The sequence below is a fragment of the Idiotropiscis lumnitzeri genome, chromosome 13 (genome assembly GCF_059441095.1).
Source record: "Idiotropiscis lumnitzeri isolate Australia: NSW breed Sydney's pygmy pipehorse chromosome 13, RoL_Ilum_1.0, whole genome shotgun sequence".
NCBI classification, from domain to species: domain Eukaryota; kingdom Metazoa; phylum Chordata; class Actinopteri; order Syngnathiformes; family Syngnathidae; genus Idiotropiscis; species Idiotropiscis lumnitzeri.
Window position 1 is genome coordinate 17,593,322 of NC_142403.1, and position 420,992 is coordinate 18,014,313.

Genomic DNA, 420,992 nt, shown 5'->3' on the forward strand with positions numbered 1-420,992 from the left:
ATCAAAGTGGTGCCAAGTGGGGTTGGCTCACTCGACAACAGTCTATTAGCCTCCGATCACCCCCACCTCGAACTTCTCGAACCCCCTTTGCACTAGAAATCCCACTCCGGAAGGGATGGTGGGGTGCTCTTCACATGCACACATGAATTGTTTGACTGCTACACACTTATGGTGTGTGAGAACTGCTAATTGAATTATGCTCTGGGCCCCAGATCAGCCATAAAATGTGTGAACACAATGTTACACTGAACTGTGGAAAAATTTCCGGGTAGCTTACGTCCATTCCGGGAATCACTGAGGGACGACAACTTGAAGGCATCTTTATTTGACGGACGGTGCGCCAACAGCATGACGAGGGCTGGCAGAAAGCCCGTCAAAATGAGCAGAGCAGGATGTAAAAACAAGTCATAAAGCATTACAGCGACAAAAATAATACCTTGAAATCGGTGATATTTCTACGTTAACACCACGTGCAGCACTTGCAAATGTAATAATTTGTTTCACTTGCGTTGGTGGGCGACTTCAACCAAGTATTTGGGGATTGCCCAAAGGTCTTGGATTTCTGGAGATGTGTACAAAAAGAAAAAAAACAGATCCGGGTATGGTGCAACATTGAAGAAGTTAAACTACAGCGCCAAACAATGAACACTAAAGTTGTTTAAACAGTCATTTGTGACCATCCAGCAGAAAACAAAACACTTTCAATTTTAAGGAATTGAGATGTATCGATTTTCTAAAAGGGCCATTATAAAATGCTTTCCAATGATGTACAAAAAAAAATCGGGTATTGGTGGCAATGTCAATTTAAACATGAAAATGGACAAAAGCGCTATTAAAGTTGGCAGGGTTCGACATTAACGGTGGCCTGGTGGCACACTTTGCAAGTCGGGCAACCTGACATTCATTAATAATGCGCCATTAATATTTTTATTTATTTATTTAGGCCCTGACAATATTAACATTTTAGCAAAGTCTGTTGCCTGTTGCCTCCTGTAGTGCGTGTGACACAAGGTATCTTACTGCTGATTGGCTGCTACCCACTGCACAAGGAAGCAATCAAATGTTGCTGTGGCAGGCCAATCTGCTTCTGCAGGCAGGGCCACCAGCACAGCAGAGAGAGAGAGAGAAGTGTGCGGCAGCGAGCCAAAATAAACCAGCTTTTAATTTATCAACCTTGAAAGTAAAAAAAAAAAAAAAAAGTCTGACGCAGATAATCGACAAAATGCCAAATATCGCCCCCAATAATCGGCCCGGCCGATAATTGGTCTATCACTCTATCAGGTAGATGCTGATTTCAATCGACTGTAAACTGAAATGGATGTGATTGTATGCATTTCAGCTGTGTAGAATTCAAGATTTTTTTTTAAATTGTGCTATTTACAACCCTAAACATTCAGCATGGGGCTGGGATTAGCTAATGCGAGGTCAGAGCAGGGTTGGGTGGGGCTAAGAGGCGTGACGAGTGGAGCACTTGGAGCCTCCTGGTGTTAAGGAGGTGCTCCCAGAGGTCCAAAACAATGGCGCTAGTCAACAACAGGAGTAGACCTGCCTCGCCTGTCGCGTTCTCCCGCTCTCCTCTCAGCGCCTCTTCGCCGCAGCACAAAGGATTGCTGGGGCAATAGTAAGGTAGACGGGCGTCAGAACATTTTAATCATGGTGGAGAAAGGAGAAGAGGGTGGTGTGGTCGGGCAGCCTCGAGGAAAAGAAAGCCCCCAAAACATCTTGTACAATACACACAAGTAGAAGCAAATATGTACACACACACACGCACACACACGCACGACGGGGGCAGCATCATTGTCGAGGGCTTTTTACCTGAATGATTGCCCTCAATTAGATCTGTGCTCAGAGTGGTTGAGAACACATCAGATATCCGGAGAGTAGAGGGCCGCGGGTCAAAGCAGGCAAAAAGAAATAAGGGAGGTGAGCTACTCCTTGCCACTTTCAAGGGGGGGTGCATAAGAGAGGAGAGAAATCACTCCAGAGGTAATGATATTAATGAGCTCATGGATACAAAATTGGCAGAAAATGGATACAAAAACTGGCATGTGAATGAATTCATTCCAGGCTCACAGTCGTCATCATTCCACATTGGACAGGCAATGTTTTAACGGTCTGGATATATGAATAGTCTTTCCCCGTTGATTTTCTTTTTGGAAATTAATTGATATTATTTAATGAAAAAAAAAGTCACTTTTTACACCATTTGGGGCCGAGGAACTAATAACAAGGCCATAACCTTGTCTAATAGGAATGGTGTGGTCTGCTGCCATCTTGTGGCATCAATAGGCAATTATAAAATGTTTTGGGGGGTTGTCAATTACTCGTAGAGTTGTGCTATCGTTGGCAAGAGCGCTCAAGTTAAACGACTCAGGATTTGAAAATGCCTGAGCCATAAAAACGCAATAGAGGGATGCTATTATATTGTGTTTTTTTTTTGTTTTTTTTTTACGGCATCGCTAGAATACAAACAAACAAAAATTTACATTTAAAACATGAAATACCATCAAATGGAATAAAGCTCGCAATTAAGCATACAGCGTGTTTTTCATTAATTAAGTTACCTTCATTTAATTGAAGTACAGTATTTTTTTTTAATCCAGATCAGTTGTATTTAACTTAACTTAACGAACAAAATACAATACAATCCATTTGTAGTTCATTAAGAATTTTGTTTTTAAACATTTAAGTACATTTTTATTTATACATAAAATTTGAATCTGATATTTAAGTCCACTTGTTGCAAACTTAGGAATAGCGTTTACGTGCATCATGTCGCAATTGCGCGCAACAACAAAACAGTCATGCCTTTTCGGATAAAACCACTGCCTCGTTTTTGATCACTTCCAACTACTGCGCTACATTAGTGTTGGTAATCAAGAGAGTCACGTATTTTTTGAGGCAAAAAGTTGCAAAACCACTTGAGAAAAGGAGCCATTATCCCAGTTTGAGGCCATCAACTTGAAATTGTTGTTTACTTATTGCATGTAAATGTTTGAGGTTCACGGAGCAGAATGATATATGCGCATCAGTTCTCCCTCACTGGAATGTTTACACTCACTCGCTCGCTCAAGGGGTAAAACCAACAAAAATATGTCGCCGAGCCAACAATGAAGCTCAGATTTATAGTTTCATGGGGTTTATTCAAGTCAAAAATGTTGACTTCAGCAGTGACATTTAAAAAAAAACGAAAAAAAAAAAACGGATGTAAACATGAAAATAAAAACGGTCAAAATAGGGTGACATTGTACTTCAAAGTGGAAAAGAATATAAATAATACGTGGGAATACGCTGGTTACACATTTGGAAAATAAACTGCAACATTTTTGCTCGCCTTGTTGCGGAAATCATTCGGTTTGGTGGCGTCACGATTGGTGGAGGTTCAAAGTCAGAAATTGTAAAGTGACAGTTTGCTGCTGTAGCGGATGAGTTGCTAATGGAAGGCTTGTGTGTTGCGTTCGCTCGCTGCGGTCAAACCCCGCCCGTTATCGCACGCACACATATGGACAGCCATTCAAACCGCTGCCCAGTAAAAGCCAGTGTTGACTCGGTTTTGTTTATAATCAAAGCAAGCCCTAACTCGAGACGTAATCCCACCCCCTCCTCTCTCTGCATACACCTAAACACAAACACAGACACGTCGAAAGATACACACACACAGCGTGTACAGTACGCCACACTCAGGGCTACAATTACCCCTCAATTAAAGATAATAACATGACCACTTCCTGACCAATCACCTACAGTCTTACAATGACTCACACACTGTCTAATCTCGCTCTTACACAGACAAACACACACACACGGGGGCGGGGGGGTCAGACAGTTTATAAAGATAGTGGAGGACGTAAAAAAAAAAAGAAAAAATGACTGGTTATTTTCCCCTGACCGCTTTTGCTTTGTGATTTTCGAGGCAGGTGGAGCAAAACTTGCTCTCTTTTTATGGGAGTAAATGTTAGCTTTCTGTGGTTTCCTGTATATACCAACCGCCGTCAAGGCGCGCACACACACACTAGTGTACAATACGTACGCATTTTCTGGCACAACAGAAATAACTTTGTCTCTCCCGCTCATGGATGAGTGAGCAAGAGCAAGTTTCCTGCAGCCGTGACATGCGCTTTCCTCCGTCGGCCTTCCCTCGCCGTCACGGGATTTTCTCCCAGCCGTTGGACATCAGGGCGGCTATAGTTAGCAAAGCCCTACCTCAAATGACAGTGTGGAGGCTCTTAGCTCAAGTAGAGGGCTTATTATTTAATAACTGGACTTATTCCCGCTGCAATCATTTCCGAGTAAAGTCATAGCCCATCTGGGAAAGCTGGCAAAGCACAACCGGCATTTAGAGATGAAATTGTTTTGATATATGTATTTCATGGAACAACGGACAAGGTTTACTCCAGTGCAGAGGTTTATATTAGAGGTTATGTCTTTTAAATGCAAATGTTACTTGTGTTACAACGATAATGGAATATTTGCCCTTTTTCATTTCTGTGTTTCTTTATTATCAATAACGCAGCACGTTTGGGGCGGAATTTAACTTCACTTTCTTTCTTCAGTGTCCCGATTGCACAAATAGATAGGGATTGTTCCCAAGAATAAAAAGCAAAGCAGTGAATTTGTGAATAGAGAACAGCAAGAATGTGTTACTGTAATTTAAAAGGTTCGCATCAGAGTGCTTGAAAGTACAAAACACTGACAAAGGTCCAGAACCTTCTTTGTCACAATTTGGTCAAATTCATATTTAGTCAGTCCGCCCGACTTCAATAAGAAGTATTCTGTTCTATAAGTAGTATATAATTGTTAAATGAGAGTATAAGTGCCAGAGTACTATTTAATAATATGTAATAAGCACATAAGGATGACCCTTTTTTTTTTTTTTTTTTTAACCCAAGTAATCCGGGTCATGGCACCACAAACTTTCATGATTGAGATATCGTAACGGCAACTATAGAAGACTGTATTTTCTCATTTGAATCAGCTAACGCACAGGTGTCAAACTCAAAACCCGGGGGCCAGATCTGGCCCACGACCTCATTTTATGTGGCCCGCGAGGGGCAAATCGAGTGCGTCAACTTGCTGTTTCTAGCACATTTTCTTCACTTTTAACAACATTGAGATATGAGATGATTTTATGGATGCATTAACAGTGGTACTGGTTGCACAAGAGTCACAAACAGCATAAAATTATTTCATCCAGCATTCTATTTGTCATGCTATGTTCAGCAATGACCTCTTCTGATATACTAAATTGAACTTGTGTTTGTATGGCAACTAAAAATGCAGTCCAAGCATAAATACCTTCCTAGCTATAGTGAGCCTATAAAGCGACATTTTCTTTTTTCCTTTTTGCGATCACTCCCAAATTCATGAAAACGGACCAGAAAACTCTGGTCAAATAACTGAAATACTTCCTCGTTAATGCTGGAAAAAAATAATCCACTGAATAACCTCTCGTGCAGTTTAGTCCGTCCGCAAAAAAAAAAAAAACATTATCAGATTGACACTATCACACTGGCTCTCCAGCAGAGACGCTTACACACATAATCACAGCCTGTCATTCCCCCAGCGTGGGGAACAGGTGCAGGAGGAGAAGGAGAATACTTCAGGCTTACTGTCTCCTTGGGCTTAGGGCCTTTTCCTGGCTCGGAGAGCTCTGCACTGAAACCGAGTGGGGACGCCAACGCCAGTAAATCACTCTGAACATGTAAATGCCACCAAACCGCATTCCGCTCAAGAGCAGGAGGCCAAATGGCAACAAAGTTCCTTTCTCTTTCTTTTTCTGTTGTTTTAAGACAAGACCCCCCCCGCCCCCCGCTCCTTCCAGCCCAACACATGCGATCTTGCGCCTGTTTTTGTTTCCCTCTTCCTCCATCTTTCTCTCACTCTCAAGCGGCTAATAGCATAATTTGAGGAAGAATGTTCTTGGGAGTTTCCTGCGAATTTGACCGTTTGTCACCCAAGTGACCTCTCTGCTCCGATCTTTTTCCCTTCCATGACACTAAAACGGCGCTGCTTTGGAGCAATGGCCGTCTGGGGAGGAGGTAGGTAAATGGGAACCAGGGCTGGACCGTGCGTGTGTGTGCGTAGGTCTGTAACAAACAGCAGAAGTGGCAAAATCTATATTAAAGCAGAAGTACGGATATTTGAGTAGAAAAACAACTCTGGCAATTGTCGAAGCACTAATAAAAAAAATAAAAAAAAGTACAGACTCTTAAATGTACAAAAGTTAAAGTACTCATGAATTGTGACTGCCAATTCTACACAATAACCATTTATACAATAAAATACAATTTTATTTATATAGCCCATTTCACAACAGCTGGTGCGCTTTCCATTTGCCGTCATATAAATTATCAGGTAATTAGAAGACAAATTAAAACATAAACACATTTGCAATAGAGACCAGAAGAACAGCGACAGTCTCATGTTGAGTCAAAAGGTAAAGAATAAAAATGTGTCTTCAAAGGGGTTTTAAAAATGGACAGAGAGGGGGCGGGGTTTGCCTAACATTTGATGGGAGCTCATTCCATAGGGACGGACCGGCAACAGAAAAGGCATGATTTTATTTTTGATAATAAATTTAAAAAAAATGAAATAAAAAATATGGGTGGTAGTGAAAGCACTGAAAAGTAATGTTACAAGCGATTAAGGCGACCAAAACGTCTTGAATTCAAAAGCTTTGCCAATGTTGTGAACTGATTAACAATAAATGCTAAGTTAAATCGTAATAATAAAAAAATAAACAAATAAATAAATAATGCACTGTTTTTGGTGAAATTGAATGCAGATTTTTGGGCTTTTTTTTTTTTTAGCAGGCCCAAAACAACACATTTGAAACGCAAAAACCAAACTATTCCCTCAAACAAGACAATGGATCATGAATATCTGTTGCAAGACTGCCGTTCACGTTCCTGCACGTCGTTGCTATCCCTCTTTTTTTATTTGTTTTTGTCTCGACCGCAGCGGACTCTCTCTTTTTACGTCTTTTTGACACGGCGTTGCCATCTGCTGATGTCGAGCAAAGTAAGAGGCTGTTTTGACAAGGAAAGGACAAGAAAGTAAAACACTAATAAGTAAAAAAAAAAAAAAAAAAAAACTACAACACAAGGAATTTGTCCTTTTTGACTTCCCACCGATGATACACAAAAGATATATTCCATGCGTTGGGTGTGTCTTACTACTTTTACACGGACGTGTCTGACACATTTTATCACGCATATAAATACACAAGCCGAAATGCAGGCTGGCACTTGTGTGCTGTGGAAACTGCGCCACTCAGTAGGGTGCTGAGGTAGGGCCCCAGTACTTACTCTCTGACACGGAGCTAAGTGAAGAGTGGAAAAGGGTAGAGTGGGTGGAGGAGCTGCTGCTTGGAGATGTGTGAAAATTTTGCATCACCACCACACTCATGATCAAGACTGACATTTTATTTCATTTGAGGCCAAGTTGGGGTTTTTTTGTAGTAGCATCAAGCGGGCGAAGTGCATTCAAAAAGCACACATATACATACAACCCGTCCCCAAATTAGATGATGCAACTTTTGCGGGATGGAGAAATAGATATGGGAATATGAGAGCCATTATTTACAAAAGGAGATTTGGAGAGATTAAGAGGTAGCTTTCAAACAGATGTTTTTTGTAACTTTTGATTGACTCTGTACAGAATTATTATTAGCAGCCAAGCTCAGGTTTATCCGGCAAAATCCTCTGCGGGACAGGTATTTGGCAAACCTCCTTCCTCTATTTCACTCTGCATACAGAGTCAGGCTATAGCTGACTCGGGCAGGATACATTGAGTTGTTCTTCTTTTCTTTTACAGAGTAGCCTGGACACCGATGCTTGAACCGAATACAGTGCAGAGGTCATGGGATCGATTTCGGCTCAGGCCTTACCGCGTGGCGTTTGCATGTTCTCCCCGAGCCTGTGTGGGTTTTCTCCGGGTACTCCGGTTTCCTCGGAAAACGTGCACGGCGGGTCGATTGGACGCTCTAAATTGCCCCAAGGTGTGAGTGTGAGTGCGGATGGTTGCTCGTCTATGTGGGCCCTGTGATTGGTTGGCAACCACTTCAGGGTGTACCCCGCCTACAGTCCGTAGATAGCTGGGAGAGGCTCCAGCACCCCCCCAGTATGTGAGGAGAGACGGAACAGATAATGAATGGATTGATGGATGAAACAGCAACAGCCAATAAATTTTTTTAATCCCCATCTGGGGTTTGCTTTAAACAAACTGTTTTTTTTTTTTAAATAAGCAGAGAATCAACATCCACAGCATTCAAGTATAAAAAAATACAAAAAAACATTTAAAATTATATTATATATAGCTCGTCTAGTCACTCTGAAAGCAGTCTTCTCATGTTAGGTTCTACAGGTGAACAAAATATTTGGGGTGGGGAAGCACATACCTCGGGTCAAAACGACAAATCACTACTTTTAATGGTACAAAGGGAAAAATCGATTATCATTTCTCTTTTCTTGCTGTACAAAAGGCGATAAAAAAATTGATATATTCCATTCTTGGTTCTTTTCTTTTTTTAAGTAGTCCTTCGATGGATCAAAAAAAGTTGCTTAGTTGACAAAAATAACTCAGATTTTTATGTTCGCAGCTATGTTAATATAAGCAGTGCACGTCAGTAGAGATACTAGGGTAAGCCCTAAAAATGTCAGACAAGGATCCCCCCCCCCCTGAGAATTTTAGAGTTTCAAAGCACCCAATCAGATTGTTCTAATATCAACCCTTTTCTGCTCTCAGCCATGACGTACCACACTAAATATAGCTCTCAATTCGTTCAGGCAACTGTACGCGGCCCACCCGAGTTGCCCTACACTGGGCCTTCACCCATCCACATATACGCCTCCTATACTATTTAACCCAAAACACCTCCACGCACACACACACACACACACACACACACACACACCCACATCAAAGGCCATCAATCTCCCGTAGTACAGGGGGAAAGGCAAATATTTAGAGAAGGCCTGAGCCCCCATAAATCTGTAGTAGGAAAAGAGAGCGAACATGATACCCATCGTACACCTCCAAACACCACCCCCCACCCCCCCTCCCCCGCCAACGCCCCATCCCACCCCACCCCACCTTTTCACCGTCATCGCAGTCCCTCAGCAGTCTTATGTCTTGACAGCTAAAGGAAGGCCTGGGAGGCCACAGGAACCAGAGAGGAAGAGAAAATGAGGTCTGTGGCAACACGGCTGAGGAAAAAGGACGGGCCAATGTGGATAGTGAGAAAAAGAGAGCAAGCCCACCCGCCCACATTGAGCGCAGAGCGACGCACTGGGTCAGTCAAACAAAAACACACTCTCCTACACTAATAGAGAGCTCACACACGCAGCACCGGCACAGTGGTGGGACTCTTTCGTATGCTCGGCTTCTGATTTACTGCAACTCTTGGTTCCACTCCAATGAGACATGGAATATTAGCCAGTATTTATGTCCTTTTTCAGTTGACAACAATATGGCTTTCAGTAGAGAAAGGAACGCTGCATTGACAGGTCAGGGCTGCGAGGTCACCGGGAGAGTAAATTCAGGGCAGATGGATTCCCACTTAGAGCAAGAGCGCCTTGAAAAAAATAAATGACAATTCTCAGAAGAGAATGAATGGAGTTAGTAGTGATCAGAGGCAATGAGGACCAAAAATAAATAAATAAATAAATAAATAATCATCTGACAATTTAAAAAAATTTAAATAAAATAAAATAATTGGTTTGATGCATCTGTGGAATGTTTTTTTTTACACAACTAACGGATTTTGGTTGACTTTGTATTCTAGGAGTCAAGATGTGTGAAAAATACGGGGTGAGGGCCACATATGGTCCTCTCCACTCATTTATCTGAAAACTCACCGTTATTTCCTGAAATAAGTTTGTTAAAGATCATTTCATTCCATTACCTCATGAAATGAACAAAAGTAAACATTTGCATTTAGGTTTTTTTTTCATATTTCATTTAATTACTTAGTTATGAAACTAATCATATTTAAAAATGGCAATTAATAATTCCTCAAATCACATACATTGCCTTTTTTTTATTTTTACCTCAACAAATGCACTGGTCCATCTGCCCATTGAGGAAAAAAAATTTGGCCCTTGAACACCAGATTTACAACACCTGAGTTATACCATCAAGTTGAGCTTGTACCGGGTTACCATAAATATAAATGCATTTCAACATTTTTTATTATAAAATCCAAAATGGCTGCCATCATCATCTGCAAACGAGCATTAAAGCCTGCAAGACCACACTCACAGACACATTAGACGCCAAAACCTCTCCCCTTCAGTCAGCTGTCAATGCAGTACAAGGGATTTAAACAGCTTTGCAAGGATGGAGATGCCCCCACCGGCGAAGCAGGAGTCCCGAGAGGGGGCGCGAAGGGCATTGATCCCTGTGCAGAGAGCGTGTCGGGCTCCCCTGACAGACTTGTTGATTGACTTTTCAGCCCCGCTGGGAGCCAGCACATGCAGATAGAGACACAGAAATGCCTCAACACCGCCGGGCTTTGCCAAAGTAATGCATGCACGGGCGATCGAGTGAGCCGACACATGAGGACATGCATACATTGGCGCTAGAAGTCTTGCGGGCGCACATACAAACAAAGGTGGATAGATATGCAGGCCCACTAACACTTTTACGGCCGTCACCAACAATGCTGCCGTTATTCATGAGTGTGAGCTGCATTATCATGGAACAGAACCGGCCTTTGTCCTGCCCTTTGTTGGCTTTGCTATCTACCCGTGTCTCAGTCAAATGTCATGTGTCTGCGGACCCTGCACGTATTTTGAGCTACAGTGTCAATAAGAAGACATAGCGCTCCGTCTTTATGCTCAAGGTATACACACAATTTCCTCAGCTATTGTCTTTTGTCCCATCACTGGTGGTTATTAAAAAAAAAATTAAAAAAAAAAATGTGTTTCGAGCTTTTACAGAATTGTGACCTTTCCACAGAGGCCCATCATAAAACATGACGAGATAAGATCAAGAATAACGGTATGGTGCATTTCTTGGTTTTAAGTGCACGGATTGGTTCACATTGTGTACAGTGAGGGGGGGGGAACTGAAATAAATAAATAAATAAAAAGAAAGACAAAGTAAAAAAAAAAAAACTAAATAAAAATTAAATAAAATAGAGATGACAAGAATTGACCTATTTTTTTTTTTTTTTTTTTTTTTTTATAACGGGACGGATCATGTGTAGGCGATCGGCCTTTTCAACGACTAAAATTGTTGACGCAAAATACATTTCTTGCATCATTTCTTGAAACAGATGATTTAAGATTTTGTTTAATTATTATTTTTAGATGAATAAAAGTGTTGAGCTTCAACAGGCATCTTTAGGGATTTTTCGCAATATTATGCATCTTCCTTGTCGAGCACGAGTGGAACAGCCTACTGCCAAACTATCCATGTAGCCATATATTGCCACCCAAAAAATAAAAACTTATTGATGCATTAAATATGTTCACTGTGCAACAAATCCCCCTCCCTTGCATTTGACAATTTCCATTTTTACAGCTCGTTTTGTGAAAACTATGGCGAGCTTTCACATGCCACATAAAAATATGTCCAGGTTCGCCGTTCGACACCTGTCACACCAGTCGAAGCGTGCGTGACTTTTCTAATCGCGTAGACGCAGAAAGCTAAATTCTTTGTTACGTAAACTGAGGCCTTTTGAAACCTGGTCTCGGTTTTAAATGCACGATCGCCGTCGTTGCTCCCCCCCCCCCAACCCCTCCCCAAACACATAGCGCATGTGCCTGGGGGAGGAGAAGGATCGGGGATGTGCTGGGAATGGGCACCTAATTGCTTCTTACTGATCCAAATAGCACATCAGAGGCAATGGCACTTGAGAGGACCTCCGAAGAGGTCCGCCGGTTCGGGCCCGTTCATTACCCCGCTGACCCCCCAGCTCGACCCCTCATGCGCACAGATATTACCCACACACCTCCGCCCCTTCACCTACCCCAGCACATTGTCTCGGGGGTTTAATTGGAGCGATGTTCCCCATTGTGAGCACGCTCAATGGCAGTGGAGGACTCCATTGTGGGGCTGAATGAGGGCAGGAGTGTTCATTAGGTGAGTCGCTGAATAAGGCCCTCTGGAGGTACGCTACAGAGAGACGAAGCCGGCCAGGGACAGCAGAGGTGAGTGAAACTGCGTGCTCTTCTCCTCTCTTTGCTTCCCTGCTCCTCTTATGTGGTCTTCCTTCCTCAACAGCCTGACGCTTGGCCCTGAAAGGCAGCTGCATTTTTTCTGGGTGTGGAGGGGGGGGCGGCCTTTGTATGAGGCAGAAGGATGAATCATAGCGGAGAAGAGAGAGGTGGATCAAAGACGGCCATCAGTAAAAGCGAGGACGACCTCCTCTGATGGAGGGAGAAAGGAGAACTGATGAGCCTTGCTTGGCCTGAGAGAAATTTCATCATGGTCGCAACAGCGAGCCGGGGCAAAGTACTTAATAATACACTACTGGCAAAGTGAAAGGTCATTGATGCTTGTTGGGTTTTTTTTTTTGTTTTTTTTTGTGCCCGTTCCCACCTGCACAGAGGCAGTTTGGCCCAAGTTTTTTTCTCTAAATAAAATGCTCTTTTGATCCAATAGCTCTCAATGAAAAATGGAAGTGTTGCAAAGTCAAAATACAGGCAATGTTTTAATGACAGTTGAATCAAAAGATTTAGTTCAAATCACAAATTGTCTGAACTTTAAAGTGATTTTGTGGTTAAAGATCACCAGGATTAGCATCAACATGCTCCAACGTTCACCCGGACAATTTCATGTTTTTTTTTTTTTTGTTTTGCACCAAAGTCCGAGTCCCAGTCATTTGTTTTTAAGTGTGGGCCGATACAGCGTTTCGATTGGATACCTCGGCAAGGCAATTTTTTTCTTTTAAATTAGCATTCTTTTTATTTTTTAATACGAATCAGGATATCTAAACAGGATACATTTTTATACGGCGGTAATTCAGCTGTGGCCTAAATGCAACAAACAAAATATATCATTTTTGACCTATGAGATGAAGAAAATTTAAAAAAAAATACTAAAAAAATATCCACCTTTTCAGTTCGGTAACAATCAGCTAAAAATCCCGCAACTAGGCCCGATTTTCGATCACGTGATCGGCTCGGGAAAAACATGTTGAAACATTCAGCGCTCACATAGAAAAAGGAAAGCATTGTGTTTGTGACCCTATTAACAATGTCTACATTTTATTTCTGATTAATTTAATATCTTCACTAAAATAATAATAATAATTAAATTTAAACAATAAAAAATTTAAATAAAAATGTTAATGACGTTTTGAATCGTGGTGTACGCATTTATTTATTTTTTTTTCGACATTAAACTGCTTTTAACCCCAGTAAGGCTATGCATTATTTTTTTTTTTTGCAATTTACCATTCCATGTTTAAATGTGATAATCAGGAGAACTTTGCATCCAACATTCCTGACCTTTTCTGTAAATGCATATTAAATGACCTAACAGTTATGGCCTAGAGTGCCACCTGTTGCTTTGCCGTGTACTCCACAGTCTGCAAACGTGCTTTTATACATAGAGACATTTTTTTTCTTTTTTTTTAAATAAAGAACACTAGCCTGGGATTTTTTTTTCCTCCCTTTTATGAAAGCTGAGCGGAAAACCTTTTTAAGTGTAATGTGAAATCCAACGCCAACATTGACTGTGATTGTGACTTTCCGCCTCCCAGGCTGCGGAGCTTAAACATTTAAGCTGCCATAGAGCTGACAGCTCTTGGCAGACCACCATCAGCCAGCGCTCAGTCCCCTGCCAGTGGCGGAGTCTGAGTGCTCTATTGTGAGTCCGGCGCGCATGCAGCGGGCCGACGTTTGTGTGACAGATTCGACTTCACACTGACCAGAGCCCTTTCACTCATTGCCTGCACCGCCGCCAATGTCGTCATCTCCTTTGCCACACAAACATACGCATGCATGGAACGTCTCTTCTCTTTGATTCTTCCGTAGCCGCTACCTTCCGCTGTTTACATTTCTGTTGGTCAGCGGGAAAAAAAAAAACAAAAAACAATAGTAGACATTACATTCGCTCCACACACACACGGTCTAGCTCACGTTTAATGCTAATCTGACATCATCAGGCGGTGTGTCGGGTTACACAGGCTGATGTGTACACACAGAGCCAAGTTCTGGAACGGTGTTATTGCTGCCACACACAAACACATATTACAGTTTCTTAACAAGGGAGCGTTCAGGTTTCTGTCTTTTAAACTCCACTCCGCAGCTCTCTGACTTCAAACAGACTTGCTTTCCTCTCCTCTACCTCTGGCACTATTTATTTTTCTGTCTGAAAAGCTTGCATCAAGGCCAGCATGCATGGACAGTGTAGCGTCTCCTTCCAGTCTGCGTTATCCGCTCAAGGAAATTCATGGAAAAGAAATTCATGCATGCTGTTAAGTGTGCGCGAAAATTCATTTACAGGTCGGTACTGACAGATATTTCCCACCCACATGAGGTCATTCGGAGGTGTTTGGGTGACGAACACATTTGCGATGTTCGGTCAAGTGAGCAATGGCTAACTTAATCCATTTTGAGAGGGCCTGTGGAAGCGGGTCTCCATTCCGAGTCCCCAGTGACGGTCTCTTGTCCCTTCCTGTTTAGCCTGGGCGTCTGCCGCACATAAACACTCCGGGGCCTCCTTAACTCCATGTGGACATAAAGGGGTGGAGGGCAAGAGTCATGGTTTCAATCCGGGCGATAGGCCGAAATATTAGTCTTGTAGTACTCAAGACGGGTCTAGGTCTCGAGAGCACGTTTTGAAGGTCATTGACGAGACTCCCAAAAGCCTGACTCTTGGTCTCGGGTAGTGACGTTTTGAGCACAACTTATGCTCTAGAACACTGATATCTCGCTGTCAGATTTCCTAAAAGCGATGATTGCCAAGTAACAAGAAGGCTGCAATTTCAGTGTCGATAATACTACCCGCTACTCCTGGAGCAACCGTTGTAAACGAAAATTATCGTCAAGTTATACTTGTTCAAAATCAGGGAGCGTTCGTGTGAACAAACTGTACTTTCTTGATGCCAATTACTACTCTCCTAAAAAAAATAAAAAATAATGAAAATATATCGAAAATTACTACTTTCCTATGAACCAGGGCTTTTGTCACTATAATATGACATCTTAAAGCTCTACAGAAAGCAGAAAAACTGAACCATGAGTTTCTCAAATAGCCAAGAATAGGTTCCACACACACAAAAAAAAAAAAAATCTGCTCAAAATGGATTGTCAGAGTATCACAATGGACACAACATTATCAAAATGAAAGACATTTGTCTCATGTTGACATAATGCAGCACTGTTGCAAGTCAAAATTAATATTTCAAAAAAACAATAAAACAATTGGGATCTGTACCGAGCATGCTGGTTTTGCGTGAATGTATTATTTTGCGTCAAACGGACAAAGCCTGCATGTTCAACAGAAGAACAGGAAGAGCAACGTTCCCGTTCCCTGATGTGTGTTCTGATCACAGGGACGGATCTGGTCAGACGTAATGTATTCAAGAGCAGCAAGCCAATGTCGCCGCACCCAGCTCGCTTTCATCTCAGACATGGACGGGAAGCATTATGACACCATATGCAAGAGCCACAAGAAGGACCACACGCAGAAGCTCGAACCATTCTTCAGCGTGAACATCTACTTATGGTCTGACAATGATAAGATGTTGTGGCAGACAGCTGTCTGTCCTCGGTGCGATTACAATAAAAAAAAAAAAAAATCCCACGACGGCCATGTGTGTGACTGTAACAAGGACAGTTGTTTGGGGACCATATTGTTTTCGTTGGTGCTTGCGGCAAAGTGCCCGGCCACAAAGAAATCCGCCCCAGACACCGGTGTTTTGTGAACATGTGACATGATCTCACATGACGAGCTGCACGCAGTCAACTATGATGCAAGCTTTCATGCCTGAGCTCGACATACAGCATGAGGCGGAGATAACTTGGCAACTTTTATCCTATTGTAGCACTGTGAGAACGTTCCACAGGCGAGTGCGTGTAATTTTCAAGTTTGTTTGCTTTGCTTTGTGTACCATAAAAGCTTGGGGACGGCCCATTGGCACCGCCCCTGTTGAGATGCCGATTGTGTGACTACGGCGAGATGAAGGAGAGTAAGGTCTGGGGAGCAAATGTTTCCCCACGCTACCTCACCACAGAGGGGGCACACATTTAAGGCAGCCAGGGGAAGCCCGATGTGTGAACAACTCGCTGTGGTCGGAATGGATTAACTGGGGAGGAAAGAGCCGATGGTCTGCATGCCTAAATATTTCCCAAGCAGTCCCAGTCCAGAAGCGCAACTTCAGACAACTGCCCTATGGGAAGGAAGAAAGAGTAAAAAATAAATAAGTAAATAAAAACAGAGAGGAAGACGAAATGCTAAACTCATCCCCCCCCGCCCCCGGTGGTGAATACGCTGCCTGAAGGAGTGCCATCTGTGGTTGAGGATTGAAAGGGAGAACACAGAGCGGAGCGGCCGAGCTGGGGTCCACAAGGTGGGAGTCCAGCTGGGTCCCATTAGAACTGGACCACATGTGCCTATGAGGGGGGTGGCGGACAGAGAGGGGGCAACAGAGAGCAGAGAGGGCAGCGGGGAGGAAGTGCTGAGAGCGATTGGCCTAGACCCTGTGAAGCTTTATTAGTCTTGTCGTCTGCTTTCCTCAACGAAGCCGCACCGAAACCCCCGCCGCCCTGCCTCGCTCCCCTCCACCAACCCTCGGGCACCGCCGCGGCACAACAGTATAAAACTATTAGGGGGAGGGAGAAGGGGCAAGACCACCCACCCACACACACACACACACACACACACACACATAATAGCTACCAGGAGAAGGCCCCAGCAGGAGAGCTACAGCTGGAAAGTGAGAGTAGCGCACATGTGCGAGCAAAGTCTTTCAATCATGTCACAAACATCTGTCTCACGTCTTTGTTGTGATGAGTTCATATTTGGACACTGTGGGACAAACTCGTTAATTGTGACATTTGCATATGTGTAATTACATAGTCGTAATCACCATCTGGAGGTGTCTACCCGCACCGGTTGGTGGAGAGTGCCGGCATACCTGACATGCCTGCAGGCTCATCTGCCAACCTTCCATCGCTGCCCCCCTCTAGTCCAAAGGGGATGCGTGAGAAAAATCAAGGCTGGAATCGGAGCCCTTCCTGAAAAGCTGACCAGGAGAGTGAGGCGAGGTGGCGGCTTCGCTCAGGCTGCGTGTGTGATCATTTGACGAGGTGGGAGACGGATAACGACCCTTGTGATGATGCTGCGCTGGTGCAAGTCAACATTAGCATGCTAAGTTCAAACAGCCTGAGTGTCAAAGTCGTGGGGGGGTGGGGGTGTAGGGTTCACGGAAAACTGAGTCTGGATTCAGACTACAAGTGCCACGTGCCAATATCAGATTTTTTGTTTTTTTTCATTTGAAGACTTGCACTTCCATTTCATAACCTTTGCGTTGACATTTACTAACCAGCTGAAACTGGATTTATCTGAGAAAGTTCAAGAGGCAATGTTTTTCCCTCTCCCAAGTGGCTCAGTTTGAAAATGCTTCATGACATAAGTAGCAGGGAGGAAAAGAAATGCATGGAATCGGAGTGTCTTAGATGCAAAACAGGCTTCGTCCATATGTGGATTAAAAAAGAAATATCAATGGGATATCTGCCAATGAAACTGTAGTTTGAGACGTAAGTCATCAAACATCGTCTTTGTGATTTGGAAAGGCATTTGAGGTCCCTCAAGCGAGCAAGTCCGTCTGGAGTTTGCCGAAAGTCACCTGAAGGAGTTTCAAACCATGAGAAAGAAAGTCTATGGTCTGATGAGACAAAGATTGAACTCGCTGGCCTGTTTGGAGCTAACCTGACACCGCTCATTACGTAACCAATAGCATCACCTAGACTGAAGTGTTGTGGCGGCAGCATGCTGTGGGGATTTTTTTTTCCAGAAGTAGGAACTGGATGGAGGGAAAGATGAATGCAGCAATGTGGAAGGAGTGGCTTCAGAACAACGTTGCCAATGTCCTCGAGTGACCCAACCAGAGCCCTGACTTGAACATCTCCGAAGAGAACTGAAAATGGCGGCGCACCGGTTCGGGTCGATGCACAGTGGCAGTGCCCCATCCAGCTTGAGAGGTGCCACAAAGAGGAATTGGCGCAACTGCCCAAAGAGAGGTGTGCCAAGCCTGTGGCATGAAAGCCGAAATGACTCGAGGACGTAATTACTGCCAGAGGCGCATCAGCAACATATTGCGCAAATACTGTGAATGGGATTTTTTAATTTGTAATAAATTTACAATAACTCCTTCAAAAACTTTTTCACATTGTCATTACGGGGTGTTGAATGGAGAATTTTTTTTTTTTGCTCACAGGTGAAAGCAAAACCGCCAAATGACGACTTGTATCTCGATAAAATCTCACGTCTGGTCATTCTGAATTGGTGGGACTATTTAATAGGAATGCTGACGAGGTGGGAAAAGAGTGGTCAGAACATAAAAGAAGTAAAAACATGTTTTTGTTTTTACACACACACAAAAAAAAAGAAAAAAAAGGCAGTCTCTTAAAGTGCAGCAGAAAATAAAAAGCAATAAAACAATCCCTCCCTTCTGAATATAGCCTGTCGTGTTTGAAGGTTTAAGAGTTTTCATTTCCAATTACTGATTAAACTGCAATTTCCACTCCAAAGTCAAAATTTACTAAGGCAATTGCTGTGACAAGGTAAGTTTATAGCGTCTAATATGTAACTTTTTTTTTTTTACCTGTGTGTGTGTGTGCGTGCGTATAGGCACGTAATTGCCGTTGTGACAGCACTCACCCGTGGTTCTCACCTCCTTCCACGCAGGGCAAGATCCCACAGTCAAAGTTACGAGCTTTAATACTTCAGCCATTCAATCATTTAGCTTTTTATTTTTTTTTCCCTCTTGCTGCTTGTCTCCGGACCTCTCCCGCTCGTAAAGAAAATAATATTTGTCTTTCCAACTGCACTGTGGACCACAAAGTCCTCATGTTTTATTTGAGTCCGGGCAGTAAAAGTGTGTTCTCTTCCACCATAAGCTGTTGTTCTTCGCTAAAACTTTGCAAGGGCGTAGTATGTCTGTCAAACCACTAGAGGAAAGTGCAAAAATCCAAAGTGGAGGTCATGGCCAAGTGTGATTTTGAAGAGAGGATATTTTATATACGGCATGTCATATATTTAAAAGCCCGGGCAAATGCTTATAGGAGGAAAGATTTTCTTGATCTCTCAAATTGTACGAGACGCTAAATGGCATTTCTGGATGCTCAGAACGAAAACATGCAGTTAATTCAACAAGGGACCGAGCCCTGCTGTGAATAAACCGCGAGTAATTGACACCATCCCTAAAAATGTTTATAATAGCATATACTAATAGTTTCAACCGGAACTATACCACAAACTATGATCCCAAAAACAATTTCTTATCATTTCAAACCTATCTTACATTATTTTTAAAATAAATAAGTTACAGGTGATCCAAGTTTTTTTTTTTCCCAGATTCATGCCGTGAAGACTCTCCATAACAACCCAGGCTAAACTTGACTCCTCCTCAACGTACAAAGCAAGTCTCTCAGTTGCTATGTACAACACTTTCTAGGCACCAATGTACTACTTTCCTATTGACATGCCGCTAAGAAGTCAATTTGGATGAGACAGCATCTCCCAGACGTCAACGTATTACTTCAACGGCCAATCAAAGAATAGAAAAATACCTACAATATGCCGCTCCGTAATTCCTTCACGTACCAAATCAGTGACTAAATAAATATTCCACAAAAAGAAGACTAAGAAGCTGGCCTCAGAGTATTTCAGCATGAAACAGACTAATTTGTCATAAGTAGGTGCTACGCTGCCTCATTAGCTAATCAAACCAGAGAATCTGACACAAGGAGCAACGACTCATTAGGCAGGAGAGGAGATAAGTGGCGGAGAAGAGGATTCTTGGGAATTATCAACAGTGATGTCTTTCCCTTCATAAACTTGAGATTAACGAACACTCAGGAAAATTAATTCTTTTTTTAATGTGCACAAACTCGCTAAAAAGGTCAAAAAGGTGTGATTTACAAACCACATCAGCATTCATATTTTATCAAGATTTTTAAAAGAAAGCTGTTGATCCTCTTTGTCATTTATTCAATTTTGACTAAACCAGATCGACTAATCTGCCAATTTAATCGGGTGATATTAGTCATTTTATAAAAATCGGCAAAAATATGACTTTTTTTTTTCTGGCCTGCAGATTATATTTTACGCATTAACACATTTAATCACTCCACCTGTACTTAAAAAGGCTGATTTTTTAGCAGTTTCTGTCTCTGCTGCAAAGTGAAATAAAACAGGCAAATGTTCCACTTCTCGTTGGCATTGTTGTCGTAAGCACGAAGGAACCCCAAAAAAAAAAAAAATTTAATACAGTAACATGCTTTCATTAATCGACAGATTGTTCGGTTATCGCAATTTTATTGTAAAACATATTGCAAAAATAAAGATCAGAAGGGTCGGGTCCTAATTAAAAAAATTAAATAATAGAAATAAAAGAAAATAACAGAAACGTCACCGAAAATAATCGAGAGGCACTGCATTAATTTAAAAATTGACCTGTCGAAGCATGCAGGGACATCTAAATCGAGCATGTCAGGGGTCATCACTGTTATGGGTATAATATTTAAAAAAGGGACAGTGCCCATTGGCGGCATGTTTCATCTACATGTGACAGCCATACAACTGTGTTTAGATTATTAAAATTGTCATTTGTGACAAGGAAAGGTGAAGTACATCAACAGGGAGCTAATTTGTATTGTGACTAAAGTAAATGTTATGCTGGATGATTTTACTGTGGTTGCAAGTTTCATGATCCAAAATATAAAAGACTCAAGAGCCCTTATTTTCATTAAACATTAACTTGTGTTTTTAATGTAGCTTTTCTACATTTATTGTTCCCGTTCCACGCCTGACAACTTAAAGGTAGACGGACGGCTTCAACATGTGCACACACACAAACAAGCACACACCAAGTGTTATATTTCACACCTTATCAGTTCGTGATACAGTGAAGGACAACAATCTGCAGCTACTGCACAGTGCCATGCCAAGTCTTATCTATTTACAGTGCAAGTTAACGTCACCCCCCCCAACCCCAACCCCATCATTTTTGCCTCCAGCATCACCTCCCCAATTGCAGAAATAAAATAAAAAAACGTGCAGGTGGGCTGAGCTGAGTGGAGCGTCGTTAACAGAACGGCGCCCACTACAGTGTGTCTTGAGCACTGTAAAGTGCATTCAATCTGAGTTGAGAGTTTCATCTGGCAACGACCGTCCGACATTATCTGGCATTACGATGTGTTCAAAGCACAGACTTGTGGCTGTCATAGCCATGTGTCAACCAGTCTGACTCAGAGGGACAACAAGCATGTGTGGGCAGGCTAGAGGAGCATCTTGTGTGTGTGCGTGTGTGTGTGTGTGTGTGGAGTCAGTTTTCCCTTTCCAGTAACACTACTATCTAATGTTCATCTGTCAGTAATATAATACTGTCAACATAATCAACACCAAGGATCTTCACGTAGTTGCCAAAGAGTTTAAATGATGACAAAATATAGGCCCACCCCAGTAGTTACACAATATTTGCTGTCAGAGCAAAAACGGACAAGCGAAGCTGGGAGACACCCAAAAAAAAGAAGACAGAAAGATGGCACTCAGTTGAGGGCAAGGCTCAGTAAAGCTGACCACCCTCCAGTCCTGTAGATGGCAGTAATTATCACTCAACTGTATTTATATGGCACTTAATCAGATTAAAATTACTGATACAATTTTTTGAAATTTTCCCTTAGGAAAAAGAAGAGGACGCGGCATATGCGCCAAATGCTGGTTTAAAGATTTAAAACAGGATTTTGATAAATAAGGCATTTGTGAAATATGAATTAAGCATCAAAATCAACCATTTTTTTAATCCTTCTCTTTTTGCCACTTGGTGTCAACGGAAAGTGACAAAAATTTATTTTTTTTTAGATGTCATTTCATATTTTTTTAAAAGAAATGTGAAATAAGTAAAGTTTAGAATATCTTTATTTTCCATACAAAGAAGAAACATAATTAGACTAAATAAAATAAAAATAAAAAAAATAAAAAATGTAAAAAGACTACCATTTTTTTTTTATTTGCTGGGAGGGAATTAAAAAGAAGTATTTAAGTCAAAACTATTTTTCGGAAAACCTTCATTAGAAAACATTACTGTAAAAAATGCAGTTCCAATAAAATAATTGCAAAACCGATTTCGATCCTCAGGCAGTGTTGTCGTCAGCTGCTGAATGTAAATGTAGATCGCAATCGTACTTATTTACTTCTTAAATTATGTAATCAGTAAAGTAAATACAAGTTCATTTTTATATCTATGTGCGTATATATATATATATATATATATATATATATAGATCAACAAAAATTGCACACCCTATACTGTACAGCCACTCCATTATCATAATAACATTGATTTGAGATGTGCATCACCACCACCTATAGAACTTAAGTGGAACAGTGGCATGCACAGAAGTAGAACCCTGAACATGGTGTGTAGAGTGCACTTCAACCGGGCGATTAACTTGTGCAGTGTGAGGTTGAATTTAAAAACAACACTTGTGAAAGCCAACGGCGTACGCCCGGGCCTAAGAGGAAAATGAAAGTCAGAAAGTCACAAGTGGTAAATCGCATAAGCATTCAGTGTCGGGGTTAGGTAAAACATCCCACTTTCTGAGATTGTGCATTGTGCTCGGGGGGGACCGCGAGCTGGCACGGGGCCTGCGCCCATCTCACAGACTTGAACACATATGGAAGCTGTGAACATGACAAGGATGCTTGGTTAGAAACAGCATGTGGGATCAATTGTGTCACTCCCGGCCCATCCGAAAAGAATGTTCTTGCCTCGCATGGCTTGATCATGTCCTGAGTGATCTGCCTGGATCAATATCGAACGCGCAACGCTTCAGCTTTTGAGTCCGTGGGTTTGACAGTTCAACCCCCCTCGAGAGCGACAATACAAGGAGGGAGTATGAGAAAAGATCAAAGACGGGTGCCAACATGGACAGCATCAAAAACCAAAAGGGGGGGCGCGGAGCTCTTAAAAAAAAAATGTTTTGGAGACTAACACACGAGCAAGAACATGTGCGCGTGGTTAACAGCTTGGGAAGTCGACACGAGTGTAGTCGCTTGGTAAGAGGCAATGCGCTTTGTGGCTGCAAGTGTTTGGATTTGGCAGCATCTGATGACAGAAGGCCGTTCTTGACTGGGGCTGCTAAGCTGCACGTGCTGATGTTGCAGTTTCAATAAAAAAAAAATAAAAATAAAAAATACATTTACATGGGGAGATTAAAAAAAAAATAAAAAATAGAAAACAAAAACGGACTCGTTAGTCTCGTTTGTCAGTCTTAAAATAAAGAATTAAAGATTTAATGAATATTAAAGAGTTTATCTTCCACTTCGATTAGTGCTGCTAACGAACTAATTCATAATCACTGAACTTATTCAGACTCTAACGAAATAAATATACTTGTGATTAAAAAAAAAAAAATAAATACATAAAGCAGGCCGACCAAAATGTAGCAAATTTTTCTTCCAAAGATTGCAGCTTGTGCGATTTGAAAATTGCCTTCGACTAAATCGCAATGCCTTAATTAGCTGCGCAGCCTTAATTCTTGCTGATATGAATAAAGGTCCACAGCAGTGAACGAGTGAACGTGAAAATGCTGAATCAGTTATCTGTGGATTTCATAGAACCAAAAAAAAAAAAAAAAAAAACGGACGTAAATATTGGCAAATAATCAAATCCAAAATGTGATCCATTCCTCAGTATTCCATGCCAAGACAACCAAATTACAATAACAACTTCCAATTTATAGTTGGAAGTTGTTATTATAATTTGGTTCACACTCTCTAAAGTACGAAGCGATTGCATTTATGTCATCATCCAACATCCTAGAACCGCCTCTTCGATGTTTGTCTTACAAAGAGGCAGCGTGGATTTGGACACTTCAACTTTCATTGCCTGATGCCCTTTTTTTTTTTTTTTTTTTTTTTTTTTTTTATTAGGCCTGGGTATTTTATGAGCAAAAGGAATGAATTACGTTGGCTAAACGCCGCGTGTTGTTTTAGGACCCGTGCGGGTTCTCGATTAGAGTAGTCATTTCGGTCTACACCTCATTCTGCAGCCCATAAAGAGCGAAACCTCAGAGAATGTGCATGAGTAAGCGAAGCGTGGAATAACAATGACACAAGAATAGAAGCCGCAGTCTGAGGGTGAGAAAAGTGATTGAAAAACAAGAATAGAAAGGAAAGGGGGGAGGAGGAGAGGGAGGGGGCCTGGGGGGGGTGGGGGGTAAAGCATCAAACGGCGGTGAGAAGGAAATATGAGAGGCATTTGATTATTCCCATGGCTGGATACTTAGCATAAAGAACGCCTTTCTCTTTCTGACTTGCAAGCACATACAGCCATTAACACACACATAAACACACACGCACGCAGTCGCCATCATGTTGACCACCCAGCCAGTGCCCCCTGCCCCCCCCCCCCCCCACCCCACCTCTCACCTTGCTCAGGGGCGCTGGAGCTGAGAAAAACTACACCATTCACTTCCTATGCCTCCCCTCCCCTCGTGTGGCTCTCACTCGGTCTCTCTGTGCTCCCATTCATGTTGTAACAACTCAAAGGAAGGCGGACTTTGACCCAACACGGTTAAAAGTTGCCAATCTACTTGGATCATCGGTTGCGCGGCGGAGGGCTCGGCAAATTCAGAGCGACTCTCCCGGGGATGACGCTTGTCTAGTGTTCACCAACTTTCAGGACAAAGTTTGCACCGTAAAGGATGAGCTGATGTTGAATTAACTACTAGGTTGTATTAAAAACGCTTTCAACACCCCGTGACGCACGATTTGGCGGTCGACCAACATGCAATAGTTTGGTTTCATCTTTTTTTTTTTTTTTGTGACATTGAACAGACAAGTTATTCGATTCGCTCATGATGGAATTGGTTAACAGCCTAAGTGTGAGTCAAACACTGTGCAAAAAAAAAAACAAAAAAAAAAAAACAGCTTGATTTTTAAATTGGAACAACTTTAAATTGTAAATTGTTGACAATTATGGCAACCTTGTTGGTTAGCACAACAAAAGCAAGTTCTTTGCTCCCAAAGAATTGGCGGGGTTGTTTTTATTTATAGCTTTAAGTCGGGAGATAATAAAAGGGACAAATCCTTCTGTAAAGTGTTATTTCTTTGTTGTGAAATGCAGGAAAGAAATTTTTCCCAACAGCAAAACTTTAATTATTTTGTTGAACTGCCCAAATAAAAAGTTTATAGAAGTTTGTTGCTTTGAAATTTGGAGTTTACTCAGCTTTTTTTTTTTAACAGTGTGGGATGGCACATAAAGGTTATATTGCTGTAAAGTGCTAACCAAAAGCAGTCATTGTCAAACGCGCCAGAAACAAACACTCGATGGCGCACATCAAACGACAACCACACACTGCGTTGTGACTGACGGGAAATATTAAAACTGCCATGATTCATAAGTGCCGACAAGAAAGTTAAGCTGCGACACTGTTGTGCAAGTCAGATCACAAGACGATGCGACTGGGGGGGGGGGGTGACACCTGCGACATCGATCAACATGATTTCAGACAAAGTCTGCCTTGGCGGTTTTTTTTTGGCAAGACTTAAGCCACACCCACCCAACCAAGAGGATCCGACATTTAATCATAAAATACTTACAGGATGGCAGTGGTGGGCCGTGCATTTGACACCAGGGCCTTCAGTGAAGTCCTACTTAGTCCGACTTGAATCAATCCCCACTCATAATAGCATCATTTATGACACCAAGGCTGGACAAATAAGATACAGAAACACACACAGTACTAAGTGAGTGTTGGACGACCTCGCTTCTCTCGAAAGGTCCGTCTTGAAAATGACCTCGCAGGCAATCCACACTTTTCCCTCCTTTGGCCATTGTGGTTTAAAAAAGGAAAATATATTTTAGATTTTCGAACAGTCGCCAGTTACGACTTTCAGGTGTGTTGATTCCGCATAGCGCTGCCCCCTCACGAGTGAGTATCCAATCACAAAACGCGTTCATCAACTTCAGCGCAAGGCCAGCGAGAAGGCTTTACTGTCATCAACTCGTGATCTGATTGGCTATCGCAACTGTCTATCCAATCTGAAAACCCTTTGATTTTGACAGAACAGATGCCCGCATCTGAATTCCTCGTAAACTACTGATGTGAAATCTGCCTGGCAACACGAGATAGCGGAATTCTGATTGGATAAAAACCCTCACCTAAAAATAAAACACAAATATATATAATAGGACATCAATGTGAAGAACATGATCATTTTTTCTGGATTAATTTAGTCATTTAGGCCACCAGAGAAGGCCTTGAGGGCCGCCCACCACAGCGGGAAGGTGACAATACTTTAAATGCAGTCCACACAAACTGACCAGCAATTTCCCTGAACCTCAGTCACCAAGAAAGCATTTGCAACGTGCAGCGCCCTCGAGGAGCCAGCGTGCAACGGCGGTATGTGAAAATGTACTTAATAGCGCACGCTTGTCTTGAGACTTGAGCTCAATTGATGCTAATTGCTGATAATGCAGTTGATGTAAAGCAAATAAACAAGCTGTTGAAGCGAGACAATCCGTCAGAGGCTGGCAGGCAAACAGACACACGGACCCACACACAAAGAGACAGTGATAAACATGAAGCGAGTCAAGGCACTCATTTAGAGCCACATGTGGGAGCAGTAGCAGAGAAACCAAACTGAGGTTAGAGGTCACGCAAGATTTGGGTTTCCTGCTTCTCCACCCCAGAAGACCTCAAGCAGACCGTCTTTTTATATACACACTCATTCAAGCTCGGGACTCATCTGTTCTCCATCCACACACCTGCTCGGCCTCCTCTTTGTTTTGACGTCACGCTGCAAAATGTGACAAACTTAACTTAGAAGACATATTTTGCTATTTTTCCACAAACTAAAGGCATCTTCAATGGAATGCTTAGATTTATGTACCCCAAAGATTTAAAATATGATACTTGTCACTCTAAATAGTTTGATTTTTTTTTTTTTTTTTTTTTTACCCGATCCATCCAAGAAAAAAATAGGAATTCATGGCAGTTATTTGCAGATTCACACGATACTCCCTATTCCCCGCAAATAACAGGGGCACAGTGTATAATGTTACAATATTGCATTCATTACATGAACAGCTAAAAATAGATCATATTCATTGATTAAAAAAAAAATAAATAAATCATCACAATCATGTATCAAAACTGTGCATATGAAGATACAAATCGAATCTTAAACGGGAAGTCAACCCCCAAAAAATGTTCTATCCGGCTTGACTAATCTAAACCTGGCATTCTGATTCATAATGCGTTTTCGGAATATGAGTTCAGCAGCAAAATCCAGCCGTTTTTAGCCATCTCAGGGGGGCGGCCATTTTGTCACTTCTGTCGACTGCAAATGACATGACAGTTGCTTAAAAAGCTCGATGTGAGAGTTGTAGAATTTTTAAAAATGGCATATTATGTTTGTTTGTTTCCAGGTAAATTTCCCCAAAGAACCGCAAATGGCTCAAATAATAAAAAGTAAAATTTCCATCATGTGTCCCAGGAGTCACTTTTCTGTACTACAAGCATGTTCCATTTAAGTTCAAGCGGAAGAGAAGAAAATACATAAACTGGTTGCAGTAATAGATGCACCCTGTCATCTTTATGTTGTAGCACAGCTCGACAGAAAAAAAAAAAAAAATCCTTCCCTCCATGCATATGTACATCTGTGCATTTATTTCATCCCGTTGTTTTCATGACCTTCGCCTTGATCCACATGTGTTTTGCGTGTCCCGCTCCCGCTGCCACGCTCTTTATAAACACATCAGTTGGGCTGACAGTGCACAGCGGGAGTTAGGCTGAACCGAGAGACGGCCAGGGACAGAAGTCTCATAAAAAAAAAAAAACTTTTTTTTTTTTAAAATCACTTAATTTATTTCCCTCCAAATTGGAAAAATGCACGCTCACACCTGACTAAATCATCACGCGTCAAACTGGAGACGGCCCCCCACCGCACACGGACGAAACTCGATCCCACTTGTGCTGTGCGCAACCAAGCCATCGCTGGCAGTGAGAACATGTCACACACGGCGAACGCGTTTCTTAATGGATCGGACAGATGTGCCGTCGCCTCCAAATCCCTGTACCCATGTCTCCCTCCCATACCCACGCCGCAAGTCCGTCCACATTTCCAGTTCCATTTTTCAACCACTCAACCCCATTTATTATGGCTTGCGCATTTGCTTCTTCATCCAACCTTATCCTCCCCTTTCGGGGTTCTTGTTCTTTAAACATCTTCACTTTAGTTTGACTTCCATTCAGTATCAATTATAAGTTTAGAATTTAAACTTCTCATGCTTCTTATGTATAGTTGTTACTGTGTGTTATTTTTATTTTTGAGTAAGAATGCCACTGCAGATGGGTAAAAGTGATAGCAAAGAGGAGAATTATGATGATCATGATAAAGCTGAACAGCCTGACTGATTAATCAACGGGCGATAAATCGGGGCGGACTGTAGCACATTCTTGCTGACCAAGGTTATTATAGGTGATGAAAATTAATGAAATAAACTAAAATTATGGGGAAAAAATACTTTCGTTACAATACAATATAAATGCTTTTGACAAAAAAATAAAACTGAAACTATATTATGTTTAGAAAACAGTGAAAATGTCTTTAGTTTTCATCTTTATCAATTAATCAGCATCATCTGTAGCTAAAGAAGAAAAAAAAAATTGTCATTTATTTGATTTTACTACAATGCAAAAAAAAAAAAAAAAAAAAAACTAAATCTAATACTAAAACAAATTGAAACTGAACAGAAGCATTTTCGGAAAAATAAAAACTATCAGCCAGAAGTTATATTTTAGGTATTTTTGTGCAAAACTCAATACGAATTACGACAAAGTTTTTGTGTTCTCCTCCTTCTGAAATTGGCTTCATTTCACCTGATACCAAACAAGCTTTGAAAAAAATTTCCCAGCATCAAATTCCACATAAATAAGAGATGCATATTATTGTCATTACTGACAATGTAAAATATGTTTCGTCTTTGAAAAAAATGTCCTGTAAATGTACAGAATCATGATCCCTAGTAAATCAACATTTCTAATGTTCAACAATTTTTTTTTCCTTTAGTATCGGCAGCCTCGATATGAGTAACCGACACCTTAAAATAAGGCCCGTATCGGCCTGATAACTGGCATCAGTACGCGCCCATCCCTACTAAAAAGATTATCCTACGCATGTCCAATTCTTAGTGCTTAATTTTTCTTTTTTTTTTCTTTTGGATAAATAGACACCAGACGGGTTGAGAAAACGTGGCTACGTTGGCAACTCTGACTGCGCTTTTGTAAACTTGCTCGTCTCGGTTCACAACCATGTTAAGTCATGCTTTGAAGCTGCGTAGCATATTTAGGGAAAAAAAAAAAAAAGAGAAATAAAATTAGCCTTTCAGTTCGCAATAACTTATGTTAAACATCAGGTTGCTACAGGAAAAAGACAAAAACAGATCAACACCCACTTTACCCCAACAGGTGTTTTCATTTACTTTGATTAGACCCCCCCCCCCTCTCATCTTGTTCCCGGCAGCCACCCATCCCCACCCCGTGGGCTCCCACGGACGACGAGGCTGTGGTGCAAGACCTGCATCTAATTTGAATGCGTTTCGGGAGTAAAAATAATGAGCTGCAAATTGCCTTTATTTAGAGTTCACGCCAAATGTCAGGCGTAATTGGCTCTCGTGTCATGATTTCCACATCCAGGTGACAGTTGATTTGTTTCAACTTTGCCCTGTGTTCTTTCAGGAAATGCACAAATCTCGTGCGAACCAAAGAGGTGTCATTAAAAGCATTAGCATTCTTTTGAAAAACTGAAGTTTGGCGCGACGAACATGACTTTTTCACACATTGCCCAGGTGAATGGGACTGACTGATTGATTGATTGATTGACAGCCGCCAGGTTGCTACTACAGTAGCAACATTACAGTTTAGACGATAATTGACATTGACAGCACTTTTTTTTGTTTATTCCACATTACTATTGCTGTCTTTTTGGATCTTTTAACTGACTAACATGAGACAAAAACTAATAATGATGAAAAACACACAGGTCTTGAAACATTTATGTATGTTCTACTTATAGGCCTTAAGTGTTTCAAAGCGGATGCATTATGGATGTCAGTGAAAGGGGTTACGGGGGTCTTTCCAAATGCAATCTATTTTTCTTCATAATGTGTCAGCGGTCTAAGCGCAGACTCTGAAAGGGGCCTGTAATTACTCTTGCCAAGACAAAAACACGCGTTTCCTCTTGATGTTCATACGGTGCATGGATGAGTGCAATTGGAGAAAGAGTAGATGTTTAAAAAAAAAAAAGTCGCCACACAATTATTGAAACGCCATTTCGATGAAATAAAAACAAGATTAATAACTTCAAATATTTTTCCAGCATTGTGATCCTCAAGATTACTAAAATGCTAATGAAAATAAAAAGCTCAAATACAGCAAGCAAAGCTCCACGGTAGTTTCAACGTATTCCGCTGAACATGGTGGATTCAATACGTTTCAATGTAAAGCAAATAGTGTCATAATGTCGGTGTAAGCGCGATGATAAATTGCGCTGTCGTTAGCACGCACATCTGTGCATTATTGGACAATTATGTGACAATGGGGGAGGATGTTTCACGTCGAGTCGCTTACCTCGTTCCTCGCTGCCAGTCTCGCTGCCAGGAATATTTTAAGACTAGCGCCGATGGGAATAGCAGAAGATCGCGGGGTTAACCACTAGTCTCATCCGCAACCAGCCTTTTTCTATGGTCTTGGACCCACGTAGACATTTGAGGACTGATCCTTTGATGGCAGGACATTTCACCGCTCCAGAGAGTCGTCGGGCAACGGCAGCAGATGCGTGAGACAAGTCCTCCGAAAATTAACACACTGGAAGACGAAATGGCAAAAACATTAGCCGATTTAACACTGTCATAGAGTAAAAGGAATAGGGATAGACCGTATCGGGGCCGATATTTGACATATTGCCGATTATCTGCCTTTTTTAAATTTTTTAATCTCTCTCCTTCTCTCACGCTCTCTCTGCTGCGCTCGTGGCCCTGCCTGCAGAAGCAGATTGTCCCGCCCACAGCACTATCTGATTGGATCCTTGTATCAGCCAATCAGCAGTAAGCTGCCTGTTTGCTTTTTCACCTCAAGTGATAGGCACTGCAGACTTTGCCGACTTTTGAATAAATGTCACTCTACTCCAACTCACAATTAATAGAAAACTATTTGCTGTAGTAAACTTTAAAGAGAAGTTTGTTTTCATTGAACTACAAGAAATGCAGCTGAGCCTGGGAGCTCCGTGCACTTTTTGTTAGACTTTTAAAACTAAGTTGTCGATTTCCTAACTTCTAAAAAAGCTTTATGTTGTAAATCACGGAAGTTTAATAAATATCTGCTTGAAGGCATTTAAACAAAGTCAAATTTTTTAGTATTTATTTTTCAAAATTTGGACTCCATTTGAACCCTTTGTTTTTTCAACAAATTAATATAGGCTTCAAATATCGGTGATCGGCCTCCATGACTTGTAATAATCGCTATCAGCCCTGACAAAAGCAGATCGGTCTATCACTAAAAAAGAACAAAGTAAAAGAAATAGTCTTAACTTGAATGACAAAAGGTTGAACGGTAAAAGGAAAGAAAAACAAGAAAACAAGTTGCCTTATCGCAGCTTATGTTTCTCTAGTTGTTGAAATTGCATTAGTAAAAAGTGCAAAAATAATTCAGACTGAATCAACTTGAGCAAGTCCCCCCACCCCCCCCCCCCCCCCCCCCCATGCAAACAAACTAAAACCTAGTCGAGAAAGTTGCGGCCCTCCTCGCACATTACATAACAGAGGAAGCCATCAGTCAGTGTTGCCATGCGGAACGCCATTCAACACATTTCGCTGCCCTCTCAGAGTCGCCGCTTGCATTCAAAGAAGGCGACGGCACCATGAGCCTGACGTGTTTGTGCAAGGCTAAATCAGTTGGAGAGGCGTGGCAATAACGGTGTGGGGTGTATTGGGGCTGCTCCCACCAGTCATTCATGGAGGCAAATGATCCGCCGTGAACAAACAACAAGCAAGCCACCCGTCCGTCTGCACAAACAAGCAAACAAACAGACGACGCACAAACGAGGCGTCGAGCACGGCGACGGCAGACTTCGGCAAGATCAATCACATCCGAGCGCTCGGGTCGGGCATTTTCTGACAAGGTTATGTCGGTTTATGCATCTATAATAAGTGGCTGAGTGCTTTTAAGAGCTGTTTGTGACATTCATCTATCCATCGCGTGAACACATGTAGTTTGGAGTGTCTTTTTGTTTTTCTTATGTGTGGTTGCTATTGTGAGCAAGTGTGTGTGTGTGTGTGTGTGTGTGTGTGTGTGGGATGTAACCCAAGCCGAAGCGGCAAAACACAGCAGCCTGTTCAAAGGCCTGTTTGTATTATTACAGCTTGTCCAGCTGCTCAGGACAGACAAACAAGACTTAGTGCTGCGGGCTGCAAAACAGACCTCCCACTCTATTGTCGAAGCCCCTGCCCAGCCCAGTCGGGCATTTTGGCGCTACAGAACATTATTTTCAAGTTGATTGATGGCAATGTACTTTTTTTTTTTTTTTTTGGTAAAGCTTTGTTTAAAAAGAAAAAAAAAAATCATCTATTTTAGAAAATGGGTTCAGCAATGTTTGTATAGGAATGCTCCATCGACCCGGTTCGCTCCCTTCCAGTTTGAAAAGTGCTTATACATTTTTTCAGCGCACAGTAATGAGTAACACGACCTCCTGTCAAAATAGTGAGTCTCCATTCCACATTTGCTTTTTGAATCCCACATACTTCCCGGAGCAATGATCCCGAAAACAAAATATTGCTTTATATACACAGTGATCTCGTCGGAGAGTCGATGGAAATTAATGCCTGTATTTTTAGCGCAGACGTTTTTGCCGACAATATTTCTTTCAGAGTGCACTCGGCTGGCCTCCGAGCGGCTCCCTCCTCTGGAGTGCGGCCAAATGGATCCGATCGAGGTGATTAAGATCAGGGTAAGGCAACACTCTCGCTCCCTCACACCTCCGTCTCGGTGCCCCCCTTTTTTTATCCTTTTCACCTCAATTTGTGCCACTCTTCCTCACTTTCCACCCACTCGCGCGCCATTCGTCGTCCATCCTCCTCCTCGTCTCCTCCATCCCCTCCTTCACCCTTTCTGACTCAGGGTCCCTGTGTGCCTGTATGTAACATCAGTAAAGCTGTCAGGCAGCGAGGCCAAGGTAAACAGCCCAGCGCTAGGTTCAGGGGTGATGGGGGGGAGGGGGGGGGCTAAGACGTTTTTCCTCGGGAACCAAGGGACCCCCCGGGGGCTTCTGGCTGGGGCCAGAGAGGAGGAGGGAAGATGATCTCTTCAGCTGCCCCCCCCCCTTCCCCCCTCACACGCACACACACACTCGGACGATCTTTTCTTTTTAGTCTCTTTCCTCCCCATCACTCTCCGTGCGTCGTCCTCATCACGCATCTGTGTACACAAAACTCTTGGGTAGCAGCTTCGTCTCACACACACACACGATTTCTGCACACTTTTTATACTTCGACACATACAAGCGCACGCACTAAATGGCATAAGCCACTTTTCCAAAACTTTTTCGGGGGGGGGGGGGACTCAAGCGCTACCTTGACTTACACCAGCTAAGGGTGTTAACAAGAACCGATTTGAACTGAAAATCAGATTTAAAAGACGAGTGCATTAAATCAAACCTTTCCACTTTGAAATAGAGAGTCCTTGAATCATATCACACCTCATGTATCGAGATGCATACTGAATCGTCTTACTAGAGAGATGAAAACCCAAAATACATCAAGTACATACATTTTGAATGAACAATTATGAAAAATAAAAAAAAATTTAAAAAATCTTTTTCACCGACCTCAAAATTGCGATTTAAATTTGTGATTTTTCAGAGTCCCCTTTCTAATGTATTTTTCAAAAATCTTGATTTCAACCAACAATATTTATTATAGATGAAGCATTACTTAATAAGAAAAACAGTTCAACTACTAAAGTTACAGGTATTAACTTACTAAATACTTGGACATGCAGTTTGGCAAGCGTTCACCATGACCACATTTCCATGGTCAAAACATGAGTACATTGAAAAAAAAATGTCATGTTGAATTTACTGATGATTTTATTTTGTACGACCACTAGATGAAATAAAATGGAGTGACTTCAACAAAAAAAAATTCAGCGTATAGACAATACTGTAAACCAGTAAAACCAACTCAAATGTAGATTACAACAGGTAACTGGCAACTGTTTGAAAATCTAAAATACATTTTTTATTTTTTAAACCACAATGGCCGAAGGAGGGACAAGTGAGGATTTAATTGCAGATACACTTGAGAGGCCATTTTCAAGACGGACCATTCAAGAGAAGCGAGGTCATCCAACACTCACTCATATTATTTCTCCAGCCGTGGTGACATATATGATGGTGTTATGAGGGGGATTTATTCAAGTCGGACTTAACTGAATGCCTAGGTGTGAAAAGCAACAGCAACCCATCTATTTTGAAGCGGGCTCATCTCCATGAAGGCCGAGTTGGAGCCTATCCCAGCCGACTTTTAACGAGTGACAGGGCACCCTCTGAACGGGTCGCCAATCCATCGCAGGGCTTCATATGAACAAACAAGCAATCACTCACATTCACACCTTCAGCCTAATGCTTTTGAAATGTGGGAGGAAACAGAGCTGTGTCACATTTCTGCCCTTGATGAGCGCGTAGCTTTCAAGTTTTGATATACGGCACTGCATTCCTTCTTAAGCTTCAATAGCAGTTCAAAATGATGACGCGTCCGATGCAGCGAATCAACGGCTTTTTAGTCGAGGTCTCCCTCAACGGAGTAACTTAACATTATTTTCTTTTTATTACGCAACGGTTAACTTCATTAAAACTGACCTGCACTTATATTACCATTTCCATTTTTTTTTTTTATGGGAAAATGTGATTCTAAACGCATCCCAACCATTTTCAACCTTGGAGGTTCCACTGTAGCGTATAAATTATGACTCCCCAAAAAAAATGTTTTTAAAAATCTGCATAGACAGAGACAGCTATGGAGAAGAGCGTGTGTGAGTTGAGTGGCAACTGAGGACAGAATAGAGGTCGACGGAGGCAAGTGATATCCCTAACCTGGACATGACCCTTCTCATTCCCAGTAAGCTGCTCCCTCTGACGGTGGCAGATGGCCTACGATGACGAGCGAGACAGTCTCGGAGCAAACCAGAGGTAGCAAATCAGACGAAGCAATAAAAGTAGACCAAGTGGGACAAAGGAGACAGAGTAAGGAAAGAAATAGAACATTTTGGAAGCAAAACTATGGTGAGGAAAACAGAAAAAAAAAAAAAAAAAAAGCGTGAAGAGTGATTTAATGGGGGAAAACAAGAGAGGGAAACTTTAGAAAGAGGCTGATCCAGCCAAGAAAAGCATGTAGAATTGAATTAGGGCACAGGGAACACAAGCAAGCAAGCACAAGTAGAGAGGAGCAGAGGTGCGTAGAGAAAGAGGAGGACCATTACCTTTCTTACATTAGCCGTTACATCCCTTGGTGACTGTTGAGGGGTAAAAAGGGAGGAAACATCACAGGGTCGCAGGAAGGATTAAGATAATTGGAGAAGGACGGTGAATGGGGGAGCGGCTGCAATAGGGCCCATCTATAATTGCAAATACGATTACTTTTCGAAAATACGGAGCAAAAAAAAAAACTGATATACAAGCCGCACCAGGTGATAAGCCAGTCTAAAACAGTGCCTTTTAACACGGCAACAACTTTGCTAATTAAAACAGGACAGACCCAAGAAAAAAAAAAAAAAAAAAGAACGAGCGTATTTTCTGAACTATAGAGCGCCCCTACAGGTGAAGGAAAAACTCACAGATAAGAAAGAAAAGTAGTGGCTTATAGTCCGGAAAATATGTTCATTTACTTGGCAAATTATGCTTTTTTAAAAAAAAATTTAAATAAAAAAATAAATCAACAACTGTAGTGGCACGGAATATATCGCATGAACTAGCACTCGTTTGTGTACCCAACCTACTGACCCCAGTAAGATATTTATCAACCATCACTTCGCCATATTAAACTGGAAGTCTTTGCTGGGAAGAGCGTTTAGTGAGCGAGATTTTTCCTCCAAGGCCAGAGTTATTTTATCACTTCATCAGTGACGTTTAGAGTCCTCGAAAGGCCCCAAAAAATGTATACTGTGTTATTTTACCTCACAACGTCGACGTGCAACGACTGCTCTCGTCCTTGTTTTCCATTTGCCCGGCTGCTATCACTCTTCCTGTTCTGCCGCTGCTCCACATCCATCACAAACTGCCACAATGGTCTGTGACGGCGCACTGACAGGTCTGACACATGCCTTGCAACCAGCGGGCTGACAATACACAAGACGACAACACACATATGGACCTCAGTTAATTCACGCTAGAGCCCATCTATTGGACGACAGATATTTCCCTTTGACAAATTAGAATTAGTTCGAACCCACGTTTATCATGGAGGATACATTCCAGACTCAACCCAATAGGTGAATATCCGCAATACCGAAAGAAAATGTCAACCCTTCCATATGCTTTAAACATGTTTAAGCTGTAAACATCTGAACACGCAGGCACAAATTATAAAAAATACTGTCAGTATTTTAGTGTCTGTGTAAAGATTTGTGCCTATAATAGGCGGAGCCTGTTAGCGGTTATGTGAGCAATGACTGAAGGCAGCTTCTGCGCGCACGTGATCATGTTTGTGTTTTACTGTTCTCCCGGCATTCAGTAAATGGTTTAAAACAGCTGTGGCTCTCCGTTTCCCACAGGTGAGGGCATTTACAGTACAGCATATTGTGAAAGCCCTAAAAAAAGACTGTCCAATAAATTACACTGCACCTATTTGGCGTCTTTAAAACTGAAATTCCAATATGGTTTAGAGTTACATGCCGACTTCTTCCATGTGTTACATACTGTAATTATGAAGAGAACATCACACAAAATAACTTGCAGGCTATTGTACTGCTGGCAAAAAAAAAAACACTAAGAATCAGTTTAGATCAGGGGTGGGCAAACTTTTTGATTGGTGGGCCACAATGGGTTCTAAAATTTGACAGAAGGGTGGATAGAGTGTTTTGGTAACCTCACCGCATTGGAGAAAAAAAAACATTTCATTTTAAATAAAAATGAACAAAAGCATTACAACAAAATATATGTCTTTGACACACCACAATATTTAGAAGAAAAAAAAAAACATTAACAAGGTTTATTCATTTAATTATTTTCAAGTTTGGCGGGCCGGATTAAAACGTTTAACGGGCCGCAGGTGGCCCCCGAGCCGCAGTTTGCCCAAGCCCGGTCTAGACAATATTAGTAACGCGAATGCATGCGAGAGTTCCTCATTTCTTGAAGCGGTTTATTCATTTAATTTTTTGTCAAGTTTGGTGGGCCGGATTAAAACGTTTAACGGGCCGCATGTGGTCCCCGGGCCGTAATTTGCCCACATCTGCTCTAACCCGTAGTGTGCTCCCCAGCTGTGATGGTCGAATGGTTAAATATTGCGTTGCTCACAGCCATTTTGTCAAGGCGTGTATCGCCCTCAAACAATTGCGAGTAATCAAATTGTGTATTCTTCTTCAAAATTAACAGATAACTTGTTTCATGATTAATATTACTTTAAAAAGAAAAGTGTGGCGTCGCGTTCATATTCAGCAACACAAAAGTAAGCTAACTCACCAAAGTGACGATCGATGAAAAGGAAGAGGGGGGGAAATGCCGTCCTCCAAGTGCCCCCTTTCGTCTCCTTTTTTTTGTGTGCATGCGTTCGCCTTTGTGGGTTGAATTCGGATTCATTACCTTTTAAATTGAAGCTTTTACATTACGAGTTTCTACAGTTTATTACATGACGCAAAGTTCAGCTCAACACTAATCAAATGGCAGGTGCGTCGCCACCTGTCAATCACCGAAACTGGAGGAACGACTTCCGGTAAGTAAAAAAAATTAAATTCATGTTTTACTAAGCGAAGGCATCAAAAATGAGCCAGTGATGCCATGTAACAATAATAATAATAATAATAATAATAGTAATCATTTTTTTCCATGAACCCATCTCATGGCAGTTTGGGGCTCGCTGTATTGTACTAAAAACAATCTCATGAATGTTTTCGATTAATCGACTTTGACTGGACTTAAATTATGTTATTAACAACAAATAATCTTTTGTTATTCAGCCCATGATTTGTTATTAACTCATAATAGTTTTTAGACAAATGAAGTGAAATCTGACAATTTCCCGTAGCACCACTTCAGTGCCATGGTCGGGAATAACTGATTTAAATGGCTTGTGTATGACGTATTTATGAGTGAGAATTGAGATACAGAACATTTGGCAACTTGGGTCAACGTGGGACTCCAAAACCTTCCTCAGGAGGCCCTCCATGGTTAGATTTGAAATTTATAGCGATGTTTTGCGCCAAACCATCAATCGACCTTAACATTGTCATTTTAAGCCACCCGCACTCATTACATTGATCCACAGTCTGACCTTTTTGGATTTTTTTTTCCTTCTCATTCAAAGTCCATACCGTCATCTAAACTTAATTAGAACTCTCCTTTGATGTTGTTTCTTTGCGAAAATTAGGTCTGTGTTTACCAAAAGAGCCGCTTCAAGAAATGAGGAACTCTCGCATGCATTCGCGTTACTAATATTGCTTAGACCAGGCTTGGGCAAACTGCGGCTCGGGGGCCACCTGCGGCCCGTTAAACGTTTTAATCCGGCCCGCCAAACTTGAAAATAATTAAATGAATAAACCTTGTTAATGTTTTTTTTTTCTTCGAAATATTGTGGTGTGTCAAAGACATATATTTTGTTCGCTTTCATTTAAAATTAAATGTATTTTTTTTTTTTTTTTTGTGAGGTGAGGTGACCAAAACACTCCATCCATCTGCTCCTGGTCCGGCCCCTCTATCAAATTTTAGAACCCATTGTGGCCCACCAATCAAAAAGTTTGCCCACCCCTGGCTTACACGTTGTGTTTCATGGAACCAAAAAAACACTGTCCAACTGTAATATGGCATATTTTGAAAATGAAAATGTGCCGCAAATACATCCCGCCGCAGAAGTCGAGCAAGTGCTTACATGTGTAGGCTCACTTTTAACTCTCTTTTGCTCACACACACTTGATCTACTTAGATCTCCCACATCTAACTGCCACTTAACCTCACTTTCTCTACTCACCCATCTGCTCGCCCCCCCTCCCCCCCCCCCCCCCCCTTCAGCTCTCAATCCATCATCCAGCTGCGCTCTGTGTAATGACTCTATAGTCATGAACAACATTAATCCGCACGCGGCCCAAATGCATACACACTCACGTGTGATCAGATACTCTTTTACCTTTGTTCAGAGTCCAATCTTGGCCTACTTCACCGCTACGTCTGCCACTCCGAGTGTTGTTTCGCTCCTCCGCTCTCCCCTTTTTTTTTTTTTTTTTTTCCACGTGTGACATTTCTCGTCTTGAGTGGTCTTATCATCTTTGGGCTTTTATTTGCCTCAAGCTTTGAACTTGTGTCCTCTTCATATACCACACAGATTCCATGTGAGAAAATAGTCTTGCAGCGACACGCCGTTATGAATAGGTCGTCGTGGAGCGACACATTTTGTCAATATGCTGCTGCAGCAACAAAAAAAAAAAAAAAAAAGGAGAACGTCAAACATGAGCTGACACGAGGAGGTTTATAAATCCTAAAGTTTATGACATACATATTTTCTGCATCTGTGTTACAGGAGAAGGGAGGCAAGGGTGTGTATGTGTCGTAAATAGACGAATGTGCACGCGTGGGACCTCCCTTGAAGATTCGCAAGATGCCTGCTGGAAAACGATAAATCCATCCCGTCAATACTTCGTCGCGTATTTTCAGCCTAATTTTCCTCTGGCCCGGTGACTCGACTTGTAACATGTGTTGCCTCTCCAGTGTTGTTTTTGGCTTCTCGTGGCTCTTGTATGCTGAAGAACCACATTGCGATTATATTGCGTGAAATTGCACAAGTACTTTGCGGCGACGACTTGCATCTAATAAATACGGGGGCATACTTGGAGACAGGCGGCAGGTTATCTTTAGGTCCCCTGAGCTGAGGCAACTGCAGTCAAGTGATATACACGAAAGAGCCGGGGGTCACCAACGTGGCGCTCGCGGGAAACGGGTCGTCCCCAAGGACCGCGTGAGTAGCCCACAGGCCTGTTGTAAAATTTCCTCATCGGTATGAATGAGTGTACCGATATCAAAAATGGGTGTAGGGCCGATACCAATTTTATTTTCAGGTTTCAGGTGGAGGCTCCCAATACAAACCACTGATATTTCAGACAAAAAGAAAAATCTAACATCTAAGCAGTGGCGGGCGGTCAAGGCCTTCAAGGCCTTCTCTGCTGGCCGAGCATGATGAAAAAATCATGATCTTATTCTTCACATTGATATCATTGTATCCTAGTGTTGAATTTTTAAATTAGAGCTTTTATCCAATCGGAATTCAGATAGCTCGTGTCGCCAGGCAGATTTTACTATACTAGTATTATACTCACAATTTGTCCGAGGCCTTCGGATACAATCGCGCGGGCGTCTCTTTTGTGTCTCAAAGGGGGCTTTTACCGTTGATAGACCGTTGCGATAGCCAATCGGATCACGAGTTGACGGCAGTATGATGTCATCCACGTCTTCAAAACGAGTCCCCTTGATGACCTACTTGAGTTGGAGGAAAAGTGGGGGAGAAAAGAAATCCAGAGTGGGTGAGACTGGGCCAAGTTCTTTTCTGCCAGGAACTGTCAGATGCTCAGAGCATTGTGAGCAGACGTGTCATCATGGTGAAGCAGCCTGGAGTTATCCTGCCGGAACGATTGCCTCTTCTCACACACTGAACGATAAAATCAGATCAGGATCTCATTGTTGCGCAAAATTGTCGTTTAGCTTTGAAATGTAACTTTTGTAGCAATCCTGGAACATTTCTGACACACCTTGTCTGTTCTTTGTTAAAACTGAACCGTCATTTCAAATAAGTGTTGCAAAAAATAGCGAAAGTGCCGCGTGACATTAGAAGCTTTTCTTTTTACACCACCTCGGGGGGAATTTGATTTTAGAGGTTATATTGCGAAATGCACTTCTCCGCTTAAATAGATGGCTCCCAAAATGTATTGTGTATTCCTGGCCCGGCATGCGAACCCCCCCAGCAAGGTCTTGGTAAACAACTTGTGCATAATTTTGCCATCAGACTCAGCTGCGTGCACGAACAAAGAAACAAACCCTAAGTGAAAAACACAAACTCCCCGGGGAGGTCATTAAAGTGTCCTATGTGATTAGTGCGCTTCCGTCAAGTTGTTGCTCGGACTTTCCTTTGGGTTGCTGTGCGAGTACCGTACTGCGCATGCCTGTGGCGCTCCAGCCCGGGCCTCAGATCAACGTTGGTGGCGAAGGAGAGGTGTTGGGAGACCCGGGCATAAGGGGGCGGGCGGGCGGTGCTGGTGGGGGAGAGAGAGATGCTCGGCGAGAAGTGGACACGATGCCTAATGGCAGTTCCAGCTGAGAAAACACAAGCGCCCGAGGAACACTAAAACCTGAGGGGTAAAAAATATGCGAGGCCTGGCGATAGGTCAGATTCCCCCACCGTATCTAATTCGATTTTACAAACTGTAAGAAAACACGCTGCTGCTGCTGCTCTCTGAGCACTCGTGCAAATATTTCTTTTTTTTTTTTTTTACAATTTTGTTTTTCTCAATGACTCAAAAACCTTGACGGCCTTTCGCCAATGCACATCTGCTTTTTACTTACCACCAATGCTGAGTGAGGGGGAGATTATTTACTGAAATACAGAAAGGGGGAGGTGTCTATCAGAAAAGTAGTTCCCAGACTTTATTGAGCCAAGGCACATATTATGTACTGATATTTTTTTTCAGCCGTCAACTTGCTTTGGAAGCTTGCTTGCTAACTCATTCAGACAGTTTTGAAATGGTGTAACTCTTAATACCAATTCACAGAACACATTATATAATAACATGATACATTGGCAGATTTTTGCTTTAAAAATTAGCCCCCCAAAAATTTTGCTTTTTTTGGGGGGGGGGCTGATTTTTTTTCCTCTGTTGGAAAGTTAAATCAATACTAAGGGACAAAGAAATGGAAAACTCGTATTGTTGTTAGCATTAACGACAATTAATCGGAAGATTAATCGGTCATCTGCATTTGATTCAGTCAAATTTCTGAATCAACGAGAAAAAAAAAAAAAATTATTATCATGACATTTAGCAGAAGTGGTTAGCGAATTTGTCCTTCGACCCGGTGAAGCAGCATGTGGCTCATTGCCCAATGTTATATTGCGATCAACAATGGTCTTCGATTGTGAAAATGTTCGCCATGCTGCATTCCGTGCATCTGCTCTGTAAAACCGCTTCTCATTCTTGCAAGGATTGGAATTTTCTGGTCTTAAAATATTACCAAAACCGCCACGATTTGTGGCTTCTACGTAGGCTTCAATTTTTCTTTATCGCTCAGTAAATGATCTTTTTGTACCCAATGCTGCTTTTTTTTTAAAGCCTTCTGCTTGACCTCTGCCTCTTTTAATACTAGAGAGTGAGCCTCGTCCTGCCCACTTGTTCATATTCATCCGTAGTGTCACACATACTGCATGAAGGCAGGGAGGTCATTCCTGCAGCGGAGCTTCGTGCGTGCCTGGTGGTCCTCGCAGTCACGTCTGGCAAAGACATTAAAACGGAGAGTCCCATAGACAGCGCTCACTTCTCTAAATAAACATTAGTCTTAAAAAGTTTGGCCCCGCGACCTCGGCGTGATCGCGTTTCACTCTGGATACAGTCCATTTTTTTTTTTTTGGTATCGCGAGGTTTGCCTTTTACACAACACAAACAACACACTTTCACGATGGAAGAAAAAAGATTAGGTGTCAGCTAAAACAAAGATTCGGTTTCACCGGGCTAACAATAACATCGATGTCATTTATTGATGTGTGATTTATTATGACACACTGGATAAACAGACATTGTGATGCGCAGCTAATTAGGTGATAATATATACATATTGCGTAATTGTTATTAATTTGATTTCTAAATTGGTACTTTAATCTCTTAGGTCGCGTCGCGTTGCACCTATTCAGTTCTGTTGTTTTTTTTCTTTTTTTTTAATGTGCAGAAATACGTCTCTTCGATTATTACAGTGTTATTTTTATTTTTGGGGGGGGAGCATCGCAGCTTGGGCCAAATGTCTGCGCACAAGGTCAAAGGGAAAGTGCGGTGAAATATGCGCAGGATTGTCTCTCTCTCACTCTCTGTCTCTCAATCACACACGCACATACACACGCGTGCGCACACCCCCTCACACACAGCAAGTAGCAGTTGCATTTCTCTATATCCAAAGTGATGAGCACTAAATTTGTCAACGATCCGTTTTTAATTCGTTACAAATGACGTGCATGTTGACTAATTATGCTCTTGATAACTTAACTAATAACTTGATATCTTAATAAGGATTAGATTAAATTGAGCTCAGCTTCCCCAAATGAGCCCCTCTAATCATAATATTTTTTTTAAGTAATCCAACAATTGTGATTAATGATATTCCACGTGTTGCGCAACTTTGTTTGGAGTTCACATGTATCTGTTTTGTCATTAATAGCGATTTTTGTCGGGGGCGGGGGGAGGTGTTCCTTAATTATTAGACTATACCATTATATTACAGCAAACAGCAAACAAATATATTACAATAAAATTTAAAAAATAGACAAATACTTTATTTTAAGTCTTCTTAATGCTATATTAGACAAATTCCTGCACCTCAGAATTAATGACCTGCTAATATTGAGCAAGTCGTAGTGTCTTCCTCGTCTATTATTTTTCCTGCAGGTGCTCGCTTCGCTCGGTGTGTCTTCCAAAGTTCATATTATGTTCTGGCACATCGGGGAGTTGACTGTCCTGAGCTTTATTTGCACATTCTAAATTAATTAAGCGCGGGATTCCTTTGTGTGGTGCAAAAACACGCAGGCTGCTACAAAGGGGGGGAGCGGTGAGCGTTGCGAGGTGATGCTGGTGGTTTGGAGAGGCCAGGGGTGCAATTGGCTGATTTATCCAGGCCGGCCTTGGCCCTGCTTCGCCTCCTCGGCCTGGGAGCCGCTCGGACCCGTCCCACATTCCTCCGTGCGGCAGCAGAACAGGGTCCGGTGTGCACTTTTTAAAAATGCATCATGTGTGTTTTAATTCCATTTGTTGGTTGAGCTCAAACCCATGTATTTCCCCCACAAAGTTAAAAATGTGCAGGTGGTACCCACCCTCTAATGCGCAAAAGTGGATTTTTTCCTGTAGCGATAATGATGCTCAGTTTTGGCACACGCGGAGGTATCGATTTAATAATGTGGTTATTATAGTGATTGCGGCTCGCCTCTCTTTCGTAACCAATTAGGGGGAACCAAAATATTCGGAACGGCTTTCAAGTTATTTTAACGGCAGCATTTGAGCGACTGATGATGGTTGCTGTACCTAATAAAGTGGGCTCTGATATATGACCAAATTTTACATTGTATTAAACTTTTATTTAGACCGAAATAGTTCCATTTGTAAAAATAATTAAATAAAATAGAAAAATGAAGCAATGCACACGCATTCTTTGCAGTATCGGCACACACACACGCACACACACACACACGCACACGCACACTGCCCTTGTGTCCTTCAAGTCTAAGGAAGATCTATCGATCATTGGTCCAAGTATTGACAAGGTGGCGAAAGAAATGAGCATAATGATTTTCTGGTAAAGCTCCTTTCTGTCAAATACACGCACTAAAAATATAAAGCATAAAGGTATCAGTAAGCATCCTCATCATGATGAAACTTTGCAAATATTGATAGAACGAATAAAAAACAATGCATTTTCCCACAGCGCATATGGAAGCGGTTAGGCCAATGGAGGTGGAAAAAAAAAAGTAATAAAAGCTCTTTTTGGAGTAATTTGACTGTCACGTCACGCATCACTCAATCCTATTCTTTACGACAACGTCACGCAAAAATGACGAGCGTCGCGATGCTTAAATCGAGACAAGCTCTCGGTGTCACTCCGGTGCGTGTGGGTGGTCTCAGATGTCAAACAAAAGCGGCAGTTGCAGTTGAAATCAAGAGAGAATCAACATGAAAAATTAAAGGGAAGATGGCCCACGGGTGTGGGTGTTGTTTGTTGTGGTGTATTTTTCTTTTTTTTTTTTTTTTTTTTTTTTTTTTTTTAGAAAACAAGAAGAGCATAGGTCTATTTCTGCCCGCCGTAGCCTGTAATCTTGTATCGTGCATGTCTAAATGAGACGCCTTTCGATTGTGTGCTGTCATATATTTCATGCAAGGATTCTAATGGACTGTTGTAACGTCTGCGGGACAGCCAGTCGTCTGATGGAGGCTTTTGCGCAACAATTTTAGGCACATCCGAACACGATTGCAATGCACGGGGGTCTGTTTTTATTGGGATTGAGAAATGTGTTTATCCGAATTCTAAATTGCATCTATGAATTCTAACTTCATAATACTATATTGTAAAAAAAATAAATAATTTCTCTTAATGGGCATAATTTATGTACTGTGCATTTTGTTAATGAATTTTCACCAGTAGAATCTGTTGATTGTATGACATTGCATATTTTTGTGTTTTATTTCAGGTCTTGAGCAGAGAAATTGAACATGAAGGCAATAAAAAGTGTGATGCTGCTATTTAAAAATCGAACAAAATGTTCAGAATAATTCTAATGCATTCTAAAAAAAAATAAAGCTGCTTCAAAACACAGTTCTTTGGCGGTTCATCAGATTTTTTTTAGAAAGGTGGTATTGTTTAAAATAACACGTGACTCCACAGTACCACTGATTTTATGATGCAGGTAGATTTCATTTTAAGACATCATTTGCTGCTCCTTTGGTGCTATAAAATTAAACTGGATAAAGCGTGTGTTACTTTATTTAGCACTACTGCGAGATATATCGTAAAAATATCATCATCGCGATATTGACTCGTGCAATAAGCTTTATATGGAATGGTATGCTTTTATCTGATTTTGACCAACCATATATATATATATATATATATATATATATATATATATATATATATATAAATATATATATATATATATATATATATATATATTAGTGCTGTCAAGCGATGAAAAAAATGTTGACTAATTATTCGCAAAAAAATTGCAATTAATTAATTTTTTTCTAACACTATTTTTTGTGATGCTTTTAATAGGTATTTACGTGAATAGTAGCTTATAATTAATGTAAAATCACCAAATACGAAGTGTATTTTAAATCAAAGAGTCTTTTAATGTCTTTCTTTGAATTTGGATATGATTTAAATCGAATATTCTTTTACAGGAACTTTTGTTAGAAACAATTCTCAAAACTTATACTGTACATTTTTGTAAGCACCACACTTCAGCAGTGTTTGTTTGCAAGGCCCTGCTAAAGATGTACAGCTAATATGGTACAGTGTTTTGGCTTTGCAAGATAAGCAAATTATTTTTTGAAGTAAATAAAACTGAGTTAAGTGAGTGATTTTTAAAAAATATATATATATAATTCGTATATAATGTATTTTTTGTTTGTTTACTCAAGTGTGAGTTATAAATTCTATTTTGGGCTTTTGTAGCCTATGAGAGAAATAAAACAACCGTTCAGCTATTTAAAAAGAAATGACAAAAAATCTTAATTTAAAACATCCTAATGAAAATATCCTGGTCATGACAATAATAGTACGAATGATCATTGTTTTACTTTTATTCGCTTATATTACTAAAAAAAAAAAACGTGTTTTTGTGGTGGTGTAGTTTTTCGGACTAAAGATGAGGAAAAATCTTGTGAAATTGTTATCAGTCAAAACGTGTTTCTTTTTTTTTTTTTTTTCAATTTTTGGGGAGGGGAAGAAGGATGCAACATAAAACGCGTCTCATTGGTCCATTTTGCTCCAGCAGCAGCAAAACTGTTCCTGGACTAAAGAAGCAAGCATACAAGCATGTATTGGTTTTCGTTTCAAAGCCTTTGAAAAGCGCCGATGTTGCGCCACAGGACAGACAAAACGGGGTCATCCCTCCCACGCCTTTCATCCGCAATAATCACGTTGTCAAAACACCCGCAAACGAATTTGTCCCAACATTTGCGCACAAAGCCTCCCATGCTGGCTCCTTCTGTCCACAAACATGCTCCGCTCAAAAAAGACCACTGGGCCTGTTTTGGGGGTCCCCCACTGCTTCTTTTCATCCGTGTTCCGAGACAGCTCCGATGACATGAAAGCGGCCCCTCGCAATCGCGAGGGCCCTTTGAGAACATTGCTTTTCAGGGCTCCCAAATGCATGCGTGTGTGGCTGCACCGGACTGGCCAAAGGGGGACCCCTCACTGTGCGCGCATTGAGTCTCCTCGGGCCGGGGGTCCGCGCTGACAACGTCAACAAACGCTGGATTAGGAGCCCCAATGAAAATGCTGCTACAAATTAGCAACGAAAGCCCCCTTAATTCGCTCCACAAAATCTAAAGAGTTTAGAGGGATATTGTCCATTTTCAATTACAAGCCACCAAGTTTTGCTCAGAGTAGTTTAGGGCCCTTTGGAAAAGAGGTCCTTTTTTTTTTTTTTTTTTTTTTTTAGTAAGAAAGGCAAGAGCGACACACGGGATGAATGCGTCCTCCTCCCTCACCACCGCACCCACTGATGTTTTTGACATATTTAAATGAAATGTGTATGAATGAAAAGCCCCCCCCATCATGATTCATTCATCCTAAAATTACGTTTAACTGCTCTTCCAATGAAAAGATTAGAAGTAGATTTTTTTTCTTTTCAAATCCACAAACATTTATTATTTTTGTCATTACAACCCCAAATAAAATGACCTAATGAACATTTTTTTCTATTGGCAACACATGACATAAAATTGTATGTGAAATACAACTATGAAACAAGTTTGAATGGATGTAATGTGCTTTTTTTTTTACCAACAACAAAATATTTTAAAAAATCACCTTCTACAGGAGATTTGGGGGGTGATGTATTTTTTTGTCCTTTGCTTTTCCAAGTTAAAAACCTGAGTTGTCTGTCTCATGTGTCACCACGCTATTAAAAACACAAAATGTCACGTAAAAAAATGTTAAATCACACTCCTCGGGGTGACACGTTGAACTTAGCGGTGTTATTTCGCTTACAACACAAAATGGAGGCCGGGTGAAGGCCGGTTTTAATGGATCATTGTTTCTTCAAATGCACCTATTTACAAAAGCATAAATAAACCCTCTTATGGAGCCAAAACACAATATTTATCACCCCCCCCCTCACCCCAACACGCCCCCCTCAATAATGTTCAGCCTACCTTCACATAGGACCACACCACATTTGGCTTTATTAATAAAAATATGTTCAGTTCGGGGCAGGGTTTTTTTTTGTGTGTCTTCAGAAAGGGCAAGTGTTCAAGTTTTTGCTGGGGAAAGTCTGCCTGTGTGGGCCGGGCTGCAACAAGTCTTGCGCCAAGCTCAAGTGGTTGGAAGCCGAGGCCAAGGCCGGGCTGAGCATGGCCAGGATGTGCGCCTGCCCGCCCGGCTGCGCGCTGTACGACGACGCGGCGGAGTTGGCCGCGCCGATGATGTTATCGATGGAGAACGACGGCCGACTCGGGGCGCTCGAGTCCGTCTTGACGGGCGCCAGGGTCGGGTAGAAGGGCTTCCTCAGGTCGGGCAAAGGAGGGGGCGCCGCGGGGAAGATGGGCGAGGGCAAGGTGCACGGCGCGTTAGGGAACGGGAAGGAGCCCCCCGCGTGCGGGTGGTGGTGCGGGTGGTACGGGCTGTGGGCGGCGTGGAAGTTCTGCAGCTGAAGTCCGTAGCTGTATCCGTACGGGCTGTATCCGAACCCGGGGAGGAAGCCTCCGGCGTCCCGCAGGATCTCGTTGCCCTGGTTCCTCTTGAAGCGCTTCCGCCTGCGCAAGAAGCTCCCATTGTCGAACATGTCCGCCGAGTCCGGGTCCAGCGTCCAATAGTTGCCCTTGCCGGGGTTGCCGGGCTCCCGTGGGATTTTCACGAAGCAGTCGTTGAGGGAGAGGTTGTGCCGGATGGAGTTCTGCCAGGCGGGGAACTTCTCGCGGTAGTAGGGGAACCTGTTGCTGATGAACTCGCAGATCTCGCTGAGGGTGAGCCTCTTTTTGGGGCTCTGTAGGATGGCCATGGTGATGAGCGCGATGTAGGAGTAAGGGGGTTTCACCAGGGCACTTTTCCTCGCTTTGTCGCCCACCAGGACCGCCCCGGGTTCGGCGCCGAGGCCCATCTGCTCCGGCGGGCAATCGGAGCTGCTCAAGCCCGGCGAGGACGCTCCTTCCTCAGCGTTCTGGGAGTAATTATCATCGGAGTCCAGGTTGAAATCGTGGTGCAGGTATTTCCCGTCCTTTCCGACGGACAGGTCCCCCCCGACCACGTCAATGTCCACATCATCGGACAATGCAGAGCTGTCGGACATATCCGTCCCTAAAGTCATCCTTCTCGTGCACCCCCCACTCCCCTCCTACCGAGATGGTCTCCTCCTTGAGAGCCCACCGATACTCTAGAACCGAACCAGAACTTGACTGCACTCGGGTCGCCGAGCACTCATCTCACGCATGGTTCTGGAACGCAAAAGCGAGAAGTCAAAAAAATAAGTTGGACCTGTAGTCTTTGGTCTCTCCCGGAGCTCTGGGGGTGCGAGTGTAATCCAGCAAGAAACTTCTGCTCGCCTCTCTCTCTCTCTCTCCGACTCGCTTTCTCTCTCTCCTTCCCCCCCTCTCGCTCGCTCTCTTTCCAGGCGTACAAGTCAATCACAGATCGTCGAACTTCCTCCGATCCACTACAGCCCTCCCTTACTACTTCATTCCTAATGTGACTTTTCAAACTCACGCATGTACAATTTAAAAAAAGATTGCGTACATAAGGGCGCACAAAAAAAGCCACACTAGCCTCTTCTGCTTCTTTTATGTATTTATAGGCTCACTCTGGTCACGTGATCGGTGACGCAACACAGGAACTGGGCCTAATTTACATATCATAACTTAACACATATTTTTTGTAAATAAAATTGCATGCAGGGACGAAGAACCGTAATACGAGTGATTTAGCTTTTTCCGTTTCTGACCATGCAGTCCAAATCGATCGCTATAAAATATATTTTTGTTGGTCCCGTTTCGATGATAAATGTCATTGAATCAAATTGTAAGGCATAGAAATAATAACCATTTTAATATTTCAATGTACTATATTTTAGTGTAATCTTTTTTTGTGTAGTATATATTTTTCTTACCAATGATTATTGGAATTATTATTGGTTCTTGATTTGAATTATTTTGCGCAATTAACCGTGTACATTTGCTCAACTATTATTATTATTATTATTATTATTGACGTATTGTTTTTTATTTGTGTATCTTGAATGTAAGGTATTTTTGGCAGTTTTGAGTATTTCTTGTTATTATTTTATACTTGTTTCGTTTTTAATTAGTTTTCATTCATAACATTTTTTATTAAATAATACTGGCCATGCAAGACCGATAAATCATCACCTTATGCCGGGCAGGTATAGTCTTAATAACTGTTATCTGGCTCATGCTCCTTTTTTTTCGTTTCGCAGTGAGTCACAGCTTTTTGTCCCCTCCCCTTTATTTTAGCGCTGAACTGTACCTGTATACCAGAGTAAAATACCAGGCGACGAATTTTGTTGTTCTATGTGCGTGTGTGTGTGAGAGTGTGTGTGCGGGTCCACGTACGGCCCAAGCTTAATTGCATTCCTGACGTGTTATGCTTTCACACCTTCACAGAAATAAGATAATATTTAATAAAAATATTTTTTTAGATATTCAACCGACGGAAAAGTGTAGTTCGTGACTTCTAATTGTGCACATAAATCCATAAAAATAAACAAAGGGTAAAATATGAAGGCAAGTGCAAGGGGTCTCGTGTCAAAGTTTAAGTGAGAGACGCCACCTAGCGGTCAGTATTGGACGTTAGCGAATGACTTCTGACGAAAATATATGGTGGGGGAGAATTATTATTTGATCCCCTGCTGAAATTCTCAAAAACACATAATTTTACATACGAAAAATATGAAATCTGCATTTACAGGGGAATATGTGTAATAACTGATTTGCTTGTTGTTCAAATACTGATTTCTCTCAATAAAATGCACAACATTGGAGAACTTTAATTGTGTTTTTAACGCATTTTCGATTGACATTTTGTCTGCCACCATAATAAACAACCATAAAAACTAAAAAGTTGTTAAGTGAGCCAAATTATTAATTTGATTGAGGACCAATTATTTTCTAGACCACAACATCACCTGCACGTCACACTTGGTGCATGTAATGCAATCAAACCATATAAGTGATTTTAAATAATTACTATGCATTATTTTATCACTTCCCTTGATGCTTGCAGGTCAACATAATTTCTAGGAAACGTTTGTCCTGAATGTACAATCATTTTATATTCAAGTCGTCCATTTATATACAGCTTTTTGTTTGATTTTTTTTTGTGCAACTTCTAACAAATGACAATTATTATTTTTTTGATTATCTGCTTTCATTTGTCTATTTGCATATGCACATTATTCGACTCAATTCCACCATGAGTCCGTGGGTTTTCATTAATCTTGATTTGTGAGGTTAAAGCGCCCTCTGCTGCTCGTCAGGGAATACAGCATAAAATAAAATAAAGTAATGATAACTATGATGGTGATAAACAACAACAACAACAACAACAACAACAACAACAACAATAATAATAATAATAATAATAATAATAATAATAATAATAATAATAATAATAATAATAATAATAATAATAATGAAAGCCCGCAGTCCATCCCCGGCATCTACAGGATGAACCCCAACGAAGAAATGATAGAAGAGCAATGAATTAATACCATTCTGATGGTGTCAATAAACAGTCAGCACTTTTACTGAATTGATCTTGGATGCTTTTGCTGCTGAGTTTATAATCCGATATTATCCCAATAAATGAGAATATGAATTTGTCATCATCTCGTGGAAGATCCTGTTGCAGCAATTAAAGTGGGATACTCTGAGTAGAGTCATAAGAATATTTGGCCAAATTAAAATCAGGAAAAATGTCACTTTTAGCACTGAATGTGAAGTTGCCATTTTAAGAATTCCTGCAACCATTCTAATCTCCCTTTTTTGTTTTCTTTTTTTTTTCCAATAAATGTATTTTCACTTTTAATTGTTAAAAAACAGATTTTAGTATTTGTCCTATGGATTATGAAATTTAATCCAAAATATGCTGCCTTGTGAAATCTATAGTGGTTCTTTTTTGTAAAAGTCATCCAGTCGCTGCAGCAAAAGTCTTCTAAAATTTCAATATAACAATTGTTGACTTTTTTTTTTTACATTTGTAAAGTTTTGAGAGATTTTACATTTTAAACTTTTATGCCTGTGACACGCTGACATAATTGAAGATTTGTCCTGATACAACTATTTGGGGCTAAATTATATTTAATTTTTGGTTTTGTATTTATTATATTCAATATAAATTAAAATTTAAATCTCGGGCCGTTGTTTATTGCAGCAGACAATATAGCTTCTTTATTCTTTGACGTGTTCTTTATGTAGTACACTATTGCACTCACCCCTAAGTCAATAAATATAAGTGATCAAACGAAATTGATCTTTTATACTCCAAATATATGCAAATTGGGTGAACATAACGTAACTGGAGAGCTCATTTAGTTCAAAATGCATTTATTTCAGACTACTGCAATTATAAAACATTTAAAAAATAGAAACGTATATACACAAAAACGTAAAACAAACCATTTTAAAGTTTATAAAACACTGAAATCTCTGAGAAGACGTCATGGAATGTGTCAAAATATGAATGGCTTGGAAAAGGTGGAATGTTTTCACACAAGGCTTGAATCCTTTTGCTGTCAAACTAAATATAAATGCGAATATTTTATTTTTTTTAAAATGTCCTTCAACCGGGTTGTCACATGTATCGTTCCAGTCCCGATGCAAAGTTGGCCTGTCTCATGTAAGAATTGTTGTAAGTGTTCATCGGGCCCGAGAGGCCCAATAGCTGCTCCGTGTGTTCTGCGCACGAGCTCGGCCGCAAAGCCGGCAGCGAGAGCCTGTTTCCCGGGCAGTACACTTGAGAGCTCCCGGGCGAGAAACCGGACTGGGTCATGCCGGTTAGATTGGGAGGCGAGGCCGGGGAGGAGTAAGGATACGCCGGGGTGAGATTGGAGGAGATATTGGAGGAGATGCCCCCGCTGTTTCTGCTCAACATGTTGACGGACTGGTTGACGGTTTGAGTCTGGAAACAGGCCGAAGGGTCCCCCCCGGTGACCGAGCAGCTGGAGATGGAGGTCAGATCGCCCCCGCCGAGCCCCTGCAAAGCTTGCGGGTTGAGTTCCCCGACCGTTTGAGGGCTGATGATGTTGTCGATGCTGAACATGCGCGGCTGCGCTTGGCACACGCCGGCAGACGTTTGGTAGTGATGCAACATGGCCGGGTGCGGCGAGGAGGCCGCGTACCCGGACCCGATCCCCGCGTAGAGGGTGTTCGGGTAGGAAGGCCTTCCCATCGGGGTGGGCGTGAAGGCGCTGGAGTTCTGGATGTAACCCGGGTAGGTGCTCACATCCGTGCGCTTGAAGCGCTTGCGTCTCCTCAGGAAGCTCCCGTTGTCGAACATGTCCTCGGCAGCGGGGTCCAGAGTCCAGTAGTTGCCCTTCCCGGGTCTGCCGGGCTCCCGCGGGATCTTGACGAAACAGTCGTTGAGGGTCAAGTTGTGACGGATGGAGTTCTGCCACTTCTTGGAGTTCTCCCTGTAGAACGGAAAGCGCTCCATGATGAACTTGTAGATGCCCCCCAGGGTGAGTTTCCTCTCGGGGGAGTTGGCGATGGCCATGGCGATGAGAGCGATGTAGCTGTAGGGGGGCTTGCCCCGCTGCACCGGCCTCTTCCTGCGGCGGCTACCGGTGGGCAGGTGCTCCTGATCCGACTGGCCCAGCACGACCCCGTCGTCGGCGTCGGGGCTGGTCCCCCGCGGTTCCGACTTGATCAGGACGCCGTCCTTGGAGCGGCCTTGCAGCATCAAGGGGGGCAGCGGCGAGTCCAGGCTGACGTTGGGGGACAAGACCACCGGGCTGACCTCTGCGGGAGAGTGCTGCGTCTCTGCGGTCATGTTGCACATGCCAGAGTAGTACGAGTAGTTTGCCAGATTCATAGAAGGCAAAGAAGTAAACAGTCTATATTCCAAAATATATATTTTTTTTGGGAAAAGCAGCCCGTTTCGCGTCCTCCTGTGATGGGTGCTTAGTGTCGTTCCAGGTGAGATGCGGAGGCGCTGACAGTTTTATAAGGGTGGGGGGGGGGCAATGACGCAACTGGCTCCCTGATGACGAAGCAGCAGCTGCACCAAAACTTTCTTGTTTTTTTCGTTTTGCGTATTGGTGTCAGTCTTCCAGTCATATATAAAACAAGAATACATAACATTTATTGGTGTTTCACCTGTTTGTAATCCGGTAATCAACCTCCCCGTATAATCTCCATGTATATTAAAAAATATATATAAATAAATACTAAATAAATAAATAAATGCACGTGTTGTTTGAATACAGTATGAACACAAAAATGCCAAATTTTGTGTTAGTGTAAATAACTTTATTTGGTACCCATGAATTTTAAAACCAGAATTTACACAAGAAAGTGCAAAATGCTCTCAGATGTGCTCTGAGATATTAAAATTAAGATCATTGTTAATTTTTTAAAATTATTTTTACGTTTCCAAAGATCCATCGTCCTCCCTTTTTGGCAATACATGCATATCAAATGTTCAATTAGAAAACTTTGAATTATGTTGTAAGCAAAGATTTTTTTTTCCTTCAAAAGAAAATCTTCCAAATCTCTGCAACTGTTCAATATTTCTCATGCAGACATTTCAACACAATCTTGTGGCATTTCCAACCGCGAGATATCAGCTCATCAAATAAAAATGTATTTAAATCGTAATTTTGCTTTAACGGTATACATCATCAATGTTGCATAAAAGACGGAACCAGATGAAAGTTTACATTTGTGCAGCTATGTTCAATTTTCCTCCTGTGTCAGGTCAGTGGACTAAAAAACTAAAACCACACCCACAAAACCTATTTTTAAAGTTAGTTGTTTCCTCTTAAATAAAACAAATCATGTGGAGGAGAAAGTGGAATATATGTCCGTGGAAAATGATGGAATGGAAGTAAAAGTAGCGCTTTGAATTCGGAGTCCTCGCCGCTTTGCTGCTCTCCCAGCATGGCGGCTGTATACTCAGAGCAGAAACAACACTCGCCGAGCTGCTCCGCGCTACTGCAAACCCGACGGACAATACGGCAATTGCTAAATAATAACAAGCCACTGAAAACAAGCAATTGAGCTATCAAAGCTTTTGGGCAAGAAAAGTAAATATCCCTTCATTTCATTTTCATTTTCCGAAAGTGATCGTCAAACAGTGTCCTGGTCGGAGACAAGACGTGTTGTCTTACGGATTTTCGAGTGAAAACACGGTTCTACACGCAACTGATATGCGGACGACTGTTTTTAAATGTGGCGGTGCGAATTGATGACTTAAGTAGAGACGGGGATAACGCTAATTGCGGGCGTCAGAGGAACATCCAGGGCCATCAAAAATGTATTTAAATATTTCATTTCGCGAGAACAATGAAAACGCTTCAGTCTTTATTTTTCTTCTTTTTAAAGAAGCATTTTACGTGTGAAACATTTAGCATTCTGACGTCAATGAATGGATACAATAATAAGAAGCTAGCGCTGTTGAGCTAGCTACCTTGCATGATTGCGTGATTTTCATCTTTGCCATCTTAAGCGTGTCTCTAAAATATTACCGCAATGCTGTTTTAACATTAAGCACATTTCTACCGTCGCTTTGTGTCATGTTCTTTGCGTTTAATCCTCGCTAGGGAAGGACTGACAAACGAGCTAGGTATAAAGCTAGCATAAAAGAGTTAACAGGTTTATTTAGCGTCTTTCGCTTTGATCACCGCTATCCAGCATATCTTGTGATCACAGCCATCTGGCCTTCCACATACAGCAGAATATTTTGAAAAAAAATGAATCCTAAATGTTTTTATTTGTTTGTTTGCTTTACCGTCAACTGGCAACGCTAAGTAGCTAGCTAGTCATTTGCCGGACTATATGCCGCTACTTTTTTTCTAGATTTTGAACCATGTGGCTAATACGACGGTGCGGCTTTTCTGTGGATTTTTCTTTCACCACTAGGGGCGCTCTATAGTTCAGAAAATACGCTCAATAAATCTTTACGTGACATTTCTTAATCATTTCTTTGCATGCCTATTGGCCAACAACCCACACAGCTAACCTTTGGCCAAATTAACGTGTTAAAACATCTGCGAACCGGAGAACTATGTCAATTTACAAATCTGAGTACTGTTTTAGCACTGTTTGAATGTTTTTTTTTGTCTGATTAAATTGCTTGCTGTTGTATAATGGCCTGTAGCTGGATGCGCAAGAGAGAACGAGTGAGTGCAGAGGTGCAGTCGAGGTATAGGGAGGCTCCGGAGTGGGTGCGATGACAGGGGGATTAGCAAGAGGCTTCGGGCCCCGAGGCAGAGGGCCCGTTTCCTGGTCTGAGCCCCTGTTTGTCCTGGCTGACCTGGCAGCTCTGGGGGCAGATCCCGCTTGGATACGGTCCTGCTCCCACGCCTGTCTGAAGCTGTTAGCCACTGGCTGTGAGTCGCTAGCTGGGCTTAGTGTTGTCTGACTGAGCAGCGGTCGTGGCGGGAGGGGGGTCCAGTCTTCTCTGGGGGGGGTTACTTTGTGTTGGCGAGCGAGGATGACGGGAAGCGGGCACCTATAGTGGACCCATGGTGATGATGAATGGCTTTGAAGTTATATTCAGTATATACAGTACGGGATTACTCAACCATATCTGTACATAGGATGGATACACAAAAACTCCCCTATTTGAGTTTGCTGTTGCATGAACTCCCCCCTTCATTTTGCAGCCATTAAGCATTGTTGCCGTGATGTGTTATGCTTTGGATGATGAGCCTTTTCCTTCTTCTGTTGTATTTTCCCATCAGTCTTGATTGGTCGGTCCAAAGAATGTGCTTCTTAAACATTTGAGGCTTTAACTGCAAAAGTCTCATTTGGGATTTCCTGACACCCCCCCCCCCAAAAAAAATCATTTACTGCCATTGACGGCTAAAGACGTCAAAGGTTTTTTTTTTTTTTTTTTTTTTTTTTTTACTCGGCTTTACGACCAAACCAAACACTCCCAGTTAGTGGCGTTAAGCAGCAATTTTAAACAAAGGGCTTTTCTGAGAAAAAAATATATATATTTTGGAGGCATCATGGCATATAATGATTATTTTTTGCTATTTGTGAATGATTTTACAATTTTTTTTGCCCCCATATCATAAAAAAATTCCCGGCAGAACCCATTTCATTTCGAGTATTCTTCCACAATGGACACGAGAGGATGAGAGAGGCCTGAACAAAAGTTGCTGAGTTAACACTTGGAAGCCAGTCATTCGCAAAAGTGGCCCAAGGGGACGCGAACCCGAGAGAAGGGGGGGAGGGGGTGTGCATGAGAAAAAGAGTCTGAATAAAAGAGTGAGAGACAGAGAGGGAGTGACATGGGGAGAAAGACAGGAGAGAGCGCAACCTTTTTCTTGCTCAAGCCCATCAAGTACGGGCCAGGGCTCCTGAAAACGCAGGGATTACCAGGAGAGCGGGGGCCGCGCTCGCCTGGGTCGCTTCACTGCCCGGCTAAAGCGCTGCACACGGTTCTCACACACACGATCATGCTTGCTTGTATGATGCACGTCTGTGATGTGCAAACTTTCACACAGCTGATCGAGAACCAGCGCGTGTAAAAGCATTCAAACTTCGAAGAGAATTTAATTGATGCAACGCTCATCTTTGTTGCTAGGCAGATTTCATGGCGCTCAATTATCGCCCTGCTTTTTTAAAAAATTTTTTATAAGTGATTGAAATTGATCGACAATATCTGGCCGCTGTCAGCCAACGTCTCATTTCTGAGAGTTGACAAGCCTTTAGCGTAGCTAAATGTCCGACATATAAACAGTTGGGGGTTCGTGTGCGCATTCCAATTTGTTTTCCACCTGTGTTTACCGTGAGAGAAGTTCCATCTTCCAACATGAAATTCCCAGTGACTTCCCGACATCCCCGAATCCTCACACTAATATTCAGCCATGTAAAGGATCACACAGCGACATCCATGTTTGACCACTCCCGACATGGTTAAAGTTGACTTGTAGTGCCTGCTTGGACAAACACCTCCAGGTGAACTCCCCTCTGACCCCCGGACAGGCTGCGGAATCGTCCGCGTGGAATGAACATCCGAGCGAGGTCACGTCCGAACGGGATAAGCTGGCCAATTACAATATTAGGAAATGAGCGCCACGTGCAAAGGCTACGGGCCGTCTGACCAAGGCTGTGCTTTTTTTTTTTTTTTTGGGCGGGGGGGCCAATTTAGCCGCCTTTTCAAATACTAGAATGTGCTGTACGGTGATTTGAATTGGACAGTGTAAAATTGTCTTATTTTTAGGGTAAGAAAAAAACAACTAATGAATAAAAAAAATTAAAACGGTTATATATACTGAATAAATAAAATAATAAATAAATAATTAGGATGTGATCTGGAATTATTTATATTGCGTGGCAGCAAGAGTTCAAATAAATGTAATTGGATTTTGCCACAAAGGGCTGAGTGTAGAATTTTGAGGGGATATAAAATAAAATATTAAATAAAAATATTAAATAAATAAATTAAACAATTAGCTAAAACAAAAAAAAAACAGCACAACAATGTAATGAAATTAAAAAAAAAAATAAGAACAAAAAACAATGAAACAAAACCCAATAAAACAAATTCGGGCCCCCCCCCTATAGAATATAAAATACAATAATGCCCTGAATGTTATGAAATGGCTCAGTCCGCAAAAAGTGAAATGACGTCTTGACTTTTTTCTCAATCCACTTTAAATGACAAATTCCGAAAACGCAGAAATGCACGAACACGACAGCATGTATGCGCCTCTGTGAGATGACGAGGTCCGCGTGATGTGGTCACACTGGTTGGTTTTTTTTCCCCCCGCATAAGGCAGGCATTCCCGGAAGGTTATGTGGACCAGACGAGCAGACTGGACAGAGATGAGTAACGACTTTACCGCAATGGGAGGAGGGGCTGGCCATGGGTGTGGACTGTTCAATCAAATTTAGCCACAGGTCACTTTACGAGGAACAATTTGAGAAGATCCGATGTCACTTGATTACGATTATCAAAGGCTCCTTGGAAAGATTTTGTGCTTGGAAGTTGGGCTGGGTATCGATTCAAACTTCCAAAATTGATTTGATTCGATACACAAGGGCCCAATTCGATTAGATTTTTGATTGACGATTCACTTTGATTGCTTCTCGATTCAATCAAGGATTTCAGATAGGAACAATTTGACTTTTGCTTGGAAGGCTTTCTCAGAAGAATTAATGCTTCAATTAATACAAACGGCTTGCTGTAAATTGGTGTATCGGTAAAAATGTTTTATTTTTATTTTTATTTTTATTTTTATTTTTATTTTTATTTTTATTTTTATTTTTATTTTTATTTTTATTTTTATTTTTATTTTTATTTTTATTTTTATTTTTATTTTTATTTTTATTTTTATTTTTAATCATGTACGTTTTATTTAACATGATCTGATCAGACGTTACTGCGTCCGCCATTTTGTTTTGACAGGCGACTTTCGCGTGGTGAAAAGCTCTCGCGAGACACGTGTAGTCATGTAAATTTATGGGGGAAAAGACGTTATTAAAAGTATCGATATACGGTTTTATGAATCAATATCGGAAAATCGATTAAAATCTTTTTAAAAATTTTTAAAACCATTCCTACTTGGAAGGGGTCTCTGCATAGCGCACACACAAAAAGAAATGTTGTGCTGTTTATTCCTAACCCAGGTTGGGTTTATTATTTTGACCCGACAGATTGGGTTCAAGATCAGATTTAGACGAGCTATAGCACTCAAACAGTAAATTCAATGTAATATTCTTCAAAATTCCGATGGATGGCTCATTAGGTAACATCAGCTTTGGATCAAGGTGATTGGAGTTCAAAAGCAAGGCCCATTTGGGTTACTTAATGGACGTCACAGTTTCGGAGCAAAGTGAGGGGGCTTTGGGGGGGGGGGGGAGAGACAAGGACCTTCTTTCATGTCTCCTGATGCTGCTGCCTTTCAGTCCTGCTAAATCTTCAACACCGTCCGTCTCTTCAACCGTTCTCTGTTTTCGCTCTCTGTCTTAAACATCGGAAAAATAAAGGAAACAATCCATCTCTGTTAAGATATTCAAATTCAATCAACCAGGTGTCCCGGAATATCGAATATTTGCCGTCTGTGCTTGTTGTCCGCCTCAAAGCAGAAATGGGCCGTGGTAGCATTGCCTGGTGCTGAGAGACGACTCGGCCTTTACACAAATGGTCAACCTTTAGCATTGAAATTCATTAAGTTGTGAAAGGTCAGGATGAATCCAGTCCCAGAATCCTCTGCTCGTGCGATTCAACATATGTCATCATCATGCATCTGCTATAACGCCACTCTGCGCAATACAGCTGATTTTTTTAAGCAATTATTTCTGATTGGGTTTTTTTTGTTTTACACGTTTTGCACTTTTCAGCTGTTTATTGAATGTTGCGAGAAGAGTGAAACACAAACACAAAAAGCGTTTGAAAAGTTTAAAGCAGAGAATTTTTTTTTTTAACTCATTCACTACCATTGACGGCTAAAGACGTCAAAGATACTTTTTTGTTTTTTTTTACTCGGCTGTTAGTGAATTGAGTTAATATGGTCTCACTTTTATTCCCCACGTCATACGGGGTTCATTATACTTATCTATCACAAGAAATATTAGCAATGAAAAGTCTTACATGGGCTTACATTCCTCACCGCTGGGTGCAATGACACTCATTTTTGTTCATGTCGGTGCCTCCCTCCAAGACCCTCCCATCCCACACCCACTACCATGCCATTGTCTCGTCTCGTGCGTTATCCCACAGCAGCTCAGACAGGCGGGGATCAGAACCCGGTTTGTTCTTTAAGACTTGTGCATACACACATTTCCACAAACGCATACAGTGTGTGAGGCCTGAGAAGTGGCTAAGTCGATATCCACACATGTGAGGGGAGGAATTACATTTACGACTGACTGAGATTAACTCACTGAAAAGAGGGCGTGGAAAAAAACCCGCATGATTCACAAGTTAATGTGAAATAATAATTCATTCAATTTGATGTATGTCACCAAACTCTAGGCTTGAATTTGTGAACACAGCCCATTGCTGCTATCTAGTGGCAACTGTTAACCTGATTATGTCCACGGATGTGAAGGAAAATGAAAATGTGCAATTCATTTGCCAGTAGCCTAAGTATGAAAATATGCTAGTGAGTGATAATGTGAAATCTACTTCAATAATTTACAGGGTGGGCAAAAAGAAGGTACAGACTTTTGAAATTAACTTATTTAAGGAGGGAAGGAAGGACAGAAGAGAGAAAGGAAGGGTTCAATGATGTTATAAAAAAAAAGGAGGAAGGAAACAAGAATGCATGAAAGGAGGGAAGGGAGGAACGATATAGGAAGGAAGGATTCAAGGATGGTGTGATAAAGAAAGGAAGGAAACAAGGTATAAAATATAAAATATGGGAAGTAAGGGAAAATGTGAAGTACGAAAATCGGAAGGTTTCACGAATGTATGAAAGGAATGAAGGAACAAGGAAATATGAAAGGATAGCTATCGAACAGACATAAAAATCATAAACAAATAAAAACTATGCATTGCCTACAAAGGACAACTGCACGAGATGTATAGGAACAGCACGCAAGTATTATTTAACAGCAGTGCAATAGCGGAACCAATGTGATGCTTCTTGTTTCCCATCGCCGTTTAAATCCGAGCGGCAGGGCGGGTTCTTCTGAAACAACAAACATGGCGCCCGAAAAACCAACGCAAGCAACAAGCGGCGTTGAAAATACCTCCACAGATGCAAAAAGGTAATTCATTTATATTTTGCCTTTCTTTTTTTGTCTCAATTGTAACGTTTCCAAGCTGTCTGTATTTCAACGTAATTGGAAACTGTGTGCAATGATCTGATCTCTGTTTTTTTTTAAGTGGGAGTGGCGCTAATAAAACTAACAAGGGTGCAACTGCGAAGAAACGCATTCCCCCTGCTTCTAAAAGTAGGTGTTGTGAAATGTGTTTGAATGTAATTTTATTTTAATTCCTTCCGCTTACTAAACGTGATATAAGTCTTGTGCAAGTTTTAAAATGTTTACATTGTCTTTCTTATTTAGCAAAAGGAGTTGCTATTCAATCTCGAAGCACGCTGGCGGCTGAGAGGACGTCCGTTTCTGAAGTAGGTTATATTCATACGTTGGATTTAAATTCCTTGTTTTTCTCTCCAATTTTTGGGGGGGATTACAAATTAAAATGATGACGTTGTTGAAATTGCTTATCATCACGTTCCTATCCACCCCCCCCTCCCCCGCCACACCCACACACACACACACACACACACAACGCTGAGAAGTGATTCAGTAAATTTGCCACAGAAACCTTCCTCGCCTAAACCCAGCACTTCCAAAGTAAAAGTGGGCACCCCTGTGCGATGCTCCAAGGGTCCATCAGCTTGTGGAACGTGTATGTATTAAACCCATGCATCACTTTTTTTTTTGCAGTGGACCTTCATGCAATTTTGAGTCTACATTGAACCCAATATATAATCTAATAATAAAGTTGCAATTCTCCTTATTTAGCAAGTGGAACCATTGTCCCCTCTCGGTACATGCAAGCTGCTGAGAGGTCATCTCTTTCAAAGGTAATAAAATGGATTTGTATGTTTTTGGTTCAGTTTGTTGTTTAATTATGTGAATGTTTGAAACATAGACATTTTTTTTTTTTAAATTATGATAATAAATTTTATTTAGGTAGAGAAGTCTGCTCGGTGGTTCTAAGTACATCCCCATGAATGTGATTTCTTCCACAGAGTAACTCCCACAAAAATGATTCTGGGCCTTTACAACAGAAGTTCTTGTCGCCTAAACCCAGCCGTGCCAAGTGTGCTCCATCCCGGTGTTCCATGGTCCCGTCAGCTTTTGGAACGTGTACGTAATGAGTACTAACAATTTTTTTTTTTGATGGTCAAGCAAAAATGGAAAGAACACATGATGCTCTGATTTGCGAGCCTGCGTACGATGTCTTACTCAATTGTGCCACTTTCAGCCAAGACGTCACATCCGAATGAGTCTTCAGTCGCTCAAAAGACGGTCCTGCAGTCCACCTTCTCTGACGGACACTGCTTCCGGCCTGATTTTGATATTTCAGCCATTGGAGGTGAACCGAGTCGCCCTTGTCCTCGTTACAAATGCGACTGTCCTTTTTATGGCGTTGTGATCTCTCTCGAAGGTAAAACGGTGCTCAAAAGTGCCGAAGAGGTCGAGAGGAGCCAAATAGGCGACGACAAGGAGTGCATTGAGATGCAAGCGTGGGCTTTGGCTTTTGTCACTGCCAAGGTGAGTGTTTGGCAGGCTGACGGCCATCGAGGTTTTTTTTGTTTTTTTGTTTTGTTTTTGGCACTATTGAGCGGTTGTTTTGACTTTAGATGGCACACAACATGGCAACCAAGCTGAAGCCCGAGGCAGAGGCGAGGCTTCTCCGCATGATGGAGGAAGAGGAGGCGTTGCGCAGCGAGCTGATGGCGAAGAAACAGCAGTACCTCCTCACGGAGAAGCGCCGGCTGGCCAATGAGCTTCTGGATATGCAGGTCAGGGGAAATCCAATCGGAAAAGAGAGAATCTTTTTTTTTTATTTTCACTGTTTAAATGAATAGTTTGCATGTTGCAGAGACAAAAGTGTATTAATCTCGACATAATTGTGCTTTCCTCTCGTTGGAAACAAAACGTTTTGGATATGCAGTACTTTTGTTGTTCAATGGTGAAAAAGATCAATTTGTCTTGCAAATTGCGATGTGAACCCGCTTATTTTGTGCCCCGGATTTATTTTAATAGTAATTATTCGCTCTTTTCATATACAAATATGAGTCATCTTCTGAATGTCTCATCAGATTTCCGATTTGACTCCTGCGTCCGAAGCTGTCAAACCATTCACAGAGTCCTACAAAACTTTGGCCTCGGCTGTCGACACCACCCGACACGTTCTCTCCGTCAAGAACTTCCACATCGCCGGCGACGGGCTGGAATTTCTCGGTGGGTGGCGTATTTCATTTTAATTTAACATTTTTTTTTTTTACGCACATGTGAAAAACTGGCCAGCCGGATGAATGTAAAAGCACATAATGCCCCCCCCCCAGGTAAAGCAGAAGCTTGTTTGAAGGAAAGCGAGGCGCTTCTGGAAGGCTTGACCGAGGGAGATTTCGAGGATAACCGTGTCGCTCTGGCGTGCCTTCAAGATATTAAGAGGGACTCAAAGGACATGTATCAGCAGTTGGCTGGGTGGGTACTCGAGTCAAAGACTCATGAGGTTGTCGCTCATGGAATTTCATTGTATTGTAGTTTTCAATTCCATGCGTACTCACATGGCCTGCTCGCCCACAAATCTAGAGATTTTTGGGTTGGCTTGATTTATTTTATTTTATTTATTATTATTATTATTATTTTAATGACCAAAGAATTGACATGAAAAGTACCATCTCGTATTTAATGAATCAGGGCTATACGAGTTTAACTTTGAATTGAATCGTGGTGACCAAGATGACCACGGCAAAGTATTTGCTCCTTTATTTGCCTCAAATCAAACGTTTCCGACCGGCCAAACAAGCCCCTTTTTCTTGTCATATGCAAGAAAATTTTGGGGGGAAAATTCCTGCGCTTATCTAGTCTCCAGGAATTGAGCTTGCTTGTCATCTTTAGTCATTTTAAATGTCACTAGAGCAGGTGTGGGCAAACTACGGCACGGGGGCCACATGCGGCCCGTTAAAAGTATTAATCTGGCCCGCCAAACTTGAAAAAAATTAAATGAATAAACCTTGTTCATGTTTTATTTTCCAAATACTGTGTTGTGTCAATGTACACGATGAATCACATATCATGTAAATTTGTCCAGACTTCACAAACTTTGTGTCCCCTCCCCAATATTTTAGATTGTGTTCGGAACTGCTGGAGCTGTCATCGCTGCATTCCCGTCGCACCGTGTTGGTCCGGCAGGCTGAGGAGGAGGACAAGCTGGGCTCTGCCAGGGTCCTGGAGCTCTACTGCCCAAAAATGTGACGGCGTGGGAATCCATTTTACATTCGCTTTCCACCACTAGTTTGATGTACATTTTTAAAATAAATCTGAATTAATTAGATTGTTTTATGTGCAGATAGTGGTCATGTTATTTGTCGATGATTTAATCATCATGATGATGACAGAAGTTCACCGGTGAGCTTATTTTAGAGCAGACTACTGGCTACGTACGGCTACGTTCAAATTTTATTTTTATTTTTTTAAACTTTGAAGCTTAAGTACAAGAAAAGGCAAATCATAAAGCATCAAAATGATTTGAAAACAGACCAATATGACTATGCAGCACTTTATTCTTTGTAGCGTTTTTTTGTTGTTGTTTTTTTTTATTTCACCCACTGTTCATGTTTTTAATGGATTGCTTCTTCAACATTCCTAGAAATCGCAATGTTGCGCCACTGGTCTGTGGGCTACTTGTGATCATTGGGGATCTTCTAGCGCCTGCGGGCACTTCTGCTCAAGTCCAGTGATATTCGTCTGTCTATCCCCATTTTTCTATTGTCACTCAATCGTGACCCACTTTTATCAATGTCTAGAATAATAAAGAAAATGTTTTATTTAAATAAAATGCCTCTGAAAATATGTATATTATATCTTACACATACACATTTACAGTACAGTATTTGAGTAAAAAAAAGAATCTAAAACAGTTCAATGAAAAGCAGTGGAGGAATGAGACAGCCAAAATAGGTTATTAAGTGCTCCAGACTTGAACCCCGCACTCTCCTCCTGCTTTTGACAATATCAGTGACAGCCCAGAACAGCAGAAAGAAGAAACAGCTCAAGTCTTGAATCTTCGATGAGCTCCTTTCGCCACTGTTGCACAGCCCAACTGAGAGTAGACAGCATTTGAATGACGTTCGAAGTGATAAGGCAGAATTGTCCGCTAGGTGGCAGCGTGCTCCTTCCAGTAATTGCTGTTTACACCTGTGTTGTACGTAGAAGAAGAATTTGCTACCCAATCGCTAATGAACTGTGGCGGTGCTCCTCGTAACAAGTGAGTTTATACGTTATATATTTTTTTCCAAACCAAAATGCCATTCAGTTGGATTTTCACTTGCTACACGTATGAATGCGATGCACTGCTACATACGATGACGTAGTGAAACTGCAATTTTTGTTGCTTACAAGCTTGATTCGCGCTAGTAATAATGGTTGGTATAACGAAAGCTAGGAAACACGGACGTAATTTATTTAAGAAAAACGAAACGTTAAATGTGGATTAAATGCCGTCTTTAACGCGACATAATGATGAAAACGCGTTTTTTTTTTATTTCATTTTTTATTGCGAAAGTACGGAGCCCCAGACATGTAGCAGCATAAGAAAGAATACTGTAAGAATATGACGCCTATGACGCTGCAGCTTTGTGGAAAAAAATATTTAACGATACAAAACACATTGGTGGTCTAGTGCTTCGCACGTCTGCCTCATATTTCAGTAGTTCTGGAGTGGATTCAAATCTCAGCCCACTCGGGAACTCCCTGTGTGGCGGTTTGCTTGTTGTCACATGCACTTTCCCCTTCCATCTTATCCAAAGTCAACATTCTCCAATTTGGGTTTTAAATTGGATCGGCAAATCAGTTGTTGCTCGATGCAGCTTCTTATATCGTAGGCAGCTGACTAAGGCCAAGCCCTTTCTCAGCAGCATTTAGAAACAGTAATCCATGTCTTCGTTACATCTGTGCTAGATTACTGTAATGCACTTTACTTTGGAGTCAGCCAGTCCTCCCTCAAGCACCTCCAACTGGAGCAAAATGCAATCTTGGCCTCTCTTCACTGGCTCCCAGTGCACTTTAGAGTTCATTTTAAGATGATTCTGTTCATCTTCACGACTTCAAATGGCCTCGCCCCAGCGTACCTCTCCGAGTCCCTTGGTTATAGTGTCTCAAGTGTCGTTCTGTTTCCCCCGAGCAGCTCCAACTCCCTGCAGAACGATGCACGAGGACGAGGGGAGAGAAGGTGGCGTAACCGTGGACGTGGGCAAGCCCGCCACATTGAAGACGTCAGAGCCGTTCCCGTGGGCGTCTGCCAAACCATGTGTCCCGCGAGGGAGCTCCACAAGCGAGAGTCCCAGAATCGCCTGCACCGCTTCGAGATGGTGGCGGGCACGGAGAAAGACCGCAGACCTCGAGTTGACCCCCTGCGTGCCGTCAAGGAGTATTCCAGACCAGCGGCTGGGAAAGACGCGGCGAACTCCACTGACCTCCGCCCCCCTGCTGTGTTGTTGAAAACTGTGTGTTACCTCATTGATGAGGTGGCCGCGTCTCCTCATCTGCATCCTTGGACTGAGGCTAGTAGTTTTTTTTTTTCATTTGTGTATTTCTGTGCTACTTTTCGTGACGTTAAAGCATTTTTTTCGGGGTGAAAAAAATCTAAATCGTTTATTATTTTTAATAAAAATAAAATTGGCGTTTTAAAATCATATCACTAGCTCTATCGGAACACATCCTAAACACTAAACATCAATTTTGCATACATGTTGCAGGTGTATAGCTTTGTTTTCAACCGCCTGCGCAGCGTGAAGCAGGACATGATCATCCAGAGGGCACACGGGCCGGACTGCGTGGCCATTTTAGAGCGGATGGTGCGCTTCCTCATGTACGCCTCATACCGGCTCTGCGACGAACCCCTGCGACTTTTTGACCCCTGCATCAATGACACGCACCTCCGGGAGAACCTGAGCCGGTTGCTGGACTGTTACACGCACGGGACCGGGACGCATCCCAACCAGGAGGAATTCCAGGCTCTCGGTTTACTCTATAACTTGGGTGGGTTGCTAAATGTTTCTGTTGGCGCGTATGTGTGTGAGAAACCCAGAATCATATATTTCTCCTCAAATCACTCAAAGGTTCTCCTGGAGCCATGCAGCACATCATGGAGCTTCCGGCACCACTTCGCCGCGCCCCCGCCGTCACGCTCGCCGTCGCCATTAACCGTTCCTTCCTGGAGCGGAACCCGGTACGTCTGCTCCGCTCCGCCCGCCGCCTGAGCTTCCTGCAGGCCTGCGCTTTGCACCGCCACGTGACGGCGAGCCGGAAGGACCTGCTGCTCGTGTACAGTCACGGCTACAGCAGCCGCAACTGTCGCTTCCCGCTGGACGCGCTGTCCGAGCTCCTCGCCTTGGAGAAGAGTCTGACGAGCACGCTGTGTCAGGCGTGCGGCGTGGAGGTCAACGAGGACGAGGAGGTGGTGTTCTCCAAGGCCTCTTTTGCTGAGCCACAAGGGAAATTGTTCTGCTCTCTTTATCACAACGTCGTGACGGAGAAGCAAAAGGACCTCACGATTGGCGGCATCATTCACGGCTGTTCGACAAAAGACACGAGTTAAATCTGAATCATGATGATGCTTGTTGCCAATCTTGTTGTAAACTTGCGCCACAATAATGAACATATTGTTCAGTTTATACGGATATGGCGTCTTGTGTTGGCGTCCTTTTTTTTTTTTAATGCCAGAGGTATTTATAAAGCAATTTTGTGTTAGAATGCTTGTTTTTAATTTTCAATAAATGTTGTACAAATTAACTGTTCGGGATGTGAGGACTCAATCTAATCTTGGAACGTTGCAACTCAATATCTTTTAAAAAATGCTCGTAGCAGAATCTTGTCTGTCATTTTTGTAAAAAAACAAAACAAAAGGATTTTGTTTTAAAAAAAAAAGACTGTTTGTCGAAAATCACTTTTTTTTCGGAAAAGGTAATTAAAATTTTTTTTTCAAGAGAATTTCAAATCAGTTTAAATTTGTGTTGTAAAAATTAAGCCATAGCCCTGGTATATGTATACTGTATATTAAAATTTAACCAAACTGAGCTGAACTCGTAGTGGCGCTGCACCTCTCGTTGGCCAAAGTGCACATTCCCCTTCTGTCCGCGTGGTGGCAGCATAACACTATCGCGCCGTTCTCTGCTGACCAAGAAGGAAACGACTACTTGACCACATTTTTACCTGCTTTTCTTTATATTATTTATTTATTGAAAAAAATGTCACAGTTTGCCTCGCGCGAGTGGCTGTCGTTCCGTTTGCGCACAACAGAATAAAGCTACACAGTCACAGAAGCACGTGTGGAAAAATGGTGTTGAACACACAAGTCGCAATGGGACGTTTCGACGTTCGCGCGTGCGTGCTCGCTCAAGCGTGTGCTCGTGCAAGTATGTGCGACGTCCTTTGAGTTGCAGGTTTCAGTCAGTCCCGGGCAGTGAAGCAGAGAGGATCTCCTCTGAGCTGCAAGCTAACCCGAGACTTCTCTACTTTATCTCCTCTTTTATTTTTGTTTCAGTTTTTTGTTTTTTTTTACATTGGAGTTGTTCTGCGGTGAAGTGGGGGGGAAAAGCTGCTTGGCAATTTTGTAATGCTGAAGTCCGAGCGAAGGGAACCGAGGCGGCTGAAGAAGCCAAGGAGAAGGCACATGGGACAAGGGCACGACTGATGATCTTTGCAATCGAGCCGTCGAGAGCAATGAAGAGACTGAGGGAGTTCTAAAAAAACACAGTTGATAAATATCCACTGAAGTTTTTTTTTTTCGTCTGTGCATTGGAGGTGGGGGGCACATCAGAAGCCCTCCTTGCGACGAAAATGTTGGGTTTGACAGCTTTGAGCCTCCTTGGGTGGACTTTGTTCATGAGCACAGTGACCGCGACTGCAGTACAAGACAAGGGGTAAGTATCTTATTATCTTCCAAAAAATATATATTCATAATAATAATGCATGTGTTCAAGAGTGGATATAAAAAGCGTGTAGGCTTGTGCGCACTCACTTCTCGCAAGATAAATACTTGCCTGATAGCAAAATATTTCTAGGGATTTATTTATTTAATTCTTCCAAAAAAATGGTTAATGGACCCAAAAATAAAAATAACTCAAGGTAAAGCGTATCATTTCTCATCCAGGTCCAAAGGAGTTGGTGCCAAAGCACCCCTAGGTGCACATGCCTGAACAGTCATGTTTTTGGAATGCACGAGAAAGTGAAATACCTGAAGAAATTGGCGAACTCAGCAGAGTTTCGTACTCGTGCTGCCATAGCAGCCCGGCCGATTAATCGGCTGATAGTAGATCTTAAAAGTTTCAAATAATATCACGTGACAAAATATATTTAGAAGTACTCGACCATCACTACACATTTTAAAAATAGACTTTAATATGTTTTTCATTAATTGCCTGATTTTCGGAATCTGCATTGACCTAAAAATAAATACACGTCATTCGGGCACAAGTTATAATTATTCCAGCACAGTTTGTATTTGATGGAAGGATTTATGCTTGACATTGCAACGTTTTTCCTCGTGATAAAAAAAATATTTACCAGAGTTTGAGCGCAAGTGTTGTCAACTTTGGGACAAACTTGAAATGAAACCGTTTTAGTGAGAAGGTCACGTGACTCCATCGTTAAGCACCTGATCCAGGGGGGCGGGGCGGGGCTCACCCGAGAGTTGCTTTTTTCCCGCCCATGGTAGATCAAAAGAGTCCATTTCTTGTTTTTTTTTTTTTTTCTTTTTTTTTTTTCCTCCTCCCCTCCAGAGGATTTTCTCATGACTCGAACTCTCAAGCTCTCAGGAACTGCACTTGCCTCTGGCTGTAATGCCGCAGCGCTGTAATGCCAACCACCTGATCCTTCTCTCAGGCATGCAACAGGGTGTGCTCACTCCTAATTTCAGTGAGATTCAGTAGGAGGGGGGGAGCCATGCGGCTTATGGGATTTAGGACGAAATTGAAATGTGAAGAACTGCACATGCTACTTACAGCAGGAGTTGTGAAACTTTTTGTCTCCATGGATCCCAAACAAGCATTCCTAGTCACGTTTATTGGACTCGTTGCCTGTCAATCAAATAGGAAGATAATTGAATGAATGCCCTGTAATGAAAAACCTCTTTTTTTTTTTAACCACAGCGCCATCTGCTGGATGGGGTGGTTTTGACCCTAATGCAAAATGGCCACCGGAGCCCCCACTCGATGCCAGATGGCAGTCAAGTCTTTCATCCAGAGACTTTAATTAGTCGTTTATTTTAATGTTCAGTTCTGTTTTTGAGCATCAAAGCTTGGCCTTTGCACTGTGACCCGAGTGACGGGCCCCCTTCCTTCAATTAAATGTCAGAACGAGCGTGTGGAATCTTTGTGGTTACCTTGTTGCAAACAGACTTCAAGGTGGGGGGTTGGGGGGGGGGGGGTGTTGTCTGCTGGTCCAGCCGAAAAAATAATTCCAGAGAAAGAAAAAGTACAGATACTTGTTTAAAAAAAACAATCTTCCCAAGATCTAACTCTGGCCAGGGTGACTTTACCTCTTTCTGTTTATGTCTTTATTACCCTGCATCTTCGTTCTCGGATGTTGAGAAAAGTAACGAGCCTGTTTCTACAAAGCGAGAAGTTGAATGTGCATACGATGCATTTCAGCAGTAAAAGTAAAAAAAAATGTAAATATAAATGAAAGAAATACTCAACATGTATGAAGCTGGAAAATCTAAAAAGAGTTGGCAATAAAAGCAAATGATAATTTGTGCCATATTTGTTAAAACATTTATGACTTTATTGGACTGTAGCACATGATTAATATTTGTTAAAAAAAAAAAAAAGTTTGGACAGCATGTAAATGAGGTGGTGCCCGCTAACAGCGTCCGTTGAAGCCGATCAGGTACGCAACTTTTGCTTGTAAGAAAGCCCATCAACTCCAACGGGTCAGTAGGAAGGGGAAACGTTGACGTCCACTTCCTGTTTGATTTGCAGCAAAGCCGCCATCCTTGCAACTATGCTGCAGCGAGCACGCCGACTCCCCGAGGCCTGAACTCCTCTCGTCTCGAGCAGAGTTATTATTCTCTTTTTTGGCCTTTTGTCATCTAGAGCATTTTGTTGTTCTGCTTGTCACGATACGTTGCTGGCATAAATTGCTGAACAACTAAGATGCATTCGAAGTATGTAAGTAATAATTGCGAAGCTTAGCGGAATTCATCGGTTACTTTCACCGTTCTCTCCTCCCAAGGGGCTACTTGGTGGCCGCTCCTTCTGTGTTCCGAGCAGGCGTGGAGGAGAGCATCAGCGTGACCATCTTCAACGCCAAAGCGGAGACTCGCGTGCAGGTTCAGCTGTCCGTCAAGGGGCAGGTGGTGGCTCACAGCCATGGCGCCGTGCTCGGTGAGAGAGCGTCCTTTTCACCGTCATGGCTTTGCCAAAACATTTATGTTTAGTTAAGATGATATTATTGTAATACAGATGAATTGATTTTTTTTTTTTTTTTTTTTTTAGTAATAGTGTATTAAATCACAATCACACTGTTGTGGGAGAACTATTATTAGTTTTTTTGAAAATGAATAAAAAAAAAAATATATATATATATATATTTAAATTTGCTCTTCATGCTAAGGTCATTGTCGTTGCTTATAAAATGTTCTTTTTGTTCTGTCATGGAAGTGAATGCATTCTTCACTTTCAAATTACGTAATTTATCAGAAAATTAAAGTGGGAGCATACCTTTTATCCTGATTTTATTTTTTTTTTGTATAACAATAATGACACTTGTATGATTGTTGCGTAGCCCTACAAAATATAGAAAGACACACAACCAGAAACTATCCTAATTGACCCTTTTCTCCTTTTTTTATTTTTCTACGTATGTTTTAGACAAAGGCACCATCAAGCTGAAGGTGAGTCCATTGTCGTTGAAATGGTATAAATTGGTTGAGCAATGTGGAAGGAGAAGGTCTGAGGCGATTGAGGAATTTAGAAGACACACAACAGAAACAAAATTGGGATAATAATCGCAATACTAATAATGTTTGTTGTGCAAAACAACAATCTGTCCGTGTCAACTATCACCATAACAAACACTTCAATCCTTCCCCCATTGACCTAATTTGCTTTTGGTAATCCTGTGTTGTGTGTGCGCGCCGCCAGGTTCCCTCGGGGCTGAGAGGCCAAGCCCACCTGAAGCTGTGGGGCAACCGTCACCTCGCGGAGGGGGGCTACATCTTTCACAACTACACCACCGTCACGGTGGAGAGCAAGGGCACAGCTGTTTTCATCCAGACTGACAAGCCCGTCTACAAGCCCAAACACAAAGGTTCTCCTCGGATAGTGCGCCCGCTAATTCATCACATGATCCACACGCAAGTTTTTTTTTTTTTTTCTCAAAGGCCTTTTGAATAGGGATCAATCACTATATGTGTATTAAAAAGATGCGGTCAAGTTGAACTAAACTAAAAGGTATTTGGTAATTATATGCTCCCGCATGAATGTAATGTAGCATATTAAATACTGTAAAAATAAATAAATGAAAAAAATAAATACATTAAAAAAAAATAATAATAATATATATATATATATATATATATATATATATAAATACATAAAATATATATTAAGTATTTATTTTTTTTCATCTATTTATTTTTTGCAGTTTTTTTTTATTCCGCAAAACAAATTAAATCCGCTTGAAAAAGAAGTTTAAAAAAAAAAAATGTAGTGTCCATCTACATAAGAATTCTTTTTATCGAAAAATTTACCCATTTATTGACTGACCCTCGTATTTTAAATATGGACAAAATATGTGCAAAATACATCTTTTGTCTTTATGTATTTTTATTTTTCCAAATACATTTCTCAAAAGATCCACGATCCTGCAAAAGGTTTAAACACTTTTTTTTTTCAAATGCAAAGGGCTCTCTTGCATTAAAAAAAAAAAAAGACCATTCAAGGACAGCACAAAACTGCGGTACAGCCAACCAACTCATTTTGTGCATTTTTTATCCTCCTTTGCACTGTTTGTCCGTTTTTTTTTTTTTTTTTAGTGATTTATTTTGTTATTAAAACAATCAAACATGGCCAGAATTTATAGACTCCATCATAAACACAATGGCAAATTCCTCGCCCAAACAGGGACATAGCGTACACGTTAACTATGTTGTGTTTCCGTGTCTTCAGTGCTCATCAACGTCTACACAGTCACGCCTGACTTGAGGCCAGTTAATGACAAGGTAACGTTCATTTTCATTTGACCTTTACTTGTGTCACCGCAAAAAAAAAAAACAACAAACAAACATGCTTTCACTTGTGTTTACTTGTGCGCGTGACGTTTGTGTTCCCACCGCTAATTGGTGGGGATTAAGCTCCGTGACCTGGGTCTGCCCGGGTGCCGAGGCATGTACAGTACCTATTTACAGAAGCCCAGCCCGGCTCGTTTCTTGTGGAATGTTCGAACCAAATATACTGCACAAGTGTGTTTGTTGATGTTTGGAGCTGCCTGTGAAAAGTGAAACTGTTACAGCGGATGTGGGCAAACCTTTGTGCTCAAGGGTCACGTTTTTTTTTTTTTTTTGTTCATTCTTAGATGGATAAAGTAAAAAAAAAGTGGTGTATGTAGATTAGAATTTTTTAAAATATAATAATCATCATTTTTAGTGTTATTCGTAGTTTGTTTCAATTTTGTTCATCCTCTAATTATTTGTACAATTTTGAAAATATTACTAACAATTTCAATGAAAATTTAGTTTTATTGCAATATTATATTGATCATTTATTTAATAAAATAATAATTTATTTTTCAATGTAGTTTTTTTTTTTTAAATTTAATTAAATTATTTTTTTTACAGTTATTTTGTAAAATAAGCATTTGTTGGACGTGCATGTACATTTGTTACGTTTATTGTTTTATTTAAAAAAAAAAAAAATTTCCAGGCATTTTTAATTTATGCAACCAAAGGTTTGATGTCATATGTAACTTTGTCTTCTCCCTCTCATTACTTTTCTGCAGATGGAGGCATACATTTTGGTGAGTGGAGTCAGGTGGGACCACCCAGGGCTTGGCACCAGTGGGGGGGGGGCAAGGGGTTCCCGCATCCGGTCAAGGGGGGAGCACAGCAGCAGGTTACAGAGCGAGGAAAAACAGGGACGCCCACCTCGATAAGTGTTGAACAGCGCAAATATAAACACGGCGTGAAATCGAAGCTTCGACAAGGAATTAGTGAATAAAATTTCATGCAAGAAATATTGGAATTTTGACTATTCCCTATTTATGATGTTTGTTATTTTTTTAAAAAATGTTTTCAGGATCCAAGGGGATCCAGGATGGTGCAGTGGAAGGGACTCAAATCAATCTGCTGTGGTGAGCCGTACTTTGAAATCGCTTTTTCTCGCCATCATTTTTATTCAGAGGATAAATAAATCTTCATTTTGGGGAATTTTTTTTTCACGTTTAAAAATCATCCAAATTTTGCGTGCTAACATATGGGAAACGTTGATGGGACGAGTTTTTACAGAGTCTACAATATGTACTGTATTTTCTATACTGTGCTATAAAAAGCTTGCAATTTTATTTTGGTGTTCAAATACAATTATCACGTTTAAACAGGTTTATATATATTTTTTAAATCATCATTTTCTCTGGATAATAAAGTAACATGACTGGACTGTTCAATCTGGTGAAAAAGTTCATTTCCGGGAGCCTCTCCTGGCACCTCTTATCTTGGACTAAAAGCAGAATTCTCTCTCGTGCAGGGATTGTCAACATGAGTTTCCCTCTGTCTGACCAACCCGTGTTTGGAGAGTGGTTTATCTTTGTGGATGTGCAGGGCCACATGTACAACAAATCATTTGAAGTGCAGAAATACGGTGAGTACTATGAACTCATTCACTACCAGCCGAGTAAAAAAAAAATTTATCTTTGACGTCATTAGCTGTCAATGGCAGTAAATGAGTTAAAAGAAAAAGAATTAAAAAATGTTATCCATAAAAACAGTCGGATGTTTAAATAGTGTTCTGCTTCTCTCAGTCATCCCCAAGTTTGAGTTAACCGTCGATCCACCCCGCTACATCCGTGATCTGAACACATGTGAGCAAGCCACTGTCCGGGCTAGGTCAGTTGCAGAAATGAAGAATTTCCATAATGTCAACTCATATGTCTACAATATAAAGACGTGTTATTCATAACACCTTTCGTGTATCGACAGGTACACGTTTGGAAAAGCGGTGTCGGGGAAGTTGAGCGTGAACATGACGGTGAACGGCGTGGGATATTATCGTCACGAGATGGGCCATCCTGTGATCAAGAACATGGAGGTCAGTTTTGTTCGTCACATCGACGATTACGATTGGTAAGATGTGGAATTTATGTGAGAGAGAGAGAGAGAGAGAGAGAAAAAAATAAATATGATTTTGATCACCTATTCTGGTCATCATCATCGTTTGCTTTCCCCAGATGAAAGGCTCGGCAAATTTCAGCCTGTGCGTCAAAGACATGATGCCCGTGGACGTAGCCGACCACTTCCGGGGCACCGTCAGCATCTGGGCCTCGCTCACCAGCACGGACGGAAGCCGGCAAACCACCTTTGACGATTCCACCCCGGTCCATAAGCAGCTTATTGATGTTCGCTACTCCAAGGACACGCGCAAACAGTTCAAGCCGGGTCTGCCTTACAAAGGGAAGGTAAGACGCGCGATGACGGAATTTGATGTGCGACGGCGGCCTTTGCTACGTGAATTTACATTGGAAGTCTTTTTTTTTTTTTTTTCCCCCTCTTCACTTGTGTTTAGATTGAGGTGACTTACCCCGACGGGAGCCCTGCTGACGGCGTGCGGGTGCGCGTGAAGGCCGAGTTGTCCCCCAAAGACAATGTCTACACGGCGGAACTGATCTCCGAGGACGGTCAGGCCACCTTTGAGATCCCGTCCATCCCGACCGCGGCCCAGTATGTGTGGCTCGAGGTTTGTGGCCTTTGTTGCTTGAGACATCGCTCAGATACCTTCATTGCCTCCCAGACAGTCGGAATTTTTCAAAAAGACTAAATTCGTCTAACTCGGTGCTTCTCAACAAGGAGAGCGCTACTGCCAACTAGTGGGGCGGATGTGCAATTACACTTCATTGTAGTACGGCGGGAAAAAAAGCATGTTCCCCAGAGTCATACGCGCCCCCCTCAGCATCGCACCACGCCTCCCTCCCCAGGGGGGCCCGCCCCACTATTTGAGAAGACTTAATGTGCTCAACCTATATTTTAAAATTGCCGCCATGTAGACGAAAGTGACGTCCATTGAAGGCAAGACGGTCGGGGACCAATACCTGCCCAGCTACCTGTCCATCAGCAGCTGGTACTCCCCCAGCCGATGTCACATCCAAATCCAGAGCCCTGGCACCCCACTCAAGGTCGGTTCTACTTCCTTCATGTACTGCAGACCACTTACGAATAAATATTCCTCTCATGTTGCTGACCAACATCTTAGCAAATGACTCACTGGTGCATACTTTTGCGTCTCAGGTCGGCCAAGAGGCAGAAGTGGCGCTTAAATCCACGTGTCCCTGTAACTTCACCTTACACTATGAGGTGGCGTCCCGAGGGAACATTATCCTCTCGGGCCAGCAGGCCACCAATGTCACGGCCTCGCACCGAGAAAAACGGGCCACTGTCACCTTCGACAAAAATATTCCCACCACTCACTCGCCTTTGTCTGCCGCAGGTAAATAAAGTATTTCGTCTCGGTGGGGGTATAGTTATGACCTGACAAGACTTCGATCAAACGCGGTTGCCGTGCTCGTTGGGCGCATAATACAAGTTTTGCTTTTTGTGATACTCAGGCCCTTCGTCGCAAACGGAGATGGACAGCTGCATGTCGTATCTGCGCTTCACCGTCACTCCCAGCATGGCGCCGCTCAGCCGTCTGCTCGTCTATTACGTGCGGGAGAATGGCGAGGGCGTCACGGACAGTCTGCAAATCTCCGTCCAGCCCACCTTTGAGAACAAGGTTTGTAGGGACGCGTCTGCTTATTGCTTCCATGCTATGATGGCGAAACAAATTGGTGAATTTCTCCCATAAAATAACTTATTTGATAGAAAGCCAGTTTTAAAATCAGTAGCCAGTAAGTAATTGTTTTTTCAACAATTTTTAATTTTTTTGGGGGGAGAAAGGGGAAAATTGGTAACAAATAAATGGCAATATAATGTTGTTAAAAGGAAAGAAAAAAATTGCTAGAAACAGGAAGTTGACGCACATGATTTGCCCTTTGCGGGCCACATAAAATGAGGTCACGGGCCAGATTTGGCCCCCGGGCCTTGAGTTTGACACCTGTGGTTTAGTGTTTTCACAATACGGTGTCCTTTTAGTCTATTTTTAACTTATTATATTTGTCCTATGTTGTCATAGGTTAAACAAGTATCGATTATATCGTCCCTAATTTCAAGCAGAACGTCCTAAAAATACACCAATTGCTGACGTACACCAGAGGTAAAGTTTCAAACAAGTCCCAAGTTACTGTGCCAAAAGTCAGGCAAGTCACATCAAGTCCCCACAAAATTTTCAGCAAGTGGAGTCAAGTCTTTGCTTGGGTTAAAGCAAATCATCAGTCACGTCACACACTCTTGCTCAGTCTCAACATATCTTTTCACACATTAGCCACTTTGCACTATTTGTACTTTTGTTCGTTAGCTGTACAAACGCATTCAGGATCTTTTTTTTTTTTTTTTTTAGTGGTCCCTGACCAGTCTGCGTTTTGTCTTTTTGTCTTCTCGGTTAAGCGCGTAACTGACAAGACGCTTAGCTAATGTTTGACTTGCTAGCAGTGAGCTAAACTGTGAAGTTAGCGTAGCTAACCTGTCTTTTGTAGGTTTTACGCTGATTTTCAAATGTAAACCACAATTTGAGTTAAAAAAAACACTTGCAGTACTTTATTTGGTATTCAAAAACTATTTTAAATTGATAAATTACCGGAGTCTCTGCGTTACAACCATCTACGAAGAACTCTTGACGCAAGGTGCTAATAGTCTCGGTCGCATTACGCTAGCATTAAAACCACAAGCTAGCAAAATGGGTAAAAATAAAAAAAACAGACCACATACGTCTGCCGAAGCACGTGATTGGCGATTAATGGACTTTTAGCTGTAATCGTCATTGCGCTGTGGTAAAGTCGATGTTTTGGCTAGTTGACTAACAACTCTTAGTGAAAAGAGATACTTTGTGAAAGGGGACTCAACGCAAACAATTTCTTTACAAGAATATGTTCTATGGCGGCCTACTTAGTCGAAACACAGAATTTGGATTAATTTCGTTTGTGGAATTTGAGTTAAGTGGTAAGATCCTCCTGTTTTTAGCAACGTATGAGGGCGGCCATTTTGTCACTTCTATCGGCGGAAATTGACATCACAGTTGCTCACTGCTCAGTTGACGACCAATCGTGGCTCAGAACAATTCAGAAAACAGATGAGCTGTGATTGGTCATTACGCTAATATTAAAAACCACAAGCTAGCAAAAAAAAAAAAAAAAATCTTTGTAGGTCATGTATGTGTGTTGCGGGCAAATTTGCGCACCAGCTCAGCGCTCGCTGCAAACCCAGTAAACAAACAGCTGTGCTGGCCGGTGTTAGCTGCTAAGTTCCTGCCTGCATTAGGTGGAGTTAACTCCCTGAAGTATTTACAGCTCCCTGGTATGCCATTACAACACTCGGCCTGTGTGCTCGCGGCGGGAAGGAGGGCGGGTGAGATGTTGCAAAGGCATGACAAGACAGAGGCCGTGCTGGGCCGCAGGCGGATGAGGGGAGAGGATGACAGGTTGCGCCATAGTGAAAGGAAGCCAGCGGAACTCATTAACTAATTTGTGGCTGTGCGCCGAGAAAAAGTGGTTGTTGGTGCGGAGGGCGTGGGGTGGGGGGGGGGGTTTGAGGTTGTAATTTTAATTTGACAAATTACGACGCCCCCCATCGCATATTCGCAGTTCATTACTCACAAATTCAACGTTTCCCATTTCTTTTCTTTGCCCTCAGGTGGCGACAATGCTCTTTGAATTGAGGCAAAAAAAAATATCTAATCGTCATAACAGTTTTATCATGTAAAGCACAGCTCTCAAACTCAAGGCCCGGGGGCCAGGTCTGGCCCGCAACTTCATTTTCTGTGGCCCGCAAAGGGTAAATTATATGCGTCAACTTCCTGTTTTTTTTTTTCCACTTTTAAGAACATAGAGATATTAGATATTACCATTTGTTGCCAATCCTCCCCTTTTAAAATAAATGGAAGAATTGTTGAATAATTACTGAGAGGCTTTCTCGCAATTAATGTGTATGTGATAACGTGATTTATTTATTTTTTTTGCAGACCAAAAAACACTTTACAAAGAATTTTTTCTGTGCCTTTTAGGAGGCTGTAGCAGGTTAATTTCCATTCGTGACAGTGAGGATAATTTGAATCGAGTGTTTTGAGTTACAAGCATGGTCACAGAATGAATTAAACTCTTATCACGAGGCGCCACTGTACTTTTCTCTGTGGTCTGCGTTGCAGGTGTCCGTCTCTCTGTCCACCAATGAGTCCATGCCAGGTGACCTGGTGAGCTTGCACGTCCATGCAGAGAGGGGCTCGTGTGTTTGCGTGGCCACTGTGGACAAAAGCCTTTACTTGTTGAAGCCAGATTTCCAACTCAGTCCGGACAAGGTTGGTCTATATCCAATCAGAATTTAGCTCGCTCGTGTTGCCGGGCAGATTTCACAATTCCAGTAGGACGCACTATTCTTTCCGAGGCCTTCAGATAAAATTGTATGGGAATCCGTTCAGTTAAAGTCAAGGGGCTTTCTGATTGGATAGACAGCTGCGATAGCCAATCAGATGACGAGTTGATGGCCTTCTCGCTGGCCTTACGCTGAAGGTGGCAAACGCGTTTTGTGATTGGATACTCACTCGTGAGGGGGCAGTGCTATGAGGAATCAACACACCTGAAAGTCGTAACTGGCGACCGTTCGAAAATCTAAAATATATTTTTGCTTTTGTAAACCACATTGGCCGAAGGAAGGAAAAGTGTGGACAAGACGGACCTTTCAAGAAGAAGCGAGGTCCTCCAACACTTGCTCAGTAGTGCGCCGTTTCCAATGCTGACTTGTTCCTCAGGTGTTCAAAGAGCTGTCCGACTTCGATGTGTCGGACGCGTTCGGCGTTCAGAAAGACGACGGACACTTTTGGTGGCCCGGGCTGTCGTCGAAGAGACGCCGACGCTCCTCGGTTTTCCCGTGGCACTGGGACATCACCAAGGACGCGCGCTTTGCTTTCACAGTGAGAACGAACACTTTGAACTGTTACGAGAACTTCTGCTGTGCCGCGGGAAATGACGTTACATTTATCTACTAGTTACTCACCATGAGATTTTTCGAATGCAAAAATGAGTGCGGATTTTTTTTATTGCTCTGTATCTGTGTGTATGTTGCGCCCAGGAAACGGGGCTGGTCGTGATGACTGACATGGTGAGTTTGAACCACCGGCAGAGCGGCGGGATGTACACCGACGAGGCCATCCCGGCTTTTCAGCCGCACAGCGCCACCCTGGTTGCCGCCATGCACTCTCGTTCCGCCGTCAGGTACGTGGCAACGGGAGGATGTTTTTGCCTCGGATGGTTTTTTTTTTAATTCGGCGATGAGGACCCAAGCGATGTGTCCATTTTGTCATTGGGTTGACATACAAGGCAGGAGTATGCGCTCCAATATTAAAAAATATATTCTAAATATTTTATTGCTAAAATGTAAAAAAAAAAAAAAAAAAGGAATATATCCTCAAAAATGTTGGGTGGTTTTTATGTCCCACTCACTGGGTAGCTGTGGGTTACTTTTACGTACCCCACGATATTCGATACCAATTTTTTTTTTCAGACCGATACCAGTTGATTTAACGTAATGACAAAAAAATATCAACAAATATGTTTTTTTTTTGTGACAAAGGTGATTCGACAATATGCTAATCTGCCACAGTATAGCGCCATCTATTGCCGAGGAGGACTGTCTTTTTTAATTTTTTTTTATTGCTGGCTGTTATCAGCAATTTCCCTGAGTACCCAATCCCTTAAAATAAAGCCGATATCGTCCCGACAGCGATTGCTGGCATTGCAAATCAGCTATCCCTACTACAACGTTGTAATAAATTTTTTAAAAATTTGCCTGACATATGATCTTTCTTCCTCTTCTACTTGTTACCAAAACGTTGGCAATAAAATTTGCATTCATTTAACCACAGTTCCACCGATAACCCGCTAACCCGTTTCTGGGTAGATTTAATTCATAATTGGATCAGAATCTTGTCCCAACGTGCTAGGTTAAATCATCAACCCAATGTGCTGGGCTTAAATAACCCAACAATGGCTCGTTGCCTTTTTCCCCAATTTTGGTGACTTTTGACGGCGCAGTTTTAAGAGAGTGGAATATTAATAAACTGCGATCCAAACTACATTAATGTGATCACTTTTCCGCAACAGATTTTTCGTAATAACCGTCGCCTTGCACAGTAGATATAAACAGAATGACGATTTTCAAGTTCCGCATCTTTAAGATTGTGTGGCGGAAAATGTATCAATGTTTTTCTTTGACTGAGCCCTCTTTTCCCTTTTTTATTTTATTTATTTATTTTTTTAATTTTATTCATTTTTTTTCCTCTTTCTTTAAAAAAAAAATTTTATTTGATTAATTTTTTTATTGGGGTATGCCGAGCCTCCCGTTAGCCGCAAAGCAAAACAATTACTTCACGACTTTAATAACAAACATGTCGTTCTTCAATCAGCGCTCGGGAAACGGACGAGCGGAGACAAACAAAGGAATTAGATGTGATTGCTGCTCCGCATTGCGTGCCGACATTCCTTAATGCTACTCGTTGCGGTTGATGAACATTAAACACATGACGTGACTTAGTCGAATGTCAGCGTGCAAATCCCGAGTAAATCATCGGCCCTTTTATGGTGTTGTTTTATTGTGAGCAGCTGAAGCCTTTTTACTGACGTCGGCTTGTGTTTGGCTCGCAGACCAGAGAAGCGGAGGCGAACATTCTTCCCGGAGACGTGGGTGTGGCACTGCCTCAACGTCAGGTATGTAAATGCGATCAAGATTGAGCGGAGGACGACGGAACGGAGGAAAGTGCATGTGATGATCGAAATCTCGCTTTTGGCGCATGATGGGAGTCCACTTCCAGAAGTTGTTCCCGTATGCGTGTGAATGTGCCTCTTTTAAACTGGCGGAGCGGACTGTCACTCTCTCAACAACTCCTTCTATTCATTTACGGCCAACATAAATGAGCTGCCCCCGTTGATTTCCATGTGCCTGATTCCTTTGGAAGAGTCTGCAGCGCTGCGTCCTTTCCCAAACACACAAAAAAAAAGTTCCGATTTGCCCTTTAAAGTCTATTAAAGCAGACTTTGATCAAGCAAAGCGGTAAACATGTTTTGAACTATGATCCTCTTAGCATCCGCCAAAAGTTTTTTAAATTATTGCTGAGCAATCGTGTTCCCTCGCTAAATTGCAAATTTTTTTGGGGGGGGAGGGGAGGGGGGGACACAGTTTATAGTCATGTATTAATTACACTGTCAGAAAACGGGTACATTTTTGTCCATGGTTCAAATTTTGTGGTTTGTCCAATTCACAATTGAACCGAGAGAGCATAGGTGTCAAACTGTGGCTCGCGGGCCAAATTTGGCCCGCAGTGTAATTATATTTGGCCCGCGAGGCTCTACCAAATAACGACTATACCATTTTACATTCTATGTCATAGCAGTTTGATTGAAACCGCATCTGTTCGCGGAAAAGCCGATATGGACACAAGTGTTTGACTGAGGTTTTTCCGTGCCTCCGACAGCGCCGAGACGGGCGAAGCGGAGCTGCGGCTGGAGGTGCCCGACTCCATCACCACGTGGGTGACGGACGCCATCGGCCTGTCCAAAGACAAGGGGCTGGGCTTAGCCCAAAGAGCGGAGCTGCGTACCTTCAAGCCCTTCTTTGTGGACTTCACGTTGCCTTACAGCTTGATCCGAGGGGAGCAAACCAAAGTTCCCCTGACCGTCTACAACTATCTTCCGACGTGTGCTGAGGTATGATGACAATTGACGCTCGGAATCCAAAGGTTGTGTGCTCGCGTTTATTCAACACTATTTTATTTTTATTTTTGGCGTTTCACATTCCAGAATAGAATTGCTAAGAACCCGTAACATGATTTGAAGACATTGTCATCATCTTTGAACACGGGTGTCAAACTCAAATACACAGTGCGCCGAAAATTAAAACTTGAATAAATACTGATTTTTTTTTTTTTTTTTCTTTTTATAGACAGTATGACTGCGACTAAAAATTCTTTTAATAATCGAGTCATCTGTCGATTGTATAGTTAATGAACCTGATTTTTAAAAAACGTGTTTATAATTACCACCCGTATATTTAAAAATGCTTCAAATTGACAAACATGAATGAACTAAGATTCATTTCCCGGTTTGGTTCCAAACATGTCAATAAATTGGGCAAAAATCGAGATGATTATTTGCCAAAGCAAATATTTAATTTTGGTTCCACACAGAGATAATCAGCCTGCTTTCACGGATGAAATAAAACCAAAATAGGAGAATATTTACGGTTAATAAACTGAAAATCTGAAGATTTGGTCCATTTGAAATGATATACGGGACGATTACCGTTATCACTCAAGAAAAATATTTTCGATTCGCTGTCTTGAAAGTGAGACTTGAATATCGAATGTTTTGAATCGGCGAAGGAATGTGTGAGCCGATTTAAAAAAAAAATAAAATAAAAAAATAAAGAAATAAATAAATAAAAAATTCGCTACCTGTCCTAAATGAACGGAAGAATTTGAAGTTGGAATGATTTGGCACAGCGAGATGATCTTGCCAGCCAGCTGGAGTGGCGCTAAAGTGTGAAAACAACTTTTGAGGAGCCGTCATAAGCTAGCAAGTTGGCCTCAGATGGGTCCATCCTGCACTCCGGAGAGATGACATCACCATCTTTGCACATGTGCCTGATTTCGTGTTCAATGAAGATGCAAACGGCTTTATTGCATTCCTTTGATATCTGTCACGCGATTTCTATATTTTCTGCACTTTTATTTATGACTTCTGGAGTGTGGATAAAGGGAATTCCTCGATCAGCGCCGGACAATGAGCGGCATTTAATCCTCCAGGGCGCTTGAGAAACATGAGTCAGTCGGCATGAAGAATTCAAAAGAGATCTTTAGAAAAGAAAATATTGTCCCTGGCGAGAAAGATGGTTTACTTTTTATTCTTTTTGTGTTTAAACAGGTTCACATTAAAGTGTCAGTTCCAAAAGGCATCAAGTTTATTGGCCATCCTGGCAAGCACCACCTGACCCGGAAGAAATGCGTGGCTCCTGGGGAGGCCACGCCAACCACCATCGTGTTGGCGTTCAGTGAACTGGGTCCGGCAAACATCACAGGTACCCACGGAGCATGCCATCTTATCACCAGTCACTCTCTGCCGAGACTATAAATAATAGCGTTTTCATTGATGAGAGCGCCACTGCCAATTAGTGGAGTGGATGTGCAATTACAATTTATTTATAGGTTCACACGCACCCCCCCTCAGGTTCGCAACGCCCCCCTTGGGAGGCTCACCCCACTATTTGAGAGGCACTGCATTAGGGAGAAATACTGCAATGTGTGAAGATGTCGCGTTCCTAAATTTATAACATGGCCCTGGACTCTATTAGGGAAGTGTTTCTTCTCTGGTGGTCCGTGATTTACTGAATCTGCATTTCCCAGCTTAAATTCCAGGAACTTTTAGTTCTTGGTACTCACTACTGTAGTTGTTAATTGGCGTGTCACCTGGGCTTTGGCCTCCTCAGCATGAGGCCTCGCGAATAGCCGTGCCCTTGTCGGCTGCGCGCGATCTGCTCGCCCACCTCGAGGTACAAACATTCCCCTCCCGAGCGCATGTGAGAACAAAGCAGGCCAGCAGTGGGGGAGCCGCCACAGCTGTGCTGTGACACTCAGTGGCATGTTGATGAGTTTGCAGGTCACCGGCGGTCAATGGGCCCCCCATGGCCCCACTCCGACTCCCCTGGCCCCCTTGTGTTTCCCTCTCACTTCACACACACAAAGAGACTCCACTGGCACAGGTCCACTTTCCAACGCGAGAGTCCTTGTACAGGCATGTTTGGCTTGTGTAAGGCAATGGAAGTTGTACATGATGTCCACAAACAATGCTTCGACTCACGGCTCACTTATTTGTTTTTATCGCTTCGGGATTTATAATGTTGACTTATGAATGATAAGCGTCGAGTGTCAATGTATACTTTGGCGGAATCGCATGCTTAACTTTATCTTCCCCAAGGGTTTGTTTTTTCTTTGTTCATTCTGGTTACCTAGAAGTGTGGCTTTTTCGGCCATGGTGTAATCATTTTCTTAGAAAACAATACATAATATTTCTTGAGCAAAAAAAAAAAAAACAACAACAACAATCACTTTCAGTGTTATGTCTTATATGAAGGATCCTGAATAAGAGGCATGTTAAAGCTATGTGCTGCCTAATAATCAGACATTCATGTCAAAATAATCACTCTCAAATCTTATTTGGCATAACAATCACACCCCCCGCGTAGTCAAACAAATTACTCCGAGCCATGTAGGGTATAACCGTACTATGCACGTATAGACAAAGAAATCACTCTCAAAAGTATTTGTGCATAACAATCACACCCCCGTGTCGTCAAACAAATTACTCCGGCCCGTGTGAAGTATGACAGTAGAATGCACGTATAAACAAAGAAATCGTACTCAAAAGTGTTTGTGGCATAACAATCACACCCTTCCACATGTGGCCTTATGAATGAATAACAGGTTAATGCACAGAACAGTTACCAATAAGTAGCATTGTGAGCACCACGGTTGGATCACCACAAATAATAAAGCATTATAAATTGAAGCGTTATGAATAACAAATTAGAGTGTCGTAAATAATAAAATGAATCAGATTTCTCATTGAAGGATGCAGGAAAATGTCCGTACCAATCGGATTAGATTTTTCAACTTTGATTCTAGGGATCGTCATTCTAGTGAACACTGAGAGCCGGCAAAATAAACGTAACAAAGTGACCTTAGATGATCATTGAAAAACAGCAGCGATGCGTTGACATTCTGTTTCCTCCGTTTGCGTTGACAGCCCGAGCCATCGCCTACAGTGAAACCAGCTGCTGTTCAGACTCGCTACAGTCGAGCAAAACAGGAAACGAGGTGGAGGAAAGAAGGTCGCCCACCGGCCTGGACTTTGTGCGTAGGACTGTCCTTGTGGAAGTAAGTGAGCGTCAATCCTTCATGATGTCATCTATTATACTGAATTGTTATTCTCTTGCCTCTCGTTACAGCCAGAAGGCTTGCCGAGAGAATATACCTATAGTGTCTTCTTCTGTCCCAATGGTATGTGCAACCTTGTTTTTGTTAGTACGAAAATTTCAATGTCACTTTCCCCACTTACTTGTTAGCTGTGATACGTTGAAAAGAACTTTTATAAAGATCCTTGGCTATTGAGCCACATGTTGTTTCATCCAGATTAGGCTCTTCCAAAGGAATGCTGATATGTTGTACTTTACACGTCGAAGTCCCCGAGAATGTTTTTTTTTTTTTTTTTTTTTATCACCAGAGAGAATTCACATTTCAACTCCCAACAAGTATGAGTATCAGTATGTGAAAAAGCCGGTCAAAATGAGCCAGTTCCAGGTGGCCGTGAAGACGCACAACGACGCGCATTTTGCGCTCTCGCCCACGTCGCACGACAGCGCCGAGATGATTGAGATCGTCCTGGGGGGCCGGCAGAACACTCGTTCCTGGATCTCTTTGGGTAAGATGGGCGAGCCGCTCATCAGCGTCCCCACGCCGGACATCCTTTCCTGGGATGAGTTCCGTAGCTTCTGGATCGTCTGGAAGGGAGCTGTGGTGCAGGTAGATGACCTCTTATGCTTATTAATATGAGGCTGAAGTTTTGAGATGTGTAGTAGATTTATGCGTCATAACAATCACAGACTCCAACATATGGCATAACAATCACACAGTCGTGTCGTCTAAATAATCACTCACAAAGCTATTGTATGTGTATAATTACAATCAATATTTTGCCATCCAAGCAAACTCTGTCAATGCTGTGTGGAATAACAATCACACCCTCATGTGATTTGTGGCATAACAATCACATGCTTGTGTAGTCAAATCAGTCGCTTGCAAATCTGTGTGACAAAATCACATGCTTGTGTACTCAACAGTCACTTTCACAGCTATAAGGGGCGGGCATAACAATAACTTACTTGTCATGTCAAAACAATCATTCTCAAAGCTATGTGTGTCATTAAGGATAAGTGAGGTACATCAAAGATATATGTGGCCTAATTATCACACGTTTGTGTACTCGAGTCCATCAAGAGCGGCATAACAATCTCACACGATGTGGATCTAAGAGTCTCGAGGCTGGAGCTCAATGTTGTACTGGAGCTCAGACATTGATACTCTTGTTTAAAGCTTAATATGGACCCTCCTCTGGCATGATGGGAATAAATATGCTCGAGTGTGGCCAAATAAGCCGACGCTCCTCTCGTCAAAACAAACACCCTCAAGGCTTATGAGTGACATAACAATCACACACTCATATAGGCAAAACATTCCCTTTCAAAGCTGTGTCATCTTTACGTTATCTGGGATATACTCAAGTAATAAACGCATGCTCCTGTTGTCAAAACAATCACTCTCAAAGGTATGTGTGGCATAACAATCGCATGTGAGTCTCGAGACTGGAGCTGTAATTTTGACATTGAGATTCTTGAGTAAGACCGCATCGCATTTACTAGCGGGCCTTCTCGCAAGTTCACGCTTTACGGGTCGCGGTTGGTTTCTCGCCTGCCAGCCATTTGCGTTTTAGGTTAGTTGTGTAATTCTTGTGATATCATTTTCCTTTAGCTTTTCTTCTTTGCTTTGGTTAGGTGGGCCATGGTTTACATCCATCCAATGCGTCTGTAATCCTTGAGTGGTCCGGCTCAAGTCCTTTACAGGTTGGTCTTTTTATAACCTTGTCAGTACAGTGAATCCACGTTTATTTTTGCGGCATACATTTCAGACTAACCGGCCATGAGTGAAAATTGGCAATCTAGGGAAATCTTATTTTTTTTGGACTGGTTTTATCGCTCCCGCATGCTTAACTCATTAACTACCATTGACGGCTAAAGACGTCAAAGATCCATTTATTTTACTCGGCGGGTAGTGAATGTTAATCGTAAAACTATTTTTGGTTTGAGACGTAAAGAAATGAAACTGGACAAATTTTGTTGAAAATGAAAGTAGAAAATGACGGCCGTAGTTTCATTTCATACGTTTCTTTATAAATTTCTCTATTGTGGAATTCACTTAAAGCGGTGGTAGTTTGGATATTAAACGCTGCGATGAACTTCAAGGTTACTGTGTTAGCTTGGCCGTAGACGTTCCGGAAATGATGACCCTTAGAACAACTGCTTTATCACACATCTTAAAAGCTTTGTTGGGGCCCTTCTCTGCCTCTTCCTGCTGTGAATGATGCTGCATCACTACCTTTGTATTTTTTTCAAAGAAATATAATCCACAAATAAATTTTTGAAATTTCCATTCAGGTTCGACATATAGGCTTCTCCACAGGATGGGGTTCGGTTGGGGAGTTTAAAATCTGGAGGAAAGAGGACTCTGATGAGAATCACAACGAGGCTTTCACTTTGGGCGTCCCGCATAACATGGTGCCGGGTTCTGAGCGAGCATCCGCGTTTATGATCGGTACGTGTCCGCAATTTGGAAATCGTATCCAAGCCCTTGTGAATGACTGCCGTCGTCTTCACTTTTTTTTTTTTTTAAAGGCGACGTGATGGGGCCCACACTGAACAACCTGGATAAGCTGTTGCGACTGCCGTTCGGCTGCGGCGAGCAGAACATGATCCACTTTGCGCCCAACGTCTTTGTGCTCAAGTACCTGCAGAAGACTCGGCAACTCAGCCTTGAGGTGGAGAATGAGGCCACCGATTACCTCTTGCAAGGTGCGAAATGGCTGCTAAAGTGCTTGTTAGCGCTCTAAAAATATTCTGTTGCATTTTCTAAGGCAGTGGTTCTCAAACTGGGGTTCCCGGACTATAGTATGGAGTAAAAAGTACAACTTTAGGCCAATTAAAAGATCGCTTCTGATATATATAACATTAATGTTGCTGCATGATTCCTTTATCATTTTTTTTTTATTATTATTTTTTTTTACAGCAGTCTGAGAATAACATGCATGTTTTTTTTAGGGTGAAAGTAACTTTTTTTTTCAGTATAAAAGGCAGAATAAAAAATAAAAATGGTACTTTTGAAATTAACATTGACTTTTTATTGGCAAAATGTGACTTTAATCTCATCAAATGAACACTTTTGGTGCTGACAAAGTACACTTTAGTTCTTGCAAAGATTTCAACTTGTCTTTCTTAAGATAAATCTTACCGGATTTTTGTCATTTTACGAATATTTCTCTCAATTATTTTTTCTTATTTTCTTTGGAATAGGCAACTTTTTAAATGCAATTCCATTTCGGATTTACCCATAGTCCTTGGACAGGACAAAATTCTCCTCTGGAGGTTGACCCAAAAAGTCTGAGATTCCTCCTCCATTTTGTGTCCCTTTTATTGTGCCTTTTCTGAGTTTTCTTGTCTGTTTCTGTTATGCAAGTTGGCCACCATCGTTATAATTTTGGTAAATGAGTGATTTCATAATCACAATATCTTGACATGTATGTTGCGGTGCGATGCTGAGGCGGGGGCGTGTTTTTTCCTGCCGTACTTCAATAAAGTGTAATTGCACCTCCACTCCACTCCACTAGTTGGCAGTAGCGCTCTCCTTTCCGATTGTGCACAGCGAGTATTACCTCCATGGTGTAGGTTTGTTTTGCAAAAAAAAAAATGTATTTATTATTTTTAGTTGTGGCGAAGAGTGGGTGATGGGGGGGGGGGGCATGAATTGTTTTTATTTTGCTAGGGGAGGGGCGTAACAGAAAATAATTGAGAAGCACTGGCTTAGTGCAAGTGCACTGCTTTTGCATAAGAATGATAAAAATAAAATAATTAAAAAAAAAAAAAGATTGTAGAGCAAATAAACCCATTTAGGCTTAAATGTTCCTTACTAATGATGCCACCTGCTCTTTCATTGCGACTGGCTTCATACCTTCGAGGCCTTCCACAAGTGAGACATTAAAACTCAGGAAATGGGAGCGTCGCTTCTCAGAACGTGCCTCTCAACAACTCAAATCCCCTTCGATGCCCCGTTGCGCAAAAGTAGCGGAAGAACTCGAGGAGTAACGTTGACTTTGGATAATGGCTTTTGTCCGCCGAACTGAGGGGAACTCTGACCCGGTTGGCGGAGAATACTCTGGATTGTGGACTGGAACTGGAGCAACCCCTGATTGCTCTTTCCTCCCAACTCATCTCCATTTTTGTATTTTTCTAACACTCTTAGCCGTACAGGTTGAAAACAAATAAGTCTATTCTAGCAAAGTGAGACGTTGAACTATTTTTGAAATTAGGGATGAAACGTAAAAAGTCATTAAAACAGAAATTGAGTTGCATGACTTAAGACATTCCACAGCAGCAGTTGGCGGCTGGAAAACAACTTGATGTGAAACGAATTTCGGAAACAATCCTCTTTTTTTTTTTTTTTTCTTCATTCTTATCCAGGTTATCAGAGACAACTGACCTACAAACGTCAGGATGGCTCCTACAGTGCTTTCGGCGAGAGGGATTCCTCAGGAAGCATGTGGTGAGTCCTTGTCGGCGACGTTGACACAGTTCTTGGCGTTCAATCTGTGCTTCGGTGTCGCTGCATTCTTCAACTCTAACTGGGATTCAGCAGCATCTCTGCGCACACACACACACACACACACACGCGCACACGCGCACAACACCGGCGATCTGTTTCTCCCATTGTCATGTTTATACTCAGTCAGGCAGACAGAGCCGCCTCATCAGTTGGTGGGCGATCAAGGCCTGCAAGGCCTTCTCTGCTGGCCTAACATAATCAAGAAATATTTTAAACATTGGTGTCATATTATATCCTAGTGTTGAATTATTATGTGAGCGTTTTTAGCCAATCAGAATTCAGCTAGCTCGCGTTGCCAGGCAGATTTCATAATACCAGTAGCACGCACTATTCGTCCGAGGCCATCAGATAAAATCGTGCAGGCGTCTGTTCTGTGTCTTAAGGGTGCTTTTAGCGTTGATAGACAGTTGCGATAGCCAATCAGATCACGAGTTGATGATGGTGATGAACGCGTCTTGTGATTGGATACTCACTCGTGACGGGGCAGCGCTAAGCGGAATCAAGTCGTAACTGGCGACCGTTCAAAAATCTAAAATATATTCTTGCTTTTTTTTAAACCACAATGGCCGAAGGAGGGGAAAGTGTGGATTTAATTGCAGATACGCTTGCGAGGCCATTTTCAAGACGGACTTTTCAAGAGAAGCTCGGTCGTCCAACACTCACTCACTTTTGTGTATCTTTCTCTATTATTATTTTTCCAGCTCTGGTGTCATAAATGAGGGGGGGATTTCATTCAAGTAGGACTTCACTGAAGGCCAACGTGTGAAAAACACGGCCCGCCACTGCGTCTCATAATATTTAGAAGAATGACATCACTGTTCTCCGTGGGGGGTCTGCGGTGCTGACTGTCGGGGGAGCATACGTCCGGTTGATTTACGAGCCGAGGTGGGCATCGTGATATATAACCGAGCCGGCATCGTAAAACGGCGAGCTGCATAAACACGCCCGAATTGGAAAACAAAGTGCGTAGTTGGTGACTGAAGGTAGGCAAGTCAAGATTTATTTGCACTCGAGTGAGATCTTAGACTTATACGTGGTCTGGCGACGCTTCACCAAATGCCATTTTCCTGGCTGCGAGCGCGGATGAGTGACTCACCGTCAGGGAAAAGCTTGACCTCTTCCCCTCGTGACTGACGGGATGTAACTGGCGCTCCCATCGCTCCAGTGTGGCAACCTTCACCGTCCGTGCCTTATGAATCCATCAACGTGAGGCTTGTCGTTATCCGGCCGCAGACGTGCATTTTACGAGTGCTAACCTTTTCCAGGTGGCAAGAAAAATACTCCATGGTGGAACTTTGACCGTCTAAGCATCGATGGCCGTACCCTTGCAGTCCCCTTTTTCGTGGCAAATCCTTGAAGTGATGGACCTAAAAATTCTGACGCCTTTGTCTTGAAGGCCGGTCGATTCATCATAAAGTCGCCGGTTCAAAAATACCGTGCTGTCGTTTTTTTTTTGTTTTTTTTTACGCTTCAGAATGCGCCACATTTTTTAAATGGGTGACAGGTCAGGACTGCAGGCAGGACCCGCATTCTTGTAACACGAGCACAATGAGGTGTGACTTTGTCTTTCTGGGGCGTCCATGAAAATGTAGCTGCTATGATGACAGAATCGTTTTATCCAAAATCTGTGTACACTTTTCGGCGTTCACAGATGTGTAAGTTAGCCTCATGCCCTAACAGCTTTTAAACTTTGCGTCCATTTCCGTCCGGGTAGTTCTTTTCCTCTTTGGTCCGCATGAGATGAAGTCCACGATGTTCAACAACAATTTCAAATGTGGACTCGTCAGACCACAGAATACTACGGTTATAGCGCTAAACTGCATTTCCTGAAATTGGTTTTCTGAAGTGTTCCTGAGCCCATGTGGTGACATCCTTTCCACATTGAAGTCGGTTTTTTGGTGCGGTGCCGCCTGAGGGATGTTTTCCCATTTACTTACATGTAGTGATCTGATGACATTATGAACCGCAGATGATGAAATCCCTAAATTGCAAATTGTACGTTGGGGAACATTGCCCTTAAACTGACAGTCTCATGTTGAGTCGAAAGCTAAAGAATAAAAATGTGTCTTCAAATGAGATTTAAAAATAGACAGGGGGGGGGGGCTTGCCTAACATTTAATGGGAAGCTCATTCCATAGGGAAGGACCGTTTTGAAGATGACCAGAAGTATCTTAAAGCGAACTCTAAAGTGCACTGGGAGCCGGGCTTGGATCTGCATAGCAATGGAAGGAAATTCCATATTTTCGTAGACTGGAACGTCGGGGCAGCAAGTAGAACGCAAACAGCAAGGGCCCTAAAACAGAACCCTGTGGAACACCATACCTTAAAGGATCAAAGCAGGACTTCGAGCGACCTAGCCGACTCAATTAGGATCCAAACCACTAATGTCCACCTGGTGCTGTAAACCAGCCCGAAAAATTCTGTGGCCCCCCGTCAAACGCTGCAGTTAGATCCAAGACAAGACACACATCGTCTCCAGTGTCGTTTGCCAGGAGAATATCATTCAAAACTCGTAGCAGGGCTTCTTGAAATCTGACTGGAAAACCTCCATGACATTTTGTTCATCCAAGAAACCTTTTCCTAGAAATAAAAAGCAATCTGGAAATGGGTCTAAAATTCAAAATGCCCAATCATGGCGCCCCTCTATCTCCCAATTAGCCAGTTCACCTGTGGGATGTTCCAAAAAGGTGTCTTTTTTTGCCACCGGTCTCATTTTTTTTGGGGGGACCGTGTTGCAGCCTATAAAATATTCGGGCAGTCGTTAAATGGAGCCAAGAGCCTCTCAAATCGACAGCCTCTCCTTTATTTCTCACTCTTCCCTCTCTTTGCGATTATGAAATTGCAATGACGTTCGAGGTGGTCCTCATCTTCCTTGACTCACACCATGTTATTTGTGGTTCACGAATAAAATGATCCAAAAGTACATGTGGCGCCTTCGCGGTGGCTTGCTCAGTATGTGTCCAGTAAGCGCAGAGCTCGGGGGTTCGGCTAATAAAAAGCACAATGATCCATAAAGAAGTTGTTGAAAAATCTGCATGGCTGGAGAACATCTCCGAATATTTGAAGACTCGTCGGATGAGACGCACAGTTGGCCATAACAAGACGCAAAAGTTGTTTTGCCCTGAGGTAGCTCCTGGAAATGTGTAAATACGACTTTGTTTGCGAAGATAGGAAACATCGCTTTCTCGTGTTTTGGCTATGAAGCAGCTCTCATAGTTTGCTTTGTTTTCTGGCTTTCCACATCCAAATTCCCGCTTCGGGCCGTTCGTAGCCAGTTGCGCACTTCAAAGCGTGAATATGACGGCTTTTTGAAGACCATACATGGGTGTTGTCTGAGATCAAAAATCCAGATTGGCAGAGCCTAGAGCGGGAATGTTATCGTGCGGACCTTGGGAATGCTTATCCTTAATCCCAGTCTAAGGAGGTCGACTACCTCGGCTTGATTCGGAATAACAGAAAGGATTTCTGTTTCGGATAACAGCGTTGTGACTGTTCAACTTTAAGATTGAAGGGGCCTCGTGTTACGTCAACATTTGAATGTAAATTTGGTTATGTGTACCGTATTTTCTGGACTATAAGGCGCACCCGTATATAAGCCGCAGCAAAAAAAAATCCCGATTATTATACTCAACGATTACACGATTAGCATAATCGTAAAAAAAAATATTGTATAAAGTATTATTATTTATGTAACATTTTTAAAATGGTACTCATTTTACAATTTGCCAGTTCACCTGTGGGATGTTCCAAACAGGTGTTTTGATGAGCATCCCAAATCGTTCCACTTTCAGATCGAGACGTCCACGAATCGTTTCATACCCCGTGAATCGAGGCAAATATCAAATCGTCTTTTCTTAGAAAGGTGCACGCGTTGAAGAGATGTTATCTGCATGTTCTCAGCTCCTGTTTTCATTTCAGAGTCGTCAGGTTGAGCAGAATGATGGTCCGGTATGGAAGTGGACCTTCATTTGATTTTCTAACAGAATTTCGTACCATCCAATTATTCAGTTTAGGGGGTTTGTTTTCAAATATTGACCATTTAAAAAAAATTCCACATCTGAAAATATTCTCTACAAAAAAAAATTGTAACTCAAACTTTTTTTTATTTTATTTTTTTTTACACTGAAAGATGGTCCAGGTCATTCGTAGACGTGTCAAATAGTAGACGTGTAAAAGTTACTTGGACAAACCTCCACACTTGGCCGGAAAAATATTTGCCTTCAAGCTCTTGAAGTTTGACAGCTGAACATTTTTGCGGAATTTGCCAGCATTTTTTTTCTGTCTGTTGTTTTGTTTAAAGATCTTTGATAGCTCTCCCCCCTTCTCCGACCCCTGTTCCTCCCTTGTCCCATCTGCGCTTTCTCCAGGTTGACAGCATTCGTGCTCAAGTCCTTCGCCCAGTCGCGGGGTTTCATCTTTATTGACCCCGAGGAGCTACGAGCGGCCAAGTCGTGGCTCATCACGCACCAGCGACATGACGGCTCCTTCCCGGCCATGGGGCGGATTCTGAACAAAGACCTGCAGGTAGATAGATGACTGCGGTGAAGGTTCACAGAGTTCAGTGAGTTCTTGCTATTACAAAACACGAAGAAACAGGAAAGGTGCATTTTATTTTTTTAAAAGAAAAAACCCATGTGCTGATTTTTCATTACGTTGTCAGCTATAACCCTGAAAATCTTTAAATCCGGTTCGCTACGTGCTATTAGCGACACTTAGCTAACATCCATGGCACAGTTACCCGTGCTTCTACGGTATCCACATTGGCACACTTTTTAGCCCGCTCTAGTCTACGACAAGTCTGTTTATCGATGACGAGAGAAGTGCAAGCCGGAAAGACGTGAGCAGTCTGTTGATGGCGCCGCAGTGCCTGTAATTGCGGCTAATTCTGGAACTAGCAGACTTAGAAAGGTGCTGTCCAAAGAGGTGTGTTAAATCATGGTTCGCCTGACATTCATTTTTAAAAATAAATACATGATTTAAACTGCAAATTCGGCGATGAACAACAAGTTACTCAAATGTTTTTTCGCCATGGTCATGCAATAATTCTTTCACATACCACTAGAGGGAGCCAGAGTACAGCTACTGGTACTTCACGACACTTAAAGAATGCTCTAGAAAACTTGATGGATGGATGAACAACCAAAAAGTCTTTATAAAGTGGAATTAAATGGAGGAACTGAATATTTTGTGCAGGGTGGCATCCACGGGAAGATCTCTCTGACGGCTTATGTGGTGGCAGCGCTTTTGGAGACGGGGATGACAACAGACGTAAGCACAGTGGGGGGGGGGCGGGGGGTGAAATAAACATCAATTATTATATTTTGTATATTTAATGTTGTGAATGCCCATTTCAGTGCTCGCTGCTTCCTTTGAATTTGAATGCATTTTCTTGTGTATTAATTTTTTTTGGGGGGGGGGGGGGCGGAGGGCAATGCGGAAACACTGATCTTGATTTTTTTTTTTCTTTTTTTTTTTGCATCTCTGACCAGAATATTGCTGTTGAGCCATCGCATAGTTGTAGCTCAAAGATGACTTTTATTTGTCCAGAAACTAGTTGACAGTGTCACAACAGCGCCCCTACTGGTGGCAGCCAAGTAATGCATTCCATTTTACCATAATTACTTTAAGACACAACGATCCATTCCACACAATCGAAAGAAATCCTAACAATTAATTACCCGATTGTTTTGCCCGTCATTCCACTTGCACTCAAGTATTCCCTCAGTCGCGTTCGTTCCATTCGTTTGGAGTGTGAAACCCTTCTAAAGGTCTTTTACAAGCCTTGTAAAAACAAAAACACTTTTCCTGTTTGGTACATCGGATGTAGTGCTGATTTTACAGGTTTGATTTAATTTCATGGAGTCATCAAGGGCAGCAAAAGGTGCCGTCCCGCCAGCTGCTGGAGCACACTGCAGAGTGGCTGATAGCTGGAGGGAAGGATGTGCTGGCAGGCAGCCCACTCCCATTTTGTTTTGCCTCGAGTCAGCGCGGCAAATCTGATAACGTTTTTCACCCCGTCAAAACATCCACGGATAATGCGCCGAGACGTTGAGGTCTCGTGAAGGACAATTTACATTCCTCCCGAATCGATTCTGCTTTTTTGCCCGCGCTCTTTAGTACTTGCCTTGGGTTGTCTTTTGACTATTTCCTTCAATTGCGCTCGCTACCACTTTGACATTACAAGCAACCTAAAGTTAACGTCAAAAGTCGACACGCTCCTGTGCAAACTCCCATTTATAATGAGCTTGAACATGATTGGTTAGTACTGAGCACAGCCACTTCCCTTTTTATAAGGGTGTGCACACTTGTGCAATTGCAACACACTTTTCTTTCCACCACCCTCAGAAAGGTTAAAAAAATATATATTGAGTTGTGCAAACTTGAGCTCACATTAACGATGTTTTTTCATATTTGGGGTGTGTAAACTTTTTTTTTTTTGTCTTTTTTTACAATTTTTATCTCAACTATGTGCAAAAAAGGTCGCCTTTCAAATTGTTTGGTCATCACCTCACAAGGCTGCTGAAACCGCCTAATGCTAATTAAATTAGTGTTCTCGAATATAGTAATAGCAAAAATCTGAATATAGTGTTTTGATGAGTAAAATAAATGTCCCGAAGAATGTTTAAGTGAAGCTTTGCTAAGCAATCACTCAGTGAAGTGGATGTTTGCAAAAAAAAAAAAAAAAAAATCACAGCAATGTGGGATGTGTTCCACCATAATTCTTAAAACATTTTTTTTCTCTCCTTAAAACTTTTTTGTTCTCTCCAGTTGAACATTGTTGAACACATTTGGCCCGACTTTGGATTCATCCATCTTGACCTCCTCCTTGATCTTTTACAAGCGATAAAAAAAATGCAAGAAATTTAAATAAAATTCAAAAATCCTTCACATCAAAGCCAAAGATCCAGCGCCTTCCAATTTCACTTTATGAAAAGACAAATTCTGCACTTCCAGAGAGCTGCTCTGGGGGCTTGCAACTCTGAGATTAGAGGGAAGGTCACAACTGCCAAAGATGAAAGCCAGCATTCAACGTGTTGCTGGAGGGGGGAAAAAAAAGTTTATTCAATAGCCGCACCCAAACTGAAGATTTGAGTGCGCGTGGGACATTTATGTTAAAATATATATATATAAAAAAAGCCAAGTGTGGAGAGTCTGGGTCAACAAAATGCATGGGTCAATAAATGGAGCAATCAATCATTCCCAGCAACCTCCACCAAACGGCTACATTCTCTCCTTTATTGTCAGACATTCTTCGCTTTCCCTCAACTTGTTTGGAGCCAAGACAGCATATTTTACATTAGAACTCTCTCACAGCACTGGAGAAAAAAAATTCTAAAAGTAATACCAAAACAAAAAAATAAAATGACATTTTCTCCCCAGAAGCATTCTAAAAATGGATTGAAATTAACTGAATTGGGGAAAAAAAAAACAAAAGCCAAAAAAAATAAAAAAATAACGATAATGATTAAAATTAGAGATTAGCATATATGCTGTCAGTGCAGAAATCACTTTTATCAGAACCACTTTTATTTTGTCGTCATCTGCCCAAACAAATACGTTCTGCTCGTCTCACACGTCTTGTGTCTTCCAGGAGGAGAAGGTGGCTGTGGCCAAAGCCAAGGACTTCCTTGAGACCAACACCTACTCTGCCGACGACCCTTACACCACTGCCCTGTGCGCATACGCCTTGGCTCTACTCCGCAGCCCCTTCGCCCCCCTCGCCCTGCGTCGCCTCAACCACATGGCCATTATGCAAGGCACTGTCACGGTCTTCACTTTTGCAAACATCTCATCCAATCTGCGTTCGGAAAAAAAAAAACCCAATCAGAAATTTTAATGGCATTCCTGTCACCGTACATGTGCGCAGATGGACTCAGCCACTGGAGCCTGACAGGAAGCACGATGACGGACGAAGACACTTTCATGGGCTTCAGCGACGGCCTCTCCCAGTCAGGTAGACCAACCGGTCCGCTTCCTGCTCGCCGCACACACACGGGCCTTACTAAATACAGAGCGTCTGTTCCCAGTGGTGTCGGCGGAGGTGGAGATGACAGCCTACGGTCTTCTCACCTACACCCTCCTCGGGGACGTGGCGTCAGCCCTGCCCGTGGTCAAATGGCTCTCCCAGCAGCGCAATGCCCTTGGTGGCTTCTCCTCGACACAGGTAGACTTGGAACCTACAGTTGACTGTTATCGTGTAATAACAGTATAATAACAGTATAATAACAGTAACTTGATTTTTGTTCCAATGCCGTAAGGAATGGATATTTGAATACAAACAGTGTTGCAACACATGTAGACAGACGATATAACAATATTCTTTATCCTTTACGAAGAGCAACTCATACTGCAACTTACTAAAATGTATCCTCGTATATCTGAATGTCTGTGTTATACTGCCACCTGCTGGCTAAGCTGCACCTACCATGGACTTAACCTTGGATCTCAAGGCACCACTGAATAGTTTAAACTCAAGCTGATGACTCTGCATCTCCGTCAAGAAGGTCTTTAATCGCTCTCTTCACCCGTGTGCCAGGACACGTGCGTGGCTCTGCAAGCGCTGTCCGAGTACGCCATCCTGTCCTACGTGGCGGGCGTCAACCTCACCATCTCTCTGGCCTCCACCAACCTGGACTTCCAGGAGACCTTTGAACTCAACAAGGATAACAAGAAACTCCTTCAGAGGGCCAAGGTAAGCGTTCAATTCCGAGACACGGCTTTTAAATATTCCCATGTGTCATTCGCGGTAACTGGAACCTTGCACAATTCAAATAAACAAGATCACTTGAAATAATTCACCAAAAAATACATTTGGAAAGAAAAAAATGGCATATCGTCACAGTCGGGCTAAAACCTTGTATGTCCAAATATGGTCAATTTCCTATTTTATCACATATTGATACTTTGTTACTTTTACACATTTAAAGTGTTAAAAATGTAATAAATTAATGCTGTCTTAGAAGTCATGTAAAACCACCTCTTTCCTCACTCTGTGGGAACGGTGCAGCATTATGTCGCCTCAAGAATGACGTCTGGAATTTTTTACCATTTTTTTTTTTCAGGGAATATCGGATGAAAATCGTTAGGTTAATGACTTTGATGTAAGCCAGTTTTGTTCAAAGGAATTGCTGTGATGCTTCCGCCTGTTATTATACCTATCACCTGCTCTAAGACCTTTGAGTAGGCGTTAGGTGTTTTTTTTTTTTTCCCCCGTAGCATGTAAATTATATTAGTGTGAAGCTGCGTTATTCATTCACCTTGCAATAAAAATCAACATGATGACTCAAATTCATCCTTAGGGTAGTTGCAGTGTTAGTGTCAACTCCACATTCTTGATGAGAAATGATTCCCATCTCCCCTATTGACTTTTTTTCCACACTCTCTTTTTTTTTTTCCTCAGATTCCCAGCATTCCTACAGGTCTTTTTGTCAGCGCCAAAGGAGAAGGCTGCTGTCTCATGCAGGTTCGCCAACACAGTGCGACTCTCACAAACGCACACACTCGTTGCACTTACCGCGCACGCTTACCTCATCGGCTCGCGGCGAAGAATTTGCTGGCAGCCGACAGCTTGTTGTTGCTCCTTTGAACGCGCAAATGAATCATCCAATTGGAGTAATCTGGTAGAGTTTAGGAAATTGCTCTTTTTATGTCCCGCGCTCCCCAGGACAGGATGCTGATTACTTCCTGGCTCGACACGGGACAAACAAAAAGCTCTTTTATGCGCACGAGTAGTCTTTTTTTTTTTTTTTTTTCCCGCCAGTCCTCTTATCACTTGACTTTAAGTGGTTGTTTTGTCTCTTAAAGGGATGTCAAACATGTTTATTCTGGGGAAATGTTGTTGTGAACGTAGAGCCTAAAATGTCTTGCGACTTTTTTTTTCCCCACCCCCCCAATCATTCATTCCTCAGGCGTCTCTAGTTTCTGTTTTCCACTGCCGTAAACAACACCACACAGCTTTGGGCAGCCGCACCTGGCTTCTAATGACATGCACACAACAGCCCGGGAATCAAATCAATGGCTTTGAGTGTGAGAGAGAGAGAGAGTGAGAGTGAGTGAGAGAGCGAGAGAGCGAGAGAGAGAGAGAGAGCGAGAGAGTGAAAGCGAGAGTGAGAGAGAGTGTGAGAGAGAGAGTGAGAGTGGGGGGAGGGAGTGTGAGAGAGAGAGAGAGAGAGTGAGAGTGGGGGTAGGGAGAGAGAACCTGTGGGTATAAAGCAAAGTGTGGAGAGTCTGTGTCAACAAATGGATCTATGAATGGAGCAATCAAAATTGTGAACTGAAAATCCGGAATCCATATTCTGCCCAGATTGACGTTTCCTACAACGTACCCGACCCCGTATCCAAGCCGGCTTTCCAACTCAAGGTGGACCTCAAGGAACCCTTCCCGGGCCGCCATCCCCAGCCACCTCTTCCGTCTACAGCCTCGCGTCACCCCGCCTCGCGAGCCCGCAGCCGTGCCGACAATCGCTCGGAGCTGAACCGCAAACGCCGGGCGCCCATCGACGACGACGACCCGGCGGCTCACCAGGACAAATTGGACTTCCACGTCTCCTTAGAAGTCTGCGCCAGGTGGGAACCTCGCTGCAAGTCTCGGACGCATGCGCGTCCTTTCCGAAACCTAAATGACCTCACCTGTGTCGGCAGGTGGCTTCACTCGGGCTCCTCTAACATGGCCGTCATCGAGGTCCCCATGATCTCCGGTTTCCGAGCAGATGTTGAAAGTCTTGAGCGGGTGCGTAAAATCACACATACGTGTATGCACATCATTTTTCTTCCCACATGGACTTTAATTTTTGTGTACACTGCACAAAATATTAAATTAGGTGGGGCCAATCGCGACATGCAAATTAGGCTTGTAACTTGAATTATTTTTCCTCAAATCATGTTGGATGCTGTTGGATAATTTAATCCAGTGTTAATTTCGGTTGAGCTGGAGCTGTCCAGTCCGCTGTGGTGCTGACTTCTCCTGTCCATGATAGTGCGGTGGAATCATCCAGGATGCTAAATGTGGAGATTTCAAAATAGTGCCCCCTACAGGCAATTATGTAAATGTATCAGTTCCCGGAACAAACGCTTTTCTCTACAAAGCCTTTATTGAAGACAATTGCGAGTCCGGTTGTTGAGGCCTTCTTCTTTGCGTCTTCGTCAACAGCTGCTGATGGACAAGCGTGTTGGTTTGAAGAGGTACGAGCTCAACGGCAGGAAAGTGTTGTTCTACTTCGACGAGGTGGGTTTCCGTCCATTGAAGAGACACACGAGATTAATAAAATATTGTATTTTTAGAGCACGTTGAAAGCGATAAGAGCACCAGTATGGCAACTTTACATTGTTAATTCTTACTATATATGCAGATTATATCCAGAATTAATACCATACCTACACAAATGAATATGAACAGCAGCAATTAAGTATGGCGCTAAAAAGAAAAAATTGTTTGCGTGCTGGAACGGATTAATTGAATTTCCATTCATTTCAATGAGAACCATTACCTCAGTTTCTGAACATTCCAGGTGACGAACAGTTTCAGACAACCAATTAAGTTTGTAACTTGTGGTTCCACTGATTGCAGTTGTGGACAAAAGCAGCAAGAAAAAAAAATACTGTACAACATGCACAATGTGTCCCAATACTTTGGTCCCAGTGTCATAACGTTACGTGTGTGTGTGTGTGTGTGTGTGTTTGTCACCTGCGTCTCAGATTCCCAGCCAGTGCATGACATGTGTGGCCTTCCAGGCTGTCAGGGAATTCATTGTAGGCAAGACGGCGCCTGTTCCGGTCAAGATCTACGACTACTACGAACCAGGTGTGCCTCAGATGCATTTTACAAGTCACCCTGATTTATGAAAAAAAAAGAAAAGTTTTTTTTTTTTTTTTTTTTTTTAGTTTTTCCAGTTTACACTCAAGAAGTTTACACAAAAAAAGTTTGTTTAGCATTTTGTTCCCTTTCCGATACCCGCCTTATTTTTAGGGATTGATCGGGTAATCGTTGAGGCTGCCGATACCAGCGACCGATACTTTGGCAAAGAATATCTGACATCGAGTACGGCGTCCCCAGCACTAGTTGCTGCTCTACTACTTAGTTTGACATGTCAGCAAATTATCTGCATCCGAAATAAAGTTTTTATTCACAATATTTTGCCATCATGTTAATAAAATACTGTATATAAAAAGTACGAGATGTATTGGTGCTCTGTATCATTTTTAGATTTTTGACAGACTGCTCCAGCCTTAGCGAACATTTGTCGCCCGTGATTAAAACAGTATGACGCGCTTGATTTCCAGCCTTCGAGGCCACCCGCTTCTACAACGTCAGCGAGAGCAGCCCGCTCGCTCGCGAGCTGTGCGACGGTCCCACTTGCAACGAGGTGGAGAGTTCGTCCAATCACTGGACAGGTGAGACCTCCGGCGCTCACGTGATGCGCACCCCATTCAGACGGCCGTCCGTCTAATAATGAGATGTCTGCAGGTTTCGTGCAGGCCAAGCCGTGCAACAACGTGTTTGGCTGCCTGGAGGAGGAGCAGTTCGAACGCTGCACGTGTTACCGGGACTGCGGCTACGACGGGGAGCCCGTCTGCGGGTCCGACGGACAGCTTTATCAGAACCCGTGTCAGATGGAGGCGTTTTCCTGCCGAAACGGAACACGCATCAAGCAGGTCCCCATGTCCCAGTGTCCTCACAGTAAGATGCATGTCAGACTCTCTTCATTTATTCACGGTTAAAGGGCGTGTTTGTAGTTTTAAAACTGTTCGACACTTTACTCATCCCTGATTGACACCTCGTGATTTCTTAAAAATTTAATTGGAGAAATAAGTTTGTTTTATTTAGGCAGTGTTTCTCAAATAGTGGGACGCGCTCACCTGGAGGGGGGTGAGATTGGGGGGGGCGTGTGTAACCCTGGAGAACATGCTTTTTTTTCCCGCCGTGCTACAATAAAGTGTAATGGCACCTCCACCCCACTAGTTGGCAGTGGCGCTCTCCTTGCTCATTGTGTGCTTAGTTTTTTTTTTTGTTTTTTTTTTGGTCTTTTGTTCCGCTAGCAAAATTGTTATTAGCTCATTAACAGCCCAGGGATAACGAATGTACTTTTTGACTTCTATACCCGTCAATGGCAGTGAATGAGTTAAGAAGGCTTTTTTGTATTATTTTTGAAAAGCTCAACATGAGAATGGCGTTTGTGATGTTGTTGTGCGTTGATGTGGTGGACTCTCCCATTTGCGCTAAATTTATTGGTGGACACAAAGACTTTGACAAAGCCGGGCACGTGACCCTTTTTTTTTTTGCCGGTGAGTTCCGTATTCATAAAAATTGTCGGCCGCTGTATCGGAGGGCTCTGTGCAAATGACAGACTGCTTTTGTCCGAGCCTTTGAAATCCTTGTCACATTCCTTTTCCGACGCACAGCCCAACAACAAAAGGAGCCTTCACGAGTGCGGAAAACGAGACTTTGAAGAGGAAGAAACAAGTTCAGTCACCACAAACATGAAACAATTGTGGTTTTTTTTTGTTTGGGTGTTTGTTTGTGTACGCTCAAGCGCGGTAAGGGTCATTAGCCCATTTTGCGGAGGAGACGGATACAATAAGATCCACTTATGATCATGCCGCCCACTTCTAAGCCGGGCTATTTTTGGAACAATTTGAATGCAGGCCTCCATCATCAGGACTGAGTGGACTTCATTGTTTTGCCAAAACGTGTTGCTCGGTGGGGTGGATGAAAAGCTTCTGGTTAGCATTTACTGCACGACGCATCAATGAAATTCTGTTGTGGTGACGACCGGCAAGGAAAAGATATGCTTTTAACCTTTTTTTTAAGTGTGTGTGTGTGTGGGTGTGTGTTTGTTTGTGTGTCAAGTGGAGACCAAGGTAGAAGACAAGCAGCCAATAGCGAGTCAAGAGACCGAGCAACCCTCAGTGCCTTTACACACAGGTAATCTTAGCCAACACACACTCTACTGTACATTTTATGTGTGTGTGTGTGTGTGTACATTTGTGTATTTTATATATTTTTATATATATATATATATATATATATATATATATATATATAGAGAGAGAAAAGAGACGGATGATGCCATTCATGTTGATATCGAGATTGTGTGCATGCATTCTCTAAATTCCTCTGTCGTCACGTCATGTCCACAATCTGATGAAGGCGACGATGGACAAACTGGATGATTAGGTTTGCGTCTGCTGTAGCTTCCAGAGCATTCCTGGCGAGCTGCTTTTGTGTTACTTTGTGTTACTTTTGGCAGTCAAAAAATACCTTTCATCGGATGTGTGAAACTACAGATGGTAAAGTGAATATTTGCATTGTGTAACACATACCGGGGTGTGTGTGTGTGTGTGTGTGTGTGTGTAACGTGAAGCAACATGTGGAGACTTGTTGGCTCATTTCTCGGTGGAAATGCATCACTTCTATATACTTCTCACGTTACCCTTAAAATAAGAAAGCTTACAAATAATTTTCTCTTAAAAAAAAAAAATACACAAGTGCAAGGAAGCTGGAGTGTATGTTGCAGCATTTTATAATTCCCCAAATTAATCAAATTCAAATCGACATTGTAGTGTCATAGACTGCACTTTTCAAATCGCAAATGTCACAATTTTTTTAGATAAATATTTGACCATCTGTTCAGGTGAGGAGGAACAAGGTTCCATGGCCGACGTGTCCTACTACTCTTACGATTACGACGCGGATTCCGAACCTTTCCTGGCCGATGGCGAGGCGCAGGACCCCAATTTCGACATCCCCCGAGCTGACCCGGACGCGGCGCAGAAGATCCTGCTGCCCGCTGACACCCAAATCCCCACAGCGAACACAAGCAACAGTCCTGAACGATGGTACAGAGCTCTCTGTACTCACGAGTGAACATTTTTTCCGGTGCTTATTGCGTTAAGGCACATATTTTACATGAGAAAAATAGAATTGCGTGCCACCAAACAAAAATGTCACCAAAAATTTCCCAAGACCTGCAGGGTTTCCAAAAATAAATGTCAGTCTTGAGTCAATCAATGCACAGTTAAATTGTAACTTCTGCCCTCTAGTGGAAGAGAATGTAATTGTTCTGCAACTGAATGATTTTAGTTGGATAATTTCCTGCGCCGGACGGGACTTCTGATGTTTTCACGGAAGTGTTTGTGAATAAGTGCCTAATTCTGTCTCGGATGCATTTATCCTCATTGTCTTTGTCTTCTTGTCCTTCGCAGAAATGCCGGAGTGAAGCCATACCCACGTCCACTTTGTACATTATTTGTGAATATGCCAGCGAATGGAAAGTGAAGAGAGAAGCCCCGGAGGAAGCAACATGAGCTCGTGTGTGTGCGTGTGCGCGCGCGTGTGTGTGTGTGCGTGTATATAAAGTATGCGTGTGTTCGCTCTCGTCTTCCTTGTATCACCATAGCATTTTTGTTATTCGCTGTACTGCCTTTATAATCACTAGAACGACAAAAAAATAATAATCAAGTATTTATGTTTCTTTTTTTGTAATTACAGCCGATTTTAAGCGATTGTGTTTTATTTTTATATGTGGTATTTATTTGTAGCTAGCTGTCATATATCTTTTTTTTTTTTTTTTTGCCATTGTCCGGTCATTCACGTCGTTCCTGTCCTGTCACTTCAATCGTCGTTTTTTTTTTTAAATAATTTATAGCCATTATTATGGAAAATTTTAATTTGACTAGCGTGTATACAAATTGTCTCCAGAGTGCCAATTCCACCCATCAAGTGTGAATTTTTAAAATTTTGTTGGATTGTGATTTACATAGTACCGCCCCCCCCCCCCCCCCCTCCCCATGACTGGGTTTCTCCACCCATCAATTAGAGGCTGGCCTGGACTTGGAAATTTGCCATTTTCAAGTGACGATATGCCTACACAGCGGTGCTAATTTGCCAAAGTGTTGTTAGATGCCCAGGGATTATTTTTAAATCACAGCGTTCATCATCTGAAAAATTGAATTGTCGAAGTAAAAATATAATTCATGCTTTATTTATCTTTCGGGACACTCGCTGTTTTTCGCTTTCCAGTCTGTGCTTGTCGCCACTCACCACCTCGCAACCCCTTAGCTCCGCCCCTGGCTGTTAAAAATCTCCTTGGGGTAGTTTGAGAGATGCATCTGGAATCTGTATTGAATTGTGGAAAAACATAATATGTCCTCTTTAATACATTCATTGAAATGTTTGCTGGAAGAAAAGTCATGCTTGACAATCGGTCATCCCGAACGTTCTAAAGTCAATCGTAAACTCACGTAATTTTTTTTTTTTTTTACTTTTAAATTACTACGATTGAAAAAAAAAATGATCAGAGAAATTATGCGCCCAAAAATAAACATTGGACTGAGTTTGGGACACCCGTGCTTTACAGATAAAGTAAATAAACTGGAATGCAGAAGAAGCAAAGCAGAGATTCAAATTCTGTATCTTTAAGGACATGGGTGGACTGATAGGCACCACGAGTCCCTGGTGGACTTGAACCCACTCACGCTGTTTCTTTGGTTTTTTTTTTTTCTTTTTCCTCTCGATGGACTCACACCGGGACACTCAGAGATTACTTCCCTTCCGTTCCACCTGCTTTGAGATTTGATTGTACAGTTCATAAGCTATTTTGTTTGTTACATTTTCATTCATGACCAATGAAACGAATCGAGAAGAACGAATTTCTTTTTTTTTTTTTCTCCAATTGCTGTAAATGTTCCAAATTGGATGACACATAACCTGTATTACATATCAAATATTGAGATTTTTAAATAAAATAATGTTTAAAAGAATGTAAAAAAAAAACATGCAAGTGTAAGTACTGATGTCATTTTCCCTCATAGATTTTATAGCTTACCAGTTTTTCTTTCATGTGGCAGATTTTTCATCCATGTCCGGAAAAGCCTACTAGAACAGCTGAACTTTATTATTGGAGTTAGTTAGTCTCTCTCTCTCGCTCTCTCTGCACCCAACCGTACATTTGAACAAGGGTGTGTAGACTTTTTAAATCCACTGTAATTCATATTTTTTCAACTCATCGAATCCCAATTATATGTTGTAACTTGTTAAGCAAGTTATTTGCAGCTGTACATTACAGTGCTTGTCCCACGGAATGAGGTCAAAGTTCAACATGTCTTTCATTAGCAGAGGGTTGCTGGTTGGATTTCCAGCTGCGTGTGCGAGCACTTCTACGATAAGATCAATGGGACCCGCTCCCGGTCGGCAGGTGTCGGCTGCGACTTTTCCAGGTGTGCCGCACTCGGGTTGACCCCAGCGTCCGTCTTCAATCCTGTGATTAGGTGATCTCGCGCTGTCACTCATTATTTGCCTTCACACAAGGCTGTAAAATTGACTTTGCAAAGGCTTGCCAGGACTTGTTCCTCCACTTTTTTTTTTTTTTTTTGTGCTCACGTAGGTGTTAAATGAGCTCATGCTGCTCCCTGCAGTAAAGTCCTGACCGGACGCTGTTTGTACGAAGCACCAAAATTCACTTAACCGTTACAAATACTCATGGGGCATTAATAAAATGTGACAGTATGCTAACTGTTAGCATTGAACACAATCTATTTTAATTTTAAACAAAACTATTAAATATTTGCTTCAGAAGAAATAGGTACCATGTTAACGTTTTTCTGTTTTGAGTGTTCCTAGTAAGTCACAATGCCCCATTACTGAAGAGCTATTTTTACAATAGACCCGTGGGCCACTCATTTTCACTTGGGGCTAACTAGTATCAATGGGCACTTTTTTTCCCCTGGAGGACACATTACATTAACAGAGGAAAAAGGCATCCATCCGTGTTTGTGGGGTCTCTTTCATCTTCCTCCCCCCGTCCTCCTCCATGTTCAACTCTTTCTGCCCTCTAAGCCTAATATTTTAGATATATGTATTTATTGACATATAAACTATTATGGTTTCGGTTTTTTTTTTATTTCTATTCAAGCCTGTCTGGTGTTTGATCGTGGGGCATTGACTATATATGGAAATGATTTGTTCTTCCTGTACAGTAGGTGGCGGTATAGACCAATGAGCTGTAATCTGCATCCATGAAGCGCAAAGAAGAAGAAAAAAGGAGCAATATTTATAAACGTAGTTGGAGTGCACTACTTTGATCGGATTTTATTCCCCTGTGGCTACAATGCAGAGCTGGATTCTGCTCAAAGTGAGTCATTTTAAATTTTAAATTCAAACTTTTAGTCGTTTTAGGAATCAAACAGTTGCAGGCAGCCACCAGTGTGAGACTTTTGAGGAGCTAATTGACAAAATACCTGATGGATGCTCTGACCAAATAACAATTACAGGTTGGTTCGGCAAAATTTAGTGAGTGTGTTAGCGGTCATTAAAACATTGAGTTTATAAAACCACGGTGTTCCTTCAAACCTTGAAATGACACATGCCAAGTTACAACCTCTCCAAGAGACACACAACAAATGTAGTGATTGGGAAGCCTGACAGGTCTCAGGCACACCGATTTTCTTAGATGGAAAAGAGAAACATAAGAAGTGGTAGAAAATAAATAAATAAATAGAGTCCCAAAGGAAAACTACAGTCCCACAAAGGAGGTGCACAGTATGTCTTTGGCATAACAATATTCCCCAAACTCTAATAAATTATTTTTTTTAAATCAGGCTGACTTGAATTTCAGTCCCTGAACCTCTTGGTGGGCATTAATTAGCCACATGTGTGGTCATTTTTTCGAGGCGAACTGTTCACATGTGGTGAAGACTCTCTGTCATATCCACAACCCAGACTAATTTTGGCTGCTTTCCTAATTTACAAAGGTTGCCTCTCAGTTGTGGAGCTTTGGCGGCATCTTGTGGCAGCATAGGGTATTTCAGAAAAAACTTGAAAAACGGGATAAAATTGGATAGGTTGTCCATGCAAAAAATGTTGCTAATAGTTAATCTGTGCAGTAAATAAATATGTTGGCGATTACTGTATAGAAAGGGTTGTCAATCCTGTTCTTCGACATCCGCTGTCCTGCCTGTTTTTTTTTTTTATCTTTCCCAGCTGCAACGTGCCCGATTCAAATGATCAGATAATCAGCAAGGTCTGCAGAAGCTGAATAACGATCCTGATCATTTGAGTCTGGTGTGTTGTAGTAAATAGGACAGCAAACCTTGAGGAACAGGATTGAAGACCCCTGCTGAACACAAGGGTTATAAAAATTCTACAATCCCATTGATATTTTTGCGATTAAAAAATCAGTAATTCTAAAACCTTTTATTCCATTTTGACGTATAAACTGTAAAACCCTTTTTTTTTTTTAAAAAGGTGATTGAAAGGTTTGTTTTAAAAAACATGTTTTTATGATAGTATATGATCAATAAATATACAATTACTCCATCATTTAGTAAATAATTGAAATCTAGTTGCAGAAGTGTGCACACCCATTTACGCAGCTGTGTTCAGATTGACCAAAATATTTTCCGTCACGTTAGGGTCAGGCGTTGAGCTCTTTTAACTCTCGTATTGAGTGTGTGTACGCTTGTGTTACCACGTTATTTTACACTTTAGGTCACATTAATGGTGAGAAAAAAGGTTAACTATTGATACTTGATTCCACCTTTTAATCGACTTATATTCTGCCATAGAGGAGGGGGAAAAAAACGTTTTTGTTTGGGTGACTCCATGCCAACAAATTAGTCATGTGTTTTGAACAGGACCAACTGTAAAAACTGAAATCTGTTAAAGTGCATCCCTCACCAGCTGGACTTGAAGTGACGCTTGAACTGTATCCTCGTCGCTATGGTCCAGACCAAACAGTCCCCTAACAACCCCTCTGAAGTCAAAAAGTAAACCACAAATGATGAGGCCTGTTTTCATTCACATTTTAATTTGTTCAACAAAAGCTTCCAAACATTTGGGGTTGGTGAAAAAGTAAAGTGAAGAGAAAATATTTACAATCTGGAATACAGTGAAAGTACACCTAACAGAAAGCATAAAAACAACTTAAAAAGTACCACTAAGTGGCATATAAACCATCAGTTAAAAAAAAAAAAAAGAAAAAGAGAAAAGTGCGCTCAAAATATACAACCTAAGCGTTGTTTGTGTAACACTTCAATGTGACGGAATTTGAAAGAGGACAATTGAACCGGCGTTTGTTCCCCTTGTATAAATACGATGGAATGAAAGTGTACATAAAACTACAGACGGAGAGAAAAGACAGAAAGAAGTGACAGCTAGGCTATGCAACACATCAGTGCTTGGAGAGCGGTCTTCTGAACAGCAGGATGTGAGGCTCTGTGGAGGAAAAAACAAACTAATTAAAAAAACATTTGTGATTGGAGTCCTTGAAATAATCAACCGTGACAACGCTTTTTTTTTTGTCCAATCAGATTTCAGCCTCTGTGTTGCCATGTCAATCTAATCTGCTAAGGCGCTTCTAAAATCACTCGGGCTGGCTGATGTAACATCACCCACCGTACGTTAGCAATTCTGACTTTGTCAATACTACGGCATTGTGTCCTATGATTGGTTGAGCAAAGAAATTGTTTCCTGTAATGTCTTATTTTTGCGGCTCCGATCATGACGTCGTTCATCAATCAGCAAATTACGACATTACAACTGATGACCAATTATGCATGAAATGCAAAATATCTGCCAAACTTATCAAGCCGATCACAACTGTGTAAAGTGGAGATATTGTCACATTAAACGGGAAAGGTTAAAGTAATCAAGCCACAGATTTCTAAATGACTTGTGTTTACACCACACTTGTTTGGTAGAATTTTGTGACGTCATCGTGAATGCTTAAAAGACAGCAAGTGAGTGTGTTTAGTAATTTCTTTTATTGCTTTTTTTTTTTTAATTCATTTGGGGTTCATTTTCCTTTTATTGTATTTTTCCCCAACCATTAAGACCCCAACATTTTAAGAAAAACCAATGAGATCTTTATTGCAATACAGATTGTTTGTGTTTGATGAAGAGGACCCTGAAAAAAAATTATCACATTAAAATCACAATTGTAATATTGTGGATTTTTTTTTTTCCAGGATTTTGCAAAACTGTTCAGCCCTAGCCTGTATAACGTGAAAAAAATATGACTATTCTAATTCAAAAGCTACTTTCATTCCAAATCCTTTCATTTGTTTGTTCTCTAATTTAGTTTTCGTGATATGACCTTTATTTTTCCGTCAGCAAACAAAATGGTTTAAACGGGCAGCGACATTTCACAAAACCAAACATCGGCAAAAAAAATTTTCCCCAGTATAATCAGTTAATGTGTTTAATAATCCCGGTCAGTACTGGGAGAGGCAGAGTTGCATATATCCCAGCCACTAGAGGGCGAAAATAGTTACATAACAAAATGCATTCCTAAGCTTACAGCCAATGTCCCACTTTTCATAAACACTGCCTCCGTTTTAAACACTCCCCATCCCATTAGATTTCTTTATTTCCTTCAAATTCATCTTAAGACTTTGAGGTATTCACTTCTTATTGGTGAACCAACTGAATGCAAAGCTTTATCTGGACTTCAATTTTAAGATATTGATGACAAACTGCCCGTCTTGTGAGTTAAGGTCTTGAAATAACAAAATGGTGGGCGTGTGCTGTTGTGGGTGACTTGCCAGGTTTGTGGATCATGTAATGGATCCATCCTTGGCTCTGCTGCACGCCGAGGGTCCGCCACTCATCTTCGGACATGAGGTGCGAGGCGGGCACCAGTTTGGACAGCTGCTTCGGTAACACCACATGCCTAACGGAACACAAAAAAATAAAAAATAAAAAAATCGGGATTTTGTTTTTCCCTCAAACGCACCACATCACGTTTAGGCAAATCTGGGAGTTAGCTCACATTCGAATAACGATATCGAAATATAAAGTTATTTGAATGTCAGTTGATGTAAACTCGTTCTTGTAGAACGAGCAAAGATTACACAATTTGTAAACGTTTTACAAAGGAACAATTCACAAAGAACGCTTTATAGAAGTTAGCTTAGCTTCCCGTTTACCTGTACTCGAAGGCGTCGTCGTTGTATTTGTCAGAGTAGTAAATTTCCTTCTTCGACATTTTTCTCAACAGGCAAGGCAAAATGAAGAGCAAATATAAAGTTGCTTTAGTCGATAAACAACTTAGTCACGTCGTCCGTTCACCAAACAGTGACTTTGAAAAGGTCCCAACGTTGAACTGCTGCCGACTGCACAGTTGAAGTGGTGAGCTCAAAATATATATGGGGTTCAAAAAGTAACGCTCGCGTCCGCGCCTTCGTACGATTGGTCGAGGCGGCCTTGATGCGGAAAACGTAAACAGCTGACAGCCAATCGGAATCGTTAACATTCGATGACGTTTCTCTTTCTTCTTTGGTGTGGGAGCATGGCGGTTGGAATCCGTTCACTTTACTTAACGACACCTACCGGATACTTTAAAACAAATCGAACACAAACACTAGGAAAATGTTGATGTGATTGCTCTTTTATGAACGTTCAATAATGTTTTGGATTTATATTCGCCGTCAATTCATATTTTTATTCTACAAATATTGACTGTAATTGTGATTTAAGTGTCACGATAGATTAAGATGTCCTTTATTAGTCCCACAATGGGGAAATTTGAGATTATACGCTTTATCTATAATAAGACAAGGTTTTTTTTTTTGTACATTTCATACACAAGGTTATGAAGGACCGAAAGTGTCCAAATAAAATAAATACAGCATTTAATGTATAATAAATCTGTCATGAATTAATTGTTTAATTAAATATGGAATTAAATAATTCAGATCACCAAATAAATGCACCATTAAATAAGTATCCGTAATTAAATTTAATTTATTAATTAAATATATAATTAAATGAATCAATGTGTCATTTAATTAAATTAGCAATGATTATATGTAAAAAAAATACATCTATATTTCTGTATTTAATTTATTATTTCACAGTCCCGTGTCGCAGTGTTTCATGAATTTATTTTATCTGTCAAATTCACGCATCAGAGTTTGGTGGCTTTTTATGTAGAACTTGCACATTCTCCCCAAGTTTGTGCGAGTTTTCAACATAATCGAAAATGTCTAGTTAGGTGCATGGTGTCTGCTTTGTGTTATCTTCACTGTGCATGACCATTTCCTTAGAGTGGTCTGCGGCATGCACATCATTTCCTGTCTGCCTTAACTTACTGTACATTCCATCCTTGCGTGGGTGCCTTTTACTTCCCACTTTTCTAAACTTGTACGTATGTGTACGTCACTTATACACTTGCACTTGTGTGAATGCAAACAAGCGTATCAGGTTACCGACGCAGCAGTGGCCTTTTAAAGATTAATGCTTGTTTTCTTCTATATCACTTGTCCAAGCCTCTCAGTTACGGCGGACATCAAATCTGCAAAATGGTGCGGGTCTGTGGAGGGCACTTCAGTGAAGTCCTACTTAGTCCGACTTGACTCAATCCCCCTCATATTACCATCATTATGATACCACGGCTGGGGAAATAATATACAGAAAGACTTACACACTACTGAGTGTTGGACGACCTCGCTTCTCTTGAAAGGTCTGTCTTGAAAATGGCCTTGCAAGTGTATCTGCAATTAAATCAGCACTGCCCCTTCGCGAGTGAGTATCCAATCACAAGATGCGTTCATCAACTTCATCTTAAGGCCAGCGAGAAGGCCTTACTGTCATCAACTCGTGATCTGATTGGCTATCGCAACTGTCTATCAACTGTATGAGCCCCAACACACACACAGATGAGACGCCCGCACGATTGTAGCTGAAGGCCTCGGACGAACAGTGCCTGCTACTGATATTGTGAAATCTGCCTGGAAACACGAGCTAGTTGAATTCTGATTGGATAAAAACTCTAACCTAAAAATTCAACACTAGGATATAATATAGCATCAATGTGAAGAATATGATCATTATTTTTTGATTATGTTAGACCAGCAGAAAATGCCTTCAAGGCCTTGACCGCCTACCACTGCCAAATAGGTGCATACAGACGAGCCGTATTAGGCAGGGCTGTAACTGCATCCTTAAAAAAAAAAAAAAAAAAATCATGTTTCATTACTGACCTTGGTTCAAAGTTCGCAATTTGAGACACATTGAGTACAGTAAAGTGAACACAATGCAAAACTACATAAATGAATAAATAAAAGTATCCATACAGCAAATGCAATTTTTGTATCGCAAGCATCAAACAGGGCCACGATTGACCCCTTTGGTTTGACTTTGACCCCCATGTCATACAGTCACCTCTCCCTTTTGGAATGTGTCGCATCCATTCACTGCAGGGGGCTGAGAGATAAACCCCGGGCGGTCTCCGTGGCGACTGCACGCAAGGCCGCTGACTGATTATTACATGAGTGGAAAGTGAAAGGCGGGAGGGAGCGGTTTGCATCGTGAAGCGGGGGGGACAGATAGCGTTACAACGGCAGGTAGGGGATGGAAGGAGGGGCTACTCACCTGTGAAAGCCGATGAGCAAGGGGGTCTTCTTCAATGCTGACCTTTTGGAACGTATTGGTGACGAGCAGTATTTCAAAGAGAGCAATGGAGAAACAGTATCCGGCTATTGCAGGCAGAGAGAAAGGTGAGTTCAACAAGTATCCGTGTTATTGATCAGTTAAAAGGATTGTAATAAGCAGTATTCACTCAAAGAAGGCTTCACTAGAAGGCTGGAGATTTTTTGTCTTTTCTGAAAAAATGAACCTATGCAATTAAATGTGGTAATTGGATCTATAAATTGAATGACTGAAATAATTTACATTTCTTTAAATACACCTCCACTGTCAAATAATGGTATGCTTCTATTTGCTCCACTGTGTCTACTTAGGACCCGGCCCAGGGCGATACGGGCTACCGCCTACAATCGGCTTTATTGGCCACGACTTCACTAAACAAACAAGCCCCGCATTCTCCTTCCACGGCAAGATGAGTGACAATAGTAAGCCGCCACTTTAAATGACACATAATACAAGTTGGCATACAGCGTCCAATGAAATCTCATACAAAATGTTGAAAAGTGCAACAAAAATAATAATTTTGTATTGTTACATGGCAACCTCCAAATTACATCTATTGTATGACTGCATTTGTGGTTTTACAATTTATTTTTTGTGTTTATTCCACACTGTAGTTTACATAGTGAACTGAATTGCAGGCTTAAACCACTAGAGGGCGCCTAAACCTTGAGCTGCAACACATCCATGAAGATCAATTGATTCTTTTTCACGCTGTGTCGTGTATCTTTTTTTTGTTCAGTGTATTGTGTTGACTGCAGTCCGGGACCTCGGTATCACATCGATGCGAAGGTGACTCGCTTAGGGAGAGACGGCACGCCTGCATACTCCATGTTGGGCAGAACTAAAGTACAAAGTGTGTGATGAGCTTTTAACACTCGAGCTTGATCTTTTTTCTGTAGTCCGTTTTTGAGCCCGCGTTTATCTTAATTTAAAATGATGCAATCGTTGACATTGAGATGTAAATTTTGGTGTTGTTTGTATCACTCCAACTTACACTTTTTAGTATTTGCCCGCCAATTTTCAAAGCATGCAGCAACTTTTCACAGCTTTCACTGTTTTCTGCTTAAAAAGTGCCAAAATGAAAATCCTGCTTATATTTTGATAAATTCATTGACTGCCATTGACGGCTAAAGACGTCAAAAATCCATTTTTTTTTTTACTTGGCTGGTAGTGAATGCGTTATTTACCCAGCCCCATTTGACAATTTCCCCCCCCCACGCCCCCTCCCCACACCCCCCACACACACACCTATAGAGGCGCGCTTCCACACTCCTGGACCAGGCACCTACAACCCAGAAAAAGTCCCACCGTGCAATCTCCAGCGTCGGCCCCCGTCCTACACCATGGGCTGCCGCACACACTATCGCACCATGGATGCCGTGCCCGCTCCCAACAAGTACACTCTCCCTCCACTTATGGGCTCTCACGTTCCAAACAAACCGGCCAGTGCCAGCTACACAATGTCGGCTTGTTTCAGCCAAGGTGGGCCGTCCGTGGATCTCGCCAAGACGCCGGGGCCTTGCAGATACAACAGTACACACCCCAGCGTTTATCTCCCCAAGCCGCCTGCTTTTTCCATGTTGAGGCGACACGGAGTTCCCAGAGAATGCATGGAGACACCTGGACCTGGATCTTATAATCCAGAAAGAGTGACGGTGCACAAAAACCGGGCCCCAGCCTTCTCCATGGGGATTAGGCATTCGGAGTTTGTCACGCCGCTGATCGTCGCTATTTCCGATTGAATATTAGCCACACTATAGCCACAGTTGCACAATGTAATGACAACCAGTTGTTTTTTGTACGTTCATGATTTGTTCTTATGTGGTAACATTAGCGTGTTCTTTTAATTCAAAGCTGATGTTGGATAAAAAGTTACCTGGTTGTGACCGCCCAACGTGAATTTCCACAGAGCTTTTCACAAAAAGGTACGGTTTAATTTCAATGATGTCATATCGACTTGTTTTATTGACTGTTGAATTGCGATGATGATGTTCCTGTTTAACAACACTAATTCGAGAAAAATGATGTAAATGAATACAAATGCAGTCGAAACTTGCGGCTGTGGTATCACTGGAACGCTTAATGAGATTACTTAAAGTTTTATGACTTAACGTCTCCCTTCGTTCTGTACACCAGCATGTTCAGTTCATGCTCGAGGTACACCGTTGCAAAAAGGCAAAATCATACAAATTAGGGATACAAATCGATCAAGAAAAAATGAAAAGAGGCTTTGTGGTAATTAAACTCTGTTTAATTGTCATGTAAATATTTGATTCCATAAGTTGTACTGTGCGTGAGTGAGTGAATATTTTTTTCAGTTTGTCAGTGTTAGTTTGTGTGTGTGCGGGCGCGAGTGAATGTGTAAGTGGGTGAAAGAATTTTTGTATGAGTGCATTAATGTGTGATTGAGTGAGTGAGTGAGTGAATGATTTTCTCAGTGTTAGTGCGTGCGTGTGTGTGTGCGAGTGCGAGTGAATATGTAAATGGATGAAAGAATTTATGAATGAGCGAGTGCATGAATGTTTGCGTGTGAATGAATGTGTGACTGAGTGAGTGAGTGATTTTCTCAGTGTGTCAGTGTTTGTGTGTGTGTGTGTGCGAGTGAATGTGCAAGTCGGAGAAAGATTTTGTGCATGAGTGAGTGCATGAATGTCTGTGTGTGAATGAATGTGTGAGTGAGTGAAAGGATTGTGTGTGTGTGCATGTGTGAGTAATTGTATATCTGAAAGAGTTATTGTGTGTGAGGGTGTTGGGGTGTGTTTGTGTGTGTCTGTCTGTTTAACTGAGTGCGTGTGCGCGTGTGTGAGAGAGTGAGAGAAACAGAATGAGTGAGTGAGTGAGTGAATGAAGAAGAAGTGTGAGTGTGCGTGAGTGTGTGTGTAGGTGAGCGGGGGTGTGTTACCGTGTGTGTGTATGAGAGTAAGCAACTGTGTGAATAGAGCTTGTGTGTGTGTGTGTGTGTGTGTGACAAAGAGATGTGATTAGCTAATGCTGTCAAAGAGCATGGGCAGGGCAGGGCGAAACGAGCCAATGACATCATCGGCAGAAAGAGCGAGGGAGGGAGAGCACCCGTCGCAATCCAAGCGAGCCGGCCCCAAGGCAGTGTGAGGAAGGCGGACTGCTGCTCATACACACACAGAAGCGAGGAGCGGCATGACAACGGCGCCGCGTGTGCGCCGAACGGGATCACTCCCACCGATTTGGATATAAGACTCCGCCTGGAACATTCTCCTGTCTCCCCCCCCCCAACCCCTCTTCCCTCCCCTTCCCCTCACCTCCCCCCCTCCCACCCCATCCACATCAGCTTCTTCAGGTGGATCCTCCGGGCATGCTCCTTAAACCAAAGTATGACCGCTTTCGCAACGAGTCTGTGACTTCCTCCTCCGATGACCTGATGCAGAGCTTAGCCATGAGCGGCAAAGTCGTGGCCACCCCGGTGGTCCCGTCCTCAGCCCCCGGCCTCCCCCTGCCTCCCCTGGACTCCGGCGCCAGGTCCGCTGCAGCCGCGGCTCTGGCCGACTCGCCCTGCCTGGATGGCGAGCAGGACGGCACCACCACCTTCTGCATGCTCATCCCCAAGATGCCGCAGTGGAAGTTCTCCAACTCCTTGCTCAGCCGAAGCCCGTCCAACTCCAGCTCCAGCTCCAGCAAGGACTCAAGCAAAGCCGCCCACCAAGGGTCCCCTTCCTCGTCGTCCTCTTCGTCGTCATCGCACAGGCACAGCGGAGCGCCCTTGGCCAGTGGCCCCGTGGCCAGTCTGGCTGCCGTGCTCAATTCCTGTGACCCGGTGTGTGTCACACCGTGTTCTCTGCAGGCCATTCGCGGACAGAGAGTAGCAGCGCAGTCCGGACACGGCTTTGGGGAGGTCACGGCGAGCCCCGGGGGGGCCGGCGGCGGAACCTCCAGATCGGGATTGAGTCGCCGGACGAGGGTGGAAGGCATGTGGCCGAGCGTGGACGATTTCAGTCAGAAGGGCAGCTTCATCCACAAACCTTCCCAAGGATGGCTGCACCCGGACAAGAAGATTGCGGGACCAGGAGCTTCTTACATCGTCAGGGTGAGTCCAGACTCAGAATTTCTGTCTGCTCCAAAATTAATTTCATCCGTCCAGCTGTTTCCTATAGATCTTGTCGTGCGGGTAGCCGGTCTGACTGCATTAATATGTTTTCATCTCTTATGTTCTGGTCGGAACCCGAGATGCAGCCGTTTGATGTTGTTCACTCACATCAATCCTATTTTCATAAATTACCTCAGTTTTGTTTTCTTTTTGTTAAAAGCAATGTCGGCGCGTCCAGTTATTTGTTTTCGACAGTGACAGTTGAAGAATTTGACCCAAGGCTAGCACGTACAGGCTGAACAAAAGAGGTCCGATGACTGACCCTTGAGGGACCACACGTCATGACCATTTGATCAGATTGAAAACTTTCAATGGTCACAAAATAACATTCCTCCAAGTATGACCTGAACCATTTTAGGATTGTTTCAATTAGTCCGACCAAATTTGCCAACTCGTATTTCATAACCAACTTTATCAAATGCCATCCAAATGTCCATCCATACCAAAATAAAACAAGAGCATATAATTGTCCATCATCATAAACGCAAGACTCGGAAAAAAAAAAGGATTGAGAAATAAGAATGGAAAAAAAAAACAAAAAAAACAAATCCCGTCTCCCATTTTATTATGCCGACCATGTGGCTGTACTCGGCAACACATTCTTCATCCCGATTGATGACTTGGCGCCCAAGCGCCTCCCAGCATGTGTTGAGCACGGTTGCCACTAGCAACAACATGGTCACCACCCCTTACAAACGTTCACTTTCATCGTCTCACTTTTGACCTTGTGGGAGTGCTGCTTCGGGATTGTTGACATTCATGTGCGGAAAACAGGATCTTTTAAAAGGGCATCTCCAGCAGAGCATTTGAAGCTTCTTTGATGAACTCAAACTGCTTAGCTAAATGCATGTGACCCTGGGGAACATGCCCCCCCCCTGCCGTCCGACAATAAAGTGTAATTGCACATCCACTCCACTAGTTGGCAGTGGCGCTCTCCTTGCCCATTGTGCGCTGCGAGTATTAACTCTACGGTGTAGGTTGGTTTTGCAACGAAAATGCTAAGATTTTTTTTTTTGTTGCGGCGGAAAGTAGGTGGTGGTGGGGGGGGGGGGGCAGAAATTGTTTTCTTCTTGCTAGGGGGGGTGCGTAACTTAAAATAATTGAGAAGCACTGATCTCGTGGAAGAGTTTCAAATTGTTCTGCCTGTCATTCTATTTTGGACTAAATACATAATTGGACCATGATGGGTGATTTCCCGTGCCACATCTGATGATCTGACTGAGATGGCCAATGGCTGCCTGCCCCACAACAACCAACTCACCTCTGACCACCCCGCTCTGTTGCTTTCCTCCCCCCTCGTGACTCCCGACGAGACCGGTTGGGGGTGGGGGCTCCTGACCAGTCACCATTCATCCCTATATTCAATTACATTTAATCACAGTCACTGGCGTCATGTGATGGTCCCGAATGGAGTTTGAAGCACGGAGGGGACGGCGATTCGTGGAGGTGGAGGGGGCGGGCTTCCATCTGTGATCAGTCCCTCTATTTGATGGACCCAGTCTCGCTCTTTGCAGTGCAATGCGGCGGTCTCAGCAGCTCTCGTTTCGGGAGCGATCATGTAGCGATAAATGTATAAAAAAGCACACCGTCACCAAGAAAACTAGATTGGCAATCAGCGGAGTGCCCAGGCTCAACCATCCTGAAAATGCTCACTCACGCGCAATCTGATTGAACATATTTCACTCCAATCTTGTTGCTGGGTAAGGTTTTTCTAAATGCCACATTGTGGAATGGCAGGTTATTGCCCCACCCTGATGCAAGCGGACAGTAACAACAAAAAGTGAGATTTTGTTTTTTCGCACAATTTTTTTGGGAAATGTTATAATCCAATTTGTTAACACCAACTGAGTACTGAAAATGAAAATAATGTATATTTATATATATATATATATATATATATATATATATATATATATATATATATATATATATATATATATATATATATAGCTATTAGCTATTAATCAGATTTTTTGGTTTGTTTTTATCCAAGAAGAAAAGTAATAAGAAAAAAATATTTAAGTATTTGGGGTTGATAATTTTTTCGTGAGAAGGTCATACTACTTAGAGATGATTTCTTTTCTAGATTAAAAAATATTTTCAAGAAATTAAGAAAAAAGTAATTCTCAAGCAAAAGTCATATCACCTGATTTCTTTTTTCCACACTTTTTTTTCAATCGAAAAAAACAAAATTCCAAGAACAAAATTATTCGCCGCGATACAAAGGCTTTGGAAGCCACAAAACACATCTTGATCCATGTTCGATTACCACTTATTTTGTTTGACTTTATTCCAAAACAACATGGGTTTAGTCTCACAACTTTAAGTAAAAATTTTTTTAAACTTTTTTTTTTTTCCCTTTCATCAGCCAACAATTGTCCTGTTAAAAAAAAATCACAAACCATTGAACTGATATCGCTTTGTGTTTTATGACACAAAAGTATACCATCCACCATCGGCTAACATTATCGTACAACATTTCCATTTCAAACTGACCAAGACGCTCCTGTGGTTTTGAAAGAAACCCCCACACGAGAACATTTTAAAAGACGGCAGGCGTGACGTTTGAAAGAGTATGACGGTGTTATTGAATTTCCCAGGAATACTTCTTGGAAAGTCACAGTCCCTGCAGTCAAAGAGAGAGATAGTAGAGCTGATAGGCCGGCTACAAGACGGGATGAGTCGTATCAGCAGATGTGTGCGCGTCTATTTGCGTGCATATGTGAGTGTAACAATGGCGGCATTCAGTGAAGAAGTGAGGGGGGGGGGGGGCGGGGGGGAGTCAATTTGTCTGATGGAAGACATCCCCCATCTTCAAATTTAATTATGAGGCTCATTAAGCAGTCCGTCAAAGGTCTCGCTGTTTTCCCTCTCTTGGATTAAGACAATAACGCAAAGGATCAGAACTGCTGCGTATGTTTTACTGTACACGAGTCCGCGTGAGATGATAACGTTGCTGTTTTTGTCTTGTAATGAAATACGTTGGACCCTCGATTCATGGACTCAATTATGTTTTCGGCAGAATTTTGTGATGTTGTGAAGTTTTGAAGGAGGAAATTTACAACTTTGTATGAAGGAGATAAAATCTTTCATATTAATTAATGGTTTATTTGCCTTCAGTTTAGCGTAATCCATAATAGCAAAACATTTACGTGTCATAAATCTGATCTTGTTGAATGAAAGATTAATTTATTGCTTGTTTGTTAAAAAAACTGGACGGAAAGAGAAATTAAATATATATTAAATCGTGATATTGAGAATGAATCATTATCGCGATTAGATTATTTTTTTGATAATCGTTCAGTCCTGGTGCTGTGTGTTAAAATGTGTCTTTTGAAATATGAATATTGGACTTTGGGATATTTGCTATACATGTGGAGATATTTATATATAAAAAAAACAAAAACATTTTGTTAAATTTCCTCGAAAATGATTATTTACACTTTCTGTTGAAATTGCGATAAAAGCAAATTTTTTGGAAGGCCCTGTTCCAACATTATCTTGGCGAAATAGCCTTAAATTAAAATCTCAGATTCCCACTCCCCCCCACACACACACATTTAGTTTCATCCTTCAGTTATGAGAAAATAAAAAAAACAAAAACAAAATGAGGAATATTTTTCCACTTTTGCGATTTGCCTTCAGTCTCCATGTATATTTTTTTTTATCTATTGTAGACATTTTTTTCTTGACAGATATTCTTGGAAAAATTGACCTTTTACCAAAACATGTATGCAAACACCATCCTTAATAAACTAAATTTACAACAATTAAAAAAAAAAAAAGAACGGTCAAACTGCATTGCTTTTGCTGGCCCAAATATATGCAACTCGGAAGCAAACAATATATCTTGGATGAAAAGCTTTTGCAATTTATATATGGTTCTAAATGGGAATTAAAACCAAAAGTCCAACTTTTTAAGTCGGCAACACTGATTACTTAATAAGATATATTATTTGTTTAGTCAAATTGTATCCAGTGGTTGGGTAATTACCGCTTTCTTGCACCGTTCTGCACATCGCTATCTTAAATAAGAGGCATCCTGACACGCTCTGACACAAACAAGACAATCCTCCCAGCAGAGACGAGAGACGCTAGCATTTGTCCGCGCCTGGGAGCTTTTAGTGCTTCTAATCCAGTCAAGGTGCCATTAGCACCTCGGCCTGTCGTCCATTAGGATGCTACTCGGTTGGCCCGAGTACGCTCGGAAGCTCTATTCGTGGAGTTAAGATCATGCCGGGTTGGAAATAGACTCTGGGATGACGCAATGTTTTTCTTTAAATGACGGCGAACCTCCCTTTACCCTCTCTCCCTTTTTAAAATTGTGCAACGATGTTTCTGACTAGCGCGATTGTACTCGCACGTGATGACTTTTTTGTTGATTTGTTTGTGTGTGCAGTACATGGGCTGCATCGAAGTGCTGAAGTCAATGCGTTCCCTGGACTTCAATACGCGCACTCAGGTGACAAGGTGAGATGCTCACAAACACAATCACTAGATAGTTGGACGTCAAGATGTGGAACATGAGCTATTAGCAACCGTGATGCTACCAAAACTAAATCGGGATCGGCACGTGGGAGATTTCAGGATTTTTGCGTACTCATGCTCGAATTTCAGATAATCCGTCGAGAGCTTTTTAGCGTTTGGGAAGAAACGGAATGTTTCAAATCCCAAGTCAGGTCACAGGATGAACAACGGCACAAGACGCTGTTGTGTTTTTTGTGCCCCGCCACACAAATGATGTTATTGTCGTAGCAGCAGGCTTCAGTCTCTCAGGAGACGCTTTCGCCCCCCACCCCCTTTTCCACCTCCCTCACTTTGTCCCACCCTCATCTCTCTCGCTCAATTGATTGGTCGTAATGTGAGCCTGCTTGGCTGGAGTGAAGCGGTGGACTGTGGTGGTGGTGGTGGGGGGGGGGGCAGCCTGGGTGGATAGCAGTGATGGAGTGATAGAGGGGGGGGGGATCTATTATTGATGATGTTCACTAATGACTGTGGAAAGCTGCAGCGGTGCCCCGTTGAACCTGCCGGATAATGTTGGAGGGTGGAACTTATCCGAGGGGGGGGGGAGGGGAGGGGGCGCTGGACCAAACAAGAAAACGTAACAATAAATGGACAGAAAGATTTTGAAGCTTTACATTAACGCTTACAACCAACACTAAACCCCAAAGCCAATCACAAAATTAAATCATGATCACTAACTCCAAGTCCAACCTATCACCTCTCTACGAACATTAATCCTGATTATTAATCAAAACACAAACCCCATCAATCACAACAATACACCCTAATGCCAATCGCCATTTTTAATTGCGAATGAGGACCAGCTCGGAGGTTGTGAGGTCTGTCTCGGTTATATGTTCCACGTGACCGAGAAGGCATTGTTTATCATACCATCCACAGTCAGGGTTTTATGAAATAAAACGCAAATACGGATCAGGTGGCGCCACGTAGCTCCGCCCCTGATCGCGATTACTAACCCTTAACTCAACTCCAAACTTATCACCTAACTACAAACCTTAATCCTGACTATCATTACGCACCCCCAAACTACAATAATCAATTTAGTGTTGCTTTGTCCTAGTTGCTCGCCTGCTGTCACATGACTCGGTTCCACCAATCCAACGAAAGCACTAGTATCTTCTCAGGCAACCAGAACAGTTCAGTCGATTCAATGCCCTGAGAAAGACGTGAACGAGATGAATGTGAATATTCAGAGACCACGGCTAGGGATATTTGACTCCATTTCACCAATCAAGCCGAGCCAGGAAGTCACATGACCGCCGTCACCGCCGCCGCCACACACAGAAGCAACATTTGAAGTTGACTCATTTACGCTTATGGCTCATTTACTGACAAATGTGCCCACATTTCAGTCAAACTTGAAAAACATACGAGAGGCGATCTCAGTCTGCGTTTGCAAACCAGCAAGTCAACGATAGCGCGTGAATGCAAATTTTAGTTTGCCTGAATCCATCATTTCAATTCAAATTTCTTGGCCATAGAAAGAGTTGTGCATTTTTTCAAAAGGAAACAAAGCAGTCTGAAATTTCCGTACGGGCGCACAGCCCTGACGATAAAGTTGTAGGCTAGCAAAACTCACGTTTTTTAATTTTTTTTTTGGATTACCGAAACAAATGTCAGCATTGCGAATAAATGTGGCCGACTCCACCTGTCCAAATTCAATATATATATATATCTTTTTTATGAGATAATCATCTTTCCCTGGTGAGCCGAGCCAACAGAATTGATATCAAATTCACTTCAACTTCATTCTCATAACAGCAAAAAGCAGTGTCCCGCAAGGCTAGAAGTGAAAAATAGACCCTTTAAATCAACGTTCGTATTCGAGTTGAGGGCAGCAGATTTTCCGGCCCTCAAATGCAATGTCAGTGTCAAGAAAGTAGCTCATTGTCCGGAACGATGACATCCGACATTGCCGTCTTTGTCGGCGGTGTGAAACAGCAACACCCGGTATCCTCATTGCGGACAAAAACAACAACAGCGGTTGTCCACGCCAGCGTGAATCATTCCGAATAGCGTTGTTGTGTACGGGGGGGGACCTTTACTCAAGACAAAGCCCGGGTCTGCTGCTGCTTTTTAAATATTTACGAGCCACTCGATAGGGGCCGCCGGCTTCTTGACTGCTATCCCTGGCGTCCCATGACAGCGAGTCGATGAGCGCCTGCTTCCCTCCCACCGCCTGACACAGACACAAGCGTCCATTTTCTCGTCATTCCTGGGAGGCTCTGTGATAGTTTTCCCTGGAAACGTGGAAAATGCTAAGCGATTCACGCTTGATATTTTGGATCATTTGGCTGTTTAACAAGGTTGTGAAAAATTGGAGATAAAAAGGCTTTGTTTAGTACCTGATGGAATCAGATGTGTTTAATCGTGATTTGGGGCCTCAGATTAATATTTTGTGATCGCTGGTCACTTCATTAGGTAGACTGGCGCAATCTAATGCTATAATTCATCCAGAATTTATAGAATTCTTTTTTTTTTTACATTTGTCGTTAATGTCATTTAAAGAAAAAACTGCATTTAATTGGTAAAATTATTTTAGTTGAATCTATTTGTATTCAAAAATATAAAATTTTAATTTTAAAATTACATTTTTTTAAAGTAAATTTGTTAAATTTTAATAACAATTTCAAGTTGTGTTTTTTTTTTTAAATAAAATATATACATTTAAAAAAAAATCTATTATTCGTAATTTATAATAAAAAAGATTTAAAGTAGAGTTTAAAATACATTCTTTAATTTTTCGTTTTTGGAAAAATACTTTAACAAAAAAAAAAGGCAAATGCATTGTCTTTATAAAAACAAATTCAAGTCGATCAAAATAAATCCTAACTAAAAAGTATTTTGGCTTTTTATCATTATTATTATTTCATAATTTAACATTTTTATTTGCTCACAAAAAATAATTATTAATTTTTTCAATAACATTTAAATACTTTAGTTTTTTTACATCAATATTGACATAGATTCTGTTCCTCTCTTCAAAATGTACTTCTCTTAGAACAAAACACTTTATTTTTAAATTAATATATTAATATATTTTGTGATGCCATATGAATGCACAGATGTACCTAATAAAATGGCCCATGGGCATCAATCTCCATCCGAACTGAGAGCGATTGCAAATGGATCGCATGGGCAGAATAACTTGACCTCTGACCTTTGGTCATTCCACTCATTAGGGAGGCCATCAACAGACTCTGTGATGCTGTGCCAGGTGGAAAAGGCGCATGGAGAAAGAAGGTCAGCAATGAATTCCTCCTCTTCCTCGATTCTAATGATCCTATTTTGCATTTTGGATGCGAGAGTCACGTTGGTGGCACGTGACCTCTTTTAGCTAGAGTGTCAACTCATTGTCTTTGTATAGGCAGTGAACAAAGCTCTTCAGTCCATCATGGGAAAGAGCAACCTGCGTTTTGCCGGCATGAGCATCGCTGTCAATATTTCCATAGACGGACTGGGACTACTCATTCCTACCACACGACAGGTATGTGTCATCTATTCAGCGATTCCTAACCGCCACAAAATTGGCTCATTTCACCAAGAAACATCTCATTTATCCACGCCAAATTGTGTATCTTTGTTCATCTGTAAATATGTCATTTTAAATTCCTATTGCATTTTGTGCAGTGCATCTTAATTTTTTTTTTTGTTAGGACTCCGCTTTATTAAAATTAAAACAAAAAAAAAAAAAAAAGAAGTCAAAACTTTATTAGCATTCTTTATACTTCCTGGGTGCTCTGAAAATGAGAACACCGCTGCCACCTACTGTAGTGGATGTGCAATTACACTTTATTCTCGTACAGCAAAATAAATAATAATAATAAAAAGGCATTTTGTCTGGAAGAGCTCCTTGGAATTATTTCTACCTTATAAGAGTCACCTGTGCCCCAAAGGTTTGAAAACTCCTGCTTCAGATAATAATATGACCACCATAATTCCCCCCCCCCAAAAAAAAAAAAAAATGATTTTTACTGATTGTCTTCCAGATGTTAGCACACCACCCCATGCAGTCCATCTCGTTCGCTTCTGGCGGAGACACAGTGAGTCAAAAATTTGCAATGTCCTCCAACCACCTTTAGCATCGCTCGCTAATGCCTTTCTGTATTATTTTTACAGGACATGCCCGATTATGTTGCGTACGTGGCCAAAGACCCGGTCAATCAGAGAGGTAGCGTGTCCCAGTAGAAAATCCACAAGTAGCTCGAGTTTGTGGCTTCTAAACTCACAGCGGACCGATGGCTTGTGTCGTCCCCTCTCTGCCAGCGTGTCATATTCTGGAGTGCTCGGACGGTTTGGCCCAGAGTGTCATCAGTACCATCGGCCAAGCCTTCGAGTTGCAGTTCAAACAGTATCTGCACAGTCCACCCAAGAATCTGACGGCTTTGGACAGGTAATTGCGCAACATGGCTTACACGCAAAATGATTTTTAACAGCTCAATGTGGAGCACAAAAATGTAAAAACGTGCTCTTAGCTCTTATTACTCATACGGAGTGCACAGTACTGCACCTACATATCGCATCATACATGCAGTGCTTATAAAAAGTCTACACACCCCTGTTCTATTACCGCCGCTTTGTCATATAAATGACCAAATACATAATTTCAGAACTTTTCTCGCCATCGACGTGATCTATAACCTGCTCAACTTCATTGAAAAATAAATTAAAAAATAAACAAATTAAAAAAAAAAAAAAAAAAGGTCGTTGTCCAAGTGTGCACACCTGCTTTTCTGACTTTGTTTTGGCTTTCAAGCAGAAGCTCAAATGGTTTGTGTGGTGATAAAGACTTTGGACTGTCCAAGTGTCAGTGTCTTTGAGACAAGGTTAGCTAATGCTACATGACGAAGCGAGCCGATTGTGTTCAAATGGACTTACCAGCCAGTACTTGCTAGAAATTCCTGCAACGCCTTCAGTGTAGCTGTTTGCTTCTTGGCTGTCTTTTCCTCAATTTTGGTGGGTCCAGTCCTGGTTAATGTCACTGCTGTGCCGTATCATCTCTGCTTGATGATGATATCTTCACTTTGTTACATAGTATATTTAATGCCTTAGGAATTCTTTTCTACGCTTCTGACTGAAAAATGATGCTGTGGATGCTCTCTGCCCACCATTTTTTTGTGCTCGTGACTACAACAATTTCAGGAAAAGCCTTCAACGCCACGGGCCACTTTGGACCGGGTCGCACAGTTGGAAAAAAAAAAAAAAAACTTGCAGTACTTCCCGTTTATTACATGTTAGTAATAAAAATGTAATAAACGTTTAGTAAAAAAAAACAAAAAAAAACAGACCACGTAGCAAACCAACCCATGAGAAGAGGAAAAGAAAAAACTCACTAAGTTGAAAAAAAAAAATCTGCCAAACAAACAGCTGTCCGACAAGTGCAAACTTCTGGGACGTCCATCTACAGAATAATAAATTCAAGTAGTGGAAAATTAATTGATCACATTATTGATAGGAAGCAACAATAAAAGGGCACAAAAATAGAAATTGCTAATACGAGGGAGAAACATTCTCATTCTCGTTAGAACACACACGCACACACACGCGAGTCCTGTCTGCAGTCCTTCCATCCAGCATCAATGGCGATCCATATAAATGTTCCGCAGATTAAATAGATGATCTTCAGATGTGAGGATGACATTTGCTCAGCTTAATCCAATCGAACACCAACATCGGCGTTATTGTTGGCACTGTTGCTCCAATCTTATTACGCAGAGGCATGGAACAAGATCTAGATCACTTGCGAACTGCGTTACCAGAAAAAAAAAGTCAAGTTTATTTTAATAGAGAAATATTAATTCATTGTCATTTGCAATGTAGTGTTGTCGTATTGACAATGAATTTTCTTGTGATTAACTAACCAACAGTTTAATGAACACAAACATTGCGTAGAACATAAATGGACTTACTATTTCATAATATACAATAAAAATAAGTTGCCTATTATTTAATGAGATAAAATAAATGGAAAATAAAAAAATAATACAGCTCATTTTTTTCTGTCATGCAGTTGCTAAGAATTGATAAACCAGTTCTTTAACAAAATAAACAGATACATGTAAATTATATGCACATTGTTTATTTATTTTTTATATTAGGGTGTAGAATAAAAATGTATAGATTTTTAAAATAGATTATAAAAATCTGGAGCAGGCCAAACATTGCCCAAAGAGAAAAGCTAAATAAATTTTAAATGGAAACGAGAGTTCAAATTGGAACGAGTGCTATTATAATGTTGCATATCCAATTGGTTTTGTTCTGCGCGTGGATTCTAATTAATGCAACATTTGTTTCCTCAGGTCCTTCAGGACAGAAGAGCCAGTGTGGGGGGAGGACGACGATTTCTCCGAGCATGACTACTACAATAGCATCCCGGGCAAGGAGCCTCCTGTCGGTGGGGTGGTGGACTCCAGACTGAGGCCCAGTAAATCCCAGCTCACTCACATCCACACACAGCCACAAAGCCGGGCAACACAACAGGTAATTAACTCATTCACCACCAGCCGAGTGGAAAAAAAAAGGGATATTTGACGTCTTAAGCCGTCAATGGCAGTAAATGGAAATTGATAGCAGACATTGCAAATTGGGAAACAGTCAGCACATGTCTTCATTCGAGCCAATTAATTATTATTATTATTATTATTTTATTTTAATTTTTTTTTACAAACCCCAACAATTCTTCAAACAGTGCTGATAAATATTTCTTATATGTTCCCTACGGGGGAGAACATTTGAAAATGCCCAATAGTCAATTATCTGGCCTGGCCCCAAGCATATTTCAGGGAGGGGGGGGGGGGGCATTGCCCCTGTGGCCCCCTCTAGTTCTCTAGTCCAGTAAATGGACAATTTCCCAATGATCTGTAATGGCTTTTTAAAGTGCTCTGACCCAGTGGTTAGAATTCACTGATCTTAAAGTAACCAAAACATAAGATAACAAAATACCTCTCAGTATAATTCTATTCAAGTGAGGCCCACTGCAGTTCCAACAACAAACCGACTCCCTTCACTCCGAGCCTATGATGTTGCCGCACCTTAATTGCCCAAAGACAAACATGCTAACATGCTGTGGCTTGGGTTTCAAATAGAGTGCCTCCAAACTACATTATGTGCGGCGGCGGGATGAGAGGGATGTTCATGCATTATTAAGGATGGTTTGGTTGTTTTGTTTTTTTTCCTCCAAGTTTGACTGTAAGCGTGTATGTGTGTTTAGATGGGCTCCCCAGCCAAAAGGGAGCAAGCAGCTCACCATGCAAGCCAGCTCTGCTATGAACTTCAGTGGGACGTAGACGCAAGCAGTGGCTCAGGTGCGACACTCAGTGGCCACTTGAGGAACATCACTCAATAACGACGATGGGCTCATTTGTATATTGCATTTATAGTATTTTAACTCGAAAACCATTCAGTGTGGATTCATTTTAATGGACTAGTTGAATTCCTGGACAAACATTTTGCATCGTTCAAATCCTAATTTTACCTTCTCCTAACTATGAAAAAGCATAATTAAATTGATTTATTTTTGTACGTTAGATGGTTACTTGTGTGCCGATGGCCAGCCACCTGGCAATAAAGACTACGAGGAGCACCAGTATGTGAACACGCAAAGTTTGGAAAACTTGGATTCTCTGGCTCATGGCCCAGATGGGCCGAGAGGGGCCAGGGGACCCGACAGCCCCAAGAAGGACCTCTTTGACATGAGTAAGTTGTCACTAATTATTCATTAAACCACTTGTCTATTTTTTGGTGTTTTTTATAATGATCTCAAGCCTTGGTCTTGGCTAATATGAAAGGTAATTGGTATCAAGGATGTAAGTGATGCTCCAAATTGCACATATTGTGCGGGGTGGGACTCGTACATGGTCTGTATTTTACTCATTTGGCTAGCTTGCGCATTTAATATGAGCGTCATGCAACAGAAACAATTAGCATCTTGATATGCGTCAATATTTCAGCCTTGAATAACAAATAAACCAGCAGCGCTACAATTTTTTTTCTTTTATCCGTGCGGCCCGTCGTGGCCCGGTCCAAAGTGGCCTGCGGACCAGTACCGGGCCCCGGTCCTGTGGTTGGGGACCATTATCTTACTGGATAAGCCCGAGTTATTTCTCATTCCCGTTCCTTTACAGGGCCTTTTGAGGACGCCCTAAAACTGCACGAGGCCAGCGGCGCTACTACGACCGAAAGCGGAGGCGTGCAGCTACTGGAGGACCAGTGGCCCAGCCCCCCGCGGCGTCGGGCCCCCGTGGCGCCAAATGAGGAGCAGCTTCGGCGGGAGACCTGGTACCACAGCCGCAAGAGCCGGCGGGATGCCGAGAAGCTGCTGGTCCGAGACGGAGACTTCCTTGTGAGGGAAAGCACCACCAACCAGGGTCAGTATGTTTTGACGGGCATGCACTGCGGCCTGCCAAAACATCTGCTACTGGTGGATCCTGAGGGAGTGGTGAGTGGAATTATTTTCTGTTACGCCCCCCCCTCCTCAGCAAGTAGAAAACAATTCGCGACCCCCCCCACCACCACCCACTCCCCGCCGCAATTATAAATAATAGCATTTTCGCTGCAAAACAAACCTATTCTGTAGAGTTAATACTTGCTGTGCACAATGGACAAGGAGAGCGCCACTGCCAACTAGTGGAGTGGAGGTGCAATTACATGGAAAAAAAGCATGTTCCCCAAGGTCACATGCGCCCCCCTCAGCATCGCACCACACCCCCCCCAGGGGGGGCCCCGCCCCTCTATTTGAGAAGCACTGTTCTAATTTAACAACACTCGTACTTGAGTTTAATTTTTGCCTTCTCTTCACCTGCAATTCATCTTTTTTGGTGCTTTGCTCACATCAAGGTGCGGACGAAAGACATGTTATTTGAGAGCATCAGCCATCTTATCGCGTACCACCTGAAGAACGAGCTACCTATTGTGGCGGCCGAGAGCGAGCTCCACCTCAAGCAGGTGGTCAGGAGGAAACAATGAGCCATCTGGCCACCTCCTCGCAATGGGACGGTAAGCGTGGAACAAAAAGAGATAATAATGAGCGAGTCAGACGGTCGCTCGTGAATATATCTAGGAAAGCCTTTTATCGAGTTGACATGAAATTTAATTTTGTATAATTAAGCCATCATTAAATTAAAATTTTTTGTATTAAAATAACATGAACTTAATATATTTTTATTTCTCCCATATACATTTTTTTGTCCAACATTAATTTAGTTTTTATTTTTATTCAACAAACCTTAACTCAATATTTTTGTATTGTTACATTCAACTTGATATACTGCATTAACAAATAATTTTTTTTCTTGACATTAAGATTATTGTTATCATTATTATTATTATTATTATTGTTATTATTATTATTATTATTATATAATTTAACCAACTTTCAATATAATATTTTTCTTCAGGATTATAGTACCTAAATTTTTTGTGTTCAAATAACACAAAATTAATATTTTTTACTTGAGTGAGAGCTCCCTCTACAAGCTTTTAATGAATATCAAACTAATCCCATCTTTCTGTTTCTTTTTCTGTTTTAGTGTAAGCCACATAGTGACTGACAAACGACGAAGAATTAAAAAGGAGAATGAGACATTTGAATGAATAAGGCCTTTTTGGATATTCCTATCGTCAAACTGCCCTAGTCCGAAAGTCCCCCTCTGGCATACAGCCAAAAAGCTTAAAAAAAAAAAAAAAGGACCTCCAGGATTTCCACTTCTGTTACATAGTCACCGCCCCTGCTATGCAATGACTTACCTCACTCGTTAGTTGCACATATGGATGCAAACCTAAATCACATGACATTCCATCACTCTTACGTGACTCTGATGGAGGAACCAAACAACAACAACAACAAAAGACTCCAAGACCTGTTTGTAAGTGTCCCTGCTAACCAAAAGCACCAAACCTGCAACGATGGACAGTCACATTATACAATATATCTCAATGAGTCATGCTTCGTGTGTGTGTGTGTGTGTGTGTGTGTTTTGTCATATATGGCTGCACGTCCGCAGGATCTGCTTAGATTGTGTCGGTGTACCTAATGAAATGACCGGTGAGCACATTAAGAACCCAACCCACCCGTCGCCTTCCCACAGCTGGTCCAACTTCAGTGCCTTAATAAACACGCAGGGCGGGCATTTGGTGTACAAAATGTGCGACTGTTTTCTGCAATGCCAATGAATGACTGTACAAATATCAGGATGATTCTGCTTGTGTACATGTAAAAGGAATGTAAGCTGCTCATTTTAGGGACATAATAATAATAATAATAATGTCTTAAAGATGTTTTGTTTGTTTGTGCCCCCGTTGCTAACACCCAAACATGGATTACGTTCTATGTTTTCTTTGTCCCTGGCTCAGGAAAACATGTTTTTGTTGAATATCTGTAAATGGCAGTTTTGCGTTGCCTCCTAAGTCGAGGTTTTAATATCGCTTTCCGCTGCGCCGAGCTGCAGTTTCATTGAATGCACTGCCTTCGACAGCCTTATCGCAACTCTGTTTCCTTTCTTTCTCAGGAATTTCTTGTCGATGCTTCATTTTCATCATTCACATATAGCAGTTATAAACATGTTTTAGTCGGGAACTCAGCCTTGGTCCTTATTCAATGATATTAGTTGGTGGCATTTCTTTACTACTCTTTATTATTTTGTGTTTTTTTTGGCAGTCTGTATGCCCTGTGGCACCACAGTGCCTCTTACAGGTCAGTCTTGGTACTACAATGGTTTGGGCAAGTATAATTTAATAACAACAATTTTTTCCTTGTCATATTAGGGCTCTCACGTTTAAAAAATGCAAAGATGTTACAAGTCAGTATGTGGCTACACTGCAAGTGTCCAAACATCCCAATCTTGGGTGGACAGTTGAATGTACAAACTGCATATGTGTATCACGCTTTATTCAGCTCAAAGTAAAATTACAGTAAGACCAGCTGTTTTGTGAATACGATGACATGACAGTCAACCTTTTGCAGAAAAACAAAACAGAAAGTTGAACCAGAGAACAGTAAGTGGGAAGGAGATAACGGATGAAAAAAAAAACTGCGACCTCCGAAGGCCGCATTTTCTGGTCTCGTGACGTCACGTCCGGTGCGAGCCCTCCCGCACGTGTTTTCCAAATTCTAGAAAAACGCTAAGGTTGGTTCAAGTTCGAATCCTTCAAAAGTATTTATCGTGTATCATATAGCCTCGGGGGACAGTGGCAAATTTGTACAGGCTTGATGTGAATTTGGAGACCACGTGAGTTTGGGTCGCTTGGAATGTGACGTCATGAGGCCGAAAAATGCGGCCTCTGTAGGACGCAGCTTGTGAACTTCAGCCGTAGAAAGACCGGAGGACCACATGGTGCGGTTAAATGTCAAGATAACAAAATATCAAGGTAGGCAACGTGTTTCTAACTGAATACTAGCACCCCATGTAGCTGAGCGAACATACAGCATTTACTTGCTTGTCTAAAGTTGTACCTGCTTGGTGGAAAGTCACTCAACAATAAAAAGCTTAAAACTGACACGCATTTATCAAAAAAAAAAAAACTCGATCATCACGCTTCAAAGAGATGACAAGTGCGACAGTGAACAGGAACGTCAGTAGATGGCTTTTGATGTATTTATTTGATATCAAAACAGAAAATATAATATAAAAAAAAAATAGGTCAACCCTGTACTTGTTGCATCTTCTAAAAATTCCAATCACACTGGCTTATACTGCAAGGCACAGCACACTTATTTCATGAGGAGCTTTTACATCTTGTGAGATGGAGCAAATACTCTAATTGCCCTTAGTAGTAACGAAATTACTTTAGTCCAAATAAACATGTCATGCATATAACTAGTGCTGTCAAATGCTTACATTTTCTTATGCTGTCAAATGCTTACATTTTAAAAACTAATTAAATTAAAAATTGCGCTTAGTTGCGATTAAACACATTTTTAATGATTGTAACGGGTATTTACTTGAATAATAGTATTTGAATTTGTCTTTGCAAGATATGCAAATTCTTTTTTTTTTCATTGACCCTGTTGGCTCATCCTGAGGATCTGCAGGAGAAGACGTTGCACCTCGTCGTCCATACGACCCTGATGGACACGCACACAAAAATAAGTATTTGTATGTTAATTAAAATCAAATTAGTCTTTCGGTGGCATTCAAGTGGCACTCTGATTCAAAACAACAATCTGGAGTGTACACCACCCAGCTACATTTTTTTGTAAGATTCCAACTTAATTCACACAATTGAATAATAATAATAATGTAGTATATTTACGTTAATTAATATAATAATAATAATAATTAAATTATTCTTGTAAATCCAGTTTTTTATAATTCTCTAGTTCACATAAAATTACAATTTAGTTCTTAAAATATTATGGCCTGGTATTGTAAAAATCTGACTTTTTTCTTTGTATTATTATAACTTTATTCCGATACTTAAAATATAGTATCATGACTTTCTACTTTCATAAAGTTCCATTTTTTTTCTTTTAATTTGACATTTTTTCTTGTAAAATTGCAACTTTACTTTTCTTACTTTATTTGCAAATTGATATGACTTTTACAAAGAATGCACATAGACTAACTTACCTCCTAAAGGCATTTTTTTAAAAAGTCAGTTCTTTTACGTCAGTGTGCGTGATGTGTATGTGCGATTCTGTGCCGCTCAATTCTGACCTGCACGGCTGCCAGTAAATGCGAACGATACACCGCCACCACCTGTTTGTGCTTCCGCGCCCAATCCTTGAAGTTTCCAAATGAAAATCAAAAACAATTATGATACAAATACAACTACAAAGATAATGTATGTCTTTTCGTGAAACTCTGATTTACTCCAAACCTGGAGCTGTTGGCTGAGTATGGCAATCCTGTTCTGCAGTGCCATTTGCTGTCCTGGGTTCCCATGATGCGCATGGGAACCAGACGACATGATGCCAAGAGGGGGCGACAGAGATCCAAGCGCCTCCTTTAGCCGGAACACCTCCTTCGAAAGCTCTGTTATCTGCATCAAAAACAGTTCTTGAAGGTTTTAATGAGATCGATGTTGAAGTGTAAAGTGTCTCGTAAGTTGTTGAGCAAATGAAAGCCACGAAAAAAAAAAAAATCCCAGAAAATTTGAATTATTCCAAATTTCCAACACTTCATGTCTCACCTTGCGGTCCTTCTCCTTGACCAGGCCTTGAGACTCCTGGATGTTCGTGTGGAGTTCCTGGATGTGACTGGACTTGGCTTGCAGGTCTCGAAGCTGCTGCTGCGCAGCGGCCAACTGAGTCTCCGCAACCTGTCGCTCGCTTTTGTTAAAGAGAGCCTCCCGCTGCACTTGGAACACCTGCACAGGTAGGCGACACCCAGTGCGTTATTAGTGGAAGATAGCTTGGCACCTCGCATTCAAGCAGCGGTGATATGAATTACTTCCGGAACTGCGGGTAGCGCTGCGCTTTTTTAAATTTTTGTTTGTAACTCATTTACTGCCATTGACGGCTAAAGGCGTCAAAGATTCTTTTTTTTTTTTTTACTCGGCTAGTAGTTAAATAGTTAATCAGTATGCCAGTGTGACCTGCTTCTTGAGCATGGGGCAAAAAAAAAAAAAAAAAAGACGCAGCTTTGATGATTTCAAAATCGCGTTGTCTGAGATTGCGATTTTGGTCCCTAACGATAAATCGTTCAGCCCGACTTGGACCCAAATTTTTTTGAAGCCTTCCAGACCATTGGGTCCAGACCTATTGAGTGTTTCAAGAACCAGACCCAAACAAAGTAAAGCAGTGTTCCGTTTCAATCCTCCTCACCTCGAGAACAAACACCTGAGATCTCCTCAACCAAATGCAACCTGAAAACGTTCACAACTGCTCTTCGTTTGTAAAGCACAAGTACATTGTGGAAGCTTCAGCCATTGGGAGTGAAAGTGCGCAGTATCAGTTTCAGTGCACATATGTCGTGCTCTACTTAATATCCTAAACTAATACTCTAACTTGAGAGCATCGATATACATCGGCACAGAGAGGCGGATGAATAATGCAAAGGTAGGAAAGCGATGAAGGTGGAACATGACTCGCATTCCGGACTGCTTTGTGCGGGTTTACAAGAAACAGAGCACGCACCTCCGTGCAGGTCTTCTCATGTTTGCGCGTGAGGTCGTTGAGGCGGGCCGCCATGGCGTTGATCTCGGCCTGCATGGACAGGCGCAAGGCCTCGTGGTCCTCCTTGGAGATAAGACCCTGCTGGGCGGCTTTTTCGGATTTCAGTTGCCTTAGCTCCATGTCCTTGTCACTCAGAGCCTCTTGAGCTGCAGCGGCAGTGCTCTCGCTGGCCTGCAGGGAGCGCTGGAGCTCTGCCTAACAGGGAAGAATGTGATGACTTGGGGGTTAAGCGGAACTCAAAGCAGTTTTGGTGAGACTTTGGGATTGTATAGCAAGAAACTTGAATGTTGATACTGAGAATGTATTAGTGATAGACAGATTATCGGCCGGGCTCATTATTGGGGCCGATAGTTGGCATTTTGCCGACAATCGGCATATGCTTTATTTTTAGCTTTCAAGGCGGATAAATTAAAAGCTGGTTTATTTTTGGCTCGCTGCAGCACCTCTCTCTCTCGCTCTCTCTCTCTGCTGTGCTCGTGGCCCTGCCTGCAGAAGCAGATTGACATTCTGATTGGTTCTTTGTGCAGTGGGTAGCAGCCGATCAGCAGTAAGCTGCCTGTTTGCTTTTTCACCTCGAGTCGCATGCAATAAAACAGACTTTGCTGAAATTTGAATACATTTCAGTCTACTACAACTCACAAATAATCGAAAACTATTTGCAGTAGTAAACAGAAATGCAGCTGAGCCTGGGAACTCCGTGCACTTCTTGTTCAACTTTCAAGACTAAGTTGTCTATTTTCTAAGCTTTAAGATGGCTTTAACGTGTTGTAAATCACTAAAGTTCTTTAATCAACATGTTCTTAAAGGAATTTAAAGTCAAGTTTTAGAGTTTTGATTTTTCAAAATTTTGACAGCATTTTAACCCTTTTGTCAAACAAATGACTATCGGCTCCAAATATCGGTTATTGGCCTCCACGACCACCAATAAATGGTATCAGCCCAGAGAAAAGTACATCGGTCCATCGCTAGAATGTATCTATAATTATTTTATTTATTTATTTATTTATTTTTGTCCATCCATTTTTTTAGGAGTGCTTCATTAGGATCACAGGTGCGGTGGAGTCTATCCCAGCTGACTCGGCCACCAACCTTGACTTTCTCATGCTCCTCCTTCGGCACAGCCTCTTTCATGGCTTCTAGTTTGGCCTTCAGTCTGGCCGCCTCCTCTTCCGCCTCGGTCCGCAGTGTTTTTTCCTGCTGAAGCTCCTGTAGCGTTTGGGCCAGCTGCTCGGACACGGCGGACAGCGCTTCTTTGTGCTTGGACAGAGGCACAACATCCTTCAGGTGCAGGGCGTCGTTGGCACGGCTCTCTCGCTCGGCACATAAGCAGTCGAGAGCCTGGGCAGCTTCCTGTCGAGCCACCTCCAGCTCTTCGCGGACGGCGGCCAGAGTACGTCTGGAGCGTTCTGATTGGACAGACGCATGCGGTCAGTCACTGAAATGGCATTTGCGGAAATCGGTTCTAGCTTTAGCGTCTAATTGAAAAGGTCGCTATGGATTTAAAATAAGACGCTAAGATTTTTTTTCTTTTCATGTTGCCGATTATCGGCATCGGCCAGATAAATTAAAACCTGATTTTTTTCGCTTGCTGCAGCAACACTTCTCATTCTCACTCTGCTGTGCTGGTGGCCCTGCCTGCAGAAGCAGATTGACCGGCCCACAGCACCATCTGATTGATTTCTTTGTAGCAGCCAATCTGCTTGTTTTCATTGAACTAGAAAACATGCAGCTGAGCCTGGGAGCTCCGTGAACTTTTTGTTCGACTTTTAAAACTAAGTTATTTTCTAAGCTCTAAAAAGGCTTTAACATCAAACCTCTAAAGTTGTGTCATAAACATGTGGTTAAAAACATTTAAACTAAGTCAAGTTTTGGAGTTTTTAGTTTTCACAATTTTGACACCATTTTATCCCTTTTTTTTTTTTTTTCAATGAATATCGGCTTCAAATATCGGTTATCGGCCTCATTGACTTCTAATAATCGGTAGCGGCCCCCGGAAAAAGCATATCAGTCTTAGCTCGTCATTTTTTTAAAAATAGATGCTGGAAAAGATGTTGAATATAGCAAGCAAATCATAAGTTATATGTCGTATATCCAAACCATTTTTTTACGTTCTGACAAATATGCACAAATTAATCGATTAAATCTATCCATCGCCCAGCTTTAGTTTTAATTTTATTTCGATAACTACGTGTCTGACCTGATGTGACCGAGAGCTCCGAGCTCTCAGAGTGCTCTTCTTCCTCGTCCTCGTCCTCGCCATTTGTCGGAGGCCTGATTCTCTCCAACTGCAGGAGGGCATCATTGAGCCTCCTCGCAACCTCTGCTCGCTCCCTGGCCAGCTGTTCACACTGGAGGCCAAGGGTGACCTGCACCTCCTCCAGATGTGAACGGGGCACACATTTCTTCAGCTCACCCTCGAGATCCCTCACACGTTCCTGAAGACGACGAACCTGATCTCCATTCGGTCCTGCGCCTCCCGTCGTGCTCCCTGCCTGTACCGTGCTCGCCTCCACTTTTTCGCGATGTTTCACAGTTTCTGTTTGCCCTCCCGCGCTTGCGTCGGTCCAGTCGCCGTCGCTCGCAGGCATTTTCTGGACCAGAGCGGTTTGGAGTTGCCGGACACGATCTGTCAGCTGTTTGATTCTGTCAGCGTCCTCGGAGGTCTGAGCGAGCGCTTTGACGCGACTCTGCGCAAGCTCCTCCTCCAACTCGCCTACTCTTGCCCTCAGCTGCTGGGCCTGAGATTGCGGAACCTCGCTGGCACCTGCTGCCGCTTCGCCGCACTCCACGAAGAACACCCCAAGACGTATTTGTTCCTTTAGCTGCTCCAGCTCGGACTTGGAGGAAGCGAGCTGGACCTGCAGACTGTGCAGCTTGTCCTTCAGAGCCTCGGGGTTCTCTGAAAATCCCGCCTGAGATTTCTCATCACCACTGTGGACCAATACAAAGACCGTTGATCAGAAACGCTCCTCAAATCACATTTTTGGAATAAAATCATGTTCACTTCGAATGTATGACCTCATCTCGTCTCACGTGTGAGGTTGAGGATGAAAAAAAAATACATGCCACGATTGGTTCCACGCTTGACGAATCTTACCATTCCGCCACCTCACCGGACTCCCCATTGGCCATTTGGGCCTGAGCGAGGCGCTCCTGCAGGGCTTCAAACTCCTTCCTAACGGTCTCGTACTGTGCTACGGGGACAAAGTCCGCACCGGGGCTTTGCATGTCCGTGTCGTCCTTCTCGAACATCTCAAGCATCTGCAAAGAGGAAAAGGCAGAATAGCGAGCTAAGTGCAGTCTGAGAATTTACTTTTTCACATAAAGCAGTGCTTCTCAATTATTTTCTTTTACCCTGCCCCCCCCCCTAGCAAGAAGAAAACAATTCATGTCTCCTCTCTGCAAGTTGTTCAAGGGTGTGTACCTGAACTTTGAGAACAAGCTCGGCATTTTCTGACGAAAGCTCTTCTATTTTTTGGTGTAATTCTTCCGCAGTTGCGCGTTCCGCGGGCGAGTGGGACGGGCTGGCTGATTCTGCATCCGAGGAGGCCTCGTCACGAGCAGGTGAGACTCTGGAACGCTTAGACAGCAACTTCTCTGGAAGGCAGGTTCAAGAGAAAAAAAAGCAGTGAACCTCTGCTATTCGTAATTTGTGAAAAACGTGCTCTCCATAATGTATTAACTCATTCACTACCAGCCGAGTAAAAAAAAAAAAAAAAAATGGATATTTGACGTCTTAAGCCGTCAATGGCAGTTAATGAGTTAATAGATTGAATGGTTTAATTTTGAATAAATGTAATGTAGTGTATAAGTAAAAATATTATAATTTATAATAATAATAATAATATACATGTACTACATGCAAATGCATCCAAGACGCTCCGTAATTTCCACTAACAACCCAGGCTAAACTTGGCTCCTCCAATTAACCTAAAATGTTCGTCTCTCAGTTGAAATGCAGCACTTCAGCGTACTTCCTTGACACTAATTAATTACTTTCCTATTAAATATATTGACGTCATCGTGTGGCATCTTCAAACAGGGGAACAGTGCAAAAAAAATCATTCCTCCACTTTAAACACATCCACCTTGCCCATGCCACTTCGTAGCTTGGGAATTACAAAATGACACACCAGGGAAGTCAAACATTTCCTCCATATCTTCAGAGTCGCTTGCCCCGGCGCCATTGACTCCCTTCCGCTCCTCGATCAACTTGTCCCGCTCGGCCTCCGCTTCTTGTAGGCGCCGTTTTAGTTGGGACAGCTATTGTAGACGACACATCGTTTAGCTAATATGCAATTCAAACGATGTAAAGTATGCGTTAGGATCGCCGTACCTCCTCCAAGGCAGAAATCGCACTCTGTTGCTGCTGCTCCAACGCTTTTATCTTCTGGAGGAGACGACCTCGCTCAAGACGTAGTCGGCGAATCTCCTCAAACACCTCCTCGTCTTCCACCTTACGACAAAATAAAAGAGTTGATGTCAATTGTTTATGCTACCGTATATGGAAATTTAAATGAGTTCAGAAGAGTAACCTGGTGTGATTCTGGAGGCTGAGGAGAAGGCGACTGGGCAGGAGGCTCGGGGGACTGAGAGGTGGGAGCGGGACTACGTGGATGAGGGGTGGGGGGCAAACCCTGGACGATCATGATGGATGACGTGACACATATGCAAAGCTGAATGATTTTTTTTTTCTGCAAATATTTTTCTTTACATTTAGAATTTTTTTTTTTTTTTTTTTAGTTTTTAATTTTTTTAATCCCATCCCTCCATTTCTCATATTTTTTTCTGTTTTCTGATTGGAGGTTTAACCAAAATATAATTATTAAAAGGTAGAAAGTCTAGCAATTAACTGTTTTTGTGCTGAGGCTTCAAACATAAAATAAAAATAAAATATTTGCTTTAGCACCACCTCGTGGCAATTATTGGCAATTACAAGTCTTTTCAAGCTTTCACACAGTACAGTACTTTTCTGTGGCAATTTTGTTTAGTGGCGTGCCTGTTTTTTTTTTTTTTTATAATGCAAATAAATGAAAGATTAAAAAACACTGCTCGAGTACCTGGAGAGGAGAGCGTGGCGGGGGAGGTGCTTTCCTTTTGCGAGGGGTACTACCCCCCAGCATCAGTGAATTGTTCTGGGTGGTCTGCATTGGTGGAGTACGAAGGGAGGTTTTATGATTAAAAATGAAAGTAGAGAAGAAAGTCTTTAAACGGCCCACACGGGGATGAAAACACAACGCACAATAACGTCACATTGGAAAACATGCACAGTTTGATGATGGACCACAGAGGAACGATATCCGGTAGTAATGTGGCATTACCTCCTCAGCTGTGCCCTCTGACAATACGTATGCCAAAGGAGAGAGAGAACATTCATACTTACTTTGCGATACATGTACATTTGCGTATGTTAGCACATTTTCTCTTTTCTACTTCAGTCAGGCTTCTAATACCGTACCAGGGGGTGCTCCATTTTGCAACATGTACACGATGCGATGGTTGTCAGGGCTGTAGTCGTCCGCCTTGTTTCCGATTCCGTCGACCAGCTGCGTGTTGGCCCCGCCTCTGAGTAGAACGGCTACCGTTTCGGCGCTGTCGCTCTCGCAGGCCAGCATTAAGGCAGTCCTGGTTCAAGACACAAACACGTGACAGATTACCGATGCAATCAACCCTATGCAAGTGACATTAACTGAGCCAAAACACACATTTGCCATAAAAAAAAAGTCATGTCACACCACCAAAACAAACACGAAATATCGAAATATATAATTTATATATATTTTTTAACATAATTTATATATATATATTTTTTAGAATTTTTATATATTTTTTCCTACATGCATTTTCTGACTGGTGCTACTAACATATCGTCTGAAAAATATGGTAATAATTTTCTGACCAATTAGCTCATTCACTACCAGCCAAATGAAAAAAAAATATTTTTGACGTCTTTAGCCGTCAATGGCAGTCAATGAGTTAAGTGAAATTCTGTAATTTCCTGTGGGTAAAATGATGAACTCTCACGACACACTGACGGAACTACATTGTAAATGACCCATTTGCATATTATAAAATTATAAACATTTCAGGGTCTCAAACGAGGGGAATCCTGATCACAATTGCTAAATGTTTACAACTTTTTTTCAGATGCCAGCGTTATATTGCGCAGAGTTGAGACTGAATGACCATGTTTGCTACCTCCAACATCAAACTCTAAGTTGTTGATCCCTGACAGGTGCCTTAAACTACCACCCTTGAAATCTTATACGTATGCCGCCGACTCTCTTCGTGAATCCTTCCTCTGTTGCAAGCAGCGCAACCCCACTGCTGCGATAATGCTCCCATAGAGGTTTGTGGCTCTCGCCCCTGCTCCATCTGTCCCAAATTCAACAGCTGCTCCAGCCAGACTGACACGCAACTTCCAGCCGGCCTCCTTGGCGAACGCCGCAGCACAGAAGAAGAGTTGTGTACCTCCCCTGGTTGTCCTGAATGTTTGCGTTGGCACCTCGACCCAGCAGGAAGAAGCACAGCTCGGCTCGACTCATCTGCGCTGCCAGAATGAGGGCGGTGGCTCCATCCTGAATAGGGGGTAAAACCGTACATATGCTGCATTCCAGGGAAGTGGGAAGTCGGGGGGGGGGGGGAATGTCCCCCAGGAGATAATTGTGAATTGCAAAACATAATTTACAAGATTCTAAACATGTATTTAGCTTTATTTATTTATTACATTCATTTAGTCATTCAAAATAAAATGACGTAAAACAACGTCATTGGTACTGACTGTATGTATAAACACAAACACATTGGCAAAATGTGTTGAACCAGATCAACAAACAATTTATCGCAAATTATTTGTTGACATTCGCCTCGAACGCTTTGAAGTCAGAGACAATCCGATTTCCCACCGTCCATGAATGCAGCAATATTACTGGAGCATTGCTGCACCTGTTATATCAGTAAATAACTATTGAACCCACCCCATCTTGCACGTCAAGATCAGCTTTAAAGTCCCACAGGATCTCAGCGCAGAATATGCAGCCACTGACCGCTGGAAACAAAAAATGGTAATTAATATTCATATTCTTACACTCTTCAATGATAACGTCCATTTTATGTACTCGTTCCTGTTACTGTACCTGCATGGTGGAGGGCTGTCCTCCCGATGGCGTCTGTGCCATCTACTTCCAAGCTCTCCTGTTATAGACCACAAGTAGCTCCGTTTGATCATTCACTCAAATCCGAATGCATGTTCCCAACTTCATTTACCTGTAGGAGTCTCTTTAAACACTCGCTCTGTCCGTTTTTAGCCGCGAGGTGAAGGCCGCCAGAACCTGGCAACCAAAATCCATAAACAACACCTTGGTGGATAATACGTGTTATTTTAACGCCAAATAACATACCGGCTCCATCTGTGACGTTGAGGTCCGCTCCGTGAGCGATCATCACCTCCAGACAGTCGACATGTCCTCGAGACACACATACATGGAAGCTGCCGGAAGGACACATTTGTTATTTGTACGCATGCACTCATTTCTGTCACAGAATAGATTTTGGATGACGATTGTTACAATTCGATGAATTAAGTAATTGGATAAAAAGTGATTTTGCATTATTCAACAACAAAATATGCATGTGAGGTGCTGACATTACAGCCGCTCATTTGAAAGTCGCCGTTTTCACGTTGCGCACTGTAACATCTGTGACTTTGAATGTATGTGGGTTTAAAAATGCGGCCTGGTGAGTGATGTGGGTGTCAGGAAATGGTGGCTCAGGTTAGCTTAGTCACTGGGTTTCATTTGCCGGTTGTAGTAACTAGTGTATAAATGCGCTTATTACACGTTTCTTTTGCTCAGCAACGTGGCTGAAAGTGCACGAGCGCCCGTGTCTATCCAGCGTGCGATGGTAGGTTATATTCATTAAGCTCTGACAATGTTCTGCTTCTCACAGGTCAGAAATGGAAACGCGATAGACGTCTTGTTTGGAGGAGGAGATAATCCGATTGTCGGCGGAGATGTCGTTATGTGTGTGCTCGGGTGTGTTGGGCAACTGACTACATCACACTATAAGAGAAGTAAGTGCACCTTTGCCAATTTGTTTCCTTGCCATGTGGGTATGGAGGACTGAAAATGTTTACCGTATTTTCCGGACTTCGCCGCTACTTTTTTCGTAGATTTTTAGCCATGCGGCTAATACAACGGTGCGGCTTTTCGCTGGATTTTTCTTTCACCAGTGGGGGGCGCTCTATAGTTCAGAAAATACGATAAATAAATCTCAATTTTTTTTTTTTTTTACTCTTGGGTCTGTTCTGTTTTAATGAGCAAAGTTGTTGCCATTGAAATTGCCCATCCCTGATTTTCAAACACAGGTCATTCTAGTCCTCAATTCATTTTGGTTTCTTTTTTCCGTTAAATGTGACAAGACAGTAGAGTGACCCACTTACGCCGACTTGCCCTCAGCATCCAACTTGGTGGGACAGAGACCCTTTTTAAGGATGAGGGCGGACACTTTGTCAGCTTCGTCTTGCTCCGCAGCCTGGAGGAGTCTCTCGTCACTCTTGCTCCAGTCCTGACTCTTTTGGGATCCAAGCCCGCCCCCCAAAAAATAAAAATAAATAAATAAAATAAGAGGATGAAAATGGATAAACAAGACAATTCAAATCAAAGCTTTCTCTTCTTTTTTTTTTCATCAACATCTGGATATTGCGTGCGTTCTTGGTTTCTGCGTACTTTCAATTGGTACGGAACTTGGGGCCGTGACTGATGATGCTTCACGAGATCACAAGGACGGACAGTAAGAATGGATAAGAACGCAAATTGAGAAATGGCTATAGTCCAGATCTATCTATTCTGCAATACTTCCTTGACACCAATCACTACTTTTATATTAGCCAGGGCTTTGATGTCAACTTGTGTTTTTTTTAGGGCGTTACAGAAAGAAGCAGAAAAATAAGCAAGCTTTCAAGCCAGGGTTGATTTTCGAGACACCAGGGGGTCAGTGTAACTCGTGTGTGTGTGTGAATAATTGAATGCTACCTGAGCTCTATTGGCTATCGAGCTTCTGCTCTCGTAGCAGTTATGAAGCAGCCCCGCTGCCATGCTGCTGTGTTAATACGGAATCCCACTGACCACCATTTCACATTTAAACTCGCTTCACAGGGAATATAAATGTCGAAGATACTGGACATTACAAAATAGACCCAAATAAAAAGTCATAAGCCACTCAGGATTCACAGCAACAAACACTTACCTCATTCTTTTTAAATTTGGCCTTCAGACTCTTCATGTTGCGCCGCACTAGAAATGTTTATTTTATGTCGTAATGTGCTAAAAATAGGAAGGGGGGGGGGAAACCCTGAGCAACCTGTGAAGAATGGAACAGGTGAGTGTCTCACCACGACTAGTCTCTCTCTAATTCAGGTACCACCAGATGCCGAGTGGGACTCTTGCGAAAGCCCCACCCAAATCAACGAATAAACCAATCAGCGCAGCGCAAGTAGCCCGGTTTGGCATTTGATTGGATGTGAGATCGTCAGGTTTACTTCAACCAGCGTGGCAGTTGTAATTTAAATAAATAAATTAATCCATTTTTTTTGTAGTATAGTATATTGTGTGTGTGTGTATGTGTGTGTGTGTATATGTATTTATTTATTTATATTTATATTTATGTATTTATATTTATATAAAATCATCATCACGACTCTGCAATGTGCAACGCCTACCAGAAGGGGTCAGTAAGCGCAAGTAAGTAAGTCATCCCATTGCTGTTCCAAATTCCAACTACGTGCCAAAAGGAGTAAGTATCTGCCATTCATTTAGACAGAAATCCGTATATTGCTAGTTGCAGGGGGAAACAACCCCCACAAGTGTGATGTTGAGAAAAACCATGAAAAAGACAAATTATCCCTACATAATGAGGAGGCTTTTTTCTTGTCTCTGTGTGATTCCATGAAAGTGCTGGCGCCCATGCGACGCTCTTTATTTTTTGCTGAAAAGATTCATTTTTGGTCCCGCTGGTGTCTATGATTATCTCTTTCTGTGTGTGATCACTTTTTTTTTTAATTCAATTTTACTTTTTTTCTTTTCTTTCTCTCCAACATGCTTTTTTTCCGCCATACTGCAACAATGTGTAATTGCACCGCCACTCCACTAGTTAGCAGTGACGTTCTCCTTTCCCATTGTGCGCAGCAAGTATTAACACTACGTTGTAGGTTTGTTTTGCAATGAAAATTATTATTTATAATTGCGGTGGAGAGTGGGCGGTGAGGAGATTTGCGTATTTGTTCACTTCTTGCTAGGGGGGGGGCGTAACAGAAAATAAATGATAAGCACTGGTGTAACCCTCGAAAGAATCCCAAATAACAAACCTGCGTGAAGTTGGCCCCCCATTTGTTGCAAAAATAGGTGGAAATAGTTTGTTTCGTTTGTGCTGCGTTTGTGCCCGTTTGTGCTGTTAAAATTTTCGTTTGTGCTGCTTCGGTTCGAAAGATATTACACTTTGTTTTATTTCGAGTGTGACGTCACCCAGCCCCCCATTTTCATCCGATTGACTTGGGAATGGTGCCATTCGTTTGTGCTACGTTTGTACCCGTTTGTGCTGTTAAAATTTTCGTTTGTGCTGCTTCCGTTCCAGAGATATTACACTTTTTAATTTCGAGTGGTGACGTCACCCAGCCCCCCATTTTCATCCGATTGACTTGGGAATGGTGCCATTCGTTTGTGCTGCGTTTGTGCCCGTTTGTGCTGTTAAAATTTTCGTTTGTGCTGCTCCGGTTCGAAAGATATTACACTTTTTAATTTCGAGTGGTGACGTCACCCAGCCCCCCATTTTCATCCGATTGACTTGGGAATGGTGCCATTCGTTTGTGCTACGTTTGTGCCCGTTTGTGCTGTTAAAATTTTCGTTTGTGCTGCTCCGGTTCGAAAGATATTACACTTTTTAATTTCGAGTGGTGACGTCACCCAGCCCCCCATTTTCATCCGATTGACTTGGGAATGGTGCCATTCGTTTGTGCTACGTTTGTGCCCGTTTGTGCTGTTAAAATTTTCGTTTGTGCTGCTCCGGTTCGAAAGATATTACACTTTTTAATTTCGAGTGGTGACGTCACCCAGCCCCCCATTTTCATCCGATTGACTTGGGAATGGTGCCATTCGTTTGTGCTGCGTTTGTGCCCGTTTGTGCTGTTAAAATTTTCGTTTGTGCTGCTCCGGTTCGAAAGATATTACACGTTTTAATTCACGCGGTGACGTCACAAACAGGAACGCGCCAGCGTCAGTTTGTTTTGTTTTGCTGTCGAGCAAGGAGCTCGGTATCGCGCTACCGCGTTCAGTCAATCACTTGAATCACTCGTATTTGTTATTAATTCCAGGTTATAAACTAGTTCCTGGAATGAACCGATGTTTTGTATGTTTTTGCGCATTTTACATTCTTCATGATCCTGGAAAGCAACTGTTGCCGGACGAACTTCAGGTAAACATGTCAAACTCACTGTTGTAGCTTTTTTGCTAGCATACAGTAATCTTAAAACCTTCCTGTTTTCACTGCTGTAAATTACTTTAAATTCGGTCTTATTTCTTTTAATAGTGTTGTTCTACTGCTCATTCATTTATTTCATCAGTAGTCATTAAAGCTATGTGATTATTTCTTAAAATTATAGTAGACGTGAGGCTGAAACATATCCGTTGAACTTTTTGAAATAAAAACAACTTAAAGACACCCCTCGATGAAGCATTCCCTCATTTGAGAACAACTGAATTAATATAAAAACAGTCCGTGTGTAATTGATGAGAGCCTGCAGAGAAACCTTGGGTGAAACGATAGCTTTATGTGTAAAGAAAACAGCAACAAACAAAACCCCAAACTATTTACATTTCAACAATTAAGCAATCACTGCTTTGTGAAGCTCTTTGTCTTTTCTGATGCTGCTTTCACTCTACTTTCCAGGTCATTGTGCATCTCCCAGTCAAAAGCAGCCCTCCTGCAATATGCCACATAATGTCCTAGAGAATCCTCTTCGAGATGATATGACTGCTCTAAAAGTAAACTGTCAGCATCAGACTTCTGGGAATTTCCAGCAGGGCAACTTCTGTTCAACTCATACCTAGGTCGGTGTCAATCCACTAAGCCTCTCCATTTCTCAACTTCAGTAGTATGAATACTGTAGCAACATCAGACTCATCACAGAGGTCAACATAATTTTTTAATATATTTTTTCCTCAGTATGAGAAGTAGTAGAGGCATCGTCAGGTCTTAAGACATGACCTACATCAGCTTTTTTGTTTTGCAGCAGAAATCCACGTTTCCCTCAATGAAGGCATGATGACGAGCAACGAAACGGTCAACATGAATGAGAAGACTTTCATGCTTGAAAAGCCCTTTTTTAGGTTGTTGAACTCTGCTTCAACAACTGCCAAACTTGCAGTGATGCTGGTACTTCGGAAGAGAGGGACCACTACGCCTGACCAGAGTGGTAAGTAACTTCCCAGTCTGATGATGTGGGGAATAATCTCAGGGAGGAAGTGGGTGTTATCCCTGTCTCCCTCAGCCATGGCAAGTGACCTGATCTCTTCGCATAATTCAGTCACCCACTGTCGAGCATTAGTGTGGATCTGTTGATGCTCCTCAACGGGTTCCTGTGCCTGAACCTCTTCATCGAGCATGCCGATTCATTCTTCTTGTGCTATTTGTGTTGTCAGGTATTTCTTGCACTTTTCTGATGGGAGAGGGGTTCCAGAACTGTCATTACCTTCGGACTCACTCAGTGCCACAATAGTGATGGCACATAGAAGTTCTGTTGAATGTTCCACACATTGTGACTTGAGTAGTTGTGCTAATGATCTCACATAAAAATCTTTGACACGATGTCTTTTATTTTTCAGGCAATCCCACTGGCAGATCATTTTGATGCAGTGTGCAACATCTACCCTGACAAAGCATGGCGGCAGGTTTGCATGCTGACTCCCAAGCAAGACATTAATGTAGCTCTTCAAATCGGGATGTTTTCCTGCTGACAGGTGCAGAAGTCCAGTGAAAGTTACCAAAATTTGTCCTGATTGCCAGCATGTTTTGCAACAAAATATAGTATTAAAATAAGGAAAGGCACCATCATCTTTGTCGACGCCTGTTTCATGAGTTGGTTTTCTTCTTTCTGTTGAACCGCATACAATTAAAAAGCAAAGCCTGATTTTTTTTTTTTTTTCAATTAAAATTACTTCGACAGACATGACCACTAGTGATGAGTCTATAAAGACAGGAATGCGAATAACAATTCAGTTTTATTGATAATGCCTGTTTCAATTTCTAGTGGCATAAGCCAGCAAGTCCCCACAACTTTTCTAACTTTAATTTTTGCTGCAAAAACATCCGCTTTTTGGTTGAACTAGTCTGTCGATTGTGCTGTTTTGGGCCTTAAGAACTTGTATTGTGTTGCTACTGTTTTTCAATAAGAAATTATTTTAGGTCATTTAGAATTCATCCAGCCGCTTGTCCAAATGGACACAATCGTCGACCTTGCGCGTGTAAGGTTGCTGAAATGTGCATCACTGCAGAGAAAGATGTAAGTTTGCGTCACAAATGAGGACATCTATGTATTTATGTACAGTGCACCTCGCAGTGGTAGCATTAAAGACATTGGACTGGACACATTTTTCTGTCACTACTGGAGTCAAACAACTATGTGTACAAGACATTGGTACAGATGTCAGAAAAGCATGGCGTATGTGCTATCACACAGTGGCTGAAAAAAATTGATTCATGCAGGTGCCCCGTCCGTCCCCAATAGAAGCAGTGAGTGCTTTTTCTCTTGCCTCTTGGATCTCTGGCCAAAGCTTTTACCGCTCACCCCGATTTGAAGACCTACATCAATGAGTGCTTTAAGCATGAAAACCTGCCATGTTTTGTCAGGGTAGACGTTGCACACTGCAACAATATGATCTCCCAGTGGGACCGCCTGAAAAATAAAAGACATTGTGTAAAAAGATTTTTTCTGAGATTTAGCACAACTACTTAAGTCACAATGTGTGGAACATGCAAAATAACTTCTATGTGCCATCACTATTGTGGCACTGAGTGAGTCTGAAGGTAATGACAGTTCTGGAACCCCTCTCCCATCAGAAAAGTGCAAGAAATACCTGAAAACACAAATAGCACAGGAAGACTGTATCAGCATGCCAGACACAGAGGTTCAGGCACAGGAACCCGTCGAGGAGCATCAGCAGCAGATCCAGACTAACGCTTGACAGTGGGTGACAGAAATATGTGAGGAGATCAGGTCACTTGCCATGGCTGAGGGAGACAGGGATAACACCCACTTCCTCCCTGAGATTATTCCCCACATCATCAGACTGGGAAGTTACTTACCACTCTGGTCAGGCGTAGTGGTCCCTCTCTTCCGAAGTACCAGCATCACTGCAAGTTTGGCAGCTGTTGAAGCAGAGTTCAACAACCTAAAAAAGGGCTTTTCAAGCATGAAAGTCTTCTCATTCATGTTGACCGTTTCGTTGCTCGTCATCATGCCTTCATTGAGGGAAACGTGGATTTCTGCTGCAAAACAAAAAAGCTGATGTAGGTCATGTCTTAAGACCTGACGATGCCTCTACTACTTCTCATACTGAGGAAAAAATATATTAAAAAATTATGTTGACCTCTGTGATGAGTCTGATGTTGCTACAGTATTCATACTACTGAAGTTGAGAAATGGAGAGGCTTAGTGGATTGACACCGACCTAGGTATGAGTTGAACAGAAGTTGCCCTGCTGGAAATTCCCAGAAGTCTGATGCTGACAGTTTACTTTTAGAGCAGTCATATCATCTCGAAGAGGATTCTCTAGGACATTATGTGGCATATTGCAGGAGGGCTGCTTTTGACTGGGAGATGCACAATGACCTGGAAAGTAGAGTGAAAGCAGCATCAGAAAAGACAAAGAGCTTCACAAAGCAGTGATTGCTTAATTGTTGAAATGTAAATAGTTTGGGGTTTTGTTTGTTGCTGTTTTCTTTACACATAAAGCTATCGTTTCACCCAAGGTTTCTCTGCAGGCTCTCATCAATTACACACGGACTGTTTTTATATTAATTCAGTTGTTCTCAAATGAGGGAATGCTTCATCGAGGGGTGTCTTTAAGTTGTTTTTATTTCAAAAAGTTCAACGGATATGTTTCAGCCTCACGTCTACTATAATTTTAAGAAATAATCACATAGCTTTAATGACTACTGATGAAATAAATGAATGAGCAGTAGAACAACACTATTAAAAGAAATAAGACCGAATTTAAAGTAATTTACAGCAGTGAAAACAGGAAGGTTTTAAGATTACTGTATGCTAGCAAAAAAGCTACAACAGTGAGTTTGACATGTTTACCTGAAGTTCGTCCGGCAACAGTTGCTTTCCAGGATCATGAAGAATGTAAAATGCGCAAAAACATACAAAACATCGGTTCATTCCAGGAACTAGTTTATAACCTGGAATTAATAACAAATACGAGTGATTCAAGTGATTGACTGAACGCGGTAGCGCGATACCGAGCTCCTTGCTCGACAGCAAAACAAAACAAACTGACGCTGGCGCGTTCCTGTTTGTGACGTCACCGCGTGAATTAAAACGTGTAATATCTTTCGAACCGGAGCAGCACAAACGAAAATTTTAACAGCACAAACGGGCACAAACGCAGCACAAACGAATGGCACCATTCCCAAGTCAATCGGATGAAAATGGGGGGCTGGGTGACGTCACCACTCGAAATTAAAAAGTGTAATATCTTTCGAACCGGAGCAGCACAAACGAAAATTTTAACAGCACAAACGGGCACAAACGTAGCACAAACGAATGGCACCATTCCCAAGTCAATCGGATGAAAATGGGGGGCTGGGTGACGTCACACTCGAAATAAAACAAAGTGTAATATCTTTCGAACCGAAGCAGCACAAACGAAAATTTTAACAGCACAAACGGGCACAAACGCAGCACAAACGAAACAAACTATTTCCACCTATTTTTGCAACAAATGGGGGGCCAACTTCACGCAGGTAAATAACAAGAGTCTTCAGATAACCATCCTTGAACCCCCTGTGGTGTCAGATTTTCTTGCTAATAGTCCGTTTCATAACTGGAGCCAGGAAACTCTTGAACACTGAGCAAGCGGAGCAAGATGTGAGGGTCGGATGTTGATGGTTATCTCGTGTGGTGGAGGGTGTGTGTGCATTCAGATTCCACTACAATGACCTCATCCTCTTTCCCGCCTGTTGGAGAAAGCGAGCTCATGACTGTCATGAAGAAAAACGACCTTACGAGAACGGAGTCTTTGCCGAGAGACCTCAGAACTGTTAGTCAGAGTTCTCAAATGGAAATACTCGGAAGAACTCCAGGGGGTGCGCGCGATTTTATATAAAACAAACAAACATGCGAAGATCCTTTGAAAAATAATTATCCAATTAATTAAATCTCTCGTTACCTGTCAATCACTTGAAGTCGCAAACAGACACAAGTGCAAAAGAAGTCTAAGCTCGAGTCGGCTGTATGTTGAAGATTGTTTTATTTGGATTTACGCCTCCAAGTTGCACATCTCTGATCCAAAAGAGAACAATTTGTGTGTGTGTTTTTTTTTTTGTGGACCGATACAAATGAAGTTTAAAAGGTTCTAAAGTTAAATAAATCAGACACTAAAATCATGTTTTAAGTCTTATTAATATTTTTTTTGTACCCAAAAATGCTTTGCACTGGTTAAAAGGGTAGTTGGCTGAAAAAATATTTCACAGGGGCTACATTACTGAAAACAAAACACTGCACTTGGGCACTATATTGCCCCCTCGGTTACACAATCTAATAAAATCTGCCTTTACCCATGCAACAAATGATGTAATAATTTCACTAATGTCCACCTAGTAAGTAGTCAGAGCACTTATAATAAATAAATAAATAAATACACCTAGTTCGACACAAAACACTCCACAATTAAACAATGAAAGTGTTATTATTTGTGAAATTTGATTTAATACCATCCTTTTTCATTTGAACTCATGCATTGTTTTTTTTTACATTGTGCAATGTGGTCAACTCAAACAAACGCATTGTGTGTTGGCAGTTGAAGATAATTCAAATTTGAATCAGCAGCATTTTTTTTTTTTTTTTATGAGGAGTGAAAAAAAAGATCTCTCGTGATGTCATGGGGATAAATAATGCACTTCCACGCAGCGGGATCGTGCGAGCTGATTTCCCTTCTGTTTACTCCACCGCATGTTTACCCCCCCACCACCCTCCCCATACCCTGCGTGATATTTTTAGAGGAAACTCTCCATGTTTGTAGATATTTAAATGAATGAACGCTCCAGTGCGCGTGGAAGGAGAAGGCAGATAATAGGACCAAGTGAAGCGCCTCCCCTTTAAACGCTTTGACTTTCTCTCTCTCTCTCTCTCTCTCTCTCTCTCTCTCTCTCTCTCTCTCTCTCTCTCTCTCTCTCTCTCTCTCTCTCTCTCTCTCTCTCTCTCTCTCTCTCTCTCTCTCTCTCTCTCTCTCTCTCTCTCTTTCTTTCTCTTTCTCTGCGAGCTCCACTCCACGCACTCGCTCCCACTCACTTGGACCTTTGCCGTCGCTCCTCGTAGGATCGCCCCCCCCCCCCTTCTCCTTCCACATTGGATTATTGTTTACGATAAATTTTTTTTTTCCAGTGTTGTGAATCGAAACGCGTGGAGTTTGTTTCGTGGGCGGACACGAGGGAAGACGGAATGAGGCGTGTAAAGTGGCTGAGGGGCTGAACAAACATTAACGCACATTGGCTGGTGAGTCCATGTGCTTTGCTTTGCTTTGGTTTTTTTAAAAAAAAAAATTGTGTCACTGTTAGCGTCGAAATTTGAAACTCAAAAGTGCTTACTTTAACCTTGCCTCCACCTCAAACTAAGACCTGTTGGTTTAACTTTGTAGATCGCAATCCATGCAGCTCGGCTATTTTTTTTTTTTTTAAATGCATTTTAATGCAATTTTTCTATTGCAACATTGATCGCAGCCCTGTGGGCAAAGTTCACCTGTCAGATGTTTTGTTGCCTAAAACAAAAGGAGTGTCTCTGCCCAGCTGCTCGTGTTTCGCCCGGTGTCCTTTTGACAGCATGGAAAAGCCACATTCCTTTTGAAGTCAGCAATATTTCTTTAATTGAGCTAAAATATTTTGGTGGGGATAACATCGTGTTGAGGTTAAAATAAATGTTTTTGTCAGACTTAATATTATTTTTTTTTTTTTTGTATTTTGTAGCGGCTTCGGTAATTCAAATAATTTTCACTAATTAATTGACATGTTGGAAACTTTGGATTTTGACCCGAGGTATGTGCTTCCAAGATTTTCTAATATAAAATTCAGTCATGTTCCAATTCATATTTTCGAAGTCAGCATTTATTTTAATAGAGAAATTATTTATTGATCCTGTGATTGTACTTTTTATTTTTAACCCTTGACTTTTATAGCTCGGCCAAATACATGTCCCTTTTTAATCTTGTAATAAATGCAAACAATAGTGTCACTTTTTATATGAAATATCATTGGAAATTAGTACCACAGCCATCTCCTGTTTTTTATTTTTTATTACACGAGCAATTCCTATCTGATCTGGTCATATTGGCTCAAAACGTGGTGGTGCCATTTAATGTAATATATAATTTAGACTTTACTGTTGATTAATTTAACTAACACCATGTTCTCGCCCGCTGATCTTGTCGGTTACAGATGCCCGAACGTTATCCAGCAATTGTTTGATACTTTACATGTACACAGACCATAAAAGTTATTCAGCCAAACGATGAGGCTCCAATAATGAGGTCAGCTCAAGCGAGACTCTCTTGAATGACATCACTATATTTGGCCCATTTTTAGATATCACGTAGACGAAATTTGAACGTGATCTAATGGAATTGGGACACGCACGCTATTAAGAACCCGTCGCTCTCGATCCCATGCTGAATTGAATTATTATAGTTTCTACCTTGAGGGGCAGAACGAGACTCTATTTCTGACAATGTAAGCTCATAAAAAAAAAAAAAGAAATGTCCTAACCTTTGTGTCTTTGTCTACCCCCGTTCAGTCTTAAGCACCACACTGAGCTTGCAAGCAAAGCCGCGATGGCCAAGTGGCTGAAAGACTACCTGAGTTTTGGCAGCAGGAAGGTCCCCCCGCAACCTCCCACGCCGGACTACACCGAGAGCGAGATTCTAAAAGCCTACCGCCTCCAGAGGGAACTGGACTTTGAAGATCCTTACGAGGATTCGGAAAACAGGCCCAGGGCCGAATCGGGGACGTCGGAGCCCGCCACGCCCGTGTACGGCTCGCCTATGAAGTCCTCCAGCACGGATGTGAAATCTCCCAAACACAGACTCATCAAAGTGGACTCCCAGGACCTGGGCCGCACTAAGATCCTGCTCAGTGCCATCTCTTTAGATGACCCGCAAGAACCGGTAAGCATAAATGGCAATATCTCGTATCTCCATGTTGTTAAAAGTTAAAAAAAAAAAATTTAAAAAAATGTGCACGAAACAGGAAGTTGACGCGCGTGATTTGCCCTTTGCGGGCCACATAAAATGAGGTCGCGGGCCAGATCTGGCCCCCGAGCCGTGAGTTTGACACCCGTGAGGAGATGATGAAAAATTGTGGTAAACTTTCAAGGGTTGCATCAAATGAAAATGGAAGGCCCAATCTGGCCCACGGGGCTCGAACGTGTCACCTGTGCTGCAGGTGATGACGAATGAACCTTGGGGGAGGTTACGAGCGAGCGAGGGGGGAGGAGCCAAGGGCTTGGAAGCGCTCTCCCAATTCACTCTTGTCCCATTTATTCTCAGCGTGACAGTTTTATTGATTGCACTCGGTGGGCAAATGTGTGTCACAAATATGTTTGCATAAATTGGGAGCCGCGTGCGCCCGGCGAGGATCTCGCAGCGTGAGATGAGATAATAATTGATGGCTTGAGCGGCGTGTTGAATTTAAGGTGGTCGTCGGTCCCGTGGGGTTTGAACCGGACATAAATAATTAATCGGGTTTGTTTTTTTTTTGCACGTGTTGGGGGGGACTGTCGGGTCGACTGGGATATGTTGAGGACCTTGGGAGTTGCTTCGATTTTGCAATTCAGCCTATCTAGAGAGTGACTAGCAGTAATAGAGCAGATTTATTTATTTATTTTATTTTTTTCAACATTTTTTTTTTTTTTATGTCGTGACTCGCGATCACTATTATTTTTTCAGTCGGCTACATGTGTATTTTTTTTAACAAACACAAGTAATAAATGAATCTGTATTACAAAAAGAATAGCTTAGCCTTATGCTAACATCAATGCTAATGAAACGCAAATTAATGTGAAAGACAAGTATTTTATTGACCTCCTTCAATGAGTTAACTTCCGAAACACTTTGACTCGCATTCCTTTTAAGCGTTCACGACGACAACTTCACAAAATGACACCGTGCACGTGCTAACACACAAGACATCGTTGTTCTGTGTGGAACCTAGCGCTAGCTAATCGCTGTTTACCTATTTGCCGTTTTTAGTCCCTTTCTGAAACAACTTAGTTGTCATAAAATGGCGCCGAAGCCCTGTAAAATAGGAAAGTAGTACATCGGTGTTGTTGAACTATATACGTGTCATACATCTTGACTGAAACTAGCTTTGTATGTGAAGAAGTTGTTTAGCCTGGGTTGTTAGCGGAGAAAGTTACGAGAGGTGCATTTAAAAATCACGCGTAAAATAATTAATTTTACTAGGACAATCTCAAAGATCATAGTTTGTTGCATATTTAAGGTTTAAATGATGAAAATAGACAATTCGAAACATTCATAGAAAGGTGTCACTCACCCCCCCCCCCTTTTTTTTTTTTCGTACATGTGCAAAAAGTAAACTACCCCAAAGTTTTTTACTGCAAGGTGTCGATTAACGGTGTGAATTCCATTCGGCGGCTTGCTCCCTCATTAATTTCCCCAGGATCTGTGGGAAAATCTGCGCCCTAATTAACACCGCGGATTGGTGTACATTCGATAGACAAACGCAATCAATGCGGAATGTTGCGGAAGATTTTGAACCGGGAGCGCATTCGTATAGCGACTAAATATAACATTTGCCGCCCCGTGTGACGCTCTTAATGTTGTTGTGAGCGAGTGTCACAATATTAGCATAAAAACAACAACCCGGGCATCTACTTTGCATGCGAGCAATTCAGCGGGGATGTGATTGCAGTTCTTTGTCTGGCAGCATTCATTCGCAAAGATTGTTTTTTTGTTTTTTTTTAATACAGTATTTACCCCGTTTAATCAGTCAGGATGTTTTTTTTGTTTTTTTTTGAATGACTATTTCCACAATGCACTGTAATTCAACTTATTGGTTGCTTCATATCCATCCTGCTCATGTAACATTTTATTTATTAACATTTTTATGAGTTTTGTACTAAATTCCCATGAGAGCACATTGGGGAAAAAATCCACTTTCCTAAGCAGTTATTATCAAATTCACTAACAGCCGAGTTAAAAAAAAAAGAAAATGCATCTTTGACGTCTTAAGTCGTCAATGGCAGTTAATGAATTAAGTGTCTCAAAGTCAATTAATCGAATCTATGTTAATGTGTACGGTGGCCTTGTCTTTTTAGGCAGTGCCGTCTGCTCCGCTGGCGGCGGATACCGATTATTCGGACCCTTTTGATGTTCGCTTGGACCATCGACCAGAACCGGAAGGAAAACCGGTTCCCTCAGAAAACAACGGCTACATGGAACCTTATGAGGCCCAGCGAGTCCTAACGGGTGAGTGGCGCAATCACACCAACCACTTAAGGTGTTGTGGAACTCTTTATCGTTTCTATTTGCATGCGTTCAACTGGGAATCGCGCGGACGATTCTGGAGTATGTCCTCCTCACTTTCCGATGAGCGAAGTGCTCTTGTGTCTGAGCGGCTTAATTTCTGAGCGCTGACTCTAGTCGCATTACGGCAAAGAAGTTGCCGTCGGCGCCGGGGGATGACGGATGTTTTACAGGACGCGCATTTTATCCCACGGGATATTAAACTCATCTCCAACCTCTGGCTCATTCAAAATACTCTGCACGGTATTGGTTTTTAATTTTTCATTTTTTTTTTAATTCATGTAACTGTAAGTGACTCCTCTTTACTGAAAAGTTGACGACATGCGCACTGTCTTTTTTTTTTTTTTTTTTTTAAGCCAAACTGATTAATTACTCCCAATCAAGTCAAGAAGCTTTCCTTTTAGGTCCGCTGGGAGAGGCGAATGAGAAGAAGCGCTCTAAAAAATGAATGCGTGACAACTAGTCTAAAAACGACAGCTAAAATGAAGGAGAAAAAAAAACGCAGGACATTGCTTCAAGGTGATTTCCATATGCTCTGTGACTTTAAAAAATTAATTAATTCCATCATATCGACGTCAGTCCAAAACGACTGTTCTAATTCCGATCCTATGTCGCCTGACTGGCCGAAATTCAGACAACGCTGTACATAAATTGTTCCGATCAACTAATGTCGTTTCGGTATAATCATGCTGCTGTAAAATGATGAGAATACGAAAAATATTTTTTTTCTCAAGGCAATGAATGCTGTTGTGCTTTGTGATTTCCTTTCCATCCATGCATCACTGCGCGTCCCTTTGGAGTATTCCACCGCCGACCCCCCCTCCTCCCTCCTCCCTCCTCCCCCTGTGTTTTTTTTTCTTTTTTTTCCCCTCCATCAACTCAATCACACCTACCAATTTCCGTTTGTTTCTCCGCCTGTAACATCTCTGTCTTCCTCTTGCCAGCATCCCTTCCCTGGCCTGTCCCAGTCATTTAGTGTAGAAATGCTCCCGCCCTCCTCCTCGTCCTCCTCGTCTATCTGGCTTCATCTTGATGGCTCTCCTCGGCCCCTAAGGGGAGTCTGGCTGTCTCGGTAATCTGTCTATTAGCAAATGATTGTCTTGCCCGCTCTGTGGTGCGACTTGCATCTTTGGTGGTTGAATCCGCTGATAATTGCGAGTATTTAATGAATGGACTCTTCTTTGCTGACAATGGCGAGAGATGAGAATCGAAACGGTGTTTGAGCGTACGGGCAAGCGTTGTCTGTGAGCTTTTGTCTGCCTTTCGACAGCTTTTGTCAGACAGACTCGAAGACGCATACGATCAGCTCTGGTCTTGTTTGTCTTTTTTGAGTGGTCTCCAGGCTGCGGGGTATTGATACTCCCTTAAAGTATCGATACTTAGTATCGGCGCAAAAAGTATCGCGATACATCGCAGAAACGATATTTTCTGGAAAAAAAAAAAAAATCTTTGTTCTACCTGTCACGACAAGTTACTGGCATAGATAGATGAAGAAAGTGCCGTGACGTAGAGGTTGGGAATCGCGTGGCCGGGTGTCCCAATACTTTTGTTCATCTTAGTGCATTTCAGACTTCAAACGGGGACAGGCAATCCAATTCTTCAGGTTTTCAATCTCAAATTGTTCTTACGTGCGTCGTTATGTCTCGGCCTCCCTCGGTCCTCAGCCTCGCTTCACCTTTCCGTGGATTACCATTTTCTCTCTGCGCTTGTGTTTCCCCGCCATCGCGCTTCCAATGAATTGCCTCATTTTATTCCCTATAAGCTTGTGTTCACCCCCCCCCCCCCCCCCCCCCCCCCCCCTTCATCTTCGCCATCTCCCGGCGGCCTCGCCGACACCTCGGGTTCCCGGCGCAGGTAGAGCAGCTTTCGACGCCGCCGTGCTTCTGTCGCCGTGACTTAACATCAAATGCTGACAGACCGCCCCCCCCCTCTCCTCCCTTCCCCCCTCCCTCATGCGTGCTCAACAATTCCCCCCCCTCGCTCCCCTCCGCCCGCCTCCTCCTCCTCCTCCCTTCTGTTATTGCCTTGCTCCTCTGCTCTCCCTCCATTTTCCTCCTCCTTCACAGCCTCGGGGCCCTTCCCCAAGGCCTCTATTTGGTCGCCATGGTGACGACCAAGCAGCCCGTTGGTAGCGTCTGGGTGTGGTGTGAAGGTTGAAGTTTTCCACCGCCTTTCACCATTAAACGGTTCGGTTTCATCCTCTTAGGTGCATTTTTAATTTTTCTTTTTTTTTTATTTTTGCACAAAAGATGCCGACACTTTCATTTTTTTTCCCTACCACCTGTTCTTAAGAGGGTACATTTTTGAGGTCGTCAGATAAAAAGCGCCATTCGTCGTTCCTTTTCCTGGCTCCTGTTGATGAGATGCAGGAATCTGATTAACTTCTCTCGCTTGCGTCAATAATCCTTTTTTTTATTTTTTTTTTTATCCCAAGGCCATATTTGACTCCAAGAAATATTCCTCTGTAGGGACCTACTGCGAAAGCGATGAGAATTTTTCACGGGGGAACAAGGGCGCCGTTGTGAGCGCCGCTCGATTGCCGTAGGGGGTCTCGCGGATGAGGGGAAGGGCTGTCCCCGTGTGCCGTTATGCGACTCGGCATTGGAGCCCAAAGCTTTGTTAAGCCGCGATATGAGATTCCGAGCCCCGCCGCAAGCTGCGCAAACATAATTCGTGCCGCTCTTTTAATGCTAGTCGTGTCAGCGCTCAACAGGCGCCCTCGGCGCCAAACAATCCCCGTGTTAATATTATTGCGACTGTGATCTTCTTGAGTCGTTTTTGGATCTGCTTTGATAGAGCTGCAGCGAGGCCCGGTAGGAGGACGGTCACGGGGCGGGTTGCAGCTCTACGACACCCCTTATGAAGACGGGCGAGGGCAACGTTCGGGTTTCACGTTTGGAGACGCCCAGGAGGAATGCAAAGAGGGGAGCAGGTTGCCGCAAGACGACGAGAGACCGGCGGACGAGTATGATCAACCGTGGGAATGGAAGAAAGATCACATCTCCAAAGCTTTCGCAGGTATGATTCATGGTATTGAATAGTGCAGGTGTGGGCAAACTACGGCGCGGGGGCCACATGCGGCCCGTTAGACGCTTTAATCTGGCCCGCCAAACTTTTTTTTTTTTTTTTTTCTCCGATGAGGTGAGGTGACCAAAACATTCCATCCATCTGCTCCTGATCCGGCACCTCTGTCAAATTTTAGAACCCATTGTGGCCCGCCAATCAAAAGGTTTGCCCACCCCTGGTATAGAGATAGACCGATATGCTTTTTTTCTGGGCCGATACCGATTATTAGTAGTCATGGAGGCCGATTACTGATATTTGTAGCCGATGTTCATTTGTAGAAATAAGCGGCAAAAATGTACTTACTTACTTCGTCACTTGATGAATACTGGAAGCCGCTTGTGATGACATTTAGCTTGCACCTCCGCTAACGGAATTGGTGGTAGTCCTGCAAAATTTGGTCTCTCTGAGGCAGCACTTCCATCATTAAGTCGTTGCATTCTATTAGTTCACCAGGAGATGGCACTAAATTCTACACACGGTCCCTTTAAGAAAAATGTAGAATTGTGACAATAGAAGGAAATTGGTGAAAATATTTACTCCGGAATGTCCTAAATGAGTTGGAAATTTTGATGCGGAAATTGGTCAATTTAGCATAATATTAATTAGAAACTGCCCGGCGGCGTATTTGCCAGGATGAATGGAACGTAAAAGAGAAATCCAGTGCGTCCATGTAGATCAGTGCTTAGCGCCAGAGGCCAAGCCGGCTTAATTGAGCCGCATCTTTCAAGTCAGCAAGGTCAAGGTGATGGGATAATAAATCAACCGTGCCTCGTCGGCACTCTCCTCCGTTCCCACTACGCGAGCCCACCCCTGAGTGTTTGCGTGTGTGAGAGCCTCCCACCCCTCACTTAATTACATGTTTACATGCGCATGACCGATCCAGCGCTAATTCGATTCAGAGTGCGAGCAGCTGAAGCACCGTTGGTGTTAAAATCACTGTCAGATGGAAAAAAATAGACATAATGACTGAGAGCAAAATATCGGGTTCTCCAATATACGCTTCTTCGGTGTGCCCGAGCTATATCGAAGATGTCCCATTTGTATCGAGGTCGCCGGTGTGATGTCAAATGTTCTATGAAGCGCTTTGTTACAGCTGCAACTCTTCTAAAAGCGCGATAAAAACAAAGATGCATTCAATTGCAAATTGGTCGTGGATCTCCTTCCCTGAACATGCTTGCTCTGCTGCCGTGCTTTGACCTCCTGTCATTGCCACTTAGCATCCTGCGCGCCGCGTGCTGGCATGTTGCCTTTGGTTACACCCCAACGCACGCAAGTCTAAACAAACAAAGCGTATTTCCCATTCTCGCCTTGAATCCATGGCCACAGAGCTATTCGGCATGGACGGCGAACGGCTGGCGGATGGCGACGGAAGAGGAGGGGAATGAGAGGTGTGAAGGGAAAAGGACAGCGAGATATGCACATCCAAGATTAGGTAAGGAGGAGTGTCTTAGAGGCGATAAAGCGCCACGGGGCCGCGTTGAGGTGAGGAGGGAAATCAGGGCCATGGTGACTGCCTCCATCAGTCATCCCAACACATGAGCGCACTCTCTTTTCTCGTACGCGGTGCTGACAGGGACTGTCGCCATTGCCGCCTTTCCCGGCAGATGTGACACATTCCCTCGGATAACCTGCTGCTGGGGGGGTGCGTTTGGGTGTAGGTACAGGTGCGAGGGGTGGGGGGGTCACCGTGGTCTTCCCGGGCCTCGTTAACGCGTTCGCACAAAGCAGTGTACATGCTGTACTCGAGCAGCTGTGATTATCACCACGCATCTAATTGGATGGTGAGAGGATGTGGCGTTCAAGTAATGCGCACGTTGGCACAAATGAGTGCGTTGGTGTTGAGGGCGGTGTGGTGTGGTGTGGTGTGGTGTGGTGTGGTGTGGTGTGGTGTGGGAGGGAGGGAGGGAGGGAGAGGGAGAGAGAGCGAGAGAGAGAGAGAGAGGGAGAGGGAGAGGGAGAGGGAGAGAGAGAGAGAGGGAGGGAGGGAGAGAGAGGGAGAGGGAGAGAGAGAGAGAGAGAGAGAGAGAGAGAGAGAGAGAGAGAGAGAGAGAGGGGGAGAGAGAGGGGGAGATAGAGGGGGAGGGGGAGGGGGAGAGGGAGAGGGAGAGGGAGAGAGTTGTTCAATGGCCACATCTCTTCATCACTTTGGTGTGCGTCTGCCCGACGGGTTCGAACGTGACGTGCCTCGCTGGCTTTTTACCTTCAATCTCTGAAAGCTGCCACTCGTCTCCCTTATCCAGCTCAAATTACAACATTCATTAATTCCTTGCAGCTGCTCGCCACCAATCAGTGAGTTAATGAAAGGCACCATCTCATTTGCCCTCTCATGGCCACACGTAATGAACGGATGAATGTGTTTTTCCTCCATTTTTTTTTTATCCTGTATCACAGCTTTGAGCAGGCTCATCTGTGAGTGTTTGAAGAGTGATGAGGGAGCCCCCTGAATTGGCTGAAAATCACGATTATGTGACGAATGAATAACGTTCTTATAGTATTACGGCACCACGGCGCAGATCACTTGAAATGTCGTGTTTTTCAGAAAATTTTTAGAAGAGTTAGTTCACTTTTGTGGTCAGACGAGTGCTCTTTATTTTGTTCTTCCTGTCTAGCAAATTTCTAGAACCTGCTGATTAAAGCAGATTTCCGTTATGTTGTTGACATAAGATCGACATTCCCACATGGAGGTAACTCTAAATTGGACTCCCATGGGATGCCAGTTTTCCATAACGAACACGTCTCGAGAGAAGATGACTTAAACGTTGCCTTCTGCTTTCTCGACAAGCGCACGCGCATTTCGGTGTAGTATCCGCGATCGAATTCTGTCCACAATAGCTCAGCGAAAAGCTGCAAAAGTAATACGAGCCAAACACACAGAGACAGAAAACATCTGCGGTCTTGCAACATCTACTTGATTTAGGAAGAAGAATCGGGCCCATCAAGGGTAAGGCTTTAAGCCCTGGAGCTCCATCATGTTGCAGTTCGACTACGCAAAAAGTAGTTGCGTGCCAGAGTTCAGAGATGGACTCTCGGGAAGAAACTGTTTTTCAGTCTGTTAGTCTTAGTTTTGATGCACCGGAGGGCAACGGGTTGAAGAGTTGTGAGCTCGGGGGAGTATTGTCTTTGATCTTGTGAGTTCTGCCGGGGCACCGGGTGGTGTTGATGTCCGACAGGGAGGCGAGAGGGCAGCCAATAATCTTCTGCGCTGTTTTGACTGTCCTCTGAAGCTTCACTCTGTCTGCCTCAGTGCAGCTGCCGTACCGGGTAGAGACACAGAAAGTCATTTTTCACGAGCTGCCAAAGTCGGGGTACCGTTCTGCTACCTTGACAGATGGTCCGCAGGTGTGTGCGCACCGATTCGTCTGTGTGTGTAAGCCCTGTCTGGATGTAGGATTTCTTTTCTGAGTGTGTGTGTGTGTGTGTGTGTGTCAGTTGGAGCCTGGCCATGTTTCGTGTGGCGGTGCGCATGGAAACAAACACGCACAGACAAAAGAAAGCAAAACAGCAAATGAGATTTGCAGTGCGCCGCTCGCCGAAGGGCCCCCGGCGGCCATCATCAGAGAAGAGCCTCTTCATCAATTTAGTGGCGCCGCGGAAGGACTTCTCTTTGTCACATTTCCTCGTTCTCCCCCATCACTCGCCGCTTTTACTTCTCTCCGCCCGTGACCTTAGCCCGACATTAATAGAAAGGCATGTCCTTGGTGATTCCTTGGCTGTAAGACGGACGGGTGAGTTGATGGAAGGAAAAGTAGACCACAAGGAAAAAGAGCAAGCGGATCTAGTGATCCATTGCTCTGTGAGGGTTAATTAGCAAAAATTGTCATAAAAATTAAATTATAATCTGGAAAGGCTAGGACAAATTTTTCAATACAGCAGACACACCTCCCATTTTTTTTTTTTTGTTTAGACTCGCCTACGTAAAAATAATAGTTTTAACCACAAATATACCACAAACTATGATCACAAAACACCTAAATATAATTTTATTTGAAATGAACCTTTATTTATGGTATTAGAAAAATTTGTACTATTTTAACATTGTTTTTTCCTTTTTTTTTTATTACGATTTTGCCAATTTGAAATCGCAATAATCGTAATCATATTTCGATTAATTGAATATTTAATATTATACTTAGCGTATGTTTCATTCAGAATTCCCAAATGAATAGGCTTAGTCGCGTCACTCACAGACTTCCCGAGCCACTTCATCCAGCTCTTCCTGGGGTGGGCGGGGCTTCCCTGGCCAGCTGGGAGGCCGAGTCTTTCCACCGCGTCTTGTGTCCTCCTGCCAGCAGGACATGCCCCGAACACCTCCCTGGAGATGCCTCTGGGCGGTATCTTAACCACTTGAACTCCTCTCAGTGTGAAGGAGCAGCGGCTTTCTACGTTTTGTTCTAACTCTGATTGGACGCGGTGAGCTCAAGGCCTTCATTCAAATGGGAATCAATTCGAAACATCCCCGGCCAGAAATTGATTAGCTGTGACCAATGTGCTATAAACTTGTGTGAATGTGCCTTTTTTTTTTCCCTGCGCCGACATAAGGTGTTAATTATCTTGTCTTAAAGGGGAGTGGGGGGGGGGGCTACGTGTGCCCAGCAGAAGGTCTTTATGAGCATGCATGCCAGCCCCTTCCAAAAAAAAAAAAACAGATGTCTTCATTAATGAAGCTGTCTTTGTGCGCCCCCTCCTTTCTTTTGAGCCTGCAAAACACAGCAAGCGTTCTTGAAAAGTTAGCCGTCAATCAACTGAAGCAATATGTTCCATTTGCCCCCCCCCCCCTGCAATTATGAGCAAGTCGAGGTTCCGCTCTTGTGTAGGAGCTGGCCAAATGACAGATTTGCGCCGAGTACATAAATGGAGCTAAATTGCCAGATCGAACGGAGGGGACATTTGAGTCCAATCGACGAGGCTGTTTGCGTCGAAGTGAGCGCGTCGCTTTTGTCTGCAAGTCTTTTGTCTCCTCAACGTCTTAGTGCACACGCTGATTTCCGCGCATGGCGCAGAATCAGGTTCGAGTTGTCAATGGCAGCCAGATGTTGGTGCCTGTCGTCCTTATCGTGACGCTTTGTCAGCATGTTGAAATGTTGTCGGAGCAAGCGGATAAGATGGCGTTTCAGACACAAACCGCATTTAAGCCAGCCCGGGTAAAATGAATGTACTTTTTGACTTCTATGGCCGTCAATGGCAGTGAATGAGTGTGACAGAGTGCACACTAATATTTTTATTTTTTATTCAGTAGAGCAAGTGAAAAAGATTGTGATATAAAATTATGACAGCTTAATTATAATAATTAGTGAGTCCGAATGATATGGATTTGGCAAAATAAAATTGAGATTAATTAAATAATTAATTTAGCAATTAATCGTCCGGAAGTTTATCTGCAGTATGTATGACTGCTTTTTTGGTCCTTTACCGCTTGTAACAATAAAGACAGAACATTTGAGTCTCCTTAAGTCGTTGTTTAAATCGGCAAACTTTTATTTCTTATTTTGAACGTGGTAATCTTTGTCTTATGTTTTTAAAAAATAAATAATTTTATTTCAACATTGAAGCCCTAATAATTAGTGGTCGGTCGATTTTTATCCTTAAAATAACAAATCTTTTTTTTTTTAAATGAATTTAATTCAATTTAAAATAATTTCATTTAATTTAATTAATCCAATTTCAGATATTTATTTATTTCTCGGCCTTTTTTAAGTTCTTTGTCATCTTTTTGAAAAATAGTCAATGGAAGTCACAAACTTACCAAAGCTTATTGTGACGCAAATCAGTTTCGTTCCCGATGTTCGTGCAAGCAGTGCAAGTCAACAAGGACGGGCTTCGAACTACGGAAGCCGCCCAAAAAAAAAAAAAAAAAAAAGTTCTCCTAAAGTCGTCCATTTAAAACAATAATAAATAATACCTCGAAACTGAGCATTATTATAAATTTTTGCTCTTGTATGCCACTTAGCTTGCTCGTCTGGCATACACCGTTGCCGAAGACCCAAATCACTCCAAATTTGAGCATTTTGGTCGACTCACTTCCACGTGGTGCCATTTTGTTGCTCAGTTAAAGCGAGCGGACGGGCGTTCCCGCCGCGTGAGTTGTGCGTGTGAGTCTCATTGAGGGGCGCAAGGCCGCACTTTGGTCCCGGCTATCGGTGGCGGTGCGCCCCGCTCCAGATGGGGCCATTGTACCGCGCCACACATCAATAATTCACCGAGAGCCAGAGAAAGTGGCGGAGTGTGTCTGCCTGCTCAATAATTAACCGGGGAGGGGAGGGAGGCATGTTTGTACAGCCAGGTCCTTCTCGGAACGCCCATGCAAATAGCCTTTGAAGCGGCGGGGAGAAGGAAGCGGCCGGGGGGGGGGGGGGCCTTTAGATTTGTCAGCTCATTAAGACATCTCGTTTCCTTGTATTTGTTCTGTAATCTTTTTAGCCGGAGTATTGCAGAGAACGGGCAAATCCAAATCGCATAATGTGCGTTTGTGTCACACTACAGAGACGACAGATTATTGCCTGCCATGCTAGATAATGAGCTATTTTCAGCTCACTGTGTTGTGTGCACCCCCCCCCCAACACCCCCACCCCCACCCCTCCCACTCCCTCCCGCCCTCCTCTGTAGGTAGGACACTAGAAGAAGCATTTTCACAGCCCTCACACCCTTCAATTACTCTGCCACATGGCACACATGAAGCCTCAATTTTGGCCGATTATCGGGGCCAATTTTTGGCATTTCGACGATTATCGGCATTTATTTATTTATTTTTTTTATTTTTTTTTTTTTTACTTTCAAGGCCGATAAATTAAAAGCTGGTTTATTTTGGCTCGCTGCAGCACACTTCTCGCTCTCTCTGCTGTGCTGGCGGCCTTGCCCGCAGAAGCAGATTGGCCCGCCCACAGCACCATCTAATTGGTTCCTTGTGGAGTGGATGACAGCCAATCAGCACTAAGCTGCCTGTTTGCTTTTTCACCTCGAGTCGCACGCACCACGGGAGAGCTCTCGCAAGCAGAGGAAAGTAAGATAGCAGACTTTGCCGAAATTTGAATAAATGTCAGTCTGCGATTCACAACCGATAGAAAACTTCCTACTTCCTTGAGGGAGCGGTCCGCGTGTTGCTTGCATCGTCTCAGAGTGGCGTTGCGTAGGCCGATGCGTGAGAAGCTGGGGAACATGCTTTTTTTTCCGCTGTACTACAATAAATTGTAATTGCACATCCTCTCCACTAGTTGGCAGTGGCGCTCTCCTTGCCCTTTGTGCGCAGCGAGTATTAACTCAACGCTGTAGGCGACAAAAATGCTTTTATTTATAGTTGGGTGGGTGGTGGTGGGGGGGCGAATTGTTTTCTTCTTGCTTGGGAGGCGTAACAGAAAATAATTGAGAAGCACTGACTTAGCGTGCAGCCTCGGTCATGCTCGTGAAACTGGAAGGAAAGCGGGAATGGTGCGGTGTCCTTTTTGTAGCTTCAACCGTGTCTCCGTGTGTGTTGAGAGGTTGCGAGCGGTGTGAGTTTGATCCCATCGCTTCGATCAACCCGATAAGCTGCTCACGAACGAGCCGACTCAGGATGTTTGCCAGCGTTCTCGTTTGTGGCGTTTTTGTCTTTTGCACTTTGCTCACATGACAAAACGGGGCCGCATCGCACTTCCATTCGCTTCCTCTCATTAAAATCTTGCACTCAATTGGAGTCTCACCACTTTGTCATCGCCGCCTCTTTCACATATCTGCTTTTTTTTTGTTTGTTTAGGCCATCTGTGCTTTTCTCATTCTGTCTCCCTCGTTTCTTTCACCTGATACCACAAAAACCCCCGTCTGCCAACCCCCATCTCGCTTTCTTGGTCTCTTCGAGATGAGAGAGTTGTCAGAGCTGCCCCCGTGGGTCAGGGGGGGCGATTGGGGGCGGGGGGGGGGCCTCGGCTAAAGAGCAAGGTGACCTCGCGCCCTGAACACGACCTACCATCTTTTCCACTTTGGCCCCTCCCCCAAAAACTTAAACAGCTGCAGCCCCCACGACCTCTTTGGCAGCAGCTGCTCTGTTGCTTTTCCACCTGCTAAACATTTCGCCTCAGCTGCGAGCATCCACTGTATTAGCCACACTTGAGTTCACCTCACCTCACTGCCGTTTAGAATTCGCATCTTATCCGACGGTGGGAGTGACAATTTCCTGTTTCTTTTTGACTTGTTGTATGAACGCCACGTAATAGTAGTAGTAAAGTATAAAGGACTTTTTTAGTATTCTTGTAATAGCTGTATAATTAATGTGTATCAGTCATTTTCATTTAATTTGATTAATAATGGTAATTTTTTTGTTTGTTTTTTTGTTTTTTTGGACTTGATAGTTTTTTTTCTTAATTTTTTGGACTTGATCATTTTTTTTCTTAATTTGGCCCTTTTTTTTGTAATTATATTAATTTCTCCCATAGTGAACTCGCCATGCTTTACGTCCTATTTTCAAAAAGTTCATGATCATCTTAAAATTTCGGGACTTTGGTCAAGCGTACGCTCATTTCATGGCAGTCCAACGCAAATGTAATCCGATGAACAAAATTTATTTGTATCACCAGCAATAATTTAAAAAAAAAAAAGCCTAATGACCCATCCATAAAATTAATGGAAAAAAAAAATTCCCGTGGCTTACGTCTTAATCGTTATCGATGAAATTACTTCGACAACAAGTCACTAACAATCCTTCCTTTTTCTGTCTCTGTGCCAACAGTGCAGTTTGACGGGCCCGAATGGGATCGCTCGTCGTCGCCCACCGAGCGCTTGCGTCCCCCGGGGCCCCGCTCCGGCCCTTTGACCGGTGGCGCCGTGAAGTTTCGAATGCCTCAGGAGGGTCTCGCCATGCTGGGGGAGAGGGTGGACCCCACGCAGCCGCTCGAGAAGCAAGTGTACGGATGGCCTCTTTCTGATGCGCACGCTATTTCTTTCACGACGCAGTACTTGACCACATTGCTGTTGACATTTCATTAGATGAAGAGGTTTGCTTGATTTCGTGTTCGTCGTCTTCGTTACCTCCATCTAATAGATGGCAAAGTAGTAAAAAGTTTTATTGTCGTAGCGCTGCTCGCTCGACATTAACTGTCTTCTAAACGTGCCCGTGATGCTTTGCCAGTTGAACGCATACGCGACATACTCGGACATCATCTAAATCACTGGTCTCCAACCAGTGGTCCGCGGCCTGATAACGGTCCGCGGGCCACTTTGGACTGGGTCGCAGCAGGCCGCACAGATGAAAAGAAAAAAAAAATCTTGCGTACTACAATAAAGTGTAATTGCATCTCCACTCCACTAGTTGGCAGTGGCGCTCTCCTTGCCCGTTGTTAGCGAGTATTAACTCTACTGTGTAGGTTTGTTTTGCAACAAAAATGCAATTATTTATAGTTGTAGCGGAGAGTGGGTGGTGGGGGTGCGAATTGTTTTCTTCTTAGTAGGAGGGGGCGTACCAGAAAATAATTGAGTAGCAACGTGATTAGTCCGCAATCACTCTTAATAGCAGCAGAAGAAGTCGAAACCCCGCATGGATCACCTAAGCTAATGCTAACGGCTAGCTGCTAGCGAGGGAGCATTTTGGCAACTTGAGGTGAAACGAATCCTCAAATTAACGATAAAGATTTTTTTTTCTTGTATCTTGTCCTGGGACATTTCAAATTCAGACAAAATATGTCAAGGAAGCTGCCAACATACGCAGCGAACACGCCGCCCCTGCAATGACTAACAAAAATTCAAATAAAGCTTAAAAAAATAATCCCTTGAGTCCATTGATGTCAACGCAGTTGCCTTAGTAGACTTTTACTTTGAAGTTGGCCACCTTGACTTGCCTTTTCAACCACTCGGCTTGCTTTATCGCAATTTTAATTGACAGGACATTGTTGCCATCAACATAACACCATCCCGAAATAGTATTTGCTAATTTAGGACGCTAACAAACCTCTTGTTAATTACACCGTCGTTGTATGACCTGCCACAAGTCTCCGGTGTTAGCGGCTACAACTGGCTAGCAGCTAGCCGTTAGCATTAGCAACAACTGCCAGCACTCCTCACCCCCCCCCCCCCCCCCCCCCAAAAACCGATTGGCGGTCGGTTACAAACTTTGGGGACCACTCATTGAAATGGCAACCTTTTCCACTTGATTCCAGTTTTTAACATTTGAAGGATTTGTGTTGTTAAGCAAATTTCCCTTCCCTTTGTTCCATGAATGAGCATGGGACAAGAAAAAAAATATATGTGTTTCGGCTAAGCAACGCTGGCCCTGCGGAACTCGGGGAGCTGTGAAACATTAGAGTAAAAGCTAATTAAGTCTGAACATTAAAAACACGCATTTACTTTGCTGCTGTAATTTTAGACATCATTGGTGTGATGGATGGGCCGCCTCTTTGCACATAAAGACTTGTTAGACTAATGGAATCCGAGCTCGCGACACCACTTAATCGATGTTACGAGGTTTATTACGTTCGATGGCTTTTTTAAAAAAAATTTAAAATAAACGCGAAATGAATGTCGCTTTAATTATGGTTGTTACAAACAATTGTGTTCCTTAATCTGTGTATGGGCTCAAAAACAAGACGACATTCTCGTGTTATCAGGTGCCAGACACACTTGCGGACTTCACTTACACTCATTGCTTCACCGTAGTCGTCTTTTAAAACAAGGCGGTTTTATTTATAGCGCATTTCATACGCGTGGCAACTTAATGTGCTTTGCACAAAACCTCAAAGCATTTACGGTCAGACAGCTAAAGGCATTCAAAGGGTTTGAAAGTATTTACAATCAGGAAGTGACTTCAGAATCACAATGCCCTTTATTGTCATTGGTGTTCCACAAGGTTCTGTTTTGGGGCCCTTGCTGTTTTCGTTCTGCTTGCTTCCATCTTACGAAAACATGGAATTTCCTTCCATTGCAGGTGACGGTCAGATCTATGTCCCGCTGATTGTCACTTAATGCGCTATTTCAATCAAGTTGTATTGTATTTGCTTGTTCGACTTGACCACAATCGCTTTTGGTGTGTCTCAGGTGGTACCACGGTTCACTGTCTCGGTCCGAAGCGGAGTCACTGCTCACGTTGAGTCAAGAGTGTAGCTACCTGGTGAGGAACAGCCAGACCAACAGATGCGACTACTCGCTGTCTCTGAGGTAAGCACCACACACACACACACACACACACCCACACCTGAACACGCACGGGCTCTTTGTCAACCAGGTGGTCGGCCAGAGCTTGAGCATGCGTTCTTATTTTAGGGTGAAAATGGAACGATTTTAAATGCAATACAATTTTTGAGTGTAGTAAAACATTACTTTAATGAGAATGAAATAACATTATTAATTTAAATAAAACACGAGTAAATTAAAAAAATGCTATGTGTTTCTTCAAACTATAGGTAATGGTTATTTTTTTATTATTTATTTTACATAAAATAAAAGTAACATTTTAAATTTATTATGATTTAATTAGAAGTAATACCATTATCAAATAAATGTTAATGGTTTCAAAATGACCAATGTTACATAAAAACAAAAATAGTCAAATAAAGGCATGCTTTTTAAATTTGTATTTAATCAATTGTCAACAATTTAATTTATCACATTAAAAATGAACAAAATAATTTATTACAATGTTCTGTTTTAACAAACAAAAATATTAATAACATTCAAATTATTTAATAATTTAGGTTAAATAATTGGTCAATTACAATTTAATTGAAGTAATAACAGTAAAAAAATAGATCAATTATTTTGTTGTAACAATTTTATGTAGAGTAAAAAAAAACACTGCATCGTTATGATCGAACAAATTCGAAATGCTCAAATAAAAAAAAAAAAATTGACGTAAAATATTTTACTATCTAAACAAACTCTTTCCCTCACACCTTTTAACCTCCCCCCCCAAAACTAATCTACAAATAACCTCGCTCACCTGTTTGCAAACTCAAACGTGACTCTCGATCGCATAAGTTGGCCTCGACTAATCACGTGCTTCTCATTGCTGCAAAGTGTGTGTGAAGCCACCTGAACATCAATCGACTATACACACGCACGCACGCACGCACCCCTCCATCTGTTTCTGTCTCCACCTTCCGCTCTTCATCCATCACCCAAATTTAAGAAGACCGCCGCACTGCTTCCTCCTCCGCTGCTCATTTGCAGGCTGCTAGAATGCTTATCTGCTCAAATCTCTCCCTTGTAATTACGACCATCATCCATCGCCTTGGCCTCCCATCATGCCGCTGTCCTTGACTCCACCCCCCCCCCCCACCCCTCACTCCACCCTACTGACTCCTCTCTTTGGTCTCAAAGCCCCCCCTTCGCCCCCCTTAAGTGGTAATCAGGCAGGTAGAGCACACTTGAGTGCACACATCATCCTCGCCATAATCACTAATGAATATGAATCACCTTCTGTGGGTCGCACAAGAAGCGAGTCGACTTGCGTGTGTGTTGAGTGTGGGGTGGGGGGCATGGGGGGGGGGTGATGTTGCACATAAACAACTTTGCGGATTCCTCACGCAGTTGTGCACACTTCCTGTCGGTCAAGCCGCAAGGTTGCAACTCTGCTTCCGCGTTTTGCTGGCGTAGAGTCGAGAAGGACTAATGTGAGCGGATATGGAGTCTCGTGACACTGCGGCGCTTTAATTCAATTCAGCCGACGACATGATCGCCTTCAGTTTTGATTTGCTTTGTGAGTGGTTTGAACATGTTATTTATTTATTTTTTAACCTTTAAGTTTAACCTCGTGTGTATGGTTTCATCTCCAACGCAATTGAGCCGAGGCACGTATTTTACATTGCGCAAATATATCGTAAAAAGGTTCAATCTTGAGGCGACACCACGCCGCGCGGCTTCTGGAGTTAGTCGAGATGCGACGCTTTACAACACTTCCTTGAAAGGTCAAGTCACTTAATTGATTTTCAGCGCTTTAAATCGGTTCATTAATTCATCAAAATTCGATTTCGATTACGATTATTGCACTCAACAATGACATTGTCATAATCGTAAAAAAAAAAAATTCTATACAATATATATATTATTATACATAGAAAATATTGTCGAAATCGTATTCATTTTACAATGTCTGGTGCTATAATGTGTAGACTTAAGTTAAAAATTCGGGCGTTCGATTGAAATTTTTTTATTTCAGTGTTACAACTGTTCTATGGCAACCATAATTGAATCTAAACGTTTTATCTTTTTTTTTTTATTTTAAGATAAAACAAATTTGTTGTTTCCATTTAGGTATTTTTTTGTTTGTTTTGTACCCCCCCCCGAAAAATTTGGAATAATCATGATTTCAAATTTTAATCCTGTTTAATATTTTTTTTTTTCATAATTTAGCGGTCCTTGTTCTAATCCTACAACTTGATCAACGTCACTTCGATTGTGTTTAGCCTCCACCAGAGCCAAATTTCCAACCTTGACGCAGACATTCCTCCCAAGAAGCGACACTTTGTGTTGGCGAGAAAATGCGGCATCCGTCTGGCATTTTGAAATGACCTTGAACTAATGAGAAAATCCACAAGTGTACAATTTCACGGAACCGATATCAGAATTTAAGAATTTAACATAGGTCAGTGCTTCGGATGTTGTTTAGGCGAGCGGCGACGGTCTCGCTGACCCCGCCGTCTCCGATGACATGAACAATGTGGTTTATTCTCCGGGAGAGCTGTGAATGGCATGCGCTTGAAAGCGGACGTCGGCCATGACGGCCATGAGCCTGCATATTTCTCACCCTCCTTCACAGTCCAACGCATTTCCCTTTCTCGTGTTGCATCCGCATGTGCTAATCCTCATCCATCATAATATTCCCTTGCTTCCCTAAATCCAGCGAGGCTGCATGACTCCTTTAACCGTGACTCCGCCCCCCCCCCCCCCCCCCCCACGTCGTAATTTGAGCTTGTTGTTTTGGTCCCAGGAGCTGCCAGGGCTTCATGCACATCAAGTTCACGCCGTGCAAAGACGGCAAGTACGTGCTGGGACACAACAGCCCGCCGTTCGACTCCATCCCCGAGCTGGTGCACTTCTACACCACCCACAAGCTCCCCATTCGTGGCGCCGAGCACCTGTCGCTTCTCTTCCCCGTGCTGGTGCAGACGCTCTGACTCTGGAAACATTTTTTACATTTTCTTTTTTTTTTTTTCGGGATGACAAACTTCAAACTCATTCGACCCGGTTATTTTTGGACTGGACCTTTCGCTGCTGTTCTACTTGTGCCAAGTGTTGCGAACATCCGAGGAGATTGATTCGCAGGGAAGGCAATGCCTGAACTCCTCGCCTTCTCTGTTTGACAAAGGTTGGCAGACTTCAGGACATCAGAAATTCTCATTTCTTATTTTTTTTTTTTTTCTTCTCGGCCACACGTCCGTCACGGCTGAAGAAGTTGGTGGAACCTTGGGAGAAGTTGAGGTTCTGTTCGCAGAGGGAGGTTTGCCGAAGATTGAGATTCAATTACTGCTGTGTCACCCCCCCCCCCCCCAAAAAAAAAAAGAAAACACTTCATTAACACTGGTTAAATGTTCCTCTTGTCAGATTTTTCACATTTATACTAGGATCAATAAATGGAACTATAGAGGATGATGGATGCCTTTTTTTTTTTTTTAACAGCGCTTTAATTTATTTATTTATTTTAAACATTATGAGTCATATTTTGTAAAAATAAATCCACGTAGAGTGAACCTTTATCCTTCTATTCACAGGGGATAGGGACCTTACCGTAGATAGCAAAAGAAAAAGAAAAATCGCGGGTAATTGATACATTCCAATTTTTTTTTTTTAAATGGGCTCGGTGAATAGTTTACAGTGACTTTGTTAATTTCTCCTTTGGTGGGTATTTTTAGAGGACCCAGTTGTTCTGAATTTGCTGAAAAAAACAAATATTTTCTGTTTTTGAGTTCTGGTCATGTCTAAGAGAAGAACTGTTTTGCTGCCCTCTTGTGGCCTCAATAGGCTATTACAAACCTTTCAGATTTTCTTCTCAGTTTTTCGCACTTCGGTGGCACAGTGGACGACTGGTTCGCTGTTCTCCCTGTGCCTGCGTGGATTTTCTGCGGGTAGTCCGCCTTCCTCCCACGTTCCATGTGTGACCTGCGATTGGTTCTGGGTGTACCCCGCCTACTGCCTGTAGACAGCTAGGATAGGCTCCACCACGCCCGCAATCCTTATGAGGAGAATCGGTTAAGATAATTGATTTTTGGCAAGTTAGAAAAATAACGCAAATCGATGACTGTGCAGCACCCACTTGCTGCAATGTTCAACCTACTTTAAAAGTAACGTTGGTATTCTCTTAACGAGGGACTTTTCCTTTTCATGCAAAATCCCACTCAAGCCTTGGCTCTTTTTTTTTTTTTTTACACTAATTTTGGCTTTGTCTGAGAGAAGCGTCTGTCACCGCTTTCACCATGTTTGCAGGCTGCAGTCGAATCAGGAAACACTTGAAAGCGTCGGCCCTTTCACACACTCCTTCCCCACCCCACACACACGTTTGATTGCTGATTGGCCGCCTGCCAAGTGATTTAGAAGCTGATTGGTGAGTCGTATTTGTGTAAATTCTTGCCATCTGGATTTTTTTTTTTTTTTTTACTCTAAAAAAAAAAGGCTCGTGTGGCATTGCACCAGTTCTAACGAATAAAAGTGTATTTATTACTATTTTGATTCCTTGTTAAAGATAAATTGCACTGCCTGACAGAAAATATCTCGCTCATTGCACAGGAGACATATTATGAAAAAACTACTTTTTAATAGCTTGTATACACAGATTCGCAGAGATGGAAAATGAAGCTTCAAATTTGCTTCATGAACCAGGTGTTATACTTATTGACTCCTCTAGATGGCGCTGTCGTCTCAAATAAAGTGGTTGAAGAAATGGCAAGTGACCCAATGGTGAACAGAGAGTGCCATCTAGAGGACTAAAAAATAATTTACCAACTGATTCATGAAGCAAATCTGAAGCTTCATTTTCCCCATCACTACAGATTCGGGTCTCTAGACCCTGCCCGCCCATCAAGTGTGAAATTAAACAATCAAGTATAGTTTTTGAGCTGCCTATGTCAGGAGAAGTCTTGGAGCAAGCAGAAAATTGAACCACCGCGAACGTGCGCTATTCTTACGTGATCGCGGCCGAGTCTGCAGCAGATCAGTCAAAATCCACAAATATTGATTCATTTCTTGAGACAGGCGAGTAAAACCCAACCAATGAGTTACTCTTGCTTGTCTTTGTATCACTGTTAACTGACGACTAAATCACGAGGTGAAGACGAGCTGGTTACAATTTTTTTTTCTCTTTTCAAAAAAACCTTCAAAAGACTGGAGAAAAAAAAAGAAGCCGAGTACTTGTGAGGATTGTGTGTTTCAGTCACACATGCATTTGCTCTCCTCCATCCATTAACAGCATGGGGGGGGGGGGCTGATGGTAGTGGTAGGGGGGGGGAGCAACTCTCATTATTTGGGCTCCGCCGCCGAGTGAAAAGCGCTGGGATTGCTTTCATTACTGAGCCAAATGAAATAGCGGAGGCTGATTACCCGCGTGACGGAGAGACGGGGCGAGCTGGATCGTTCTCTGGTGGGGGGGTGTGGGGGTACTGTTAAAAAAAAAAAATCTTAAGTGAGTGTGTGGGGAGAGAGACATTGACATTGAGGATGGCAGGGGGTGCTGCTATGGTCCCAATGTTCTCACAAGGCTCCCTGGGGAAGGATGTGAAATGTAACGACAGTGGCAGCACAGCATGTTGGACTCAAACATATATCCTCCTCACTCCAATCATTTGTTCTTTGCGTTTTTCAGTGCCTTGTCTTGTGAACTTCCATTTCGCTTTACTCATTCACTACCAGCCAAGTAAAAAAAAAAATAAAAAATCTTTGACGTCTTAAGCCGTCAATGGCACTAGATGAGTTAATGCTAACAGGCATATTTTCTTTATCCTCTGCAAAGAACAACTAAGTCCTGCTACATCTTGTGGTTTCTTGGTGCCAAAGCTGTGTCAAAGAGTAGGGGCGTGGTGCCCTGGGGAACCGAACTACAATAAAGTGTAATTGCACATCCACTCCAGTAGTTGGCAGTGGCGCTCTCCTTGCCCATTGTGCGTTGCGAGTATTAACTCTAGATTTTGTTTCGCAACGAAAATGCTCTTATTTATAGTTGCAGCGGAGAGTGGCCGGTGGGGAGTTTTGCGCAAATTGTTTTCTTCTTGCTAGGAGGGGGCGTAACAGAAAATAGTTGAGAAGCACTGAAATAAGGGGAGGAGCTTCTCTCATGCTAATCCATCTTTAGGCAATCATAAACCTTTTAGAGGGAGCGCCAGTTCCTCACAGGTGTCATGTTTGGCAGCAGGGGCTAAAGCTGCCAGTAGCAGGAGATGACTCCGCCCACCGTTCCTCACTTATTCTTGCTCAATAATTGGAAGCGATATGAAAATATCGATGGTGTTGTAGTGATTTGCCCTAAGCAGTCCACATGTGGACTTTTTCATTTTCATATTTTTCCATTGCCAATTAAAAATGCAAAGCGCGAATGATGCACTGTCGCCTTCCAGCTGTTTCTTTCAACTCCTACTTGCTAATTGAACCAAAAGCTCCTTTTTGTCACGTACACCGGCGTCGGTATCACCTTCCTCTCGAAATGACTGCGTTCGCGTGCAGCTGTCGTGACTTTGTTCGTGCGCGTGCGGTGTCAGGTGTGGTGGCGGGTGTCAATCATGAGGCGGAGGTGGCAGCTGTTCATCCATCACAGTTGGCTCGGCAAAATGAATACAGACCATAATATTCAAATGTACCCAAAGCTCGCAAGTGGAAATGACTCCGGTTATCTCAGCGTGTTTAATGAAAAGCAATCTTAGGGTGAAGCTCAGGCGTGTCAAATTTGTTTTCATCACAAGGCCACATTGTAGTTGTGGTTGCCCTGATGGTTTGCTTAGAAAGATGAAACCACATTAATGTAAATAATCGGTGGAGCACAAGGCCAGGAGCAGGCTCAAAGCAAGAACGAGCCTCCCTGTTTGACGTTTGGCCTTCAAAATACGGCAGTCTATACACATTTTTTTTTCTGGTGCTGTTATGGTTTATTTAAGCCTCGATGTCAATATTTGCGACATGCGTGCGTTTCCAATCACACTGTACAGTCTGACTTAAATGAAAATAAAATGCAGCACAAATACAATCCGACAGTTCGGGTGAATTTTACACGACAACACAAACAAGACGCCAATAGTGATTAAATTCATTTTCTGTATCCAACAGTCTTGTTTTGCTTTTTCAGTCGGTGTCTGATTTTAGTGGGTCGCCCGTGGCTTTAATGACGTCACGGAGGAGCGAGTTGGAAATCGACGTGTTTTGATATTGAGAGTGACGAAATTATTTAGGTTACAGAACTGGCAGTTTATCCACGTACTACTGAACATTGTTATCTTCGCGGCGTTTGCGTCGGTCATTTCGCTTACAATCGTTATGTCAAGTCCGTGGCGTACCTGCCTGACGTGCTATGTTAGCATGCTACGCTAAACTCAGTGTTACGTTAGCTTAGCGAGTTGGGGGCGCCGCAGCTTGAATGACGTCACGGAAGAGCGAGTAGGTGAGCGATGTGTTTCGGTATTGAGAGTGACGAAATTATTTAAAGTTACAAAACTGGCAGTTTTTCACGTACTACTGAACATTGTTATCATCGCGGAGTTTGTGTCGGTCCATTCGTTTACAATCGTCATGTGAAGTCCGTGGCGTACCTTCCTGACGTGCTATGTTAGCATGCTATGCTAAACTCAGGGTTACGTTAGTTTAGCGGGTGTTACGGTTTATGTCCATACGAAGGGCTCATATTTCGTTATTCTCGCCACCTTAAGCTTATCACATAACTTGTATCCTAGTTAATGTGCCTCAATGTAGCAAAGTAACTTGTAATATTACTTAGTTACTTTTATAAATCAAGTAGCTGGACAAATCCAATGAGATTGGAGGTGTTAATTAAAGATACTTCTCAAAAACAAACAAATGAATTTCTGTAGTGCACTGTGACATTTACATGCTCAGTAAAAAACATAAAAACACGTACAGTAATTGTTTGTGTGGTATTAATTTGATCAGATCATTTTATTAGCAATTTACGCAGTGGTCGCTCCAAAGGGTGCACATACTTTCCCTTGCCACTGTATTTATATATCCACACGGAGCGTGTTCGGCGCCACAAGTGAGGTCAGGCTAAAAAGCCGTCACGCTCCCCTTCACTCATCCGTCGAATGAGACACGCTAAATCCTGCACTTGTGGCAGGGGGGCCTGGAGGACAAAAGTGTGGAGGTCACATTTGGCGTGCGTGTGCGCGCATGGGTGCCTTGCCGGAAGATTGCAATCAGAAATGGTTTGCAGGGAAAGCAGCTGCAGTTGTGAGGGATTTGGAGGATGTGGAGTTATTTCAAGGAAGAATTTGTCAGAGTTTCACTCCATTGAAAGACATTCAGGTCCCACGCAGCGAGTAGAACGACTCGAGCAATACCGCCACAATGTAGGAACCGTGCAAGGCGAGTGTTAGAATGTGTTGAATAGGATTAGGCAAAAAGTACGTCTGCGTTGCCCACGAGGGCATCATGGTGGAATAGTGGTTAGCTTGTCTGTCTCATAACCGAGGGGGTTTGGGTTTGGATCTGTCTACTTTGCATGTTCGGTATCTTTTCACGTGTTGTTTTATAGTTGTCTGTTGTTGAACAAAATTATTTTCTTGGCGCTTGTTTCAATAACAGTTTTTTCAAAATATGCTTGTTATTAACTGAATATATTAACTTACAACACTCTGGAAAAAAAAGAAAGGAAAAAGACAAATTTTATTTATTTTATTCAATTATTCAATATTTGTTTTGTGATATTTCCAACTCAATTGCAGTCTGTCTTCAATTTCAGGAGATTGAGCGTACTCATGAAAAGAAAAAAAAAATCACTTAACTCACACACACACACGCACACACACGCCCACCCCCACATACACCCCCACATGCATATATGTCTATGTAGCTGCACATTTCCCAACCACAAATCATGCAAATCGTCCACAGAGCCGGGATCATAATGACGGGAGGCGGGCTGATCCCTTTGTCCTCTTGTCGTGTTCACATTAGTCATATGCAAATGCAAATTGCACATTGAGAATGACACAAATCCGCCATGTCTAAACCCTCAAAGAGAACTGGCAACGGTTATTTAGTTAACATGATTCATAAGGTGATTGACCCACTTTTGGAAAAAAAAAAAGGGGGGGGGACATTTGTGAGTCTTTAGTTGTTGCGCCAGAGAAGGACATTGCTGTAGAATTCATTTAAACAGGACATATTTTGCAATGTGATGGAATGATTCGCCTATTTTTTCATTTAGTTTTTATTTATTTATTTTTATATCACTTAAACCATGCATCTGAGCAGGGGTGTGTAGACTTTTTATATCCATGCCAACTTACGAGGAACCCCCAAAGTGACATCCAATTGTATCTGTGACGCTACAACGCAAGATTCCTGTGCAGCAAATCTCCATCCACATGAACATTTCCTCCTTCTCCAAATGGCAAAATCCCGAGCCCTTTCCGGCGGAACACGCGAGCGTTCGTGACGGCAGGCGAACACTCAATGACCTTTTTCCCGAAGAAGGTTGTGCTTTTTGCTTCCCTGCTGTCTTTCCACATCACAATTTAAGGTGCGAAAAAATGTCTAATCTCTGTGAGGTGAGCGTGAAATGCCACTCTGTCGGTTTCTGTCTGCTCTTTGCTTTGCGATGTACTGCCAGTAGTGAACTCTCTGCTATGGAGAGTCAGTCCTTTGAAAAGAAATGATGATAATTGGCTAGAATTTGCGCCACAAAAACACACAACTTCTACATGTAACTCTCGTCTTTGCTAAGCCTTCCAAAGGGGAGACAAATTAGAATTGAATTCAAGTGGGATTCGGAATACCACCTCAATTGCTCTCATCTCAGATCATCAGTACGGCACTAATATTTGTCATTCTACGCAAAAATAATAATTGAATGCAAGTCTTGTCAGTGTACATGTTGCGCCATCCTTTGTTTTCAATCGGTTGCCAAAGGCAGACATTCTCAAATTGGGGTACGTGAGGTTTTAAATAAAACAAAACAACATACAAAAACACTTTAAAAATAATTATTGGATCAATTAAATGTTTCAGGAAAATAGTAGTTCACAAAAACTAATTCTATAGGTAGTAAGTGATTCATTTTCATTATTCTAAAAACCCAGATTCTTCCCCCATACTAGAATTGTTCGACCCAACTTGGCTCTAGTTTTTAAAATCAGAATCCAAGAAAATGCTCTTGGTTCAACTGCTATTCAATTTTAAAAGTGTGATAGGTAAAAAATAAATGCTTGCAATATTTTAACGTAATTAAAATGTAAGACAATTTGCAATTTTGATATTTTAGCAAGAAACATGAAGTCGCGCATGATTTTCCTTCATGGGCCACATAAAATGATGTGGTGACCCGGATCTGGCCCCCGGGCCTTAGGTTTGACACCTGTGGGTTGCATCATTGAAAAAATGATGAGAACCTCTGGCCTAAGGGATTAAACCACTGCGACATAGATGCAAATTAGCGCTCGTATAAAACTAGTAGACTGCGAGGTTAAACTATGTGCTTGTTTTCAATACACAATGTGAAATTCTCTTTGTTTTATTTTTAGTTTAACTTCAATTGAGAATGACAGTAAACATATATTTACTTGAAGGATTGCTCACGATCCGTAAAAATGCTGCTTCAAATAATTGCACTGGATTTTTTCTTTGTGTTTTATAGTGACATTAATACCAGCCTAGATAAAATGAGCGTACTTTTTGGCTACTATACCCGTCAATGGCAGTCAATGAGTTACCACATGAATATCGAAATATATCGGTCAAAGGATCGAAATGGTTTTCTGTTATCACACGCACACACACACACGCGACACATTAAAATCCGACCAACACCAAATAGGATTTTGCTTTTATTGACTATATAATAGAACATGGCTACCACTATGAAATCATTCCCATGATGCAACACTGCCAAGAACTACTAGTGGTTAGTTGACGTGTGAGTGGTTTCTAGATATGCTGATGAGGAAACACAAGCGTTGTCAAAACAGTTGGCAAAGCCTCCCTTAATGACACGCAAACTGAGAAGTGGTGCTCTGACGCCACCTTCAGGACAGATGGAGTTTTTACACCAGTAGTGGGAAAGCTCCAAGAGCAGCGTCCTCATCTCTTCCCCCCCCTCCCAAAAAAAAAAAATGTTCTCCCTTTCTTTAGTCGTTGAACAGCTTACAGTCTAAGTACCATGGCAGTTATTATGCACACAGAGCACAAAATCTACCGCGGGTGAGTGTATCGAGCGACAAATGTTTTCACAGAAAATAAATACTATTCAAGTTGTGGGGGGGGGGGATGTAAGCGTTGCATATCGCACGTGCAAAACAAACAAACCAAAAAGTGCCCAAGTAGATTCTACATAAAAAGAAAAAACAAACTGCCACAACATAAGTTTGAAAGACGACTGATAGGATTTTTTTTTCCAGAAACTGAGCTTTTAAATACAATCATCTTTCGTTTACTTTCCGTTTGTTGTTCATAGTGGCTTTCTGCCAGAAACTGTTTTTAGTTTTTCGCCACATTATTGTTCTAGATTTGGTTGCCATGGATATTAAAAAAAATTCAAATCAGAAGTCATGGAAAATATAGCCAAGCAAATATTTTAATACTACTTTCATGTGAAGTCCGTTATATTGCAAGGAGGCATTTGGTGAAAATAAATCCTTCAAAAAAATTTGAAAAAAATAATGCCACCGTTCAAGAACTCACAATTTTATGTTTTGTTTGTTTTTTTTTTTCATTTTTGTGCGCTTTCTGTAATGCCTTTAAATTCCACTAGAGGGCTCTAAAGTCCTGTCTGAATATGAATTGGTCTCCGGGAAGTGTGTTAAAGTGATGTATCGCCAAGGAGAGGCAAGCGCTACATGGTGGGGAGGAATAAAATCAAATTTTGCCTGGGTTGTTAGTGGTACTTAGGAAAGTCATTGCAAGTCCAAGTATTATTGAATTTAAAAAAAATTATGGTTTAAAAAGGGACTGACTACCACTTGGGTCATTGTGACCTAACTTTTTCGGGTTATTCCTTTTTTTTTTGTAATGAGGGAAGTAACCAAAGAAAGATAAGCATGGCTGGATTCGAATCAACAAAGTGACCATGTGCCCTTGTTTAATCGCGTGGTGGTCGTTCCCTTTTTGACCCATTTATTTTTTTTACTCTTTTAGTGGTGCATATTTTTCCTACCGGCAAGCGAGTGCGTGTTGTAAAATGAGATTAGAATGATTGCGGTCACGTGTTTGATTTAAACAGGTGATGGTTAAAAATGAAACAAAAAATAAAAAAATGTCGTCGCCGTCAGTTGCTTGTGGTTTTTCACTATTTGTGGTAAGGCTTGGCCCTCGCTGGGTTTCATTTTATTTAAATTTTTTTTTTGTGACATTTTAATTTGGTGTATTTGTCCCTTGTAAAATATGTGCCTTAGTAAACACCGCACGTGTGTCTAAAGTTGTAGCTTTCTAGGTGCTTCCTGTCAGAACTTGCTGAGGGCCCCCGCCTTCACCAACACGGCCGACAGCAGCTCGGCGGGTCCAGCCGGGTGAGGCAACGCGGTGGCGACGGGATCCCCGCGCTTCTCGTCCGAGTTGACGCCTCTGTTCAGTGTGGCCTTTCCCACGCCGCCGCCGCCCCCCATGCTGCTCTTGCTGTTCTCCGCCGTGGGCCCCGCCGTGCCCAGGTTGGGGTTACCCGCCGCGGGCATCCCCATGGACTCCACGCCGCTCTGGCAGCAGCAGAGCAGCCGGAAGAAGGCGGCCCTCATCTCCCGGCTGGACAGCGTGTAAATGAGCGGGTTGAGGGCCGAGTTCAGCACAGCCAGAGCGATGAACCAGTCCACCTCGTAAAGAACCGGGCACCCGTCGGGACTGCAGCCGACGTCCAGGAGCAGCAGCATGAAGAGGGGCGCCCAGCACACCACAAACACCCCGAGAACGATCACCACGGTCCTCAGCAAGGCCAGGGAACACTCGGAAGGCCGGCTGCTCACCCTGCGTCCGCTGGACGTCACTAGGCGATAGATCCGGATGTAGAGGATGATGATGGCCACCAGCAGGGCGCTGAAGACGCTGATGCAGAACGCCACGTAGCTTTTAGCGTAAAGCGGCAGCACCGTCGAGCAGGAGCCCAGGTTGTCCAGGCAGTTCCAGCCGAGGCTGGGCAGGGCGCTGAGCAGCACCGACACGAGCCAGCAGGCCGCCAGGAGGCCGAGGAGGCGTCCGCGTCCGGCCGCCTCGCACGGGCGAAGACGCACCATGGTCATGTGGCGCTCGATCCCGATGGCGAGGAGGCTGAAGGTGGACGCGCTGAGGGCCACGAACATGCTCCCCTCCCGGGCCAGCCACTGGGCCGGCGTCAGGAAGTACGTCCGGCTCCCCGAGGTGAAGATGTTGACCACGTAGGCCACGCCGGCCAGCAGGTCGGACAGCGCCAGGTTGCCGATGAGGAAGTACATGCGACTGTGGAAGCGCTTGTTCCTCCACAGCGCCAGCAGAACCGTCAGGTTCTCCAGGACGATGAGCACACAGATGAGCAGCAGCACGGCCGTCTTGCACGCGCCGCCGCCGCGGGCTCGTTCCCACTTGCCCGAGTTGTTGTAGTGGGCCACGATCACCATGTTCATGCCTTCTTCTGGCGCGGTGCCCATGCTGCAGCCGCCAGTTCCCTCGCTCACACGGCAGGGGGCGCCGCAGCACTGAAGTCGGAGGGGACTGGCATCCTACGGCAGCCGCCTCTGGAGAGTCTGGCAATCACACCCAAAGGTACCGTTCAAAATTTCTCTTCTATTTTTTTTCATTTGTTTATTTATTTTTTGTGCGTATTTACATCCACAACAATACACAAAACGTAAAAAATACAGAGTCAATACTGCATTATGGATAAAAATTAAATCTAGATGAATGTAATTAATATGTAATATGATGTCACGGTTTTATGTTTTGTATTTTCTAGTATGAGACGATAACTCTTACAAGTGCTGCAAAAATTCGACTGGCGACGTGGATCTATTTGAACTTTTTGGGTTATGAACAAAACAACCCTTTTTTTTGTACTAAACAACCCCAAAAAATGGAATTGTTTCGTACACAACAACTTGAAAGTTGGGTCAAATTGATCCAAGTAGCAAATCGGTCCAATTTCTGACCCGTTTTGTTTTGTTTTCTTACTTTTCCTCTTGTTATTGTTCTGATAATTTTTTTTAAGATGACTTTTTAAAATCTGTCTTGCACGCGAGATGGGAAATATCCTTTTTGCAGCAATTTTTATTAATGTGCGTTGCTCCTTGTTCAATAAATAAGAAAGTTGGCATACCTGTGCAGCAGAAATACAGTCGTTGGAATATAACATAACCCCAATTAATTTAATAGCTCAAAACATTTTTCAAATGACGAACTGCACTTTTATTTTGTAGAACTAAATGGGAGACACGAACCTAAATCACCAAAAGTGATGAAAGTTGTGCATTCTGGAAAATGTTGTCATGCATGTCTCAGTCTTGTCCAAACTTAAAAAAACATGCAATTCTTTAATGGAACGCCCCAAAAATGTCAAATGTAGCAAAAAGAATGATTGTTGTCGCCGTGAAGAGAAGATGCAAACTTCTTTAAAAAAAAAAAAGAAATACTCACCAGAATTGAATCCGTCATTGCTCCATAAAGCTCTCCCTGTCCTCGTCTAAACATGTCCCTCCGCTTTATAGATTCCGGAAAAAAAGTGCAGTGTAACGTTTGTCCAGTCACAAGTGTGGTGGTAAAAGTTGTGTGAAGTTTTTGGTGGCTGCTCGGTCTTGCTGCTCTCCCAGGCAGCAGCAGCAAACAGTGGAATGCTCTCAGGCTGATGCTGGGCGGTTCTTTAGCTTTCAGCTCCTCCCTCACTCTCAACTTTGTTCATGTCCAGGAATCATGCATGGACATCACTGACTGTATATCCTGTGTCTTTATTGCCGTCAAATAAATAAATGCTTTATGGAATTTGGAAAGGAAATCAAATGCTCTGACAGGCATGTCTGCCCAAAAACTCTCAACTACAATAATAATGTCATAAAAATAGTAATAATACTTATCACTAAACTTTACATAGACATATTTTTTTATGCATATTATTTATTTTTGTATTAATGTTTTAAAAAGAGCAATAATAATACATTAAATACACCAGAAATTAAAGGGGATGTCAAGTGAAAAAAATAGTTGACAATAAAATGTTCTATGCGGCCCCACTCGTCTATGGATTGAAGATCAAGTGGAAATCAAAATACCTTTTTTTGAATAATTAATATACTCCACCTAGGTCAAATATTAATATATATATATATATATATATATATACATATCAAATCAATGTTTTTTATTCTACAGTTTATTTAATGTGAATATACCTACTCTATGTTGATTTTGTGTTAGAATAAATACGATATCAAGTAACATTCAAATTATGCATCGACTTGTGTAATCAAATGTGGTAATAATAATACATAATTATTTAAATGCACTGAAAATAATTCAAGGTATTAGCTAGATAAATGTGATATTATTGCATATCTTGTTTAATATTCATGAAGATACTGTAGCTGAAAAACAGGCCAACAAAAACAAACCAGAACTACTCAAGTGCACCGCCTACTGTAGTAAATGTGCAATTACACTTTGTTCTAAATGGGGGCGGGGTCTGCTTTATAGCAAAGTAAGCATATGTTGCCACTTTGAAATGATCATAATGAACGCCAGCGATATTCATGTTCGCTGTTGAGCGACACTTTCTCAAGCAAACAATTTAAGAATTTAGATTGTGGTTTGAGAAGCGGTATTTCGTTGCTAAGGCAACCGACCTATGAGAAAACAGCCCTGCAGTGTGATGCCGAGGCACGCTATCCCACCGCAAAGTGCAACCACGATAATCAACATGTTGCAGATGGAGACAGATGTGACAAGCCAAAAAATTCCCGCCGAGACCACTATCATAAGAAATTAAAGCCTTTTATTCAGCGAGTTGAAATCGAAAATGTTTGTTTGCCTTTTATGGGGAATCCACGGCTTGTGCGCAAGCCAACAATGTTCTAACCTCATGAATGTTTCTCCGATTTGACGTGTCATCGTTTTTCCTTTCCAAAGTGACTAACGACTGCACTTCGTTTGTCCCTCGAGTGTATGGGATAGGTCAGACCTCTCTCGTTGGACAGGACCAAAATGGACATGAAATGAAAGAAGCATTCCATCTGTCTTGCGTTGTGGGTATTTCAGTTTTTTTTTTTTTTTTTTTTTTTTACGATTGGCAAATTGCTAAATGTGCTAGTTCACTCCGTACAAATTCCTTTATTTGCTTATTTTATTTTTTTAATAATTTATAATAATAATAATAATACATTTTTTCAATTGGAATTTTTTTCCTTTAGTTTAGTTTTTTTTTTTGCCGAGGTTTCTTGGATTCTTTGTGGGAACCAATTCCTGTTTTTAGTGGAAAATGCAAATTGGAGTTTTTTTTTTTGTGGGAGGGGGGTTAAATTTATGGAAGATAAAGATTTTGTTTAGGTTCGATTAATCCAGCGCTACTCAATTATTTTTTGTTACGCCCCCCAGAGCAAGAAGAAAACAATTCGCGCCCCCACCTCACCACCCACTCTCCGCCGCAACTATAAACAATAGCATTTTTATTGCAAAACAAACCGACACCGGCGAGTTAAAACTCAGTGTGCACAACAGGCAAGGAGAGCGCCACTGCCAACTAGTGGAGTGGAGGTGCAATTACACTTTATTGTAGTACGGCGGGGAAAAAAGCATGTTCCCCAGGGTCATACACGCCCCCCTCAGCATCGCGCGGCGCCCCCCAAGGGAGGCCCACCCCACTATTTGAGAAGCACTGAATTATTCTGCTTGAAGAAAATCGGTTGCAGAACTCACTGCACACCGCATGGCTCCATGTGCAGCGAGTTTGACCCAAACTTGCGAACCTAACTTAATTGCAAACCGCAACCTTAATTTGAAAGCCGAACTTGAGACGTGAAACAATCGCTGACTCGAAATTCTAACCACTTCTGTGATGGTGGAAAAAAACAAATGTCGCAACATGATTGGTACATTGTGGGGAAAACATTGATTGTGTTTATGTGTGTGTGTGTGTGAGTCAAGATGCCGTGACGTAGGCAAGGGCTGATGAGTTAGACGTTGGGGAATGTGAAAGGAGCTGGGAACAATGGAGAAAGTCGAAAAGGAAGGCCCTGAAGGAACTTCCAGTGCCGCTTTTCCCAACTGCTGCGCCAAATTCATTTCAACATTTGCACACTTTGAACAGCAACATCTTCTGTGCCGCTAGTTTGTGAATGGACAAAAATGTCGCTTGTTTTATATTGTAGATTTCGAGCCGATATAATCTAAATGTGATTTTGTTTTAGTTTTTTTCCAAAGTCCTCTTTCCGTGTATTTTTTTTTAAATTCTGAATTCCAATAAGGGATATCAGATTTATTGCGCAACATATTTGGACCTCATGGGCTTGCACAAAAGGTCTGTCGGGGGTCTGTGAGTTGATCACTGACACCAGATAATGTATCATACGGGGTGGGGCTTTTCTGGTGGTTTATCAGCGGCTCTTTAAGGGCACCAGGTGACCGCTTGTCTGGAGAAGAGCTTTGCTGCATCTTTCAGATAACCCTTTTTATCTGCACTCGAAATAACGTCATCAAAGCGTGCACTAAACAGAGGAAGGAAGGATGGATGACAGGACGTATGTTTTGTATTTTTCTTCAGTGCAGCCTTGAGGACACTAAAAAACAGTTTCTCCACCTATGACCTGTGCAAAGACCTGCCAGAGGCTACATGAAGTCATTGTGTCAAATCCAAAAGTTAAGCAGAGCTGCAGTGTTGTTGGATGTACACATTAGGGTTAGCTAACAGCATAAATGACATATTAACACGCTATAACACCGTAATTTTGTGACACAACGGCTGGAGAAATAATATACACAAAGGCCTTCATGTCATCAACTCGTGATCTGATTGGCTATCGCAACTGTCTATCAATGGTAAAAGCCCCCTTGAGACACAGAACTGACGCCCGCATGATTTTATCTGATGGCCTCGGACGAATAGTGCGTGCCACTGTTATTATGAAATCTGCCTGGCAACACAAGTTATCTGAATTCTGATTGGATAAAATCCCTAACCTACAAATTCCAAACTAGGATATACTATTACATCATTGTGAAAAATTTGATAATGATTTCTCGATTATGTTAGACCAGCAGAGAAGGCCTTGAAGGCCTTGACCACTCACCACTGGTTGAATGAGCATTAATAGCTAGAACGCTTAGCGTTGGACCTTGGAGGTTCCACTGGATCCGAATGTGCTGTGGCAGAATTGCCCCGTGAAGAATGAAGCACATGAGCACCGATGGGAAAAGAGTTGAGAAGATTTTGTCCCAAATGAGTGAGGTCTTGTTTCTCAGCTTCAGTAATTTAAAGAGGCATTTGCGGGAAGGGGCCAGAGAAGTCATGATGTCGATTGTCATGGTTGGTGGATTTTGTACGGCACGATTTAGGGCTTGGGAAGAAAGAAAAAAAAAAAGTGCATATAAACCTGCCCCGTTATCTTGGACACTTCATCATATCCCAATTGGGTCTCAAGCAATCACTCTGGAACTCAAGTCCACCTCCTCATGACATCATGTATTTTCTTTATGATAGGAAAGTTAAATAGGCCTGAGGAATATGATGGAAATAGATCGGACGAGTAAACAACCATCGCTCGCTTTCTCACAACTGCTTTTGTGACCTCTGGGAACGTTTTTAAAGAGTGATTTTATGTCCCTTTAAGGACTAGTCAGAATAACGAGCCTAAGACTGAAGACAGTTTTAGAAAGTGAGGGCATTTAAGGCCTTGGCGGTGTTACAATATATACGAGAGAGAGAGAGAGCATTTAATAATCGAAATGTCCGATCGTTCCATTTCCCACCATTAGTGAATCATTGCAACCACAGAGGAAAGACATGCACATGTCTTGGAATAAGTCACGTCATCATCGGATCATTCCTTCATGTCATCGCCGATTACGTCACACACATGGTACCATTTATGTCCCGACCGTTTGTAACCGCTTTCTGTTCACTGCAGACTTTTCCTCCCGGTGAAGGAAATGCTGCTCATTTCTGCAATTTTACGTGAAAATAGTTTGCTCCATCCTTCCGCTTTCTGTACCAGTACTCATACTGGGCTGCATATCGACTAAGTGCCACAAATATATTGACCCGAGTGAACCACTACACTGTCAGTGACGTATACAAAACATCTCTCTGTTGCGAGTCATCTTTTTGGGAAGTTTGCATGTGATGCTCGGCTGCGTCACTCCAGACTTGCCCCGGCGGTGTCTCTCAGGGTGCGCATGACAGCCGCACTAGAAAAACTATTTTTTTCCCGTCAATTCCCATTCACTGGAAGATGCAACTAACTAAATTATATTTGCTGTGTTGAATGACTATCAGCAGGATTTTTTTTTTTTTTTTTTTGTGGTTTACATTTAATTTATGCGATTTTTATTTTTTTCTTCTTTCTTTTTTTGCAAATACACGATGTAAGTTGACTGATTGGTACCACACAAAAGCAAACAAAAGCTTCTCGGTGCGGCCAAGATCGCAACCACAAAGTATTTTTGTTGCGATTGACCATACAAGATAGAGCCCGTTAATTCTGTTTCCTGCACACACAGCCACTTCATTCCGGTCTTTGTGCCAAGCTAAGCTAACCAGTGGCTGGCATCATGAAGAGAGCAAACATACACTCAACCAAACATGGACGTGGGAAGTTACCAAGTACTTTGTTGCTTCACATTTTTCAGTGGCGGGCCGTGCATTTCATTTAGTGAAGTCCCATTTTGTCCTACTTGAAATGAATCCCACTCATAATAAGATCATTTATGATAATAAAAGATAATATACAGAAAGACACTTCCACAGTTCTGAGCGAGTGTTGTGGACGACCTAGCTTCATCTTGAAAGGTCCGTTTTGAAAATGGCCTCGCAAGTGTATCTGCAATTAAATTCCCTCCTTCGGCCATTGTGGTTTAAAAAAAGCAAGAATATATTTTAGATTTTCGAACAGTCGCCAGTTACGACTTCCGGGTGTGTCGATTCCGCATAGCGCTGCCCCCTCTCGAGTGAGTATCCAATCACAAAACGCGTTCATTACCTTCAGCGTAAGGCCAGCGGGAAAGCCTTATCGTCATCAACTCGTGATCTGATTGGCTATCGCAACTTTCTATCAACGGTAAAAGCCCCCTTGAGACACAGAACAGACGCCCGCACGATTGTATCTGAAGGCCTCGGACGAATAATTCGGGCTTCTGGTATTATGAAATCTGCCCGGCGACACGAGCTAGCTGAATTCTGATTGGATAAAAACTCTCACTTAAAAATACAACACTAAAATATAATATGACATCAATGTGGAGAATATGAACATGATTTCTTCGCTAGCTTTTGCTAATCTAATCACCTCTCTTCCTAAAATATTCAGATCAGACTGGCTGCGAAAAAAAGATTTTTTTTTCTTTTTTTTTTTATCAGTTTCCTGTTTTCAAATACTTCTACTCAAGTACAAAGTACAAATACTTTTGCCACTTCTTGATCTCTTCACTGTGGTGCAAAATGGCCCAAAATGAGTCTAAACTTGCTTTAAAAACCTTTGAAAACATCTTGTGCTGACCTCCGCAGAATCCGACGCCAGCATGTAACCCGACAAGGGAGTTTGTGGTCAAGAGTAATGTGTGCTTATGAATGAAAATGACTTGCTGAATGTGCACAAGCGGGCTAACAGCGTCCAGCGAACCGCCCCGTAGGATGCACATAAAGAAGTGGCTTGATAGAGATCTGCTGCGTTGTGGTGAGCATTGAACCAGTAACAACAGTAAGACAGGGAGACTATCCCAAAAGCCGCTGGGCTCCACGCACACGCGGGCCCAAATAAAAGCTAAAAACACACACTTCGCATCACATTAGACGCGGACACCTTTGACAGCTCGGCAAAACACGTCCGCTCCATCAGAGGAGGGACGGGATGCATTGCTCATGTTTATTATTTTGGGTGAAATAATAATAAGATGATTAACTCATTTACTACCATTGACGGATAAACACGTCAAAGATCCTTTTTTCTTTTTATACTCAGCTGGATGTATCTCAAATCATCTTTTCCCATTGAAATTAATAGATATGGAATTAAACCGTTCCAGCCACCCAAAAAAATGTTTTCAACAGGGGAATTGTACTGTATGAAAATGCACTGGGATAACGTTTGCTCTCCACATAAAACAATACCATAAAGTTTTATTGATTTGCGCTGCTATGTCGAGACTTCAGTGCAGGATTAGTGCAGCTCATTGAAAGGGAATGAATGGAGCCGCTTTTATTAGCCATGACTTAAATCAGCTGTGACCTCTCCCACTGCGGCGCAGCCTTCATTGTCACTGATCCGTCAGCCTGCAAAATTAACATCAGCTTTTGATTGGCCCAAAGCAACATTAGGTAGGCGTAATTTGTTTATTATCATTGGATGGATGAAAGTACAGTTTGCGCTTTTAACCGACATTGTTCATTGACATTTTTTTTATTGGTCTAGTATGTCCATACAAAGTCGACGAAGATGTTTTAAAGTCTTCTTATGAGGTCCATCTGTGTGACATATGCTGCGGCGGACTCCGCACATCCTCTCACACAAAGGCGTGAGCGAGGGCTGCGTGGCCTCGCTGCGCTGCGGTGCACCCCTGTTTATGAGACCACCACATGATGGTGCGGTCCACGGTCCATTACTAAGATCACCTCCCACCTCGTCCAGCCGTTCCTCCGGCCGCAAGTGTCGTCTTGGCAGCGTGCAGAGGCGAAGGGCCTTGGGCGCCACGTGTTGCCAGTGACGGTCATGAGTGTTTATAGAGCGGGAAGTGAACAAGGGCGAGGGCAAAGGTCATATCGCACGGTGGGAAAACAACACCGCATCAGATTTCAGGTCTCACCAAAGTTTATGCGCCTTCTGTATAAACATTGAGCTATTGTCTTCAATCTGATGTCGCTCTTTTTTGAGAAGAATATTTAAAGCAGACGCAGAGGTGGTAAAGGGACTCACACTTTGGGTTTTAGTAAAAGAACAGGTAAAAAAACTGATATTATTATTATTACTTACTCAACTCAAAAATTGACTTACTAGAAAATAGAAAATTTAAAAAAAATAATACTCTCACGCTATGTATAAGGCAGAGCATCCACATTGAGAAATGTCCCTCTGCCGTTGAAAATATTTACGTATTTGTAGTTATCGGGAGCACCGAAACCAGACTCGGGCCTCGAGTGTATTTTGTGCGCCACTTACACTTTGTACTTAAGTATTACAGTTACCTGTAATACCTGTGTAATAAGCGATTTTTGGGGGGAAAAGTTAAAGTACTGATTTCAATCTTTACAAATGTAAAAGTAAAAAAAAAAAGTATCAGCTCTGTGCTGTACTTAAATACGAAAGTAAAAATTAATTTCTACTGCAATAATATAGAATATCAGGGGTGGCAAAAGTCCTCGACGCTCTATTTACTGCGTGTAGTACAGATAGTACAGTGTTAAAAAATAAAAAGAAAGACTGCTAAAGTAAAAGTACCTATTCAACACACTTTGTACTCGAGTACAGAAGTACAATAGGAAAAAAAAAAATGTACTTCTTGCGTCGTGTTCTCATGAACAGTAAAGTAAAAAAAATTTAAAAAAAATCAATACTCAACTGCAGTACAAACGCCTCAAAAAATGAAGTACAATAACATTTTATTTGTATTTTGTTACTTCGATCAGACCTAACGCATCCTGTACGCACAAACAGCCCCTACCTTGCCCTCGCCTTGGCCCGTGAACATTTTTCCCCGGTGTCTAACCCAAACCGTCTGACAGGAAACTGCGCACATGTCTAAAATCCATTACTTTTAACAGCCACTGCCAGCGCCGAGACACAGAATTACTGCCGCCATATAACCTGAGCAAGAACTGGCAAATGAGTTGGGCATTGTGCACATTTCTGTGTGTGTTTTGGCTTCACTCAACTTGACTTCAATGTCAAGCCGACTCCATCCAGGTTGGCCAGAATGAAAATGCTGTCGATTAGAAAGTTCCAAAACGGCTTACGAGCTTCAGTGACTTCATGTTTTCTCTGCAGCTCCTGCCCAAATGGAATTGTTTAAAATGGAAAGTGTCCAAAAAGATAAAGACCTGCCATCTCAGTGAGCTGAAGACAATCACCCACAAAGGTACGTTCTTCATGGTACAATGTTCATGTTCTTAGTTTTGGCTTTGCCACCATCATTTTGAAAAAAAATCGAAAAGAAAGTGATATTAGCCCTAGTAGCTGCCAAGTCGTGGGTGGAGAAACGTGACGTTATTGTGGCATTACAGTGTATATTAAAGGTCTCCACACCCCTGTTCAAAACCCACAACACCTCCCAAACACATGTGCGAAAATGTGCTGTGGTCTGATGAAAACCAAGGTTGAACTTTTTGGGCCATTATTCCAAAAGGTATGTTTAGTGCAAGCATCACCAAAAGAACACGATACCCACAGCGAAGCGTGGTGGAGGCAGCATCATGCTTTAATTGGGCCTGTTTCTCTCCATCTGGACCTCTGGTAGTGAAATTTATGAAGAGTTCAAAATGTTAGCACAAACCTTCTTGAAGAAAAAAAAAGTCATGAAAAGCCTACTGGAACCTCTGAACTTTATTTGGGGAATTTTAAATGATGTTAGACGTGTGTTGACTCCCATTTAAAATGTGTTTGAATGTGACTGGTTAATTATGATTGTAGCCACATCCCAATTGTGAGAGGGTGTGCACAATTATGCAACCACATTATTTTTTTTTACTTCTCCTCTTGAAAAGATTAACAGAAATATGTTTGAGTTATACATGTTATAGGTGTCATTAATGGTGGAAAAAATATTTATCGTTTGTGAGGGGTGTGTAGACTTTTTATAAAAGGATATAAAAACATACATAGAGGTGTGTAGACTTTTTATAAAGGTATATAAAAAGATGCATAGGGGTGTGTAGACTTTTTATAAAAGGATATCAAAAGATACACAGGGGTGTGTAGACTTTTGATATCCACTGTAGGCGGCTCACAAAAACAAACAAAAAATAATTTCACACGTCAAATCTGTTTCTACAAACATTTAAAAAATCACTTTTCAGCAATAACGCCTTTGCTAAGCTAAACAGCAGCACAAACAAACTCTCAGTTGAATTAAATTGTTTAGACGTACTCCATGGTATAAAAGTTTCCTGGTGGTGGTCTTCAAAATTTACACAAATTTGAGCGTTTAGTATCAAACTTCCCAGTTGTAGAAAAGCCAATCAAGATGTTCACTTAAATCCTCAACGACAGTTTTGGAAGCCGAGCAATGATGTAATGTCACACAGCCGACGTCCGCTTGGGGGTCACATGATAGCGAGAATGGCGGGGGGGGTGGTCGTGACGTTGGAGTCAAACAGACGCGGGCTTGTGCGTCGTATCTATGGCACATGTGTGCGCGCGTGGCCGTTGAAAGGCCCGAGTGTCTGGGGCGTGACCGACTTAATGACACCACTTACTGGCCTGATTCATGCGCAGGTTTCTTGCACCTTTTTTGAAAAACAACACGCGAGGAAATCCGAGCAAACAGAGAATCGGTTGTGTCGCCGAGATCGGAGGCCGACGCTTTTGGGCTTCACGTTTTGGGCCGCTTTGATCTCAAATAAAATTCTGCTTTACAAAATCAACTCCACCAAAAAAAAAAAACAACAAAAAAAAAACTGTACACTTTTAAGCCAACACAGCTGCGTTGGAACTGTGACTTGAAGCCAAAAATGGCAGACGTCGACCAGGAAAGAAGCGGTTAGGCCAGAGAACCACAGGGTAGCGGGTGATACAAGGGTTGGAGGGTGGAGAGGAGGGCAGCGCTGCGTATAACTTTCCACCAGTGTACTTTTATGCAAGTGTCTCACAGGACGTGCCCTCTGCTGTTTCCATGAGTTCTGCTTGTTCTTGTAGGACCAAAGCCAAAATGACTATTAATAAATCAAGAGAACATTACAGAATGTCGCCAGGAATGAAGAAAAAGGACATGAGACTTTATCATTGAAGACAGGCATTTGGAACATTTGTGACCCCGTCTCTTTTTTTTTTTTTTTTTTGTGACACAAATAAACGGATATTATACAATATCTAATATAAAGCTTACTTTTGTTCAAAAGAGGCTTCAAATTATTATATTTGGTGTGTTTAAAACAACCACAAACCACTGTTTAGCTTCATGCTAACAAAAATGCAAAACACCATAGAAAGGCTAACGATTAGCAATGTTGCCGTGTTGCCTAAAGCAACACAAATGGAGGAGCGACACCTGTAGACAAAACGGCAATACTCGCAGACATATAATCGTTATCCTCCGCAAAGACTGCCCAATATTACGGACATTTTTATAGTAAATGTTACCAGCCCAGGTGAAAAGAATGCCCTTTCTGACTTCTCAATCCGTCAACGGCAGTTTCTTGTTTTCCTGCAGCGGCCGTTTGTGCTTTGGCTGACTCTGGAGACACATTGCTATGCTGTGAAACAATCTCCCGTCACCATTCAGATCCTGTGCTCCATGAACCGCGGCCCGGGAATCTGATTATTAAGTGTGGTGACTTCAGCCACTTGATGCAGTACAATACGTGGAAACCCGAGTCTCCCGAGTCCTGTCATGTGGCCTTTGAATCTCGCTGTTGACTTGTTATTGTAGGAAAAAAAACCTCAAGTCTGGCCAGGCCTGCTTCAGTGGTCATCGGAAGCTACCTTGTATGTTTCACTTTTTTGCAATGGGCATATACATTTCCGAGAAGTTGCAATAACATGCCGGTCCAATGAGGAGTCTAGCTTTCGTCACCATGACGACCATGGGCACAGCCTGAGCTTTACCACAAGAGAGGCTTCGCCAGCTGCAGTGATTAGCTCCTCCTTAACATAAAACGATGGTTTCTCCGTCGAGATATATCACTTCGACATACTTCCGTAACACCGATACTACTTTCCTATTTTGGGCGCCATATTGTGGTATTTGAAGGGTACAAAGAGAGGTTGAAACTACGCTAATATTCCTCAAATAAGAAGGATGGGTTCCACAGAGAAAAACAAATGAATTAAAATCCGACTGTGAAGAGGAGGCAGGATTTCATACTCTACACCAGGGGACTTCAATCCTGTTCCTCGAGACCCGCTGTCCTGCCTTTTTTCCATCTCTCCCTGCTGCAAAACACATGTTTGAAATGATCAGATACTTTCATTTCATTTGAATCGGATGTGTTGCAGCATGCAAGAGATGGAAAACAGACAGGACAGCCAACCTCAAGGAACAGGATTGAATTCAACGCATATGATTCAAATGATCAGATTATTTCATTTAATTTGAATCTGGTGTGTTGCAGCATGGAAGAGATGGAAAAACAGACAGGACAGCCAACCTCAAGGAACAGGATTGAAGACCCCTGCACTACACTGTGTGTATGTGGCTTATATCGATTTATTTTCGCCGTCTTCTAGCGGCGGGATCCGAGTGGAAGCCCCACTAAATCCCTGTTAATCTGTCACAGTGGCGGGAGCCACGCTATCTGATGATCAGCTTTGTATTGGTGCGCTGCCCCCGCCGAGACACAAACATCCTGTTTGCAGAGGGAGTGGGCAATGGAGAGAGAGCGGTGGAAATGCTCACTTAATGGCGCAGACTGGAAAGAGCGAGCGGCTGGAATGTCCCAGCAAATAGGCAGTGAAAGTCTTCAAAGGGGCTGGAAAAGTCGATGTACTTTAGGTTTACATTATCTGAATATAGAAGTGACTTTAGTATGCAAACAGAATAATCCAAGCATCATGTAGCTGTCTCACTATTGAATATGAGCCCAACTACACCAGCACAGCAGTGTTTGTAATCCTGTTCCTCATCTGCGAAGTTTGGAACAAGTCATAAAATTGTAGAAATGTCACTACTAACGAGAGAATCTTTGTCCTGATGTGTTGTAGAATTGATGGGATATGTTTGATGATCGACAGCACGGAGAAATGCCCTGTGGTGACTTATATTAATTCGTAAGCGTAGCAGTGTCGCCCCCTTGTGGAAGGAGCATTTTTTTACACTAAAAAAGAAAAAAAAAACATCTTTTGAGTATTAACGTTGTTGTTGGTTTTTGATAAACAACAAAGAAAAAAAGTGTAATTTAACTAGAATTAAATTACACAAGTAAAGGTTAAATCAAATTCATGTTTTAAATAGTAATTAATATTTAAGTAACAAATAAGTAGATTTTTCAAGTATCTCTCTTTTACTTGAGTATCTATTTTTTCTGATGTTTTTTGTTCTTTTCTTTTTAAAAAAAAAAAATCATGGCAATGAATCAATACATCAACTGTTAGCAGATTATTTCTTTTCCACGAGTATCTGTTCTACTTCTTGACCACTCGGTACTTATTCTACAAGAACAGAGTGTGAAGACTTTTGGCACCTCTGGCAGGCGTACGCGAGTGAAGAGAGCAGCTTCTATCTTTATCTGCTTTGGCCTGCCCACTCCCTTCAACATTCGTACAAAAGCGCACGCACACTAAACATTATGTTCAGTTGGAGCATGAGCATTTTTGAATAACTGACAATTTATAAATTTTTTTAACGCTTTCATTAAAAACAGCTAATAAAACTGTCAAATTTAATTAGTACAGCCCAAACACCTACGGTCCACTTTTAATGGGATATTTCATTTCTCATATCATATTTTGCTGCGTTTCAGATACCCAAAATCTAAAATTTCAAAAATTTTGCTGGATAATTTAGAGTTAAATAAAGAAAGCTACATTTTATTTAATTAGCAATGGAATAATATTAAAATCAATTAAATACAAAACCTTTCAGCCTCCATTGAAGAAAGGCAAAATGCTGGTCGTATTGTCACTGAAAATGCCTGACTGGTTGCCATCGCAACAGACATCTTTGGTTTAAAGTTCTAATTAAAAGTTTAGGGAGCCCCGAGGGTCATCAGCATGTGATAAAAAGTAAACGTTAAACAAGTAAATAGCGTCCTATAGTTTTCTAGATTAAATAAAGTTTTCCAAAATGTCAAATTAACTCAAATGTAAAACTTTCCCTTTATTAAAAAAAAAAAAAAATCAAATGTGCATAGAGGTTCAGCAGCACCAATAAATAAATAGTTCCCTGACATTAACACAGTTTTAAATTGATGTCTTAACGCCTGCCATTTTTTAAAAAAAAATTTAGATTGTGGACTGTGAATTAAGCAACAAAATCCACCAGATTGGTCGTTCATTACCTCATCCCTGAACAATTGTCATGTCATGTTCAGTCGGCAGCGTGTGGCAAAATGGCCGCCCCCCTGAGATGGATCAAAATGGGTGGATTTCGCTGCTTAATTCGTATTCCAAAAACGCTAAATTATTCAAAGTACTGTGTTTAGACTTAGTGGGGCTGCAAAGAACATATTAACACAAAAGAGAATTTTTGACCTGACTTCCCCTTTAACAACTTGAAATTATTTTTTTTTACTCTATATAGCCTACTATAGATGAAAACACAGGAATAGTCTGCTCTGGCAAGTGAATTTATTAAATGAAAGTAATTCATCCATTTGTTGTATCATTACAGCCTTACTCATTAGGCACAGATGAGCAGAGCAGTGTGATGTGGCACGAAAAATATGGTTAAAAATGAACAAAACCACAATTTAAGAAATGTGTCATTGAGTTGTGTGTGTACAAAAATTTGGCCACTGGCAGTAAGACCTCATTATTTTTGCGAATACTTTATTGCTCTTATCCTGTTAATGTTTTAATATATTGTACAGTGTTGTTGTGTGTCGAGGCAATTTTGGCAAATATCAACTACCGTATAGTCGATATATACGGTTGGGGTGGGGGAGAGAAGAAGAAATGGTGGTTTAAATATAATTTATAACACGTTTAAAGCTCGTGTGAGGTGTAAAATATTTTTAAAAGTCGCTGATAAAAAGTGAAGTTATGTCGCTACAAGTACACAACTACTTGGGTGAGTAACACGTCGCGTTGCACAGAGCTACACAGCAGACCTACAACATCCGGGCTAGTCGGCTCACGCAGGAACGGAATGGCGGCGGAGGTAAGTGGACGAAAACGAGGCTCGAGTCGCCCCGACGACGGGCTAAAGCAGGGCCAAATACGGCCGCGAGTCACGCACCACGATACGGCGTATGTGTCGGCGGTGAGACCGGCGAACTAACCCCGGAGGGGTGGAGGCGGGGGAAACGTAGCAACGCGGGGGTTAAACATCGGGGAAGTGGAGGTAGGGGGGTGGGAGGAATGGAGAAGCTCCCCGGCGTTTCGAGCCTTTCGCTCGGCGTTAAAGAGCCATTCCTGTCCCTCCTCCTCTCTGAGAGCCATCGAAAGAAACCGAAGCGAAAACAAAAGAAGCGAAGCTAAATAAAACCCACGGCGATGGCTTGAGCGGTTTGGTGAAGTTTGCACACGCGGAAAAAGTTGTCGGCGTTAGTAGTTGTCGTCCCTTGTTTGTTTTTTTTGTTGTGTTTTGGGGGGTTTTTTTTTAGTGGGACATTTCGACTTTTTATTTCCTTCTCGCGCGATCCGCCGAGAAGGAAGAGGCGTTCAGCACCAAGTGGCAGGAAAGCGCCCCTGGTCACACAATCGCAAGTTTGCAACACGAGCAGCACAACTTTGTCGCGACAACGGGCCGTGTTTCGCCAATAACACGAGCTCATGAATGAAGCTTCTTCGACTTGTGTGCGACTTTCCGAAGATGACTTTTGTTTCCTTTTTCCTGTTGCTCTGATGGCCCAAACCTTTGATGTCTGCTCCAAAAAAAAAACATGCTAAAAGGGATGCCACTCCTAAACGAAACACTGGCCATGTCTAATATTGCAAAAATGAAACAAAAGATAAGGCAAGGAGTGTTATCAGCTTGTTTTAATGGAACCGATACTGTGTCTTATTATTTGCAGGCAACCAAATAGGAGGTACACTAAATGCCCCTATAGCGACGTTGTTTTGGGCCGGCATTTTAAATTTAGTCCTAGTCTTTAGGACGAAAATGCTTATTAGTTTTTGTCACATTTAGTCATTCTTATTCGTGATAGTTTTAGTCTAGTTTTAGTCAACGAAAACTCCCCAAAAAGTTTTAATCTAGTTTTTGTGAATTTAGTCGCCGAATAAGTTTGAGTTCAAAATAGGCACACAAGGTTTCCACCTAATGGCAAAGACGTTCTGATCGACGACTAAGGATCGGGGCGGCATGGTGGACGACTGGTTAGCACAATGCTGAGGTTGTAGGTTCGATTCCGGCTCCGGCCTTCCTGTGTGGAATTAGCATGTTCTCCCCGTGCCTGCGTGGGTTTTCTCCGGGTACTCCGGTTTCCTCCCACATTCCAAAAACATGCATGGCAGGCCGATTGAACACTCTTAATTACCCGTAGGTATGAGTGTGAGCGCGGATGGTTGTTCATCTATGTGTGACCTGCGATTGGCTGGCAACCAGTTCAGGGTGACCCCCGATTTCTGCCCGAAGATAGCTGGGTTAGGCCCCAGCACCCCCGCAGTGTGAGGACGAATTGATGGATGGACTAAAGATCATGTTTTACATACAAACAGATAAAAGTGGCGACAGTTGAATCAATGCAAAATAAGCCGAGAACCAAAATGTTTAATTTGGCTACTGTTGTGGATTTATTTCACTTCAAGCAACATAAATAAATACTCTTCCGACTAATGTGTGTGACCACTGTTGTTTCTGCCCACAGGCGGGCCGAGGGCCTGTGGACCTGGCCGCCGAGGTTCCATCCATTTTGAGATTGTGAGATACGGCGATGAAGACGCTGGGCCGGAGAAGAAGTCTTTTTCGGAGTTGAAGGAGAGACTCTCCTCTTCCCCACAAGATGGCAGCACAATCGCAGACTGTACGCCCAAGTCGCTCCTCTTCGGCTAAATGGATCAACATTGAGTTTTTTTTTTTTTTTAGTTCATCTCCGTTTTTTTGTCATAGACTAGCGAGCTGCCTTTGGAGGAGCTGCTGGCTCTGTATGGCTATGCGGTGCCTGATCAAGCCAAGCAGAGCTGTCACGTCACTGCCGCTCTGCCAAACGTGACTCTGGCCAAGGTGAGGGCCAACACAACTAAAAACACGATTGATGATTGTCGATATTGCAGCTCCAATGTTTCCTACCTTCTCCAGAATCAGATCACCGATGACATCTTTGCTGGAGCAGAGGGAGTGGAGTCATCAGCGGACGATCGCACACCCTCCATCACCTCCAGCACCTCAGATTTGCTCCAACACCTACCCCGTAAGTTAAACAAGTACAATATTCTTTCCCTAATGTGGCCGAAGGGGTTCTCCTGTTAGTGGCGGTGCTGGATAAAATTTCCACGATTTTTTGCGGTAACTCCAAACATGTGGATACCAGGCTTATGCTGCAGATTTATTTATTTTTTTATTCCCATCTCAGCTGGAAACAAAGACATATCCGTCTGCTCATCCGACGAAGAGTCCGACAATATCTCCCTTCCCTCCAATGACGAGCACAAGGTCAGTCACCTGAAGATGACGTCACACATTTCCGTCCTCATTCGAGCCTCCTGACGCTGATTTCTTTTGGGACGCTTCGCCAGGAGATCATGGTTGGTTCCATGTACCAGGCAGTCATCCCTCCCCTTAGTCCATATACATACCAGGAACAAGGTAGGATCGTCTTACTTCTGCCATACACTCCACTTCTTCTTCTTTCTACATTTTTTGGCTTCCCCGTCCGTGTCCAGCGTACGACAGTGAGGACCAGTTGTTGTGGAGACCAGGTGCGGTGCCGCTCCTGCAAGTGGAGCACTTTTTGTTGAATGTGCAGAGGCCTCGTGGCCAAGAGGGGGCGGTTTGCAAGCAAACGTGTGGCGACACTGTACGAGACAACGAGCAGGTACTTCTTAGCATACCTCATTTGCTCTTCTATCCGTCGTATAATTTGGGCTGGAGGAGTAAAATGAGAGCTCCAGACTACTTTTTTTTTTTTTTTTTTTTTTTTTTTTTTTTTTTAGAAGCACAATGAGTCCCTAACGTTAAAATGTTCCGGGCACAAGCATAAACTCTCGAGGTGAACAACTATAAATTGACTTGCATGTTAAGTCATTTACTGCCATTGACGGCTAAAGACGTCAAAGATTTTTTTTTTATTTATTTTTTTTTTATTCAGCTGGTAGTGAACAAGTTAATTTTAGTTCATTTTCACTCCCAAAAACAGATCGTCGGTCTTGTTCATTTTTCTTTTTGTGCCACCTTTCTTCTTTTGGCGTTTGTCCTTTTACAAACTTGCTCATTCATGCATTATTGCTTACGTGAGGAGTAGAGGTTTGTGAGCAACAAGAAACATTTTGTAATAATACAAAAAAAAAATCATGTGACCATATACGCCCCCCCCACACACAATTTCTGTTAACAATTGTAATTTGTATATTTTTTTTAGTATTATTTCAATGTTCATGTTGCTCCTATCGATACGCCGCTGTGAAAATGTTGGTTTCTTCGGAAAAATTGAACCCGCTTTCTGAAAAAAGACAAAAATATAAAGACCACTTTAGTTTAAGTTGGCAACACTCTGCCAATGCTTTTTGTAAAATAGCTCCTCTCTTTTTGCAGCTCTGTTGTTACTGTAAGATGTGCACAAAAAGATTTTAAAAAATCGTCCTGACAAGTCAACTTGAATTAATTGAACAAATCTCTCCGTATGCTCAGCATTTTTTTTTTCTTTTGTCGATGCCACCAGGCGTTGTACGAGCTGCTGAAATGCAACTTCAATGCGGAGGAGGCATTGCGACGACTACACTTTAATGTGAAAGTGTTCACTGGTAAAACACATTTTTGTGAATATATTTCCTAAAGCCATGAGACTAGTCAACAGAAAAATGGTGAATATTTTGCTGCTGCTCATTTTCTTTGTTTTAGAAATGCTGTGCGGCTGGAGTGAGGAGGAGTGCAGGAATTTTGAGCTTGGCTATAAAGTTTACGGGAAAAACTTCCACCTCATTCAGGCTAATAAGGTAAGTGCTTCAGAGACGAGAGATATTTATTTCCGATTTGCAAGGCCACTTTTTTTTTTTTAACGTTCAGAGACACAAATATATGAAGTCCATCCACATTGATGCATACTGTCAACATTTGTCTTACATTCATCTTAAAGCTCAGACTGAGAGCAGAAAAACTCATTTGCCCCCCCCCCAAAAAAAAAAAAACTTCTCTGAAGGTAAGGACCCGCTCTGTGGGAGAGTGTGTGCAGTACTACTACATTTGGAAGAAGTCTGAGAGGCACGACTACTTCACTCAACAAGCCACCAGGCTCACCCGCAAGAAGTGCACGTTGCAATCAGGGAACATGTGAGTTAGGACCAAACAAGTCCTCGTTGCACTAAATCCTCACGCAAAGTACCTTCACCTTTATCTGAACTCTGGAACTCAGTTGTGTGACGAGACCAAGCATTCCCACGGACGTGCTAATCTTTGCCTTGTGTGCTACAGGGAAGAGGGAGACCAAGATGAGGATGCTGGCGAGATGGAGGGAAGCAATAATTCAGCCGCTTTACTGTCGCGCAGTACCTCCGCCGTGTCTGGAAAACTGGCACCTCCTTTACCTCGACAGTCGGGCCTGGAACTGGACAAAGAAGGTAAAAAAAATTAAAATTCTTAAACAATTGAGCTTTGGAAATTAGTTTGTTAGTTTGAAAGTAAGTTAAAGTCATCAAAACTATTTATAGAAAATGTAATCATGAATATTTTACTGACTGCGTGGCGCACATATTTTTGGGCAGTGGCATGCTAGCTCCCTCTAGTGGTATGTAAAAGAATCACTGAAATAAATATTGAAATTGTGCTGAATGTTACAGGGAGTGAAGTTGAGTTTTTTTTTCATCCACTATCAGATACAATTTTATGTAAATTATGTAAAATATCTAATTAAATCGTGATTTAAATACAGTTGTTTTTTTTTCCTAATTTGAAGTGTGCATAATGTTGCGGTGGCTTACATTGTTATTGAATATTAATTAACTCATTCACTACCAGCCGAGTAAAAATAAATAAATAAATGGAGTTTTGACGTCTTTAGCCGTCAATGGCAGTAAATGCGTTGAGGATGGGTCCCTTTCAACCATCCCATTTGGTTCTAATTCTTGGTACCTGGAAATCGATACTCAACTGTAACAAGTTTTTCTCTGTCGGTTGCAGTTGTAAATTTTCATTTATTTTACCATAAAAAATCCATTTAACAATTATTTTCAATATATAAATTTTGATAAAGTATTTTTTTAGGTGGTACTGAACCACCGTCGTAATGTATTAAGGTGCACTTGTTTGCTCTAAGCGTCATCGAAAGGACGGGGGTGGGTACTCTTCTATTTTGTTTTTAATCATGGAAAACAGTAATCATATTGAAACGAACTTTAGTCAAAAAATGTCTGAAATAGGGCTGGGCGATAAACCGAAAATTTACCGTTACCGAAATTTATTACAATGACCGAAATCATTTTGCCCATGTCGGTAAATTTGGTGAAAAGCCTTTTCTATCTGCGGCAATGTTCATGCCCCTTTAAGACCGCTACAGCGCCTCTAGTCACGTGACTCCACCGGTCTGAGAAAGAAAACAGACGTCGCTGTCGTAGCTGGCGATTCAAATCCAGAAGCTTTTTCACCACCCACAACACAACCATGCTGTGCTGAAAGTTCACAGTGAGAAGCAAGGTTCGACAAGTGACAACAGCCCATAACGGAGGCGACACCACACGAGAGAACGTCTCAGAGGTGGACGCGATAGCCTAGCACATGGCTAAAAATTTAGCTCCTCTAGTAACAGTGGCGTGCACAGGATTTATTTATTAAAAATTTTTTTTTAATATATTTATTTCTCGTGCATTTATCGTTATCGAGGTAAAATTCCTCAATTTCTCGCGATATTGATTTGAGGTCATATCGCCCAGCCCTAGTCTGAAATTTATTGTATCCACTCACACCGTACATTATGTAAGATTTATGCGTACCATGTCAGATACATTGTGACGCATCACACAGGTTTTGATAGTTTCCTCTTTTTTTTTTTTTTTTTTTGTTACATCATGCATTTGCTGTCTTCCTTTCTGAATTATTTCCCCATTCTTTTTTTGTGAACGTGCGTGTGTGTGTGTGTGCGCGCGCATGCATGCATGTCTCACCCCCTTTTTTTTTTTTGCCGCGCCGCTGCAGAGGAGGAAGGACGCCCTCGGCGCCGACGGACCCCCCGCTTTCTCTTAAAGCCGTGACCTTGGTTGCGGCCTGGCCTACAGAAAGCAGGCTGCAGCCTGCAGGTAAAGAACGAAGAGAGGCTCGTCGACCTTGTCGCTAGAGTTAGAACATGACACCTGCTCAGTCTGTTCTTCCTCCTCTTTATTCTCGCTCAACGTGGCATCAGCTGCGCCTCGGTTCTACGGGGGCATTGCGAGACATTTTAATGGAAAGTGAAAATTGGAACAAGCTGAAAAAAATGTAAATTTGACTAAAAAAAATGTCTCCCTTGAGTGGGACAAGGAAGAAAATTGAATATCCGGATAAAGGTACTGTCATTCTCCTTTTTTTCCCGCCCACTTGACTCACATTTTGTTCTCTCTCCTCCGATGACACTCCCTAGATGCAGAACTGCAGACGTGCGGCGATGGCTGTCCTCAGAACCTGTTTGCCCGCCCCTCCCTCGTCAGATCATGGGGATGGCTTCTCGGGCTGCGGCGCAGGTCCGGTCCAGCTCCAAGACCATCCACGCTCACCGGGTTTCTTCCAGTTCCACATGCGCGATGGTCCTTTTATCGCCGAGGTCTGTGGCGCCGCAGGTGATGTGACTGACTCCCCCCGTCGTCGCCTGGCGGTGGGATTTGCCTCCTCTTCCCCACCTCATGACCTCCTGACCCGATTCTCTCCATTGAACTCCCTCCACAGCCTTCAATGAAAGCACTTGGGAAAATCCAAATGTGTTCGTAGACTGATCAAAGCAAGCAGAACAAACGTAAAAAAATAAAAAAGTACCCTTCCAGAATACTCTCACGGCGCATCTGAAGCCGCGAGGGTGACGCACGCTCAGCGCTGCTTGTTGCTTGTTCACACAAAGATCACTTTATTTCAACACAAACGTCCTCTCTCCGCTCCGTCGTCCACTCGCCGTTTGTCTCCGTTCTGAGTTTGCTTCTGCGTTCCTCCTCTGCCGTTATGTGGACGACAGACACATTTCTAGATTATTTGGTGATTATCGTCAGATTATAGTCCACAACAGTGTTTAGTTTAGTTTTTTTCTGGCTCGTACAGTAGTCACAAAGAAGCAATCAGAGGGCCGCAATGATCGTGGGTGTGATTGGAATTTCTTTTTTTTTTCCTAACCAAACATGCATTCGTTGTTTTATCATCAATTTATGGGCACATTCACTTGAGGATTAGGACACTCTACACCTGGAGAATATATTCCCTAGACTATAATCGGGGTTAAACGAGATTAGCCCCGGTTAAAGGTACTGTATAATTCATGAATTTGACTGGCCCAGTTTATCTAAATTGCCTGAGCTCAGAATATAATCTGCGGCAGACATGAATTCTAGCCTTTATAAAACGCATTTTCCCGGCGTTAAAAAAGACTATCCTAGAACATAGTCTGGATGAACTCAGACTTTCTTGGAGACTACCGGGTGTTAAACTGGACTACCCTTGATTATAGTTGCGTCATATATTTGACTGGTCAAATCGATACCCAGGATTAAACGAAATTGGGTCAGTTTATAACCCAGGACGTAAATGTAACTCGCGTCAAACTGGACTGTCCCGGAACCGACCACCCTCATAACTATCCCAGATTTAAACCAGACTATCCTAGAATTTCGCTGAGGCATAATCTGGACCTTTCAATTGCGATTACCTCAAACCATGATTTTTTTTTTTTCTCCGCCTTTGGTCATTTGCTGATTTCCTGTTATGCTTTACAGAACAATGGACATTGATTTAAGTGATTGTTCTCGTTTTATCTGACCCTCACTTTCATAGTTGATTGTAATCCCATTCCGGATCGAAAGAAGCAAAGAAACGTTTCAAGGAGTGAATGAACGTGACCACCTGTCATCTTCTATCTCTTCTTCTATTTATTTGTTTTTTCTTTGCTAAGTGTTCATGTTTGAGCTCTTCGTGTGGCAGCAGCGTAGTGAGCCAGATGGATGTTTGCGTTTACAAAAAAGGAGGTGACAGACGAGGCCTGATGTGAGCAGGACTGTTGCTTTTACTTTCACTTGTTGTCTCTGGGTGTTTGTTGATAATTATTATATTTTGTAAAAAAGAAAATAAATGATTCAATTACACAATTGTGGGATATATTTTGTTTGTCAACTAGCAAGAAGATGGACATCGATATAATGGAAGACAGTGGTCTTATAGTGCATGAACATTATTAGAAAAAATTTGCCAAAAGCAATTCCAAACTTTTGGCAAGCAGTGAAGAAGACGGTTAAGCGTAAGCAGATAAATGTGTCTATCAAATGGTTTCTTCAAAGAAACTTTTCAAGTGGAGAGAGGCGGTGTGCTTGCGAGTCGGGCAAGCGGTGGTTCCCAAATAAATGCTCAAAGATACTATGAGCTAATTCGTTTCAGCATTGTAACCTCAAAATAACTCCAGCTCCTCTCCATGGACATTGTGTAGCTTGTTGTACTGGAAAATTCCACAAGGGGGCAGAAAGCACTTGAAACGCTTCCTGCTTAAAATCTGTTGCTTCTGAATTTAATATCTTGCTTGCCCAACATAATCATGTTCATCTACTTCATGCATTTCGCTTTAGTTGTGACAGAAACAATACAGCAGCGTCCGCGTGCATTTGTCTTTGTATTTATGTCATCTGGAAAAATATATGTACATGTCAAACGCAGCACAGTACATCTTAACACATACTGAACTTTACAGTACAATTAAAGAACATAAAAATACACAATAAGAACTGTTACATAAGTTTGCTACTCTCCATGTCTGCCCCCCCAAAAAAAAATAAACTATTAAACAATCATCTAAACATGAAATAAACAGCAAATTGTTGAGTGTAATGAAAAATTTATTTCAATTAATTTCTCAGTCAAATCAAACGGGTCTTCTTTTGCGGAGATGACGTCATCAGTTTTTCCCGGGTGAAATGTATTTACAAAATAGCAATCACAATTTAAAAAAAATATTTATCAGCCTGTCCCTTTTGTGAGTAGTTCCTGTTTATTTGTGATTTAATTCTATATTTTTAACTTTAACGTTAGCAGCTCCCTCCTTTCGACTCTTCCTTCTCAAGTAAGACAGGAAATAAGGAAATGGGTGGGGAAAGGGAAAATTAATAATGGAGGCGTAAAGGGGGAGGCGCCGAGTGGAGCTGTGTGGTTCTTCGGTTCTGTGTGGTGTCTTCCCACAGCTGCGTGGACTCGAAAGACGTTTGGATGCTCCTTGTGGACTCTCTCAAATACATTACAGAACGAAAAACAAGACTCCTTTCAATACTTCGCACTTGGTATTTTTACGACTTTTTTCCACACTTTTTGACGTTTGTGTGTGTGCGTGCACGCGCACAGGTGAACGCGAGACTACCCCGGAAGAACCCGTAGTGCAGGTTGGGTTTTTTGTTGCTATGTAGCAAAGCCGAGCATAATGGAGGTGTTTACGGGTACATTTTGAGCTTCTTCCTCAACCCCAATGCGCCAAAAGTGAAGTTGAAAGGACGGCGAAGCAACATGAAGGGTGTGAAGAAGAAGCTGTACGTGCTCATGGACGTACTCTGCGTGCTCGTCGGTGAGTCTGCCTCCCAACTTGTTTTCACGAGGTTTTACTATCCGTCAGTTGTGACAGTTACTGTGAAACGTGTTGAATTCTCATGCACACGCACACATGCACACGCACACGCACAGTGGTCTGGTTTTGACTCTGCAATGGTAATGCTGGCTGGCCATTCTTCTGTATGTGAGCCACTTTTCCCCAAACGATTTCCCCATTCTCCTCCTCAGTGGAGTGGACAGAGCAGGAAGCTGGAATGTTTGTTTATGGAAATGTGATATTCCATTTTTCTTTGCCAAGAATCCAACCAGGAATGTTCCACTTCCAGCGCACAGCACAGCATGACTCTCCCAAAATATCCATTATTGTATTATAGGTGTAACTATGCATGCAGTCGACATATTTCTGCTTCCTAAGAAAACCGTGAGACGTATTTTGTGGGTCCACAAAGTCATTTAGAATAAATTATGTTGTTTTGTTAAAACGAAAAAAAAATGCAATTTTATTTCTAATGCACATTTTGTAACAGTTGCAGCAGTAACAAAGCATTTTACTTTTAATGAAGCAAACTAGCCTGTGGTTCAAATGTACATGCAACTGTTCATTAATACGCAACCTTCCTTTTTAAATGGAAACATAATAATATTTATTATATAATATTTATTGGCCAGACATACAGAACTTTTCACTTTTAGAAATGATCCATGATCCCCGTGATAGATGAATTTACTTTGCAGGGGCAGAGTTTTTTTGGGGAGTGTGGAGGTGGATTTGTGTATTGTGTAAGTGACACAATACATTTAAAATGCATAATGAAGACTAAAAACTGGCATTTAAGTCCTTGTTGTGGAAACCAAATGCTAGTTGCCATCACTACCATTCTTCTACTTGCATACTTCTGGCAGAAGTTCTTCTTTGTCTGAAGATGGAAAAAAGAACGATACCCATGCAATAAGTTTTGGTTTCCCCAACAAGGATTTACAGCGGCAAAAAGTGTCTTCACCCACCGGGATTGTACCGTCGGCGACAGTGGGATTCTGCTTAAGGTCAGCCAACGGCAACGAAAAACTTTGGGTTCCGGTCCGTTTTTTTCGGTGGAGCACTTTGAATAACCGAATGGCAAATTTGTATAACGGTCTGAATGAAGCAGTGCGCTCATGTCATATTTCCAAACACACCCACGATGATGGAATGGGAATTTTAGGAGCTCTAATGTTCATGGTCTTGGTTTTTATAAAACAAATTTCCTTTCCAAAAATAGAATTGACTGATCCGACTTAGAAGGAGAAAAAATGTCAAGAAAACCTGCCAGATAGCGCGGGAACACTGTATGAATATGGGCGAAAACCTCTTCTGTCCAAATTTGGTCGATTTCATATTTTTTCCATTACTCAATTGCAATTGGTCAGCTCCAATGTGGGTGTGTTATTTTTACACATTATTGAGGTGTATGAAAATTGATAGATCTGGAGTGTCCTGCAGACGAACCCCCAGATTTTGGACGAGCGCTATAAAAGACGGATGGAGGCATGTGCCCATTGAAGTGGTTTTAGTTTGGCTTTCATGATGGTTGTTTGTTCCATAAACTGCTGCATCCGGTCATCCTGGTCTCAACTGCACCCCCCCCCCCAACTGTCCGTCCGCCACCGTCTAAGCTTAAGTGAGGTTGACGAGGCCGTGCAATAATGGTTTGACCGTGCGTATAATTAGAATGACCGTCAGCTCTTCTGGCCACAAAATACTTTTCCGGTTTGGTTCGTAGTTTTATATGCACGTGTTCTTTGACGGTAAACTATTTCCATTGTACTTTGTGAGTCATTCTCTCTGAATGTATTTCATGCAAGTGTAAATGCTCCGTTTTGCATTTTGCTTTGTGAAGGGAATTAGAGAGTGGAAAAAAGCCGCACGTCCAATCTGGGAGTGATTCTTTTGTGTCACTCACTGCTAGACCTGCCCTTGTCAAACAGCCTCACCGCTGAATAAACTCGTATTCAGTTTTGTAAATACGATGTTGCCATCTGTTTAACGTTTTACCAATCAACTCTCGTATGTGTTGTGTCTTCTTCCGAAAGTCCCTAAAAATGCGACCAGAATCGGAATGCCTTTTTTTTGTCATTGTACTCGTGTACAACGAGATGAGAGAGCTGCCCTCTCCAGTGCAATATTACAAATAATCTAAATATATCAATGAAATTAATGAAATAGAAAATAAATATGAAATAAAAAAAACACATTATGTTGCCGTTCTTGGGAGCTCTGCTGAAGCACCGGGTGGTGTAGATATCCAACAGGGAGGCAAGAGGGCCGCCAATAATCTTTTGCGCTGTTTCGACTGTCCTCGGGAGCCTCACTCGGTCTGCCTCAGTGCAGCTGCCGTACCCGGTAGAGACACAAAAAGTCAGCAGGCTCTCGATGGACGAATTAGTCAGAGACGAGCTTTGCGTGTTGCGCCGGAGCTAACTTTAGCCTGGGTTGTCGGAGGTTCCCGAGAGTTTTCACCATAAATAACCTGTCATTTATTTTTCAGGCTCATGCAGCTCTCATAACAGATGTCTGTCTGTATGTTGTAAAATAATTAAGGAATGATATTGAATTATTTTGGGATTGAATAGATAAGTGCCCACGGATTGCGTGAGTGGGTGTTGGTTGCAAAAGGCAACATCGGGGTTTACCTCTCCCAGGGCATGATTGTCATGTATTCAACACAGTAGTAGGTGTATCGTTTGTTCATCACGGAGACGCGTCACATACACACCCACATTCCAAATGATTACTCATGGAGTTGTACATCTTTTGTTGTCAGCGCTTTATAAATAATGTATCCCTCTCCAAGCGCGATCAGTCTATGAATTACTTTTACAGATTTGTATTTTTTTTTATTTTCCTCTATTGTTTCGCCCGCCAAATGCCCTTCAGCAATAAAATGCCTCATATTATTCTTATTTTAATGGATGGCGCTGCAGCTTTTCCCGAGTGGCCGGTGGGTTGGGATGAGAGTTCTTCTGCCGTTCTCAGAGAGTCGCCTTGGTGGGAACGGTTTTTCAGCGTCATGGAAAGCCAACCCGTGCTTGTTCCTTTGGGACCCGAGCATCGTCTTTTTTCTCACCGTTAGGTTTCTCAACAGCGCACTCTCGTTCAGGTGGGAAGTACGAAGCCTTTGAGTGGGATTGGCCTGCGATAATCTCGCGTGCAGATATGATGTGGTGGAGTCCATGAAAAGCGAAGCGAATGAGAATTAAGGGATGTCGTTTTGTAGTTGTCGTGATTGCGCAATAATGCTGAGGAAAGACGGCGGTTGGGTCCACGGCGCTTTTATTAGCTGCAGGATGATCTCATTACTCACATTCTTAAAATGTGAAATATATATATTTATTAATTACAAAAAAAATACAACCTTTTGTATGGCGTGCAACGTTTTATCAATCCTGACAAAAGAACGTTTAAATTTTTTAAACAGAGCTGATTAAATATTATCATTAAATGTATGCGGTATTGTGGTGGTCATATTAAGTATGGATGGTGCGCTGTTGAAAAAAAAATTCATTTTCAAAATAGAAAACTGCGGCTTATAGCTTGGTGTGGCTTGGAAATATATATATATTTTTTTTATTTATTTATTTTTTTTCTTACTCCCAAAAAAAAAAAAAAAGAGTTGCTGCGGCTTATATGCTGGAGCGCCGGAAAATACGGTATGTTGAAATGATGCATGTAGAATGAGTGACATAGTATGTGGTATATTTATGATTTAAACAATTAATAAATTATATAAAAAATAATAAATAAATAAAAGCAGGTGTCTTTTTTTTTTTTTTAAACTTTTGATCACCGCTGAGGACTAATTAGCCCCCTCTTATGACAGCGTTGAGCGCTCGGACAAACACACACTTGTCACATGCTCATGGCTTCCACGAGGGCCACACAGCGCGAGTGACCTGAACTCCCTCTGTGGACTTTTATGGTTTGCTTTTAAACCTGTGTGGCCCGCTTCTTTCATTCCATGCGTCCACCCCAAACTTTTCCGAGCAAACCCAGACGACTCATCGACTGGCAGCCGTCGCACGACCTCTCCGCCGACCGCCTCCTCCTCCTCCCGTCGCTAAACATGCGTGAATGATGGCCCAGGCGAAGCAGCGAGGGATTAAAAATAAAAGAATGGGCAGCAGCAGGATTTGGTGTGACTGTTGAAGTTGGGCGTTCCTCCACTCAATTGGAATTCCAGAGGCCAGCAGTTAAGGCTCAGCACATACCTTCCCCCTGAGTCAGGCCGACTCGGGCTCAGACTGTCAGCGAAGAGGGGGCGTCGGGTTTTGTCGCTCCACGTCGCCTTGAAAATGTTTTTTACTGACTGCACGCATGCATGCTGGAATCAACAAGATGGAAGAAGCCCAAATTATGGAAGGGTGTGAGGGTTATGCAACAATGCGGATGACAGCCTTTTGATACTTAAATGAGCTAATTTGATGATTTCTGTTTTTTTAATTAATTAATTAATCTGAATTTGCAGTGTAGTTTAATGACATTTTTGTAAAAATGTTATTCATTTGTATCGCATCTTCACGGACTGCCGTACGGTATAATTGTTTCATGAAACGTGAAAAGCTACTGACTCATGTTCACTAGGATTTGAATTCGATGCGTACCTCACGATTTGATTCCGATTCATTGGCCCACGTTTCGATTCCATTCCGATTAAGAAGATTCGATTCCGTTTCCGATGCATCACTACATTGGCTTACATTTTATAGTAAAACACTGTTGGAGAAACTCCGCGTGGGGGCGGTTGTGATGCAATTTTCGCCCCGCTCGCTAGCATGTATCAGTGGGTTGGTCATTCATGACACGTTTTCAGAATCAAGCCGATAAATTCTCACTTGATGTGTGGACAGGCACTCAAGAGCCCCAAATATTTGTCGACGGAGGTCCTGCCAGCACCTTTGAAAACAATTTTGGTGATGTAATGGGATGTGGTTTTAGATAAGAAGAAGAGATGCATGCGTCTTCGGTTGAGCGTGTTAGCCGCTAGCACCTGCGTCGCTATCAACACAGTTGATCATTGGCAATCTTGTTGAAGAGACGTGGCGTGGTTTGGCGCGACGTTTTATGGTATGCCTGGAATGTTTGCCATGCGAGCAACACAACACGGACGTTGGTCCCAATTGAACTTTATGTTCACTTGTTACGTATAATCTAGTTCTGCTTTTGTAATGGCGATGAGCGGTGTGGCGCTAGGTCATGCTAGGTTGTATACCACATTAGCATCCTAAAAGACTTACAGGGAATATCATTTCCAAATCATTTTTGATTTGATTTTGAAGAGCTATGAGCCATTTGATTGCATTTACTCAATTCTACATCATTTCCTCCGTCTTTAGTCGGACACTTACTGTTGCTTGCGTTGCGTCGCTAGCTGTTAGCAACTGATTAGCAGTGAACTGATTTCTGTTTGAATTCATGTTGACACCTGCCACCATTTAAAGTGTCTCTGCTTAGCCGAGAAGAAAATTCTTTTCGTTGATTTTTTAATTTTTTTATTTTTGTTACTACTCGATCCACATTTTGAGCTGTGCAATTAATCGGAATTCCGTCACTCAACAATTACAAATTGTGGTTTCTTCCTCCAAAGCAAATGTTGACCTATCAATGTCCAAGCCTGCAAATGAATGGCGTGTACGCAAAACCACTCCTGACTAAATGAATCCAAATCATTAAAAGTTGCACAAAGACCATTTGTGGATATTGACACTTTTCGCTGTGCATGTGCGTTTTCTTCGTTTGAAAAGTGATTGGTGTGACATTTTTCATGTGTGTGTGACCGGGAATCTTATTGACAAGGTCAGCGAGACTTTGCCAAACCACCAGAACAATCACTTTGTTATGGGCCTGGCAAATCCCGCATGAACGCTGCATGTGACCTTCTCACTGCAGAGAGAATTGGGAATATAAAGCGTTGATGCAAAGAGTGTTCTCATCTCTCTCTCTCTCGCTCTCTCTCAGTCTCTCTATGTCTCTCTCTCTCTCTGTCTCTCTCTTTCTCTCTCTCTCACTCTATGCCTCTCTCTCTCTGTCTCTCTCTTTCTCTCTCTCTCTCTCTCTCACTCCCCCCCTCTCTCTTTGTCTCTCTCTCTCAGTCTCTCTATGTCTCTCTCTCTCTCACTCCCCCCCTCTCTCTCTCTCTTTCTCTCACTCAGTCTCTCTATGTCTCTCTCTCTCTCGCTCTCTCCCTCTCTCTCTCTCTCGCTACCCCCCCCTCTCTCTCTCTCTCGCTCTCTCTCTCGGGCTCTCTATGTCTCTCTCTCTCTCTCACTCTGTCCCTCTCTCTCTCTCTCTCACTCCCCCCCCTCTCTCTCTATCTCTCTCTCTCTTAGTCTCTCTATGACTCTCTCTCTGTCTGTCTGTCTCTCACTCTCTCTCTCTCACACACGTTGAAAATATATCAAATAAGAATGGAAGCAATGAAAACAACAGCTGCATTTGTGAAAAGTGAAGGAGCATCGACGTCCTCGGTACGGTCACGCAGGTGCAGCAGGTCGGGCGAGTAGCTGTGAGGCGCTTTGACGGGACGTCCAGATGGAAATTGGAATAAACATCCTGGCGGCGACTTGCCACTGCGGTCCCCAAGGTCCGGTGTAATTGCACATGTGCATTCTAAATGGAGTTGCCTCTATATTTACATGAGAGCGACAAGTGTGTGGGAGGATGCTGCAGCCAAGACAATAACAGGCAGGCGGATGGCCGGTGAAGAATGAATGGGATAAAAACAGAGTGGACGATGTCAATGAGAGGGACGAGTCATTTTCGTTTGACTTGTCACAGCCGCCAGAGATTGCGTTACGCTTTTTTATAGTTCTGAAAAAAATTAAATAATTATTACATATGTAATATTCCAACTTGACTCTAATAATGACTTTTTTCTTAAGGTTTTTTAACATCCTTTATTTTTTCGTAATATTACGGCTTTATTCTCGTAATGACTAATTTCCTCAAAGAAAATGTTTTGGAACCGAGCTCCTTTTTCTACTACGTGTCATTAGAAGGTTTATATTAAATAAATAAAACATCTTCATTCAAGTGTTATGAAACAAACAAATAAATCTATATTTAGATAAATATTCTTTCCTAAATTTGCATCTTTATTGAAGTAATATTGCATTTTTCTAAAAAATTATGAAATATAAATTTTCCATGGTATTATTATATTACCATTTTAATTGTGCAGTTGTTCTCCAGTCAGTGCAATTTTTCTATTAAATTGACTTTATTCATATATTGAAAGGCTATTCCAAAAAAAAAAAAAACCCACATACTTTTCTTGTGCAGTATTATTCATATATTTTTTATTTTTTTTAATGCACGCCAAGCATGAAAAGCCAACACAAAATGAGTCCGCCCTGATCCAGGAAGCAAAGCCTTATCCCAACATCCTGTGCCTTCTAACAGACCTCCCATTTCCCGGACATTAACCTGGCCACATTCCCGACGGGCCAGCCCGTAAGATCCAGGTCCAGATCCGGTTCTCCCTTTTCTAGCCGAAATCAAGTCAACCCACGCTGTCAGCAAGATGTCTGCGTTAAGCTCCAATAAGACCAAGGGCTCGCGCTTTAAGTGGTGTCGCTCCGTCTTGCGGGCTTGTCTCGTGGTCTCTCGCAGGCCCGGTTTGTCTACAGATGGGTCTATTTTGGACCCGCTACCGCTCTGTGTCTGTGCGCGCTTTTCAGCAGTCGCTTTGAGTCCACAGTCGGGATGGCACGCTGTATTATTTTGCTCTTTTATGCCAACAAAAGCATTCCGTAGACAGTGGCGTCTTTATTGTTAATGCTACGTCTGCTACAGCAGCCATGTGTGTGGCGTCGTTATATTCGGCACACTCGCATCCGCTGGTGTGATTGATGGGCAACGTTAACATCAAGACTCGTGCATATATTGGAAACGTGCTGAATGGTTGTCGACTGTGTTGAGTGATGCACTCGGAAGATTAATTTATTGCTTGTCTCTTTGTAAAATAAAAAAAAGACCTTGAAAAAAATATTGTATCTTCCGGACTATAAGCCGTTACTTTTTTCCTAGATTTAAATGCTAAAAAAAATCTCGTATTTTTTTTTTTTTTTTTTTTCCTCTTGGGTTTGTTGTGTTTTAATTAGCAAAGTTGTTGCCGGATCTGTTTATTTATTTATTTATTTATTTTTTCTTTTTTTTTTTTTCAACATCCAAAACTTATAGCCTGGTGCGTTTTTTTTGTTGTTTTTTTTAATCCTTTTGCTATGTTGAAGTGGTCTTAGTTTGGGATGTCCACCTGAATTTTGCTGCCACTTGATCACCGTTTTTGGACGTTATAAGCAATGAAAGTACAATGTTTTCCAATGGAGAGTTTGAAATCGGTCACTTTAATGACTCACCGAAAAATAAAGAGAGCGCAGGGGGGGGCGTGGCCATATTCCTCATTAAAAGTAGGCATTTTCAAATCCTTCCTAATTTCTCCAAAATGAATAGATAAAAAAAAATGATAACTAATTGCAGTTTCCTGATCCCAAAAATATTGAAACTGAGCTTGGAAATGGGACACCTTGGCAGGACCGATACTTTAAATCACAGCATAGAGGAAAAAAAAATGCAGCATTTTTCAAAATCATCATCATAAATGTGCAATTTGTCTCTGTCGTCAAGTTCACCATTTTTTATTTTTTTTTTGCAATGCGTTTAACAGAAAACAGATGAAAACAACTTTAAACGCATGAAGTATTTTTAGCTCCCGTCATAATTCACGCCTGAAATGAAAGTGACATTTACAATGCTTTTAGAAAAGCAAATAAACAGCCTTTGCCAACTCTCGCTCTCATTTGTACGTTTTTGAATAAACGATGTGCCGAAACCGTTGTGTTTAAAGGCAAACACTCCACATTAGTGTTGGCTGATGTCATGTTTTGACACAGACAGTCCCCGAGTCAGCAGTCTGGAAATATCTGAAGTCATATTTGGAAGTAGGTGGCGCATGAAATATAGTTGGAGGCAAAAGCAGGCTCCTCTGGTATCATTTTAAGATACAAAATCCCCTTCACTGACTTTACGTCTGACTTGTCTTGTAAGAGTGATGCGTCAAGGTCAAAGTTTGTGCGCTGTCTGCCTTGTTGGCTCCAAAGTTGCCCAGTGACACGATCCTATAAAGGACGAATTGTTTGCTCCCGCCTTTAGCGCAGACAAAGCTTGTGTTTTGCTCTCTTGGGCTTGATAGCGTCTGGGGGACACTCATGCTGCTTGTTGCTGCTGTGTTCCTAATCAAATGTCAGCACTCATCACCTTGGAAACGAGACAAGACACAGACACTGGGTGGCATTGACGGCGTCGATGCGTATAGTGGGTGGGAGGGTTGTTTAGGCAAAGTCCGGGACACACTGAAGACAAAAGGGAATTGTACTACCAGTGAGGAATTCTTGATTTAGATTAGGAAAAAAGAAACATTTGGGAATAAATTTTAGAATATTATGAAAGAAATTGGGTTGTTAGATTATTATTTTCAGGACAAGTCAGTCTGTTTTTTTTTTCTTTATTTTTCTAATACGATTGTGACCCAATTCACTTCCTCCATATCATTTGATGTTATTCAAGAAAGAAAATGACTGAAATGTTTTTTTAAATATTTTTTTAAATATATATTTTAAATATACCATTCCAGTGATTTTTCTCAGTGACTTGTATTTTACAACGAATATTTTTTTCCCCCAAATAAATATTTTTGTGGTATTACAGTTTTTTTGGTAAGATTTTGACTTTATTCTAGTACCAATGGTATAATTATTTTTAAAAGTGACTTCATTATTATTATTCCCCTTTTTCTAAAAAAAAAAAAAAAAATGCCATTCATGATATTACCACTTTTTTTCTCATATTTTTCCCCCCCATTTTAATACTAGGACTTTATAATTATATACAGTTGACCGCCACATGTACTCTGGATTTTTTTTTTTTGCACAAAAGAGAAAACAAAAATGACATCCACTTGTTTGTTAGCTTCAAAGCCTTTGTCGTTTTCAATACGTGGCCTCTGACTTGACCAAATATCCATTTTAAAATGTATTAAATATATCTTTTGGACACTTTCGTGCCATTTCCGTCTGACTAATCATCTCTCGGCCGAGGTCATGTTCCAACGCAAAGCTCTCGATTCTGACTCAAACAGTTGCTATTCTTGTGACTGCAGCGGCCCTGCCCTTCATCATCATGACCATCGTCTTCAAACCTTACCAGAGGGGCGTGTACTGCGACGACGAAAGCATCAAGTACCCGCTCAAAGCGGACACCATCAGCCACAGCATGCTGGCCGCCGTCACCATCTCCTGCACAGTCGTCATTGTACGTTTGAGCTCCAAATAATTTGGCTCTTCCCTTCCAAAAGGCACTCTAACCTCCTTATTTGACTCAGATCTCATCCGGAGAAGCGTATCTGGTGTACAGCAAAAGGATTTACTCCAATTCCGACTTCAACCAGTACGTGGCCGCCCTCTACAAGGTCGTGGGCACCTTCCTGTTCGGCGCCGCCGTCAGCCAGTCGCTGACCGACCTGGCCAAGTTCACCATCGGCCGGCCCCGGCCCAATTTTATGGCCGTGTGCGCGCCCAAAGTGTGCACGGGCTACATGCAGATAATCAACTGCACGGGCAAACCTCAGGACGTCACGGAGTCCAGGTAGGACGATCGCAAGTAGGTAGATGTCATTTATTCACATGGGGAAAAAAAATCTAAGAAAAATGTGGCTCCGAAAACCAGTTTCATTCATTAACGTTGAAATTTGGTGGCATGGTTTTCGTGAGCGGAGCCACAAAAAAAAAAGTTTCAAGTTGCCATGCCGGAAAAGACGGCCCATTCGCTGACTTAAGAATAAATGAATGAATTTACATTTCTTCTGTTCGCAGGTTGTCCTTCTACTCGGGTCACTCATCTTTTGGCATGTACTGCATGCTCTTTCTAGCGGTAAGCAAAATTTACGACACGTGCTTTTTAACCGAGTCACCGGGAAAGGTTATCACAGGGCACTTTGTGATTTATTTATTTTTTTTTTTTAATGTTATTTATTTTTTGATGAGTCAGGAGGTCAAGGCAAGCTGAACAGACGTTTGAGAATGTTAGTTTACTTTTTTTTTTTTTTTTTGCGGGGGGGGTTAATATTAGCATTTCCTTAGAGAATAGTGAGCAAACTCACAAGTCAAGGTGCAACTGTCGGAAGTTCCATCTTAAAATGTACAAGACAACCTGAAAGCAGTAAAGAGTTTGTCTTTGCATTTACTGTGCAGCAATCCAGTGTTCTTTATCAATGGCGAGTCTGGACTTTTTGCATGTGGACGTGCCAAGTTTTGCACCTTCACCTGCAGGCCCTTTCAGCCTGGACAGCTGCCAACTTTGCACGTTTTTTTTTTCTTCTTCCTCCCCCATTATTGCAATAAAAATTGGAAGAAGAAAAAAAAAGTCATGGCCCAGACACAATTATTGCTCTTATTTGTTTAGAGCTCAATGTTGTGTAGTCCTCGTTGATAAAAGAATACAGCAGGTCAGTCAACATGCACACTTTAAATGAATTGTGCAAAAAAATCAATGAAACAATCTGCATCATTTCATATGTAATTAATTTAAATATGTAATAGAACTGAATTAAAATACAAATCCATACAAAGAAGATAACATGCAAGGTACAATACAGTAAAATCTCAACTGAATTTAAATACAAATAAGCTTTAAATGAATTATTCAAAGTAATAAAATAAAAATGACCGTAATAAGGTTTAAAAATGCATTATTAAAGGATTATATATGGAAATACGAATTATAATCAATTACAACATAAGTTCTAAATAAAGAAATAGCATGCATGATGAATAACAAAAATTAAGAAAATAAAAAAATGTATAAATATTCTAATTAAAGTAAGATGTAAAATTCAATAGATTTACGAAATTAAAATATGGTTGAACTACAAATAGAAAATGTAAACTGAAACTGAAATTGTTGAACGATGGATGGATAGATTTAAAATGCAAATAAATGAGGTTATTCAAAATATATAAATAAATAATTCTAAAGGTGTTGTCATGGTGATACGCCAATGTTACATTTGTATTTACATCTCTTATTTATTTATTTTTTTAATTATTATTATTACTAATATACTGTAATAGACATCATTGTAAATGTGAAACACCTGCACGACTTTGCTGCTTTTTCTGGCTGTGAATAACTTTTCCGACATTGTCACTGCCAGTAGACTTTTTGGTTCGGGAGACTAAAAAGCACACGTTGATTTTTTTTTTTTTTTTTTTTTTAGTTTTTTCATTTTTTATTGCGTCCGCAGCTGTACGTTCAGGCCCGGCTGGTGGCCAAGTGGGCGCGACTCCTGCGGCCCACCGTGCAGTTCTTCCTGGTGGCCTTCGCCGTCTACGTGGGCTACACGCGCGTCTCCGATTACAAGCACCACTGGAGCGACGTGCTGGTGGGGCTGCTGCAGGGGGCGCTCGTCGCCGTGCTCAACGTAAGTAAATGAAGACAACTTCATAACGAGCGTGTCATGCGCTAATGCTCGCATTTTGGCACTCTCGCCTGTTTGCAATTTTTAAGTTTTTTATGAAAGGTTTTGGGGAGAGGGGTATGCAGTTTTTGTTGCTGTATTTGTTGCCATGGCAACACTGGATCATCTGCTTTAGTTGTCTATGATGGCAGAACGCCGCAGCTTTCGTTAGCACTAGCATCATGCTAACTTTGCTGTTGTGACAAATCCGATGACCGTTTCCATACCGGAGGGAAGCGAGACTGGGTGGGACTGTCCACATCAGACCGTGTTTAAAAACATTTCTCGCCACAGGAATAGGTTGGCTTCATTTCTGCCCGTCGGTACATTTCATCTTGACGGGAAGTAAGCTGGGAGAGAAGTGTGACTTGATACCCGGACACACGCGCACACGCCCTTGACTGAACCTCAAACATTCTTCTCATTTCTTGCCGTTGGAAATTTTTGTTTGGAATGACCCTCAGCACCATCTTGTGGAAATGATGGAGTGCCTGTGTCTGATGACGACGGTCATAATTTAACCAAAAAATACAATTGATGATAATGAAAAAGAAATTCAGCAAGAAATATGAGTTGCATTGTGAATAAAAGGTCTTGGTTTTATGAGAAGGAATCTGAAATTTTAGGAAACAAAAGTCAAAATGTTACGAGCCACGAAAGTTCAATATTTAGACAAAAATGTTTATTTTACAAATACTCAACTGGACTAACTCATCTAAATTATTTAAAAGAACACACACACACACACACAAGGTTATGTTTGCTAGAATACAGGAAGGTTTGCAAAAAAATGTCCTTTTCTGTCAAGCAAATTTGGAATTTACTGAAAAAAAATATATTGTAATTGTGCATTGAACAAAAAAAGTGTGAATTTAATAAAAATGTTTGATCTTGCTCCCCAAATAGAGAAATTCAAAATTTGGAGAAAAATACATTTGTAATTGCACAAGAAAAAGAATATCATTTTTAATAATACGATTTGTAGTAGTCCAAGAAAAGGCCTTTTTACGTTTGCGCAAAAAAAAAATAGTAGTTAGAAGAAAAGTCCGAATTCTACAAAAATATTTTTCTTTATTTTAGGAGAAAACCAATCAGAATTTAAATGCAGTATAATTTTGCATCGTAAAGTTGAATTATTCTAAGAACTTTTTTTAATTACTTGTATCAGTATAAACTGTATATGTTTATTTTATTATGCTTTTATTCTTCCATTTTTTTCGTTTGGCATAGTCCATATCTCAAAGCAATTACATTTTATATTAAAAGAAAAATATTTATATTTATTTAAAAATGTACTTTTACGAGAAAATCCTATTTTTTTGTATGAGGGGAAAAAGTTGGAACTATGCAAGGTACACATTTTTTTTCTTAAGAATCATAATTGTTAAAAAAAAAAAAAAAAGGCTCGGCATTTAACAGGAATGTGCGTGTGCTCACATACGTAAATGCTTTGGAAATGAGAGGCCACCTTTGACCTTCATGGTGCTGCAGGCAATTAGATTCTCTCGTGGGCCTTGCGCTTTACGACCACCGCTTTCTGTGTGCGCGTGTGTTAACAAACGTCTGTGTCGAAAGTGCGCCAAACATATTTGAGCACATTTTCTCAGCTTGCCCAGCTCACTCATACTCACACTTAATATTTTAAGAAAAAAGAAGGAAGAGAAATTACAAAAAAAAGCCACAAAATAGTGCAAAAAATGTTTTTAGCGTAATATCACGAATTGTCTGAAAAGGAAAAGAAAAAGCTACAATATTTCAACAAAAGTTGCAATGCGCTGCAAGACTACATTTTTAATTTCCAACGAGTTTAAATTTTGTCCGAATAAGTCGCAATGTAATTAAAAGGGAATTTTCCTGACTTCACTTTACTAGAATAGAAAATGCTAAATTAATTAAAATAAAGTCCCAAAATTATATGAAAAAAGTTGTAAAAATTTTACTTTTTTTTTTTTATTCTGTTGAAACAAAATAAATTTTAATATACGGAGGGAACAAAAGTAAAACAATTAAATAATTCAATTTATTGAGTATTTAATAATTGAATAAATACTGGGGGACCCAAAATTATGCGGCAAAATGACAAAACCATTTTTAAAATCTAGAGAGGAAAAAAATACGAATTTAATTCTATAATACGAAAACAAACATTTCTTGAAAATGTATTTGTAATTGTTGCTCGAATAAAGATGCAAAATTTAAGAACATTTTTAAAAAATAAGTTCATATAATTTCATGAAAATGAAATATTTCTGCTCCAAGAAAATTTACAGAATTATACGAATCATGACACAGGATGACAAGATTAACATTTAAAAACGACTGCAAGAAATATTGTCATTATAATTTTTGAAGGTGTCAGATATCGAATGACATTATCATTATTGTTGTGTTGGTGCCGTGTCCAAATGTGTCCCCTCGACTGTGCGTTCCAGGTGCGCTTCGTGTCGGACTTTTTCAAGAAGCGTCCGCCGCGCCGTGCCAAGCCCGAGTGCGCCGACTGCGAGGAGCCAGAGAGAAAGCCCAGCCTTCAGTTTATCGACTCGGAGCACGCCAACCATTACAACTGTCACCCGGTGTGACCCGGCCGCTGCCAACCGCACGGTACAACCCCCCCCCACCCCCACCCCCCTTTCCTCGCCGGCGCCCCCGCTTCACCCGGCAGGCGTGTCGTCCGCTCTCTTGGAGTCAACCACTCACCTCCCATCTGCTTCTCACTACCACTAGACTGAGCGAGAGGGGGGGGGGGGGGGGGGGTCATCCTCTCCGAAACGCCTCCACATCCCCCCCGGAGGCGGCGTCCAAACCCGCACGCCGCTTGTTCGCATTGAAGGCAGAGACTCGGAAATGACGTGCAAACGCAATAGGTGTCGACAAGCTCGTGTTCATTCACTCAGTTCTCATTCTTGTTTTTCGTACCGATGTCGCTTTTGTTGTGCGTCAGTGTGGACGATTACGACTACGCACGACTACGACCTCGTCAGACCCTTCGTGAGGTACACCTGCACAATCCAGTGCGAGATCAATTCTGCCTTGACAGTGACAATAATACAATTGGAGTGTTAGGACCCAAAAAAGTCTAAGCTGGGGCCAATCATTTTTGAGATTTGAAAAGGAATAGCAGACGGACAAAGAGATTGTGTTAGTTTATGCTCCCTCTTACGTGTCGCAGTTAAGAGGCGGGTGAGCGGCAGCACTTTTTGTTATCAGCGTTTTGCTTTGCTTTTTGAGGGGGGAAAAAATGCAATAAGTATTAAGGGTGCAACAAAAAACGATCAAAATGGAATCAAATTTTTCCCAGTGCTTCAATCGTATTGCACACATTGACATCTAAAAAAACTAAAAATAAAAATTCTGAGCTTATGAGAACAAAGTTGAAATGAGGAAAAAAGTTGTGATACTGGACAAGAAAATGTCACAATTTGACACTTGTACATTTGTACATTAATGGGGAATAGAAAATCTGATTTTGTTCGAAAAGTCGAGCTGTAATTTTGCATTTATAAGATGACAGGACAAAAGTAAGAAGATGACTTGAATTTTTTTAAAAACTCAGAAATTTGCAAGACAAATCTTTATACAAGATGAAGTTGCCGTTTTTTAATAAAGTCCGTGTAATTTTAAAACGTACACCCTTCGTATGTATATAGGAATTAAAAACAACGAAATCTCCATTTTGTCAATTGCACCAAAAGACGATTAATCGACTAATCGATCGATTCCACAATTCATGATGATGAGTTGAGCTGATGTGCTGTCTTTCGGTTTATTTAGCACCTTTTTTTTTTGCATTATTACAATTGTAAAGGCAGACTTGTCCATTCATCTCTGGTGGCAGATTGTGTGTGTGTGTGTGCGCGTGTGGGTGTGCGTGTGCGTGTGCGTGTGGGTGTGCGTGTGCGTGTGCGCGTGTGTGTGTGTGTGTGTATTGTATAGTGTGAGTGCAGTTGACGATCTTTTTCTACTCCGTGACTTGTGTGTGTCACGTCAGTGAGGACGAACTGCCGTGTGGATTTGTAAAGCCGTGTGCATATACCACTACCATGTTGCCCAATTTAATAAAATAATAATAATTTTTTTAATGTTAGGATGAGACACATTTTTTTTTTTAAAAATGGAAAACTTTTAATTTATTGTAAATAATGTTCTTTCTATTTTTATAGTGCAATCAATCACCCTGCTTGCCACTTTGAGTCACACATGCTCCATCTTACGAATGCTGCGAAGTGATCTATATATATAAAAAAAAAATTCTTATAGTATATTTTAATTTTTCATGTAGAAAAGGGGTGGGGAAATTAGTGTTCAAGGGGCCACATTTGATTTCGTAAATAGGCCAAAGTCTTTTATTTATTTATATATTTTACGGTGTATCATACTGTATCCACACGACTGTTCAAAGATGTTTGGTGTCACACAAATATACTTTATTTTATTAACAAAGCACTAATGTGTATTTAGAGTAGCATTGAGTTCACGTTTCATTTCGAAATCATTTTTTCATTTTGAAATCAGTGTATATGCCTTTCATTTGTTTCAGCGACCCTAAAAATTGCAACTGTTTTTTTTTTTCATTTATTTTTTAAATTAGGAAAAATAACATTCTGCTTTTTTTAGCTTTCTGCCTTCTGGTCGCCACATTTTGGCCACCAGAGGGAAATATAATGATGACCATCACAACTAGGATGTATTGATTTTGTCGTTTTTTGTTTTGTTTTTTTAGAGTGGATACGATGGCGGAAAAGCACTTTTCTTTCTATTGAAATAAGATTGGTGTGACGAAATGAAGCTCCTCCCCTCAGTTGTTGAGTTCACCAAAGTTGCTTGGCACTATAATGCCACCAGTTGGCACCAAAGCAACACTTTTGGATTCCGCATGGCTTTTACTTGAGTACAAAAACTGACATTTTTTTTGGCCTTTTTTTGGGGGGAGGGGGGGGTATTTGAACACTATCTTTGTCTTGTGTTGTGTCTGTGAGGGGAAAGAAATAGCTGATTTTTGAAGATTTTAAAGCGCTACCATTGGCAGATAAATCAGTCCGGGCATTGTTGTTAATATAGTAAAAATTTAACCGTAAATAGAAAAAGGCGTTTTTTTTTGTTTTTTTTTCAGAATTTATTTTTTTTGCATGCAAAAATAACTACTTTTTTGTTTGTTATATTGTTTATTATTATTAATTTAATTCTTATATACCGATTGTTCAATACAATGAATACAAATTCAATGTTTTTTTTTTTCATTTTACAAATATTTAAAATTATTTATAATAAATCAACTAACCAGATATTTCATACATTTTAATACCAGTTATAAATACATTTTAATACACCATTTTTTTTGTGGAAAATACAGCTAAATTAATGTACCAAATATTACACGACTCTTGATAGTAGAAATCCTCATTGGCTTTAAAGAACAGCTTGTCCCTTTGTGGCCCCTAGGCCGTATTTTGCCCACCCCTTGTTGCAGCGATCTCAGTTTCCAAATGTAAGCCAGAAGTCCCCAGCAGGACAAAATGGCCACCATAGTGAAAGCTCACATCTCAGCCGTGTTTTTGTGAAGCCGGAGAAAGCATGACGGATACGCCGTACGACGACGGGTCGGACGCACACCCGAGATGCGGCCGTTAATGATGTCAAATAGACAAACAAGCACAAACGGCTGCTCCAGATGAAGTTTCGAGCGAGACGCCCGCCCCCGCTCGCGCCCGCGACGTGCAGCTGCAGACAAATGTTGACAATGTTCTCAGCCTTAGATGTTTTATCAGTGTGTGCCTTCAACTAGGTGCTATTTGAGTGTGTGTTGCCATGTAATTAGAAGCTTTATGTTGTTGATGTTTGCGTGTACATTTTGGAATAAACATGGAATCTGCAGTCACGGATGTTTTTCCTATTCTGCAATAGTGAAAAGTAATTTAGCGTAAATACTTTGTCAGTATGCATTTGTAGATTTTCGGGTATCTTTATGGCAGTAGTTCTTACCGTGATAGACCGATAATCGGCAAAATGCCAATTATCGGGGCCGATATTTGGCATTTTGCCGATTATCAGCATCAGCCTTTTTTTAATTTTCGAGGCCAATTAAGGGAGAAAAAAGAAAGAAAAAAGCTGGCTTATTTTTCCTTGCTCCAGCACACTTTTCTCTCTCTCTCTCTCTCTCTCTCTCTCTTTTTCTGCTGTGCTGGTGGTCCCGCCTGCAGAAGCTGATTGGCCATCTGATTGGTTCCTTGTGCAGTGGGTAGCAGCAAATCAGCACTAAGCTGCCTGTTTGCTTTTTCATCTCAAGTCACGCACGCTACGGGAGAGGTCCCACGGGCAGAGGAAGGTAAGGCTACAGACTTTGACGAAAATAAATGTTCGTCTAACTAACTTTTTGTTCGACTTTTAGGACTAAGTTGTCAATTTTATTTGAAGATATATATTTTTTTAAATGCTTTATCGTGTAGTAAATCATTAAACGTGCTTAAAGGCATTTAAACTAAGTCAGGTTTTTATTTATCAAAATTTGGACACTATTTTACCCCTTTTTTTTTTATAAATGAATATTGACTTCAAATATCGATTATCGGCTTCCATCCATCTTTAATCAGAAGTGAGTGTGCATTAAAAAAAAAATTGCAAAGCAAAACTCCACTTTAAGAGACCAGATCTGATTCCTTTCCTCATAAATAGCTACAAAGAAATTGAATGAAGCTTCCTCTCTTCGACTCTGCCCTCCAAATCCTTCCCGAAAATGTCGACATACTTCATAACCAACAAAAGGAGCAGCTTCAATCCAGCGTTTCCCTGCCCTTGGCCTTTCGTGTCGCCGGGTGATTTATGTATTTCCACTAGGGCGCCATTTCCCTTCGCTTCACGTCTTTCCATCTCGCCGTTATGAGCCCTTATAGATGGATGGCAGAGGGAGAGGGGGAAAAAAACGGTGAAGTAAACGAGCCTGGGGTATGTCGCTCTTGGGATTCAAGGTCGGTGCGATGCCAAACATTTTAACGGTCCCCTCGGAAAGAATTGGAACGGCAAAGGTCACTTGCATTTTTTTTTTGTTGTACACTGAAAGATGAATATGATACAAAGTTCTGGAGGTTTCACCCTTAAGGAGGTAAAATGCATGCTCTATTGGGTTCAGGTCTGGGGATTGACTTGGTTTCCCTGCTTGATGAAGTCCTTCGTTGTGTGAGCATTCTGCTTTGGCTATTCGTCTCATTGCATGGTGAAGCTCCTCCCACTTAATTTGCATTTTTTTTTTCTGTATGGAAATGGTTTTATAGACTTCAGAATCCGTTCTGCTGCTATGCTTTATTTTTCTGCAGAAAAGACTGTGTAGCCCTCTTGGCAGACTTTTTTGACTGCCTGGCAACAAATGATGATGTGCGATTGGTTAAATCAGGGGTGGGCAAACTACGGCCCGGGGGCCACATGCGGCCCGTTTAACGTTTTAATCCGGCCCGCCGAACTTGAAAAAAATTAAATGAATAAACCTTGTGAATGTTTTATTTTTTTTGGGGGGGCGTTCTCTTGCGACTCAAAGCACACTTGGAGAATCTCCGCCGTAGCGTTCCGAGCCGACCTGAGAAGTCGCAAAGGCCTGTCGGAAAAAGGAAGATGACTCAGGTTGAGCGAGCGGCGCATTACTCGGCCCTGAGCAACAAACAACTGGGTGTGGGTGCTCGTCCGCCAACTGGAGCGTTCCAAAGAGTCCTTGGATGAATTTTTCAAGCGGTCGACGTCGCTCCTCGGACACTGATTGGAAGTTGGAGCCACTTCAAAGTGTCCAGTGTGCAGCTTTTTGGGATTTCTGCCCGCGAAAAGCATTCATGTGAATAACTGCACTGTTTGAAATTCTTGCACTGTCAGATGTATTTTTAATGATTAGGGAGGGGCGGCTTGTGTACGACTTTTACCCGCACTTTGTCAACACGTCTCCCGCACACACCCAGTAAATGATCGAGTGTCTGCGAAGGAGTTTGACCTCTTCATGTGGCAAGTGTTCAAGATGAGATATAATCAACCTGAAGCCACAAAACAGCACCAAAAAAAGAAAGGAGAGAATAAAGGGAACGGTGCTTTGAAATGGAAACCGGATTTTCTACTTTCCTTTTGGATCGGTGCTTTTGCAGCAACAAAATCAAATCGAAACAAAGTTGATGCCAGCTATAATTTCTGCCTTGACTCCTCCTACTTTCTGTTTGCCTGTCATTAAGGCTCTTTGTTGTAGTTACAGTTTACAGGACCGTCGACATCCATCCATTAATCCATTAATCCATTATCCGGGCTGCTTCTCCTCGCAAAGGTCGTGGGCCTCTCCCAGCCGTCTTCAGGCAGTTAACGGGGTACACCCTGAACTGGTTGCCAGCCAATCACAGGGCACACAAAGACGAACAACCAGACGCTCTCACACTCATTTTGAGTGTTCAGTCACCTGCCATGCATGTTTTTGGAATGTGGGGGGGGGGGGGGAACCGGAGAACCCGGAGAAAACCCACGCAGGCACATGGGAGAACATGCAAACCACACACAGGAAGGCCGGAGCTGGAATTGACCCTTGACCTTTGCACTGTGAGGCGGACATGCTAACCAATCAATCATCATGCTGCCAAAGAGTAGTAAAAAAATAAGATTTTTGTAGTCTGATTAGATTCATCTTGTTTGTCTTCACACATGCACACAAACAGAAGAAAAATCCTATTTAAAATTGTTTTTCAAAGCTAAAGGTTTTTCCTTATTCTTTACTCTTCTGAAAAATGAGCTCAAACAAGAATTTGCATGTCCACCATATCATAAAAGTTAAATATTGTAATACAATAAGCTGATAAAATATTTGCATATTTTGATTACCGCATCAGCTCTTTGTTTGCAAATCACACACGATTAGAGTAATTATGAAGATCTGAGCAAGCAAAACAATGGTGACTAATTGCAGCTCTTTCTCTCTCAAACACACACACGCACACACACACACACACACGCGCTCCAAAAATATGTATAAATGTGTTTGCATTCATTCTGTTCTGCATTAAAATTCTCTGGTCTGCACCGAAGGTGAGAGCCAAGCTTTAATTTGCTTTTACTGCCCCGCTATTTTAGTCCACGCATCCCCTTGAGGTTCTGTGTGTGAGTGTGTGTCTTTTGGGAAGGGAGGGGTGTCATGTGGCTCATTTCCTCATAGCAACACACAAACATACACTTTCATCAATATGCTCCTTATTAAACGAGCGGGGGTAAAAAAAAAAATCATCACCACCATTCAAATGTATGCCTGCTTGGATGGTACTTTAGCGACGTTGTGTGGCGCTTGTGTGCAATTACAGGTTACTGCCGTAAGACTACGGCCCTGTGTTGTAAAATGTCGCAAAACAAACTCGAGCAACGGTAAAACTCTCGTCAACAAAGGCAGTGTTTCTGTAAGTGTGACGTCACAAAGACCAAATCAATTTCCCCCGGACCTTAACAGGTAAACGACCCATAAATCAGCAAACGTTATAGTGTCGACTATTGAACATTAGTGGAGTTATTGTATGACGCTTCCCATTTTGAGTCTCCTTCCTTCCACCCCTTCACAAGCTTTCATATCACCGTTGTCACCTATAACTTCCTTCCATAACTTCTTCCCTATTCCTTTTTGTTCATACAATCATTCCTTCCTCCAATCATCCACCATCCTTCCTTCCCTACTTTCCTTCCTCTCCCTTTTTTCCATTCGGGCCTTCAGCCTACCATCCACTCCTTCACACTTCTTCCTTTCTTGCGTCCTTTGTTTTCATACAATTATTCCATCCTTCCTTCCTAGTATCCTTGTTTCGATATGTTTCGTTCCTCCCTTCCTTCTTTCCAAACATCCTACCTTTCTGTCTTCCTTTCATGTCTTCCTTCCTCCTTCTTTCTTTCCATTCTGTTCATCCATCCGTCTTCCTGATGACATTTTAATATCATTCCCCCTTCTTGAGAACCTTCCCTCCTTCCTTTTTTCCTTCCTTCCTAATTATTTTAAAAAGTGTGACTTTTTCCACACACGGGTGATGCTAAATTGCAAAATATTTGTGTTTTTGCATCGCATGTGGACCCAAACTGGGGCCAACCAATAATAATACCAAAAAAAAAACGGTGTAGAAAAAGCAAACTCGAATGAATTAATTTTCCAAGTTTGTCACTTTCCTTCTGGGTTACTTATATTGTGCTGGGTTGCAGCTTTTTGACACTCAAGGCCAGCCTCCCATTGGAAGACTGCGGCGTGTCACCCCATTGTTCCATTTGATGAAAGAAAACTTTGCGACGATGAGTCTTGTTCTGGAGAAAGCCAAAAAAAAAAAAAAAAGTGTTGTCATTGAAATGAAGTGTCTCTGGAGCGTAGAAAACAACATTAGGGGGCCTCCGCGCAGGAATTCCTGAGGACCCTCATTCACATGGCCGTGGGCGTATATTTGTCTGTTTCATGTGGGCATGTGTGTACGTGTGTGTCACCGGGGGTATTTATTTGTGTTTGTGTGTGTGTGTGTGTGTGCGTGTGTACACGAGCTGCTGCTGATGTGGGTCATTACCCCCTTCTTTTCCCCAAGGGGCCACGCAATGAGAGAAGGGAGGGGGCGGATGCTGCATGATGTGTGCGAATGAGAGTGCGTGTGTATGGTCTTGCATAAAGGTGGGGTTGAGGTTGTGTCCCCGAGGATCTGAGACCAATAAATCACTGCGCCGTCTCTGCTCTGACACCCAGCTTGTCTGATGAGGGACAGCGATGGTGGGGGGAGGGATGGAGGGCGGGGGGACAATGGGGGAGGGTTGGCTTAGTGAGGGGGAATGGGCAGGGTGGGGGGTGTTCTCGCAACAGCGCCGTGGCCTCGTCTTCCTGCCATTCTTGACCCTATCTTAAAGGTACTGGCGAAATGGATCAGCAGCGGCGCAGTAGCTACAAAGCGCGGTGCAGAAACCGCAGCGGCTGTCTGATGTAAGACTCAGCAATATTTTAAAACGGGGCGCTGCAGCCAAGTGGAGACTGTGGGGTGTAGGGCCACAAATAGCACAGCTAAGTTTTTATCTCATCTCAGCAACAATGTGAGCTAATGTTCGCATGTGTGCATTATTTTGGGCATTTCCAGAATCTGCCAATCAGGGAAAATCAGAAACTTTGTTTATATTGAACTTTTCTGCACATTTACATTCAATGTTTTGGAATAATGTTTTGTTTACATCTCTGCCTCATGCCAATTCTTCACACTACTACTACTTGACTAAAGTTCAGATTTGGTTGTTGTTACGGTTGAATGATTAATAAAAAAATTATTTTAATTTTATTCCCCTCAATATTAGGATTGCAATTCAATAAGTGATATTTTTTTCAAAATCTCCTCCCATGATTTATTTTTTTTTTACAAACACAAGCAATAAATTATTCTGTAATTTAAATAAACAATGTCAGATTTATTACATATTACATATACTAGTCTTAGATGTTTAAAATAACGGCAATTGAACCATGAAATACTTTTTTTTTTTCATTTACTGCTACTTGAGTTAACATATTAAGCACTGACTTGCAGTCTTATAAGCAGTGGCGCTAATAAGACTGATGACAACTTCACAAAAACTTCACTGCACAATACTCGACAAAACAATAATGCAAAAAGAATTCCCCAAATCTGTCAAAAAAAATCTCTCTCTCTCTCTCTCTCTCTCTGTCTCTCTCCTTCTCTCTCTCTCTCTCTCTCTTGCTCTCCTTCTCTCTCTCTCTCTCTCTCTTGCTCTCCTTCTCTCTCTCTCTCTCTCGCTCTCTTTCTTTCTCTCTCTCTCTGTGTGTGTGTGCATGGCAACCCACTGGGCATCTGCACCATCGGTAAGCCACCTCTTGGTTCAATCCCACCTTGACACCTCCATGTTGATTGTTCATATCACACAGGATGAAATCATCAGCGGAGGTCGGCGGGAATCCAACTGGCCTCATTTAAAGCCTCCCCTCGTCCTCCCCGCATTCCTGCGCTTCAAGTTGTGATTATGAAGGTATGCAGGCCTCTCATCGTCCTCCTCCTCCTCCTCCTTTCCATTGTTTTGGCCAGCACACTCGGCATACGTCCGCCGCAAAGACCCTCGCGCCTTTTCCATCTTCCAACTAAAACCAAAACTCGGCTTTGCCATTGTTGGCTTTGACTTTGACGTCCCGTCGCTTGTGTGGAGGAGAGAACCTATTTAACCGCTGGAGCCCGGCCAACACACACACACACACACACACACCTTCATCTGACCTGCCAATAGCAATATTCGGTATGTGTCCTTCACTTATCTTTTTCTATTATCTATATTATTTTTGCCCCCACCCAACCCAACCTTCTCACCCACTACCGCCACCATGAGAGCCTTGCAATGCACCCTGCTGCTTACACACCACGTGAAGTCACTTCCCATGCGTCACAGTTCTCCTCTTGGACTTTATTCTAATAAATGTGATGGCGCAATTTGAGATGTTGTGCATTAAAATTCAGCAGGGGAGTTAAAAAAATGGCAATAAAATGTGTCCTCTTCTCCATCTTTTCCTTCTCCAGTCGCCTTGCCTCTCTTCCTCTTCCATTCCCTCAGACACACACACACGCACATTTTTTTTCATCACTGATGTGCACTAACCCCCCCACTGACTCGTCTTTCTCAGCATCCCCCCTGCTGTCCTTCATCCTTTATTCTCTTCCTCCGCCCTCCCCCCTTCGGCCTCCCTCGCTCGCTCACCCCCCCCCCCCCTCTCTCTTTCTCACACACATTGTTGTAGCCACACACAAACACATGCACACGCATCTATATTTTCCAACTCCACCTCTGGCAGGTTGTGATTTCCACTGTCAGAAATTGCTTTTTCAATATCTCTCTCTCTAATTATGAGCCCCGCTAAAGGGGTCTTGCCACCAGAATACCAATTTTCCTTCAATTTATTTCATTCTTGGCTGGAATAATTCTCGTGTTCCAGTCTGCAACAATGAAGACATCACGAGCGCGTGCGTGTGCGTGCATGCGTGTACGTGTGTTCGCTACATTATCACCAGTGGGCCCTTCCAATCCTTCCCTTGAGGTGGTGATTAGCAAAATACAAGGAAGGGGGGAGTGTGGTGGGCGGTGATGATGTTGATAATGATGATGCACATCTTTCAGTCTTTTCTCCACGCCAACGAGGACAAAATATAAAATGTTCAACAAAGCACCGTCAAGCTTGTGGCGAGAAAAGCGGAAAACCGCCGAATCTCAATCCACAAGCAGCCACACCACTAAGCACCGCCCCTACGCCGCCATCAAGGGGTTAAACTCAAACGCACCCCCACCTCCTTCTTTCCCTTTGACTGACGTGCGGCATCCCTGCGATCCAATCAGCGAAGGGCCTGCTTGTACCCCACGTGGGGATCCTCGACGCCGATTGGCTCGTTCCACCAGCTCAGAGGCCGAGCCCCACGTGGAGATTTTCATCAATCACTACTGAGAACAATTCCACGGAGCCTCATCTCCCCCCCTTTTTAAATAAACGTGTTTTTTTAATTACGCCGACTCATCTAAATCGCGTTTATGTAAACACAATTATATAAAAAGCTCAACCTTTTTTGGGTGGTGGTGAAATAGCGGCATTGAACAACACGTGTATTTTCGTCGTAATATTTAAAACTACGGATGCGTGTGAGCGTGGGGGGTGTATTTAAGCCCCCCCCCCTTCCTTGAAGAACTCATATGTTGTGTCCCATTGAGGATAAGAGAGGGGGGAGAGAGAGGGTGAGGGAGTGTAGTGTGAAAGGAGTGCAGGCCAACGAGGGAGACAAAAGAGGCTGCGGCTGCATTCAATGTGCTGCTGTTGTGTTGTGTGGCAGTCTGCGAGCCGCTCCTCCTCCTCTTCGCCAAGAAAGAAAGACAGAGCGAGAAAAAAGAGAGGGAGAGAGAGAGGCCACCCGATATCGCACTAGCTGCCGGACCTATCCTCGAGTTTTGGGAGACTTCAGTGGAGAGGGACCCCCCTGGTGGAAGACTTCGAAGCAGGACCGCTTCCTTGCTCCTCCTGCCCCGGCCCTCACGCGTCGAAAGCGGGGCGGCGGTGTTCCGGGAGAGCCGCGGTTGGCAGAACAAAGGAAAAGCGAGGAATGAGCGAGCTTTGAGAACAACTTCCGTGCCAAATGTTCCACTAAAAAAAAAAAAAAACAAATACAAAAAAAAACTCCTCGTATTCCTCGACGCAGCTTTTCCGCCTCGCCGCGGGACACGAAAGGACAATAACCGGACGGAGGAGCACGTTTGGCGGGCATAATGTTCCCTCAAAACCGAGCACCGGTGAGTAGGAAGTGTCCATGAAACGCTTATCGTCGCGATGCACCATTTCCGGGTACTCGTTTTTTTTTTCTTTCTGTTGAGGTCCCCGATAAAGGTCAGGCTCGTTTGTTATCTGCAGCCCGTGGACGAGTGAAGGCAACTTTCCAGACTTTGGTGCCTCTCGTAGCGCAAAGACGAGTTTTAATTCCGCGCTGTAGTGTGTGTGAAGTGTGGTGGAGGGATGATGGGGATGAAGAGAGCATGTGCTTATCCTTTTGCTCTGATGGCTGAGAGGAAAGGAAGTGAGTCAACTCTGCTTATTGACACATTTGAAAGTACCATTCTTGTGTTTTCTCCACTTGAAATCACATCATTGGAGATGTTTGTCGTGTCCAGAAATCGGAAACATCAAAACAACCTCTTTACAGAGTGTCAAAAAGGAGAGTGGAGTCAACCCTCGCCATATCGTGGTTCAATTTTCGCAGTCTGGCTTGATCGCAGATTTTTAAATTATGCATATCAAAATTCGTATCTGATATTTTTTTGTTTCGTGGGTATTTGCAGTGATCGCTTTTCTGCATTTTACTACACACTCGTAGGCTAGGAGCAAAGATGGCGTACAAACCGGAGAATGTCCAAAGTTTGGGATCAATTCTTTCTTAAAAAAAGTATATCAAGTTAACCGTGTCTGCTTTGAAGCCGAACTAGCTTGCAGAACATGTCCACAAGCTGACACGACGACATAAACATGAAAGCTAATTTAATAGAGTTTACCCCTACTAGTTAGCGCATAACTAATCGCACGTTCAATTGCTTTATTGAACAAACGTTAACAAGACAAAGTAAGCACATTCATACCCTACAACCTCAACATGCAGACTGGCCTACCTCAGCTAACAACATTCTCATTCGCTCCACGTCACTCAGCTAACCAGTACCCACCTTGTAAAAGAAACACGCATTCAAAGTCACAGATACTACAGTGTCGCATGTAACAATGGTAACATGAACACGCATGATACCAGAACCTCACATGCATATTTTGTATAAAGCCTTAAAATACACCAAAAAATATTTGGTTGCTACTTTGCGGATTTCCGTCAAATGGAACGTAATCTGTGCGATAATTGATTGTGTATCATTAAAAAAAAATACTTGAATAAAAGACCACTATGTTTAAACCATGTTAACACTGACTACAAAGCCATAAATGTCGATACAAAGCATGTCGTACTTGCACGGCTTATTGGGTACCAATTGTGGAGCGTCATATCTTATCTTGGACGTCGGATAGATTATAACTGCCTAGCAACGACGGAAAGGCTAGATGATCAGGGATTAAAATCCAAACTGCGAGCATCTAAGCTGCTTTTGTCTTTTCAGTGCGGTCACCGTAACGGCGAAAAGGTTTTTTTTTTAAGGAAAAGCAGACTGGACTGTTATACTTTGCCTGACCTTTGCTTTACAAAAGGCAGTTGTCTTCAAAATTGCCAATCATGTAGCTTCGGCCTGCTTGAATCAAACTGTCGTTTGTTGTCTCTCCCCTCGCTATCTTTTCTCGCTCAGGTGTGGCCGCTGCAATGTAACTCAACCCGACTCGGTGTGTCAGTAAGTTCCAAACGGACTTCTGCGTCGTTCGGTTGAGCGTGTGGTTAGCGACTTTGCATGTTCTCTCCATGTTTGCGTCGGTTTTGTCCTTCCGCTCGTATTCCAAAAACATGCTTATTAGTTTCATCCAAGATGCTGGTTGTTTGTTCGCCCATTTTAGTTTCTAGCTCGCCCAACGTCATCTGCCATCATCTCCAGCTTTGCCTGCGACCTCGTACTGAGGACAAGCGCTGTAGAGAATGAATGGATAGTTCGTTGGTGATGGAGAAATTAGTCTGATGAATTAGGTTTGATCTCAAAAGGAATCAGGATTCCATGACTGCAGATAGTCAACAGATGAAACATCCCGAGACATGACGCGACACGTCAGTTTACTTGCGAAGTTCCCTCTCCTCTGTGAAGGTGAACCGCAGCCTGATTGGTTGTCTGAGCAGGTCTTATCAACAAATGACAGTTTATTTAACCCCCCCCCGTGTTGTGTTCGGTCGCACTTTTTCATGCCACCAACCTATAATAATTGCGACCGATAAGATGAAAGAGCAATGTGTTTGGAGTTTTTATTTATTTATTTTATTTAACAATGATCCAGGCTAGAGTTTTGATCCAATCAGAATTCAGCGAGCTCGTGTTGCCAGGCACATTTCATAATATCAGTAGCACGCGCTATTCGTCCGAGGCCTTCAGATACGATCGTGTGGGCGTCTGTTGTGTGTCTCAGGGTGGCTTTAAAGTTGATAGACGGTTGTGATAGCCAATCAGATGACGGGTTGGTTATAGTAAGGCCTTCTCGCTGGCCTTACGTTGAAGGTGATGAACGTCCGCCACTGGGTTGAAACATTGAAAAAAAAAAAACAGTCCATGGAAACACATCGTCCTTGTAAGGAGTTTGAGAATCCCCGATTTTCACAATTGTACCCCCTAGGAGTAATTAGTAAACTCCTTCCGTTCCATATTTCCATGACTAATCTCAAAGTCAAGTCTCAAGTGTACAAGAACGTTATTTGGATGGCACGACCATCCATCCCATGATGAGCCATTCGATTCTCCCCCGAAAGGGAAATTTTTATTTATTTTTTTCCCCCCTGAGAGATGCACCAGGCTTTTAATTTGTGTCAATCAAGTTAGGTGGAGAGCTTTTGAGCTGACTGAAATGCATAAACGCTGGTCCTCTAGCGGCGTGAAGTATCAATTAAGGACTCGCTCATTTGCCTAACCCTCATCTCCATGCCTCAGCCACGCCACCCCTGACGGTGTTTTGACATTCACGTCCCTCGCTGTGGAAGCCGATTAAACATGCAAATGTAAATTTACTCGCGGTTCTTCCGAGCCATTCAGGTGGAAACCCAAAATATTTTTTCTTATTTATTTTTTTTTCTTCTGAGTCTTTATGGGGCCTTCAAGCGGCCCCTTGCACTTCCTTTTGCTGTGATCTTGTGACCACCAGCAGCTGTGTATGTAGTAAGAGGTCCTGCAGGAAGGCAGGGCAGGAGGTAGACTGCGGCTCTGCGGTTTCCACTGTAAACCCAATCCCTCTCATCCCGCCGCGCCTCGCTGTGTAGCCGCGAGAGGCTCCAAACCACATCTTAACGTACGGGCAGGCATCCCAGGGCGCGAGGCGCAGTCTGCGGCGGCGCTCGCCGGGAAAGCGACGAGCCTGTTTCTTGTTCGGTTCACAAAGCCAGGCGGTAGCTCCGATTCGCACCTCCGAGCGAAAGGGCCCGGTCCGCTTGGCACGCGGCGGAAGGCGAAGCGGCCAGTAAGCTGTCGGTGCCGACCTGGCCCGCCGTGACAAATTTGACCTATATATGTGATAAACAAGCGAATGTGGCTCACGTCATCAAATTTATCGGCATTTGGAAATCTGATTAAAATGTCACGCTGGATTTATGCACAATGCTGAGCGCTGGTTCGTAGCACGTGATTTTTTTCTTCTTCTTTTTTTTAAGCATGTTTTTGTCCTCATGGAAGAATTTAGCTTTTGGTGTTTATATTTCACTCTGATGGATCTTTTTAGTCTAAAAAAAAAAAAGTCTGCTTACATTTATATTTAAGACTAGCTGTGATCAGAATAGACGACGCTAGTGAGGCTAACCGCTACGCTCAACCACAAGCCGTCTTATTTTCGTACTTGCGGAGCTGCGTTGATGTTTGAAGACTGTGCCTCCTTGTCGGCCGGACATTTCAGTGCTCCAAAAAGTCAAGTCGAAAGTCCTCTTTGAATTTGGAACACCAGTTGCCAAAAAAGACGTGATGAGTCACCAACCGACTCGAAGCTGTAAATTTCGATTTAGAGTCGTCGAAATGAAATTTTATTTTAAGTAGTATCGGTGGTTGGTTATCTACGAGTACTCGATACCAATAGCTCATATTTGCTCCGATAAGATGTGGCGTTCAAAGACCTTTTTTTTCATGGCCGTTGTTCCGTCATCGCTAATCTTAGCTAATCTTGTTCTGTTCCAAATGATCATCCCCGCCGTTTTATCATATTCCCAACTGCCCCTTTCCTCCATTTTCTACAGGACAAAGCCCTCGTTTGGAAGGAGGGGGAGGGGGGGGGTCGCTAATGGCCACGTCTGTGAGTACTCGTGTCGTCCGTTTCGTTTCGAGCTTTTGCCCTGCTTCTCCGCAGCTGTCGACGCGCAATAACCAACGTCTGGTTTCTGTGCTTTTAAACACCACGGAAGACTTTTAAAACCCCGTTAGCGGCGAATCGTCCGATTTGGTTACCAAACGAGTCCTCTTGAAATATTGGACGGAGGAAAGCCACTTTCTTCTGCTGTCTTGTTTGTGTTTTATAGCGACGGAGACGTACTTATCTTTGTCCCCATCTTCCCTTTTGAAATTGCTGGCGTTCAAATGGATTTGTGAACGACCTTTCTGCCCAACTCGTGCTTTGCATCACTGGATTATGTTGAAAAGCTCATTTTGTCGCTTCGTTTTGTGCTTTGTTACACACACAAACTGTCACTTGGGTGGAATTTTTTTCCCAGCCGGTTCAGTTGGTAAGCACGGAAATTGAGGATGTACCGTCTGATCACGAGTTATGTGAGAAAGCCACTTGGCTGAACATTTGCGTTCTTGTTGATGTTATTTCATGGAAAGTCGACGACTTATTGGTGGAAATACTCGGAACGCTTTGAAGTTTGTGTGCCAACCGCACCGTCATCCGTTTGTGGCTGCTGGATGGCGGTACTGGTATTGTAAATGATTGCGTCTTGTGGATTCTTTAAACTCTTGTAATTTCACACATTTCTTTCCCCAAGAGCAATAAAAATGACACGTCAAAAATAACCATTAGTACGCGGCAGAAACATGAAGCTGAATTTTGACAGCAATCGCTACAAGCGGTACAAAAATGAAATGTTTTCAATTTAGCGGACGCTCACGCACGAGGGCGAATTCGTAGATACGATACGAGCGGGCTTCATTTTTACGATGGTGCCGATATAAGAGCATAAGAGGTTTGCCATGAGCTCGTTCCCGCGTTAAAGTCGGTGAAAGAATTTCTGCATCCCAGGTGGTCAGCTAGTTGCGAAAGAATACAAAGTTTGGGCGATCGGAAATGTGTTTTTGAAGGATTCTGGAGTTCTGGCAGTCAATTTTATTTAAGGCCCTCAGACAAGTTAACGAAAAAACGTGACTGACGAGCCCGCTAAATGTTTGCTTCAATCACAGGTGACAAACTCAAGGCTCGGGGGCCAGATCCAGCCCACCAAATCAACTCCCGTGATCCTTGCTGAAATCGGTCTCAAAATTTCAAATTGTCACCCGTAATAAATAACGTTGCATTTTTTTTTGTTACTCTTTTTAGTAGTTGAACCAACTATTATCCTTGACTTTTCATATAAAAACTAGTCATTCCAATCAATTTGTTGTGTATGATCTAATACAGTTATAAAAAAACCCTCGAGGGAAACCCTAACTACAGTGGCCCATCATGAAAATATTTGACGCCCGCTGCTTTCAGCCATAAAATAGTTAAATATAATTTCAAACTCTTCTTAAAGCATAAGTCTTGAATGTACAGTAAATGGCTCACAAACACACCAGAAGACTTTCCATAACTTCATTTACAACCCAGGCTAAACTTAGCTCCTCCCTGAAATACAAAAGATCGGATTTTCTTACATACGGCTAAATTTAGCCTGACATTGCCATTAAGATGACCAGTTCTTATTTCCACAGACCCGGATGGCATCTTGTGTACACCAAATTCTAATTGTATATGTTTCTCTCCAAACCGATCCCAGCGAAGCTCAACAAAAGTCGTCGAGGTCACCCATCAGACTGTCGACATAAGCGAGCTTCTTTTCCCGCTTTTGCCGGCATTGTTCTTCCCCACTCCGAAAAGCGCCTCCATTTCCACTTTGTTTTCTCTCCAATATTGAGCCGGTTAGTGGGTTAGTTGCCGCAGCACTAGTGCACGGACTGCCTTGAGGCCGCTTTACTTGAGCTCTTTATCATCGCGGCGGCCCACGTGTGAGCGTGGCCATCGATCGGCAGCTCGCCTCCTTTTTTTTTTTAATTTTAGTTTTTTTTTGTGCGTGCTCAGTCGGTGGTTAGAGGGCGAAGAGAGAGCGCAGGAGAAAATGAAGGAAACGAGGCTGAAGGGATTTCTGGTTTTATACACACGCTGGCGTGGAGGTACGTCTCGGTGGAATTGGCAAACGAGCCGAGGGGAGGTGGCGGGGGTTACCTAATAAAAGAAGGCACCTCCAGCAATTAAGGCGGCTGACAGGCAAACTGTGGCTATCTGTTAATGTGGGCTGACAGCAGGGAAATTTGAATAAGGAGGCTTGCGGGAGAAATGAGGCGGTGGAAGGAGTGGGGGGGGGGCGGTTGAGAATGAAGAGATGTATGGTGCTAATGAAACAGGTGCCTGGCTGCCTGCCCCTCCCCTCTAAGTGTCGGAGTCATTGAGAGATTAGCAGCATGTTTCTCCAGCTCGGAGCCAAGTCGTGTGATGCAGTTGCAACGGGTTTGGCGTTTTGTCTTCTCTGGAGGGAGGGAGGGGGGGCATTTAAAACATCGCAAATGAGGCCGTTGCCGTTCAAGTGAGACATTTAAGAGACGGTTTTCGGACTTGTCGATCCTTCGTTCCAAATGATTGTTGGCTAGAAGTGGGTTTGGATGGAGATGGAGGAGTACAAGTGTGCCTGACGCCGCTCTGCTTGCTATTATTCAAAGAAATTGTCGTACAGTAAATCTAAAGAGAGACCGCTCTGCCAGAAATATGCAATTGACAGCCCTAAAAATGTTTGGAATTGTCTATACGTTATTGTAACTCACATGTCTCTAATTTTAAAGCCTTCTTAAAACATTACCCGGAAAAAAATAAATGGTTTACAGATGATTTGATTTGGGGGCAAAAAAAAAAGTGCACTGTATGTGTACGTTGCACATGAAGGCGAGACTCTCTTTAACAGGCCTGGCTGAACTTCAGTCATCCCCGATATACGATTTCGGTCTTATACCACTTAATAGGTTATTGGCACAAATGACTATTTTCCTATGATGTAGGGCTTTGGCGTCTTCTTGTGGCGTGAAAGAAGGAGCTCCACATGCATACATTTAACTTTAGAAGCGTTATTATGCGCTGTACTTATTGTAATACAAAGTCTGTGGGCTGTTGAATTATAGTATTACCAAAAAAAATTATTAAAAATGTTTTTAAATATTTTTGTTGAATTTTTACGACCAAATACTTACCACGGTGTTTTTCTCATATTGCACACAATTAAAACACCATTTAAAAAAAAAAAAAAAACGAATAAAACTAACTAAATAAAAAAAAATTAACTATAATTAAAATTCCCAAACTATAATAACAGTTCAATTTATTTAATTTTATATTTATTTTTTTATTTTACCTTAGATATATTTTTTATTGTAATCTAATCTTTAATCAATTTAATTGATGTATTTAATTATTTGTTATATTGTGCTGGATCACTCCAATCTTGTTGTACACAATGACAATAAAGGGCATTCTGGTTCAAATTCTGATGTGAAAAAGCAAAAAGGCAGCTTACTGCTGATTGGCTGCTACCTACTGAACAAGGAACCAATCAGATGGTGTTGTGGGCGGGCCGCTCTGCTTCTGCTGGCAGGGCCACAAGCACAGTCAATGTCGATAACGGTAAAATGGCAAATATCGTCCCCGATAATCGGTCTTATCGGACTCCACATTCAAATTTTCTTTCTGCCCTCAGTCTCCTCTTCAATCGAGTGTCTCCTAAGCATGTACGCAGCCACACACTATTGTATAATGTGTTTCGTTGCCGTCAATGCACTGCGGTTTCATTTTCCTGTGGCGCTATCTTGAAGTGGAAAAGCCACCACAACTTAAACGGGGAAGCTGCACATATAGAAAAGCGTTTTCAGAGAATTTGGCAGGTGTTTAGGGTGTTCTATGGGTGAAGGGGTGTAATTAGTGGCCTGACGAACGGGCCGAGTGCCCCGAAAGGAAAGCAGCCGCGCAATTTGTGCACAAGAAGGCTAGATTAAAATCTTTCCGCGGTGCCGCGTGTTGTAGTAAAAGTTCCGAACGCCGAGCCCGCTGCAGAAAAGACAAAAGCGGTCAAGATTGCCAAAGTACTTTTGTGGTTTATGGACAATTTTTGGTCTTTTTTTTTTCCTTTTTTTTTTTTCCCGGGTGTTGAGCATGCATGTCAAAAGGCACATTTGAAAAGTATGTGACGGCTTTGAAGAAAAAGTGTCTGATGCGACGCAAACATCAGATTGCAGCCATCACACCCATGCGATAAACAGCCATGGCTCTATTTTACATCCGTGCGCAAATTGCGTTCCAGCGTGACGGTCGCGATGCGTGATTGCGACTTTTCATTTAGTCGATGCCGAGGCCGCTCATGTGAAGGCAATAAAGCGCACATGTGCTCGTAAATACTTGCGGAAAGCGGCATCTTTTACGCATCCGCTGTCTGAGATGGCGTGTGTGGGCGTGTTGTCTGCTTCCAGCGTGTGTGTGTGTGTGTGTGTGTGTGCGTGCGCGCACATTGTTGGCGAGCAAGGATGTGAGGTCATTGTGGTTTTGTTGCCTGCGGTATGAAGGCAACTCAAATGAAAACAGCGGGCACGGCCACACTGTTGGCAGACTCCACAACAAGTGCTTTCGTTTTAAAGTCTGCTCTTTTGTCTCTGGAGCTCAAGAGTCGTAGCAGCGCATTTCTGTTTCGTCCGTGTTTTCCCAAAATAACTTGTAATGCCACACAATATCGGGTCTTAACCTCAGTCGAGATAGAAAGTTATCTACTAATGTCACTTTTGCTCCATTCCGTGTTGATCGGAGCGGTTTTATTCACTCGTTTCGAAGCGGAATGGTAACTTGGTGGCAATGCGACGCTTCTTCGCCGTCGCGTCAGTACTTGTGAGCGGTGTGGTGGGTACACAAATTAAAAAAAAAATTAACAAAAGCCGGCGGTTGGTTTTAGTCCGACAATTTCTATGAATAAGACCGGAGAGTCGAGGCCGGAACGGTACGCAGATCGCGACCGCAAGGCGGGGGACTGACTGACAAAAAAAAAAGGGTCAAGTGCCCATCTCTGATAAAATCTAAAAATGTAGATTGTTTGTTGAAAGTAATCATCAAAATACAGAATGTGAAATGCTTCACAACAATTTTGCGTAGGTCTGACAAATTATTTTGAAATTTGATTTGAGGATATATGATCAACAAAACGTGTTATATTTTCTACACAGTTGAAGTTAATCGAATTGAATTGGGCCCTTATCAATCGAATCAATTTTGGAAATTTGAATTGGTACCCACCCCCAAATAAAGAAAAATAGAATTGCCTCGCATTAGTCAGATAGCAGAGCCAGCACACCACGACATGCAAACATTAATCTGGTGACACTTGGTAAAAAGTAAAATTGCATTGGACGGGAAACAACACAAAAGTTTTGTCCAAGGCCAGATTGCGGACGCTAAGCATTTTTTTCAAAGCAAGGGGTGAGGAATGAAAATAACTTCATTAAAAAAAATTTTTTTTTTTTTTGGTACACCAAGAATTCTCTTCAACATGTCAAGGACACGCTCACTCTTCTCTCTTAGGAGACAAACATAAGAAGGGAGGAAGGCATCTCTTTCAATGAGAGATGAAGACGACGAGATGGTACACCTTGGCCCTCCATGTTGCCTCCCATGAAAAGGCCGAAGTTTTCTTCTTTTCTTCTCTCGAGGTTAATTGGCCTGTGTGTGTGCGTGCATGCCCGCGCCTGTTTGTGTCAGTTTGCTTCTCGGGAGGGATCTGAGAGTTTGTGCCTTTCTCTTTTGAGAGCTTTCTAGGTCGCCAGTCGTCACCTCTTGTATCTTGCATCTTGTTATCTCTCCTCTGCTCTCATAACCTCCTTCAAACTATTTGGTGCGCATCTTATCCACACTCACGTCGTCGTCGTCATTTTGTAAGATGAGGCTTACTTCCGTCTTACTACCCCACCCTGTAGCAGTGACATATGAAAAAAAAAAACGGCAGATTGTTGTCACATGTACTCGCCAGAAATCTACGCAGCTCCTTCAACGTTGCTGTCGGGCCTCTTGACAGCTTCCCCGACTTATTTTCGTAGCGTCTTTTTGTTGAATTCGGAGGGGCGTCCAGTTCTTGGTAATATCACTGTTGTGCGCCTCCGCCCCTGCACTTGATTAGTTTTCACCAATTCCTTGAAAATTCTGTTCCCTTCTCCTGATTGATACGGATGAGATCTCTCTAAATGAATCCCTTTTCACACTGCACTTAGGAAGGCACAGCATGCCGTCGACGAATCAATTCATGCGCCCTGACTTCAGACGAGCTCATCCACCATTCCATGCTGCCACGCAACTCTCACATTTAGCAAGTGCAGTGCGAAAAGGGCTTAATGCTATGGAAGCTTTCTGCGGAACATGGCATGCGTTATAAAACGTGACAATGTCCAAAAACTTGATTAGACGCGTAAATTTGATATGGGGTTAATCATTTCAGTTCTTCAGATGATGATGATTTTTTTTGGTTTTTTTTAATAGCACAAAAACATGAAGTGAACAGGGGTGTGTAGACTTTCTATATCCACTGCACGTGAGTGTCGTCATTGGCACGCTGTGCCGCTGTCATGTCAACATGCGAGTTTGATTTTTCACAGCTTTCATCCCCCCCCCGCCCCCCTCACCAGCCAAGCTCCGACGTGCTTTTTGGCATCCCGGCTGAGTGATGTTGGCGTTAATTAAAGCTAATGTGTTGCTGATGTGCGCGACGCTCAGATGTGAGAAGAACATTTTTTCAAAGGAGCAGTCGCCGCCGCGCTTTGAGTCGACTCGCTGTCGATATTCTGATGCTATAATGGGACGGAATACCACTTGAGTGTTTCTGGGCTTGATCGTCTGTTGGCCACATCGAGGGCAGATTTGGCAGCGATTCTGACAGAGATGGCTTCGTGTGACTGGACAAACGTGTCTACTGGATGGTTCATATTTCACGAGGACGTTATGTACATTGAACAAATGCCTGGGTGGTGCGGACCTGGCAATGCCGATCAAAAAAGCTGCCGAAAAAGTGAGGGACCTCCAGGATATATCGGAGCGAAAACATGGAAAAAACAAACAAACCGATAAACAAGCCACGCCTGGCTATAAGCCGCCGTTTTCTATGAAAGGTCCATAAACAGATTGTTAAAACAGTGCCTTTAAACACGGCAACAACTGCGTATGAAAACAGAACAGACCCAAGAGGAGAAAAAAAATCGAGATTTAATTAGCGCATTTTCTGAACTATAGAGCGCCCCTAGTGGTGAAAGAAAAATCCACAGAAAAGCCACACTGTTGTATTAGCCGGCGTTTTTTTTGGGGGGGGGTAACTAAAAATATGCTTAATATATAATTTTATAATTGTATTAATATTGCAAAATATTCTTGTATTTTCATGCTATTTCTTTTCGGAAATTTGGGGTTTTGGTTTTTAGACGTATGCATATGACTTTGATATTTTTTTTACCCTCGGCAAGTGTGCCAACTAGGAATCAGAAATCTCTTAATTTGTTGAATGCGAAGTCTTTTTTTAAAAAAATTTTTTATTGATTCTATGCCTAAAGCTATTCCATTTTTTTTTCAGGTGTCTTTTTCGTTTTAAATATTTCAGAGCATTATTAAAATAAAATGTAATCTTTTAAAGATTGACTTGAGGAAAAGCACAATTCAATTCTCATGCATAGAAAATCAAGTCATAATCATTTCAGTGTGAAATGAATTTTCCTCTTTCCTTTTTTTTTTTTTTTTTTTTTGGAGCCTAATATTTTTCGACATAGTATTGTACTTTTAATCAAGTGCTAACATCACCGTACTACTTGACCGCCTCCGAGCTTGAGAACTCTCCGCCCCTGTGGGCCTGTGAGCGCTGTGATGTTGACACAGAGTCAGATAGACAGACAGACGGGTGGGGGGGGGGACCTCACCCGCGCCCCGCTACCCTCGCAGTCCGGCGCTCAGCCTTCTTTTGTCTGCTTGTCCTGCAGCATTACACTTATGCTTGTAGCCTCCTAATTGCTCCGGACCCCGCAGAGAAGGGAGCCAAAAGCACTGGGGTTCCAAAGACTCTTCAGCTCTTTTGGGGTGTCCCCTCCCCACCCACGGGTGATTTCTTTTTTTTTTTCTCCTTTCCCCTTCTTGGACCTGCAATGAAACAATGAGTGCTCATTTGGCTAAGAATCTCCTGCACTCCACGCCCCGCCCTACCCTTTCCCAAGTCTTTGTGACCCATTCACATCTGTCCGCGTTGGCTATGACATTCGGTAACCGACAGCCCGCCACCCGCCGTGCAAGTGCCCCCATCATGCCTCATTGTTGAGCTCGTGTCACATTTCAATACTCTTGTGTGTGTCTTCGTTGTCCTCAGGCACCTCTCCAGCCACCCCCGGGGTCTTCGGCTTCCGTGGTGGCGGCCGCGGCAGCAGCGGCCGCAGCGTCGGGGACCCCCCAGTCGCTGAAGCTGACGTACCCGGAGACTCTGGACCGTATCAAGGAGGAGTTCCAGTTTCTGCAGACCCAGTACCACAGGTGCATGTCACAATATAAGATGATGATAAGAACTTGAATGTTTCCGATGCCATTATCGGTATTCGTCATTGAATGTTAATAATAATTCAGGCAAGGCAAGCCATAACATTTGCAAACACGACAGCTCACGACAGTCAGAAGCCAAGCGGAGAAAACCAAATGAAAAATGTACACTCAAGGGGTGTCTTGACTCCTATTGACGGTTTATTTGCATTTAGCATAACCGATAAATGCGGCGTCACCATGTTTGCTTTGAACTCTGAACTCCGCTAATTGACAGTCTGCATAGCTCAGAGCCCTGACTGAGGGTAAAATGAATGCACTTTTTGGCGTCTATACCCGTCAATACCCGGGAATGAGTTAAAAACACGCCAGCAAAAAAATTGCCCATTCCTCGCCACTGCATCCGACTTTAACTCATTCACTACCAGCCAAGTAAAAAAATGTATCTTTGACGTATTTATCCGTCAACGGTAGTCAATGAGTTGTGTTCGTAACACACAAGCTAATGTGTGTGTTGTTTAGTACATAGTTGGAATACGCAGTCTTTGAGGGATTTGGGCTTAGCTGTGGTGCCCCTCTCCCACCCCTTCCTTTTGGCGCACCTTCACACCCCCCCCCGCCCTCATTCTTATAGTCTTCTCATCCTTGCTTTGATTTCGCTGGCCAGTATCCCATCCCCGCCCTCCTTTTTTCTGTCCCACTTCAAACTTCTTTTGTACACTTTCCCAGCTACAGTCCTCTAACCCCCGTGGCTACGGCCGCTTCCCTCAGAAACCCTGCATGTGCGCGCGTGTGCACATGCGAGTGTGTAGGCGCGTTCTTGTGCAGCTGTCTTTGTGGGTACCATGGTGCAGTGAACTGTGGCGGGAGGATGCTGTGAGGGTGAGGACTCTCTGATATGTCCACAAACGGAATCGGTCTGGAGATCCGTTAGTCGAAGTGATCAATAATTCTGTTTCGCTGAATTGATTAATGATTGATAGGCAAAGACAGAGGCACCATCTGATGAATATTAATAAAACACAGTTATCTCAGTATTTTGGACCCTCTTGAATTTTTTTTTAAATGTAAATTTGACAATTAAAGGGGAAGTCGACTCGAACGTTTCCTTTCAAATATTTTCTCTGCTGCCCCGCTTGTCCAAACACGCTATTCCGATTAATATTGCGTTTGTGGAATATGAGTTAAACCAGCAAAACCCACTTTTTTATCCATATAAGGGGGCAACCATTTTGCTTGGTCCTCGCTTCTTGCCCAGCAACTGGGATAGGGTCCAGATACCCTCTGACCCAAATGAGGACAAACACGGTTGAAAATGGATGGATTGAACCAGAGTCGCGATCTCTGATATTGCGATATTGGGCTCATGATAATGTGCCAACTTTCAGGGTGATACAGGTACGCAAATGTTTTTGGCACATATTCGCACTCTGTTGACAGAGCACTTTGAGTATGTTGGTGCCAAAAGATCTTCTGCAAGATTATTTCTGGCGTAACGGTTGAGGCTCAGGTCAAAATGCATTTTCCTTTTCTCCCAATTCCTCATGAATCTCTTGGATGCACGTACTCACATTTTTTTCATCTCAGTGTTGGTAAACGGCGGGACAATATTTACCCGTAGAAACGAAGGGTAAGCCCAGGTTATCGCCACGTATTTATTTCAAAATATAAAAATCTTTTCCGTGAAATTGTGAAGCACCCGTTGGATGGATGTTGACAAATGAAGGCGCTCATCGCACGTGAGTCACCCCCCCCCCCCCCCCCCCCCCTCGGTGTTGATTGCTCCGCTGGCATCGTTTCACTGCCTCGCTCTTGTGTTAGAAAACAACCGGAGTGGTGCCCTTGTGCCAAACACACCTCGCTAAATATACAAGAATTGAATAGACGAGATTCTGATTGCAGATTCCATCTTAAGGAGGTTGGTGTGCGTTGTGTGATTTCCAGGAAAACTAAGCAATGGAAAAATCTAAACCTCGTCTGACTTGATGCGTACTTGTTGCCAATGAACGTGGCAACAGATTAAGCCATTCAAATTCCTTTCACTGATGGATAGGATGTTTATTCCGGGAGGTTCCTTGGGCTTGCGGATGAACGAACAGCAAAATGCACCCTTTGATCATTTTTAACATCCACGCCTTAATGCAGACGTCTTCAATCCTGTTCCTCGAGGGCCGGTGTCCTGTCTGTTTCCCAACTCTCCCTGCTGCAACACACTTGATTCAAATAATCAGGATCGTTCGCTCGCTCATTTGAATCAGGTGTGTTGCAGTAGGGAGAGTTGGAAAACAGGCGGGAATCGGCCCCCGAGGAACAGGATTCAGAACCCCTGCCTTAACGCAGTGCTTCTCAAGTCGCGTGTGAACCTGGCGAATATTCTTTTTTTTTGTCCGTTATACTACAATTAAGTGTAATTGCACATCCTCTCCAGTAGGTGGCAGTGGCACTCTCCTTGCCCATTGTGTGGAGCGAGTATTAACTCTACGGTGTTGGTTTGTTTTGCAACGAAAATGCTGTTATTTATAGATGGGCTGGTGGGGGATGGGGGGGGTATGAATTCTTTCCTTCTTGGTTGGGGGGGTGCGTAACAGAAAATAAGTGAGCAGCGCTGCCTTCATGTGTGTGTGTATCATTTTGTCAAAGTTTGGATGGTCATGGATGTGGAGCCCTCATTTCACTCGGGAATTCTGTTCCTACGGCAGCGACGTAACCGGAATTCACACGTAAGGCGGAACGTGCCGTTGTCAATCGCTTCCCTTTGTTAACGCCGTCATAAGGACAGAACGAGTACAATAAAAGCAAATAGCTCAGATTCGAGTCCATGAATGAAAACTCTGCAAGTTCACCGTATTGAGTCAGCGAGTGACGCAACTCCGACACGTTGCAATTTGGGTTACATCGGCGCCATCCGAACCAAACTCCCTCGGAAAAAAGAGGAATCCCCGTCGTTGCGTTTCCAGAGCGGCTGTACGCTGTAATCACGTTGAGTTGGTTGGACACACCCATTTAAAATGTGATTAATTGAGATTAATTAATTACAAAGCCAAGTCCCGGTCCCGATTTCCCCGGCCGAGTCGTCCTTTGAAGCGGTAAGCAATTCCTAAAAGACACTTTAGTCAGAGTTGCTGCTTTGCCGATGTCATTCCGACCACAGATCCAGACAAGGCCTCGTGATGGAAGAAAAACACTTGTGGACTTTTTCACTGCCAGTGAATTTGCCTGCGAACACAAAACACACTTGGTGATGATGTATGGGCTTAAAACACACACACACACACACACACACACACACACACACACACGTGCAGGGCTCCCCAATTATCTGCGCACACAAATAGACGCCGCCTGGAAATAGCAGAGCTTACGTGTGTATTTTGGCTGCAGCGACGGTAGCTGGATTCCGATAGATGTTGGATTAGACAGCAGGAAAGAGACGGAGGGGAAGGGATTAGCACTGATGAGCTCCAACTGCGTGTGTGGCGCGTCGGTGCGCAAATGCAAATGTTTGCCGGGTTTCGGCGGCGTGGTAGGTGCGTATGTTGCGATGAGGAAGATTAGTAGGAAACTAAAAGGAGAGAACGGCTAATTAAAGTCTTTGGTGGGTCAGCAGCTCAGATTTTTTTTTTTTTTTTTTTTGGTGGGGGTGTGTGTGTGAGCTCATGTACGTTAACAGGACAGCCTGTAATCAACAGACTGAGGCAAGGGAGCTTTAATGACTTCAATTCTTTCTGCACACGCACGATGTTGGCGCGTGTGTGGTCTGCATAGGCGCTCTTCAGTCACGGCGAACATGCGACCTCTCACGTTTGAAGCCCTTCTACTCTTCTTTGCACACACACACACACACAACCATGCCGTGTGAGCGTGTCATGCGACCTTGACAATTGATGTAAAGCAAAAAAAAAAAAAAAAATGCTAATTGAACTGGGGTCAGGGATGAGATTTGAAGAATTGCTTTGGAAATGTATTTACTCTATTTGGCTCATCAATGCAGCAATATCGACGGTATAAAACGCGACGGGGCGACGCTCGCCTGCTTCGTTGCCGTTACATGTCTGTCAGGCGTCTTTTAAAATCTGAAGTGTTTCGTGCACTGTGCTACGGAGACTTGGTGTCACAGGACTATGACCAAGTCAATGCTTCATTTAGACAAAAGTAGAGATTTTCTGCCATTGGCGAAGATTGCAGTGGTTTCATTTTGACAAAGGTCGTGCCTTGCCGCCATCTTGTGGCAATTATGAACAATTACGCATTTGCGAATTTTCCATTCATCCATTTCCATTTGATGCTCTGACGTGATTTCTTTTTTTTTTTTTTTTTTTTTTTTTTAAACAAAACGGAAGTATGTGCCTTGCCTCAGTTAAAGGTTAGGAAACAACACATGCACTGACCAACACATGCACAAAGTGTAAACATTTGATTTAATTGACTCTCTATGATGACATTGTATTTGCAAGCGGGATTGCTTCATGCTTTGTGGTCTTAGTGTGTGCGTGCGTGCGTACGTGCGTGTGGCCTCGCAATGAGTGTGATGACAGATACAAGTTCACGCGGCCTGCCGCTGTGCGACAAGAGCCATCTTTTGTTTTGCGCGTGTGTGTGCGCGCGCGCGTCGTGCACAACCTTGACAGATGATGAAAGTGTACACAAGCAAGTTGGGTGGGCTCCTGTTCTCCGTGTGTGTGCACGTGAGTGAGCTGTTGGAATTCACCCCCCCCCCCACCCCCCCTCAGAGGATTTCTCAAGGAACGGTTGATCGATACTTAATGAGAATGTAAAGTGAGCAGTCGCGGACCTGGCGGCCGGCAGCCTAAACGGTTCTGCCGTGCGCGGGTGTGATTACGGTGATGTCACGATCAATGGGACTTAGCGGCCACTGATAATCTTTTTAACCGCAAAGATGGTTTACATCCCTTCCTAAAGGTGCCGCCGAAACCATTTAAAAAGCGTTTAAAGCAGTCGCGTCGCCAACGTATCCGTCGAGCTCAACTTCTTTGCGTGGTGATGAAGTGAAATGCGAGGACGCTTATTTGTAGATTCAACATCTTTGCGCCGTTGCCAGGTGACAATTCATAGAGCTCGTTCCGAATGATTTATTGACGAGACTAAACATGAGTTGAAGGGCTAACCATATTTAAGTCATTACACACTTGGGGAACCTCCCCGAGACTCTCCACAGCCGAGGCGCGAGTTTATTTCAAGCTAAACGAGGACTAAAGGATGCAAAAATCACATTTTATGGTTATTTGGCATTGTTTCTAGGATGAATTGTCATAATTGTACGTCAACAAAATGACAAAAGACACAATAGACAACAAGGGCAAAATAAGAGAAGCGGATCAAAGCAGGCGTTGCTTTCTCTCTTTTTTTTTTTTCTTTGGTCGATTGTGTGCGGCGGATTGTTGGGTTTTAATCGTTTTCTTTTTCGAAACAATCACAGGAAAATTGATTGCACCGCTTGGCCGCAACCAGTGAGCGCACCTTAACCGTTCCCCGTCGAAAAAAAAAAAAAAAGGAACGGCGGGAACATGGCAAGTGGTGCTGCATTTAAAACTGCGAGCAAATGCAAATGAAAGTCTGCAAAACAAAAGCGGGCGACTTTAATGACACCTGGGGACATTTCGGAAAGTGCAGCATCTTAATTAGACACTTGAGGTTGCTTCCTTTTTGACCCTCTGCGTGCGTGTGCGCGTGTGTGTGTGCGCCCGTGTCTTCATCCAGTAGGTTTGTGCCCACGCGTGGGTGTGTGTTGCCTAATAAATGCCGTGTTTTCGCTAATGTATACAGCTTTGCACGCTTCTTTGCTTTGAGTGATGTGCGTGCGTGTGTGCGTGCGTGCGCGAGCGTCAGCAACGGAACACAAACGGAGCTGTCTGAAAAACCGACGGGCTGCAGATTTGTCGCGCATTCAGCTGATCACCTTATCTTCTGTCACTGCTAGGGAAAGATTTGAGACGCACACGCACGCACCCCCCCCACACACACACACGCACGTGTTTCCGCCCTTTCATGCTTCTCTCCCTCCCAACATTTCTAAATGGCGCCCAGCTCTAGCCTAATTATGACAGCCCATCAATTCCCACCCCTCTCCTCCAATTTTCTTTCTTTCCCCATCTTTTTTTTCTTTCTTTCTCTTATTGTCTGTCTGTCTTCCAATGCATCCTTTCCTCCAATAATGATGAGCAAGACCGAGCCGTTATTTGTCGCGAACATGCGCTTGGAAGGTATACCTCAACAGACGATATACTGTCCGTGTGATGATTATAAAACTAAATGAAATACTAGTCTCAAATAAATCGTAAATTCGTTTGAACATCTTGAAATACACGGTTCACACATTTCAGGGTGTCTGCAGTTCTTTAATGTCTTAAAGAGGATTTGGGAAAATTAATGCCTTAATTATCTTTAAAAGTTGCGATTAATCCTTTAATCTGTCGGTTTGAAGAAAAAAAAAGTCCCACATTGTTTTGGAAAAGGAATAACTAAAATTGATGTTTAATTATTTTCCTTTTTTTTGAATGACAGCAGGTTTGGCGACTGACAAGCCATCATGGCTGTAAACTGAAGTTTGAATGTAAATAAACAACTGCAGTTTTTGTCAGTTGGCAAGTTATGGACATGGATGAAGGGGTGCTTCAAATCCTTTTGTCCCGTTTAGTCCTCACTCGCTTCACTTGACTTGATTTTATTATTTAATAAGTAATTTACATTAGTTAATGGGACTAAATGCCGTTACCTGTGAGATTCCGTCGCTGAAAAAATGTGTGATAATAATCCCTGCTCAAAGTAATTGACACTTCTGATTTAAAAACCTTCCAAATTACTTACAGACATTCGTTAAACTGTAAATCTCCCATTAACTCTGATTCAATTCAATTAATATCATTTCAACCGCATTTTACTCATTACCCTGAAAGCGAAAATGTCTTATAGATGATTTGATATGGAAAAAGTGGACATCTAGTGTGTGTTTTCATGCACATGTGGCAAAAACATTCAGTGTTATCCCTTGACAACCCAGACTAAACATAGCTACTCCCTGATTTGTTTTTGTTGAGCTGTATCACTTCAACAATACTTCCTTGATGCCAATTTCTACTTTTCTATTAACCAAGCCGTCTTAAGGCAAGACCACAATTAGTCAAATGGCGAGTTTTTCCATAAACGGAAGGATTTGTTCCGCCCCAAAAATAGCAAATCGATGAATTTGCGAATAACAAATGAATATGTTGAGGATCATCCAATTATCGCCAAAATGTCTCTGAAATGTAAGGATGATGATATTGAAGCCAAATAGCCACATCTGAGTGACCATTTTATGGTTTGAACCAGGCCCACCATTTTGGTCAATGTTTCTTGCAGCCACTTTTCAAGTGAGTTTATTTATTCTATTTCATTTTATTTGATTTTTAAAGTATTTTCAACTCATGAGCAGGCGGCTGAAATTTGAAGAGTCCCGAGAATGTCGGCGTCATCCATTCTCCTTTTAGGTGTTATTTTTCTCCATCAAAGCAAGAACCCTATTGATTTTTATAATGTATCAAACGCAAGAGGATGAGGTAGCCGACACCCCCCCCCCCCCCCCCCCCACACACACACACACACACACACACTCACACACTACACGCTTGAGCCGAGAGGCAATTGCCCTGTAATAAAATCTATAAGGTGAAGGGGGTGGCGTCAGAGGGGTTTAATCCTTATCCCCCCCCCCCCCCCCCCCCAACCTTTTGGACGCCACCGCCTCTTCTTTCTTGTGCTGTTTGGCGCCCTCACTTCCCTTGTTCCCTTTTCTCCTCCACGGGCTCGCAATGATAAATGAGTCAATTACGTGCGCGCGTGTGTGCCTGTGTGTGTGCGTGAAAAAGGGAGCTGATGGGGCTGTTATTACCTGTTGCGGCTATGGGGGTAATGTTGCCGTATTAATCATATTCTAATTTTCCTCCGCCACGCTACCCACCCACAAGACACACATCATCAACACGCGTGCACGCGCCCTCACACGCGCGCACACACCAACGACCCACTGTCGCCGCTTCCCCCCATCAATCTATTTGCCGCCTGCAAACAAATCAGCGTAAATGGGGCCCAAAATAAGGCCTCTCTGGGGAAAGAACAGAGATGCAAGTGTGGATGTACGCAACACAGACGTAAAGAATAGTGATAGAGCGATTATCGGCGCGGTTGATTATCGGCGCCGATATTTGGCATTTTGCCGATTATCGGCATTTACTTTTTTTTTTTTTTTTTTTTTTTTTTTTTTTTAACTTTCAAGCCCGATAAATTAAAAGCTGCACACTTCTTGCTATCTCTCTGTCTCTCGGCTGTGCTGGTGGCCTTGCCTGCAGAAGCACATTGGTCCGCCCACAGCACCATCTGATTGGTTCCTTGTGCAGTGGGTAGCAGCCAATCAGCAGTATAAATTGTAAGTCAGTGGCAAAGAAAAACAATCCCGTCAGGACAAATGGGACCAAAAAGAGAGTGACACCTTGTGTGGCTGTCAGGATCGACTCTGCTCTGAGGTGCTAATGGCATGTCATCACATAAGTCTTAACCCCCCCCAACCATCCCCTCAGCGGTTGTTGTTTAATGAAGGGCTGAGAGATCTTTGAAATGTGCGTTTCCTTTTTTCTTTTTTCTTTTTTTTAATTTAGAGTCAAATAGATGTTAACCCGCCCCTTCTGGTTTCCTCTGATTGCAGTTTGAAGCTGGAATGTGAGAAACTGGCCACGGAGAAGACGGAGATCCAGAGACACTACGTGATGGTGAGCCAAGTTGTTTTGGTCTTTTTCATCTGCTAACAGCTGCGAAACACTCACCAGGAACCACACGCAAGACCCCCCCCCACACACACACACGTGATGGGGGCGGGGCTAAGCAGCACTTAGAGATCGTGTTTGTGTGTCTGTGTGTGCGCGACGTGGACTTCTGGGCTTCACAAATTGTTTCTTTATCATGCCGGCGTTTCAAACCTTTCGGAGTGCTGCTCACCAGCAAGTGTTTGCTGAGTGTCATCAAACACACTCCTCCAGATTTGCCTTTGTGCTCACCTAGAATTTTCACTGGGGTGGTTAAATAGTTTCAAGAGACGCCAATTTGTCTCCCAATTAAAGTCGTGATAAACTGTGAGCCAAAGCCTTGCCATTCGCTTAAATACCCACTTCAATTCTTTCCAACACGCTAGTGAAATTGTGAGAAAGTCGCACTTTATCTGCTCAGCACCTTGTGGTATTTTTTTTTGCAACGGGGATACCCGTCCTTTGTGTTAATGTGGCTGAAATCGTTCGCTACCAGCCCAGGTAAAATGAACGGACTTTTTTGACGTCTAAACCCGTCAATGGCAGTGAATGAGTTAATAATATGGTCTAAAAATGAAAATTCATCTTTGGTCTCTTATCCAGGCCAGCAACATATAGTGACCGGCACTACAATGAAATGTTCTTCCACTAGATGGCAGAATTAACCCGTGTCAATCCGCTTTTTGCTGTTCATGCAAGAGAATAATTGCTTTGCGTTCAATGAAACCGGCCAGTCCTTTCTTTGGTCGTTTGGTCTTGGCAATTGCGTCTAAACGTTCACGCTAAGGCTCAGCTTAATAATAATTGGCAATTTCATCAGCTGGGCAAAATTGATTGTTGATGCGCCTTGAGGCAACGGAGGCCAAATGGGGCGCTTGACTCGTTTCTGGATGTAATAAGTGAAGTCACGCCCATGAACGGTCAAAGAAGTCCAAAAGTATGGAAATGTTGATACGCCAACAAATGAGGCGTGCACACTTTTGAATTTAATGCATGTCTCCGCCACCATTAGGGTAACGTTCTGTGAATATTTGGGTCTGTTCACTCAGCGGGAATTGTGCCTGCCATCTGAACCCCTCGCCACCACAGCTGAACCCGCGCCGGCTGCCAAGAACCCACTCGGGCCTTGCCAAGAAAATGCGATGTGGCATTCCTGGCACTGAGCTGGGAATTCTGTAGCGATGTGTGTGTGTGTGGAGGGGGGTGGAAGGGGGGGGGGGGGCTTTAAGTTTTGGCTCTTGCTAAAGAAAAGAGGGTGGGGGGCTGGGCGGTAGGCGAGGTCTACTCTCCTGGCGGCTGATTTGGGGGGAGTTTGGGCGTTGCTACGCAACAGGCGAAACTTGGCACACCAACTGTCAAGTGGAGCTGCCAGCTGCCAGGAAAGGCATCTTTTATGGAGGCGCAGACAAACGGCAACACATGCACGCACACACCTGCACGCACACCCCCACACACACACACACACACGCTGTGCCAAGAAAGATGTCTGCAGAGAGACAACCCCTGCCCATCTCCTCTCCTCCCATCCTGCCAGAATGTTCTGGCGCTTCAACTTGCCAATCTCTTCTCTGAAAAGCAAATGTCATCCTGTCACTTTGCGAGGCATTCGACTCTAAAATGCTTTCCCTTTCCGTCCAGCCAGCCAGCGAGCGAGCGAGCGAGAGAGAGAGAGAGAGAGAGAGAGAGAGAGTGCCACCTGTCTTTCATCGGCTCGCCACTCTCTTCTGTGCTCCTTTTAGGAGTCAAAAGGTTCAAATAGCTCAAATTAGACGCGATTATTGCTGCAGTCGGACAATATTCTTTCCTCGCTCATGTTCACTTTGAGGCCCGCCGGACGCCCTTCAGGCCTCATTTTTCAAGTGTTGATGACCTTCAGGGTCCATTTCGCCGACTGCGCTCGGTCATCCTTTTGAAAAAGAAGCAAAAATTGTGGAGAAAAAAATATCAAGGATCTCGATTATAATATTGTCCAAGCAGTTTTTGATGTGTTCGGAGTATACTCGCTGTCGGGGCCGGCGGCGGACTCATTTTCACACTTTTGGAGTGTCAGGGTTCAGACCAATGATCGATTTAGCAATCCCTCTCAGGGTATTTGTTTTGCGTTTGAACCAAAATCCAATTTCAATTTCAAATTCTAGGTGTGTGTCTTTGTGTATGTTGATCAACAAATTTAATATAATGCCCTGGCAAATTGTCCAGACATGTTCCAAAGTTGTGTGGGAAAAAGGAAAGGTGTAACGATTAATCGACAAATAATCGATTATTGTCAAGGCACCTTGTTTAAAATCATCGAAATCTGCGGAATTTCAGCCTCTTAGTAAATATTAAATACATAGTTTTTTTTTTTAAGTGAAGCATTTACAAAGATCTGCTTTTAATTTAGAAAACAATTATTCTATATTTTTTTTCCCAATTTTCTGCCAAATGTTATGGACCAAACCAGGGACTGAATCATCAATTTATTTCTGCGCATCTTCTGCCTTGTCAATGTAAAATTTTGAATAAAATAATAAATAAAATGTTTATGTAATCCAATTATTAATGAATGTTCAAAGAAACCAATGTAAATATTTTGACTATAGTTACATAAAAAAATGTTTGGTCCAAACTAGTCAATTACAATTACACCTCCAAAAATGATTTTGAAACGTTTGGGCGAATGACTTTATTTTGGACACAATCGCCTCCTTTTTTTTTTTTTTTTTTGATTCATGACTAAACATAAAACGAGCTGCCGTGTGATTTTAAAAGTTTGTTTGTTTGTGTTTCAGTATTACGAGATGTCCTACGGCCTTAACATCGAAATGCACAAACAGGTGAGCAACATCCATTTTTTTTCTCTCTTTGCCCTGCGTCACGTTGCTTCTCTCTTTCTCTGTCATGTCAATCCGCCCTCAAAAATCCACAATGGCGCTTAAATAAGAATTCACTTCTACACCAGATGAGAACATTTCTTATCTATTTTTTTTGCCTCGTGTCTCTCTGTCACTACCCCTTCCTTTCCTTTCTTTTGTCTTCAGCTTTTTTTTTTTTTTTTTGCTTTTAATCCTCAATTTCTTCTGCATCCTGCGTCTCTCTTTTGATTTCCTCTTTATCTTCACTTTCCTTCCTCTTCCTCGCAGACATATACAGTCCATGCTGGATTTCACTTTAAATCAGGTCACTGCCTTCCTGCTGTCTGCCCCCCCCCCACCTTCATTGCGCCATCGCAATCGTTTCACTTTTGACATGTCACAGAACCCACCCCGCTCTTCACCGCAATGTCGATTTTTTTTTTTTTTTCTTCCCTCCCCCGCATTTCTCCTCGCCCTCCCACACCCTCTCCCATTTCATCACCCCCCCCCCCGCCTCATCTTCTCCTTCTGTCCTCCCCCATCTTCATGCCCTTTCTCTCAGTTGCTCCTCTCCTTTTCTCCCTCCTGAAGATGTCATTTAGTAGTTGGAGTTCTCTAACAAGAAATCATTGTGTCTCCCCTGGGCAGGCGGGGCCGAGGGATGGTGGGGCTGATGGATTGGGAGGAGGATGGGCTGAATGTGGGCAAGCGAGAGGAATGAGAGAGAGAGAGGGAGTGGAGGAAGAAGAAAGGAGGGGGGGTGGAAGTTCAGTCCGGCGTCAATAAATCACTTAGGAGGGAATGGGGTTGTGTGCCTGTATACGTGTGTACGCACGCATACATTCGAACACACACACACACACCTCAGCACAGGCTGGCTGTCAACTAGACAAACAGCCTGCAGCCATAATGATGTTGTCATGATCTCTGCATGCATATCATTACCGGCCCAAACGGCCTCGATGCTAAATGTGTGATTGTGTGGGGGTGTGTGTGTGGGGGTGTGTGTGCGCGCTTGTGCTTGTGTGCACCAAAGCCTGTAACACTAATAATAATCAATAATATCGGCAAGGGAGCTTACGGAAGGAGGCCGACTTGGAATAAACACAGGGATTGTTTTTCGCAAGACTATTTTTAACTAAAAGCCGATTCAAGGCAATGTTGTTTGCTGGTTTCCATGGCAACAGTATTTTGGGAGCCTAAAAACCAGCATTGGGAATGGCAGACTTCACATGCATATTAACGCGAATGCCGCATTATACAGCTGCAGATTAATTACAATATGGAAAATGCAATTTATTTCAGCAGCTAGGTTGGATTTATTTTTTTTTATTTTTTTTAAATGACGGTGTTTACAGACATGATTTTATTATGGAAATTACCTGAAATTGGCTTTCAGAAAAATGTGTTCACAATGTGTTTTCATATTACTGACATTGTGATTATTATTCTTATTATTATTGATGATTAATAATAATAATAATTATTATTATTGATGATTAATAATAATAATAATAATTATATGAATTTTAAAAGCGCTAATATTGGCCAGCTAATTAATCAGTAATCAATTTTCATTGCCAGAAATTGGCAATTGGTCAAATCAAAAATTGCCATTTATTTATTTTTTATTTATTTATTTATTCATTATCATTATTACTTTTTAATCAATTACCAGTTTCTTTTTTTTTGGGAAATTTCAAAAATAATAGTGACAATTTTTTTACTGTCCAGTCGCTAAAAATTTAGCGTAAAAAAAAAAGGAAGACATGCATACCGTGGTCAGCGGGCATGCACAAAAATACAAACACCAAAATATTGTCATCCGCTTCTGTATCACATCTCTGTCACCACACTCCACCATCAAATATTGATATTCCGTCTGAAATTCCCCACCACGCACTATCAACACTGCAAAAGCACCAATAGAAACACTTTTGTTTTATATCCAATAAATGGATTTAGTGCGGAATATGGATGCGTTAAATATGATGATAAAATCTATCTGATTGCCACCCCTATTTTTTTTTTTTTATATGTTGTTGAATAAACATTTGATGAGACTGAGAGAGGGATGGGAGGATGAAGATGCGGGAAAAAAAAAAGAGTTGGCTGTGCAATAGAGCAGTTGGACACACTCATGCGCAGTCACACACCCTCAGTCAGAGCAATTGACCCCCAGCATGAAACAAACACACACACACACACCCCGCAAACACACACACACACAAGCCTGCAGAATGTGAGCGCATATGCCAACATCTGAGCAGCGCACACACTAAAGATTGGGAATCTTTTCCTCAATCTTTTCTCAAACCACCACACACTCCGACGGTTTGCGTGTGCGTGTGTATGTGTGTGTGTGGGCTGGCTGCGGCCACAGCAGATGCTCACCATGAATATTTTAGTCCAACTCCCTGGCAAAGATTCCATTTGCATGGACCAGATGTAAGCGGCTGAAATATTTACCACACGGGTCTGTGGGAGAAGCAGGTCACAGCGACGGTGCGCATGTGCTGCTGGGTGTGTGTCTTTGTGTGTGTTTATTCATCAAATATCTTTTTTTTTTTCAGACGGAGATTGCCAAACGGCTAAATGTGATCTGTGCTCAGCTCATCCCATTCCTGTCACAGGAGGTGGGGCACGCACGCACACACACACGCACACGCACACACGCGCGCATACGCAGACGCACACGGCATCTCATAGGGTGAAAGTTTGTCATATAGCATTTTTTCCAGCCCAAATTATCCACCCACAGATAAATGTCCTCCCCATGAAGGTGTAAATGTCACGGCTTGTGCCACAAATAAAGATAAACGACCAGCGCGCACGCGCACGGTCTGATAAGGTGAATGAAGCTCACCCAAGCATTTTACCAGCCTGCAATGTACAGGCAAAGACAAATGTCCGCACAATAAAAGCGTAAATGCCAAGGGCTGTGCCACACTAAGATAGAAAGACAAGAACACTTGCACACACACACACGCGCGCGCAGAATGTAATAGGGTGAAAACAGCCCGTCCAAGCATTTTTACGGCCAGAATGTCGACTCAAAGACAAATGTACATGCAAAGGTAAAAATGTCAAGACACACACACAGAAAAGAAACCCCGAAAACTTGGCCGCACCCTCCTTTCCCTCGACAGCCAACTGGCCACGTTCATTCATACATGCTGAATAGCTTTTCATCCTAATCAATCCACTTCCCACGCAATTAATATTAATGAGCGCGATCCCATCGTGTCCTTTGAGTGACCTCTGCCTTTTTTTTTTCTCTCCTCCCCGCCCTGCAGCACCAGCAACAGGTGGTCCAAGCTATGGAGCGCGCCAAACAGGTGACCATGGGGGAGTTAAATGCTTCCATAGGGGTACGTGGGCTCCCCCCTCTGCCTCATAGCGTGTGTACCTTATCCTCCCATTTATTTTTCCCTCCTTTTTCTCAACTTTTATAGAAAATCTATATTTGAATGAGGCATCCTTTTAGGCCCACTGCACATAAATTAATAGGACTTTAAATGGTCCCATTCGCATTTCGCATGCAAATATGATCCCCCCCCCCTGTTAGGCCCACTGCCCGCAATTCTGCATTTCTCCCGCTGCACTTCCCGTTTTCCTGCTCTGGACTTCCTCGCCCTCCAAGCGCCTAGAAGTCACCCGTGTCTTTCTCCCCGCCTGCAGCAGCAGCTTCAGGCACAGCACCTCTCGCAACACGCGCAGGGTCTGCCGGTGGGCCCGCATCCGTCGGGACTGCCCCACCCGGGCCTGGCGCTGGGCGGGGGCTCCGGGCTGCTGGCCCTGTCGGGGGCTCTGGGGGCCCAGTTGGCGGCCAAGGACGAGAGGGCTCACCTGGAGGCCGCCGCCGCCGCCGCCGCAGCTGCCGAGCATCACAGAGGTGAAGGAGTGCAATATTTCGACATGAAGGAAAAGTGTTACCTTGACTTTTCAGGTCAAGTCGGCATTTCAATGAATTGTAATGTTCTGAATCCATTCCAGTCGCGCAAAAAAACCCACCAATTGGTTGGACAAGTAAATGAGATCAATTGAATTCTCTGGTATTGTACTGTGTGAAAATGTAGAATCACGACACATTTCACTTTTTTTTGTTTTTTTTTGCTTTAATTCAATAGCTTTTGTGCTGCTCCTTGTGATGCGTGAAGCTTGCAGTAGCTGGAGGATTTGACTGTCTTGGTGCATTTTAAACATTAGTTGTTTAGTCACTCGTAAAAAAGGATCGAAAAGGAACATCTAAAAACACAGCAAGTCGGCCATTTTGGTTTGAAGAGGCCATTTTGTCGACATTTGACAAAATCGTTTTGTAAATGGTTCTAACACACTGACCATTTTTGTTTTGGGTTTTTTGTCGATGCCTCCGACATGACGGCGTCGTTTTATCCTTTGCCGTCTTGGTGATGAATGAAGACTTTCCAGGAAGTTGAGTTACGTAATATTGAGTAACCGTGTCTAATTTCTTTTTTCTTTTCTGTTTTTTTTTGTTTTGTTTTATGTTTTTTTTCGGGCCCCCCTCACCACCTCTGCCTGGAAGCAGACCGGGAAGCAGGACCGGTGAGTACCGAACATTTTTACAATTTGTACCTCGAGGGCAGACTGCGGTATGTTGAGCCGCTTTTCTTTTCCAGGTTCACGACATGAAAATAGTTGAAGTCTTTGGATAAATATTTGGGAAACTGGATTGAAGGAAACGGATCCGTTTCGTTATCACTTGAAAGTGGCTCTGCATCTTCGCCAAGTTTGCGTCACATCATAGGTGGCGAAACTCGGCCCTGGGGCAGTTATTCCGCAAATACGCCTCACTCTCATGTATGACACGTTTTCTGAAACTTCGAGAAGCCGCAGCCAAAGATTAACTTGCTTGTTTAATTTCACGCTTGATGGCTGGGCTGACACTCAACGATTTGTATACAAGCCATAAAAAGTACATTTTCAATTATATGTCCCTTTTTGAAATACACCTAAAGTCTCGTTATTTAAGGCTTTCAAACACTGTTTGGTCAGCTCGGAATAGCAAAACTGTGGAGAAGGAAGAGATTAATGAGGAATTGATGCAGCGTGATATATTTGTGCGGTTATTAGTATTTTCTTTTTTTTGGGTGTGTCTGCAATTTGCAATCACTCTCACCTCATCAGCGCCCCTCTTAACTTCCTCTCCTGTGACACTCCTGTTCTTTGCTTCCATCTTCCGCCTCTCCCTCCCGCAGAGCTCTCTGTCCAATGGGGACAAAGGTCGCCCCGCAGACTACCTCAGCAACGGCAAGAAGCGGAAAGCTGACGAGAAGGAGTTCATGACGGACTATGTGAGCTTGCTCGCTTCCTTTTAGTTGAGGGGCTTTGTCATTAAAACCGAGTAAAACTGACTAGTGCAGGTGTGGGCAAGCTACGGCCCGGGGGCCATATGCGGTCCGTTAAATGTTTTAATCCGGCCCGCCGCACCTGAAAAATTTTAAATGAATGAACCTTTTTAATGTTTTATTTTCTTAATGCTGTGGTTTTTCAAAGACATATTTTTTGTTGTAATGCTTTTGTTCACCTTCAAAAAAAAGTTTCGATATATATAATTAATCAACATATTAACATTTAAAAAACAAAGAATCGTTCTTTGACGTCTTTAGCCGTCAGTGGTAGTAAATGAGTTGAAGAAAATGTTCGCACTAGTTGGTGTGTAACAAAAAAATAATGAGCTATTTTTGTTGTATCAAACTAGAGGTTTTTGTAATATCAAAGGAAATTTCAAGGGAATTATTGAACTTATTTTCTAACTCATCTCTTTCTCGACTTTGGCAGGGCAGCGATGCAGATAAAAGTGATGACAACTTGGTGGTGGACGAGGTGTGTACACGTCGTGGCACAATTTTCATTTGTGGTCACAGCATTAGGTACACCTTTTTTTTATTTTTTATTTTTTTACCCCCCAGATAAAAAAAAGTTTGATCCAAAGTCAATTCGCAGTAACAAACAGTTATAATGGCACATTGGATTATCCGCTGGCTATATGTTCACCTCGGACAGTCTTTCTAAAAAAAAAAAAAAAAAAAAAAAAAAAAAATCTGTTTCCAGACAATTTCTGCTGGCCAATGTTTCTTTTAACAGCGTTTGTGCAAAATGTTTGTGCTCTCGAACAAAGCAGGACCCGTCGTCGCCCCGCAGCGTGCAGTCCTACTCGTCCAGGGAGAACGGCCTGGACAAGATGGCGCCCTCCCGCAAGGAAGGTCCCCCGCAGGCCAGCCCCACCTCGTTGGCGTCCTCCAGCAGCGCCGCGTCACCGTCGCGTGGCAAGGAGCCGACGCAGGTAGCACCGAGAATTGGAGGGATGCTCGTGGTGTTCACTCGCTCGTCACATTTATCTTCGGGTCGTCTCGAGCGCATCACAGCTGACTTTGGGCGACACGCGTGGTCCACCCTGGACTGGGTCGCCAGCCGGTCGGTGGCAGGCCTCCTATCTAAAACTTTTCATTTATTTATTTTTTCCACTGCAGAGAGAGAAGTCGAGCACTCCGGGTATGAAGCCAGGCACCCCGATGTCGCAAGAGTCCAGTACACCTGGACCGAGTGGACCGCCGCAATTCCGACCCATTCCTGGCAAGCCTGGTGTTGACCAGCTAGGTGAGACCGCCCCTTTTTATTTTGCCTCACACCATTTTCCCGCCTTCCTTCCTTCAGTCCAATCCCGCTTTCGAAAAGATGAAGACCCACTTTTGGCTTTGCCGTATAATTGGCTGTTTGCCATCAACGGCTGTTATTAGCGCGGGTGGCGGCCATCTCTCTCGTCCTCCCCACACGCCGACTGCCAACTGGACCGTTTTTATGAAGCGACTGTGGGCCAAGATGGAATAAATGGGAAGATTAGCGGACTTGATTGAGCGCTTGATAATGAGCGTCCATCGATGGCGTGTGTGACTCTTTCCTCCTGTCAGCACTTTTTAATACATGCGCACAAACTCGGTGCCGCTGTCAACCGTCTTTGCAAGGAGGTAGAGCACAGCAGCCAGCAGGGGGCACTATTGTTCCAGCGCTGCAATGTCTCTCACTCAGCATAACGACAGAGCAGCATCTTTCAAGCTCGGCTTTCCCCCCCCACAGCTCTTGGTCTGAGGAACCCCTTGGTCGTGCAGGGGGCGTACCCCCCGGGGGCTTTCGGCCTGCCCCCTCCCGGGGTCAACGGGGACCTGCCTGGGGCGGCGGCCTACGGCGCCGGCCTGCACCTGGTCTCGCCGCAGATGAACGGAGCGGCGGCGGCGGCGGCGGCTGCTGCGGCGGCGGCGGCGGCGGGCTACGGACGCTCCCCAGTGGTGAGCATCTGTAATAAGACAGCAGAGGAGAGTTGAGGTAGCGGAGACAGATTGCAGTACCGCGTTCCCTGTCGTGTAAATGTGCTTGTGATTGACAGCTCAATCGCTTCCCCAATGGTTTGGAATTGCTCATAGATGCCACAAAATGACAGCAAAGCACAACACACCTCACCGTACACTAAATAGTCCCACGGCAACATGATGGTGCCATATTTAGAAAAACGGCATTAATTAGTTACAATATTGTAATTAGTCGTACTTGTTGCAGTCCCTTTCAGCGCTTTCACTTGTCGATTTTGGTGCACAGGTGGGGTACGAGTCTCCGCACCCACACATGCGAGTGCCCGGTTTGCCTGCCAGCCTGCAGTCAGCCGCCTCTGGAAAACCGTAAGTTTGAAGTTTCATGGCACTCATCCTAATGGTTTTAACTTTTTGACTGACGTCACTCTTCAAGTCAACACCACAAATAAGGCTGAGTCTTAAAATCAAATCTCAGATGATTTTTATCACACAGATTTTTTTTTAAATTTATTTGATATCATTTTTTTATACATGTTTAGTCGCACGTTATATTTGCTTTCCTTAATGAAAAATGTACTATTATTTAATGTGTTATAAATCACTTTAATAAATTATAATTGACAAAAAAAAAAAAAAGCTTCTCCCAATCCTTTGCCTGTTCAAATAAACGCAAAGACATTTTCCCCCCCGTGTCTGTTTGTGGCGCGCAGGGCTTACTCGTTCCACGTGAGCGCGGACGGGCAGATGCAGCCGGTGCCCTTTCCTCCCGACGCCCTGCTGGGCCCGGGCATCCCTCGCCACGCGCGGCAGATCCACAGCCTGAGCCACGGCGAGGTGGTGTGCGCCGTCACCATCAGCACCTCCACGCGCCACGTCTACACGGGGGGCAAAGGCTGCGTCAAGGTCTGGGACATCAGCCAGCCGGGCAGCAAGAGTCCCATGGCGCAACTCGACTGCCTGGTGAGTTCTCGTCAATCACGTTCCTGAAATCATTTGAAGAGATAATTATGTCAAATGAAAATTTCGGCCTTCCTTGAATGTGATGTCGAATTGTAAAAAAAAAAAAAAAAAAAATATATGCTATCTTTCATTTTTAATTTGGAGTTCTAAACATTGTCAAAAGTCTTCTCAAAGAAATAATCCTGATAAAATAAATAATAATATATATTGATATATTAATATATATATTAATAATAATATTATTAATAACAAATAAAAATGCAAAAAAACAAGTAAAGAAATTTTAGATTGTGCAAAATGTAGTTATGTAATTTCTTTGAGTTATGTTTTTGTTTTATTATTTATTATATAATGTGTAAGTGTATAGAGCACATGCAAAATGTGTACATTAAATAATAATAATAATAATAATAATATTCCCTTTATTAGTCCCACAATGGGGAAATTCGAGATTCGAACCCAGGCCTCCTGGGGAGACTGGGTCCTGAACGCGGCGCCTTAGACCACTCGGCCATCCTGGTGATATAATTATGCAAAAAGTGAAAAATGTGTGTGCAAAGTCTAAATCCATTTTAGTATTTCTATTTTTGTGATGTAATTTCTATAGAACATTTGTGTTCGTCAAACTAATACATAAAATAAATTTATCCAATGCGTAAATATGAATACATGAATAGAAGAGAGTGGACAGTGTGAGAGCAATCTCAAATAGAAGTTGCATTTAATTTTTTGGTCTCTCATCCAATCAGAACCGCGATAACTACATCCGCTCGTGTAAGCTTCTGTCGGACGGGCGCACGTTGATCGTGGGCGGCGAGGCCAGCACGCTGTCCATCTGGGACCTGGCCACGCCCACCCCTCGCATCAAAGCCGAGCTGACGTCGTCGGCGCCCGCCTGCTACGCGCTGGCCATCTCGCCCGACAACAAGGTGTGCTTCTCCTGCTGCAGCGACGGGAACATCGTCGTCTGGGACCTGCACAACCAGACGCTCGTCAGGTAACGACTGGGATGCCCCGCCTCCATTAAAAAATACATTAAAAAAAAAATGTATCAGGTCTCTGCAGTGTCGCTATATTGAAGGGGTTTTTATTTTTTTATTTTTGGTTGTATTTAAAAAAAAATAAAAAGTTGAACTCATTCACTACCAGCCGAGTTAAAAAAAAAAAAATAAATAAATTCGACATTTGACGTCTTAAGCCGTCAATGGCAGTAAATGTGTTAATAACTGTGACTTACAAATTAAAGTCAATTGTTTTTTTTTGTTTTCTTTTTACTTTTCAAATTTGGTTTGAAGTGAACACGCAAAGCTTGAGCACTACAAAACAAATGTGCGCTTACGTTTGTTGCTGCCGCAGACAGTTCCAGGGCCACACGGACGGAGCCAGCTGCATCGACATCTCCAACGACGGCACCAAGCTGTGGACGGGAGGACTGGACAACACGGTGCGCTGCTGGGACCTGAGGGAGGGACGGCAGCTGCAGCAGCACGACTTCACCTCACAGGTAGCCTCGTGTGACATCGCTTGTCGCTAGGCAGACTTCACAGAGGCTGCATTTAAGCCTCCCTCACGCCACAATCTCCGTTGCCCTCTTTCAGATCTTCTCGCTGGGTTACTGTCCGACGGGCGAGTGGCTGGCGGTGGGGATGGAGAGCAGCAACGTGGAAGTCCTCCACGTGTCCAAGCCCGACAAGTACCAGCTGCACCTTCACGAGAGCTGCGTGCTCTCGCTCAAGTTCGCCTACTGCGGTGAGCGCGCACACACATGACTTGAAATTGCTCACGCGCACAGTTTAGAGGAAACATTGCTGTAAATATCTCTCTATATATTTCTCTATGCATCGAAATATATGAAGAAAAAGTTATCGTAATAAATTAGTACACGTTTTGTTTAGTTTGGTCCTACTCCTAATTTTCTGCTCGTGGCCGCCCCCTGCAGGTAAATGGTTTGTGAGCACGGGCAAAGACAACCTGCTGAACGCGTGGCGGACACCTTACGGCTCCAGCATATTCCAGGTAACCCCCCACGCACCTTTTCTTTAAAAATCGCGTTTTACGTGAAATCTTCCTTTTTGCACGCGTTTGTTCAGTCCAAGGAGTCGTCGTCGGTGCTGAGCTGCGACATCTCCCCTGACGATCAGTTCATCGTGACGGGCTCGGGGGACAAGAAGGCCACCGTGTACGAAGTCATCTACTGAACGAGGTCATCAACGCTCGACTACTTTTTTTTGGTTTGGCAAAGAATGACGGGAAAGAAAATGTTCCAAAATGTTTTCTAACGCTCCGAGAAAGCCGCTTAGTGGATTAGCTGAGCAAGAGTGTGGGATTCCTCCAAAGATGTTTCCAATTTTTTTTTTCTGAACAAAATCAAACCTCTGTAGTGGACAAGACATTAGCGACATAACTTTCTGCCGCTGTCGTCCTGAGCTCCGGTGATTTTTTTTTTTTTTTTTTTAAACTTTTGTGGACCACAAGGAGACGGGACAAAAGGCAACGTGGGACGGCGGCTTCGGAGCTCAGCCTGCTTCAGACCGGCCTGGTCAAGTAGGACGCGGTTATGGCTGTACTTAATATTTTTGGTTGGGCTACAGCAGGATACCTGATTGTAAGAGTCTCCGAAAGACACAACGCGCGGCGTCAAATGTTGCTGTTATTTTTTTGGGTGGTTTTTTTTTTTTTTTGTTTGTTTGTTTTTAATAAAACGTGACTCAGCAGTTCTACCAGAAACGTGACGAGAGAGCAACATTTGCTGTTTCATGTTCAAGTTGACTTGTTTGCTGGCTTCTAAATGGATGTAAATAAAGTTCTCTAAAGGCAACTTTGAGACTTCACTTTACTGTTTGTGTTGTGAGCTGAATTGTTGTTTTCAGAAGAATTTTTGAAGCGAGTGAAAACAGAAAGCAAATGAAGTTGTGTAAAGGATGAACACGTGTTAACTTTATTTTCACACACATTGTATTAGCATCAGTTTGTTTCTACAGCACCGTGGGAGGAAAGACGTCGCAGTGGGACAAAGAAAAACAAACTGTACAGCTTGTTAAATGTAACAAGAAAAAAAAAGCAAATGAATGGTGGATCAATCATACATGTACTGTACATACATACAGTTGTGTGCGTGTAATAAGGAGAGACATAGCGTTGCGACTTTCGGGCAGAAAGGCAGGCAGGCAAAAGCATCAACATCATCCACGTCCATAACACCTGTGCTGCGTACTTTCAAATTAAAGTACGAATTATTAAAATACAAAAAAGAAAAACTTTAAAAAAAAAAAAAAAAGATTGCTACCGTCATCCCAAGAGAATTTTGTCACACATTGTGCAAAAAGGTCATTTTGTGTCGCCAGTTTGACTCCAGAACAAATTATTTCTCTCTATTATTTATGATGAGAGTCAAATTGAGAATTTTGTTTTTTGCAATGCTTACTTTACTTCCAAAAAAAAAAAAAAAAGTAGCGAATGTAGATTATTTCCAACTTGATTTTTATTTCCTTGGTAGCCTCGGAAACGGTTCGGCCTTCTGTAATTTTTTTTTTTCCATTTTGTGTGCATTTTGGTACAAAATCTGACAGGATTCTCGTGAAAAGAACTGAAGAGGACGAAGCGCACTGGAAACCACATTAAGGGCAAGTGGCTTGTTGATGCTCCCCGTCCGTCACCTTTACTTGGGGTCTTTATAAAAAAAAAAAAAAAAGGGTCACGTTTCGATTTGACACATCTGCTCCAGGCAACCTTGAATACAGAACAAACATTAAAAATAAAGAACAGTGGACAGAAAAGCCTGGAAAGATGTCTGAAATTGTCAATGATATGAATGCAAAACAGATGCATGTTGCGCAACATTTTAAAAGGAGGTGTGTCTGCGAGGGGGGGGGGTGCACTATCCGTTGGCGCTCGTGAGGCAAATGGAGATAAGAAGAAAGGAAGTTGTGTGTCTTTCCCTGGAAGAGGAGGGGAGTTGTGTACCCCCCACCGGCCCCCTCCCTGGATGACGTGAGAGCTTCCCCCGACTTGTGACACCTCTCGCGCTGGCCTCATTACAGTCTCGCGTGTGCGTGTGTGTGTGTTTGCACCTAATGAATCGACGGTGCGCTCTATCAGAGCTCCTCGGGAGGGAGTGGGGGGGCGGCGGGGGATGAGCGGGGGTCTTCCATATCTCTGCTGAGCTCTTAATCAGGAAACAGCCCTCATTAGGCAGACGGCTCCTTTTCATTTCCATTCTTCTCTCACACGCACACACACACCCTCGTGTGTATGCGACCGCCTCAAAGTTTGTGATCTTGGGCTTTCGAGTGAAATTTCAGGATGAAGCTAAAATGCACTGGAATCGCTTCAGGTGAAGTTAATTGTTAAAAAAAAAAAAATGTAAATACCACATACCGTAGTATTTGTGTGTTGGATGCGTGCCTTTCAGGTGCGTGAGTATTGTCACAAGCTTGAGGTGGCGTGTGAGCGTCATTTAAAAAAAAAAAAAAAAATTCCAATTCTAACTTTGATTTGTTTTTCAGCTCATTGTTGAGAAAAGCAAATTTGACAAAAAAAGCACAGCGACATTAAACAGAAAGAAATTCATTCGACAGTTTGGAGAGGGTTAAATGAAGTGCATTTTAGGCTCATTGTGAAATGACGCTTATTATCCGTTTTTCTTTAGCGAGAGTTGTTCTTCTCTGCCTGTTCTCGCTGTAAATAGTGCGGAGGGGCGGGGGAGTGGTCTTCCACGGTATTATGGGATGTGCGAGTGGTTGTCAAGGCAACCCAAATGTCCACTCTCTCAGTAGACCACCTCGTACACGGTGGCCTTCTTGTCCCCTGAGCCCGTCACGATGTACTTGTCGTCCGGGGACACGTCGCAGCTCAGCACCGACGACGACTCCTTGGACTGGATGAGGACGAGAGAAAGAGAAAGAGAGATGTGACTCATCAATTGCACAAGATGCATTTGCAATTCAATCACATGATAAACACATGACACTCATGACAGTGACACACACGCACACAGGTGGTCAAATTTGGGGTCAGATTGAGCGAACTTAACTAAACGTGACAACAATGAAGCGAATCAAGTTTTATTGAAAGTGCGACGACAGCTCCAAGTCGGAAGGGCCTTTGTTTCTGGACAAGTGCTCGTCGTGCGCTCGCGGGTGGACCGAGGGGACGAGGGAAGTCACCTGGAAGATGCTGGCACCATACGGGGTCCTCCACGCATTCAGCAGGTTGTCTTTGCCCGTGCTCACAAACCACTTGCCTGAAAGCCGACACAAACACACACGACTCAAAACATCAGAATCAGAATCAGAAATCCTTTTATTGTCATTGTACTCAATAATTCAGATGATGGGAAACATGATGTTTGGATAGGGTTTCAAATTTGGCTCTAGAAATAGTTTGAAGGATTTGTTTCAAACTAGGGGAAGCATTTCAAATGAGGGTTTTGAAAAAATAGGATTAGGTTTTCAAAGTAGAATGAGGAATTCAAAGAAGGTTTTCAAACTAAGATTAGGGTTTTAAACTGTGGTTAGGCTTTCACACTAAGGTTAGGGTTTGAAAGTAAGGTTAGGTTTTTAAATTAGGGGTTGAAACCTTTGATGTTCAGATTGTTGTTCAGGTTTCAAGCATGATCTTGGCTTTTAAACATATGGTAAGATTAAAAATTTCACATTTACGTTTTAGTCCACGTTAGGGTTTGAAGCTTGAAATTGTGGCTTGTATTTTAGTTCCTTCATTTTTCTAAATGGAAAGATTTTTGTTGTCGCTTCGAATATGCAACAGAAAGCCCGGCTAGGGCAACTGTCAACACATCCAAGAAACGAAATGTTCTTGATGACAACAAAAGGTCGACTGCGACGTTTTCTCTCGACTCTTTTCAAAGCAAACGTCTCGCCGATGACAGACAGCTAACGAGCGCGTCTGCAGCGCCGGTGCGCCGACGCTGACGTCCGCCAGCAAAAAAAATAAATAAATAAATGAATAAATCAAGATTCTCATTGTCGCTTATTTAGCAAAATGTTTTTGGAACGTCGTTACGCCAAATTCGAGCTGGTGGCTCGCAAGTTGGGAATGTTTTGTTTTGTGTGTGCGCTCACCGCAGTAGGCGAACTTGAGCGAGAGCACGCAGCTCTCGTGAAGGTGCAGCTGGTACTTGTCGGGCTTGGACACGTGGAGGACTTCCACGTTGCTGCTCTCCATCCCCACCGCCAGCCACTCGCCCGTCGGACAGTAACCCAGCGAGAAGATCTGAAAGAGGGCAACGGAGATTGTGGCGTGAGGGAGGCTTAAATGCAGCCTCTGTGAAGTCTGCCTAGCGACAAGCGATGTCACACGAGGCTACCTGTGAGGTGAAGTCGTGCTGCTGCAGCTGCCGTCCCTCCCTCAGGTCCCAGCAGCGCACCGTGTTGTCCAGTCCTCCCGTCCACAGCTTGGTGCCGTCGTTGGAGATGTCGATGCAGCTGGCTCCGTCCGTGTGGCCCTGGAACTGTCTGCGGCAGCAACAAACAGAAGCGCACATTTGTTTTGTAGTGCTCAAGCTTTGCGTGTTCACTTCAAACCAAATTTGAAAAGTAAAAAGAAAACAAAAAAAACAATTGACTTTAATTTGTAAGTCACAGTTATTAACACATTTACTGCCATTGACGGCTTAAGACGTCAAATGTTGATTTTTTATTTTTTTTTTTAACTCGGCTGGTAGTGAATGAGTTAAGTAAAACGAGTTCAACTTTTTTTTTTTTTTTTTTAAATACAACCAAAAATAAAAAAATTAAAAACCCTTCAATATAGCGACACTGCAGAGACCTGATACATTTTTTTTTTCATGTATCTTTTTAATGGAGGCGGGGCATCCCAGTCGTTACCTGACGAGCGTCTGGTTGTGCAGGTCCCAGACGACGATGTTCCCGTCGCTGCAGCAGGAGAAGCACACCTTGTTGTCGGGCGAGATGGCCAGCGCGTAGCAGGCGGGCGCCGACGACGTCAGCTCGGCTTTGATGCGAGGGGTGGGCGTGGCCAGGTCCCAGATGGACAGCGTGCTGGCCTCGCCGCCCACGATCAACGTGCGCCCGTCGGGCAGGATCTTACACGAGCGGATGTAGTTATCGCGGTTCTGGTGGGGCAAGAGGAGGTCGGGAACGCGTTAGGGGAACTTCATGTGATCACATTGTTTGTCCGTCGAATTTGGGAGATTTCAAAGCAACATGCTCAAAATTGAAGACTTGAGAATGAAACATTGCTTGAAAACAAAAATGTTATTTTTATTCTTTTAAAGTTACAATTTAAATTAAATTCTACACATTATGTTTTATTATTTTGATAAAAATATATATATTACATAATATATCATATCATAATTTTATATTTGCATAATTTCATTTTTATTACTCGGATTGATTCATGAACATGTTTTTTGCAAATTACAAACTAAAATGTACAATTTACTAATTAACAATATTTATTTCACAGTTGTTATTTTAAGATTGCATATTTGAACGTTATACAAATTATACTGTAAAGTAAATTGTAAATAGGAAACTGCTTTTTACTATGACCTTATTCTTATTTTTTTAATTTATATTTTATGATTTTATATTGCCATGTTTATATTTTATAATACATTATTTATTTTGATTTGTTTTTTAACATATTGTTGTGCATTTTTCATAAACAATAATTTAATTCAACAATTAACATGGATTTCATTTATTTTATACAGAACGTTTGTCCATGATATCTAATCAAAAAGTAGAATGTAAAAAATACAATCAAGGAAAATATGTATTTTATTTATTATTAATATATTAAACATGTTTCAATGTTATCATTTTTATTATAAGGATTTACTGACCAAATTATTATTTAAAATTCAAATATATATATATATATTTACTCATTATATATTCATATTAATCAATTACATTTCTGTAGTATTGCATCCAATATGCTCTCTAATCTGCACTTTATTTATTTATGATAATAAATTGTATATTTAAACCCATTTTTTAAAAGGAAGGAAAATAGCGTATATAACTCTTAAAGTGTTGTGTTTGTAAAAAACGCAGACGAGAACTCACCAGGCAGTCGAGTTGCGCCATGGGACTCTTGCTGCCCGGCTGGCTGATGTCCCAGACCTTGACGCAGCCTTTGCCCCCCGTGTAGACGTGGCGCGTGGAGGTGCTGATGGTGACGGCGCACACCACCTCGCCGTGGCTCAGGCTGTGGATCTGCCGCGCGTGGCGAGGGATGCCCGGGCCCAGCAGGGCGTCGGGAGGAAAGGGCACCGGCTGCATCTGCCCGTCCGCGCTCACGTGGAACGAGTAAGCCCTGCGCGCCACAAACAGACACGAGGAAATGATGCCCCGCCATTTGAGAAGCACTTGATTAGAGTAACGTGAGATACAGTACATATTTTTAATTCAACTCTTGATGACTATGAGGGTGTGGCAAAACAACAACTACAACTTACGGCTTGCCGCCGGATGAGCCAGGAAGAGAGGAGGACAGGCCCGGGGCCCTCAGGTGAGACCGAGAGTCATAAGCCACCTGGTGGGTGGCGGGGGGGAATAAAAAATGTTGTTATAAATCCAAAAATGTGTTATAAATCAAAGAAATAACTGCGGCTCACCATGGGGCTTCGGGCGTAGGCGCTGGCGGCGGCGCTAATTTGGGGCGAGAGCGTCAGAGCTCCGCCGAAGCCTCCGGGACTGGCCAGCTCACCGTTGAGCCCTGCGTGGGACACCACTCCAAAATGAGCCGGGTATGAACCGGGGGGCACAGACATGGGGCTGCGGAGTGCTGGCAAAGTGAGGAGGAGAAGGAGAGGAGAGGAAAAGACGGACGACAACAAGACATAACACACAAGCACGGTCACGGCGGGGCTGATATAGGAACACAAACTGCCCGTATTTGTAGTTGAAATCGGAAAATATACAGCAAAAGATGAGACCAAACATTTCAGATTTATCTTGAAATATTCCTCTTAATTTAAATATACTTCCTTCACGCCAATTACTACTTTCCTATCAACGGGGGCTTTAATGGTATTTTAGGGCAAGAAGAAAATGTGAATTCATAAAGAGCTAACCATAGGATAGGCAGGAGTTCACTGTAGTCATTTGGAATATTATAATAATATATATAGATATATATATATATATATATATGAAATAATAATTATGTAAAAAAAATAAATAAATAGGAGAAGCCACAATTTTTCATCAGTGCTACCGGGGGCCATATTGGACGATGCACAAGATTTAGGATGAAAATGTGATTTACAATTTTTTTAATATATTTAATTTTGGATAATAGAATTTTCATTATATTTATAAAAGATGCAATATCCTAACCCAATAAAAAAGGGTTTGAAACTAAAAAATAAAATAAAATAAGTACATACTGCATTTTTTCCCCTCCAGGGAAAAGGGCACTCATGCAAAAAAAAAAAAAACATTCAAGGGCGGCACAAAACTGCCGAACAATAAACCAAAATTAAGTGCAAGAACGGATTTTTTTTGCACACAAATCCACTCTCTCAAAATGATATTTTTATTGCAAAACTACGTTTGTCCTGCATAACATCCTCAATCCACAAAATTATTAGGCCTACTCACGTAATAGAGCAGCATAAAAGCCAATGTATGCGCAACTAAAACATGTCGGCCATCTTCCAGCATATTTTTATTCCGTGAGTCGCAACTGCAGTCAAAAGCACAAATCTCGCTGTATTTGCAGGAGGCGAGGATGGCTCACCGAGGGGGTCGGCAGCAGAAGCGGCTTTGCTGACCAGGCGAAGGCAGGAAGTGCTGGGACCGGGCACTCCGGGAGCTCCTGGGGCTCCCGGGGTGAGGGCCTCGCGATGGGATGGCGACGGCGTGCTGGACTTGGACAAGGGCGACTGGGACTTATCCATCTGTGGACGTCAAACCGTTCAAAATAATGGGAACAGAACGGGAATTTTGGGAGACTGGTGGTATCTTGATATTAGATGGAATGGACCGTGTACGAGGTGTTCACACTTTTATCGTCATTATTGAATATGAAAATGTAAGTATTTCTTTTTGTTTCTGCCAGGATGTTGTATCTTGCCTGCGTAGCATCCTTGGCCTTGCCTGGAGCAGGACTACACGGGTTCGGGGTGGGAGGCGCCTCCGGCGGGCCCGAGGATCCCGGGAGCTCTTTCCTTAAGGCAGGGGCCCGGTCCAAACCGTTCCCACGAGGAGAATGAGGTGGACTGCCAACAGGCGAGTTGGGCTCCTGCATCAGAACAGAAGAAAGACAAATAGTGGGACAAGCAACTATTTAATACGCTGCTTGAGCAACTTTTGAGCGACACAACTTTGGATTTTTGATTTTTTTTTTTTTTGGAGATATGAGTCGCGGTTTGAAAGCAACACTTTGGCAGAGGGTGAACATTTTTTGAAAAAGGAGGCTTTGAATTATTTTTAGCACGTTTTTTATTCATTGCAAATACTGTTGAGTGCTTTTTTTCTGCAAAAAACAGGTGAAAAAAACTGTGTAGCTTTGTCATTATTAAGAATTTTTTCAGACTCAGAGATACTGAGTTAAAAAAAAGTATTTAATTTTTTTTCAAGCACATCAGGTTTGAGCGATATTTAAATTTGTACTTATTTAATTTTGACCGATTAAGCTTGTGCAATACGGATTTTACAATGTGTTGTAATTTGCGATTCAGAATGAAAAAAAAAAACCCACCTGTTACGGGACCTAAACCTTAATTAATAAATATGAATAAATACTGAAAATTACAGTTATTATTATTATTATTATTATGAAAACATGCTGCTCAAGAGAAAAAAGTAGTGCAGATTCAGAATCAGTGCAAAAAATTGAATCTAGAAAACTTTGCTTGCATTCCTGATTAGAATGAAAATCAATCCATAAATAAATGCATTAAACAGCTGTGAAAACGTGTTGACGAGTGTCATTAATTCAATCCAGATAAAGTGGAACAACGAACGGCACAAAATGGCCAGGTTAAATTCATCATCTCTATGAGTCTGCAGAACCACCTCATAAAAAAAAAAAAAAGTGACCAATATAAAATTTCAGGCGACTCAGCATCTATTAGGATGTATAGCGACTCAGCAGAGCACAACAGCACACGTCGTCCTAGCGTCCAGAATAGATGACGATGAAGATGACGATGACGACGATGTCGGCTACTCCAGGATGTGTTTGTCACTTCAGCCGAAAATCCCGGCGCCTCCTTGCGCTAGACTTCGCACTTCTCGCCGGGTCAGCAACTACAGTTTACACACACGCACGATGGAGCGCAGAAGCCCCTCCCCCTCCCTATTATTACCCGCAATTGTCTGCTTCTGCGCCGGTTGCCGACGAGGGAGCACTTGTGCTTTATTGAGTCAAATGAAAACACAACATTTGATGTGACCTTGTAAATGTTTTATTTTCTAATTATTGTTGTTTTACAAAGACATATATAGTCTTGAAATTTTTTTGTACACTTTCATTTCAAATTAAATGTATTTTTTTTCGCCATTCATCTGCTCCTGGTCCGGCCCCTCTGTCAAATTTTCCAACCACCAATCAAAAAGTTTTCCCACCCCTGAATTAGAGGAACAGAGACGATGCTCATGTCATAATTTATTCATATTTGATGAATTTGCTGCATCTTACTGTGTTAAAATTCGCCTAAAAAGCGATGTAGAACAATAAGTAATGGTAGCGATTTGAATGGAATCGTGGAAAATAGAGAAATTTGTTCACACACATCAGCTGAGGTTATCACATAAAAGATTCAAGAAATATTGAGCTGGCCAAGAAAAAAAAATAAATAAATAAAATAAATGCTCATTTTCCGCACAAACAATTAACATGACAACAGCAGGAGAGGGGATCTATCGCTCGTAATTTCATGGAACAATAAATGTAATTTGTGTCGTATGAATTCATTATAGAATTAATTAGCTGTGTCAGAAATACATTTAAGTGCTGCATGGAAGAAACAAAACCCAATGAGGATGAATAACTAATAGGACAACGCTGGAGGAAAACCAGACTTATTAGTCATGCCATCACAAAATATTGACATCATGCACGGGACATTCCTCAGTTTTCATAAAATGTGGTTTTAGTCAGACTCTTTGGAACGGATTAATGACGAGGAAAAGCGAGATTTCGCTGTACAAGGACTTCAGACGACCAGGACAGCTGGTGTCCATCTTAAAACTGAAAAAAAAAAAAAAATCATATCCTGATCAAAAAAAAAAAAGAAAAGTTCCTTGAAGCTAACGCCGGGCATTGAGCAACATGCTGCTTCACCAAGACGTTATTATCGGAGGAGACAGAGCATTATCACATCACGGTTCATCACATCATGGTTTATAGAAGGAACATTCCGGCACATGGAGGGGGAAAAAAAAAAAGTACTGAAAATGAGTACAACCGCAATTTGACATCCATGCCAGATTATAAGGTGCACTGCAGAATTTTGAGAAAATGAAATGATTTGAATTGCACCGGAAAAGTACGGTACATGAGCGGTGTGATGATTCACCGTGAATTTACCATGTTCCCTTTCACCGGAAATCCATTTTTTGCCAGCCTGTGATGTTTTTCTGGTTTGGAGTTTATAGTGCTCATGTGACATTGCAAAAGCATTTTTGTTTGTCACGTAAAATTTACAAGTTACTTTATAGAAACTGTAAATGTTTTCTGCAATGTTTGGTTTTGTGGTGTGCTGAGAATGTGCTGGTAAGGTTGGCATGCACTGGAAAAGAAAAACCAACCTCATTGGAGACATCCACGACCAGATTGTCCTCACTTTTGTCTCCGTCGCTGTCCTGCAAGCAAAAAAAAGACAGAAAAATTAAAAAAAAAAAAAAAAAGACTTCTGTGTTCACGGTAAGCTTTCATCACAAGGAAGGAGCTTGCGCGCACGCTCGCATCGATCGATCGATATGTCAATATCTTGGTCCACATTTTGCCTTGCTCCACTGTCAGTCTACCATACACACTTCGACGCGGTGGCAACTCTGCACCAAAACATCTGCTGTCACACAAGCACTCCGTTGATTGCCGACATTTTTGACGACTTTCCACGAGACATCTCTCTCTCTCCCTCCCTCGCTCTCTCTCTCTCTCTCTCTCGCTCTCTCCCTCGCTCTCTCTCACTCTCTCTCCCTCCCTCCCTCGCTCTCTCTCTCTCTCTCTCCCTCCCTTGCTCTCTTGCTCTCTCGCTCTCTCTCCCTCCCTCCCTCGCTCTCTCTCTCTCTCTCTCTCCCTCCCTTGCTCTCTCGCTCTCTCTCTCTCTCTCCCTCCCTCCCTCGCTCTCTCTCTCTCTCTCTCTCTCTCCCTCTTTTCTGGGGTGAGAATGATGGCACTTAATCGCCATGGCAACAGAGCTTTGATACCATCAGGGCCTGATACTGCTTATTGACATCACTGACGAGTCGAGTGACATCAGCACCTAATGAATGCATTTCTGCAGCCATGTCCTCCAATTGAAACAGGAAAAAAGAGGAGGGTAGTGGGAATGAAAATGGAAAAAAAATAAAATAAATATAAGCAGAAAAATGAGAAGAAGGAGAAGTGTTGAAAGGAGTTTATACAACGTATAATCCTTGCAAAGTGCAAATTAGACGCACTTGGCGCACCACCCAGTTTTGTAATTGCGTAAAGATGCCACAAGGTGGCGGCAAAAAAATGAATAATTACGTATTTACTCCAAATATTATTTCTTTGTTCGTTTATGTTTGCCAGCCATGGACAGTGAGAGCCAAAAACAATGAAGTAGAAAATTAAATGTTGCCCTTCATACAATTTAAATTCTGAACTGTATTTTTCAGAGAGTAACAATAAAAAAAAAAACAAGCGCTTACATATGAGTGCGGCGCGAGGGGCTCTTTGTCGTCGCAGCGTCTTCTCTTGGCCTCCGCGCCTCCCTGCGAGGAGGCGTAACCGCCCGACGGCCCCTGACGCTCCTCCGGGGGCTGACTGTCTGTTGACGATGCTGACTTACTCTGGAAGGGGAGATAACGACAGGAAATTAAAGGTGCCAAGCAAACCACACGCATGCCAAGGAGGTCACGGGCTTGGTTTCGGGAGTCGTGCAATTAGCGGGATGAACGAGGACGCGACGCAAGTATACAGTTACGGATTAAACTCTGCCTTTTTGAAGTTATTTAATATTACAAGCTGTAAAGCGGCTCATCAATATCATGCAGTCGGTTGAAATTTGACACAACTTGACAATTCTGTCTGAGCGCAAACTGCAGAAATCCCTTGGGTTGGTTCAAGTGTGTACGTTGTAAAGGTCCATAAACAGATTCCTAAAATGGTGCCTTTTAACGCGGCAACAACTTTGCTCATTAAAGACCCAAGAGAGAAAAAAAAATTGAGATTTATTTAGCGCACTTTCTGAACTATAGAGCGCCCCCTACTGGTGAAAGAAAAATCCACAGAAAAGCCGCACCGTTGTATTATTAAAAAAGTTGGTGCGTATAGTCCGGAAAATACAGTATATGTGAACGGGGAACCCTAAAAAGAATCCCACAAAGGTAATTTTTCCAAATAACAAATGAGTTGTGAGGCCTTCACACGTCAGCCCTCATGTGAAATACAGCTCGGATCATGCGGCTGTTCGTCATCGGAGGCATATTTACAATACGGCCCTCTCAGAAGAGCCGATCAAAGTGTCGGGGTTGTTTGGGCAGCCAGGGTTCATTCATGGTGGGGCCCCTCTATCTCTGCCGGCCCCCCGTGGGGAGGCGCATCACAGCAAAGGAAGAAGCTCACCGGGAGGACAGGAAAGGAGGAGAGGAGGAATAACACAACTCGCCTCAAAGTCCAACTCAAATGTTAATTGATCGCTCCATTCCCCGTTTCCTGAGAGGATCGTCTCGATTTGCTGCTTTAAAGTCAACGTTGTATATTTAGCAATTAACTTCTGCTCAGAGTTGGACGGCAGCGCCGTGTCGAGGGAGCGGAAGGCTTTGCTTTTTTCGACATGAAAAGCCGGGCAAAGGCTCTTCATTTGCAACATTTAAATTGCTTTGTTCTTCTTTTGAGAGAATTTACAAACTCAAAAACGCATCGTTGCAAGTTCGGCATTATTTTTTCTGAAATGAAACAGTGTTAACCTTGAGATACGAATGACGTAACTTGTGAATGAATAAATCTCCCGCTGTTTTCGACACGCTCAGTTCACGTTTACGGTCACACTAAACAAAATAAAAAGAATTGAACCAGAAACAACCAGATAACTTTGCCTGGGAGTCCACTCGCTGAATGCTAACACATAAAGGGAAACACCATAAACGGGCTAAAAATTTGCATCAGTGTCCCTGTGTAACCCTTTACGATATTTGAACAGAAAACAAATGGAGACCAAACTCGCAGGCATATATTCTTTATCCTCTAGAAGCGATTACCGCACTTAATTGAGTCACTTGGAGTAGTGGTGAAACATGAGTGCTATATACTGCCCCCCAGTGGCCAAGTTACACACCACAAAAAGAGGCGCAAGGAATTAATCATGAGCCACCGTTTAATTTTTTATGTTCTACTTAATTATATTGTTACAATGTTTTTTTATGAGCACATTTATTTGTTCTTAAACATTTTGGGGATGTTGCATTCATTTTAAGTAGAGAATCGATGAACAGCTGTTGCAACACACGCTGTCTTTCACTTGCTTTCTCAATCACACAACAACTTACCCTGCTGGGTGCTCCCTCTGGGATTGGGCGGGGAAAGCATGAAAAGAAGAGAAAAAAAAAAAAGGAAGATAAGCGAGATGAGGTTGACGTCAGTGCTGATGTTGGCAACAGCAGTCAGTCGAGGTTGCCAAATCTCCTCTTGTTGAAAATGCTAACGCTAGGTCCAGTTCTGACCGCACAACATTCACAAAGACGCGCAATGCTAAGAAAAAATATATATATAGTGAATGAACTCAAACAGTTCTCTTTAACCTGCTTTTTTTCAAAATACATCTTTCCAGCCTGGGCTTTATTCATGAGTCTCCTGGCACGGAGCCGGAAACAGATAAGCTATATGCTGGGGAGTTGAAGGAAAGTTCACGCGTACAAGCTTGTGTCCGCACGGTGCCAGCAATCGATAATAGTTCAAATGAGGTCCACATGGCGGGCGCCTCTCTCGATAATCGAGCACTCGCTTTCATTTTGATCGTTGACGGTTGGAGTGGACCGACAAATGAAACGATGAGAATTCTTAATTTCTTGACTTAATGAGCTGAACAATTGCACCAGTGAAGCGCTGACGCATGATCACTCGATGGAATCCAAATTTACCCCGATATGTATTTTGGGTATGGGTAGCTGCACGCTGGACCTCGCTTGATACAGCCAAATGGCATTTGTGTCGTGAAAGATCATGTGACAAAACCTGACATTTTGATTGGCCGAAATTTCAACTCAACTCATGAATCCTTGGTTGGATGAATATTCTTAAATCATTTACCATGACGTGCATTGTGTACGGCTTCAATACCTCTGAGGTGTTCCGAGTCGAGGTGATTGCGCTCGTCCTTGGCAGCGAGGTGGGCAGACACCCCCAAGGCCCCCGTCAGCGCTAGGAGCCCGGAGCCCCCCGCGCCCAGAGACAAGCCGGACGGGTGCGGCGTGAGGGGGATACCCGGGGCGTGGTGCGACAGGTGCTGGAGCTGCTGCTGCTGTGGCCACAGGGGAATTAGAATTTGGGGGGGGGGGGGCAACGGCGGGGAGCGGAGATTGTTAGGAACGAAGAAAAGAAGGTGGTCAAAATGAAGTGTGAGAGAGGAAATCATATGAAGGGAAGTTGATAGGATAGTTGAGAGATTAGAGGATTAAGAGGTCGACGTGGTGGATAAAAAGTCAAGACGGATAAGCAGGAAATTGAATCATCAGCAAACATAAGGGAAAGGAAAAGATGTGGAAATGACGATCAGGCCGGGCGAGGTTTGACAATATGAGATCATAATACAATTAACGAGTTTAGGATAAAACAGCCAAAGGCAGACAAGAGCAAGGAGTTAATGTGATTGATGGTGTGTGTGTGTGGGGGTGGCTCGGGGGGAGTCAATTACGGGTAGAGAAGCAAGACAATAACAAAAGAAGAAGAACGATAGACGAGCATAAGAAAAAGCAGCAGTCATCCCTGAAAAAAAAACTAATTAAAAAAAAAACAACCAAAAATTAAATGAGGAGTCCCCTGTAAAGTGAACCTTTCTGCTAAATTTGACAACACACAGAGGAATTTTGTTAACAAATGTGCCAAATTTGATTGATTTATTAAAAAAAAAAACAATCATGAAACGTACATAAATTAAAGCTTCAAAAATCATGGAAAAATCAAGCCTTTGTCTCCGCTCTCAAATGCTGTGGGCGTGTCATCTGAAACATCCTGTACCACTTTCAACCGTCAATCAAACGTTACCACCACAACCTGGAAAAATAGATCCTAATTCTTCGGGCAATAGAATTTATCCCACAGTTTTTTTTTGTTTTGTTTTTTTTCATTTTAATTTTCTATAGCTGCAACAATGAGGCACTCTAAAGCATCCGCGCCAGTTCAAAGACCCTTTCCACATGCTGGCCGTCAACTCACTCTTCCGTCTTTCTCTGCGGAATGTTCACACACTCATAGGCAACAACGAGGCACTCTCAAGCGGACATGCCAGCTAGATTTTAGGAACGTAAAAAAAAAAAAGAATAATAATAATAAAACCCAAGTGGAGGAGCAGCTAGTCTCCAACAGCTCGGAGAGTGTTTGTGATGCCAGAAGGAAGACGGTAATGTGATCACGGCACCAACAAGGTTGCAAAAGCCCCGTTCCACTGAGGCATACATAACACGTAGATGTGACGGGGAATGGTTTGGACTTGCACCGCTGAGCACCGGTTAATGTTTAGCAATAAAGCTCAGTGGAGGCAGATTTTTTTTTTTTTTTACCACACTCCCAAAAAAAAAAAAAAAGAATAAATAAAAATGTGCCAAACAGTTCTCACAAGTGACTGGCTGTGGCGAGCGACAAGTTGAAAGCCATAAAAACAATATGTGAGTCACATGAATTGCTTCAATGCATTTTGAATTTGAGAGAATTTGATCAAATAAATCCTGATTGCCAGGTTCAAGGTAAGATTTTTTCATGAAATCATTCACTGCCATTGACGGATATAGACATTTTTTTTTTTTTGTATTATTGTGATGGTGTTTGGAGGTGACTCACCCCGATGATGGCGTTGAGTTCAGCCATGGTGACCTGCTTGGCCCGCTCCACTGCTTGCACCACCTGTTGCTGGTGCTGTACACGCACACACACACACGCACACCCCCGCACACGCACACACACACACACACAAACTATGTCACTTTATTACAGGACTATTAGCACCAACTTTTTTCCTAAATTTTGAACCACACGGCTAATACAACGGTGCGGATTTTCTGTGGATTTTTCTTTCACCAGTAGGGGGCGCTCTACAGTTCGCAAAATACGCTTTACTTTCAAAGGGACAAAGGACATTTTAAAATAACTCATAGTGATCATTAAAATGTTGATTTGTTCGGACGACCATGTTAGCAAAAATTAGCTGCCAATGGGTTTAATTCACAGAAAAAAAAAAAACTTTTGCTTAACACCAGTGAGTTTTTTTTAGTGCCATGACATTTGGAGACGACGAGCAGAACTCATGTAAAAAAACGATGAACTCTTTTCAAGTTTTTCATTTTCTCAAGTTCCTTTTGAGGTTATATTGCCTGCTTTGCGACATGCACGAATATTTTTAAAGATCGTCCAATTCAGTCGCAGTCGACAAATTTGACGTGGAGCGTAGAGTCTCGTTATTTAATATTATGATAATTCGCTTCCAATCGATTGAAAGAACTATAATCGATCTCGTCGCAAACGATCCCTGCATCTCAAATATCAGTTAAGTACTTGAATAAATGTGCATCTGTGTCGGTTCTGGCATACATGCTCAAAGATGCTCTCGAATGAAATGCGGCATGTTTCTTCAATGTCCCGATGTCATCAGTCACGCACATGCACACTGCGTCAATATTGATCAAACTGACAGAGCCGTGACCTCCCTGTCCGCGGGATGCGCATTCATCGGCGCACGCTCACACCGGGACCAACGGGAACATGTCTGCGCATTTGTATTCTGTGCACGCACGCAACGCACTTTCACCTTACATTGTTTGCAGCGTCACATATGCCGCAGGCAGATTGCCAAATGCCAGCGCTTTTTGACCTTAAAAAAAAAAAAAAAGCTAATTTGCCACAAAATCCCCGCATGCTGACGAGCTCCTGTTGCCCCCATGTGGTTGGAATGTGCATTGAGGAAACTCGGATGGGAAAGTTCTTCTGTCTTTGTCCATTTTCACTAAGAGTCGCACGCCCGCAGCCTTTGCTGATGATCAGGCATGAAGAGGAACCCCAAAATATGGCTTAAAAGCGCGATATAACAAATGTATGATTCCAAGAGGGCCTTGACCAGTGCCTGCCGCATCTTTTTATTTATTTTTTTCAAACCACATTAAAACACATTCACTGCTATTGACGGATATATAAGACAAAAGTTTCATTCCTTTTACCTGGGCTGGTAGTGAATGAGTTAATGATGTGTTTGTCTGTTGTTCTGATTAATTAAAATGTTATCATTATTGGAGAAAAAAAATTGTGCTTTTTCTAAGAAAAGTACAACTTTTAAACAAAAGTGCACATTGAAAAATAATTCCAATGAGGGGAAAAAAACTGTTTGAGTAAATTATTAAATCCCAAATTCAAATTGAAATGAATGCGCATGAGCAGTGAATGTAAACGTCGCACAAGAACTGTCTACACTTGAAATCTGCAAAAAAAAAAAAAAAAAAATGGCCGTGACAAGGACACAGAGTTCACATTCATCATAGCGGACCGTTTTTTTTGCTTAGGAAGTAAAACCGAAGAGTAGTTGAATCCGTCTCTGATTACATTGCGGCTTTGAGGCCGTTGCCAGCCACCTGTAGTTTTGGACGCCACTCGCCTCTAGAGATCGCTTAGTGGCTGCACCGCGCTCTGAACTTGCGGTCTGAATACGATCCCACCGTTTTCCGCGCCAAGAATACAACAAGAGTTTTCCCCGCACCGTGAATCTCAGCGGGAGGAGTGTTTTCCTTTCTCTGTGAAGGAGACTTTTTCCTTGTCGTTTATCGCAACGTTCCCTCAGCTTGGATTGCCAAGAGCATCCAAAGTTAAAGTCGCACCGGGGAGCAAGAGCGAAAGTCACTGTCGTGCTGTTAAAGGTTGCAGACTTGCTCTAATTGCACAGAAGCATCTGAAGAAGTCGCAGCTGAAGTGGAAATGGCTTTTCACGCTACAAAGAGTGCAAATGTGGCAACGGAGCAGGTGATACGCCGCTGGCGGCAAGCGCCGGTCTTAGGCCCAAATCCTCACAAAGCCCCACTCAATGTTCGGCAAAGCAAACGCGATGCACTTGAAGAAGGCCAAGGAAAAAAAGTTTGGAGAATGGAGAAGTGCATTATAAGCAAGGACTAAAGATCGGGCCGCTGTAATACTTGACCTTTCTCCAATCTACTCGCAGCCGCTGTTAGAGAAAGATAAATATTTAAATCGCTTGTCATTTGCTACAGAGCTAATTTGAAGGTCAATTGACGACATACTCGGGGAGGGGGAAAAATGCCAGAGAGACAAAATGTTGCTTTGCAAAAAAAAAAAAAAATTGGGTTATTTGAGAGGGCTTGGCACGGATTCATTTCGTTTCCATTCATGTCAATGGGGAGGGATGATTTGAGTTGGTTAAAAAAAGTTTTCAAGGCATCATCAGCATATTTGAATGTGATATAATGAATGTAGTGTAAGTCTCCACACTTGCGATTTAATATGCGATTCAACATGCAATTATATATATATATAATATATATTATATATATATAATATTTTTTAAATTAATTTTTAAAATATTTTTTTAATTAAAATAATAACTACATTTCGTATCTAAATTGCAGCCTTTGTGATTTGAACATTGCATTCTATTCCAATACGATATAAATTTGAATTTTGATTTTTTTTTTTTAAATTTTGAACTCTAAAACAAACTCTTTGCATTTTTCTTGTAAAAAAAATGCAAGGAAGCTTTATTGCAACTAAGTTTTTAATCTACCAAACACAAATTCCGTACTTTTTTTTTTTTTTTTGTGTGCTATGTTCATCTGAAATGGTTTAAATGCAGGTAAAATGTGCAAATGTGTCTGGCGAGGATCGCACTCACCTCTTGAGAAAGGAAAGGGATGATCTGAGCGCAGATGGCACTGAGACGCTTCACAATCTCCGCCTATGATGGGAGGAAAAGGAGAAAGAGTGAGAGAGAGAGAGAGGCAACTTGATCACATCACATATGGCAAAGTGCACAATGAACACAGAGCAGATGATACGCATTTACAGCACATTAAGCCTTCGCCGCATCACAGAAACATGCTTCTAATGAGGTTGTGTCGGAGGAAGAACGTGCTCGTCGGGATAAAGGCAGCGTGAGAGCGCTTTTCAGCAACCTCCCTTTTTTTTTTCTTTGGGACTCCATACTCATGCACCACCTTCACACTCGTTACAGTCCTCTTTTTCATTGCCAGGACACTTCATTAGGTACGCCTACACACTGTACAGCAGGTGTGGGCAACATATGGCTTGTGGGTCACATACAGTTCTTCAATCTGGCCCTGTGTGCTTAAATGATTACAATTAAATGAATTCTGTGTATTTTATCATTAAAATAAGTATTTTATATACCTATTTATAGATTTCACATGAATATATATATTTGATTAAAGAAATTATGTAGCTATATAATGATATGTGTCGGTCAATGTTGAGAAATATTACCACATCCCTAGTTTTAATAGGGTGTGCACACTTATGCAACCACATTAGTTTATTTCGGTTCTGCTCTCAAAAAGTTCCATTAAAAAAAAAAAATGCAATAGAGACGAGCGAGTACAGATTATAGGTCAGGGTAGGAAAAAGAAAAAGTTTTGGAAAAAAAAAAAAAAGATTTATCGTCATCACAAAAATCTGGCACCGGGGGCGTGCGAATTTGTTCCATCCACTGCAGCTATGGATTATGCGGGTGTTCCGAATAAAGTATGCGTCACTTGCCTGTCGGTTCGATTGGTGATAATATCGAAAGGATAGGAATATGCCTAAAAAAAATTGTTAACATTGTGTTCATTCAGGTGCACAAACCTAGTTAGCATCCAGTGGCGCGCACAAACACGCACACACACACACACACACACTCACACGTGCACACAAAGCCTCTGCTGTGCGTCTAATTCTATTTGTCTGAGTGCCCTCAGCCTCATTTTGTTCCCTTCCTCACTCAGCCGTTCTCTCTCTTCCTACAACAGCTCTCACACGGAGCCATTATTACGCCATTCACCCTCCTCTTCCTCACTGCTCTCGCCTCCCTTGGCTTGCCACTGCCTTTGCTTTCTCTCATCTCTCTGTGGTTTGCTCCCCCGCCCCCCCCCACACCTCCTTTCCTCTTTTTAATTTTTCCATTATCGGCCTCTCTCCATTACGTTCTCACTTTAATTTCCTAGATCCGTCTTCTTCCCGCCACTGGGGGATGCCGAACGGAAGAGCGGAGGACATGAAAAAGGGGGGAGGTGGTGGTGGTGGTGGTGGGGGGGGGTGATCAAGAGCAGCCATCAAGCAAGCATCCACGCCATGCAAACACACTCATCTGTATGATGAGCCGGCCTGTCAGTCGCGGCCAGTGGAATCGCGGGCGTCATCGCACATAGTTGCAAGGACACAGCCCAATTACCTTCGACGTTTCGTCGTGTCGTCGTGTGTGGAGAGTAATGATCGGGATGTATGCGTGGGCAAATGCAATATTTTGCGATCTGACTGTGGTTTACAATTGAATGAAACCTTGAAAAGTTTTTGGGTTTTTTTTAACTCCCCAATCTGCGACCATTTACTTGTGAAGGGGTTATGCTCAAGACAACAGGTGTCAAACTCTGGCCCGTGGGCCAAATTTGGCCCACAGTGTAACTCAAGAAATTCCCTATTTAAATACAGTACTCCCTTGAAATATTTTTGTAACATTTACGGCTCTTATTTTCTTCAAGGACTTTAAACATGCTTTTAAAAGAATACAAAAACATTTAAAATAAGAATCTTGTATATAGAGAGAGAGGAATGGACAAGACAAAATAATATTGTCCAATATTACGGCATATCAATCTTTTGTGTTGAAATCCCTAACAAAGGCAACATCTCACAAAACACATCAATAATCATGACCAAAGTAAACAGAAAATGAACACAGAGTCGTCGCTTCCTGTCGCCGTAGAACGCAGGATTAAAGAGGATTTAATGTGCAATAATCAAGAACGAAAAGTAGGCCCCGCAAGGAACCTGCGAAGGATGAGGGAGACGCGGTGGCAGGGTAACTGTTTGGCGTACCAATATTGCTCATTGAAATTAATTTACGTACATGTTCTAGCAAAAAATAAATAAATAAATAAATTTTTAGGTCATGAGTTTTAAATGAAGAACACCAATACTGTATAAAAAACTCATTATTATACCACATGTGTGTCTTTAAGTGACTGACATGAAATGGGTGATGAAAATGTCGAGCAGACATGGTAGCAATTTGGGTGCCGTTGGACAAAATGAGTCGGAATCGTTTATTTTTGGAGGACCGGCGGAACTAGCCAAAATGAGCCTAAAACGGCCACTTCAAACCAAAATGACAGATTTCCCAGAAAACACGGCGGCAAGGGATTTGAACCTACAATGTGGAACGATTCGATGAAAAATAGTGCGGCGGCGGCGGCATCACATGATCAAACTGTGGAAGAAATGGATCACGTCAGGACGGATGCACGCTTGATGTGTGGAGAAGCGCACGGGGATGTGAAAATTAAACTGTCAGTTTTTCAAAGCCGCTTTTGAGGCAACTCTTTTTGTCCGTTTTAACTACATTACAGCGAGAAATGAAGCGAGGCACGAGGGACTCACTTGGTTTGCGAGTGTGCACGGTCCACATAGTTTTGCTCTTGATAATCATCGGAACAGAGGCTAACAAAGGAGTGCGTGTGCTTGAATCAACAACATCTGCGAACGAGCAAGCGTTCTCCTATTTGGCAAACGCTCTCGCAATCTGGAAACAATTCAATCAGCCGCTTTGCCAAACGCTGATTGAAGACACAATGATGGGGCTGGAGCGACGTCATGTTAGCAACTGTGAAGACTTGCTGTGGCAAATCAAGGTACGTTTATTTAGGCGCAGCATTGAATACATGAAAGTTTTTCTAGGAGCTTTATTTAAGTATAGAAAATATTTTTAATAAATGAATAAAAATGTATTGGTAGTTTACTGCTCACCACTGTAGATTTAGCAAATGGAGTTCATCCCAAATTTAAATATTTTACAGAAAGAATTGTGATACAGAGGGACTCCCAAAAATGTGGTGGATTACTGTAAAGACATTTAAAATAGAAAATAAAATTAAAAAAAAAATTGAAAAAAAAGAAACTTCTTTAACTTCTGCGTTTTAGTTAACACAGAACTTGCGAGTATGGCCCAACCGGTGGAGTCTTTGAGGGCGATGCCGATTCCAATATTTGTCAGAATGAAATTACGGGAACCGATTAATCGACCGATTAATTGAAAAATTAGCAAAATAACTCTTTTTGGGTTACCTTAACGGTTTAAAAAAAAAGATGTGAATTACAGGCAGAGCATTTTTGAGTTTTTGACAATACTCAGTTTGTTGCTATTTGTTTAATTTTAGAACAAAGAAAAAAAATCTGCAAAAATTGGGTGACTTTTTTTTTTGCAGATTTTTTTGGGGGGGTAGATGCTTGAATGTTATTTTCTGTCTTTTGTTGCAATGTTTTAACGTGTAAAAAAACAAACAAACAAAAAAATTGTCCAATTTTATTACTGAGTTTTCCAATAATTTTAAAGAGCTACCATCAGTCGATTAAATCTGCAATCTATTTGTCAGCGCCCCAATTTCTGTCTCACCAATAACTCTCATGAGACAAGATTTTTTTTCAAGACACGGAAAAATGAAAAAAGATTTTACTCAGCCAAGTGTGTTGATTCTCTGCAAAGACAATTGATTTTGTGCACACACAGCTCCACTTCTTTCATACCGTGCGCCACCGCACTGACAAGACAAAAAGTAATCGAACACACTAACACGGGTAATAATAGCAGCAACAAAAAAAATAAATAATAATATATATATATTTTTTTTAATATCAGGGTTGGGTATGAATATTGGAGGAGCATTGCTGTGGGGTGAAAGCAGCCAAAAAGCCAGCAGGGGGCTTTGCACTATAATAAAAAGTGGGCTCGGCCGCAAGCAAGTGTGCACCAAGCCAGGTGTCACAAACATGAACAGAGATGCCCATCCACAGGCCTGCCAAAGCGCAGCCACCAGGGAGTGCTGGCACAAGCTGGACGGATGGAGGGATGTGCGGATGGAGGTAGGAACAGATACAAAGAAGAGAAAGACAGGGGGAAGCGGCGAAGGCGAAGGGGGGGCGGGGGGTCGATAAACACCTGAGGGCAGATAAGCTGCCAACTGCAGAGAGAAAGCGAGAGGCAAGCTTTAGATTGTCCAAAAAAAAAAAAAAAAAAAAAACGGAGGTGAAAAAACAATAACTATAGCTGTCATTTAACAACCATTTCCTTCCCTTTTTTTTTGGTTATTCTCTTAAAATGATAATATAGGAAGGAAATAAGCTTGTGAGGAAATTAAGGTGGCGAGGAGAAATGCAAGAATTAGCTCCGGGACAAGGACACACTGTTCTTGAGGCTGTGGTACATGTTCGCGTGTCACAGCCTGAAACACGCACACACACACGCGCGCGCGCAAAATGACTGACAGACAGACAGACACAGAAAGCACGCTCACACTTGTTATCTTGTTTGCTCGCTGATATAATGATCATCACACCCAGAAAGCGTTTATACAATCAGTGTCTTGTTAATACAACCTGAAATGTGTGCAAACGCAACACACACACACACACACACAGACACACGCACACAAAAAGGTGCAAACATTTTGAGTCTCAGTTCATTTTCAAATGGCTCATTCAAAGGTTTGAACTGCGGTTTTGGCAGCGGTGTGCTTGTGAAGAAGAACAGTGAGGATGTGAAACAACTTGTCAACATTAAGAATGTAAACTATTCACGCCAGCAGCAACGCACATTTGAAGAAAAAAAATAAAAGGGCTTCCAAGTGCTTTGTGCCAGCTCATTCTTATCAAATGAAATGACATTCAACTTGTTAGCGTTCGCAACGCATTCTCGGGAGTTCCTTCGGTGGTTTGCGTATAGTGCCGTTGACTTTCAAATACTTCAAAACGTAACCTTCGCCGCACCATTTGATTGATTGTTGCCTTTCAAGTTGTTTCTAAATTCAAAACAATTTTCACATTTGCAATAACGGAAAGTGAATGAATTCTATTCCTCTTATCCTGTCCCAGCTGTCACAATTTCAAAACTGTCAAAAACCCTTTTTTAAAGGGACAGTGACATTTTTGGGCGTGTCCTGTTATGAAAGCTAAGTCCACCCAAATTTGTGTTACTCAACGGAACTGATTGTCAGAAGCTAATTGTTTGCTAACTTTTCACAGCGGAATGCTTGAGTGAGTTTTTTTTTTTGTTTGTTTTTTTTGTGTATGTGTGTGTGTTCGGCATCTACAAAACACGACAATACACACACTTTCATTTTCATGCTTGCTGGTGTCCCTAAAGAAGTGATTCATTTAATCCTAAGAATAATTCTAAATACATCCGATGGTGATCTTTTGGTTGAGTTGAGCGAACCGCTTTTGCGACGTTCCGTTTTAATTCCGATTGTCTGTCTGTCAATTTCCTTAAGCAAACTAAACTTTTCTATCTGCTATTACGCCGTTTGAAAGGTCACGCACAGCTGTGGCTCGCCATGATTTTGTCAAACAAGAAGTTCTGTTTTCATCCCAGCACCTGGCTCGGTGGACCAGAATCACACCCCGAGTGGAAAAGCTCTACGGAGCTAACTTTGCTATCTCTAATCATTCCCTCGCTTCGTCTCTGCCCACGTCGTAAAAAACCCGGAGTAAAAATTTTACACATGCCTGTCGGCTTTACGATGGCTTGTCAAAATGGATTTGAGGAAAAGTTGGGCAGGTGGAAAGAAAGGAAAGACACGGGGGAAGGGAAGAGACACTTGTGGGTATGTTTGAAAAAGTAAATAACAGCTGCATCGAATGTCGTCTGTATAGTTCATGGTCACGTGGGAAAAACCAGCTTAGTGAGAAGGTTTAAAAAACACAAAAAACGGAGGGCATTTATTGATGAAGTGAAAAAAATATTTGAAGAAATCAAATTTTCTTTACAAAAAAAAATGTTCTACGCAAGCCCTCTTGCTAAAACATGGCACTTGGATTAATATTGCGTTTGTAAAATATGAGTTAAGCACCCAATTCCATCTGTTCTAAGCCATCTTAGGGTCGGCCATTTTGCCACTTCCTGTTGACGGAAAATGACATCACAGGTCCTCAGGGCTCAAGTAAAGACCAATCACGGCTCAGCTGTTTTCTGAAGCTCCATCATGATTGGTCATTCAGCACGTGTGTCAGAAGTGACAAAATGGCCGCCCGCTGAGATGGCTAAAAACGGGTGGATTTTGCTGCTTAACTCAAATTCCACAAACATAACATTAATCAGAACGCCGTGTTTGGACGAGTGAAGAGAGAGAACCTTTTATTGCAAATATTTTTTTCGGGTTGACTTCCCCTTTAAATACTAACGAAGCACTAATAAAAATAAAAGTGAGAGGGGTGTATGAACAACTCTGTTGGATATACATCATTTGGTGAAACCGCAAGTTTTCGAGTATTAAGAACCCGGTTCTCTCACGGTCTCATCGGCAAATAGAAGTTAAAAATAATTGAAAATCTTTACTTGAAAGAACTTAAACCAGTCACATATTGCCAGAAGAAAGTCCGAACAAGTTCGATGGAAAAGAACCCCCGTCACGAGAGGGACTTCCCGCCAAAGCTCAGCTTTGTGTCCGGCCTGCCGGGATGACAGCCGCGAACGGCGCTTGCCTTCATTCATCTTGCCAATCAAGCTTGCAGAGTTTGAACGTGATTAGCGTCCTGTGCCGGCAACTCCGAGCCCAGTCGGCTTCGGGCCTGCCCGTCGACGCATTCGAAGAGTACGGGAACGAAAGGTGAGCGTTTCATCCCACTCACTGACTGAGAAATCGCTAACATCTCTTCTATTTCTGCCACGAGCGGCTCTCCTCCTTGTGATCGACCGCTGCAGCGAACACTGTTGACCCTGCAGGAGCCGAGGCTTGTTCGAGACGGCCGCCTTTTACTAGCATCCGGAAAGGGAAAAAAAAAAGCGATCAAATAAATGCCAGAGAATGTCGAATCAATCTGAGGAATTGAATTGAAAAAAAAAAAAAAGAGTGTGAATGCTGAGGGGGGCACGTGTGACCCTGGGGAACACGCTTTCCCCCCCCCGCCATATTACAATAAAGTGTAATTGCACATCCAGTCCAGTAGTTGGCAGTAGTGCGCTTCATTGCCCATTGGATAAAATAAAAAAGAAATCGGCACAAATTGTTATATTCATTTTTGTTTCGTAGTTTAAAGTGTTTTATATATTGTGCTCCTGAGTTAATGTTGCTGAAGTCAGTTTCAATTTATTTATTGATTTTTTTTTTCAATTTTATTTTCAGCAGCAAATGGTGCGATAAGTCTGTCAAAAATGTTTACAGCTTGAACAAGGATATTATTATTTTTATTTATTTTTTTAATTTCAGGCAAATTGATGCACTTGTGGGGTGCACTGGTGGGGTGCGAACGCAAATTGTTTTCTTCGTGCAAGGTGGGGCGAGGTCCGAAAGACATTAAAATGCTGCTCGACATCGCGACATGTTTTCGAGCTACCCGCCAAATTTGTCTGTTTTCTCCAAATCGCGATTCCAAATGAAGAAACAAGAGACGCCGATTTGAACCGGGCAGCACGGCATCCTCGCACTTCTGACGTTTGAGGTTTTGGCTCGCATCTCTGCCGTTCCTGTTTGGAGTTTACACGTTCTCCCTGTGCTTGTAATTTCACCCACTCGAGTACTTTCATCTCCCTCTCGCGCTCTTTTAAGACTCCAAATTGTCCTTAGGTGCGAACGTTAGCGGGAATGTTGGTTTGTATATGTGCCCCGTGATTAGCTGGCGATCCCGCCGCTTGCCAAAAGTCATTTGGGATCGGCTCCAGCGTACCGCCGACCCAAATGAGAAAATGGATGGATGGATCCCGTGTAAACATTGAAATTGGCTGTCCTTGAAAATGGAGGAGCGTAACGGCGCACGTATTTGTATTCTGATTAATTGGGCACGGTACACAGGTTGTGAGTTCCCACGCCGAACGCAGTCGAAAAGGGGAAGGGAGTCTAGACACACGTCTATTGTAAAAAAAACAAAAAAACAAACGCAGGCTAGTGAAAATATTGCCAAGCAGGATGCATTTGGAAATACGTCACGTGGTAATGTTCAAATGTCCTCTTATGACTTTTGGCAAACAGCTTAAGCACCAAAAGGTCCCGGAGGGAATATTGTACCTGAAGGCCTGCGTGCTACTGGTATTACGAAATCTGCCTGGCAACACGAGCTAGCTGAATTCTGATTGGATGAAAACTCTCACCTAAAAATACAAAACCAGGATATAATATGATCAGGATTTCTTGATTGTGTTAGGCCAGCAGAGAAGGCCTTGACCGCCCACCACCGTTTGGAGTATACAGAGTGTCCCAAAAGTCACGTTGTTCAGTTATTTCATTGGACCACCATTTTGTCGTTGCATTTAATAGGCATGCACGTAATATTGACAGTCTTTTTTTTTTATTCTCCCCATGTACTGCATGTATAAAATTTTTTTTAAAAAAGCCCCTTTCTTATGAGCTTGTGGTGTAAATATAGCCTAAACTGTTGTGAGAATAGTCTCTATCCAAACACAAAGTGAATCTTATCTAATCCCCCCCGCTTGCAAACTGGACCACATCCGTCCCGCGTGAATAGCGAAAGGTCAATATTTGTCGCCGGTGACGCTCTAATCAGACACTGATTGGTGTTTGAGGCTCGCAGCAGTTCAATGACATCAGCTCCTTCTTCCTCTCCGCCTCCTTTCTCATCCTTCCATTCTGTTGCCTCATTTTGAAATCGCTCTCCGTCGTTTTCCCCTCAGCACACTTGGACTTGCACCTTTACTCTCCCTCCCTGCCCTCTTTCTCGTTCTCTCTCTCTCTCATCTCCCCCTCTCCCGCCTCACCGCTGCCTCGTCCCCCCCCTCTCTCTCTCCACTGGGCAGCGTGCCAGCTCGTCTTCCCTGGCATGACGCCAGCCACCCGCCCCTCCCCCCACAAACCTCCCTTGCCTCTGATTGATGGCCCTGCTGTTATGGAGGGAGAAGAAGGGAAATAGGGAGGAAGAAAAAAATGCAATCGCCAAACACACACACACTAAAGCAGTAACAATCAGACACACATACACGTACAAATACAGCTAAACACACAAAATGAGTCACACACACACACACAGCCGAGAAGGGTGCACACAGAAAAGCAATCCAAACAGAGCGGAGAAGTGCACACATGGAGTACAAAGAGCTGTGTGCAGAGCAAGCAAAGCCTCCCAGCATGAAAGCGACAAATGCACACACACACACGCACGCGCACGTGCACACACACAAAAAGACAAGATTCATAGTAGAACCACGACTAGACAGGCAGCCGAAAGAAACATTTAGACAAGAAAAAAAGTTGCGCACCATGCAAGTGGAGAGAGTTTGAAGCGAGGCGAGCATGTGATGAGGCGCCGTGAAGTTTGATTTAGAGATATGGAGAGTCATTAAATTGAGCTGCCGTGGGCGAGCGGTTAGCACGATGGGCTCAAAGTGCAGAGGTCGTGGGTTCCATTCCGGCTGCGGCCTTCCCGTGTGGAGTTTGCAAGTTTTAACCCGAGTTTGGGTGGGTTTTCTCCGGGTACTCCAGTTTCCTCCCACATTCCAAAAAACATGCATGGCACTTGAAATTGCCGCTAGGTATGAGCGTGAGCGTGGATGGATGTTTGTCTCTGTGTGCCCAGCGATTGGCTGGCAACCAGTTCAGGGTGTGCCCCGCCTACTGCACCTATCGGATGAAATCTCGTGTTCTTTTGAAGGACCACTCAAAATGGCTAAAATGGCAACTTGTCGCTCTGAGTTTGAATTCCAATTCTGGGGACTCCGGCGTTTATATTTCATTGAAGACTGTTCAGAGGTCTGAACCTTGTTTGTCTCTTGTGCCCTTGCGATTGGCTGGCGACCAGTCCAGGGTGTACTCCGCCTCTCAACCAAAATCCGTCGGAACAAACTCCAGTTCACAAGCTCAAGTGCTAGACAGAATGGCTGGATGGTCTTTGTTGTCAGGTGATTTTTTTTTTTTTTTTTTGCGAGTGTCCTCACGACCGACACGCTGAGCGAATTTCATGTTACTAAGTGAAATTTGTTTCGGTGACAGACATTTTAAAATTAATTTCCTAATTTTGAAAGGAAAGGACGAAAAACGTGACCAGGAAGCGCGTGCCTCCGAAATAATAACATCGATGAAAAAAAGCAATTTTAAGAGGGCCACATGATGAATAATGATTAATAAATAAATAAATAAACACAGTACACACACACACACACACATCATATTGGATGTTCCATTAGCCCAATCGTTCATGCAGAATGTAAGATTTACGTCATAGAAGAGGCGGAACGCAGCACATTAATTACTTCATGGCGATGTTATCAAGCGTTGCCGTGAGAACGAAAACAATCTCACATAGACCGCGCACGTAACGGCCGCAGCTGAAGACGCCTCTAAAAATACACACGTTTGTACACACAGGGATTGATTTTTTTTTTTTTTTTTTTTTCTAGGGCATGTGAGTGTGAGACCCAAATGCGGCGGCGCTCCAGCGGCGGTTGCAGACTAACAAGCATCCTTCTTCCTCCTTCTTACGCTCTGTCTTCTGGCTGTATTATAACTCCAACTATTAGTCATAGCCGCACGTTGCCAGCTCACCAGCTTGCGCAGACAGCCTGCATACGTCCCCCCCCCCCCCCCGCGACGTAGTCAAATACAATGCAGCACTTTGCATGTATTTTTGGGCGCCCTTGTTGGTGCAAGACAAAAACGCGAGTCGCTTTTGCTTTTCGAAGACAATTATAGTCCACGGATCGTAACGAAAATAGCCGCTTCAATGTACAGTCAGGTTAATTGTGTTTATGGAGGTGAACTTGATGTTAAATGATAGAATTTGAAAGTTTAACAGAGACATATATTCTCTCTTTCTCACACACACACACACGCACAAAAAAAAATCTCCTCTAGCAGAGTGACAAAGGCGAGATGTTAAAAGGCTGCCTCGACGGGAATTCCACTTTCTCTTCAGTTAATTTTCTCTCGCGTCACATTTTTCACCTCCCCTTTTTATTTCCTCTCATTGCTTTTGCCGACCACGTTAATTCGTCTCACCTCTAAAGGGTTCCAGCCTGCTTCATCTCTCTGCGCCTCATTATTCACCAACGAGCTTCTTTGCACGCACGCGCAACACACACACCGTACAGACAGCGCGCGCGCGCGAGAGAGAGAGAGAGACAGATATCAAAGCTGCACACAAGTAGAGCACACAGACGCGGCAACATGTGCAAAGAGAGTCGTCACACATCAAGTGATCAGAGAGAGAGCAAATAAACGGCAGAAATACACGCGGTCATCTGACCGTTCTGCCGCTGACTTGACCCACATACGCAGGCGGGCGCTAATCTTGCTCGTTAAATACAAACGGTGGGAGAGAAATAAATAAATAAATAAATATGATCAAGTGGCTGCGTGGTAGGAGCGACACGGCAAGTGAGAGGGAGTGAGATTGAGGAGAGGAGGAAAAAAAAAAAAACGTAGAAAGAGCGAGAGCGGAAAAGGTCCAATCCTATTATGAAGAGACGTCTCGAGTTGAAATTGAAGGCATCTCTCGCTCCCTCCTCCTTATCCTTCCTCCTCGTCACTCTCTCTTTCTCTCCTCCTTTCCCAATGAGATGAGGATTCAGGTCACAGCTCAAGCCAAATTCTGTCCAACACACACACATGACGTTTACTTTATTGTGGGGGGGGGGGGGGGAAGTGCGCAAAAATCAGGCACGGCTGAGTGATTCTGGACACACAAAGACACACAGTGATGGAGGGGATGAAAGCGGGGAGCAGGAAGGAAGGACAGCCAGCTGCTTCGTGTGTCCTCGGGAGTCCACAGAGGAAAAGGCCTGGCTGCAGAACATCCCGACTGTCCTGTCCTGTCCTGTTCTTTGGAGGCACTCTGTGGCTTTGTGCAGCATCCTATGTACGATTTGGACTGGACGATGTGCGCGCTGCATACGCACTTACAAGATGATGACCACTCGCACAATCTAGTGATTGATCAAATCAACTCATGCACTACCAGAAGTGTAAAAAAAAAAGTATCTTTGACGTCTTTAGCCGTCAATGGTGGTTCATTCAGGCTTAATTCGGACTTTGTGACAAAAGTAACTCAAATGATAGTTTTTGTGTTCATTTGTGGTCATTAAGGGGTTAAAATTAATGAGCAAGTAAGAATGTATTTTCCCAGACAGCGAAAGTGACATAGCACAATCGTAATGTGAACCACGTCCCCACCTGTTAAATTGTCCTGAGGGCGTTTGTGGAGGTTTTACAAGGGCAGACAGAGAACAGTTCAGTCTCGGCAATTCAAATTCAAAAAAAAAAAAAAAAGGAAAGAAAGAAAAAGGAATGGCTTTTGAGAATAAATGACACCCAAATTACGTTACATGAATGGGAACTTGTGAAAAAGCACAAGGAGTCGATATTCATTTCATCTCTTGTGTAGGAATCGTCGACATTAAATCAGATTTACTGCGATGAATGAATTTTATCGACTATTCATATGAATTCTGCCACCATGGAATTGATTTATTTGAGTAACAAAAATGATCGTAAGTGATTTGCATTGGTAGTAATGTCGAAATTAAAAAAAAAATGAAAAAATGGAACCCTTGCAAACAAGTCGCAGCGTTACCATCTGTTGCGCATTTTTATGAAGCTTCAGAATGGACTTAAGACTTTGTAAAAGGATAAGATCATCACCAAGGTGCATTTATTTAATGCCTCGAGTACCCGCTTAGTTACGCGCACACTGCCAGGAGGAGGAAGTCAAGCTAACCGCAGCAGCAATTGTTCAAGCCATACATGACAGTAACATAAAAACCTTAACGTTCTAAATGCCCTCATCCAAGAAGAATTTGTCTCTCATTGTCCTCAAATGTCTCTTGACTGCTAAGGGTGACATTTTTCTCTTGACAACTCAAAACTCCAGAGTTGGTTTTTACAAAACTGCGGCGCAAATCTAAAGGTGCATTTTCTTCCCTTGTTACAGTCTGCTTGCATTGGCGCCAAATGAGCCATCGTCCGATTAGAACGAGATCATGATGGAGTAAAGCTCCCACTCTATCATGTCCATTAGTCCCACCTACAGGACTGGAGTGGAACAGCATCACCTGTTCAATTAGTATTTAAAAATCAGACATTTTTCAGATGGAGATCTACGCGCCATTATTATCCGTGTGGTTGTTCTCCTGCCACTGGCCAGCTGAGGACACTCTCTTCACCAGAAGTTCCCTTCAAGGCAGCCTCTGACGGCAGGGAGGAAATATCTTATTTCCTGTCTTACCACTTGCTCTCTTTTTTTTGGGGGGCGGGGGGGGCTGCACTGCAGCAGGCTCCGAGCACTTTCCAGCAAAAGCCTTCCACCTAATTCATGCATTCACCACACTCCTCAGGGCGGAACAACACGCCCAAGCCGGACCATTCTTGCAACGCGGTATGCTGTATGTTTGGATTTCAAAGTCTGAGCACATAGAAACCTGGGGGTGGAGGGGAAGAGGGGATCACGAGCAATGACTTGTCGGAAGAGTCGCCTCACTGCGTGCAGGAAACAGCACCCGAGTAGACGGACATCCACGATGCCACTGGAATCGATGTGACACAGCCTTTGCGTCGTTAAAATGGACGATGAAAAAGAGAAGATGAAGAGAGCGCGTGGAGTGAGAAAGAAGGAGGGGGGGGGAGATGTTACAGCTCAATTAATGCCGTCACATGCGATGGCCGCGCCGCTCATAATGATGATGATGATGATGAGCACGAGGAAGACAGAGAGCGATAACGGGATGCTAAAGAGGAAGCTGGAAGCGGGAGAGGAAATAAGAGCAGATAGTGTTCAATCTATTCATGATTCATTATTTCTCAGTGCAGCTCCTTGATGTCTCTTTTCTGCCCCCCCCCCTCCGTTTCTCCACCCTCCACTGCTTTCTTTTCCAGCTTCATCTCATTTCATCTCATCTCAGAGGTCTTTATCAATCGCCATCTTTCCTGTTTACGCTCCCCTCTTTCATGCCTTTCATTTAGCTCGTTACTTTACACATTTTTTTTCGGGATCATTTTTATTTCCCCGGATAACTTCAAAGTTGCCGGTTTTTGGGGTTTTTTTTTTTTCTCACACATTTGACGCTTACATGTAGTGAAAAGGGAACAAAACACAAAGACCTCGGTTAAGCGCGGCCTCAGAATTTGCTGTTTTGGGTTTGGGAAGTACGTCAGCCATAATTGTAGTTTTACATTTGATTGTTTGATCGAGCGAGATATGAGAAGAAAAAAGAATTGGATATTTTTAGGGGGGCGGGGAATAAGTCTTATAAGTACGACAATAAAGAAGTAATTTTTCTATGATTATCATTTTATGACCAAAAAAAAATCAGACTTTATCATCATGAAATCATTCAAACCTATTTTTTAAATAACTCATCCTTTTATAAGAATGAAGTACTTTTTTTTCAGTCCAAATTGTACCAGAAAAAATATTTTATTTGATCAAAATAAAGTAGTAATTTTGCAAGAATAAAGATAAAAAAAAAATTAAAAGGTAACGATTGTGCAAGAAAAAAATGAGAATTAAATTGTGATGGTTTAAGAAAAAAAAAAAAAAATCAAAAGTCAGCAAAAGATTGAAGTCAGAATTTTTCATCAGACCACCGCGGATTGCATGAGATTTATTCCTGTAAAATTCCCAAAAAGTTTTTTTTTTTCGTCATAACATTCTTTTCAGTTGGCTAATTTTCTTTTTTTGCCGTGATTAAATTAAATTAAATGATGAAGTGGCGTCTTTTTTTTTTTTTTTTGCGAATCCAGTGTTGCCTGCACTTTTGGATCTTTTCCTATTCCAAATCTCACTTGTTGTGCAAGTGACAGTGAGCCTGTGGAAGTGAAAAGTGCAAAGTCCCTCTTTGACAGTGATTTATTTTGAAGCCTTAAAAAAAAAAATGACCACATGCTGTTTTCTTTCAGCTTCGGTGCTTTTTTGAGGTTTATTTTCAATTCGCAAACACACAAATCAATGCTAGATTAAACCAAAAAAAAAAAAAAAAAGGTAATAATTTACATGACTTGGCTGCGAGAGGAACTCAATAATCCATTTTTTTTTTTTAAATGTGGTTTTATAATTCAAAGTTATGACCTTGTTGGTTTTTCTTCTCCCGTCTCACCATTTGAGAGTCTCATTCCCTCGTGTTTGTCTGTCAATAATCATGTCTGGTGTCAGCTTTTGGAATCGATGCGAGCCATCCATCTGTCTCTCTAATTGTGCATGTGTCTTGCTTTACGAGTGCAACAAATCTATCATCAAAACCAAATGAATGGCTTTCCTGTTTTCAAACGTGGCCCAAGTCTTTGGCTGCGGACCAGAGAAGAACTTTTTTTTTTGTTTGTTTTTTTCGCAGCGTGGTCAGAGGAAGACATTTTTATGCGTGACTCTCTTTTGTTCAAGCACATTTAGTGGCCGGCACTTCAGGTCAAATTGAAAAGCAATTTTTTTTTTGCAACCTCGGCTCTCAATGAAATCATTTGTGCGTTCTCCTTACATAGCGTAAACGTCATCGCGTTTCAGTCATGTGCGTGTGGCTCCCTAGAAAGTGAAACATTAGAATTAGAATTAGAATTAGAAATCCCTTTATTGTCATTGTACTCAAGTGTGCAACGAGATTAGAGACATGCGATCGATTGCGCAATTAGGTAACCCCGGTGTCAGCTGAGTGCTTGTTGGCCTAAAAAAAATAAAAATCTGTCAGTCAGGTCCTAATTTTATGCACTTCATTAACTAAGAAGGTGCAAGATGGTGAATAAAAATGCAGCCTTGATAGTTGCGATAGTCACAGACAAAGTGTCGAGCGGTACTAGACCACGCGGACGGAAAGCCACCGTTTTGATGCTGGCGCGCTATAATTACCTTAACTGACAAATGACACCGCGATTACGAGGTAATAGCTGAGTGCGGGAGCGCTTGTTTGGCTGCATTCGAATTGAACAAACACAAAGCTGCTTTTTTTGAAACGCCGAGCATCCTGAAACATTTCTAGTGAGCCCGTAAATTCAAGTAAATTCTGTTCATATTTCTGAAGGCCGCTTCTTGATCATTTATGTTGAAACGAGACTATATTTGGTTTAAAAAAACAAAATATGTGGGCTAATTTGCCCACCTCGTTTTAAATATATGGCGTCATTCGGGGAACAAAAATCGCTCAAATAAACCACCCACCCACACAAAATGACAAAGTGGCATTCAGAGCCATGTTTGAGTGTGTAAAATTAAAACAATTACCTCTTCCCGCCTACTTGGTAAATGCTCACACACACACACACACACACACACACTGTTTGCAATTTTCCTGCTCCATGTGCAACTTAACAGCGTTAATGAAAGATAGAAGAAGAGCCTCTCTTACCTGTTTGTGCATCTCAATGTTGAGTCCGTAGGACATTTCATAGTACTGTGGAGACAAACAAAAAAATGACAGAATTTATTTATTTATTTTTTTTTTTTTAAACAAATCCTCGACATCTGTTGCTTCGCAAAGCTCACCCAACTTGGAATCTGGTTAGGAAACAAGCAAAGACATAAATAGCAATGAATAGAAGCCGTCATTCCTGAGAATCTTACCGTATTTTCCGGACTATAAGCCGCTACTTTTTTTCCCTCAGTTTTGAACCATGCGGCTAATACAGCGGTGCAGCTTTTCTGGGGATTTTTCTTTCACCGGTAGGGGGCGCTTTATTGTTCAGAAAATATGCTAAATAAATCTAGATTTTTTTTTTCTCTTGGGTCTCTTCTGTTTTAATGAGCAAAGTTGTTGCTGTGTTAAAAGGCACTAACAATCTGTTGATGTACCTTAATGTGCATTCACAGTACAAAATCGTTCTGTACATACAACTAATTTTTTTCAACGTAGAAAATTGCGGCTTATAGCCTGGTGCGGCTTGTATATGGTTTGGGTTTTTTTTGTTTTGTTTTTTTGCATTTTATAGCCCAGAAATTACAATTTTATCATAACAAAGTTGGAATTGTATGAAAAAAATAAAGTCGCAACTGCACAAGAATACAGACGTACGGTAATCTTGTAAGAATTAAATGATATTTTTGGAGAAAAATAGCTAGAAGCTATCTTTGAAAAAAAATAAAAATCATGAATACAATTACAATTTTACCAGTACAAAATCTTGCGACAATAAAGTCGTAACGGTACGAGAATACAGAAGCACAGTCATCCTAAAGGAGCAAATTTGTAATTTTACAATTCCACAAATAAAGTTGCCAGTGTTCATTCCAGCAATCTAGAAAATCCTGCCGTCGTCATTCGCCGTTCAAACTTTTCATATGATTTCCAACGAGAGGGTCGGGATGCGCCCGCAAACTCTCGTTCCAATGTTGCGCGGTGGTTGCAAGAGAAAATGTGCGAGCCAACCAATGCGGCTCCTGACTGCGCATGTGACAATAGCAGTCAACATAACAGCGTTGGTGCACGCTGACTAAATAGCGCCCGCCCGCATCGCGTCGCTCGTACATGTGCTCGCTGACTAAATGTATGCTTCCCTCGCCCGCGTGGACGTGAACATAATGTGGCGTGATGGGGCCGATGGAGAGACGATGGCACGCTGCCAGCGAGGATCCGTCGCCGTGACAAAGTCAGCCTCCGCTGCTGGATGAACAATGTGTGACTGATGAGAGCGACGCAGGACTCTCTACCACTTCTTCCTCGCCTCAGTCGCCCTCTCCTCTTTATTCCCATCTCGCTACGCAGGCGGGCCTTCATTCTTTTGAAGCAATGAAAGGTTTTTAGTCCGTTCAATTCGCGTTAGTGATAGACCGATATGCTTTTTTTCCCAGGGCCAATACCGATACCGATTATTATCGGTCAACCGATATTTCAAGCCGATATTTATTTGTTGGAAAAAGGGTTAAAATGGTGTCAAAATTTTGAAATATAAAAGCTGTACTTTGTTTATATATCTTTAAGCACATGTTTATTAAAAAACTTGAGTGATTTACAACATGTTAAAGCTTCTTAGAAAATAGAAACCTTAATTTTAAAAGTCGAACAAAAAGTGCATGAAGCTCTCAGGCGCAGCCGCATTTCTTATAGTTCAATAAAAATAAACATCTCGTTAAATTTTACGACAGCAAATAGTTTTATATTAGTTGTGACATTTATAAAAATTTACTTTCCTCGGCTCGCGGGAGCTCTCCCGTGGTGCGTGTGACACGAGGTGAAAAAGCAAACAGGAAGCTTTGTGCTGATTGGCTGTTCCCCACTGTACCAGGAACCAATCAGATGGTGCTGTGGGCGGGCCAATCTGCTTCTGCAGGCAAGGCCACCAGCACAGCAAAGAGAGAGAGAGAGAGGTGTGCTGCAGCGAGCCAAAATAAATTTGTAATTTATCGGCCTTGAAAGTTAAAAAAAACGCAGACGCCGATAATCGTCAAAATGCCAAATATCGGCCCGGCTGAGCTTTCTGTTGCTCTTCTTTTCCCTCCCACTCGTCATTTTCCTTTCATCTGTCCCTCTTGCCAATTATCTTTTAATTTTTTTTGTATCACTCTCCTTTCCGTATACTATTTTAGTCCACGACAATCTTTATCGTCGCCGTCAATCTTGTCGTTTCGTTTCCCTCGCCTTGAAAACATTTTCTCTCGTCACTGCCGAGCACTGTTGCATACTTAACGCTCTCTTCCGATCGTCTGCACAAAAAAAAAAAAAAAAAAAAGCCAATGCCAGTCTCGGTATATCTCTCACATATGGAAAAGGCACACTTCACACATCACACCTGACAACTGAAAGCTATGAAAGCTCTGCGCTAGTCGCGTCAACATCAAAGGAATGTGACGTCTCACTTTGCACGACGGTCTCTTTCACCCTCGCGACATCTTTCATCAGCCTCTCCTTCACCTTGCCATCATTACCACCGCCTCGCTCTTTAACTCAATTCCTGTCGGTCTATGCTTATTAATTCTCTCGCCATCGACTCCGCCAGCCTCTTGACTTCTACTATTATGCGACGCTCGACTCTCACTCAAGCCATCGTGTCAGGCATGCTTTCATCCATCTGTCCATTTTATTTATTTTTTTTGCTACGCTAGGGCTGCGGGGGAGCTGGCGTCCAGGTGTACACCCTGGACTGGTTGCGAGCCCATTGCGGTTGAACTTGTCCATTTTTTTAAAATAGCTAAATCATTTTTTAGAGCATCAAGTTACACCAAAGAAAATGTTAGGGGACGAAAAATTAACATTTCGCAATACTCAAGCGCTGGTGCAATGCATTAACGGTGTCAAGTTCTCCCCGAATCTTCAAGGGTCGTGCTTATCAAATTTACAAATGCATTTTTAGGTGGACGACGATTTGCTTTGGAACAACCAGCCAGAGGAAGAAGAACGCACTTTTTCTGGAATGTACAATCAGTGTCGGAATAAGAGCAATCCTGCCGCGTTCCGCTCAAGGCAGAACCTGGCAGTGTTTGGATGGGCGGCCGCGACATTCATGACGCCTTAATAAACGTGCACGTGTGTGAAAAGACGGATGTTCAGCTCACTTCTGTTCTATTACCTTGAGGCTGTTTAATTAAAAATACCATTCAACGCATTCCACAACCACTGAGGAAAGTTTCTTTGACTCCATCACGAAAATAAAATCAAGGCAAACTTAAGTTAAGTGACAAGTATTTTTTTTTCTATCCTGATCAGTTTGTTTATCAGCCTGAACACGTGAGCACATGACCATGAATTACAAATAGTTTGGATGGTTAAAGGTACTGCCTTTGAAAAGACGAGCGATGGTAAATGATCATATCCAGTATTTTCTTTTTGGAAAGAATCACCAAGCATTGCTGTGTTAGTGCGGCATTAATGCGTCACAGTGCCAAACTGATTTTTGGGGATTTTTTTTTTAACTTTTATTTATTTATTTATTTATTAATACGTTTATTCTCACTTAACTACCACCATTCCCCAGCACGACCCATTATATAATCCTGGTGGTGAGTCGTTGCACTGCACTGCATAGGAGCACCACTATGTATGTGTTTATGTTGACACAGCAAGTGTAGGGGTGTGTGTGCGTGTGTGTGCGCATGAAAGACGGTCAATAAACCAACTGGCTGACATCATTAAGCACAAACGACAAATAATGGCCACCCACAGATCAGACAAAAAAGGCATGCTTGCGTGCGTGAGTGTGCGTGGGGGTGGGGGTGGGGGTGCGTGTGTGTGTGTGTGTGTGTTATCAATGTACAGCGACTTTGCCTCATGACAGTCGTCTTAGCTCGATGCTAACAAGCAAAGCAAAACATAGACGGGAAACTGAATAGCAGTCGCGTCACAGCGTTAGAACCCTTCAAGCCATGAATATTGGAACACAAACGGTGGCGCAACACGTGTAGACAGACAATCATATTGCACATTTGGTTTCAATAACTGTTTCTGTTGGGGATGGTCATGTGACAATCGCAGTTCTCATGCTCAAATTTCCAGATTGCACGTGGTGGGTGTGTCAGAGGTTTGGATGTGAGAGGAGTTACTCTGGCTGATTAAGCACCTTAAATAGTGGTGCAAAAAAATGATCAAAAATGAGAGGTAGCAGGGAGAAAGCTATTAAGGATTTTGGTCAAAGATCGCAATCTTAGTCAACGTTGCAAATTCAAACGACTATTTTCAAATGTCCCTATCCGTCATCGTTTTCCTCCTCCTGTTGGTGCCTGGAAAGGCAAGTTTGTGACTATTTTTGTGCAAGCTCAACCCTTTGGTCAGTTCATTCCACGCTCATTCTTCAATTAAAAGATCCGGAATGATTTTCCGATGATGACCGACGTTTATTTGGTCTCACTTTCTGTTGCGGTCTCGAGGGAGTGTTTGCTCATTTGTCCCGTTCAGCGGTTACGCCCTCAGGGCATTGAGAGAATTTTATTTTTTTTATCTCCTGCTTTCACATATCGTGCAGCGACAGTCAGCACTTTAAAAGGATCTTTCTCAGTGTAAAAGTGGTTTATCTACAAAATAAATTGGACGGTGATGTGCGTATACCACAAATTTCTCACGATAGCGGCACGTCTGGATTCATAAAACATGGCGAGTGGGAGTGCCGTTTACACGCGTGTGAATGCAACTTGGGGGTGTGTGTAAAAGCCTTTACTTTTGTTCTTTAGCGTCTCTTGGGTGAGCTTGTCTCGCTCTACCCGCCCACTCACGCACACACACACGCACACCCCCACGCGTACGCACACACACACACTGACAGGAAGTTAAATCATTTATTAGAAGGTTGGTCGAAAGCACAGCAGAGGTCAGGTTAGGAGGACTCCATCAGCACCTCTTGCGGACAATTTCATCAGAGCGAGAGTCGACAACTACTACGCAGAGGAAAGAGGGAATTTTCAGAAACCGGAGTCTGTTTTGTTTAGTTTTTTTAATCCTTTATTCCCGCCTTGTTTTGAGACTCGTCAGACTGTATTAAGGCTCTTAAACATCAATCCCTCCCTTGCATCTGGCCCTCTTAAATCCTGAGAACCTAAAGTCCTCCTCTTGGAAGTCAACAGCAATCCCCGCAAATCTCATCCAAACTGTTGGGGAGCAATTTCTTTTGCAACGCCATTCATCAATTTTGTCGCAACTCTGAGCTCGCAACAGACAACTCTACACTCTCATTCAGCGACCCCCACGTCACTCACCGGACCAGATCGCACCTTAACAATGTTTTCATGATTACTCGATTAATCAATGGCGTAATTAGTCGAAATGAATCAAATGAACATTTTAGCTTTAGCATATGCTAACAAAATGTAAGTTGTCCTGGCTGGTTCCAGCACTTCTTTTTGTGTTTTCCCCACACTCTCTCTATTTTCTATTCCCAGCTGTCACGCTCGAGCCTTTTTACGCTCTCATACACCTCGTTCACCACTCTCTTATCATTTCTACCGCTTTATCCTCGGCGCCTTCCTTGCTTTGCTATTGGGTGGAAAGTTTTTGAAATGTTGAACACAGCGTGTCATTCGGAATCTCACAGGGGGAGCTGCGTGTGGGGAAGCGCGATAATATACACCGCGGGGTGTCGAACCGCATTTTTTGTGGATGGGCCACATTGTAGTTGTGTTATGACTGTGACGTGTGAGCCTATAGAAAATGATCACCTTACATGAGCACATACTCACAACAAATGGATGGAAAGACAGTTTTGAAATCAGAAGCTTGTTGTTAAAAGTAAAGAAAACGTGCTCGAAGCAGGAAATTGCCGCACACGTGGGCCACATAAAATGAGGTGGCGGGCCAGATCTGGCCCCCGGGCCTTGAGTTTGACACCGGTGATATACACACATAGTACATGCGGATAGCTATTACTTCAGATGACCTGGTCAAGTACTGGTGAATTACTTCTACAAGTCTAAGTCTGTATTTCAAGGCGCGAGACAAATTAATATTAATTTCCGAGTGTCAAAATTACAAGCTAATCAAGGGCAAGAGAGCAGCTTTTTGACGGCAACAGTTTTTACGTGCTCAGCAGGTAACGTTCCATTTGTTTGGTGTCGCTTACAACACAAATTCCTTTCTGAATTTTGATGAAATGATATTTTGTCTCGACGGCACGGCCGATTAATAACAGCGGACCCCTGCAGCGCCTTTGGTTCTCTGCTACACGCACACACACGCACGCACACACCCACACACACGCACACACACACTCTCACCTAATATGATTCTGCACAGTGAGCTGTCAGCTATTGATGTTCATTTTTTTTTTTTTTTATCAAAGCAAGTGTGTATATTTTTTCATCAGTTGGCAAATAGAAAAGCTATCAAACCAAAATGCTCAAAATATTTTTTTCCCTAATAATTCTACACGCAACAAACCGTGAATCGGAATGCTGTGTTAGAATTCAAAGTGTAAACTTTGACAAGCAAGATCACTTTATTAGCTTCGGCACCACCCCGGTACCAAAAAGGGAATACAAGAATGGGGCACAGCAATGTTATTGTCGGACAAGAATTTTAGGAAAATACGACAAAATCCCTCCTTCCAAAGTTCCGTGTCAAAGATCCACTTTTTTTCTGAAAAATCTCTAACAAAGCAGGATCGGCTTTCGTTTTAACACCGCAGCTCATTACGAGGCATCGCCGGTTTAATTTAGACATTTCACATTTTTGCTTTCACGGAGTCGCATCACATCGGACTTTATGAATATATAAAGCCGTCTTTTCATAACGTCTTATTTATATGCGGTACGTGCACGTCATAAGTGCAGTGTTGATGATGATAGTTGGCTCTTTTTTTTTTTTTTTTTTTTTGCTTTCTGAAGACCTTGGCAGCCTTTCTCGCTTGTAAACATCATTTGCCATTGAGGAAAATGCACACGTCGACGCAGTTTATTTTTCCCGATGGCAACAGTTTATTTTGGAGACTACAAATCAGCATGAGAACGAACAACACTCAGACTTAGCATACCCTATCAAAGATAAAGACATCACTGATGCCATTTGAGTAAAAAAAAAAAAAAATGGTGATGTGCAAACACGACAGCTGCTGTTCACAAAATAATGCCTGATGTCGTTGTGCTTGTCGCGCCTCCGCCAGGTATATAGAGATCCGAAAACGGATGAATAATAATGGTAGGAGCAGTGCGGCGTGGCGAGCAGAGCAGGGAGGAAAAAAAAAAAAAAAACATAACCCAACCACACACACACACCCACACACACACACCCCTGGATGGAAATGGGCCGCAGTGTGGATGACAGGCCTAACGAGCTAAATATAGCCTTCTGGGTTATCTCCTCTGTGGGCACAGCCAGTCCGTTGTTGCTTCACATTATTTACGTGTCTGTGCATATAGACTCTCACACACACGCATGGACATTACATCGCCACCATAGCATTGTCATCCATCTGTGTCTTCCTCCCACCTTCATCAATCGCCGCTTTTCTTTTCATCCGTCTATCCACAGCTCACTTTTTTTCCCCTCCAGTCTGACACTGAGCGGTTTTTCTCTCAAGCTATCTTTTCCCTTTGAGCCTCCATATCCCTCCACTGCCTCCGCCTCCTCCTCTTCACGCTGACTGTCATCTCTGAACCCTGACTGAGAAGCGTCGTGCCACGGTAGCCGTCCGGTGCGCAACGGCGAGTCCGTGTGAGAAATGAAACCGAGTTGACCTGTATTGATAAGAACTGCGGGCGTAGCTGTTGTGGTGTGTAGGGAACAGAAGGGGCGAAGTGTGGACTATTTCTTGTGGTTGTATTTACTGTATGGCATGGGGTGTCAAACATAGGGCAGGCGGGCCGGATCTGGCCCGGTAATGAGTGTAATCCGGCCCGTGAGAAGATTTGGGAGAGTATAAAAATAAATACGGCCCAACGGAAAAAAAAACAGCCGCCCCAAATTCACCAAAAGGCCGATGTCAGTTGCACACAAGTAGGATACATATGTAAACTTAATTCAATGGACTTTTACCATGACTTTAGATCTTAAAATATCCATCCATCCATCCATTATCTGTACCGCTTGTCCTCACAAGTGTCGTGGTGGGTGCTGGAGCCTATCTTAGCTGTCTTCGGGCAGTAGGTGGCGTAAACCCTGAACTGGTTTCCAGCCAATCGCAGGGCACATAAAGACGAACAACCTTCCGCACTCACACTCATATCTTGGGGCAATTTCGAGCGTCCAATCAACCTGCCATGCATGTTTTTGAAATGTGGGAGGAAACCGGAGTACCCGGAGAATCAAAGTGTCTTGATTTTGGCAAGCAAGGGGGCGAACATGTTTTTTTTCCACCATACTAAAATAAAGTGTAATTGCACATCCACTCCACTAGTTGGCAGTAGTGCGCTCTTTGCCCATTGTGCTGAGCGAGTCTCAACTCTACGGTGTAGGTTTGTTTTGCACTCCGCCTACTGCCCAAAGTCAGCTCGGGTAGGCCCCAATTCACCCACGACTCTAAGAAGGACAAGCACGATAGTAAACGGATGGATTTTGATGCCCTTTATTATAATGCCTGTATTATTTATTTCACACCCTGTAGGTATTTGTAAATGTATCGCATAATCTCTCTCTCTCTCTCTCTCTTGCTCCATCCTTCTATCCTTAAATTCATGCCTTCCCATCTGTGCGTCTACCCAGCTTAAAGTCCTGATCCGGCCTGCCCTCCCAGGTTTATGAAAGGCGAGCAGCTTTGCAGACGGTGCATATCAAATTCTGCTCGGCTCTGCGTGGATTTTGTACCACAGACAAAGGCTTACAATACATGTGAGCCTTTAGTCGCACATAGACACAGACAAAGAGGAGCTCAGGCTGCTAGACTAGGAATAAAAAAAAAAAAAAAAAAAACAGCAGGAAAAATGAATATAAGGTGGAAATTGATAAATCTACTATCCGAATTTTTTTTAGAAGTAGGCAAGAGATAAATCAAAGAGATGCTTTCACCAGTGCCATTACCGTGACAACCAATGATCACATTTGAAGTGGTGTATAATTATAGTGAGGCAAACGGCACACCTGTTACTTTGACAAAGTCAGTCAATGTTTCCTAACCTACATTGCACCAAGGTACATATTTTGCATGAAGGTACGCCATAAAAAAACAAAAAAAAAAACATCACCCTTAAAATAGAACTGTGCACTTCCTTCTGTCAGAGTTGTGAATGAAAGACTGGCAAGTATACGAAAATAAAAAAATCCGTGTTTGAATGATGGACGCTCTTTGAAATGCATTGAGAAAATAAATAAATAATAAATATAGTACGACTCAATTCAAGAGGATGTAATGTAATGACTTTTTTGTTGTCATTTTCCCGACATTTGAATGAACTTGTCACAATTTACCGTTTCCTTCTAAGTTATAGCTCTCCAATAAATGATGATTGGATATGTATTGCTATTTTATTTTACACTCGATATAAATCACTTTGTTACATCGGCAGCAGTTGTGAAATGCGCACTACACAGAAAGTTGTTTTCTATCTCGATTAGCTTTGGTTTGATTTGAAGCGCTCGCATCTTCATCACCCAAACAATCTTTCCGGCTTTGATGAGTTTGAGACTCACCATGATGTAGTGCCGCTGCATCTCGGTCTTCTCACTGGCCAACTTCTCACACTCCAGCTTGAGGCTGCACAATGACACGCAAGGATATGCAAATGAGACGGTTAACAGAAATCCGCGGCTATTTGCGGGAGATGGGGACCGTGCCGTGTCACACATTGCAAATAATTATCAATGACTGTACGTTTAGAATTGCCTATTATGAGAGTTCAACTCAACTCCACTTTTTTTCAAACAATCATTGCAGCATCCTTTTTTTTTTCTATTTGTCTCGCCTTTATAAAAACAATATTTCCTCACCAATCTGTTCATGGGCTTGAAATCCAGCTGCAGTTGCATTGACCGAAAATATCACATAAAAGCAATTTCGGGAGCACACACGCAAACAAATTGCCGTACCTGTGATACTGAGCCTGCAGGAACTGGAATTCCTCCTTGATACGGTCCAGAGTTTCCAGGACGGTGAACTTGAAAGACTGGCCAGGTTGCAAGGGGACCTTCGCGGAAGAGAAAGGACAGACGTGAAGACAGGATGAAAGACAGACGTTCAGCGGTGTACGTGTGTGACTTTATGCGATAAAACAGAGTAAGTGCATGCGCGTGGCCTATACCCGCTGGGATGTGTGTGTGTGGGGGTGTGTGCGAGAGAAAGCGCCAAGATGAAAGTGAGGAAAGGTCACTTCCTCTTCCCACACATCATAAAGCGGCGTCCTCCGCTAATGACTCTTCCTCCTCCCGCTCGTCCACATTAGCATCCTCCCCACTTTCTTGGCGACACGCTAATGTATTCGAGCCTACAAAGAACGGCGGCGGGAGGAAACGTCAGTGGAATAACTTACAGCGGAATCGAGGCACGTGCTAAAAGCTAAACAGGGTACAGAACAAAACACCTCTCGGGGGACCGGCTGCCGTCTTCCACATTTGTCACTAAGTCGGAGAAACAGCGGAGGATGTTTTAGAGGATGTTTTGCCGCGTGGTGGAATTACCATCCATATTCTGCGCGTCGTCTTACGAGCGCCGGCTAAAAGACGAGCGGCAGCATTTTGGACCGGTTGGAGGCGCTTGAAGGAGGGCTGGCTGACTCCAAAGTAAAGCGCATGACAAGAATCTAGCCGAGATATAACGGAGGCATGGATTATTTGATCAAAGTGTTTTTTTTTTTTTTTTCTCGCCGAAATAGGAAGATGAAGTCGACGAGCACTTTTTGCATTCCAGGTTGAGCGCTATTACATTCCCTCCATTTATGACAAAGTCATGACTCCCAACGGAAGAATGTTTAGCAATTTAGGATTTCACTACCATAGAGAGGCTGTTGTCCAATAAAATTCTTGGGTATTTGCTTCGGTAATAAGCTGCCTTTTGGCCTCTTGAAAAAAATCTTACATCCAAGTTAGTTGTTTTTTTTCTTCTTTAGAATGAACAAGGGGAAGGTAGTAGTGCACATTGGGTTTTTTTTGTTTTTTTGGGGGGAAATGGTGATCAAATTGATATGCATACACACTCATATTTGTAGATTAAAAAAAATGTAAAAAAAAAACAAAAATAAATAATAAAAATCTAACTAGATGTAGTGTATGCCACCTTAAATAAATCTGGAGTCACTCCCACCATGCAGAACTTTGAAAAATATTTTCAAATCAACTGTGATGGAACAAAGCAGCCAGTCTTTATTTTAACCAACATTTCTTTTTTTAAATTTGAGTCTGTTTTGTATTTCACGCATGTGCAAAGTCGACGGCTCGAGTGTCGGCCGTTGTTTGCGTGTGGATTTGTTTATCCGCCGCATATCATGGGCAGGACTCCCTCTGAGAAGAGTTATTGTAACTCAATTCCGCCGTTCTTGGCGAAACTAATAAATTTAATCTCAATACCGAAGATTACTTTGAAAAATGTGATAGAAATACGAACAGCATCTAGAACGAGGCGACAACTGCACCACATGCACACAATTGAACACTTTTTTGCAATTCCATGACAATGCAGCTGACATTAAAAGGCCAATTTCACGTTCCTAAAACAAAATGACAGAACACAAGCAAATGAATCACTCGGGACGATTTTGAATCCATCCATTCGAAGTCATCGCACAATGCAAAGCTTGACGACGCCCCCGTAGCGATCTGCCCGCCGCCAAAGCAAAAAAAAAAAAAAAAAAAAGATTGGGCGGTTTCAGTGGCGAGCTTCATTAGTCTAGACAAGCACAATTCAATTAGATTTCAATTAGTCCAACGGCGGAGGTCAGGGATGTGCGGGCTTCCCCCAGTAATTAATCCGCAGAGTGGAGCCGAGCCGAGCGAAAGCGAACCGAGACGAGGCAGAGATGGGAGCTCAAGATGGGCACGACGGAAACTAACTTTGTGTGAGGGATGAAGGTTGGGAGAAATGGCCGCCAAAAGATCGCCACTGACCTTGATTTATACACTTCTCACTGCGCGGATACGGCCATGAACCCGACGACGACATAAATATGCATGTACAGTAAATTATCAGTTGGAGCAAACGTGTGAGGGGGAGTGACGACGGCGGCGAGGACAGATGGATAAAAAAAAAAAAAAGATAGCAACGTATTTGACGGGCAGATGGATTCAGCCCGTGAGAAACTCCTCTGACGTTCGTACAGAAAGAGAGCGAGAGCGTGAGCCATATGATGAGAGAGCGACTGACGCCATTCATTCTCGTGAATGTGATGCAGGAGATGAAGGAATTTTTTTTTTTTTTCCCTTCTTCTCTTAGTCAACATAAGCGAGCTCATCCAGCCTCGGTGATACTTGCACCATCTGCTCGTACGAGCGTATGTACACAACACTGCAAGCTACCTCCACAAGGTCTTTAATTCGATGGCGAATGCTTCACGTGGTGGTTTTAGCGGGACAAAAAATGAGAATGAATTAATCACAGGGTATTCATCAAATTTTTGGGCATTATATAAGAACGTTGAACAGAGCAATCAGCTGACATCGAGATAGATTTTACCGTATTTTCCAAACCGCTACTTTTATCCTCGATTTTGAACCATGCGGCTCACAACGGTGCGGCTTTTCTGTGGATTTTTCTTTCACCGGTAGGGGGCGCTCTATATTTCAGAAAATACACAAAATAAATCGTGATTTATTTCGAAGAAGACATTGTAAGACTGAGATCCATTCTTTGGCGATGACGTAAAAAAAAAACGAGAAGATAGAGATAGCGGGAATCTTGCTGGAGGTCAACTAAGCAAAGTTCAACTGAAATAAAAGGCACCCGAGGGGAAAGGAAAACATGTCGAATATTTACAAAAGATGGAGGCGTCCGCGGCGTATGTAGGCCACAGCGAACATTTGTTGTCGAAGTTGAGTGTGCGAGTGTGTCGGGTCTCTCCTGCGCCGTGACAGATGGCCACGCAGACTGTTTGGGGGTTCGATAGGCTGTCACGAAGGGCCGAAAAAAACAGCCTCTCGCCTCCTGTATTTTTATAGCGACTGTGTGTGTGTGTGTGTGTGTGTGCAGGGGTGGGGGTGTGCGTGTGTGTGTGAGAGATGCAGCCGTCATAGGGAATCAGATACCAAAAACTGATCCTGTTAATCTCGGAGGTAGATGTGAAAGAAGGGAGGGGTGGGGGTGGGGGGGGGTTAACACCCACCCATCCACACACAGACACACATGCGTGTGCGCACACTCGCACACAAACACACACACCATGTGGGACAGCAGTCAATCACAATTTGGATGAGCTGGCACAGGCAAAGCAGAGAATTAGGGAGGATTATCTATGGCGAGCGGGGAGGGGGGGTGGGGGCGCTTGAGGTCTGGTTTGACTCGATCACAACAGGACTGAGGTGGCGCACGCCCCTCACCGTGGCCATCACTGACACCTGTGCCTTCGGTTATGATTGATGGTAATGGGTTCATGCAAAATGGCAAAATAATATGTTGGCAAAACAACAAGCAGAATAATGAAGTCGACTGTAATGGAAAAAGAAGTTATGAAAATGACCTAAATTGTCACACTACCGATATTAAACAGGGTTTAAAATTTTATTTTTACTCGATTTTCTGTATTGTACTTTATAATATACGGTATAGGGCTCTATTTAAGTGCTCATTTGGTGCAAAAAAAAAGGCGCAGGGGTTGGTTTGACTGAGTTTTGGTATTTTTGCAGATCAATGCAAGCCTGTACAGCGTGGCACATTTTACAAAAAACTGTGGGCGTGAACACAGTCAACTTGTTTCAGGGGCGAGCAAATAGTGAAAGGTGACACTTTTACTCATCTGATAGCAAACGTCAGCATTATTTATTTTGGATTCTTCCGGAATGCTATAGACTAAGTTTGCCTTTGTCTCCCTCACTTTGTCACCGCAAACTTCCGCTCAAATCAGGTGCTGTTTTCTTCCACCACTTGAAATGGGAGCTCAAGTGTGGAACAGATGCTCGTCTGTGAGTGATTGGGTAAGAAATAATTTGATCTGTCTGCTCTTCTTGCTATACTCGCTCATTGTTTAGCCTCTGGTGCAATCTCCCAACACGTTTTTAGTTTTTAGTGGGCATGCCCGTGCAAGAACGCATCTTCCCCCTCCTCGCCGTCATTCTTTACCCCCTTGCTCTTCATTTTGTATGATGATGTCTCCAAGACAAGCAGACACACACATTCAGATAGAGCATGAAATAATCATTGGCTGATGAAATATTTAGCGGCAAAAGACACTTGACTCGATAAGAAATGCCAAGTGTGAACGCGTCTGCAACTCGCTGCTTTTTGGATTCCAGGGCGGATATGAGGAGCAGTTTCACCACAATGGGCATCCGAACACATTGCGTTCTCTACAAATACGTTTTGTACAACCTGGCTGTTTAACAACTTTCATTTTGGATGTTCCAAATTAGCAGAAAAGAGAGTGATACACAACCCAGACACAAAGTCAGATTAAATTGGTGCCACAACCTACGAGTGACGTGACTCGTATGAGCTTTCAACACAATATTTTCTTGATTTTTACTTACAGGAGCTCGATGGTGCTGGTGAAGGACGATTCTTCTTCTTCAAAAAAAAAAAAAGGTACTCGCTTCAAGCACTTTACAGCACTGTTAAAATTTATAGTAAACTCAAAAAAAGGAGAATTATCTTAATCCTAACACAATGCGAAACACAATCCATGGGCTAAAAAAGCTAGCATAGACGTGCTAGCCTTCGCGATAAAAAAAATGTAGCCAACTGAACAGTCTTATTCTGTACATATAGACGCACTATAGTGCCCCCTGGTGGCTAAGTCACACGCACCAAAAGCAGAAGCACAGCGTATTAAAGCATGAAATTCTGATGTTCAATTCCACACATTCTATTTGATTGTAACTTTATGTTTTGATAAAGTTCAACACCACAGCCCGCTATATTTCTTTTCAAATGAATAACTCCGTCATTGTAATTATGTTGCTAATTATAACCGTGAAATTAGTACCTTTCTTATGTCATAATATGGTCAATATCCTGTTCTACGGTTATTGTCGCACACTGGCACCCTTCTGTTGGATCATCACAAAAAGCCAAAATTCAAAGCTCACACTCATTTTATGCACACACACATTCATGAATGCCTGGTTCTGATTAATGGCGTGCGTGTGTTTTTTTTTTTTTTTTCTCGCCACAAGCAAGTCGACTTGGTAATTAAAGTCGGACCGAGACTTCATTTATTGTGATGACACACCAGCGCCTCTCCACATCAGAAACACATACCTCAACCCTTTCATAGGAACATTAGGACAAACACGCACACCTGAAAAGACACACACACATTCAGAAACACAAACATCCAGTGGAATCAATTACAGGGCCGCACATACAATCCAACACGTCTTCAATATCCACCGAGCAGTCTGAATAGAATAATGAAACGCCATCTTGCCTGTTGCTATTTCATCTATAAAAGAAATCTTCTTTATCACTTCCGCAGAGACTCAGACGCAGAAAGACGAAGTCACGTCCACTCTGGCCGACAGGAAGTTGATCATTTTTTATGCAAGGACGTGTCGACATGACACAACCGTCGTTTTACACCAAGGTTAACTTCTAACACAGGTGTTGTCCAAATCGATTGAAATCAAATGGATCGGTTCCAGGGTCGAACTGTCAGAATGGTTTCATCCAGCAATTGTGTGGAGTGCTTGCCTTCATGAGGGTCAAGGGTGAACTGGATCCGATCGCAGCTGGGTTCACCCTGGAATGGTTGTCAGTCCATCAGAGGGCACAACGTCACACCAATGGACAAGATCCAGTCTTCAAGAACTTGTGTTTAGTCTTCCAAGCGTTGCAACGTGGATGTTCCACAGTCGTTTCAAGACCTCGCCGGCATGTGCAGTTAGGTAGTGCATTTGCATGAGACGGAACAACAGGAAATGAATATTCCAGCTGCACTTGGAGAGGAAGATTGGCTCAACAAGAAACAGGATGAAGTGCAGTCGTGTTTGGAATAATATCAGTGCGGTTCGAATAAGCAACTGCAGATTGCAAAAGACGCTCTGCAAAATGGAAGATGAGGTTCTTCAAGCCCAGTAACATCCGAGGCCACTCTGCTTTCGTCTTCATCGATCAATTCGTCTTCATCGTATTGCCTATGTACTCCTTTGACACAGTGCCCCCTAGTGTTTAGAATAAGATGTGTTACAAGCTACACGTGCAGTCGGCTGTTAAAATGCCAGGAATGACAAGGTGTTGGTTTAAAAATTGACGGAAATATTTACGGGGTGGGGCGGCATGATGGCCGACTGGTTTTTGGCATCCGGCTATGGGTTTTCTCCGGGTGTTCCGGTTTCCCCCCACATTCCACCGCATGCAAGGTAGGCTAATGGGACACTCTAAATCGGCCGTGTGTGTGTGTGTGTGTGTGTGTGTGTGTTCGTCTAAACGTGCCCTGCGATTGGCTGGATGGATGGAGAGGTCCAACAGCCTAATAGTGCTTTTATAACAGATGGACTGTTTATTTTTTTTTTTTCATGGTTTGATTTAAATTGAATGCGCAGCGTTCTAAATATGAAATAAAAGTGAACATCAGGATTTTCAGCTCGGTTGCTTTTTCTATACTCGCCGCTATTATTCACAACGTGTGCATTACTTGTAAAGCTGCAGACACAAAAACAAGCGCACACGTGACGAGGTGCGTGCGCGTTTGGCACGCTCACACCTCATCATGGATCACGTTTCACTGCCGCACCAGAAATAAAGATGTGCTGGCAGAGTGGGGTGAGAGTGGGAGTCGGGGGTTAGATGGTGGCCATCGACCTGTTGGGGTGCAACTTTTATCACAAAGTCATTTCCCGGCGCGGGCGAGGGAGGCTCCCACACGCTCATTCATTTTCATCCCCGGCTATTTTTTTTTTTTTTTCAAGAATGCTCATTTTGGGCCATCCTTTACTTTTCTGCCTTTGTTACTATTTCACTTCGTCTCTCTTTTAGTCTTTTTAGCATTCTGTGTGCACACATAATTGATTCCTCATGCCCGACTCTTGTGAAATGTCATTCATAATTCTGTGTGATCGTTATACTGTGTGTGTGCGTGTGTGTGCGATATCTGGCAGGGAAGTCGGTCTGCAGGCTCACACAGCAAAGTAGCCACTGACCTATTTGTAGCACAGACATGGAGAATGACAAATAAATCTGATTATAGCAACCGGGCTATAAGAGAAAAAAAACAGCCACACAGAGAGGAAGCTGTCATTCCCCCCTGTGGGGTTTTATTTATTGATTTATTTTATTACGAGTCTGCGTATTTCACCTTTATCTGACTTTTTGTGTTTAACCTTTGTTTCACTCTGGCGGCGACATTCGCGCCACAGCCTGACCGCACTTCAGGGCGGGTAAGCGAAGGAAGACACGGCGGGCTTTTTCGACAAGTGACGACGGATGTGTGGGAATGGAGCGGCCACTTCCAGAAGCATTTACGTCGAGATGAGACAAACGTTACGGTCCAAGTACACGTCGTAGTGAGGAGCACGTACACTCACAAGACTCGACTTGTGCTCCAAAGCGGCGGAACGACACAAAACAGAAAGTATGGCAAAGGCGAAGGAGAAGAAGAGAGATCACCCCCCCCCCCCTCCCCCTCGAAAAATCATGAATGAGACAAAAATATTTTGGGATGCACTTACCGGATGCCTGCCCTGAGGGTACATGATCCCAGGAGAGGAGAGGCTTCCAGTCCGTTTGATGGCCAGGTTAGTCCCCTGGCCCTCCACTCCTCCGCCCTCCACTGGTTCCCAAAGTCCACTTCTTCTTCTTCTCGCAAAGTCAATCCAATGCGGGTCTATCCGACGCTGTCATGAGAACACACAAGACTTAGTTTCCACGCTCTCCTCTTATCAGCCTTCCTCCTGCTGCGATCAGTCAAGGTCCAAATATAGAGACATGACAATTACATCCTCTCTTCTTCTTTTTCGCCCCCCCCCCCCCCTTGTTCCTCACGTCTTCCGGGTGCCCCGTCTTCACCCGGCCGTCCACTCACAGAAATATAAACACACAGATGGATGGTGTTTCTCCTCGGCTTGGGCTTCCTCTTCTGTCACACGCTGCTGCAGAATGGAAGAGGAGGGATGAGGAGAACAGAGTGTGAGTGAGCTTTGGTTTTTTTTTGTTTTTTTTTTTAATATGATGGGGGAGAAGAGGTGGTGGGGGGGGGTGAAAAGGAGGAAAACAGGAAAGAAGAGCAGGTCAGTGGAGGATCCAGCGGGCTTTTCAGCAGCAAGCCCTAGACTGTAATATATTGTGCCTGTTGGCTTCAACACAAACAGGACAGGCTGCTAAAGCTGCTCTTAAGGTGGAACGGAACAGATAGGAAAGGAGTGAGAGAGAGAGAGAGAGGCGGCTCGCTTCCCGGGTATGGTCTCTCTCTCACACACACACACACACACACACACATAGAGCAATCAGTCATGCACAAAGACCGATAAGGAATTGAGATTCCCAAACAAACGCTCCGACATTCATACACCAATTCGTGGCAGTTATCAGTGCGCGCACACATGCGCACCATTATTACTCACAACGTTACTCGTGGAGATAACGCCATGCATGCCCCGGTCTTAACAGTGCGTAGTGATGTCCATGAAATATGAACACGCCACTGGAAAATGACACACTATATAGTTTTTCATGGATATTAATTGAATTAGAGTCCAGTCGTCAACATTTCCGAGCCTTTGTAGGAAGGAGATCAAGTCCAAAAGAAAAGCACGGTTCAACATTAATGGTGGCCCGAGAGGACGGGGGCGAAAAATGTGATGTATGTCGTCGTCTCACGCCTCACTTCTAAAAAGTCTTAATTGTTCACAAATTCACCAAGAACGTTACCAGTATTAAAGTTGAGATCGTGAAAAATTAAAGCAACCATCTTTAATGACGAGGTGTGATATGTGATACGAAGACAGCTGGGATAGGTTCTGCTTGGAATTTAAAGGGAATGAGGTTGGGCGCTTCCGTTGGATAGCAAACAAGTCTCCTGTGTTCCCTCCCACAACGGCGCAAATGCCCCTTTCTACCTACGTTCGTCTGAGAAAATAGCAAAAGAAAAAAAAAATCCAATCATGTGCTTTGCATGAGACGCGCTGGGTACGAAAATAGTTTCGTCTTCGCACAAAGTGCGATATGGAAGATACGAGTATTTTCCCAAACAACGAAATCACGTGTTAGGCACAGCAGTAAACCTTGTTGTCCAGTGTTTTATTGTCACGGATGAACAATAAAATAGTAGGGAGAAAGTACGCCTCCAAATGAAATGTCATCAAGATCAAGTGAAGGCAAATGGCACGAAGGTGTCACATGTGACGCGATGAAGCTTCCCGCCACACGTCGTCAAAAATCGCTCCCTCAAAAACGGAGGGGATTAACACGGCAACACGCCACAAATACCCCACGCGAGGACAGTTAAAAACATCTGTCTTTCTGTTCCTGTTACCTCCCTTGCACATTATTTACAGGCCGGCCCGTTAATTCCCGTTATTTAAAGTCTTTCCATGTTGAGAGCACCAGCCTGGCCCAGACGTCTTTTGGCCCGTTTCATAATGACTTTATCCGGGGCAGCTCTGCCTTTGAACTTGATCAAACAGCCATTAATCCCGCACCGTTGAATTGGACGCAGCCCGTCTTGGCATGTGGACGCAGGGTTTCCAGTAAGGCATTTGATAACAAGAGGGTCAGCCAGAGGGCAGCCCCAAAGTGTTAATTATGGTCGCATACTGACGTTCCATTATTCAACGCGGGACATTAACAAACTACTTCTGGGGAACGCCTTCTTGTACGACCCCGAAATTCAAGTTGGACTTCTTGTGTTGATAACAGCAAAGACAATGAGCACAATGTGGAAAACCCCACGTATCCAAATTTCGGATGAGATACCATCCATCCAGCCATTATTCGAACGGCGTCTCCTCACGAGGGTCGCAGGCGTGCTGGAGCCTATCTCAACTGACATCGGGCAGTAGGCGGGGCGCACCTTGAACTGGCTGCCAGCCAATCGCAGGGCACACAAAGACGAACAACAATTCTCAGTCACAGTCACACCTAGGGGGCAATTTAGAGTGTTCAACTAACCTACGAGAAATGTTTTTGAAATGGAGGAGGAAACCGGACTATCCGGAGAAAATCCATGCAGGCACGGGGGCGAACATGCAAACTTGACACAGGAGAGTTGTGTATTTTAGAAAACCACATAGGAAAGTCCACTAGCTTAATGCTAACACACAATGCAAACGTCATAGCAGGAGTAACGAACCTAGCTGACATTGTGGTAAAATAAAATGTAAAAGATCATTCAGTTGAATGGAGAAAAAGAGATTAAAATGTGTATCTCAAGACATCACTGCATTCTGATATTTTCTAAAACTTGTTGGACAGAAAGATGATTTTCGGATTATTATTGCGAGACTGGCATGTAAGGATCACGTGTTCACTGTGATCAAATACGACTTGAACTTGACAGTAATGAGGAATTTCATCTTAAAAACAGCTGTCAACTTCACCTATAGACACAATTATTTAATTCGTTTCAAATATATGACAAGAAATATTTGAGCACTTTGCCAAAGTTGATTGAATGGCATCCTCTGTTTGGAGATGGGGGTCCGCGCGTATTCACTAATAATATATCTAAATAACTATAGATTTGATCAAATGTAATATTTAGAAGTCACCTGTCATCTTTCCACTTCCTGATCAGGCAACAACAGGCTCCGAAAAGCGCGGGAAGACACATTCCAGACCTTTTACGTTTCCATTTCGCTTATTCACATGGCTGCGTCTATCGCCCGGTTCCACCTTAAAAACTCGGCTCTTTCCTAGCGCGCCGATTGGATGAAGCTGAGCCAATCGTCTTCGTTGGGACCCCACGTTGGGTCCAGACGTCTTATCAAACACTGGCCAATGAGAGCGAGGAGCAAGCCGGGCGAGGGGAGGGGAGCATTGAGGAGTCTTGTGGGGATTGTGGGCATTGAAGTTCCAATTATTCTGCTTGTGCGCGCACACGCGCGCGCGAGAGAGTTTAGAAATCACGCACGCGCACGCAGGCTGTCTGTTATGTTACTCAAATGCTCACTAAATTGAAGCGTTAACTTCAAGTTAGCCCAAAAGAACACAAATTTGTTTTATAGCGCCTTGATGTAAGATAACATACCGACAAAAGTGGGCAAGAAAAAAAAAACATTAATGGAATTCTCTTTTGTATAATACATAATTTATTAAATAAGTCATTGTTGGTTTGATTACATTATTTAACATCACAATTCTTATTATAATTTCTTGAAGCAGGTTGCACCATTCTTTTGTGTACAAAATAATAAAATAAAATAAATGAATTAAATCATGCAGGAAAAAATTGCTTGCTTCCTGACAACAATAAAAAGATAAATAATAAATGTTTGAATAAAATAGTCATTCATTGTGCGATTTAATGATTTAAAAAAAAATATTATTATTATTATTATAATATCGGCGCCCATTGTGTGTGTCTATTCGGTGAATAAATAACAAAAAGTTCATTATAGCAAGTTTATTAACAAGATTTTCAAGGTACATGAAAAACAAACAGTAAGAAGCATAATATTTCTGCTATAAATGAGAAAGTGTGTCCAAACTTTTGACTGATGTTGAGAAAGTGCCCCCACATAAAGAGAATATTCATTGTGAATATTTGGGAAAAGGCCCTCGCGTTTCTCTCCATTAAAATACACATGATAGCAGTAAGAAAAACAAAATGGATTTTTGAAGCACGACCATCAACTCCACGGACACAACATGCACCGACTCCAACAAATAGCAATCAAAAAGCCATTTGTCAAGAAATGGCGTGTCTGATTGGTGATCAATAAAAATAGATTACAGCATTTTACTCCAACAATCAGCAGACCGATGCAAAAATTGATCGAGTGGCTCGCAAGTCTGTGGAAATTCGGCAGTATTGTGTTGTAAGCCTCCATACCAGCAGGGGGCGCATGTTTACATTAGCTGTTATTACACAAAAGCCGAAATTGACGCTGAATTGCGGGACTTTAGCAGTGAAATGCAAACAAAATGGAACTAAGCTACTGTAATGTCAGGATAAATTATTCATTTTTGTAATTTCGCTGATACCACGATTTGATTTTTGGACTACAATATTCAATTATGGTTTCTTGTAAACTTGTATGCGTGTGTTAAAGTAATAGGACAGGAATTCCGGTTGACACACGTGCCTGCATTAAGCATCAGGCGCCACATTGTGGCCGTTTAGGGCACGATGCAAAGAGCACAAAATAAGCAAACAGGTGATTTTTGTTATTATTATTTTTTTTAGAGATAGGATAGGTTTTGCAGAAAACAAAACACGAATATGCCAATTCGTAACCTCAACCCTAAATCGTCACAGTCTGGCTTATCATGTTCGTCATTCCGTCTTAAAGTGTCTACACAATTGTATCGGAATGAAGGCGGGAGAGGGGTGTTGCCTTTCCCCTCATGCCAGCAAGCAAATATGATCTCGCAACCCTGCAGCGCAAACGTTTAACGGTGTGTGCCTGCGTGTGTGCGTGTGTTCGCATTGTGTGTCTTTTCTTTGTGTGTGTGCGTGTGAGATTGTGTGATGTTTTGACACGAACGCTGTTATATGTGGGACATGTGCAGGAACGGCATGCCAGAATTAGCTCCATCCAACTTCTTTCCTGCTCCCCAGCAGCAGGAAAGAATTGTGTCACTTGTGTGTGTGTGTGTGCGTGAGTGTGTGTGTGAGTGTTTGCGCTAAGTTTGACATTGACATATTTTCACATTGTTTGACTCCTATGATGTTCATGTGCTGACGTATTTACTGGATTTATTATTAATGCTATTGGAGCTTTGATATCATCTGGAAGGAATAAGTTTTGGTTGACATTCTTTTGGGAATATTGGTAACATCCATGCTAATTTCCGTTAGCATGTCAATTGAATAGTTAGGATTCAACTTGAGGAATTTTTGATTGATGAAATCATACGGTTTGGTTTAAATATTTTGGTGTTTAAATATCAAGTTCAATTCCCTTCTGTCGTTTGTTTGTATGTGTTGCTGCTCCATGTGTGTATTTCATTACTGAAACATCGATGCTAATTTCCATTAGCTTGTCGTCGGTGTCTCTCATTATATTATTGCAATAAGCTAGGACACTCCCGTTAGATCAGTGCTTCTCAAATATTGGGGCGGGTACCCCCCTTACGATGCTGAGGGGGGCGCGTGTGACCCTGAGGAACAAGCTTTTTTTCCCTGCTGTACTACAATAAAGTGTAATTGCACCTCCACTCCTCTAGTCGGCAGTGGCGCTCTCATTTCCAATTGTGCACAGCGGTGTAGGTTTGTTTTGCAACAAAAATGCTATTATTTTTAGTTGCAACGGAGAGGGGGTGCGCAAATTGTTTTGTTCTTGTTAGGGGGGGCTTAACAGATAATTGAGAAGCACTAAGTTAGATAAAATGAACTGATTTAGTTGAAATCGTTCATTTGAAAGACAGCTTTTGGTGTTTTCCGTTTATTTAACAGAACTCTAAAAAGTACCGCGAGGACCAAGGCTAATGCTAACACAAGATAAAAAGATGGAGAGGAATGAGGTTTTGTCCTATGCCCTCATGTGAGTCAAAAGAAGTGACAGTGACTCGTCATGCTCTTAATGAACTTTAACGAGATCCGACAGTCGGGGAAATGAGGCGAGCCGGCACAATGGCGTCGACATCACTCACTGTCCTGCCCTGACTCTCGAGAAGGTAAAGAAAGATGAGTGTTGGGGTCCCAGCGAGTAGGTTTCTCAAAATCATCAATTTAACACATTATGAGTAAAAAACACGGGCGGCACAGTAGCAAGTGGTCAGTTCTTCCACTTTGCATTTCGGGGGTTGGTGTCCAGACTTCCTTCGTGATGCTGATTTCAAAATGTTGCAAATGTAGCTTTAACAGAGAAGATCAGGTTTCAGAGATATTTAAGTTGTTTTTCCTTTTAAGTTTCACCTAAAGAATCTCACACAATACAGAGATGACCAAGTATTGTAATTTGGAGTTGTGAAGAAAAAAAACGCCTATATTAATTATTTTATTATTATATTATTACTGTTGTTTTATTATTATTATTATTATTATTATTATGAAAACCAGATATGAGGGCAGATTGGGAATAAGCATTATAATAATAATAATTAATTAATCAATTTAAAGAAAGACTAAATTGTGTGTGTGTGTGTGTGTTTGCGTGTGTGTGGCTGTCGTATGCAAAGTGTTATTGGCCAACTTGGCACAAGTCACTTGTGCGACTAATTGGAAGTGAGGCAGGCAGCAGAGAATGCACTTGCTGCTTGTGAGTGAACTACACACGCACACACACACACACACACACACACACATACACAATAAAAAATACATTAGCCTTTCCTCTTTAATCGATCGTGTTTTTCCATAAGCTAGAAAAACGACAATGAGGCCGAACATGATTATGCGGGTTGATGGCGATGACTAACGTCTCGGTTCAAGGTTGACGGTTATTTCTAATTTTGAGAGGAAGGCCAAGATTTTGGTTTCCAGCTTATTTAGTAGCGTCAGGCTAAGTGCCACTTTCATTGAATTATCGAGGTCAAGGTTCTGATCGGAATTCTTTGTTCGGAGTGCGAGCTTGACATCCGAGTCGTTTCGGATTGGGCTGATTTGGAAGCCTCGGGTCCCCGCGGTGCCAAGTTACTAGAAAGCCAACATTTTTAGGTTTTAGTTCTGCTCCGTGTGGTTGCTTTTCCGTTAAATTTCTTCGAGACTGTGCGGTTACAGTGGAACCGTTCCTCAGAACCTCCAACCAGGTTCTAGAACACAAAACAAAGAGGGCTGCGATGTCACATGTCAGGTGATTGGCCGACAGATGTCAGCGTTTCATTAATTGATGCGGCAGATCTCCACTACACGTTCCCATTTTTAGAAGCCCTTTGGGCCAGATTCTCACCCTCGAGCCTTCCTCACTCGATTTCGGTCCAGCGAATGAAAGCATTATGTAAGTTGAATACTGTCGCAAGCACGGCTTCTTACAAGCAGGTGCACGGAGAGAGGATGAGAGAGAGGTGAGAGCGGTGAAAAAAGAGCAGATGCGTGTGTGCGTGTGAGGAATAATGTCGAGAACATGCGTGGCACGTGTGTGTGCGTGCGTGTGCGTGTGCGTGTGCGTGTGTGTGTTGGCCTAGGTGCAGATGCCAGATGTCAGCGTTGAAAAATTCATGATGCCATGTTTGGGAGACTCTTCAGGGAATATTTTGATGTTCAACTGTTGGCCTGAACGAGGGCACACACACACACACACATAGTCGCGCACGCACGCACATGGATGGATGAATGGATGGATGGACGGACAAAAGCATTGGTGGCTCTCGGGAGGATGTATGTATGGATTGATTGATTATTGATGGGTGGAAGGATGGATGGATGATCGATGGATGGATGGATTGCTTATGAATGGATAAAATCAAGGGTGGCTGGAAGGATGCATGTATGGATAGTTGGATGAATGGATGGAAGAATTGCTCAAAGCAAGGATAATGGATGGATGGATGGATGGACAAAAACATTGGTGGCTGCAAGGGAGGATGTATGTATGGATTGATTGATTATTAATGGATGGATGGATGACCAAAACATGGAATGGTGGATGGATGGATGGAAGCGGGCGAGTCACTCTGTAGTGCTGAGTGTGGAACACGGTGACTGGATGTCTGCTGACATCCGAGGAACAGTTAGGCAACGAGCGCCAGCCCAAGGGACACACACACACACACACACACACACTCGCACACACACTTGATGACAATGCTCGCTCAATGTCACTCTTGCATTTGGCGTCACTGAGGATGATGTGTCATCAGAAGGATGAACACGCGCCTTTAAAACTACAGTACCGTAATAATAATAAAAAAAAAATACTACAGCTTTATTAACAACGTGCAAAAATATTTTTTCCGCATGATGTGCACTAATAGTCTCCCATGAGTCACCACATTCATCATTTGAGGCCTTGATGACTGACCGGCTTTCTTCACGTCGCAATTACGGGATGATAAATGACGCGAGGTGCTACATGACGCTACGGAGACAGCAGGGAGCGCCTCAATTACACGGCAGACAGACAAGCAAGTAAGGCGGCGCTAGAGGAGACTCAGCGGGAGCCGACCGCATGAGAATCACAAAATACCGCACATGGACGCCCGCGAGGACGGAGATGGGTCAGATTCAGCATTCCGTCCCCCCCCCAAAAATGAATTGGAATTACTGGATTTCCTCAAATCAAAATGTCTCGCTCAATACTGTAATTCTTCATGTGTTGGCCGTATCTCGAGGACACATCATACTCCGATTAAATTGCCGACTGCGTCACTCGCTTAAAGGGGAAATGGCAAACTGGCTGTATTATGCATGCTACAAAAACGCGAGAGAGAGAGGGAGAGAGAGAGAGAGAGAGCGAAAGAGAGAAAGAGAGAGAGAGAGAGAGACAGAGAGAGCGAGAAAGCGAGTGAGAGAGAGAGACAGAGAGAGTGAGAAAGCGAGAGAGCGAGTGAGAGAGAGAGTGAGAGAGCGAGCGAGAGAGCGAGAGAGTGAGCGACAGAGACAGAGAGAATGCGAGAGCGCGAGTGAGCGAGAGAGACAGAGAGACAGAGAGAGTGAGAAAGCGAGAGAGCGAGTGAGAGTGAGAGAGCGAGCGAGCGAGAGAGAGAGAGAGAGAGAATCTGTTCCCGCTTCACCCAAACAGTAAAATCAAATTAAATTCACAAGAATGAAATCATTTTTGTCACATTGCGTCAATTGAACGGCCATTGTGCTCCTCTGTCTGCTATGCCAGCCTTTGCCACCTGGGGGCAGTAAGAGACAGATAGAGTTATACTGTTACTCCTCTCAGCTCATCATCAGTAGGGGCAAATGTTGTTCTTCGCAGAGGATAAGGAATCTATGACTTCAAGTGCCTTTAAGGTTGTTCTGTTTTCAGTGCAGTCTTTTTGGGTTGAAAAAAGAAGGAGCAAAGTAAAAAAAAAAAAAAAAGGAAGAGGGGGTAAGGGCGATTGTGCCCAGTTAGCCGGAGGTGTTTTCACACTTGGCCTGAAGATGATGGATGAAGGTCGTACAGCGGGTGTATGAATTAGTGATGAGGATCTTGTTGACGAAACACAAACATCACAGCCTGGCGCGCAGGCTGAATTTCGAATTTCGGAAAGGAGGCGGGCCCTGACCTTTGGAGGCTTTCCTCCAATGTTCTAAAAATAATAAATAGTTACAAAACATTTTCGTTAAAATAGTTAAACTAGTAGGCCCACATAGAACATTTTATTGTAAAGAACATTTTTGGCTTGATTTCCCCTTTACTTTAAGTTTAAAATGTATGTTGAAAAGGCGTTCTATTTGAGTTTTTTTCCTTCTTTTTTTTTTTAAAAGCTGGTCTTGAAAGACAAATTTTTTTTGAGTGTTTTCTTAAAATAGAATTTGCTGAAAATTTATTAATTTTGCAAACCTCCTGCCCAAAAGTCAGCTGGCAGAGGCACCAGCTCACTCGCCACACTAAGCACTATACATTAAAGAAAATAAATTGAAAAAAAAACATGGATGTACATCGTCTCCATAACTACGGTTCCATGTGCAAAGCATGTGGAGATGGAGACATGCGAGGGAACGACGGATGCGAAGACAGAGAGATTGAAAGAAAGAGAGGCAGATGCTGACAAGGAGGAGATAAAAATGTGAGAATGGGCGGAAGGCAAGAGTGAGAAAGAGAAGAAGAAAAAGGTCAGTTGAGGAGAGGAGAAAGAATATGCAGAGTGTGTGTGTGTGTGCGTGTGTGCGTGTGAGCTCTCACTTCTTCCTGCTGCTGCAGAGAAGCAGCTGCCACACGCACACACACACACACACCCCCCCCCCCACCCCCACGCACCCCCACACACGCACACACACACACACACAAGCACGGTTCTATGGGGATATGTACAGAGAGCACAGACTGGGAGATTAGAAAAGCAGGCCAAGAGGATGCTTTCCCATGATGCATTAGCGGGAGCATCCGCATTAGACGAGCTGTGTCAACACTGACTGCTGCTCCAGCTGAGGCTGGTGCGCACACACACGAACATGCACACCCTCTCACACACACAATCTAATAAGGATAGCATTTTCTTGGCCAGATAAAAAGGTCATGCAGTGACAATGTAGATTTCAATGTTTGTGCCACAAAAAGACATGCATACATTCGTTCTCACACACACACTGGACAAGACTTTGAGACTTTTCTGCAATTAAGGTTTATATAAATAAATTGGACTCGACTTGACATACCAATTAGAAGCTCATCCAAGTATTTTTCTTGTGGACCAGACGTAACGCAGCAACAAATGTCCACACAATAAAGGTGTAAATGTAAAGGATTGTGCCACACAAAGATAGAAATACAGGTTCACAGAGTCACACACACACACATAATCACAATTTCACACATAATCTAGTGTAAGGAAGTCATTTTATAGAAATTTCAGGCAAAAATGCAGACAAATATCCATGTTATAACAGTAAACGGCTGAGTCAAATATAAAAACAAGAACACACGCACACACACACATGGGAGAAGGATGACAGAACGCATCAGCAGGTACAGTTTAGGGTAAAAAAAAAACCCCACCATGTAGGGAAGCTTTGAGGTGACAAAGATGAATCATGAACGAGTGATGGAGCGAGGGAGTGACATGCTGTCAGGAAAGAGAGAAGGAAGGTACAAGACATCATATGGAGATGGATGAATGAAGGATGGATGGGGATGAGAGTGACACGCTCCCATCGGGGGAGGAAAAGCACGCAGCGTGCCGGTCGACCGAGAGAGTCAGTGACGATGGATGGAGAGATGGCGTGGTAATCAAGGAAAGCGCGAGGACGGAGAGATGAAGGAAGACGAGTGCGCTCTCAATGAGTCAATCATGATTAATCAACACGCTTCTCTCTTGCTCTGCTTCTCATTGTGCACAAAATCACATGCATTCATTTTTTGGTTGCATAAATAATTTGAGCTATACTGCTACCCGACGGGGTGATCAGATGTGGTGAAGCAGCAAGTGGTTCAATACGCAAGGTCATTTTTGGACACTCGCTTCAGAGTAAATGTCAACAATTGGATGTTTGTGCTCGAGTTCAGTAGAGAAAGTGTGACAGCAGCCGCTCGAGTAAAAAAAAAAAAAAAAGTTGTAATCGTGCAAGCATGAAGTGTAAGTAATGTAATGATCATATTAAGAGAATAGTTATGATTATTAAAGCTTTTATTTAAAAAGAGCGAAGAAATACGTTCAAGAATAAAGTTGTCCGGATTAGTCGAGACTCAATGTTTATTGTTTGTTTGTTAAAAAGTCAAATATTTCTGAGGTAAAAAGTAACATTTTAGGGACAAAACCTATTTTTTCCAAATAAAATATCGTTTCAATAAAAAAAAAAAAAAATCAAATTTTTTTTCAGGACAATTGTCAAAATATTCAATTTCTCCTCCCCAGGTAGAACATAGTAATTTTCAAAAGATACAAAAGCAATTCTTTTTTTCAAAGATATAAAATTTTCTTTTATTTGTTTTTAGATAAAGAGTTGCAGTATTTTTAAGATAATCTTAAATCTGAGAAGGGATAAAAAAAAAGGTCTTAATGATTTTTTTTTTGTGTGTGCGAGAACAGATGCTGTTTTATTAAGACTTTTTATGCATACTGCATTCCATGCATTTGCCATGTACAATCTCTGCCCAAGATATCTCAAGGAGTTCTATTTTTTTTTTTAAATCACACTGAACTTTTTTTTTTGGGGGGGGGGGGGTAAAAGTTAATGTAGTTCGCACATTCATCACATATGCATTATTCGTGAACATGAAGACATTTAATCAGACTTATCAATCAAACTTATTTGGGAGCCCTTCCGTGGCGTGAATACAGCACCAAAAGAGTGCGACGAGACTGTATCGTAAAAGGCTAAACAAACACCGCGTGAGCATCACAAGCGGGTGTCAACAGGTCAATCGGCCATGTTGGTGCAGTCACATGTGGCTGAGAAGAGAGCAGACTTCATCACAGTGCCACCCGTCAGTGTGTGAATTTATGTTCACCTTTGACGATGCGCCACGCGAGACAACAGCTCCTCCTAGCGGAACGTACAGGGAACAACAAGCACCTCGGTCTCTCGGAAGAGGATGACTGGGCTCATTTCCTGTATAAAACATGAAATAGTATTATCGTTTAAGATGTCTTGGTGACGCAGCATGCGGCTCAAGTTATTTTCAAATGCAAGTAATTATCAGTAGGTCGTGTATATGTGTATTTTTAAGATATCTTTTAGGACAATTTTTCAAGATGAAAAGTGGGCTTTTCAAGACAAATAAGGCACAAAAAAACATAAGATGAAAAGTCATGCAAAAAGACCACTCGGAGTGAAGGGTTAATGTAATATATTTTAATATATTTTTCATTTTAATAAAGCAAAACATAAAATGTCTAAAATGTAGTCGTCATTTTTTCAAGTGTCTTATTTTTTAGAAAGTCATGTTTTAGATCAAAAGGAGTGTTTAAAGTATCTATTTTCATACAAAAAAAATCACATTTCATGATAATCAAGACATTTTGAATTTTTTTTTTTTTTTTAAATCCCAAACATGTGCAGTGAAAAAATTAAATAATAAACTACTTACCCTTTGAAGACACCTGACAATGGCGATCTTATGGGAAGAAGTCTGCAGAGCAACAACCAACCTTGCATATACATTTTTTTTTTAAAACAGCTTTAATGCGGCTCAGTGAAATTGCGACCATGTTTGGGTAGGGTTTGCTGTTTAGGTTAGCAACAGAGGGAGGCCGATGGCCCCAACAGTTAACTCTTAATGATATTACAATCGACGACAAAATAAATCGTAAATCAACTACTTACCGGCAAAGAATTGTGGAGTCTTCTATTTGAGGAAACGCGTCACAGTGAAGGTGAAAGAAAAGTGCGAGCGAGGCCGGTTATGATTTGATTGACTTTATTTGTAAGGCACCAGAAGTCCTTCCTTACTGCACAACATTTCATATTATTTCACATAAATGTCTGCTGTACTTTTGATAGTTTTCCTTTTTTTCCCCCTTGTTGTTGTTTAAATGTAGGTAGGATGTTGGACACAAAACATTTTCACTTTCAGGAATCACATTATACACAAAATAAGTATTTAAAAAAAAAAAAAAAGACCTTACAAAGCTTACAATGCCTCACGCTATGAGCTAGGAAGTGGCGGGATGAGAGGAGGGAAAGGAAAAGGGGGCAAAGGTCACCCACCCCAAACAGCAACAACCATCCAGAATATACTGTATGTACACATAAAGCTTTCTATGCATGTCCAAGTATACGCTGAGGTCAACTAATACATTGTTTTTTTCCTAACAGGAGACTCACGCTAAATGTATGAAAAATATGATGTTTATTATTATATATATGATCGCCATTTGTGGGTTACATGGTTTTTATGTGTGTATTTTTTTTAAAATTTTATTTATTTATTTTCTTACAACAGTTGAGGTTTTGATTTTAGTATGGCAGGCTGCAATGCCACTAAAATATACGGAATATACTACAATTCAACACAAGAAAAACAAGTGCACTGATCACAAAAAAGCTCCCTTAAAAAAAAAAAAGAAAAAGAAAAAAAAAAATCTAATTAAAAATCAAATTTGCTTGCTCTGTGGATCATGCATTTACGTGTGTGTGTGTGTGTGTGTGGCATCACGACAATAAGCACAGCATGAAAGAGAGACAGGAGGATGACGCGCTGCATTCACAAGCAGAGAAACGGATTATTCCGATAAGATATAGTTGTACGCATATAAACACGCTCACACGCGGGGAATGTATGTGCGTCTTCGTGTCCTCGTGGAGTTTGGACAGCAAATACGCACAATGAGCCCAACCCCACCCCCCTCTCCCTCTTGCTGTCGAACACACAAAACATACGTACGCGCTGCTTCAATGAGGTGCTTTTTTATTTTTTATTTTTGGGTTCCCGAGGGGTATTAAGGACACACTGAAATAGGGCTGGGCAATAATTCATCATCAATCTATATTGCGATATACACCTGATCGATATCAATAGAAATTGCACACAATAGAATATTGATTAATGAAAATAAAATAAAAGCAGGACGCAAAGGCCCAATGGTTGATTTGTGCCACAATTACGAGCACCGAAGAGGAACTGTGGAGTACAAAAACACATTTTAATATCAGATATTTGGAATTTTATTTGTTCTCTTGATAGTTGTGTTTTATCTCATTTGTGCCCATTAGAAATTTAATCATTTCTTTATTTTAAATACTTTTAAAATCAATAATAATTGGTGGACTAATATAAAATACGGGGTCAAAATTATTATTTTTTTTTTTAAGTTGGATATTCTTTCGAGAAAGAAGCCATTGTATTAAGAGAACAAAAAAAATACAAAATTCATTTTTGGAGACAAAAAGATGAGAATTAAGCAGTATTATTGAGAGAAAAAAAAAAAAAAAGAGGTTAAAGTTGAAAACAATTCTCAGTCTCCCCAGTGTGACCCTAATAATCATTTTCGTACTGTCACCGTTCCATAAAAGGTCGAGCCTTTTCCACCCCTGCCTATGCCTTTTACGTGCTACCATTTTGGTTAGCAACCAACTTCAAAGTGGATCACACTTAACTCTTTAAAGTCCATCTGGGTGGACGATGAAAACATTTATACAACCCATTTTGACTGCAGGGCTGTTTCCCACATGCATCTGTAGGTGCTGCTGTTTTGGTTAGCAGTGGCGTTCAAATGGTCCGACACGTGCAATCTGATCAGGTAAAAACTTTATAGGGTACGTATGTGTTTCTGACAGGCCAACTGATGTTTACCGTGAACGCTGCATTCAAGACAACTGGGAAAAACGGACACGTACGATAGAACATTAATTACAGTCGATATGAACAAGGATGGATGTCAGCGTTTCTGTATGAAAAGTAGGGCTGAACAATGAAACCAAGTCGAATGAAATGTTCAAATGACAAAGGGTGCAAATTGTTGGGGGGGGGGGTGCTTATTTCGGTTGGTCGCGGGCTTTATTTTTTTTTCATATACAGTCTGGGTACGTTTATCATTTATTTTTGAATAGATAAGTTCAGTGCTTAAGAAGTGCAGTCACCATGTTTACATATCATTGTTTCATGAAACATGAAAAGTTGACGTGATAAAGCCACGGACTTGTTTACATTTTTGTTGTCACCTGATTAACGACTAAGTATTGACGGCACACTTGTTTGGCAGAATTTTGTCAAGTTGTCGTCATGAAATTGCAACTCAAAGTGTTTGCTAAGTTCACAACGATGCGAAATTGAGCTTTCATTCACGACTGTCCCTTATTTAGTTCACCTAAAACGGCTGCCACACAGGCACTTCCTACTTCCCAGCAGTCGTGAACGCAGCGTGATAAATGTGAATACGAGAAAAAAAAAATAAGCAGGAGGAGAGAGGGGGGGGGGGAAGGAGGAGGACTAAAGAGCATTGGAGCGTCATTATTAAAACATTCAATAAAAAAGAGACATGAAAATATGAAGAAAGTCTGGTGAGAAGCTCGGAGGACATTTTGTCTCCGCGTTGAAACCTCAAGAGAGAGAGAGAGAGAGAGAGAGAGAGAAAGAGAGAAATTGATCGAGGTGGACCAGGGGGAAAGGTGGGCAGCGCTTAGTCAGACTTGTCGCCGTCCTCCTCGCGGTGGCTGTCGGCGGCGTCGCGCGAAGCCTTCTCCTCCTTGGCCAGCTGCGCCTGGGAGGCCAGCAGGGAGGAGAGAGAGAAGAGGCCAGAGGAGGTGGTGACGGCGGGCAGGCTGGGCTGGCTCAGGCCCAGCGGCAGGGGGGTCATGGGCAGCGCCAGGCCCTGGAGCTGAGACAGCTGGTGGGCCTGAAGCTGCTGCTACACGGAACACAAGCGCACGCCACTTAGACTCAATACGCCAACAAACGCGATCCAATGCTATTACCCCCGACACCGAGACGCTAATGCATCATGCATAATAGTCGACAAAGAAGGCTCACTGACAGCGCTGGGCAATAAGGACTTCAAACAAAATCGATTTTTTATTTTTTTTAAATACAAAAATTCCATTTCCAATTTTCCTACTCACGGTTCGCTTTGAGAAACGTACTGAGATTTTTTTTTCTGTGCTATTCACTGAAAAATTCATGTGCCTGCAATATTGCCTTTTTATATATAATATAGAGTATATATAAAAAGTCTACACACCCTTGTTCAAATGCCAAGTCTTTGTGATATTATCAAATGAGACCAAGATAAATCGGAGCAAAATCTTTTAGAGAGGTAGAAGAAAAAAAGATAACTTGGATAAGGCTGTCTTCAGTAATAACGAGGGCCCGACCGAAATGGATATTTTTTTTAGGCATATTCAGATATTTGGCAGTAGAAAATTTCGCTAACCGATTCATCGGCCAAAGGATATGAATCAAAGGCAGATGTTTTACAATACTTTGTCGTTTAATATTTGTTTGTCAATTTTGTTCAGCCAGTTCTTGGTTGGGGGGTGCATCTTCAAAAAAAAAAACAAAAAAAAAAACATTCTTATTAAATCAATGGGCATACGTAAAAACATCTTTCAAGAGTGACAAATACATCCTGCCTGACAAATTGTGTGCGCATGCTGATCCTCACACACATTGTGTTTCGAAATAATGCATCAAAGTGCAGTAGACACCAAAAGCCACAGAAGACTAATGGCCACATCCGCTCTTTTGACATCTCAACTAACTGCAACATGTCAAATTGTTGCGATCACACGTGTTGTCACTACAATAAATTCACACGTTTTTTTTTTCCCTGAGAAAAAGAAAGGCTGCATATTATGTGAATAAATTAATAATTGCCGGATCATTGTACCCTTATGATGGAGTTCATCTCTGGGGGGGTGACCTGCTTGGCCCTCTCGATGGCTGCCAGAACCTGCTGCTGGTGCTGCACACGGGTGGGGGGAGGGGGGGGCACGCCAGGGAGAGACACAATGAAAGAAAAGAGGGGAGGACGGCTTAGATCAATATCAATCTTCCAAACGCACACCCGATACCTTTCAGCTATTCATACACACACGTCCGCAAACACACACACTCACACACACGCGGTAAAAGCCTGGTGTGACATCAGTGAATGGATGGTGTGAAGTAATGGGTGATGGTCAACCCCCTGGTGGCGAGACAGATAAGAACGCGGCTTATCGGAAGCGTGCAGCTATTTATCATTACACACAAACACACACGTGTAGGGTGGGTGGAGGTGGGAAATTGAGAATGTCAAGGGAAGGGGTCAGTGTGGTGTCGAAGTAATGAGGCGGGAATGAGAGTGGTTTCACTCCCGGACGGTAAGGGTCTCGGCCTGAGGGTCATCTGTGTGGGTGTGTGTGTGTGTGTCAGAGAAGGATAATTTACTATATTTTGACCGTCCCTCCTCCGTCCGTGACCTGGACACCCTCCGGTCATCGTCCGGGTCCTTATTCATAAAAATAATCGTCTTCTTTTCACGTGCGTCCTCGTCCTTTTAAAGTGCTTCCGCCCCTAATTTTCACCAGTCGGTCTGAAGTAGAGAATTGGCGGATTACACACGCAAGGCAGGTTGGGCGTGTTTCTGTCAGCCGTCCGTGAAATGGGTGTCCGTAGGTATTTGACCCGGTTCGGGACGATAACAGGGACAGACGAAAACCCACATCCGTCCTTTTTATAAACTCCTCTTACTCCGTCCCCAAAATGGCACATTATGTCCCCGAATTGCTAGTTTGTGTGCATGTGTGTGTGTGTGTGTGTACCTCCTGAGACAGGTATGGGAGAACTTGTGCGCAGATCCCGTTTAATCTCTTCACAATCTCAGCCTGTGGAGGAAATGGGGAGATGGCATTGTTTAAAAAAAAAACGTGACTACATTATACTGTAAGGAAACACTTAAATTGTATTTCTAGCAAGAAGAAAGAAAACATTTGCAGAGCAAACGCTTGGCACACTGCATGACTAACATGACAGTCACACTTCTACCAAAAAAAACAGGAGACATCAGGTGATGACAATTATTTGCAGGTTACTTGGAACTGAAGAGAACAAAAATAACCTTAAGCAATGAGCCACATGTTGTTTGGCTAAAACATTTTTACCTTGATTTTTTTCTGTACATAAGGACATTATTATATTATGAGGATTATTTTTTATTTTTTTCCAGATGGAAAGGCACATTCTTCTAACATAAAAAGGCATTTTTTGTAAAAAAAAAAATAAATAAATATGCACGCCACGAGATCACTGTGCAACCCAATCCAACACAACAATTTTTAGGCGGAAACGGTCGCATGTAAGCAGCGCCTAATGCTATTTCTGGTCTTTTCACGGGACGTATTGAAAAGCAGGGGGAAAAGAAAAAAAAACTGAAAACATCCCAGGTTTTAACCTCTCAACACATGAAAACGGCCATTTTGTGATTCCGAGCACACGCTCATTCGTATGAGCAACAGCAGGTATGACCTTCTCCAACTCTCCCGTTCGCGCACACACACTAATTTGCGCACAATCCCCGCTATCGTCCTCACACACGGGTCTATTATCACATTTGGCTGCTAATCACCCAATCCGAACGAGATATGCAAATGAGCGCTAATGATGTTAGAGCGTAAGCGCTGGCGAGATGAGGCACGAGTAGCCGTCATTAAGCATGCAGAGCACGACTCCCCCCTCCAATCAGGCGTCCTGGTCGGCTCCCGCACGTGCACGTGCACGTACACGCGCACACATCTTGAAAACGTCTTTGTGGGACTCGTCGCACGCTAACAAATATTCCACTTTTCTCGCCGCTTTTATCTGCGCTCCCTGTCATCTTCCCGAGCTTTGTTGTCCCATCCCTCCCTTTTTCTGCTCGTTGTTCTCTGGCAGACTTCTTCAAGTGTTGTTTCGGCGCCTCATCTCGCCGACAGCGGGAATATCGTACGCACCGGGAAAGAACAAACGTGGACGTCGAAGGCTGGACGGACACGTCGCTTCAAGGATTGTTAATTCCGCTCAGAGACCTCTTTGCTTTTTTTTTTTTTTTTTTTTTTTTAATGCCAATTTAAACAAGCCATGAGTGTAAAATTGTAGGCAGCTGTTCACAAGGGGGATCAAAGAGGAACATGTGTTCAAGTCTAGTCATTAGGAACGATAACACGAACTTGCAATGACTGACGGATGGTGTCGGTCAATAAATGTGAATACGAATTGATTTCAATTGGTCAATTTAAAAAAAAAAAAAAAGGACCCTGGGGAACATGCTATTTTTCCTCCAATAAAGTGTAATTGCACAACCACTCCAGTAGTTGGCAGTGGCGCTCTCTAACAGAAAATACGCTGTAATATTTGGTGCAGTAATTTCAACATTCTCCGGCCTGAGCAAAGATTCAAAACCCAAAGTGTGAGGCGGACATGCGACCCACTTGCACACTATGCGACCGTAGAACGGGAAAGTTCCACGTCTCTTGTTTCTTCCGACAAAAGTACTTATTTTGAAATATGAAGGCATTGTGTTGGCCATTGAAGACCCCATTGCATGTGCTTTTCATTTCATGACACAAATTAAATTTCCAAGTAAGTCTTCAAGATAGAAGTAGAAAAGCAAAAGCACCCCCAGCTCAACCTTCGATTTAGCCTTGCGACGAGCGGAGAGAGAACGTGAAGAGGGAGCGGGAAGGAACGAGAGGAAGCAAATAGAGTCAGAGGTGGCGAGGGGTGGGGTGTGCTGGGGGGCGTCGCCGCACAATGGTCCTCGGCATCAACGCTCATCCATGCTCGTTTCCACACATCCTCTTCCATTTCAACTCTCTAATGGAACTAGCGCCTCTCCGCAGCCACTCGCACAAAGAAATCTCACACACACACACACCAATGTCTACAATATAGTCATGCGCACAAACACGACATGGCACCCCCGGAAAGAGAACAAAAGAAACCACATGAGCAAGTGAGCACATGTATGCAGCAGCACACGCGTCCCTCAAGGTGTCATTGCTGCCAGATAAGGAGAGAGATTTAATATGCAATTATTTCTTCCTACGTATTTTTTTAACAAACACAGGCAAAAAATGGATCTGTATTAAAGGGCATTAAACGATATCTGATTGATTATACAAATGTATCTGAGTTATTGGTTAGGCTTATGCAAAAATAAAAGAAAACTAACCATTCATTTTTAGGAAAGACGGTTTCTACATTTGCGTCTATTAGTTGTTAGCTAAACAAACATTTTGAGCTTCCGTCTAAAGCATTAACAACTTCACAAAATTGCCACTGTGATGTAAAACAGTGGTCCCCAATTAACAGTCTGTGGGCCACTTTGGACTGGACAGTGGCGGGACGAACAGACAAAAGACAAAAATAAATAAATAAAAATAAATTAATTAATTCATAAAAAAAACGTACGTACTTCTGGTTTATTTATGATCCGAGGCGATGCTAATTGTCTTGGTCGGGAAATGCTAATATTAAACCGGAAAGCAAGCGAAATGATAAAAAAATAAAATTAATGAAAAAAAAAAACGTCCTAGAAGAAAATGAAAGGTGAATTTCACAGCCAATAGGAGACGTACAGTACGTGAAATATGGATTTATTGCAACAAGTGATTCTCATGCACTAAGCCCGCTTGGCACAATATGCGGTCAGCGGGTCGTCAATGAAGCCTTCAAAAGTGATTGATCAACAAAATAAATAAGTGGCTTTATCACTTCAATCTACCATGTTTCATGAACCAATGATAAGTAAACATATATTGAAAAAAAAAGGCTACAGACCGACCGAATAGCAAAATTGCATTGCACTACATTGCGATGTCAATTTGAATTTGAATCATTGTCCCGCCCTTGTGCGTGTCTAATATGAGCTGGGCGCATACACGCAAAGCCATTTAAATCACACGTGGCCGCCGATCTTCCCATGTGTCCATTAGTCAAAGTCTACATGGTCCTCCTCATACGCCTTCCAGTGTGTGCCGTCAATCACAATAGCGCGTGGATGTGCGCGTGTGTTTTGAGGGAGTGGATCACGTCCATAATCGTTCTTCTCCCTCCTCGCAGCAGCCAAGGCATAAATTACTCCCCCGGCTTCAGCCGAAGCGGCTGATGTATGAGCAAGCACCGGGACTTCTCAACTCAGCATTCCTCGTTATAACCAAAGATTTCCCTTCCCTTTCTCTTCTGTAAAGCTCGGACAACTTAGAGACATTTGGTGAGGAAAGGATGCCTCAAAAAATGGCCGGAAAAGGAGTTCCAACTGTTACTTGTTACTCACCTGTTTGTGCATCTCAATGTTGAGCCCGTAGGACATCTCGTAGTACTAGATGGAAATAAGAAGAGACAGACGGACATTTGTCTTAGTATCGCGTCAAACACATTTTGATGCGACGATGATTTATGAGTTTGAGTCATTCCATGACCAAGCTTGTGATTCAAAACACTCCTATCTCAAGACAAAAACATTGTCACAGAACCTTTTTTTTTTTTTTTTGAGGATAAGACACTAAAATGTCATTTTTTGAGGCCGTTGCCATCTAACCTGATGTCCAAAATGCCCCTCGGTGCTCTCATTTAAGCAACCGACATTCTGGTAACAATTTGGTGAAATGAGCGGATGCAAACAGCAAACAGGAAGTGAGCAATAAACGGGAGTGACAATAGACAATGCACTTGTGTTTTGTTTGTGTGCGAGTGGGGGTGCGTGTGCGTGTGTGTGTGTTGAGTGTTAATGAGAGGGCCACCCTCTAGGCGTAAACCCAGTTAATCACTCACTCAGTCTGCAGGAGGGACTGGCTCTGTGACTGGAAAACAAACACACACACACACACACACACACACACACCCCCACACACCAAACGCACGCACCCAGTTGTGCTCCATTCAATCTCACGCACACACACATTTTGTCTGTACTTTTCAGTGTAGCACACGAGCCCATGTGGAAGCTCCCTAAAGTAATTACCGCGCTTGGGAAATGGAGGTGCTGCCTACCGGAGGTGGGTGGGTGGGGGGTGCATGGTTCGGGGCAACCTGATATGCTATTAGAGAAGGTTTTTTTGTGTGTGTGTGCGTGTGTGGGGGTGTGTGTGTGTGTGTGGATACAAAGCCAGGCTTGCTAGCAGAAATGATTGAAAAAGGAGGCTTTAAGCATTATGTTGTACATTTCCGCTGAATACAATTTACCTCAAATCTTTTCCCTGCTTAAATTGTAAAAAAAATAAATAATAAATAATAATAATAATAATAAAATTCCAAGGGGTATCATGGAGTCAACCTGACAATCAGTAAGCAACTGTTGCTGTCCGACAACATGCGCATGGTCCATTTCATAAACAAAGGTTTTATTTTATTTTTAACGTCCCAGGATACAGAAAAGTGATCGATCGACAACTGTTGACCAGAACTGAAACGCTGAAATCAAAAAAATGTGTTGAGTTTGAGGTTACGCTGCCAGACATACACCAAAAAATGTTAGTTTGTTTTTCTCGTTTACCTTAAAAAAAAAAAGAAATAATAAATACATTGAAAAAACCATGAGGTTATTGGAAAGGATTTTCTCAGTAATGTATTCATGTTTCGTTGGATTGTCTTTGAGTACATCTGCAGTTTAGAAAGGGTTAATAAGACAGATAGCACCTGCGTAAAAGGTGATGCCGTAAAGGGAAGACAGGTTTGACCAGACTCGGTTTCAAGTTGACCACAAAAAAAATAAAAAATAAAAAATGTACTCAAGCAAATAAATTGTGATAAGAGCAGATTAGCACTTGGTGAGCGACTGCAGTACAAGTTGCACATTGGGTCATGTTTAATTTGAGCAGACACGTGATATTAAAATGCCACATTTGCTTTGGGCAAAAAAAAAAAAGGAGAAAGAAAAAGAAAAAAAAAAACGTGACCTTTTACTAAATAACACGTGTTTACATAATTTTGCGTTTGACTGCGTATGTGTGTGTACTGCTCAGTGTGTGCAGACATAGAGGCAGCCTCGAAGGGTGTGTGTGTGTGTGTGTGTGTGTGGGGGTGAGTGTGTCTCATGGTGGAGGGACCAGTGTGGCGGCGCAGATTAGATGAGATTAAAGCCAGTCAGAGGATCAATTAGAGGCAAAACATCACAGGGCTACATTGCCAGCAACAATGAGATTAGCCCTGAGGTGGAGCACGTGTGTGTGTGTGTGTGCGTGTGTGTAAGCGAACATGTATGTGGGGGAGACAAAAAAGAGCAGCGAAGAGACAAAGGGCTGCAAGCATTTAAAGGATTATGGTGCGCTCTATTTCAACTGAGGTCTTGTTTTTGGGGGGGGATTGGGCGATTAGCTCGTTGGATCAACTGATTATGAAACTGGCAAATCACACGCTCAAGCTGGACAAACACTCCGCCGTTTTAGCAGGGTTGCTGTTCAACTCACACTGTACAGACCAATTCGTCAAAGACACCCGGGTAGGGATGGTTTATGTGTTAAGATTTAACGTGACCGCTCAGTTGATGTGTGTTATTTAGGGCCAGGTGTGTCACACTTGGGTTAGCCTCTTTGATTGACGGACTAGACCAGAGGTTGTGGGTTCAATCCCTGGCCATTGTGACCACGTGGAAGTATCCTTGAGAAAGATACTTAACTCCCCAGTTGCTCCTGAGTTGCTCCTTTCATCAGGAGCTAGATGTATGCGCTATACAAGTGACAGCCCATTTATTATGATGCATTGTGATTTACGTACAAAGTCGGGTAATGTTGCCACTGTAAGAACAAACACCGTAGTGAACCGAGAACCGCCTGTTCTTACTTTCGGCCAGCTTGTCTTGTAAACCACTGGAACGGCGACATTGCATTTGTTTAATTGGAGATAAGCACAGTTTTTGAGTAGAAGAAACAGATTAGGCATTAATCTAGCTATAATGTAAGTTTAACAGCATGTATTGGTAGTAAAAAGTTCACAAAGTTTCACGATGAATGAGAACCGTCTCAAAAACTGACCCATACCCAAAAAAAAAAAAAAAAAAAAAAAAATGAAGGAAGCGATGAAATCATCCTTTTGCGAATCAAATGGCAGTCCCGCGACTCCGTGGCATCAGTCGAGTGAAACACAATATTGTTTGGAAAACTTGTGTTTTGAGATTTGAAAAGACAGAAGGTCAGATGTCGATTATGTCGCTTGGTATGTTACCTCGTCATTCGCACAAAGACAATGCATACTCGCATTTTAGGGTCTTCAATAAACATAACATGCATGCATTTGAAAAGTGCGAAGAAGTCCGGGGAAAATCGAGCGGAGCACAGGCCCTCTGCTTGCTAACCGTGAAGCAGTTGCGTTAACCACGTTTTTTATTCATGCCGTGCACAAATCTAATAGATTCTTCCCTGGCTCCGTTAGGTTGTTTTTGCGTATAGTGGCCAACGATTAATCCTCGTTGCTTAATTTAAATGAACGCTATGGCAGCGTGCGTAGTAACTGAACATTGTAATACTCCTTTTATTGGCTATTCTATCATTGTCTATTTTATTGATCATAAATCACACGCAGAATTATTTGGCAAGAGGCTTTGTGAATTATGTTCATTGCGGTAAATTCATATATTCTCTGCACCTGATTATTCGTTTATGCCCATGATAATTATGTTCCTCGCTATGGTAATAAATGACTGTAATAAAGTCGGGGAAACATCGAGAGAGTTGTTTTTCGATGGGAAATGTGTCCAGCAGAATACAACGTGAGATGTTGTAAACGAGTTCCCAGCGGAATATCAAGGATGGTCTGACGTGACGAGGTGAGTGTTGCGCATGTAGTCCACCACAATGTTGTGCGCGGCCGTGTTTATTTTACGCTACACTTGGTCTTTTCTCCAGAGCAAAATGTAATAGTTTGTTCTCGCTATGGTAAAGGAGTCCTTTATTGGTGTAATTTATAATTCATATATTATTTTACAAAAATAATTATTAACACTTGCAGAGTGTTAAAAATCATCTTAAAGAACAAACCACACGCTGCGTTTGGAGACCAAACAAAAACAAAGCAAGGGTCGCCTTCACTCACCATGATGTAATGACGCTGCATCTCTGACTTCTCACTGGCCAGCTTGTCACATTCCAGCTTCAAGCTGCGGAGGAAACAAGTCGAGCAGAGTCAGCAGTGGTCACTTCATCCCTCGTCACCTTCATTTCCATCAGCACCTCCTCGCTTGTCGGCCATCTTAACCGTCATTACTGTCCTCAACCTGACCTTCCCGATATCTGAAGCAGAATCCAGCGGGAAAACAAGCGTGGTAAAATGTCTGCTTTCTAAACCAGAAAGCGGGGAAATCTAAATATAGCACAGGCCATTAGCTGTAATCACATCAGCGCTGATGACACGCGAGGCGACGGGACAAAAAGGAGGACACGTCAACAAGTCAGCCAGATGGTAAAATGAACACGACAGGGGGGGAAGAAAAATCCCCCCGCGTGCGTTTGATTGAAGGAGCCGGTGCCGACACGCCGGTCTGACAAGGTGTGATTCCATGCAAGGATGGAAAAGGCTGTGATGTTGTAAAGATATGCACAGGCACATGGCAGATAGATCTAAAACTTGCTCAGTGCTGTGTACATTGATCCTGTCAGTGGCAATGAAAGATGCGCGACACGTTAGAACACGGGCTGTGTCACGATGCCACACGGAGATAATGTCACATTCCTCGTGTACGGGATCATTTTTTTAACATTTTTGACACCAGTTGTAAAGTTAGCTTGAGCGCATCTTATCTCATATATTGATAAAACTCACCTACTCATGATTTTTTTTTTTTTATAGACCGTCATATATTCTGTGAAAAAAGGGCCTATTCCCGCCCTCCTCAGATTCCCTAAAATACAGAAAAATCTTTCCTTTTATTCCTGTAAAGCAATTGATAAGGCATTTTGACTTAAACAAACCTGGCTGCTGGTATAGAATACGTCACAAAAAAATTGATCTCCGAACCAAAATACAAAATTTCCCCTTTTGAAGTCATCCCCGTGAATGTGGGAGGAAACCGGAGCACCCGGAGAAAACCCACGCAGGCACGGGGAGAACATGCAAACTCCACACAGGAAGGCCGGAGCCGGAATCGAACCCACAACCTCTGCGCTGTGAGGCCATAATGCTAACCGGTCATCCAGCGTGCCGCCGAGCTGACCAGTCCGAGGTATATGCTGCCTCTTACCCAAAAGGTCAGCTCGGATCGGCTCCAGCTCACCTGCAATCCTAATGAGGACAAGCTTTAAAGAATGGAATGCCTCTAAAGTTGCATAAAAGAGTTGTTGTGTTAAGCGGAGAAATTGCATCGAGCAGACAAAGAATGCAGTCGAGCGCGACAGCTGCTGTTACACTTCCAGACTACTAAAAAACACGAGACGCCTTATGATCACAAACATATTTGTTGACGGTGACTTGGAAGAAAGCGTACGAGGAACCACATGCTGCTTCACCTCATCTTCAAGACTCTGATCCCAAGTAGCAGCCTCCTCAGGTAGATTTGCATTACAGACAGTTGACGCAAACGTCAATGTCGTGCTCCCGCTGAGAAGCAGCGTGTAGACTTCCAGCTTTCCATGCGTACATTTGTAGGCTTTGTGGTGTGTTGTCATGACAACAAGCCCCCCCGCCCTCTTCCACCGACAGTCTACCTGGGATTGGCTGCGCGCCTCCTGCGATTGGCGCTCATCAGCCGGCGGGCATGCACCGCTGCTCTCCAAAGACACTTTGATGGAGTTTTATTGCCGATTCTTCCGTCTCTAAATCGCTTGCGCTGTCATCTTTATTTTGATTGATGTATTCCCTGATCTATTTATGCATGGGACTGAGGGAAAAGGGAATTAGGAGGACGAGGAGGAGGAAGAAGACGCCGACAGATACAATAGATGCTACGATACCCAGGGGAACGCCTGTTGTACATTTGCCTTTTAAAAGGCTTCCACAACATACAGCATATTACTACAAAGCTTCCACTGTGACTCCCCCCACCCACTCCCGAGTCAACAGGCACAAAAAAAGTGCTTTCTTTCAACTGCGATTTGACTTTGTGACGGGGGTTAAATGCTGCAGCTCACCATTGAAGGAATCACAAAAAAAAAAGAAAAAAAAAAGACCAAAGTGAAAAAGGAAACATGCACGATGTTATTGCAAACCTCTGCAAATAAAACAAAGAAACAGGATTGTCGCTGCACTCGAAATAGGCCGGGCTTTCATCTGTCTTTGCTACAGGAGACGCAAAAAGTACGCGAGAACAAACCAGGGAGGAAGTCAACCGGCACAAAGCGAAAGCCCGTGATGTCTCACCTTTCAGAACTGCCATCAAACACAGCAGTTAACGTTCTAACAGCCGCTCTGGGGGAGACTTCTTACACGGTAATAGGCGAGATCAGTAACCGAAAAACTAGCAGGACTTCAGAGAGATGCAAATGTTAAGGGAAGGAATCAATTAGATTGTATCCTCAAATAGTACATTTGTTTCCTTGGACATAAAATAACAGATAGTGCCGCAAGGTAGGTGGATTTACATAAATGCGCAGCAAGCACAAATATGAATCGACTACGTACAGTATGTATGCCGTCACAATTGGAGACTTGATTGCAAACCGGAACTCTTAGCAGTTATTTAGAACATAATTACCTGGACAGTATAATATAATAATTAGGTTTTACACTGATCACATTTTTAGCTGGACTATAAAGAGAGGAAAATGTCTATCACGAGAAAAGTAATCAACCGCCTCAATTTCAAGGATGTCTTGCAAATAGGCCACAACACTTCCAACTACGGCGCCACGACTGCACGGTGACAGTCTAAATTAGAAACAATCAAGGCCATGTCATGCTCATGTCGTCTCACCTGTGGTATTGTGCTTGGAGGAACTGGAACTCGTCCTTGATTCTGTCACAGGAGTCGGACGTTGTGAATTTCAGCTGCTGCGATGAAGCCTGCCAAGGGAGGAAGAACAGTGTGAAAAAGCAGGTGGGAGTGACGGGCCGAGCGAGGAAAATATAATTAAAAAAACAAAAGCGAGAGACGGAGCGCTTTTTCAATGGAAGGTTTCAGGCCAGTGATCTGCAAAAGAAACGGCGAGCGAATGTGGATCACATCCAATTACAAGTTTTTAGCACACAATTGTGATGCACCTCCATACCCTGTCATGATAAAAATGCTGCCCAAAACATAAGCAAGGGACTAATTACACTAAGCAATTTTAAATATGCTGTTTATTGCCACTTCCAGAACTTGGGATAAAAAAAAAATAAAAATTGGGAGGTTGGAGCATAGTCATGTCATTTCTTTTCATTTTAATTGAGACATGCGATTTGAGAAAGTTGGTGTTTAGTAGTCACACACACGTACGTCTTAGGTGGCCGTGCCTCACACTCGTTCAGTACTTCTCAATTTTTTTCTGTGACACCTCCCCCTAGCAAGAAGAATACAATTCACGCCCCCACCCCACCAACCACTCACCGCCGCAATTATAAATAATAGCATTTCGTTGCAAAAAGAAACCTACACCGTAGAGTTAATAATCGCTGCGCATAATTGCCAATGAGAGCGCCACTGCTAACTAGTGGAGTGGAGGTGCAATTACACTTTATTGTAGTACGGCGGTCCCTATGGTCACATGCGGCCCCCTCAGCATCGCACCACGCCCCCGCCCACCCCACTATTTCAGAAGCACTGCACTAGTTCTTGATAATTACCACCACAATTAGGTCGCAATAAAGGGGTATTGCATCATGCAGTGACAGCGTACCTAAAATGTAGCATTGACATGGTAGCGGGGTACAGGAGAGGGAGGTGGAATCGGGCCCAAATCCGGCACGGCAAGCACGAGTAGCACACCAATCAAACAGGGGGCAGCTGTATGAACTATAAATGTTCCCCAAGCGCCACTTTGGATGCAAACGTGCACCAGCGAGTCTTCATGTCACGTCCAAAGCAGTTTGTCAGAGCCTCATATAGCAACCAAGAACAATAACTCTTTCAACACGCTTGACGGATGTCGTTTGTTGTCATTGTAAATCTGTCCACATTTTCACCGCAGCCAATTGTACACGGCCTGCTTGTGGAAAGCCAACTAGGGGCAAAATCTCATTATTCCTCAGTAGTGTGCGTAATGGCTCATGTGGGAGACGGTGACATTTTCCCACTAAAAGTGGCACGCCGCTATTAGGAATGACTTGTCCTCTGCTCCCTTCAAAAATAGGACCCCAATAGCATTCACAGGAGCGTGGCCGGAGAACATGAGGCAGAATAAAATGACTGCAGGTTGCACAAAATGCACCCTGCTTGCCTCACAAGCCAACCGATTAAATATGGTAAATAACTTTTACACAGCGCAAACACAAATGGTAGCGACACAAACGTGTCGGTCAATATTTCCGGAATACTACGAGAATGTTGTTCTAGTATTTCATTGCAAGACAGACAGGAAGTTGGAGTGCGTACAAATTCTTCTGAATTATGGCATCTGTTTTCACACGTCGTGGCGCGTCTTCGGGTGTGTGCAGTGTGCACCATGGCCACATGGGGCAGTATTACACAGCCAAAGACAAACACAAAGAAGTGTTTCTCAACTGACTTATTAGTAAGTTGCTGTAAAACTCAAGTAGACATTTTTTGTGGGGCAAAACACAAAGAATATATGCCTACGACTATCGTTATATTGTCTGTCTACAAGTACCGCCACAGTTTGTGTTCAAATATCCATTGCTTAACGGAGAGGTGACAAACTCATTTTAGCTCAGGGGACACATGGCGGAAAATCTATGAACCAGAAGATTCGAGGATATGGTTGGTCCACTGAATTAAAAGTACATATGTATCTTACTTGTGTACAACTAACATCAGTCATTTGGCGAATTTGGGTCGGCTGTTTAGTTCAGTTGGGCCGTACTTATTTTTACACTTTACAAAATCTTCTCGCAGGCCGGATTAAACCAGTTGGTGGGCCAGATCCGGCTCGGGGGCCGTATGTTTGACATGCCTGGCTTAAAGGGCTATAGCGCTGCAAAATAGATGTTCGTTAAACTGTTGACGGCATTTATGCATGGTTTGTTACCAACAAGCGTGACGGATATCGAGGCAAAGCTGTGCGCTTGTTTTAAAAATGTGTATTTCTCTTTGTTTTATGTCTAGTTTGACAGTAAAATTCAAACGGGAATGGCATTAAACAGCTACTTGGAACCAAGGATTCATAGATAAACTTGGACAACGAGCCACATGTGCGAACACACAACGGTAAAGTCAGGCATTTCGCTCGAGCTGGAATATATACAGAAACGGCAGTCCACGCGCACACAAACACAGTCCAAAAAAAAATAAAAAAATATTGAAGCTGTTGCTTAGAGACGCTGACTGTAAAGCCAAATAAGCTTTTCTATTATCTCTCTGGACCGTACTGGCGAGGAACAAACTCATCAAACAGCACCGCGGCTATTTGGTGCTGTGCCACGTTGAGCATGTGTCAACACAAGGCACTTAGCTGCAGGCAGCCTCGCACATCACGCTGCGATAACTGCTCCCTGCACCGCTTGGCTTTTGCATACCGTGTGTGTGTGTATGTGCGTGTGTGTGTGCGTGTGCACGCTTGTATACAGGTTGGCCGTGGAGCCCAAGGCTGGAGTTGCTGCCCCAGATCTTGTTTCCTCCCAGTGCAGCACAGTGTGTGCAACCATTTTAAACTCCATGTTTTGCGTGTGTGTGTGTGTGTGTTTGAAGTCAACAGCCCCAGGTAGAACTTCCTGCTGCACGCAAATTTCGGGAGGTACACCAGTCAAAGCATACGGAATTTGAAGGGACTGAGAGTGTCAGGACAGGCATGTAGACGTTTCAGAACCAAGCGAGGCAATGTGGAATTTCTTGTTTTATGCCTTCAAACTTCAACCCCGAGATATAAGAAAACACTTCCCTGAAAATTAGGACAATCCATCACGAATATGAGGTTCAAATATGGTCAGAATTGTCACAAAAAGGATCTTTGGGAAAGGTCTAAAATGGCCGCTTCAAACCAAAATGGCAGACTTGATTTGTCTTTTCAGGCGTGGCTTGTTCAAAAATTTTTTGGGGCGAGACCACTCATAATAGACACGCCGATGATGAATTTTTATGTTGCTAAGTAAAATATTTGGCTAAGTCGCCAAACTTGAAAACTGAAAATTCTTTGCGATGAAGCGCCCATCCATCGAAGATAGGGGATTCAAATGTATAAGAATAAAACTTTTTTTGTTTGGTTTTGTTTTCAGTTAATCCTTTGATACGCCCAAATTGACCCATAAAAGGCTACCTTAAAGCAGAATGGCAGAATTCCTGTCTCTTTCCCGACATGAGGTCTTTAAACTTTTCTTCTACTTCACGTCAACCAAATTTCATCTTGGTGAGTAAAACAGTTGTGGTTAAGATCTGAAATTGCAAAGTTTATGGACGTTTCGCATTATATGGTGACTGATCAAAGTCGCTGGTAAAAGAAAGACTGAAATTATTTCCCGTTTAGTGTCGAGTATGTGGTTCACTTTTTACAGCGATCAGACAATAATGCAATAGAATTTTTTTTTTTTTTTTACATTCTTATTTGTATCAGGTTTTCTTACCAAATGTGTAAAACTAGAAAACTTTTTTTTCTACCATTAAAACAGAAATTCAGTCAATTGGCCTTTAACTTGCAAAATGTCTGCCGAAGGGGGTCGGTGGGTGCAAAATTGGACAAAGTACAGTTTGTATAAACGGCCATCACCTTGCAGTCAAATAAAACACTGAAAGCTGTCGATGTGACACGGTGCCATCGGCCAAAACAAGGAGCCGTGCGGGTGCCCGACAGCAGATGGACGCCCCTAATGTGAACGAAATACCGCTGAAATGCAGTGACGTGTGCCATCTGCTGTGACCGAAAAGGTGGCGGCATGCATCGGGAGCCCAAATTGTGTTTGTGCCTGGCTGGCTTGTATGGCGAGCACCAAGGATGCCAACATCCAGGAGTGTGTGTGGGTGTGTGTGTGAATGTGGGACAAGGATACATGGTGGGGGTGTGTGTGTTGGGGGGGGGGGGTGCAGGGGTCTGAGGGGGGGCTTGTATGAGGCACAAATATTCATTGCTGTGAGTCATGCAGCCCACACAGCCTCTTCCTCACATGCCTAATTTGCATAGTATGTGTGGACACACACGCACACACACACGCAAGCTCTTTCTCTCTCACATACACTCTCTCGCTCACACACACAGCACTTTAAATGTAGGACAACCTCTAATTCGATTCTGCCCCGCTCCTTTGAGACGTAATTAAAGCATTAAAAAGCTTTGTGCGCCGGCAAGGCAATTGAGACAGTCTTCAGCGAATAAATGGGATTCGTCGTTTCAGGTAATTACTGCCCCGCCTTCCGCCTTCCTTCCCGTCCCACCTGAAACCCCCCCCCTCACGCAAGGCACGCACACACACAGACACACAACCCCTCTCTTTGCCTCTTCACCCTGTCTCATCCGTGTGAAATCTACTGCAAAACGGTGTTTTTACACCGCCGAACAGTTAACAAAGAGAATGGAAGGAGATTAGGCACACACACACACACACACACAAACAGAGTACCAGCAGGATACATTGGAAAACATCCTCCTCCGTATAAATCCTGCCTAAGGGTAGTGGGAGTGTGGGGATCGTATTTCCTGGAGCACTGCCTGGCTGTTTACATCTCACTTGGTGTGTGTGTGTGTGTGTGTGTTTTGCAGGGACATAGCGTTGGAATTGTAAACCCTGGCTAATGACTGGATGTTATCTCACGCCCACTCTTTAAAAAGGACTGCAGAAGATCTATGCGGAGTGACTAATAGTTGGCCGTGTTGTGTTTGTGAGCTACGAGGCTGTTTTGTTGCGCGCCATAGCAACAGTACAGTCAAGGACGACTTGACTGCATCCACTTTCTGCGTCCGTCAAAAGACTCAAGCTTGAGAGTGGGAGATGGAAGGCAAACATGCTGACGTTGAAATGAAGACAGAATATATTCAGAAGGCCTCCAAAATATCAATATTTGCGGAACACGGGAATGGAAATTGACCAGAGCACGTGGCTCCATATTTAAGTGTATTTGTTGAGCGGTGTTTCGGTGACGTCAGAAGACCAAATCCAATAGGAGAGCGGCCGGCAGAGTGATTTCAAAGTGCCGACAGGAATAGACCAACCAGCAGGAAAAGCCTCCGGGTTACCTAAAAGTCGACTTCACAGGCACTTCCAAATACGGGCACCAGGATGCTGTCGTTCTTATGTGCTGTCCATTGATGCAGTGTGAGAAAACCCAAGTGCAGTGTGAAAAGGTCTTTAAGTCAGATGTTGACAAAGAAAAAAGATGGGCACTTATACCTCCGGTGTAAATCCATCTAAAGAATAGCGCCACCCTAACCACTAGATAGAAATAGCAATGGTTATGTCCAAGAATGCAACTGCTTCAACAATGTGCGCATTTGTGTGAAAATGTGTGTGTGTGTTTAGGCTGAGGTAAAGGATTGTGTCTTCAGCCGCTCTGGACAGGAGCTTTGGAGCGCAGAGAGAGCCTAATCCTGTTTGGGCCAGGAATTTGATTTTGATTATTATCTCTCACGGACCAAGCCAAGGCTTAGCCCAATCCCCCCCCTCTCTCACTCCCCCCCCCCCCCACACACACACCTCCCCTTGCAGCCCGACAGAGTTGACCTCGTTAAGATGCTTTAAAGAGGATTATTCTACTTTTATCACTTGGAGTGGGGTGCCCTTGCAAACATAGACTTGGCACGGCTCGGCCCGGCTCCCTGCTCGGCGAAACTATCTTGACCCCCGCATGCAAGGCCAGCCAAGCGTGCAGTAAAAACCACACACAAACATGACACTCATGGCACGCTGCCCCGGAGACACGGATGCACAAATAATGCACGCACACACACGTAAACACACACACAGAAGTGACAAGGTGGCTGTGGGGAGGAACCTACAAACGCGCGCGCGCACATGCACGCACGCGCACGCACAGGAAAAGAGTGCAGAGATTGCAAAGCCGAGGGAAATGGGCAATTTGTCAAGAGTGGGGGGTGAGAGAGGGGTGATGGTGAGCCAGGACCGACGGTTTGGAGAGTATGTCTGAGATTAAAGCCAGACGCCTGGAGGGGGATTTTGTGTGTGTGTGTGTGTGTGTGTGTGTGTGTGCATGTGTGTGTGTGCGCGTGAATTTGTGTGTGTTGGGGGAGTAAAGGGTTAAGATTACACCCCGTATGGTTGTACAGATGATTGATGTCTGCTTGGAAAAAGCAAGGTTATTACTCACAACAACCCACAGGGGAGGAAAGGCAATGGGGGGCGGGGGGGGCAAAAGATTAGTCCAAGTTTGCTGCAAAGAGGCGATAGATAGATGGATAGATAAACAGATGGATAGATTTTCTGCATAAGAAGGTTTCTTATGTCACGTACGACCGCAGCCAGACTACTTGCAAGGAATTCTTGCAGTGTCTTCGACAATTGTCTATCAACGACTCACCATGACCTTGCAAGCAATCAGTCAGCTTTTCATATTTTTTTTTTTTAAGTTAGAGTCACATGTGAGCTGGGGACCGTCCTCGCTGATGTGGACCTGCAACCTAGACTGGTCACCAGTCAATCGCAGGGCACATTTCCAGACAAACAAGCATCGACACGCACATGTGCACCTGCAGTTTAGACGATTTAGAGTATTCCTAGAATCTAATATGCATGTTTACGGGACGTGGGAAGAAGGTGCAAAAGGTTCAGATCTGTGGGGGGCACTTGCGATGTTGAGGGGAGCGCGTGTAAACCTGGGGAACATGCTTTTTTCCCCCTGTCGTACTACAATAAAGTGTAATTGCAAATCCACTCCACTAGTTGGCAGTGGCGCTCTCCTTGCCTATTGTGCACAGCGAGTATTAACTCTACGGCGTTAGTTTTGCAACAAAAATTCTATCATTTACAGTTGTGGCGGAGAGTGGGTGGTGGGGTTGGGGGGGGGGGGGCGAATTGTTTTCTTCTCGCTTTGGGTGACAGAAAATAATTGAGAAGCACTGGTTTAAATGCCTCCGCGAATGAGGGGGGCGTTCCAGTATACCAACCACGCAGCCACCTTGTGGTTAATTGTTAAATCACTTGGAACACAATGCGCAGAAATAACTTTGGATAATGAGCCACATGCTGCTTCACCAAAGACATTATTATTTACATGTCCTGGCTTTCCCGACTCCCGTCATTGTGTCGGCTATACAAACAAACAAGGGAGGTTAAATTGTCATTCCCTCGCGGTGAATCCTGGCGGAGCCTGACAGGGATCACGGGGATAAAGCAACACATTGTTCCAGTTGGGGCCTTAGCGCTCTTAGGCGGACAAACAGAGCAGCTAATTCTCTTGTCTGCTGCGATGTGGTGTGGCCTTGTGTTCTGTGTCGAGACAGAGGTCTAAGGGGGACTCTGGTGGGGTTGAGGCCAGCTGGGCCAATCAAGCATCCCCCGTGGAGAGCTTTGTTCCTGCCCAGCGCACCGTTCTGCACCGGTGAAGGGTTAGCTCGACGCACCGCCGCCGCCGCCTATCTACCTCCCCCATCGGGAACGAGCTTCTGAATACTGATGCAGCAGGTCCACACAAACACGCTCAATGAGTAGCCGAATGCCAACGCAAATGATAAATCGTTTGAATTCAGGACACTTTGACGCGCAATAAACAACAAAAGGCCATTCGGTAAAAATAAAGGCTGCCAATTGCTTATGAATTTGTACCGTCTTGCTCCACATCAACATGCAGATGCATGTGGCGCAGACATTCCAACCGCTAGACAACAGCAAGAGCGTCTACTTTTATTTATGAGTCACGGTACTTTTGGTGAATTATCGAAGGGAAAAACGACTTCAATCACACAAAAGATATACTTATATCCAGAGGTGCAATCGACAGCCAAACGATTATCAAAATAAGCAATGATTACTTTGATAATTCATTAATTGTTTAATTTAAAAATTGTACAAATTCTTGGAATTTCAGACATGCAACAGTTAATATTCTCGAGTCCTCAATGAAAGACTGATTTTTTAAAAAAATATTTTTTGCATAATAAGACATTTTCAAACATCTGATTTCATTTTGGAATACAATGATCAATATTACGGGGCAAACCCAAAACTGAATCATCACTTTATGTTGGTGAATTTTGTGCACTTTCAATTTTAAACAATTTCCAGTATTTAGATAAAGGAATAGAATTTTTTTAAATTTGATTCATCGATTAATCAACAAAATAATTGAGTAATTCATCGAGTATTAAAGTAATCTGTATTTCGGCCCGATCGATTAATTGTGCGCCGATTTAATCTGCCGATATTAGCTCTTTTAAAATGGGCAAAAATCGGCCATTTTTATTTTTAGTTGAGACATAAACTACTTTGAATTTGCTACACTGACCTCTAATGTTTGAAAATTGGGTTTTAACATTGCGATACTATTTGCATGCAAGTCCAAGGGCCCTATTTTCATGCCCTAGTCTAGCACCAAGCATGGTTCGCGTTTTCTTTCTTTTGGCACACAGTGGGGCATTTTCACCGTTGTGGGGGTGAACACAGCCAGCTAACTTCGAGAACAATGAACGCTGCTCCACACACCCCCTTTAAATTAAGCACAGGAGAGGCACGCGCAGTCTTTGACATTGCAGAAGCAGAAATGGACTCGCCGGAGTCCATGCAGAAGATCGAAACAAGGAAAGATTTATGAGGAGGTTCAAGCAGAACACAACGGGTGGTTGTTGTAAAGTTGGCCAGGGCGATCACAGGTCACCGCTGTGAATCGGGCAATTGGAGACCGCCCGATCGTTCATGTCCATGTGTGACACCCGCCCACTCCCACCCCCACCTTGCTGCCTGCGCTTTGAGCAAATCCACCAAAATCACACCACATGCGCCACAACTTAGACCAGCTAAGGGGATGAGATCTAATCTACTTTCTGTCACCAAACTGTCAGGTGCACCCGGGGAGCTTTAAACGCCCTCGCTCCACCCTGTAACGGTGCAGTACGGTCTGCCAAATTCCCGAACACGTTAAACTAGACTTGCCCTGGCACAAAAATGAAGATACACCAGTTTTAACGCCCAGCGCACGTGCGCTGTCTACAAAAACAGAGCCCTGTGTGTTTTCGAGGGCATTCATGTGTATGTTGTTGCTCTAATTGAGTCCGAGGCGGCGACGCCCCTCCCATTCAAGCCATCCTTGACAAAAATCAACATCACCTGTGACCCGTGTCGTCAACTTGGCTAGTCAAAAGCAACACCCCCCCCCCCCCCCGTGGTGGGTGGGGAGGTGCACGTTTGTCATGCTAATCAGCTGGCCTAACCTTAATGACCCAGACATCTGCTGGCCCGCGTGTGTCAAGCCCCCCTCGCATTCAATCTCCCCCCCCCTCACACACACACAGCACACACAAAAAGAAGATAACACCCTTGAGGCTGCTAAGAATGTGCATATGCATGTGTCCTTGCAAGAATTATCAACAAGACTCTAATTCCAATAGCGACAAATAAACACAGCAACGGTTGTGCACACACACACACTGCACACAAACGCAGGGGCGGAGGGTTTGGGGTGGGGGGGGGGGGTTTATTTAATGGGCGAGACAGGGGACCACCGGGATTAAGACCCCCTCCAACACACACACAGCCGGAGGTTTTACACGAAAGGCTGAGGGCTGCTCTGTTAATTCAAGTGGGCTTCATAATGCCCCTGACCCTCCCACCACTACATCAGACCTAGTGCATGTGCGTGCACGTGTGTGTGCATGCGTCCTATATTCATGTGCAACACTGTTTGATGTACAAAATTTGTCTTTATGTGCACATTCTCACCAGGTCAAGAAAAATACATAGACTTTGTGCGTGTGTGTGCAGGGGTGTGCGTGTGTGTGTGTGTGTGGGGGGGGGGGGGGGTGAGTGGTTGTGTATTAGCGATAGACCAATTATCGGGTTCGATACTTGGCATTTCATTGATTCATTCATACTCATGAATGCTATTCGTTGGGAACAGCAACCAGGCCGGCCCATGAATAGCGAAAATATGCATGAAACTGGAGCCCATTAAAATGCATTGGGAAAAATATGCATAGTATATTTTCTAAAATTAATTGGCTGAGTAATCCATAACTAGTATTTTTTTCCGCCCAAAAATTACCTAATAAAAAAAAAACTCATCGGTCAGGCCCTACTAATAACTAAGAAGTATTTCACGAAAAATGAAAACTATAACATGTTTATCCCCAAAATACAATAAAGGCACCAATGAATTGGTAACTGTGCAAGAGAAAAGTTTCAAAGTTTAACGTTTCAGACCTTGCCTACGCAAGATGAGATCAGTTGGTTAGAAATAATTTCATTTTATTGATTAACCGACTTTGACTTGACTTTTATCAGATTATATTCTACTACAAAAAAATTCTTAACTCGTTTAACCTCTTGTGGGGATTTTGTCTCCACATCCTTCAACTTTGGCACCCCAACCTTGACTTGCATGCCACAAGCAGCTTTGTTGAAGCTGCATTAGGATTAATCAAGTAAAAAAAAAAAAAAAGCCAACAATATGCCAAATGCTATCAAGTGGGTCAGGCATCCAAAGAGGCTTTTTCCATCCCCACCACGATTAATCCAATGAACTGTGCCCGTAACCTACGACTAGAGCGGATTACAAAACTACTTCATTGACGAAGAAAAAAAAAAAAGATTGCCGTTTTGTCTATCCATCTATGATGACACATCATTTTTTTTTTTATCCAATATTGAAACGCTCCATTTTAAGCATTGTAAACAAATGTTCCAAAACAATAAAAAAAAAAAATCCTAAAACACAGCTAATGAATTCACTCTTCCGTGCTCCTCAACTTAAGATAGGTCAAGTTTGGGACAGGTTCGCTGCCGTCTCACTCCATTTGACCTCAAAGTGACTTTTGAGGCATGTCTTCCCCCCACAAATGTCAGTTTCATACAAAGGTGCCGAAATGATGCTGGTGCATGCGTGCATGTGAAAGGCTGACTTAGCTTGACATGCTTATCTATAGGAATGTCACGCATGCGGCTCATCTACAAGCCTGTGTGACAGGAGAGGTGGCAGCACGACGTATGGGGGTGACAGCGGCGCTAACAGGTGCTATGAGGGCCAGTGGCAGATCAGAAAAGACGAGACCGCCGCTAGAGACGTGCTTCATTCTTGTTTCATTTTTAATCATGCGGCTCAACTAGTCAAATGGGTGACTTTTAGCTTGACATTTTGTAAATTTTTTAAAAACATTTGTATCCCCTAATGTAGGGATAAAACGGTTTACCATAAAAATTTATACATTTATTATTACAGCAGAAAATTATAATTAGCATTACTACCGTACTTAACGTCTCTGAGCACTTGTTACAGTGCGACTAAATACATCCAAGTGACTTTGGTATTGTATTTTTTTTCGCCCACAAAGACGAGGGTACAACCGCTGAAGAATTTTTCGAATGGGAACTTTTCGCCCGGTCACATTACAATCAGCGTTGAGAATGAATTTACTGTGTCACAAACAGCACATACACAGACACAGCGTGCTAAAAATTAACAATGTGGGACAATATCATTGCGGTCTGTGGGCACCAAGAGGTATATGACACAAGCATCTTCCAATAGTGCATGAGACTGAGCCAAAAAGGAGCAAGCTTGGACAATGGGGTGCTAATGAGTTGCCATATTTGGTGCATGTATTGACCTGTTTACATCTGTTGAACTGGGAACCAAGATAGCATTTAACAGCCAAAGTAGCAAAACCGTCGACCATCAGATTGACTCGCCACGTTCAATCTTTTTTTTCCTGTCGCAGTAAGAAGCCCCTGCACATTTTTGCTCAAAGCAACCCCCACGTAGTACCCCCGTGAACACAAACACGAGATTTATTTTTCAGTCTGAACCTCGCAAAAGAAATTCAGACCATACATTTAAATATCATTGTCAGGAAACAAGAAAAGTTTAAGTGGAGGGATTTCAACCCAGGACCTCTCAACTGTGAGGCACATGTGCTAAGCTTTAGTCCACCGTGCCGCCCAATTTCAAGCATAGATGATCTCTATGTGTAATTCACAATTTCAATTTTGACAAAGTACAGGCCCACTTATGCTTGGCCAATGGGAGAGTGCATGCTATGGACTGAGTCGCTGTTCCCATGGCAACGCATGATTTCATGCTTCCAATATAAAAATATATTGAAATAAAATAATATGCACATACATTTTAACACACAACAACCATAACTGATGAATTTGACGTTTTGGTGTTTTTTATGACCATAAAAGCAATAATGGGCATTGTTCAGGGAGTCAAATAACATCAGAAATCGTCACAAATTTAAAATAAATAAATAAATGACTTACTGAGTGTCTTGATTGTGGAAACATCATGTCAGTCCCTTGTTGCTGTCTTCCCCCCTAAAACCAAAAAGCCTTGTGTTGATATATTTCCTTTGTCCCCCCCCCCACAAAAAAAAAGACTTCCAAGTGGAGCTGTCCAGCGCCTAGCTCACAGCTAGCTAGCAAGACCCCCACCCCCTCCCCAAAACGCACTCACCCTACCCCAAATAAAAATGCCAATTTTGACTTTAGTTTGGTCTTGACGTCGTGGTTGGAGCTAACCTGAGAGCATCTAAGCTAAGCTAGCTGTAATTCTTCCCCCCTAAAAAGATGTCACTCAAAAATGATACATCGCTCCGTGGGACATTTGAAATTACGCCTTGCACTCACTCGGCGTCAGTATATAAAAAAAAATAAAAATATATATATACTTAAAAAAAGACTATCAGGAAAAACAAACCAGGTCGAACAAGTTCGCTGGGTGAAAAATGTGTAGGGGGGGAAAATGACAAAATGTCTGCTGGTTAGTTCAATCCCGTTTTTTACGTCCCAACTCGCAAGAGGAAAACAAGCCACAAAACGCAGCAGCGCTCAGTCTGGATGTGTCGCTAAAAAAAAAAAACTGAAAAAACAGGCTGACAACTTTGTCAAGAAAAGGCTTCTATGAAGTCGTATGGTTTCTCCTCGCCGTGGATGCGAAGTCAAGTCTTGTGCGTCTGCCTTCTCTGTAGCGACGACGAGCTGCTGTGCTTGAACGCCCCGCATAGAACTAAACCAGATAGATCTGCCAGGAAAAGAGACAGAGCCAAGAGCATCGATCTATATGACAAAGCTCTACAGTAGCGAGACGCACATTTGCGTATGTCTGAGCAAACGGCGCCACCATGCGGCTATGTCAATGAAAATACATTCTAGCTTTAAATGAAGCTCAACATGCTGCCCAAGAGCATTTTAACTTAAATAAAAGTTAATTGTGAGATTTTAATTCATAATTACGAAATATCAAATCAAAATTATGCGATACTTTTAGATGATGAGACTCTAAGTAATAGTAACGAGATACTGAGTCATAATTTGAGACACTAACTCTATTACATCGATGAGCAACTTAAATGCAGCGAGGGATCTTGCATTGAAAATAAAATTAAAGGACAGCACAACACTGCTGGCCAAGAAACTAACATTAAGTTACTGAATTTATTTTTTTTCCACAAAAATCAACTCACTCAAAGAATGAATGCTACTGTATTGAGGTAATGCTTGTCCTGCATATCATTCCAAAATTCCCCAAAAATACTCTCTGAGATACTCAGTATTACTTATGAGATGCTAAAATTTTGCAGCCCTGCCTTTTGTCATATGAAGGCCCATTTGGACTTTTGGGTTTAAATGTGATTGACTGTGAAGAGTCCGATCAACGGACTCGGAGAGAACACTGAAAAGGAAGCAAAGGAAATCCATGTAGGCGAGTATAGGAATCTTTTTTATTCCAATTGAAAACATTGAAAAGAAGAAGGCTATGAAAGTTGTTTTCATGTTAAAATGAGGTTCAGGCAACAGTGGTTGAAATGAAACATACAAAAAAAAAAATCTGAAATATGGCTAAAATACTGTAACTCAACAAGTCAACAATAAGCACAACCCTTTCCGTGATAGCATGGACGGCACGACCACATCACCCTCCCTACCCAACAAACACATGCAGTTAAAAACAGCAGATCAATCATCTTAAATAAAGAATAAAACTGTTAATTAATAACATATTTAGTGTTTATTTCTTTTTAAAAAGTGGACCATGAAAATTCACCGGCCCTGATCCCCCCTCCCCCTCGCTCACAACATTGGCACTTAAGTATTAAGTCAAGAGTCTGGCTTTACAAAGAAAGGGGAATTGGCACACTCATGGTACAAAATTTACATTTGGTAGACTTTAAAAAAAAAAAAAAAAGTAAAAGAAAAAAAAATACATTACTTTCAATTTGTACACCACTACACCAAAAAAATCATAAGTGGTTCAAAATATACATGTGGTAAAGTGTGTCTGCTTTACAAAACAAAACAAAAAAAAAACATTGCAGCTTAACATGACGGTTACAAGTCATAAGGGAGCTGAAGCGAAAGTAAAAGCCATTTTTTTTTCTTTTTTTAAACGAGTATCAAGTCATTTCAGTGCTATGACCGATGGAGATGACAGTCCAATCAAGAAAGGGGTGGGAGCAAATTCTTTTGTTTCAAGAAATCGATGGTCGTTACAGTACCTTCACGTCTTAATCAATACATTAAAAAAAAAACAAAAAAAACCCAAGAAAAATAAAACACGACTGCAGTACGTTTTGCTAGGCATCATCTCTGAAATAAAGTCCATTGACAAATCTTTTCTGAGGCTGTTTGAGTGACTCAGTAGGGGGCTGATGTTTAGCTTGGCAACAGGCTGGATTCTTTGAAAGTGTCAACGATGGTGTGTATGAACTGGAATAGCCACTAGGGGCGTAACGGTACGGTGCGTCGCGTTCCTATTTACCAACACAGGCCATTGGCCTACCACCAATATGGCACACGGTAGGTCAGGGACAAGAAGTGTACTCTGTAAACAAACACAATGCAGCTCAGCCTCTGGCCAGTGAGATGCTTTTGGAAGTATGGGAAATTTGTTAACTAATTGGAGACAGCATCACATGTGCATGAATATCGGCATTACATCCCACCCCAAAAAATACAGAGCAGATTCCAGCTGCATTTAAAAATCCTCTCACATTCTCTTCAGATGGAGTCCAAGAAAATATTTAAACTGTGATTCCGATTTAGAAAACTCGGTTTCAATTCCCATGGCGCAGTTATTTGTACAAGTTTTATTTACCGACATTAAGGGCGACCAGTACAAATTTCATAAATAAATGTGATGAAATCAATACGTTCTTGCTTTTGAACTATTACATCCACAGGTAGGCCAACATTTATAACATTAAACGTTTTCAAATGACAAAAGCTAAAACCGGAGAGTGGAAAGAGTGGACCAATGGTTCGGTACATTTTGGCCTTTTGACACTACAAGCTTCACTTTATCATCCACAAGTATTGCCGTACACAATTATTAATTTTGTCACGCATTTGTGCTTTGGCTCAATAAAGGTTGGTAAACTCTGCTTTGTTTCAATGTAAACTGAAAAAAATGTTTTACTCGTCCTTCCAGTTCTGGATCAGAATTGTGTAGGAAGTATTTTACAATATTTTCCTGTATTAAATAAAGGAATTTCATTTAACTGGTCCCGCAATCATTTATTTACGACGAACAAAATCTATTCCAGTATGTGACTGACAGGCTGAACAATTCAATGTTCTTCCATTATCGCCACATATCATCATTATTCCAGTTTATATAATTTTTCTTTTTTTAATGTAAAATGTGCCTCGGCTAATAATTCACTGCCATTGACGGCTAAAAACGTCAATTTTATTTACTTGGCGGGTAGTGAATGAGATAAAGATTGGGGAAACAATGGGAATAAATGAGGGACCCCTCAACTTGCTTTTCATTTTAATAAGAGGACGTCTGCATTATTGGACAAAGTGGGCCCTTTAAACGCAGGAGAAGCATTTCACAAAAACGACTGCAATGGTGTTGAAACTTCAGCAAAGCGAGTAAGTAAAGACCATAAGGGAATCGAGTCGAGATGTTTGCTTTTGTCTTGTAAAAAGGCAAAATGTGAAGAAAACACAAAAAAAAAGCCACCAGGAATGTCACATATAGGCATCTGTGGTTTAGATGCCAAGCATTGCCCACCCCCCCCCCCTCCCCCAAACCCACATAGCACTGTTACCTACCAAAGCTGCGAAGAATAGCCCTTGTGATAGATAACAAGGTGATGACAACTCACCTGAAATACATTTTAAGAGCCATAGAGCAGGGCTTCCTCGACTGGATCAACCCAAGAGTCCAATTTGAAAGGTGCTTCCTCTTCCCCGCCCGCTCACTAAAATACGTCACTGCCACATACTGTACACGGAACCAGAGCAGGGACTCATTACAAAGATTCAAAAAGCCCTTCGCCGAGAACTTACGCGCGAGAAAATATCTGACCCCAGCGTCAGTTCGGGGAACCCTGCTCTAGAAAAAAGATTAAGAACATCAAGACACACGATATGGGATCGGTACCAACAGTCAACATATTCTGATTTAGAATTACAAAAAATTCAAGAATGCTCTGACAGTAAATATTCAACCACTAGATGTGTTTTTGATTTCCTTTTTTTCGTATGTGTGTGTGTGTGTCTTTTTTCTGATTTTTGCATAAAGCATGAACCCGAAAATGGAGCCAATGCTGCCATTCCACCGTTGAGTATTTTAAAAAAACAGAGCGCTAAACGTTAGAAAGACAAAACACATCTCCGTTAAAATAGCTTGGATATCTTACAGCAGTATAAAAGCCACCGCCTCCTCGTGTGAGCTCGACAACACCGGGGAGATCTCATAGGTTTGCGACACATACGGAGGAAAAAAAATAAATCAATGCAGTTGAATGAGAAGCAAAATTCTTCTACGACTTAATAATGAATATATTGAAATGGTGAGCACAGGGAGGTCGCTTCCATGTTCAGAAGAACGAAAGAAAGCCAATCATAAGTTTAAAGGGGAAGTCACATGATTGTAATCGTGGAGAATAGCGAACGAGACTACCTGTGAATAGCGACGATTGACGAGCGATTGAAAGCCAAAAAGGTTTGTAAGAGCAATATCAATTAAAAATTAATTGCTCTGCGGTTTTTAGTATGTGGAGCAAACGGCTTGCTTTAGGTATGTTTTTAATTTGTTAATGGCCACGAAACAAAAAAAAAAAAAAAAACTTTTTCCCCATCCCGAACACGAGTAGGGTGTCAAGAAGTCATACTTAAACATTAGAGTCGGGCTTTTGATCCAAGAAATTGTAAGCCTGTTATTTTGGTTTCAAGTGCGCATTTTTAAGATATTTTGCTCATTTCCTAAAACAAATTGCTCATATTTTAACCATGTTTACTACACCAGTAATTCCCACCCAATGTGCCAAAGGCAATACAAGCGTTTTTTGTTTTTTTTTACAGTATTTCTATCCGACAAATATATTGTTCGTCATTTATTTATGCCAGTGATGTATAGTGACAAGCACAATAATGTAATTCTTGACCACTAGATGGCGGAAAATACAATTATGACCCGTGTGTTCATATTTAGCTCTTGATAGGACGGAATCTAAGCTTTGTGCTCATCTAATCAGGATAGTATGTCCTTTTTGTGACATTTTTCTTTGGTGGTATGCCCTGGGATTTTTGGGATGTACAAAAAAGGTTGGGAAACACCGCAATTGACGGATCGACAAAGCTGAATTCTAATTTGAGTTTGCCTGTGATCAAAGGACTGTGTAAAAAAACAAACAAAAAAAACCCTCGAGAGTCATAGGAAACCACTACGTACGCAAATATATAGAAGCGACAACTCCCCCTGCTCTCTGCGGCACGTCTCCAAAGTTTAACACGCCTCAAGAGCCACAGGACGGCATCGCAGACCGGATCCCACTCCTGCACCAAAGGAATACTGGCAACATACTGTACAGTATTTCTATTTACAAAAAAAAGTGGAAATGTGGAGTCAATTTGGCAATGCAACAGTGGAGTGATTTGCAGTAAACGTCGCGGTAGTGCTGTCATCTTAAAGGGGTATTAACACTTCAAACGCCAAGGGGACAGTGTATGTGGTGGGTTACAATCCTTTTGAGTGTAGCCACTGTGATTACAAAGTAGGCAAAAAGTCGATAAGTCATCTATGTGTAAGCAAAACTATTTACATTCAATAGAGTGTGTGCACTCTGAACGAACGTTTTTTTTTTTTTAGACACCAACTTATATGTTCCTCAAGATGAGTAGTGTACAGCATGCACAAGTAGGGAGAGAGCCCTTAAAATTGTTTGACATGGGCCACCCTGCGACACACAAGCACTGCTGATAATATAGTCGGTTCAACCATGAATTTCCCCGTAGAGGCTCACGTGAGGAGTGGACAGTGTAATGCGCAACACAAGAGACCCCCCCCCAAAAAAAAAGAGAGATAGTGAGTGTAGAGCAAAGCTAATGAATGTGTTCCATGCAGACGTGGATAATACAATGTGTGTACGTGTGTGTGGCTTGCTCTCTCTCTCTCCTAATCTCACTGCGTCTCTTTGTGTCACCCAGCACTTCACACCAGGTTGTACTCTTTGAGGTTGAGCTGCAGGATGGTGTCTTTGACAGCGGCAAAGACAAAGCGGATGTTCTCCGTGTCGGTGGCGCATGTGAAGTGCGAGTAGATGATCTTGTCGCTGTCCGGGTTCAAGTCCACAAACATCTTGAGGATGAACTCGCGGCCTGCCATTGGGTCGCGCTGAGGGCCTGGCAGGAAAAAATAAATAAAAAGTACGCCACATGAACATAAGCAAGAAAACGAATAAAATCATAATTTTAACGAGTGAATGTCCAAGTTTAAAGTTATTTTAACATGTCATATTGACTTCATTCGTGATATATCCACTTTCATTTCACTGTGCACCTAATGTTCCTTTTTAAATTCCATTCTTAACGCAATATAGTGCGAGTCAGGGGCTATTTTATTGCAGTTCCCCCTTCTTGCCACAAGGCGTCACTGTATGATGTAAAATTCATCTTAAAAGTGTTCAAACGAGCAAAAATAGCAGATACCTGCAATCAGGAAAATGTGACAACAACTAAACAGCCAATTGTACTTTATTAAAAGAAAGACTGCACTACCATCAAACTCGGGGAAGTAGTCCACCAAGTGAGAGTACATGATCTTCTCCTCCAGCAGGTCTCTCTTGTTGAGAAAGAGGATGACGGAGGAGTTTTGAAACCAAGGATATGTGATGATGGTCCTGAACAGCGCTTTGCTCTCCTCCATGCGGTTCTGAAAAATCCACAAAAGGTTAGGAGAGGGAGAGAACTAAAAAAATAATAACTTGAACCCACGAAAAAGCGACAGTATTTTAAAAATGGAATCGCTATTACTGTAACCAAAACTAAGACGGGTTACACACATACGGACCAAATTTGAGCAATTTCCATGAGACTGCCCATCGGATAGCTCTAACAGATTATCCTAAAATATAATCATGGGTGTGTTAAAAGTGATTCCAAACTGACATAGGTTAATAAATGAATTAAATGTCTGTGTGTGTGTGTGAGACATCAAAATAGGGTAAAGACATTGATTAGCCAGCCAAATGTGAAGCAAAGCAAATGCTAATATAAACAACAAAAAGAGAGCCGGTGATGAAACGAAATCCGAACGATTCTTAAACAAAGCATCCAGGCTTTGACCGGTGTGCAAGGTCGAGGCATTTGTCTCGGGCCCGTCAACACAGCCAGATAATCCCTGTGCACTCTGATGCCTAAACACTGCCCAGTCATTCAGAAACACCTTAATGACACCACAACTGTCTCGTGTCAATGCCAAAGAATTAAAAAAAAAAAAACGATTAGTCTGACTTAAGTCATTGAATTGTGAAGGAAACATCTAATCGAAAATGTGCACCTAAGCCCATTTGGAATGTTGCGAATGCACAAATTTATATCAATTATTTTATTTTGCTTGTCACAAACAGGTGGAACACGATCCATTCGATGACAGGCAATGTTTCAAGTCACAATTTTAACATTCCTAACAGTCATAGAAATATGAAGAGAAGTCAACTGTTGTATAATAAAACTAAAATTAAGTCAGTTAAACTAACTTACTAGTACAAATGTATACTTTTGGGCAGTCCAAATGTTTGGGTGTTGAGAGAGAGAGAGAGAGAGAGAGAGAGAGGAGAGAGGAGAGAGAGAATGTTCATTTTTAATTATTAATACTGTTTTTTATCAGTGGTCAATTTTACCTGCCTCTATCATATTCATTATTGTGTTTTTTTTTTTTTTTTATATATTTTTTTTAAATTCTCACTGCTGCATGCAGCATTTTCCTCAACTGTGCCATTTTAAAAGTGCTAAACTCAGCAGGAGTTGCCAACTCCAAACGACATAACATTTGGGTCATCCAGAACGTCCATACGCTCACCTCGTTGTCCGACTCCACCAGCACCTGGTCGTATTCGCTGAGCGCCACCAGAAACATGATAGAGGTGACGTTCTCGAAGCAGTGGATCCACTTCCTCCTCTCTGATCGCTGGCCGCCGACATCCACCATCCTGAACGGGACGCCGCAAACAAACAAAATATTTAGAAAGCTTCCCTACCCGTAAATCGGAATGATAATGACAGAGAGACGCATGCATGGATGAAACGGTGACGTGTCAATCAAAGGAAACTTGAGGGCTCACAAGAAGCGAATCAATTGAATGTAAAGATGGCATTGACTGAAAATGTTTAAGAAAAGTGGCACAAGAGCTACCAGGCAAAGATGCGAGTCAATTCAAGACAGGGATGCGCTTTTCATGCAGGAAATTAAATGGGTGCAAAGAGGACATCAGTCTTTCAACCAAGATTTGGATCAAGTGGGAGATGATTCACATGTTAATATTATATAAACCAAGCCCGAAAATAGAAAATATTAAAATCAACTGCAGAGTCAGAATATATTTGCATTGTTGGGTTCTATGTGCAGTCGCATGAAGAAAATATTACACCAGAATTATCGGACAGCTGAACTATTCCAGGAAAAGAACCAGCCAATGAACAAGGATTTTAATATTTACAATCATCACCCCGATACTACCCATCACATTGAAGGTAATAGTCACGAACAGATAATTGGTCATGGCCTAGTGCACGGGTGTCAAACCTTTTTTTTTTTTTTTTTTGTGGACGGGCCACATGGACTAATTGTTAATTCAATTTTTCAATTTATTTTAAAAGGGGAGGATTACTCACAAATAAATGACAATATCTCATATGTTGTAAAAAGTGAAAAAAATGTGCTAGAAACAGCAAGTTGACGCACGTGATTTGCCCTGTACGGGCCACATAAAATGAGGTCGCGAGCCAGATCTGGCCCCCGAGCCTTGAGTTTGACACCTGTGGCCTAGCGGAATATTAAAGTAGCTCCAGGAATTGCTGGCAACAATTTGACAACAATATTTTTTTTCATTTCTACATCCGGGCTAGAGTGCAGGGTGGCAAAACGGAAGCATTATCTTTCAATTAAAGTCCGTCTGGCTATCTAGAAATATTTGTGCCCTACGATTAGTGCGTGGTGTATCCTGTCTCTTGCTCAAAGTCAGTAAGTCACCAAGTACCGGCGCTGTCCGAGTTGTGGCAAGCTCTTCTACATTCATTGCTCTTTTTTTTTCTTCCCCTCTCTCTATGTAGCTTGTGCTTGGCTGGCAACCAGTCCAGTTGTGTGCCAGCCTGTTGCACAATTTCACTTCATCAGCAATTATAACTCAACAGGCAGAAATCTCGCTGACATCACAAATGGGAAATCAAGCTGAATCAGTAAACGCAGAAAATAGACAGCAGTTCTAAAAGTCCAACAAAAAGTACACGGAGCTAACAGGTTCAGCGGCATGTTTTCTAGTTCAATAAAAACAAACAGGCAGCTTTCTGCTTATTGGCTGCTACAAGGAACCAATCAGATGGTGCTGTGGGCGGGCCAATCTGCTTCTGCAGGCAGGGCCACCAGCACAGCAGAGAGAGAGTGATAAGTGTGCTGCAGCAAGCCACAATAAACCAGCTTTCAATTTATTGGCCTTGAAAGTAAAAAAAAAAAAAAAAAAAGAAAAAAGAAAAAGCCCATTGTGGGTGACATAAACCAACTAAACAATCACGCGATTCCGTGAATACAGCCGGACACCTTAATCGTCCCTCCCCAAATCCTGTTTGTATTTTTGGCCTCTCCACTAAAAGCGAAGCCATTGAGAGCGTGTAGTGAGTCACCACCAGCGGCAGTCGGGCCGAGTGGAGCCTCTCAGGTTCGCTGCAGCGCAGCGGCCGGGAAGCTCTTGAGCGCAACCACAGTGCAGTTATTTCCAGCTTTGCCAAGCGTAGGAGGAGGCTGACATGATGGCTTCCTATCGATTCGCACTCTACTTTAATCACTCTTGCTTGTTCGGTACATCCATTTGTAGCTTCGCGCTTTTCTTGCAGGAGATGGGATGGAAGCTGCTCTTATGGATTGGCGGCTGCACTGTTTGTGGGCCAAATCTTGAAAGGATGTAGACCACAGTAGAACAAAAAGAAGGGCTCTTGAGCAAAAATCACATTTTGGCAAATTTGGGAATATTTATTTAGGAAGCAGACATACAGCTGCATCGCAATGATTTTGAATATGGTGGAACTATTTATTTTGGTAATTAAATTCAAAAAGTGATGACGGCTATAAATAATTGGTGCTGTCAAACATTTTTGCCGAGCACCCTCAAAGTCACAAGGACCGGATTAAACTCAAAGTCAAGGTACTAGTGTACATTGAAAAGTGTAATGGGCTCGTAGGACGTACATTAAGCATGCGACATGCCGTTGGGACATCAAATGGAAACATGGGCGGGCTCAAGTTAGTCAAAGCGGTGCAATTCTTTTGTCTACCTGAAAATGATGCTTTGCAAGTCGAAAGGGTATTCTATGATCCCAGTGGTTGGGATTCGAACCCTAAGCACATCCTGTTGAGTGGGTAGATAGGAAGATTCAGCGATACGATCCAGATCGCTAAGATAGCTGGAGACAGGATGGAGAGCGAAACACAAGACAGAGAGAGAGAGAGAGAGAGAGAGAGAGAGAGGAAAGAGAAAGTCAAGCGTAAGAGCAGATAGCACACAAACCCTCCAAAAAAGAAAGTGGATCAGTTCAGATGTAACCAAAGGAAACATTCCCGAGCACCACGAGGGGATTAGATGAAATTTTGTGCCAGAACCCCCAAAGGAATTTTAGCGTCATCCGTGATGGCAGCTCCCAAAGACGGAATTTCACGCTTTCGGACATCTATGAAGCAATTACTTGACTCTAATATGAGCGATTTTTCTACACAACATGCCAACTTCCTGACATGAACAGTAGGCCTGGACTGTCGTCTTTTGGGAGGTCACCATCAGGGATGTATTTACGTGCAGCCCAAAAGCTAGCTCGTGGCAATAGCGGCGTCGGCGGTTCACGACCAGGCCAACCAGAGGTGTCGTGGGCAGTGCTCAGGCCACCAGTACCTGAAGATTATATTCTCCAGGTCAAACGGGTACTCAATGATGCCGGTGGTTGGCACTCGAACCCGCAGCACATCCTGCTGAGTCGGCACGTACCCCGACGTGGTTATTCTTTCTAAATCGCTAAGGTAACTGTGGATGAGGGGGGAGGGGCATATGACAGGGAGGCACACATAAAGGGTACGGACTCATCACACACGACATCAGGTACGCCTCCAAAGTCACTCTAGACTTTTTTTTAAATATATAGTTTCAAGTATCATTCAGACAGACGTGAGGCCTTTGCCATTTTTGACAGTTTAGGCTTTTTAGTTTTTGGAAGCCCTTACTCATGGCTTCAATTGACATGAGAGCAGTATTGTAAGAACTCCGTAAAGCTTCTCAAAGTGGCACTGAACTGCAATCGAGGACAGAAAAAGTTTTCCAGGAGGCGATTTCTCAACACTGCTCCAGTGTCAACTGGCGAGCTGTGGGCAAGGGACTGATATTTATGCAAAAAAACTAAATGCCTTAAATGTCAAATGCTGACAGTCTCACATATGTTCAATTGAAACTTTTGGACTATTGGGACATAACAGGGGTGCGCTTTGTACTGCATCTAATATCTTGTCTCTCTTGTAGATTTCGGATTTTGTTTTGGATCTCAATAGATTTCACAGGTGTACATAATGTTGTGACTGGCGAGTGTCATGCAACAATCCGAAACAAGGGTGGGCAAACTTGAGTGCTCAACAGCCACAGTGACACTTTTTTTTTTTTTTTAATTTTATTTATTTTATTTTTTTTTTTTACAAAGGATTGATGGGCCAGGTCATTTATAGTTGAGGTAAAAAAAAAAATACCAAAAAATAATTATAATTTATATATATATATATATATATATATATATATATATATATATATATATATATATATATATTAGTATTTAGAAAAAAACAAGTGCTTATATAATGAGTTCAATTGATTAAAAATATGCACAAAATAAATACATATATTTGAATTAACACATTTTATAAAAATACAGCAAAATCAATGCAAGAGAGTGGATGTAAATGCTTTCTGAGCCAGACTCAAGAACAGAGGGCGCCGTTTGTGAGGTTCAGATTTTCACAGTGCAACATTCTTTGCCCACCCTGGCTCCACCAATTAAAACAGTGAAAACAAGCACAGCATAAAACAATACAAATAGATTCAAACCTATTTTGGAAACTGATTCAACATGGAATTAGTCAATATGGGAAAAGGGAACTAAACCAAAGATGTTAAAACTTTGTTCTATTTAAAATGTGCATATCTTATTTATCAGATGCTCTTTACTGAAATCTACCAAGTATTGATTCAAACAGAAAACATTTAAACATCGCACCAACTCGCCTACAGCAGCTGTTGTCTTTTAATTCTCGCCAGTGTGCGAATTTGCAAGAATGCCGTATGTGAACTTTTCATGACCATTTTATTTAGTAACAACACAGGACCGAGATGGTAAATATTCAGTAACGACAAGCTACACATCGGTTGGAACGATTTATCGAGCCAGCTAAATCGGCCTACTCCCACAAGTACCATCTTTGGACGAGAGCTGTCACATTTTCTTTCAAAATAAACCATTTGTGTTTAGTTCCCCTTCAAGTGTTTTCTCAAGTCAACTTTAAAAGAAGCAGACATACTATTTGGTGGAGTCCGAGAGCTGGTACTCTCTCCTGCGGTCATAGGCCTCCTGGATGCCAGGGTCCGCCCACAGCATCTTGATGGCGCCAATGTACGGCTGATCGAACGACATCACCATCTCCACATCGACCTCGCGCACCAGCTGCGCATTGTTCTGAGAAGCAAAAATGGGCAAATGTATTCATGTAGGTAAGTCTAATACAACACTCATCCACGGCAGGACTCTGGTTTTGTGCGACCCTGGGGAACATGCATTTTTTTCTTGCCCAACTACAATAAAGTATAATTGCACCTCCACTCCACTAGTTGGCAGTGGCGTGCATCTGGTCCATTGTGCGCAGCAAGCATTAACTCTATGATGTAGGTTGGTTTTGCAACGAAAATGACTATCATTTATAGTTGCGACAGAGAGTCAGGGGGTGGAGGCGCAAATTGTTTTCTTCTTGCTCGGGGGGCGTAACAGAAAATAATTGAGAAGCACTGCATGGAACGTCCGAGGTTGCAGGCCCTTGGTTTATTTATCTCAATGCAAACTACATGAAAACATACTATTTATTTATTTATTTATTTTAACTAAGTAAATACAAAGAACTGCATTTTGTTCTGAATCAGCACTCTGAGCTTGCCCTCGTTCCAACCGTAACAAAATGAAAATGAAAATGGACGGCGCCATGACATGAAGGTTCTTCTTCTACTCGTAATATGCCCATGTCCAAAATAATTTGTTCCAATCGAACGTGTGACCCATGAACACGCAAGCCCTCCTTGGTTTAAAGATTATCCCTAACATTTAAGATTCAAGACTGAACAGCTTCATTTTTTTAACGAGTAAAGGTAGACATTTTCAAAAGGACGTACTTTGTTCTGTTCGAACTTGTACGGTATCTTGAGGGTTTCGGTGGCACGGATCATGGACTGCATGGACGTGAAGATGTTCTGGTAGACCAGTTTGGTGAAGCCCTTCTTGTCCTCATCGGTGTAGCCTGAGCCGTGGATGATTCGCATCTGCTTGATAAAAGTGCTCTTGCCGCTCTCACCGGTACCTGACGAAGAAGAGAACCACAACCGTTGAAACAAGGGCGGTAGATGAAACACTTTGACACTGCTGTCAAGTATGAGGGGAAAACACACCAACACATGACAATGTAGATATTTCGAGAGCAAACGCAAGGATAAAGCAGAGTCAATAAAGAGCTGTGAGAAGGAAACAGAGCAACCCCGCGAGTGAGACAGCTGCTCTTCTTTTGATGCCATGTGCATTTGTGCGGTTAAAACGCTGCCATACTTAGCGACAGGCTGACCTCGGTGGCCCAGCGCCATCCTGGCGCTGGTACACACGACTGTGAAGGAATTTGCACCATCATGCTCACAGGCAGTGGTCCAAGCCATGCCAAACTGTCTGTGGAACAGACTTTAAAAAAAATAAAATAAAAATCAAACCGGCATTACCCTGTAGGTGGAGAGAATTGCTAAAGAAAGGTATCTGGTAAACATTACAGCAAAGTCAAACATGATATTTAAAACAGAGGTCTTCAATCCTGTTCCTCAAGGTCCACTGTCCTGTCTGTTTTCCATCTCTCCTTCCTGCAAGAGACTTGATTCAAATGATTAGATAATCAGCAAGGTCTGCAGAAGCTAGACAACGATCCTGATCAATTGAATCAGGTGTGTTGCAGGGAGACGGGCAGGACACCGGTCCTCGAGGAACAGGATTGAAGACCAAAAGAGATCGAAACGTTATTTTGCATTAATGATCAATGAACTCGGGGGGCCGCCATCCTCAATTCCCTCGCTGTAATATCTTTGATGTTGAGCGTTTGTGGCTATAAATTGTGGAGCCTGACGTGTTGAGTGACGTGGGCATCGGTGAATGACAGTGTTGAGTTGTGAGCTCAGGTTGGCGACTAGCGATTAAGTGGCTAGCCGTTAGCCAGCTTGTGCGCTGTTGAGTGGCTGTGTGAGTTGTAGTCATGGTAGCGCACGCATGAATGTGTTTATTACGTGGTCATTTTGTAACCCTTTGTTCAATAACGTGATGGAGTGCACTGACCACTTGTGCGGTGCGGGGAGGCTAAATTAAACCAGCTAACGTTGACACCTTGTGTTTGGGATCGTAAACATGCAGTTAGTTTGGCTTTGCGGTAGGCACATTCGCGTTTCTTCTTTTCTCAAGATCCCAAACTGGACATTCTGTCTTTCACAGACTCTTTTGTCCTGGCACGCCGCCATCGCGCCAATTTATTTCCACAGGGAGTGTTGCATCAGTCTTCAGTAACAGTCAGGGTGGTAAAATGTTAACTGGAAGCGTCAAGGCAGAGATTTGGTTTCAGCGTCTTCTGTTATCAAATTATTTGAGTTGTTTGATTAATTGTTTCAGCCCTAGCACAAACTAATCGATTAATGCAGAGACATGGCATGGACATAGTGTCCCTAATATCCCAGCTAATTAGATGGCAAAAGTGCATGACAAAAAAAAAAAAAAAGTTGTCAAAAATGCTGACAGCTCTCAACTCAACAGGTTAAGTGAGTGCAAACTTAAACCTTGCCTTCCTGGCATTCCCTTACAGCAGTGCTTCTCAATTATTTGATGTTATGCCCCCCCCCCACTAAGAATGAAACAATTTGCGGCCCCACCCCACCATCCAGTCTCTGCCGCAACTACAAATGATAGCATTTTCGTTGCAAAAAACTACACCGTAGAGTTAATACTCGCCACTGCCGACTAGTGGAGTGGATGAGCAATTACACCTTATTGTAGTGCGGCGGGAAAAAGCATGTTATCCAGGGTCACACACGCCCCCCCCTCCCCCCAAAGGGGGCCCGCCCCACTATATGAGAAGCACTGCCTTACAGATAGACATGGTCCATCCACTGTTAAGGCTCTGATAGGACCTGTGAAGGTGTCAACTTGCCATGATGACTTCTAGCCCCGGTACAATTTATACAAAATAGCATGAGAAATGGCATAAATATTATTATATAAATATTTTCAGAAAGGGATTCAAGCCTAGTTGACGGTGAGTGCTTGCGAGAAATGGCTTGCAAACAAAGGCTCCATACGTACATACATACATAGTGTATTAATATGTTCTGAGTCCAATTTACCGGTGAAAAGTGCAGATAAGTAGGTCAGCTAAAGTGGGTTTGCCTGTAAGAGCATGTGTGTAGATAATAACAAGGAGAGTAGCAATCAATATTTGTTTGGGCTCTCACATGGCCTGCAACAAGAGTGAGATCACCTGTGTTTGCAGCTCTGTGTACGTATGTGCTACTATTTTAAGACTACTTTTGACCCTGCTGAACCAAACCAGTAGGCGGGAGAAGAGTAACACACAATCATCATCGAACCACTGAAGAGCTTTCAGGTACATGCTGACAATCTACAGGCGTCGTGCTACTGCGGTGCATCAAGTTGCACAAAAAAAATTAAAAAAGAAAATATTTGCTTTTGTTGAATTCAGAATGGTCTGAGCCATGTTCCAGCGGTTGTTTTACTGATATTATTTATGAGACTATTTTATTTTTAATAATTTTTAATAATAAATAATATAAATGCACAGTAGCGCAGTGGAACCTGAAAGGTCAAACACAAATGTGTCACATAATGTAATAGTAGAATAACATTGTTAGCGATCATAAAAACATCAGCTGATCACGACGTAACTTTACAAACAAATGACGATAAAATAATTGGCACACTGCCGCCAAATTAATGTGATGTCTGATTCATTCTTCTTAGTTGAGGCCAATCTTTAAGAATAAGAAACCCCGAGACGAGGCAAAACTCTTTGATGCTTACTGAACTAAGGATGAGCCAGGCATGGTATGGTATATAGATTTTAGATCTTTTTTTTTTTTTGCTGTTTATATTCAAATCAAGTGTAATTGAACATCCACTACAGTAGGTGGCAGTGTACATTTCTTTTTGTTTGTTTCTTTATTTTTCTCTGCTTGCTTTCATTGTTAATAGAGATCAAATGTTAAGCAGAGGTGTACTTAATTGTTAATTAAAAAATATTTACAATTGCATAGACAGATATTTATAGTTACAGCAGAGAGATTGGGTGGCATAAAATATCTTCTTCCTATGGGGGCCGTTACAGAACATTTTTTTGATAAGCACTGAACTACACACATGATGAAAATTCCGAAAAATATTACAACATTCCCTTTGGGTTGTCCCATTAGGGGTCGGTACGGCACGCCATTCTTTTCCATCTAAGCCGATCTTCTGCTTCCTTCTTTCAAATAACAGCTGCGCTCACGTCTTTCACACATCTATCAAGTCTCTCTTAGGTGCTCCTGTAGCTCGCTTGCCTGGCAGCTCCATCCCCAAACACATAAAAGTGGAATCTCTTGCAGGCATGACGAGCTCGCTTCAACAGATCCCGTTGTACCCGTGTGTGAGTGGAAAAGCCAGCAGAAGCATTTCTCACGGTCAAGCTACTGTACATTTGCTGGAGCTACTCCTTAGGGTTCATGCTAGTTCCCATGGCAACCCCAGCTCCGGACTCATAAATACATGGCAGACAACACTGGATGATAAGCTTCATCATGTCTCCATGGAGCCAAGGTAAACATGCAAGGACCCCCCCCCCCTCTCCATATTTTGCACAGAGGTCAAAAAGTGTAACGTGCACGATAACAGACTCATTCATAAAGAGCCTTATGTCACTACATGCACAATGTTATGAGATGTATACCATCTGTACATTTGTGCAGAAATTGGCATAACTGAGTACACCAAGAATTTTCTCAGGGAAAAAAAAAAAACATGCATTCCCCTCTTGGATAAATGCTTCTGGGATCCTTTTCAATAAGATGTCAATGAAAAACCGTGAAGTCAAACGAAATGTCAGATTGCTGCATGAGAGAAGCAAATCTGGTGAGACTTCACTTCGAGCATCTAAAAGGATTACCCTATTTTCCGGACTATAAAGCGCACCTGTATATAAGCCGAACCAACTATTAAACAAAATAATAATAATAATAATAATAATAAAAGATATACAAGCCACACCAGGCTATAAACCGCAGTTTACTATGTTGAAAAAAATGAGTTGTGTACTGCATGCACAGAACGATTTTGTACTGTGAACGCACATTAAGGTACATAAACACGGCTACAACATTGCTAATTAAAGCAGAACAGACCCAAGTGAAATAAATTAATAAATAAAAAAATTGAGATTTATTTAAGCGTATTTTCGGAACTAGAGTGCGCCCCCTACCGGTGAAAGAAAAATCTGTTGTATTAGTCGCACGGTTCAAAATCTAAAAAAAGTAGCGGCTTATTGTCCGGAAAATACGGTAAATGTCCAATTTTTTTTTTTTACCGAGACAATTTTAGTGGAAAAGGTGTTTTGAAAATATGCAAATAATCTAGGTCAATTAGGTTTGACCTTAAAAAGCGCCACAGTGCAATGCAATAAAATGAGCTCAAAAGGTAAAAATTAAGCGCTCCAGTCCATCCTACCCATGCCAGAGTGAAAATTAAACAAAATGAATATAGACGACATGAATAAAGAGCAATGCATTCAAATTGTAAATTGACATCTTAAAATTCCCACCAACTCCTGATCTGATACATTCAGCCAATGAAATGAAGCATTAACTCGCAGGGAAAGAAAACTTGGAAACCGATCCCATTCATTGGGCAGGGCTATCTGGAGGGCAAAACCGACTTGTTAGTTATGATCTACATGAAAATCAATAACCAGGAGCACAGCGTGAGACATCCAAGTTGAAAAGTAAAGAGAGTGGCGAGGGAGGAGGTGCAAAATGTGACAAAAATGGTGCCCTGAGTAAATGATTCCCTAACACCCCCCCCACCTCAAGAACATCAAACAGGAAGCCATATCCACTCCAGCTCAGCGCTAGCAAGGCTGGCTGGGGGCTTTTCTCACTGTACAGGGACCAAAGGGCTGTCAGGTGAGGCCTTTTCGCCCGCAGGGACATTTCCAGTGACACTTTGAGGAAGTGAACCTGCTTTCTGCCTGAAGGAATCCAGACTTAGCCACGACAGAAAAACAACATTTGAGACTAAAAAGTGTTTTTCAAGCAGGTTTGTCTGCAGCCTGCAGGGCCAGTCACAAGGAACCATCCAGCAACTCATTAACATGGCTCGAGCAAAAATCGCCTCTGGTTATTAAATGTTTACATGAAGCATGCATTTTTTTTTTCTCCCAGTCCCTGTTGACAAGAATTAAAACAAATCCTACTTTTGGGGTAAGGATGGAGTCCATAGGACACTATACTTAAATATTTTAAAATAATTAATTAATTCAAAATTGCTGTTCTGTTTGTAAATTTAAATAGCAACTTTTGACATAAAATAATTACGCTCTCCAACTTTGTAAACGTGCTTGGATTCACACGAGCATAGGAAGAGGGTGTGAGTGAACAAATTAATTTCCAATTTTGCTGTGACCAAGAACAAGAGAGAAGCTTTTCCACCCCCAAATCTCTTCCCACCATGCTGGGTGGGAAGACAGCAGAGACAAAACCATAAGGGACAAACGCAATAAAAGGAAATTAAGAACAGGGGCCATCATAAATTAACAGCGGACAAAGAAAAAAAAAGTATGAGACAAAAAAAATAAATTAAAAAATGTAAAAAAAAAAAAAATATATATATATATATATATATATATATATATATACATACACACACACGTATGCATTGTCTTTGGTAATATCCACAGCCCTTTTTTTTTTTGTGTCCATCCATGTGATGTCATGCAGGCTTGCTTCCACGTGGGTTGGAAGAACGAAATTGCCCTTTTGGGAGTAAAAAAGCAGCCGTTCCCGTAGGCACTGATCAACTGATCTGTGTATGTGGAACACATTGTCAGTATCAACTTTCACTACCAAGTGTAGAAAGTTTCAATAAAGAAAAGTGTCAAGCCGGGTACGCGCCCCCCATGATCACCGACGACACCAACTGTAAAAAAAAAAAAAAAAAAAAAAAAAAATAAAAAAGTTGCAAAAAAGGCCAGACAGCACAAGTGGGCAAGGATATTCTGCCAACGGGTTTAAAATTAACACCCCACATTCACGTCTCCCATCCTGTTGTGTTGAACGTCGTCGGACTCACATCACAAGAGATGCTGACGTTGTCATGTGTCTAATTAGAAGATTACGTGACGCTGAATCTCTGTGAGAAAGCACACACAGCTGTGTCAATATTCCTCTTGTCCGGTTTATGTGTAAAAGACAAAGTCGGTTAGAAGCCCTCCGTTACGGCGGTGACGTGGCAATTTTGGGCGATGTCTGTGTAAAAGAGGCTACAGAGCGTGTGAATTGCGAGAGCACAGCACAGGATGCAGTTTACACAAAAATTCCTGGCATACTTTTCCTTCTTGAGAACTTACAATTAAATTACTTATCCCATTTTGGTCGCAGTTTCATTCAAATGCCGCTTAAATTTCCCAATGGATGTTTTGGACGTCTCGCGCACACGCAAAAATTTCACTGAAGTGGAACTTTTAAGGTAGCGTACCAAGGTATTCTAACATTTCATTAGATGTGTGCCCAGCGGTTTAGCTGCTAGGGTTTTGCAATATTTATACAATTTCTTCCCAATCTGCAAAAACGAGTTATATTCATTAATAGACTTCAATCACAACTTTCTTCTGTTCTCATTGGAAGTGTATTCAAGCCATGCATGGCACCACACTGGGCGCATAGATGAAAAAAAGAATTATTTGACTAAGTTCTCCAAGGCCGTTAACGGAACCGTAACAGGTGGAGTTTATCAGCACAGCAGTTTTTCAAAAGTCAGCCATGGTGCCAGTTAAGTAGCGGGGCTCGCTAGTATCTTTAAGTTTGACACATATCTGCTGCAGGTCAGGGTGTGTCTCAACTAACAGAACTGCCAGACAAATAGCCAATGACGACAAACACATACCTTATTGCCACGCTGTGAAATGACATTTTTCACCGACTGGCTCAGACCGTTGGGAATGCAAATAGAGCACGTGGCACTAGATCAATCAAACACTCCAAAAATTCAGGAGCTTCATTTCTCAACACGTGCACTGCTCATTAGAGTTAACTTGAGCAGCTGCTAATATTCCAAGCCATCAAATGAATATGACATTTGCCCTGGGGCTGACTGGAAGCCTTAAGACGATAATGCGCATAGGTTGGCTCCATTCATGCCTCATGCTTGGGTGTTGTCGAAAAACAAACACATTAACCCAGATCTACCAACCTGTTTGAGCGACACGATGTGCATGACAGACGCATGAGCTCAAAGTGTGTAAGAGTATACGTGTGAAATTGAAAATGTTAAAAGGCCAGTATATTGCTGGTCGGATCTTCGTTGACGTCACTAATCTGTCTGCAGCAGGTAGACATTTTGAGCTCAAGTCCAAAAGCGAACGGACCAGATTGTTCATTAATAGACTACAATTATTAAAACATGAGAGTGATCGAGATGCCAGTTGGTTTCCATTTGACCCACATTTGGAAACAATTCTTGCCATAGTAAGCGGAAATATGTGCAGGCCATCGTGAATACTTTTAAGCGCAGAGGCAATTCCGCAACCGTTTCAAGACTCAAAATGCTAACATCTTCAATTGGTGACAACAAATCACAAGACGACCTCAGTGAAAAACGATGAAGGCTTCACTTGCATCATAATGGGCTGTCACACCACATCAGTTTTTGTTTAAGTGTAAAAAGAATCTAACCACTCTCCAAATGTTCATTATCCTGAAGTGAGAAATGAAAAGTAGCAGTAAATATGCTTCATTTATTTATTTAACGCAGGCGTGAATACACAAACAAATACTGGTGCGCCGTTAACTACCGGACGAGACCCATTTTTTTAGGTGGTCTCGGTGCGCTTCGCATCAAGTGTGAATGCCGAACACTGCCGATCCACATCAACTAAAGGTCCTCAATCCTGTTCCTCGAGAGCGGGTCTCCTGCCTGTTTCCATCTCTCCCTGCTGCAACACACCTGATTCAAATGATCAGATAACCAGCAAGGTCAGCAGAAGCAAGATAACGATCCTGATCATTTGAATCCAGTGTTGTTAGGAGCAGGGAGAACAGGCAGGACACCGGCCCTCGTGGAACAGTATTGAAGTCTTGGTCTTAACAAGCCACTGTAGCCAAGCACGGTGGGGAAAAGTGAATGTTGTACCTAAGTTCATACCTGATCCTCAGTTATTTGTTAAGCCACGCTGCTGCCAGCATGTTGTGAGTCTGGGCACGCAGGGCACATCGTCTTGCTCGGGTTACTGCACGCATTCGCTGACGCTCTTCCAAAATTAGAAACAGAGTGTCGTGGAAGCGCCGTTGAATGAGCTGCTCTTGATGCGCACAATTATTTTGCTGTTCTAATATCAGCACAAATATGTAAAGCAGGAATGCAGTAGGGTTGCGCGATTTCTGAAAAAAAATAAACGAATTGCGATTTTTCAGACCAGTATTGCGATTAGATTTGCGTTTTTTTTATTTTATTTTACACGTTAAAAAAAACATGGCAATGCAAACCATAAATAAATTCATGTAAACAATCGTCAGTATCAAGTGTAAACTTAAATAAAAAAAGTTCATGACAAAACGCTCTTCACTTGTGTATAAACAGGACAAAACTTTGAAGTCTAAATATTGCACACTTTTTTTTGGGAAAAGGATAGCTGCCTTTTCACAGTAGATTAACTGGATCAAGCACTAATATAATAATTATAATTCTTTTCTTACAAGCTTTTTAAAAAGTCGTTACTTAAACTATCCTGAATTGCACATTTTAGGAACAGGAACAAAAAATGCTTCTGCAAGATTATAGAAATCAGAATATAAAGTGTAAAAAGTAGTGCATATGTAATAGTGCGAAAACTCATAGTTTTTAGGGCTAGAAAAAGCAGCACAAAACCGACGTAGGCACAGAGAACATACAAAGGTCAGCATATCCATCATTGCTGGTTTCAGACAAGTTACAATGCTGCCATTAGTGCTGAAAAGACGCTCTGAAAGGGAGCTTGTCACTGCTACGTACAAATACGAGATGTTCAGACAAAATAATAAATAGTTTTTGTTTCATTTTGGTTGGTCAATGGGCTTTATTTTATATATTACATTAAATTAATTGAATTATACTAACTATTCCCACTGCCAGAAGACGGCTGGCATACATTTTCCAAGTTGAATGTGAGAAACAGATCATACTCAACTGGGTCTTAACGAGCCTGGCCAGAACCCCCCTTCCTTTAGTGGATAACATAGTAACTACTGTACTCTGTGCAGTGTAGAAACTATGGCAATTTTCTAGTCGTCACGGAAGAGGACAAATGACTGTACACGTCACACTCTGGAGACGATTCGCTCAAAATGGCGAAACAGACCATAAAATGTCTTCTTATCAAACTGTATCAACTGGTTGACTACATGTGGGGTCAAGCAGCTGTTCGAGCTCCTGTTAGAGGAGTGTCACCACAACATACCACAGCTTTGCATATGAGCAAGCCAGTCAAATGCATGTCAATTTGACAAATATGTGCAACACTTTGCATATCACAAAGTGCAATGACATAACATGAAAACTGTCCATTTTTGACTCCTCTAGGAGTCACTAGGTGTAGGATGATTCTGCTTACCCAGCAGAAGCAGCTTCAGCTCCCTCCTGGCGTCCCGTTTGTCCCGCCGCAGTTGCTTCTCGATCTCAGAGTTGATCCGTTTGGACTCCTTCGCCTCTTCACTCAGGCAACAAGCCATCATGGAGTCAAGAGTCATCACCGCATGAGCCAGAAAAGCCCTGCCTGACGGACGAAGGAGGGGGGGGGCGCCGGGCTCGGAAAAGGCTCTCCAAGCTCAAGTCAATGGAATCCCGTTCAGTCGAATGGGACCTCGCTACTTTCTTTGCTCTTTACCGGTGACAAATATTTGACAGCTTAAGACTTAAGTCGTATGCAAATTCGCAGTTTGCAAGAGAGGAAAAAAGAGTTGCCAGAAGATTGCAGGGGGGAAAAATCCACGAGTTAGATAGTGTAAAATACTGTTTTCTTAGTAGAAAACAACTGGAGGCAACTAGCTAGAACGTGGAGGTGTTAAAAAAATGAGATTCTAAGTGTGCCAACACCTTTTTAATCATTCCCCGCACCGCTGCTCAGTCGTGGAAGCTTAACTACAAACACACACACACAAAAAGCCTATTTTTATTAAACACTCGTGTCCCAAAGACAGCGGGACATTGCTGATCGCCCCTGCCACATTTGTCCGAGCCCTCCCGCGAGCCTAGCCGCCCCGACGCCGACACTTCACGCCCGCGCAGTGGTAGCAACCGCCGCCCGTCAGCCCGTCCATCTACCGCACGCACACGTCGACGAGCTCCTGACGCCAAACACTCGAGTGGTACATTAAAAAAAATAACAATAACAATTCCTCACTTAAAAAAATGATAACGAGTTAAGTTAGGGGGGAGTGGAGATGGCTAAATGGACGAGCTAACTAGTTAGCGTGCTACGTTAGCTTGAGCTAGCCATCTCTGGAATTGCAGCGGAAAAAGGAAAGAACAAACTGGCAGGAAGAACTTCATCACTTGGAAGCGCGCTTTGTCCAAACGCTCTCTCCTGGGACCAAAAAGCCCTCAAAGTGTTGAATACTGATAGTCAAACTGGGCAATTCATCGTTCCTAGTGGTGCTTTTTTTTTCCTGGTTGGAATAGCGCCCCTCCTCGTCATCCACTCCTCTTCCAGTGACGTCACAAGTAATTTTATTGATTGACACACTCTTGCGCGAATGGAGATAAGAATACACGGCTGACAGAAGGCGGGACATTATTTCGGATCCAAAGCCACAATGTTGCAAGGTTGTGTGAGAGGACGCCTTCCACCCTTTCCTTCCTCCCTTTGCTTCCTTCCTTTGGAGGCATGTCAGCCTCCGGCCAAACTGTGCTCACATTTAGCTGCTTCTTCTGGATGATTACACTTAAGCCTGACAACATCGTCTTAATTGAAAATGTTATTGCATCGTTAGCAAGTTTGTCTCACAGTTCTGAGATTTGGGTTCGAAACTCGGCTGTGGAATTTGCATGTTCTTCCTGTGCTTGTGTAGGCTTTCTCCGGTTGCTTCTTAAATGTGAATGGAAGTTTGTCTTTATTTGTCCTGTTATTGGATGGCGACTAGTCCTGGGTCAGCCCAGAGTCTGAAAAAATGATTAGTCAGTACAACAGTGTACTCTGGAGGAATGTTCTGATGTAAACTTTCCTGACCTTTATTGTAAATTGTAAATATGTAAGTTTGATTGCAAGAGACTGGTCAAGATTCACATTGATACAGTTTTGTCAATGTTTATCCTGCAATTTCTCGACAGACCACCACAATCACCACTACACACATAAACTGAATTTAATGTTGGTGATAGTATAAGCCCGAGATGAAAGTAATGTACTGAACATTATTTCCTCTGGGAAAAGTCGGATGTCATTGGAACAAATTGGAACCAGCGTTCTGCTGAACACTGAGTTGCACAGGTAACATGACAGCTAGTGTCAATATTTGAAGTAGCTTTTCTTTATTTTAGTGACAAATGACAAGACTGGGGCAAAGTGTCTCACCTTTCCAGTAAATGTGACGTTGCAATAAATAAATACAAAACTGTGTCATGTTTGCTATTCAAATGTAGCAGGCGAGAAACCAGATGACACAATGCTGAGTAAACTGACATAAATGCAACTTCAGTTGAACTGGTTTTGGGTTAAGCTTGAACGACACCAACAAAAAATGTGTTGACATACTGTAGTCAAAATATAATAAACAAAACAATGTCAAGCAAGTAAAAATCCTGACACTTTTTCGGAATGCTCAACTAAGCTTAAATGAGACAAATTCAGAATAGAATGTAAGCGGAATACAATCAATCAGTGTTTGTGAAAATATAAAAATTTAATCATACATTGAAGGAACATTTCGAACAAACGCACAATTGTGCACAAAAACCTTTGATCTCAGATTGTCCCCGAAAGGCAACACAACACCCGAGACAGACAGATCGATAGACTGATAGATAGATCGATAGATAGGTAATCATTTGCAACAGCTGCTCAGTTATGTAAGTAAAGCTATAAATTCAGACTGCCCCTGAAGGCAACAGCTCGCTTTATATACCGGATCTCAAAATGTGGACGAACAGAGCGATACCAACCATTCTATTGAGCTCAAGTGACACCTTGTGGACATTTGTCGAATATACAATTAGGACGTTCAGACATCCATGACGTCACACACAGTTTCGCCGATTTTTTTTAAAGACTCCTCAATCCTGCAGAGCACTCTAAAACGTTGTTTCCCAACAAACAAAGTATATATTAAGCATATATTTAACACGAGAAAATTCTCATGTTACACCACCTTACAAAAATGGCACAAAAAACAAACTGAGACAATGATTATCTCCTCTCAATTTGCAGTACAAAAAAATGCACTTACTCCAGAGCATGTTTTGTTGAACACAAAGCAACTATTCTGTGTCGTGAATGGCAACATTCAGCCATTGGGTGGAAGACAATTAAATTTTTTTGCATGTATCAACAAATGAATCAAAGCGACTTTTTGGGGAGCCACGCAAACCCATTCTCACTGTCCAAATATTTCTGAACCAAACTCACAACTTGAACAAGTCAAAAGAATGTGCTTAAAATAATTATGTCTGCACGGAGCTTATGATGTTTTATTTTATGAGTCCATTCAGTTTAATCATTGATCGAGGCCTGTTTCCCACAGCAGCCAGCCTACAGGGACAAAGTCTTCTCTTTTAAACACGCTTATTACCACCAGCCGCTGTGGGGCGGCTGTAAAGAGTCATCAGAAAACGATAAGAGACAAGCTCCTGAATCACTGTCAGATCACTCACATCGCAGACACCTTTCACCCCAATGCATGCTGGGAGGATGAGGCGGATCATTTCCCTACTGTAGTGGAACCCACACCCTTTCACTGTGTTGTAATTCCCCATTGCATTTTTCCTTCCCTTTTTGCTCTTTACTTTATTTTTTTTCCGTTCCATGAAAGCCGCACCCTTGTATTCTGGGATGTGTACTTTGTTTCAATTGTCTTCATTTTTTGGGAATATAATCATGTATTTTGATCTTGTAACGATGAGGTGCGTGTCAGAATGGATCCATTAGGCCTCGGTGAGTGTGTCACACTTTTGTGAAGAAATTCAATCTGTTGCGTGTTATAGATGCACGTACTCGACTCCCTTTTTGACTTACCGTCTTACACACGATTACCTCACCTCGTTTCCATGGCAACCGAGAGCTCAGGTGATCTCCGGATACGTGAGGCTACGAAGGCCCGGGCGGACCGGTCTTGCAGGCACAAAGAAGACAAAAGATTGACATCTAAATAAGCAGACCAGCATTTCGAGGAAGGAGGAGTAACAAAATGTTTGCCGGCATTGCTCTCAAAACATTGAGCCAGATGACTCACAAAGTAACGAGTCAGAGCTTTCATCGTGATTTCTGCACGGGCGCTTGAATTCACAGGCTTGTTCTCAACATTTTTTTTTGTTGCGCCAGACCCAAATGAATATTTTGAAATAACGTACAGCCGTCACGACGCAATACACGGTAGTGACTTGAGAAACGGGTGAATTGCCTTTTGAGCAGTTTGTAAAAATCTTTTGGACTCGGCTCACTTCAAGATCAGGAGCGTTTTAGACAATTACACTTTGTGTGATAAGAAAAAAAATCACATATCTTAGTCTTTAAGTCTGTTCATCGCTATAAACTTTAAAGCAACAGCATGAACACAAATACTGCAGCAACACACGGTGACCGACAATGTAAGAGTACATTCATATATTCTTTATCCTCTGCAAAGAATGACAAAGAGTGCCCTACTGCTGAGCTGAGTGTAGTTGAGAAGGGATACAGAGATTTAAAAACATTTAACATACTACTCCCACACTTGAACAAATTGATACCAAATATATACCACATCTATATGAAAAGATCTGAATTGTTGCATTAACTTAAGTGTATTTTTTTAAAACAAACATATTCACAGTTCATATTTTGTTCTTTTCCTCATACTTTATTTTGAAACAGAAGACAGAAAAGAGTCTAGACTTCCCAGAAGTGAAGCCTTATACAAAAGGAAGGTTACAAGAAATGATGACAGAAGACAACGCAAGAGATTTCTGGTATGTGGCTTTCAAAATAATATACTACACAATGCTTTGCCAGATATGCTCTTCCTCCCAGGTTCTAAAAACATGCTTGGTTGGCTAAAATGTGAGTGTGATTGGTTATTTGTCGAGGATGAGTTTGAAATGAGGAGCTATGATGTGAATGACTGAGCCATTGATCGCAGTATGCAAAATATGATCAGCAGTCAGAGACAACTGATTTGCAATCAGTGCCTGAGATAGACGTAGAATATGATGTAGCACACGAGAGCAAAGCAAGAGAAAAGAAAATTGCATTATCCAGTAAATTAAGATTAGAAAAACATTGATTTTTACTTTTAATTCTGATCTGAGAAATGTACAAAATTATTTTTAGTCTTCTATCTCTGCCAGCGAAATTTAGTGGCAGGCAGAACAATGAAATGCTCTTCCACAGGACGGCAGAAGGTACAATTAATCTGTGTATCCACCTGCCAATTTCCCAATAATTTAAACAATCCTAATTTTGTGGTCAACCGGCTCAGATTTCCCACTGAATACATTTACATTTACTCAGATTACAATTATTTCAGTGACTAATTTTGCCAACTGTGGCAACGGCTCAGTATTTATATTAGAAACATTTTCCAGCACACCATCCCTAAAACTGTACATGAAATTGATCTAGTCTCAATTTACTTACAAATGTACTTAGTCGGGGTGATATATAAAGTATGAATTGTAATTTGAATGTGGATTTTTTGTGGAAGTTTGTTATTGATGTGCTAAGTAATCAAAACTACAAATTGTATAAAAACGACACCCCCCCCAAAAAAAAATATTCAAACGTATTTCCGTCTGTTCTTCTACTTTAACTTCAATCAGCACCAAGTGTAAATGTTTTTAAATCTGTTGGAATATAAAAATAATTGTTTGGTTACTCTTTGACACACCACTGAGGCGCCGCAGAGTGACGTCACAAGTGTGAGACCGAGTTAATGTACTGCACGCGTTTACGAAGCTATTAAAGTCTGTTACTCGGCTTGGTTTCAACAGATAGTATGTCCTCGTGTGAATAAGGAACGGATTTAAACAAAATCCAGTTTAAAAACCATGCTCTTTCATTATACCCATGATGATCTTTCAAAGCAGTTCTCCAAAATGTTGCACTCACATTGTACTTCATCTTTACTTTTCATTCAAAAGGCTAACTTGTTTGTTTGTTAATGCTTTTAAATGTTGTATTGTTAATTACGTAAAACACATTAGTTAAGTCATTGTCATACTATCCACAGTCAGGGCGTTACGGAAAAACTTTAGCCATCACTGCATCGTTTCAACTATGCATTTATTTTGAAGGCTTCCCTCCTCCATCGCGTCTCTTCCGGCGCCGCTGCGGTCGCCTTGCCGCTTTCTTGTCGCGTTCTAGCCGCGCCGTCGCCTCGAGCGCATTCCAGTCGCGGTGCGGAGCGTGGACACGGAACATTCCTGCGTAGGCGAGGTGCGAGGTGAACTTACCCGAGCAGCAGGTTGGTTCGTGACAAAATAAATGACACCATTCCAGCCGCACTTCGTCCGCAAGTGCGCCGAACCGGGCATCTGCCGGGACATGGAGCGCGTGAACGAAGCGTTTTTACGCGGACAGTGACGGACAGAGCTCACGTTAAAGGTACTGCACTTCTTTTCGTTGCGCTTGAGCTGTAAATTCAACTCGTAAAGTTACTCCGTTTACCCGAAAAAGAGACGTTGTACAAACACAGGTGGCAAAAGTCCGCCTATTCACATCCTGTACTTTTATAGAAGTATAAGTAAGACTGTATCGGTGATTTGGCTCAGATGTGATATGCTTATTTCGCCCCTAACATGCGTTTAAAAAAAAAAAAAAAGACAGGTAAAAGTAAGCATTGATTCTATTCATTTACATAAGCAAATGTATAAAGGTACATCATCTCAAACCAGGGAAATGCACTTTCAGTCACTACAATTAAAAACATTTTTTTTAACAATACCAGAGGTGTGTGGGGCAAAAAAAGACAAAAATATAGTTAAAAATATGCTTATTTAGATTTAGAATAGGAATCAGAATAATCTTTATTGGGCGGCACAGTGGTCGACTGGTTACCACGATGGCCTCAGGGTGCAGAGGTCGTGGGTTTGATTACGGATCAGGCCTTCCTGTTTGAATGTAATCCCTGCGCCTGCGTGGGTTTCCTCCGGGTACTCCGGTTTCCTCCCACATTCCAAAAACATGCATGGCAAGTTGATTGGACACTCTAAATTGCCCCTAGGTATGAGTGCGAGTGCGGATGGTTATTGGTCTATGTGTGCCCTGCAATTGGCTGGCAACCCGTTCAGTGTGTACCCTGGCTACTTGCCCAAAGACAGCTGCGATAGGCTCCAGCACCCCTCGCGCGACCCTTGTGAAGAGAAGCGGCACAGATAATGGATGGATTATCTTAATTGGCCAACTATGTAAGACAACCAAGGAATTTGTCTCGGGAGATATGAGGCAACTACGATAAACAAAAACATGACATAAGTATAGAAAATCTTTCCATAATGTAGAGCGGTACCATTGTGCTGTAATACCACCCCGAAGACAGCTGCGCAACAATTTGGACAGTCATAAGAGCAGAGATAATATTACGATAGATGCAGACAATTTTGTTCTTAAAATGTGCAAGTCGTCAAGAGTAAGTAGGGTGGTACCGATGATTTCTTTTTGTGCAGTCCTAATTGCCCATTTTACCTCGTTTTAATTTTACGTCAGTATTTAAGTTGCAAAGAAACTTTGACTCCTTTACTTTGAGCTACGTACCCGACCTTTATTTTTATCTATGAATCATTTTTTTTTTTGGGGGGGGGGGTTTCCTGCTCGGGCGTCTCTCAAACACGGTCTTTGCGGGCTTATCAAAGCGACTCATTTCTGTGAAAAACGGCTCGAGAAGCGCGTGATAGACCAAAGAATATCCAAGGTCTCACATAAAGACAATGTTTGTAAACGACTAAAAAGCTTTTACTTTATCAATAAGTATGGCATTTTCTTAATTCCGATATTTTTTCTTTTGCAGTCAGTCAGGATTTAGTTACAGTTTAGTCATTTTTGGGTAACAGTTGAATTTGCGCGATGATAATTTATTTCTGTTTGCTCTAATATGCGGTAAAAAAAATCAATAAAAAAAAATCAACTCGTTCCTCAACAGTTACTCCATACTTGAGTTGTCTTTTCACTGAATGCTTATTTACTGTTATGCAAGTTCCGTAATTATTCTAAGGCGCAGGTGTCAAACTCGAGGCCCGGGGGCCAGATCTGGCCTGCGACCTCATTTTATGTGGCCCGCAAAAGGCAAATCATGTGCATCAGCTTAAAATAAATTGAAAAAATGTTGAACAAGCAATTACCTCCTGGCTTCTGATTTCAAAACTGGCTTTCCATCAATTTGTTGTGTGTATGTGATAATGTAAGGCAATCATACATTCATAACGGCCCTCTGAGGGAAACCAGAACTACCATGTGACCCGTCCACAAAAATGAGTTTAACACCCCTGTTCTCAGGACTACTTTTTACTTTTAATTGAGTCCTATTATTGTGAAGTAACAATATTCTTCATTTGAGGACAATTCTTGGCTACTCTTCGCACCTCCGGCTAAAAGCTGCTAACCTAGCGGCTTTGCACAGTGTTCAGACTTTGTTTCTTAAACTCAGTTTACAAGTGACCAACAGGAACAGTTGGCTCTTGAGAACGTCACCCTTGTGCCGCGCTCTCCAGGCATGACTAATGGATTCACACTCGATCCAACTGTTGTTGTACTTTAACAATGGATTTGATTGGTCATACCTGCAGTTTGAGGCCCGATGATGATGTCATAGATAGGCGTCTGTTGAGCCATGTTGGAGAAGTTCGGAACCAAAATACAATTCTCTCATCACTCCTATGCGACAGAAGAGGAATCTTCAGGCAAGCAAATAAATTAGGCCACGTGGCGTGTACGGCCCACTTTGTTAATCTGCCCCGACCAGCATTTAAATGATCAGAAGTGCTGTAATATTTGTGGCGGTGAGTTAGTAGCTTGTTAAATAATTGTTTAATTGATGTTTTGTACATAAAATAAAGTCAAATATTGTTAAAGAATTCAAATATTTATTTATTTATTATATAATTTAAAATATGGTGAATTAATTTTGACAAAATTAATCATAAGAAAATAAAATTGAATTATTATTTTATTATCAAAATAAGCTACTTTCGATCCACATTATTATAATTGCAAATTCATATTACACGGGAAATAAACGGCTTATATATGATTGGAGTTTTGTGTACACTACATGTACATGTGGCCAAGAGTCTTGATAATTTCCACTAACGACACAGCCGTAATTTAGCTCCTCCCTTTCACATTGTACAAATATCTTCAGTCTTGATGATTTCCTTGACACCAATTCTTATTAAGATCATGCTTTTTTTTTTTTTTTTTTTAGAATTTGCATTGAATCCTATGGGGAAAAATGTTCGAGTGTTTCACTGCAGAACTTGTGCGACTAACGCTGCAATATCGGTGTTTTAATATCAGGCGTGTTCGCGCCATGGCGGGCTGCTGGGATCTTTGCCGGCGCACTTGCATGTGCTGCCTCACAGAGGAGGAGCAGAGGTCCATCGCTGTGGACAATGAGATCAAGAAGCAACTCAAGAAGCAGAAGCGGGAGGAGCGGCGGGAGATCAAAATCCTCCTGTTAGGTGAGTGATGCCAACTCCCTTTTCTGTTACGTTGTCGATGTCAATCTCCGGCTCGTCACATTATTTTATGTACAAAAAAATGAAAAATGCTACAAATCAGTCTACAAATGCTGGTTGGGACAGGTTTAGTGAAGATTGAATATAGTGAATCATTCGATTAAAAAAAATAGGAACAATCATTTGTTTTCGGACTCGATAAATTGTCATGCATGTTTTTGTTTACATACATTCTGTCGCACATATACACATACGCGCGCGGAGACCGCTGACATAAGCCTTCAAAGCCGAGAGAACGAAATAATTAGTGTACTCGAAACTTTTACGACAGCTGTGGTTGTACAATTGTAGAAGGGAGCATCAATGGAATTTGTGGCACAGTGGCCGTACGGGTTGGAACATTTTGGTCTCAAGCCAGAGAAACGCAGAGCGCCCGCCAATGTCACTGAGCTGGTTTGTCGCATTCGTAGGATGAGCGAGGTTATTATGGTTAACGAAAACTAATGAAGTAAACTAAAACTGAAAATGTTTTTGTGAACAAAATTAAAACAAATCAAAATTCTTTGAAAAAAAACAAAGCAAAACAGACGTAATGTTTACACAATTATAATTATCGCAAAAATATATGTCCTTTTCATCTTTATTAATTAATATCATAGAGCTTTCAGGGTTCATATTAATTCATATCGGTATTGCTGTACGTCCGTACAAAAGAAGAAATGTCACGCTCTGAGAATTATAGTTTACTTTTGTCACGGAATACCAAGTGACAAATCAACAAATTCTCACAATATTAAAAAAAACAAAAAAAAAACTAAAACTAATAAAAACTCAACTACAAGGAAGCATTTTCCCCAAAAATAGAAATTGCTCTAAAAAATATGAAAATCATCTGTAGCTAAAAAACAAAAAACAAAGTCAAAATAAAAAAAAGCTAACTAGAATGAAAAATAGAAAACTATAGAAAAAAGCCAAAAAGCTCAAAGTCCATTTAAAACTCAAACCATCCCACCCGACTTCATCAGCTTTACCAACATACACATGAGGATAAGGAGCGACAGCTTGCAATTATAACACCTCACAGATATTGTTACTCACGCAAAAGCGAAAGAGATGCAGCTATTCGAAACTGGTGACAAACCAGCGATGAAAGAAATGCTGCCAACTTCTCATCAGCATTCCTAAAAACAAAAACAAACAAAAAATGACTTTGATTTCCAAAACAGCCACTTCAGTCTTGCAAACTGGTCAAAAAAGACAAAGCGGATTTTGTGGGCATCAATTACCGTAGATGCTCCTTTTTTTCCTAGATTTTGAACCATGTGGCTGTGGATTTTTCTTTCACCACTAGGGGCGCTCTATAGTTCAGAAAATACGCTAAATAAATCTCAAATTTTTTTTCTCTCTTGTGTCTGTTCTGTTTTAATGAGCAAAGTTGTTGCCGTGTTAAAAGGCACCGTTTCAACAATCTGTTTTTGTACCTTTATGTGCATTCACAGTACAAAATCGTTCTGCACATGCAGGAAACAACTCATTTTTTTCGACATAGAAAACTGCGGCTAGCCTGGTGTGGCTTGTATATGTTTTTTTGTTTTTTTTGCAGCGGCATATCTGCGCCTTATAGTCCGAAAAATACTGTACTTTAATTTTCTCCAGTGTTCAAACTATTTTGTAACGTTTCACTTGTGATTATAAGGCTATTGTTCCACCCTTCTATGCGGTTTCACCGTCCATGTGGCCTGTGATGAAATCAACTTTTGACACCTCTGTGTTACAAAGTCGTGTAGCCTGGCCTGTTTGGTGGCCCAACAGGAGCGGGAAGTATTCCAAGCATGTGTCCACGTGCCGGCATGTCACGAATGGTCCAGATTACGATCGCTTGTGAAGTCAAAGTCACCAGACTGGAGAGGAGAGTCCCACAAACCTACATGCCTCCTTTACAGCCTGATTGATGGCTTTACAGCGGCACGATGGGGCCGCAGATAAGACACAAATTAACGGGCACATCTTTGCCAGCTTGGCTATAAATTTCTCGCTTTATTCTGTATATTGTCCTGACAGTCCAGGTCGCCTTCCGTGCACGGCTCTTTAATTCTATTATGGAATCAACCGTAAAGTTGATTAGATCTTTTAATGATTAATGAGGTTTACTGTTATAATCACACAAAACAAGTGGGCATCGGGATAAATAATTAGAACATTTTAATCTGTCACATGGTTTAACTGTCACTATAACAAAACATTCTGTAGAGGAAAAGTAAGGCTTGAACAATGTGCGCCCCCCCTCAAAAAAGCATTTTTTTTGTATATAACATTAATTAAAGTTGTAATTTTTATGAAGAAAGTGGGATAAAAGTTATGACTAGAATTGTCTTTTTTGAAATGGAAGAAAATGTGTGTGTTTCTTTTTGCTATAAAGTCATTTTTTTGATTTTATGAGAATAAAAAAAAAAATTGTTAAAAAGTTTTTCCGTCACTGAAATGTAATTTCTCAAGAAAACTTGTCCTAATTTGACAAAAATAGTCCATCGTTTTTTTTAATAGTCAGTAGGTCGCAAGAAAAGTATAAAATAAAAATTTGAAATTTTATTGTTTTTAAGTTAAAAATCATCTTTTTGTGAGGAAGTTTAGAGGGATTTTAGGTAAACGTCAAGTAATCACTTTTTTTGATCAAAACTACTTTTTTTGAAAACCAAAAACATTGAAAATGTAATTTTTTATTTTTTATTTCGTAAGACTAGGTATTTTTCTCATCACACATACAACTTTATTCTTGTTATAGTTGTTCTTTTCGGTGTGGCGCTAATGGCTCATGTACTTTAAAAAAATAAACATTTTAAACAAAGACCTAATCTGATATTAATCTCAATCACACCTTCAGAACATTTAAGAGTTGTGTTTAGGAGCAGCAAACAATGCATCTTACTAAACACTGGTCTCATTTATGCCTTAGGAACTGGCGAGAGTGGCAAAACCACCTTCATCCGCCAGATGAGAATCATTCACGGACGGGGCTTTTCAGAGGAGGACAGGAAAGAATTTGCTAAATGCATCTTCCAGAACATATTCACGGCAATCAAGGCCATGACAGGAGCCATGACCACGCTCAAAATTCCGTACTCCAACCCAGATAACGAGGTACGCTTTACACAAACGCTTGCTAAATACTGTACATGTAAAAAAAAAAAAAAAAGTTAATTATCAGCACAGCCAGCTGCACTTCTCCAGAGGTGGCAAACACAAAAAAAAAAAAAAAAGACAGAAAAAAAGTACTGCCTCAAGTCTTTTACCCCCCCAAAAAAACAAGTCAGTTTCATTTATTTATTTATTTTTATTATTTTATTTTATTAAATATGTTTGTTTTCAAATGTATAGAAGTAAAAAAAAAAATTGCCCGAACTTTGCAATATGCAGTTTTTGAACCAAAACAAACAACAGGATGCTTGCGCCATCTGGTGGCATCTTGGTGTCAAGGAAGTACAACAGTGCCTTGAGATATGAGTGACCGCAGTAGCAGGTTTTTCCGAGATACAAGCAATTTTTTTGCTTGCTTTTGCTATGAGCACTTTGTGGGGGCATTTAACTCAATTCATTTGCCACTAAGAAGGAGTTTGGCAGAGAGCGAACCATTCGACAAAAAAAAACAAAAAAAAAGCGCTTAAATCTGTTTCATGACACTCCCAGATAAGGTTGACCATAAAATTAAACAAAAAAGATAATGACAAATTGTGTATTTAAAATAAACAAATAACTGTGCCTTAATATCTTAATGATGACATTATTGGAAACGCCATAGACGGGCTAATGGATAGCATCTGCATCACAGTGTTATAACGCTTTAAACAACGGATATTTGAACACAAACCGCGGAGCAACACATGTAGAAAGAAAATACGACAATAATCAAAGCTATATATTCTTTATCCTCTGTGAAGAACAGTCATTGCTGTGACTTACTGCCGAGGGCAGAGAGCATTTTGTAACAGCATGACTGTTTTCTACTGTCCCCAGATGGCCAATTGAATTGAAGGAAAAAAAAAAACATTCTGGCTGAAATGGATTCATGGCATTTCAGTGCGAACAACGATTTGAGTGTTTTGTGTTACAAACTTTCGCCGTTTGTGGTAGAGGTTCAGTGTATTTCTACTCGGTTACTTCCCAACGCTGCACTTTTCAATCACACTGTCCTGCAGTTCTACGCCAGTAAGGTGGAGAACGTCAACACGGTGCAAATCACCAAGATGGAGCGAGATTACGTGGACGCCATCCGCCGCCTCTGGGCCGACTCCGGCATGCGGGTCTGCTACAGCCGACGCTGCGAGTACCAGCTCCTGGACTCCACAGAGTAGTGAGTGCAAGTATAAATTATGTCTTGCTTTTGACGAAAGTGATGGAAACAAAAACATTTGCTTATTATTTGTATTTATGACTCACCAAAATAATCAGCAATTAGTCGATTATTAAAATAATCGTTAGCCGCAGCTCTGATACAGATAATAAAAAACGTTAAAAATTAATAATAAATAAGCAACAATCAAAATGATTTTTTTTTAAATATATAAAATAATTAAGAATTGTCCTGAAAAGTATTTTAAAGTGTTTAGTTGAAATATGAAAACTACTATACCTACCATATTGTCGCTGTCCTGTTTTTGCTTTTTTTTTTTTTTTTTTTTACAATGATGGGGTTTCTGCGTTACAGACATCGCATTAACTTGAAATTTTTTTTTTTTTTTTAAATGACAAAATTAAAAATAAGTGTTTTTTTTCAGGACAGCATCGATATTCTAATTCCATTCAACCCTTCACTTAATTTTCTGTGGCCCGTAAAGGCAAATCATGTGCGTCGGTTTCATGTTTCTCACTAAAATACCAAAATGTTTGAAGCATTTTTGTCACCTCTAGCCCTTATAAAATAACTCAAAAATACACGTTCGATGTTTTTTCGTAACTTGTAATTTCAAAATCAGTTATCCATCAATTTGTTGCATAAATGTGACATGAGGCATACATTAATGAAATTTATCTGTGTTCAAAGTAATTACTGCCTGCTGAGGAAAACCAGATCCTCAATGTCGCCCATGACATCCCTCCTCTAAATTATTGGAATTCCGCTTACGTGCCACCCAAGGGAAATTCCGGAAAAACTCATTTTATTTTCTCATTAAAACATTTCGTTGACTCATCACATAATAAAATAAATATACAAGTCAGGAGCTGTTCCTGTTTGTCAAATTTTGGAATCCGGCCAGTAGAGGGAAGTAGTTCCCTTCTCGATACATTTCATCGCCTACGTTCTGGTTTTAATGAAAAAATATTATGGACAGGTGAAGTGGCTTTGGGTTTTTTTCCTAATGGAAACATGGATCAAACACAAAGTCGCAGTTCCCTTGCCGCGTTTCTCTGTTTGCTGAGCCATGTGTGTGTGTGTGCGTGTGTGTGTGTCTCAACAGCGGCCATAAAGGCTTCGTCTGTACACAGTGGCTCCTTCTTGTCTTTTTAATCACGGCTAATTTATCACGTATCTGCTGTCATTTTTGTTTGTTTTGCACACAGGCGGGAGGCCATATCATAGCTGTCGTTTCCTGCTTTTTACTGATATGTTCTTTTTTTTGTTTGTTTTCTTTACACACACACACACATTTGTGCTTTCAGCTACATGAGCCAACTGGACCGCATCGCAGAGCCAGGCTACATCCCCACGGAACAGGACGTTCTGAGGGTCCGATTCCCCACCACGGGCATCCACGATTATTCCTTCACCATCAGCAAGATGACACTCAGGTGGCTTACGGTCCCAGCTCTCCCATTACAGAGGGGGAGGGGCTTAATTCCTTCCTTGACAATGCTCATAACTCAAAACATTCATAACTCCTTTTTTTTTCTCCATTCAAATGAATGGGAATGACAATCCATTCTAGCCACACCCCCCTCCGTATTTGAATGAGAAAAATATAATTTTCAAATATTTTATTTTTTTATGACATAATTAGGGATAATATAAAGAACATGTTCTATGGGCATTATGCATATACCAGTGAGTATTGTTATATTGTCTGTCTACATGTGTTGCCCTGCAGCTTGTGTTCCAATTTCCAGTATGGGTTCCAACACCACAACTCAGTTGCTATTCCCTCGCCCGTCTATGGTGTTTTGTATCACTTGCTAAATCATTAAGCTAAATAGACTTCATTTAATTACACAAAGTGCAGTTGTCTTTTGTTTAGTTTGACCGTAAACTTTAAACGCTCGTGGTAATTGAAAGCTTGACGCATTCTTTTGAAGGGTCGTTCACAATCTGCCAACTTGCTGCTTGTTGTGAAGTGTGTATCTTGGATGTTTGCTATGTCTCCCTGTTCCAACACGCCCGATTCAAATGATAAGGAACGGTATCGAGATTCTGTAGAGCTTGCGGATGAGCTGATCGTTTAATCGGGTGTTTCAGGGTCTTGTGAACCTCGGCAAGATTCTTCTATGGCGCCCTCTTGTGTCGGTGATTATACATACACTTGCAAAAAAAAAAAGATAAATATCGTCTCATCATGGGAGGGCAAATCTATACCATGTCCTGCTCATCAATACCTCTTGAATAATCCGTTGTGATCTAGTAAGCATTTTCCTCACTTTTTCTCTCTTCCTCCTGTGCCCCGCCGGCAGGATCGTGGATGTAGGTGGTCAGAAATCAGAGCGTCGGAAATGGATCCACTGCTTTGAGAACGTCACTTCGCTCATCTTCCTGGCATCCCTCAGCGAGTACGACCAGGTCCTGGAGGAGAGGCACACCATTGTAAGTGTCATCGCTGAGCAAAGTGGGTCCAAGCGGACCCTTTTTTAACATGTTAACCAATTTGGCTCTGATAGTGACCGACACAGCACACCACCAAAGTTAGAATAGTTTTGGGATTTTTTTTCATTTTTATTTCGTTTTGACGTTTTGTTTTTAAATCCATCCATCCATTATCTGTTCCCCTTTTCCTCACGAGGGTCGCGGGGGTGCGGGAACCTATCCCTGCAGTCGTCGGGCAAATTCAGTTCATTTTAATTAGGTTTAGCATTAGTTTTAGTTTTTATACTGTATGTGCACATCTATACAAATAGATACACATATAGATGTCAAGTTTCACACCCATACTCCCCATCAACTCATTTGCGCTGACAGTGCATGTGTGTGTGCGTGTGCACGTCTCAGAACCGCATGGAGGAGAGCCTGGCTTTGTTCTACACCACCATCCATTCGCCGTGGTTCCGCACCACCTCCATCATCCTCTTCCTCAACAAAACTGACATCCTGGCTGACAAAATATTATCCTCTGACCTGAAGAAATACTTCCCTGGTTTCATGGGTAAGCCCCGTTTGCTCAGGTCGTATGTTCAGAGGCAGAACTGGTTTACCCTACTGAGTCAGCAAATATCATAACGCCTACCACCGCTAGTTCGAACGAATTTGAATCATTCCACACAAGGAAAAACACAGCTGTTAGTGCAGTTTGAATTGCCTTATTGAAGAAACGTTAACAACACTTAAAATGTTTTATTTATTAGTCACAACTGATGCAGAGTCACACAACACTAATCTGGCTAACTTGTTAGCCAACTCGAACGTCTCATTGGCTGGCTTTTAGTTCATTTCGCGTTCTTGAACGTCACATGCCGCCGTTTTACTGATTGTCACGTTGATTTACTCTCATCCAATCCCGCCCCCCCCATTGTGTGACTCATGCACTCAGTCGTAAAAGTCATTTGCAAAGTGACTTCCCCCCCCCCCCTCGCTTCAGATTCTTTTTCTTTATCGCCAAAGTGAACTATAATTAGGGTCTCTTTTGTCCATTCTATAAATTGCCTTCAAATGACTCACTTCCTGCAGACCCTTTATTTTTTTTTAAATTTCACGTATATTTCACTTATGTCCTCTGCTGCTGGTGTAAACGTCTGCACGCAAAGCACTGCCTTGACACTTCCACCTCCAGCACCAGTCCCTCGTCCTGTCGCCCATGGCAACCACAGATAGTATAATCCCGTAATGTGTATTGTGTGCACAGGGAGGGCTTGCGCCAATTTTATGTCCAATGAACACACAAAATGATTGATTCATTGTTGTTGTTCTTTTTTTTTTTAATTAAGATGTTATGAAAGAACCTCTGCTAATTATGAGCAGATGATGTCTTTGTTTTGATTTGGTGAAGCAACATGGGGCTGATTATCCACAAGATGGCGCCAAAGAAACAAATGCCTTTTTTTTTTTTTTTTTTTTAACATGCGCCACTGATCAAACTGTTACTGTTGCACTTGTCTGCATTGTTCATTTCCTAAAGTAAAATATAAATCATTGAGGTTGTGCTTTCCCATCAAAATGGCCTTCTTGGATGTTCCATATATTTTTTTTTATACTGCTCATCGCAGTCTTTTGTACAGCCAGCAGAGGGAACTTCCATTTCCCGAATTAAAGAACCGAATGTACAAATCTGACAAAAAAAAGAGACAGAAAATGATGCAGACAAAGGCCAGCATTTGTTTTTGTTTTTTAACTTACAAAGATGTCAACTTTTCTGAGACGCTTCCAGTCTTTCTGCACGTGTGTTGCAATCTGCTGATGACACACCGTGACATCCTATTTGAAGCCTTGCAACAGTGAGGTGCTGCTCATCAATTAGGATGTCGTCTTGGTCTCGACGAGTCAAATGTGAACTGTATGGTGAAAGAAGACATAAATAACAGTTTTAATTGAACCAGACAATCACCTGTTGTGAATTTTGCTTTTGAGATACGAGCCTTTTGGGGATCTCTTTTTTTTTTGGAGGGGGGGGGGGGGGGATCTTGAAATACAAGCAAAAAAATTGCGATACAAGAGCGCTTCAGAGAATCACCTCTAGATGACGCCAACATCGTAACATACTTGCCACCATCAATTCATATTTGTTTCCTTAGAGTGGAAGGCTAAAAATAACAAGAAAATAAATAAATATATTGGAAGGACAACATTGGTTTGGTGGCAGTTAAGCACCATTTGACTGGTTCGCCAAACACCAAACGACAAAAAAAACGAAACTAGACAAGACAGCACGTTCGGCACAGACGTGGTTCACTGTTGCGCAATTTTGGTTCATCTGAAAATGTCACTTGAAGTTCTAGTATTAGCTCTGACAATGCCAGCAATTAATAAAAGACAACCTTTTGCCAGCCAATTTAGCATTCTGACTGATCTTTCAAGGCTGTAGAATATTGGATTTTACGACTCTGTAAACACAGAAACTACCAAATGAAAGATTACAGCCGCTTCTTTCATCATAAAAAAAGTTTGTTTCTCCTATATAGATAAAGTTGGATTGAATTGTACCTTATTCAATTTCTTATTAATAAATAGTAATAAATGGGTTGAGTTCAGCCAAGGCACCTATTTTGGACCAACAGCTTTTTCTGAAAAGATATATTTAATGCACAAGAGTGACTTTTACGCTCATCATTTTTTGCTTTGGTGATGCAGGCCTCAAACATTTGAACAGTTCTTTTCTTCTGTAAAACAAGAATGCAATGTAATTTGGATGGGAAAATCATGAATTGACAAATGTCGCCAATGGAACAATTTTACATTTGACTATTTGCATACTATTTAGTAGTAGTAGTATTTAGTAGTGTGCGTGCGTGCATACTTTAATCAATCACAAGCTGCTTGCAATGGTTGAATTTTCAGTGACCCTCCATGTTCACAAACTTACAAATTGTTTTCTCATCCAAAAGAGACCTAATGCCACCATCTTTTGGCCACAATTAGTATTTTTGAATTTATTTATTTTTTAACTTTCATCCTCCCCTCTGTCCTATTCTATCCAGGAAGGAGACAGAACACAGAGGAGGCCAAAGAATACATCCAAAAGCTGTACCGGCAGCAGACCAGAAACCAGGACAACAGGGAGGAGGGGAAAAGCCTCTACGTGCACTACACGTGCGCCACAGACACGGACAACATCCGCAAGGTGTTTAGCGACATTAAGGACACGGTGCTGCTCAGGTCTCTGCGAGAGTACGGCATCTTCTGAACATTTAAACGGCCCTCCGGACGACTGTTTGTCAGACTATCTGAAGGACGGTGAGAATGAAGGCTTGCTTTTTATTGCACACGTGAAAGGAGGCGGACACGGACAGGCCAATGGCAGGGCATGCACTTCTAGACGGACAATCTTTCAGCCATCATCATGACTTTCGTCACCAGACGGCACACACTTGCAGACGAACAACCATTTGTATCCTCATTTGTGTGTGTTGTGGACAGGGTTGGGTCACATGACTTTCATTGGAAAGTTCCCGCAGGCAGCCAAAATTGTTAAAAAAAATAATAATATTCTACTAAAGTAAACTAAGGTTTATCAAACACACTTTATATCAAGTGCACAACTACTCTTTGTACATTAAGTATGCTCCACCATATGTTAGCGTAAAATTTCACACTCAGGTATCAGCACTTTTCGGTGTTAAAACACTTTTCCAAGCAGAAAATGCAATTTGTGTTACCGTGGCAACTCCAAAGTCCGACACAAGTTGCAGCAGAGGAAATAATGAAATACAATGAATCAATTCCAGAATTTTTTTTTTTTTTTTTACAAAAATTACTAACAAGAAAATGATAAAATACTACCTTAACTTAAAAGTATTTTTTTTTCTGAAATAGCTGCAAACAATTGCATGTTTGCGTTTACTTGGCGGCTCACTGTTAACATCATCCTCCAAAATATTTATGAATCATCATATTCATGGTTTAAAAAGAAACGCAGCACAAACTATGATCTCATAATCTCCGCTAACAACCCAGGCTAAACTGAACTCCACCCAGACATGCAAAAAAAAAAAAAAATCCAAATGTTAATTGAGATGCCTCACTTCCGTGACACAATTTACAACTTTCCTACCAAGCTAGGGCTTTAACGCCATCTTGTGGCATTTTTAGGGCGTTACCGAAAGAACCAAAATGCAGGAATAGATCAGTTTTTCAGCAAATTGCAAAGGATCGGTTGTACATCAAAAAAAAAATGTGAAGAGCTGAATGTGTGAATAGCGAACTGCAAATTGGCGGTTCATCGTCTGTTCATTTCATCACTGGAGAGGGCTGCTGTTCTACTTACACTAAACAAACACAATTGTTTCGAATTACATGGAAGCGGGCATACCTAACGTCTATAAGCCGCATGCTTCTTTACAAAAGACATGTTGACAACTGGTATTCGTAAAAGCTACAAACAATAAAACACACTTACTTCACGAAAGTGATGACACTGGTGATGATGATTCAGGGTGAGAAGAAATAAGACAAATAATAATGTGCTCTTAATTATGTGCTATTTATGATATGTTTGCGAAGGGGAATGTTTGAAAAGTGTGAGCTCCTCATTAGCTTCACAAATGCGTCTATTGTTAATTGATTCTATGTATTTTTTTTTTTAAGTGTTTTTACTCTCCTCATCACGTCTTTTTTTTTTAGGTGTTGTGCTCTTGAAAGATGTCATTTTAGCTAACCACTTTGTGCACCACATGCGCATCAAATGTGATGGTGCAGTTAAGTGTCGGGAGGAGTCACAGATTTCGAGTGAAAGGAAGGGCTAATAATAATATTTAAAAAAAAGAATCAACATATAAGGTAAATATTTGCTCTTATTGGTCATTTTGGAAGTTTTTCCTCATCTCTGCGCTGTGATGTCATTTTTCATGCCTACAAGAGATTGAGTGGATTTATAACAGCCGTGAGACTTGATTAAAAATAAATCTCCCTCAAGGCTTTGTAACTTTTCGAAAAAATGTTTTTTAATACATATACTGGAACTCTGATCTTATCTAAGTCTGTGTTTCCCCAACCATAATTACATAAAAAAAAAAAAAAATAGCACACCGCCATCAAAACTTCAACTCAAAGTATGGTGGAGGGTGACATGTGGAACGGTTGCTTTGCGACTTCAGGGCCTGGACGCAAAGCAATCATGTCATCGTCAGCATTAACGCAAAAATTAATTCCCAAATTTATCAAATTAGACTTTTGCACAGTCAATCGAACCTAAGATGAACAATGCGCCGATGCACCAACAGATCGGCTTCAACAGAAGAAAATCTGCTTTCACGAATGCCGCAGTCTGAGTCCCAAGAGAAATGCGGCGGCATGACCTGGAATATTGTTCAACTGAAAAGAGGATCGGTGTAAAATTCCTTCAGAGCTTTGTGCAAGTCTGAGCTGATCAAACTTTGTTGAAGTTATGAATGCCAGGCGATGCTCAACCACTTAACCACACAATTGCACGGCGAGATAATAATACCATTACATTTTCAATTGTAATCTCTCAGTGAGTCATCGAAAGAAAGAAAGAGCAGTCCGCGTACCAGACAATGAATGTAAAATGACAACAAATAAGATTTACGCTGGCCAAAGACGATAAGGGCGGGCGACGGGTGGGAGTCTGCCCCTTTACTGATAATGAGGTGCTCGGTTTGAGGGAATCTCGGATGACTTCTCCGTCAAATGCTCATGCTGCGGCTGCTCTGATAAACGCCGGGCCGCCGTTAAAGGGCAGCTTGTGTGATCTCTGTCACAGAAGCCGAGTTGACGTGCGGGAAGGAGGTGAGCCGGCCCGCTTTTTTGGGAAAAAACAACTGCGCTGACGGTTATATTGCTATGCTTGGCGATGATAATGGCTTTTCAATCGGCCATTTTGGATTGGGGCAAAGCAACTTATACTCGATTGCAGTATGTATTTGTTGTGCTTTTTAAAATTTTTTTTTAATGGAATGCCAAGTGTACAGCTTGACGACTGACCTTTGTCACCAAAAAATCTGATTTACAATTTATTGCCCATTATTCCACCTCGTTGAAAGAGCAATTGACAAAATAATTAATAATTAATCATTAATAATATTAATTAATAGTTCTTTTTTGTTTTCTTCTACTGATAAGATTTATCTCTTTATATTTATTTATTTGATTTAAGTTTATTTATGAGCTTTATTGCGCCTGTAATAAACAGGCTTTGCTTTTTTAACATTAACTTGCATATACAGTATAATGAGGGGTGTAACCAAAAAAAAAAAAAAACGATTTTAATCGAGAAATTGCGATTTAATAAGTGCGAGTGCATCGAATCAAAGCAAATCGAATCATTCCAAATATTTAGAGGCATTGAATCGTCTCTTACTGGAGCGATATATTTGAAGTACAGACCACATTTACAGTACTGACAAGTTCATTCGTATGTATGTATTTTTTCTGAAATTAAAACAAAAGTCAGTTATTAATAAGAAAATTGACATCAGAGACAAAAAGCCAAGACTCTGTCGATCAGGGGCAAACTTTTTGATTGGTGGGCCACAATGGGTTCTAAAATTTGACAGAGGGGCCGGACCAAGAGCAGATAGCTGGAGTGTTTTGGTCACCTCACCTCATTGGAGAAAAAAAAAATATATATATTTTAAATGAAAATGAACAAAAGCATCTGTTTGACACACCAGAGTATTTAGAAAATAAAACATTAACAAGGTTTATTCATTTGTTTTTTCAAGTTTGGCGGGCCGGATTAAAACGTTTAACGGGCCGCATGTGGCCCCGGGCCGTAGTTTGCCCACACCTGCTGAAGATGATGGTTAAAAAAAAACAAAGAGGAAGTTATTCTTCTGTTGCTGCCTTTACACCTGCCAGCCTCATACTGCGCTTTGCGCATTAATGAGTTTCTGAAAAATGGCTCCGGAGCTTTTGGTTTATTAACGTGGTAGGGCGGGGGAGGGAGGGGAGGGTCGGGGGTTGATGGCGGACAAGCAAGAGTGAGAGAGAGGGAGAGAGAGAGCAATACAAAACGTTTCTAATTAGAACGAAGATGAATTACGGGAGCCGGGTTCCCCCGTCGTGACGCTCTCTCATGTTTCTAAAAAATTGGGGCCTCGTAGACAGGTCATTAAGCGTCGATGGCGGCTCTTTGTGAGAGCTCCGCTCGCCAAATCATGTTTACCAGAAGCAGAAAGCCAGCCAGGAGGGAAGAGAACATTTGCCGAAGCGCCGCTGGCCATGTATGATGCAACTCATTATGTATCATCTTTAAAGCGGTGGTTCTCAATCTGAGGGGGGGGGGGGGGGGGGTTTGGGTTGTGATTTGCCGGACACACAAATGATTTGTTAGATTATTGAAAATGTATACCAAATGAGACGCAATTTCCATTTAAAACTGCTGAAACACTGAATTGAAAAATGCTGTGGAATTCACAGGATTTTTGAAATGTAGAATGTAAGATTTTACGTTGGAATGGTTTGCACTGGACAATAAATTTCTGAATGGTCCTGAGTGAGTTCAATAGTTGGAACGGTTTCAATTGGAAAAAAAAAAAATAAAAAAATCAATTGAATTCAAATGGTTTAATCAGTTGAGAAATGTGGACGAGTTAGGTAATTATATAAAATAACCCTTAATTTGGAAGTTTTATTGTGGAAAATGTGGGGATTTGAATTGTATCCAAGATGTCCTGAATGAGTTGAACCGGTCAGAAAATGGCAAAAATGACAATTATGCAAAATTATTATTATTATTATTTTTTTTAAAGGACAATATGACAGCTGGAGCAGGGTAACAGGCTGGTGGGGTTACTTCAAAGTGCCTCGTTGTCCACTGTCAGTGAGGACAGGCGCGCACGCACACATAAAAATGACTTGACAGCCGGGTATTTGATTGTCAGTTGAAAGTTGACCGGGGCGTTGTGTTAGCATTTGGTCACAGATTTTGAGAACGGAAAAAAAGTGGTTCTATTTTTCATCATATATTTCAAATTATTTGGGACTCTATAAAAAAAAAATGAGGCTATCACTCTTTTTTGTAGTGTGTCAAATAAAAAATAAAATAAAAAAGAAGTAATTGAAATTAGAAGTCATTAAATAATTTAATCAATTATTTTTCAATTTCTTTTAAATGTGTCACAAAAACTGCAATAGCTCATATCTTAGTGTTGTTAAAAGTAAAGAAATTCGACAAGAAACATAACTGTGAAGTTGCCTTCACGGGCCATGTAAAATCATGTCGCGGTCCAGAACTGCCCCCCGGGCTTTATGTTTGATACCCATGGGAATAAATTATCATCACTAAGGAGGTCCCTGGACCTAAAATGTCTGAGCTCCTTTTGCTCGAAAGCAACTCAAAATTCCTGACATGTTTTTCCGAAATATGATTGTGAGCTTTTGCCTCCTTTGAAGTTTGTGAAATACACATTTGAACAAACACGCGCACACAACATTCAAGTTGTCCAACCCAAAGTTGAAAGAAGTTTTTTTTTTTTTTTTTTTTCCTCACCCGGGCAGGTACTCAGGGAGCACCACGCTGTTTACACAATTATCGCCCCTTTCAATCCAAATTGAGTGCGCTCGTGAGATATGAACCTCAGATTGGAACAACAACTTTGCTTTTTTTTTTTTTTTTTAATTCATTTCAATCTCACTTAAAAGAAGATAAGACAACATCTGACAACAGCAGCACACGTAAACGAACCGCGCCGTCTGTAGGGAGCGTGCGCGGCATATGTCGGAACAAAGCCAAGGCGTTCTCCTCTTGTGACGCGAAATCAACACTTCAACAGGTGTCAGCGTGCGACGCTTAGTGATGGTTGTTATGCAATATTTAAACCAGGCCATTTTTGTTGGTGGAAACGCAATCGGAGGTCATTGGCACCACGTGGTATACATACAGCGGAGTAAAAAAAAATTAAATGTAAACGATTTCCAACACACAGCTGGAACAAATCATTTCCTTAAGCTTGTTACTTTTTGATGACTCAACATCATCTTGAAGGATTGCGATTTTGGGGGTTTTATGATGTGGGAAAAAACTGGTACAGCACCGCAGCAATAAGATATTCCCTATCCATGGTCTTATTCCAAAGGAATTGTTTCACGAATAATACATTTGCGACTGTGTTTTTATGCACGACATCATCCAGAGAAAACTTTTTCCTCACATTAAACATCGTGCCAAATGCTGCGTTTGCAAATACTTTCAAGTTCAATAATACGACGAGAGCGCTCTGAAACGACTCGAGATGCCACAAGATGCCTAAGCCTCGTCTAAATAGGAAAGTAGTACAATAACTATAAATAATAGCATTTTTGTAGCAAAACAAACCTACACAGAAGAGTTAATACGCGCAAGGAGAGCGCCACTGCCACCTACGGGAGTGGATGTGCAATTACACTTTATTGTAGTACGGCGGGAAAAGAAAGCATGTTCCCCAGGGTCACGCATGCCCCCCCCCCCCAGCATTGCATTGTGCCCCCCCAGGGGGACCCGCCCCGAAATTTTAAATGCAGTGCATTTTTGGGAAGGAGTCAAGTTTAGCCTGGGTTGTTAAAGGGGAAGTCAAGTCATTTTTTCTATTTTATTTTTTAACAATAATATGTTCTACAAGTCAAAACACGGCATTCAGATTCATAATGCGTTTGTGGAATATAAATTAAGTCAAAATTCACACCAAATTCATACTTCTCAGACATACTGAGCTGTATTATACTCATCAATTTATAACTGTTTGTTTTTAAAATAAAAAGACAATATTATAGAGTGCTCTATTCTGAGCGCTATAACACATTTGAAAATTCCAATTTTTTTTCTCCTCGGGGAAGGCTGGCATTTTATTTTGCAATTCACTTTACATTGTTCGCTATTTGTTTTGAAACGACAAGAGTATATATTTGGCTTGACTTCAGAGCTTCTACTCTCCACCCAATTTTTCTTTGGCATTTGGGCGTGCGTGCATGTGCGTGTGCACGTGCGTGTGCACGTGCGTGTGCGTGCCTGAAAAGGCAAAGCTGTTGAGAAGTGAAAGCTCTCCATGTCTGAGTGGCATTCAAGCTTGTGATAAAAGTAATTACAGCATTCATCCGAGCATGTAGGAAACGCAGGTAGCGCTGCCTCTCTGACACAATTATCCTCCGGCAACGGCTTTGCTCGTCTGGCGCTGACGATTACAACGTGGTGACGAATGTCACGGCGTCGCCAAGTGAGCGGCCCTCATGTAAATAAAGCACTTGTAGTACGATAGGATGGCGGGCTCGGGACATTTGCTGTCGTTAAATGTTCACCACGATCTTGAATATGTGCTATTACTCATCCTTTTGATTCCGGCACCTCCAGATATATTGTGTGCCATCATATTCATTAGAGATAATGAACCCAATTAAGCCATTGTCACTTTGCTTTTAGCTGATGAAGCTGAAAATTGCTTGATTTTTCACCATCAGAAGCACTTCAACTCCTAAGAGCCAGGCTGCTGGTTTTTTTTTTTTTTGTGTGGTAAAAGACACATTTGCACTAGTAGCCTGTTATTACTACGACAGCGGTGAATAGCGGAAAAAAAAACAAAAAAACGCAAGTACGTAGTTGACACCCAACCAAAAGATTTGTAGGTGCCTATAAATATAAGATGGCGGTATTTTTGATTGATCCTGTCAATGTGGAACTATTGATTGTTGCTTTGAATTCCAAAAGAACGCGACCGGTTGGTCCCGTTATTTGCAGAGGGAGCGGGGTCATGGCCTTTATTTTTAGGGGGCGGTTTTCAAATTTATTCCCTGATTTTTCCTAAAGAAATGGATCAAATTGAAAAATGCAAGCAAATATTTTTGCATTTTCCTGATTAAAAAATATTTAAATTGAGCTTGTTATTGAAAAATGGGCCATCCTGGCTGGATGATTCCTTTAAACTCCTTGAGTTGGTTTTAATTATTTTAGTAAAGTAAAAAGGTGAGGATACCTCTTGACAAGTTGTTACACGCACGCTTCTTTTTACACTTGTGTAAGACAAGGCGATAAGTTTTTATTTTTTTTAGTCGTTTTCCCCCCCCCCCTTCTCCTGTAGAAAATTCAAGTGACAATTTCAATTAAATATAAACGGGCTTACTTGTTCAAAGCACTTCACAATGTAACCTCTCGTTTACGCAGCATCAGGAGCAACTCGGGGGTCCAGTATTTTATCCAAGGTTATTTTGACATTTTGCGGCCAACGCACAATGTTGACCCATGGACAAGAGTTATTTGCACTTGCGCAAAAATCAAAAGTATTACATTGCACCGACAAAATAATCCCTCGAGTTATCTGAAAAGCTTTTGATACGAACAAACAAAATAAGAAGGGCAGTTGCAAAAGAACTCATCTATTATTTTGGTCTATTATTGAAGCCATCCCCAGTGTGCGAATGCTCATTCGGCCTCAGCGCTTGCTGGGAGGATTCCGAATGAATGTTTCCTTCCAGAAGGACATAATGACAATGAAAGCCCACCCAGATGGCATCTGCGCGCTCGCTTATGTTTTCCAGCACAAAACATTTCGCCGCCTGCGAGCCGCCGAGAGACACGTGCAAACGTAATCATTTTGATTATTATACTGCGGAGTCCCAGTATGGACTGGAAATGAAAGACTGTTGAAACTTAAAAAAAAAACTAGATTTTTGCATTCGTCTGATTTTTTTTTCTTATTCTTGATTTGTTTTGAC

The 420,992-nt window shown here is 42.3% G+C and overlaps 18 protein-coding genes and 4 long non-coding RNA genes across 39 annotated transcripts in view; 11 read left to right on the forward strand and 11 right to left on the reverse strand.

The window, feature by feature from the left end:
- Positions 1-30,433: 30,433 nt before the first annotated feature.
- Positions 30,434-38,110, reverse strand: LOC148324825 (uncharacterized). The gene is made up of 3 exons (XR_015846319.1): positions 37,918-38,110; positions 36,414-36,575; positions 30,434-31,055 (listed from the first exon to the last, which is right to left on the reverse strand). It is a non-coding gene; the product is annotated as an uncharacterized LOC148324825 (long non-coding RNA).
- A 10,451-nt stretch (positions 38,111-48,561) lies between these two features.
- On the reverse strand, positions 48,562-50,022 carry foxd2 (forkhead box D2). Its single transcript, XM_088313071.1, has one exon. The coding sequence runs from the start codon at positions 49,709-49,711 to the stop codon at positions 48,641-48,643; it is 1,071 nt and encodes a 356-aa protein (XP_088169197.1). The 5' UTR covers positions 49,712-50,022; the 3' UTR covers positions 48,562-48,640.
- A 3,186-nt stretch (positions 50,023-53,208) lies between these two features.
- Positions 53,209-54,533, reverse strand: foxe3 (forkhead box E3). The gene has a single exon (XM_088313070.1). It carries the CDS (start codon positions 54,445-54,447, stop codon positions 53,209-53,211), a length of 1,239 nt encoding a protein of 412 aa, XP_088169196.1. The 5' UTR covers positions 54,448-54,533.
- A 7,631-nt stretch (positions 54,534-62,164) lies between these two features.
- haus8 (HAUS augmin like complex subunit 8) lies at positions 62,165-65,954 on the forward strand. The gene is made up of 12 exons (XM_088313533.1): positions 62,165-62,303; positions 62,422-62,489; positions 62,604-62,665; positions 62,862-62,949; positions 63,066-63,127; positions 63,296-63,413; positions 63,532-63,642; positions 63,715-63,821; positions 63,911-64,072; positions 64,373-64,514; positions 64,619-64,760; positions 65,408-65,954. The coding sequence occupies exons 1-12, from the start codon at positions 62,173-62,175 to the stop codon at positions 65,532-65,534; spliced, it is 1,320 nt and encodes a 439-aa protein (XP_088169659.1). The 5' UTR covers positions 62,165-62,172; the 3' UTR covers positions 65,535-65,954.
- A 516-nt stretch (positions 65,955-66,470) lies between these two features.
- On the forward strand, positions 66,471-69,076 carry sac3d1 (SAC3 domain containing 1). The gene is made up of 4 exons (XM_088313549.1): positions 66,471-66,546; positions 67,465-67,840; positions 68,036-68,318; positions 68,399-69,076. Exons 1-4 carry the CDS (start codon positions 66,518-66,520, stop codon positions 68,875-68,877), a joined length of 1,167 nt encoding a protein of 388 aa, XP_088169675.1. The 5' UTR covers positions 66,471-66,517; the 3' UTR covers positions 68,878-69,076.
- A 663-nt stretch (positions 69,077-69,739) lies between these two features.
- cpamd8 (C3 and PZP like alpha-2-macroglobulin domain containing 8) lies at positions 69,740-107,875 on the forward strand. Its single transcript, XM_088312583.1, has 44 exons — positions 69,740-70,201; positions 72,513-72,664; positions 73,151-73,173; positions 73,424-73,589; positions 74,450-74,502; positions 75,279-75,296; positions 75,575-75,629; positions 76,022-76,135; positions 76,296-76,380; positions 76,474-76,582; positions 76,722-76,949; positions 77,057-77,227; positions 77,535-77,663; positions 77,776-77,974; positions 78,093-78,259; positions 80,783-80,932; positions 81,383-81,544; positions 81,703-81,845; positions 83,274-83,336; positions 84,101-84,332; positions 85,548-85,701; positions 87,426-87,556; positions 87,628-87,679; positions 87,903-88,201; positions 89,230-89,298; positions 89,890-90,046; positions 90,127-90,303; positions 91,966-92,047; positions 96,475-96,631; positions 97,301-97,375; positions 99,699-99,864; positions 99,975-100,061; positions 100,135-100,271; positions 100,644-100,799; positions 101,508-101,570; positions 102,411-102,673; positions 102,749-102,836; positions 103,257-103,331; positions 103,802-103,907; positions 104,387-104,497; positions 104,571-104,783; positions 105,954-106,028; positions 106,738-106,942; positions 107,309-107,875. Coding segments are annotated over exons 1-44 (5,601 nt in total). The 5' UTR covers positions 69,740-70,118; the 3' UTR covers positions 107,310-107,875.
- A 2,235-nt stretch (positions 107,876-110,110) lies between these two features.
- Positions 110,111-118,607, forward strand: cimap1d (CIMAP1 family member D). Of its 2 annotated transcripts, XM_088312591.1 has the most exons (4): positions 110,111-110,235; positions 116,843-116,953; positions 117,271-117,384; positions 117,786-118,607. In XM_088312591.1, exons 2-4 carry the CDS (start codon positions 116,941-116,943, stop codon positions 118,271-118,273), a joined length of 615 nt encoding a protein of 204 aa, XP_088168717.1. In that variant the 5' UTR covers positions 110,111-110,235; positions 116,843-116,940; the 3' UTR covers positions 118,274-118,607. The 2 variants fall into 2 exon arrangements, with proteins under 2 accessions (XP_088168717.1, XP_088168718.1); XM_088312592.1 differs by lacking the exon at positions 117,271-117,384.
- Positions 113,577-114,248, reverse strand: cks2 (CDC28 protein kinase regulatory subunit 2). The gene is made up of 2 exons (XM_088312593.1): positions 114,029-114,248; positions 113,577-113,772 (listed from the first exon to the last, which is right to left on the reverse strand). The coding sequence occupies exons 1-2, from the start codon at positions 114,085-114,087 to the stop codon at positions 113,592-113,594; spliced, it is 240 nt and encodes a 79-aa protein (XP_088168719.1). The 5' UTR covers positions 114,088-114,248; the 3' UTR covers positions 113,577-113,591.
- Positions 118,608-119,363: 756 nt separating the features above from the next.
- shc2 (SHC (Src homology 2 domain containing) transforming protein 2) lies at positions 119,364-147,878 on the forward strand. Of its 5 annotated transcripts, none has more exons than XM_088312586.1 (22): positions 119,364-120,588; positions 125,048-125,118; positions 128,355-128,415; positions 128,540-128,659; positions 129,162-129,215; positions 129,292-129,343; positions 129,439-129,565; positions 131,472-131,652; positions 132,383-132,476; positions 132,700-132,867; positions 133,296-133,609; positions 134,008-134,166; positions 134,700-136,536; positions 137,192-137,264; positions 138,325-138,485; positions 140,315-140,712; positions 142,781-142,849; positions 145,433-145,520; positions 145,600-145,874; positions 146,281-146,349; positions 147,233-147,356; positions 147,742-147,878. In XM_088312586.1, exons 1-12 carry the CDS (start codon positions 119,860-119,862, stop codon positions 134,134-134,136), a joined length of 2,100 nt encoding a protein of 699 aa, XP_088168712.1. In that variant the 5' UTR covers positions 119,364-119,859; the 3' UTR covers positions 134,137-134,166; positions 134,700-136,536; positions 137,192-137,264; positions 138,325-138,485; positions 140,315-140,712; positions 142,781-142,849; positions 145,433-145,520; positions 145,600-145,874; positions 146,281-146,349; positions 147,233-147,356; positions 147,742-147,878. The 5 variants fall into 5 exon arrangements, with proteins under 5 accessions (XP_088168712.1, XP_088168713.1, XP_088168714.1 ...); XM_088312587.1 differs by having other exon boundaries at positions 137,192-137,258; XM_088312588.1 differs by having other exon boundaries at positions 147,705-147,844.
- On the reverse strand, positions 136,974-148,567 carry ankrd24 (ankyrin repeat domain 24). Its single transcript, XM_088312584.1, has 22 exons — positions 148,532-148,567; positions 147,726-147,856; positions 146,686-146,774; positions 146,552-146,616; positions 146,422-146,479; positions 146,263-146,333; positions 145,757-145,863; positions 144,744-144,910; positions 144,607-144,629; positions 144,346-144,429; positions 143,821-143,922; positions 143,622-143,741; positions 143,419-143,548; positions 142,710-142,882; positions 142,383-142,546; positions 141,483-142,216; positions 140,375-140,691; positions 139,247-139,480; positions 138,301-138,477; positions 137,989-138,150; positions 137,826-137,891; positions 136,974-137,233 (listed from the first exon to the last, which is right to left on the reverse strand). The coding sequence occupies exons 1-22, from the start codon at positions 148,565-148,567 to the stop codon at positions 137,165-137,167; spliced, it is 3,279 nt and encodes a 1,092-aa protein (XP_088168710.1). The 3' UTR covers positions 136,974-137,164.
- Positions 148,568-149,469: 902 nt separating this feature from the next.
- shdb (Src homology 2 domain containing transforming protein D, b) lies at positions 149,470-178,678 on the forward strand. Of its 2 annotated transcripts, XM_088313241.1 has the most exons (8): positions 149,470-149,488; positions 156,945-157,055; positions 158,346-158,715; positions 160,887-161,037; positions 163,891-164,112; positions 172,856-173,030; positions 175,153-175,272; positions 178,043-178,678. In XM_088313241.1, exons 3-8 carry the CDS (start codon positions 158,383-158,385, stop codon positions 178,227-178,229), a joined length of 1,188 nt encoding a protein of 395 aa, XP_088169367.1. In that variant the 5' UTR covers positions 149,470-149,488; positions 156,945-157,055; positions 158,346-158,382; the 3' UTR covers positions 178,230-178,678. The 2 variants fall into 2 exon arrangements, with proteins under 2 accessions (XP_088169367.1, XP_088169366.1); XM_088313240.1 differs by lacking the exon at positions 149,470-149,488 and having other exon boundaries at positions 156,847-157,055.
- Positions 153,433-154,953, reverse strand: LOC148324836 (uncharacterized). Of its 2 annotated transcripts, none has more exons than XR_015846404.1 (3): positions 154,006-154,953; positions 153,641-153,823; positions 153,433-153,514 (listed from the first exon to the last, which is right to left on the reverse strand). It is a non-coding gene; the product is annotated as an uncharacterized LOC148324836 (long non-coding RNA). The 2 variants fall into 2 exon arrangements; XR_015846405.1 differs by having other exon boundaries at positions 153,641-153,820; positions 154,006-154,952.
- Positions 178,679-186,076: 7,398 nt separating the features above from the next.
- On the reverse strand, positions 186,077-190,021 carry s1pr3a (sphingosine-1-phosphate receptor 3a). The gene is made up of 2 exons (XM_088314069.1): positions 189,853-190,021; positions 186,077-188,966 (listed from the first exon to the last, which is right to left on the reverse strand). Exon 2 carries the CDS (start codon positions 188,868-188,870, stop codon positions 187,701-187,703), a length of 1,170 nt encoding a protein of 389 aa, XP_088170195.1. The 5' UTR covers positions 188,871-188,966; positions 189,853-190,021; the 3' UTR covers positions 186,077-187,700.
- An 8,372-nt stretch (positions 190,022-198,393) lies between these two features.
- LOC148324838 (uncharacterized) lies at positions 198,394-201,941 on the forward strand. The gene is made up of 3 exons (XR_015846270.1): positions 198,394-198,486; positions 201,677-201,752; positions 201,842-201,941. It is a non-coding gene; the product is annotated as an uncharacterized LOC148324838 (long non-coding RNA).
- Positions 201,942-204,274: 2,333 nt separating this feature from the next.
- Positions 204,275-212,630, forward strand: mier2 (mesoderm induction early response 1, family member 2). Its single transcript, XM_088314183.1, is given in 14 exon segments — positions 204,275-204,381; positions 206,033-206,188; positions 206,275-206,388; positions 206,464-206,575; positions 206,738-206,817; positions 206,901-206,970; positions 207,048-207,199; positions 208,043-208,124; positions 208,222-208,316; positions 208,520-208,650; positions 208,792-208,937; positions 210,929-210,989; positions 210,991-211,144; positions 211,146-212,630. Coding segments are annotated over 13 exon segments (1,350 nt in total). The 5' UTR covers positions 204,275-204,381; positions 206,033-206,167; the 3' UTR covers positions 211,278-212,630.
- A 1,202-nt stretch (positions 212,631-213,832) lies between these two features.
- plpp2b (phospholipid phosphatase 2b) lies at positions 213,833-232,488 on the forward strand. Of its 2 annotated transcripts, XM_088313721.1 has the most exons (7): positions 213,833-214,084; positions 224,259-224,410; positions 224,481-224,743; positions 224,971-225,028; positions 226,401-226,577; positions 229,046-229,214; positions 231,334-232,488. In XM_088313721.1, exons 1-6 carry the CDS (start codon positions 214,027-214,029, stop codon positions 229,190-229,192), a joined length of 855 nt encoding a protein of 284 aa, XP_088169847.1. In that variant the 5' UTR covers positions 213,833-214,026; the 3' UTR covers positions 229,193-229,214; positions 231,334-232,488. The 2 variants fall into 2 exon arrangements, with proteins under 2 accessions (XP_088169847.1, XP_088169846.1); XM_088313720.1 differs by having other exon boundaries at positions 229,046-232,488.
- A 3,510-nt stretch (positions 232,489-235,998) lies between these two features.
- Positions 235,999-276,256, forward strand: tle2a (TLE family member 2, transcriptional corepressor a). 6 transcript variants are annotated; one of them, XM_088313127.1, is made up of 21 exons: positions 235,999-236,061; positions 238,498-238,598; positions 253,358-253,518; positions 262,220-262,283; positions 265,088-265,132; positions 267,724-267,786; positions 268,447-268,551; positions 268,832-269,045; positions 269,700-269,716; positions 270,370-270,465; positions 270,953-270,997; positions 271,293-271,457; positions 271,645-271,771; positions 272,249-272,457; positions 272,765-272,844; positions 273,189-273,438; positions 274,188-274,435; positions 274,795-274,942; positions 275,037-275,187; positions 275,378-275,454; positions 275,529-276,256. In XM_088313127.1, the coding sequence occupies exons 2-21, from the start codon at positions 238,593-238,595 to the stop codon at positions 275,634-275,636; spliced, it is 2,379 nt and encodes a 792-aa protein (XP_088169253.1). In that variant the 5' UTR covers positions 235,999-236,061; positions 238,498-238,592; the 3' UTR covers positions 275,637-276,256. The 6 variants fall into 6 exon arrangements, with proteins under 6 accessions (XP_088169253.1, XP_088169251.1, XP_088169254.1 ...); XM_088313125.1 differs by lacking the exons at positions 235,999-236,061; positions 238,498-238,598 and adding an exon at positions 240,118-240,887; XM_088313128.1 differs by lacking the exons at positions 235,999-236,061; positions 238,498-238,598 and adding an exon at positions 240,119-240,887 and having other exon boundaries at positions 268,447-268,521.
- A 1,754-nt stretch (positions 276,257-278,010) lies between these two features.
- On the reverse strand, positions 278,011-329,670 carry tle2b (TLE family member 2, transcriptional corepressor b). Its single transcript, XM_088312675.1, has 20 exons — positions 329,060-329,670; positions 321,341-321,438; positions 320,945-321,008; positions 311,315-311,359; positions 294,674-294,736; positions 291,628-291,702; positions 289,912-290,092; positions 289,122-289,138; positions 287,283-287,423; positions 286,191-286,244; positions 283,510-283,677; positions 283,174-283,333; positions 282,047-282,216; positions 281,888-281,964; positions 281,496-281,745; positions 280,284-280,531; positions 279,764-279,911; positions 279,519-279,669; positions 278,604-278,680; positions 278,011-278,314 (listed from the first exon to the last, which is right to left on the reverse strand). Exons 1-20 carry the CDS (start codon positions 329,081-329,083, stop codon positions 278,207-278,209), a joined length of 2,319 nt encoding a protein of 772 aa, XP_088168801.1. The 5' UTR covers positions 329,084-329,670; the 3' UTR covers positions 278,011-278,206.
- A 12,752-nt stretch (positions 329,671-342,422) lies between these two features.
- On the reverse strand, positions 342,423-370,621 carry tle5 (TLE family member 5, transcriptional modulator). 2 transcript variants are annotated; one of them, XM_088313690.1, is made up of 7 exons: positions 369,854-370,621; positions 357,318-357,406; positions 354,506-354,569; positions 350,754-350,798; positions 347,263-347,325; positions 346,347-346,421; positions 342,423-345,365 (listed from the first exon to the last, which is right to left on the reverse strand). In XM_088313690.1, exons 1-7 carry the CDS (start codon positions 369,878-369,880, stop codon positions 345,141-345,143), a joined length of 588 nt encoding a protein of 195 aa, XP_088169816.1. In that variant the 5' UTR covers positions 369,881-370,621; the 3' UTR covers positions 342,423-345,140. The 2 variants fall into 2 exon arrangements, with proteins under 2 accessions (XP_088169816.1, XP_088169815.1); XM_088313689.1 differs by having other exon boundaries at positions 342,423-345,368; positions 369,854-370,620.
- Positions 370,622-375,677: 5,056 nt separating this feature from the next.
- LOC148324844 (guanine nucleotide-binding protein subunit alpha-11) lies at positions 375,678-394,357 on the reverse strand. Of its 3 annotated transcripts, XM_088314028.1 has the most exons (8): positions 393,255-394,357; positions 383,503-383,687; positions 382,644-382,798; positions 380,980-381,108; positions 380,369-380,497; positions 377,904-378,033; positions 376,601-376,754; positions 375,678-376,225 (listed from the first exon to the last, which is right to left on the reverse strand). In XM_088314028.1, the coding sequence occupies exons 1-8, from the start codon at positions 393,388-393,390 to the stop codon at positions 376,035-376,037; spliced, it is 1,209 nt and encodes a 402-aa protein (XP_088170154.1). In that variant the 5' UTR covers positions 393,391-394,357; the 3' UTR covers positions 375,678-376,034. The 3 variants fall into 3 exon arrangements, with proteins under 3 accessions (XP_088170154.1, XP_088170155.1, XP_088170156.1); XM_088314029.1 differs by lacking the exon at positions 380,980-381,108; XM_088314030.1 differs by lacking the exon at positions 380,369-380,497 and having other exon boundaries at positions 393,255-394,356.
- A 2,281-nt stretch (positions 394,358-396,638) lies between these two features.
- On the forward strand, positions 396,639-414,273 carry gna15.1 (guanine nucleotide binding protein (G protein), alpha 15 (Gq class), tandem duplicate 1). 2 transcript variants are annotated; one of them, XM_088312299.1, is made up of 9 exons: positions 396,639-396,788; positions 397,707-397,801; positions 402,342-402,505; positions 405,456-405,640; positions 406,696-406,850; positions 408,158-408,286; positions 409,160-409,289; positions 409,692-409,845; positions 412,331-414,273. In XM_088312299.1, exons 2-9 carry the CDS (start codon positions 397,770-397,772, stop codon positions 412,534-412,536), a joined length of 1,155 nt encoding a protein of 384 aa, XP_088168425.1. In that variant the 5' UTR covers positions 396,639-396,788; positions 397,707-397,769; the 3' UTR covers positions 412,537-414,273. The 2 variants fall into 2 exon arrangements, with proteins under 2 accessions (XP_088168425.1, XP_088168426.1); XM_088312300.1 differs by lacking the exons at positions 396,639-396,788; positions 397,707-397,801 and adding an exon at positions 399,164-399,434.
- Positions 405,873-420,992, reverse strand: part of LOC148324846 (uncharacterized) — a 25,126-nt gene continuing 10,006 nt past the window's right edge. Inside the window, exons 2-4 of the long non-coding RNA XR_015846255.1 lie at positions 411,033-411,187; positions 409,085-409,268; positions 405,873-409,010 (exon numbers count right to left, since the gene is read on the reverse strand). This is a non-coding gene — a long non-coding RNA (uncharacterized LOC148324846). The remainder of the gene's footprint in view (positions 409,011-409,084; positions 409,269-411,032; positions 411,188-420,992) is intronic.

What these genes read in the sequence shown, in the direction of transcription:
- foxd2 (XM_088313071.1), bottom strand. Translation starts at nt 49,711, where the DNA reads ATGACTTTAGGGACGGATATGTCCGACAGCTCTGCATTGTCCGATGAT.
- foxe3 (XM_088313070.1), bottom strand. Translation starts at nt 54,447, where the DNA reads ATGAATCTGGCAAACTACTCGTACTACTCTGGCATGTGCAACATGACC.
- haus8 (XM_088313533.1), top strand. Translation starts at nt 62,173, where the DNA reads ATGCTTCTTGTTTCCCATCGCCGTTTAAATCCGAGCGGCAGGGCGGGT. An exon ending in CATTCCCCCTGCTTCTAAAA is followed by an intron (nt 62,490 to 62,603) that starts GTAGGTGTTGTG and finishes TTTCTTATTTAG; the next exon opens with CAAAAGGAGTTGCTATTCAA. An exon ending in CCCGTCAGCTTTTGGAACGT is followed by an intron (nt 63,414 to 63,531) that starts GTACGTAATGAG and finishes TGCCACTTTCAG; the next exon opens with CCAAGACGTCACATCCGAAT.
- sac3d1 (XM_088313549.1), top strand. Translation starts at nt 66,518, where the DNA reads ATGAACTGTGGCGGTGCTCCTCGTAACAA. An exon ending in GGCGGTGCTCCTCGTAACAA is followed by an intron (nt 66,547 to 67,464) that starts GTGAGTTTATAC and finishes TCCCCCGAGCAG; the next exon opens with CTCCAACTCCCTGCAGAACG. An exon ending in CGGTTTACTCTATAACTTGG is followed by an intron (nt 68,319 to 68,398) that starts GTGGGTTGCTAA and finishes AATCACTCAAAG; the next exon opens with GTTCTCCTGGAGCCATGCAG.
- cpamd8 (XM_088312583.1), top strand. Translation starts at nt 70,119, where the DNA reads ATGTTGGGTTTGACAGCTTTGAGCCTCCTTGGGTGGACTTTGTTCATG. An exon ending in GTGGCTTCTCCTCGACACAG is followed by an intron (nt 100,272 to 100,643) that starts GTAGACTTGGAA and finishes CCCGTGTGCCAG; the next exon opens with GACACGTGCGTGGCTCTGCA. An exon ending in AAGGCTGCTGTCTCATGCAG is followed by an intron (nt 101,571 to 102,410) that starts GTTCGCCAACAC and finishes TATTCTGCCCAG; the next exon opens with ATTGACGTTTCCTACAACGT.
- cks2 (XM_088312593.1), bottom strand. Translation starts at nt 114,087, where the DNA reads ATGTCGAAGAAGGAAATTTACTACTCTGACAAATACAACGACGACGCC. An exon ending in GACGACGCCTTCGAGTACAG is followed by an intron (nt 113,773 to 114,028) that starts GTAAACGGGAAG and finishes GTGTTCCGTTAG; the next exon opens with GCATGTGGTGTTACCGAAGC.
- cimap1d (XM_088312591.1), top strand. An exon ending in GGGCAGAACTAAAGTACAAA is followed by an intron (nt 117,385 to 117,785) that starts GTGTGTGATGAG and finishes ACACACCTATAG; the next exon opens with AGGCGCGCTTCCACACTCCT.
- shc2 (XM_088312586.1), top strand. Translation starts at nt 119,860, where the DNA reads ATGCTCCTTAAACCAAAGTATGACCGCTTTCGCAACGAGTCTGTGACT. An exon ending in TCGCTTCTGGCGGAGACACA is followed by an intron (nt 129,216 to 129,291) that starts GTGAGTCAAAAA and finishes TTATTTTTACAG; the next exon opens with GACATGCCCGATTATGTTGC. An exon ending in TGGTGGATCCTGAGGGAGTG is followed by an intron (nt 133,610 to 134,007) that starts GTGAGTGGAATT and finishes GCTCACATCAAG; the next exon opens with GTGCGGACGAAAGACATGTT.
- ankrd24 (XM_088312584.1), bottom strand. Translation starts at nt 148,567, where the DNA reads ATGAAGAGTCTGAAGGCCAAATTTAAAAAGAATGAG. An exon ending in AGGAGCATGAGAAAGTCAAG is followed by an intron (nt 139,481 to 140,374) that starts GTTGGTGGCCGA and finishes CTTCCCTGTTAG; the next exon opens with GCAGAGCTCCAGCGCTCCCT. An exon ending in ATTTACTGGCAGCCGTGCAG is followed by an intron (nt 137,234 to 137,825) that starts GTCAGAATTGAG and finishes CGTGTCCATCAG; the next exon opens with GGTCGTATGGACGACGAGGT.
- shdb (XM_088313241.1), top strand. Translation starts at nt 158,383, where the DNA reads ATGGCCAAGTGGCTGAAAGACTACCTGAGTTTTGGCAGCAGGAAGGTC. An exon ending in GGCCCAGCGAGTCCTAACGG is followed by an intron (nt 161,038 to 163,890) that starts GTGAGTGGCGCA and finishes CTGCTTTGATAG; the next exon opens with AGCTGCAGCGAGGCCCGGTA. An exon ending in CATCTCCAAAGCTTTCGCAG is followed by an intron (nt 164,113 to 172,855) that starts GTATGATTCATG and finishes CTGTGCCAACAG; the next exon opens with TGCAGTTTGACGGGCCCGAA.
- s1pr3a (XM_088314069.1), bottom strand. Translation starts at nt 188,870, where the DNA reads ATGGGCACCGCGCCAGAAGAAGGCATGAACATGGTGATCGTGGCCCAC.
- plpp2b (XM_088313720.1), top strand. Translation starts at nt 214,027, where the DNA reads ATGAAGGGTGTGAAGAAGAAGCTGTACGTGCTCATGGACGTACTCTGC. An exon ending in CGTACTCTGCGTGCTCGTCG is followed by an intron (nt 214,085 to 224,258) that starts GTGAGTCTGCCT and finishes TTGTGACTGCAG; the next exon opens with CGGCCCTGCCCTTCATCATC. An exon ending in CAGGACGTCACGGAGTCCAG is followed by an intron (nt 224,744 to 224,970) that starts GTAGGACGATCG and finishes TTCTGTTCGCAG; the next exon opens with GTTGTCCTTCTACTCGGGTC.
- tle2a (XM_088313125.1), top strand. Translation starts at nt 240,864, where the DNA reads ATGTTCCCTCAAAACCGAGCACCG. An exon ending in TGGCGCAACTCGACTGCCTG is followed by an intron (nt 273,439 to 274,187) that starts GTGAGTTCTCGT and finishes TCATCCAATCAG; the next exon opens with AACCGCGATAACTACATCCG. An exon ending in CACAACCAGACGCTCGTCAG is followed by an intron (nt 274,436 to 274,794) that starts GTAACGACTGGG and finishes TTGCTGCCGCAG; the next exon opens with ACAGTTCCAGGGCCACACGG.
- tle2b (XM_088312675.1), bottom strand. Translation starts at nt 329,083, where the DNA reads ATGTACCCTCAGGGCAGGCATCCG. An exon ending in GGCTCATCCGGCGGCAAGCC is followed by an intron (nt 281,746 to 281,887) that starts GTAAGTTGTAGT and finishes TGTGGCGCGCAG; the next exon opens with GGCTTACTCGTTCCACGTGA. An exon ending in CACAACCAGACGCTCGTCAG is followed by an intron (nt 279,912 to 280,283) that starts GTAACGACTGGG and finishes TTGCTGCCGCAG; the next exon opens with ACAGTTCCAGGGCCACACGG.
- tle5 (XM_088313689.1), bottom strand. Translation starts at nt 369,880, where the DNA reads ATGATGTTTCCACAATCAAGACACTCA. An exon ending in TGCAGCGTCATTACATCATG is followed by an intron (nt 350,799 to 354,505) that starts GTGAGTGAAGGC and finishes ATTTCCATCTAG; the next exon opens with TACTACGAGATGTCCTACGG. An exon ending in TCCCATACCTGTCTCAGGAG is followed by an intron (nt 346,422 to 347,262) that starts GTACACACACAC and finishes ACCCGTGTGCAG; the next exon opens with CACCAGCAGCAGGTTCTGGC.
- LOC148324844 (XM_088314028.1), bottom strand. Translation starts at nt 393,390, where the DNA reads ATGACTCTTGACTCCATGATGGCTTGTTGCCTGAGTGAAGAGGCGAAG. An exon ending in GCTGAAGCTGCTTCTGCTGG is followed by an intron (nt 383,688 to 393,254) that starts GTAAGCAGAATC and finishes CTTCTTCGTCAG; the next exon opens with GTACCGGTGAGAGCGGCAAG. An exon ending in ACAAGTTCGAACAGAACAAA is followed by an intron (nt 382,799 to 383,502) that starts GTACGTCCTTTT and finishes TTTGCTTCTCAG; the next exon opens with AACAATGCGCAGCTGGTGCG.
- gna15.1 (XM_088312299.1), top strand. Translation starts at nt 397,770, where the DNA reads ATGATGACAGAAGACAACGCAAGAGATTTCTG. An exon ending in GACAACGCAAGAGATTTCTG is followed by an intron (nt 397,802 to 402,341) that starts GTATGTGGCTTT and finishes TTTTAATATCAG; the next exon opens with GCGTGTTCGCGCCATGGCGG. An exon ending in ATACTTCCCTGGTTTCATGG is followed by an intron (nt 409,846 to 412,330) that starts GTAAGCCCCGTT and finishes TATTCTATCCAG; the next exon opens with GAAGGAGACAGAACACAGAG.